This window comes from Triturus cristatus, chromosome 6, assembly GCF_964204655.1.
Source record: "Triturus cristatus chromosome 6, aTriCri1.1, whole genome shotgun sequence".
Classification (NCBI taxonomy): domain Eukaryota; kingdom Metazoa; phylum Chordata; class Amphibia; order Caudata; family Salamandridae; genus Triturus; species Triturus cristatus.
This window is the reverse complement of record NC_140589.1, coordinates 880,218,122-880,767,182: the sequence shown is the minus strand read 5'-3', so window position 1 is coordinate 880,767,182 and position 549,061 is coordinate 880,218,122. Positions and strand designations below refer to the sequence as shown.

The 549,061-nt window shown below is 44.4% G+C and overlaps 2 protein-coding genes across 4 annotated transcripts; one reads left to right on the top strand and one right to left on the bottom strand.

The window, feature by feature from the left end:
* Nucleotides 1–142,697: 142,697 nt before the first annotated feature.
* Nucleotides 142,698–421,951, bottom strand: LOC146818004 (uncharacterized). 2 transcript variants are annotated; one of them, XM_085611482.1, is made up of 12 exons: nt 421,760–421,951; nt 358,356–358,482; nt 350,684–350,791; nt 347,658–347,771; nt 333,876–333,989; nt 328,542–328,631; nt 311,495–311,605; nt 310,313–310,423; nt 294,447–294,536; nt 250,065–250,166; nt 191,897–192,291; nt 142,698–144,192 (listed from the first exon to the last, which is right to left on the bottom strand). In XM_085611482.1, exons 1-12 carry the CDS (start codon nt 421,781–421,783, stop codon nt 142,774–142,776), a joined length of 2,805 nt encoding a protein of 934 aa, XP_085467608.1. In that variant the 5' UTR covers nt 421,784–421,951; the 3' UTR covers nt 142,698–142,773. The 2 variants fall into 2 exon arrangements, with proteins under 2 accessions (XP_085467608.1, XP_085467607.1); XM_085611481.1 differs by having other exon boundaries at nt 142,699–144,192; nt 191,897–192,294.
* A 1,148-nt stretch (nt 421,952–423,099) lies between these two features.
* On the top strand, nt 423,100–519,301 carry LOC146818003 (uncharacterized). Of its 2 annotated transcripts, none has more exons than XM_085611479.1 (7): nt 423,100–423,263; nt 446,320–446,440; nt 464,856–464,969; nt 470,172–470,288; nt 477,812–477,925; nt 500,014–500,091; nt 517,760–519,301. In XM_085611479.1, exons 1-7 carry the CDS (start codon nt 423,231–423,233, stop codon nt 518,461–518,463), a joined length of 1,281 nt encoding a protein of 426 aa, XP_085467605.1. In that variant the 5' UTR covers nt 423,100–423,230; the 3' UTR covers nt 518,464–519,301. The 2 variants fall into 2 exon arrangements, with proteins under 2 accessions (XP_085467605.1, XP_085467604.1); XM_085611478.1 differs by having other exon boundaries at nt 499,996–500,091.
* Nucleotides 519,302–549,061: the final 29,760 nt, after the last annotated feature.

Below are 549,061 nucleotides of genomic sequence, written 5' to 3'. Positions count from 1 at the left end.
CAATCACAGTCCCAGGCTCGGCGTGAAGATGATCCCACCGGCAGCGACGACTCTCACCACTCCGTGGATGACCCCGACCAACCTGGACCCTCTGGTGCCCAAGCCCCTGCAGCACCTGCTTCAGGTACATCTGTGCCAACCACCACCCCCATTCCTGCCACATCCCAGGAGACACCAAGGAGCCCTGCTCGCACTGAACAACAGAGGCAGTCTGACCAGGAGGGACAAGGTTCTCCGGGCACCCAGGAGGAGGCAGGCAACCCCGCAAATGCCATCCCTCAGGGGTCCCGTAGACCTGATGTGCCCACAACGGCAGGCCAGGCTCGTGTGGGCAGAGGTGGTGGGAGTGGAGGCAGGGGGAGGCGAGAACCTGACCAGCCAGCTGAGGGAACCAGTATGTCACACATACGCCACATCCTGGACACATACCGGCGTGACACCAGCAGCATCAGCCAGGTAGTGGGGAGCCTCACAGAGATGAAGGGGACCCTCGACGAGATGAAGAACCTGCAGGCCGAGCAACATGCCAGTCAACAACAACACCAAGGACGGATGGAGGCAAGACTGGGTGAGCTCCTGGCGGTGCAAAGGGACATAAGCCATTCACTCTATCGGATCGCCGACAACATGGGCAACCCTCCCTGTGACACCAGGCGCAGACCGGCACCAGCCACAGGGAGGGAGGAGGAGGATTCGTCCGACAGAGCGTCCCAAACATCGTCAAGGCCTGCATCTGAGGGTCCCCGGAGGAAGGTGGGTCGTCCACGGAAAAGACCGTGAGAGGCAGCGGACCATCCACATCTCCCAGGTCACCTGGCCTGGCACCTTGCCCTCTGGCGCAACAGCAGCACCACATCCAATGACATTCTCTGCCACATGGACTTGCTGGTCAAAGTCTGACCAATGATGACCAACACTGTGGTCTGGACTCTGATGACTTCTAATGCCACGGATACCATCTCCCCCTGTGAACTTTGGATTCCATGCACCCGGTAGAGCACCTTATTTTATCTACCAAAACACGTACCCCACCGCAAATAAAAAGATTTATTTTGTATTATGAGATGTTGCAGTCATTTTGCATTAGTCCACAACATATGTGTGTGTAAATGTCAAACTATGCCTGAGTGTTGAACTAACTCCACCCATCCATACCCTTGGATCTGAGTCTGGTACAGGACACACATGGATCACAATGTATCATTCAATGCAGACATGGAGCACAATACTCACCTGTGATGGCCTCAAGCTGCTGAGGGTGGGCTTGCAATACTGTGCGGACAGACCTATTTGGAAGAGTATCATTAAGGTGTAGAGGTCATGGCTCATGTGGAGGTTCCCGGGGAGGGAGTCCCAGGTATTTTTTCCCAGGTGGGAGAACTATGTCCTGCATGCTGGAGTACGGTGGATGTGAAGAATGGTGGCCAGGGCAAGGTTGGATGCACGGAGATGGCCCAACGGGGTCTCGGATGACAGTGGTACAAGGTTGGTCATGGGTCGGGGTTGTGGCCTGCCTCCTGAGTGTGGGTGGTGAGTCTGAAGGTCATCCTGCAGCACACAGTGATCCATTGCAGCTATCTCTGCTGGACGGTGATGTGGCTGGGGCGCGGGATATTGAAGCTGAGGTGTGCAGATGCACCCTGGATGTGTACTAGTTTCCCGGGAGTTTGGATGTACTTGCTCCGTAGAGGGCAGGGCAGTATTTGACACGGATGTTGTCGTGGACCTGGGGGATGGTCTGTCTTTCCTTGGAGTGGATCTATCTGTGGATCATGTGCATAATGCAGAGGGTGTTGCAGCCTGAGGTACAGATGCTGGTGATTACCATGGCAAATGTGAGCGAGCAATACATGATGCACACCATCTTGTGTGCGTGCCCACTGGGTGCTTGTGCAGGGCTCTTGCGGGTGGGACACAAGCAGTTGCCCCAGCTGTAAGGGGACAATCCGCAGATGATTACCTCAGTCCTGTACAAGTCCAGCCTCAGGTGGCTGATGTTCAGCCATTCATCAATGGATCTCATGCATTCTTGATTATTGGAACTGGCAATGTCGGCGTCTTTGGTGAGGGTGAGGAGCACCTGGCTGTCAATGGCATACGAGCTGATGATGAGGTGCTGTGCGCATGTGATGGTGGTGAGGGGGGTCCTGGACACATTGTAGATTGACACGCTGAGAGATGATACCTGTGCCAGATGACGACACCATACTACATGCAGAAGCCTTGAGTCCCATGCACATGGCCTTGCTGGGGTACAGAGCCGGTGGGGAGTAGGAGGGACATGACCTGGTTGGTGTGACAGGGCCTGGAAGGCGTGGCAGCGCTGTGTAGGCAGTCGGAGTTGCACACTCATCATGCAAAGGTGTTGTGTGTGCGCTTAGTGTATGCCTGAGAGCAGGCGGTAGATATGCGGATGGACATTGCATGGAGGGTGGCTGCAACATCAGACTGTAGTGTGATGTGGGTCATGCAAGGACATGAGGGTCGTGCAATGTGCTCGTTGCATGTGTAGACGGTCCAGCCTGTGGCACCACGTGGCCGCAACAGTGGCACAGACAAGCAGATGACAGCCAAATGAATGGGTGGAGGGAGGAAGGGAGGAGCATCTTTGAGGCGTGTGTGTTTCTAAATCCGGAAACTCTGTGTGCCCTTGCTGCAAGGGCTGCAGCAGCAGGCAGCATGTCCTGGAAAATATGCCACAAGTTGCACAAAAAGACAAGGATGTCAGAAAGGCCAACTGCAACAGGCGTATGTAAAGGAAGGAGTGTCCGGTTTTCCATGGCACACCCAGAGACAATGGATGCACAGTCACCAAAGATGACTGACACCGGATCAGGAACCTGAAGGCCGAGCTGCGCACAGGAAACACACCCTGAGCAGGTGTTGAGGGCCCGTTGTGGGGACCAACATGCCCAAATACATACACAACCATGGACTTCATGCACAATAGAGATTCTAATCCATGAAGAACAGCATGCATGTTGCTAATCTACACATAGACTCATATGCACAATCTTTGACAACTATGCCAGAGATGCCGCATGCACAGTGGCAAGAGACCTGCATTGACAGAGATGAGGCACCTTGGAGGGTGAGGAACACCTTTATTACTCAGGCCCACACTAAGGGAAATGCATCAATATGAACAGACTCACAGGTCATTTGGCTGAACATGTGGGACCTACACTGGACACCCCCTTCACACCACAGATGCTGTAAATCCATTGAACTGGCACACAAGTGAAGGGGGTGAGCCAAACATCCCTGCTGCACACGGAGAGGCTGCAATTCCCCATTGAGCCTCTTGTGGGGATGTCCCACACTATGTCCACCCGTAGCCTCCCATATGTTTCAGAGGGAAGTTTCACACACATTGATGCCTTCCTCACAATCCACAATCCCATTACAGATGACTGTCACGTAGGGTGACTATCAATTCATGGGAGTCATGCTACATGCCAGGTGCCCCATGGTGAGTCGACATGTATGCATAGTAACAAAACATGCACAGGAGCAGTGCCCACACATTCCAAACAACTACCACACCCAAAATGCCTTGCTGCAATCCTACCCAAAGGAGACTTTTTACCATGTCCGTGCATGTAACGCTGATTCAGCACACGTTGCAATACTCATGAGGAATAGCAGGAGCCCAACGATGCCACGAGCAGACAGCATGCGCAACTACCTGGGGCTGACAGACACACAAGAAGTCACCGAAAAGATAGTCAACCGCATGCATGGTCATTGACTCTACAGGACTAAGATTGTCACAATGCTAGTTTTAAATTTACTGTCTCAGCTACAATGTGTGGAATGACATCATCACTCGAGTGACACATCAGAACACACCTCAAAGTCACATAGCATACAGTCAGCTGGACACACACATCGCAACACATGCCACACAAGGCTCAAAGCGTGCACACTCAGACCCAGGGACTCACCATTATGAGAAGAAGTAGCGGATGAACTGACTCCTGATGTCCTCCTCCTCCTCCTCACTTGCCTCGTGACCAAGCCCTTCATCCTCCACGGGTGGATGTTCCTGCTCATCCGGATCCAGGATGAGTGGCACAGCTTTCTCCACTGCCATGTTGTGCAGCATGCAGCACACAATGAAGATTTTGCAGACCTTCACCGGTGCATATGGGAGGGATCCGCCTGTCTTGTGAAGGCACCGGAATCGGCTCTTCAGGAAGCCAAACGTCCTCTCAATCACTCGCCTGGTCTGCCCATGGGTGTTGTTGTAACGGTGATCTGCAGCTGTTCTGGGGTTGCGGAGAGGCGTCATCAGCCATGGCATGTTGGGATAGCCAGAGTCCCCTACATGGAAACATCATGTAAAGAAGTGGGTCAGGAGATGCCGTCACATACAAAGATACCGCTAAATACAGGACAAACAGTATACCCACCAACAAGACATGCTCGTTTGTTGTGCAGCCGCAGCATCATTTCTGGCACCCTGCTACGCCTCATGATGTAGGCATCGTGTGCTGACCCTGGAAAACGTGCACAGACATGGGAAATCAGCATGTTAGGTAGACACACCACAAGGGCATTAATGGAGTGATAATGTTTTAGGTTTTGATAGGCTACTTCCTGTGCCTGTGGTGGTACCAAAGCCACATGTGTCCCATCAATGGACCCAATTACATGGGGCATCCCTCCCAGGGCATAGAACTCACCCTTGACACCTGTCAACTGCTCACGAGTTGTAAAATGGATGAATTCATCCAGGTGCTCCAACATGGCTTCTAAAACATCATGCAGGACACGGCTGAACATGGTCTGGGACATGCCACCCACATCAGCTATGGTGAATTGAAACGTACCGGTGTCAAAAAAATGTAGGGCTGCCATCACCTTCATCTTGGGGATCAGCGCAGTAGGATACCTGTGTAGCGGTTGGAGGTGTGGTTCCATCCGGGCAGTCAAGTGCTCAATCAACTCTTGCGAGAAGCGGTAGCGTCTTATGCAGTCACGTTCCCTCATGGCACCCAAGTCTGGCATTGGTCGGGGGAGAGGCGGTGCCCTGCAGAAATTTGGAAGGAATAACGAAGAGTGAGTACATCACAACACCAATGTCAATAAACTGAGCACATGTTCAACAGCTAATACACATCTGCGAAATACAGAGTCTGGTCTGTGCAATACATCCAGGACACGTATGCCAGCCAGATGAGACTCCTACGAAGAGCCAGCTACAACCGTTGATTGTCAAGTTCTACATTACATGCCCTGAAACAAGCTGTGGGCCAGTGTAAGTGAACAGCCAGAGACATCACAGGAGTGACATACATCCACATATCTTTGAAGGATGTCATCTCATACAGACAGCTGGCGGCAAGCTAGATGCACAGGGCACATGTCATTAAAAATTAGCAGCTCACACACATTGCGATGAAGGGGTACACGTGAAAAAAGAAAACACAGACATGGAGACGACGCAGATATGTCCTCATGTCAAAAGAACATGTTCGAAGCATCCAGACACACGTAACGTGTGAATCCAAATGTGGCATGGTGTGGGTATATGTGTGCCAAGGCCATCTACGCACAGACACATGTTGGATGCAGCAACAGCAGATGCAGTTGACGGAACACCAACAGCAAGCTTATGGGAACACATGACACACACGACATAGTCACATCGGGCCACGCTGGTAGTGAGATGTCAGGTGTCAGTGTCCCTGTCCCTGGCATCAGGGGACAGTTGCGGGGGTTGGTGACTGTGCCATACCAGTGATGCAGTGCTTGACACGTTTTTACTACATGCACACATGTTCAAAATGTGAAGGGGAAGTGTGCCACATAGTGCCCCATCACACATGCCATCTGTACACAGGTCATCACACATCTATTGTGCAAAAACATGAGGAGACGTGCCATATCACTGCCTGACACACATAGGCCCTGCACAAGAAGGACTGCACTGACAATGACTTGATGTACAGCTGTGCACGAGTCTGACACCTCCATTCCTGTCCTGTGCACCTCCTATCACCAGTGGAAGATGTGAAACGCACTGTACACACGGTCTGAGGGCGTGTGTACGGTACGTATCACTATATTGGTGTTGGCGTAGGAGTACGCGTGTGTTCAACGGTAGTACACGGACGAGTACTATGGTAGTACACGGACGTGTACACACTGGTCGTACACGTACGTGTACACTGGTCGTACACGTACGTGTGCACACTGGTCGTACACATATGTGTACGACCAGTGTGTACACGTACGTGTACGACCAGTGTGTACACGTACGTGTACTACGGTAGTACACGTACGTGTACACACTGGTCGTACATGTACGTGTACACACTGGTCGTACACGTACGTGTACGACCAGTGTGTACACGTACGTGTCAAACGCACTGTGCAACTGGTGCCGTAGGGGTACGTGTCAAACGCACCGTACCTGTGTGTGGATTGTGAACTTACATAGGGGACACATGAGGGACAAGTATAATGGCCTAAATGCATGCTGGTTGTCATGGAGACCGAGTTTCCAGTTCAATTTTTGTCATCAGGTGGCCAGCAAAAGTCGGTTGGAGACAATATACAATGTTGCAAAGTGGTTGTTGACTTGACATAATGCTAAAATTTTGAACCATGCAAAGGCACTCACTGGTGTATGTTTAAAGGGATTGGAGGAAACGTAGGATGCGAATGAGTCTGACCAATCACTCTGTACTCCTGTAAATGAAACAGCCCAGCAAGGCAGATATAAGGCAGCCAGAACCCATGAGAGGGCACTTGCCTGCACAACACATCATTGGACACCACTGCTGCTGTCATTGCTTCCTCTGTCACCATGTCCAGGTCTGTGGAGAGGGCCCAGCCATTCACCCAGGAGGAGAATGAGGCGTTGCTGGACGTCATCCTCCCACAGTACCCCAGCCTGTATGGGAGACCAGGGGAGCAGGTGAGTGCTGACTCCACTAGCTTTGACTGTGGACCTTTTTTGTGACTGTCACTTCTGGCATTATGTCCAGGTGTGACAGACATGCCCGGGGGTCCCGGGGGGGGGAATGCCTTATGTCTCTCATGCAGAGCATGATGTAGTTCATGTCTGCACTCCTCACTTGCATTGTGCTTACTGTGACAATCACTGCATGGTGCATGGCACATTCAGCCTGGCTAATCCTCTTGGGCATTTTTGTTCTATAGTCCTGATGTGATTCAGTGGTCCCCCCGGTGTGATAGGTGACTGTACCCACAGATGTGTGTGAGTTGAGTGGAGCTGTGGTGAGAGTGTCCAAATGATGTGTACACCCCCTGGACATTGATGTGTGTGAATGTTCCTTGTCATGTGGGTGAGTGTTTATGTGGAGTGTTGCACCACACCTGCACGGAGGAGGCAAATGCTCAACCCATCTGATGTGAGAAGGAAGCTGTGCTGTGTGTCTGATGTGCTGAGCTAGCCCCACACCTGTGACACCCCCCAGGCAAGTGCCACATGTGCAAACTGAGGTTTGTATCCGCTGTTGCCAATGGCAGGTGATTGATCTGTGCCTGTGTGTGTCTGTCTACTCTGCTGAGGTTGCGTCAGTGGCCTGGGGCATGTGACTGCTTTGAGGTGCTGTCCATCAGCCTTGTGTTGCTTGTGATGCAGTGTGAGCCATGATCAGGGAGTGTGTCGCACCCCTCATGCCACCTGTGTACTTTCAATGCCATATAGTGCATTGGGGCTTCCCCAGAGGCTAATGTCCCTATGACAAAGGTGCTATTAGTTGGCAGCATACTATGCCCTGTTCAAAAAAGCAAAGATGTTCAAATGTGTGTCTCTGTGACATGGAGCAGGTGTAGTGATGTTGTCTCACTTTGTCATCCTCACAGGTAACCGCCTACGAGAAGGGGAGAATTTGGAATCGGGCCGTCAGGGCCGTGATGTCGGTGGAGGGTCACTGTCGGTGCCTACCCCAAGTGAGGAAACGCTGGCAGGACATCCGGTGCTGGACCAGGAGGATCGCCCGGGTCCTGCTGGGGGACTCACCTCTACACCCTCACGGCGGGCATCGACGACTGACCCACCAGATGAAGCGTGTTCTGGCGGTGGTCTTCCCTGACATGGATAGGCGGTTACTGGAGGGACAGCAGCAAGGAGGGGGTAGGTACATGTGTGTTTGTTGTGTGTCACCAGCTTTAGGAACTGCTCAGTCGCATGGATACACTGCCAGGGTTTATATGTGCAGTGCATATCCTGTTGCCCCAAGTCAACCGGGGCTGTTCTTCCCCTCCTTGACATGTGTTCCCTGGTCTGTGTGTAATCACTCTTGCTCATGGTCATCTAGGCTGCCAGTTAATCCAAGTGCACAATGCTTGCTGCATTATGTGTGGGGGTGGTCTGTGACATGTGTTGGTACCTTGCCTGTGCCCTGTCCTGTTAAGTAATTTGGGGGTCCATAATTGTTGGCACTGATGCTGAGTCTCAACATAGGAGTGTGAGGCTTAAAATGAATAGACTTGCAGCATGCATGACCGATGTTGTGGCCTCAGACATGATGTGCATGAGTGGGAGATATGCATAGTGCCAGGACGGTTCCTCATGTTACAGTCAGATCATTCCAGGACCATGGAGCAGTGTGCCCACTACAGTCCCCTGAGACACCTTTTCCCAGGAATCATGTGTGTCATCCAACACTGTGGACATTCTCGGCGTGTTCAGCATAGGTTGGCCTCTGTGCCATTGTTCCCTGGCCTCATTTGTATTTACGTAAAGTGTGCTACATGTGTCCACTGTACAGGGTGACCCCATTTGGCTTGTGCATACTCACACTTTCCAGTGCCTGTGTGTCTATGTACAACTATCTGATGATGGTTGTTTGTCACTAATATGTGTGGTCATCCTCACGAGGTGATGTTGAGTACATTTAGGAGTTCTTGATGCACATTTTAGTAAACCCAGATTAAGAGGTGTAAGTACTTGCTCTGTCTCAATCACATTGTCTCAGGTAGGGGGGGGTTGTGCGGGCAAGGCCTACATGTCCAAACCTTATGTCTCCTTGCCAGGTCTGACCTGTGTGTGATAATTGTCTGGACAGACACTCAACATGCAGTGACCCAGTCATGTTGTGCAGGGTTTAATGTTTGTGCTTTGCAGCATGTGTCAAAAGTTAAAAGACATGGTTCCTGCTCATCCATTATTGGCAACGGTGTGTGGTCCAGATGCTACGTAGTTTGGTCTGTGTGTGCTGACATCTGTGTGGACAATCTTGGTTCCCATGAGGGTGTCTCCTCAGTGCAGGTGCTCCTTGTTCCGACACAATTGCAGGGCCATTAGCTAATGCATTGTCCTGTGTTTGGACATGTGTGCCACTCCACATGACAGGTAGTGGGTCAGATGTGTTGCCAAATGTGTCATGATGGTACGGATGGCCATGTGACAGGTGGCATGATTCAAGTTGTTAGTCAAGAAGTCTTGTACATTGCCACTCACTACACTTGTCAACATGTCTCAATAGTTGATATGCATGACTTTTGTGGTGAATGACAATAATGTGCCTGCATGACAGATGTCTCCCAAGGAAGTGCACAAGACACCACCTTTACACTTTTCCGGGACACGCTAGCACATTAAAAACAAAGGCACAGTTTTGAAAAATATTTGTTTAGAGATTATACATATACATGTTCCCACTGTGTGGTTGCATTTGGGTAAGTCCTTGGTTGTTGATGATACCAACTTACGAGTGTCAAGTCATCCAGACCACCATGGTGCCATGTATATGTACTTACTGATACCCCATTTCTTCTTTACAGTGGCTTATTTGATTTGGGCTGCCAGCTCATACAATGACTGTGTAAATGTAGTTTTCTGTGCACCTCCTTGTGTGACTTCTGTTATACAGGCACATGTGTGTTCTGATCAAAAAGTGGCACATTCACACATTCCAAACACGTCGATTGTGTAAAGTGTTGTGATTCCCAAGGGTTCACAATGTATTTCTTTTGGCTTTCCAAATTACTCACAGGTCTCTGAGTGTGGGGACACCTTCAGCATTGGTGTCTGTTATTTGCCCTTGGGTGCACCAATACTGTTTCTTTCACAGTGAACAAGAGGTGGCATGCCTTCATAGTCTGGCTGTGCTCAACTATTCCCAGACACCATATCCTCTGTCTATTTGGATATCGCGTTATTTGCTGTTGTGTCCGGATTTTCATTGTTTCCAAGTGGCATGATGGGTCAACCAACTGGGGAGTGCAGGGCTTACATATGTGCGGAGTATTCTAGATGTTACTCATGATGCTTTTCATGATATGCACTGTGACCTATTTTCTTTGGACTCATGTGTCATATGTATACAGGTGTCTGATTATTTTCAGTCTCTTCACCTTGCCCACAGCATCATCGGGGGACACCGAGGGAGACACCTGCACGGACGTGGAGGAGGGATCCAGCACCGGTGCCACCAGTGCTGGCGAGTCTGGCTAAGCAAGTGGCACGGAGGGCGAGGGGAGTCAGGTGGAGGACCTGTCTAGTACCAACACCGACTACGACGCTGACGGGTCCGAGGCTGAACTCCCAGAGGGGGCGGAGGCTGCTCCAACAGCTGGCAGCAGCACTACATCTGTCACCGCCCCCTCCATTCCCATCACCGCCCTCCCAGTTGCTCCGGTCCCTTCTGTCCGTTTAGGGCAACAACATGTCTCCTTCGTGCCAGGCACCGCACCCCCTGCCCCTGTCTACCCTGCTGCCCTCACTGCCGAGTCTGTGGACATTCAGCGGCAGTTGCAGGTTGGCCAGACATCGATGCTGAGTGTCCTCCATGGCAACACCAGACTGCTGACACAGATGGTGTCGTACATGGAGGGCATGTCATCAGCGATGTCTGACCAACAGATGTTGCTGAGGTCCATGGACTCGTCACTGACGGCAGCAGTGAGTCTCCTGCAGCGCTTCGTCCCCCCCTACCCCTGCACCATCCACACTTCCCACTCCCATGCCTGTCCCAAGCACACGCAGACATTCACAAGCACGCACCCCACCAGACACAGGCAGCACACCAACACGGAAGGGCAAGCGCACACCTCCTGTCACGCACACTCAGGGGGAAGAAGGCACACCCACTGGGTCTGGGGCACACAGGCAGACACGCAGCCACAGTCGGAGTCCGCATTCCTCACTCCCCAGTCCCTCCAATGTCACTCCCCTCGGCTCCCCTGCCCCACAATCTGAGAAGGAGACCTACTTGGCTGTGCTGGGCCTCAACCCCACTGGTTCACCAGCCCGCAAACGGGCAAGGCACTCCACGGGTAGGGGAGTTGAGTCGCCCCCCCCTGTCCATCACCTCCCCCAGTAGCGCTGCAACCCATCCCTCCGACCCCCCCCTCCATGGGGCCTGTGGTTTCTTCGGGTGCAGGGGAGACGCTGGACGAGCTTGCGGAAGTGTGCAGCACCCTGCTAACCACCACCTTTGGCGCTGCCCCACCCCCTGTGGTGGAGTCGTCCGTCCCTGCACCCACAACACCTACCCTTCCCCCTCCTATCCCTGCAGTGCCTGGTCCTTCCCCACATGATGCCCCCCCCCCCAGTGGATGAACATGAAGTGTCTAATGTGCAGGCAAGCTAGGGGAGACGCGTGGCCATGTGTCCCCCCCCCAGGACTTCGCATCTGGACTGGCCTATGGCCTTTGTAAATAGTGTCCTTTTATACGTTTTAATTTAATGCTGAATAAAGCATTTTGTTTTTCCTTTGAACACAATTGCTTTTCTGGTATTGATGTTGGTGCTGATGCTCCCTGAGTTGGGGTGGTGATATAATGTGTTAGGTGTCTGGGAAATGTTGTAGTCTGCTGCTCATGGGGTGGACCCTGGTATCTGCGTGCCATCACAAGGTCTCTGCAAAGATTCTTTGGTCGTGTATGCTCTTTGTGTTTGGAGACATTGTCCCAAGGAGTGTTCCTTCCTCTGTGGCACCTGACATCTTCCCTGCAGGGAGTTGCACAATTGTTGTGCTGACCTGTGTCTACATTTCCTTGGTGGGTGACGGATCCCTTCAACTATGGCCATGCCTGCTGAGCAATGTCTCCGCCTGCATCGTCTGTGCCATCCTTGGTAGTCACTGTACTTGTGTATAGAGTATGTTGCCATGCCTTCATGTAGAAATGGTCCCTTTTACGCACTATGCATGTGTGTACTCCCAGCCTAGTACACATATGTTACTTGTTCTGCAGGGTATTTGGGCACCTGACTCACAATTGTGGGCATTGTATCTGTGGGAACTCCACCCTATTCCTTCCATGGGAGACAACAACTTGGTGGCTGTCCCAGCACCTGTACATTCCTATCAGTCCTGGAATGTGCGTGACAGTGTGTGTTCCCTTTGGCTCTCTTAGTTTAGTAGGCTTTAACATGACTATACAGTCTTGTGGCATTATCTCAGTGTGTGTATTGTGCTGCATACGCCAGGGGTGGGTATGCATGTGTCATTTGTCATCACACACACATGTGGTATGTCATGCAGTGGGTGAAGGACATCCATCCTCATGGGAGTGGGACACTGCTGTCAGTGATGTGTTGTTATGGCACTCTCAACATAGTCGCACATTGGGGATGCGTTCATACACCCATGGAGTTGTGGTCATCTGAGGATGATGTACACACCCCCATGTCTCTGTCCACTGCTGGTATTCCTCTGCACCCACCCCCATGTCTCTGTGCACTGCTGGGAGTGATATGCCCCCACCCCTCACATATCTCTGTCCACTGCTGGGAGTGATAGGCACCCACCCCTCACATGTCTCTGTCCACTGCTGGTATTCCTCTGCACCCACCCCCACGTCTCTGTCCACTGCTGGGAGTGATGTGCACCCACCCCTCATATGTCTGGGCACTGCTGGGAGTGATATGCACCCACCCCTCAAGTGTCTGGGCACTGCTGGGAGTCCTCTGCACCCACCCCTCATATGTCTGGGCACTGCTGGGAGTGATATGCACCCACCCCTGACATATCTCTGTCCACTGCTGGGAGTGATAGGCACCCACCCCTCACATGTCTGTGCACTGCTGGTATTCATCTGCACCCACCCCCATGTCTGTCCACTGCTGGGAGTGATAGGCACCCACCCCTCACATGTCTGTGCACTGCTGGGAGTGATATGCACCCACCCCTCACATATCTCTGTCCACTGCTGGGAGTGATAGCCACCCACCACTCACATGTCTGTGCACTGCTGGTATTCCTCTGCACCCCCCCATGTCTCTGTCCATTGCTGGGAGTGATAGGCACCCACCCCTCATATGTCTGGGCACTGCTGGGAGTGATATGCACCCACCCCTCATATGTCTGGGCACTGCTGGGAGTGATATGCACCCACCTCTCATATGTCTGAGCACTGCTGGGAGTGATATGCACCCACCCCTCATATGTCTGGGCACTGCTAGGAGTGATATGCACCCACCCCTCATGTGTCTGGGCACTGCTGGGAGTGATATGCACCCACCCCTCATATGTCTGGGCACTGCTGGGAGTGATATGCACCCACCTCTCATATGTCTGAGCACTGCTGGGAGTGATATGCACCCACCCCTCATATGTCTGGGCACTGCTAGGAGTGATATGCACCCACCCCTCATGTGTCTGGGCCCTGCTGGGTGTGATATGCACCCACCCCTCACATATCTCTGTCCACTGCTGGGAGTGATATGCACCCACCCCTCATATGTCTTGGCACTGCTGGGAGTGATAGGCACGCACCCCTCTCAAATATCTCTGTCCACTGATGTGAATCCTAGGCAGACACCCACCCACCCGCCTGCACCCTTGGTGCAGTACACTGCTCTCCTGGGCATACACCCCCCCCAATATACTGGTGATATGCTGCACCAGGCCCTATGACGACATTCGTGGCGTGTGTACGCCTTGTATCACTAATGTATTGGTGCCCTAGGGGTATGCATGATGCGGTCCGTACCCACGCTCTCAGAGCGTGGGTACGGTCCGTACCCCTACATCACCACAACTATGGTGGTACGGGCCGTACACACGCTCTGCGGGTGTGTGTACGGGCCGTACCACCATTGTTGGGGTGACGTAGGGGTACGGCCCGTACCCACGCTCTGAGGGCGTGGGTACGGGCCGTACCACCATTGTTGGGGTGACGTAGGGGTACGGCTCGTACCCACGCTCTGAGGGCGTGGGTACGGGCCGTACCACCATTGTTGGGGTGACGTAGGGGTACGGCCCGTACCCACGCACTGAGGGCGTGTGTACGGGCCATACCACCATTGTTGGGGTGACATAGGGGTACGGCCCGTACCCACGCTCTGAGGGCGTGTGTACGGGCCGTACTACCATTGTTGGGGTGACGTAGGGGTACGGCCCGTACCCACGCTCTGAGGGTGTGGGTATGGGCCGTACCACCATTGTTGGGGTGACGAAGGGGTACGCGTGGTACGACCGGTACCCACGCTCGGCGGGCGTGGGTACGGGCCGTACCACCATTGTTGTGGTGACGGGACGTGTCCATGTCCACTTCCGTTGTGGCCGGACGCAGGGCTTGGTGGACACGCCTCCCGAAGTGACCAGACCCTGGAGGTACTGTATGTACATGATATATGTGGTATAATTTGGGTAGGGGTTAAGTTGCATGCCCCTCGCCCCCCCCTTTGACCATGGGTGTTGTTCTGACCTTCTGCGGCGTCTGCGTCGGTTTCTGTGCACCAGGTCATAGGCTAGGAGGGCCGGGGTTACACGTATGGGATCCATGGCTGTCCGTCGCGTACAGGTGCTCCTTCTTCGCGTCGTCCTCAATTTCCCGGGAGTTTTTGGCTGCCGTAAAAAATTAGCTGTGCGGAGTGACGTAGTTACAAATTGTACTTGCTGGTCCGTAAAACGCTGCCTGACTCCGTCCGGACGTCACATACGCGATGTCCCGGATCGGAATTGTGGGTATTTTTTAGCCGCACGTAGGTTTGTACGAATCGTACGGAAATGGTATTTCTGTACGAATCGTACTTGCTGGTTTGTAAGGAGGATTTCCCGGGTACGAGTCGTACGGAGAAAACGCTCCGTACGACCATTCGTACCCGGGTTTTCCAGGATCGGAATCGGCACCCATATGTATTAGTTATTATTTTTTAAACATGTTTTAATATTTTTAACTATGTTTCTTTTATTTATATGTATTATTTACTTAATTTTACATTATTATTAAAACATTTAAAAAAATATATTTTTAACACCAATATTTTTGACAACGATACATTTTTTCTCTCGATATTTTTATACTTACCATTATGTAGATAGGACTTCGATATTTTTGACATCGATATTTTGTGTCAATATTTTTGTAGGTCGATTTTCTGTCCGTCGATATTCTGTCAGACATTCTCCTATGTTATCACAGATTCTTTTCCAAAAGGGGTGTCATCATTGTTAGGACCATAGATGTTGAGCACGTGGACCAGGGAGTCTCCTTTGCGTAAGCTAGTTTATAAACCATCTACCATCCTCAACCATGAATCAATTTTAATGATGGATCGCTTAGAAATTAGTGTGATCATGCCATGTCTTTTGTGTTGTGTAGTGCGGTTGAGCAATCGACTTCAGATATCCAGTTTCTTTTGAGCGAGGATGCTTCTTTGTCAGTGATTTTCGTTTCTTTTAAGAGAAAGATATCATCTTTAGATTTATAGAGGCAGTCCATTACCTTACGTCTCTTTACTGGATGATTCAGTCCTTTGACATCCAGGGAGACTATGTTAAAGTTTTCTGTGATCGTCTGGTTAGCCATAAGTTTCATGTGAGTGATAATATGTCAGAGATCTAAGTGCACAAGAGTGTCCTAACTGTGCTGTTAGGATAGTGGTTAAGGAGACCGCAATGGAATGTTCTTCAGATTTAGTACCACTGGCAGGGAAAAACACCATTAATGAAGAGACTGTGCTGAGCGAGTTAAGTATGCAAGTACGAAATGTAAAGAGGAGCAAAAGTAAAAAAAGAAAGAGAAAAATGAAAAAAGAACCTCCCTTCCTTATGCCCCTGACCATTCCTCCCTTACCAAATTCCCAATATCTTCGAAAGAGAGAACGTGACGATGAAGAGCATCTATCCCCAGCTTGGAGCCGGATTAGTGTGTAAATATGCGCTCCTTTATTGGGATTCCTACGTTTTTAGGACAACTCAGATATCTGTTAGTAAATCATCAATTCAACATCTTAACAAGGGTGAATGAAAGTTGAGACGCTGGACCCTGGAACAGTAGTTCAGATATGCGCAACATCTGGAAGTCCATAACAGTACACAAAATAACACCTGGTTTCCCCCAAGCTAAATATTGGCTCATTCATAAAATACTCTGGACCCGCTACCGCTTACACACCCTAAAAATCCTTGAGAGCCCCACCTGCTGGAACTGTAGAGAGGAAACCGGGGACCTAGCGCACCTAATCTTGCACTGTAAACCAGTGACACCATTCTGGGACAAGGTATATATACATATATGTATGAAATGTAACTTGCCGTTTTCGTGGGTCGCACTCACAAGGTGAAAAGCATCGTACAACTGAAAGACAGCTTGTATGGCAACGCGTGCCTTCGGCTCCTGCCGACACATTTCGGGATTTCCCCTTGTTCATGGGCATATCGCAATCAGGAGGCAGAGACAAGACCACAGGTAACTCCTCTTTTTTATTCAAACAGGATAGCGCTCAGGTGAGTAAAGCACGCTAAGAATTATGGGACCTGGAGTCCGTAATATCAATCAACCCCAAGTGGGTTACTGCCTTGAAATTGTCAATGTCGAAAAATTAAAAGGCAACAGTCATGTCACCAAACGCCCATCAGTGACAGCTTCACCTCGCTCCGCAGTTACTGTCCCAATAAACAGCAGCAGGAGGCGAAGGCACGTGTCGCCATAAAAGCTGCCTTTCAGTGGTACGATGCTTTTCACCTTGTGAGTGCGACTCACGAGAACGGCAAGTTACATTTCATGAATATGTGTTCCGGCCTGGGCCACGAGCCGCACCGCCACAAGATCCTGGTGGGTCTGCTGCTGTTTCAACAGGAGCAGCCTGTCAGTTGATGCCTTTGTGTTCTACTGCGATACCAAAGGAGATGACGGACGGAGTGCTTGAGCAAATCAAACACTCACCCCCAGTCAACTGATCTGGGTTTAATCCATCATCATTCTTTAGCTCACTCCACCACACCAGTTCAGACATGGCCATATGAAAATCAGTCTGACCCTGTACCTCATGGAAACAGTCCAGCCCGAACTGCCAAGCCATGTCTTCCCTGGACCGGAAACAAACATCCTGGGACCGGTTTCGGGTTCATAACCCTCATCAGCCAGGCTATCTTGAATCCAATGACAAAGTGAGCAAGGGACCCATGTCTGGGCATACCCTGCCAACTTAAGGCGAACAAAGCGATACCAAAGGGGATGACGGACGGAGCGCTTGAGCAAATCAACACTCACCCCCAGTCAACTTATCTGGGTTTAATCCATCATCATTCTTTAGCTCACTCCACCACACCAGTTCAGACATGGCCATATGCAAATCAGTCTGACCCTGTACCTCATGAGAACAGTCCAGCCCGAACTGCCAAGCCATGTCTTCCCTGGACCGGAAACAAGCATCCTTGGACCGGTTTCGGGTTCATAACCCTCATTAGCCAGGCTATCTTAAATCCAGTGGCAAAGTGAGCAAGGGACCCACGTCTGGGCATACCCTTCCAACTTAGGGCGAACAAAGCGATACCAAATGGGATGACGGACGGAGCGCTTGAGCAAATCAAACACTCACCCCCAGTCAACTGATCTGGGTTTAATCCATCATCATTCTTTAGCTCACTCAACCACACCAGTTCAGACATGGCCATATGCAAATCAGTCTGACCCTGTGCCTCATGGGAACAGTCCAGCCCGAACTGCCAAGCCATGTCTTCCCTGGACCGGAAACAAGCATCCTGGGACCGGTTTCGGGTTCATAACCCTCATCAGCCAGGCTATCTTAAATCCAGTGGCAAAGTGAGCAAAGGACCCACGTCTGGGCATACCCTGCCAACTTAGGGCGAACAAAGCGATACCAAAGGGGATGACGGACGGAGCGCTTGAGCAAATCAAACACTCACCCCCAGTCAAGTGATCTGGGTTTAATCCATCATCATTCTTTAGCTCATTCCACCACACCAGTTCAGACATGGCCATATGCAAATCAGTCAGACCCTGTGCCTCATGGGAACAGTCCAGCCTGAACTGCGAAGCCATGTCTTCCTTGCACCGGCAACAAGCATCCTGGGACCAGTTTCGGGTTCATAACCCTCATCAGCCAGGCTATCTTGAATCCAGTGGAATCAAGCTATTCTCGCTGAAGAGGGGTGAAACTCCGTAACCGGTCCTAGAATGCTTGTTTTCAGTCCAGGGAGGACCTGGCTTGGCAGTTCGGGCTGGACTGTTCCCATTGGGCACAGGGTCAAGACTGATTTGCATATGGCTGGGTCCAAACTGGAATGGCATGGTGAGCAAAACAACGATGGATTTAGGCCCAGATCTGTGTACTGGGGTGAATGTATGACATTGTTCTGCATTCTGTCCATCAATAGTTCTTCTTGCATTTGTCACCCCGAGTGGGACGGGTATGCTCAGACGTGAGTCCCGTGCTCTCCATGCCACTGGAATCAAGCTATTCTGGCTGAAAAGGGGTGAAACCCTGAAACCAGTCCTAGGATGCTTGTTTTCAGTCCAGGGAGGACCTGGCTTGGCAGTTCGGGCTGGACTGTTCCCATTGGGCACAGGGTCAAGACTGATATGCATATTACTGGGTCCAAACTGGAATGGCATGGTGAGCAAACAAATTATGGATTTACGCCCAGATCTCTGTACTGGGGTGAATGTATGACATTGTTCTGCATTCTGTCCATCAATAGTTCTTTTTGCATTTGTCACCCCGAGTGGGACGGGTATGCTCAGACGTGAGTCCCGTGCTCTCCATGCCACTGGAATCAAGCTATTTTGGCTGAAGAGGGGTGAAACCCCGAAACCGGTCCTTGGATGCTTGTTTTCAGTACAGGGAGGACCTGGCTTGGAAGTTCGGGCTGGACTGTTCCCATTGGGCACAGGGTCAAAACTGATTTGCATATGGCTGGGTCCAAACTGGAATGGCATGGTGAGCAAAAAAACAATGGATTTAGGCCCAGATCTCTGTACTGGGGTGAATGTATGAAATTGTTCTGCATTCTGTCCATCAATAGTTCTTTTTGCATTTGTCACCCCGAGTGGGACGGGTATGCTCAGACGTGAGTCCCGTGCTCTCCATGCCACTGGAATCAAGCTATTCTGGCTGAAAAGGGGTGAAACCCTGAAACCAGTCCTAGGATGCTTGTTTTCAGTCCAGGGAGGACCTGGCTTGGCAGTTCGGGCTGGACTGTTCCCATTGGGCACAGGGTCAAGACTGATATGCATATTACTGGGTCCAAACTGGAATGGCATGGTGAGCAAACAAATTATGGATTTACGCCCAGATCTCTGTACTGGGGTGAATGTATGACATTGTTCTGCATTCTGTCCATCAATAGTTCTTTTTGCATTTGTCACCCCGAGTGGGACGGGTATGCTCAGACGTGAGTCCCGTGCTCTCCATGCCACTGGAATCAAGCTATTTTGGCTGAAGAGGGGTGAAACCCCGAAACCGGTCCTTGGATGCTTGTTTTCAGTACAGGGAGGACCTGGCTTGGAAGTTCGGGCTGGACTGTTCCCATTGGGCACAGGGTCAAAACTGATTTGCATATGGCTGGGTCCAAACTGGAATGGCATGGTGAGCAAAAAAACAATGGATTTAGGCCCAGATCTCTGTACTGGGGTGAATGTATGAAATTGTTCTGCATTCTGTCCATCAATAGTTCTTTTTGCATTTGTCACCCCGAGTGGGACGGGTATGCTCAGACGTGAGTCCCGTGCTCTCCATGCCACTGGAATCAAGCTATTCTGGCTGAAGAGGGGTGAAACCCCGAAACCGGTCCTCGGATGCTTGTTTTCAGTACAGGGAGGACCTGGCTTGGAAGTTCGGGCTGGACTGTTCCCATTGGGCAAAGGGTCAAGACTGATTTGCATATGGCTGGGTCCAAACTGGAATGGCATGGTGAGCAAAAAAACTATGGATTTAGGCCCAGATCTCTGTACTGGGGTAAATGTATGACATTGTTCTGCATTCTGTCCATCAATAGTTCTTTTTGCATTTGTCACCCCGAGTGGGACGGGTATGCTCAGACGTGAGTCCCGTGCTCTCCATGCCACTGGAATCAAGCTATTCTGGCTGAAGAGGGGTGAAACCCCGAAACCGGTCCTAGGATGCTTGTTTTCAGTCCAGGGAGGACCTGGCTTGGCAGCTCGGGCTGGACTGTTCCCATTGGGCACAGGGTCAAGACTGATTTGCATATGGCTGGGTCCAAACGGGAATGGCATGGTGAGCAAAAAAACGATGGATTTAGGCCCAGATCTCTGTACTGGGGTGAATGTATGACATTGTCCTGCATTCTGTCCATCAATAGTTCTTTTTGCGTTTGTGTTCTACTGCAGCTTCCCAGAGTGTTCTAAAGAACAACTAGAGAGCTAACAGTCTTACTTATGACAAAATTATGGCACACCTGAAGCCATCTTGATTGGAATAGACTGGTAACACTTAAAACATTTAATTTAAAAAGGAACAAAATGAGGGGGTTCATTTTGCCATGGAAATTATGGTTAGTGCTGCAGAAAGAAAATTTAGGGCATGTTTTAAGTGAGATCTCAAATCCTCTTCTATTTCATTAGAAAAGTTTGACATGCAGACTGAAACAATCACTTTCAGTACCAGCAGTAGACTTCCAGTTAAATCTCTGGTGAGCAGTAGCTTTACTACAGTGATCTAATGAACAACTAGAGTGCTAACATTCTGAATTTATGGCAAATGTGTGACCCATCTGAATGCCTTCTCGATGGAATCAAAGTAAAAAACTGAAAGCATTTCCTACTGAGGAGACTGCAGTAAATGAGGAAATTAGGAAACTTCATAACAAATAAGTCTCCCAAGATGGCCACCAGAGAAAAAAGAGCCCAAATGTAGCACTAATATCTCCCAGATGTAGCCCACATATAGCCCAATGACAGAAGTGTGCAAAACACTTTTTATTTTTATTTTTTCTGCAGTATTATATAGTGCAGACTGGTCAGGTATTGGAGCGTTACATCTTACTTGGACCCCTTATTGCGTATTTTTCACGAAGTACATGAGATTGATCTTGCGAAACATTGAACTTTACGATTCTGTTAACCTGAAGTTGCTCTGAACCGGGCTTTGTAACACCCGTTTTTACCTACTGGTTTTAATTAATTCTCACTGTATTGTATTAGGAAAGAGGATTTACTGTTTTTATGTACACTTTTATGATCTATGTTTCTAAATCAGATCGAATAAAGTTTAATGAATTCTATGGCAGGACGGAGGCGAGGATTATGCATATCTTTCCTCACTTTATTTGCATAGCAGTTCAAAGAAAACGTAACACAACAATCATTAAACAAAAGAGTACACAAGCCATGAAACATTAGGGGGGTAGTCTCCAAGGCAACTATAGTCCAATCATATCACAGTTCATCGTATATAATATCGTGACATCCCTACCGCTTCCTCTTTCTTCACTGCTCGTCAGTTAAGTGCATTCCTTACATTCTTGGCTTAATCTGACGTTGTTGCTGTTTGTATGTCGGTTTCTTCTGCACGTTATTAGCATTATTGCCTTGGTATTGTTTCATATTCCCTGTGCAGCAGGCTCTTACCCGAGAGCGTTCCCCCCCTCGCAGTTTCTCCCGTTGTGCGCTCTGCGCGTGGTGAGATCCTGTCAGGCGCGTCTGGTCCGAGCGAGGCAGCTCCGTCGAGCGCTCCCGCTGGTCTTTACGCGCATTTGGGAATACAGTTACTCATTTAGTGTCCGCTTGATTTCCGACCAACCCTCGCCGAATTTTGACACCGCAACGCGGTGATTTCCCCACATGGCCACGTAAGTGACTGGCGCCACCTGGTGGTGGTAATTGTTATTGCGCCTCAGTCTATTCTTATAACAGCTTCGGGGAAAGCCCAGCTGTTGGGGCACCGGCGAGGGGGCTGCCTTAAGGATTTTAAGGGCATTTGTTCTGTGCTCACACCCTCTGCTATCATGTCTTCTCCAGAAGACCATTTTTACTCCTCCTACCAGGAAGTGGAGGAGGAATGGCCCCCCAACTTCTCCCTCCAGCAGTGGACCAAGCCCTCTCTCTGGCTATTTCTAGGGCGCTGGCTCCTCTTATGGATCAGGTTGATAAGCTGGCGAAAAGCATCCCTGGGGTGTTCAGTGACTCAGATCTGGTGGTGGCGGGTCCCAGTAGCTCCCAGATGGGGAATAAAAGGGCCGTTAAGCATAACTCAGGGCACTTGGAAGGATTTGATAAACTTACGGAGACCTTCCTTAAGAATGCGCGAACGCTAAAACATGCACCCTGCCGGGAGGAGGAGGAGTCCGGAGAAAATTGCGACGCTGTCACCACTATTGTAGACCCCGACGGTGGGTTTCCCTTAGAGGGAGAGGGTATATCGGAGGACGATTTCTCTTCCGATGAGGATAATGACTCAGGGCGTCCCTGGCATCCAGAGTCCCACTCCTCTCAGTCCCAGGTTGGGGACGGGCTCCACTCGGACATGTTTGAGCCTACCCAAATTTACCATCCTAGATCGGCGGAGTGGACCCCTGACACCAAAGTGGCAGAGTATGTGGTGGGTAAAATCCATCAACTCCTTGAAAGGGAGGTCAGGAATAGGATGAGGGGAGAATGCCCCAGGCCCTCACTGAATGGGAAGGTGGCACACACGCCTGAAATTGATGAGAAACTATGTACCTTTTTCTCCAAGTATATGAGGGATCCCAAGAAAGGAATTGATAGGTCTGGGATGTGGTAGGGCCCTTGACCCAAATTATTCAATTGGCGGAGCGTTCAAAAGAGTCAGGATCCCCTTTGTCCGCAGATATTGTGGCTGGTTGGGTGCACTACCCTAAACCCTAAAACACTACCCCTCTATTACCCAAACACCACTGCACTACCCTAAATGCTAAAACACTACCCCCAGCACGACACCCTACACTACCCAAACATAACTGCACTAGCCTAAACCTTAAAACACTACCCCCAGCACGACCCCCTTCGCTACACAAACACCACTGCACTGCCTTAAACCCTAAAACACTACCCCAGCACGACCCCCTACACTACACAAACACCACTGCACTACCCTAAACACTAAATCTACCCCAGCATGACCCCCTACACTACACAAACACCACTGCACTACCCTAAACCCTAAAACACTACCCCCGGCAAGACCCCCTTCACTACCTAAACACAACTGCACTACCCTAAACCCTAAAACACTACCCCCGCACAACCCCCTTCTCTACCCAAACACCACTGCATGACCCTAAACCCTAAAACACGACCCCCTACACTACACAAACACCACTGCACTACCCTAAACCCTAAAACACTAGAACCCAGCACGACCCCCTACAGTACACAAGCATCACTGCACTACCCTAAACCCTAAAACACTACCCCCTACACTACACAAACACGACTGCACTACCCTAAACCCTAAAACACTACCTCCAGCACTACCCCCTACACTACACAAACACCACTGCACTACCCTAAACCCTAAAACACTACCCCCAGCACGACTCCCTACAATACCCAAACACCACTGCACTACCCTAAACCCTAAATCTACCCCCAGCATGACCCCCTACACTAATCAAACACCACTGCCCTACCCTCAACCATAAAACACTACCCCCAGCACGACGCCGCTACTCTACACAAACACCACTGCACTACCCTAAACCCTAAAACACTACCGCCAGCATGACCCCCTACACTACTCAAACACCACTGCACTACCCTAAATCCTAAAACACTACCCCAGCATGACCCCCTACACTACCCATACACCACTGCACTACCCTAAACCCTAAAACACTACCCCCAGCACAACCCCCTACACTACCCAAACGCCACTGCACTACCCTAAACCCTAGAAGAAAAAAAAACACCCCATGCCCAATCCCCCTTACCTCTCACTCCTCGTGGTTCCTCTCTCCTTGTGGTTCCTGCTTCACATCGTCTCTGAGGGGCAGTGTACGTCGTTGTGAGGAAACGGAACAGCCTATGTTTCCTTACAACAACGTGGATCGTCTATGTTTTTTAGAACGCATGGTCATTTACCATACATACCTTTACAACAAAATTTCTTGTAAAGGCATGCGTGGTAAATGACCATGCGTTCTAAAAAAATGTGTAGCAATGACTTTGCGATGTACAACGCATGCGTGGTAATGCATGCGTTGTAATGGTATATCGAAGTAAAAAAGTCGTTGTAACGGCTGTTTACCGATCGAAGCTGGCCCCTGTTCTTCAGTGAGATGTTTATTTGATTAATTAGGAGGAAGGAATGTGTTTTTATTTTACCGAAAAGTGCATTCCCAGCTGTTGTATTGTGAAAGTGTCCGCTTGGCCTAGTTTCACTTCCGGTGAGAAAGTGGAAGAGTCTGTTTGGATCTAAAGGAGTTCTGTTGTTGGACGGAGCCGGCGCGACACGTCATCAGAAAACATAGCTAATGGAAAGTGTCCTCCCTGAAGTGTGAAGCAGTGCCATGAGAGGTCAACGAGTGTGCGTCTCACCGCAGTATGACCGTACCGCGTGACCCATGTGCCGCCTCCAGGGTACGGGAGGCAGAAGCGGCATCGCAGGTCCTCTTGAAGACCGTTGTAGCACTAATTCTACATTTTGGTACTAGGGCATTTTAACTTTGTTGTTCCTGCCAGATACAAAGAGAAGATCCTGTGTTATTCAGTGCCCTCGTTACCTTTTTTGTGGGTTGTGGTGCTTGTCACTTCGCTGCCCCACCGGTGCACACGACTGGGCACTCCACCTCGTTTACCATCTGCAGGGCCTCTGCCCTCGGATCACTGGTTTCGGTTTCTGGAGTGGCAACATAAGCAGTTGCTCCCAAAGGACTAGCCTGAACACTTAGGTGAATATCCCCTGCACCAGCATTCCACGGAAATTCTTTCCTAGCTCTCCCACGTCGACGAGGACGTCATAATAGCACGGCTCCACTCGCGACACCGTATGACATCATCGGAGCCATAACAGGACCTCGTCGGTGTGCTGACGTCAGTTCCACCCATTTTTTCTGTGCCACCGAGGCAAACAGGCGGACCGAGACATTTTCACATGTATACATAGTATATTAAATAGATATATATTCACTGGAAAAAACATAGGTTTCAGGCACGTTATAGTTAGAAATTAGCATTTAAAAAACCTTAGAAATCCACTGAAAAAACCATAGGTTTCAGGGGCGTTATAGTTATTTGGACATTTTACTCATACAAAACCATAGAAATTCCCCCGTTATAGTTAGTTCTGCTAACTATAACTCGTGCGCCCGAGGTGCACTGCTGATGACGTCACATATTACATCACTCATGACATGGTCAGTGACATCACTCATGACATCACTAATGACATCTCAAATGACATCACTGATGACATCATTCAGTGAATGTGTGTTTTTCTGAAAATTAAATATGTTTTATATATGTATATCTCAAGGTTGATGGAAGAATAAATGGGTATATAAGTGTCTAAATGGATGATTTTATTTTTGTAAAATTGATTGATAACTGACTGATTAAGTGTATCTTAGTGAATACATGGGTTAGTGAGTAATGTTTAAATATGTAAATATCTGTATCAGTCTCTCACTTTGTGTATAAGTGGCTGCATGGGTTGTTGAGTAGCTACATGAGTGTCTATATGGGTTATTAGTTGTTTTTTTGAGTATCAGTATGAGTGTCTGAGTGTCTGTATGGTTCGGTGGGGGTATTGCTTAGTGCATAGATGCATGAATGAGTGACTCACTGTTTGTATGTGTTGAAGACAGCATATGTGCAGGACTGTATAGGTGGATGAGTGTGTGCATGGGTGTGTTAGTGAGTGAATGACTGTCTCAATAGTGTCTTTATGAGTAACTACATGTTTTAAACTAGTATATGTGAGTATTGGTGTATATAAGTGAGTATATGTGAGAGTGAGAGATTGGAAGAGTTCCTGTACAAATAAGTAGGTGTTTCTATAAGTGATTGTTTAACCCCTTCGCTGCGGCGGGAATTCCGCCGCAGCGCTGGGGGGTGCGGGGGGGCAGCGCGGTGGCGCTGTGCTCATGACAGAGCCGCTCCGTCATGAGCACAGCGCCACCGCGCTGCCCCCCCGCATCCCCCAGTATAACTGTATATGCAAGTAAATGGATGTTTGATACTTTGTTTGCATGTGTGACTATGTGTGTGAGCAACTCTATGGATGAGTGGCGGTGTGTAACAGGATGTATAGGTGTATGAGTACATATGATGAGTGAGTACATGTATGAGTGACTGTATAGGGACTGTTGGTGAATGAGTGGATGTGTGTGTAGATCTTGGAATTACTGAATAGGTGTGTTGTAACTGGTATTGGTATGTCCATTGTTTTGAAAATGTTAGTTTGTATTTTTGAGTGTGTGTATCAAATGTTATATTAGGGTGAGAGGAGGTCTGCCACTCTATCACAAGGATGATGTCATCAGTGATGACATCAGTGATGTCATTTGAGATGTCATCAGTGATGTCATGAGTGATGTCACTGACCATATCATGAGTGATGTTATGTTATGTTATGTTATGTTATGTTATATTAATTTATTATGCGCACAGCTACTCCAGCCAAGGAGCGTCCCGGCGCAGAGACAAGGAGAAACACAACACAACAGGAAAAGAAAAAACCTAAAATGAACAGCTAAAACAAAAAAGTTTTAATAGCTGATGTAATATGTGACGTCATCAGCAGTGCATTGCGGGCACGCGAGTCATAGTTAGCTGAACTAACTATAGCGGGGGAATTTCTAGGGTTTTGTAGGTGCGTGACTGACTCTATAAGTGAGTCATTACATGTATCTTACTGAATGCATGAGTTAATGACTAAACTGTGTGAATGACTGTATGCGTCTGTTGGTGTGTAAGCGGATGCATGGTTTTGTGAATAGGTACATGAATGTTTATATAAGTTATTGATTGGTTGTCTGAGTGTCTGAGTATCTGTATTGGTACCTGAGTGTTTGTGTGGGTGGGATGTGTGTGACTATGTGCATAGATGTGTCAGTGGGTGGTTCACTGGGTGCATGGTTTCAACACTTAGGTGCCGATTCCGATCCTGTAAAATCCGTCCGACTCGTACCCGGGAAAAACACCTTACAAACCCGCAAGTATGATTCGTACGGAAACAACATTTCCGTACAAATCGTAAAAAACACCGACTGGCTAAAAGATAACCACAAATCGGATCCGGGACACCGCGTACGCGACATTCGCACGGAGTCAGGCAGCGTTTTACGGATCAGCAAGTACGATTCGTACCCACAGCACTTCGCACGGCAAAATATTTACGGGACCCAAAAAGTGCCAGAAAAGCTAAGTATGCCACGATGCACGATGAAAAGGGGGCCCGGTACGCACCGTACCCCCATCCCTACACGTCTGCACCGTACCCCGAGCCCCCCGTACGTCCGGAGCGTACCCCCAGCCCCCCCCATGTACGCGCCGTACCCCCACCCCACCCCCCGTAGGTACAGTGCGGACCCCCACCCCCGTAGGTACGGAGCGTACCCCCACCCCCGTAGGTACGGTGCAGACCCCCACCCCCGTAGGTACGGTGCGGACCCCCAGCGCTACACTCCGTACCTACGGGGGTGGGGTGGGGGTACGGCGCGTACATGGGGGGGCTGGGGGTATGGCGCGTACATGGGGGGGCTGGGGGTACGGCACGTACATGGGGGTGGGCTGGGGGGTGTTCGGCGCGTATGCGGGCACATGGTTGGACGTCTCCATGGTTGCCATGGGAGTTCGCTCCGTACGGTGTTTTTTCCATACGGTTGTGCATTCGGACGGACGGGACGGATCGTACTTGCGCGCTCGGACTTCAGTTTACCGATTCGTACGTAAAACTGTCCGGGGACGTGTCGGACACTTTTTCCGACCCGAGGACGTATCGGGGAATTTTCCCAATGCGATTCGTATGGATTTTTTAACATACGACTCGTACTTGCCAGTTTGTACGGGACTTGTACGATTCGTATGTAAAAAAATCCGGATACGATTCGTACGGGGAATTTTTTTAACCGATCGGAATCGGCACCTAGGTGTGTAATGGACTGTATGGGTGGGTGAATATCTGTATGGTTGTGTTAGTGTTTGAATATATTTTTCATTAGTACATGTGTAATTTACTACATATGTGAACGGCAGTATATATGTATGTTGGAATACAGAAATGACTATAACTGAGAGTTTGTGATAGTGTGAGTGGCTGTATGGATGAGTGTGTGCTTGTATCATTGATTGTATAAGACCATAAGAATGTGCTAGTATTTGCATGAGTAATTGAGCTTGTGTGTGTATACCTGTACGGGTGAGTAAATGGCAGTGTGATTAATTACTTGCATGACTGAGTATGTGTGTGAGTAACTCTATGGATGAGTAGCGGTGTGGGAGTGTCTATCTAGGTGTATGAGTGCATATGATAGTCCTGTACTGAGTGACCATAAGTATGAGTGACTGTACGGGTGAGTGAGTGGATGGGTGTTTAGACGTAAGACTCTGTGATGAGGTATGTACTTATTGGTGTTGGAGTGTCTATGGTTTTGAGAGTGGCAGTATGTAATTTAGAGTGGGGGTATCAAAGGTTATATTAGGGTGTGACAAGAAGCATCAAATGATCACATGAATGACGTCATCAGTGATGTCATGAGTGATGTCACTGACCATGTCATGAGTGATGTAATATGTGACGTCATCAGCAGTGCATTGCGGGGGCGCGAGTTATAGTTAGCTGAACTAACTATAATGGGGGAATTTCTAGGGTTTTGTACGAGGAAAATGTCCAGCTAACTATAACGCCCCTGAAACCTATGGTTTTTTTCAGTGAATTTCTAAGGTTTTTTAAATGCTAATTCCTAACTATAACGTGCCTGAAACCTATGGTTTTTTCAGTGAATTTCAAAGGTTTTTTAAATGCTAATTCCTAACTATAACATACCTGAAACCTATGGTTTTTTCAGTGAATTTCAAAGGTTTTTTAAATGCTAATTCCTATCTATAACTTATCTTAAAACCTATGATTTTTAATCATTTTCATAGGATATCTAAATCTTTATTTTTCAATGTATCAATTACTTTTTTTTTATATTGTTTGTCACCATTTTTTAAAGTTTTTTTTAACTAATTTATTGAAAGACACTGATTTACAGTCCGGTAATGTTAAATATAGAAATCTTTCAATGTCTACATTAGTGCTAGATGTATACATGCAATTTTCACAATGATGTTCCCATTTGTAACAAAGGCCAAAAATATTTTCTATTTCTACACCTTCATTTTCAAAAATGGTAAGCATATACATTAAAAATTCCTGAGCATCTTGCGTAAATTGTGTAGAACCAGAACACACATCCAAAAGATTACGAACATCTGAAACAGTTTGTATTTTACTTGTATCTGTTGACAATTTTTCATAAACAGAATGCAACAAGGAACCAAATCTTTTTTGCCGATTCTGCATAATTTGTTCTTGCAAACCTTCAAGATAAAAAACAACATTGACCACTACATTAGCATAGCAGTTGACACCTGAACTATTTTCAAACTGATAACCAACAATCTCTTCAATAGTGTCCTTTTTCTTTTTACTTGCAATCACAACATTATCTTGTTCTTTTCCCTTCTCTACACCTTCAGTACAGATATTCTCAAACCTTCTTTTTCGACCAACCACACGCTTTTCAAATACAGGATATTGACCTAAATTTGGAGCATACACCCTTCTTAACCTATTATACTCTTTTACACAGTTTGCATCTGCAGTAACCTTTGTGTCATCAAAATCAATCAAAAACAAACCAGATAATGTTCTGACTTGCGACAAAGCAACATATGCCATACCCTCTTTAAACATGGTAGATCCAATGTTCACCAATGCACTGTCTACACTTAATCCTTGAGATTTATGAATAGTCACTGCATATGCCAGAGAAAATGGAAATTGTTTCCTACGGACATATAAATCTTTAACAAGCAAAAACCGAACTTAACAACGACCAATTTCTTTAACTTCTTCAATCTGATCAAATTTTTTTTTTTTTAATTCAATTCCTTCTTTTTTCTGATAATTAACAAAATCCACCACTTTACCAATTGCTCCATTAACTAAACCTTTTTCTACATCCAAATTACGCCTTAAAATTACCCAACAGTTTACACATGCATATAGAGTCTTTTCTAAATCAGCCGTTTTCAATATCTTTTTTCCTAAAGAATACAATTTTGTTTTCAATTTTCCCATCAAAATAATAGTGATTCCTTCATGCTCTATTTTCTCGATGGCTTCCATTTTTATAATTTCTTCATTTTCCATTTTCAATAGTTCTTCGTTGAATATAGAACACTCGCAGAGTGTTGGCATTAAACAAATCACTGATTTTTGTTCTGTAATTTTCATGTACACTTTCTCAGGAACTGCATTTTCATTTGGAAATAAATTGGAAAGTAATCGACTCTGCAAAGCTTGTTTGCCATGTTCTGTCAGAAGTTCAATTCTTATATCTTGAAGAATACTTCCATATTCAGCATCATTTGCCTGTCGCATATTTGTTGCCAGTTATTTTTATTCAAAATATGTCCAAATGTTCAAGTTAGCAACACTAACGAGAGACTTTCTGGTATCTTCACGTGCAAGTCTTTTAAATACCGGTTGTCCTTTTACCAGAGTTAGTTGCAGTAGATCTCCAAAAACTATGACGTGTTTTCCTCCAAATAAAACGTCATACTCTGTTTTAAGAATTTGCTGCATTCTTAAATGCACAAAGGCAAGCATCAAGTTTGAGGCCATGCTTACCTCATCAATAATGAGAAGTTTCATTTTCTTCAGGACTCTTGAAACTTCACAACAAGCTTCTCCAGATAGCTTGTGGTATTCCAATTTGTTCTCATGCTCTATTGGTAGCATTAGTAAACGATGTAAAGTAATTCCTTTAATGTTATGTGCTGCCAACCCAGTTGGAGCAGTGACAACACAAGACAAATGCGACTCAGTTGTTCTCTGCAGCTAACTTGTAATTACTTTAATTAAGAAACTTTTTCCTGTTCCAGCTTGACCACTCACATACATTCGGATAGGTTGAAATGATGTACATGAGCACCCTTTCTTTTCATGAAATAATCCATGGTCAATCTGTTCTTTCACTTGTTGATATATTTGTTTCTGTTCAACATTTAGTTGTTCTTCCAAGTTTCCTAACCGCATTACATCTTCTTGAGCTTGATGCATTGCTGTTTCCACCTCATTCATGGCAATTGCTGCTTCATTTTCAACAATGGTTGTCCTAGTGGATCTTGACTCAGTGCAGCAGAACGTTGACTGTCTTGAGAACTGTCTCAAACAATCTCAGCTGCAATTGTAGCTTCTTGATCAATTTCATCATTCAACATTTTCACATAATTTGCAAAAGCACTGCATTGTTGCTATCTTTACAAGCATTAAATGAATCTTGGTTTCACAGCAAGAGGAACATGGCGGCAGCAGGCTAGCTGCCGCGGTACTCCGCCCCTAAACCTCCGGAGTAAGGAATGTTGCATCGGCGTTTTCTTACGGTTCCTCCGTGCTAAACAGTGTGGAAAGAATAGTTCTACCTGATTCTTTTCTAGTCACGCTCTTTCTTTTCCTCCATGTGCCTGCTGCTTGTGGGCGCCGAGGAATCCGAGGAATCTGTGCTGGCGTTCTCGAGTTGGCAGAGGCGGAGCATTGCGCCTGGAGTCCGGCGCTGGAGTGAAGCGGCTCTGGAGCTACGGCGTGGAAAGCGAAGTCAGTGGCGGGGAAGGCGAAATCAGTTGCCGTTAGCTTCTCCGTCCGGTTCCAGTGGTGGTTTGATTCTCTCCAGCGCGGAGGTGGCGGCTCCCGTAGCCCTCACAGCATCAGTGGAGACGGCGCCTGACGGCGAAGTCAGCTCATCGGCTTCGGGAGTTGCTACGAGAACAAAATCCGCATTAGAGAAGCGAAGACCTCAGGTGAAGGGGTGCAAGTCGGGGGGAGGCTCGAACAAATTGCCTGAGGGAGAGGAGCTGGGTGGTCTGCCGGGGTGTCAGCCTGGAGCCTTGGAGGTTTTGTCTTCGGAGAGTAGTCGTACAGCCGGGAATAAGTGTCAAGGAAAGGAAGGTTGGGAGGACAAGTGTGCAAAGGGCCACCCGCTTCCTGAAAGTAACGTGGCTAGTAGGGGTGTGAAGATACAAAAGACCCCAAAGCCTTATCAGTCTACAAAAAATTTGCCACTAAGGTCACAATACACAGTTAAAGCTTCTTCTTTTCTAGCGAATGAGGTGAAGGGTAAGAGAGCTTATAAGGCTGATAGGGTTGTAAGGTCAGGAAAGTCAGGAAAGTCTGTTCTAGATCCGAATTCAAAGATTACACCCTCATTGCGCTCTTACTTCAAAGCGGTCCCCCAACTGCTTAACATTGGGAAAAGCCCTGATACACTATTTGCCACTACCCTCCTACCTGAAGGTGAGGACATCCATGTGGGTAGTCAAGATTATTCTTCAGCACCGTCACCGTCACTAGAGCCCATTCCCGTTTTAGTCTCCGATCTCTCTTCTCCGCCCCCTAATAACCAGACAAATTCTACTCCCGTCTCTCCTCCAATTCTCCTGCAAATTTCCTCCCCGCAGCCTATAATGGGTGATTTGGTCTATACTCCCTGCCCTGGTCCCTTGCCCTCTGTCCCTGTACATGCCCCTACACTTTCCCCTGAGCTTATGAGGACCTTCATCTCTGAATCGCAGATTCTGCCTGTTGACTCGACTTGCTTGGGAGCTCCCCCATTATCCTGTGTCACCTCATTTGGTAACATCGGATCTGCCTTAGTTCCCGTCCCCCCCTTATTGTCAGAGCACGGGGGGTCAGGCGGTGAGCTTCAAGTACCCCCTGGAGTAGTGGGTGATGGGCAGCCCCCGCATCAAACACATACAGTCCTACCGGCTCAGGTGCAGAGCCCGTCTCGGGGGGGACTAGAAGTAACACTGATTGGCAGCCATCAACAGGCCTCGCATGTTTTGGGAGCCGGACCACCTCAAGAGTCCCCAGTTGTCCTTGCCTCATCTCTACCTTTTTTACCTGCTCCCTCTCTGGAGCAAATGTTTCTGTCTCTCTCAGCCGATATTAAACGTGGCTTTGAAGAATCAGCTGCAATTCAGAGAGAGATCAAAAGCTATTGTGAGGCATTGGCTAGTAAAGTTGATGGGCTCACCACGAGAACTATTGCGCTAGAAGAAGCGGTTGGCGGCTTATCTTTGAATCTAGATATTGCGAGGGATGAGATAGTGAGTCTCAAGAAGGAAGACGTTTCAATTGCTGAGAGGATGGAGACTTTGGAAAACCATGCCAGGCGTAACAACATCCGGCTTTTGAATATTCCTGAGGGAATTGAAGGTTCTGACGTCAAAGGTTTCATTGTTCCCCTGTTAGCTTCTTCTTTATCGCTGGGGCTATCTGAAGAAGAAATAGCTAATGATATTCAACGGGTCCATAGGGATCCTTTTAGACGAAATGCCCAAAGATCAAAACCGAGGCGGATCCTTGTGAATTTCCACACATACACCATAAAGGAGCAGATTCTTAGTGCAGCTTTAAAGCTGAAGTCGCTGGTCTATAAAGGTTTCACATTTCAGGTACGATCTGACTTATCTAGAGTGACACTTGAAAAGCAGTGGGAGTTGGGCAAAAGGATGGATGCATTTCGGAAACATGGTGCCACCGTTCAGCTAAGTTTTCCTGCGCTATTGAAGGTCATGTTGAATAACAAAATGTACAATATCCGCACTGCGCAGGCTGCTGATGAATTGTTATCTACCCTCCAAAGTGACAGGGGCGCAACGGGTGGCCCTTCCTGAGCGCATATCTAGAGTTGATCTCCTTCTCAATTTACTCTCTTTCATTTGGTAATCTCAATTTATATATATCTTTGTAAATGTATAGGTTAGGTACATGAGTACATGAGTACAAAGGGAGTTACAAGTAAGGTGCTGGTGAATGTAAAAAGTGATTCGTAATATAATATAACCCAGTACCAGGAAAATAATAAAAAGAGATAAATGGAAGGTTAAATAAAAAAATAAAAATAAAAAAATAAATAAATAAATAAAAGGGAGGTGAGAGAGAAAAGAAAAAGGGAGAGGGAAGGAATGAGAAAAGAAGAGATAAATTAAAAAAAAAAAAAGAGCGGGTAAACAAAGGGTTTAAACTTATGGAGGGGGAGAGAAAAAAAAAAAAAAAAAAAGTTTCTTCTCTATTAAAGATATAGCACAAGTCGCACGTATGGAACCACGTTTTGTGCACTCACTCCGGGGGGTGGGGTTGGGCAAGGGGTACCACAAACCGGTCTCCGGTTGGTCCTTACAAGGGTTCCTCAGGGGGCGGGGGGGGGGTGAGGTTAGGTCACAGGGGTGTAGGGGATAGGTTAAGGGTGTGGGTTGGTGTTATTGGAAAAATTTCCTCATTTTCAGTCTGGTCTCAGATTCAGTGGTGTAAATTTATATGTAGTCACGTTTTTTCTTTTTGTGTTAGACAGGACGATTACTTTAGGAGCATGTTTAGGTTCCTGGTTCTTGAGCTTAAATTTCACCTTACTCTCTCTAATGTGAATTTGACCCATGAGTAATCTTAGGATTCTCTCTTGGAATGTCAATGGTCTGCGCACCAAACCAAGGGCTAATAGAATTTTACAGTATCTTCGTGATATTGATGCGCAGATCATTGTACTCCAGGAGACTCATCTCATTGAGGAGGAGATGCTCGATTTGGTGAAAAGGAATAGGTGGATCGATCTTTCGGTATCCACCTCCCAGTCGCTTAATACGAGGGGTGTTTCTATCTTGTTCAAAAAATCCATCAATACAAGAATTTTAACTCAGCAGGCCGACCAGGGAGGTAGGTGGGCGATCACCTTGGTGGTTATTGGTGGGGTAAAACTAACATTGGCAGGTTTTTATGGCCCTAACCTGGACGATTCATCTCCCTTAGAGTCTCTCTTTTCAAGTCTGTTGCACTTTCCAGATCCCATAATTCTTACAGGGGATTTTAATATAGTGCTGGATCCAATGTTAGATAAGACCCCCCGTAGTAGACAGTTGACCCCGTCTAAAGCTAGAGCTTTTTTATTGAGTTCCATGAAGCAATATGGGTTCACCGACATTTGGCGGGCAAGAGCAGGTACAAAACCAGGTTTTTCATTTCACAATTATAAGTACCACCATCAATCTAGAATTGATTACTTCCTGATAAGTCATGCCTTGGTTGATTCTGTTAAAGATATTTCTTACTATCCATCACACCTTTCAGATCACTCTGCTGTTCTTCTTGAGATAGTCGGGGTTATTAAACCTTTTACTACTTCCTGGTCATTTGACAGATCTCTACTCTCTTGTCCCCAAGATGTCCTGTCTATTAGAGCTGACACTCTTGGATCCTCAGACCCTCCGGTCGTTTGGGACGCATTCAAGTGTTGTCTTCGAGGATTAATTAAAAATAAGGTAGTATATCGAAGGAGGCAATACACGCAGAAGATATCATCCATTGAAGCTGCACTTCTTCAAGTGCAAGCGGAAATTAATTTTACTAGTCAAGACTCTACAGATAGATGTCTTGCTCTCCATGAGAAACTTGCTTCCCTTAAAGCTGATCTGGCATCTGTATTAAACGAACGTATTTTGCAAAAATGGGAAGCGAGTAAATTATCGCATTTTGAATATGGAGAAGGGGCAGGCAAGCTGTTGGCCTGGAAGACCAAATCTGATAGGGCGCGTAATATAATAACCGCTGTAACATCTCCCCAGGGCACTGTCTTCTCGGATTTGGAGATTAGAACCACTTTTAAAAACTTCTTCCAGAACATCTATCAGGAGGACAATAACATAGACTCATCAGCTATTGAGAGTTGGTTAGCGGGTATCTCTCTTCCGAGATTATCGGATCTGCAATCTGAAATACTGGAAAGGGAGGTAACCAGGGAAGAGGTAGAGGAGGCTGTGCGAGCTGCCAAGGCAGGGAAAGCTGCTGGTCCGGATGGTTTACCGGTAGAGCTATATAAGATCCTAGTTGAAGAAATTTCTCCTTCTCTTACATCATTGTTTAATCAAATCTTAGTAGGAGGGGTTACACCACCAGCAACTTGGAATGACGCTTCCATTACCCTTATATTAAAACCTGGCAAACCCCCTACCGACTGTGGCTCTTACCGCCCTATATCTATATTAAATGCTGATTATAAAATGTTTGCCTCTCTGCTGGCAAGAAGGCTGGGTCGAGTCATTCCAACATTAGTACATCCCAACCAAAAGGGTTTCATTGCAGGCCGTCAGCTCTTCGAGCTAACATACGACCTAATAGGGGCTATCGACATGGCCACTTTGAGTGCAGCTCCACTGGCCATTTTAACACTCGACGCGACTAAGGCCTTCGACAGGGTCAATTGGTTGTACCTGTCGGGGGCCTTGACCAAGTTTGGTCTGGGAGAAAATTTTCGAAGGGCTGTACGTTTGCTATATAATCGCCCAACAGCTCGGGTACTTGTTAACGGAGGTCTTTCTGATGCATTTGTTATCTCCAGAGGGACCCGTCAGGGTTGTCCTCTTTCCCCCCTCCTATTTGATCTCTATATTGAGCCTCTCGCTCAAAAAATACGCGAAGAACACTCCATCATACCTTTCGCATGTAGGGGATGGGAGAAGAAGGTTGCGTTATATGCGGATGATCTCATGGTTATGACCTCTGACATCGATTCTGCCTTCCCGGCTGTCATTGGGCTGGCTGTGGAATTTGGAAATGTTTCTGGTTATGAGGTAAACGCAGCCAAAACAGAAACATTGGTGTGGAACGATGTCGGTAGCAGCTTTGGTAATGGCTCAAATAAGACTCTTCGTTATTTGGGCTTAAACATTACTAAGGATATCTCTCAGATCGCCCCTACCAACTTTGCTAGAATTGCAAAAGAATGTCGCAAATTGATGAGAGCTTGGCTACACCTTCCCCTTACTGTAATTGGTAGAGTTAACCTGGTGAAAATGTCTATTCTCCCTAGGGTTTCTTTCTTGTTTAATACAATTCCTCTTTACTTTGAACCCGTTTTGTTGGCTAAACTCCAGAGCGAGATAAGCTCTTTTATCTGGTGTAATAAAACCCCAAGGATAGCCTGGAAAAAGATAAGGCGTCGGAGAGAGAAGGGGGGCTTGGCCGGGCCTGACCTACAGGTTTATCTCTGGGCATTCCAGCTTTCCCACTCACGTATGCTCTTAAAAACACCTTCTGGCATCGGGATCGGCAATTTGTTTGCCACTCTGTTGAAGTGCGAAGGAGTTGGGCAGTCTGGTTTTCTGTTTAAATTCGGAGACCCCAAATTCTTCAAAAAGGTCAAGTTGAAGATCCTACAGGGTCTGGCAAGAACTTGGGCAAAAATAAAATCCTGTATTAACTTGGGGTATTATTCTAGCAGAGCTCCTCTATGGGACCTCCCTGAGGCGCCAACCTGGCTAAATGACGCACTGGCTTTACCACTCAGGGAATCTGGGTTGGTTGTTTGGGGGGATCTCTTTGTGGAAGGGACTTTGCTCCCCTGGGAGGACCTAGTTCGTAAAGTTGGGCCCAATCTTTCGAGATTTAAATATCTACAAATAGTAAGTTGGGCCCAAGCGGTAAGAATGCGACCTACACGTTCTATTAAGTTCATTCTAGGGGGAGGAAGTCAGTTGGAAACCCTCTTAGTTGATCAGCCTGCTGTAAAAAAAGAGGTCTCGCTATGGTACTCCTTAATAATGGATGAAATGGACGGCGATTTTCTTCTCCCGGAACAGCTGTGGAGTTCCCTGGTACCGACCCCCAATCTTGTAGATCTTTGGTTGTTCTCCTGTAAACTGCTGTGGGAATTAGTGAAACCAGCTAGGTTACGCAGGAATCACTTGTTTACATTACATAGGGCTTACTACTCTCCACATAGACTTTCGAAATTCGCGGCTGGTGGTCTGGTGGCTTGTCCGAGATGTGGACTTATGGAGGCTACTGATGCTCACATGTTTTTTGAATGCCCTCACTTAACTCCATTTTGGGACGCAATTAGTAGCAAACTCTCGGCCTGGCTGGGTCGTCCGCTATTAATAGATCTGAAGCTAGTAATTTTTGGAACAGCAGATTGCACACGATCAACAGCTGGTAATCTTCTATTCTACGCAATGTTGGTGGCTCGTAGAGAAATCTGTAAACGCTGGGAAGAGCCCACTGTACCATCTTTCTTTGAGTGGCGTAGATCCCTGCTTCAGTTTTCTATATTAGATATCGCCAGGGCTGGTAATCGTGACAGGAGAAACTTTTGGAGGTTGCTGGATGGCCTGGTTTGAATTTGTTGTGCTGGCTGGGGTTTTTTCTTTTTTTTTTTTTTTGTTGTCTTTCTTTCTTTTCCCCAGCTCCGATGATTATCCTGCCTTGGTACTATCTTGCTGTTCTTCTCTTTTTCCGATGGTCCAGGCTCGTAGGTCTCTACGGCAACAGCACATATAACCTTAAAGTTGGTTAACTTCTGTCTGTTGACTAGTAAGGGTTGGGCTGCTGGGGTGACCATGGCAGCTGTAGGGCTCCTGTATTTGACTTGTCACCTACTGCCCTTCCAGCATCAGCTGTGACAGCGCATTGGTACACTCGCAACTTTCGCCACCCATACAGTTGGCTCTCAGTAGTCTGGAACCATGGCAGTAAATGAGGAACAAAAAAAAAAAAGAAGGAAAGAAAAAAAAAAAAAAAAAAAGCATTAAATGAATCTTCATAGCTCTGAAAATCTCCAAGTAATTCCAGTTCTGAATGCCATGGTTTGAACATTTGCAGAAGGGCTAAATAGTAAAATTCCCTTTTATCAGCAGTGTCGCAACTCAGTTTCCTGTGATTAATTAAATTTCCTTTCCTTTGTTTCACCAAACATCCTTCAGAACCAATCACTGCATATTTTCCATCATTGATGTTCTCTGTAGTATTCTGTTTAAAAGTGTAGTTTTGCAGAACTTCATAGAGACACATGTTCTCAAGATGATGACTTCTGTTTGGGTAATATGTGTCCAACATATTCATTTTCAAAATATCTGTACTTTCTGGTTCTTTTTCTGCTAAATATTCAGTTTCTTGAACAGATTTCAGTACCCGATTTCACATTGCTGCAAGACCTAGACTCACCCAAATGATTCTTCTACTTTTGGAGTATAGACTTGCAGATGATAACCGATCTGAGCATTCATATGCTCCAATTTCACGATGCAATAAAATCTTCAAACTGAAACTGTATAATTTCTTACTTAGAGTCTTCTCGTGAGAAATCTCTTCCCACATTTCTTTCAATTCCGTCTTTTCTGATTTAGTAATGTAGGATGTTACATATCAAGCAACAGCAATGGAATTGTCCGCAACATACTGAATATCCATGTTAGCGTTCCACATGGATTGTAGTCATTTATGTATTTTGACTCTTCGCTTCTTCTTAAGTTGTAGGTATTTTTCGGAGACTTTCTTGTGATGGTATGTCGCATTGCTGACATAAAACTGTTCACTCTTCCTTTGGATAATACAGGACGTGGAAATCCAAAACAACATTTGGTATAGAACTTATCCTTTGACTTGTACTTTCGTCGACAGTATTTTCCACTCTGGCTTTGGAATCGTAAGACTTCTGTTTTAAGTTTTTATCTTCTCTGCTATTGGGTACAGCACATGTGGCATAATCTTCAATGAAAGACAAAACAGTATCATCTGAATCTGTTCCAAATCTGGGGGCATCCTTGATCCATAAAAACATATGTATATGAGGAGCACCTCTTGCTTGATACTCCTTTCTCCAAAAGAAATCCACAACTTCTCCAAGAGGAGGATTTTTTTTATTGCAGATGAAAGACATCATAGCTTCAAATCTATGATTGAAATATCTGCATACATTAACAGGATCCAAAGAGCACAATTCTCCAGGTGTCTTGTATTCAATATTTTTTATATTGGAATTTTCCTCTCGAAGAAATTCAAGTAAATCATCCCAAGCATACTCAGCACAGCTCAGTGTAACGAACCATGTAGGAGTGCCTAAGTTCCGTAGCATACATTTCAGTTCTCCATGACGGTACCAATATTCATTAGTCCCATGCTGACATACCATCAGATTAATCAACTGAGATTCTAAATGATCATCTCTCTGATGCACTTTATCCATAAAATCCTTTGCAGTTACATTTTGCAGATGCATTCCAGTTTTTAAAATGGGATTTACTGCATATGAAAGTCCAGACAAGTCACTTTCAAACAGAAGATGAAACATATAAGGGATACATTGTCGAAATCTTGGATCTTCTGCATATAATCTTGTTGTCCGATATTCAGATGCAGGAATCTGCACAGGACGTTCATCATATCGTCCACCTTTTCCTGTTGGAAACAACTGCGGGAAACAACGAGCTTCCAAGCTCTCTTCCCATACACTCATGGGACTTCCTCTTGCTTTTTTCATTTGGAACAACTCAATCGTATTCCCCATCACCTCTTTGGAATGAAGTGGATGTACACTGTAATGTTCATAGATTTCTTCACATCAGGACATGTCCACTTTTTCAATGTGTCCACTAAATGTTTCAGTATCTTCTGCTAAATCTATTTCTTCTTCTCCTACAAACACATTTCTATAGTACTCATTATTTTTTATCAGATACAATGATGCCTTTTGCACTTTTCTAACATCCACTAACTCTTGCCAGATTTTCTTATTCTTAGTAGGAACACCATGAACTAGAATGACTAGTGGTTCATTTTCTGCATGGTCTACACCAATAGTTTCAATGTTTTTCTTTAAATCTAACGGTAAATACACAACTCTTGCTTTAAATCCTCTTTGTAACTCTGATGGAGGCAATTTACCTGTTTTAGGCTCCATACGAACAATAGCCTGAAACGGGTGCACCCATTGAATGAGAATAGACTCATAGGTATTTAAATCTATCAGCTCTGGAGGAATAGCAACCTACTCTAGATTATTATGAATAGCTCTAGCAGGCATTTAATACTCATCAAATTTGTTATAACAATATTTGCACATAAGCTGCTCAGATCCCAAATCAAAACAATCCTCTACCAACAAATAAGTTGCAAATTACTTCCACTTATCATTATTTTCTGTTTCACTTTTTAAATACAGATTGACACTCCTAATCTGATTTCTATAGTGACTTCGCCGACAACAAATACAAGAAACATTTGTTCTTTCACCTGAAATTACCTTAAACTTTGTGATTTGATCTTCAACATTTTTTGTAATCATGGGTTCTACATTGTCTTCAACATTTTGTTCTACTAATGTGTCAGTTTCTGCACTCTCTTGCTGAGGACCAAAGTAACAAAACTCAATATCATCACAAACCTTCTTCACATCTGATACTGACCCACGCAAAAGAGCACTGTTCAACTCATTTAACTTTAGTGATGGACTTTTTGCATAATACAATCTTCTCACTAGCTTCCGCATTTGAGTATGATGTACTGCCAACATCCTGAAATGGTGAAAAACACTTTGACAAACTTTCCTAGAAAGACAAGCCAGAGAATGACCTTGCAAACCAGTATTTTTTCTCACTCTGCAAGGGTCTAGTCCTTGCAACAACTTAATCTTTTGTTTAACACTTTTTTTACTATATGCTCGTAAGAAACTACATAATTTATCAATAGATTCTTGTCGTACACTACAAATACTACTGCAATCCCAAGTGTACACAGGGTGTTTAGGACGTCTCCCTAGAACTTCATCAGCTATCACTTCTTCTGCATTTCTTTCAACCATTTTCTCTTTGTCAATTGGACAACCATTTCTAACCTCATAACCTTGACCACTGGTGTCAACTGCATGCAATAAATTATTGCTCTGTAAATAACTCTCTTCATTAAAGAAAGGCTCTGAACTTGAACTGTGTTTCCATTCTCCCCCCAAAAAATCACAAAAATTTGTTCTATTAATTACTCTTTTCCTCCTACTTTTGGCCTTCATTAAATGGATTGGTTTATCTAGTGATCAAATTCTGTTTAATACTAAAATGAATAGTTTCCTTTTTACTTCAAAAGCCTTTTCAACAATGGTTTCAATATGTTTCTTCTTTTTATAAAATAGAGCTCTCTTTTTATATTTCTTCACATCTTTCAGCAAATTATGTACTACTCTCTTGTAAAATATTTTTTTGCGTATTTTCTTATACTGATTTTGCCTTCTTTTACCATACTTCGTCTCCTTTGACTGTCCATTTGCTTTTTTGCTTTTCCTATTATTTTGAATATTTTTTCTACTTGAAGCATTCTCAGAGGTTTCAGCATTCTGTACATTCTGTCTGGTCCTACAAACATTTTTAATAAATTGCTTTGTGATCTTACCAGAAGATTTTTTCTTTTTTGCCACATTATGTTCATTCAGTACTTGTGGTAACTCTCCTTTCTCTGTTCTTTTCCTTTACTTTTTTTTTCTGGCATGATTACTCTATTTTAATGGTGAAAAACAGTATCTGTAAAAAATAATCACAAATAAATGTATATTAATAACTTTATAATTTATACTTTTCTATTACTATACAAACACATTTTATATAAATACTGACTAAGAAATTATAGCCCTGAAGCACAAGTCTGACAATGGTTAAAACACTCACTGAAAGACTACATGCTAACTGACTGAATGATTACACTACTATAAGGAAAGACACTGAGTGAAATCACAGTTGTTTGAATTTTACTTCATTGAATAGATCACTACATGCTACTAAAAGACTCACTATGGGTTTTCAAAAGCAGTCACAGTGTGTTTGCTGGAGTGTATGCATAGTAACTGTGGAAAAGTAGGCCTGATGCACAAGTGTAAAACTGGCTAGACCACTATATACATAGTGGATAGTTACTTCAAACAGTCCTTGTCAAAAGGCATGCTTCACTGCATGAGTACCTGAATACTGGCTGAAACATTAGAGTAATGCAAGGATAGTACCTGAATGAATCGTTTAAGGGTTTGGGTTTTTGTGCAGTAAAGATTACTACATGGTGCCGGATGAGTCACTAGAAGATAGTAAGGGGATTGACAGGGTGTCTGCTGGAAGTGTATGGATACTGACTGGCGAATTGAAGGTGTGAAAGACAATTGTGTACGTGGTTAGAGGCCTACATGCATAGTGGATAGGCGTTTGAATCAATCCATGTGCTAAGGCCTGCCTCACTCCATTAGTACTTAGGTACTGACTGAATGTTTAGAGTATTGCAAGGAGAGTGCCTGCATGAATTTATAAGTGTTTGTTTTTTGGCACAGTTAATGGATTACTTCACATTACTGAGAAAATCACTGGAGAAGTGCAAAGAGAGTGACAGGGTGTTTGCAAGAACTGTATGGATACTGACTGGGATATTGATGGTGTGAAAGACAAGTGTGTAGGTCGTTAGAGACCTACATGCATAGTGGATAGGTGTTTGAATTAATCCATGTGCTAAGGCCTGCCTCACTCCATTAGTACTTGGGTACTGACTTAATGTTTTGAGTATTGCAAGGAGAGTGCCTGGATGAATTGATAAGTATTTGTTTTTTGGCGCAGTAAAAACATTACTACATGGTGCTGAATGAGTCACTGGAGAACTATAAGGGGAGTGACAGAGTTTTGGCTGGAACTGTATGAATACTGACTGGGGAATTGAAGGTGTGAAAGACAAGTATGTAGGTGGCTAGAGACCTGCATGCATAGTGGATAGATGTTTGAAACAGTCCATGGACTAACACCTGGATCACTGCATAACTACCTGGGTACTGACTGAATCATTAGAGTACTGCAAGGAGAGTGCCTGGGTGAATCTTTTTAAGTTTTTGGGTTTTGGCGCAGTTAATTAGTACATAGTGCCAAATGAGTCAGTGGAGGTGTGCAATTGGAGTGACAGGGTGTTTATTGGAGTTTATAGATACTGACTGGGAAATTGAAGGTCTGAAAGATAATTGTGTTGGTGGTTATAGACCTCCATGCATAGTGGAAACACGTTTGAATCAATCCATGTGCTAAGGCCTGCCTCACTCCATTAGTACTTGGGTACTGACTGAATGATTAGACTATTGCAAGAAAAGTGGATGGGTAAATTTATAAGTGTTTCAGTTTTGGCGCAGTGAATGCATTACTACATGGTGCTGAATAAGTCACTGGAAGAGTGCAAGGGGAGGGACAGGGTGTTTCCTGGAAGTACATGGATACTGACTGGGGAATTCAAGCTGTTAAGGACAAGTGTATAGTAGGTTAGAAGCCTACATGCATACTGGATAGACATTTGAAGCAGTCCAAGTGGTAATGCATGGTTCACTGCATGAGTACCTGGGTACTGACTGAATCATTAGACTACTGCTAGGAGACTGCCTGGGTGAAACTTTTAATTATTTTGGTTTTGGCGCAGTGAATAGATTAGTACATGGTACTGGATCAGTCACTGGAGGAGTGCAAGATGAGTGACAGGGTGTTAATTTAAGTATATAGATACTGACTAGTTAATTGAAGAAGTGAAAGGCAAGTGTGCAGGTGACTAGAGGCCTGCATACATAGTGGATAGACGTTTAAACAGTCCATGAGCTAAGACCTCGGACACTGCATGATTACCTGGGTACTGACTGAATCATTACAGTACTGCAAGGAGAGTGCCTGGGTTAATCTTATTAAGTTTTTGTGTTTTGGTGCAGTGAATAGATTACTACATAGTGCCAGATGATTCACTAGAGGTGTGTAAGTGGACTGAAAGAGTGTTTACTGGAGTTTATAGATACTGATGGGAAATTGAAGGTCTGAAAGACAATTGTGTAGGTGATTAGAGGCCTCCATGCATAGTGGATACGCATTTGAATCAATCCATGTGCTAAGGCCTGTCTAACTCCATTACTACTTGCATAATAACTAAATGTATACAGTATTGCACGGAGAGTTCCTGGGTAAATTTATAAGTGTTTAGGTTTTGGCGCAGTAAATGGATTACTACATGATGCTGAATGAGTCACTGGAGAACTATAAGGGGAGTGACAGGGTGTTTGCTAGAACTGTATGAATACTGACTGGGGAATTGAAGGTGTGAAAGACAAGTGTGTAGGTGGTTAGAGGACTGCCTGCATAGTGGATAGGGGTTTGAAGCAGTCCATGTGCTAAGGCCTGGTCGCTGCATGAGGACTTGGGTACTGACTGAATGATTAGAGTACTGCAAGGAGAGTGCCTGGGTGAATTTATAAGTGGTTGGGTTTTGGCGCAGTAAATGGATTAGTATATGGTGCTGAATGGATCAGTAGAGGACTGCATGCATAGTGGATAGACATTTGAATCAATCCATGTGCTAAAGCCTGCCTCACTCCAGTACTACTTGGATATTAACTGAATGTTTACAGTATTGCAAGAAGAGTTCCTGGGTGAATACATAAGCAATGACTGGCTTCTAATTCTACCAAAACTTGAGAACAGGAAAGGTTTTTAAGCAGTTATGTATATGCAAAGATATGAAGTACCCAAATGCTTCTCTCACAGTGGTTCCCAAATGCACACAGACTCACAGTGTGATTCTAGACAAGCAACACTATCCCTTGGACTTTACCAAAACACATTCACTACTCTGGAAGGAGTAAGGGGACTGCACACAATCTACATATTTCAGTACTGCACTTTAGTGTCAAAGCCTGACTCATTTTATCAATGCATAAGCAATGACTGGCTTCTAATGCTACTAAAACTTGACAACATGACAGGTTTTAAAACAGTTATCTGTCAGCAAATACACGATGTTACCAAATGCTTCTCTCACAATGGTTACTCAAATGCACACAGACTCACAGTGTGATTCTAGACAAGCAACACTATCCCTAGGAGTTTACCAAAACTCATTCACTACTCTGGAAGGGGTAAGGGGACTGCACACAATCTACATATTTCGGTACTGTACTTTAGTGTCAAAGCCAGACTCATTTTATCAATGCATAAGCAAAGACTGGCTTCTAATGCTACTAAAACTTGACAACATGACAGGTTTTAAAACAGTTATCTGTCAGGAAATACACGATGTTACCAAATGCTTCTCTCACAATGGTTACTCAAATGCACACAGACTCACAGTGTGATTCTAGACAAGCAACACTATCCCTAGGAGTTTACCAAAACTCATTCACTACTCTGGAAGGGGTAAGGGGACTGCACACAATCTACATATTTCGGTACTGTACTTTAGTGTCAAAGCCAGACTCATTTTATCAATGCATAAGCAAAGACTGGCTTCTAATGCTACTAAAACTTGACAACATGACAGGTTTTAAAACAGTTATCTGTCAGGAAATACACGATGTTACCAAATGCTTCTCTCACAATGGTTAACCAAATGCACACAGACTCACAGTGTGATTCCAGACAAGCAACACTATCCCTTGGACTTTACCAAAACTCATTCACTACTCTGGAAGGGGTAAGGGGACTGCACACAATCTACATATTTCAGTACTGCACTTTAGTGTCAAAGCCTGACTCCTTTTATCAATGCATAAGCAATGACTGGCTTCTAATGGTACTAAAACTTGACAACATGACAGATTTTAAAACAGTTATCTGTCAGGAAATACACGATGTTACCAAATGCTTCTCTCACAATGGTTACCCAAATGCACACAGACTCACAGTGTGATTCTAGACAAGCAACACTATCCCTTGGACTTTACCAAAACACATTCACTACTGTGGAAGGAGTAAGGGGACTGCACACAATCTACATATTTCAATACTGCACTTTAGTGTCAAAGCCTGACTCATTTTATCAATGCATAAGCAATGACTAGCTTCTAATGCTACTAAAACTTGACAACATGACAGGTTTTAAAACAGTTATCTGTCAGCAAATACACGATGTTGCCACATGCTTCTCTCACAATGGTTACCCAAATGCACACAGACTCACAGTGTGATTCTAGACAAGCAACACTATCCCTTGGACTTTACCAAAACACATTCACTACTCTAGAAGGAGTAAGGGGACTGCACACAATCTACATATTTCGGTACTGTACTTTAGTGTCAAAGCCAGACTTATTTGATCAATGCATAAGCAAAGACTGGCTTCTAATGCAACTAAAACTTGACAACATGACAGGTTTTAAAACAGTTATCTGTCAGCAAATACACGATGTTACCAAATGCTTCTCTCACAATGCTTACCCAAATGCACACAGACTCACAGTGTGGTTCTAGACAAGCAACACTATCCCTAGGAGTTTACCAAAAGTCATTCACTACTCTGGAAGGGGTAAGGTGACTGCACACATTCTACATATTTCAATACTGCACACAACTGTGAAAGCCTGACTCATTTTGCAATTGCATAAGCAATGACTGGCCTCTAATGCTACTCAAACTTGACAACAAACCACATTTTAAAGCAGTAATCTGCAAGCAAATACATGATGTTACCAAATGCTTTTCTCACAATAATTGCCCAAATGCACACAGACTCACAGTGTGATTGTAGACAGCCAACTATCCCTTGTACAAAATACATTTACTAGTCTACAAGATGTAAGGTGACTGCACACATTGCAGAACATTTTCTACTACACATTAGTACCAAAATATTTCTCTCAAAATGATTCCTAAATGCACACAGACTCACTGTGTGATTCTAGACAAACAACACTATCCCTTGCACTGTACCAAAACACATTTCTTAATCTAGAAGGAGTACTACATTTTAGTGTAGAAACGTGACTCATTTTGCAAATACATAAACAATGACTGGTTTCTAATTCTACCAAAACATAAAAACAGCACAGTTATCTGTCTGCAAACACATGAAAAACACAAATGTTTATCACACACGCTGACAATACGATTGTAGACAAAAAAAGTACTCCCTGCACTTTAGCAGGCGAAATACATTAGTCTGAATAAAATCAAAATAGACCACATACATCCCCTCACAGGTTGTTTTGTAGATTAAGAAGTATGTCAGTCACACACCAGATTTTCTTATACAGAATCTCTGCACTGTGCACCTGTCAGCAAAACCAAAGAATTGCAAAGTTTCCCTCTCATTTTGCACACATATACATGTAAATATCAAATCACATTCCTCCCCACATTAATTCAAAAGCTAACACACATTTCTATTGGTTAAACATTTAAACCCTTTCCAAATGACATAAATTTGAACGCTACCCCCAATCTGTTACTGTTACCATAGAAACAGGTCATGGAACACTTAACTGAGCACACAGGTCACAAGTTCAGCACACAATGTTGCTAATCAAAACAGCAAGTGTGCTTGACTTTTCATCATATCAGCTTATCATATATAATGTTCCTTTCAATCAGTTTTTGTTAATGAATAAGAATCATGCGTTTAAAAAACAGGAACATGCACCCTAATTTTCAGTGTAGAAGGTTGTCAAACAACCAATGATTCCTTGTCTTTTTTCAAAACTGCGTCTTAGCCACCATTTTAGAAAAATCTTACTTTCCAAACTGCCATTTCATTTACAGAGACCATCTGAGTGCATCCAGACCTCCCTTCAAGATGCTTAGAGTGTGGATTGTGGGACACAGCTATATTTTCTGAAGCCAAAGGTATGCAGAAAACAAAGGCATTCACAAAGACCTAGGTTTGCCAAATGTAGACATTAAATGGATTGGACAGAGAGGGTTAAAGTGGCACCAATTGATGCCATTGGTAAAATCCTTTATGCATCTCCAACACCCTGACCTCATAATAGTGCACTGTGGTGGCAATGACCTAGGCACTTTGACTGGGGTAGGTCTGGAAATGCTTATGAAGGACACTTTTGCAGAATTGATTTAACTTTTTCCCAAAACTGCCTTTGTGTATTCTAACATATGCCAAAGACAGAAATGGAACTGGTCCAATCATTTTTGTCCACAGATTGAGAAAGCTAGGAAACATGTGAATAAATCTGTTTCTGCTTTTCTCCGAGACTATAGAATGGGGTCCATTTACAATAACAATCTGCACTTTCATATGCAAGAGATGTATAGGAGAGATGGAGTACACTTTACTGATGAAGGAAACAGAGTCTTCCTCAACAACTTTAGACTCTGTATAGGTACTTACTTATAAGTACCAAAAACTCTCAATGAACACAACGGCTCTTTTTAGAGCCACTCAAGAACAAAACACTTAAGCTTGATGTTTATCTCCCAAAAATTTCAGTTTTTTTTCCTTGGAGTCGCACACCCAACGTGTTAGGAACCACTCACCCTACGCGAGAGAAATCGTGCACCCAACGCGTTAGGATGCGCGAATCTTAATTTTACAGTAAAAAAAAAAAATAGCCTCTACCACACATTTTTATTAACCCCGGGGACCCCATCCCCCGGGGCTTATAAAAACACGTTGGGGAATGTGGGGGGAGCCCCAACGCCCCGACGGTCCCAGCCGGCTCCCGCGTCCTTCGGGAGCCGGCATTGCTTTTCCACATGGGGAGCTGTTGACATGCAGCTCCCCGTGTGGAAAAGCAATATAGTTTGGATTTTGAAAGAGAGAGCAGGTTTCCCTGCTCTCTCTTTCAAAATCCAAACGAAGTTTGCTATGGGAGGGCGGGAGAATCCTGCCTTCTCAAAGCAAACAACAGTGTCCTGGGGGTGGGCACCGCAGGACACTGTAGGAGCCGGCCCTGGGGGGTGGCGGTCCCCAGGGCCCTCGAAGGATTCGGCACCCCGGGGGCTAATTATTAAGGAAGCGCGAAAGCCCACGCTTCGTTTTTTTTTTTACGGCCGGATCCGCGCACCCTCCGCGCATTTTGCCGTTTAACAAAAAAAAAAGGGGCCCTGGGAGTCCTTCTGGGACCCCCTAAGCAACACTAGAGGGTCAGAGTATTTCTACCCTGCCCCCTTTAAATCTTTCACACACTTATTTCCCTTACTTCTTCAGCCTCGCTTCTACCGAGGCACAAAATGGCTGCCAACAGTTCCTGGTTTCGAATGTTGACAGACACTTGACAGCCAATTAGCATTCAGCGCATGATCGGGAGGGTGCGCGCAAGGTTCGCAGAGGGTGTGCTCAGGGTGCGCATAGGGTGCGCGGATCCTCCGAGGCCATAGATATATATGTACTTTTAACTCTAATTTTCTCAGGAACTACTGAACGGATTTACACCATTTAAGCAAAAGGCACAAATCTGAACTGAGGACTACCTTTTTGCCAAATTTGGTGTAATTCCGTTCAGCAGTTCGGGCTGTAGCTGTGTCAATAGGTCCTATGGGAAATTGCATGTGGAAAACGCTCTTTGGTACCCCCACCTTTTCTCGGCCCCCGCTTGACGAATCACCCCGAAACTTTCAGGAAAGGAGCGGACCGGAGCTTGCCAAAAGTTTGGAAACTTTCGCGAAGATTCGTCAACCAGCACCAGACTTATTGGGAATAGAATGTTGCGGATTTCCTATGGAAAATAGGTCCTAACTATAACTACCTACTGGCGACCGCCAGTAGGTAATACATATATTTATATATCAGTTATTTGAAACCATAAACAATGTACATGCACCACAAGATAAATGTTAACAGCAGACCATGTAAATATTGCCTCTTCAATGTACATATGGGTATTTATATAGAGGGTTTACTGAAGCAACCATAACTTTACCAAGCATCATGTGTGTATATATGTATGTATACATTATTTTAATTTTGCTATAAAAAAACATTCTGTCCTTCCCATTCATCCTCCCTCTCTCTCATCCCAAACCTTTCTGACTACTATGAATTCCCAAATATCCTTCTCAAACTTTCACCTCTCCTTTCTAGCCATGCCACCCAACTAACAAGCACACACAACCACTACTTACAAAATAACTCACTCCTCCCCTTTTCAAATCTATTCCACTCATTATATCCCGACTCCAAGCACCCCCTTTTCAGATCTACTTCTATCATTCTATCTCCACCCCAAACTATACTAAACACACATGAAATCAAGTGCACAAACCTAACAACAACAAAAAATATACTAACCTAATATGGGGTTCCAATGTAGCGTACTAATTGCAAAAAAAGCGATTCAAGGCCTCTTCAAGGATCTTAAGCGCTATATAAATGCATTTACAATTAAAAATTACAATTACAAATGAAATATCTCGGTGAAGGGTGAGTGTAAAAAATTGCATTTGTTTAATATTAGAAGCATTCCACCTTAGTACATCAGATTATATAACTACACTAAGAGGTACTTCTTAAAAGTAATAGTTCTTAAACATGGCGTTAGAAACACTCATGCCCTTCGCCCTGGCAAAAATGCCATTAGTGAATTAAGAGCTAATTCCGTTGTCACGTGCACTTTGTATGTGGCCAAGATTATTAATATGCATGGAGTCATATTATAATTCTATTAAATCAAACAAAAGAGAGGTTTTAGACAGCGCACATGCTACACTCGCGTCTCATAGGCAATAAGGAAGAAAAAGGAAGTAAAGCCTTCTCATACGTATGAGAAGGCTTCGCGTGTCAGGACTGAGTAGACCTTGGGTACAGTTCAATCATTAGCCCCTACCTTCAAGATAAAAGGGGGGTACACTTTACTACAATCCCCCATCAGTTGGAGTCAAAGGGTTACAAAAACATTTCTCCGTCATGTATCTGATGTAGACTACCAACAGGGGGAACGCTCATTGGAAGGTTAGCGTTCTAGTGTTTTATGCCTTCCAGCTAACTCAGCTATTTTGTGCGCGAGCATTTAGAATGCTGCGCACTTCAACTGTCGTTTGACCGGAGACTGACGTATCTTCAGTCTGCTCTTCGAGGAAATCTTCCTGAAACCTTGAAACATCCTGATTTCTCCCCGAATCCTAACTGTATAGTTTCGCTCGCATTTCCGTATTTCTTCCCTGTGAGGAATTATTCAGTTAGGGAACTTCATTCAGGTACCCTCTCGTATTTCTTGTTCACTGAGCACTGTTCCTGAGAGGTCATTCTTGAGCGGGTAAGCGTCTATCTTTTTTCACGTTCGCTTGCCTAGTGAGAGAGTGCTCAATTCATTGCCTTCGTTATTGACCCCTTTCCGCTTTGAAAATAGACTGCAGTATTTTGAGGCATGTTGTGTAGGCACTAGAAATAGCAGCTACGACCTTCACGAACTTTCAGAGCAATTGGTCTTCGAATTCTAGCTGTATCTGGAGCCAGCTATTAGTTTTGTTTTTCCCCTTCTACTAAGACTCAATTTCAGCATGCGCCATTACTAAGACTCTCTATTCAGCATGTGCAACTAATTTCTCATCTATCTAGGCGCTGTATTCCCATGGACTAACTAACTCATAACTGCGCAGCTTGACTGAGACTTATTTTTTTCCTTAAATCTTCCAAGTCATTTTTATCATCAAGTAGATATAAATATATATATATATTTGTACTTACCTTCACCTCTGTGGAGTCTTCAGTACCAGTTGGATATTCTGCAATAGAAAGGAAAGACAGGACTAAATTACCATAATTACTGGTTATTTTCTAAACTCTCCTAAAAGAAAGAAGAAAACAAGATAGTACTTAACCAGCTCAGAGAGAGGCAAATTTCCACACACATCCAGGTAAATCACTAGTTTAAGGGGAGACACTTAGAATAAGTAGGGTAATTAGAACTGTAGTAATTTCTGCTTATCGTTACAGGTGTGCCCACTCGTTCCATAAGAATAGTAGTGAAGTCACCGGTGTGGCAGTCTCTCTTGTTTGTTTTTTCCATTCCCCTTTCCCCCTCGTCTCTGAGTCCAGAGCTGTCTGGGTTAGAGGTGTTGGGGAGCTGAGAAAATATCTTCGTGGTGCTCCCTCAGCTGTTCGGCTCCCACGGGATCAGGAATTCCAGGTAATGCATCTTGACAGATTGAAGTGCCTTCAATTGCTTCCGTCTGGGCGGAATGGCTGAGGGTTTTGATGTTAAAGCCTTGGCCTCTATCTTAGAGGGGTTGCAAAAGCAATTAAGTGAGAAGGAGGTGAGAAAGTCTAATCAGGAGGCTAGTTATTTGCGACAGAGGATAGATGAACTTACTGTTAGTCCCAGTTCCAATTTTGGGAGACAAAAGCCCCAAACCTTCTCTCCCTCACCTTCTTCATCTGAATTGACAACTCAAGTAGTTCATGCCATGTCTCCTACCATTCCTTTGCCCCCCCCCCCCCGAGAGATTTCAGGGAGATCCACATATGGTTCAGGTCTTTATTACGTAGTGTTCATTAAATTTTTTGTGCAAGCCCATTATCTTTAAGAAAGACCAATCGAAAGTGGCGTTCATGCTGTCTTATCTGAATGGAGATGCAGCGGCTTGGTCCATGCCATTAGATACTACCAATGATCTGGTTTTATATCATTTTGAGGAGGTTAAGGCTGAGTTGAGTTCCTGCGAATTTTCGATTATAGAACCATCTCGCAGACCACCAATAATGAGTTACTCGATTTGAAACAAGGGAACAGAGAGTTGGTGGCTTATTTAGCACAATTTAATTAATTGATAGTGGAAACAAATTGGCCAGAGGCAAAGAGGGCAGCCATTTTTTACAGGGGCCTGAAAGATGACCTGAAAGATGGATTGGCTCAGATTCCTAAAAGACCCACAGATGTATCAGAGTTAATTGATCTAGTTCTTCAAATTGATCCACGTCAATCTGATAGAAGAAGTGAACGTCTGTCACGCTCCTCCAAATCTTAACACTCTTTTTTCTGACATTGGGTGCCTTGTTATTCCAGGGTCAATTATTATTCCTTGTGCCTCTGTTTGAATATCACTATTGTGTTTGACTTGATGAAGGAATCATATTGGACCTAAAACATTACTGAGCTCATGTATTCATTTTCATTTGTACTTTATTTCCTGCAGCTTGTTAACTTTCATGTGCCAAAAGGTCCGTATGTTTGTATTCTTTGTGCTTCAAAATGCTCCGTTGTACATATGCTAATTACGCTCCATCGGAGCTACGTTGTTAATATGCGAATGAGGCTTCATCGTTCTCAAGCGTGTTTGCCTTTCACGCTTTTAGTTCCTTCAGCGGCCACCGTACTTTGCTCTTCCACTATAAAAGAAGACCGCACCCAGACACACCCTCCAGGTTATTTTGCTCCACCAACTTCAGACCATAGTGAACCAATGGAAATTGGGGGATTAAGAAAACCCCTTACTCAAGAAAAAAAAGATGCACGACGTAAAGCAGGTCTATGCTTATATTGCGGAAAAAAAGGTAACTTTGTCAGAGAATGCCCGATTAAACCTAAAGGATTCAAAACAACTAATGCTATCATGTCAAATCAGGAAAACTAGAAGGCTCGAGGAAGAAACAGGGGATCTCCTCGGGTAAACCACATGATTACTCTGGTCAGTTAGTTGCCAATACTCTTCAAAGTTCTTCCCCACATTTGACGCTCAATGCCTTATTTATTGTCCCAGAGGTTTTAAAACGAGAAGTAACCATTATGGTGGACTCCGGAGCCACTGGAAATTTTATTGATGTTAACTTTTGTTCTAAGTTACAAATCCCAACCATCAACAAGCATTTACAATGCAATGGTCTCGGCATTGGTAAAGTTAGAGCTATTGGCATTGCTCATGACATTATTTTTGTTTATGTTTTTGTTTTTAAAACATTTAAAGAAACGGCATTGTTATTTACAATGTCAATAGCTTAATCACTCTCCAATGCGAGACCTATTGCATTTGCACCCACACACAGATTAAGCTATTGACATTGTAAATAACAATGCCGTTTCTTTACATGTTTTAAAAACATAAACAAAAATAATGTCATGAGCAATTCCAATAGCTCTAACTTTAACAATGCCGAGACCGTTGCATTGTAAATGCTTGTTTTAATGATCCCCACAATGCAGAGAAAAAAACTTGGGTTGGAACAGTTCATCATGCATGCATGGGAAGCTTGGCAGGGCAGAGGGAATTGACCCTGTTCTGTACCAGTGATTTGGGCAGTTTCTGTGTACACATAATCCCTGTATTTACAAAACTGTAACATGGTTTTTATGCGTGTCATGTCCTCTGCTATGAACTGTCATTAAGGGTGCAAGGCTGTTGTCCTGGGTTTGCATTTAAAAGCTTTTCAATTGCATTCTGGGAGTTGTAGTCCTAGATCAGTTCACTGGATACAAGTGACTGCACAAACTTGGAAACGGTGATTTGTAAAAGAAAAGCCTTGGACTGCAGCAGCACGCCCTTGAATATACCCAGTTGCTCGGTATCCTTAATTTCCACATCTTTTCCGCTGGCCCCATGTCCGGTGTGTGACTTTCAGCCATCCCGCGCTTTTCACTTCAGGCATTACAAAGAAGCATGCGTTGGTGCAGTTGTGTACCAGAACGGAAGTGGCTGATGGACACCATGTGAAGGGGGTGGCGGGGTGGGGACAGTGGTGCTGGAAAATCTTCAGAGTGCCTGTGCTGTCATCAATGTTATGTCAATCTGGGTAAATCATTTAATCTCCCCAAGCCCATTGACGGTGCATGGATACCCTCACGGGTGACAAGCCGCACTATATGAATCCACAAATGAATTATTTATTGAAATTACATGGTTTGTGGTAAAAACAAAATGCTGCATGAAGGAGAGGTGTAGTAAAAGAACCACGTTCATTCAGCAGGAGAACGGTAGGGTAATAATAGGCGTCCGGTGATGCTTCTCACACTGTCCCAATTTCGATTGAAATGCCCTCTTAATATGCACAATCAATGTGGTCAAGTATGCAGTTTTACTTCTCATCCTAGGGGCAGTTGGCGACTGCCAGCCCTACCCTCGTATGCTGCCTCTGCCCTGTTCCAAGATGTGTTCTCCTTCCCCTGTGGCCCACCAAAGTCCTCCCTACCCTGCCACACCGCCCTCCCCATGCCACCCACAGAAGAACCCTCGCCACACCGCCCTCCCCATGCCACCCACAGCAAGTACAGCCTCAGCCTACCCAGTCACTTTTAATGCTGTGCCTTCACAGTCTCAGCTGTTGGCTTCGTAACCAGTTCTGTGGGGTCTGTAAGAGAGCATCGCGGGCTCGCACCCTCCCTTCACCCGCCCCCCCGTGTGCGCCCCCCGCCTTCCCGTCTCAGACGTGTATTCTCAGAATGCCTCGGTGCTGCCATTTCTGAGAAGAGCCGTCCTGCGGCGTGTGTTAATATGCGGCTGTGCTTGTGTGGGATATCTCGGCGCGCCTCGCGCCCTCTGTCTCTTGGTCTGCACACTTGTGCTCGTGGCAGCTAACTAACAACCATTGACAAAGCCAATAGTCCTAACTTGTTCAAAATGAGGCCAGAAAAAAGGCTCTCCCCGTGTCTTCAGCTCCGACCTTATACCCGGGAACTAGAAAACGCAGCTTTTTCCAAGCACTTTTTGGAAGATTCATGAAGAGACAATCCTGTAGGGTCAAAGCGGTGAAATGTTTACTGTTCCCTCGAGGCAGAGCCATTTTTTCCCCCAAAGTGTTGCAATTGCCAAGTTTTGGTTTTGATATTTATTTCATGTTAGAGGTGAAGGGCTGCCCTGGTACATTCCCGCCGGATGTTACCGCACACGGTGGAAGGCTGGAGTAAAATGCTGAGTAGTGAATTTCACCAGCTGCAAGATGTAGTCTCTCTCCTACTGATTTAAAAAAAAGAGGAGGGTTATGTGTGTATTTTCCTATTGTATTATGTTTTAGGATTACAGACCTGAAGGTACAAGCAGTTCTGTTCTTTTCATTACAAAGCTCACTGGTAAACAATCGGGTCGACATGTTGATGCCTGTTTGACTGGGGAGGAAGATGCAGCGTTGAAGCATGTTAGAAATATCAACCCATCTGGGAACCGTGTAAACTAATTTGTATATGGATTCCTGTTTGCTTGTTTTAAGGACGCAAAAATTCCAAAGTTAATGCACACCATTAAAAAAAAAATATTTATATACAAAACACTATCTATGCTTGCTTGCAGCTCTGTATAAAACAAGGACAGTTATAATTGAGTGTAATTGTAATTACATTAATATCGCGATTGCTTCCCCTGACGAGGAGTCGAGGCGCTTTTCGGCGAGTAGCACGCTGCTCCAGAACCTAAAAAGTATTATTGGTGAATTAGTGTAGGTTTCACGCACAAACGTTTGATAACAGACCGTAGACAACCGCGAGTGGCCTCGCGCCTTACCTTCTGCAGATCATGCTCCGTCGGTGCCGAAATGTGCGCTCCACCCAGTGCGCGTGAGATCCGGCTGCTCCCTGCAGACCTGCACGGGCCACAGAGGGCATCGCGCACGCTCGCATTCCCTCACACATTTCTCCTCAGCGACAGTGCGACGACTCGTTGTGAATGGCAGTGCCCACTTAAAATGCGAGTGGAGAGTCACGACTCACGCGGAAGAGGAGGATATTATGAGAAGATGGGAAGTGGGACTGCAGTGAGCCTTCCGGGGTTGCTTAACTATTAATACAAAAAAGTGAGATCAGTTTGGGGTTTTACCCTTCCCCAGCCCCACCTGCCCCCTGTGCTTCAGACACAGGGACATCGTTAACGGCATGTTACGCGCGTTTTACACACTCCTTAATATTAAAGAACGCCTGTAAGCCTATGCAAATCCTACCTAGGGCCCAACCCCGTGCACTGAACGGACCCGCTAAGGGGTCTGTCTTCTTGCAGGGTCAGACTGGGACAGAAGATGGGCCCAAGCACGAAAATATCAGTGGCCGTCATCAGCGAATCAGAAAGAAAAAAGAAAATGGGCCATGTATGCAAATCGGGACAGTTTTAAAGCAATGAATAGTTTAGAACCTGCCGCCGCGAGAGTCGGGTCAGTCATGCTGCTTCCACCCAGACTGGCGAGGGACCCGCAGACTGAAAAGTAAACTAGCAAGACCACTCGCCATGCTTAAGGGTTCTCCCCCTCCCCCCGCTCCTTCCTCAAGTAGATACCAAAACCAGGCCAGAACTTGAACCCTCATACTTGCACCCACTCGACTAATCTCCCCCAAAGAGCCCGGGGTGACCGCCTTGTGCAAACAATAGACGCCCTGATCAGATCACAGCAGCGGCCACCAAACAAGGCAGACAAAGGAAAGAAACCCGCCTTGGACGGCCGCAAATGAAGCCTCCTACCAGAACCGCCAGCACTTGAAAAACAAGCGCGCGCCTCGCGCTAAAAGGGGGGGGGGGGCGGCCCAGAGCACACAAAGGCCCCGACATCCTATAAAATACCATAAGGACGCTATAGAAACACTCCCACCGGACTGGGAAGAGACCCCCGGGATGGATATTGGGAAGAGACCCCCGGGATGGATACTGGGGAGCTGCGGCCGTGAAGGATGGGAGGAATGAACACTAGTGTCAAGAGACGCTGCGGTACAGGGGCCCGGGGCCCATATTGCAGCACCGTTGGCCCCCGGTAACAAAACCGACCCCTGCCCTTCGGGCCCACCAGGAATGAGTCCGGTGCCCGCTGCAGGAGTGTTCTGTAATGCACATAAAACATTCATCCGCCTTTAAAGTGCGGTCTGTTTCTCAATACACCTGTGTGCGTTCAGCAAGAGACGACCACCCGCCTGAGATTGGAGGAACCCTCTGACTCAGTCACAAGCTCAATCGATTCCCCCCCCCCCTCCCTGAGCAAATCCAATGCGTCCGGGCTCCACTCTTACAAATAAACCAAAGCAATGAAAAGTTAAGAAGCTGCTGCCGCGAGAGTCGGGTCAGTCATGCTGCTTCCACCCAGACTGGCGAGGGAGCCGCAGACTGAAAAGTAAACTAGCAAGACCACTCGCCATGCGTAAGGGTTCTCCCCCTACCCCCCCTCCGCTCCTTCCTCAAGTAGATACCAAAACCAGGCCAGAACTTGAACCCTCATACTTGCACCCACTCGACCAATCTCCCCCAAAGAGCCCGGGGTGACCGCCTTGTGCAAACAATAGACGCCCTGATCAGATCACAGCAGCGGCCACCAAACAAGGCAGACAAAGGAAAGAAACCCGCCTTGGAAGGCCACAAATTAAGCCTCCTACCAGAAACGCCAGCACTTGAAAAACAAGCGCGCGCGCCTCGCGCTGAAAGAGGGGGGGGGGCGGCGGCCCAGAGCACACAAAGCACCATGTGAAACCAGACAACCTGGGGTTAATCCTGACTTCCCTACTTTAACCAAATTGTGCGATTCTACACTAACAAAAATGTTTGCAAGCAGCCGTGGTATCCACTAACCTGCTGGTCAGCTAAAAATCTAAACCCTTCTGGTGTAAATTTGAGAGTTGCATAAACGACACAGAAGACCCTCAAAACTGCACAATACTGAAGACTGATCTCCACCAAAAAGTGTAGAACACTCCAGGGGCCATCAAAAAGCAAAATGCCACGTCCGTGCTTCCATCGGTGATCTTTCAAAGGCCTGCTAGACCAGATATCATAGTCGCTGCTGCCCAGATGTTTTAATGGTACCAACTCCCAGCCTGAATGCACGCCACAGGACCGGACCGGACCGAATGGAGGTCACCCCATACAAACCCCCCTGAAGATACGCCCTTGGGGTTGGGGACAGGAGCCGGGCCAGCAGCGAGCAGCAGAGGGAAACGCAGCAGATGAGGCCGGGAGAGCAGGAAAGGATTGTATTCAGGGGACTCCTTTCGTCGTGTTCCCGTCTCTGCTGGGACCCAGGATGGATGGATGAGCCCCTTGGAGAGATGCCATTCAGGGCACCGGGGTGAAGCGCTGCCGCCGCCCCTGCGTGACCCAAGCACACTCATTTGTTTCGTGCATGGGTAGATTGGGGGGGGGCAGGGTACATACCTGTGTACCTGAGTTGATGCAGAAGGTCCCTCGCTGGCGTCAGTGCCCTCCTGTGCTTCACCCTCGTGATCCTTCTGCCTTCACAGAGAGAGAGACACAACCGCCTTTCTCCGAGGCAAAACAGAAATGCCTCGGAGAAAGGCAGCGTCGTTTTCGGATTCGGGGGCGTGTTTTGCTGTTGTCTCCTCCTTGAGACTTCTTGCAAAAAACAATCTGAATGACTGACCTCTTCTCCAGTGGCTGGCCAGCATTCAAGAGGCCAGCCAATGGAGAACAGGGGAGAAGAGGGGCTGGTTCAAGCCCCTCTTCTCCAAGTCATTAAATCTCTCGACTTCCGGTTCTGCCTTCGGCAGACCGGATGGTCCCGAGACCTAAAAAGGACAAACCAGAAGCTGTTCTTGCAGTTGATAGTTCAATTCTCACCTCAGGCATGATTACTCATACTACAGTTACCTTAACTATGATCATTCAAACTGCTGAACATGAACATACAGAACTTCTTTGTCTTGATTTGATAGATGCTCCACAGTTTGGAGTAATTCTCAGCATGCCTTGGTTAACCTTACATAATCCTACCATAGACTGGGCCAAGAGAAATATCGCATTTAAGTCTGAGTGGTGTCTACAAGAATGTCATTGAAACCCACGATTCAGAAGTCACAAATACTTAATGAAAGACACACTGGGGCACACTTCATAGCAACAGCTGCTGGACAAAACATTGAGTTACCCACTCAGTATGTCTCTTTTTCTGATGTTTTTTGTGAAAGAAGTGCGGAAATTTTGCCACCACAATAGAACTGATTCCAGGGGCTAAGATACGTTGCAGCTGAATATATGCGCTAACCGAAAAGGAAAACCAACATTTGTGGGAATATTTAGATAAATACCTGAAAAATGGGTTTATCAGTCCTTCTAACTCGCCTGTCGCCTCTCCTCTTTTCTTCGTGCCTAAAGCCAATGGGGATCTCCGCCCGTGTATTGATTATAGAGCACTAAATAACATCACAGTTAAGAATAGATACCCCTTACCACTCATTCCAGTTCTACTTGATCAAGTTCGAACAGCTCAAGTGTTTACAAAATTGGATTCAAGAGGGGCATACCATCTAGTTAGAGTTCGTCCTGGTGATGAATGGAAGACTGCCTTCCGCAATAGATATGGCCTCTTTGAATACTGCGTAATGCCTTTTGGCTTATGCAATGTCCCTGCAGCCTTCCAATTTTTTCTAATTGACGTTTTGAGAGAATTCTTAGACAGGTTTGTCATCGTTTATATCGATGACATCCTTATCTATTCAAACTCAAATTCGGAACATGAGCTCCATTTCAAGACCATCCTAACCACGTTAAGAAAACACGGTCTCTACTGTAAATTGTCTAAATGTGAGTTTCACGTTAACAAGGTAGAGTTTCTAGGTTTTATCATTTCCTCTCAAGGAATCATTATGGTGGATCGGAAAGTACAAGCTATTCAAGACTGGTCAGAACCTAAATCTATTAAAGATATACAAAGATTTTTAGGATTCGCCAATTTCTACCGGCGATTTATTGAAAATGTTTCTGCTAAAGCTACTCCGCTAACAAAACTATTGCAAAAAAAAAGATCTTTCCAATGGACTTCAGAAGCACAAAAAGCTTTTCAAGAGTTAAAAAAGGCCTTCATGACAGCCCCAGTACTGAAACACCCAGATATGTCTAAGCTTTTTATCGTGGAGGCTGATGCTTCTAATACGGCTATAGGGGCTATCTTATCACAAAGAGAAGAGGGTACAAATCACCTTCACCTAGTGGCCTTTCTTTCAAAAAAATATTTACCAGCCGAGAGAAACTATACCATAGCAGCAAAAGAATTGTTGGCTATAAGATTGGCTTTTAAGGAATGGCGACATTATTTGTTAGGTGCTCACCACCCCATCTCTGTATACACTGATCATCGAAACGTACAGTTTTTACGTTGCGCAAAAGCCCTTATTCCTCGGCAATTAAAGTGGACTCTTTTTTTTACTGAATTTGATATTACAATTACTTTTAGACCTGGGAGTGCCAATAAAAAAGCTGATTCTCTATCTCACTTTGAAGAAATAACTCATCCTACTCCTAAACAGGAAAGTAGATCTATAATACCAAGCAATCATATCACTGGAGTAACTATGTCTGGACAGTTTTTGAACGAAATCAGAAAAATCATGCCCATGAATAAACTCATGTCTTGGAAAGCCTTAGATAAACAAAGAACTAGGGGGCATATTATCAAGAAACGGCGTTAAAATTATCGCCGCTTTAGCGGCAGAAAACTGCAGCTAAAGTGGCGATAATGGGCTTGATAATATGCCCTTGAGAATTCCCATAGAAGCACATGTTCTGGTGTCAACATGGGCTTCTATGGGAATTCTCTGCGGCATATTATCAAGCCCATTATCGCCGCTTTAGCGGCAGTTTTCTGCCGCTAAAGTGGCGATAATTTTAACAGAGTGCTTGATAATATGCCCCTATGATCGATGGGCTTCCCTTTAAGGGTTATTTACCATACATACCAAAAAAGACTACAAAAGAAAGTTTTATTATGGTGTCATACACATTCTCTAACTGGTCACCCTGGATGCACAAAAACGTTAGAGTTGGTAAGTAGGATTTTCGGGTGGCCCAGTTGGAAAAAAGACGTAATTACTTATGTAAAGAACCGTGAAGCCTGCATAAGAGCACAAACTGATCACTCACCCAAAAAAGGATTTTTATAACCTCTACCAACACCAACTCATGTTTGGGAAGACATTTCCTTAGATTTCATTACAAATCTACCCAAAGATCACAATAAAACTGTAATCTTAGTTATTGTAGATCAGTTATCCAAGATGGCACATTTTGTTGCCTTTGAAAAAATACCTTCAGCAGCCAGTCTTGTAGGTCAATTATTAAATCACATTGTACGATTACATGGTTTACAACGTTCTATAACAACAGATCAGGGTGCACAATTCACTTCCAAATTATGGACTGAATGGTGTAAGAGTTTACACATTCAACAGAACATGTCCACAAGTTTCCATCCAGAATCAGACGGACAAACCGAACGAATTAACCAAATATTAAAGCAATATTTGCGATGCTACTTAGCTCATTCTCAAGATTCCTGGGTGGATTTGTTATGGGAAGCTGAGTTCGCTTACAACAATTTAATGCATTCATCTACCAAGATGTCACCATTTTTTGCTACGCATGGATGGAACCCGCGATCTGTGCCTATTTTAGATAAAACCACAACGCAAGTTCCACATATAACCACTAAATTAGAACAAATGACCAAACTACTGTTAACTCTTCATCGAAATGTAAACAAAGCTAAAGCAACATATAAACAATTTGCCGATAAGAAAAGACAACTTGGTCCCAAATATCGTCCAGGAGATAAAGAGTGGCTATCTACTCGGAATTTACAATTTAAACACAAATATCCTTTTAACCGACGATACATAGGACCATTCAAGATTCTCAAATGTATTAACCCTGTGTGTTTTAAACTAAAACTTCCACAATCTATGCGGGTACATCCAGTTTTTCACACATCATTATTAAAACCAGCTACAATTACTGTACGTCCAAAGCCTCCTCCTGTGATTATCGGAAATCAACAAGAATATGAGATATGACAAATAAAAGACTGTAAACGAAGACAAGGTAAACTTTGGTATTTAATCTCCTGGAAAGGATATGGTCCTGAAGAAGATTCGTGGGAACCTAAGAATGCAATTCATGCTCCACGACTACTTCGTCTTTTTCATCAATGTAACCTGCTCCTAAGTTGTGAATCTATTTTCGATGGGGAGGACTGTCACGCTCCTCCAAATCTTAACACTCTATTTCTGACATTGGGTGCCTTGTTATTCCAGGGTCAATGATTATTCCTTGTGCCTCTGTTTGAATAACACTATTGTGCTTGACTTGATGAAGGAATCATATTGGACCTAAAACATTACTGAGCTCATGTATTCATTTTCATTTGTACTTTATTTCCTGCAGCTTGTTAACTTTCATGTGCCAAAAGGTCCGTATGTTTGTATTCTTTGTGCTTCAAAATGCTCCGTTGTACATATGCTAATTACGCTCCATCGGAGCTACGTTGTTAATATGCTAATGAGGCTTCATCGTTCTCAAGCGTGTTTGCTTTCACGCTTTTAGTTCCTTCAGCAGCCACCGTACTTTGCTCTTCCACTATAAAAGAAGACCGCACCCAGACACATCCTGCAGGTTATTCTGGAGTCTTGTTAAACACTACCTATACAGACCCATGTGGTCATATATATTTGAAGGGTCAAGAGGTACAAGGAGAAGTACACCCTCCTGGTTATGAATCAAATACAATTTATAGTACTTCACTAGTTATTTTTATCATGACGCTAGAGACAGTTGTTGGAAGATTTCAATGTGAAGCTCTCATTGGTGGAAATAAAGTAGGAAAACTCTTTGTTTTTTATTTATTTTCCCTCACACACCCTAGTGGTGTCATGCTTCATCATCGGGACACCGCGACCCCTACAAGTCGCGGTGGGCTCAACCAATATTCCAGGGAGCTCTTAGGTCATATCATAGGCCAGGGGATAAAGATTAAAAGTTCACAGTTAAACCCCAGTTTCCCTTTATTCTTGGGTTCAACAGGAATATTAAAAATAAAGACAGTAGGGTCCAATGGAATGTTATGGTCCTAAGACCCTAGGGCCAACATGTTTCGGTCCTCGTACGCCCACTGTTGTGGTGCTTGGACTTTCTTCAGGGCTATGTCGTCCCCTGTTGTATTTAGGAGATGGGAATTACCCTATCCTAATTATAATAAAGGGCAGGTAGCTGCTCTTTTTCAATCATTCTTATTTTAAATGACGTTATTCCATCTGTAAATGAAAAATAGAGGGGGAGAAGACAACAAAAGGGCATATATTAGTGTACCGAACTCATAGGACACCAACTGCAGCCATTATGTAAGCAAACATCCCCAATTTGTCTCCACCATGCTGTTATGTTTAGTGAATCTGTACCAAACATAGTGGATTAGACACCACATGTGATTGTTTTATGTGGCTATCGTCTCATTTTTGTCTTCAGAAACCCAAATCGTTCACACCGTGCATTTTACACTCACTCATCTGTTAAAATATATCGTTTTGGTGAGTAATAAAGTTATTTGAAAAAAAGTGGTTTGTATATGTAATAAAATTATACACAAGAGTATCTTACCCCACGTTAGAGATGGTAATTGTCCGTGTGGACTCTCACCTACATGGGCGTATCCCTGATATCGGTAATGGCGGTAGTGCGTTGAGCCAGCCATATGCAAACCCACGTCAATTTTCGAGTTGTTTGAAAGATTGTGGAAGCGGCAGATATGCAGCGAGAAACACACAAAACACAGACGACACCGCCGTTATTATTTCTATGTTATATCCGCTATCAGACTAACTAGAAAGTACGGTAGTATTGATGTTGGTGTCTGGTTCGTAAGGCATTACTCACGGTTTTACCGGTCTCACCCCTCAGCAGAACCTATTTGGCGTGGAGTCCATCGGCTTTGAGCGACAGTAACTCGCTTGCACCATCTCTTTAAAAAGGAAGGAGGGAGTCTCCCCGGACTGTTCATTTCCGGGTGTTTGCGAATTATTGCGAGATTACAGCGCGATTTTACTCTTAGATTCCCAAAACTTTCTAAAGGTCCAAAACAATATTTAGTCCTCGGAGGAGAGGTTCCATTGTTGGATCGAAGGAACCTGTGGCCTAACTGGGACGGCATCCGTCCGCCACTCAGAAGAGCGGAGGTGGGATGTTAACTGAGCCGTTTGCAATGGATTGTGGGATGTGTAGTTTAATCTACTAGATGTATCTGCGAGTCTTCCCGGGGCTTTGTTCCTGCTCGTGTTCTCAGTGCCTCCCGTTGTTGAAGAATTTCCCCTGTTGGTAACATGAATCGGCTAACTTGTTCATGAGGCTGTCATCTTCAGGTAAGGAACGTCATTTCCTTGATTTATGAAGGCATTTCTTGGTAACCTCACCGGACTTCCTCAGAAGCTAAAGGAAATTTAAACATGCATTATTTCTTGAGTTCCGAATATAATTAAGAAGTGAATATTCATGTTTACTGATCACGTGTTTGGCACAAACATATGTTTGAATATTAAGGAACATTTCTGTTAGAGGAACTATTGTTTTAAGACATTTTAACCCATGCATGGCATAATTTACAGACTTTTAACCCACGCATAGTATAATTTAGAGACTTTTAACTATGACTAACAGCGTTTAGAGAATATACTATTGCTGGAACATTTATTCATCTTCTTGGGCCTGATAATCTGAATATGAATGTGCTTTGGGAATCTCAAGAATAACAGTTTAAAGACTAAAGTTGAATTTCAGATAATTGCACTTTGAAACCTTCGCAAATAAAACTTGCACTTTGAAACCTTCACAAATGAGAAGTCTCAGGAATATTTCAAGACTCAGTATTTGAAACAACTATTCCATCGAAATATTGAATAAGCTACTGCAACTAAAGCAACTTTTCATTTAACCTTTTTCTTTTCAGGTAATAATTGTTTATAGATTAATGTAATTCCATATTTGTGCATTTAATCAGAAAGTGAGAATGTTTCTCAACAATATCTCATCTCCGTTCCAGATCTCCCTCCCTGCAGTACCCTCCGTAATACCCTTCCCCCGTCTGGCCATCTTGATCCTCTGGTGATTTCTGAAACAGAGTCAAGGCTGCCTGAAGGTGGGCTTCTTGAGGGTACGGCTCCTGAGGACCAGTTCTGACACGTCGGAAAGAAACAAGACAAATTCCACCCAGTTTTGATCGGATTCAAACTGAAGGAGTTAAAATTAATGATGGAGTAACCACTGAAGAGCCTATGCAAATTGGCAGTGTTTGAGGTCCTCTTAGCAAAGAGGAAAGGGAAAAAAGGTGTTTGGGCAAGTTGTGTATGTACTGTGGAGGTTCAGGTCATTTTGTTAAGGAATGCCCAAAGAAGCCCAAGTCAAACCAGTGGGTAAAAGACAAGCTCCACCAGTAGAGGGAGTTGCTTTGGTGTGAGCTGCTAAGGATACATCTCCAAATACTCAATTGTTGGTGAATACCTTGCAATCTTCAGCCCCTCATCTCATTATTTTCAGTCAGATATTATTTGGAAAACATAGGATGGAAGAAGTTGTTGTCATGATTGATTCAGGGGCAACTGGAAATTTTTGTGATATCCAATTTGCCCAAGTCTTGGGAATTCTTTTTGTCAAGAAGGAAAAACCTGAACCAGTACGAGCTGTGGATGGTAACAATCTTTCTTCGGGTCCCATTACCTTTGACACAGAAGTTATTACCTTGTTGGGCCCTGGAGAACATCGAAGTTACATAAGTTTCAATTTAATTGATGCTCCACAGTTTCAATTAATCTTAGGATTGCCCTGGCTCACAGAAAATGACCCAAGAATCGATTGGGCGAAAAGATCAGTAAAATTGAATTCCGATTATTGTTTGGAACATTGTTTTTGTCTTGACCAGAAAGAAAAAAAGTAATCTCCATCATCTTGCCTGGCAGAACAGACACCAATGATATGTACAGTGGAAGTCCCAAGTATACCTGAAGAGTATAAATATCTGGAGTCAGTTTTCAATGAAAAAGAAGCTCAGAAACTTCCTCCACATCGAGAGTACGACTGCAAAATTGAATTGGAACCTGGAGCGTCTTTACCTTGTAGTCACATTTATGCGCTATCAGAGTCAGAGAATAAGCATTTAAAGGAATATCTGGATCAACATTTGGCCAGTGGGTTTATTCGACCGTCACAGTCACCAGTCTCCTCTCCTCTTTTTTTTATTCCTAAAAAAGACGGGAGTCTGAGAACGTGTATTGAATATCACGCGTGAAACCAAGTCACCAAGAAGAATCGATACCCGTTACCACTCATTTCCGAACTTTTGGATCAAGTTAAAGATGCCCATATTTACACCAAGTTGGGGCTTACCATCTGGTTCGTATGGCAGAAGGAGATGAATGGAAGACGGCGTTTCAAACGAGGTTTGGCCTGTTTGAATACCAAGTCATGCCCTTTGGCTTGTGTAATGCCCCGGCTGCTTTTCAGCATTTTGTGAACAATATTCTTCGAAAGTTTCTGGATTGCTTTGCAGTCATTTATATTGACGACATACTTATTTTTTCTAAGAATTTGGAAGAGCATGTTCGACATGTACGAGTGATTCTGTAGCGTTTACTTGAAAATCAGCTGTTTGTCAAGCTTGAAAAATGTGTGTTTCATTCTACTCGGGTTGAGTTTTTGGGCTTTATACTGTCCCCGGAAGGAGTGTCCATGGATGACATCAAAGTAAGAGAAATCAAGGATTGGCCAGCTCCTAAATCCGTCAAGGAAATACAAAGTTTCTTGGGTTTTGCCAATTTTTACAGGCGATTCATTCAAAAATTTTCTGAGAAAGTGAACCCCATCACGCGTTTGCTCAGAAAGAATGAGAGATTTGTTTGGAGTAAGGAAACTGAAGAAGCTTTCCAGCTATTAAAAGAAACTTTCATTACTGCTCCGGTTCTGCAATATCCTGACTTGAATTAAACTTTTTTTGTAGAAGCCGATGCTTCAAATCTAGCCATTGGAGGAATCCTTTCCCAGCGGCATAAGAACACAGGTCAACTTCATCCGGTGGCTTATCATTCTCGGAAATTATCGGCTGCTGAAGTCAACTACTCCATTGCAGATAAGGAGTTATTAGCAGTAAAAGATGCTTTTCAAGAATGTAGACCTTATTTGTTAGGTGCAAAACATGTAATCACGGTCTTTACGGATCATCGTAATTTGCAGTTCCTGAAATCTGCCCGAACTCTTATACCTAGACAATTTAGGTGGTCACTCTTTTTTGCGGATTATGATTTTGATTTGACCTATAAGCCTGGTTCTGTAAATGGGAAGGCTGACGCTCTTTCTCGTTTGAACAGCGGAGTTGAGCAAGGATTAAAGATTGAGGGTCATATCATTCCAGAAGAAAAGATCGTGGGAACTACAGTGTTTAATGAAGTGGAAAACAAGATAAGAAAAGAGTTCCAAAAAGAAGATTTTGAGGATTGGAAATTGGAAGGGCTGGATCGTGAGGTTAAGGATGGAAAACCATTCTTTCAAGGAAAGCTTTTTGTACCAAATGAAGAATTGAGAAAAGAGGTCATTCATTTGTTTCATGATAACCAATTGGCAGGACACAAGGGAGTTAAAAAGACTCTTGAACTTTTGAAGCGTACCTTCAGTTGGCCGGGCATGGACACTCAGGTGAGGCCGTATGTAGCCACTTGTGAACAATATGTTAAGGGCAAAATAGTGCGACAGTCACCACAAGTTCTCCTCATGCCATTACCTGTTGCCCCTTATCCTTGGCATACTGTGTCCATGGATTTCATTGCTGATCTGCTATCTAGTCAGGGAAATTCGGTAATTTGGGTTGTGGTAGACCAATTTTCAAAGATGAGTCATTTTGTTCCCTTAAAGAACCTTCCTAATGCTACCCAGTTGGCCACATTGTTTATCCGGAAAATTTGTGAAATTGCATGCAATACCTAAGGTTGTAATTTCAAACCGTGGACCGCAATTTGTGTCCCGCTTCTGGAAATCATTCTTGACAGGGCTTGGGGTAGATTCTCGTTTGTCCACCAGTTATCATCCCGAGACTGATGGGCAGACTGAGAGAGTGAATCAGGACCTGGAGCAATATCTACGCTTGTATCTAATGGACCAAGAGGGTGAGTGGCCTTCCTTACTCTGTACTGCTGACTTTGCGTATAACAATTCTGTTCACTCAGCTACTGGGTATTCACCTTTCTATTTGAATTCTGGCAGACATCCAAATATGATTATCGGAAAGGTAGATGTTGAGGTTCCCGCAGCTGGGGAAGTCATACAGAATCTGTAAAAAGCATACAGGTTAGCCTCAGGAAATCTTACTAAAGCTAAAGAAACGTACAAGAAACAGGCTGACAAGAGTCGTAGAGATAGTCCAACATTTGAGCCTGGAGATCAGGTTTGGGTTTCGACTCATCATATGCGATTGAGAGGAAATAGAAAGTTCCAACCTAAATGTGTGGGTCCCTACCCAGTAGTAAGGATGGTGAATCCAGTAAGTGTCAGGGTAGATCTTCCTATTAAATTAAAGATCCATCCCACCTTTCATGTCTCTTTGATTAAACAAAATCCTCCAAACCTCAGACAAGTTTTGCCACCCGCACCCATTCAAGTTCAATCTGAAGATGAGTTTGAAGTTAAAAGAATCTTAGATTCCAAGAGGAAGGTGGGAGTTTATTCTATTTGGTTGATTGGAAGGGTTTTGGTCCTGAAGAGAGATCCTGGGAACCCAGTTCCAATGTTCATGCCCCAAGATTAGTGGAAGAATTTCACAAGACACATCCACAGAGGCCTAGAGAGGGGGCTTTGGTGGGGGTACTGTCAGGACTGAGCAGACCTTGGGTAAAGTTCAATCATTAGCCCCTACCTTCAAGATAAAAGGGGGGTACACTTTACTACAATCCCTCATCAGTTGGAGTCAAAGGGTTGCAAAAACATTTCACCATCATGTATCTGATGTAGACTACCAACAGGGAGAACGCTCAATGGAAGGTTAGCGTTCTAGTGTTTTATGCCTTCCAGCTAACTCAGCTATTTCGTGCGCGAGCATTTAGAATGCTGTGCCCTTCAACTGTCGTTTGACCGGAGACTGACGTATCTTCAGTCTGCTCGTCGAGGAATTCTTCCTGAAGCCTTGAAACATCCTGATTTCTCCCCGAATCCTAACTGTATAGTTTCGCTCGCAATTCCGTATTTCTTCCCTGCGAAGGAATCATTCAGTTTGGGAACTTCATTCAGGTACCCTCTCGTATTTCTTGTTCACTGAGCATCGTTCCTGAGAGGACATTCTTGAGCGGGTAAGCGTCTATCTTTTTTCACGTTTGCTTGCCTAGCGAGAGAGTGCTCAATTCATTGCCTTCGTTATCGACCCCCTTCCGCTTTGAAAATAGACTGCAGTTTTTGGAGGCATGTTGTGTAGGCACTAGAAATAGCAGCTACGACCTTCACGAACTTTCAGAGCAATTGGTCTTCGAATTCTAGCTGTATCTGGAGCCAGCTATTAGTTTTGTTTTTCCCCTTCTACTAAGACTCAATTTCAGCATGCACCATTACTAAGACTCTCTATTCAGCATGTGCAACTAATTTCTCACCTATCTAGGCGCAGTATTCCCATGGACTAACTAACTCATAACTGCGCAGCTTGACTGAGACTTATTTTTTCCTTAAATCTTCCGAGTCATTTTGGTCATCACGTAGATATAAAGATATATATATATATTTGTACTTACCTTCACCTATGCGGAGTCTTCAGTACCAGTTGGATATTCTGCAAGAGAAAGAAAAGACAGGACTAAATAACCATAATTACTGGTTATTTTCTAAACTCTCCTAAAAGAAAGAAGAAAACAATATAGTACTTAACCAGCTCAGAGAGAGGCAAATTTCCACACACATCCAGGTAAATCACTAATTTAAGGGGAGACACTTAGAATGAGTAGGGTAATTAGAACTGTAGTAATTTCTGCTTATCGTTACAGGTGTGCCCACTCATTCCAGGAGAATAGCAGTGAAGTCACCGGTGTGGCAGTCTCTCTTGTTTGTTTTTCCCATTCCCCTTTCCCCCTCGTCTCTGAGTCCAGAGCTGTCTGGGTTAGAGGTGTTGTGGAGCTGGGAAAATATCTTCGTGGTGCTCCCTCAGCTGTTCGGCTCCCGAGGGATCAGAAATTCCAGGTACTGCATCTTGACATCGCATGGATGGGATGCCACGTATTTCTGCTTAACCTGGCAGGTCCCACTGGGAATACAGGTATTCAGCCAACTCCCTTCTCTGGTTTACACTTATCCAGAAAAAATCAACAAAGAATTTTTTATGAACCTTGGGTGATACCACTATTCAGCCCCCTCTTCTGTGTGCCTTAGGCTTGCCCACAAGGAAACACTAAGAAATCTCTAAACACTGAAAAAGATCCTTATCGGAATCAAACGGGTTGGCTGGGCTGCAGTTTGATGTTGTGAAGAATAAAGAATATCTTTTTTTGAATATCATATCATCATCATCAACAACTTTATTTCGATCACAAAGATCATAAAAGCACGCAGCACAGAGCGATAAAATAGACATTGGTAGATAAATATTATAAAAACAACATTGGTATAAAGTAATTTACAAATGCATGGTACAAGAAGTTTAGAAAAGATAAAAATGCTTCATGCAAATGATTTCCCACACCTGATCCACAGTGCATACCAAAATCTTGAGAGGCCATACACCATTACTCTTCGTGTATCAGTACACAGAATTCGTATCACCTCGAGATAGTGTCCCGGGCCTGCCAATCTACACAATGGAAATATCAATTTTTTCCTCAGGGATGAATAATGAGGGCAAAAGAAAAGTAAGTGGACAATAGATTCAGGGCAGGATTTACACGTAGGACACAGATCATCAGTAAAAACATTTTGAGACCACTTAAAACAGAACAGTTTGGTGGGTAAGGTCTTGTAGAGGAACTGTAAGAACAATTTGCGTGCCAGGGGGGGACGATTTCGTCAACACTGGGCTCAAAATAGGGAACACATTTGAAATTAAAAAAAACAGTAGACAAGCTGGTTGCTGGTTTTATCAAATCCTTTACAAGCATTTTTTCCCAATACAGTTCTTTAAGCTTTGCCCTAACAGTTCCCTTAAAGATGTAAACCACCTAATTGACGTGGCCCTGGGAAATTTTAAAAGGTCAGACAAAGCCTCTCGGTAAGTTTCTAGTTCGTCCACAGTCCACAGCCTATACCAAAACATCAAAAGATTACAATTCAGCTTGTGTGCCAATTGTTTATGGGCAAGGTCCATATACAGAGGTATCAGGGGGGAGCTAGATGGGAGATCAACCAAAGACCTTAAAAAACATTTTTCGATGACAGAAAGCCAGATGGAATTGCCCATACCCCACAGTTCTGCACCTTAAAGTGCCCCCCCCCCCCGAGGACCTTGACATTATAAATTTCCAGTGCCAGAGCAATTTGACGGGAGACGGTCTTCTTGTGAATTTTACTAATATGGGCACACTGGTGGATTAGTTGATGTTTTATTTTCTCGATGTGGGCACCCCAATTAATCGATGAAGTCAGGCGGATACCTAAATAATCAAAATTTTCAACTTGCTCCAGTAAAGTTCCACCAGCCAATACAGGTCTTTTGGACAGTTTTACCTTACCCCTGTTAAAAATCATATACTTTGTTTTCACCTCATTTAAAACCAGACCCCTTTCATCACAGAATCTTATAAAATCAATTAAAATTTGTTGCAAGCCCTGCGGAGATTTAGAAATTAAAAGAGTGTCATTGGCGAAGAGAAGTGCAGGCACTCTTCTCACATGGATTTTTGGGGCATCACAGCCATCTCTATCAATAAAGTCTACCACCCCGTTTATAAAAAGAGTAAAAAGCGTGGGGGCTAACAAACATCCCTGCCTCACACCTCGTTGCACTGGGAAGGTTCCTGTTACTTGGTTGTTTGTCCTCCACCAGACCTGTGCTGCATCTGATGAATGAAGTCTAATTGAAATATCTAAAAGGTTGCACGGCAAACCCATGTCTTTCAATACTCTCCAGAGTCTAGCCTGGGGAACAAGATCAAACGCTGTGCGCAGATCAACAAAGGCCACATATAATTCCCCCCCCCTTTACTACTACTTCCTTCCAGTAGATACACAAAAGACGAAAGACCTGGTCCAGAGTACTAACTTTTGTGCAGAAGCCTGCTTGAAAATCGCTCAGGATTTGGGACTCAGACATCCAGTCCTGAATCCTTCCTAGTATCTGCTTACAGAAGATTTTCTGGAGACAATCAATTATGCTATTTGGCCTATAACTTCCCGGCATAGCTCTGTCCCCTTTTTAGGTCTCGCCTAGCGTCTCAGCGCATGCGCTGCTCGCTCTGCGAGATCTATTGTCGTCGGGTTGCATATGGAAGTGGGGTTGGTGACCGCCCTGTCTTCCTTAGGCCTCGCCCAACCGGACTGGACTCATCGTCTGTTTCTCGTCATGCACTCTGCGTCTCTTCACTTCTCCCTTCTCACGAGGCGGTGGGCATGTCGGCACTTGTTCACTTTGCGTCTGCGTAGCCTAGAACAACACAAATAAACAAACATGCAGTCTGCACTAACTGGCATCATTAAACAGCCTGCGGTTTTGCATACTAAATATCTAAACACACACATGCTCAGCGTGACACACAGGGATGTAAATATATGCAGAACAGAACTACCTGGCATGTTTCCATGCCTACGGAGCGCGGAGTCGCACATGTGGTGAGAGGCACTGTGCTTAAGGGTACGAGCACTAATTTACTCCACTGTCACCGGTGTGTGTGTGTGATTACACAAAATGATTTATTACGTTCTGCACTTTCGAAGCCCCATAAGGGGCACAGTCGCAGCTGAACGCCCAGCAGCCACGGTGCGGTGCATGCACACTGTACACAGATCCAAAGACACCCACAGAAGCGCAGAGAGGACCTGGGCACCGCATCAGCAAAATAGACAAATTTTGCACACACACACAGAGGCACAGGGCTCGGCACTGGAAGCAGTAGTGCACACACTGTGCACACACCCAGGAAGGCACACACAGAGGCACAGACAGGGGCCGGGCACCGGAAGCGTTAGTGCTCACAATGTGCACACACTCAGGGAGACTCACATAGAGGCACAGACAGGGGCCGGGCACCGGAAGCGTTAGTGCTCACAATGTGCACACACTCAGGGAGACTCACATAGAGGCACAGACAGGGGCCGGGCACCGGAAGCAGTAGTGCTCACAATATGCACACACCCGGAGAGACACACACAGAGGCACAGACCAGGACTGGGCACCAGAAGAAGTAGTGCTCATACTGTGCACACAATGTGATGTTTACACTGTGCACACATCCGGACAGACACGCACAGAGACACAGACAGGAACTGGGCACCAGAAGCAGTAGTGTTCACACTGTGCACACTCCCGGGAGACACACATATAGGCGCAGACAAGAGCCGGGCACCGGAAGCAGTAGAGCTCACATTGTGCACACACCTGGATAGACACGCACAGAGATGCAGACAGGAACTGGGAAGCAGTAGTGCTCACACTGAGCACACACCATGGTGTTCACACTGTGCACACATCTGGATAGACACGCACAGAGACGCAGACAGGAACTGGGCATCAGAAGCAGTAGTGCTCACACTGTGCACACACTTGGGGAGACACACACACATAGGCATATACATGAGCTGGGCACCGGAAGTAGTAGTGTTCACACTGTGCACACACCTGGGGAGACACACACACATATAGGCATATGAATGAGCTGGACACCAGAAGCAGTAGTGCTCACACTGTGCACACACCCGGGGACGCACACGCATAGGCGCAAACAGGAGCCGGGCACCGGAAGGAATAGTGCTCACACTGTGCACACACCCGGGGAGACTGGCATCTAGGTGCAGACAGGAGCTAGGCACCAGAAGCAGTAGTGCTTACCCTATGGACATACACACCCGGGGAGAGACACATCTAGGCACAGACATAACCCGGGCACCAGAAGCAGTAGTGCTCCCACCGTGCACAAACCCGGGGAGACTAGCATCCAGGCGCAGACAGGAGCCGGGCACCGGAAGCAGTAGTGCTCCCACTGTGCACACACCCGGGAGATTCGCATCCAGGCACAGACAGGAGCCGAGCACCAGAAGCAGTAGTGCTCCCACTGTGCACACACCCGGGAGACTCGCATCCAGGTGCAGACAGAAGCCAGGCACCAGAAGCAGTAGTGCTCCCACTGTGCATACACCCAGGAGACTCGCATCTAGGCGCACAGATGCTGCCAGAAGCTGGACTCCACAAGGTGGCGTGCTCACATAGTGGCATCCCCTGAGGGTGGGAGGGGCTGGTGGAGCTAGGGCTCTATCTTTTATTGTCCTGCCCTCTTCACCTATGCACTACTACCAGGAGATAGCTGCAGCCAGCCAAAACCAGGCACCGGCCTCTCAGCCTGGGAACAGCAATGTTGTTCCTGTTTTTATTTCACATTTGACTTACTCTTGTAGTTCCTAAAAGTAATCCCTTTTTTCAGGATGTTTTGTTTCTGCAGTAATTTCCATGCAACATATTACTCATGTATAGTGTGTACTGTGCAAAGAGCTGCCTCTGTGTATCTGTGTGAGTACAGGTTGTGGGTGGGGGTTTATAACAGGCCACAAGTGAGTGTTGTGGAGTTCAGACCGAAGGCAGAGCAATTCTTACAGTTCCTGAAACTAGGTCATAAACAGGTTCAGAATACATGCTTATCCAATCCTTGGCCTCTTATAGATATGCCAGTTGTAATTGTAATTCTGTGTGGAAGTGTCTGAAGCAGGTACACAGCTGTTGAAGGTGAAAGATAAAGAAAGGGCAGTGATTACAATTGAGTGGGTGTTTGTGTGTTGGGGAGGTGAGGAGAAGGAGATAGAAGAAAGCATGTGTAGGAAAGACTGAAAAGAGGGTGTTGAAGAGGAAAGAGATACATTGTGACATATGTAGCTGGAGGCCTTCAGAAATATATCAGAAAAAAGGGTATAACTGTCTAACCGAGAGACTGAAGAAGAAAGTGGTGTGAAGAGGAGATGAGTGTTCTTGAGTCACTCTGAAGAACACTACCCTTTCCACAGACCTTAGTATTCTTTTATTTGTTGTCTGCTTAACATGTTTAAATGGCTTTATATGTGTTTGAGTGTTTCCGTTCATATATACATATGTGTACTATATATATTATCTACTGGCGGTCGCCAGCAGATAGTTATAGTTAGGACCTATTTTCCATAGGAAATCCGCAACATTCTATTCCCAATAAGTCCGGCGCCGGTTGACGAATCTTTGCGAAATTTTTGAAACGTTTGGCCAGCTCTGCTCCACTCCTACCCTGAAAGTTTCGCGGTGATTCGTCAAGCGGGGGCCGAGAAAAAAGGGGGGTGCCAAAACGCGTTTTCCCCATGCAATTTCCCATAGGACCTGCTATCGCAGCTACAGCCTGAACTGCTGAACGGAATTACACCAAATTTGGCAAAGAGGTAGTCCTCAGTTCAGACTCGTGCCTTTTGTTTAAATGGTGTAAATCCGTTCAGTAGTTCCTGAGAAAATTAGAGTTAAATGTTAGTGATATCTATGGCCGGGGAGGATCCGCGCACCCTCCCCGCACCCTCCCCGAACCCTCCCGAGCACGAGCTGAATGCTAATTGGCTGCCAACACTCTGAATCAGGAAGTGTTGGCAGCCATCTTGTGCCTCAGTAGAAACGAGGCACAAGAAAAACGAAAAAAAGGTGCAAAACGCGACAAGGGGGCAGGGTAGAAACACCCTGACCCCCTAGGCCTGCTCAGGGGGTCCCACAAGGCCCCAAAAAATTTATTTTGATTTTTTTTAAATCGCGGGAGGCGCGTAGGGTCCGCTCATCCCGCTAACAAAAAAAAAACGAAGCGCGGACTCCCACGCTTCGTTTACAATTAGCCCCGGGGGGGCCAAGTCCCGGGGGCAATTTTTCATTGTCATGGGAGGCCCAGAGGGGCCCCCCAGCCCCGGGGACCACCACCCCCGGGGCTTAAAGTTAATGTATGTGGGGGGGCTCATGGCCCCCCCACAGCCCCGGGGACCGCCACCCCCTGGGGCTTGTTTTTAAAAAAAAAAAAACCCTGTGTGGGGGGCTCGAGCCCCCTCACACGCCCTGGGGACCACCTACTCCCCGGCGCACTACATATTTAAAGTAGGGGGTCCGTTACGGACCCCCAAGCCCCGGAGACCACCACCCTCAGGGGCTTTCACTTAAGCGGGAGGGTGGCCACGTGGCCCCCCTCCGGGAGCCTTGTCGTGGCCCTGGGGACCGCCACCCAGGGCCGGCTCCTGCAGTGTCCCGGGGTGCCCACCCCCGGGACACTGCTATTTGCAATGGCAGGGCGGGAGCCTCGCGGCTGCCACCCTGCCATTGCAAACTGCTTTGCTATTTGGAAGAGAGAGCAGGGAAACCTGCTCTCTCTTCCAAATAGCAAACCAGATTGCTTTTCCAAATGGGGAGCAGCATGTTAGCTGCTCCCCATGTGGCAAAGCAATGCCGGCTCTCGCAGGAGGCGGGGAGCCGGCGGGGCCGTGGGGCGAATGGGGACCCCCCCACGGTCCCCAACGGAGGCCAGGCCCCGGGGCATGGGGTCCCCGAGGCCAGTAGTGGCCCGGGAGAGGGCCACGCGGCCCCCCTCCCCAAAATAAAAAAATAAAAATTAAAAAAAACGGCCGGGGCCAAAAGAGGCCACAGGAGGGGGGCAAGGCAGCCCCCCTCCAAAAAAAACCAAAATAAAATAAAAAAGGGCCATGCCGCGGGGGATGGGGTCCCCGGGGCAAATTAAGGCCTCCGGAGGGGGGCCACGGGGCCCCCCTCCACAGTTTAAAAAATAAATAAAAAATAGGGGGCAGGCCCTGGGGGATGGGGTCCCCAGGACCAAAAAAGAAGGGGAGCTACACAGCCCCCCTTCTTAAAAAAACAAAAAAAAAAGTGGGATCGGGAGGAGGCCACGCCCCCTCCTTTCATCACTCTGCAAACGCGCCCCCTGGCGCGTTTGCAGAGGGGGAGGGTCCCTGGGGGCCAACTAGCCCACCAGGAACCTCCAGTATGCGCCACGGAGCTGCGTTGCAGAGTGTTGTAAAAAGAGGTGTGGCCTCTGAACACCTCTCTGCAATGCAGCTCCCTGGCGCATACTGGAGGTATCTGGTGGGCTAGTTGGCCACCAGGGGACCTCAGGATTCAAGGGGACTTAATCCCCCAACTTAAAACACCCCACGGGGCGCGTTTGCACAGTGGTGAAGGTAGGGGACGGGGCCTGAGGTGATATGTGTGCAAACACGCCCTGTGGCACGTTTTAAGTTGGGGAATTAATTCCTCTTCAATCCTGAGGGTCCCTGGGGACCAACTAGCCAACCAGATACCTCCAGTAAGCGCCACAGAGCTGCGTTGCAGAGTGTTGTAAAAAGGGGCGTGGCCTCTGAACACCTCTCTGCAACTTAGCCCCCTGGCGCATACTGGAGATACCTGGTGGGCTAGTTGGCCCCCAGGGGACCTCAGGATTGAAGAGGAATTAATTCCCCAACTTAAAACACTCCACAGGGCGTGTTTGCACACATCACCTCAGGCCCCGCCCCCTTCCTTCACCATTGTACAAATATTCCTCTAAAATTAGCCGAACTACGAATTCCAATTTACTCACCTGTTATCAGGAGAGAACCCAGTGCTGCATCTTTTAGACCAGCACTGACCCTGAAAAGTAATTCTAAGCGTACTTACCAGTAACTTGTATTCCTTTCCATAGGAATCCATTGTGTGGTTTTCAGCAGAAAAGTTTTTAAGTGTCCATTTTTGAAACTTACAAATATTCCTCTAAAATCAGCCGAACTACGAATTCCGATTTACTCACCTGTTATCAGGAGGGAGCCCAGTGCTGCATCTTTTAGCCTAGCACTGACCCTGAAAAGTAATTCTAAGCGTACTTACCAGTAACTTGTATTTCCTACCATAGGAATCCATTGTGTGATTTTCAGCAGAAAAGTTTCGGTCTATTTTCACAAACTAAAACTATTCCTAAAAAATCATCTGTATGACTTAAACACATTCTTTCAACTGTTTACAGGAGATTCACCAGTGCTGGATACAGAATCCACCACTGAGTAAGAAAAAGTAACGATAACACTACTTACCTGCTAAGTGAATTTTCTGCCGTAGGATAACATTGGTGATTCTATATGAAAAAAGTTCTAAGTGTCAACTTTTAAAATACAATAATATTCCTTAAAAATCACTACTGTAACCAAAACGCTTTTACTCAACTGTTTACAGGAGATATCCAAGGACTGAATCTAGGATCCAGTCCTGTGGTTAGAAAAGTAATCCATAAAGTAACTAATTGCATTTGACTACAAATTCACATTGAGCTCAATGTTGCATTGTGTTTGAAATTGTGTTGCCCATTGCAACAACTGTAACTACTGTACTTAAAAGTCTATTGCCTATTTGCAAAGTATTTAAACTAAAGTAATTCATTCTGAGAAAGTATATTTTGTATTGTAATGTATAATGTAATTTTAAAAAAAATCTGAAAATAAATAGTTTAAAAAATGGAGTAAATCAGTATAAAAAAAATCAGTATAACAATTAATACATTAAAAATTGTCATTTACAAAACCTTTGAAATTCACTGAAAAAACCATAGGTTTCAGGCCTGATATAGGTAGGAATTAGCATTTAAAAAACCTTTGAAATTCACTGAAAAAAACATAGGTTTCAGGCCTGATATAGTTAGGAATTAGCATTTAAAAAACCTTTGAAATTCACTGAAAAAAACATAGGTTTCAGGCCTGATATTGTTAGGAATTAGCATTTAAAAAACCTTAGAAAAAACAATAGGTTTCAGGGGTGTTATAGTTAGCTGGACATTTCACTCGAACAAAACCATTGAAATTCCTCCGATATAGTTAGTTGCACTAACTACATCTCACACGCCCGCAATCCACTGCTGATGATGTCACATATTACATAATTCATGACATTTTCCCTTTTTCTCTTTGTCTTTTTCTATCTCTTCTGTATTTATTTTCTATTCAGGTGATGTCAGGCTTGGAGAAGTTATAGAGATCACGTTTATTATTGGAGGTGTATAGAATAGAAGATGAAACGTGTGCTGCCCACTTGGGTGGAACCACAAATTGAATTGGGATATTATATATTTGTTTCAGAAGAAAACAATATGATTTTTCTGAGATCTTTGAACTTTTGGCATTAATTATGAACATTTTATATATTTTTGTTTATATAGCAAGATATATGTCATATAGATTCAATGATATATTAACCCACTTGGGATTATATATATTGGTGGTATAAGCTTTATTCGATATAAAAAATATCATAAAAGCAATACATTTCCAAGTATACACATTATTTACATAAATAAAATAGGTTAAAAAGTCATTAAATCATCATCTAGAAAGCTTATATAATACAAATTCCACAATTAGTTAAAAATTCATGATTCGATTGTTAAAAGAAAAAAGACTGAATCTAAAATACGTAGACTAAAATCCAGTATATAAGAGGGACAGGTGTTCGCCTTCAGTGTCTACAGGCTTCCTGGCTAATAACTTGCTTCTAATTAGCCAGGCGGATCCCAAGAATTTGGCTACCCCACAAATCAGAGTGAGGGAGGAGGTATCAGTGCAGAGGATGCGGAGAGCGTTACGATGGCACATTGGGCCCAATAGTTTACAGACCGGTTTTAGCCACCTCCTCCTGGGGAGCATATACGCCGGACAGGCAAACAAAAGATGAGCCGGCGTCTCGTTATGGTAGGCACAACCCGGACAGGGTAAGGATGGCATAGTTGGCCCTTTCCAACGCGAAACAAAGCTGTTGGTCGGCAAGGTCCCGAACCTCAGCTTCATGTATAGTACCCTGTGGCTGGGGGCCTGAATGAAATCCAAATAAGGTTCTAGTGAGCGAGTATGTTTGTGTTGGAAGAATCCCTCCGCCAGTTTCCCCAGTCTGGGATTTTGAATGACCAGCTTCTGGACCCATTCCCAGTACAATTTTTTGATAACCTGTTTTGTAGGTGGTGATTGGGTGCGCCAGGCCTCCTTTAGACCAACAGAAATTAGAAGTTTTCGGAGGTCTGTTAGCCATATTATCTTGCTCCCAGAGTCCGCTGCAACTAGTTCGTCAAAGGCTGCAGCGTAATGGGAGAGTTCTGGAGTCCTTTTTATGCGGGCCCAGAACAAAAGGGGGCGCAAGCGTACTATATCCTGGAATGAGTGTCTCCCTAGATCAAAAAATAGGGGCTTCAAGGGCGTCGAGGAGGGTAGGGAAAGCATGTCTCTCATAAACTTATTTTCCGTCAGAACAAGATCACTCACATTCTGAAAGCCCCAGAGCTCGGAGCCATACAAGGCTGAGGACAGTGCTTTGCCGGCGTAGACCGCAAGGACAGGGGCCACAGGCCTACACCCAGTAAGTCGCTGCTCTCTCAAAATAGCACCAGACGTCCTCTTGTGATTTAAGAGCATCTTAGCAAGGTGTGGGCCCCATTTCATGTCTTTTGCAAGAGAGATTCCCAAGTATTCAAAACCCTCCACGTTGTCCAACGGGACCCCATCTAGGGTAAAGTGGTTTTTAAAGCGATTGGACGGATTGATGCACATGGTCTTAGTTTTGGTGGTATTAACTATCAGACCATGTGAATCACAAAAAGAGGCAAAGTTGTTCAAAAGTTTCTGGAGCCCCCCTCCGAGCAAGTGGCAATCCTTTTGAAAATATATTATGGCCAGCCCCGGTCGTGGAGTTTGCACCGCCACATATATATGGACTGTAGCGAGATACTTGCATTTCGCAAAACACAGAGGAGACGAAGTTGTGCTTTAAATTTAAACCGTAATTCATTTCATACCTACTGGAGGTTTAATACTTTGATACTTATGTTTTGTGGCAGGAACGCTCAATCCTACAAGTCCCAGGATACCTTCAGACTGAATACAGATCCAACCCACCTGGGGGCAGTCAACTACTGGTTAACAAGGGGCTTGCTGAGATGACGTTATCACTGCCACTGACCAGCCGGTCCGTGAACAAGAAGCAGGAGCTTTGAAACGCGTTGGACCTTTCTGAACATTGAACATTGAAATGAAATTCGGTTTGCGATGCAATAAAGGACCTTCTTGAAAGCTAAGGGGGCCCACTTCTGTCTCTTGAGTGCATCTCCGAGCAAGTGGCAATCCTTTTGAAAATATATTACGGCCAGCCCCGGTCGTGGAGTTTGCACCGCCACATATATATGGACTGTAGCGAGATACTTGCATTTCGCAAAACACAGAGGAGACGAAGTTGTGCTTTAAATTTAAACCGTAATTCATTTCATACCTACTGGAGGTTTAATACTTTGATACTTATGTTTTGTGGCAGGAACGCTCAATCCTACAAGTCCCAGGATACCTTCAGACTGAATACAGATCCAACCCACCTGGGGGCAGTCAACTACTGGTTAACAAGGGGCTTGCTGAGATGACGTTATCACTGCCACTGACCAGCCGGTCCGTGAACAAGAAGCAGGAGCTTTGAAACGCTTTGGACCTTTCTGAACATTGAACATTGAAATGAAATTCGGTTTGCGATGCAATAAAGGACCTTCTTGAAAGCTAAGGGGGCCCACTTCTGTCTCTTGAGTGCATCTCCGAGCAAGTGGCAATCCTTTTGAAAATATATTCCGGCCAGCCCCGGTCGTGGAGTTTGCACCGCCACATATATATGGACTGTAGCGAGATACTTGCATTTCGCAAAACACAGAGGAGACGAAGTTGTGCTTTAAATTTAAACCGTAATTCATTTCATACCTACTGGAGGTTTAATACTTTGATACTTATGTTTTGTGGCAGGAACGCTCAATCCTACAAGTCCCAGGATACCTTCAGACTGAATACAGATCCAACCCACATGGGGGCAGTCAACTACTGGTTAACAAGGGGCTTGCTGAACATTGAACATTGAAATGAAATTCGGTTTGCGATGCAATAAAGGACCTTCTTGAAAGCTAAGGGGGCCCACTTCTGTCTCTTGAGTGCATCTCCGAGCAAGTGGCAATCCTTTTGAAAATTATATATATATATATATATTTTCACTGAAAAAAACATAGGTTTTAGACGTGTTATAGTTCGGAATTAGCATTTAAAAAACCTTAGAAATTCACTGAAAAAAACATAGGTTTCAGGGCTGTTATAGTTAGCTAAACATTTCACTCATACAAAACCAGTTTGTTACTAGCGACGTGAAAGTCTATATTAGTTATTGATTAGTTAACTGAGTATTTGTATGGGAGAGTAAATGTGTGTGTGGTTCGGTGGGGGGTGTGTGACTGCCCAAAGATGTGTGAATAGTTGATTCAGTAGGTATATGAGGTTAAGACTACATGTTATAACAGTTGTTTGGGTGAGTGAATATCTTTATGGATGTAGTGATGAGCAAATATATCTCTCAATGGTACATGTCCAACAAACTAGAAAAATAAAAGGCAGTGTATGTGACAGTTGTATATAAATAAGTATACATAACACTCAGTGATTGTATGAGTGACTGTATGGATAACTGTATACTTGTAATAGTGATTTCATAACACACTAAGTATTAGTTACTATCTATATGAATAAATGAAGTGGTGTTTGTATAAGTGTGTAGCTGACTAAATGTAAGTATGATCCATTGTTTGCATAAGTGAGTAGGATGACTGCATAAGTGAATTGAACAACATTGAGGTAGAGATTCTTTCTTTAGGTTTATCCTTTTGTCCATCACTGAATTTCAACTATACTCAAAGTCCTATAGACTTATTTTATTTTACACGTAAACTTAGGATTAAGAAATGGTATGCGACTAAGTTTACAGACACTAAGGATAATGTTGTAAATGATCCCAGTAGTATCAGCATAGGAGATGTTGAACGTTTGAACACTTTGAGGGGGTTGGAGTGTGATGATTATGAAGTTGTGGCTGATGAAAATATATGTACTGGCATGAGCGCAGGCAGTGGTTTCAGACCTAAATCAATTTTTCTCCCGCAAAAAATAAAAATGACATGATTGATGTATTCGAAAGAGGGGTAATGCAAGAGTTTTTGAAATTATCCAAAAAAAGATGGTTTGGTAACAACAATTTATCCAATGCCCAATTGAAGGCTATTGAAAACCTTAAAAATGATCATACCGTAGTCATAACAAAAGCTGACAAAGGTGGGAATGTGGTGGTACTATCACATGAGATGTATGTCAATGAAGGGATGAAGCAGCTGTCTGACCCAAACAAATATGAAGTGAGTAGTAGAAAAGAACATGAGAAATCTGCTCATTCTTACCAAGTTCAGCTATCTGATTGGAAAGAGAGAGGTATCCTCGAAAAGGAGGAACATAACTTCCTTGCCTGTAGATATCCGAATTTACCAGCATTGTATCTTCTCCCAAAAATCCACAAGGATAGGCAGAATCCCCCGGGCAGACCAATTGTCTCTTCTAGGGGGAGCTGCCTAGAAAACACATCCAAATATGTGGATTTCTTCCTCCAGCCGTTAGTACAAAAATTGCTGTCCTATATTAAGGATACGGGAGACTTTCTTAGACTCCTAGACACAATAAATTGGGAAGCTAGGTATAAACTTCTAAGCCTAGATGTCATGAGCCTCTATACTTGTATTCCCCATACTTTAGGAATACAAGCTTGCCAATATTTTTTTAAAGAAAGATCGGTTTCATATACATTACACACTGAAATGTTAACTTCAATGATGCTTAGCTGTCTAACACAAAACTTTTTTATATTTGATGGAAAAATCTTCAGGCAAACCCTCAGAACATCTATGGGAAGCTGCTTTGCGGGTCTCTACTTAGGATTTTGGGAAGAGACCATAGTAATGAAAATGGAAACCAGAGAGAAAAAAGTGGTTGTCTGGGCGCGCTACATAGAGGATATTTTTATCGTATGGGATGGCAGTGAAGAAGAGGCTAATAATTTTGTGTGTGATCTGAATAACATTGAATTCAATTTGAAGTTCACTAGCCAATTCTCTAGTTCATCCATAGAGTTCCTAGACCTGAAACTCACAGTGGTTGAAGGTAAACTAGAAAGTAACCTCTTCCGCAAAGAGACAGCAGGCAATAGCCTGCTACATGCGAGAAGCTGCCACCCAAAAAACTTGATCCAGAGCATTCCCCTGGGGGAATTTCTGCGTGCAAAGCGCAACTGTAGTACAGAGGAGGGTTACATCCTGGAAGAAGTAGCCATGACAAAAAAAATTCTCCAGAGGGGATACACCAAAACCATTATCAGAAAAGCTAAAATTGAAGTCAGAAACAGGAAGAGAGCGGATCTTCTGGCCAACAAACATATAGAATCAGTTAACACCGACGACAAGATTAGGTTCATAACCACTTTCAGTAGACAAGCTCAACAAGTGAGGCAGAGTCTGAACAAATTTTGGCCAGTGCTTTCCACAGATAAGGATCTAGCTCCACAAGTAGAAACATACCCTCAGATCACATACAGAAAGGCAAAATCTATAAAAGACACAGTTTGCAGGACGTTGGAACCATCCAATGTCAAGAAATCAGATATTAAAGGTTTTTTTACATGCCGCAATTGCAAGGCATGTAAATATAACAAAAATTGTAAACAATGTAAAATATCACCATCTTGCAAACCTTTCATAATTCAAAAACACCTGTCCTGCAATTCAGATCATGTAGTGTATGCCCTTCAATGTCCTTGTGAAAAAACATATATAGGAAGCACATTCCATAAAGCCAAGAAACGTGTACTTGAACATCTCAGAGCCATAAGAAACGGTGACAAACAGTATGCAATGGCTAGACATTTTCAGAAATTTTACAACAGGGACGAAAGATTATTATCTTTTGTGGGCTTGGAGTCAGTCAATGTAAACACAAGAGGAGGAAACCGGGTGCAAGATTTAAGACGCTTGGAATCAAGGTTAATCATTCTATATCAAACAATGGCTCCTGTGGGGCATAATTGTGACGAGGAATTATCAGTACACTTAGGTTGACCTCCTCTTGAATCAACTTCAATTTCAATTTTAATTGAAATTTTATTTCAATGTTAATGCTTCGATATCATTCTGATTCTGAAATCCTGTTAGTGCTTTCTCTTTTGTGTTTTTAACCAGACTTAGATAGTATGTGTCGTCAGGGAATTGTATATATAAACCTTTTTATTAATATCTTATAGGTATCTAGATGATCCAATTTAACATTGTCTTTATCAATTATGATGAGAGAAAAAATATTTATGTCTGTTGCATCGCATCATAGTGTTTATGTATATCTGTTTTGTCTTTGCTATTGATTTTATGGAACCATAAGGACAATTGTTGTTCTTGTTCAGATCACAGGTTGGATTGAATAGAAAACAGTTAAGAAAACAATGGAGCTCTGTTCATTATTATTGAAGAGCAGCCAGTTTACATCTAAACAATTTCTGCACATATTCGTTAATTAGAAAAGAGGTTCCGTAGTAGAGACTACAGAGAAGATGGTAGAAATCTTTATGCGAATTTATTAGTTAATATTCTTAAGATGAAAAACAAGAAATAAGGTGTGTTAGAATATGCCCACTGGGGCCACACATAAGTAAAATTGTTTTGGTATACATGAAAAAAAAAAAAATATTTTTTCAAAAATTGATTGGAATATTTCTACTATTGATTATTCATATTGTTAATGAATGTTTAGATGTATTTTAGATAAAATGATAAGATTTCAGCCCACATGGGCATGAAACTATAGCACAATAATGCTGGGACATCAGTGTTATCATGTGAACAACAAAGTTTTCGCCAATTGAAAATGATGGAAAATAAAGACATGAGACATGGAACCCAGATAAAATTAGTTTTGGGGACTTGTTTTTTCAAAAACAACAATGTGGAAAGATATCTCTGACAAAAGCAATTATGTTTTCCTATTTTGTTTAATTATACATTTTATTTTGTATCTATGTTGAAATGGCTATTTGAGCGTCTGTAACTCATTTTAGTCTTTTTTCTATCATTGTTAATCACATGATTATTTGTTTACTTAAGCACATTAGTCAAAGACACCTGTACTCGTGATCAAGGGGTGTGTCCCCGAAACGCGTTGGGTCTTGAACAAAGCGTGAAATAAATTACCGCTGCTGCAACACTTTGGTCTTCGGTGTGCTGTTGTTGGAAAAGGAACCAGCATTTGTTTAAATACATATATATTCACTGAAAAAACCATAGGTTTCAGGCCTGATATAGTTAGGAATTAGCATTTAAAAAACCTTAGAAATTCACTGAAAAAACAATAGGTTTTAGGGGTGTTATAGTTAGCTGGACATTTCACGCGAACAAAACCATTGAAATTCCTCCAATATAGTTAGTTGTACTAACTACATCTCGCGCGCCCGCAATCCACTGCTGATGATGTCACATATTACATCATTCATGACATGGTCAGTGACATCACTGATGACATCTCAAATGACATCACTGATGACATCATCCAGAGAATGTGGTTTGGTTCGTTATTTAAATATGTATGATATATATATAGCAATTTGCATTGAAGAATGAGTGGATATATAAATATAAATATCTGGATGGAGGATTTAGTAGCAGTGCGATTGACTGTTTACTTGATTAATTTATAGTGTCTCACTAAATATATTGGATAGTGACTAAACTGTGTGAATATCTGTATCACTTTGTCAGTTGTTGTGTAAACTGCTGCACTAGTTGGTTACTAGCTATGTGAAAGTCTATATTATTTATTGATTAGTTAACTGACTATTTGTATGGGAGAGTGAATGAGTGTGTGGTTCGGTGGGGGGTGTGTGACTGCCCAAAGATGTGTGAATAGTTGATTCAGTACGTATATGAAGTTAAAACTACATGTTATACCAGTTCTTTCGGTGAGTGAATATCTTTATGGGTGTGGCGATGAGCAAATATATGTCTCAATGGTACATGTCCAACAAACTAGAAAAATAAGAGCCAGTGTATGTGTCAGCTGTTGTATATACATAAGTATACATAAGACACAGTGATTGTATGAGTGACTGTATGGATAACTGTATAGTTGTAATAGTGATTTTAAAACACACTAAGTATGAACTATTATCTATATGAATAGATGAAGTGGTGTTTTTATAAGTGTATAGCTAAGTAAAAGTAAGTATGATCCATTGTTTGCATAAGTGAGTAGGATGATTTCATAAGTGAATAGGATGTGTGCTGGTGTGTAATGTCGATATAGGTGTATAAGTATATTTGATAGTGTTCTATTGATCATTGACAGCATGTATGAGTGAATCTATAGGTAAGTGATTAGATGTGTGTATAGATCTAGGAATCCCTGAGTGGGTGTTTAGAAACTTGTATTGGTGTGTCAATGGTTTTTTATCTGGTACTCTCTATTTTACAGTGAGTGATGAAAGGTTATACTAGTGTATGATGAGGTGTATCTGATTGTCACGTGGATGATGTCATCAGTGATGTCATTTGAGATGTCATCAGTGATGTCACTGACCATGTCATAAATGATGTCATATGGGACATCATCAGCAGTGGATTGCGGGCAAGCGAGATGTAGTTAGTACAACTAACTATATCGGAGGAATTTTAATGGTTTTGTTCGAGTGAAATGTCCAGCTAACTATAACACCCCTAAAACCTATTGTTTTTTCAGTGAATTTCTAAGGTTTTTTAAATGCTAATTCCTAACTATATCAAGCCTGAAACCCATTGTATTTTGCAGTGAAGTTCGCAGGTTTTTTAAATGACAATTTTTAATGTATTAATTGTTATACTGATTTTTTTGATACCGATTTACCACATTTTTCTAAACTGTTTATTTTTAGATATTTTTTTTTAATTACATTATACATTACAATACAAAATATACTTTCTCAGAATGAATTACTTTAGTTTAAATACTTTGCATATAGGCAATAGACTTTTAAGTACAGTAGTTACAGTTGTTGCAATGGGCAACACAATTTCAAACACAAAGCAACATTGAGCTCAATGTAAATTTCTAGTCAAATTCAATTAGTTACTTTATGGATTACTTTTCTAACCACAGGACTGGATGCTAGATTCAGTCCTTTGACATCTCCTGTAAACAGTTGAGTAAAAGCGTTTTGGTTACAGTAGTGATTTTTAAGGATTAGTATTGTATTTTAAAAGTTGACAGAACATTTTTCACATAGAATCACCAATGTTATCCTATGACAGAAAATTCACTTAGCAGGTAAGTAGTGTTATCGTTACTTTTTCTTACTCAGTGATGGATCCTGGATCCAGCACAGGTGAATCTCCTGTAAACAGTTGAAAGAATGTGTTTAAGTCATACAGACGATTTTTTAGGAATATTTTTAGTTTGTGAAAATAGACACTTAGAAACTTTTCTACTTAAAAGCACACAAAGGATTCCTATGGAAGGAAATACAAGTTACTGTTAAGTATGCTTAGAATTACTTTTCAGGGTCAGTGCTGGTCTAAAAGATGCCGCCCTGGGTTCTCTCCTGATAACAGGTGAGTAAATCGGAATTCGTAGTGCCGCTGATTTTAGAGGAATATTTGTACGTTTCAAAATTGGACACTTAGAAACTTTTCTGCTGAAAACCACACAATCGATTCCTATGGAAGGAAATACAAGTTACTGTTAAGAACGCTTAGAATTACATTTCAGGGTCAGTGCTGGTCTAAAAGATGCAGCCCTGGATTCTCTCCTGATAACAGGTGAGTAAATCGGAATTCGTAGTTCGGCTGATTTTAGAGGAATATTTGTACGTTTCAAAAATGGACACAGAAAGTTTTCTGCTGAAAACCACACAATGGATTCCTATGGAAGGAAATAAAAGTTACTGGTAAGTACGCTTAGAATTACTTTTCAGGGTCAGTGCTGGTCTAAAAGATGCAGCACTGGGTTCTCTCCTGATAACAGGTGAGTAAATCGGAATTCGTAGTTCGGCTGATTTTAGAGGAATATTTGTACGTTTCAAAAATGGACACTTGGAAACTTTTCTGCTGAAAACCACACAATGGATTCCTATGGAAGGAAATACAAGTTACTGGTAAGTACGCTTAGAATTATTTTTCAGGGTCAGTGCTGGTCTAAAAGATGCAGCCCTGGATTCTGTCCTGATAACAGGTGAGTAAATTGAAATTCGTAGTTCGGCTGATTTTAGTGGAATATTTGTACAATGGTAAAGGAAGGGGGCGGTGACTGAGGTGACGTGTGCAAACACGCCCTGTGGTGCGTTTTAAGTTGGGGAATTAATTCCTCTTCAATCCTGCGGTCCCCTGGGGACCAACTAGCCCACCAGGTACCTCCAGTATGTGTCAGGGAGCTTGTGGCCCGGTTCTACCGAGGCACAAGATGGCTGCCAACACTTCCTGATTGGGAGTGTTGACAGCCAATTAGCATGCAGCTCATGATTCGGAGGGTGCACGCTGGGTGCGCATAATGTGTGCGGATCCTCCGAGTCCATAGATATATCTATGATTTTGATTTTCTCAGGAACTACTGAATAGGATTTACACCATTTAAGCAAAAGGAACGACTCTGAACCAAGGTCTACCTTTCTGCCAAATTTGGTGTAATTCCGTTCAGCAGTTCAGGCTGCAGCTGCGATTAACGGTTCCTCTGGAAAATTGCATGGGGAAAACACGTTTTGGGACCCCCCCTTTTTCTCGATCCCCGCTTGACGAATCACCCCTAGACTTTCAGGATAGGAGCGGACCGGAGCGCCCCACCAGTTTTGACAATTTCGCGAAGATTCGTCAACCGGCGCCAAATAGAATGTTGCGGATTTCCTATGGATAATAGGTCCTAACTATAACTACCTACTGGCAACCACCAGTAGGTAATGTATATATATATATATATATTCACTTAAAAAACCATAGGTTTCACACATGTTATAGTTAGCTGGACATTTCACTCGTAAAAAAACCAATGAAATTCCCCCGTTATAGTTAGATCAGATAACTATAACTCGCGCGCCCGCAATCCACTGCTCATGACGTCACATATTCTATCACTCATGACATGGTCAGTGGCATCACTCATGACATCACTGATGACATCATCCTTGTGATAGAGTGGCGGTCGCGCGAGTTATAGTTATCTGAACTAGTGAAATGTCCAGCTAACTATAACATGTGTGAAACCTATGGTTTTTTAAGTGAATTTGCATGGTTTTTTAAATGCTAATTCCTAACTATAACGTGTGTGAAACCTATGGTTTTTTAAGTGAATTTGTAAGGTTTTTTAAATGCTAAGTTATGTATGTATTATTATATTTTTTATATATTTATTTTACAATAAACTACCTATGTATATAGTTATAGATTGGATTAAACAAAACCATTTAAAATAGGGTCCAAGGGATATATATTTTAAAGACCCACACCTGATTTTATCCCAGCACCAACTGAATGTATAACACACGAAACACAGGGGGTCTAACAGCCAAATTTGAGAGGCTACACTGTCGATACTGAGTCAACAAGATCTCAAAATATCTTTATCGCACACACATAACATATTAATAAAGAAGGAAAAAAGGCTAACACTACATGCATAGAGGAGACCGGTACATCATCGATTATTCGTAAAATGGCTGATTAATCCACAACAGATTGTAAAGGGTTTCCATCAAATTAGACTCAATGATCAGTCCTATCATTTGGCCAAACCCATGTGCAAATGAGGCTGGTCCCCTGATCAGTGGGACACTCAGCTCCGCACCTTATTGTTGTATCAGGATTTGGTCCACCAAATACACAAACCGTCCATGATGACTGATCTTTTGATGGTAAAGTAAGAAGAAATAGTGCAACGAACAAAAAAGTGATTTAAAATAGGATGGAATGTCCTCCTTCTAAATACTTTATTCTACGGACTGGACACGCCTCCTAATTAAAAAATAGAACATTGCAAAAGAAGACAGTGACAATTATCTGTCTACATAAGGGCCAACATGCTTCTGCCTAACGGGTATTTAATCCCTTGGCATTCGTCAGGGCCTCTGCTCGTATAATAGTTGCATTCCTAATAGTGAAATATAGAATTCACCACCATCACCAAAAACAAATTATAATAAAACTGGTTTGAAACGGTACAACCTGTAACAACCATGGACATTAACCCTCCGATTCACAATGATTACTGTGAATTCTGTGAAGGAAAACGTTATATCATTAGTACTGTATTCGATGCATCAGTCTCATGTGCATAGTGTGTCACCAAACCAACCAATAATGTGTGTCAGAAAATTAATTTTTATGCTTACCCTTTGTGGTAGGGCAATAGACCTCACCTCACCTGGACACTGCTCAGGTACTAAGAGGCCCCGCACTACAAAGATATAGGGAAAACAAAAGAATGTGGCAAAGTACTATAAAGAATTTTTTTTGCTTTATACCCTGCCTATGATCATTCCTATAACCAAATGCCCTGTATCTAGAGGCAAAACATGTGAGGTAGATAAACACCCCAAACTCAGTGTACTAAGCCTCAAAATGACCCAGAAACTCGACTAAGACACCAAACTTTAAGGAAGATTAAAACTCCCTTGTATGCTCATTCAGGAATTTTACAACATACTGATCTACAAAACCTGTGATTTGCTAAAGTTTACAACATAGTATAGCTAAAAATATTCTAAAAATATTCTGTGGTAGCTGCTCACCTTTCCGTCGGTACCTCAAGCTCCCATCTGAGACTTGGGGGAGGCACCGATCTGTAGGAGATTCTAGTATAAATAGTCTAGTGAGGGTTTGTTAGTGACGTATCCCTCCACCTTTAGGATGTATACTAGATAGTGGCGATCTTATCATGTGTCCCTTCAATTGGTATATATTAATGGCAAGGACACTATTATCAGACATTTAATGTGAAGTAAGCCTTATTGGTCTTTATTTTCAAAAGAAAACTAAGGGCACTACTTTCCGCTCGAAATCTCGCGAGATCTCGCGATATCTCGCGAGAGGAAGTGCTCAGAACTACCATATGATGTCATATCGGCCATCTTTGTAGTTCCTAACACTATGATCTGGTAATCATTAAACAGTCATTATTCCTCACGTGCATATGATGTTAGAATGCCCCCAGTGTTGTGAGTCACTGCCTATTTTTCTCCATAATAAGCCTGCTTGAGCTAGTTTTCTTAGGAACAAGAGCGCACTACTTAGCGCTCGAAATCACGCGGGAAGATGCGCTCAGAACTACCCGATGACAACATATCGGCCGTCTTTGTAGTTCTGAAGGCTCCAACCTGTATATCATAGAATCACGATTGACCATGTGTTGTTTTTGAAAAAGTACCAGTCATTGGGCAATGACAGCTGCCCAATTATGTCATTTTGGACATCTTTGTAGTGCAATGACTGCAACCTATTGGTCCGTGATATTCCAATGTTGTTTTTGGGAACACAAATGCTCTAGGTAGTAAGCCAAGAGTGGCCTCAGAGTGTATTCAATGGGCATAACTATGCAGATGCTCCAAAATCTTAAAATGTGGGAACCATCCTAATGGTTGTGCATAGCTATATGTCACCTTCCAGTGTATGTCAGAAAACTCCCATAATCAAACCTATTTGTGATATTATGAGAAGAGTGTGAGCAAAGTAATTCAGGCATGAATCAATATGTACAACATGTTTATATAGACCCACCCTATTACAGTCAGTATATCCCAGTTATTACTCACTAGTGCCAAGGCTACAGGGAGGTCCAAGGAATATCATCATTTAATCCTTCTGTATCTGTCCGAAGTTTATAAATCCATTTTTGCTCTTTTCTAAAAAGGTAACCCGACACATCACTTATGTGACTGGGTATATATGGCTTCTCCAGGACAGTCCATTGGAAATCCGTTTCTAGATGTGCATGCTCCAGGAAATGTCTCGTAAGTTTAGTGTTGTTTTTCTTGCAACGAAAAGAACTCTTGTGTTCCAACATCCTGGTGCGGACTTTGCGGGTCGTCATACCCACATATCGTGTGGAGCAAGGACATGTCAGCATATAAATCAGATTGGTACTATTGCAATTACTATAGTTACTCTGCAACCAAGGTCTCGTGGTGCCTATATCTATCTCCTTCGTATGTTTGGTCTGAGGGCAGACTGAGCAAATGCCGCAAGGGTGATGCCCGACAGCTGGTGGAAGGTTCCACAGTGTTCCACCAAGTTTCCTAGGGAGCTCTTTTGGGCGTGTGTGAACAAGTCGATCCCGAATGCTGCTTGCCCTTTTGAACGCAAACAAGGGTTGCGCAATTTTCTCTCTCCCATGGTTCAGAAGGCGGCAGTGTCTTTTGACAATCTTCTGGATGGCATTGCTTTTAGTATTGAAGGTGCTCACGAAAGTGAGTCTAGTCAGAGGTGGTTTAGGGATTGGAGCTTCCAGGAGGGCCTCCCTATTGTTGTTAACCGCTCTCTTTTTTGATCTTTTTATGAGTGAATTAGGATAGTGTCTGTCCCGTAATTGTCCACAAAGATTCCTAGCATGCACCTCAAAGTCCTCTCTATTGGAGCAGTTCCTGCGAACCCGTAGGAACTGGCCATATGGTAGATTCTGGCGCAGGGACTTCGGGTGGTAGCTCTCGTAAAGGAGAAGTGAGTTCCGCGCCATAGGTTTCTTGTACAGTTCACTCTGCAATCCTGCAGTAGTGACATAGATCGACAGATCGAGGAATGCAATTCTTTCCTTATTTGTTTCCATGGTGAATTTAAGAAACTGGTTTCTACTGTTTAGCCATTGGTGGAATTCATTAACGGAATCCACCGTGCCTCTCCACACCACCAACACGTCGTCAATATAATGCTTCCACCACCTAATAGAGGTGTGGAAGGGGTTGGTGGGTGTCAGTACGTGTTGTTGTTCAAACTGGTGCACGTATAAATTCGCCAGACTCGGCGCGAAAATGCTGCCCATACTCGTACCCGAGATCTGGAGAAACAGCTTGTCCTCATACTTGAAGAAATTCATTTTCATGGCTATAGTTGCCAAAGCCATTATAAATGGTACAGGGGTGATAGTTTCACATATACTATCCCTCAGGATGGATGTTACGACTTCCAAAGTCTCATCCTGAGGGATAGAAGTATACAGTGATTCTACATCGAAAGAGACCAGGAGGTCTCTTTCAATATCATAATCAATTTCTGGAAGGACACGCAAGACATCTTTAGTGTCCTGCACATATGTAGGCATTTTCTGTACAATTGGCCGCAGAAAATGATCGACAAAAGTTGACAATGGGTCCAGGAGAGACCCTATTCCTGAAATAATAGGCCTACCTAAGTTATGTATGTATTATTATATTTTTTATATATTTATTTTACAATAAACTACCTATGTATATAGTTATAGAGTGACTGTATCCTGTAATATGGAATGGCTCGTTTTTGTAAAAAAAATGTTAAGGTTTTTCACCATCCGCTAATTTTTGAAAAAAATTTTTTTTTCACCCTTCGGGGTCCTTCAGGGACCCCCTGACAAAGGCTAGGGAGTCAGGAACTCTCTACCCTGCCCCCTTTTCACGTTCTCCACCTTTCTTTTTCACTGTCACACACCAAACACACAAAATGGCGGCCGACACTTCCTGATTTCGACCGATTCGAATGTTGACTGACATGTAACCACCAATCAGAAATGCGCTCGCGCACGTTAGGGTGCGCGCACGGTGCGCCCTTATAGATATTTATGTACTTTTAAATGCAATTTTCTCATGAACTACTGAACAGATTGACACCATATATGCAAAAGGCACATGGCTGACCTGAGGACTACCTCTTTGCCAAATTTCAAGTAATTCTGTTCAGCCGTTCGGGCTGTACCTTCGACTAAAGGTCCTATAGGAAAATGCATGGGGAAAACGCGTTTTGGGACCCCCCTTTTTTCTCAGCCCCCGCTTGACGAATCACCCCGAGACTTTCAGGGTAGGAGCTGAGCGGAGCGCCCGATTAGTTTTGAAAATTTTGCGAGGATTCGTCAACCGGCGCCAAAGTTATTTAAAATAGAATTTTCAGATATCCTATGGAAACACGGTCCTAACTATAACTATCTACTGTTGACCGCCAGTAGATAATATATATATACATATATATACATATATATATAGATATATAGATATATAGATATATAAACAACAGTACACTGAGAATCAATAAACAACAGTGATTTCTTCTTGTATCTTTCCTCAAGATTTCTTTTATTCTTTTTTTAAGTGTTCTCTGTTTGGACTCTACCTCTAGATCGAATCACACCAATTTTCTTAGGTCATTCTTAGGTCATTCTCATCCATAATCATTCAGTGCTTATTTCCCCTTGATAAGGGTCGTAGACCTGCTGTTAGCCTCGTAGGTCTCGTCTGAATAGAATCGTGCATGAAAATTGGTGTGATTAGAACAGGAGGCAGAGTCCAAACTGTCTTCATGATTGCCCATTGTAGGTGGCCCCATCACTTTTATCCATGACTCCTAGTGTGCCCCCCCTAAAAATCACTTCTAGATACACCACTGTGCTCACAGTATGCACAGATACATTGTCACATGCACACAAAGTCACAGGCCGGGGCTGGGCACGCTCAGATTCAGTAGGGACACACTATACACAGGTGAGGATGCATACTGAGTCACGGACATGCAGTACGCCCATATGTGTGGACACGCATGCGCACAGTGCTTGAGCACACACACATTGCACACCGATGAGGATGCTTACCGATTCGCAGACAGTGTAGTGCTCACGGTGTGTACAGATCTAGTGCCACACACAGAGCTGACAGGCACTAGCCTCCAAGAGGCACAGTGCTCACCAGTGAGTTAGAAAGGATGCCATGGTCTCTAGTGCAAGCAAGGACAATGAGCCCTTTGACTGCTGTTGGGTAGGCAAATATAGCATTATCAGGGTTCAGTGGGCCCCTCGTGACTTTGGGCCCTTGTGCACTGTACCTGCTGCACGATTGATAGCTACGCTGCTGGGCTCACACTGCATAAAGGTGTATTCTTAAGGATTGTGTCTCCTGTGCTTGGGCTGGGTGAACAGTTGTACACTGAGATTCAGCCAGGATCTGAACATACAAAGTTACAAATCAGACAATCGGTGCACAAAGTTGATCATACACACACACAGAGTTACTATCAGGAGCACACATACAAAGCTGCAGAACAGGTACACTACATGCAGGTCAAAGGGCACTTCGGCAGTCACTGAAATCAATGGAGTGTGCAGTGGTAGAACACAAACACAGTCTACATTAAAGGTGATGCCACACAGCACAGAGAGGCCTGCCTCGAGTCTCAGGGGCTTGCAACACAGAATCCATTCTCTTCTCTGTGCTCTGATAACAGGTGAGTAAATCGGAATTCGTAGTTCGGCTGATTTTAGAGGAATATTTGTACGTTTCAAAAATGGACACAGAAACTTTTCTGCTGAAAACCACACAATGGATTCCTATGGAAGGAAATAAAAGTTACTGGTAAGTACGCTTAGAATTACTTTTCAGGGTCAGTGCTGGTCTAAAAGATGCAGCACTGGGTTCTCTCCTGATAACAGGTGAGTAAATCGGAATTCGTAGTTCGGCTGATTTTAGAGGAATATTTGTACGTTTCAAAAATGGACACTTGGAAACTTTTCTGCTGAAAACCACACAATGGATTCCTATGGAAGGAAATACAAGTTACTGGTAAGTACGCTTAGAATTATTTTTCAGGGTCAGTGCTGGTCTAAAAGATGCAGCCCTGGATTCTGTCCTGATAACAGGTGAGTAAATTGAAATTCGTAGTTCGGCTGATTTTAGTGGAATATTTGTACAATGGTAAAGGAAGGGGGCGGTGACTGAGGTGACGTGTGCAAACACGCCCTGTGGTGCGTTTTAAGTTAGGGAATTAATTCCTCTTCAATCCTGCGGTCCCCTGGGGGCCAACTAGCCCACCAGGTACCTCCAGTATGTATCAGGGAGCTTGTGGCCCGGTTCTACCGAGGCACAAGATGGCTGCCAACACTTCCTGATTGGGAGTGTTGACAGCCAATTAGCATGCAGCTCATGATTCGGAGGGTGCACGCTGGGTGCGCATAATGTGTGCGGATCCTCCGAGTCCATAGATATATCTATGATTTTGATTTTCTCAGGAACTACTGAATGGATTTACACCATTTAAGCAAAAGGCACGACTCTGAACCAAGGTCTACCTTTCTGCCAAATTTGGTGTAATTCCGTTCAGCAGTTCGGGCTGCAGCTGCGATTAACGGTTCCTCTGTAAAATTGCATGGGGAAAACACATTTTGGGACCCCCCTTTTTCTCGATCCCCGCTTGACGAATCACCCCTAGACTTTCAGGATAGGAGCGGACCGGAGCGCCCCACCAGTTTTGACAATTTCACGAAGATTCGTCAACCGGCGCCAAATAGAATGTTGCGGATTTCCTATGGATAATAGGTCCTAACTATAACTACCTACTGGCAACCACCAGTAGGTAATGTATATATATATATATATTCACTTAAAAAACCATAGGTTTCACACATGTTATAGTTAGCTGGACATTTCACTCGTAAAAAACCAATGAAATTCCCCCGTTATAGTTAGATCAGATAACTATAACTCGCGCGCCCGCAATCGACTGCTCATGACGTCACATATTCTATCACTCATGACATGGTCAGTGGCATCACTCATGACATCACTGATGACATCATCCTTGTGATAGAGTGGCGGTCGCGCAAGTTATAGTTATCTGAACTAGTGAAATGTCCAGCTAACTATAACATGTGTGAAACCTATGGTTTTTTAAGTGAATTTGCATGGTTTTTTAAATGCTAATTCCTAACTATAACGTGTGTGAAACCTATGTTTTTTTAAGTGAATTTGTAAGGTTTTTTAAATGCTAAGTTATGTATGTATTATTATATTTTTTATATATTTATTTTACAATAAACTACCTATGTATATAGTTATAGATTGGATTAAACAAAACCATTTAAAATAGGGTCCAAGGGATATATATTTTAAAGACCCACACCTGATTTTATCCCAGCACCAACTGAATGTATAACACACGAAACACAGGGGATCTAACAGCCAAATTTGAGAGGCTACACTGTCGATACTGAGTCAACAAGATCTCAAAATATCTTTATCGCACACACATAACATATTAATAAAGAAGGAAAAAAGGCTAACACTACATGCGTAGAGGAGACCGGTACATCATCGATTATTCGTAAAATGGCTGATTAATCCACAACAGATTGTAAAGGGTTTCCATCAAATTAGACTCAATGATCAGTCCTATCATTTGGCCAAACCCATGTGCAAATGAGGCTGGTCCCCTGATCAGTGGGACACTCAGCTCCGCACCTTATTGTTGTATCAGGATTTGGTCCACCAAATACACAAACCGTCCATGATGACTGATCTTTTGATGGTAAAGTAAGAAGAAATAGTGCAACGAACAAAAAAGTGATTTAAAATAGGATGGAATGTCCTCCTTCTAAATTCTTTATTCTACGGACTGGACACGCCTCCTAACTAAAAAATAGAACATTGCAAAAGAAGACAGTGACAATTATCTGTCTACATAAGGGCCAACATGTTTCTGCCTAACGGGTATTTAATCCCTTGGCATTCGTCAGGGCCTCTGCTCGTATAATAGTTGCACTCCTAATAGTGAAATATAGAATTCACCACCATCACCAAAAACAAATTATAATAAAACTGGTTTGAAACGGTACAACCTGTAACAACCATGGACATTAACCCTCCGATTCACAATGATTACTGTGAATTCTGTGAAGGAAAACGTTATATCATTAGTACTGTATTCGATGCATCAGTCTCATGTGCATAGTGTGTCACCAAACCAACCAATAATGTGTGTCAGAAAATTAATTTTTATGCTTACCCTTTGTGGTAGGGCAATAGACCTCACCTCACCTGGACACTGCTCAGGTACTAAGAGGCCCCGCACTACAAAGATATAGGGAAAACAAAAGAATGTGGCAAAGTACTATAAAGAATTTTTTTTGCTTTATACCCTGCCTATGATCATTCCTATAACCAAATGCCCTGTATCTAGAGGCAAAACATGTGAGGTAGATAAACACCCCAAACTCAGTGTACTAAGCCTCAAAATGACCCAGAAACTCGACTAAGACACCAAACTTTAAGGAAGATTAAAACTCCCTTGTATGCTCATTCAGGAATTTTACAACATACTGATCTACAAAACCTGTGATTTGCTAAAGTTTACAACATAGTATAGCTAAAAATATTCTAAAAATATTCTGTGGTAGCTGCTCACCTTTCCGTCGGTACCTCAAGCTCCCATCTGAGACTTGGGGGAGGCACCGATCTGTAGGAGATGCTAGTATAAATAGTCTAGTGAGGGTTTGTTAGTGACGTATCCCTCCACCTTTAGGATGTATACTAGATAGTGGCAATCTTATCATGTGTCCCTTCAATTGGTATATATTAATGGCAAGGACACTATTATCAGACATTTAATGTGAAGTAAGCCTTATTGGTCTTTATTTTCAAAAGAAAACTAAGGGCACTACTTTACGCTCGAAATCTCGCGAGATCTCGCGAGATCTCGCGAGAGGAAGTGCTCAGAACTACCATATGATGTCATATCGGCCATCTTTGTAGTTCCTAACACTATGATCTGGTAATCATTAAACAGTCATTATTCCTCACGTGCATATGATGTTAGAATGCCCCCAGTGTTGTGAGTCACTGCCTATTTTTCTCCATAATAAGCCTGCTTGAGCTAGTTTTCTTAGGAACAAGAGCGCACTACTTAGCGCTCGAAATCACGCGGGAAGATGCGCTCAGAACTACCCGATGACAACATATCGGCCGTCTTTGTAGTTCTGAAGGCTCCAACCTGTATATCATAGAATCACGATTGACCATGTGTTGTTTTTTAAAAAGTACCAGTCATTGGGCAATGACAGCTGCCCAATGATGTCATTTCGGACATCTTTGTAGTGCAATGACTGCAACCTATTGGTCCGTGATATTCCAATGTTGTTTTTGGGAACACAAATGCTCTAGGTAGTAAGCCAAGAGTGGCCTCAGAGTGTATTCAATGAGCATAACTATGCAGATGCTCCAAAATCTTAAAATGTGGGAACCATCCTAATGGTTGTGCATAGCTATATGTCACCCTCCAGTGTATGTCAGAAAACTCCCATAATCAAACCTATTTGTGATATTATGAGAAGAGTGTGAGCAAAGTAATTCAGGCATGAATCAATATGTACAACATGTTTATATAGACCCACCCTATTACAGTCAGTATATCCCAGTTATTACTCACTAGTGCCAAGGCTACAGGGAGGTCCAAGGAATATCATCATTTAATCCTTCTGTATCTGTCCGAAGTTTATAAATCCATTTTTGCTCTTTTCTAAAAAGGTAACCCGACACATCACTTATGTGACTGGGTATATATGGCTTCTCCAGGACAGTCCATTGGAAATCCGTTTCTAGATGTGCATGCTCCAGGAAATGTCTCGTAAGTTTAGTGTTGTTTTTCTTGCAACGAAAAGAACTCTTGTGTTCCAACATCCTGGTGCGGACTTTGCGGGTCGTCATACCCACATATCGTGTGGAGCAAGGACATGTCAGCATATAAATCAGATTGGTACTATTGCAATTACTATAGTTACTCTGCAACCAAGGTCTCGTGGTGCCTATATCTATCTCCTTCGTATGTTTGGTCTGAGGGCAGACTGAGCAAATGCCGCAAGGGTGATGCCCGACAGCTGGTGGAAGGTTCCACAGTGTTCCACCAAGTTTCCTAGGGAGCTCTTTTGGGCGTGTGTGAACAAGTCGATCCCGAATGCTGCTTGCCCTTTTGAACGCAAACAAGGGTTGCGCAATTTTCTCTCTCCCATGGCTCAGAAGGCGCCAGTGTCTTTTGACAATCTTCTGGATGGCATTGCTTCTAGTATTGAAGGTGCTCACGAAAGTGAGTCTAGTCAGAGGTGGTTTAGGGATTGGAGCTTCCAGGAGGGCCTCCCTATTGTTGTTAACCGCTCTCTTTTTTGATCTTTTTATGAGTGAATTAGGATAGTGTCTGTCCCGTAATTGTCCACAAAGATTCCTAGCATGCACCTCAAAGTCCTCTCTATTGGAGCAGTTCCTGCGAACCCGTAGGAACTGGCCATATGGTAGATTCTGGCGCAGGGACTTCGGGTGGTAGCTCTCGTAAAGGAGAAGTGAGTTCCGCGCCATAGGTTTCTTGTACAGTTCACTCTGCAATCCTGCAGTAGTGACATAGATCGACAGATCGAGGAATGCAATTCTTTCCTTATTTGTTTCCATGGTGAATTTAAGAAACTGGTTTCTACTGTTTAGCCATTGGTGGAATTCATTAACGGAATCCACCGTGCCTCTCCACACCACCAACACGTCGTCAATATAACGCTTCCACCACCTAATAGAGGTGTGGAAGGGGTTGGTGGGTGTCAGTACGTGTTGTTGTTCGAACTGGTGCACGTATAAATTCGCCAGACTCGGCGCGAAAATGCTGCCCATACTCGTACCCGAGATCTGGAGAAACAGCTTGTCCTCATACTTGAAGAAATTAATTTTCATGGCTATAGTTGCCAAAGCCATTATAAATGGTACAGGGGTGATAGTTTCACATATACTATCCCTCAGGATGGATGTTACGACTTCCAAAGTCTCATCCTGAGGGATAGAAGTATACAGTGATTCTACATCGAAAGAGACCAGGAGGTCTCTTTCAATATCATAATCAATTTCTGGAAGGACACGCAAGACATCTTTAGTGTCCTGCACATATGTAGGCATTTTCTGTACAATTGGCCGCAGAAAATGATCGACAAAAGTTGACAATGGCTCCAGGAGAGACCCTATTCCTGAAATAATAGGCCTACCTAAGTTATGTATGTATTATTATATTTTTTATATATTTATTTTACAATAAACTACCTATGTATATAGTTATAGAGTGACTGTATCCTGTAATATGGAATGGCTCGTTTTTGTAAAAAAAATGTTAAGGTTTTTCACCATCCGCTAATTTTTGAAAAAAAAATTTTTTTCACCCTTCGGGGTCCTTCAGGGACCCCCTGACAAAGGCTAGGGAGTCAGGAACTCTCTACCCTGCCCCCTTTTCACGTTCTCCACCTTTCTTTTTCACTGTCACACACCAAACACACAAAATGGCGGCCGACACTTCCTGATTTCGACCGATTCGAATGTTGACTGACATGTAACCACCAATCAGAAATGCGCTCGCGCACGTTAGGGTGCGCGCACGGTGCGCCCTTATAGATATTTATGTACTTTTAAATGCAATTTTCTCATGAACTACTGAACAGATTGACACCATATATGCAAAAGGCACATGGCTGACCTGAGGACTACCTCTTTGCCAAATTTCAAGTAATTCTGTTCAGCCGTTCGAGCTGTACCTTCGACTAAAGGTCCTATGGGAAAATGCATGGGGAAAACGCGTTTTGGGACCCCCCTTTTTTCTCAGCCCCCGCTTGACGAATCACCCCGAGACTTTCAGGGTAGGAGCTGAGCGGAGCGCCCGATTAGTTTTGAAAATTTTGCGAGGATTCGTCAACCGGCGCCAAAGTTATTTAAAATAGAATTTTCAGATTTCCTATGGAAACACGGTCCTAACTATAACTATCTACTGTTGACCGCCAGTAGATAATATATATATACATATATATATATACATATATAGATATATAGATATATAAACAACAGTACACTGAGAATCAATAAACAACAGTGATTTCTTCTTGTATCTTTCCTCAAGATTTCTTTTATTCTTTTTTTAAGTGTTCTCTGTTTGGACTCTACCTCTAGTTCGAATCACACCAATTTTCTTAGGTCATTCTTAGGTCATTCTCATCCATAATCATTCAGTGCTTATTTCCCCTTGATAAGGGTCGTAGACCTGCTGTTAGCCTCGTAGGTCTCGTCTGAATAGAATCGTGCATGAAAATTGGTGTGATTAGAACAGGAGGCAGAGTCCAAACTGTCTTCATGATTGCCCATTGTAGGCGGCCCCATCACTTTTATCCATGACTCCTAGTGTGCCCCTCCTAAAAATCACTTCTAGATACACCACTGTGCTCACAGTATGCACAGATACGTTGTCACATGCACACAAAGTCACAGGCCGGGGCTGGGCACGCTCAGATTCAGTAGGGACACACTATACACAGGTGAGGATGCATACTGAGTCACGGACATGCAGTACGCCCATATGTGTGGACACGCATGCGCACAGTGCTTGAGCACACACACATTGCACACCGATGAGGATGCTTACCGATTCGCAGACAGTGTAGTGCTCACGGTGTGTACAGATCTAGTGCCACACACAGAGCTGACAGGCACTAGCCTCCAAGAGGCACAGTGCTCACCAGTGAGTTAGAAAGGATGCCATGGTCTCTAGTGCAAGCAAGGACAATGAGCCCTTTGACTGCTGTTGGGTAGGCAAATATAGCATTATCAGGGTTCAGTGGGCCCCTCGTGACTTTGGGCCCTTGTGCACTGTACCTGCTGCACGATTGATAGCTACGCTGCTGGGCTCACACTGCATAAAGGTGTATTCTTAAGGATTGTGTCTCCTGTGCTTGGGCTGGGTGAACAGTTGTACACTGAGATTCAGCCAGGATCTGAACATACAAAGTTACAAATCAGACAATCGGTGCACAAAGTTGATCATACACACACACAGAGTTACTATCAGGAGCACACATACAAAGCTGCAGAACAGGTACACTACATGCAGGTCAAAGGGCACTTCGGCAGTCACTGAAATCAATGGAGTGTGCAGTGGTAGAACACAAACACAGTCTACATTAAAGGTGATGCCACACAGCACAGAGAGGCCTGCCTCGAGTCTCAGGGGCTTGCAACACAGAATCCATTCTCTTCTCTGTGCTCTGAAAGTGTACACTGCATTTAGAATCCTCAGCTCACTGCACAGAGATAATTAACTCCATACAGACACATACACTCACTCACAGCACAGGCTACGACATGCACACTACAGCGATTTAAACAGGCATAGTGCCAATATTGGCAACACACCCCACCCACACAACAACAGAGCATGCATGCTGAATAAATAGAAACACAACACAACTTTTGTTTGGAAAAATATTGCTGCAGGTTTATTCCATACAAAAGTATGCAATATGGTGGGTTATCTTACGGGCGATCCAAGGGCAGGCAGCTGCAATCAACCTTTGATGCCATGCCCGCCTGATGAGCCAAGCACTGTGGAGAACCCAATCAGTGCTACACCGTATGGGGTGATCCTCTTTCCGGATCACGTGACACATTGGTCCCTTATTACTCACGCCCCTTTCAGGGCAGAGGGTAGCAAGGCAAGCCCCCGGTTGTTCAGGCCCACAACCGCCCAAAGGACTAACGGGGCGCCAACGCGGGTCTCCAGGAACCTGCCATGAGGCTCCTGGTATTTGGCTCTGGCACCCCTATTGTGCCACGCAGAGGTACCCTTCTGTACCCATCTGCTTCCAGATCACCCTGTAACTCCGCCTGCAACACAAAAGGAAAACATTACTAAATTCCATGAAACTTGCTTGCCACCTCCACGCCGGGTAAACGGGAGCGTGGAAGATGGCGTGCCTGGCGCATCAGAGGTCGCCAGCATGGTCGGGGGGGCATATATGCCCTCCCCAGTTCCTTGTCGCGCAGGAAGTGACACGCCTAGTGCTCTACAGGCAAAGGGGGACTCTGCCCTGAGTCCTGTCATCAGAGGGGACGGATTGGTGCACAAATGGCACTAAAGGGGCTGCCCACTTAGGGTGGCCCCCTGCATGGGCCGCGGGCTACTGCATAGTGCCAATATTGACAACACACCCCACCCACACAACAACAGAGCATGCATGCTGAATAAATAAAAACACAATACAACTTTTGTTTGGAAAAATATTGCTGCAGGTTTATTCCATACAAAAGTATGCAATATGGTGGGTTATCTTACGGGCGATCCAAAGGCAGGCAGCTATAACCAACCTATGCTGCCATGCCCGCCTGATGAGCCAAGCACTGTGGAGAACCCTATCAGTACTACACCTTATGGGGTGATCCTCTTTCCGGATCACGTGACACATTGGTCCCTTATTACTCACGCCCCTTTCAGGGCAGAGCGCAGCAAGGCAAGCCCCCGGTTGTTCAGGCCCACAACCACCCGAAGGACTAACGGGGCGCCAACGCGGTTTTCCAGGAACCTGCCATGAGCTCCTGGTATTTGGCTCTGGCAGCCCTATTGAGCCGCGCAGAGGTACCCTTCTGTACCCATCTGCTTCCAGATCACCCTGTAACTCTGCCTGCAACACAAAAGGAAAACATTACAAGATTCCATGAAACTTGCTTGCCACCCCCATGCTGGGTAAGCAGTAGTGTGAGAGACGGCCTGCCTGGCGCATCAGAGGTCGCCAGTATGGCCGGGGGGCATATATACCCTTCCCAGTTCCTTGTCCCGCAGTAAGTGACACACCTAGCGTGCCACAGGCAAAGGGGGACTCCTCCCTGAGTCCCGTCATCAGAGGGGATGTATTGGTGCCTAAATGACACTAAAGGGGCCGCCCACTTAGGGTGGCCCCCTGTGTGGGCCGCGGGCTACTGCATAGTGCCGATATTAGCAACACCCCCCACCCACACAACAACAGAGCATGCATGCTGAATAAATTAAAACACAACACAACTTTTGTTTGGAAAAATATTGCTGCAGCTTTATTCCATACAAAAGTATGCAATATGGTGGGTTATCTTACAGGCGATCCAAGGGCAGGCAGCTGCAACCAACCTTTGATGCCATGCCCGCCTGATGAGCCAAGCACTGTGGAGAACCCAATCAGTGCTACACCGTATGGGGTGATCCTCTTTCCGGATCACGTGACACATTGGTCCCTTATTACTCACGCCCTTTTCAGGGCAGAGGGTAGCAAGGCAAGCCCCCGGTTGTTCAGGCACACAACCGCCCAAAGGACTAACGGGGCGCCGATGCTGTTTTCCAGGAACCTGCCATGAGCTCCTGGTATTTGGCTCTGGCACCCCTATTGTGCCGCGCAGAGGTACCCTTCTGTACCCATCTGCTTCCAGATCACCCTGTAACTCCGCCACAGCTCTGGAGGAGGCCCCCGTCGTCGCCAGAGCCCCCACTAAAACAGCTATACTCTACCTGCAACCTCTCATCTCTAGGGCCTACTACAAATCTAAAAGGAAGAGATCCATCCCTACTGGTGACAAATAAACCCCATCTTTATCAAAGTACCCTTTCCCATTAGCTTGGATCATCTCATGTCTGATAAAACAAAGACCCCTCTGGTCTGTGAACTTACGCATTGAACTATTAACTCTTCCTGGAATGTTCAACAGCCTCCTCTGACTTAGCCCCGCACCACACCCTGCGGGGAATAATCTCAGAACACCAGAGCTCACGTTGACCCATGTATTTACTGATCTCCCTTAAGTCAGCTTTCATGGTTTGTTAAAGAGACCTCCTACCCAATGCAATGAGGTTGTTGCCCCCTAGGTGTATCACTAAGAAATTGGTGGGAACCCCCCCCGTCTATATCACAATAGCCCTTGACGTTAGCCTGGATCAGCTAGTGTCTGATGAAACCAAAGCCCCTTTGGCCTGTGCACTTTTACAATGAACTATTCACCGCCCTGCGGGAAAGTTCCACTGCCTCACATGCCTCAGCCCCGTGCCAACTCTGGGCGGGACGGTTTCAGACACCATGGCTCACATTGCCCCATCTATTTGCTGATCTCACCTAGCTGCCGTCCATCTAGCACCATGTGTGCCTGAACACCTGCGTCCCCCATCTATGGGACAGCAGCCCACTTGTTAGGTGACCGCTCCCACAACCCACCTTCCTACTTTGGCTATTAGGGCGAGCAGATTTATACTTAACATTTGCACAGTCCCTTTGATTGCTAAATCATGATGCACAGGAATGATCATAACTAGAAGTATGTGACAATGAGCAAGGGTTTCCTCCTGCACTTGCCATGCATCCCTTATTCCTTATGGCAATTTCGCCCACTCAGCTCCCTCTGTGGTGAAACTCCTTAGGCATACCGGCTTAGTGAATCTGTCTGATTTAATACAGTGCGCACTGTCTGCAATATGGTGCCTAACATTCAGGATTGACTACTTTACCCCCATCCTAGAATATTCCCCAAAAAAAGGGGGGGGGAGGGGTTCACACTGCCCACCCTGTGCAGCCCCAGCAGTGAAAAATTACCTGCTCCGTTAAGTTTTAATGTTTGTTGACTACTGGACGTGCCAAATATTCTTTTTACATCGTAGCCTTTTGTGCTTGACACCTTGTTTCCCCATTTATTGGGACAGCAGCACACTATGTTGGCTGACAGCATCTCCACCCAGCGTAGCTAATATAGCTAACCGGGAGGGGCATTTGAACTTAACTGCAGGAACATGTCACTTGCCCTTGGTTCTGGGGTGCACTTACTTCGCCCCGTTGACCAGACAATTGCACAGACCCCTTTGATTGCTAATTAATGGTGTCAAATCTGGTTTGAAACAATATATGTATTGTGCCCACTATTGGCGACACCTCACCCTTTCGTGTAGTGACAACTTACGCAGCGCATCCCGCTTGCTTAACTGCCGTTGGATCACAGATGCACAGTTCCTGCTGTCAATCTCTGACCCTGGATGCTTAAACCCACAAAAGTGTCGGAATCCCAGATTCCCAGCTTCATGTTTAGCTGCAGTGCACCTTCAGTGGATTGCTAGGAGATACCACAAAGCGCATTGGTCATGAGAACCTTAAGAAGTACACAATTTTCACCTGGGCGTACCTATAAATGAGACTGGCTCCACACAGCTGTAGGGCCAGAGATACACATATATTAAACCTATTTACTGTTTTTTGCCACTTGGCACCCTTCTGGTTGGTGATGCGGAACCTCCCAACCCAGCATACGCTGACCGTCTTGCGTCGTCGCCACACTACCCGTGTCCCTTGAATCACCTTCCAACCCCCGGACTGTTGCCTGTTCAGTTTGATCTGTGGTGACTGCACCCAGACTTCCCAGGCAGCTTTATTGCTGATAATGTGACCAGTTGACCTTGGGGGAATCTCACGCTTGCAACTTGCAACTACAGCGATTGTTTAATTGAAATAATACTGTGTGTCTGAATAAACTTTGCTCAGGTAATTGGACTCCCACATGCGCAGTTGTTGTGAACAGTAAAGTGGATGGCCAGGATGTGTCAGGGGACCTCCCCATACCAGTCTCTGCTGTAGTTTTCCCCAAAGGAACAGCCCGCTGTAGCAAAGCGGACATGTGAAATTGTATCCCAAGCCTTCTTATGTGTTGTTCACATGGAGAAAATTGGGGATACTTTTAATACCACTGGTGGGGAGAATTGGTGAAGTGCTGGGCCTACTTCCAGCATCTCCCCTGCTCCATCAGGGTTTCCAAAGCACCAGTCCCGTACCCTCCTAGTCCACCCTGGGATTTAACAGTGTTGACCCCCGAACCTGGGATGCGATGGCCCGGTAGCCATTGGACCAGTATGTGAGTACTATCAGGGACCTAAGCTATCATCTATCTCAAGCAAGGAATGGCCACCTCCAGCGCTCAATTGCTCCCCGATAAAATTATCCTCACCGGCATTTAGCATAGCTCAATTATTACTTGATGTCCTATCTGGGTCCAACCCAGCACCCAAAGAAGTGCTTGCTTCTTAGATGAGGTGATGCAGCCTGACATATACTATGCTAAGAGCAGAGTGCACCTGCTCTGTAACCCCCTGGCTGCTTGTCTGGCCTTCCTATATGCCCAGGGATACCTAAGGCAATGCTTCAATTCCGAACTGGTGTGACTGTGCCAGAAGTGTAGTGAGCCTTCGCCTGCACAAGTCACCCAACAGACAAGTTGGCCCTGACTATCCTTGTGTTCTGGTGCCAGATTTGTTCATGCAGGACACTACCTCTTCACTCCCTAATTTAGTTTTTGCTGTGGACTCGAAGTTCCACTCCCCTGCGTGTCCAGACATCGTGTAACCATCTTGACGGCATGCCTGGCACAACAGAGGATGCCAGTATGGCCGGGGAAGGCATATATACCCTCCCCAGTTCCTTGTCGCGCAGGAAGTGATGCGCCTAGTACGCCACAGGCAAAGGGGGACTCCTCCCAGAGACCCGCCATCAGAGGGGGTGGATTGGTGCCCAAATGGCACTAAAGGGGCCGCCCACCTAGGGAGGCCCCCTGCGTTGGCCGCGGGCCGCCGCCTTTCCGGTGTTTGTGATTGAATCCTGTAGGGTGTGATTGTTATTTAATCATGTAAAAGCTCAAAGAAAGTCAAAGAAAAGCTCTGGCCTAAGAGGCTAGGTGGTGGGCTCAAGGCCTTTCCTTGGATGCATTCTTTGGCTACAATCCACCTTCTACGAGTGATTGGTGGGGAAGTTGGAAAAGCAACCCCAAGGCTAGGTCGGAAGGACAATCAGAAGCGACCAGGGAATGCTAACAGGGAGATCTCAGGGTTCTTTGTGCACAAAATGAAACCCTGACCTCTGACCTAAAACGGTGGCTACTGCTCTCATCTAAGCTCTTGTGATGGGAAATTACTCTTCTTAGGGTTTAAGTTGGATTTACTGGGGGGGAACAACTTTTACCATAGGAATATATATAGAACACGTCATCAAAGATTTAGCTTCACCAACAATGGTGGGCCTAGATATGCCAAAAGCTGTTCTGTAAAAGGGGCATAAGACAGTGTGCGCAACTCATGTAATTTGCTGTAGCATAAATACGCACAATTACAGGAATATTGAATAGAATTACGCGAAGAGTTCAACCCTGCATTTAGCACTTTTTACCATGCACCCTTGCGTCTAAAGTGGACCTGAGGATGCATTTTTTGCTAAGAAAATAGTGCTAAATGCAACCGAACAGGAACAGCACCTTCTCTCACTCTGTTCCTGTGCTCTTGCAGTAGGCATTTTGCCCCAATTTACTCTAAATTCCTCAAATGGTGTAATTGCTTAATTGTGTTAATTCCACATCACAAGAGTAATGCAAAATTACTCTCATTACTTCGGCTTAATCAAAGTTTCATCCAGGCCTGAAGCTGAGTCATTTGTCTTGTTTATTTGGGTTCCCTTGGTGTCTGGTGCTGCCACAACTCAGTGTTGCTGTTCTTGGATGAAGGGGCTTTATTTCTAACTGATTATTTTCATGAACGTCAATTCATCAAAATTCCAGGGGTATAGGAAGTGACATCACATGCCCTTTGACCTTCGATTTCACTCACACTCACATGCTTACACATACACTCACACTTGCACACATGTCTCTCTCTCACTTTCTGACAATTACATTTCTGACTATTACTGACATTTATTTATGTTTTGATTTTTAGAACATAAATAAAAGGCATTGTTATTTACAATGCCATTAGTTTAAACCAGAGGAAATGCACGACCTATTGCATTGCAAATGCTTGTTTATAGATGGGCACAATCTCAGCAACCTGCCATGATGCTGGTATGTCAGCACCAGACATAATCAAATTTGATATTAAGTTAATATAGGAGCCCCAGAGAGATCTATCCTCCCTATATAGATCATTAGGAATTCTGTCCGGGCCGGGAGCACGTGCGGGGACACAGGTGAAAATCGCCAATTGGGTTTACTCGATGGAAAAAACCATGGTATCACCATTCCCACCTTGGGCCTCAACCCCCATTTCACTGTCCTCCAGGGTTTCTCTAATACCTTTGCCATAAAGGGAGCTAAAATGAGTAACCTACTCTTCTGGTTTTCACAGTGTATTCTAAGACTGCCTTATTTTCCATTAGCCAGTGTGCTGTGTTCTCCAAAATGTCTTGGGATCTTTGTCTGTCAATGCTGAGTGTAACGAGGACCAGTGAGAACCCTCCCATTCTGTTTTTTGCTCTCTCAATGGCCTGCCTATATTTGGTTCTGCAGTTCACAACCTTAGAGCGATCCTTGCTCTTTAATGCACAGATGAGCGCCCCCTTTGCTTTCCTGCAGTGCTGGTTATACCAGGTGTTCTCATTAGCCTGCAACAGATCTATGGAGGTTTAGGTTTAGGGATGTATAGAGTGCATAGCTACCCGCGGACATCCCAGCGCTATAACAGGTAAGGACAGCTATCTGGAGTGAGAATTAGGGGAACAGCCAAGTTTTAAGTTTCTTTTTAAAAGACTGTTCATTTCCAATCAGTCGCAACTCGGGGTCCATGCTGTTCCAGAGTTTGGGCACCAGATGTGCGAACGACCTTCCACCCCGCCTTGAACTCTTTATTCTGGTAGGGTTCATCAGAAAATTCGACCCTGATCTAAGACAGTGGCAGGGTGAATAGGGAGAGATCAAAGTCAGTAGCATGTCTGGGCCTCTACCATACATGGCCCTGTGTGCCAAGCAGAGGGACTTAAATGTAATCCTGGTCTGAACGGGTAACCAGTGTAACTCTTTCAATGATGCTCTAGCTGACTGATTCCTGGATATCGTAGGAAGCAGTCTAGCTGCCGCATTCTGTACAACCTGTAACCTATTGGTGACGTATTTAGGTGACCCAAGGTATAACGAGTTTCAAAATCAAATCTCGAGACCACCAAAGCTTGTACCACTGTCCTTCTTGAGTTCTCTGGGAGTAGAATTTTCCTGAGCATCCGGAGGATACCAAAACATGTACCCGCCAGTTTTTTGGCTTGCGTCTCCATAGTTAAATTCTGATCGAGCCACATACCCAGATTTTTTTATGGAGCATTTAGGGGTGGGGAGGCCCAATTTGCTAGCCAGGGGATCTCTAAGCGAGGGTTAAAATTGCTGCCCAGGATCATAAGCTCGGTTTTGTCCCGTTCAGCTTAAGACTGCATTCCTCTATCCATGTTCCAATTTTTCCCAAACACGGGGTCAGTTGCCTATGGTTGGAGTTAAGGGAGTCGGCAATTGACACCACTAACTGGGTGTCATCGGCATATGACACAATGGAGAGTCCAAACTCATGTACTATATGAGCCAACGGGCTCATATAGACATTAAAGAGAGTTGGAAGATCCCTGAGGTACTCCCCAAGGGGCTGAAAAAGTGTCTGACAAAATGCCGGCCTCCATACACTAAAAGGATCTGTCACTCAGAAATGAGGACACCCATTGGTTGGCTGTACCTCTAATCACAATATTTTTGAGCCTATTGACAAGAATTTTGTGGTCTACCGTGTCGAAGGCCGCGCTTAGATCTAATAATACAATAGCAGCTGCCCTTCCCTGATCTAGTATACTTTTTAATTTTTTGGTGACAGAAAGTAGAGCTGACTCCGTACAATGCTGTGGCTGAAAGCCCATCTGGGTCTGGTGTAAAATGCCATTATCCTCCAGAAACTGTGAGATAGCACTGTTCACATGTTTCTCCGCGATCTTTCCTAAAATGCCCAATAATGAGATTGGGCGATAGTTTGCCATAACTGCGGGGTCTGAGTTGAGGTTTTTTTTAACAACGGTTTTACAATGGCATGCTTCCACTCTTTAGGTACTCTCGCTTTTTCAAAAGATAGGGAGATAAGGCTGGCGAGTTGAGTTAACACACAGTTTCCCCCCTGGGCGAGAATGCAGTGCTTAATTTGTGCCGGTGCTTTCCGGTGCTTAGCACCGGCATCTATTTCAGAGGGCCGGGACTATAAATCTCTTCTCCCGCGATCAAAATTCTCAATAACTTTTCAAAATAAATATGCCTGCCTGGATGGCTGCCCGATGTTTTCACAGCCTTGCCATGTCTGATTCCTGCATGATGCATGTGTATTGTGCATCAGTTTTACTATCAAGAAAAAGTTAGTTGAACTCAGAGGTGTTGTTTTATCTTCATCCTCATACCACTCCAATCGCAATGTTTATACATAAATGGATACTGCTCTCCATAGCGCTCTCTGTAGAACTTCAGTGCATGTACGCGCTTCATAGAGATTACCATATGGATTCGATGCATAGTGAAGTCGACAGAACACAAGACTTCAAATCATAGTTCAGGCACTGGGTTTCTGCTCAGGCATTGTAATTTTTGGTAGATATGATCATTTCCCTCATTCAGATACATTTTGTTTGAATGAATGCGGTTGTTGTGAAATAAGTGGACTGTTATAATCCATGTCATGATTCTCAAGCAGTAATTTATTTTTGATTTTGGCGGATTATGTGTTGTCCACATAGGTGGTGGACATGATAATTGGGTGGTGCCAGGAATGTAGTTGGGTGAATTAACTAGAAGTTGCGGCTGCCTCCTAAGAAAAAGTTTGAGCACCGGTACTTATTTTTTTACAAATTAAGCACTGCGAGAATGTGAGGCGGTGCAGGGTCTATAGGAGACATTGATTTGATGTTCCGTAGAAGGGAACAGGCCTGTTCTTCGCTTAGTTTGGGAAACAAGACCATAGCTGGGGGAGAGAGGGTTGTGGGCTGCTCTGTGCTAATAGGGAGTACCTGAATGCTCTTAGAGACTATGGTTGCTGATGGCATCAGGCTCAGGTTTGAATGAAGGGAGTTATAGATCTTTTCCACCTTATTCTTGAAAAACGTGGCCTACTCATTAAATCTCATTACATCTTTCTTTTTAGTGTTGAGAGATGTGGGTGCCTGACTCAACTGTTGTGAGCGATTTTACAATCTTGAACAGCTCCTTCGAGCTGTTTGAGGACCTCTCTATGTTTTCTTCAAAAAAAGCTGCTTGTGCTTTCCTAATATTCTTATGGTATTGCTGGATAGCTAGAAGACAATGAAAGGTACGGAGTTCCTCGGTGGCAAGTTGGCCACCTGGTGAGTACTCAAGGTAGTGAGGAGGTGAGGGATACCTCCTGTCGGAACTAGGACCCTCACATACCCAGCAAGCTAGGTGTCATGCTTCATCATCACCTACCCGCTCCGCTGCATCACCTTCCTGATGCAGCGGAGCGGGTAGGTGAGCCACGAAGCTCCAAGCGGGAGCAGAGACACTACACTGTGTGTCCAAATTACTCCGCTGTGATCTGATGAGGCAGCACATGAAAACCAAAGAGGTTTGCTGCCCTTCTCCAGGGCATTAACCCTCGGATAGAAAGAGTGGTAGGTAGCGTTGCACCACACCACCCACTGTAGATAGTTTTTTAGTCACCTGGTCCTGAGGAATCGCCAACTGATCACTTCGTGACATTCTGAGGCGAGAAACATGTTGACCATCTGGGGGTAGAGCGAATTTTTGTCACATTAAAACAAAATAGTCGCCCCCCTCTCTTCTCTTTTTAGTCAGGTTGGGACCTTTCTAGAATAAAAAAAATCACAAAGGATTCCCTTACCTGTTTTAATCCACACACCAAATCTACATGCCTCTAGGCCCCTCACACCCACGGCACCTATACGGCATGGAACTAAAGATCTCCGAAAAAGAGCCCCTTTATAGGTGCCCGTCGAGCATTGTAGTGCCAGCTCGACGAGGAGCAGACCCATATGATGAAGCATGACACCTAGCTTGCTGGATGTGTGAGGATCCTAGTTCCGACAGGAGGTATCCTCCACCTCCTCACTACCTTGAGCACACACCAGGTGGCCAACTTGCCACCGAGGAACTCCGTACCTTTCATTGTCTTCTAGCTTAACTCAGGGCAAGTATGTTGCACCTCTATTAAGCGCTAGCTGTCCCTCTCTTTGTTGATTCATTGCTGGATAGCTGCCTTGTATGCTAATTTAAGCTCGGGGGCATACGTCTTCCTCCAGCTCCTCTCTAGCTTTTTACAGCTTTCCTTTGGGCAACCAACTGAGGGCTGAACCAGGAAGACCTGTTGGAGTTATTAGGTTTTATTGGACCAGGTTTCCTAAAATACCTATCCACGGCTCTATTCATCCAGGTTGACCAATTTTTTTGTGCTTGCTCTAGGTCACTAGTTTCTAATGGGGCAGTTGCCTCAAGGTCTTTGAACCAAGTTTCAGGGGCGAACCTTGGCTATTTGCATCCTATCACTGGGCAACTACCCTTGAGCTTTACTGTATGGGGTTTTAGGTACCGAATGGGGATGAAAAAATGATCTGACCAGGGCATCCGTATGGGAGCAAGCGCCTCTAGTTTGGGATCGTTGGAGAAAATGGGATCCAAAGTATGGCCCTTTTCATGAGTGGCCTGAAGCATGATTTGTGTTAGTTGTAGGGCCTCAAGATCAGCTATACATCTTTTAGTTGACAGATTGTTCTGATCGTCCAGATGAATATTAAAGTTACCTAATAGAGAAAAGGAGCTTTTCTCTATCATCATGCCGGTTTAGATGTCCAGGATCGCCTCTATGAAAGGCGTACAAGTCCCTGGAGGCCTGTAGACTGCCCGAAAAAGAGGAGGTTGGGGTAAAGGACAATCTAAATGGAAAGGCTTCGCAATCAATGATCTTGAAGAGGGGTGATGATGCAAGCCAGATGTGCTTTACAAAGGATGGCAATGCCGCCTCCTATTTTACCAACTCTGTCAAGTCGGTATATCTCAAAGCCCTGGGGGAGAGTGCTTGCAATCTCAGGCATAGAGCTTTCTCGAAGCCAGGTCTCCGTAAGGAACAATACCTCCAAGTCTTCCTCCTCTATCAATAGCTTGATCTCTGTTGAGTGTTTTGGGAGGGATCTACAGTTGATAAGCCCCTTCTTCCAGTGTTTTGTGTGGTCTTTTCCCATCCCTGTATGATTTGTATGATGATGAGTCCCCCTGCCTTTTCCGTGCTTTTGGAGGCTGACTAAGCATATCTCGTGTTTCAATATAAAACAACTTGTGAGAAGATCCCAGACTAACAGCAGCATCTTTAGCGGAAAGTTTAGTTAATTCCTCAATCACCCAACGTGCTTTACTTTTGAGTAATTCTAAAGCTTCTGGATGTTCCTCGACCCACTCCCATTTAATTGACCTTTGGTCATTTGTGGTGGAAAGGACACCCAACTCCGGACACCTCCTAATATCAGGTTGGGCAGTACCAGGTTTTTTGTGAGTAAGTGCAAGAGCGTTGTGATCGCTCTCTACTCTTTTTACCACCAGCATGTCATCCACTAGGGGCCAGAGATTAAGAGATACTAGACAATAATCAATTTTACTTGTGTGGCCAATTCTGTTGAAAGTAGACTCCCCTTTCGGATCAGACCTTGTTCTCCCGTTTGTAGCTCTTAGATCATGTTGTAGGGTAAGGGCTAGCACCTGGCCTCCTCTCTTCGTCCATCTCACATTCGGTAAATCTAGATGTGGGATTGACCACACACAATCCCAATCCTCAATCAAGTCTGAGGGGGCAAGGAAAAAGGGTTTAAAAGTACAATTAAAATCGCCTGCCACTAGTACAGGAACACCATCAGAGTACTCAGTCAAAGCATGATCTAATATATGAATTGTATTTGTTTCCTCTAGGGTATGAACCACTCTATTATATAAAAAATTCTAATCTTCCAACCACTGTATAGGGTCAACTCAAAGGCTAAAATGTCCCGTGAATCAACATGGAGGAGCTTGACCTTAGACTCCAGGGTGCTTTTCACCCAAACAGCTAAGCCACCTGAGGGTCTACCCTGCTCTTTCCTTGTGGCAGCAATGCCATAGGAAGAGAAACCACTCCTAAAAGGTGTAGACAAACTCAAGGTTTCCTGAAATAGAATTACATCATATAAATCTACAAGGGTACACCAATCTGGGTCAGAGAGCAGTTTTGTAATCCTTGCCACATTCCAGACCAAGGGGCATATCATCAAGGGCCTTATCTCCGCTTTTTAGGCTTTAAAAGCCAGAAAAGTGGAGATAATGTTTTCGCCCTATTTACAAGAGGGTGCTAACATGCATAATCGCATGTTAGCACCCTTTTTCCCTACGCCTCCCTTTGCATCTCTAATGAGATGCAAAGTGGGCGTTCCTTCCCAAAATAACTGGAGAAATGTCGCTAACCGACATATCTCCAATTATCAATTGGCACGCTAACAAGCATAGCGATAAGAAAAGTAGCGCTAACCGCGGTTATCGCTACTTTCCTTACGCCTGCTTTTAGTTTGACTTAGCCATGATATCCAATGGAAGGTGGATATCATGGTTAAGTATGCCCTGCCCTAACAACAATGTAGAGCCAAACGTTGTGCGACTGTCGCTGGAATCCCAGCGATAGTTGCACATTTGGCAGCTAACTCGGTTATTTTTATCGCTCTGGAGATAAGCGTCGCTGATAGCGCGCTATATCCACGATAAAAACAAGCGATAGCCAGCGATAATTATCCTAGCACTAAGTGCGGTTGTTGATGATATGCCCCCAAGACCTTTAAAGAGGGGTGGACTGGGGCTTCTCCTACTTCAGTACACCTAGGGGTCAGACTGCTATTTACATTTACGGTTACAAGCTCATTACCAGCCTCAGTATTTATTGTTGTACCTCTAAGAGTTGGAACTACTGGTAAGGGTAGAGGTAGTAGGGGGCATGAACACCCAATGTTCCTATCAAGATTCAATCGAAGATGTAGTCATCTTTGGCTATTTGCTACCCCACGAAGACAGGGGAGTGGTCCAACCCCAAAGGATCTATACAACATAGGGGCATATCATCAAGGGGAGGCGATAAAATTATCACCGCTTTAGCGTCTGTTTTCGGGCGAAAAGCGGCAATAATTTTATCGCCTTATCAGCAAAGCCACGCTATCGCGTGTTTTGCTGATTTAGCGCCGTTACATCCACGCCCATCTTTGCATCGCTAATGAGATGCAAAGTGGGCGTAACTCACAGAAATTACCAGGAAAATGTCGCTAAGCGACATTACTCCTATTATCAATCTGCACGCTAACCTGTGCAGCGATGATAAAAGGAGCGCTAATACCGCTTATCGCAGGTTTCTTTTTGCCTGCTTTTCCTTTGACTAAAACCATGTTAGCCTATGGGTGGTGGATATTAGGGCTGAGACCACCCAGCCCTATTAACAAGGTATCGCCTGTCGCTGTGCGTTTATCGCTGGATTTCCAGAGATATTCGCACCTTTTTGCAACTATCGCTGGTTTATATATCGCGTCGGAGATAAGCGTTGCTGATAGCACGCTAACTCGTCGATATAAACCAGAGATAGCCGGCGATAATTATCCTCGTGCTAAGCGCGCTCAGCGATAATTATCGCCTGCTGTTGCTGATATGCCCCTTAGGCTCTAATCTTGGGGGTCGTCTGTACCTAATGGTGATCGATGTATTTACTGGAGGCATTGTGCGTGAATCAATCGCCAATAGGCCAGTGACCATGCTCTTATCAAAAAAGCTAACTTCTAGCATGTCTCTGATAGCCCCAGGTGAACTTAATCTTTCAACAGCTTTGATGTCATCTCGAATGATGGAATAACAGTGGCGGGTAGATCTTAACCAGTGAATAACTTTTCTTTTAACGAGTCCCGATCTTCATACCCAGCCCTGGGGAGTTTAGGGACTTCAGTTAAGTAAATCACATCTTGAGCACCCTGATCGCTATGCCTCGTATAGACTCCCTCCATCACTGACCCTACCCCATGAAACCCCTCATTCACAGACCTCGGTACATACCCTTCATCTAGAATAACTTCACCTCTATCTGGAGCCCAAGTGCCAGTCCTGGCCTGATCGACTCCCGATGTTGTTCTTACATTTGGAGTGGATATGTCATTCGAATGATGGTTTCTAGAAGCGTCTAGGGGTTGGTGGAAAATGCATGCAGGACCAATTTCACTGGAGGGCTCAGCAAACCCACAAGAGTAGGGGCCTATGCACCTATCCTTTGATGCTAATTTAGACGTGGGTGTTGGAAATGGCATAAACGCTTGATGCACCCCATTCCTAGAGTCTATTCTTTTGGTTAAAGAAGCAACCTCCCTTCTTAGTGCTGATACCTCCTCTTTCAATGACTCAATGAGTGACTTCAATACTTGCGTCTCACACACAGGGGCTTCACACAGCTTCTCGGGATTACCTAATCCAACTCCTGGTCCCCCTTCCTCCTCATGTGCAAGAACGTCGAATCTGTTGTGGCAGTCAACTTGGGTAACGTGTGACACACTAGGGGTACTACTCGACTCCCTGGACACTATTACAGATGTGCTTAAGTCAAAAACCGGGACAGAAGGTCTTTTTACTTCTCCCTTTTGAGCGTTGATTGAAGATCTATGGTATTAACTTTTCAGATTTTTCCCCTGATGGTAGCTTGGGTGAAAGCGGTGACAAGCTTACAGAGTTTGCATCATTACTGGGGTCTGTTCTGGGTAAAGTACCTGGCTGAGGAGGGGATCTCGGTGGGCCTGCATCCGCTATTTCTTTGCACTCTGTCATAATTGACTCAATCTGATCCATAGTCTCATGACAGACAGCGTCTAAGGATCTCTTTTTCTTTTTGGGAATTCCCATGCCCTACACTCTGTCTTGGCCTTTTCTTTTGCCCATTTCTCTTGGAAACTATCCACTAATATAGTACAAACCCTCTGCACTATGCTCTATACTGTCACCAAGGCACTCAGGTACAGGTAGAAAGTGTATACTTTGCAGTAGATATAAACTACTTTAAAACCATATAATTTGCAAAATTATGTTAAAGAGATAGATGCCAAAATGAAAGTAGTTCAGCACATTGCATAAGAGGGGACAACCATATACTATGAAACAAAACCAAGGGGAGTGGCCCCGCCCCACCTTTTACTGTCTCTGGCGGGTGCAGATGGGCCCGCCCTTGGCCCGGGCTTTGACCAGGCGCGTCCCACGCTGCGGGAGCCCTGAGCAGCTTTTATGTGCCTCCTAGTTTGTTACGGACAGCGTTGGCGGCCCCCGGCCGCAAAGCAGGCTGGACAATGGAGTCCAGACTGGCAGCAGAAAGTGGCGTGTGCAATGAAGGGCTCCTGCGTTATATTGGCTTCATAAGAAGAATTCATATGTTTGAATAATCTCGATTAATATGTAATTAAGTGAACTTTCAGTAAAAACATTGGACTTCCTAAGCACTCCATTTTGTATATTGTTTTTCACTTTGGTTTATGGTTTCGTAGCAGTAGGACCATTTGGAGGTTGAGTGCTATTGCATACATATTAACAATACAAAACACCCGTGCGATCAGTTAGAGCCCATACTGCACTTTTTTGGAACTACTTGAAAAAGGGAGCATATCGAGCCATATCAGCATATCAAGATAAGCCACGGCCAAGCATCCTGCTCGAGCCTTCAGTGGCTTGACCACCTCTAGGAAACAAGTGTGATTAGGTGATGCACAAAGGAAAGTGTGCTATGAGTGCTGACAGAACTCATTGTAGGCAGGTTAAGGAAAGTGCTAAGGACCACTAGACTGGAAGTGGATGAGGCGGAGGCAATGGAATTAAGAGTAGGAAGGCGTGATGTTAATAAATGCTAGAATCGTAAAGGTAGGGAAGTAGTATCCTTCTATTTCATACAGCGTAAGGTTGGCACCTGGAATGATCAATTGTTTATCACAACAGTCCACTTCAATCACTGGACTCAACCATCTCCAGGAAAGGGGGGACTGTAAATGAAAGAAAATAGGAACATTGAAAAGGGTGAGATCATGGAGCAAAAGAAGGTAAAGAGAATGCAAGTCAAACTATAAGCATAGACTGCTTCATAATTTTACACATCCATTAATGTAGAAAAACAAATCAATCATTGTGCAAAACTTTCCAAGATGGCACTCTCGCTCATGGCTCTCTTCTTGCACGCTTAGCCACTGAACTGGGTTCTACCATCTTGGTTCAACCAGTGATATTTTTCAAATCTCACTCCTAGTGGAGTTAGGGGAATGGGTACCTGGCTCACAATATACATTCCCACGTAATCCCAATGGAAAGGGAGGGCTGGCAGTTACAGATTGTTTTGCATTTCCTTCAACATCAGGTCGGTTATGAACAGTATCTAGTAGGACATCTGTAGTATCCTGGAGTTATTGATTGACTCTCCCATGTTTCCCTGTCTCTGGCTGCTCAGCCTGTGTGAGTGTTCTGAATGGAATGTTTGGTGTGTGGGCTATGAGTGGAATGCTTGGGTGACTGGATCAGGAGTGAGAGTTGGTGAATGGGGCTGAGCAGCTAGCAGGCTGCTCTCGGTGGAGTTGTTGTTAGACTTATTCTACCTGTGTACCTGCTTACCTAATGCCTGAATAAACCTACGTTGACATCATCACTCCAGTGTGGTCTCCTGATTACTACACTTATTTTTGGCGACGAGTTGAGGACGTCCCCACGCTCTACAGCGGTACAAGTGGACAAGAAAAACTTCAAGATGCTTTCTACATCATGCTGGGAAGGAGCCACTACATGGAGAAGCCGACTAACCCAAGCGCCAGGTACAAGACGGAAAAAACAAGAGTTACAAGAGGGCACACAACAGTGTCATTCTAAAGACTTCATGTGAAACAGGTACAGCGACAGCACACAGTGCAGCCTCACTGGTGTCCATCACATCGGACAGCCCCCACACAAGCATGTACCCCGTCTCAAGAAGCTACTACAACTAGGTACTTCATGAATGCTGCGCAGAGCGAACTTATAGGTACATTGAACCTTAAACTTAAGTTAACTGGGTTTAGTCTGTGCCAAGAAGCAATATACTTCCTCTGGGAATCTGAAGTTATACATTTTGTTAGCCCATACAACTTTTTAAAAAGTAGGGAATCGCAATTGTACCTGGGCTCCTAGGTCTCTCAATGCATCCATTCTCTTGCCCAATTCCCACCTTCTATCCTATTTGACCCGGATGATGTCGGACCGAATCCTAAAAGTGGCCTCATGGACCTGGATGGATTTAAGTTTTAAGGCAGCCCCCAGTAATTGCTCCTTTAGCAAATATGATTGAATGTAAATTCGTATTTTCCTGGGCTTTTTCCGGGCAGGATTCGTCTTAAATGGATCCCTGTGTATTCTCTGGATTTCAGACTCCCAGATATTACCTGTAGCAATTTGTGGAAAGGCTTTGCTCAAAAGATTGATAACATAGGCCTTTAAATTATCTCCCTTTAAGCCTTCTTTTAAATCTAAAATCCTGATATTATTCCGCCTTGAGATGTTTTCTAACCTCTCCAACCTCTCTGTTAAATCCCGCTCTTTATCCTTCAGTCTCTGTACCTCATTAGAGTTATCTTTGACCTCTAAGCCCAATTCCTCCACTCTATTCTCAAGAATCTCCATCCTATGGGTCAATGCTGTAAGATTTTCCTCTAGGCAAGTGCAAGTATCTTGAATCTTCTCTTGATTTGATTCAGAAGTCGAAAAACGAACTCCGATCTCAATAGATAATTGCTGCTATGAGTTCTTGTATTATATCCATCTTATTAATCCTTTACTTCTTTCTGGTACAAGTGATGCAACACAATTGTTCTTCAGAATTTCTTGATGAATAGAAGAACTAGATAGGGCACAAAAAAGAAAACAGCAGAGTGCAGAAATATGATCGTGATGTTCAGAGCAAGTTTGAATCATACTAGACCAAAACAACACAAATGCAATAAAAAACTATAACAAAATGTTCAAATACTCAAGCAAAAACCCTTGAAAAATACAAAGAGAAAGCACAATGAAAATAAATTCCCAAAAACAAACAGATACATTTCAAACAAAGATTCCTGAATAGAAGAGAAATAAGCGACTGAGGCGCAAGGTGATGGGGGTAGAACACGATGAAGATGGAATCACATGCATTATGCACAAGAAACTAAGGGCCTTATTTAGAGTTTGCAGATGGGGTACTCTGTTACAAATGTTGAAGAGATCCAGTCTGCTGTATTACAAGTACATTATAACCTATAGCTCTTGTAATATGGCAGGCGGGATATCTGTTAAGTTTTGAGAGAGTAACCCGTCTGCCAAAGTCTAAATTAGACCGTAAGTTTTAAACCCTCTTTTTTAGTACCAGTGCTGATGGTTTCATTAATAACCCAGAAATACTTTGCCACCATCCTGAACTGGGATAAGTCCATAGAAAGTAGTGATACTTCATTTAATAATCCCTACATACCATATTGTCCTCCATCCAGCCGAGGCAGTAAAGAGTACATCTTCTTCTAGCCAACCTACAATTCTCAAAAGTTTTTATATATAAAGAAAGACTCTTGCTCCAAATCTCATAAGATGTCCATGACCCACACAATGAGAAAGGAGGAAACAGCTGATAGCCTTGAGTTAAGGGCGCCTTTGCACCCACGTTCTTCAGGTCCTTGAGCAAAAATCTTCCACTGCTTCCATATGACTGGGTTATTGATTTGACCACATATTTTTCTTACCAAACCAACTAGAAATTAGTGATCATGCAATAACTACTGAGAGCTGAATACTGTCACCATCAGAAACCAGTACCCTCTCCTCCTTATACCTTCGTTGTACATCAATGTGGCTCTTATCTTTTCAAAGCTAGATCTCTGAGGAGCTTACAACTTGGTGCATATTCATGAGCGCGATGAATCCAAGACAGAATTCAATATTGCATTATAAATACTTAAGTTACATCCTTTGGTTTGTGCAATGTCCCTGCAGCATTCCAAAATCTTATTAACAATATATTTAGGTCTTTTGGATACATTATTGATTGTATGTCTAGATGACATCTTTATATATTCTATGTTCTGTATATTCAAAAGGTGAGCATATTTGAAGCTGGTCAAGTTACTTGTCTGGGAGTCCAAATGTCAGGGAAATGTATAAGCATGGACATGGAACGTGAAAGCCATATTATACTGCTCAGCACCTACACCATTCAAGAAATACAGATGTTGGCAACTTTTATAGACTTTTTATCAAAGATTCTTCGGCAACTGTTCAACCTATAACTGAGCACACTCAGAAAGGACAATCCATCATCTGGGGAAAAGAATGAGAGGAAGCTTTTCAGACACTTAAGACAGCATTTACAATTGTCCCAATTCTTAGGCATATAAATATGAATCTTCCTTCATTGTAGAGACTGAAGCTTCAGCTTTTTCTATTGGGACCATTTTATCACAGAGGAATCCCAAGAAGCAAGCAATACAACAAGTAGCTTACTACTCTCGAACACTAACATGGTCTGAGCACAACTAATCTATTTATGTTCACAAGCTACTTCTGATTAAAAAAGCTTTTGCACACTGGATACATTATCTCAAAGGGGCGATGCATGAAATCACAATCTGGACCAACCATACAAATATCCTGTACCTATGTTTGATGAAATGTCTGATCACAAAACATGCAAGATCATCCTTACTCTTCTTCATGTTCCAGTATCATGTCTAGACAATGAGAAGACAAACGAGAAACATTACTAGCTCCCAACATCTTGTCCTGTGCCACTCACATATCCCAAAATGTAGACAATTTTTTGGAACAACTGACATTCAGGTCATTTGAATTAAGAGCCGTGGATCCAGTAAGAACCTATAAACAAGAACAAAACAGGTAACTTGCTATACGTGAAAGTAGCCCTGTGTTGTCCACATAAATACTTACAACTAAAGTCTATAAGGAGATGCAGGATTGATTTTTAGCGCGACATTTCTGATTGCCCTGCATGTTGGTCTCATTAAAGAAATTTGTAAAACAACACTCTATTTGTGCCCAAGCCAGATACTGCCAAACCTTCAGGTCTAATACAAATGCTTCCAGTACCCACTCATCTGTAGTCAGTGGTTTGTTGCAGACATGCCATTATCCCTGGGACTCAAAACACTTCTGGTGGTTGTGGATTATTTTACAAAGTTCGTATCTTTTGTTACGTTGAAAGAATCACCTGCAGCACTACAACTGGCTCATGGATTTTTTTGTCATATGTTCAAGACTTCCTGGGATGCCTGAAGTGGTGTCAAACTTTCCTTCTGCTAGTTTTCTTCAAAAGAACAGATTAAATCAAGATATTGAACAATATCTCTGATGCTTCCTAATGATTAGATGATAGAGCAAATGGATTTCCATGTTGAACTCTGCGTATAACAATTCACTATATACATCCTTGGGAACCTCCCACGTATACTGCTCTCAAGGCACACATGCATACATGCCTTTCCTGTATGTTTCTCTACTAACTCAGTTCCCTTAGTTTCTCATCTTTTGAGACACATAAGGAAAGTGATAAAGATAGTATACTAACAGCAAGGCAGACCATAAAAGACAGGAAGATTGTCACTGTGGACAGACTCCAACATACAAAGTGAGAGAAAAAGTCTGGCTACCCACAAAGTACTTCGTCTACAAGAGGTCAGTCTGCAATTCAGCTCCCATTACATAGGAGATGTTAATACATCCAGTATTACTTATGTCTCGTTGTAACCCAACATTATATTTTTTTAAATAAACTTTATTGGATTTTTCATTCGTTTTCATCAGAAACACATTGTACGTATGGATTGTACAAAATATACATTCCCCCCTGTAATATCTCCACACAGGTAGCATTATGTCCATGGATGTGCATAATCAGAGAAAGAAGAGAAAGGAAAGTTTGCTCAGTCTACATTCCATATGTTGGGTCACACACAATGTCTATTTATCTAACAATGTTTAACTACTACCCATTAACACCCCCTCCTCCCAGTCTATAACCCTCCCCCCCTCCCCAGGCTCTGACTGCATATTACAAAATCCTGAGACATTCCTTTCCAATCAAGTGGCTTTGATTACATTAGCTTGTCACAGTATTTCATTCATAACCAACACTGAGGAACTACAGAGAAACCCATTGCTATACCGATCATTGTGTATGTGGAACTTCAGGAGTATCATTGGGGTTGGCACTCCTATGGGCTTCTACCATTGTGTCCCAGTCCCGGGAAATCTGGGTTTTCCGCAGGCCGCGGGACTCCTCCCTACGCAGTGCCGTACTTTCAGCCCTTGCCCACCTGGTCAGTTCGCTATGCCTCATGTGCAACGTAGGGGCCTTGGCTGATTTCCAGCGCATGGTGATAGACCTTTTAGCGACTATGAGGGCCAGATCCAAAAAGCGTAACTGAACCACCTATGTCTTTTTACGTTGACGAATGCCTAATAGGCACTCCAGTGCTGTGCCCCCAATGGAGAGGTGAGTAGTCCCCTCTATCGATCTTCTAACCTCCCTCCAATAATCAGTAAGTCGTGGGCATGCCCACAGCATATGCAGTAAATTCGCTGTTGGTAACTTGCACCAGAGGCTGATAACTTGCACCAGAGGCAGTGGTGGACGGTGGCCGGGTACATTCTCTGTAATCTATGTGGGGTCAAATAAGCTCTATGCAAGATCATGCATTCAATACATTTGAACTTGGCATTGTGAGGTATTTTCCGTGGGTATTTCAATATATCTTTCCATTCCCTGTCTGTAAAATCTAGTCCCAGGTCTGTAGTCCATTGCGCTCGAATAGTGTCTAAGGGAATTCTGGCATGTGCACAGGCGCTAATGTATAACCACTTAATAAGGTGGCTACCGTGACCCATATAATACAGTGACTTAACCAACTCATTTGAATGGGATTCCTCTCATTGTGGGGACCACTGTCTTTTAATGTAGTGTAGTAGTGCTGCATGCGTCATATATAGCGTGTTAGGCGCCCCGTGTCTCTCATAAAGGCTTCGTGGTCCATAAGTGTCCCACCATCAAATAATGCCCCCACGGTCTCTACACCCACGTCCAACCAGGGTTCAAGTGTCTGTTACCTCAATCTACCACCCACTAGTGGTATTCCCACCAGTGGGATGTTACTTGCATATAGTTCCCCCCCGGAGGTGTATTTCAGGACGTTTTTCCAACATTGCAGTGCAGTGCAGTGTGTAATAGGGGCGGCATTGACGGGGGGGGGGGTTTACTGTACGGTAAAAGCAGGGTGTGGAGTGTTCCTTGCTCTCTATGTCTGGTAGTATAGCCAATCTCCTGCAAGTTGCGACCTGCCATCTAATAGGATAACCATTGCAACTGGCATGCGTAGTAGTAAGCCCTTAAGTCTGGTGCTCCCAGGCCGCCGCCCCGTGTCTCAATTCGGAGTACCTTAAGACTGATTCTACGGTGACCCGTACCTCATATGAGTTCTAGCAGAATAGTATCCAGCGTGTTAAAAATGATTGATGGCAACAGCAAGGGTAGGTTTGTGAAGTAATATAAAAGACGAGGTAGCACCACCATTTTAGATAATGCCACACGCCCGATAGCCGATAAGGGAAGCGTGATCCAGAAAGCCACCTGAGATTGAATACCTCAAATAGCCTTACCAAGGTTGCCCTCCAGCATATCCATTGGTGAGCGATATACATTAATGCCCAGGTATTTAAAGGTGTGTGGGACCGCTGATAATGTGAGTCTCCCAAAATTAATACTGTCCGGGTGTGCGCTTTCGTGAAAAAAGAAAGCATTTGATTTGGTTTCGTTAATCGCTAAGCCTGATATCACTTCAAAGTCGACAAAAATACGAGGGATTGGGCCCAGTCCCTTCACTATGTCCAACACATATATAATTAAGTCATCGGCGTAACCCGACACTAGATGTGTCGATGTGTCCATGGGTATACCAATCTGTGTAGCCTCCAATCGTAGACGGAGTGCCAGTGGCTCCAGAGTCAAGACAAACAATATTGGGGATAGAGGGCAACCCTGACGTGTTACCCTGTTAATCTCATATTCTCTGGAAATAGGTTTCCCAGATCTTACCCTTGCGGTTGGAGCAGCATGCAATAGCCTTATCTACTTGATATATTCAGGGGACAAACCAAAACGTGCAATAGCTTTGAACATATATTCCCACCACAGTGTGTCAAATACCTGTCTCATGTCTAATGAGATACAGCCGGCCTGGTGGTGTTGTGTAAGATCCATGGAAATAATCTGGTGTAACCTACTTATATTTAATGACGTATTCCTAGCTGGTATAAATCCACATTGATCGATGTGGATCAGTTTGCTGAGGTATGGTTCAATTCTATTTGCCAAGACTTTGCTTAGGATTTTGTATTCTGTGGATAAGAGTGACAAAGGGCGATGGATCCCTCCCTGGTTTGGGCACTCTATCCCAACTAAAAATAGTCTCCAGGGGATTATGACCAGAGAAGGTCTTCGCTAGATAAGTGGTGCCTATGACTTGATCTGCTATGGAATTGGAGCACAAGATCCTGTCTATTCTGGTATGAAGTTAATACACTGGGGGGAAGAAGGAGTATTCCCTGTGTATTGGGTTTCTATGTCTCCACGTGTCACACAGGAACCAACCTTTCACCCAGTCACGTAGGGTTTCCGCCTGTTTACTGGCCATCGTTCCGTTCAGTGGGGGATGCGATCGATCTAGTGTAATGTCCATGACCGCATTGCAGTCGCCCCCCCACTATGAATGGGTAGGCCTCCCACCCTGCCAGAATCAAGTTCAAACCTGTAAAATATTTGTGTTGGTCAAAAGTTGGGGCATAAAGAGTCCCCACGATGATCGGTACACCATCCAACGTACCTCGCAAGAATATATATCTAGCCTGTGTATCCACCCTTTTTTCCAGTATGACAAATGGGACCCCCCCTCTTATCCAAATCGTCACCCCTCTGTCAAAAGCTGAGTCATTTGTGTATATTATCTGACCCCTCCACTTCTTACACATTTTGGCGGCTTCAACCTCCGTCAGGTGTGATTCCTGACAAAAGATCACATGCGCCCCACGGCGCAGCAAGTGTGCATGTATCCTATGCCGTTTGTGTACAGAGCCCAGTCCACGGACGTTCCACGTCATAAATTTATAGTTGTCCATGGTATGCATTAGTAGTTAATTGTATCACACTAATTAAAGGTAAAGGATCATGTTGTCTTATGGGATATACCCATTGTACTGTGTCAGAGCCTTTGAACCCCCAAATGAAACGTAATACTAGGTCTCGCCTGCAAACTATACCAGGCCAGACCAAACTAAACATACATTGAACTGATACATAATACACTGTAGCATTTGCAGAGTGGGGACCTCTAGCCATAGCCATCATGTAGAAAAACATACAACCAGTAGCTCCTTCAAGCCTGAGCAGGTAATGAATGGCGTTACGTTAACATATAATCTCATCTAAAATCAGAGCAAAAGGATATGTGAGTCCTAGGGCATACGTGCCGCCGATGCCCTCATCCGCGGCTCTTCTAGCGTTGCAGAGGTCGTGAAAAGCCTACAATCCTAGTAGGTCATCTGCCGCCTGGGAAGTCACGCTAGGAAAGAGTGTTACGCTGTTCTCCGAGTCAGAGCGCACCGTACTCTGGTAGGAGGACTCCGAGTTTCGGCGTGAGGATTTATCTCTGAGAGTATTTGCAGCCGCCAGAGCCACCTCTTTGCATTTCTGGGCCTGCTGCTGTGTAGGACTAGTAATCGATACTGCTCCCGTGTGACTGATTACGCGCTATGAGCGTCGTCGTCTCTCATTCCCTAGGCTACATTGCCGCTTCGGGAAGCATTGGCCGGATAGTTGCTTTGGCTCCATGACCTCCAGCCACTCCTCCACATCTTCCGGACTTTCAAAGAAATACATCTTCTGGTCATAGATTATCTTCAAACGTGCAGGGAAAAGCAGCACATATTTGAGATTCGTGGTGCGCAATTTTCTCTTCACTGCCTGATATGAAGATCTACAACGTTGCACCATTAACGTGTAGTATGGGTACAGTGAGACCTGGCAGTTCTCAAATTGGATCTCTGGCTTCTCCCGCGCTTTTTGAAGCAGCACATCCCGGTCCCTGTAATTGAGGATTTTTACGATCAAAGGTCTCGGAGGAGCACCGACTCTCGGCTTCCGTGTGGGGATACGGTGCGTCCTTTCAATGCAAAAGAAGTCCGAAAGGTCCTCAGGGGCCACATGTGTGCGGAACCAGTGTTCCTTGTAGGTTGTCGCCATCGTCCCCTCGCTTCGTTCCGAGAGTCCTATGACGCAAATATTATTGTGCCTTGATCTGACCTCCGCATCCTCAACCCTGTCCAGAAGTCTGGTGACCTGCTGTTGGAGGGTTTGGAGCTGCTTCGCATGTTCCTTCTGTTGTGGAACCAAGTCATCTAGGCTGGAGGTATGATCCAGTTTGGCATGGTCCGCCTTGAGCAGGGTAAAGCCAGTAGTAAGGGTGCCTATCTGTTGTTCTATAACTTTCCTGGATTCCCAGACCTCATTAAGTATTAGGTCCAGCTTATCCTGGGCTCCCGTGTCACCTGTAGGCGGTACTGTATTAGTCGACTGCATACTCATGACGGGGTCCCTTTCATCTCTGTCCTGGGAGTTGGTGGCGGCCGCCTCCTGCAGTTTCCCCTTTAGACGGCCCATTTCCCCTGATAGCGTTCCGCATCAAGGGCCCCTGTTCTGGTATCTGCTAGTCTTTTCCGGTCAGGTGGACCAGCATTAATAAGGGTTGTGCTCAGGCCACAATGTTAGGTGTGCGCAAGCCCCCGTGCACAGTTGAAAGTAGACAAGAACAACTCACAGAGAGAAGCAAAGTGTCCGGTAGCCCTAGAGCTGGTAGAATAATGCATTGATGGTGGACAGCCACATAGCCGCAAGGGCGTGTGAGCAGGGCGGAGGAGAGAGAGCAGGGCCGCTGTGGTGATGGGGCCTTGTTATGGCTGATTCTCTGTTGGTCTAGAGTAGTACCCTGTGGTCTGTGTCAGCGCTATGGGAGATTGTGGTTCACAGGTCCCCGCCAGAGTCCCTGCCCATGGAGCAGCAGGCCCAACAGGCAACAGCGACTGGCATGCGCCCCAGAGGCACCCTCAGCGACACCGATCCGGCAGGGGGGAGCCCCAGTCGACTCACACAGCAGGGTAGAAGGAGGGGGTGGAAGGTTGCACTGGCTTGGTGATCGGGATATCTGCGGTGCCCCCCGTCCCCAGCGGTGGATGCGCGAGCTCACAGTGTCCCCATGAACAGGCAGTGCCAGTAGAAGGACCATTCAAAGTGCCGATGTGCATCCTCACCAACCTTGTCAGGCCCCAAACACCCTCCATGGGCAACTGTGGTGTTCTTGGGGGTGCTACCGTTGTTGGGCCTGTGGCACCCCGGTCCCTGCACGTGGCAATGAAGACTCGGGACACTTGTGGCGTGGTTACTCCGTCTATGCTGCCGTGGCCGTTCTGCCTACGTGCATGCATGACGTCACATTTATTACTGGCTTAGAAACACGTGACCTGACGCGCACGCCTGTGCGTGTCACGTCAGTATCGCGACATTACATTCCTCCCCAACACGCGAAAACTAACACAAACAACCAAACACATGAATGCATTACAATCATGAACCACAGATACCTTTGTAGTCGTCGGCTCCGCTCTAGACATTTGCAATACTAATCAACTCAAATGAAACAACAACAGTCTTACTTGACGTAGTCCTTTAAGCGACGGGAGGGCTCAGGGTGCGGCCTCAGATCATATCACGATTCCCCACGGTCCGGCACAACACCCATGCCCCTACTCACAGATTCACCATTTGCGCCACCGTCAGCAACCTCTGGCGCGCCAGCTTCCTCGGGTGGCACCACCTCTGGCTGGTGGCCTTGCTGCGGTGCGACAACTCCATGATCCGGGGAATCAGCTCCTCCACTCGCATAGTCCATATGCAGTCTCTGTGAGTGATCTGCTGGCGAATGCCACCGGGGCCCATTCCTCTGCGCTTGTTTTCCTTTGTAGCAGGACTGCGCCTAATCCGACCGGACCTGCGTCGACGGCAATTAGTGTCAATTTGGCTGGATCGAAGAATGCCAATGTCGTGGCTTCTGAAAGTGCTTGTTTGATTTCCTCGAATGCTCGATCTTGTTCGCTGCTCCATGTCCAGGGGGTGGATTCTTTAGTGAGCTCTCTCAGTGGCGCCGTGAGGTTCGCCAGGTCCTTGATGAACCTGCCGCAGTAGTTCACCATCCCTAAGAAGCTTCGTACCTCCGTAATGTTCGTGGGAGCAGCCGCTTCCTTGATATCCTTCACCTTGTCCGGATCCGGGTTGACGCCGTCTGCCGAGAAGGTGTATCCGAAAAATTGGAGCTTCTTACACAGAAATTCGCACTTCTCAAGATGCAGTGTAAGACCTGCGTCTCGTATGCGTCGTAGCACTTGCACCAGCCTCTCATTGTGTTCCGCAACGGTCGTGGCATGCACCATGATGTCATCACTGACATTAATCGCTCCGGGGTTTCCAGCGATGAGCTCTTGTATCACGTTCTGGAACACCTCAGCAGCGCTCGACACCCCAAAACTCAAACGCGTGTACCGCCTTAGACCTACATGCGTTGAGAACGTGGTGATGTTCCGGGACACTTCGTCCAGTACTAGTTGGTGATACCCAGAGCGTAAGTCCAACTTTGAGAACCACTTGGCGCCCGCCATTTCTCCGATGATGTCATCGATGGTAGGAGTGATATGGCGCTCCCTTTTGATGGCAGCATTGGGGAGCCGCATATCCACACATATTCTGACAGCGCCTGGCTGTTTGGGTTTCCTTGCCACGACGATAGGCGACACCCACGGGGTTGGCCCGGACACCTTCTCGATGATTCCCGCCGCCTCTAGCTTCTTCAGCTCGGCTTCCACCAGCGGCCTGAGATGAAACGCTATTCGGCGATGTAGTAAGGCTATCGGCTGAACAGTGGGGTCAATGTGTAAGTGGACTTCTTTGCCGCGGAACTTGCCTATTCCATGAAATATCTCCTCAAACTCCTCCAGGGTGTGGTGTATCGACTCTTGGTGTACTCCAAATGCGAACGTTACCACTCCCAGATCTTCTGCAGCTCTGCAGCCTAGGAGCATGCCTTGTCCGTCTTCTGTAACATAGATATTTGACGTGATTGACCGCGTTCCATGGGATATCGTAGTCCTGAATTTTCCCCGCACATTTAGCGGTTCCTCCTGTCCATATGCGAACACCGTTATCGTTGACGGGTGTAGTATTGGCTTTGGGTGCATGGAACTGTGCATCGCAGCGGCCATGATATTAATGCTAGCCCCTGTATCTACTACCGTGGTGACTTCTTGCGACCCTACCCGGACACTGCATTGCGGCAATCGTCTAGTCCTGCGTACCGCCGTGCCTATCATGTGTACCACCGGGCCTCCTTCTTCAACCGTGTTCACTGCTTGGCGGGGCTTTCGGAATTTTTTCGAGCGGCACACTTTCTCAAAGTGGTTGAAGCGCCCGCATCCCATGCATTTCCTCCCTCGTGCTGGACACTCTGCCGCGGCGTGTGGCGAACCACCACAGTACCCGCAGGATTTGGGTTGGTCTTGAACGGCCGGACCTGTCCCTCTTCTGGGCCATCTCGGTTTTGGTTTGACTGCCACAGTGTTAACTGGCTCTGTCTTCACAGGCGCCTGTAGGGCTGCTTCCATGTGCGCAGCACGCGCTTTTGACAATTCTTTCGTCTGACCCATTGTCAATATGTCTGTTAGGGGCTTGCCGGATTCCTCCAAGAGCCTTTCCCTCAGCTTGACTGACGCGCACCCTTGTATTATCTGGCCTCTTATTTCCTCCGTCTCATCCCGAAACCCGCAGGTGGCCGCCAGGTTTTTGAGACGAGCGTGGAACTTGTCAAGCGACTCCTCGGGCAGTTGGCGTGCTTGGCGGAATATGAATCGTTCATAATCGCGGTTCGCCATTGGTTCAAAGTACTCGTTGAGCGCCGCTATCAACGTCGTGTGCGTTTTGGCAGTGTTTTCCGCGAGCGTCTTAACTATGTTGTGGATCTCCTTCCCTCCGAGGTGGATTATCATCGCGCGTTTTTGATCTCTCTGAACCTTCGTGGCCTCAAAGAAAATGCGCACTCTATCTTCCCAGTCTCTCCATCGGGCTGCCACTGCTGATGGGGACCCCTCTACGGAGAACGGCTCAATTGGTGGAATATTTGCCATGTTGCGCGTGCGCTGCTTGCGCTAGGCGAGACCTCTTCCTGCCCTTGACCTTGATGGCGTTCAATATCCTTTCCCCTCTCCCACGTGGTAGGTGGGGCCTTCCTCTCAGGCTGGGCTTGAACTTCCCTCCAGTGCTCCCCCGGGTGTAGCAGGTATGCGGGGACCTCCAGAGCTCCTCAGTCGTGTCCCTCGTGACTCCCCCTCAGGCAGCACACACACGGGGCCATCCACAGTACTCACAGGCACAGAGGTGGTGGGTCCAGCAGCGTTCCAGGCAACCACGAGGCAGCACCACTCCAGGGGACCGGCCGCAGCCGGGAAGCAGGAGATTCAAAGCGCTCAGCGCGCTACGGGCATTCCAGAGAGGCAGCACGCACGTGGCAAGCAGCGCGCTGGGGGCGCCGAGGCAGCTGTCGTCCCCACGCTTCTCCGCCTCAAGTCGGGAGCGCGCTATTGCGCTCGCGCTCCCCACCACTTCACCACGCCGCCGGAGGGGCAAATAGACGCGTTACACGTCGCTGCAGGGGCACGAGCACCGAGAGCGAGACACGCTCACCGGCCGCCACACCTACGGGACGCGAGAGCACGAGCGAGGGCACGCCCACCCTCGTCGCCACTTTGTGGTGTTCTTGGGGGTGCTGCCGTTGTTGGGCCTGTGGCACCCCGGTCCCTGCACGTGGCAATGAAGACTCGGGACACTTGTGGCGTGGGTACTCCGTCTATGCTGCCGTGGCCGTTCTACCTACGTGCACGCATGACGTCACATTTATTACTGGCTTGGAAACACGTGACCTGACGCGCACGCCTGTGCGTGTCACATCAGTATCGCGACATTACAGGCAACAAAGCAAACGTGAGCACGTAGCTCTGAGCTATGGGAGCAGGTAAATATCCAATTAGGGCAGTATCCCCGACAGTGTCGTGTGCGGTTGATTCCACCCACCGCCAGCCCAGGCCGACGAAGGGGAGTGGGGAAGAGAGGCCTCAAATGTACAGGTCCCCACCTCTGAGCCAGGCCGCTACTGCCGCTTCGCCAACAAAGAGGGGGGAAAGGGTTCCGCAGGTCTATGGTCCTCAGGAACCGAAACGGCACGCACCCGCATGGAATGTGAGGCCTGGTGTCGCAATCCCGGGTAGGCGCTCCTCCGGTGTATATTGCCACTCAGCGGCCCAGCGCGTCCGCTCCCGGCACCAGCCACAAACCACATCACCTCGGGTCTGCAGACAGGCCCCAGGCCATCGCCGTGCCTCCGCTCCACTCTAGTCCTCCGCCGTCGGGCCTCCAGCACCTCCGGCTCAGACGTAGCATGGCAGCATCACTCAGCACTCCTCGGGCCTCGCTGTCCCCCCGCGCATGTGCACGGCAGCTTCCCAACTCGCTGCGCAGGCCTTAGCTTCAGCTTCGATAATCGATGGGAGTCGGCGCGATCATGGCACCCCGATGTGAAGTGCTCGTCGCTCACAGCACCCTGCCCATCTGGCACAGTACGACAGGGCACGGAATCTGCATTGGCACAGTAGGAATGTGCTCGGGCTCTGGAGCTTGTTCAGTGTGCGTCCGCCATGATCAGCGGCTAGCCACGCCCCGTAACCCAACAGTATATAAGGGAGAAACACCAATTCCTCTTGTATTGGTTGATGGCTCCCAAAATGTATGAGGTGGAGGCTATTCTTCATTCACATATATGTTACAGACAGCTACAGTATGTAATCTCCTGTATAGCATACAGTGCTGCTGAGAGATCATGGGAACGTACCTCTTGTCCATACCCCTAGATTGGTGTCTCAATCAAATACACAGTACATGAAGAAGCCAGGCCCTATAAAAAACTGCAATGGGATTGGTTGTTCAGGGTAATGCTGTGGCACTGTCGGGAATACAAAGGAAGCTGGATATCCAGGGTTCAGACTCTTATTCAAGATCAAAAGAGGTTAGAGATAGAAAATATGGAAGGCAGGAACATGAAAACTAGTATGAAAAATATGTGATCTTCACTTCTGGGTTAGGGACGAGACTTCCAAGGCAAAGGTATAAACTGCTGTATAAGACTCTCATAGGCAGTAGGGAGATGCCTGGCAATATTCTCAGTTATATTGGCATCCTCGATTTACAAACAAGTTCATCACCCAGCCTTTGCATGCCTGGACCTTCTCAGTTCCCTGTCCCTCTGCCCTGCCTCATCCAGTTTGCCTGTGTTCCCTCTGATCCTTACTTTGCACCTTGCATATAAAAAGAAGTATCCTTTCTTACCTACATTCAAAGCTGAGCTCAAGGAACTTCCTGTTCCACATTGGTCATGTTGTGCTCTGGTCCTTGGCTCTGGGTCCGTATTCTTAGTAGGACTGGGGCTAGTCATGGGACCTCTCAGCAGGGCAGGAGGTAAGGTGATACCACAGTGTCTCTTGTGGTAGGTGTTAATACTTGTTGGCTCACAAAAATCTAATAGTTCTTTTCTTTTTTTTTCTTCTTTTTATTGGAAGAGTTCACACAGATTCATCATATGGCAACAGAAAGGGAAAGGAAATTATGAAAAAGGAGAGCCACCACATACTGGCACCCCAATATGCCCTTGCCTACACAGTTCTTTATAAAACATAAGGTGCAGTATTCATCCCACCCAAGAAAACATATTTCACTTATAAACAAAATCTCTGTGCTCATAAACCTTTCCACAGCCCGAGAAATTAGGTGTATGAGCCTGACTGAAATGCATAGCAGTGTTCCAAGCCCTTTATCTTTGACATTTTAGTCAGCCAGTTTTCGAAGGTGGGGAGTGCTTCGGACTTCCAATTTTGAAGGATTAAGGACCTAGCAATTCAAAATAACCAAAAAAAGCTCCTTCTTATCTTCCATCATGATAAATACCCCAAAAGGATTGCCTGAACATCCTACCGAAAATAAATACTCAATGTAGGTATACAGTACTCAATAATAGAGGCCCAATGCACCACATTCTTTGGATAGTCCCAGATAATATGCTACCAGCTACCCTCACCCTCTTTTAAACATCTGAAGCATTTTGACTGTATCGTGGCTTAATCTGATGCAAAAAATCTAGTGTTCTGTATAGCAGTCACTTGGTGTAAAATTGAATCCTGGGGAAGTTAGCACCCTTCAGCAAAGAGAAGTTGAACAAATTAATCTTGTTCCAGACCTATGCTGAAATTAGCACTTCCTCCCTTGAAAGCCATTTCTGTCTGGCTTTACTAAACAGATCAGCTTCCTTATTTTTTCGAAATGTTGTTATCCAATGCCTAACTGGTCTGCAAGTACTTGACTCAATCAGTTATTCTGCTAATTCAAGACTGACCTTTATGTTTTTAAGATCTAGTTCTTTAAAAAAAATCTAATATGAATAAAGGACGATTGAAGGGAAGTTTCCCAGTGTCTAATGTCAGGCTCAGTATCAAGTATCTGTTTTTAGAAAATCCCCAATAACTATTCATCCTCCATTTATGAGCAACATTCCTGTCTAGAATGGAATGTGATCCTTTAAATATATCAGTAAATTGTGTCAAGCCTTTAATATAGCCTTATAGCCCGCCGTAGCGGGCTATACCGGCTATTAAAGGCCCGCTGCAGCGTTAAAGGCCCGAGCCGAAGACGAGGGACTTTAACAAAGCAGAGGGACTTTAAAAGCTGCTACGAAGGGCTATAATGCTATTAGAACATTCTGCCACTAGAGGGCAGAATGTTCTAACAAATAAAACAAAGCCTTCAGGGAGCGCGAGGGGATTGAAATCCCCGCAGGCTCCCGGAAGCCTTTGTTCACAGCCACAGCTGTGAACAAAGAAACATTGGAATGTTGGAGCTCCGGGCTTATACCAGCTATTATAAGCCCGGAGCACTCCATTGTTATCAATGGAGCTCCAAACATTCCAATGTTCTAATAACTGGTATATTAAAATATTTAAATAGTTGTTCCTAGAGTTATAAAAGCCATTGCAGAAGTTTGTCGAAAACATTTTTCAGTGAATTAGTTAGGCGGAAATAAACATTGATTATATATTCCTGCATGATTAAATTAAAAAAATATATATATATCAATTGGTTAATCAGGACCTTTAGGGGTTAAAAAACCTGTGTGAAACAATTTGCAAAACTCCCTCCAAGATCTTGCCTTTCAACTTTTTAACCAGGCACACAACCTTCTGATGATTGTGATGCATGAATGATACTTCTGTTCCATACTAGGGCCTCTATGGCTTTGCTAGTTTCTATTATTGCCTTGAGAATTTTCCCTGCAGTCGCATAATTTTCCCCATCATTCCATTTGACCTTTGTTGCTTCTTTGTTAGCCTTATGCATCTGTTTCATTCTGAAAAGACTTGTACATTTTAGACTGCTTTTTGTAGCGATGTCCCTTGTCACACACCATAATACTCAGATATTAAGGGCTCAATTATGAGTGTGGCGGTCCATGGACCTCCAGACTCATGGGGGTGCGGCGGTGGTGGTCTCCTGACTGTCCTATTAAGATTAGGGCGTTCGGACCGCCAATGCCCCGCCGCAGCCACCAGGCATCAATATGCTTGGCGGCCATGGACCCACTAGGCATATTAGAAGTTTCCTCCTCCATGAAAACCCTGGTACCCTGGGGTGCATGCAGCGGGGTACAACATGTGCCCCCCTGTGTGCATGCACCCCAGGTCCTGCACAGCATGGACTTTACAGTCCATGCCGTGCAGGAACTTTTTAGGTTGTTCCATTGCGGTGACCATTTTTAGGGGCACAGCTGTGGAAACGCCCAAAAAAGCCACAGGAGGAAACTCCTAATCTGGTGGGCGGTCCGACCATGCGTTTGGCGGGGTGGCGGGGCAGACCCGACACCACACCGCCAAAATCATAATCAGGCGCAAAATGTACACAATGCTTTATAACCATGTCTCAGCTTCCTTTGGGTAAATTATATTTAGTACAGTCATGCTCCTTTTACAGGTTCCGCTGATCCACATGCCATATATTGAGGACTGGATGCTGAAAAGGTGTGTTGAGTGCCCTTCAAGACTGCCCGAGAAAATGGCAACACCTGCCAGAAGCCATGGCGCCACCCTTCATCGAAAAATATACGTGAGAGGTAACAAGCGGCTATTTTTAGAGGGTCACAGCTAGGAGGAAAAACCCACAAAAGGACAAAATCCCCTTTGATAAGCTAAGTAAATCTTGATTTAAGATGAAGAGAACACTGGTGAAAACTGCAAATTCCTCCTCAACATCACTAAAGAAAAAAGAGGCAAGCAGAGTCAAGGAATGATTCAGCAAGATGATCCAAACAAAGAAGAAAAAAATCAGGGACAAAAGATAAATTGCAAGTGGGCATTAAGCATGAAGAAAAATCAGGGTAGGAAATGTGCTATCATGGATCATGCCCTTCCAAGCACTGCCTTATATATGCTTGAAACAGGAACTGATATCACAGGAAGAAATTGTGCAACATCTTGAAATGAAAAACTACAGTAACTTGCAAAGCATTTGCCACCTTCTTTGAAACAGCATTTTGTAATCCTCAGTTCTGCTCACTTTTAGAAAATTCATGAAGTTAGTTGCATATTGAAGATGAGGTGAGTCCTCCATCACAAATGTGACACGGCAATGCTGACATACTACATTACAAATACCTTGACCATACTGTTTGGGGTGATACATGGAGGCTGTAATGTGTTATGATTGAAGGACTCCTATATTACTGTCGTATGAGACCGCTGTAGAGTTCTGAGTCTGTATTTCGTCTTGATCCCATTGTGGATGTTTTAATTTTTTTATAACTGTTTTTCACTAGGGGGCTGCATCATGGGTGCATGAGCCCTGTATGTTTGTAAATTTTACTGAGAAGGATCGCACATTTTCACTGTTTGCCCTGCGCCCAACTCCACCTTGCCCCTGTCGAGTGAAGTTATACTTAGGAATTGTAATAATATGTTACTTTACATTTAAAAAAGACCTTAGACATTTAGACAGTCACAGAAAAAAAACAGAGCTTAAGAGGACGTTATAGTTAGGTAAAAATGCCAGTTAAAACCATTTTAAATAAACAAAACCACTGAAATTCACCATTACACTTCTCAAGTAACTATAACTTGTGCCCTCACCATGCATGATTAATTACCTCACATATTACATCACTCATGACATGTCTATGACATCATAGATAACATCACTGCAACATCACTAATGACATAATTGATGACAAGACTGTGCTCCGTTCAAAATAGGAAGTTGCTCAGACCCCACTGAACCCCACTGGAAATCTAAGACTGGCCTTTTGATCTACAGTAGCTCACGTTTTTGTGCTGGTCTAGTATAGAAGTGCCCTACTTTATGGGAGGGCCACAGATCTGTGTTGTTGGAACAAAAGGCGATAAAGATTTCGAAGCCACTGTGAAGGAAGGGATTTTTTTTTGCACTTGGTGACATTCAGCGAGGCTAAATAAGTCTTGAATCAAGCTGGTTAGTGAAGAGGGAGGACACAAGCTTTGTTGAGCTGGAAGAGAATAATGGGTGCATCACGTCTGATCCTACTTAATTTACCAACATATAGGTGAACTTATATACTGCACGATATGAGAATCCAGTACCACGCTACAGCACAATATCACAATTTTTCCATTCACATTTGAAAAGATATATATTGAGAACATATTTACTCAGATTTAAAATAATTATAACTCATTTGAGCACAAAAAATAAAACAAAATGTAATTTTGAAAACTATGTGAAACACTGCCTGAATTACTAAAATTAGCAAGAAAATGAATTATTCACATCATTATAAACCACTGTAGAATTTCTTCCTAACATAAAAATGTAACAGTGATACAATTTTCTTTAACCATGTAATGGCTTAACAGCAATGGAGTGGATGGTGAGACTTACTGTCGTGGGAAAAAACATTTATTTTTCATTCTTTTTTAATGGTCCTCAGGATATAATTTTCCATTGGATTGCTTTGCAGGTGGATATCCTTTCCGAGGTTGTTCCGATATCTCCAATGGTTTGAACATTGATAAAAGAGAATTGAACATATTTTTCTTCTTTCAAGGAAAGTGTATTGGATTTCTTCAGATTTCAGAGCGGAGTTGTCGTAACAAAAAGTGGAATACATTGGAGGGATCTTTTTTTAGAGGGTTAGGCAAGACGAAAGGGGTATTTGGTCACAGGAGAATAATTTTCATTGTTCTCCTGAAGATTTTTAATGAACAATTTTGTCATTATTAGATTATCAGAGGTGTCAATTTATTCCTACAAAAGAGGCAAGAATTTGTTTTAAATGTCTTTATTACATTTGGAAAGCAATTACAAGTGCAATGTTGTGCAAATATTCTATCTGACTAAGTTTTCCATAGTCTGCCACTGCTTGTTTTAGTTTAATTCTTAGATCTTTGATTCTTTTGCAACTTGTTGCTTGCATTTCACCTGACATGCACTGTGCAATTTTGGATTCTTGAAAAGAATGTTCTTTTTGGATTGTAGATAAACATTTCCACAAAGAGCAATGTTTTATGCTAATTGTCTGAGAGAAGGCATTGTGCCATTCCTCTATTTTACTATTCATTTGTGGTGTGTCTTCTTGTACTGACTGCATGCAATTCCACAGTTCTATGGCAAACTCTGGGGTTCTTCTACCTTTTTTGGAAAACCGTCCAACCCAGTTGTCCTCAAAATAGTTTAACATTTGTGCAAGCATGTCTTGATTTTCACAATAAAAATGTGTGTTTTGTAATTCCTCATAGGTTGAGATAACATCCTGTGGCGGAACAAATGCAAGGCTGCATAGTAGCTTTAAATTGTGGGCCAAAAGGCTGTCTGTACTGTACTTCAGTTGTAGGTCATGTCTTTGAATGCTCCTCCAAATTGCTTGCATGAAATGGTAGTAGCAACCTTGGATCTGGATCTCCGGGAAAACACTTTTTACTGCATTCATTGCATTTACATCAAAATCCATAATACAGGTTTTTGGTGTATTTACGGTCAGTTCTTTGATTCTTTGAAACATAACTTTGTATGTGCTTAGTATTGTATCAGGTAGTAAGGCATACACCAGTGGAAATGTTTCTGTTTTAATATAACCATGTACAGTATAGAGTTGTTTGAAAGGCTCAGGGCATGTCTTGAATGTCCCGTCAACTTGCCAAATTTCACTTGCTCGTAAGAAAGCAAGGTTCCTTTCGGTTGCAAATAATAAAATATGTTCATTCTCACTGCTGCATTCCAACTGAAGGAATCTGTCACCATTAATAGTAACCCTGAATTTTTCAGGAATTACAAAATCAGACAGGTTGTGTGGTATTTTTGGCAAATAGCCTTCGATTACTTTTCTTTTCTTAATTCTGCGTTTTAGCAAGGAAGGCCGAGGTAATTCTCCAGCAATGTGAAAAGGTACATTTGAACAGGCGTCTGTTATAATTGAACTTGTAGCTTCTTCCTTTTCTTGGGCTTTTTGTTTTATTTCATTTATTTTCTGTTTCACTATAATTTTACCTGGAGAGGGAACATGATTATGTTCGGTTTTGTGCACAACTGCATCATCTCTTGTGTTAACCCGTGCTCTGCATTTTGTTGTATGGTATTCACTGCACTTCCACAGTATTTTGCTGCCATATTCCTTCTCTCTATTGTAAATATAACCTCCATAGATTAACTGTTTGTTTCCCCTTTGCGATGTAATATATTTTAGAGGCATATTTTTAGTTTTTTCCTGAAAAAACAAAAATCACAAATCTCTGTTTTAGTATTGCGTTTTTTTATTGTTTTAAATTGTTTGAATAAAGAAGTTAGTACACATATATGGACAGGGTATTAATTCCCAAAGAAAATTAAAAAGGTTAAACAAACTATGAAATCCACATTTGTGAGTGGCTTCTTCGCAGGGATCCCACACTATAATGTAAACAATTTGTACATCAACATAAGCGAAGTTTCACAAAACTCCCTCCTGTGCTACCGCCTTCAATCCTTGCAGCATCTTATTTAAATAAGAAAGGTGGGTGAATAAAATCAGTGGACCAATGAAAAACAGTAAAAGGTGGAGACAGCCATTACACTTTGTTACCCGTGCTCAGCTGATAAAAAAAGGACTCGTCACACCCTTTATTTTCAACTCCCCACTCTCTGATCTCATTTACCCTGCCTATATAGCAACTCTAATGCCTCCAGATGAATGGCCCAAAGATTGTCAATATCTCCACCATGCTAAGAAGACATGCAAGCTACAAATAACTGGACAGTCCTTGGATAGATTGTTTGGCGATCAGACCAAATTTTCCACAGCAGCCAGATTAAAAATTCATATACACCAAAGAGCAAGCAAAGGTGTCAGCTTTAATGACAGAAAACGATAATAGTCAACATTCCCACATTTGGGTTATATTGTAAAATAAATCTCATTAGGATGTCCTCAATGAGTCTACCTTAGGCTTCCTAGCAGGAGAGCCTATGTCTATATAGTTGCCCAGCTTTGGCCAGCTCATTAATATGTGCAACTATGTAGCTGAATCTACACATCTGCTCATAGAATTCCCAAGATAATTTTGTGATCATCTTTTAACTTTCTAGAGCACCAAATACCATACATACATTCTGAATTGTCAGGCATAGATGTTAATCGCAAAGAGAGAAATATCAAACCTTTTCTAGTACACACCGATTCCAAACCTTCATTACACAGGACTATTATAAGTTAATGTGGGTGGTGCATTCCATTTAAGTTAAGTCATAATACAAACCTTTTTCAATCACAAACTAAAAATGCAGTGCTGTGCTGCATAACTCTGTACACCACCCTAAAGGTTCAGTTAAGAAGCTTACTATTACCATTGGCTGTTTGCCTGTCTAGCTAAATTGCATTAACACCCATGAAAGTCTAGTCAAATGCCTGCTCCTCGGCCAGCACTGGAAGTACCTAGAGAAGATATAAATTCTTCAGCAGTCCCGTTGCGGTCATTTTAAGTGTGGAAATATTTCTAAGTCAAGACAGAAAGTTATTACGCTTTACTGACAAGTCATTACTGGAGCTCTCAAACATGCAAGAGTAGCTCAAAAGTCAATTTCATTTCTCCTGTTAGTAATTCTGACATATCTTATTGGATCACTGACACATTACTGAAAAAAGCAGTATCATGAAACGAAATATTGTGTCAAAAATATAATTTACAAAAATATCATGTTCATATACTTCTAATGGTAACTACAAATATATCCCCCCAAAAAATATTGCTCCACACTAACATTGTTAAAAAACATACAAAAATATTGTTTTTCAATATACAAAATAGTAAATCTAAAATATTTTAATATATAACAATAATATAATGTAAATTAAATAAATGTAAATAATATTTAATTCTATATATAAACACATACATGTTTGTATGTTTATTTATATATATATAAATAATGTTACACTAATATTAAAAATATTTTACATTCTATTAATTTTTTTATTTACTACTACAAAAAGCAAATATATATATTCCTTTACACAATCCCACCGAGGTTGACGAACACATCGACGGGTGCTCAATAGACGGGGGTGGAACCCGTTTCTGCAAGTAACAACCAGGAAACACGTAGACCACTCACGGGGCAATTTTAATGACAGGATTTTGCAGACACGTTTCGGCGTTATGCCTTCTTCCGTGCAGTCAAGTCATTTGGCAGTAAGCAAGGCGGTGATTCGTTTTTAGCCCCCATTAGTTGTTCCTATTGGTGGGGCCTTAACCAATGAACAGACGGCAAAGTTCTTGTCAATTTCCCTGGATTTTCACCATCTTTTTGTTGCCGCTCATGTTAACGGATGTTTTAATCGCCTTGCACTCACCCCTCGTCTGCCGCAGAACTCGTGGGTGTCTGTATATTTACTGGCCATCCTAGATTAGTATAATCCATGGCCTTATTGGCCAACGAAGTTCATGTTGCAATGGTTCAGGCAGGCCGAAATTAGATTCCTTTACACAATCCCACCAAGGCTGCCGAACACATCGACGGGTGCTCAATAGATTGGGGTGGAACCCGTTTCTGTAATTAACAACCAGGAAACACGTAGAGCACTCACAGGGCAATTTTAATGTCTGGATTTTGCAGACGCGTTATATATATGTGTGTGTATACATATATGTCTGTGTGTGTGTGTGTATATATATATATTCACTTAAAAAACCATAGGTTTCACACACGTTATAGTTAGGAATTAGCATTTAAAAAACCTTGCAAATTCACTTAAAAAACCATAGGTTTCACACATGTTATATTTAGCTGGACGTTTCCCTCGTAAAAAACCAATGAAATTCCCCCGTTATAGTTAGTGCAGGCAACTATAACTCACACGACCGCAATCCTCTGCTGATGACGTCAGATATTACATCACTGTATTTAGACACCTATTTACCCATGTCTTCTTCCATTAATCTTTAGCTATACATATACTACAAATATTTATTTTTCAGAAAGACACATATGTAATCAGTGATGTAATATCTGACGTCATCAGCAGAGGATTGCGGTTGTGTGAGTTATAGTTGCCTGCACTAACTATAACGGGGGAATTTCATTGGTTTTTTACGAGGTAAATGTCCAGCTAACTATAACATGTGTGAAACCTATGGTTTTTTAAGTGAATTTGTACGTTTTTTTAAATGCTAAGTTATGTATTTATTAATATTTTTTTTTTTCTTCAGGTTTTTCACCGTTCGCGCACCATGCGTGCACCAAGCGCCCACGATGCGTTGTGCGTGCCGTGCTCGCACGGTGCGCGCACCCCGCGCTTTTTTGTCAAAAATATAAATGTTTTCTTCACCCTTGGGGGTCCTTCAGTGACCCCCTGACAAAGGCTAGGGGGTCAGGAACTGTCCACCCTGCCCCCTTTTCACGTTCTCCACCTTTGTTGTTCACTGCCTCAGACTGCGAGAGACAAAATGGCGGCCGACACTTCCTGATTTCGACCGATTCGAATGTTTACTGACATCTAACAACCAATCAGAATTGCGCTCGCGCACGTCACCGTGCGCGCACCGTGCGCGCACGGTGCGTGCACGGTGCGCGCTTATAGATATATATGTACTTTTAACTGAAATTTTCTCAGGAACTACTGAACAGATTGACTCCATATATTCAAAAGGCACATCCCTGACCTGAGGACTACCTCTCTGCCAAATTTCAAGTAATTCTGTTCAGCCGTTCGGGCTGTACCTTGGACTAAAGGTCCCTATGGAAAAATGCATGGGGAAAACGCGTTTTGGGACCCCCCTTTTTTCTCGGCCCCCGCTTGACTAATCACCCCGAGACTTTCAGGGTAGGAGCGGAGCGGAGCGCCCCACCTATTTTGAAAAATTCGCGAGGATTCGCCAACCGGCGCCAAAGTTATTCAAAATAGAATTTTCAGATTTCCTATGGAAACACGATCCTAACTATAACTATCTACTGGCGACCGCCAGTAGATAATATATATATATATATATATATATATATATATATATATATATACACATATATACATACACAAAAAACTGTGGCCAAAATACAAACCGATTATTTATTTAAGATGGATTACTAGTGAAACCCTCGGATAAGGGAGGAAATGTGGTGCTTTGGGGTCGTGAGTTATACAAAAAAGAAGCACTCAGTCAACTGAATGACCAAGACTGTTATCGCCAGATCGACATAATGGAATATGAAGGGGTAAAAGAACAATTTTTTGCAAGACTGGAGCTGTGGAGACAACAAAAACTGTTGAGCTGGGATGAGTATCATCAAATAAGAGAATCCAGTGATACCGGTCTTCTATATGCTCCAGAAGGTGCATAAAAGTACCACGACCCCACCTGGGAGGCCAATAATATCTTCAAGTGGCAGCTTGTTTGAAAATGCGTCTAAATATATTGACTATTTTTTAAATCCCACTGTAAGAACACTACCATCATTCATCAAAGATTTGACTGATTTTTTTAAATGTATATATAACATACGTTGGAATTAGACAACTATGTTATTGGTGACTCTTGATATTGCTACTTTATACACCAGTATAAGACACATTGACGGTTTAAAAGCTACTGAATATTTTCTAAATAGAAGACCCATGAGATTTTTTAGACACAATCAAATGATTTTGGAATTGATGAAGAGGTGCTTAACTAAAAACATATTCTCATTTGGTGAGGAATTGTTCCAGCAAGAACAAGGGGTGGCGATGGGCACCTGCTTCGCTCTCAGTTATGCTAATTTACATCTTGGCTGGTGGGAGGAGCAGGTGCATGGCGGACCGCCACTAGAACAATGGTCAGAACATATCCTATTGTGGGTTAGGTTAATAGATGACGTTTTCGTGCTGTGGCAGGGCACGGAAACGGATATAGAACTATTCATCAGGGACCTTAACCTGAACACCCTCAATTTGAAGTTTGTGGGACACTATAGTAGAACTGCCATAGATTTTTTTGGATATCAGGGTAAGACCAGTGGAAGGGATATCAGGGTAAGACCAGTGGAAGGGAAACTAGAGACCACCATTTTCAGGAAACCAACAGCTGGTAATACTATTCTACATGCGGGGAGCTTTCAACCTGCCCCATTGATCAGAAGTATAACCTTTGGGGAGTTTTACAGGGTGCGGAGAACATGTAGTGACCCAGAGGAATACTGTAGAATAGAACAAGAAATGACCAGTAGGTTTATCCAGAGAGGTTACTCACCAGAAGTTGTAAGTGGAGCGGCCACAAAAGCTAGAAATTTGGAGAGACGAAAGGTGTTATTCGAACCGTCCATAACACAACAGAGAAAAAGTACAAAGCAGCAAAAGGGACTGGAAAATCATAGATTTATAACAACTTTTAACATCAAACACAAAGAGGTCAGGTCCAGTTTAAATAAACATTGGCATCTTTTAAGGGATGATGCAATACTGGGCCCTAAAGTGAATAAACACCCGGATGTAACATACAGGAAGTCGAAATCATTAAAAGATCGGATTGTGAAGAGTGAATATAAAGAAAGGAGGGGGAGGCCATGTGGCTTCAACAGAAAATGGGTTTGAAAGTGTTTTAAATATAAGGCGTGCCATCATGGAATGAATCGTACACATTTTAAGACATCTTTTAATATAACCATTACAATTAAGGGCTTTTTAACTTGTAGATCTAGTTTTGTGGTCTATATGTTGCAATGTCCGTGCATGAAAATCTATACAGGAAGTACCACTCTGCCTGTTTATAAAAGTATTTTACAACACTGGAGAGCAATTGTCAATCAGGGTAGGACGTATCCGATTGCCAGACATTTTGAAACTCATCAAAGTAATCCCTTGAGCATGCAGTATAGCCGCATAGCCGAAATCCCCAGGAATAAGAAAGGTGGGAATAAGGAGAAGGAACTCCGTAAGTTAGAGACATACTTTATATTGGAGTTGGATAGCAAGGAACCTTATTGGCTGAATGTAGATGAGGATTTGTATACCTGCTTATATTAAACGAATGATCAAACTATGAGAATAGAGATTAGCCTGCCCATTCTAGAACCATTTTTTGTTTAAGTTTATCTCTGCAAAGATTTAATACGAGGGACATTGGCACCTCAAATTTATGGAAACAATTTTATTTTACATAGAAATTTATATTTATTAGAATGCAGTACATTATTTGTTTTGATTGGAAGTTAGAGAACAAAAAGATTTGGAGACGTGAGAAAAAAGAAATATTTTTTAAAACAAAATGTTTTTTATGTGTAATGTGAAGTGTATTATGGATTCTCGTTGGTATGAAATTGATATACTGAAAAGCACTTGCACTTTAGAATCGTTGGGAGAAGGAAGAAAAAGAGATCCTTTTTATAGTAAAATGTTTTTTTATGAGTGTATTGTGAAGTATATGACATATTTTTATTTGTATAAAAATTAATATACTGAAAAGCACTTGCACTTTAAAATTGTCTAGTACTGTAGAGAAGTATACAAGGATAAGGTAAAAATGAAGTGATTCATGTATACTAAAAGCACTAGCACTTTTGATAAGATAGTACTTTATAATTGAAGCACTAGCACTTTCATATATAGTATGTAGAAATTGTCAAAATTTTGCACTAGAACTGTAATTTGAGGATTGGCTGTCAAAGAACTAAGCATAGACAACATACAAAAAATGGGCAACCATAGGACTTGCAAATGATCAATCAGATACAGAAGTAGAACGCAAGTAATTTATTTTACTGCGGAATATTTGAATCCAGATTTCATGATTGAGTAGAATAGTCGTGCTATGTTGGTTAAATGTCAATTCAACACCTGTTTATATATGTTAAACAGAGTATATGAACTAGCAGAACATGTTACATTGTCTATAATATGGTGGAATTTAACATGTTTAAAGATGGCGCCCATTTTGAAAATGTGAAGAACTCTATGGTGCCAAAAGACAATTCAGTCCTTCGTTAATGTGGAAAAAACGGCCCTCTTACATTGTGAAGAAGGCAGCGTGAAGCTGCCGAAACGCGTAGATGTTGTCGTTACTGTAAAATAATAACAGAGTGACTAGTACCTCTTGGAGTGCTCGATGGTTATTGCAACAAACAATGATCTTATGGATATATATATATATATCGTGTTCACACTCCGTCTTAGTCCCTGCACTCGCGATCGGGTGCTCTCATGCACGGTGACAGAAACCGTGCGGATTACGAATCCCCAGCTCACGGCAAAAATACCAGCACTCGCAAGAACGTACCTTTCAGATTTTTATTTGAAAGGATTACACACACACTAGACGCGTTTCGGCTTGCCGCCTTTGTCAATAGAGGCCGGCGCCAGTTTCTCACAGATTTAAATATCATTACATTGTGAGACATCAACAAAGGACACCTACACTTGCTTCAGTGAAGGTGTCATCCATCTTTGAATGGGTTAGTGAATATACATTGTACCTTGTGAAAACATAGCTATTTTGCCCTGAATGGGCTAAATCAAAGTTGCCAAATGTAAAGAACATGATATAGTCCTTAGATACCTAAAACACAGAAAACATTACAATCATGCCCTGTATGGGCTTGCATCCTGTTATGTGTTTTCATAATGGCTAACCCAATGATCTCTCATCTTTTAAACAAAAAACAAAAACTTACAAAGTAGAGAATATTACAAATGTACAGCCATTTCTTCCCCACTATTGAGGCCACCTGGTCTTTTGGTCTGGTTATCGATAATGTGCCGTGATTCCAGTCTGCGTAATTGCAGCAGTCTGTTACCACCTCTCACATTATTGGGCACTTGGTCCATGCAAAAGAAACTTAAAAGGTCTCTATTACTTTGATGGAACATCTCAAAGTGCCGTGCCACCGGATAGGTGGGATCTTTATTTTGTATGGCCCTGAGATGTTCTAGAATTCTGATCTTCGTCGGGTGGATTGTACTGCCAATATATCTCAACCCACACGGACATATCAGACAGTATACCGTGCGGGTGGTATTGCAGTTCATCAAGGTTTTAATTTTCTTAGGTTCCTTCATTCCTGGTACCTTATATTCCAGTGTTTTCTTGCTATTCTTACATGCCCTACATCTAAGACATGGGTAGAATCCTGCAAGTTTGCCAAAGTGTGGAACTTTACTGTCACTATCGCAGTGGCTCTGAACCAATATGTTGCGTAGGGATTTAGCTCGTCTAAAAGTGAGTAAGGGAGCTTTTGGCAGATCCTTCCCTATTGTTGGGTCTGATCTTAGGATGTGCCAATGCTTAGCAAAAAATTTTCTAATTGCTCCCGCATCCCCAGAGTGATCTGTAATCATCCTCAAGGTGTTTCTGGTACCTTCCGTTTGTTTTTTTCTTACTTTACTCGCACTATTCTCATCTAGCAAGTCTTTTCTGGATTTCTTTTCTGCCTTTAGCATGGCTTCTTCTAGAGTCTCTTGCCGGTAACCCCTCATTCTGAATCTGTTCATACTCTCCCTTGCTGCTACTGTATAGTCACATGGACGTGTACAGTTCCTTTTAATTCTCAACAATTCCCCGTATGGGATACTTGTTATGGTTTTCCCCGGGTGACAGCTACTCGCATGTAATACGGAATTTCCCGCGGTTGGTTTCCTGTGCAACACAGTGCACAGTCTGCCCCCCTCAGGAAATACCTTCAGATCTAGAAATTCTACACTTTCTTTGCTCACCTCCCCTGTAAATTTCAGGTTTAGTGCATTGGTGTTGAGGATGTCAATGTAATCCCTAGCTGATTGTTCGGTGCCTCTATAGATGATAAATAAGTCATCTATGTATCTACTCCAGCTCACAATTCTAGTAATCCATTCTGCATTCTCCGCTTCTGCCCAGGCCACCTGCTCCTCCCACCAGCCCACGAAAAGGTTCGCGTAGCTGGGGGCGAAGCAGGTGCCCATCGCAGTACCGCGTATCTGTTTGAAGAATTGGTCTTGGAAGAGGAATATATTGTTGCATAAACAGAATTCAACAAATTCAATAATCATACAATTGTGTTCAAATAGACTTATAGATTTTTTTCCTAGAAACCATTTGATTGCCTCTAGTCCTTGGAGGTGGTCAATACTCGTATACAGACTTGAGATATCTAGTGTTATCATGACCATGCTATCATCCCAGGTCAGATCATCAATTCGCTTTAAAAAGTCCTTAGTGTCTCTTGTGTACGAAGCCATTTCTTTAACAAAATCAAAAAGAAAAAAGTCCACAAACCTTGACATATGTTCCGTCAAACTTCCTATCGATGAAACAATAGGGCGACCGGGTGGGCAAGTTGCGTTCTTGTGTAATTTCGGGAGATGGTAAAAAGTTGGTACACGGGGATGTTTGCACTCCAAATAGGCAAATTCCTCCTTGCTCAGCATTCCTCTATGATACCATCTATTCAATAATGATCTGTATGTGTTCACACTTTCTTCGAACACTTTTCTTGTCACTCGAATGTAGCTTGTGCCATCATTTAATTGTGTCATTGCTTCCTTAATGTAGTAGTCTTTGGTCAATAAAACCACATTCCCTCCTTTGTCGGATGGTTTACACACAATGCTTCTATCTTGTTTCAAATACATAATTGCTCTCTTTTGTGATTCTGTAATATTCTCCCCACTTCTATTCCTTTTGTCTGTGTGGCGGAGCTTTAGGAGATCTTTCGTAATCGCATCCGTAAAGACGTCGATGGCGTCTGCTGGCATCAACGGGCAGAATTTTGACTGCGGTTTGAAGGGACTTCTGGGATTGATTTGTTCTTCTCCTACACATCTTATGGATGGTGGAATCAATGTTGTCGGATTCCCTTCGTCTGCCAAGTCCTGCAGAACTGCTAAAGTTTCCACATCACTCGCTGTCAGATTGTCCTTTGTTGATGTCTCACAATGTAATGATATTTAAATCTGTGAGAAACTGGCGCCGGCCTCTATTGACAAAGGCGGCAAGCCGAAACGCGTCTAGTGTGTGTGTAATCCTTTCAAATAAAAATCTGAAAGGTACGTTCTTGCGAGTGCTGGTATATATATATATATATATATACACACCCACACTATATATTACCTACTGGCGGTCGCCAGTAGGTAGATATAGTTAGGACCTATTTTCCATAGGAAATCCGCAACATTCTATTTGGAATAACTTTGGCGCCGATTGACGAATCTTCGCGAAATTTTCAAAACTTTTGGCCAGCTCCGGTCCGCTCCGATCCTGAAAGTTTCACGGTGATTCGTCAAGTGGGGGCCGAGAGAAAAGGGGGGTGCCAAAACGCGTTTTCCCCATCCAATTTCCCATAGGACCTTTAGCCGCAGCTACAGCCCGAACTGCTAAATGGAATTACACCAAATTTGGCAAAGAGGTAGTCTTTAGGTTTCAGGCCTGATATAGTTAGAAATTAGCATTTAAAAAACCTTTGAAATTCACTGAAAAAACCATAGGTTTCAGGCCTGATATAGTTAGGAATTAGCATTTAAAAAGCCTTAGAAATTCACTGAAAAAACCATAGGTTTTAGGGGTGTTATAGTTAGCTGGACATTTCACTCGTATAAAACCATTGAAATTCCTCCGATATAGTTAGTTGTACTAACTACATCTCGCGCGCTCGCAATCCACTGCTGATGATGTCACATATTACATCATTGATGACATGGTCAGTGACATCACTGATGACAGTGAATATATATATATATATATATATATATTCACTGAAAAAACCATAGGTTTCACACATGTTATAGTTAGGAATTAGCATTTAAAAAACCTTGCAAATTCAGTGAAAAAACCATAGGTTTCACACACGTTATAGTTAGCTGGACATTTCACTCGTAAAAAACCAATGAAATTTCCCCGTTATAGTTAGTTAAGCTAACTATAACTCGCGCGCCCGCAATGCACTGCTGATGACGTCACATATTACATCACTCATGACATGGTCAGTGACATCACTGATGACATCACTGATGACATCTCAAATGACATCACTGATGACATCACTGATGACATCATCCAGTGAATGTGTGTTTTTCTGAAAATTAAATATGTTTTATATATGTATATCTCAAGGTCGATGGAAGAATAAATGGGTATATAAGTGTCTAAATGGATGATTTGTTTTTGAAAAATTGATTGTGTAACTGACTGATTAAGTGTATCATAGTGAATACATGGCTTAGTGAGTAATGTTTAAATATGTAAATATCTGTATCAGTCTCTCACTTTGTGTATAAGTGGCTGCATGGGTTGGTGAGTAGCTACATGAGTGTCTATATAGGTTATTAGTTGGTTTTTTGAGTATCAGTGTCTATATGGTTCGGTGGGGGGTATTACGTAGTGCATAGGTGCATGAATGAGTGACTCACTGTTTGTATGTGTTGAAGACAGCATATGTGCAGGACTGTATGGGTGGAAGAGTGTGTGTATGGGTGTGTTAGTGAGTGAATGGCTGTCTCAATAGTGTCTTTATGAGTAACTACATATGTTTTAAACTAGTATATGTGACTATTGGTGTATATAAGTGAGTATATGTGAGAGTGAGAGATTGAAAGAGTTCCTGTATGAATAAGAATGTTTTTCTATAAGTGATTGTTTAAAAGAGTAAGTATGTGTAAGTTTCTGTAGAAGTAAGTGTGGTGGTGTGTGTATAACTGTATAGGCAAGTAAATGTATGTTTCTTTCTTTTTTTCATGAGTGACTATATGTGTCAGTAACTCTGTGGATGAGTGGCATTCTGTAACAGGATGTATTGGTGTATGAGTACATATGATGTGTGAGTACACGAATGAGTGACTGTACAGGACTGTTGGTGAATGAGTGGATGTTTATGTGGTTCTTAGAATTATTGAAGAGGTTGTTGTAATTGGTATTGGTATGTCCTTTTTTTTGAAAATTTCAGTCTCTATTTTTGAATGTGTGTATCAAAGGTTATATTAGGGTGAGAGGAGATCTGCCACTCCATCACATGGATAAAGTCATCAGTGATGTCATCAGTGATGTCATTTGAGATGTCATCAGTGATGTCATCAGTGATGTCACTGACCATGTCATGAGTGATGTAATATGTGACGTCATCAGCAGTGCATTGCGGGCGCGCGAGTTATAGTTAGCTTAACTAACTATAACGGGGAAATTTCATTGTTTTTTTACGAGTGAAATGTCCAGCTAACTATAACGTGTGTTTTCACTGAATTTGCAAGGTTTTTTAAATGCTAATTCCTAACTATAACATGTGTGAAACCTATGGTTTTTTCAGTGAATTTGCAAGGTTTTTTAAATGCTAATCCCTAACTATAACATGTGTGAAACCTATGGTTTTTTCTGTGAATTTGCAAGGTTTTTTAAATGCTAATTTCTAACTATAACGTGTGTGAAACCCATGGTTTTTTCAGTGAATTTGTATGGTGTTTTAAATGCTAATTCTTACCTATAACATATGTGATTCCCATATTTTTTTTTATTGATTTTGTATGATTTTTTTATTATAAATTCTTATCTTAAATGTGTTTTTTTTTTAAAAAAACAAGTTTTTTAAAACTTTTTATTCTCTTAAAACACTATGTTTTTTTAAAAAAAATATGCAATATATCAAGTTTTCTCTTTTTTTTTTTACCAAACAGGTAAGATATATTAGTATAACATAGAAAATATATATATATTTTTTTTATTGCACATACGGTAAGCGTACGGTAAGCGTACGGTTTACGCAATGTCCGTAATTTATCTACTCTGTTTGCGTATAGTTACGCAATTTGCGTAGCCGCACGTACTGTGCGTGGGGCGCGTAGGCGTGTACGCTACATGCGCACGTTACGCGGAAGTGTTGTAGAGTGACTCTTTTGCGCATGCGCGCGAGCGCGTGTCTTTTTTACGCGCATGTGCACTTTTACCGTAAGCGCACCGTAAGCGTAACGTAAGCGTAACGTACGCGCACGGTGGGTCATGTGATCATGAAACACAACTTTTGATTGGTTGAAACTACTTTCAGTTCTAGAACTCTCCTACACCACACCCATTCCCCTCATTTCTGCTTGTGATCCCTTAGGAGAAGGAGCTGACTTGTCTTTGTGATACGATGGCAGAACAGCACTCTTCTGCTGAGAGTGAGGCTAGCAGCACCACCATCAGGCAGAGAAAGAGGAAACAGAAGAGCTCTTTCATATGGGAGTATTTCAGTTTTCCAGAGGGTGAGAAAAAAGTCAATGCTGCCTTGGTGACTTGCAAGCTGTGCCAGCGTGTACTTTCGCGAGGTAATCCCAACAAGAAGTATTCCTTTGGGAATCACACTATGTTGAGACACCTTGAGGATGTGCATCCTAGGACACATGCACGACATACTAGGGGCAACCCTTCAGTAAGTCGAGCAAGCACATCCACAGCAGCTCAGCCGAGTCCTTCTTCGGAAGCTCAGCAGAGCCCTTCATCTGTGGGGGTACATTCACCTTTTTCTGAACCTCTGGAAATGAACCCTCGGTTTGGTAGGGTTACTATGCGGTGTTCATTTTGCCATGATCTAATTGTTCATAGGGAGACCAGTGTTTCCCTCATTAACAACAGAATAGATCAGCACAAATGTCCAACCAGCTAATGTTCCCATACTTCCTTTCCTCTGTCCCTGCATGAACACAACGGCTCTTTTAAGAGCCAACTTTACCTCTCAACTTTTTTTTATTTTTTATTTAAAACTTTTTTTTTTACCGTACGCGTACGGTAAGCGTATTTTTTTTTTTTTTTTTTAAAACACTTAAAATCAATTACCACATCTCAAGATCCTTGAGGAATTATTAACTAAATACTAAAAATCTTTTTGAGATAAAGTGGAAGAAAGAGACCTTCTAATTTCTCAGTTACCTGTCCCACCCAACAATTTAATTTTTAATTAAAATGTAATTGAAATTACTTGAAAAAATGGTTGGTTTTTTTTAAAAATTTTCTTTCACAATCTGAAAAAAAAGAAAAAAGTATTAATATTTAATAAATCAATATATTGCACAGTACACGTATTTACATATTTTTCCCAAAAAATGTTTTGCCTTTTTTTTGCTGTTTTCAGAATATATTGCATTTCACTATAAATTGTGAAAGCAATTGCATTCATCATTTAACAGCAGGCAAAAAAAAAATAACAATCTCAAAGATTGTATAAAAAAAGCCCAGAATCTCTTTTAACTTAAACATAACATTATAGAAATGCATAATATTCTAAAAAAATATAAACTAATATCAATACTTATTTCTTTAAAATACCGTCTGACATTTTTGTTTCAGAAGTATAATCACAAAAATATATCTCAAATAACTCCACAATACATCTGGTTCCATTTCCTTTAGGCCAAATAGTAATTTTAAAATTCTTTTTTGATTAAATTTCCAATGGTAATCCAATAAAATTCAAAAGTTTAAATTGTACAGATCTCACCGATTCTCTGTAACATTTTGGTTTCCGAAAGATTAAATAATAATTAAATAAGTTCACAATACAATTGTTTACTTTTCCTCATGGCCAAATAGTAATTTTAAAAATCTTTTTTGAATAAATTTCCAATGGCAATCCAATAACATTCCAAAATTTAAATTGTGCAGATGTTACCGATTTTGTCTAAATTTTTGGTTTTCCAAAGTTTCATTAAAAATTTAAAAAGTCCACATTACAATTGGTTACCTTTCCATTAGGCCAAATGCTAATTTGAAAAATCATTTTTTTTTTAAATTCCAATGGTAATCCAATAAAATGGTAAAATTGTTTTGTACACATCTTGCCAAGTCTCTCTAAAATTTAGGTTTCAGGAAGATTAGATAGGAATTTGCTAAATCAAAAGGCAAACGTTGCTTGAAAATCAATTGGGAATCATTACACAGTGTCCAGCCTTTTTCACATTTAAGATAAACTGTGTAATGTCCAGAAGTAACAGTAGGTCCTTCATGGAAAATTATTGCAACTGTTACAAAAGTTTTTCCTGAAATTGATAATTGCTGTCCTGTAAACTTCTTTATTAAAGTATCTAATTTTGAACCATCAGCTTTACATCGTTGCATCATTAAAATTACATATTGTCCATATTCCTTTAAAATTAACGTTGAAAACATTTCAGATTTACACTCACTGCATTCCATGCTATGATTAGCATCTTTAACTAATTTAGCAAAAGTGACTGTTTTACTTTCTGGCAATGTTAAATAAATAAACCTTTCAGAATCAACATTAGAGCCACATATATTGTAACAGTTTTCACAACTATGTTCCCATTTATAAGAGAGACCAAACAAATTTTCAATAGGAACCCCTTCTTCTTCCAGTACCTGAAGAAAAAACATCAAGAATTCCTGTGCGTCTTGCTGTACATTTTGAGAAAACTGTGTTCGTCCTGAACATACATCTAAAAGTTTTCTAATTTCAGTAGCACTTTCTATTTGAGTTTTATCATTACTCAGCTTTTGAAAAAGGAGACTCAACTCAGAACAGAATCTTTTTCCCTGATTTACTATTATCTGCTCTTGCACACTTTCCAGATAAAATGCAACATTCAGCACTACATTAGCGTAGCAGTTGACACCAGAGCTATTTTCAAAATGACATCCTACACCCTGTTCTTCATTTTCCTTTTTCTTTTTGCTTGCAATTACATCACTCCTCTTTTTTTTCCTCCTCTCTACATCTTCATTACAGATATTCTCATTTCTCCTTTTACGAGAAACTACACGTTTCTCCAACACAGGATACTGACCTAAATGAGGAGCATAGGTTCTTCTTAATCTATTATACTCCTTTACACAGTTTGTATCAGCACTAACTTTTGAGTCATCAAAGTCTATCATGAATAAACCAGATAATGTTTTCACTCGTGACAAAGCTACATAAGCCATACCTTCTTTGAACACAGTTGAACCAATGTTCACAAAAGCACAATCTACAGTCAATCCTTGAGACTTGTGAATAGTTACAGCATATGCTAGCGAAAACGGAAACTGCTTCCTACGTACATATAAGTCTTTCACAAGCATGAAACGAACTGAACAACGACAAATGTCTTTAACTTCTTCTATCTGATCAAATTTTATTTTTAAACATTCAATTCCATCTTTTTTCTGATAATTAATAAAACCCACAACTCTTCCCATAGCTCCATTAACTAAACCTTTTTCAACATCCAAATTTCTCCTTAAAAATACTCTACAGTTCATGCAAACATATAGATTTTTTTCTAATCCAGCTGTTTTGGAAATGTTCTTCTCTAGTGAATCCAATTTATTTTTCAGTGTGCCTGTTAATGTGATAGTAATTCTTCCATCCTCAATTTTGTCCACTGCTTCCAATTTCCTGATATCTTCCTTTTCCAATTTTAAAAGCTCCTCATTGAATATTGAGCATTCACGTAGAGTTGGCATTAAGCAGATGACACTTTTCTTTTCTGCAATGTTCTTGTATATCTTCTCTGCAACTATTTCTTCCTTTGGAAATAAATTATGTAGCAGCCGACTCTGTAATGCTTTTTTGCCAACTTCTGTGAGTAGTCCAATTCTGATATCTTTCAGAATACTTCCATATTCTTCATCGTTTGCTTGCCTCATATTAGTAGTTAGTTCCTTGTACTCAATGAAGGACCAAATGTTTGCATTACCGATGCTTCCCAATGACTTCTTTGTCTTCATGTGTCACAGTATTAAACACTGGTTGTCCTTTAACTGGAGTAAGTTGTAGAAGATCCCCAAAAACTATGACATGTTTTCCACCAAATAACACGTCATAGTCTGTCCTTAGAATTTGCTGCATTCTTAAATGCACAAAGGCAAGCATTAAGTTAGATACCATGCTCACCTCATCAATAATGAGAACTTGCATCTTCTTCAATACTCTTGAAACTTCCAAGCATGCTTCTCCAGTTAGCTTGTTGTATTGTATTTTGTTCTCATGCTCCACTGGTAACATTAGCAAGCGATGTAAGGTAATTCCTTTTATGTTATAGGCTGCTAACCCAGTTGGAGCAGTAACCACACAAGACAAAGTAGAATCCGTTTTTTGCTGTAGGTAGCTTCTGATGACTTTTATTAGGAAACTTTTTCCAGTTCCAGCTTGTCCGCTTACATACATCCTGATTGGATGAAATGATGTGCATGAGCACTCTTTTTTTTATGTAGAAATCCGTGATCAATTTTGTTTCTGATCTCTTCATAAATTTGTTGCTGCTCTTCATTCAGTTGTCTTTCCAAATTTTGTAAGTCTATAAATTCTTCTTGAGCTTGATTCATAGCCGTTTCCACTTCATTCATGGCTATTGATGCTTCATTTTCAACGATTGGTTGTCCTAGGGGATCTTGACTGAGTGTTCCTGAACTTTGGCTGTCTTGAGAACTGTCTCTAGCTACTTCTGCTGCAATTGTAGTTTCCTGTTCAATTTCTTCATTTAACATTTGCAGATAAGTTGTGAATGTACTGCATTGTATGCTGTCTTTGCAAGCATTAAATGAATCTTCATAGCTTTGAAATTCTCCCAGTAGTTCATCCTCTGTACGCCATGGTTTAAACAGCTGTAAAAGAGCCAAGTAGTAAAATTCCTTTTTGTCAGTAGTGTCGCAACTCAGCTTCCTGTGATTTATCAAACTTCCTTTTGTTTGCTTCACCAAACATCCTTCCTCACCAATGACTTTATATTTTCCATTGTTGATGTCTTCTGCAGCTTTCCGTGAATAAATGTAGTTCTGCAGCACTTCATAGAGACACATGTTCTCCAGATGATGACTTCTTTTTGGATAATATGTGTCCAACATGTTTGATTTCAAAATATCTGTGCTTTCTGGGTCATTCTCGGCCAAATATTCAATTTCTCCAACAGATTTCAGTACCCGATTTCTCATTGCTGCAAGGCCTAAACTTGCCCAAATTATTCTTCTTGATTTCGAGTAGAGACTTGCAGAAGATAACCTATCTGAACATTCGTAGGATCCAATTTCTCGATGCGATAACATCTTTAAACTGAAACTGTACAGCTTCTTACTGACAGTCTTCTCGTGAGAAATCTCTTCCCACATTTCTTTCAATTCAGTTTTTTCAGATTTAGTAATGTAAGACGTTACATATCGAGCAACAGCAATGGAATTGTCAGCTACATACTGTATATCCATGTTAGCATTCCACATGGATAAAATGACTGGGTTGTAGTCATTTATATTTTTTGATTCTTCTTTTCTTTTTAGGTTGTAGGTATTCTTAGGTGATTTTCTTGTAATAGTATGTCTCACAGATGACATAAAACTGTTTACTCTTCCATTTGAAAGAACAGGTCTAGGAAATCCAAATCGACATTTAGTGTAGTATTTTTCTTTGCTCTTGTATTTCCGTCGACAGTATTTTCCACACCGATGACTTTGGAAACGTAAAACTTGCTCCTTTAACTTTTTCTCTTCTGTGCTTTTTGGTATAGCACATGCTGCATATTCTTCAATGTAAGATAACACTGCTTCATCAGTATCTGTTCCAAACTTTGGGGCATCCTTGATCCACAACAGCATATGAATATGAGGAGCACCTCTTGCCTGGTACTCTTTTCTCCAAAAGAAATCCACTACTTCTCCAAGAGGTGGATTTTTTTTATTGCAGATGAAGGACATCATAGCCTCAAATCTATGATTGAAATATCTGCAAACATTAACCGGATCCAATGAGCACAGTTCTCCTGCTGTCTTGTATTCAATGTTTTTAATGTTTGAATTTGCCTCTCGTAGAAAATCCAGTAAATCATCCCAAGCGTACTCGGCACAGCTTAGGGTAAGGAACCATGTTGGTGTTCCTAAATTCCGTAACATGCATTTTAATTCACCATGGCGTCGGTACCAATATTCATTTGTCCCACGCTGACAAGCCATCAGATTGATCAGTTGTGTTTCCAAATGATCATCTCGGTGCTGCACTTTCTCCATAAAATCCTTAGCAGACACATTTTGTAAATGTACTCCACTTTTTAAAATGTGATTTACTGCATATGATAATGCAGACAAGTCGCTTTCAAATAAAAGATGGAACAAATAAGGAATACTTTGTCGAAATCTGGGATCTTCTGCATATAGTCTTGTAGTCCGATACTCAGAAGCTGGAATCTGTTCTGGACGTTCATCGTATCGTCCTCCTTTTCCTTTAGGAAACAGCTGGGGAAACATCGAGCTTCCAAGCTCTCCTCCCATACACTCACGGGAGTTCCTTTTGCTTTCTTCATCTGAAACAGATCAATATTGTCTCCCATAGCTTCTTTTGAATGTAGAGGATGTATGCTAAAATGTTCATAAATTTCTTCTTCCTTTGACTTGTCCACTTTTTCAATTTGTCCAGTTGGTGTTTCTGTGTCTTCTTGTAAATCTTCTTCTTCTTCTTCTATATAAATTGATTCATACCATTTGTTATTCCTTTTCAAATACAAATTTGCTCTTTGTACTTTCCGTACATCTACCGGCTCCTGCCAAATCTTCTTATTCTTTGTAGGTACACCATTAACCAGAATAACTAATGGTTCAGTTTCCAAAGTATCTGCATCAATAGTTTCCATATTTTTTTTCAAATCCAAGGGCAAATACACCACTCTACCTTTTAAACCTCTCAGTAAATCTGAAGGAGGTAATTTACCAGTTTTGGGCTCCATACGTACTATGGTCTGGAACGGATGAACACATTGAATAAGTATAGACTCATATGTATTTAATTCAGAAAGTTCGGCAGGAATAACATCCAATTCTAAATTATTATGTACAGCTCTGGTCGGCATTCTATTTTCCTCTAACTTGTTGTAACAGTATTTACAAATACGCTGATCTTCACCCAATTCAAAACAATTTTCTAGAAATATATATGTGGCAAAATCTTTCCACTTATAATTATCTTCATTTTCACTCTTTCTGTAGAGATCAACATTCCTAGTTTGTTTTCTATAATGAGTTCTGCGGCAACAAATACAAGTAATATTTGGTCTTTCATTAGAGATTTTTTCAAATTTTGTTATGTGATCATTAAATGTCTTACTTACAGAGGGTTCTACATTCTCTTCCACTTCTTCCTCATTTACTGTGTCCTTTTCTGCACTGTTTTGTTCAGGACCAAAGTAACAAAACTGAATTTCATCAACAACCTTCTCTACATCTGATACCGATCCACGGAACAGAGCCCTATTCAATTCATCTAACTTTATTGCTGGACTTTTAGCAAAATACAACCGTCTCACAAACTTTCTCATTTCAGTATGATGAACAGCCAGCATCCTAAAATGATGGAAAACACTATTACACACTTTTCTAGATAGACAAGCCAGAGAATGACCCTGCAAACCAGTATTCTCTCTCACTCTGCAAGGATCTAGACTTTGAAGCACCTTAATCTTCTGTTTTACACTTTTTTTTACTATATTCTCTTAGAAACTCACGAAATTTATCAATAGATTCCTGACGCACAGTGCAAATACTACTACAATTCCAAGTGTACACTGGGGCTTTAGGACGTCTCCCCATAGCCTCATCCGCCATCACTTGTACCTCATCTCTTGGAACCATTATCTCCTTCTCCATTATGCAACCATTTTTCACTTCATAAGCACGACCTCTGGTGTCAACTGCATGCAGCAAACTATTACTTTGAAAATAACTCTCTTCATTAAAAAAAGGTTCACTACTTGAACTATGCATCCATTTTCCTAAAAACACTTTACAAAAGTTTGTTCTGTTCACTACTCTTTTCCTTTTGCTTTGTGATTTCAGTACATTAACCATTTTATCTAATGTACGCATCCTATTCAAAATTAAAATGAATAGTTTCCTTTTTAATTCTAATGCCTTTGCTGCAATGGCTTCAATTTCTTTTTTTCTCTTGTAATATTTTGCCTTTTGCTTATATTTCTTCACATCCTTTATCAAATTGGACATAACTCTTCTCTGAAACATTTTTCTACGTATCTCTTTAAACGCTGTTTTTCTGTTTAAGTTAATCTTTGTTGTTGCAGAAGGTATATTTGCATTAACTAAATTCTCAATTTTTTCCTGTTTTTTTCTATTGAAAACATTCTTTCCAGTACAGACATTTTGTACATTTTTCCTTTTTTTGAAGATGTTCTTTAAAAAATCTTTTGTCTGCTTACCAGAAGACTTGTTCTTTTTCCCAACATGAGCATCTCCAACTAACTTAGGTCCTCCAGTTGTCTTCAAATATAGGTTTTTTTGTGGTCTTTCTTTAGTCTGGATTTTGTAGGCATCTTAAATTTTGTTCACTGCTCTTCAGCAATACCTGAAAAAAACTAAAAAAAAATTCCTTTATTTTATTTAAATATATTACTACATTTTTTATGATCTTTTCAAATCTTAAAATACTATGTACCCCTTTCCTACAAGTGAAAATCACAATAACACCATCACAAATTAAATATCTAAAAACAACTCCTGTGTGCACACAGAGTCATGGTTTGAAATTAGGCAGAAAACGAAATTTCTTTGCCAATTTCAAAGCATACTTTCTACTACTTTTTTGGCAAGTGATAAGTACTTTTACAGTCTGACACATTTTGAATCCACTTTTCAGATTCTGAAAACATCACATGTCCAAACTGCTTTTTGAGACCAGCCCCATGTGTAACCTGGGTGACTGACTACACTCCAGCAAGGGCAACCAGCCTTAGTGTTGCTGAATGTATTTGCATTACTGACTGCAACCTCAAACCCCACTCGGTTGTGAATACTGTGCATGATTCCACAGGATAAGCAGCTGGGTGTGTGCTAAGAGTCTGCTTCTGCATACAAAAACATGGCTCCCCCTTTCCATCTAATGCAAATGTAAAATCACCAGAGCAATACGCAATAAATCTCTGCCTGTAATTCCTATTTGCACACAGAGTCATGTTTTCACATTAGTCACAAAACGAAATTTCTTTGCCAATTTGAAAGCACACTTACTACTCTTTTTTTGGCAAGTGATAAACACTTTTACAGACTGACACATTATGAATCCACTTTTCAGATTCTGATAAAAGCACATGTCCAAACTGCTTTTTTCAGACCAGCACCATGTGTAACCTGGGTGACTGACTACACTCCAGCAAGGGCAACCAGCCTTAGTGATGCTGAATGTATTTGCATTACTGACTGAAACCTCAAACCCCACTCGGTTGTGAATACTGTGCATGATTCCACAGGATAAGCAGCTGGCTGTGTGCTAAGAGTCTGCTTCTGCATACAAAAAAATGGCTCCCCCTTTCCATCTAATGCAAATGTAAAATCACCAGAGCAATACGCAATAAATCTCTGCCTGTAATTCCTATTTGCACACAGAGTCATGTTTTCACATTAGTCACAAAACGAAATTTCTTTGCCAATTTGAAAGCACACTTACTACTCTTTTTTTTGGCAAGTGATAAACACTTTTACAGACTGACACATTATGAATCCACTTTTCAGATTCTGATAAAAGCACATGTCCAAACTGCTTTTTTCAGACCAGCACCATGTGTAACCTGGGTGACTGACTACACTCCAGCAAGGGCAACCAGCCTTAGTGATGCTGAATGTATTTGCATTACTGACTGAAACCTCAAACCCCACTCGGTTGTGAATACTGTGCATGATTCCACAGGATAAGCAGCTGGCTGTGTGCTAAGAGTCTGCTTCTGCATACAAAAAAATGGCTCCCCCTTTCCATCTAATGCAAATGTAAAATCACCAGAGCAATACGCAATAAATCTCTGCCTGTAATTCCTATTTGCACACAGAGTCATGTTTTCACATTAGTCACAAAACGAAATTTCTATGCCAATTTGAAAGCACACTTACTACTCTTTTTTTTGGCAAGTGATAAACACTTTTACAGACTGACACATTATGAATCCACTTTTCAGATTCTGATAAAAGCACATGTCCAAACTGCTTTTTTCAGACCAGCACCATGTGTAACCTGGGTGACTGACTACACTCCAGCAAGGGCAACCAGCCTTAGTGATGCTGAATGTATTTGCATTACTGACTGAAACCTCAAACCCCACTCGGTTGTGAATACTGTGCATGATTCCACAGGATAAGCAGCTGGCTGTGTGCTAAGAGTCTGCTTCTGCATACAAAAAAATGGCTCCCCCTTTCCATCTAATGCAAATGTAAAATCACCAGAGCAATACGCAATAAATCTCTGCCTGTAATTCCTATTTGCACACAGAGTCATGTTTTCACATTAGTCACAAAACGAAATTTCTTTGCCAATTTGAAAGCACACTTACTACTCTTTTTTTTGGCAAGTGATAAACACTTTTACAGACTGACACATTATGAATCCACTTTTCAGATTCTCATAAAAGCACATGTCCAAACTGCTTTTTTCAGACCAGCACCATGTGTAACCTGGGTGACTGACTACACTCCAGCAAGGGCAACCAGCCTTATTGTTGCTGAATGTATTTGCATTACTGACTGCAACCTCAAACCCCACTCGGTTGTGAATACTGTGCATGATTCCACAGGATAAGCAGCTGGGTGTGTGCTAAGAGTCTGCTTCTGCATACAAAAAAATGGCTCCCCCTTTCCATCTAATGCAAATGTAAAATCACCAGAGCAATACGCAATAAATCTCTGCCTGTAATTCCTATTTGCACACAGAGTCATGTTTTCACATTAGTCACAAAACGAAATTTCTTTGCCAATTTGAAAGCACACTTACTACTCTTTTTTTGGCAAGTGATAAACACTTTTACAGACTGACACATTATGAATCCACTTTTCAGATTCTGATAAAAGCACATGTCCAAACTGCTTTTTTCAGACCAGCACCATGTGTAACCTGGGTGACTGACTACACTCCAGCAAGGGCAACCAGCCTTAGTGATGCTGAATGTATTTGCATTACTGACTGAAACCTCAAACCCCACTCGGTTGTGAATACTGTGCATGATTCCACAGGATAAGCAGCTGGCTGTGTGCTAAGAGTCTGCTTCTGCATACAAAAAAATGGCTCCCCCTTTCCATCTAATGCAAATGTAAAATCACCAGAGCAATACGCAATAAATCTCTGCCTGTAATTCCTATTTGCACACAGAGTCATGTTTTCACATTAGTCACAAAACGAAATTTCTTTGCCAATTTGAAAGCACACTTACTACTCTTTTTTTTGGCAAGTGATAAACACTTTTACAGACTGACACATTATGAATCCACTTTTCAGATTCTCATAAAAGCACATGTCCAAACTGCTTTTTTCAGACCAGCACCATGTGTAACCTGGGTGACTGACTACACTCCAGCAAGGGCAACCAGCCTTATTGTTGCTGAATGTATTTGCATTACTGACTGCAACCTCAAACCCCACTCGGTTGTGAATACTGTGCATGATTCCACAGGATAAGCAGCTGGCTGTGTGCTAAGAGTCTGCTTCTGCATACAAAAAAATGGCTCCCCCTTTCCATCTAATGCAAATGTAAAATCACCAGAGCAATACGCAATAAATCTCTGCCTGTAATTCCTATTTGCACACAGAGTCATGTTTTCACATTAGTCACAAAACGAAATTTCTATGCCAATTTGAAAGCACACTTACTACTCTTTTTTTTGGCAAGTGATAAACACTTTTACAGACTGACACATTATGAATCCACTTTTCAGATTCTGATAAAAGCACATGTCCAAACTGCTTTTTTCAGACCAGCACCATGTGTAACCTGGGTGACTGACTACACTCCAGCAAGGGCAACCAGCCTTAGTGATGCTGAATGTATTTGCATTACTGACTGAAACCTCAAACCCCACTCGGTTGTGAATACTGTGCATGATTCCACAGGATAAGCAGCTGGCTGTGTGCTAAGAGTCTGCTTCTGCATACAAAAAAATGGCTCCCCCTTTCCATCTAATGCAAATGTAAAATCACCAGAGCAATACGCAATACATCTCTGCCTGTAATTCCTATTTGCACACAGAGTCATGTTTTCACATTAGTCACAAAACGAAATTTCTTTGCCAATTTGAAAGCACACTTACTACTCTTTTTTTTGGCAAGTGATAAACACTTTTACAGACTGACACATTATGAATCCACTTTTCAGATTCTCATAAAAGCACATGTCCAAACTGCTTTTTTCAGACCAGCACCATGTGTAACCTGGGTGACTGACTACACTCCAGCAAGGGCAACCAGCCTTATTGTTGCTGAATGTATTTGCATTACTGACTGCAACCTCAAACCCCACTCGGTTGTGAATACTGTGCATGATTCCACAGGATAAGCAGCTGGGTGTGTGCTAAGAGTCTGCTTCTGCATACAAAAAAATGGCTCCCCCTTTCCATCTAATGCAAATGTAAAATCACCAGAGCAATACGCAATAAATCTCTGCCTGTAATTCCTATTTGCACACAGAGTCATGTTTTCACATTAGTCACAAAACGAAATTTCTTTGCCAATTTGAAAGCACACTTACTACTCTTTTTTTGGCAAGTGATAAACACTTTTACAGACTGACACATTATGAATCCACTTTTCAGATTCTGATAAAAGCACATGTCCAAACTGCTTTTTTCAGACCAGCACCATGTGTAACCTGGGTGACTGACTACACTCCAGCAAGGGCAACCAGCCTTAGTGATGCTGAATGTATTTGCATTACTGACTGAAACCTCAAACCCCACTCGGTTGTGAATACTGTGCATGATTCCACAGGATAAGCAGCTGGCTGTGTGCTAAGAGTCTGCTTCTGCATACAAAAAAATGGCTCCCCCTTTCCATCTAATGCAAATGTAAAATCACCAGAGCAATACGCAATAAATCTCTGCCTGTAATTCCTATTTGCACACAGAGTCATGTTTTCACATTAGTCACAAAACGAAATTTCTTTGCCAATTTGAAAGCACACTTACTACTCTTTTTTTTGGCAAGTGATAAACACTTTTACAGACTGACACATTATGAATCCACTTTTCAGATTCTGATAAAAGCACATGTCCAAACTGCTTTTTTCAGACCAGCACCATGTGTAACCTGGGTGACTGACTACACTGCAGCAAGGGCAACCAGCCTTAGTGATGCTGAATGTATTTGCATTACTAACTGAAACCTCAAACCCCACTCGGTTGTAAATACTATGCATGATTCCACAGGATAAGCAGCTGGCTGTGTGCTAAGAGTCTGCTTCTGCATACAAAAAAATGGCTCCCCCTTTACATCTAATGCAAATGTAAAATCACCAGAGCAATACGCAATAAATCTCTGCCTGTAATTCCTATTTACACACAGAGTCATGTTTTCACATTAGTCACAAAACGAAATTTCTTTGCCAATTTGAAAGCACACTTACTACTCTTTTTTTTGGCAAGTGATAAACACTTTTACAGACTGACACATTATGAATCCACTGTTCAGATTCTGATAAAAGCACATGTCCAAACTGCTTTTTTCAGACCAGCACCATGTACATCCCCTCTCAAACTCTAAACTCACCTTTAAAATTAGTTAGTTGTGAAAGAAATGTGGCACTCAAACAGCAGATTATCAGAGTCAGGATCTCTCTTCTGTACACCTCTCTCCTCTAAGCAGAACCAGATAATGGCAAACTTTCCCTCTCTTTTTCCACACATATACATGTTAATTTCAAATCTCAGTGCTTCCCCCTTTTTTTCAAATGTAATCACACATTTCTATTGGTTGAAAACCAACCCTTTTCCAAAAGTACCCTTCCCCCAACTTGACTTCTGCCTAGTACCCTTTCCCCAACTTGACTTCTGCCTGCTACCATAGCAACAGCTCTTGAAACACTGCTGTGTAGAGTCAGGTCAGAAGTTCACCAAACAATGTTTCATTTCCAAAGAGCAGGAGTGCTTGACTTTTCAAACCTAACAGCAAATCCATAGTACTGTTCTTTGGTAACACATTTTTCTGTACCAATACAAAACATGCTTCTATAAATTTACACATACAGCCTAGTTTTTATTCTAGAATGGTATGAAACAGCCAATCAGTTTAAGAAAAAAAAAATATGTATGCCTCCATTTCCAAACTGTCTTTCATTTCTTTTTACCATTCTACTGAATTACACCTCCTGAGTGCATCCAGTTCTCCTTTGAAGATGTTCACAGTGTGGATTGTAGGGCACAGCTATGTCTTCTGGAGTGAAAAGTATGCAGAGAAAACAGATATGGTGAGAGACCTTCCTTTACCAAATGTAGACATTAAATGGATTGGTCAGAGAGGGTTAAAGTGGCACCAATTGATGCCATTGGTGAAATCCTTCATGCAAATCCAACACCCTGACCTCATAATAGTGCACTGTGGTGGCAATGACCTAGGCACTTTGACTGGGGTAGGTCTGGAAATGCTTATGAAGGAGACCTTTGCACAACTGTTTTCACTTTTCCCTAAAACTGCCTTTGTGTTTTCTAACATATGCCAAAGGCAAAAATGGAACTGGTCCAATCATTTCTGTCCACAGATTGACAAAGCAAGAAAGCACGTCAACAAATCTGTTTCTGCTTTCCTCCGAGACTATGGTATGGGTTCCATTTACCACAACAACTTGCGTTACGACATGCAAGACATTTATAGAGGATATGGTGTGCACTTCACTGATGAAGGGAACAGAGTCTTCCTCTTGAACCTTAGACTCTGCATCGGTACTTACTTGTAGGTACCACTAAAAAATCACTTCATAAACACAACGGCTCTTTTTAGAGCCCCCTAATATCTAAACACTTAAATCTGAATTTTATTTCTTTTTTTATTTTTTTTTTCTACCGTACGCGTACGGTAAGCTCACCGTAAGCTTACCGTACGCGTACCCCGCGATTTTTTTTTTAAATTAATAAATGTTTTTTTTGTACTTTTCTGTCCTTCTTTGACCCCCTTTCAAATGTTAGGGGGTCTGTAACTCTCCTCCTTGCCCCCTTTTCAAGTTATCACCCTTTTTTTTCTGTGTGAAACACACAAAATGGCGGCTGCCGCTTCCTGGTTTCGACCGATTCGAATGTTTACTAATATCTGACAGCCAATCAGAATCGCGCTCGCGCACGGCACCGTACGCGTACGGTAAGCTTACCGTAAGCGCGCGGTAAGCGCACCGTAAGCTGCCACAGATATATATATTGATTTAAATGCTATTTTCTCAGGAACTACTGAACAGATTTACACCAGACCTACAAAAGGCACTTCCTTGACCTGAGGACAACCTCTCTGCCAAATTTCAAGTAACTCTGTTCAGCCGTTCGGGCTGTAGCTGTGTCTAAAGGTCCTATGGAAAAATGCATGGGAAAAACGCGTTTTGGGACCCCCCTTTTATCTCAGCCCCCGCTTGACGAATCCCCCCGAGACTTTCAGGGTAGGAGCGGAGCATTGCGCCCCACCTATTTTGAAAAATTCGCGAGGATTCGTCGACCGGCGCCAAAGTTATTCAAAATAGAATGTTGCGGTTTTCCTATGGAAACAGGGTCCTAACTATAACTACCTACTGGCGACCGCCAGTAGGTAATATATCTATATATATATATATATATATATATATATATATATATATATATATATATATATATATATATATATATATATATATATATATATATATATATATATATATATATATATATATAGATATATAGATATATTACCTGCTGGCGGTCGCCAGTAGGTAGTTATAGTTAGGACCTTGTTTCTATTGAAAAAGCTTTTTTTCTTTTGCCAATATCTTTGGCGCCGTTTGACGAATGTTTGCTAAATTTTCAAAACTAATGGCCCGCTCCGGTCAGCTCCTGTCTTGAAAGTTTCGTGGTGATTCGTCAAGCGGGAGCCGAGAAAAAAGGGGGGGGGTCCCAAAATGCGTTTTTCCCATGTTCATTTCCATAGGAATTTTGAAACAGGTTACAGCCCGAACTGCTGAACGGCATTACACCAAATATGGCAAAAAGGTAGCCCCTGGTTCAGAAAGAGACATTTTTTTTTAAAAGGTGTAAATCCGTTCAATAGTTCCCGCGAAATTCAAAAAATTAAAATATCGATATCTGAGCACCGAGGAGGAGTCGCAAACTCCCCCGGGCACGAGCTTCACTCTGATTGGCTGCCAATACTCCACCAGGAAGTGTTGGCAGCCATCTTGTGACTCGGTAACCGAGTCAGAAGAAAAAAGGGGACACAAAGTGAAAAATGAATAAAGGGGGGCAGGGTAGGAACACCCTGACCCCATAGGCCTGCTCAGAGGGTCCCACAAGGACCCCCAGAGCCAACAAAAGCATTTTTTTTTAAGTAGCTGAGTTTGCGCTGGCTGCGCGAATCCTGCCAAAAAAAATAAAAACAAGCATTTGCAATTTATTTACCTGTGTTGCATAATAAGGAAACTTAGAACGTTTATAATGGCAAATTATTGTTCCAAACTTATTTGTGGGAAATGAATTCTGAATTCACGGCAGCTGTAATTCTAATGTTCATCCAGCGTTCTATAAACTTGCAATGAAAACAAGAAACCATTTCCCGCCAGTGTGGCTTCACAGCCCGGTTCATCCCAGATCTCGCTCGGCAGCGCTGCGCTGGTAGAGCAGTGCGGCATAGGCTCGGTCCCTGGGCACAGGGCGGGTTACAGCCTGGCAGGCGGCAGGCTGGAAGAGAGCAGGTGCTCCATGTAGCCAGGAGGGGTAGTGTACATATTTCCGCATGCCGGTAATATGTTAGCACGACAATGGTTTACGAATCATTACCATCACAAATTCCATATATTTTGTATCAGCTGCCTAACAGCCGCTGTATCAAAATCCAGTGGGACGCAGGCTTATTGGTGCGATAACATGCTGCTGACATAACCCATTCAGTCAGGCCAGGCCGTTTCCAGAAGGCTAAGTAGGCAAAGCCAGCGACCAGGGGCTGAAAGCCGCGAGGCTAATGAACGCGTCCCCTGCACGGTGCAATGCTCGCTTGTGAGCAGGGCCATTACCGGCTCCGCACAGCCCAAGAGCCGGGGTAGACCTTCCCAGGCGCGGCGCGGGAGTACTGCTATGAATCAGATGCCTCAATGGAGAGGCAAAGAGGGTGTAAAGGACAAGGTACGTTACCCAGAGCGGCTGGCACTCGTTAGAGTATACGCAAGCAAGCCTCCCACCACCCTGAGTGTCTGAACTTCAGCAGGACGCACAAACAGACAAAGGTGAAGAAATGGTGACCATTTATGTTCACACGACTAACTAGTTATTATACCCTATAGTATGGCAGAACAACAATTACAACGAAGAATGAGTCTTCTTGTGGCCACTATAGAAGTGAGAAGCTCGGCTTGGTATGTGATCGAGGGTGGGGGCACAAAGTCACAAGCGGTGTTGTCGGGACACTGACACGAGTACACAACCATCAATCATGGAGATGCTGCTGTCTCAGTGGGAGGTTTGTGCCTAGGTCTCCTGAGTTTTGGAACGGAATTTTTCTTCTTCATCTAAATATCAACAGGGGATGGTGGGGAAAGGTATTTATAGGCAACAGGCACTTTTCCATGGGACCTGCTAGAAGGGGGGGGTGGTGTTGGGGTGTTACACCTGCCTAATAAATGTCTTGTGATAAACAGTAGGTTAGAGTTGCTTCAGTCCGGGATGGTATGGGTCTGTCGTATTTCACTAGGAATTTTTGCACAGACCAAATTTACGCACACACACACACACTCTCCCCCTCTCTCCGTTTAAAAAGACTTCCAAAATGGTGGCTATTTCACAAGATAATGTGCTTTCTCTGGCCTAGCATCCCTACCGATCCACGTTCCTCTCCCTTTCCGCTGCCTCTATAGCTCCCTGCACCCTGCTTGTCGTATAATGTAAGTTAACATTATGTGCCAGCGTGATTGTTGAGAAAACGGAAGCCCCTCTCCCCCATCCTACTGACCACGCTAGGCTCCTGCCTGCTAGCCAGGGACATCCTCGCACTTAAGAGGTTCCAACAGCTTCTCCTGATCTTCTCATGACCCAAGAGCTGCAAATCTCGCTCAAGCACCCCAGACACGAGACCCGCCGCAATCCGGAAAAGGGACCAGTTTGAAACCTAGCCTAGGCCTGACAGCATGAGGCATCTGCCCGGACTCAAGGAGGAGCAGGAAGACATTACAGATCCAGAAACCTGGAGGGCCTGTGGCTCTCGGCACATTAAAAATACCCACCGCATCAGATAGCAATCTTACTAAAGTGAACGTTTAATAAACCGCAACCTCCACCTCTGAAGGCTGATTATGAGTTTCTGCCGCTCTTCAAACCCGGCCACAATCTGTCTCCCAAAGTGCTGAGCAGCAACAAAAGGGGATTTCTGCCTGCAGGCCCCACTGAAGGAGGTTAGCTGCACAAGGTACCGTGGGCCGGCAGCCAGAAAATGTGTATCACCCTAAGCTATAGAAGGCAATGCAAGAACCATGAGAAAACGCATGCCGACGGAAACAAAAACAAGCTTCTGTTGCCTCTTTCTGCATTTCTCCTGCTTCTTTCTGCGAGTTTCTTTCTCTTTCTGCACATGACCTACCTCTGTAGGAATAGTTAGAAATTATCATTTAAAAAACCTTTGAAATGCACTGAAAAAACCACAGGTTTCAGGGACGTTATAGTTAGTTGGACATTTCACTCGTACGAAACCAGAGAAATTTGGCCGTTATAGTTAGTTGAGATAACTATAACTCGCACCCCCACAATGCACTGCTGATGACGTCACATATTACATCATTCATGACATGGTCAGTGACATCACTGATGACATCACTGATGACATCTCAAATGACATCACTGAAGACATCATCCACGTGATAATCTGATGTACCTCCTCAAACCCTAATATAACCTTTGATATACCCACTCTAAAATACAGACTACCATTTTCGAAACAATAGAAACACCAATACCAGTTACTACATACCATTCACTGATTCCTAGGTCTACACATACATCCACTCATTCACCCATACAGTCACTCATATATGCAGTCACTCATACATGCAGTCACTCATCAATACAGCACTATCATATGCACTCATACACCTATACAAACACACACCGCCACTCATCCATAGTTACTCACACACCTAGTCAGTCATGCAAAGAATCAATCACATACCCATTTACTCACCTATACAGTTATACACACACCACCTCACTTATTCATACAGATACTAACACATACTTACTCTCTTATACAATCAATGATACAAGAACATACTCATCCATACAGCTACTCTCACAATCACTCACGTTCACATATAGTGATTTATATACTCCGACACTTACATATACTGCCTTTCACATATGTAGTTACTCAGACATGTACCACTGACACATCCATTCACTCCCCAACACACTCATATACAGTCACCCAACTATACAGTCACACCCCCCACCCACGCACACAGACACTCTGGCACCCATACAGATACTCAGACAATCAATCAATAACCCATATAGACACTCATTTAGCTACTCACCAATCCATGCAGCCACTTACACACCAACTAACAGACTAATACAGACATTCGCACAGTTTAGCCACTAACCTGTGCATTCAGTAAAAGACGTTAGATCACTCACTTATACAGTCAGTCACGCACCTACTAAATCCTATGTTCAGACACCCACTCATTCTTCAATACACCTTGGTGTGTGTGTGTGTGTGTGTGTGTGTGTGTGTGTGTGTATATATATATAACATATTTAAACTTTACAGAAACACACAATCACTGGATGATGTCATCAGCGATATCATTTGAGATGTCATCAATGATGTCATCAGTGATGTCACTGACCATTTCATGAATGATGTAATATGTGTATGTGACCTCATCAGCAGTGCATTGTGGGGACGCGAGTTATAGTTAGCGCAACTAACTAGAACGGCTAAATTTCTCTGGTTTTGTACAAGTGAAATGTCCAACTAACTATAACGTCCCTGAAACCTGTGTTTTTTTCAGTGAATTTCTAAGGTTTTTTAAATGCTAATTTCTAACTATAACGTCCCTGAAACCTATGTTTTTTTCAGTGAATTTCAAAGGTTTTTTTAAATGATAATATATCTGTATGGGGTTTTATTCGACATCTCAATGAATTGTATTCAACTAAACATATTTAAAGATAGCCGCGATGAATTCAAGACATTTTAGTCCATCATTGTGTTTACTATTGTCACGTGAGGCGTCACGGATTGAAATGTCGAATTGTTGCACAGTAAACCTGACATTGACAAAGCCGCAAGGCGAAACACGTCTGTCAGGGGGAGGGAGACTGCATAATAAAGCACTTTGTACACCAGATACCTTGTGAGTGCTTTCCTTCATAGACGCAGGATTGGCGCGTCTTCGTTTTTTGCATATATATATACACACACACACACACACACACACACATATATATATAACGTTAACAAATAATCATAATAGATATATTTAAACAATATTAAAAAAGTATTGCAGCCTGGAAATAATAGATATACTATTCCCACTCCAGGGTGTGCAATGGTAGTGAAAGCGTAGGCTTTCAGAGGGGTTACATTTACTGTTCCCAAACCAAACAAGTCAACAGTAGGGAAAGCACTGGATTTAGGAAGAGTAAGATTTACAATTCCAACTCCAGTCTGTGCAACAGTAGGGAAAGCGCTGGGCTTCGGAGGGGTAAGATTTACTATTACCACTCCAGTCTGCGCAACAGTAGGGAAAGTGTTGGGACTTCGGAAGGGTATTATTTACTTTTCCCACTCAAGTCTGTGCAACAGTAGGGAATGTGTTGGACTTCGAGGGGATTAAAAAAGGCGATTCCATTTGGGGAACTCATCCGTATCAGGAGGAATTGCAGTGATGAGGTACAATACATGGATCACACTACACAGTTGGTACAACGTCTTAGGCGCTGAGGGTATTAAGAGTCTGTATTCCAACAGGCGGTGGTCAGAATGAGTAAGGTGAAACACACTGAAACACTTCTACCCAAAAACAAGTCCACCAGAAAACGCCTGTCAATTACAACTAACTCAACCCTTAATCAGGAGGTGTTCAAAACCCTGAAAAAACATTGGCATTTGTTGAAGGGGGTACCAGGGGTTGGTCACCTACACCAACAAAACCCAAGCATCATCTACGGAAGATGCAGGACCATTAAAGAGCTTGTGTGCCCCAGCTATACATGTCCAAACAGGAAGGCAAAGAATATTTGGCTGGCTCTTCCTCTTGGATTTTTCCCAGTTGGGGGTTATAACATTTGCCATCTGGGATAGAAAACTAAGACTTTTCAGTACAATGTGAAAAGAACTTACACCATTAAGACATTACATAAACTGCTTAACATGCTATGTAATCTACGTGATCATATGTGTGTGTGGTAAAATATATGTGAGCAGTACGGTCCGTTCTCTCAAAACACGCATTCAGGAACATAGGAGAGCGTGCCTAAATGGGGATCTGTCATATGCATTGGTTTCTCATAACTGCAGTTCAACAAGCAATAGATCTAACTTCAAATTCCATGCAATTGATCTACTACCCCATACACAAAGAGGGGGAAATAGAGAACTTCTTCTGCAAAAACTAGAAACAAAGTGGATTTGTAAATTGAGATCAGTAAGCGAAGGGCTTAACCTTGACACCAAGCTACATTACTTCCTATGAGCCATTGCTGTTTTGGTAGATGTGTGTGAACCATTGCCATTTTTCTATTGGCCAATCAACGGGGTGGCATTACTGAATATTGCGTCAATGTTTAATATATAGATATATTCTGTATGGGCTATTCCATATTTTTGCGTGACTTCGCGAGTGTTACATTACACCGAAATAAAAAATGTGCACCTTGTCAATGGTCCTCATGAAATAGGACTTCTATATAACATCAATGTACATATCCTGTGAACTGTTCATGTATAAAGTAAAATTAAAATTGCGGCGTATCTGTCCAAGATTTTGGCATGTCTCTGCTGGCCTTTTAATAAGGTGAGGTTATTGAATACTGGGTTGGTTTTGAAAACACGGGCATGATGACTGTTCCGAATTGATATGTCTTGCATGAGCAACTCCGCGACTTCACGTGACATTTTGTGTGTTCTACATTATACAGTAACTGAATTGGTGCACTATATTAATATTTTGTTTCATATACAATCTTCATATGTTATCAAAGAACACATCTGTTCTTTCTTTTGTGCTTTATATTTGTTTTTCAGCAGGAGTGTACCTACTTTCTTTGGCCTAGTAAACGATGTATACTGAAAATGAGTATTTCTGTGCTCTGTCATTTATTATAGATAGATGAGGCACCAGGCGTATTTGTCTACACACATGTTGCGTTTTTATTAGAGTCGTTTTAGCTGTTTTACGAGGTATGCAATCCGTCATCGGGGCATGATGGTCTCCGCGATGAATATGGTGGTTTGACGTTACAAGGTATTACACGTATGTCTCGTTCACACACAGACGCGTTCTAGTTTTTCTTGAATTGCGTCAATTGTATTCGGGTACTTAAGGTCTCCGCAACGTACATGATGGTTTGACGCAACAGGGCAACAGTAGAATCCTTGATGGCCGTACACGGGTGAGTAACAAAGCCTGCTCCATTAAATGTCTGCAAAAAGAACAATTGATGGACAGAATGCAGAACAATGTCATACATTCACCCCAGTACAGAGATCTGGGCCTAAATCCATCGTGGCTGGCTGATGAGGGCTGTTAGCCTGAAACCGGTCCCAGGATGCTTGTTTCCGGTGCAGGGAAGACATGGCTTGGCAGTTCGGGCTGGACTGTTCCCATGAGGCAGAGGGTCAAGACTGATTTGCATATAGCTCTGTCTGAACTGGGGTGGCAAAGTTAGCTAAAGAATTATGATGGATTCAACCCAGATCTGTGACTGGGGGTGAATGTCTGAAAAGTTTCAGAGCTCCGCCCACATTCTCCTTGTGTTTGCTCCATTAAATGTCTGAGAGTTGTAGTTAGAGGCTATACAGGAAAGGGTATTACGAGTACCTCCGTGGAGTTTCTTTTGTTCCGTGGTTTGGTTAGAAGGGATTTTTATGGAGTTCGAATGTGCATTGAACACAGTGTGATTGTGTTGTCGACGATATAAAATAGCTATCTCGATTTAAGGCAGACAAGATGTAACGTACCGATGCACGTATTAAATGTCTGGTGAAATGGGGTTCTACAAATTACAAATATATGCGTGTTTGTTGTATTCCAGCACTCCTAAGCAAAGCGCAACACAGATGCGTTCGTGAATTGGTCCCGAATATTACGGCGATATCGATCAAGTTATTTATAATATGTTTGGAGGTATGATGAGGTTTCAGTTATGGTAAATATTTTCATGGGTATGGTGAAGTTGTTCGTAACACACTAGGAACTCTCTGTCTTTGTAATGTTTGTGATGTGCATCATGCAGACCATTCTGGAAACTCTTTGCTTGTTTCTATCTTTCAACTGTCTGGTGGAAGACCGGTCTAATGGGGCATGCTCATGCACTTTGTTTCCCTTAACTTAATTCACACTGATCGGAGAGATACCGGTTGAACTAGGCACACTTTGTTTCCTAACACGTCTTATCTGAAACAGAATATCTACGTGTGTGGCATTTGGTACGTTTGTCGTTATGGATGCACAAAGCCTATATGGCACGTTATTAAAGGTGCATCCTATACACTATCATGTATGTCAAAATTTACTGTGTGCTGCAAAATATTATCTTTAATGAAGGCATACGTGTGACTTCGAGATTTGGACTAACTTTGAAGTGGAATTTTACATCAGCACTTGGATACTGCCAGAGTGGGGACTATCCAGCCATACCACGGTGGGTACTAATTACAGAATTACACCATGTGAGTTGATGTGTCCTCTCTCTTTAGCCATACTCTCCTTCCCATTTTTATGGGGCTATGCCCCACGGGCTCTTTTATGTGAAAGAGGAAGAAAAAAACAAAATTTTACTTTTGTTTGTGTATTCATCTTGCTTTCATTGTTGCAGAACGTCTCTATCTCATACCCTTTATGATAATAAGGGTCTCCTTTTTCCCTGGTTTTCTTGGCTGTAATTGTTACACGCTGAGGGTGTAAGATGGCCTTGGTTACAGTCTGCCATCCGACCTCAATAGTAAACTAGTGACACAATGAAGTATTCATTCGAATTATATCTAGACTCTTGTTGCTTGAAACCATTGACGTCTAAAGATAACGTTAATACTTGCACCATACATGATAACTTACATGTGGAGAGTGTACGTAAATGTGTTTTATCATTCAATAGAAGGACAGACCAATAAGAATTGTAAGGGTAAGTGTCTTTCTGTAAACTGGAAATGTTCTTCCTCTGTCATGTCATTTATATGCAGAGACATATCTTTATTGTGTCAAATTGTTGAAGGAAATAAATCTGTTTTAATACAATAATGATTCAGGATTTGAGACCACAGTATAAATGTTATTATGTGTTTCTTTTGTGTGTATCATATGTCTATATGGACATGTCCTTTTATCAGTGTACTATGTCAAATGTGTTGATAGGGTTGTTTTATTACGTGTACAGCCCTGAAGAAGTCCAAAGTGTGGGTGAAACTTGTTGGCTGTACTTAAAAATGTGCATGTGTTGTGCCAAGAAATGAATAAAAGAAACAAAGAATACAAAAGGACGAATGCCTCTGTCATCGTGATTACGTTGTCTTGTGGACAAGATACTGTTTGAATATCTCCATTTATGAGCCTCTCTTATCTGTGTTCACATGGGATTAATGTTACTATTACCACTCCAGCCTGTGCAACAGTAGTGAAAGCGTTTGACTTTAAAGGGGTTAAATTTACTATTTCCACTCCAGTCTGTGCAACAGTAGGGAACGTGTTGGACTTCAGAGGGGTAAGATTTACCATTCCTACTCCAGTGTTTGCAACAGTAGGGAAAGCGTTAGACTTTGGAGGGATTACATTTACTATTCCCACTCCAGTCTGTGGAACACTAGGGAAAACAGTGGACTTTGGAGGCGTTACATTTACTATTCCCACTTAAGTCTGTGCACCAGTAGGGAAAGTACTATGCTTCTAACACATTACATACTTGAATATCCCTATTAATTTAGATAAATATAAAACTCTTAATATGAACATTATTAATGAACCCATTTTTTATATATCAAAAGTAAAAATATTAAACAATTTACATGATTATTAAACAATCTAATAATTATTAATCTTAAAAATGTTTATTTATTTATTATTAAATTACTTCCCACACTAAACCCCTACAAACCTAGCAGCCCACCCTCAAAATATAACTAAATTAAATAAGTATAACACAACTTACATAACTGATAATCAATTAACAATTAATAATTATTACTTAATTAATATCCCACCGTATACCCGTACAAACCTATCAACCCACAACTAATATATAACTAAAATAAATTAATATTTCATAATATACATAATTCTCAATTAAATAACTACTAATGAATAAACAATTAATTGTTAATTATTACCGAACTTCCTATCCTATATCCCTATACACCCAACAGCCCACACCTAAACTATAACTCAAATATAAAGTTAATACTCAATTTAAATAATTAATAATACATTTATAAATAATTAGCACCTAATTAACTTACCACCCTATACCCCTACAAACCCAGCAGCCCACACTGAAAATATAATAATAAATATATATTATTACAAAATTACATAATTAATAATCAAATCAATAATGAATAGTCAATCAATAAAATGTTAATTATTACTTAATTTACTTCCGACGCTATACCCCTATAAACCCAGCACCCTGCACATAAAATATAACAAAAGGTATAATTATTACACAATTTACATAATTCATAATCAATTAAATTATTCACAATAAATTATGAATTGTAAAATATTGATTAATTAACTTGCCACCCTCTACCCTTACAAGCCTAGCAAACTGCTACACTATAAATTATTATTGGTAATTAAATATTTTTCCCAAATACATCCCATCTTTAACCCTCTTAAATAGGTTACCTCCTCAGAATGCAGGTAATAACATATAGTTTTATCTTTAAGGCTGACATTTTTTGATAATAAACTAGCTTCTGCACTAACAAAGGGAAAGAGGAGGTAAATAGCGTCACCAAAATGTCATCTAATTTTATCCTGATTCCTTGATACTCTCGCTATGTGGTTTGTACAGTCTGAGAGAAAACTTCACTAACAGGCAAATAGAAAGGGAGACACTGGGGAATTTTGTGGGTTTCTTCTATTTAACCACATTGGTCCTGTTGGATAACATATGAACAGCTACTCTGGTACCCATGTCATGGCAGCTAGCAAACCCTAAATGTCAGAAAGCACAGGCAAAGTTAAACCTGGACCTAGATCAGAGGTAGCTCCATTCCACCTAGTGAAAGGCCTTCTTCCTTCTTAGCGTAGTGACCACATATGGTATCTTCCTTCAGCCAGAAACATTAACATCACGCACAACCTTCTTGACACTGACTGAAGCTTACCTGATCTGAACAACCCCAGCCAGGGTTGCATCACTATAAGCAGCTAGCTACTTCTCCTTTCCATTAGTCAGTATCCGGGAGTACAAATCCTTCCGGGCTACAGTATAAAGTCTGTTGCCTTGCTCACTGTGAGAAAAACTGCTTTCAGACATGCACAATGCCCAATTAATGGATTTCCAGTGGCCAGCAGCAGGGACAATGTTATGCCAAAAGCCATTCAGGTCCAATGATTTCATTAATTTGAAAGACGCTATGTCATTTTTCACCTCCTCCTTTTGCCCAGGGTTTTCTCAAGCACCTCAAAAAGTCTGGTAAAAGAATTATTTTTAGAATATTCCATAATCTGCCCATAATTCAAAGGATATATTATATAGACATGCGTTTTCAATAGGGATAAAAAGTTACTATTTGGTGCTGCTGCCTTATTATCTATCCCATTTAGCTTGCCAGAGATGTTGGGTCTCGCGATACACATATTCCCACCAGTATACAATCTAGATATTTATTGAAACTACATCCCTACTTTGAAGAGACTAATTACAGTAATGGCCAAAAATTTCAAAATGTTACAACCACAACAGCAGTGATCAGGTCAAGATTAGAAGAAGTCAGATAGACTGGCTTGACATCAGAGCTTCAAGCTTGCTCTATACAAAACCTGCAAAGAATCAATTTGCATGCAACGAGAGACACACTTTCAAAACTGAAAATACACGCTCACTCCAGGTTTGGTTACGATGCACTGGCTGTCGGTAGTATACAGGATAGATAAGAGATCCTTGCCAGACTCATTGGAAAATGCAAAAAGAAAAATGCTTTTTTTCAATGCGCTATGTAGCGCACATATGCTCTTAGGGCATGTGGTGCTACATATGTGCATACTTACCTTTTTTGGTGGGTGCCTCAGGGGGGCCTTACGCCCCCAGGCATTTGCAAATTGCAATTACCAATTTGGTAATTCCAAATTGCGAATGCATTCTCATTCATTCCTATGGGCCTTTAGGCCCATAGGAATGAATGGGAATGCATTCCCTAATAGTGATTCATAATTTGCGAATCGCTATTAGGTAATGTTAAGGATTCACAAGATTAATTGCGAATCCTTCATGCATAGGCATTTGCGATTACCAATTAGCAAATCCTTAAAATTTGCTATTTGGTAATCGCAAATGATTACCTTGATGCATGTGCCCCTTTATCTCCTGCATATAATTCCGTATAGTTTTTGGCTTTTTGCCTCTGTGGCAAATAGCATTGTGCAAGATGACTCTTTTTAAATGCATCACATAAGACTGGAATATTCGTGCGTTCATCATTATTAATCTGGAAGAATTATTTTCTAAGACCTTTCCTTTCTAAAATAACAACTGCGTCTTTCAGTGGAAAGGCACCTACTAACTTTCTTAAATGGCTGTGCTATTAAAGCTTCCAATGGTGCATATTTAGAGATGATTAGGTTGCCTGCTGCCTTTATATATATAAATTACATGGCACACAGATTCACTCATATCTAACAATTAGGAAATAAGATTCGTATTTCTCCATGCCTCTGTCTGTCTAATCTGACTTACTGTATTTTATAGGATATTAGATAGATAGGATCCATGTATAGTTAAATGCAAGGGAGACTGCAATCTATGTATAAAGGCCTGCCTCTAATTTCCTTATTGCAATCAAGTAGTGACGCATCTAATCACCTTTGATACAGAAATGACATGTCAATGTTCTCATGTCACATTTACAGACTTTTATTTTTAAGGGCAGATTTTTATATCCTTCTGTGCCACTGAAATCAGTTTGTCATTGGAGGTGATACAATTTAACACGGACATCCCAGAAGGCTCTTTGAATACTGTTTTGGACATGAGGAGGTATTGAGTATGTCCATGCTTTTGTTTGGAGCCAGAGGTAATATTGTTTCATTGCTGGTATTGTGTTGAGGGAAGAAGCGACCAGCAATTTAGCTGATTTTTCTCCAATGTCTCTAAATGGTCTTGTTAATCTTTATTAATCCTCGTAGTGGTACTGGTAATCGCATGGGGTAGTGATCATTTCACAAGATGAGGAGATTTCCTATGACCATCATGTATTTCAGTAGGGAGAAAACTGTGTCCAGTTGACTGTGTCAGACCAGAGGCAACTTGAAAAAGTTGAGAGCCTCTAGGTTTGAAAACAGGAGCTCGTTAAGGTAAGTTTTGGGTGGTCGAACTAGACATTCAAGTCTTGCAGGATTAGGAGTTATTATGAATTTTTTATATCAGTGGTGGCATCGAGGAAGGGGCCTGCGAATGCGGAGTTGTTTGGCCGAGGGCTCTATATCTGTACAAATGAGCACAAGAAGATGGAAGTAGGAGTGATCTGTATTCTCAGTGAATATAGTATGGAAATGTTTTGGTTGGTAAGGATTTCTCGAGATCAGCTCTCAGATGTTTGGATGATTCTAATTAATTGATATTGCACTGATAAGGATGCAGCTTAGGCGGGGGAGGCATGAAGAGATCTCTGAGCGTCGGTGTGAAAGAGAAACAGTTAGCAAAGCCAGATGTGAGTTGAGTAAAAGGAGGAAGAGAGAGGGAGCAGGTTTGTTTTTATAGTTCAAGGAGCTTGGCGGGAAATCAAGGAGGGAGTTAAAAGCCCATCCTAAAAGCAGGAGAGAAAGAGAAGGGGAGTAAGAGTGAAACTAGGGATGAGACGAGGAGGGAAAACTGACCAGGAGGAAGAGCAGTTAGGCAGAGATTTTAAGGTGGGATTTTGAGGAGGAGATGTAGCTTTCCAAAACTATCATTTATTTAAGATGCTTTGCTTACCGTCTAGGAGCAGTGGCGATGCAAACACACTGGAAGATGCAGCTTCCAAAGAAGACTAGCTGTTAAGCAATATATGGGTTCATCCTGTGGAGGCAGAGGTAGCCACAGTGCAACCAGCTAGACGATGCAACTTTTCAGTCTTGGGTCACAGGCAGGTACCAAACGTTACTGTTAATAAGAGTCAGTCTGAGCTACCAAGAGTTTGTCGTTACAGAAGCTTTTTAGTGAACTCTTCAGTGACCTGCTGGGAGTCCAGCAGCAAGAGAGAGGTTGGATGGGAATGCACAGGGGGACTAGCACAAGGTCCTGCTTGTCCAAAAAGGGCTGATGTCTAAGAAGAATGTCTTTACCTCTTTGCCATTTAACTGGATGCCTCTGACAGATGACCACAGAGAGTTTATCTAGGTTTGAGAGCAGAGTGGGGACCAAGGGGTAGCATAACTGTAGATGTGTTACGGGGTTAGGACAATGATAGAAGACTGTTGGTCTAGTGAGAGGAACTGGCTTTGGTAGGCATGGGACATAAATCTCTAGGAGGCAGGGGACACGGAGTAAAGGTGCAAGGCCCTCCGCTGTAAATCACAGCAGAAGGATCAAGGGGTCTCTGTGCAGGGAAGGTTGCAGGGTGGGCGTTCAGCCCTTCAGTAGTTAAAAATGCAATATAAGGCAAAACAGAAGGCAAACTTCAACAAACACGGCTTTCAAAGGTGCTCGGGTTAGGGCACTGGTGCGTACTGCTTAAGTACGGCAAAATAGAACAAGCTTCACCAGATTCCTATTGGCCCAGTAAGTCAGGAAAATTTTGCAGGAGGAGGATCTGGCCCAAGTGGAGAAGGACACAGCTCCAGCAGGGAGCGGTCTAAAGAGAAACCAAGCAAGTTTAGTAGGGTTCTTGACCGTAGGGCAAACCATGCGATTGAATGAAGGGTCCCTTGTGCAGGCAGCAATGGTTGATAGGAGCTCGGTCAAGAGAAGTAGAGTACACACAGCTATGGTACGCAGGTGACCCAGGAGTATTGGGGGTCAAATATGCATGGGCAGGGTATGGTTAGCTGCAGGAAACCTTAGATGAGTCAAGAGTCCTACATGCAGGTAGCGCTCCTCGATGGGTGTTATTTCCACTGTAATCCCACAAAACAGGAGTGTTAATAAGAGGCAAAATGCAACAAAACACTGCTTTCAGATGAACAGTGGTTGGACCACAGCTATACTTAACACTCATCAGGATAAATCATCAAGAAGCTCCTCCACATATTCTCTCAAATTGATGCCCAAAGTACAGTTCTATTTGGGTAGTATGTAACCTTAGGAAACTCTGAAATTAGCTACGAAATCAATTACGAAATTCATATGGTCTCTAGTTGGGATGTGCAACATAGTATTTGTAAGTGGCTTACCTGTATCATCCTCGGATCAGGAGATATTGGCCATGATTGTGGACAAATTAGTCCTCAAACAACAGTGAAAACATTTTGACAGCAATATACGCTTGCTCTTTATAGTCCTGTAGTATTGAGGAATAGGTTAAATATGGAACCACTTACATGTGTTGCCATTTCCCTGAACCTGTGTATTAAGAGGCATGTTGGACTAGGGTGAAAAAAAACTTAGCATTGAACTGATCTTGAACTGCACTTGCAAAGAATCTTGAAATGCCTGAATTATAGTCTTCTATTATGAACAGTGAGATTTTAAGTGGCTCTCCCTTGGTATGGAATCTCCATTTTTTTAAATAGATTTATGCGAACTCTTTACTCCGTCTAGTATGATTAGCTATTCATATTTATCTTCTTGAAAATGACAAAAAAAGATCTATTAGCTGTGTCTGCAGGTCCTGATCCTCAATTGCCCTAAGTATATCTGAGGTTGTTCCTTTCGCTCAGGTTTTTAAAATCCCTCCTCTTCAAGGGGTGTTCTTTGGAAGCAGTTCTGCTCCTTTAGAACTCAACGTAACTTCCAGCCTTCTGAGAGACCATAAATGGATTGTTCATTGGTGCAAACTCTATCACCAAACTCTGCTAGATCAGATCCACTATCCAATGAGCAGCTTAGATGACCTTATCTCCGGTCTAATTTAATCTTTTACCCTTTTGCCAAATTTATTTGGCCTTTTGTATCCCTACTCTGTGTTTGTTTTGAGATATTAAGAATCACTTCACACTTCACCGTCCTCTTTTCTGATTGTCTGGCATGTAAAGGCTGGGGGTCCAATTAAGGAGCTTGTCCGATTAACAAGATCCCAGTGCCAAACGTCACAAGGGATTGGTATATTGTTTTTGATAACACTTTTTTTTATTGTTTTGCAAATGAGAAAACCAAAAGGCACCACCATACATTTGCACATCAGTCAGATTGATAAATACAATATTGGTATATTGTATACCCGATTTAGTCACATATTCCCCAGTATTCAAGAATAATTCAACCACATGCCCCACACTTTCATATACGTTCATGTGCAGCCTCGGCATTTATAAAGGTACTCTTCTGACCATTCCATACCATGTTTACATTCATGTTTCGAGGGGGCCTAGTCACATTACCAGTGGCAGGCAATGTCCCATGTCATAATTAATAGTCCCTTTTCCACCAGAAGTCTGGTAGTCCTCGGGCCTCCCCACTCACCCATCAAACCTAAAAATGCCATTTTAGGATAGGGAATCACCTGTGAGAAATGAATGTATTTACTCCCAATATGGCTGTATGACTGGGCAAGTTCACAACATGTGGTAGAAGTTACCTGGCTCAGGTCTGCATCTGAGACCGCTGGAAGTAATGCCCTTTTTCATGCTACTAAGTATGGTAGGGTTATAGTATACCCTGTGCAGGTATTTCAATTGGATGAGTCTGAGTCTCTTTAATATCGTCAAGACCCAAGGGGCCATTTTTGCTGCAACACAGTAGGTCTCTTCCAGAGGGCTCACATCTTAAGGGCATCTGTCCCGTAGTGTCAAAAGTAGGTCAGGAGTGTTAGTTACCAGTGTACGATAGAGCCTAGATATACCCACCACCCTCCAGAGCTGATAGGGTGATCTGAGCCTCCATGTGAAAATAGTCTGAGAGGTTGGTTATTTTATTTCCTCATGATGCGCCTTCGGTGCATGGCGGAGTTGAAATTATCAATAAAATTGTGAGTTATGCATATTGTATGTTTCTACCAGGGGATAGAATGGTCAGATATGATCTCCCTCCCAGATGTCTCTGAGTTAGTAAATTCCTAAGAGACCCTACACACAGAACCCCTTTAATGTCACCATATGTGTGATCTAGTTACCATACCATAGGGGGATGACAGGGTGCCTGGGTAGTTCAGCACTTCAAACTTTATCCCATTTAATTTATCTGAGTGCATGGCGCCAACAGGTCAGTGTTGTGTTAGTGGTAGGTCTAATTGAAAATGTGAACCAATAAGTAGAAAAAGCCATACCGCTCTATACATTCAAGTTCATAAGAGCCCGTGGTGTTGTCTTGGTCTGCAAACAGCCAATCATTAATTGGGGCACTGTGACTTGCCCAATAATATAACTTGACATTGGCCTGCCCCATGCCTCTAGCAACACAAAAAGATGATGGACGGAATGCTGAATATGGTCAAACATTCACCACCAGTCACAGATCTGGTTTAAATCCAGCTCACCATGCCACTCCAGTTTGATCCCTAAGAAAATCAGTCTTGACCCTGCTCCTCATGGGGACAGTCCAGCCCGAACTACCAGGCCAGGTCCTCCCTGGACTGGGAAACAAGCATCCTGCTAGTGATTTTGGGGTATTACCCCATATCAGCCAGGCTAGCTTGAATCTAGTTTGGTATGTTCATCTCCATGCCTCTGTCATACAGGGGAAACCCATTTCCCAAATGCAATTCGGACATGTTTCTGCCCTCAAAGATATCTCAGAATCACCGACTGCATCGTCTAAAAAAAGAGGAGAGTGGTATTTCATATGGGAAAATTTGAAAGGTATAAGTCAAACTTGGGAGCGGAGATCATTTTGAATAGTGCCCCCCCCCCCCCACCTGCCACGATAAAGGGTAATGAGCTTCAAGTATCCAGGTCCAATCTAAGATGAGTCACCAGAGGTGTTCTATTAAGATCCTATGCACTCTACACAGTAGTCATAATATGCATACCAAAGTATGTAAACAGATCCAAGTCCAAGCAAAACTTAATTTACCGGTACATATATGGATTTAGGTCTGTTGACAGTCCGTCACGAGGCCTATCCATATACCAGCAGTATCTCCAACAGTCTGGGCATGAATCTCCTGGGATAGCTTATATAAAAGAAGATATCATGTGAATATAATGATATTCTGTACTCTAATAATGTAACCTAATGGAACCTTTTCAACTGTGCGTCTTGCCAGATTCACTCTGCCAGTGGTTCCATGTTCAACGCAAAAAGGAAAGGCGAGAGAGGGCATCCCTTCTTAGTCTCCCCACTCTATACTGAAGGGCGGAGACAATGCCCCATTGACTCTAACTCGCAGCAATGGTTTAGTGTATAGTATTTTATTACTTGTGAAATACAGGGCCACAGTTCAACCACTCGAGGCGGCGTAACATGAAAGGCAAGTGTACGGAATCAAAGGCCTTTTCGAAGTCTGGGATGCGTAAATTGGTAAAAGAAACCTGGGAGCCACAAACCAGGTTCATCCCTGTCCCTACTGGGTCACCAACTGTGAGCAATGCTTGAGGGTGTCACTAAATAATGAGGCTCAGGTTGAGTTATCTCCTAATTCAATTTTTCATACCATATCTCACTATGTTTTGGGGGCACTCACAAGAGTAAATCAAGCCTATTACAAGGTGGACCTAGAGGGTCTGCTAGGAAATGAGGAATTACCAGGGGATCAGACATTCTGGGTCACCTTTCCTCATAAAGTCTTCATTTTCCCAGAATAAGGTGGTAAATATGCATCATTGTTTCATAACTTGAGCTATCATATCATGTCGCTGAATCACAGTACACCACCTACTAGTTCGAGCTTGACCTGTAAGTGCCACATATTGGTTTTGAGAGCCCAAAGTTTCAGCCTGCCATATTCAATGATGGTTGTCTATGGCACTACAAGATGTAACCTAGAAGCTTAGCCATCTTCAGATGCACCAGATGAGATTTGGGGAGGCTTGGAAGAAGCTGTAATCTAGGTTGGTTGCTACACAGCCATTCTCTTTACATCTAACTCTAAGAAGGTCACTGGGCATGGAGTTCACATCTGATCTAAAAATACTACAAGAATTGTTGAGGTTTCAGATCAATAGGAAGAGCAACATAACTATACACAGTTATTTACTACCGAAAGGAATTTTAAGGGAAAAAGAAAGGAGACTTGGAACTCTTGCCTTGCTGGTTCTTTTGTCTTAGGCACAATGTCTTTTGGTCGTATTATATTTTCTGCAAACACTCTGCATGTTTTCTTTGGTGTTGAATAAGATTACCTTTTCTACTGAAGCTTTTATGGCACTGAGCACATGTATAGTTTTCACCTGCGTGTGTTCTTTGGTGCACAGTAAGATCGCCCTTTTGTGTGAAACTTTTCTCACATTCAGTGCATGCATATCGGACACCTGCATGTGCCTTCTGGTGCCTTAGAAGACTCCCCTTAAAGCTGAAAGTCTTTTCACATTCAGTACAGACATATGGTCTGTCTGTACAGTATTTCTCTTGGTCCCCTGAATATTTTCTTTGTGTTGTAGTAAGTAATTGTTTTAGGTTAGCACTTACGTGTGTTTGCTGGTGTCTTCTCAGATCTTCTTTCACATTGAATTGTTGCTCACATTCATTACATGGATACTGCTTCCAGTTTTGTAATGAGTCTAGTTCACATACAACACGATTTTCAATGCTAAGATTACTCTCTTGCTCATTATGTTGCTCTGATCTCTCTACTCTCAGCTGCCCCTGATAAACATTTGGAAGTGGTAGACTACTGAAACTGCTTTTATGTTGGGCATCTTTTTCTTCTTGGAATTCCATATAATTTTCTGTCCATGGCTGGCTCCCACAGTGTTTACCCTTTCCAGTGTTTTGGAGCAAATTTGATTTAATTTTCTCTGTGTCACTTGCTTTTTGTTCTATAATTTCGTGGTTATTCTTTTTTCTGTTGATGGTCTGGTCACCTGCTGAAATCAACATATGAGGGACAACCAATTAGCATTCTGAACTATCAGACTCTAAAAAGATAAACTGGTTATTTGCATGCATGTTTTATAGGATTATTGAATACAAGAAATACATGAGCTTTGCACTTGTATTAAAAAAGGTATATGCTGCTTTGGTTAATTTTCATACACTTGTCGTCATTCATCATTTGGAAATACATGAATCTATAAAAAAATAGATAACAGTTGGAATGCAAGCCTGCTTACATTAAATCACTATGAAGACATGGTTTTACATATTTGTTATTTAATACATTAACATTTTATAGACCCTCCTTTTAATAGCCAAATACAAAGACATGGAACTGTGTAACCAAATTGTTTTCGGGTTCAGTTGCACTCTATTTAAATTTTGTGCTGTTTGTATAGTTTAAAAAAAGATACAAGGTTGCGTGTTGTGTCAAGCACTGCAGCAGACACAGGACCTGTTTTAAGAGTTTGGCAGGCAGGCTACTCTGTCATAAACATTACAGATATCCTGTCTTCCTTTTTAAAAGTGCCATAAGATATAATGTACTTGTAATGTGGCGGACAGGATATCCGTCACATTGTGATGGAATAACCCACCCACCAAACACTAAATTGAGCCAGTAGTTTCTTCCTGCTCAAGCTCTAGCCCACTAAGATCCTCCATATAATCCTCTCATACAAAAAACTTGCTATAAATCTGTGTGTGGTGGTACCATGATTCTTTGCAGGTGGACGAAATAATATGTCCTTCAATGTTTGAGAGATCTCACGTAACATTTGGTTGGTTTTCGAGAGATCTCACAACATTTGGCTGCCTCCCTACATCTCAGGTCATTGTTGTAGCGCTATGAGGAACCTGTGGAGGTGGTGAAAGAACGTGGGAGTCTCGCCTTGGTGTTCACCTGGCAATGATTTGAGTTGGGAGGGAGATGCTGTCTTGGCCACTGCTTTGATCTCTTCAAGCACATGAGCTTGTGATGCTTTGATGAAATGAGGAGTAGCACAGTGAGGTCTGCTGAGGACATGGAGACAAGAGGGGGGGTGTGACCCACAACAGGGGAGATGGTTTTGCTGTGCTTTAGCAGCCTGAGGAAAGCTGCTGTCATTGTTGAACGGCCTCTTGGGGACAGAGGAAGCCTAGTAAAGAGGCTACACTGAGATAAGTGTCCCATGGTACTGTAACCATCAGTGGTCTGGCAGCAAGGATATGTGAATGTCCCTGCTTCCTTCAAATGTAGATATACGTGAACAAGAAAAACCCTTTCCCAGTCATAAATAATGAGGTGGGAAGCATAAGAGGCTGGACCAAGGAGCGACAGAATTTCTGGCGAATTGTCCTCTTGATGCTGTGGGTCTCATTTGGGGCTGGTGGCCACTGGCTGAGTAAGCCTCCACAGGTAGTCTGTCACACCTTAACATGAATATGAGCTGCTAAATCACAGGCCTGTTTGCTGAGACCATGACATGTATGCGCTGATGGCATAAGCTGATGGTTACACCGACCCTAAAATGACTGTGCGGACTCGAAAGAGGTAACCCTTGGCATGGTGGTCCGCTTGTTAGACTGAGAAAAGAGCTAGCATGTTTGCTGATCAGCAGGGGTTGACCTCTGGAGACCAGTACTTGGAGGAAGACATTGACAAGCATTGGGGCTAGGTCAATGAGAAAATTCTCTTCTGTGACATTGGGATCTGGAGTGTGTGGACACCCAACCTCTTTGAAACGAAGACCAGCACGAGGTGAGTTATATACATTTATTATAAAAGTACAGAACATCATGAGGGAGCTGCCAGCCAGCTCTGCAACTGTCCTCCCAACTCCTGCCTGACCTCCCCTCGCACTCCATCCCTGCACATTTTATTGGAATGTCACTAAGACACCAGGAGGTACCGATGTAACACATCTCCCTCCTTATTTAGAATAAAAAGATGATGAAAATACACATAAAATGAAGCAACAGATTGCACTCTGCATGGAGTACACTCTTACAGAGTAATGACAGCATATCACAGAGTTACACATAACACAATAAACTTAGTGCACATGGAAATCGATTAGCCCTGGCAGTGAAATAAAGAAAACACTCATATCCATTACTCTTTAATGCTCCATGATGAAATCTTCAAACTGATTTGGCAAGCAATGCATTCTTCTCTGCCTCACCTTTACCTGTTCAGGCACACCACACGTTCCCATACTTTCAAAAGCACTTTCGAACCCCAAACTCCTCTTGGATGCCTCTCCAGACATCAAACAATCAGGCCCTAATCCCCTTCTTCTTGTTGCACACATTCCCATCACTCAACAGGACAGTGTAACGGTTCACTTTCTTGATCTGAAGGGGTTTAGAAACCTTAGACAAACCCTTACTTTATTCCCCCCTTTCCTTACCCACACCCAATCCCCAACAACCAGTCATTCCTTGACCTCACTCTTGGAGTCCACAGGTAACTCTTCACACTTCCTTTCTCTCAGCACACCCTTTGCCAGCAATGCTCTCGATTTCCTTCCCCTCATGACCTCAAATGGTATCTCACCCATGACACTGTTGGAAGTAGTCCAATAAGCCCTCACCAGGTTACGCACAGCACCTCTCCACTGTTCACCCTGACCTATAGCAACTGTATACCCTCCTTTAACGTCCTATTTCACTTTTCCACCAGGCCATTGCTCTGTGGATAATATACTGATGACCTGATGTGCGCCACACCATATAACCGCAAACATTTTCTCATGGCATGAGCTACAATTTGCCTACCGTTGTCGTTTACAATGATTTCTGGAACAACTTCTCTTTTCTACACCTTTTCCAAAAATGTAATCACATCCTGAGTTGTTACATGATTCACAAATTCCACTTCAGACAACCTTGATTAATAATCGGCAATGACTAAAGCATACACTGGACAAGAACGCAGGACATTGTACAGGCCAGAGATGTCCAAACCAGTTTTTCTCCACTTCCACTGGAAGATAAGTCACAGTACTCTGAGACTTATTGCTCCATGCACACGATAAACACTCTCTAGCAACCCTTTCCACATCTTTACCAATCCCAGGCATCAATATTCTGCTCTGATGCTATGTTTAGACGCACCATGACCTTCATGGGCCAGAGTCATATTGTGTGATGTCAATACTACTGGCACCACAAACAGCTCACCGCTTAACAAAATAGCACCCTTCACTGATAACTTTGTGAAACATTCTGGAATGATTCCACCTCTTCCGAAACATTCCCTTTAGCAGGCCACCCAACAGACATGATGTTCATGGCTTCCTGCAAAACCGCATCCTCCTTTACAGTCTTCAACAACCCCTCATGCTCAATGCTACCCTATGTGACAGCAAAAACACTAGCCACCAACTCTCCACCAGTCTCATTACTCGTACACTCCACCAGCAATCTTGATAAACTGTCAGCCACAACGTTTTTCCTCCCGGGCATATATTCCATGGTATACGAGAATTCCAACATTCTCAGGACCCATTGCACAATTCTAGAGGAAGCCAGACTGGTCCCTTTGTTTGTAAAACATCAACCAAGGTGTGGTGATCGGTATGAATCACGAGCTCCGTACCCCTTTCTCTCTTTACTGGGGAATAGGGTGGGAAGTAATTTAATGTTATTAAAGTAATTATTAATTTTAATTTATTGGTATTCATAATTAATTTATTGTTAATTAATTATTAATTTGTTATTTCATTAAATAAATGATTTAATTGATAAGCATGTTAATTTTAACCGTCTGCTATCTAACACTTTCCCTACAGTTATACTCTCTAGAGTAGGAATAGTAATTTTTACCCCTACGCTATCCAACACTTTCCCTACTTTTGCACTCTCTGGAGTGGAAATAGTAATTTTTACCACTTCGCTATCCAACATTTTCCCTACTGTTGCACTCTCTGGAGTTGGAATAGTAATTTTAACCCATACGCTATCCAACACTTTCCCTACTGTTGCACTCACTGGAGTGGGAATAGTAATTTTTACCCCTACGCTATCCAACACTTTCCCTACTGTTGCACTCTCTGGAGTGTGAATAGTAATTTTAATGCCTACGCTATCCACCACTTTTCCTACTGTTAGACTGATTGGAGTGGGAATAGTAATTGTTACCCCTACGCTATCCAACGCTTTTCCTACTGTTGCACTCTCTGGAGTGGGACTAGTCATTTTTACCCCTACGGTATCCAACACTTTCTGTACTGTTGCACTCTCTGGAGTTGGAATAGTAATTTTTACCCCTACGCTATCGATCACTTTCCCTACTTTTGCACTCTCTGGAGTGGGAATAGTCATTTTTACCACTTCGCTATCCAACATTTTCCCTACTGTTGCACTCTCTGGAGTTAGAATAGTAATTTTAACCCCTACGCTATCAAACACTTTCCCTACTGTTGCACTTCCTGGAGTGAGAATAGTAATTTTTACCCCTACTCTATCCAACACTTTCCCTACTGTTGCACTCACTGGAGTGGGAATAGTCATTTTTATGCCTACGCTATCCAACACTTTCCCTACTGTTGCACTCTCTGGAGTGGGAATAGTAATTTTAACCCCTACGCTATCCAACGCTTTCCCTACTGTTGCACTCACTAGAGTGGGAATAGTAATTTTTACCCCTACGATATCCAACACTTTCCCTACTGTTGCACTCTCTAGAGTGGGATTAGTAATTTTAACCCCTACGCTATCCAACACTTTCCCTACTGTTAGACTGATTGGAGTGGGTATAGTAATTTTTACCTCTTCGCTATCCAACACTTTCCCTACTGTTGCACTCACTGGAGTGGGAATACTAATTTTCACCCCTACGCTATCCAACGCTTTCCCTACTGTTGCACTCTCTGGAGAGGGAATAGTAATATTTACCCCTACGGTATGCAACACTTTCCCTACTGTTACACTCTCTGGAGTTGCAATAGTAATTTTTACTCCTATGCTATCCAACACTTTCCCTACTGTTGCACTCCCTGGAGTGGGAATAGTAATTTTTACTCCTACGCTATCCAACATTTTCCCTACTTTTGCACTCTCTGGAGTGGGAATAGTAATTTTAACCACTTCGCTATCCAACATTTTCCCTACTGTTGCACTCTCTGGAGTGCGAATAGTCATTTTTACCCCTACGCTATCCAACACTTTCCCTACTGTTGTACTCTCTGGAGTTGGAATAGTAATTTTATTCCCTCTGCTATCTAATATTTTCTCTACTGTTTTAGTTAATGTAGTGTATAATTAATTTTAAAAAGATTAAAAATACTGTCATATTTTTATTTTGTTATAAATATTTTTTATATTTTTATTTATATTATTGTGTGTATATATGTATTTATAATTTATTAACTGTTTTTTAACAATTTATAAGTTATTAAAATAAATATTTATGATTATTAAGTATATATTATATTTTATATGTATATATTTGATTTATTTTTACATTATATGTATTAGTTATCAATTTTTAAACATTTGAAAATATTTTTAACTGTTTTTTTTAATTATATGTATTGTTTACTTTATTTTACATTATTTTTTTAACATTAAAACCCGATTTTTTTAACAACAATATTTTTGACAAAGATATGTTTTTTATCTCAATATTTTTGTACTTACCATGATGTAGATAGGATGTTGATATTCTTGACTTCGATATTTTTGTCACGATATTTTTGTACCTCGATATTGTGGTAGTCGATATTTTGTCAGCGATTCCTTAACACGTGGCTGCCTGTCTTGAAAGAAAATATGGGTGCCCTTAAAAGGTTGTTCCATGTATGAGCAATTGAAAGTCAACTGTAAAATGCAGCGGGGTTATAATTCAACCTCCATCGCGGCTTAGTAAGGCTTTGCGGGGAAATATCATCTCCACGGTGGAAGGAAATCAAGTTCTTGTGTTTGATGCTGGAAATCAAGTCTACGCTCGGACACCCTCCAGTGCGGCATCTTCAGTCCAGGCTGGCAGCAGTGGGGGAGCGTTCTCCGTGTCAGAAAGGATCACGTGACAAGGTAGCCTGATTAAGCATAATCTCAAGTTCTGCCCCAATTAGCTGTCCCTGGGGCCCACACCCCTTGATCTGAGTAGCTTGATCCTAGCAGTCTTTGGAAAGACATTTGATAAAATTGATTGAAGGTGTTGTTTTAAGGCTCTGCACAAAATGAATTCTGGACCATGTTTTCTTCAATACAGCAGGCTTCATTATAAGAAACCTAGGATGAGAAATAAGGTAAACAGGACTCTGTCCACTCCTTCTCCCACTGGAACATTGGAAAGGTGACCTGCCGCTGCCCCTTCTCGTCTCTCCTTTCTTTCTTTCACTATTGAGCTCCTTACAGATTGGAATCCACCTGATGTTCTGGTGCAGAAAGGTGTGTGGTATATGGTCACAGAAGATTAGAGACAATGTGCTCCGCTTCCTAAGTTAATGCTAGTAGATTGGGAAAAATTCATGCATATTTTAGACCTACCCGGATCATACCCTTGGGTCAGTGTTAAATAGTCTTTAATCTTCACAATGCGGGGAACTGTTCCTGCTACAACTGGCAGAGCTAACCCTGACTGATCTTTGGCATGTAAGTAGCCCAAGACAATTTGGAGGTTGGCCTCGCGATATGATGCCCTTATTTTAGATGTTATGCAGGGATCAGTAGAGCTGGGGTCCTTACCTGATACTGCTTTTGGGCTGCATAGCCATACATAATATGGACAACATTTCAAGGATTCTTCAAACGTTACAAAATGTGTGTTTATGAGATACAGGAGTACTTTTAGTGGAAGGGTCAAGGAACTATGCATATGTTCCTCTGGGTGGAGATGGTACAGCGGGTCACCCTGGATCCATATGATTTTTTGTTTAAATTTCTTTCTTTGCATTTTTAGTATTATAGGTACAATGACCACAATTATACATTACAGCATTTATGGTAAATTTCAAGTGGTGGTCATCACTTTGCATGAATGAAGGCATAACAGTTTGGGTACATTAACTATACTGGGTAAGCTTCGCAGTTCCTGCTGAATCTACCTCAATTGCAATATAAATTTGTGCTTAACTGAGATCGTAAAACCCTGGATCCATATGATGGCTAATATTCAGTTCTACTATTGGGCTGCCCACCTTCTAATTGGGAAAGATTGGCTTTTTGAACAAGATAATAAACTTTCACGAGAAATGCTCCTTTGGAGTGGGAAATGGTTGCATGAGGTAGCAACATTGGCAGATTTTAGGAGGTAGGACCTAATCTGTATTTTGAAATTGATGGCAGTGTTGGCAAGTGACAACATTAAAACTTTCAGAGCTTTCTGCAGAGCTTGACCTCCACAAGTGTTAAGGAGTAGATGGTCGATAGGTCTCCTACAGGTTTCCTTCATAATTACTGGAAGAAAGGATGATTCCTTCCAGTATACATGGTACCATCCTGCATTTAAAATAAATGCTTAGGACCAAATATATGTTTAGGACCAAGAGAGCAAAAGCACATTGGTGGCATGTTACCACCAGTCCTCTTAGTGCATTATGATATATGATGTGCATTGCACTATTTATACTCACAGTTAAAGGTATTCACTATCCATTATATGCACAACCAGTGCCGGACATCTCTGGACATTTTTCTAACTATTTGGCTTTCATCAGCAAAAAGCAGTCCTTAGGTTTGGGGGTGCTTAACATGCTGCTTTCAGTCTTCAGGCCAAGTTCCTTTCCTAACTGGTGCATCCCAAAGGGTTCGACAGCCACAACAGCTCCCACATGGAGGAGCTACCATCTGAAGGCAGTAGAGCACACATCTGGCATGTTAGTGCCAGTCCTTCCCAGTGCATTAGGGTATATACAGTTCATTGAAGTATTTGTACGAACAGGTATTTTACAAATATTCGTTTTTGCATTTTCATATTGTTCATCACGCTTTCAAAAACATATATTACATCTCTTACCTACATAACCAATGTCAGCAACCTATTCTTCATTTATTTTCTATAATATAACCAGAGTAACAAACTATAACAGTCAAATATGCGTTAAGATACAGCAATATTAATCTTTCAAGACATTTAACCAAACAAATAACTCCTGGTGGGTCTAGACGTCACACATCTGTCATTCATGATATCTGCACTCACTGTGTAGGTAAGACAGTTCATCCTGCAAGAGATCCTATCATTAAACTCTACTTCGGGGAGTAGGAGGGCTGCCAACTTGTGTATTCCCTCCGCTATCATTTCCTACTGCCCCCAACTGATGTCCACATTACTACCAGTGCTAACCACCCCGTACTTCTCCTGCCTGTTCCCTTTTGTATCTTCTGAGTCGCATCATGATGTGAATGAAATGAGCAGCTTGGCCCATAAGTGTGAGATTGGGCACCTTTTCAGGCATCTATTTTCCTCTCCTAGCCAGTATCAGTGGCAGGTGCAGGAATCTTTTCACCATATTTTGTATATGTGGTTGTGTGAACAGATCCAGCAAGCAACATTCCAGAGTGTCTAATCCAGTCCTATCCAGCGTGCTCAAAAGCTGTTCTGTCACCACCTTCCACAATCAAGCCACCATGGGGCACTCCTGCTCTATGTGATAAAACCCTGCCTCTACTCTCCCACATCTAGAGATCTTGCCAGAGATGTCATTATACATTTAATTGATCTTCCTCAGAGTTGTAGCTCCCTTCTAAATAATTAAATTGAGTTATTTAAATTGTGCATTCCTAACGATTTTATTAGCATATTCAAGTATTTTCCTCCAGTGTTGTATTCACAGTTGAAGATATTCGTCTTAAAAAAATAGGCAAACCCAGAGGTGGACTACTCAGAGCATGTGTTCCAAGACATTTGGGTGTCTTGAGTAGTGAGCAGTCCTCAGTTTCAGGGGTACGTATCATGCTTCTTTGAGTTCCTTGGGTCAAGCACCTCTCCAAGCTGAGGTGCACTCCAAATGGTGCTTCAGCAAAAATAGCTAATCTAGGAGTAGCCACTATTTCAAGGGGGTGGGAGCCCACTGCTGGCATGTTATCACCAGTCCTCCCCACTGTGTTATGGTATATGGAGGTCATTCTAGTATTTGCACTCACAGTTGAAGGTTTTCATCATTAAAAATAGGTGGACCCATAATTCAAGCTATATGGCTTTCATCAGCAGAGAGCGTGCTCCTGACCTTTTGGGGTGCTTCACATGTGGCTTATAATTCCTCAGAATTATGTTTAAAAAAATGGCCAGGAGGAACAAATATATCTATCTCTCTCTCTGTTATCACCGGGAACAATGTATTACCCTAATGACAGTACTTAATTCTGCTATACATTCATATTTCTTTTTTATCAACAAAAAATCACAAACCAAGGACACACAATTACGTAATTTTAATTAACGTAATTAAGATTCAATTCATTTTTGAAATTCTTTTCTTAAACACACATCTATATATATACAAAACTAATATCTACTAGACACATAAAATTCATAGGTTCCTTCTACCCACTTGTTGGAAAAAGAAGTGTTCACCTATAACATAAAGGTGATACACTCAGAGGTCGTCTTATATGCACACTGGGTTCGTATTAGTCTCAAACCTTAATCACAAAACTGTGCATTGAGTAGTCAAAAGATAAATCAATTCTCATCAGACTCCTCTTTATCAAAACAAACAGTGCCGATTGAATAGCAGGAGGTCAGGAGGACGAAAGCTCAGAAGCGGATTAAGGCTTTATTATTATAAAAAAAGAAAGGGAGTGACGTAGAAATCCCCTAGTGGTTTATACATCTGGAAATAAATATTAAAGTGACATTATTGGACTATATACATCGTGGTCCTGACCGCATGGCGATTGGATTTATAATCATGATGTTTGTTTCCTCACCCTTGTCCTGAGGAGGCCAAGAAGTACATGACGGCCGAAACGCGTCTGCGTCGACTTGTTTTGATAAAGAGGCGTCTGATGAGAATTGAACAAAACTCAGGGGTAAAAATGGTAATAAGTGGGCAATGAACACGATGAACAATACGGGAACAAATATGTTTTGAAGAACCCATCTCATATTATTGCCTCCTTTAATATCACCTAAACAGGAAATGAAATCAAAGGAAAAAGATTAACTCCACCTTGGTTTGTGAACATAGGTCAACAATCTGTGGAACAGCCATCACTTTGAAAAAGACAATATTTAAGGCTGACCAGGCCTACATTAGCAGGAGATGGCAGTGTTTTGTCATGAGAAGAAGAATCCCAAGTGTGACATTACCCTTTCTTAGCGATCTTTACTGCTCTGAATGCCGTACTTCAATGCTGCTGTGGGCGTGGCAGTGAAGTTACTCGCTAGATACACTCAGTTGCCTCACATTAAAAAGGGATTTTCTTCACACCATTAGGGCCTGGGATGCGATTCAGACCTTTTCAAAAGAAGTGGTCAGTATTCTGTCTCAGGTGGTGGGCAGGTGACTTAAACTCCTCTCAAAGGTGGCACTCCTTGTGAAGGATTTGAAGCAAGCTGGAGGTATGAAAATATGAATACATTTGGGATAGCACTGGTTCAAAAGATGATATTGTGAAGTATTGGTGAAATAGAGAAGCAAAGGAAGGTCGGTTCCTGGGTATGAACAGCTACTACTGCTAGAGGCGTCAATATATCTTGCTAGCTGGTGTTCTCTCCCACGCAAAGATTTGGGGGCCTGGGATAGACTTATTCAAGCATCTCCACTTAGGAAGCATTCTGATTCAGACTGAGTTCTGTTGCCAGACCTACATCACAGTATCTTGCTACTCAATAGACTCAATAGACCAAATGAGGAAAGATTGCCACTTGAACTTGACAAATTTTCTTAGAAGAAAGTATGCAAAGAAGTGTTGATTATGCACTATCGCGGTCTCCTCTATGTGGCAAGTATCTTTTGGAAAATGCAGATTAAGATCAATAAAACAAAAGATCAAAAGGTATAGCAACTTCATAACCTCAAGCAATTCAGTGGATCCTCGGCTAATCTTTCAAAGAAAGGGAGCACTTTTGCTGTGGCCCACTTATCAATTTCAGAACAAATATTGAGTGATACCCACGGATTTTCTTTGAAACTCTGTATTCACCAAACATCAGAAACCAAGCGAATGCTTATTTGCTTATATAAATACATATTTTCCTATTGATGGGTCCTATCACATGTTCTCACTCGAACAAGTTAAGCAAGTATGCAGAGTCATCAAATTACTTTTCAGACTTCTATTCTCCATGTCCAATTTGGGATAGCCATGTCATTTTTGCACCTATTCAGATAAGCAGAAAACAATAACTTCAGTCACTCTCACTAGACTACAAATGTACTCCTTTACTTTCATACCAGGCTATCATGCTAAAATGCCTGCATACTACATTCAAGATCTATGGTCTTTTTATTTTACTTATGGGGGCCACTGTAAAACTCATTAAAACTATATATGGCACAGATGTGTACTTTGGTAAGTGCTAGGGCCAGGTTGAAAATCAGGGCCAGGTTGAAAATCAAAACTAGTCCTGTCAAAAATGTTGAAACCAGCCCCACACTGTAGCAGGCCAAGATTAAAATGGGGCTGCAGGGGCTTCGTTGGGTCATAGCAGCTCATCTTGCTATGAAAACAGCTCCCTCGATACACTATAATGGGGGAAATAGCAGATTAGCAGAATAGAATTAATTTTTCAATCAATAGTGAATAGTGTTATTTAAAGGAAAGCTCACACTGTCTGGTTACTGCTTGGAACCTAGCCTAGAGCCACTATCCACCAACAGAATACTTAACTGCTCTTTTGCAAGCTATCTTCCTATAATGAAGTCCAGGAGATGTTGCTACCCTTCACTGTTTACTTCAGTAGTCAGTTCACTTGCCAGTGAATTAGTTCACCAGAATTCTCTCCCACAGAACAGTTGCAAAATGGTTGCATATCTTCTTTTCACATGCTACTCAATTCACCAATTCTTCTCACTGTATTAGATTATGCACTGTGTGTGTGATGGCCTAGACACCAGCAATTTTTAATCAGACTACAAATACAGTGGTGGATAGTAACTTGTTCAGAAAATGTTCATCCAGAAAATAACTCCAAGGTCATTGTAGAACAATTAACCAAGGATAGATCCAAAAAGAGTTTTCTATAGTTAGATGTGACCTATTCTAGTCTTACTCCTGAATTTCCAGTAGTAAGTCACCTACTAGGAACGTTTTGTCAATTTGGCCCCAAGCCCACATCCTACACTTAAAAATAGTTTTACAAAGGCTCCTTTGTGTTTGTTGTGCAAAACCAAAGGTGATACCCATTGTAGATATATGTGATATGTTTTACATTTGACAGCTATCATGATCTGAGTGCATACAAATTGATCATACCCCTACATGTTCTTTTTCACCTCTTGGATTAGGATTGAGTTGCACTTAAAATGATATCATCCATGAGTTTGAGCAGGTAAATGAATAAACCATAATATTGCAAGATTTATACTGGCATTGACCAGGTTCTTTGTTAGAGATTTTCCTATTTCAGTCAGTGCTATCATTGCCGTAGGTATTTCCTAGTTAGGAAGTTAGGGTGCAGGTAAAGTCACAAATGCTTTTCAGCTTGCTAAATATTTTTTCGTCTCATCATTACAGAGGCATTTTCAAAGGACAGTTACATATATAAAAGAACAATTTAAAAAATCATCTGTACAAAACTAAACTTTTAAAAACTCACACATTCATTAAGTTATTACGATAAGCAGGACAAGTAAACTAATTTATATTTTTAAATACTAACACATGAAGGCAAATGAATCAAATAGTCATAGAGCGTAACAATGTCCAAAATCTTTCATAGCTACATGGTCTATATATCTTCAGTTAAATGTTTATTCTGTGTCATTGTTCACCTGTATTTGCTCTTTCTTTATAGGCTCAAATGATGTTTCAAAATGTTCATCTCGATTAAACTGTATACAAAAGCCAATACTTGTTTCCCTGTGATCCTGTTTCTTCAAGGCAAACAGGTGCCTAAATGTGTAATGACTTTAGAGAGTTTCTTCATTTTGTTTAGTTATAAGAATCTTTCTGTCTAGGTTTTATGTTTGCATTGGAATTTTAGAGATCCCATGATAAGGACCCCATTTTCCAAAGTGGTAGGTCGCTCGCATTACACAAACTTGATATTGTGCGGGATGCCAGCGTTGGGCTTTGGATCGTCAAATACTCAGTTTGCATGTTTTAAATTATATTTTTGTTCCTGGGAATATTCTCAATTTTTCTGCTTGTATGTTAACCTTTAGACAACAGCAGCCTCACCTCTACATACAACTCTTTATAAATGTATGTAGACAACTAGAAGCATATATTACCTACTGGCGGTCGCCAGTAGGTAGTTATAGTTAGGACCTATTATCCATAGGAAAATCGTTACATTCTATTCCCAATAACTTTGGCACCGGTTGACGAATCTTAATGAAATTTCAAAACTAATGGCTCATTCCGGTCAGCTCCTATCCTGAAAGTTTGGGGGTGATTCGTCAAGCGGGGGCCGAGAAAAAAGGGGGGTCTCAAAACGCATTTTCCCCATGTTATTTCCCATAGGACATTTTAAACACGGCTACAGCCCGAACTGCTGAACAGAATTACACCAAATTTTGCAAAAAGGTAGCCCTTGGTTCAGAAAGCGCCCTTTTTTTCAAATGGTGTAAATCCGTTCAGTAGTTCCTGAGAAATTCAAAAAATAGTGGTATAAAAATAATTTTCCCATAGGAAACTTTAGACAGTTATTGCAAAAACTGCTGAACGGAATTACACCAAAGTTGGCAAAAAGGTACTGCTTGGATCAGAAAGCGACCTTTTAAAAAATGGTGTAAATCCGTTCAGTAGTTTTTGAGAAATTAAGAAATAAAGATAGTGATATCTAGAGGCACAAATCCACGCACCCTCCCAATCACAAGCTTTATTCTAATTGGCTGTCAACACTCCAAACCAGGAGGTGTTGGCAGCCATCTTGTGCAATGGTAGAACCGAGGCACAAGAAAACAGAAAAACAAATGCGAAAAAAGAGAAAAGGGGGCAGGGTAGAAACATCCTGACCCCCTAGGCCTGCTTAGGGGGGTCCCAAAAAAGATTTTTTTTTAAATCCGCGGATCCGGCCAAACATCTTTAAAAAATTAATTATTAATTAACCCCGGGTGAGCCAAGTCCCGGGGGCAATGTTAAGATTGTAATGGGGCGCCCAAAGGGCCCCCCCAGCCCCAGGGACCGCCACCCCCCGGGGCTTGTTTTTAAAAAAATATATAACTACCTTTGTGGGGGGACTCGAACACCCCCACACACACCGGGGACTGCCACCTCCCCGGGGCTCTAATTATTTAAATTGGGGGGTTCGTGATGGACCCCCAAGCCCCGGGAACCACCACCCCCCAGGGCCTTGCAAATGTTGGGAGGGGGGAATTAAGTCCCCTTTAATCCTGAGAGTCCCTGGGTCCAACTAGCCCACCATGTACCTCCAGTAAGCACCACAGAGCTGCGTTGCAGAGAGATGGTCCGAGGCCATGCCCCATTTTACACCTCTCTGCAATGCAACTCTGTGGCACCTGGTGGGTTAGTTGGCCCCCAGGTACCCTCAGGATTCAAAGGGACTTTATCCCCCAACTTAAAACGCCCACAGGGCGTGTTTGCACACGTCATCTCAGGCCCCCCCCCCCTCCCTTCACCAGTGTGCAAACGCACCCGGTGCGCGTTTTAAGAGGCAGTTTTAATCCCCCTGTCTTATTATATACTAGGGGCTTACAGAGGAGGTCATGCTAATCACAGGGGTACCCCAACACATAGTGTTCCCTAGTGTATGTAGGTGTTTTCACTGTATTCTAAGTGTCTTTTAGTATACCACTGGCTATAGGTCTGATTGGTCTGTCAGTTAACACCAGTACCCATCTGAAAAAGATGATTTTGTAAGAAGGCCTCTTTCTGCTTCTCTGTTGGTTGTTTCTGCACATGTCTTGCTTCTTCCTGCACTTTTCTTCGTCTTTGAGGACTTCTGTTGCTTCTTTCTGCATTTCTTTTGCTTCTTTCTGTGCGTTTTTTCTTCTTTCTTCACATGTCCTACCTCTGTAGGCATAGTTAGAAACTAGCATTTAAAAAAACCTTTGAAATTCACTTAAAAAAACATAGGTTTCAGGCACGTTATAGTTAGGAATTAGCATTTTAAAAAACCTTTGAAATTCACTGAAAAAAAACATAGGTTTCAGGCACGTTATAGTTAGAAATTAGCATTTTAAAAAACCTTAGAAATTCACTGAAAAAACCATAGGTTTCAGGGGCGTTATAGTTAGTTGGACATTTCACTCGTACAAAACCATAGAAATTCCCCCGTTATAGCTAGTTCAGCTAACTATAACTTTCGCCCCTGCAATGCACTGCTGATGATGTTACATATTACATTACTCATGACATGGTCAGTGACATCACTCATGACATCACTGATGACGTCTCAAATGACATCACTGATGACATCTTCCAGTGAATGTGTGTTTTTCTGAAAATGAAATATTTTCTATATATGTATATCTCAAGGTCGATGGAAAAATAAATGGGTATATTAGTGTCTAAACGGATGATTTGTTTTGTAAAATTGATTGGATAATTGACTGATTAAGTGTATATTAGTGAATACATGGGTTAGCAAGTAAAGTTTAAATATTTACATATCTGTATCAGTCTCTCACTGTGTATAAGTGGCTGCATGGGTTGGTGAGTAGCTACATAAGTGTCTATATGGGTTATTAGTTGTTTTTTTGAGTATCAGTATCTGAGTGTCTGTATGGTTCGCTGGGGGTATTACTTAGCGCATAGATGCATGAATGAGTGACTCACTGTTTGTATGTGTTGAAGACAGCATGTGTGCAGGACTGTATGGGTGGATGAGTGTGTGTATGGGTGTGCTAGTGAGTGAATGACTGTCTCAATAGTGTCTTTATGAGTAACTACATATGTTTTAAACTAGTATATGTGAGTTTTGGTGTATATAAGTGAGTATATGTGAGAGATTGGAAGAGTTTTTGTATAAATAAATATGTGTTTCTATAAGTGATTGTTTAAGAGAATAAGTACCTGTAAGTTTCTGTAGAAGTAAGTGTGGTGGTGTGTGTATAACTGTATATGCAAGTAAATGTATGTTTGATACTTTATTTGCATGTGTGACTATGTGTGTGAGTAACTCTATGGATGAGTGGCGGTGTGTAACAGGATGTATAGGTTTATGAGTACATATGATGAGTAAGTACATGTATGAGTGACTGTATAGGACTGTTGCTGAATGTATGTATGTGTGTGTAGATCTTGGAATTACTGAATAGGTGTGTTGTAACTGGTATTGGTGTGTCCATTGTTTTGAAAATGTTGGTGTCTATTTTTGAGTGTGTGTATCAAAGGTTATATTAGGGTGAGAGGAGGTCTGCCACTCTATCAAAAGGATGATGTCATTTGAGATGTCATCAGTGATGTCATCAGTGATGTCACTGACCATGTCATGAATGATGTAATATGGGACGTCATCAGCAGTGCATTGCGGGCGCGCGAGTTATAGTTAGCGGAACTAATTATAATGGGGGAATTTCTATGGTTATATATATATACACACATATATATATATACACACATATATATATAAATATATATATATGTGTGTGTATATATATATTCACTGAAAAGATACAGGTTTCAGGGACGTTATAGTTAGTTGAACATTTCACTCGTACAAAACCAGAGAAATCGGGCCGTTATAGTTAGTTGAGGTAACTATAACATGCGCCCCTGCAATGCACTGCTGATGACATCACATATTACATCCCTCATGACATGGTCAGTGACATCACTGATGACATCACGATGACATCTCAAACAACATCACTGATGACATCACAGATGATATCATCCAGTGACTGAGTGTTTCTAAAAAGTTTAAATATTATATATATACACACACACACACACACACACACACACCAAGGTATATTGAAGAATGAGTGGGTGTATGAGTGTCTGTATGGATGATTTAGTAGGTGCGTGACTGACTGTATAAGTGAGTGGTTAAACTTTTCTTACTGAATGCATGAGTTAGTGACTAAACGGTGTGAATGTCTGTATCAGTCTGTCAGTTAGTGTGTAAGTGGCTGCATGGGTTGGTGAGTAGTGACATGAGTGTCTATATGGGTTATTGATTGGTTGTCTGAGTATCTGTATGGGTGTCCAAGTGTCTGTGTGAGTGTGTGGGGGATGTGTGACTTTGTGAAAAAATGTGAGTGGGTGATTCACTGGGTGTATGGGTTCAAGAGTGCATCTGTGAATGGCTGTATGGGTGAGTGAGTGTGTATGGGTGTGTTGGTGAGTGTTTAGATGTCTCAGTGGTACATGTATGAATAACTACACATGTGAAAGGCAGTATATGTGAGTGTTGGACAATATAAATGACTATATGTGAGAGTGAGTGATTGTGAGACTGGCTGTATGGATGAGTGTGTGCTTGTGTCAGTGATTGTATAGCAGAGTAAGTATGTGTTAGCATCGGTATGAATAAGTGAGGTGGTGTGTGTATAATTGTGTAGGTGAGTAAATGGGAGTGTGATTGATTCTTTGCATGACTGACAATGTGTGTGAGTAACTCTATGGGTGAGTGGCGGTGTGTGAGTGTCTGTATAGGATTATGAGTGCATACAATAGTGCTGTATTGATGAGTGACTGCATGTATGAGTGACTGTATGGGTGACTGAGTAGATGTGTGTGTAGACCTAGGAATAAGTGAGTGGGTATGTAGTAACTGGTATTGGTGTGTCTTTGGTTTCGAAAATGGTAGTCTGCATTTTTTTTTTATTTATTTATTTATTTATTTTTAAACCGTTTATTACAAATCTCAAGAATATACAAATATGGACCCACAACCTTCCGGCCGGCCGCTAGAAATGGCAGAAACATATGGCATACGTTCATAGAACACTTGGCGTTACAAAGGAGCATAAGCAGGAGTTATCAACATCATGGGCCACAGCCATAATACCCCACAGTACGGTTTCATTTTATACAAACAACAAGAAAACAACACCCACAAGGCTACCCACAGTCAAAAGTAGCAGCACGTGCTCCCCAATGGGGAACCCCAACTATCAGAGGAGTCCAAGGAGGGGAAGGGAAACAAAGCGAGGACTGGGGGAACCCTGTGCCCGGGGCTAGGGGAAGGAGTCAGCTAAGGGGACGGGGCTGGTGAGGCAGCAGGCAGCAACGGTGGCGCGCAAATACTCCCACGGTAGGCGTTCCAGGGGCCCCACACTTTCACCCATGTCCCAGGCTTACCCCTCGCCACATACACCACCTTTTCTCGAAACATGCACCAGTCCATGTGCTCTTTCCAGGCCGACACCGCCGGGGGGTTTTGGGATCCCCACAGTTGCGCAATATCACGCTTAGCAATCATATATCCCAGAGTCACCCACCACGTTTGCGGAGCCGAGTAGTCAGTTGGTTCCCACACATTCAACAGGCATCTCCTCGCTTCCGGCAGCAGCGCAACACGCGTAACCACTCGCAGGACCTCGTGCACACCGCGCCAGAATCGCTCCACCTTCGGACATTCCCATAAAATATGCAGGAAGGTCGCCACGGCACCACAACCACGCTTACACAATCCATCCTCAGTATAGCCCATACGCTGAAGCCTTGGCCCCGTCATGTAGACCCGGTGGAGTATCTTGAGCTGGACGAAGCGAAGGCGAGCCGGTATAGCCACCTCCTTCGGAGAGGCCACCGCGGAGATCCAGTCCTCATCGTCCAATTCCAGACCGTCGGCAACCCAAGCCTCGCGAAGGCCAGTCAGCAAGCCCGATCGATCATTAATCAGTTTTTTATAAATAAGGGAGATCGTACTGTCTGGGACGTGGCCATCTAGCACTCTATCCTCCAGGGGGGAAGACTCCGGGATGGAGGCGACGTCCGGGAAGACGGAGCCCAGTGCATGACGGATCTGCAGGTATCGAAAGTATTCACTGCCCTGCAACTGAAACTCCGTCTGCAGCATCTCGAATGTTTTAAATCCTCCCCTCGACCAGAGATCCCCCACTTTACTGATGCCTATCATGTCCCATTTCTCGAAGCCCTTTGAGGTCCAGAGAGAGCCCAACGCATATAGCGGTGACGCCCGGGTCAAACGGTCCTTCCACCCCATAGCTGCATTAGCCGCATGCCATACTCTGACCATGACACGCGTAGGTCCCGTCAAGCGAGCGTCGGGCGCGCCAGAGTAGAGCGCTCGATTGTAGTCGCCACCGGGCAGTAGCATCTTGTCCATCTCAAATGCCGGGTTCAAGGCGGGCCCATAGAGGCCATGGTTAATTGCAGCTAGCTGGGAGGCCCAGTAATACCGTTTAATATCCGGGAGGGCAATCCCCCCCGTCATACCATGGAAGCGTCAACTTCGCCAGGGCAATGCGCGGCCTCCCGTCCCAGAACAGGCGGCACTGTAAACTCTCCACCTCACGGAAGTAGCGCGCCGGGACTGGGTCCATAGTGTTCTGGAGAGCGTATAAGAAACGTGGCAACGACATCATCTTAAACAACGCAGCCCGGCCGAGCGGCGAAAGCGGCAGGCACTGCCAGCGCACAACGTCCTCCTTCAAGCGCTGGAGAGGGGGAAGCAAGTTCCGCTCGTAGCGGGCCTCTGGGTCCAGAGTAATGTAGACACCCAGGTATCGAAACCCCTGAGAGGCAATCTGAATCGGACAACCCCGCGGAAGGACAGGAGCCTCCCCAGAGAGCACATACACGCATGATTTAGCCCAGTTGATGACAAGGCCTGAGTTCCGACCGAATGAACGTAAAACATCAACCAGGACTATGAGTGACTTACGTGGGGAGGCTAGGTACAAAAGGATGTCGTCAGCGTATAGGGACACACGGTCCTCATACTCGGGGGTCCAACGGAGACCACGGATGGAGGGGTGCCACCGCAGCCACTCCGCCAGGGGCTCCAAGGCCAGCGCAAACAGGAGCGGCGACAAGGGGCAGCCCTGTCGCGTGCCCCGGCCCAGCTCGAATGGGGCCGAAACTCTTCCATTCACCACCACCTGCGCCAATGGGCCCGAATACAACAATTTGACCCAACTGATGAAGCCCGGGCCGAATCCAAACTTCGCCAGCATCGCCCAAATGTATGGCCATTCAAGTGTGTCAAACGCCATAGTGGCGTCTAAGGACGCCAAAATGGCCGGCTCCCGCACGAATGGAACACGTGCGAGCACCCCGTGCAAGCGCTGCAGATTAAGGGCCGTGTTGCGATGGGGGATAAAGCCGGACTGGTCTTGGTGGACCAAGTCGCCCACCACGCCGACCAGCCGATTGGCCAGCACCTTGGCGAGAATTTTGGGCTCCGCATTCAAGAGCGAGATAGGCCGATAGGATGCGACCCGGTCCCGAGGCCTCCCCTCCTTGTGGATCACCACGATAGTAGCCAGACGCTGGTCCGGCGGGAGGGAGCCCAGCGAGTGGGCCGCCAGGAACATCGCGCGGAGGTGGGGTGCCAGTACATCTGGTCGCAACTTATATAACTCGATAGGGATCCCATTCGGGCCCATGGCCTTGCCAGAGGCAACCGAACGTATGGCGAGGGCAATTTCATCGGATGTAGGAGCGGCATCCAGCGACACCCTGTCCTCCTCCGGGAGGGAGGGCAGCGCGATATCCCTAAGCAGGGAATGGGAGTCCTCCTCCGCGCAAGGAGAGACCGGAGAATACACCTCGCGGAAATAATCCGCGAAACAGGAGACAATTTCTTCTGGCTCGGTGACACTCACACCATCCGTTCTCTCAATCAGCGGGACCACACGATTCACTCTCTCCTTTTTATCCAACCACGCTATCAGTTTGCCCGCCTTATCACCCACATCATACAGTCGCCCCTGTTGCTCCCTACTGAGGCCCCTGGCCGCCTCCGTAACGAGGGCCCTGTAGGCCGCCTGCTTAAGTTGTAGGACATGCAGTGCAGCATCCGTCACTCCGCCCTCTAAATCCCCCTCCAATTCAGCAATTTCGGCCTCCACCCGGGTAACCTCCTCCCGCTCGCGCCTCCGGGCATGGGAAATAAGGGACAAGGCCTCTCCTCTGAGAACTGTCTTGAAGGCTTCCCACAAGGAGATAGCCGAAGGGACGGACCCCACATTCTCATCAAAGTATCGCTGCAAGGATTTAATCACCGCAGCGCGAATGGTGGGGTCGCGCAGGTACCAGGCATTGATGGGAACCACCCTGCCCTCACCCCTCGGAAGGACATCAAAATGGAACAGGAGCGGGGAATGATCTGAGATACCCCGCGCCAGATGGCGCACCTCCCCCACACTCCCAGCATAGGCCGCCGGGACAAGGACATGATCAAGCCGTGAGAGGCTACCATGGGCCCCCGAGTGGAAAGTGTACTGCTGCTGCGTGGGATGTTTTAAGCGCCAGCAGTCCACCAATCCCAGTGTATCCAAGAGGCCGGATAGCGACGCCTGGGCCCGGGGGAGGTCCCTAGGGGGGTGACGATCCAGAGTCCCAGAAACCACCGCATTGAAATCCCCCCCAACCACTAGGAGTCCCCCCGGAAGACCCAGGAGGAGGCGCCCCAGGTCTGCAAAAGTGGTCGCCTGTAGCCCCGGTGGGACGTATACCGATACAAAGACCACTACTTTGCCTTCCATTCTCCCCACTAAAACAGCATAGCGTCCCCTATCATCATGGCGCACCTCATCAATTTCCAACGGGAGAGAGTTCTTCACCATAATGCCCACACCCCGTGAGCCCGACGTGAAGCCCGAGTGGGCCACCAAACGATAGCCACACCGATTCATGGCACAAAAAGAGTTTCCAATAAGGTGTGTCTCCTGCAGGAAGACTACATCGGGTGAGATTCGTTTCAAATACTGCAGGACCACACCTCGTTTGATCCTATCCCCCAGTCCATTAACGTTCCAAGACAACAAAGTCAAATCCCTACCCCCCATCACACACAGAAGCCATCAGTCGTCCCCCGGAGAGCACCGTAAAAACAATACAGAAAAGGGTTTGCCTTGTGGTAAAAACGAACAACACCCCACCCCAACTCCCCCACCCCAACAGAACTCCCCCCTCCCTGCACCCCTGCATGAGCCCAAACAGCCCCCCCAAAGTGCAGTGTGCCTGTCGCCCCATAGATGGTGAAACTAACTAGACCCCCAGAGGAGGAGGGAGAACCCCCAAGAGACCCCACACGACCTCCCCAGGAGGAGACTTACTCGAACAGGCGAACAGTCAAAAGTGACATCAATTTTGTCCAGAGCGAGGCACAATATTAGTCCCTCAGTCCTGATCCGGCGGGCCCTCTCCCCCCACCGCTCCCCCCCCACCCCCCGATCCCCAGGCAAGGTATCTAGCCAGTCCCCGGCTGCTTCGGGACGATCAAAAAAGTGCGTGCGGCCATCCAACTCCACCCGCAGCTTAGCCGGGAAAACCATAGCGTACTTGAGATTTAGGTCCCGTGGACGACGTTTGACTCCGAGAAAGCTTAGTCTCTGCTTTTGGACCGCTGGGGTGAAGTCAGGATAAAAATTTATATCCATATTGTCGAGTCTGACCGGCCCCTGTAGTCTGGAGGATTGCAGGATAGCGTCTCTGTCCCGAAAGTTGAAAATCCGGGCGATGAGAGGCCTCGGGGGGGCTCCGGCCTTGGGCCTTCCCCCGGGAACCCTGTGGGCCCGCTCCACCGCGAAGAATTTACTCAGTCCCCGGGGCTGGAGGTGGGTGAGAATCAGGTCCTCCACGAATAGATCCGCCGCCGCCTCCTCACGTCCCTCAGGCACCCCGAGAATACGGACATTGTTCCTCCGGGCCCGACCCTCAGAATCCTCCAGGCGACGATCCATCAGCGCGCTCGCATGGCCAAGCCGGCGCACCTCCTTTTGGAGGGCTGCCACATCCGTCGAGAGGCCCGATGTGGTGTGGGCCAAAGAATCGACCCGGTCATTAGTCTTGGATAGATCGGCCCTTACCAGGCCAACATCCACGAGGACCGAGTCAATTTTCTGCGCCAGTGTATCAAAACGCTGGTCCACCGATCCTTCATCTCAGCGATAGCGCCCATCACGTACCGCAGGGTCAGATCCGCGGGCAGAGCAGGAGTATCAGTCGGGCCCTCAGGGGACCTACGCGGCACCTCGGAAGATCCCTTCTGGAGGGTATAGCGGTCCATGCTGTTAGACTGGTGGACTGCGCCACGTCGGGTCGATTTCACCTTTGCCCGATCTCCATCTTGCTTGGTGGACATGGTTCCAGTCCCACGGCCGTGCCAGGCACGTCGTAAAGGGCGGGCAGGCCGGTTCACGGGATCCGGGGGGGGCTCACCACAGGGCCGCGGGGCAAGTCACAGCCGGCAGGCCGGCAGGGCACCCCAACTGGGCCACACCACCTTACAGTGCCCCGCGACCCAACCTCGCCGAGACAGCAAGGAGGGTGCAAAAGCGAAAGTGAAAGTGCGGGGTACGCGAGCCGCCGCGCCCAGCCCGCCGCTGTTGTTGACTTTGCCTCCGGATCACCCCACAACTCCAATCCGGGGTCCGGCGTGGAGAAGGCCGCAAATCTCGATCGGTGCTACCGCCGGAGTCCGAGGTCCAATTTGGAAGCGGAAAGCGGGTGCCACCTCAGCTCGGGCTCACCAACACAGTCCCCTCATCTAGGACAGGATATTGTCAGGATATATGTTGGAGGTCGCGGAGGTCCTCGGGAGCCTCGCACCTACGCGGCCATCTTGGTTGCGCGCTAGGCTCCTCCCTCCGGTAGTCTGCATTTTAGAGTGGGTGTATCAAAGATTATATTAGGGTCAATCAAGAAAATTTATAGAGCGCGCTACTCACCCGAGCGGGTCTCAAGGTGCTGGGGGGGGGGGGGGGGGGAGTTGCTACCTCTCGAAAAGCCAAGTCTTGAGGTGCTGCCTGAAGGAGAGGTGGTCCTGGGTCAGTCGTAGGTGGGTGGGGACGGAGTTCCACGTCTTGGCAGTCAGGTAGGAGAAGGATCTTCCGCCGGTGGTGGCTCTGCGAATCCGTGGGACGGTGGCGAGGGCGAGGCTGGCAGAGCGGAGCTGGCGGGCTGGTGAGTAGAATGTGAGGCGGTTGTTGAGGTACTCGGGGCCCATGTTGTGGACAGCTTTGTGTGCGTGGGTGAGGAGCCTGAACGTGATCCTCTTGCTGACGGGGAGCCAGTGCAGGTCTCTTAGGTGGGTGGAGATGTGGGTGTGGCGAGGGATTTCCAGGATGAGTCGTGCAGATGCGTTCTGTATGCGCTGGAGTCTTTTCTGTAGCTTGGCTGTGGTTCCAGCGTAGAGAGCATTCCCGTAGTCCAGTCGGCTGGTGACGAGGGCCTGGGTGTGAGGAGGTGCATCAAATTATCATGTGGATGATGTCATGAGTGATGTCATGAGGAATGTCATTTGAGATGTCATCAGTGATGTCACTGACCATGTCATGAGTGATGTAATATGTGACGTCATCAACAGTGCAATGCGGGGGCGCGAGCTATAGTTACCTTGAACTATAACGACTGAATTTCCCTGGTTTTGTACGAGTGAAATGTCCAACTAACTATAACGTCCCTGAAACCTGTGGTTTTTTCAGTGAATTTCAAGTTTTTTTTAAAATGCTAATTTGTAACTATAACGTTCCTGAAACCTATGTTTTTTTCAGTAAATTTCAAAGGTTTTTTTAAATGCTAATTTATGACTATAATGTCCTTAAAACCTATGTTTTTTTCCGGGAATTTCTAAGGTTTTTTAAATGCTAATTTCTAACTATGCCTACATAGGTAGGAGATTTGCAGAAAGAGGAAGAAAGACGCAGAAAGAAGCAATAGAAATGCAGAAAGAGGCAACAGAAGTCCAGTACGACAAAGAAAGGTGCAGAAAGAGGCCTTATTGCAAAGTCATTCTGTGCCCCCAACATTTTGCTGACGGGTACTGGTGGTAACGGACTCTGACTAACCAGGCCTGGAGCCAGTGCTATGCTAAAAGACACTTAGAATACAGTGAAAACACCTACATACACTAGGGTACACTATGGGTTGGGGTACCCCTGTGATTGGCATGACCTCCCCGGTAAGGCCCTAGTACATAATAGGACAGGAGGATTAAAACTACCTCTAAGTCAGATGGGCAGAAAGAGACAATAGATGTGCATAAAGAAGCAACAGAGATGCTTAAAGAGGCAAGCGGGGTGCAGAAAGAGGCAAGAGAAGTGCAGAAAGAAGCAACAGAGGTGCGGAAAGAGGCAAGAGAGGTGCAGAAACAGGAAAGAATGGTACAGAAACAAGAATCAGGGGTGAAGAAAGAGGCAAGAGGGATACACAAATTTGCAAGAGAGGTGCAGAAAGAAGCAAGAGCAGTGCAGAAAGAGGCAAGAGAAGTGAAGAAAGAAGCAAGAGAGGTGGAGAAATAGGGAAGAGGGTGCAGAAAGAGGCATGAGGGATGCAGAAAGAGGCATGAGGGATGCAGAAATTTGCAAAAGAGGCGCAGAAAAAAGCAAGATCAGTGCAGAAAGAACTAACAGAGGTGCAAAAAGAGGCGAGAGGAGTGTAGAAAGAGGTAGCGGAGAAGCACACATTGGCAAGAGATGTACAGAAAGGTAGGAGGGGTGCAAAAATAGGTAAGAGAAGTGCAGAAAGAAGCAAAAGAGGTGCTGAAAGAGGCACAAAGGGTACAGAATGAGGCAAGAGAAGTGCAGAAAGAAGCAACAGAGGTACAGAAAGAAGCAAGAGAGGTGCAGAAACAAGCAGGAAAGGTACAGAAAGAGGAAACAAGGGTGCAAAAAGAGGCAAGTGAGGTACAGAAAGAGGCAACAGAGGTGCAGAAAGACGCAAAAGAATTGCAGAAGCAAGCAAGAGAAGTGCAGAAAGAGGCAAGAGAATTGCTGAAAGAAGCAACAGAGGTGCAAAAAGAAGCAAGAGAAGTGCAGAAAGAGGTAGGAGAGGTACACAAAGAGGTACAACAAGTACAGAAAGAGGCAGGAGGGGTACAGAAAGAAGGAAGAGAAGTGCAGAAAGAGGCAAGAGAATTGCTGAAGGAAACAACTGAGGTATAGAAAGAAGCAAGAGAAGTGCAGAAAGAGGCAAGTAATGTGCAGAAAGAAGCTACAGCAGTGCAAAAAAACCAACAGAGTTGCAAAAAGAGGCAAGAGGGGTGCAGAAAAAGGTATTAGAGGTACACAAAGAGGCACGGCAAGTACAGAAAGAGGCAGTAGGGGTGCAGAAAGAAGGAAGAGAAGTGCAGAAAGAAGCAACAGGTGTAGAAAGAGGCACGAGAAGTCCGGAAAGAAGCAACAGAGGTACAGAAAGAGTCAAGAGAGGTACAGAAACAGGCAGGAAAGGTGCAGTAAAAGGGAACAGGGGTTCAGAAAGACAGAAGAGAGGTGCAGAAAGAGAATAAAGGGGTGAAAAAATAGGCAAGAGGGATGCAGAAAGAAGGAAGTGGGGTGCAAAAAGAGGCAACAGAGGTGAAAAAAGAGGCAAGAGAGGTGCATAAACAAGCAAGAGAAGTGCAGAAAGAGGCAAGAGAAGTGCGTACAATGGCAAGAGAACAGCAGAAAGAGGCAAGAGGGATGCAAATAAGGGAAGAAGGGTTCAGAAAGAAGCAAGAGAGGTGTATAAAGAAGTAAGACAGGTGCAGAAAGAAGCACGAGAAATGCAGAAAGAAGCAAGAGAGTTGCAGACAGAGGGAAGACGAGTGCAGAAAGAGACAACAGGGGTGCAGAAAGAAGCAAGAGAGGTGCAGAAAGAGGCAAGAGAACTGCAGAAAGTGGCAAGATAGTTGCAGAAACATGCAAAAGGGGTGCAGAAAGAGGGGATGCATGTGCAGACAGAGGCAAGAGAGGTGCAGAAAGAGGGAAAAGGAGTACAGAAAGAAGAGACTGAGGTTCAGAATGAGGCAGGAGATGTGCAGAAAGAGCCAAGTGAGGTGCAGAAGGAGGCAAAAGAGGTGCAGAAGGAGGCAAGAGAACTGCAGAAAGAGGCAAGAGAGTTGCACAAAGAGGCAAGAAAGGTACAGAAAGAGGCAAGAGGGATACAGAAATAAGTAAGAGAAGTGCAAAAAGAGGCAAGAGAATTGCTGAAAGAAGCAACAGAGGTATAGAAAGAAGCAAGATAAGTGCAGAAAGGGGCAAATAAGGTGCAGACAGAAGCAAACGCAGTGCAGAGAGAACCAACAGAGGTTCAGAAAGAGGCAAGAGGGGGCAGAAAAAGGTAGGAGAGATACACAAAGAGCCAAGACAAGTACAGAAAGAGGCATGAGAGGTGCAGAAAGAAGGAAGGGAAGTGCAGAAAGAAGCAACAGAGGTGCTGAAAGAAACAATAAGGGTGCAGAAAGAGGCAAGAGAAGTGCAGAAAGAAGCAACAGAGTTGCAGAAAGAAGCAAAAGAGAGATGCAGAAAGAGGCAAGAGAGATGCAGAAAGAGGCAAGAGAGGTGCAGAAAGAAGAGAGTGAGGTTCAGAAAGAGGGAAGAGCAGAAAGTGGCAAGTGAGGTGCAGAAAGAGGCAAGAGGTGCAGAAAGAGGCAAACGAGGTGCAGAAACAGGCAAGAGATCTGCAGAAAAAAGCAACAGGGGTGCTGAAAGAGGCAAGTGAGGTACATAAAGGGGCAAGAAAAGTACAGAAAGAAGCAAGTGAAGTGCAGAAAGAAGACAGTGAAGTGCAGAAAGAGGAAGAAAGGTGCAGAAAGATGCAAGAGAAATGTAGAAAGAGGCAAGAGAGGCACAGTAAGAAGAGAGGTTTGTGTACCATTAGTACCAATTTAACACCCACATTTAGCAATAAGTAACACGGAAAAGGTTTAATTATGTGAACATTGGTGCAGCGTAACGGTCACATAATTCCAGTGGCACGGCTCATACCTCAGATTAGGTCCAGAAGTGCTCCTCAGTGGTTCCTTCTGTTTTTGTGTCTCATTGAGTTTATAGTTTAGCTTCTATGTAAATGAGGAAAACTAAACTTGAGGTTACCACTCCACAACACAGACTACAATACCACATAATTGCTCTCCAAAACACATAATCCCACTCCACAAAATCCCTATACACTAAATACCGCATACTTTCTATTCACATAATTTCACTGCACAACATAACCCATAATTCCACTACACACAATGTACATCCACGCTACACCAAAAAACTTTGGCAAAAAACGTTTACATTTACAACAATAATAGCTCTAACTCTCGCAAATGCGAAACCTATTACATTGCAAATGCTTCTTCAACTAGTAGTCGTGTTTACAGAGTGGTGGAGAAAGGGTGCAGGGCCTCCGACCAACGCTCAGGAATTCCGCTGCGTAGGACTTACAGGAGGTACCAGGAGGACTTCTTGGTCCCCAAAGTCAATCAGGAGTAAAGTGGACTTCATCCCCCATCCCATAGTCTGCCAGGAGGTGCATTTGCAGAGTGGTGGAGAAAGGGGGCGTGGCCTCCGAAGACATTTTAGCAATCCCACTGTGTGGGACTTACTGGAGGTAACAAGAGGAGTAGTTGGACCCCAAGGACATCCTTAGGGGCCAACTACCCCTCATGTTACTTCCTGTAAGTACGACACAGCAGGATTGCTAAATTCTCATAACAGGCCACGCCCCCTTTGCCCACCAGTCTGCAAACGCGCTCCCTGGCGCACTCTTGGATGGGGATTGATGTCCCCTTTGCTGCTGGGGGTACCTAGGGGCCAACTAGCCTACCTCTTACCTCTAGTAATCCCCACACAGTGGGATTGCTGAGAAGTGGACACAGGCCACACCCCTTTTCTCCACCACTCTGCAAACACGCCTCCTGGCATGCTCTTGGTTGGGGGATTAAGTCCCCTTCCCTCATGAGGGTCCCTGGGTGCCAACTAGCTCTTCTGGTACCTCCAGTAAACCCCATACAGCTGGTTTGCTGAGAGTGCTCAAAGGCCACGCCCCCTTTTTACACCACTCTGCAAATGCGGCTCAAGGTGCACTGCTGCTTAGGGGGATGAAGTCCACTTGAGTCCTGAAGTCCTCAGGACACAAGAGGACCTCATCGCCCCACCAGCAGTCCGCCAAGAGGCGTTTTTGCAGAGTTGTGTAAAAAAGGTGCGTGGCCTCGGACCACCTCTGAGCAATCACACTGTGTAGGGCTAGTTGGCCCCCAGGGACCCTCAGCAATGAAGAGGTCTTAATCCCCCAACTTAGAATGCGCCAGGGGGCGCGTTTGCAGAGTGGTGCAGGGAGGGGGCGGGGCCTCCGGCGAGATGCCGGCTTCTCTTTTAAAAAAAAAAATATTTTTAGGAGGGGCTGTGTAGCCCCCCTTCTTTTGTAATTTTTGGGGCCCTGGGACCCCATCCCCCAGGGCCTGTTTTAATTTTAAATGAAAAAAACCGGTAAGGTGGCCGCCTGGCCTCCCTTCCCTGGGCCACTATTGGCCCCGGGGACCCCATTGCCTGGGATATGGGCAGCATTTAAATTAAAAAAAAAAATTGGAGGGAGGCCGTGTGGTCCCCCTACTGAGGCCAATAATGGCCCCGGGGACCCCATCCCCCGGAGCATTGGCTTTTTTTTTTATTTTTGTTATGAAGGGGGGGCCTTGTGGCCCCCCTCCCCTTGGCCACTTCTGGCCTCAGGGACCCCATCCCCCGGGGCCTGGCCTGCCTGGATTTTTTTGGGGGGAGGGGGGTCCGCATGCCCCCACGGTCCCTGACGGCTCCCCGCCTCCTGCGGGAGCCGGCATTGCTTTTGGACAAGGGGAGCTACCCAAAAGCAATTCTGCTTTGCTTCTTCCCATAGCAAACGGAAATGTCCCGGGGTGGGCACCCCAGGACATTGCAGGAGCTGGCCCTGAGGGATGGCGGTCCCCAGGCCCATTGAGGGCTCCAGGAGGGGGGCTGCACGGCCTGCCTCCCATCATGATTGAAGCCCTGGGGCCGGCAGTCTGCAACTGACCCCTGCACTTCATTTAAAGTTTGCCCCGGGGAGGTGGTGGTCCACAGGCAGTGTTGGAAGGGGCCCACTTCATTTAATAATATTCAAGCCCCGGGAGGTGGCAGTCCCTGGGGGGCCTACAAAGCCTCCCTCATAATTACATAATGCCCCGGGGAGGTTGCAGTCCCCGGGGCTTGGTGGGCCCGTGAGGCCTCCCCACCCATAATTAAACAAAGCCCCAGGAAGGTGGTGGTCCCAGGGCTTGGGGGGCCCAAGAGGCCCCCACTCACAATAAAACAAAGCCCCTGGGAGGTGACAGTCCCCAGGGCTGCGGGGGGGTCCGTGTGCCCACCCGCATAATTAAATAAAGCAACGGGGAGGTGGCGGTCCCCGGGGCTGCGGGGGCCCCCACTAATTATTTGCGCATTGCCCCCGGGACCTGGCCCACCCGAGGGCTTAAGGAAAACGAAGCGCGGGAATCCGCTCTTTGTTTTGTATAATTTTCTCGGCTGGATTCACGCACCCAGTGTGAATTTGGCCGTTTTTTTTAAATGCTTTTTTGGGCCCTGGGTGTCCTTGTAGGACCCCCTGAGCAGGCCTAGGGGGTCAGGGGGTTTCTACCCTGTGCCTTTTCTTGTTTAGGTCTCGCCTGACCCAGCGCATGCGCTGGTCTGGCGAGACTTATTGAGAGGGCTCCAAAAAGTGCTACCAGGCCAGCCTAGAGCTACAGTGCATGTGCGCGGGCGAGCGCGCCGCGCTTTACCGTGATTACTTTCACTTTCGCGGCCGCAAGGCAGCTTTGATGTTTGATCGTGATCGCGATCACTTTAACTTTCGCGGCCGCACGGCCGCTTTGCATAGCCAATAGGTCTCGCTTTTGGGACCTTATAAGTATTTTGTTATGTAACTGTTGCATAGCTAAACACTTATAAGTTCCAAAAGGCGAGACCTATTGGCTATGCCAATGCTTGTTTTATCATTTTTAACTGTTTTCTTATGACTTGGTTACCGAGCACAAGAAGGCTGCCATCACTTCCTGGTTTGACGTGTTGGCAGCCAATCAGGGTTTGCGAATCCTCCTCGGTGCTCAGATATCGATATTTTAATTTTTTTAATTTCTCAGGAACTAATCAACAGATTTACTTCATTTAAAAAAAAGGGTGCTTTCTGAACCAAGAGCTACCTTTTTGCCAAATTTGGTGTAATTCCGTTCAGCAGTTCGGGCTGTAGCCTGTTCCAAAATTCCTATGGAAATTGGGCCCCCCCCTCTTTTTCCTCGGCCCCCGCTTGGAGAATCACCCTGAAACTTTCAAGACAAGAGCTGACCTGAGTGAACCATTAGTTTGAAACATTTTGCAAAGATTCATCAAACGACGCCAAAAATATTGGCAAAACAAAACCAAATTGAATAGAAGCAAGGTCCTAATATAACTACCTACAGGCGACCGCCAGTAGGATGGATGGATGGATGGATGTATATATATATATATATATATATATATATACACATACATACATATATACATACATTATCTACTGGCGGTCGCCAGTAGATAGTTATAGTTAGGACCGTGTTTCCATAGGAAATCTGAAAATTCTATTTTGAATAACTTTGGCGCCTGTTGACGAATCCTCGCGAAATTTTCAAAACTAATGGGGCGCTCCGTTCAGCTCCTACCCTGAAAGTCTCGGGGCGATTTGTCAAGTGGGGGCTGAGAAAAAAGGGGGGTCCCAAAACGCGTTTTCCCCATGCATTTTCCCATAGGACCTTTAGTCGAAGGTACAGCCCGAACGGCTGAACAGAATTACTTGAAATTTGGCAGAGAGGTAGTCCTCAGGTCAGGGAAGTGCCTTTTGCAGGTGTCAATCTGTTCAGTAGTTCCTGAGAAAATAGCATTTAAAAGCATATAAATATCTATAAGCGCGTACCGTGCGCGCACGGTGCACGCACCGTGCGAGCACCGTGCGAGCACCCTAACGTGCGCGAGCGTAATTCTGATTGGTGGTTACATGTTAGTCAACGTTCGAATCGGTCGAAATCAGGAAGTGTCGGCCACCACTTTGGTTTTTTTTTTCAGTGCGAGAGTGAAAAAGGAAGGTGGCGAACGTGAAAAGGGGGCAGGGTAGAGAGTTCCTGACCCCCTAGCCTTTGTCAGGGGGTCCCTGAAGGACCCCGAAGGCAGAAAAAAAATGAATTTTTTTTTTTTAAATCGCGCACGGTGAAAAACCCTGAAAATTTCTTTTTTTTTTAAATTTAATACGTCGTTTATTGTAAAATAAATATATAAAAAAAATAATAATACATACATAACTTAGCATTTAAAAAAACGTACAAATTCACTGAAAAAACCATAGGTTTCATACACATTATAGTTAGGAATTAGCATTTAAAAAACCTTGCAAATTCACTTAAAAAACCATAGGTTTCACACATGTTATAGTTAGGTGGATATTTCACTCATAAAAAACCAATGAAATTCCCCCGTTATAGTTAGTTCAGATAACTATAACTCGCGCGACCGCCACTCTATCACAAGGATGATGTCATCAGTGATGTCATGAGTGATGTCACTGACCATGTCATGAGTGATGTAATATGTGACGTCATCAGCAGTGGATTGCGGGCGCGCGAGTTATAGTTATCTGAACTATATATATGTATCTAGGACCATCAGATAATGAGAAAAAATTACGTGAAGAGATGCTCAATCGCTTACAGTAAGAGGAAGACATAATCAAGGAACGAAAAGCCTTCAAATTTCAAAGGGATAAGCTCGACTATCAAAACGGACAAGTGTTCACATTTTCTAAGAAATTCCAGACATTTAAGACCACAAAAGAGCAAGTGTGTAATAACGTGACACCAGTCAATGCAATAGATATGGCTCAGTCTTCCACTTCCATGTCGGATTTGAGCTCTGTGCCAGGAAGTGAATCTGAGGGTGAGCAGGCGATGGCATCGGCGAGGCTGGGGTTTACAAAACGGTCCTTGGCGCAGGAGGTGGATTGCCTACGCCAGGACAGAAGACAAACCCTGAGACCAAGAATGCAAAAATCAACCAAAGGCGACATAGAGACAATCACAAACGCAAAGAACGACGACAAAGCCATAGTAACCAAAAAGTGGAGGGGAACAGAACAGCAGAAGACCATACAAAAAATGGAATCGCAAGTAAATACATCCACAGAAGCCAACGACAATAACAGATTGGCGGTAATAAACTTAACAGCTATGAAATTGAATGACAATGAATGCAACATTCTCTCATTGGGATTGTCCCATAGCCCGGCCAGTGATTTTAACTATGTGCAGACGCGCATAGATATTTACAAGTTTACAAGGAAATTAAAGTTACGCAAATTCCATCTATTACAGAGGAAGGATCAAGCGATGATTGAAACAGTCTCGGTTCCTGCAGTAACCAGCCCCTCCATGCTCACAGTTAAAGATATGGAAATTCTGCGGGATTTACAGGAGCTGCGTGAAGAAAGCACAATCTCGCAGGGTTCTCAGAACGTTGGCACTACCAATATACCTAACACCAATATGGCAGGTTTAACAAAAACTTAAGCCGACATGACAATCTGGATTTTTTAATGAGCTGATGACCAACCAATTTAAAAAACTGTATATTTCTACGCTCAAATCGCGCCGTAGATTGTCCAAACAAAACAATTGCTATGGCCAATTGAAAAGGAAATTACAATCTAAAGACAATATAATTGTCAGACAGTCCGATAAGGGCGGCAACGTGGTCCTATGGCCTCGAGATATGTACCTCGAGGAAGCATATTGTCACCTTAATGATCGTGACTACTACAAACACAGTGACATGAAGTCAGTTAAACAGGCATGGAGTGAATTAATTTTACATCAAGCTTGTAGCATGGAAAGGTGCAGGACTGCTCAGTGGGGATGAATTTAAGTTTCTGAAAAATGACCACCCGGTGATTCCGGTCATCTACTTCATCCCCAAGATCCACAAAGATGCTAACAAACTGCCTGGGCGGCCAATAATTTCAGCGCGGAATAGCATTATGGAAAACACATCAAGGTACGTGGACTTCTTCTTGCAGGAACACGTCAAACATCTGTCCTCATACATCCAAGACACTAGTGATTTCTTGCGGAAGGTGGAGGACATTATTTGGCAACATGACTATCTCCTCATTACCTTAGATGTTAATGCCCTTTACACTAGTATGCACCATCGTGATGGCATTAAGGCAGTGGACTATTTTCTAAGCAAAAAAACGATATGCATGCTGAACCATAATAAGATGTTGTTGAACATGATTTTAACCTGTTTAACCAACAACTTTTTTTGTTCAACAACCAGGTTTACCAGCAGATGAGAGGAGTTGCGAGGGGGGGTTGCTACTCCCCAAGTTATGCCTGTCTCCATATGGGACTATGGGAGGAGCAAGTCCTCATCAACAAATTTGCGCACATTATGACTAACAATGTAATCAGATGGTATCGTTACACTGATGATTTGTTCCTTGTATGGAAGGGCAATGAAGAAGAAGCCCTGACTTTTATAGACCAAATCAATAACAACGAGTTAAATTTGCACTTTGTATCACATGTCAGCAGAGAAAGAGTCAATTTTTGAGATGTGGAGATTTATTTATTTGTTTTAAAGGTTTTATATAGCGCTAGCTGGACCCAAGAGTATGAGAGCGCTTTACATGAATTGGTCACACAGAATAACAGATAGACTAAATACAATACAGAAAATAAGGCAAGGCAATATGAACTTTAAGAACGTTGTAAGTTCGGGAGAACAAAATCAGGTATCAAGTCAGAGATAGTAGATGAAGAAGACAGTGAGGAATAATATAGTGTGTCAGTAGATGGAGGGGCAAGAGAGTGAGGCATATTTGTAGAAGGGAGGGAGGGGGTGAAATTATAAGTAAAGTGGGGCCAATATAAACATAGAGCAAGGGGGGAGTTCGCAGCCAGAGACAGTAAGTTAAATTAAGAACCCCAGTATTTGTTGAGAAAGAGCAGCTTGAGGTCTTTTTTAAAGCAGGGGTAGGAGGGGTTGCAACGGAGATCTTTGGGAAGAGTATTCCAAATGGAAGGCGTATTACCAGAGAATGAGCGGGTCTGAGTTGATTTCTTTTTTAGCAGAGGAGGGACAAGGACAAGAGCGTTAGTGCTCCTCATTGTTCTAGAGCACCCAGCTTTTTGAAGTTTGTCTGTGAGGTAAGAGGGGTTATTTTGATGAAGGGCTTTGTGTGTGATGCAAGCGATCTTGTAGGTGGATCTGCCTTCGATCGGAAGCCATTTAAGGTTTTTGAGAACAGGGGAGATGTGATCATAGCGCTTACAGTCAGTAATAAGCCTGGCAGCGAGGTTAAGAACGGATTTGATAGGGGCTAGGTGGACTTTAGGGGTACCAGCAAGACTGGCATTACCGTAATCAATTCTAGACAGGACTAATGATTGGACAATTGATTTAAAGTCATCTGCTGGGATGAAGGGTTTGATTTTTTTAAGGTGGTGTAGTATGAAGAGAGCACCTTTAGCCGAGTATTTTATTTGGGGAGTGAGACTCAGATTCAGATCAACGCTAATACCAAGGGATTTGACCGAGTTGGAGATGGCAAGAGAGAAGTTGAGAGCTTTAATGTACGTGATCCAGTAGCAGTTAGCACGGTTAATCGGAAAGCCGGTGACGCAGATTCGTGGTAGCCCCGCCCAACGTCTTGACGCGGAAGACGCGGAAGCAGAAGCCAGCAGCAGAGACGCGGAAAGCCAGCAGCAGAGACCGCAATTGAAGGACGCCGCCACCGAAGGACGTTGTGGGGCATGTGGAGGTCTGTAGCTGAGCCGCTGCAAGAGAGAATCCCCCAGGTATTCCGTACGTCAGTCTGTGCGCCAGCTCAGCGCCCCCTACCCCCCCCCCCAATCCTGCTTAGACCTGGGCCCGGTCCAGTGCAGAGAGACCTGCTGACCTGCAGGGAGCAAACTTCAGGCAAACGTCAGGCTACTGCTGAGAAAGAAAAGAAAGCAGAGATATAATACAATAAGAATTCTCGTAGGCTCGCCATTGTCTTCACCACACCTGGGCTCTTGCTGCTGATTAGCAGCTGTCTCCTCTTCACCACACCTGGGCTCTTGCTGCTGATTAGCAGCTGTCTCCTCTTCCCGGCCCCTCCCCCCGCAGGCACATAACGCCTCGCGGCCCCCGCTTCGCGGGAGCCGCTCGTAGGCTCGCCATTGTCTTCACCACACCTGGGCTCTTGCTGCTGATCACCGGAGGCTATCCTGAATATTTTAGCGTGGACATTGTGGACGCTGTGCTGAGTGGGGGTGTTTTTTATCTTCGTACGTTCTAGTCCGGGACTGCGAGGACCAGGCTGCTTGGCGGCGTTAGCAGCTGTCTCCTCTTCCCGGCCCCTCCCCCCGCAGGCACATAACGCCTCGCGGCCCCCGCTTCGCGGGTGCCGCTCGTAGGCTCGCCATTGTCTTCACCACACCTGGGCTCTTGCTGCTGATCACCGGAGGCTATCCTGAATATTTTAGCGTGGACATTGTGGACGCTGTGCTGAGTGGGGGTGTTTTTTATCTTCGTACTTTCTAGTCCGGGACTGCGAGGACCAGGCTGCTTGGCGGCGTTAGCAGCTGTCTCCTCTTCCCGGCCCCTCCCCCCGCAGGCACATAACGCCTCGCGGCCCCCGCTTCGCGGGTGCCGCTCGTAGGCTCGCCATTGTCTTCACCACACCTGGGCTCTTGCTACTGATCACCGGAGGCTATCCTGAATATTTTAGCGTGGACATTGTGGACGCTGTGCTGAGTGGGGGTGTTTTTTATCTTCGTACTTTCTAGTCCGGGACTGCGAGGACCAGGCTGCTTGGCGGCGTTAGCAGCTGTCTCCTCTTCCCGGCCCCTCCCCCCGCAGGCACATAACGCCTCGCGGCCCCCGCTTCGCGGGAGCCGCTCGTAGGCTCGCCATTGTCTTCACCACACCTGGGCTCTTGCTACTGATCACCGGAGGCTATCCTGAATATTTTAGCGTGGACATTGTGGACGCTGTGCTGAGTGGGGGTGTTTTTTATCTTCGTACTTTCTAGTCCGGGACTGCGAGGACCAGGCTGCTTGGCGGCGTTAGCAGCTGTCTCCTCTTCCCGGCCCCTCCCCCCCAACATCCTCCAGCCATAAAGTTGTAATCCCCATCCACGCGCAAGCAGGACGCGCGCGGGGCTAAGCCTGGGCAAAGGGTGGGCCCTCTTAGGCCCTCAGAGGCCGAGTGAGGCCGGGCTGGGCTCGGCTATTGACCTGTTGGTTCTTGTAGCGCTTGTACACGCGTGCGCTTAATGTTTAATAACCAATATGTCTAACATCCCTACTAACACCGTAGAGGAGAAGACGAGAGTTATGACAGCTGGCCCACTGGACACCTACTTTAAAAAGGCGCTAAGAGTGGAGGAAACGGATAATAACTTGGACAAACGGAGGTCTGAGCGTCGTCGCTCAATAGAAAGCTTGAAGCTTAGGTCTTCTGATAATTTGAATTTGCAGGTTGCTCCCCGGATTGCCGATAGCGGTGGTGCCATAGTTGATCCTTTTGCACCACCGTGTGATTCTCGCTTGCTAAGGGAACCTGCTCCTATTCCAGCTTCTTCACCTATAGAGCAGGCCATTCAAGAGAACCATGCTAGTGCTCATTCTGGTTCTCCTATAGACATAACTAAAAGTGTGCCAGTACTTGGTAAACAGGTTAAGAAGTTTACTAAGCCGCTTAAAGTAGTTAAGATTTATGGGCCCCCCCCGATTAAGAGAAGATGTAAGAAAGGGGGAGTCATAGTTAAACCTAAGTATAATCATTCTGAGTTTGGGAAACACGCACTGAAAGGTTTAAATTTATCTAAAGGGTCAGGAGGTGAACCAACTATTACTCCTAACCCTCCTCCTCCAACGACATCTGTTGCTCCTGAATCTGAATTGCCCCCCACAACATCAGGCTTCATTCCTGTCGTCCCTTTGCCATCACTTTCCCTTTCGGTTGCTTGCCAGGATGTTTTGGGCCAGGTGATTAAGTCCCTCATTTCACCACTAATTGAAGGCTTATTAAGAGTAGAGAAAAAACTTGCGGACCTAGAAGTTATAATAAGTAAGAAAATTGATCTAACAACAGGACAGGGGAAGGCGGGTGTTGGTAGCGGTACTGATTTTACAGCGGTGGTACCTATCTGCCATCCTCACCTCTCCACTTTTCCTCAGGCTAAAGGTGAGCCGTCTAATCAGCTAGCGGCGTCTCAGTGTGTGTCTGTGCCGTCGTCGACTGGGGGTTCTCAGAGTGTGCATATACGGGACGATGCAGAGGGAGGAGGGATTAAACTTGCCCCATCCACTTTGCGGGAAAATAGGGAAAGTTCCAGTAATGGACAGCCTGTATCAAAGTACATGCCACAAGTTGATCTGCCCCCCGAAGCTGTACCCTTGGTGGTTGTTTTGACGGGGGTCCCACCTTTAACGGTTAACAAAAGAGAAGGGTTTACCGAGTTAAAAAACAAAACCATGTTCTGGCTCAGTAGTTATAGACCTATTGAGGAGAACATCAACGGTGAGATTTTACATGTGAGACGTCTCCCATGGTTGGGTGGTACGACGAAAAACATTGTGGGAGACATCGTGGTAGTAAATTTTAGAGACCCACGTGTAGTTAAGTATATTCTGGAGTGGCCTCCTGAAATAGGTAGTAATGGCATTATTCCACGTGCGCTAACCTACTTTTACCCTAGATCATCGGTGTTCCCCCTTTCCGATATATCCAAGCAAGCCTCTCTGCTGCCTATCCCACCAGGTATATTTAGGCCGAACCATTTGTCAGGCCCCTCACACACCTCCTATGCTGCTGACCTTTTAAGGTGGAACTATATTCCTCCTAGATTTACTAGGAACCTTATTAGAGGAGGTGCCAACGTGAAGCCTTCTACTCCTTTAGTGTCAATGAATCGGTTCGAAACCCTCTCTAGCCTGGCTGATTGTGATTGAAGGTTAAAGCCTCATCAGGGCCGAGGGGGGCCACTAGGTTCATTTAGCCCCAAGAACACCGCTCGTGAGAGGAGTTTGGAAGCCCACGGAGCTGTTCCTGTAATTACAGGACTACCAACTATAATCAGATCTGTTAGTGGCGGGATTGTATCCACCCCCTCTCTACTCCCTTGGACAACAGTGTTGTAATCCCCAGGACGATAGACCACCCAGTCCAATTAGAACCTATAGGTACCCAAACCAGGTTGGATTTGGATAGGTCTGCAGCGACCCCCCCAGATCTGCACTTGATAGATAATAAAGTCTTACACCTAGTTTCTTGGAATGTGGCGGGTCTGCAAAGAAAGTTGGTCTTACCTGAATGGAACGTCTTCATCGATCAATTCGATGTATGTTTATTTCAAGAAACATGGAGTGTTTCCCCATTATATAAATTGGGATATACCACTTTTTCCATACCAGCCCTGAGTAAGGGTAGGGGTAGACCAGCTGGGGGTCTGCATGTATGGATTAAGATTGCCCTGAACTGGAAAGTAACTACTTATGACTCCTGATGTTGTGACATCCAACATATCTCATTTGAGGGGGGAAACAGTAGGATAGATCTATTTAACGTTTACGCAAGAGGTATCACAGGGGACTTAAACTCAAGTACCATATCTATTTTAGACCAGGCATTGGCTATTTGCCCCCCCTCTTCCAAAATTATAGTGGGAGGGGATTTTAATTGTACTTTCGAACCATTAGAAGGCGACGACCCCTTGGGTATAGAGGAGGTGGACTCTAGATGGGGTATTCCGACCTTGTCCTTGGCCACAATCAAGAAATGGTCATCCAAGGTTATACAGATTAACTCCCTTACTGTGGAACATAACCTTAGAGCTCTCAATGGTAGGACTCCTTCTGACCCTGATGGGGCGATGACCTTTAATAGGTTAAGCAGCCCGTCAAGAATCGATTACATCTTATTAGACGTGACACTATGGTGCGATTTAGTAGATATGGTGGTGACTCCTTCACAGGATAGTGACCACAATCCCTTATGCATGTCGATAAGATGGGGGCAGCGGAATAACACAGGGAGGATATCGCACCCGAGATCTACTAAGGAGGTGATACCTTTTCAGGGAAATCGCAGACTGAAGTGGGAGAAGGTCCAATCGCAGGCTCATAATTTGACAAAGATCAGGGCGTATGTCGAAGACCTGAGTACAGAAATGGTGGTGTTTGATCAGGATCTAGCGTCTGTACAGGGTACATTTTTTGTACAGGCGTACAATAGCTTAACGGAGAAAGTTGGGGAATTTTTCCTTTTAAAAGGAAATAATAAGGACAAGAGTGGTGGTAGGGTTAACAATATAGCTATAACAAACAATCCCTGGTACACGGCCCATTGTAAAGCTACAAGAAACGAGATTAGAATTGCCTTGCGTCAAAAGAACCAATTCCGGGTTAGTGTAGCCAGGAAAGAATACGCAAGGGCCTTGGAGCAAGCAAAACGTGAATGGGAAGAACAACGCTGGCAAGACCTCAAGACAGCTTCCAAAGGAAAGAATTCTTCGCTGTTTTGGGATCTGATTAACAAAGCCAGGTTGACTAGTTCTCGCCCTTTAGATAGCCACATAACAGGTCAGCAATGGCAATCCCATTTTTCCTCAATTTATGGTGGGTCAGAAATGCCTCTTGCCCCTTCTGTTTATGCCCCCAGCGCCCATCCCATGCTCCCGGTCAGGGAACCCTTTTTGCCATCTGAGGTGATGCTAGCTATTAGTCATCTTACCCCAAAGAAAGCAGCAGGCCCAGATGGGATACCTGGAGATCTCCTTATGGAGGCCCCAGAGTTATGGGCCAAACTCATTGCAAAAATAATGAACCTCATCTCCCACGGATACCCTGTCCCAGTTTCGTGGAAGGGAGCGGAGGTAATCACGGTCTTTAAGAAGGGTGCCAGAGACGACCCTGCCAACTATAGACCAATCAGTTTGATTGATGTGTTACAGAAGGTGGTTGGCAGGGTAATTATATCTAGGGTCGGCACCTGGATGGAAGAGATGCATGTGTTGTCTCATCTCCAAGTAGGGTTCCGACAAAAGGTGGGCACGATGGACCAGGTCTTTCGCTTTTCCGCGATCTATTGGAAGTCGGTTACTATCAACAAAGGTAGCTTATACCTGGCTTTCATAGATCTTAGGATGGCCTTCGACCTGGTCCCACGTGAGAGGCTGTGGGAGGTTTTGGAGAACATGGGGTTTCCTGGTCCCCTCTTGAGTTTAATTGTGCATCTCCATGAGGGGAACTATGCCAGGATCAGGTGGGGTACCCAAGGGGAATTAACTGAGAAGATCCCCGTGAAGAGGGGTGTATGCCAGGGATGTGTCATGGCTCCAACGCTGTTCTCTCTTTTTGTGAATGGAGTGGTGGATTACTTAAGAGAAGAACCAGCTGATGCTCCATCCCTGGCAGGTGTAAAAATCCCCACACTCCTCTTCGCGGACGACACCATTTTGATTTCTAAGTCGCCGTCTGGCTTACAAAAGCTTTTGAATCGCTTTAGTGCATTTTGCTCTCACAGAGGTCTCACTATCAACACTCTAAAAACTAAGCTCATGGTTCTAGCGCCTTCACCCAGATTTAGAAACAACTTTTTACTTAATGGAGAGCCCTTGGAGCTGGTAGACTCATATGACTATTTGGGCATTAGGGTCAATAATCGCATGAGCTGGAAGGATCACTTGGCTAAAATGATGTTAAATTATAAAAGAACTTCTGGGGCGTTATGAGAGAATACCGCAAATCTAAGAGCAAGCCCCTTTCACCGCTCCTAACTATTTATGAAGGCCAAGTTCTCCCATCCGCTCTATATGGCTCAGAATTATGGGGGTTTGAAAATACTGTAGAGCTGGACAGAGCTGAAAATAAGTTTTTGAGAGATGCAGTAGCCCTCCCAGTCTCCACCCCCCTAATTCCCTTACGGGCTGACATGGGTAGGCGCCCTCTTAAGGATCTAGTGCGCTTACGCCCGTTACTTTTCTGGGTTCGCATGCGTAGGACAAGGGAGCTTCAGGATTATGCCGCTGCCCTAGATGAATTAATCCAGCTAAATACCAATAATAGGATTAAGTGGCTGAGCAACTTGAAGCGGTTGGTGGTGCTCTTGGGTTTGAGCGACTCTTGGGCAAACCAATCACCCCCGCCCAAGACGGTGATTAAACAGCTCTACTGGGATCTAGTACAGCAGGAGACACTTTCTAGTAGTTCTGTGGGCTCACTCACTGAGCGATTCTTGTCCTTTAAGTCGATTAGGAGCTTTGAACCATTCTTGGACTACATTGAGCTGCCTTTGGATAGAGCTCTTTACTTGAAGGTTAGGCTCGGGATCCTCCCAGTAAACGATTATACCTCGGGGTGGAAAAAGCATGTCGGCAAAATGAATTCATGTCCGGGCTGTGCAGCCCCTACAGAGTCAGTGGCACATTTCTTTTTTGCTTGCCCAGCTTACAGGGTTGCCAGGAGGATCTGGTTAAAGCCGTTATGTAAGAATTTGGGCCTTAGATGTCACGTATCGGCCCTGCGGATACTTAGCACTGATACTTCCTCGATTGCTATGGTTTGTGGAGTCGCAAAATTTTTGGGCAGTGCTGGGCGATCCCGCATGAGGCGTTGCAAAACCTAATCTGGTCCACTTACTAGTTAAGAGTACTTGGTTAAGATTTCCACCATGTTAATATGTGACTGTGTTTACCCTTAAGTGGTGTAGTGATCAATTGTGTTTTTATTTAATCTTATGCTTGGAATTTTACATTGTATTGTGTTGCTATTTTGCTCTTTTATGATGAAATTTCATCGAATAAAGAATATTTGATTTGATTTGTACGTGATCCAGTGTTGAATAGGGAGCGAGTTGTTCTTGGGAGAGAATAGGATGATTTCCATTTTTGGGGGGTTTAATTTGAGGTGGTTTTGGTGGAACCACAGTTGGATCTTAGTCAGTGCATCGTTAAGATGTAGGACATTGTCATGGGATTTGATCTTGTAGTATAGTTGTGTGTCATCGGCATAGAGGTGATAACTGATTTTCACTTGTTTAAGAATGAGGGTAAGAGGTTCCATGAAGAGGTTGAATAGAGTGGGAGAAAGAATAGAGCCCTGTGGAATGCCCAAGGAGACAGGCAGAGGTTTAGAAAGGCAACCGCCGATTTTCATTTGTTGAGTTCTATTTTGGAAAAACGAGGCGAACCACTTAAGAACATCACCATCAAAGCCGAAACAGTCTTTGAGAATATTGAGTAAAGCGTCATGGTTAACAGTATCAAAAGCTGCAGAGAGGTCAAGACGAATGAGGAGGGAAGATTTGCCTTTGTCAAGGGAGCGATGTATGTCATCTGTAATGTTGAGCATTGCTGTTTCTGTGCTGCATCCCTTTCTAAAACCTGATTGGAAAACGTCTAAGAGGTTGAAAGAGTCGATGTGTTTATCCAACTGTAGCAGATCGCATTTTTCGAGGGCTGTGGATAGGAAGGGAAGGTTGGAGATGGGGTGTAGGTTGTTTAAGTCATTGGGCTCAGCCGCTGTATTTATGACGATGGGGGTAATTTGGCCTAGTTGGAGGGAAGCAGGAACACTACCAGTGGCAAAGGAAGAGTTGATGATATTGGTCCATAGAGGGGCGATGATGTGTTTTAGTTCTTGTACCAGATGGGCTGGAAGTGGATCTCTAGTATGAGAGGATGGTTTCATCTTGGTGATGATGTTAAGGACATCACTTTCGGACACTGGACAAAAATTGTTCCAGGACGCATTATTTTTTGGCTGGGGGGCAGTAAGGTAAGGTTCGTAGTGGGTGATATCAATCATGGTAAGCTAGAGACTACTTTGCATCGTAAACCAACAGCTGGCAACACAATGCTACACGCAACTAGTCATCATTCCGAACATCTGATTCGCAGTATTCCCTGTGGGGAAATGCTGCGAATCAGAAGGATATGTAGCGTTGAGTCAGAATGTACCTTAGCCCAATTGGAGAGCAAAAAACTATTTTTGGCTAGGGGTTACTCAATGGAAATTCTGGACAGAGCAATCAGCAAAACTAGCATTATTCCCAGAACCCTATCACTCGAACCCAAAAAGACAAACCAACCCCATGACAATTCTAAAACTGTCAATGATCCACCGCGTTTGGTTTTAACTTACAATAGGCAGCACCGCACTTTGCATAAGTTAATTAACAAAAATTGGGCTGTAGCTCGTAATGATCTAGTAATAGGTGAGTCACTTCTCAAAGTACCAGCCATTACATTCGGCAAAGCACGCTCTATGAGCGAAATGCTGGTCAAAAGTAGTCCTGAGATTATATCAACTAAATCATGGCTCCAGAATATAAAATGTTTCTTTAATCAATCAATCAATCAATCATGGAACTTATATCGCGCACTACTCACCCGTAAGGGTCTCAAGGCGCTTGGGGAAGGGGGTCTGCTACTGCTCGAACAGCCAGGTCTTGAGCTGTTTCCTGAAGGCCAGGTGGTCCTGGGTCATCCGCAGGTGGACGGGTAGGGAGTTCCAAGTCTTAGCTGCCAGGTAGGAGAATGACCTTCCTCCAGCGGTGGCTCTCTGGATGCGAGGGACGACGGAGAGGGCGAGGTTAGCGGAACGTAGCCGGCGGGTGGGCGTGTAGAAGGTGAGGCGGCTGTTGAGGTACCCTGGGCCTAGGTCGTGGAGGGACTTGTGTGCGTGGGTGAGGAGTCTGAACGTGATCCTCTTGTTGACAGGGAGCCAGTGCAGGTCTCTCAGGTGGCACGAGATGTGGCTGCGTCGGGGGACGTCCAGGATGAGTCGGGCGGAGGCGTTCTGGATACGCTGAAGTCTTTTCTGAAGCTTGGCTGTAGTACCGGCGTAGAGGGTGTTTCCGTAGTCTAGTCTGCTGGTGACGAGAGCGTGGGTGACCGTCTTCCTGGTCTCGGTCGGGATCCATCGGAAGATCTTTCGGAGCAAGCGGAGGTTGTGGAAGCAAGCTGAGGAGACGGCGTTGACTTGTCTGGTCATCGATAGGGAGGAATCCAGTATGACGCCCAAGTTGCGTGCGTGGTCCGTCGGTTCAGGTGCGGTGCCTAGTGCCGGGGGCCACCAGGAGTCGTCCCATGCGGAGGGTGATGGTCCCAGAATGAGGACTTCTGTCTTGTCCGTGTTCAGTTTCAGGCGGCTGATGTTCATCCATTCAGCGACGTCTGTCATCCCTTCGTGCAGGCTGGCTTTGGCGGTGTCGGGGTCTCTGGAGAGGGAGAGAATCAGCTGGGTGTCATCGGCGTAGGAAATGATGTTGAGGTTGTGTTGGCGTGCGATGGCAGCGAGGGGTTTCATGTAGATGTTGAAGAGAGTAGGGCTGAGCGACGATCCTTGCGGGACACCGCAGATGACTTCGGTGGCCTCGGAGCGGAACGGAGGGAGGCGTACTCTCTGTGTTCTGCCGGAGAGGTATGAGATGATCCATTCCAGAGCCTTCCCTTGGATGCCGGTGTCGTTGAGGCGTTGGGCTAGTGTGCGGTGGCAGACAGTGTCAAATGCTGCGGAGAGGTCTAGGAGGATGAGTGCCGCTGATTCGCCGTTGTCGAGCAGGGCTCGGATGTCGTCGGTGGCTGCGATGAGGGCGGTCTCGGTGCTGTGGTTGGCTCTGAATCCGGACTGTGATGGGTCGAGGGATCCGTTCGTCTCGAGGAAGGCTGCCAGTTGCTTGTTGACGACCTTCTCGATGACTTTGGCCGGGAAAGGAAGGAGCGAGATGGGGCGGTAGTTCTTGAGGTCGGTCGGGTCTGCTGTTGGTTTCTTCAGCAGAGCGCTGAGTTCGGCGTGCTTCCAGCTCTCCGGGAAGGTTGCTGTGTTGAAGGAGGTGTTGATGATGTCTCGGAGGTGGGGTGCGATGGTAGAGGCTGCCTTGTTGAAGACATGATGGGGGCACGGGTCGGTCGGAGATCCGGAGTGGATGGTGTTCATCATGCGTGACGTGTCTTCGGGGGTCACCTCGGTCCATGTCTGGAGGGTGGCGGTGGGGCGCGAAGGTACATCCGATGGGTGCGGGGGTGAAATGTCGAAGCTGTTGTGGATGTCGGCGATCTTGCGGTGGAAGTACGAGGCGAGGGAGTCGCAGAGGTCCTGTGAGGGAGTGATGTCGTTGTTGCCGGTGCTGGGGTTGGAGAACTCCTTGACGATGTTGAAGAGCTCCTTGCTGTCATGGGCGTTCTTGTCCAGTCGTTCCCGCAGAGATTTCTTCTTGGTGGTGCGGATGAGCTGGTGATGTCTGCGAGTGGCGAGTTTGAGTGCTGTTCTGTTGTCGGCGGTCTTGTTGAGGAGCCAGGCCTTCTCGAGGGTGCGGCAGGCCTTCTTGGAGTCCTTGAGTTCGTCGGTGAACCAGGGGGCCTTCTTGCTTCTGGGTCTGGAGGGGGGGTTCTTCAGTGGGGCGAGGTCGTCGGCACAGGAGGTCAGCCACTGCGTGAGGTCGAGGGCAGCTGTGTTAGGGTCCGTGGTCCTGGCAGGTGGGCTCTGGCTGAGGGAGGTGGCGAGCTGGTCGGCGGTGATCTTGCTCCAGTTTCTGTGGGGAGCCTGCTTCGGGTGATTGTGGACCGTGTTCTTTCTGAAGCTGAAATGGACGCAGCTGTGGTCAGTCCAGTGAAGTCCGGTGGAGTGGCTGAAGGTGACGTGCTTGCTGGACGAGAAGAGTGGGTCGAGCGTGTGGCCGGCGAAGTGGGTGGGGGTGTTGACCAGTTGCTGAAGTCCGAGGTTGGCGAGGTTATCCAGCAGGGCGGTGGTGTTGTGGTCATTGTTGTTCTCCAGGTGGAAGTTGAGGTCCCCGAGGAGGATGTAGTCGGCGGAGGGGAGGGCGTGAGGGCTGATGAAGTCGGCGATGTCTTCGCAGAACTGTGCGCGTGGTCCCGGGGGTCTGTAGATGAGGGTGCCTCTGAGGGTAGTCTTGGGGTCGGTGTGGATCTGGAAGTGCAGGTATTCGGCGGCGTTGAATACGTCGATGGAGTCAGTCGAGATGCGAATGGTGCTCTTGTGTACGATGGCGATGCCTCCTCCGGTTTAGATGTGTTACATGCAAAGCATGTAAGTATGGCAAAAACAAAACGACCTTAACCAGTCCATTCAATTATATGCCCATCGCTATATCTAGGAGACTCACATGCAAAACGGAATATGCCGTGTATGTGCTGGAGTGTTTGTGTGGCCTGCAATATGCGGGTAGTACCAAGTTGCAGGTCCACAAACTGATACTCCAGCACATAAGCGCAATTAACAACAGTGATGCGGCATACCCAGTCGTTCGAGATTTTAAAGAAGTCCACAATAACTGTCTCGACCCTCTCAGTTATTTTGTGATTGACACTGTGCCACCCCTCAGACGAGGGGGTAATCGTGAAGCTTTACTCGGAAAGCTAGAGACTAAATACATCCTGGAATTGGATACCAAGGTGCCCAATGGGCTTAATTCCAGTGATGATTTAAATACATGTTTATGAAGTAACAGGCAGCACTTTTCGTAAACAGTGTAGCATTAGAATTACTCACATCTTTAATAGTCAAACACCTCCTCAGCATTTTATAACACTTTTTATGTATAATTTCCCTTTTTTGTTATATAATACATGTTGATGTATGGTATTTATTGCACATATGCACTTATTCTGTTTTTAATCTTAAATACGAGTCTCGAAGATATAATGTGCTGACGTTCATTGTCTATTGTGGGCGATAAAGTAAAGTTACAGGGATGAAGCACATTACACATGATGCTAATGCAAAATTTGTATACTGCCCAGTGGTGACGCAACCAGCATGATGGCAGTTTAGGAGTGATGCATGAATTAAGGGATGTTGTCATACTCTAAAATCCATTCTAGCCATCTGCATTGGACAGATATAGAGTTAGCCCACTCGGGCTTGATTGGTTAGACACAGGATTTGGGTAGTAGTACATTTATGCCCAGAAGAACAAGTTACTTACCTTCGGTAACGCTTTTTCTGGTGGATACAGTATCTGCCTGTGGATTCCTCACCTTGTGAATATCCCCTGCGCCAGCAACATTCGGAAACTTTTGTAGCAGTCCACGCCGATGGGGTCGAAGATGACGTCACAGAGACACGGCTCCGCTCGCGACTCCACTGACGTCACTGGCTCCATAAGAAGACCTCCTCGGCGTGATGACGTCAGTTCCGCCCCTTTTTTCCGTGCCTTCGAGGCACACGGACGGACTGACAGCAATATGTACATAAACAGCATACACAGCACACAATATGCATATCAACACACACAGTGTGGAAAAGAAACATCAAAGCACTAGAAATAACCCAATGTCCTTGACAGTCATAAATACATTTGAAATCATCAACAGAATTACCGTCATAGAGTCACTGGAATAGAAGGATGGACAACGGGGAGGCGGGTGGGTCAGTGAGGAATCCACAGGCAGATACTGTATCCACCAGAAAAAGCGTTACCGAAGGTAAGTAACTTGTTCTTCTGATGGATACATCTGCCAGTGGATTCCTCACCTTGTGAATAGATTCCACAGCAGTCCCCGCTCCTGGAGGAGGGTGTCCATCCCCCTATACCAGAAAATCCTGAAGGACGGAACGGGCAAAATGTCCGTCCCTCCTCACCTCAGAGTCTAAACAATAATGTTTTGCAAAGGTGTGAAGGGAGGCCCAAGTTGCCGCCCTACAAATGTCCTCCACAGGAACACCCCTAGACAAAGCAGAGGTAGAAGACTTTGCTCTAGTGGAATGAGCTCTTAAACCCTCCGGAGGCTCCTTACCAGCTAGGGAGTAGCAGATCTTGATGCATAGCACAATCCATCTTGAAAGGGTGCGCTTGTGCACCGCACAACCCTTTCTGCAGCCAGCAAAGCCCACAAAGAGCTGGTCATCAATCCTGTAGTCCTTAGTCCTGTCCAGGTAAAAGCTCACCGCCCTCTTAGGGTCCAAACGGTGAAGTCTCTCCTCCTCCTTGGAAGGGTGAGGGGGAGGATAAAAGGTAGGAAGGGTAATGGACTGCCCCAGATGGAAGGGAGTTACCACCTTAGGCAAAAACGCAGCCCTGGTCCGGAGAACCATTCGTTCAGCATGCACAGTCAAGAATGGGGGTTTTGAACTAAGAGCTTGAAGCTCACTTACTCTCCTTGCCGAGGTGATTGCAACGAGGAAAACCGTCTTAAAAGACAACAGTCTCAAGGGACACTTATGTAAGGGCTCGAAAGGAGAACCCATAAGACAAGTCAGTACAAGGTTTAAGTCCCACTGAGGTACAATAAAGGGAGTAGGAGGGAATTTATTCGTAAGGCCCTTGAGAAACCTAAGCACAATAGGTGATTTAAATAAGGACCGCTGATCCGGCAGGCATAGGAAAGCCGACAAAGCCGATAAATATCCCTTAACAGTGGCCACAGCAAAGCCTTGCTGGGCAAGAGAAAGAGCAAACTGCAGAATGTTAGACAAACGAGCCTTCAAGGGATCAATCGACCTCTCTCCACACCAGAGAACGAACTTAGACCATCTATAGGAGTATATGGATTTGGTGGAGTGTCGCCTGGCCGATAAAATAACATCCACCACATCTGGCGGGAGAGAGAAAGAATTCAGGTTGCCCCGTTCAATCTCCAAGCATGAAGGTGTAAGCTCTGGAGGTGGGGGTGTAGAACCTGCCCCTCCGACTGCGAGAGGAGGTCTGCCCTCAGAGGGAGACGGAGCGGAGGGCATGAGGAGAGGTGGAGAAGATCTGTGTACCACACCCTTCTTGGCCAATCCGGGGCGATCAATCTAACTTGGGCCCGGTCTTGGCGAACCTTCCTCAGAACCCGAGGAATCAAGGGTATGGGAGGAAACGCGTAAAGGAGTCGAGAGCCCCAACTCAACTGAAACGCGTCTCCCAACGCCCCCTGCATCGGATACTGGAGACTGCAGAATGACAGGCAGTGCGCGTTCTCGAAAGTGGCAAACAGATCCACCCGAGGAGTTCCCCACGTCCGAAAGACGTGACGAACTACCTCCGGATGGAGCCTCCACTCGTGGTCGGCAGAGAACTGCCGACTGAGACTGTCCGCACGTACGTTCAGCACCCCGGCCAGATGATTCGCCATCAGACAAATCCGATGGTCCTGAGCCCAGGACCATAGACGCAGGGCCTCTCTGCATAGACAAAGAGACCCCACTCCTCCCTGCTTGTTTATATACCACATCGCGGTAGTGTTGTCCGTCAGAACCTGAACAGACCGACCGCGAAGGGAAGGGAGAAAGGCCTTGAGCGCCAAGCGTATCGCCCGTAACTCCAGAAGGTTGATGTGAAGCAACCTTTCCTCTGGAGACCAAAGACCCTTGATCTCCAGATCCCCCAGATGCGCACCCCACCCTAAGGTGGAAGCATCCGTTATCACTGTGGTCACCGATGGAGGTAGATGAAAGGGCCTTCCTTGAGACAGATTGCCCTCCACGCTCCACCAAGATAGATCCGCTGCAGCTTCTCTGGAGATCCTCACAGACTCCCTGAGATCCCCTTTGTGCTGATACCACTGCTTGCGGAGGCACCACTGGAGCGCCCTCATGTGCCAGCGTGCATGGTTGACCAACAGTATGCAGGAAGCGAACAGACCGAGCAGGCGAAGGACCTTCAGAACTGGAACAACCGCTCCGCTGAAAAACAAAGGAATCATTTCCTGTATGTCGAGAATCCTTTGAGGAGGAGGGAATGCTCGACACACAGTAGTGTCCAGTACCGCACCTATGAACAGGTTGCGCTGAGAGGGCACCAGGTGAGATTTGGGCACGTTGATCGAAAAACCCAATCTGTACAACAGCCGAGTTGTATCCTGCAGATGACACAGCACCTTCTCCGACGACTCCGCCTTGATCAGCCAGTCGTCCAAATAAGGGAAAACCGGAATTCCCGATCTTCTGAGATGGGCTGCCACCACTGCCATCACCTTTGTGAAGACTCGAGGTGCCGAAGTAAGACCAAACGGGAGGACCGCAAACTGATAATGTTGCGATCCTACCGTGAAACGGAGATACTTCCTGTGCGACTTCAGGATGGGGATGTGAAAATACGCATCCTGCAAGTCGAGCGACACCATCCAGTCCTCCTGATTCAGCGCCTGAAGAACCTGCGCAAGGGTGAGCATCTTGAACTTCTCCTGTTTCAGGTAAAAGTTCAGGATTCTGAGGTCTAGTATCGGACGCAATCTGCCGTCCTTCTTCGGGATCAGAAAATACCGGGAGTAGCATCCCTGACCCCTCTCCTGCTCCGGAACCACCTCTATCGCCCCTTTCTGAAACAACTTCAGGACTTCTTCCTGCAGGAGAAGACGGTGGTCCTCCGAGCAAGCACCTTGGCAAGGAGGGTAAACTGGAGGAAATTCCCGAAAGGGAAGGGCGTACCCATTTTCTACAAGATCCAGAACCCAAAGGTCTGTAGTAACCGATTCCCAATCCTGTAGAAAATGGGTAAGCCGGCCCCCCACAGGACCAGCATGATCCGGAATGTCGAATCTAGGGCTGTTTTGCGGTGGTGGGAGGGGCTGAGGAAGAGGAAGAGGAGGAGGAGAGTTGACGGCCACGTGAGCGACCTCTAAGTCTTCCTCTATATCCCTTGGAGCTTTGCTGCTGCTGCTGCTGCTGCTGCTGCTGGGCTGGTCTATAAGAACGAAAACTCGCCCTTCCAAAACCTCTGTACCTCTTGAAAGTACCTCTCGGCTGGGATTGAAGGCCCAACGACCTAGCCGTAGCCTTACTCTCTTTGAAGCGCTCGAGAGCAGCATCAGCCTTCTTCCCGAACAGACCAGACCCATCAAAAGGTAAGTCCAACAAGGTCGACTGGACATCCGAAGAAAATTCGGAGGACTTAAGCCATGCACCCCTCCTGGTGGCAACTGAAGACCCCATGACCCTGGCAACTGAGTCTGCTGTATCCAAGCCACTCTGTATAACCTGGCGAGCAGCCGCCTGGGCATCCGACAGTACTTCACTGAAGCCTGCCCTATCCACCTCCGACAGCTTCGGTGCCAACTTTTTAGCTGAATCCATAAGCGCATGGATATAGCGCCCCAATAAACAAGTCGCATTAGAAGACTTTAATGCCATACTGGCTGAAGAAAAGACTTTCTTGGCTGATTGGTCCACCTTCTTGGCCTCTCTGTCCCCTGGGACCTGAGGAAACGCACCTTTTGAACGTCCAGAACAAGCAGCCTGAACGACCAGACTTTCAGGTGAAGGGTGTGATGACAAAAACTCAGGATCCCCCGGAGCCACCCTATATCTCCTTGCAACCACCTTGGACACCGCAGGAGCCGAAAAAGGCTTGCGCCACACATCCAACACAGGCTCCAATATCGCTTCATTAAAAGGCAACAGCGGCTCTGACACCGCAGTTGGAGAGTGCAACACCTCAGTCAAGATATTGGACTTGAACTCAACAGATGGCAATTGAAGGTCCAACAACTCTGCAGCCTTTCTGATTACAGCATGATAAGGAGCCGCGTCTTTAGAAGGTTCATCTGAAGGAGGAGTGATCTCCCACTCCGGAGACAAATCCAACCCACTTGCCTCCTTCAACTCGTCAAACACCTCATCGGATTCGACCAATTCTCCCTCTTCAGCCTCATCCATAAGATAGCTCCTCTCCTCCAGCACTCTCTGCGCCTCCCTCCTGGAACGGATCCGCACCTGCGGCGTCGGCGGCGCCGTGATCGAATCCGACGGCGCCGGCAGAGGCGTCGAACGCGGATCAGCTGGAGCAGCCGGCGTCGAACGAGGTCGAGTCGGCGCCGGTGAAGAGGGAAGCGGCGTCGATGTTTTCGGCGCCGGCATCTGCCAAGACGGCGTCGCTGGGAAGAAAGGCATAAACGGTGCTTGAGGATAAACCTGCGGCACTCCCAGATTAAAAGCCATCGGACCCATCGGACCCATAGGTGCACCAGAGGAATACATGGCCCGTGAGAACACCCCATACATCGCATTGAGATACTGCAAGGGGTCCTGACCTGGATTAGGGAAAGCCGGATACTGGTCAGGTAACACCGGACTCGGGCCTGCCGGCGCCGACGGTGGAACTTGCGGCGTCACAGACTCACCCGGAGCCTGATCATCCTCATCCTGGGCCGGAGTCGGAGACGGAGCCGAAGGACCTGCAGGACCTGGAGAAGCAATCAGCCGGAGCCGGAGAAAACACAGGAGAAGATGGAACGGGAGGCGAAGCCGGAACAGGAGAAGGAGGCACTGACTCCCTTCGACGCCGAGCAGGTGATTTAGACTTCGACGTCGAGGCCTTGTGATGAGACGAATGCCTCCTTTTCTTCTTATGCTTCTTGCTCTTTGAAGCATGTCCCGAAGTCGACTTGGAAGCCGACCTCGACCTCGACCTCGACCTGGATCTTCTTCTACCTCTTTTCTCCTTTCTCTTCATCCGGGCGATAAAGAGCTTTGCCTCTCTTTCCTTAAGAGCCTTTGAGCTCATCTTCCTGCAACACGAACATCCTTCAACATCGTGGTCCGATGACAAACACCAAACGCAGTCGTCATGCGGGTCAGTGATGGACATGTGTTTGCCACATTCATGGCAAGGCTTAAAACCAGACTTCCTTGCCGACATTCTCGAAGAAAAACAGAGAAACTTCGAAATAAACACAAAGTAACAGGTAAAGCTACCAGTAACGATTCCCGAAATCCGTTGGCGTCGTCGGCGCGGAAAAAAGGGAACTGACGTCATCACGCCGAGGAGGTCTTCTTATGGAGCCGGTGACGTCAGTGGAGTCGCGAGCGGAGCCGTGTCTCTGTGACGTCATCTTCGACCCCATCGGCGTGGACTGCTACAAAAGTTTCCGAATGTTGCTGGCGCAGGGGATATTCACAAGGTGAGGAATCCACTGGCAGATGTATCCATCAGAAAGTTAATGACTTGCAAGATTCCTGAATGCATAAACATGTATTGATTAATATCCACTCCAGACAAAACTCGTTCTTAATATATTTCAACAAGATTTTTAGCTGACAATAGTGTTCCTTCTATTAATGGAGATGAATTGCAGCATGAATCTTAAAATATATTTTTCATATATTTATTGAGCGTTTTTTGCACGAAACAAATTGATGTATTTGCACAGTAAGATATACTATTGATTGTTAATACTGGCCGTGTAACTTTCTATGGCAATATTTTTAAATTTGTTTTAATGTGCTTATGAAAATAATATACATTTTTAAAACTTAATTATTTGCGGAATTTGCACAAAAAAAGCAATATTTTGCACATTTGGGATGTTACATCGCATTAGCATTCATATTTTCTTTATGTCTATATGACTAACGATGAGCCCATAGTCACATGTTATGCACACTACTTTAAATTGCATGGTCACTCCTCATGGCGTCATGTGATCAAGGCCTTTCTGGGGCCAAAGCGCGTCATGGCGGCAGTGCAGGGTTGAAAGAATAAACATTCTGCACTAAAATTTGGGTCCGTACCGTCCTTTATGCGAAATGGGAGAAATGGATTTTGCGGCAGATTGCATGTGTATATATACAAGTCATCCATTAATATAATTTTATCCATAAGATTCCCCACCATTTTACATTATAAATTGGGATACATTAAGTACTTTTTTTTTTTTTTTATTAAAGATTGCTTTCCTCCTCTCAGCAAAGTTCCAAATATTTAAAAGCTTGGATAGTCTGGGTTTGCTCTGAGGCATACCTGCACATTTTTAGCTTTACTGTTCCTAGAGCAGTATTGCATTACATGTTATCTTATTTTATATTACCAGGTATCAATTTTGTACATAACCTCAGTGCTTCAATTGGGTTATTACAATATTGTATTAAAAAATGATGTTTTCACGCACAATTTTTAGGAATATGGTCCAAAAACAACTTGCTATGTTGGGGAAATAATCCATATTGTTGAGCATGTCATTCTTGCTCATTTTATTATAAACATGAAAAGTTTGATAGGTTGCCCTGTACTATCTTAAAAATAATTGTGTGTGACTTGTGTATTGAGAACTAAATAGGTTAACAAAATATGGACAGTGGCAGTTTTTAATTTGATTTTGCCCTTAAAAGAGAGGGATTTGTACGTTTGTCATTATTATATTTTCCAATTTTCATGATGTGTTCTGCTTACTGCACACTTGAATTTCTCAACTTTCTTAGGTCAACTGGATTTTTATGTAGCTGAATGTTGCATACCCAAGCTCATAATGAGCAAGCTTATTTTCAGATATTAATTTGCTCATTTTTCGATAGCTATAACAAAATCTACAGCACTCTGGGGTCAAAGTAAAATAACATTGTGGAAGAACAAAAGGATTTTGGAAACTTGAACACAGGATGCTGAGCGTATGAGGGTTTTTTCACCGGCTTAGGAAAAGCTGTGGTGTGCATGGAGTGGGTTACCGAGCCACTGAGCCTGAACGAAGTTTGAAGAGACTGTGGTCTGACCAATTAAGATTTGACTTACTGTGTGAGGCTGGGGTATTTTCCAAGTCCTCGTTGAAATACCTGGGACCCTTGTATTTGGGTTATGCGGTCTTCACAAAATAACATCAAATAACAAGCATTGGAAATTCAATTGGTCTCACATTTGAGTTAGGGCTATTGGCATTGTATATGGCAATGTCTTTACCTATGTGCCATGGGGTGTATGTATGTGGTATATAGCGGAATTAAGAGGGTTGTATTGGATTAGTTAGTTGTGTAATTGTGTGGCGTGGAATTGTGTAGTGTGGAGAGGATTTGTATAGTGGAATTATGTGGCATTGTGTGCTGTGGAATTATGTGGCTAGTAATTATGTGCTATTGAGTGTACTGGAATTATGTGGAGTGGGATTGTGTGTTATGGAGTGTAATTATGGGATTTTGTGTTGTTCAGTTAAAAATCAGAACTGTTAAGGTCACACATGCTATAAATATCTATCAATGGGAAACTAAGAAGGTTCTTTGATTCAAGTGAAGACACCCTTCCTCTTTCTTGATAGAGTGGAAGTCTATTTGGAAGCCATATAGGAAGAAAGAGGAGGATTTCCTGATTAGGAAGGATGACTGACGTTGAACAGGTTTGACACCCTCTTATGGAGTGTTACAGACATGTTAAAAACATACTGTAATAAGATTAGTAATCTAAAGTAGCACTGTAATGCCGCATTATTGAAAGATGGAAAGCATATCACAGAAATATTTATGAAGATCATGACCAGCAAAAGCCCGATTTTAACACCATGAAAAATAAGTGCAGTAAAATTATAGCTTCCAGTTATTCCTTATTCATGGGCAACACACCCTATATCCCAGGGTAATACAGAGAAAGCTTAATAACTGATTAAGTAACTAACAGTCAACCTTTAAAAAGTGCATGACAAATCAATGTGCATGAGCTTCTCTCTGTGTATACCAGAGAAATAAGGTGAATGAATTTTCTAATGATGGTCCGTCTCGTCTTTGCATCTTTTTCATAGCCAACAAGATGCAGTTTTTCAACATTAAAACTCTGTGGCCGGTTAGACAGGATTGAAAATTTTCATTCACCTGTCTCCATGTTATGTGCAGGAAGAAATTATGTGCAAAGACATGAATTTATGCAGTGTCGACATAGTGATACTAGAGAAGAGAATATTTTAATAATTATTTTTTCTGTAGTAACAAGAACATGGAACTGGACAAAAAGCACAAAAATGTTTTAATTTGAAGTAACAATTCTAGTTTACTAAATCTATTGTTAATGAATGCAAGTATTTTAAATTGTCAAAATATTTTTCTGTATAACATGCATTGCTTGATTGTTTATAAAAAGACTTGATTTTTGATAGGAGTTCTCTTTTTAATTTCATTTTGCAGGGATCTCTGCTGGTCGACAATGCTATTTTTGCTAGAAGTATTTCATTTGTGCATTTATTATATATTTGCACATTGGCACATTTTGCACTGCTGGTTTATTTAACATGGTAGCAAACTTGTTCGACAAATGTCTGGCTGTTTTTATAAGCACAACATTGTATTTCTCATGCAGGACATGTTACTAATTTAACTGGATCATGATTTGTTTTCTTTTGATGATTTATGTGCTGAGAGCATACTCTTGATTTTCTACAATGCATTATTTTTTGGCTGGCTACATTGCTGATTTAACTTTATTTATATTCACTGAATGTATAATGACAATAAGACAGGCAGAGCCTTTTTGGTAAATTTGGTCAACTATTTTTTAACACGGTATTTAAAGTAACTTTGTTTTTTCCCTGGTCCTGCGGATCGACCTTTTCTCAAAGGAAAGTGTTAACGATACTACCACAACTCCAGATTGCTGTTTCTTGGTTACATCATTTGGGTATTATCTCTGGATTTAGTACAGCATGTGGCCATACAGAGTGATTTAAAACACATTGTTTAGGATGCAGGCTAGAAAAAAGATGCTTTTAGAAAAAAAGAGGCTGCACTTTTTCAGAACTAACCATAGTTTTCAGAACTAACCATTGTTGACCGGTTTGCAGTAACATTCTGTTTACACTTGAGGTCCTCCTGCAAATACTTGGACATACCCAGAAACAAACTATTGCAGATAACAAAATACGATTAATTTACAGCTGGTACTAGTAGGTAAACTCATAGTATGTTCCATATAATGGCAGTTCTGCAGGATTTGAGTAATATTTCTAGAGCTCTGAAGGTATTGTTTGGTGGTATGCAGCAATTTACAAAAAGCCCATATAAAGTTAAAAAAATAAACAATGTACTCCACCATAATCAGAGATCTATTCTACAAACACTCCATATTTTTCCCTAATGCATTTAGTTTTCACTCACCAGTGGTTCTCCTCCCAGGCATGCTTTCTCCTTGGAAATATGCGTCTTCTTCAGGATCAAGACTTAATGAAAATACAGCTGTCACAACTGGCCCACCTGTTTCTAAAAATGAAATCCATATATCGCACAATGAGATAATAACCAAGAACTTCTTACCAATCATTTGCAAAACTATTTGCAATTTTGTAGAATGCTAGCACAAGGGATGGAAAAAATAAAACTAGATTTTAAAACTATTAATGCACACATGATTTAAAGAAAGAGGGTGGATCAATGGCTTAAGTAATAGGTTATTGATATTTCAACTTTCAGTCTCTGGTCAATATCTGGTGTGCTCAGAAGTAATAAAAAGGTAAAATCTCAAAAGAAAGTAATATTCTCAATCTCAATGCAGCCTTTGATAGGGTTCACATTGGCACACTTCCCAATTTTTTTCACTTGCATGGCTTTTAATGGCTAGATTCTGGTACAGTTTAAAAGCTACATCTTTGAGCGCATCCAACTTTATCCAGGCGGGTGCCTCCATGTTCACCCCTTTTCTGTATGGTGAATTGGCCCAGATTTGGAAACAGTCCCAAAGGGGAATTTGGCTAGGTTCACACTACAGAAATACCACATACATACAGTCTGTTATAGGACATACTTCAATAACATCACTGGGACACAAAGAGATAATACATACATATGCACATATGAATGTGTATATATGAGATACAGACAGAAATGTCTAGTTATCAGTGTGCTTACGTGTGTCACTTAGAGCGATGCTTTATGGCAAGAAAAATAATGCATGATATCCATGTTATGTGATACCTTTACAAATCACTCCCTTTTGTGCAATTCAATTACCTTGACTAGGCTTTTAATGGCTGCAGTGCTACTGACGTTTATGCAGAGTCCCAAACATACATCCCTTTTCTAACATGTAAACATTACTACATGGGTAGATGACGTGTGGGCTCCATCAGCAACTGAAAGCTTTGCCTAGGAATATGCACCACCCGTTTACTACAAGATGAAGTATCCCTGCTCACATCTCTTCTGTGCTCCTGCAGAAGCAACTATCATAGGCAGTTGTTCTTTAGTACTGGTAGGCCAGGGCCCTTGTCTTTATCAGGTAAAGACCTACTTTACTGTGCCCTTAGGTTGCTACTCAATGACCTTTGAAAGCTCTGCATAGATAGGAGTGCTGCCTTCCTACCGTAGTAATTGAAAAGCCTACTCATCTTAAAAGACACAGAGAATCAATATCACAATATAATATACGCCAGATGTCAAAGAAAGGAGTGAGGTGCTCACATTCACCAGGGACAATAAGGCATTCAAACATCCAATGAAGCAGTAGAGGTTCTCGCTGACTACCGCAAGGCCAACTGGTAAATATAAAGTGTACTTCATTGCTGTCAAATGTGGATTTTGCCAATTGTCGTAGTAGGAAAACTCCTTTAAGGTCTTAGTATGCAAGATGCTCTTGACTTTAAAGACCTGGACAAATGTGACGTCCAAAGATTATGTTAGGTCACCGGCAACTATGGTACCTAAAAGCTGTTTTATTGTGTTTTCTTAGCCTCTGTTGTTGAAAACTTCAGACTCAGACAGATGGTGTGTGGCAATCACAGCACCTGTCCAAAATAAATGTGCACAGTCAGCTGGCACCCATAGGCTGTCTGTCTAACTGTGGCAGGTGGAACAATGCTCTATCACAGACGTGCGACAGCCAGCTCCCCAGTAGAGTAAAGGAAGCAAAGAAATTTAACAAATAACATCTGGAGCAGTGTAATTTTGGCTCCACCCTCATTATTATTGGCCAAATATATGTTTACTAAGGGCCTTATCTACACATGTCGTATGGTGTGACTAATTAAGTGAAGTGCACTTAAAGCAACATAGAAAGTGCCTTTATCATGTAATCTCAACATTTATATGTGTGTACCCTGAAGTATCTTTTACAGTAATAATGAATTGTAGTTCTCATGCATATTTACATGTGTGTGTTTCAATAACATTGATTAATCTTTATGTATTCATGAACTCAAATAAAAACATTTATCTATTAGAATTGCATTTTACACTAATAATGTGATTGTCTATGTATATGTGTTCACGCTGTCACAATGTGTATTTAATTTTATCTTTGCTAACTTGACTAAAGGCCTTAAGCATTTTTGGTTTCACAATGTTTAACCTTCAACGTGAATGTTTTCTTTGGGTGCAGTGTTTTTCTTTCCTCTGCAGGGGCAGGGTGTATGACCTAATTAATAGAGAAAGGCAGAATGTGTGAATAAGATATGGTTGCGTAGGGGTGTTGAGCGTAACAAAATTAACGAGTTGAAGGGTGGACTACTGTCTGTGTGGAATGAGGAGATGGAATCCAAGGTCATTTCGAATATGTGAATCAAAGAAGAAGCATTACAAGTGTTTCTGCCAAGAAGCATCTTTGAAGGTGATCACTAATTGGACCCTTTGATGACATTTCTCGAAGCTTCTTTGGGTGGGTATAACTAGGTGATGATCTTTAGTTTTCTGCAGATTCCCTTTCAGAGCAGGAGAGGTACAGACCTCTTTGCATTATTCTCATTGCAGGGCTTCATGCTGTGCAATACTCTTACTTTAGAGGACTTCTACAGAAGTTCTCTTATGCTGACAACTTTCTATTTTATGGATATAATCAGGGTTTCATTTAGCATTCTGTAAATGTAGGTCAGTTACAGGAATCAGCTTCCTCATGCATTATAGGCTCCAGGACCAAAACGACTAATCTCAACATTAGATTGTCTTTCTTAGACTTTGTACTATTGCTACAGAGATCTTCATCTATTACTTACTCTTGAGGATAAACTTTATTCTCTGATTCGGCTTTCCTTTGATAATGTTGTACTGCTATGCAATGTTTTTGAGACTGATTTATATTACTTTGACTTTGAATTTGTAATAAATCCATACTTATCCTACCTATCGACTTTGAGTTTCACTGTGTAACCAAATAGGTTGTAATTGTGAATTGAAACTGAACCTAGCTCTTTTATTCCTCAAACATCCTAAAACGTTTTGTTTCTGGGGGGTAGGAAAGGGGGCCTGGCTCCTCTGCGTTACCAAAATGGTAGCCACTGATTGTTTGGGTCTTGAGTTAGCGGTCTTTCTGAGAGAATAGTTAATGTCCCAGTTTAGATTAGTCCTGGTTCCAAGTCTATGGTTCGACTTGAAGGATCGGCGGAGTTCCATTGTCTGGTGGCGAAGTAATAGCAGAGCAGTCAGTATCAAAAGGATTGTGTGTATGTATGTCTAATGTTTGTGGTGCTGTAATAAGTGTGTGGTGTATGGCGGAGGTGTTGTGTGAGTGTGGTGTTTAATGTGGAGAAGTTGTTAACAAGTCCGACGTGGCCTAACATCCCGTGACGGTATTAAAGGTGTAGAAAACACTGTGTTGTAATTGTCTGCTAGAGTTTTGTTGGCTTGTCGTAGTCCGTCGTCAGAAGCCCATTTGAGATAGGAACTTTATCTTTATGTGTGATAGAGAAGCACGGCTAGTATGGTGGGCCTTTTGCACAGCGGAATACTGTACTGATCAGGGTGATTCCCCGCAGGTCGAGGTTTCACTTGAATGTGTGTTAGAATAGTGTTTCTTGTGTGACTGTATTCTGTTGATTTCTTTAGGAAAGCAGACAATTGTTAATTGTTGTTACTGTATTGTATTTGGATGGGTGCTTGTTGTTGAAGAGTATGTTCGTGAAAATTGTAAAGGAGAGTGAACCGCTGCAAGGAGTGAGATCAACATCATAGTGTGCCGAGCTGGGATTGTTGGGTTGGTGTAAAGCTGTGCTGCTATTGGTGGGTTACGTCATAGGGTACCGTGCTGGTATTGGCTGCTGAGCCTGAAAACAAGATGTGTGAAAATTTGCGTCTTTCTTGTTTGAATTTGGCAATTTGATTGTGATTGTCGATATTTTTAACCAAAAATTAAATGTTTTAAAGTGATGCGAAACTTGGTTAGGGGAGATGTGTCCATACCTGTTAGAGAGGAAGAAAATGTGCCACCTGAAGCTACTGCATATGGCGATAAACGTTGGGCTTCACACCTGTGTTTGGCTTAAACATTAATATACAAATTATTGAAAATTTGAGGAGGCTTTTGTATTAAATGAAACCATGACCTAGGCAGTGTGAAGCGCTCAATGCTTGGGAACATGTTACCCACGCTAGAGAGGAAAAGAAGTAACAGGGAAGAGCTAGGAAAACAGTTTGCACATATGCATATGCAAGATAGGATGCAGACCAGAAAAGGTGGAGGATGGATATGGGAGAGGGAGTTAAATTATATCCGGCATTGACAGGTGAGGCGTTTGGGAACGAATGACACGAGAAGAAAAAGAAAGTGATAAGAAATGGGCCAAAGGAATCAGCCGAGGGAGGTGACACTGATGAAAGTGATACTAGTGGCAGTCTTTTAGATGTGTTATTGGCAGAGCGTCCGCCTCTGTGTAATAACTCAAACAAGGGAAGGTGGAAGTGTAATGATTAGCAGAAGTTCTGAGATTGCTACTGCACCACCAAGTATGAGTGCCAATGAAATGAGGGTTACTCTTATGAATAAGAATTAGAATACAATACGAAGTAGTTAGGGGATTTGTGTTCCTAGTCATTTTATTACCCTGAATGTTTCTACAGCCTCGAGCATTCCAGATGCGCTCCCAGTCCCTGTTACTATTGGGCTGTGGTACCGATATATAGTCCTTGTTCCACAGGAAGTGCTACATGTGATTTGACTGTTTCTAATGAGACAAGAGTTTAGGGGAAAGCTTCACCAAATCTAATGTGAAGTTTGTTCTGTTGGTCATCATGAATAGGAGTTCTCTGTGTGGTGAGAATGAAGATACATCAACGAGGCAGGGAGGATTTGGACCTTTGAGGTCGTTGGTCGGATAACCAGAAATAGACTCACTTGTATGGAAGCCACCTTTGAATATGTGTAGTAGCACACCTAGGGCTGATCTGATACCTAAAGCTTCTGAAGCAACACACATCTTGGAAGCTCTGAATTTTTTAGATGTGTGGTTAAAAGCTTACAATGTCTCTTTGAAAGAAACTAAGTGTACAGAAATAAGTCAAGGGATGATTCAGTTAACCTTAAAAGTAAATTTGGTATGTGTAGTTAAATTAAAACTCGAATTGGATGAGATAAGTGGAAGTCTTGAACTGGTCTGAATAGACACTTATAAACAAGATGAGCTGTTGTTTATGAGCAAGGACGTTACCAAGAGAGTGAAACAAGCTTATGAGGAATTATCTGACCTAGCGCATAAATATGAAGTAGATGTAGAACGGACTAAAGCGTTACAGAAAAATCATTAGCTTTGTTTTTCGAACCAAGGTCTAGAAAACATGAGGATACCAGGGTTGAAAATGCAAATTCAGGAACTAATTTAAAGCATTCAGATTTGGGAGAAGCTGGATGAATGGGAAGTTAAATGGGCACAAAAGAAAAGTCTTAAAAGATTAATGAGGGAATCGGCTCCTCCAAGAGATGGATGACCTGGTACCCCGGTTGTACTCTCACGAGAAGTGCCTAGTGGAGGTCACGTACATGTATCATGGAGTAGAAGTGATCTTGTATCATTTACTAATGATTTTCCTAGGTTGCGAGAGAAACCTGTAGAATGGTACAAACAAATTGAGCGGTTTGTGAAAACTTTGAAGGTTTTGGGGAACAATTTAAATACTTTGTTTGATATTGTGGTTCCAAGTGATTTATGGATATAATGTAAAACAGCTATGGAACAGCCTGATAGAAAGCCACCGAGAGACCCATTGACTAACGGCTAGTCGCCTAAAGTAACGAGAAAATACAACCAGGTGATGACGTGGTTGAAGTCTAAGATGTCACCCAAGATACTGATTGGGTTAAGATTGATCGTACAACTCTGCAACCCAAAGAGACGATTCCTGCATATTATGAGGGATTGTTACAAGTGTTCAAACAGTATAGTGAGATTGAAACATTGGAGCCTAAGGATATGGGATATTTTGTGTCTAGGCTTGGGACCTGAGATTAATATAATGATTCAACAACATTTGATTTGCTGGCAGAATAAGTCGGTTGATAAGCGATTGCAATATGCAAAGTACTGCAATGATGAGATTGATATGAGACAAAAAAAGTTGAAGGAAAAGTTCATGGTGGCGCGAATAAAAGCAGCTCAGAGGGGAAGTCAAGGTCCTCCATTTGTAGCAAATACACCTCCTTAGCAAGGAGTGTATAAGCAGGGAGGTCCCGGCACACAGGGTGGTGGAGGTGGATTTCAGTCTTAAGTAGAGGTAGAGGAGTACCTATTGATCCAAGTACTGGAATTGATGAAGCAGGAATGTCATCTTAATCCAGCAAATCAAGGGCAGAATCCAGGGTTTGTACCGCAGCAGGGTAATAATCCTATGAAGCCACAGAATGTACCCAGGCCAAGAGCTCAAAGTTTTAATGTGCCCCAAGTATCAGTTATGCAAGTTCCACAACCTCTGAGGCTGCAGCAAGCAGCTGCTGGTCCTAGATTCACTACAAATCAAGGTCTGAATGTGAATTAGAATTCATTTCAGGGCAATATCTCTTACCAGCAATATACTATGTTTAAGACCATTGACAATTTTGGTGCAGGTCAGTCTGCCTGACTGTGGCTGAGGGGGGAGGAAAATTGCATGCTTGGCACAGTCTTGGAGGTAGACCAGAGTGGCCCATAATTAGATGGATGAAAAATTCTATTACTGAGGCAGTCCCTGTTAGAAGTCGGAATTTTGAGAATAATCACCAATTTGTGGTCTGTGATTCAAGTCCTATGAGTTTGTGAGGGCGTGATTTGTTGTGCAAGCTGAATTGCATCATTTATTGTACACTGAGAGGTGTGGAATTTCAGACCAATGTTCAGGACGTGGCCTTAAAAATGGTTATTCAAACTCCAGTTGCTACGATGTACCCCATGATGACAACTGAAGCCTTGACTTTAGACCTTGGATATACATTGATGTTTGAGGTGTGGGATTTTTTGGGAAAAGATATTGGACTTATTAAAGCAGTTGAGCCTGTTCGTATACAAATAAAGACAAATGCAGAATATCTCAGAACACCACAGTATAATTGTACCTCTGAGACGCTCACTAGAATAACTCCGGTAATTGAATCAGTGATCCAACAAGGTATGCTGAAGGAGATCGGGGATTCCATGTAACACAAGTATTATTATGGGCCTGCAAAAGCCATTCGTTAAGTATCGCTTAGTGCTGGACCTGCACAAAATTAATAATATAGTGGTCCCCTGTTGTCCCTTGGTACCAAATCCTGCTGTAATACTGTTTTAGATTCCATATGAGGCTGAGTAGTTTTCCGTTTCGTATTTATGCCAGGCATTTTTCTCCATACCCTTTCATGAAGACAGCAAGTTCCTCTTCACTTTTCAGCTCGGATCTCGTGTTTTGGCATTGTGCCGAGTCCCGCAAGGTTACACGGAAAGTCCTTCCATTTTCAGCCAGATTCGAAAAAAGAATTTGGTGTCTTTGCTTATGCCTTGTCAATTTGTCCTGGTTCAGTGTATTGACAGCTTGGCTGAATTAGACATAAAGTGTCCCCTGGTAAGTGTAACTGCTTAAAAGAAGTTATATATCTTGTTCATCGCACTGAGAAGGGAGTCTGAAAAGTGTCAGAAGAGAGAAGAGGTTAGGATGTATTTGGGAATGGTGGACTACTGTCGCCAGTGGATGCCACTTTTCCCTAGTGGCTAAGCCTTTGCAGAGGCTGACACACAATGATGTGTCTGATCAGGTGCCTTGGGAAAATGATTGCTTGGTTGCCTTCCTAGAGTTGAGAGAAAGACTCTGCCAAGCCCCGGAGCTAGGAATGCCTGATTACAACAAAGCATTTTCATTTTGCTGCAGTGAGAGAAAAGACTGTGCCCTCTTCATACTTACAAAGACCCACAGAGGTGCCATAGATCAGTCGCATACTTCTCAGCTCCTTTAGATCCAGTAGTGGCGGCTCTGCCTGGGTGTCTTAAAGCGGTGGCAGCCGCAGGTGTCAGTATAGAGAGGTGTGTAGGCAAAGTCATGGGTCATAACGGTGTACGTGACTCTCCTTGTGGAAATACTTCTTACAATACTCACACATAGCATTTGATGAACAGCCGCTTGACCCTGCATGAGCAGATCATACTTGCAGCTGAAAGTTTTCAGTTGAAGAAATGTTCTGTTTTAAACCCTGTCGATCTGTTGCCTCTGCCTAAAATTGACAACAATGAAAATAAAGTGGAGCATGACTGTCTTGATGTTACTGAACTATGCACCAAGCCAAGTCCAGATATTCAAGATGAACCATTAACTGAATCTCATTTTGTATTGTTTTAGGATAGCTTGTGTGTGCAAGACCCTGAAATAAATTTGCGAGCTATTTATGCAGTCTGCGCAGTTTCAGGAGTAGTAGAAGCTTCGTGGCTCCAAGAAGTGTACTTAGCACAAGTGGCTGAATTGATTGCTCTTACCAGAGCATGCTGTCTTTCAGACCAGCAGAGAGTGAGTGACTATTTTCACCAATAGTCAATATGGCTTTGGTGTCATCACTTCGGACAGTTATGGTCCCAGAGAGGCTTTACTACATCCCTAGGTTCACTCATTCGTAATGGTGAGCAACTCCAAAAGCTTCTTGAAGATTTACAGTTGCAGGCCCAAGTTGCTGTTGTTAAGTGTGCAGCACACTGTAAGGGCGATGATTATGTGATAGTTGTCAATAAGTTACACAAATGAAGTTAATATTGTGCTTACAATGCTTGTACCTTCACTAGTGCAGCCAACGGAGGAGTAGACGAGACCAACTACAAGTTGTTGTTGACTACAGGAGACACCTGGGAGGAAGTTAAGAGGTTGCAGGAGGAAGTGTCAGAAGTAGAACAGCAGAGACAATAATTAGACTTTGTAGGCAAGAAAGAAGATTTGCAAAGACTTGGTACGCAACTTGCTGCATATCATATGAACTTGGTTTTGCTGCTAGCACAGGTGGAAACCGACAGAAAGAACTCTGTAGCTGCTACATTCCACCCAAAGGTTTAGTTTAGCAAAGAAATTGAAGCCAAAACCAATACAAATACTAGTTCCAAAAGGTGTAGCTACATCATATTAGGCACATTAATAGTTGCAGTACTAATTTCAATACTTATAGGGTAATCTCCAGCTACATATATGTCAGGAGAAATATATTCAGCTGTTGCTCCTGCTGCATCACATTCTGCCGATAATAAAACACAGTTGTGGGGGGCTAAGATGTTTCACTCAGATTCATCAGCGGAGATTATTCTTCAAATGTTTATTTTAGTTTGCTGTACGAATACATTAATACTACGAGTGCAAGAGATTTTTTTTCTTTTATTATTTTTAAGTTTCAAAAACCTTTATTGATGCCATTAATTTCTTACACAGCATGGTGCCTACATCCCGGCGGCACTGCAATGCAACATGCTATAGAACTTTGTAGGTGAGGGAAAAGGTACACAGCAAGCCGCCTACAAACTCGCCGGGCCGGCCGCGTCTGGTGGGAAGACATTATGGTTGGCTTCAAAACAAAGGTCTCAAACATTTATGATCTAACAATAAAGTAAATCAAACACAATAATAGCACCACTGTTCGTCCACATCGCCCAAGTAATACTGAGTCCACATTAAATAATTCCTGCTACCGAAGTACATCTTTATATAGTATGTATTCTAATCCCCATGGTAGTATTGTAGTCGGTGTGTCTCGGTCTTTTGGGTGTCCCCTGCTTCTCAGTTCCTATCTCCGCCTTGTGCGTTATCCCCACCCGTGCGGGTGTCAGAGTTAGTGTCAGTGGTGGTGGTGTGCTCCAGGAGATAGGTTTGGAGAGGAGCCCAAATATCTCGCAGGCGAGAGGAGGGTAGTAAGAGTTCGACGTAGGTGTGTAACTGCTCTTGACAATATATAAGATCGTGTAGCCAATCTTTGAATTTAGGGGCTCTGCCCCTGCCCCACCTGCAGGCGATTCGTCGTTTAGCTAGGAGGAGAGCCAAGGAGGAGTATCGACGTATCTTGGCAGGCAGTGGTTCGGTATACCCCAAAAGTGCAGTGAGGGGGTCAGCCGGCACATGTATTCCTGTCATTGTGTCTAAAGTGTTGAGAACTTCCTCCCAATATTTGCAGACAGGCGGGCAATCCCAGGCCAAATGTCTGAAATCCGCGCCCACTGCCCCACATCTATCTAAATGGTCGTTATCTCGCAAGTGTAAGCGATGTAGGCGAGCAGGCGTATAGTATAAGCGATGAATGTATTTGTAGTGTGTGAGGCGTAGCCTACTGCTGGCGGAGATGTCGCCGGTCTGGCGGGAGCAAAGGACCACTGTTCGTCTGTGAGGGGATGTCCCAGCTCTTCCTCCCATTTGCACTTTGCTGGGGTAGGGTCGCCCTCACGCTCCTTTTGAGTGGTGCGATATAACAGTAACACCACATGCGCTGGAGTGGTTTGCTGCAGAAGGATGTGAAGAGAAAGCATAATGTATTTGTAGTGTGTTAGGCGTAGCCTACTGCTGGCGGAGATGTCGCCGGTCTGGCGGGAGCAAAAGGACCACTGTTCGTCTGTGAGGGGATATCCCAGCTCTTCCTCCCATTTGCACTTTGCTGGGGTAGGGTCGCCCTCACGCTCCTTTTGAGTGGTGCGATATGACAGTAACACCACATGCGCTGGAGTGGTTTGCTGCAGAAGGACGTGAAGAGGAAGCATAATGTATTTGTAGTGTGTGAGGCGTAGCCTACTGCTGGCGGAGATGTCGCCGGTCTGGCGGGAGCAAAAGGACCACTGTTCGTCTGTGAGGGGATGTTCCAGCTCTTCCTCCCATTTGCACTTTGCTGGGGTAGGGTCGCCCTCACGCTCCTTTTGAGTGGTGCGATATAACAGTAACACCACATGCGCTGGAGTGGTTTGCTGCAGAAGGACGTGAAGAGGAAGCATAATGGGAGGGTCTAGCGGGAAGCAAGGGGTAAGGGTTGACATATCCTGTCTAGGTCTTACGTAATAGAACTGCTCCAGGGGGGTAGGGGAGGTGGTTCTGAAGAATTTGTCGCTAGTGCAAAACTTCCCTTGTGCTTATAGTTGTCCCCAGGTGAGACAGGACAGCTTGTGTAGCATACGGCGGCAGCTTCCTTCTTGTGTGACTGGGAGATCATGTCGCCCCTGTAGAGGCGCCAAAGGTGAATAGAGTAGGGGACATTGAGTTCTTCGTGCCAGATCTCGCCAGGCTCTGGTGGTGCATTGTACAGTGGTGGAGGCTAGGTTTCTGGGGACCACAGGGATACTTAGGTACGCTGTACATGGTGTGGGGGTCATGCATCCATCTTCTATAGCTAAGTGGGGCATATAGGGGGGAATGCATCCAGTAAGCTGCGAAGTGAGCCTGGGCACACGTGAAATATAGTTCTAGATCAGGTACTTCAATTCCTCCGGTGGCAAAGGGTCGCGTGAGGATGTCCCAGCTTAGTCTGGGTTGCTTTCCGCCCCACACAAGACGGATCAGTTGGGTTTTAATACTTTTAAAAAATGGTGGCTAGGGGCATGAGGGATGTTCATGAAGAGGTAAAGCAATTTCGAGCAGTACCACCATTTTGATCAAGGAGTCTCTGGCATCCATGGAAAGGGGCAGCGCAATCCATTTGGTAATCTTTTCGGTAAGGAGGTCTAGTGCTCGTCTATAATTGGGCCGCATCAGCTCATCTCGGTTACGGGAAATAGTTATTCCGAGGTATTTGAGCGTGTATGCGCACCATGCAAGTGGGTAGTCAGATTCAAAGCACGTGGTGTGATCCGTAAGAGGGTATGTCTGGGATTTCCCCCAATTTATGTTAACCCCGGAGAGGTGGCCAAAGAGGATGAGGAGTCGGAGAATGGGGTTGAGGCTTGCGTCAGGATTACGCAGATACAACGTAAGGTCATCCGCGTATAATGAGATTAATATTTGTCTCTCCGGATAAATCAGTGCATACTCACGGAAATGTTGCCTGACTTTGGCCACCAGGGGCTCGATCGCTATGGCAAAAAGGAGAGGCGAGAGAGGACACCCTTGACGGGTGCCCCGTGCTATCGTGAAGGGAGATGACTGGCCGCCGTTGACCAGGACTCTGGCTTGTAATCCAGTGTATAATAAGTTTATCCAGGCTAGGAAGGGAGCGGGAAACCCCATGCGTTGTAGGACGATGGCGAGATAATCCCATTCTAGTGAATCGAATGCCTTGGTGGCGTCAAGGAATATTGCTGCGGCGTTCATATCGGGATAAATGTCATGGAGTATCGCAAATAGAGTGCGCAGATTATGAGAAGTGCCTCTGTTAGGTACGAATCCCAATTGGTCGGGGAGTACTAGGGCAGTCATGAGAGGGCTGATGCGATTAGCAATTAACTTTGCTAATATTTTGGCGTCAACATTTATTAATGAGAGAGGCCTATATGAATCACAGTGTGTGGTCGGCTTGCCAGGTTTAGGCAAGGAGATGATGCGCGTCTCTCGCATAGTTGGGGGTAGTATGCCCGTTTCACGAGCCTCCTCATACACATGCCTCAGCACCGAAATAAGTAAGTGGCGGAATATTTTATAAAATTCGGCCGGGAGGCCATCCGGCCCCGGCGCTTTTCCGGATTGTAATTGCATTATGGCTGATATGATCTCCTCATCCTCATTATGCGCTAGGAGAAAGTCCCTCTGTCCATCCTCCAGCCAGGCAATTGCGGTATCCTCAATGAAGGGGGTGAAGTCTACAGATTGATTTCTATATATCTTGTATAGGAGTTTGTAAAACCTGCGGAAGGTTTCCACAATATCAGACGTGTTTCTGTGTATTTGACCATCCTCATTTTCAATTTCGAGGGCTATATTTGAGAACTGTGGAGGGCGAATCAGGGACGTGAGCGCCTTCCCCGGTCTGTCTCCCTCCCCATATTAGCGCGCCTGGTGGTATTTTCCCCTAAACCTGCATTCGCTCTCAGCTGTCTCCTGATATTCAGTAAGTAAGCTTTGCAGCCGAGCCTGTAATTCTGCGGTGACAGCAAGGAGATTGTTTGTGCACACAGTTACCTTCTTATGTAGCTGAATACCTTATTTACCACCATATTCCTTTTACTTATGGAATCACATTTAGTCTTTTGTTAAGCTTATTCTATACGCAGGGTAGCTTCCAATAATACTTCTTAAACTTCGATCTAGTTTTGATAGAAATCTCTATTGTAGTCAAGACGTTCCCCAAAAGTGTAAAGGGCTCAATGTAAAATACCAAAGTGCTCTATTAGTGATAGCGTGGGTGAGCAGCCTTAGGCCTAACACAGAGGAGTGTAAGACATTTATTGCACAACATTGACCAATATTGGACACAGAAGGAGATCCAGAACAATTTTAGAAAAATATACTTTGTTTGCCTTTTATTTTAAGAACAAGATCCTCGCAACAAGGTAAGTACATTTTTAAATAAAAATACTTTTCACTTTAAAAAATCGACACTTTGAAACTTTTCAGACCAGTTCAATGTTATCCTATGGGGGAAACTATTTTGTGGTTAAACAGCTAATTAATGCACTTACAATTCCAGTCTTCGGGACCGAAAGCCAGTAAGGGGCAAGCATCAGGTGAGTACCAAAACTGCACCACCAGTGGCATTGGGGCGGCCGGGTGCAGAGGTCAAATTCGGAGTTCTGCCCAATGCTTTTCAATGAAGACTGGATGTGCCTGGGGCCACACTGCTTGCAGGTAGGTAAATCGGCTGCAGGGGCCAAGCTTTGGGGGTTAGGTAAAGCAAAGGGGGCGCCCAATGCTTTGCAATTGGGTTTCTTCTTTTGGCAAACAGGCAGCAGGCGTTGCACTGGAGGTTGCAGGAGGGAGACCAGATGTAAGCAGAGTTGTAGGGGGTCGTAGGGACATAGTTGGTTCAGCTCACCAAGGCCCAGGGGCTTCAGGTGCAGTGCTGACTTTTGACGTCGGAGTCTTCTTCCCAGAGCCGGTCGCGGTCGGGGGATCCTCTGAATTCACACTGCAGGCGCCGCCATGAAGATCAGGATAGCCAACACTGGAGACAATGTCAGGATCGCTGGGGAAACCTAACTGCACAGGTGAGCCACTGGGGCCATGGGCATCAGGTGCAGAGTGGGCGGAGTCCTTGGAGTAGGTTTCTTCTGGACAGGTTTGCAGTCCATGGGAGATTGGCGTCTTTTTCGAAGGCAGCAGTCCTCCCAGGATTTCAGAGGTCGCTGGCTGTAAAACAGGTCGCAGGTTTGCAGAAGCTGGGGACAGGCCGGTAAGGATGGGGCCGAGGCAGTCGTCGTCTTCTGTATTCTCTGCAGGGACGTCTTCTTCTTTGGTCACCGCAGATCTAGTTTCTAGGTCTGGGGCAGCCACCCAAATACTAGATTTAGGGGTATTTTAGGGATGCAGCATGTAGGGACTATGGGCACCTTACCTGCGACGACTACACCTTCTTTTATGCCACCCTCCTGTGGAAGGGGCGAACAGACCTAGCCCTGATTGGAGGGGTCCCCACATCTTCAAAATGGCAGGGGCTGAAAGATGTGCTTCACCTCTTCTCCTGCACCTTAGGGATGGAGTTGGCAGAGGTGGGCTAGCCTCCTATTCTCCTGAGGTTTCCCGCACAAAGTGGGGTGTAAACCAGGGCCTTCCATCTGCTGCTAGAAGCAGAGGCTGAGGGGTCCCATTACAGAGGCTGGGGGGTCGCATTGCAAAGGTGGCAGACTGTTGAAGCTCCTCCTTCGTGCACTGGCCCATCCGGGGGGAGGAGGTGTGACACCTCTGCCCAGGATGTGCATTGTTTCTGGACCCAGAGAGCAGATGCTCTCAACCCAGGGATCCAGAAACATGTCTGATGGTGGCAGGCTGCCTACAGCCAGTCAGAGACCAACCCAGGGTTGATAGGTTTTCAGGTGGTACCTCTGAGGTGCCCTCTGGGTACATGGTACAATAAATCACACACTGGCATCAGTGTGGATTTACTGGGAGGAGTAGTTTGGTACCAAACACTCCTGCGTTCAGTTAAGCCATCATGGAGCTGTGGAACTCAAGTTGTCAGGTCCCAGCCAATGTACTCTCTATAGCTTCTCTAGAACTTACAATATTAAGGAATGGACCCCAATACTGTAGAGGCATATCTGCTCATACATATGTGCCCTCACCTGTGGTATAGCATCCTGCCTTAGTGTTGTGAGGTATGCTAGAGGAGTGATCTACTTGTACCTTTAGGCAGTGCTGGCTGGCATGGCACCCATGCAGGGTGCCATGTCGGCTTTGTCATTTTCTCCCTCACAGGGGCATGCAAGTTGCAAGAGCAGTGGCATGGTCCCAGTGGACCCTTTTCTGCTCCCAGGCCCTAGGTACCCAGGGTACCAATTACTAGGGACTTACAGGGGGTAGAAGTACCAATTGGGGATATGTTTTTAGGGAAGAAGCACTGGCACAAGGGACTTGGATGGCAGGGACCCTGTGCATATACAATTTCCGGGTTCACAGCAAAGCTGGTAGTACATGTAATCACGCACGCCAGTACCTACGCCTACTCGCAGAATTCCACTCAACAACCCTGTAACTAATTAATTGCATGCGAGTCTCAGCTCACATGTGACCAGACTGCGCCTCACTATTTTCCCACAACCACCGCGGTTGCTCCCATATCACTTCAAGAACCACTGCGAGCTCCCATCCTTGGTACGCTCCTCCTCCTTATGGTCTTGGTCTTGCCGGCAATCCTTCCATGCTTTTATTGTAATAGGCATCGGTCTCAGGCATCATCCTTGATGTTCTGAAGATGATCCCAGTATTTTTTTAAAGGGATCGAAACACCTTGCATCTTGACACAATCTTACTTTTTATTAACATGTGCTATAGTGATATAATGTATGTTCCTTGGCCTAACTATTGCATTGTGCCACAGGCCTCGCTACTTCAATGCCTGAGTCTTTTCTTTTCTGTTGGTAAATGTCCCACTTCTATGTTGTTCTCACAAATGTTCACATTAAATGATTATGTCCAGTTGGACAGTTAAAACATAGACATCATTGTATTTCTATGTAAATTACAGCAGTAATATTTTGTGTGTAAGAGACCGTTGTTTTTGAAAATAATGAAGTGAAGTGCACTTAAGCCAATATAGAAAGTGCCTTTACCCTGTAATCTGAAAATGTATATACCTGTGTACACTAATGTATCTTTTACAGTAAAAACGTATTGTAGTTTTCATGCATATTTACACGAGAAGGTTTTAATAACATTGATTTATCTGTATGTATTCACATACTCATATAAAAGAATCTTGCATTTACCGTATAATGGAACATGTATCAATTAGAATTGCATTTTACACTTATAACGTGATTATCTATGTATCTGTGTTCACGCAGTCACAATATGTATTGAATTTTAGCTTTGCTAACTTGACCAAAGGCCTTAAGCATTTGGGTTTTGCAATGTTTAACCTTCAAACCAAATGTTTTCTTTGGGTGCAGTGTTTTAATTTCCTCTGCAGGTGCCATTGTGTAGGACCTACTGAATGGAGAAAGGCACATTGTGTGAATAAGATATGGAAGCGTGAGTGGAGTTGAGAGAGATAAAATTAATGAGCAGAAGGGAGGACTACTGCCTGTGCGGAATGAGGAGATGGAATCCAAGGTTGTTTTGAATATGTGGATCAAAAACCAAGTTTCTGCCAAGAAGCAGCCTTTGAAGATGGTCACTAAATGGACGCTCTGATAACGTTTCTAGAAGCTTCTTTCTGTGCGTATAACTAGGTTAGGATTTTTAGTATTGGGCAGAATCCCTTTCAGACTAGGGGAGGTACAGACCTTTATGCATTATTCTCATTGCATGGATTCAAGCTATGAAATACTCTTGCTTTAGAGGACTTCTACAGAAGTTCTCTTATGCGGACACCTTTCTATTTGATGGATATAATCAGGGTTGTATTTAGCATTCTATAATGTAGGTGAGTTGCAAGAATTAGAATTCCTCATGCATTATAGGACTGAAACTTCCAATATCATGTCAGTATTAGATTGTCTTTCTTATACTTTTTACTATTGCTACAGAGGTCCTAATCTGTTACTTACTATTGAGGATAAACTTTGTTCACAGATTCCGCTTTCCTTTGATCATTTTGTACAGCTTTGCCATGTTTCTGAGACTCAATTATATTACTTTGGCTTTGAATTTGTAATTAATCCATACTTAATCCTACATATCAACTTTGAGCTTCACTGTGTAACCAAATAGGCTGCACTGTAATTGTGAACCAATACTTAACCTAACTCTTTTATTCTTCAAGCATCCTAAAAAGGCCAGTTGCAGGTGCGTAGGAAAGGGTGCCCGACTCCTCTGTGTTAGCACATCATGCATTCCATCTTAACACACCGAATTCTCACAAAGCCCCAATATTTATCAAAGAAGCCTAACTTTAGCTTGCATTATATAGCAATAACTGGTCCATTCATATGACGCAACCTCATCATTACAATAACTGGTTCTTTGTTTCCTACAAAATACGCAGTGATCCGTGTGTGTGTGTGTATGTGTGGAGCAATGTCGTTCATTTCCCATCCATGTGAAAGTGCTCCACTGGAGGGAATCAGCTGTCATCACTTCCTTGACCTTACATGCACACAATCATTCACAAATACTCTTGTTTGCATTGCATTGACAAAAGCAATCACTAAGTAATGGCACCTGAAAAAAATCTTAAATATTGCAACTATGTCTCCACACCTCCTTTCTGGCCAAAACGAAGCAGCCAGGCTTACTACTTCAGCTCCTAGCTTAACAACAGCAAAAACAAATACTACCTCATCTCCATTGGGTGCCTTATCACACCAGAGTCCACTTCAAAGTCTTATAGTACTCAAATGACCTACCCCTCCCCCTTCTTGCCACAAATTTTACTAGATACTCTCGTCATCAATCTTGTAATTAGTTTAATTTTTAGTTTCTTAGAGTACCTTACTATCATAAAACCTCTTAAATGGGACAAGCCTTCTCAGTTCTTCCACACTGACATTGGATCGTAAACATGCTACATCTCAAATCTTTTCAGGAAAAACCATGAGACTTTTTTTCTATAAAACAACACCATATTACAGTATCAATCAATCAATCAGGTTACTTGTAAAGTGCGACTACTCACCCATAAGGGTCTCAAGGCGCTGTGGGTCAATCGAAGAGCCTGGTCTTAAGATCCTTCCTGAATTGAGTCAGTGACGGTGATTGCCTGAGGTGGAGAGGCAGGGTGTTCCAGGTCTTTCCTGCAAGGTAGGAGAAGAAACATCCTGGTCTTGCGGATACATGGGATGGTAGCCAGGGCTAAGCGGTCAGAGCAGACGTCTCTGGTGTGTGTGTGAAATGTGAGGCGGTGGTTAAGATACGCAGCTCGTGTGGCATGTAGTGCTTTGTAGGCGTGCGTGAGGAGCTTGAAGGTGTTCTTTTGTTGACTGGGAGCCAGTGGCAGTCTCTCAGGTTGCCGGTGATGTGGCTGCGGCGGGGTATGTTGAGTATGAGTCTGGCGGAGGCGTTCTGAATGCTCTATAGTTTCTTGAGCAGTTTCTCGGTGATGCAGACATAGATGGAATTGCTGTCGTTGATTCTGCTGCTGATGTGCAATGGTGAAATTCTTTCTGGATTCGGTGGGGATTCACTTGAAGATCTTTCAGAGCAGGCATGGTGTGCGGAAGCAGGATGATGAGACGGCATTGATCTGGTGGTTCATGGTGAGCGAGGAGTCCGGGATGATGCCTAGGTTTCGTGTGTGGTCTGTGGGTGTGGGGGAGTTCCAAGTGCTGCGGGCCACCAGGAGTCGTCCCAGGTGGAGGGGGTGGAGCCCATGATGAGGACTTCGGTCTTCTCAGAGTTGAGCTTGAGGCAACTATTCTTCAACCAGATGGCGACAGCCTTCATCCCACCGTGGAAGTTGGTCTTGGTGATGGTGGGTTCTCTGGTGAGGGAGAGCATCAGCTGGGTGTCGTCTGCATAGGAAACGATGTTGAGTCCGTGGTTCCTGACGACGGCAGTGAGCAGGGCCATGTGGATGAGAATGGGGCACAGGGAGAAGCCCTGAGGCACACCGCAGTGGATCTCTGTGAGTTTGTAGAGGAACAGTGTAGCCTGACTCTCTGTGTTCGGCCGATGAGGAAGGAGTGAATCCAATCCGGGGCTTTCTCGCGAATGCAGTCACCATGGAGTCTTGCACATAGAGTGCGGTGAGAGACGGTATCAAAGGCAGCCGAGAGATCCAAGAGGACGAGGGATTCAGTTTTGCCTTGTTCGAGGATGGTGCGTATGTGGTCTGTGGAGGGCGAGCTCGGTGCTGTGGTTGCTTCGGAAGGCAGATTGGGAGAGGTCCAGGATGTGATTTGCTTCAAGGAATTCAGAGAGTTGGGCATTGATGGCCTTCTCGATGACCTTAGCTAGGAAATGGAGAAGAGAGATGGGTCTGAAGTTATTGAGGTCTGTTGGGTCGGCAGAGAGTTTCTTCAGCAAGGGGTTGATCTCTGCGCGTTTCCAGTCTTCCGGTAAGGGGGCGAAGATGTTGGAGCAGTTGATAGTGCATCTACATGTACGCCTGGATTCGTGAAGGGTGGGAGAGAAAGATCTCGCTTTCCTGGGGTGCCACTTTCCTGAGACTTCAGGGGAACCAGGGCACCGGCACAGTTGGAGATCCATCGGTGGAGGCTGCGTGCTGAGGTGTTGGCGTCTGTGGATGTCGGTGGGGGGGTTGATGAAGCAGGTGGTGAGCTGTTCTTTGGTGACCTGGTTCCAACATCTGCGAGGGTATCTGCAAGCATTGTGGTGTACAGTGGGTTTGATGAAGGAGAAGTGGAAGCAGCAGTGGTCATCCATGGGAGCTCTATGGTGTGGCTAAAGGTGATGTTGTCGCTGGCGTAGAAGATGAGTTTGAGCGTGTATCCAGCTGAGTGGGTTGGGGTAGTGACCCATTTGAGTACGGCAGTGGTGAGGTTGCCCAGCAAAGACAAGGTGTTTTTGTCATTAGAGTTGTCCAGGTGGAAATTGAGGTCGACGAGGAGGATGTAGTCTGTGGAGGCGACAGCGTGGGGTGCGATGAAGTCGATTATGGAATTGCTGAAGGGTGGACGGGGTCCAGGGGGCCTGCAGATGAGGGTGCCACGGAGGGTGGTGTTCCGGTTGGTCTGGAACTGGAAGTGGAGGTGTTCCATGATGGTCAAGTGGTCGTCCATGTGGCTGATCAGGCGGAAGGTGCTTTTGTGAACGGTGGCGATGCTTACCCCCAGTCTGTTGATACGGTCCTTGTGGATGATCTTGTAGTCTTCCGGAATGGCGGTAGCCATGTCCGGGGCTGAAGTGGAGTACATCCAGGTTTCCGTGAGGAAGGCGATGTCGACGGCACTGAGCAGGTCCCAGAACTCTACAGCGTGTTTTTTTCGGGAGCTTGTGTTGAGCAGAATGCAGTTGAGGTGGTCCATTATCTGGTGGTCTTGCGTTGGGGGCCTGGTGTGTGGTGGCAGTCAAAGGTGAAACTGCAGTTCCAGCAGGAAAAAAGGCCCTGGGTGTTGTTCAGCAATGCCTAGCGGCAGGCAGTGTGGCATCCGGTGTTGAGTTCGTGGAGGATGCTGGCGTCGTAGCGGTGGATGGTCAGACAACCAGAGTGCATGGCACTTGGCGTGGTCCAGGCACGGATGTGTGTAGATGGGCTTGCCTTTGATGCGCCTTTGGTGCAGCCATACAGCGGCAGCCATAAGTAGTGAGAGGTGGAGGGCTGGACAGCTGGGAGGCCGGAAAGCAGGATTCGGCACCTGAGGGGTGTGGGGGGCGAGCAGGGGCATGGGTAAAAAGACACAATAAATAGGCAAGCGATGCAAGAGACCAGAAAAAGAGCAGAAAAAGTGGAAAAAAAAGAAAAAGAGAAAATAAACGAAAAAGAGAAGGAAAAGGAAAAGGAAAAAGAGATCAGAAGGCAGAGAGACAGAGGGTAGAGCAGCGGCAGAGCACAGTAGCTCCCCACTGGACCACTGGGATGAGGTGCAGGTGGGTGCCTGCAGGCGGAGGATCGCCTCGAATACTGACCAACAAGAGTCAGGGGCAGCAGCTCCTTTGGTGGAGCTGCGCAAGAAGTGAAGCACTTCACTTACAAGGTCACAGCATGTAACTTGTGGCTTTGCTTTAACATTGCAAGCATGTGCTAAAAATTATTTCTAGCTTCCGTAGTTGGTAAAAAGCCTAGGCTAAAATGTTAGAAATGACATAAGTTGCCTTGGTAATGGCAAATGCTTAGTATTAGAAGGCCAATAGTGGCAGTGCATTCTATATATTCCTGCCTTTTAATCGTAGTCATAATCTATCGTAATCAAGTGGCAAGTCCCTCATCCATCTCCTGGAATCTCTGAATAGTGCTTCTGATGTCACAGCAGGTTACATACATGTGTGTTACCAATATCAGATGATGCCCCTGACTGAATCAGGGATCAATACAATCATCATGCCACCTCCTAAGTTCCCACTGAATAAACCAGGATGCTGGGACTTATTTAGAAGACGTGTTTCGGCCAAAGGACAGTACCAAGACAGCCTGGACTAAGGCAACTAAGACAGCGTAGCTGGGACACATCGTCTCAGCACAGGCCTGCTCAGATCCCATGGACGTGAAACTCAGCACCCATAAACCACGATACACACTTCTCCTCGAGCCACGGCAGCGGATAAATGCTAAAAGAAAGACCAATGCAGAATGAATTTAACTTATTAGGGACAAGTGCTTGTCTGCAACAGGGCTGATGTTTTCTTGCTATTGGTTTAGGCAATCATCTAAGCATGGAGAAAGCAGGTTCCATATACCATGACAATTCAGTATTGTGCTGTGATCCAGAAAACTAAACAAAAATGGTTTAGTCTACCCTGTTAGGATTGACACTTGGAAGGGTTGGCGAGTATAGCAGACCAACATTAATGGCGCCTATGCACACACAGGAAATATATAAACAGGGAAACATGCTCAAATGACAAGCACAAATGCTCACACTCAATACATGCAGACAGCATTAGCAAATTATTTTGTGTTGTATACCGAACAAAGAAATCAAAAGAACTAAAGTATATTAAAACTACATTATGTTTCATTCCTTAAATACATCTGTAACAAATGGCCAACTGCTCAAACCACCTTCTGAAACACTCAAATCCTTTTTGGCACTGAGATTTATTCTATTTAGCACACTGATTAGCCTTCCAAGACCCTTAAACACAAAGCACTTGTCTGTAGCTTTTTTATATCTCATAGTTAGGTCATCCAGTACATTGTTTTACTGTCCAGAGTCAGAGCAAAAAGGGTTTGAGTTCAAATAGTGTCTTTCAGAATTAATGCAGTGTAAAGCAGGGGCCGAACACACAGAACTGCCAGCAGAAAGATCAAAGGTAACACTGTGGGAGAAACTGAGATTGCATAAGTGACACATTAACTCCATACTGATGTGAGACCACCTCAGTTAGCTCTAAGTCACTCCCCGAGCAGCTCCTTCCTGCTTATATGCATGTTCGTTCATAGCTGACTCACCGCTCCAAAGCCCGGAGGCCCCAAAAGAGGCGTAGGACAAGTAAGAGGTGTTCATCTGCCAGCACAACACCGACCCCCACCACCAAGACCAAGAGTGCAAATGTCACTCAAATCCAAGCCCAACTCTCTGATTCTCTGATGCTGCTTTTTGACCACTCAACTCACTCTAGCTTCTCTCTGAAACCCCAGCCAATAAAGGACATTGAATGGCACAACCAGTGCAGAGGCTGATTTGATTTTAAATGTATGCTATGGAAACTTACTATCTTATAGAAGTGGGTGTTAGGCGTATCTGCTTGTTGGGGTCTGTGCACTAGGAAACCAAAGAGGCTCTGAGTCTGGTCCTACCTCTGGCTCTCTGCAAATATACAGTTAATGTGTGATTGGAGTTAGCAGCCTGTTTCTAAGAGTAAAGGTGGGCTGCTACTACATCACAACAATTGGTTCTTTAAAAAGGTGTATCTTTAGCTCTTGCCTAAATTGGAGCAGGGTTGCAGTGGTTCTGATGTACACAACAATATTGATCCTGATCCTGGGTGTGTAGATGGAGAAGGCCAGTTGTCTATTTTTGGCATGCTTGGGTCTGCAGTCTGATGGTGTTCTGGCTGACAGCCACAGAAGTAGTGAGCTTATCAATCAGATAGGTGGAGAAGCTGACTATGATGGAGATGGAAGCAGTTGTTTTTTGGAGATGTGGGAGCTTACCGTGTTCTGCCTCATTACTCCCCTCAGGATGGGAGTGTTGTCCCTGTATTTCTTCATGCACTTGATGATGCGTTCTGTGGCATTTAGGATGTCCTCATGAAGAATCAGCGTGGAGTCTGGGAGGCCATGAAGTAGGGCATTACCACCATCCAGATGTGAGAACATAGGCCTTGGGAGATGATATTGTGGTTACTCTTCTACATAGTTCCTTTGCCTCCCTGTTTCTACTTTCCTTCGTCTAACACTCCTCTCTGTGTGCAGGCATTAGTGGGCCACATTAAGGAAGATTAGACTGGATGCGTTGAGGTTAATATAGGGCATCTAGCCGTCTGACTATAATCAATGGTTGGTATTTGCTTTTTGTGGAAAGGCCCAAATACTAATTTAATCCTGCATTTGCATTTGGTCTGACTTGAATAAAGAAAGTTTGCTATCAAGTGAGAGTGTGACTGTGCTATTTGAGAGAATATTTTCTTATTCCTGTTGAATAATGCTATCGCTGGGAGAGATCAGAAAAACAATATGTTGGAAGGCCAGTACTTGCTGTGCTGTCCTACATTTTTACATGTAGGGCTTTTTTACGGAAAGAGAAAGGATATTTACTGAAAGGAATTTTTCTTTTGAAAGTAACCAGAATTGTACAGTTCTAAGGAACAATTATAATTTTACCAAGGAGAGATTTTTGGCAGTGCCAAACCAAATAAAGATCACATAGTCAATGTGCCAGGGAAGTCCACACAGCAAAATATAATTACAGCCACACACATATATTTCAGGCACTCATAATTCCATGCATTCCTAGCATATAGAAATGTAATTTCCTTATTTACTAGCAGTTTTATATAATGTGGAAAATAACTAATGTGTGAGACAGTGCTTCATACAGGAAAAGTTTAAATAAAAAGTGATATGATGTAGGTCAGACAAAGCAATGAGTTATCAGGGTTAATGGTAACACCGGGGTATGGAAACTCAGAGCCATAACAAGTTGGACTCTGAAGGTCTGCTTAAAGTGAGGAATTACAGGGAAATCAATAATTCCGGGTCCGATACCCCTGGTAATTTCTCATTTCCCCCTGTACTTTCACACAGAGATTTCAGCTCTTTTCAGCAGCTGAAATCTTTAGGTAAAAGTAAAGAATACCTTGGTGTTCCCATAGATCTCCTACATCCTGATGGTGCTGGTAACTGCTGTGACTGGGGTCATCAAAAGTTAGAGGCTTCTCGTAATGAGGGCCTCAGTGTTAAAGGGCTCATAAATGTCCTTGATTGTCCCTTGCAGGATTGGGCAGCCCTCCCATGCATGTATTGCAGTGCCGTAAGTGAGCACCAAGTTTGATGGGTTGCAGTAGGAAGCTAGGTACAGGTTGCATCCATCTCTGCACCTGCGCAGCCTCACTCCTCTGAGTCCGCAGAGCCAGCACAGGTGCAGGCCCAGCCATGGTTCTCTCTGATGAATGCAGTGATGCGGCCCTGACTGGGTCGAGGACAGTTCTAGGCAAATTTGGGCCACCAGTTGTCAAGGCAGTTGCAGGTCCCTATTGGACCAGAGGTAGGTGAGGCCCCAACCAGGCCTACGATGATCATGGTAGGTGAAGTCCCCATCCGAGCCCATGACAGCAGTTTGAGCCCCAATTGGGTCTCTGTTGATTCAGTCAGTTGCCACCCCTCTCCAGCCTAATAGGATCACGCAGTTACAGCTCAGGTCGGGCCATCAACGATCATGCAGGTATAGCCCCAACTGTGCTTATGATGATCATGGCAGTTGTGGTTCCCACCAGGATTCAGGATGAGAGACCAAGGGAGATACACTTGACACATAGGTCCTCCCAAGCACACTTCCGTGAAATCAGCGCTCTCCTGATGTCCCAAAGTCACTGTGGACGCTGTGGGCTTCTTTCCTCCAGGACAGTCTCTCCTCCTACCAGGCCAGTTAGACTTCTTCCCTCTCTCAGTAGGAAGACAGGCTTCTAGATGCTTTAGGCCAGATCCAGAGTTCCTCCGGCAGAAAGCACGGGCTTCAGGTGAAGTCCCCTCATACTTAGGAGACAGCCTCTCTGCACCTGAAGCAGTTAGAGAGCAAATGAAGTGGAGGGAGCAGTTGCTCGCCACAACTTATTCAGGGTTTGCTCGAGGGGGGGCCATTTGGATCCGAGCTGGTGTCCCCTTCCAAGTATAGGCCACCAAAATGGACACACATTATGCCTTTGCACAGGATCTATTGGATGGGGGTAGTGTGGTTTTGGGAAGTGTATACTCCCCCAATACCGAACAAGATGTATTCCTACAGCGGCTATCCATTGTATTGGCAGATTGGGCACTTATTCCCCGGTTCATAGGTGGGGATTTTAATGCAGTGTGGGATATTGCCTTGGACGGATCTCACCCCCCATTGCCTAACACTAACTCAGCTAAGCAAGCAAAGGCTCTTACGAACTGGCTATCCCATTGGGCCCTGGCAGATCTGTGGAGAGCTCACAATGCAGCTTTGCGGAACTACTCTTTCTTTTTACCATCACATGGCCTCCATGTCCGACTGGACCGCATACATTGTCCTGCCCATATGACAGGGCTTTTTACCAACATGACCTACTTAGGTAAGTTTTTCTCCAACTATAACCCACTTGAAACAGCCCTAACGTGGGACTGAATCACTGCGCCGGTATCAACATGCGAATGTAGCCATCCTTTTTGGAAGATGCAGCCTTTATGGACACACTGGGCACTGTCATTGATGGTTACTTTACTACCAATGAAGGGACAACCTTGATGCCGCTGATGGATTGGGAGGAGTTCAAGATGGTCATCAGAGGAGGGTCCATAGCGGCAGCGACTAGACGCACTATCCTAGCAAGCCTACTCCGAATCGAGACCCTCATGGGCATCCTGGAGCAGGAAGCAGTTATGATCCTGCAAGTTTGATAGACTTACAGGAAGCTAGAATACAACATGAAGAAGCTTTAGAGCAACTGCAGCTGTTTGATTGCACCACTTACATGCAGAGGTCTACTGAATTCTTGCAGCACGTTTAAAACCAAGGCTTGATAAATTATATTGAGCTGCCCTTGACATCGGTGGGTTACTGGCCACATTGAGTCAGGCCCTGGTCACCTCCCTATTGAAGCTTGGCCGGGCCCCTTTGTCTTTATTCTCTTATAGACCACAGTCTCTCCTGACCACAGATTACAAAATCCTCAGTCAATTTTAGCACAGAGGTTGCTTCCTCTCCTCCTGGATTTGAGCAATACTGACCAATGTGAATTTGTACCCAGTAGAAGCACCTCCTTGAATATTAGACACCTCTATCATATAATGGAGATGGCACATGCTCCTTTTCCTGATGCAAGCTGTTTTTCAATAGACTTGCAGCAAGACTTTGACTCACTGGAATGGGAATACCTATTCTCGGTATTATGGAAATGTAATCTCACAGCTGCCTTTATTAAGTGGGTTAGGGTTCTTTATGCCCATGCTACAGCCAGAGCTAAAACAGGAGCATACGTCTCTCCACCTTATCCAGTGTCCCGGGCATGCGTCAGGGTTGCCCACTGTCACCACTATTATTCGTCCTGGCTATGGAACCTCTAGCGCAAGGAATTCGTCAAGATTGGACAGACCAAGGAATTATATATATATATATATATATCCTACTGGCGGTCGCCAGTAGGTAGTTGTAGTTAGGACCTATTTTCCATAGGAAATCCGCAACATTCTATTTGGAATAACTTTGGTGCCCGTTGACGAATCTTCGCGAAATTTTCAAAACGTTTGGCCAGCTCCGGTCCTCTCCTATCCTGAAAGTCTCGGGATGATTTGTGTAGCGGGGGCTGAGAAAAAAGGAGGGTCCCAAAACGTGTTTTCCCCATGCAATTTCCCATAGGACCTTTAGCCGCAGCTACAGCCCGAACTGCTGGACGGAATTACACCAAATTTGGCAGAAAGATAGACCTTGGTTCAGAGTCGTGCCTTTTGCTTAAATGGTGTAAATCCGTTCAGTAGATCCTGAGAAAATCAGAATCACATATATATCTGGGTGGAGCCTAACAACACCTCTCATTGTGAGATCTGTTTGGCTGTCAGTACTTCATCCAAGAAGTGTTGGCAGCCATCTTGGGACCAATATACATGATAGCACCTCATTTAAAAGCATTGCAGTTAATAGAAGGTTTTTAAGACTTTAGTTACATTATAAATCATTTGTTGATGGTACCATACTCATAGGATTGTGGTGTGTTCTAAGGTGATTTTACCATGTGAAAAAGCCTTCTGCTGTGATATCATGAATCATGTTTGAGAGAAAACTATTTTCTCATGCTTTTCCCACAGAGGTTTGGAAGGTGATCTATAAGCTAAACTGAGAGCATATTTTCTGTAAATTCACATTATCTTTTTCAGTCATGTGAGAATGAAGTCTGACATTTTCAGTAAAACATGTACATCCAACAAGGGCAGAGACTGTCAGTTGATTCCTTTGTGTTCTACTGCAGCTTCCCAGAGTGTTCTAAAGAACAACTAGAGCGCTAACAGTCCTACTTATGACAAACGTATTAGCCCAATGTCAGAATGTCCCAGAGTGTTCTTAAGAACAACTAGAGCGCTTACTGTCTTACTTATCACAAAAGTATGGCATACCTGAAGCCATCTTGATTGGAATAAACTGGTAACACTTAAAACATTTAATTTAAAAAGGAACACAATGAGGGGGTTCATTTTGCCATAGAAATTATGATTAGTGCTGAAAAAAGAAAAATTAGGGCACATTTTGAGTGACTTCTCAAATCCTCTTCTATTTCATTAAAAAATTCTGACATGCAGACTGAAACATGCACTTTTAATACCAGCAGCAGACTTCCGTGGTGAGCAGTAGCTTTACTACAGTGATCTAATGAGTAACTAGAGTGCTAACATTCAGAATTTATGGCAAATGTGTGACATTTCTGAATACCTTCTTGATGGAGTCAAAGTAAAAAACTGAAAGCATTTCCTACTGAGGAGACTGCAGTAAATGAGGAAATTAGGAAACTTCATAACAAATAAATCTCCCAACGCAGCCCCCCTCCTAAAGAATTTTTTTTTAAAAAAGGCCATGCCCGGGGGTTGGGGTCCCTGGGGCCGTGTAAGGCCTTGGGAGGGGGGCCACGTGGACCCCTTCCAAATTTTTTTTCAAAAAAAATATTAGGGGGCAGGCCCTGGGGGATGGGGTCCCCAGGGCCAATAAATAAGAAAAAGAAGGGGGGCCACACAGCCACCCTTCTTAAAAAAATAAAATAAATTAAAGACCGGCATCGCACCGGAGGCCACGCCCCCTCCTTGCAGCACTCTGCAAACGTGTCCCCTGGCCAGATGTAAATTGGGGAATTAATTCCCCTTCAATACTGAGGGTCCCTGAGGGCCAACTAGCCCAACAGGTATCTCCAGTATGCGCCAGGGAGCTGCGTTGCAGACAGGTGTTCTGAGGCCACGCCCCTTTTTACACCTCTCTGCAACGCAGCTCTGTGGCGCTTACTGGAGGTACCTAGTGGGCTAGTTTGACCCTAGGGACCCTTAGGATTCAAGGGGAGTTAATCTCTCAACTTAGAACGGCCACAGGGCGCGTTTACACAGTAGTGAAGGGAGGGGACGGGGCCTGAGGCGACGTGTGCAAACACGCCCTGTGGCGCGTTTTAAGTTGGGGAAATAATTCCCTTTCAATCCTGAGGGACCCTGGGGGCCAACTAGCTCACCAGGTGCTTCCAGTAAGCGCCACTGCTCTGCGTTGCAGAGAGGTGGTGCAGGCCGTGCCCCTTTTTACACCTCTCTGCAATGGCGCTTACTGGACGTACCTAGTGGGCTATTTTGCCCCTAGTGACCCTCAGGATTCAAGGGGACTTAATCTCCCAACTTAAAACGCCCACAGGGTGTGTTTACACAGTGGGGAAGGGAGGGGACGGGGCCTGAGGTGACGTGTGCAAACACGCCCTATGGCGCGTTTTAAGATGGGGAAATAATTCCTCTTCAATCCTGAGGGCCTCTGGGGGCTAACTAGCCCACCAGGTGCTTCCAGTAAGCGCCACTGAGCTGCGTTGCAGAGAGGTGGTCCAGGCCGTGCCACTTTTTACACCTCTCTGCAACGCTGCTCTGTGGCGCTTACTGGAGGTACCTAGTGGGCTAGTTGGACCCTAGGGACGCTAAGGTTTCAAATGAACTTAATCTCTCAACTAAAAACGGCCACAGGGCGTGTTTACACAGTGGTGAAGGGAGGGGACAGGGCCTGAGTTAACGTGTGCAAACATGCCCTGTGGCACGTTTTAAGTTGGGGAAATAATTCACCTTCAATCCTGAGGGACAATGGGGGCCAACTAGCCCACCAGGTGCTTCCAGTAAGTGGCACTGCGCTGCGTTGCAGAGAGGTGGTCTAGGCCGTGCCCCTTTTTACATCTCTCTGCAACGCAGCTCTGTGGCGCTTACTGGAGGTAACCTAATGGTCTAGTTGGACCCTAGGGACCCTCCGGATTCAAGGGGACTTAATCTCCCAACTTAAAATGGCCACAGGGCGTGTTTACACAGTGGGGAAAGGAGGGGACGGGGCCTGAGGTGACGTGTGCAAACATGCCCTGTGGCACGTTTTAAGAGGTCGTTTTAATCCCCCTGCCCTATTATATACTAGGGGCTTACAGAGGAGGTCATGCTAATCACAGGGGGACCCTAACGCATAGTGTTTCCTAGTGTATGTAGGTGTTTTCACTGTATTCTGAGTGTCTTTCAACATAGCACTGGCTCTAGGACTGGTTAGTCAGACTCAGTTACCACCAGTATCCGTCTGAAAAAGTTGAGGGTACAGGATGATTTTGCAAAAAGGCTTCTTTCTGCTCTTCTGTTTGTTCTTTCTGCACGTTATCCTTCTTCCTGCACTTTTCTTCGTCTTTGAGGACTTCTGTTGCTTCTTTCTGCATTTCTTTTTTTTCTGTCTGTGCGTTTTTTCTTCTTTCTTCACATGTCCTATCTCTGTAGGCATAGTTAGAAATTAGCATTTAAAACACCTTTGAAATTCACTGAAAAATCCATAGATTTCAGGCACGTTATAGTTAGGAATTAGCATTTAAAAAACCTTAGAAATTCACTGAAAAAACATAGGTTTCATGGGCGTTATAGTTAGCTGGACTTTTCACTCGTACAAAACCATTGAAATTCCCCCGTTATAGTTAGTTCAGCTAACTATAACTCGCGCGCCCGCAATGCACTGCTGATGACGTCACATATTACATCACTCATGACATGGTCAGTGACATCACTCATGACATCACTGATGACATCTCAAATGACATCACTGATGACATCATCCTTGTGATAGAGTGGCAGACCTCCTCTCACCCTAATATAACCTTTGATACACACATTCAAAAATAGAAACTAAAATTTTCAAAAACAATGGACATACCAATACCAGTTACAACAACCTATTCAGTAATTCTAAGATCCACATACACATCCACTCATTAACCAACAGTCCTATACAGTCTCTCATACATGTACTCACTCATCATATGTACTCATATACCTATACATCCTGTTACACAACGTCACTCATCCATAGAGTTACTCACACACATAGTCACTCATGCTAATAAAGAATCAAACATCCATTTACTTGCATATACAGTTATACACACACCACCACACTTACTGCTACAGAAACTTACACATACTTAGTTTTTTAAACAATCACTTATAGAAACAGATACTTATTCATACAGGAACTCTTCCAATCTCTCACTCTCACATATACTCACTTATATACACCAATAGTCACATAATCTAGTTTAAAACATATGTAGTTACTCATAAAGACACAATTGAGACAGTCATTCACTCACTAACACACCCATGCACACACTCATCCACCCATACAGTCCTACACACATGCTGTCTTCAACACATACAAACAGTGAGTCACTCATTCATGCACCTATGCACTACGTAATACCCCCCACCGAACCATACAGACACTCATACTGATACTCAAAACACCAACTAATAACCTATATAGACACTCATGTAGCTACTCACCAACCCATGTAGCCACGTATACACAAAGTGAGAGACTGATACAGATATTTACATATTTAAACATTGCTCACTAAGCCATGTATTCACTAAGATACACTTAATCAGTCAGTTATACAATCAATTTTTCAAAAACAAATCATCCATTTAGACACTTATATACCCATTAATTCTTCCATCGACCTTGAGATATACATATATAAAACATATTTAATTTTCAGAAAAACACACATTCACTGGATGATGTCATGAGTGATGTCATTTGAGATGTCATCAGTGATGTCACTGACCATGTCATGAGTGATGCAATATGTGACGTCATCAGCAGTGCATTGCGGGCGCGCGAGTAAAAGTTAGCTGAACTAACTATAACAGGGGAATTTCAATGATTTTGTAAGAATGAAAAGTCCAGCTAACTATAACGCCCCTGAAACCTATGTTTTTTTCAGTGAATTTCTAAGGTTTTTTAAATGCTAATCCCCAACTATAACGTGCCTGAATATACTATATATATATAGACATTATCTACTGGCGGTCGCCAGTAGATAGTTATAGTTAGGACCGAGTTTCCATAGGAAATCTGAAAATTCTATTTTGAATAACTTTGGCGCCGGTTGACGAATCCTCGCGAAATTTTCAAAACTAATGGGGCGCTCCGTTCAGCTCCTACCCTGAAAGTCTCGGGGTGATTTGTCAAGCGGGGGCTGAGAAAAAAGGGGGGTCCCAAAACGCGTTTTCCCCATGCATTTTTCCATAGGACCTTTAGTCGAAGGTACAGCCCGAACGGCTGAACAGAATTACTTGAAATTTGGCAGAGAGGTAGTCCTCAGCTCAGGGAAGTGCCTTTTGCAGGTCTGGTGTCAATCTGTTCAGTAGTTCCTGAGAAAATAGCATTTAAAAGCATATAAATATCTATAAGCGCGCACCATGCGGTGCGCGCACGGTGAAAAACCTTAAAAAAAAAAACATTTTGAACGAGCCATTCCAATTTTCCGGATACAGTCAATCTATTACTATATACATAGGTAGTTTATTGTAAAATAAATATATAAGAAATATAATAATACATACATAACTTAGCATTTAAAAAACCTTACAAATTCACTTAAACAACCATAGGTTTCACACACGTTATAGTTAGGAATTAGCATTTGAAAAACCTTGCAAATTCACTTAAAGAACCATAGGTTTCACACGTTATAGTTAGCTGGACATTTCACTCGTAAAAAAACAATGAAATTCCCCCGTTATAGTTAGTTCAGATAACTATAACTCGCGCGACCGCCACTCTATCACAAGGATGATGTCATCAGTGATGTCATGAGTGATGCCACTGACCATGTCATGAGTGATGTAATATGTGACGTCATGAGCAGTGGATTGCGGGCGCGCGAGTTATAGTTACCTGAACTAACTATAACGGGGGAATTTCATTTGTTTTTTACGAGTGAAATGTCCAGCTAACTATAACATGTATGAAACCTATGGTTTTTTAAGTGAATATATATATATATATATATATATATATGTGTGTGTGTGCGACATGCCAAAGGACCTCGCACATATAGATGGAACCCTCCAACGTTCTCGAGATCTATCTGGCCTACGGATTAACCATGCAAAGTCACAGGCATTCTCCTTCCACAATGCCTCACTTCATGCTGATACGGTTCGCCTGGAGCCACATGCATTCCCAGTGGCCCAGCACACCTTCAAGTTTCTGGGCATCCGAATTTATTAGATACCACACTGATTTGCTAGATGGAAACCTACTGAGAGCAACAGTAGCACTGAGAGCCCAGGTGAAATTCTGGGTCATCCTCCCACTGTCAGTGTCTGGCTGCTTAGCCCGATCTAAGACAGTGATGCTGTTGTGAATCTCCCCATCATTATCCCACAGATTATATTTAAAACACTGGATTCATTGTTTATAGACCTTATCTGGACCTCGGGTCGACGCCGTATTAGTTTCCAAAAACTACAGTTACCTCCTGACGACGGGAGTATGGGAGCACCTGATGTTCGCGCATACTGTTTTGTGCACAATTTCAGTGGCTTTCCCACTGGCTAGCGGGTTTACATCTCCAAGAAATTGACTACACATTAGCTCAATTACGTAGTGGGGAACTTCACACTGCTGTTGCTGGGGAAGATCCGCCGGCCACACACACTGATGTTATTACTAAACAATGCACTTATATACTGGTGCACTGTGCTCTGTCTGACCCATACTACAACTCCATATGCCCCTAACATCCCCTTGTGTGGCCTCCCCATACCCTCCGATATACTCTTCCTAGCAAAACTGATACACTGGGAGGAGCACAGAATGTCTACAGTGGAAGATCTTTTTGAGGAGAGACCGCTGATTTCACACCGGGAATTCATACATTCACACGCCATGCCCAGGACCCTTTTCCTACGCAAGCTTTTATACTGTGGTACATACATCATCACTAGAGCTCTCTGTTACATGGACTCGGGTAGGCATCTAGTGAAGTGGCTTTATAAAGCTCTACGTTCGAACCTCCAGATAACATTGACACCTCTAAGCGATAAATGGGAAAAAGACTTGGATCACCCACTCCGTGATAAGGAATGGCTATTCCTGCTGGAATACGCAATCCTTTTTTTTTTTTTTTTTTTTTTTTTTTTTTCCAAAAACCTTTATTGATCCTGAAAGAGTAACACACAGCTCCACGCCTACATCCTGAGGTAACAGGCCGGCAGCGACAACATGCAGTGAAAGAATCAAGCATCACATTTTGAAGAGCCATAGCTACAGTACACAGCATGTCGCCTACAACCCATTCGGGCCGGCCGCGTAGTGGTGAAGGGAAAGCTGTTGGAGAAAGCAGTTGTGAGTCGGCATACCGGCAAGCGGAATGTGAGCGTGAAATACCTGAGGTTTCATTCAACTTTAATAACAAACCCAAAACGAGTGCATTGTGAACTGGTCCCTCCCAGAAGCAGCCCTCCATACTCGGTATGAGGTGTTCAAAGGGTGAAGCGTGGTGCTGTGAGGGCAGTGCCGTGTATCCTGAAATGCAGTCGATAAGCAACAACGCATCGCACTACGCCCCACAGACCTGTCTCATGTTCTGGGAGGAAATGATAGTGACCCAAGTGAGAAGCGCGTCATGAATATCTACTTGTAGTGCCGTGTATGTGATGCCATACCGGGGGCGGACTATGCTGCGTTCCAGTCCTCGGGGGGGGGGGGGGGGGGGGCGGAAGGTCCGCCACACCACCAACCTGTGTCAGCGGGAGCTCCGCGGGGCCCATGCTGCCCCGACCATCATACTAGGGACGTAAGCCCCTGCGCCTGGGGAGCTAGAGGTCTGAGGAAGGGGAGGGGAGCAGGCCACATCAGCCGTCAGCGCCATCCGCCGCATCAGCGGAGGATGCGCCTGAAACCTGTGAGCGAAGGAGGTACTCAGCCAAGGGGCCCCAAAGGTCCCTAGGGCGCGACTTGTGCGGCAAAAGATCTGCATAGCTATGCTGCTGTTCCTGCCATGTTGTCATTGTGTCCAGCCAGGTTTTGAATTTGGGCGCTCGCCCCCGTCCCCACCGGCACGCGACGTGTCGCTTAGCCAGCAGTAATCCCAAAGCGAAAAATTTCCGGTGTGCTTTGACAGCGGGATCAGCGTGACCCAGCAGCGCTATCCGAGGACAGGGCTCAATGTTTACCCCGATCATGTCAGAGAGGGCCGCAAACACCGCTACCCAATAGGCTGCCACGGCCTGGCACGTCCATGCTAAGTGCATGAAGCCTGCTCCTGGCCGTCCGCATCGTAAGCAACGATCGCTGTCACGGAGTCCGAGACGGTGCAGTTTGGCGGGGGTAAAGTAGAGGCGGTGTAGGAATTTAAAATGAACTAGCCTAAGACGAGCGTTGCCTGTCACCGCGTTGGTATGAGAGCAGCTTTCTTCCCACTGCTCATCTGACAGCGGCTCCCCCAGATCGGTGTCCCAACTGGCGCGTGCACGAAGAGGGGGGGGGGATGGAGCCGCCTGCGCGTGTCCATACAGCATGGAGACCACGTGTGACGGCATTCCCTTCTGCAATAGAGCATGTAACGGCGCCACGGTGTCCGGTTCCCCCGGAAAGTCAGGCGTAACAGCCCTGATGTTTTGCCGAAGTCTAACATATAAGAAGGTCTCCATAACCGAGGGAGAGTTGTCCCCAAAGAAGTGCGTCGCAGTGCGAAAACTCCCCTGGTGGTACAAATCCCCCCAAGTGTGAATCGCGAGTTTTGTGAGTAGCCTACGGCCGATCTCCTCCCGAGTGACGCTCAATCTGGGATCATTCGCCAGGGCCATGCGGGGTGAGTATAGGAATTTCACGTCCATATATCCTGCCAAGCGTTTCCAGGCATTGACCGTGCAGTCGACCGTGGTGGGGTCTCTACGCTCCGTGCGTGCTGTCGTGTATAAATACCCGGAGGGTTGCTCTGGCCTCATATAACCATCCTCTACTGCCAAGTGCGCCATAAAGGGAGGGGGGTGGAACCAGTAGGCCGCGAAGTGACCCTGTGCGCAGTCATAATATCGCCGAAAATTGGGGACATCAAACCCCCCCTGGTGATACGGCAACATGAGGGTCCGCAAGCTAAGTCTGGCTTGCTTCCCGCCCCAGATAAGTCTCGACAACTGGGAGTCAAGAGTGCGAAAGAAACAGGCGCCAGGGCTATACGGTATGTTGGTGAAGAGGTACAACAGTTTGGGAAGAATCACCATCTTTATCAGCGAGATGCGACCCGCCATTGACAACGGGAGGCGTATCCACCGAGTAATGTTGTCCGTGAGTTTGTCAATGACCGTCCCATAGTTGCCTCTAATCAGGGCCTCCCGATTCCTAGCCACCTGAATGCCCAGGTACTTTATCTCGGCCGATTCCCACACCAGGGGGTAATCTAGAGGAAATTGCGTGGTGTGCTCAGTCAAGGGGAACAAGGCCGATTTTGCCCAGTTGATTTGTATCCCCGAGATGGCTCCGAATTTGGTGACCTCGCGTAACAGAGGGTTCAGGTGTTCCCGCGGCTTGTGCACATATAGAGTCATATCGTCTGCGTATAGGGCAATGAGTAGTTGGCGCTCAGGATATATGAGGGCGCGGTGTTAGTGATGTTGCCGAAGCTTGGCCGCAAGGGGCTCTATGGCGATTGCGAACAGAACCGGGGAGAGAGGGCACCCCTGTCGGGTACCCCTATGGATCGCGAAGGGGGGGGAGCGGGCGCCGTTGAGCAGGACCGTAGCTCGAGGTTGGCCGTACAGCAGCCGTATCCAATCTAGGAAATTGAATGGCATGCCCATCCGCTCCAGCAAGGCAAGAAGGTAATCCCACTCTAAGGAGTCGAACGCCTTGGTGGCGTCAAGGAAAACCGCAGCTGCCTCGCTAGAAGGGTCAATATCCTGCATCACCGCATGTAGCGTGCGCAGATTGTGGGAAGTCGCGCGGTTGGGAACGAACCCGGCCTGGTCTGGGAGGACGAGGCGTTCCATAAGGAGGTTAAGACGCGTAGCCAAGACCTTCGCCAAAATCTTAACGTCCGTGTTTAGTAGCGAAAGAGGCCTGTACGAGTCGCAATGGTCCGATGGCTTGCCAGGTTTCAACAGTGACGTTATGAGTGCCTCCCGCATCGTGGCCGGCAGGGCACCCCCCTCCAACGCAGAGTAGTACACCTGCTTTAGAATGGGGGCCAGCACATGTTTGAAGGCCTTGTAAAAGTCAACCGGCAGCCCGTCAGATCCCGGCGCCTTGCCCGACTTCATGGCCATTATGGCGTCCGTTATTTCGTCTAGTTCTAGTTCGTGATGAAGGAACTTCTGCTGGGAGGGGCCCAGCCATGCAAGCGCGGTGTCGTCAAGGTACTCATGCAGGACCAGCGGTGTAGTCCTGTGGGATGTGTAAAGTTTAGTGTAGTGGTCTGTGAGGACTTTGAGTTGGGCCGCAAGGTCCCGCTGTGGGGTGCCCCGTTCATCAAGCAGGGAGGAAACGTAGTTGTGGTATCGTGGGGGGCGAACAGCGGAGGCCAAAGCCTTGCCCGGTCTGTCGCCTTCTCCGTACACCCTAGCGACAAAGGGACGCCCCAGAAATTTGCTTTCGGTGGCCGCAGCTTCCGTGTAGTCATTGAGTTTCTCTCGGAGCCGCGCCGCAGTGTCAGGCCTCCGATTGTTCCCTTCCATTTCGCGCTCTAGCACTCGCAGCTCGCTCTCCAGCCTGCGCAGATCTCCCCGTAGAGACTTGAGGACCCCCCCCCCCTTAGCTATGCACCAACCTCTTACGGTGACTTTGAACGCCTCCCAAACAGTAGCGAGGCTAGAGACGGAATCGATATTACGTTCAAAAAAATCTTTTATGTCTTGCTCTAGTTCCGCCTGAAACACGGGGTCCGTGAGGTGCGCGGGGTTTAGGCGCCAGCTCAGGTATGGCGATACCGCAAGGGGGATGCGGAAGGACAGCAGGACAGGGGAATGGTCCGAGAATGTGCGGGGGAGGTGGAGCGCCTCGCCCAGCCAAGGAGAGAGGCCTGGCGTAAGGAATATATAATCAAGACGTGCCCAGGAGGAATGCACTGCGGAGTAGTGTGTGCCCTGTCGGAGCGTGGGGTGGCAATGCCTCCAGGCGTCGACTAAGTGGTGCTCATCCACTAGGTTTACTAACGCACGTTGCGTGTTTGTGTAGTGCGATGCCTGCGGGCGTGATCTGTCCATTGCAGGGTTGAGTGCAGTGTTGAAGTCTCCCCCCAGTAGAATGTGCGATATTCCGAGGGTCTGAATCCTTCCCCACATAGTGAGGAGTGCGGAAGGGTCGTCAGTATTAGGGCCGTAGTAGCACGCAAACAGCATTGTATGTGAGTGGAGTGTCCCCCATGCCATGCAATACCTCCCGCCAGGATCTACCTCTGCCCCAGCAAGTATAAACCCAACCCCGCGTCTCACCAGGATAGTAACACCCCTTGCATAGCTCGAGTAAGACGAGAACACCCTACTATCCGCCCAGCGCGATGCAAAGGGGGGGGTCCCTCCCGGTTTCAAGTGTGTCTCCTGGAGCAAGGCAACGGACACTCCCTGCCTGGTCAGGTAACTCAAAACCTGCCTCATCTTCCGTGTGTCGTTCAATCCGCGAACATTCCAGGAGAGCAGCCGAAAGTTAGGCGCAGGGCGCGTGTCAGTTAGGTCCCCCATTCCCCCGGGTGGAGGTGTGCGTGGCATGTATACTTAGGTCTAGGTTGCACATAGCACTCAGCATAACATTTCAATCCTAGGTCCCCCGTATTTACCCAACCCATTTGGCTGTTCATACCCCGTCCGGAGCTATCAAGAAACCTCGGAGAAAGTCGGAACAGCAACCCACCCACGCCGGCAACCCCAACTGGCCGGGTACACGTTTCCCTCCCATCCCCTACCCCCCCAACCAAACCCATCTTAACAACCAGAACATTGGCAGTAACCACCCCTGCCTTGATGAGGAAAGGGGCGTAATGGGGAGCGCCCATTGGGGGATCGAACTCTAGGGGCGCCAGGCCTGCCATCCACCTCCCTACTTACACCCACGAGGACCCAGGCATAATCCAGGGCCCCAGTATGGGACGGAGGTGGGCGACCGGGCACATAATGTGACAACAATATTTCAAGTGACATATTGGTGAATAAACATAAAAGTACCTCACCAGGAATGACGGTGGCCCATTCAGGCAAGTCCGGCCACGGCAACATACCAGGCCAAGAGGAGCATCCTCACAATTCATTCAGTCCAGCCGTTCCATCGGCGAGGACGGCCGAGAGCGTCGTGGCTCCGCGCCCCCTTTGGCCGAGTCACTACTATGTTGTTTGAGGAAGTCCTCCACCTGCTGTGGCTGCTGGAAGAACAGTTGTTTGCCACGGTGCGAGATTTTCAGCTTCGCGGGGTACAGCATCGCGTAGGGGATCTCACGGGACTGCAATTTTTTCTTAACTACGGTGAATTTCCGACGAGCCTCCTGCACAGAAGCGGTGAAATCAGGGAAGAAGGACAGCGTAGTGTTGCAGTAATTCACAGTTCCCATCTCTCTCGAGCGACGGAGCACCACGTCCCGGTCCCTATAGTTGAGGAAGCGTGCGATAATGGGTCGCGGCTGAGCCCCAGGAGGGGGATGGGCCGCGAGGGACCTGTGGGCTCTCTCCACCACGAGGTGCGGGGAGAAGGAGTCTCTGCCAAACAGTTCGGCCACCAGGTTCTCGACGAAGACCTCCAGTCTCCCAGTGTTGGTAGTCTCAGCCAGGCCGAGAATGCGAACGTTGTTGCGACGGGACCTCGCTTCTAGGTCCTCGTTCTTGTCGGCGATTATTTTGAGTAGCCGGTCCATTTGTGTCATATGCCGTCCAGCAGAAGCGGCTCCGTCCTCCAGCGTGGAGACCCTGTCCTCAGTCTCCTTTATGCGGGCGTCATGCTGGTCCAGCTTGGCGACCACTCCATCCAGCCTGGTAGTGATGTTGTCGATCTTGGAGTCTATGGTCGAAAGACTTTGTTTCAAGCCCAGCAGGAGGGATTTCCAGTCTTCGTCCGGAGGACCGGCGACGGAGGGGCCAGGCTCGGGCGGCGGCGTGGGGGCTTTTTGGGTTTCAAACGGCAGTTTGGACTGCTTAGCGTCCTTGCGCCCCATGGCGCCGGGCATCCGACCCTCCACGCCCACCCCGCAGCCAGCGAAGTCGAGGAGAGAGGGGGGGCCCCACGGACAGCAGGCCCACCTCAGCCGGACAATACTAGGCAACGTCCCTAGGCCCGCAGTAGACCGCAGTCAGCGTCCCAATGGCGACGGGGGGGGGGGGGGCGCCCGGATCGCTCCGAGCTGCCCAACGGCGCAGCCAGACAATCGAAGGATCCCAGCCCCCGTCACTCTCTCTAGCGGCAGCGGGGAACGTCCGAGCCCAGAGCCGCCCGATCCCAGCGGTCTCCCAGGGAGGCTCTCAGCAGCTGGGAGGGGGGCCCTCGGTGTGGTCAGCAGCTCACAGGTCAGGGTTCCAGCCAGAGGCGCAAAGACGGAGGAAGGGGCTCTATGTGCTCTTCGTCCCCGGGGGGGGCCAAATCCTATCGCAGACAGAGGCGGCTATGCCGGCGTCACGGGCCGTCCCCGGCCGGGGGGAAGCTCAGCGCGACAAGCAGGCAGCACAGCACCAGCTCCTCAATGTACCTCCGATGCCAGATGTCAGGCCTCCAGCCAGCGTCTCCGGTCCCAGGGGAAGCCTCAGCGGTCAGCTCGGCACCCAAGCCCACGTGGCTGAGCCGGACGCGGCCAGGCCCGAGTCTCGGGCACAGGCTCCCCAGCTCCAGAGGGCTCCCCGCTCGTCCCGCGCAGATCACGCCTCCCAAGCAGGGGCAGCAGCTGGCATTCCGGCCCCACACTTCGACCAACGGAGCCGAAATCGCAGTCGTCGTGTAGGCCTCAAAGCACCGGGCTCTAGTGGATAGTCACCCCCAGGAGGTGCAGGTCGCAGGAGGGCTCGCCACTCCGCTCCGGGGAAACAGAGCGGATATCTCGACCCTCCGGAGGACTTCCAAGGAGTGTTTGGCACCGGAGCGTAGCCTAGGGCATAGCGGTCACAGCGGTGAGGGTGAGGCACAGGATAGTGCGGTCAGGAAGCAGGAAAGGGTCATGAATGTGCCCGGTCCGGCGGGAGCCTCACTCTCGTGCGGCCATCTTGGTCCGGCGCCCTCTAGCGCCCCCCTGGAATACGCAATCCTTATCCCCCGCAACACACAGTTTAAATGTATTAAATTTTCGATTTTCAATTGGGCGTATTTAACCCCCTTGAAGGTTCACACACTGTTTCCATCTGCATCGTACTAGTGCTCCTAGTGTCACACAGAGTATGCAAACCAACTCCATATGATGTGGGGATGTCACTCTGTGTCATCCTACTGGGGAAGCATATGTGATTTACTTAGGTTAGTGACAGAGCTTACATATTGGGATATGTTGGAGCATTGCATACTTGGGCTTTACCTGCGGTCAAAGGGTTCGCGCGCTGTAGCACTTTTTGCAGACCTGGCATTACTTACTGTGAAGCGGCAAATAACAAGCCACTGGAAGTAGTCATTTCCTTCATTGGTGTCCACATGGTGGACTGAAGTGTGCAGATGGGGAGATGCAGAGAGTTTAGGGGGTTACGTAAACAACCCATCTCTATGGTGTGGGATACACTGCTGGAACAGTTTTGGCTTCAAGGAACGGGGGATAGATAACCAACTAACACGCTATCGGAAGCTTGGTGGGTGAGCCTGGAAGCCTAGTTAGGTCCCATTATCACTGATACCCTATATACGTATTATATCCACTGCCAAGGGCTTACCCCCCTTTTTTCCCTTCAATTTGTGTATTTTGGACATACCAGCATGGACTATTGCATGGTGCTTCATTGGGGGCCGGGATGAGGGAGTTGTGAATTTACAGTGATAGCAAATTTTTTCTCATGTTGAAATATTGTGGTAAAATGTATGTAAATTATCCAGTATATCGGTACCATAAATTATAATAGCCTACTAGCTGACATTAATTGCTCACTGTATTTTTGCATGTTTACAGTAAAACCAATAAAATATGATAATTAAAAAAAAATAGGAGGCTGCCGGTCAGACACCAGACCTGGTTGCAAAGCAGTCCTTTCAGTACTCTGCTGAGCAGTCTCCTCCCTGTTCATAAATGTCTTGAAACTGGAACTAAATGAGGAAGTTTGGGTCCCATGTCAATACACAAATTCTAGACAGGGTAATTGGATCAAATGTTTTGGGTCAACTGTCTCAAACTGTAGAACCAGCCTGGGGTGGTTCTTCTTTCAAGTGTCCTCCTAAGGCTGCTCTTCAGGCACACCCTATGTGCAGATTGATGCTTCTCTCAACAGGTAGCACTGAGGCTATTTTCAACCTAGAGCACTCCCAGGAGAGGCACAATTAGGGGTGGAGCTTCTGCTCCTAGCTATCAGTAGCCCACCTGAAGGAGAATCAGGGATAGACAAAAGGACAGGCCTCACCTAGAAATGTTTTCACTTCTCACAACGAAACTGCTGTCCCACCCTTCACCTTCACCATACACCAAATGGTAGTTCTCAGGAAGAATCAGCAGCTCCTGCGAACCAGAGGCCTCATGGACATTCTATAGGTAACCCAGTTTCCAGCCCTCTCAATTCAGTGTCTACATCTCCTCTCTTTAGCTACAGGAATACAGCCAATACACTTTCACTGTCTGGGAGCACAGTCCTTACCCCTCCATCTTGTGGTATACCAGGCAAGGGATATCCAAAATGAATTCCGCTGGCCTCTAATACTCAGGTTTACTCACACACAGAGTTCAGGAACACATACTCCACTCGTGCAGACACTTGAGACACACCCTGGATGCCAGCAGAAGGATCTGGGCATACACATGATAGTGGAACTTTACACATGTGGGCCAATAGGATTCAGTCTATTTATCTCTTCTTCAAACACAGTAAGCTAGTACTATGATTTATACGATGTAAACAGGACAGAGAAAGTACCCTCTGCTCATAGGAAGGACACATTTGGTGTACCCCTCCAGGTCACAGGACAGGTCATCACACATTCAGGGACAGGCATAGGCCTAGTGTTTCAAAAAGAAAGCTATACTTACTCTGAAGGAGGTGTTGTCTGCCAGGAATGGTTGACTTTGTGCGTGGTATCGGAGTGGCTCCCAAATACAAAGCTTTATGCAAGGTACTTTAAAATACACTTCATGCCTACTGAGAGCCAATGCAAAGAGGTTAGAATAACTGAGAAGTAGCTGAACCTTCAGTTGCCCCGAGGTCTGCCTATCATTGCATGTAGTGCTGCTTTGAGGAGAGCTGGATGAAGTCTGGAAATGTCTGCAAGAAGGGAGTTGCCATAGTCTACCCTCAAGAGAACAAGAGACTGCATAACTGGCTTAAAAGTCTGAGTCTAAAAGATTTAATTCCACAAAGTAGTTCAAGTTGGAAATGAGCTCCATTCACCATTGCAATAATACATGCGTTTAGGTTAACATTTTTGTCTTGGGAGAAGCCAAGGGATTTCAAAGACACCACAACTAAAAGGATACAGTTTAACACAAAGTTTAGACATACTTAGATTGAGATGGGGAGTTAGCTTGGCGTAGCTGAAGGAACTGTGAGTAAGCTTTTGGTGATGATGGTACACTGGATATGATTGTCCTCAAGAACACTGGCCAAGAATGTAACATATTTGGAGAGAAGATTTTCAGATAAAGCTGAATTTCATCAGCATATAGAGGTGCAATGTAACATTAACTATCAGTGTGTCCCAATTCTGTATGATTATTTAAGTGATGTAATCTTTTTGGACTGTGTTCTATATACCCACTTTAGTAATTGCCCTAATAATTATTGTTCCATTGCACTTTTCAATCTGTGTATAACATAACTTGTTTGTGTTTGTTTGGCATTTTAGATTGAAACATTACTTTTGTTATTTATATGCAATGAAACTACTTCATTTAATTTGTTAAAGGAATTAATTTTATCTGCCCCAACAAATACTGTTGGGGTGGCACACAATACTGTGAATAGGATTGGAACTCCTAAAAATATATAGCCATTTAAGTTAGAGTCAAGTATATATTAGTTTGGCTTAATATTACCACCTAATTTCCAGTTTGGTGCAAAGTCATTTTTTTGGTATCTGGTTTTCAAAATTGTGCCCTTTTAAAACGGAGTGTAAATCCTGGCCACTCCCAGTATTTTCACAGGATATTTAAACTAGTTTCCATCTGGGGGAAATTATGTATGGAAAGCTATGTGGTGAGAGTAAATACATTGCAAAATCTGGCACTAAAACCATTTTGCAAGTTATTGGTATCCACTGTTTAACACAAAAGTTTATGTTCAGGTTCAAAAGCATGCTCAATATCGTATGTACGGTCGGTATTTGTGCCATTTTCTGCACTCGATCTAAATCAAAAACTAGAATACAGCTAAAGATAAAAAGTACAGTAAGGATGACATTTAAAAACATGATGCCTATGGTTCAAAAAGACAACTCGTTATCCACTTACCAGTGGGCTTACTAATGCTTTCTTTCCTCTGAGGTTCAGGAGAGTCCACACAATATACCTCTTCCTCATCACTAACACAGACTGATACACCTGTGTGGATAAAAGCACAAGCTGTCATTAAATGAATCATTTATAGTATACAACAATCAGACTTTTACAATACCTCTATATCTAGCTCGTGCAAGGTTTGAGAAAAGAATGTGAAAGAAAGATGTTATTCCCTGTACAAGAAGATGACACAAATCAGAGAATAAATATCACTTTACTTGTCTAACAATAATTTGTGAAAAACAGAATACCTGACAGGTATTTAATTAGATGATAGACCTCAATTAAGGCTTGATTCACAGAGGTTTTTGTACATCTAACTTATACTTTTGTGTGCAGAGACCTCAATTAAGGCTTGATTCACAGAGGTTTTTGTACATCTAACTTATACTTTTGTGTGCAGAGGTAAAAAGTCGTTTGTACATTCCAATCCAGATCCACAGGATTGGAACTGGTGGGATACTCTTAAATTTACTTTTCGAATTTGACAGCAAGGTGAAAATTCTAGTGTCACACATTTAAAGTTAGGGAAAAGGTGTCTGTGAGTGTTACTGAGTACTTCAACAGAATGTACATCACACACACACAAAGTGATATATTTATATTTATTCACATTCTCTTTGCTTGTAGTTTACCACCCTACAAATGCACACAAATGTACCCCAGGAAGAAGTAAGCTAAATTCCAGATACGAGAGGGAACACTCCTATATTTAATGGAGGTGTTGTGGAATGGGTTTCTCCATAAGGAAAAATATTATCTTCACAGGGAAAAGATAGTTAAATGTGCAAATGCAGACTGGTGTCAGAGTTCTTCATGCTAACATGTACAACTTGTGGAAATTCTGCATACTTAAATGTTACATGTAAATAATCTTGATATGTACAACTTGCATAGACTACCAGAAGTACTTTCTTGGTACTCCCATGAATGCTGGAAATTTGCTCCAAGCGCAAACTAAAGCTACATAAACACATCTACAACTTTTTCCGTCTGTCCCTTGTGATTTAGGCTTTGCCTGGCCAGATCAAAGCATGTCAGAAAAAATCTAATGACTACAGAGAAGTATATCAAAAGAGATTTATAAGGTGTCTATAATGCATCTATGGAAGATTCTGTAGATTTCAATGTCAATAATCTGAGGGGGTTTAATCTCATTTTAATGCTGCAAAATGTCAAAACAATATTTTCTTTTATTAAAAATATTTATTGTGGAGGAATGGGCGGATGGCACGCAAGATGGCCACCATTCACTGAAGCTCCCAGGCGGCGGAAACTGGGTGTTTTATTCTAATGACAAGATCACTACGATTTGTCTTATTTCCATTTCTGGATGGCGATTTACAATCAGATGGACTACATGTGGCTTCCTATTTTGGATTTAATTGAATAAACTTACCGTTCTCATTGGCTTTTGATGAGATTCCTGCTCATACATACTTATCCTCATCATCTTTTTCATAACAATCAATTTTGGCACTAATTCAACTACTGATGAAGTAATTCTATGGTTTGTAGTGATAATGTTTCACAGTCATTTGGCTCTTCATGGGTAGGCCTCGCAGACTGAAGTTTGTTACCAACCTGTCCTTTTCTACAGACAAGCCTGTTTCAGGAAATCTCATCATTAAAAAGAACTTGTCGTGGAATATCTTTTAGCCATCATGGAGGGGGACTGTGACTACAAAGGGCCTTCTCCTACCTCTGCATCCGGAGCTATCAAAAAAAAAAACTCTGGATTCGTCAAACGGGCAAAAAAAGATGATCTGTAAGTCACCTTCACCCTTCACTTTGGAGGATATTATGGAGGGCTTTATGGCCTTAAAGCCCTTGTCATTAGGACTAGTGGTTCGCTGCAGCGTACTGAAGAAAAATGATTTTCTCATGACCAACACATTTCTACCATTGAACAACAGGTTAGTGATGTTGAAGATTCCATCCCAAATGTTTCCCCCTTGGTAAAAGAAATTACACAACTTAAAAAACCCCAGAAGATTTGGAAAATAGAATACAGTGGAATAACCTCAGGCTCTATGGCATACCCGAAAACCGTGAAGGATCTAATATGATCGCTCTCCTGCAATAGGCCATCCCCTCAATTATTCATCTGCATGACCAAGTACGTATTAGTATTCAAATGGCACATTGTATAGGCCCTAATCCAACACGTTCCTCAACTTTTCCTGTTTGTGTCTGCAAAAAAAGGTAATGGCATGTACAAAGGCTATTTTGCGAGTCACTGACTCACAAAATAGCATTTGAGACTCTCGCTATTAGGAAGGGACGTACCTACCTACTAGCGAATCACCATCATGCCCTGTACTATTGTTTTGTGGCCGCAAAACACTCGCACTTTACCCCCTACTTCAAGTAGATGGTAAACCACTCGCAAACGGGAAGGGTCCCCCAGGGACCCCTTCCCCTGTGTGAGTATGTGAGAACATATTTTCTAAGAGCAGGCAGTGGTCCTAGGGACCACTGCCTGCCCTTAAAACAAGCATTTGCAATGCAATAGGTCTCGCATTTGCAAAAGTTTAAGCTATTGGCATTGGTCATGACAATGCCTTTTTTATCTATTTTATAAAACAAACACATTAATACATGCCATTATCATTTACAATGCCAATAGCTAGTGTTGCATTATTATTAGCAATGCCAACTGCTCACACTTTTATAATGCGAGACCTATTGCATTGCAAATGCTTGTTGTTACTTTGTTTGAGATTTTGAAAAAATTGCAAGACAACTTGTAGTCGCCTTACAGACTCTCGGGGTAAGGATACAAGAATGATGGAATTAAAAGCAGCCCTTGAGTTGGAAGATTCAGGCAGACTGCTGAAGGGTAGGGGCATTTTACAGACGCATACATTCTGAAGATGCACACATTCTGAAGATGCACATATTCTGAAGATGCACACATTCTGACGATGCGCAGATTCTAAAAATGCATAAATTCTAAAGATGCTCACATTCTGAAGATGCACACATTCTGAAGATGCATTCATTCGGAAAGATGAATACATTCTGAAGATGCACACATTCTGAAGATGCACACATTCTGAAGATGCACACATCACACATTCTGAAGATGCACACATTCTGAAGATGCACACATCACACATTCTGAAGATGCGCAGATTCTGAAGATGCATACATTCTGAAGATGCACACATTCTGAAGATGCACACATTAGGAAGATGGATACATTCTGAAGCTGCACACATTCTGAAGATGCACACATTATGAAAATGGACACAAACTAAAGATGCCCAAATTCTGTAGATGGACACATTCTGAAGATGCACACATTCTGAAGATGCACACATTCGGAAAATGCACACATTCGGAAGATGCATACATTCTGAAGGTGCACACATTCTGAAGGTGCACACATTCTGAAGGTGCACACATTCTGAAGATGGACACATTCTGAAGATGCATACATTCTGAAGATGATGAAATAATGACAAACGTAAACCCTTTTAGAGAAGGCAATGGCTGTTCTAAGGTGTCTGGCAGGCATATAGTGGTAAATCCCATTGCACACCAAAGATTAGTGACCACCATCCACTGACTGCCCCTGGAGCCACACAGCAGAATTTCCTCCTCAGTGACAGGTAACAACAGATGCTTGCCGTTACCCAGATCAGTGGTACTTGTTTATTGACCCCTGTTGGATGAAAAGAGCAGAGGAAAAGACGTAATTCACACCTGTGTCTGTCTGCTTGGCTAAACACAGACGCGGCGGTGGATTCATGAACGCCACGAGCCTCTAGAGCGGCTCAGAACAGGCGAGGTCATAGGCACGTGCCTGCTCTTAAACCATTGAGTTCATCAAACGCTCCTCACAAATGCATCCTGTAACAAATGGCATGATTAAGAAGTGGTGCGCGTGCTGTCGAAGAGCAGCGCCAGATTTTCCGGATGCGCATTCATGGGCACGAAGCGCCTTCCTCTCAGGCAGAGGCGCAACTAGAGCCAAATTTCGGGGGGGGGGCTGAGCAAAAATTTCGTGGGGGGCTGAACTTTAAGCAATAGGCAGAGTGGAGCTGCAGGGGCTCTTAGAAGGGGTGAAACAACAGCAAGGTTTCATTAACATGCAAATGGTCTTTTAAAGACCTGTGAAGTGCTCGGGTGCGGCTGCTTTTTTGCCCAGGAAGGTGTCTCATCCCGGGCTGCCACACACGACGGGGGGGGGCTGAAGCCCTTTGAGTCCAATGGGTGTTGCGCGCCTGCTCTCAGGAGATCCGAGCCATCAAACAACGCGCTGCGAGAATTCTGCATTCTGCTCCTTTTGTGTTTACTGGCACGCGAAAACTCCCTTTCAGGAAATAAAATTCCGCCTGAAGCATTAATCCAAAGATGACATGTATTTGTGTTTCCAGTGCGCTGGCTGTAAAAGGGCCCTGTGAAGAAGGCAGCAGATGGCACGCGCTCATAATGAGCCCGGTTCGATACTGAGGGGTTCCCGTGATGTCATTTCCGCGATAAGGATTTCTGTGCTTCTGCTCCAGAACCTGTTATTTTGTCGCACCATCTGCTGTACATCATAATTCAACGGCACACAATTGGATTTATATTGTTTAATATGACTTGGAGACCTCTGTGCTACCCTTCCTTGGTAAGCAATGTCCCTGCGTCATTTTGAAGCCGTTAATGCTACTGTCAGGAATAACTGTTAGCTTAGAATCTTTGCCAAGTTTTTTATTATCTATTCCTTATGGTTTTATTCTGAAGCTGTGCTTATAAATTGATGTATATGTCAGCAAAGCGTGACATTTAATGTTTAGGTGTGGCATTAGCCGAGGTCTTTTGTTTTTGTTAGACAAATACATGCCTACTTACAGGAGCCTTCAGTCAGCCTTCTTCAAACGCTGGTGTGGGAGGGGGGAGTGGGGGCGGGCCGCAGTTGTAAAAGGCAGGGAGAGGGTGAGCTTGAGAAAGGGAAAGATAGGGATCAAAGTAAACAAGCAAGAAGGGGGTGGCAAATGGTGTGCACTTTGATGTCCTCAGTGGCCGCCGCGGCTCACTGAGGACATCAAAGCAAGTGATCAGGCAGTGCTTTTCAGGCTGCCAAATGGTGCGCGCGCCCGGGGCACATGCACTGTATTTGGAGGCCTGAAAAGCCACTGTTTGCACTTCCAAAACTCGCTTACTATAAGTCTCGCCAGAGCAGCGCTAAAGCGCTGTCTCAGACGAGACCTAAAAATGAAACTGAAAAGTTTCCTTCTTCTTTTTTAAATGCATTCCGTTTTCCTTTAAGGAAAACGGGCTGCATTTAAAAAAAGAAAAACTGCTTTATTAAATATGCAGTCACAGACATGGTGGTCTGATGACCCCAGCAGGCCACCATCCCTGTGAGTGCTAGTCTTTCCTAATGGGCTCACAAATTTTGCCTGCCTCATTAATATTAATGAGGCATGCAATTTGCGACCCCATTAGGAATCACAAACAGTGTCTGAGACACTGTTGTGCATCCCAATTTGCAAATTGCAAGTCGCAAATGCAAAGCAATTTTCTAATTGGTGGGTTGTACAACTTGCCCTGTGTACCTTACATGGGTCAGGAAGCAAAGCCTTCTTTACGCAAGATGTCTCCAATGCCACAGCAGCTAGAAGGAAACCTTTCCTTCAGATGCATCCTCAGCTGAAGTCCACGAACATTAGATAGGATTTCGTTCATCCGTGTTTTTTCAAAATTACTTATGAAGACAAACCGTATACTTTGAAGACCCAGCTTGTTTGCAAGATTTCCTTCCTCAACAAAGTCAAGAAGATATGGAGACTGTCACAAAAGCCAAAAACTGAATTATGTTCTATCTTCCTCTGTCTCCATGTTGTTTAATTAACCAAATGCCTTATTCCCTTAGGTTGCATTCTTTGGGCTTTCATTGTTGACCCTTGCTGTTCTTTTCCCATTCTGTTTTAGTGTTGGACTGCATGGGGTACCCGTACATCTGTCCTTGTTAAACCTGGTTCAGTCTTGTCAATCACCGACAATATTCTTTGCCAATATTGAAAATTCGTGGTTCAATTCTCTTTATTGTCATACTCCTGTCTGAGATGGTCCAATTTAGCTTTTTTATTTGTGCTCTACGCCCACGTTTCATTGCCACTCTTTTATTACATTCTTATAATAGCAGTGTCTTTGTTCTTGTCTGTTCAGAGCTAGTTTTGGCGCATCTACATTAGGTGTCCCATGCCCCCTTTATCCTTCGGGATGCTCTTTTCTGTCAATTCTATTTCAGTCGCAATTAAGGATAACTTTCCAGTATTGCCTCTCCTAGCTCTTATTACCTTTTTGTGGCTGTTTTCCCATCACTTCATCTCTACTTTGCTCATCTCTCTTATCTCCTTGTTATTTTCTTTCTTTTCTTCTACTCCCCTGCTCTAATGTCTGCTCTGTATACCTTCACGTACGTTGGTATGATTTTGTCACGTCTGTTCCAATGAGTGAATTTTACAATTATTAGGGCTTAAAAAAACCTGATTAAATATCAACGGGTCTTGTCACATCTAACTTGAAATGGCAAGCAGGCCTACATCAAATAACCCATCTTTCTACAAAATAAATGGTTATGTTAAAAAAAATATTGGTTGAGCTAACTGTTCTTTTCCCCCCATATATTCTTCACAAAAATTGGGTGATTAGAATCTGTCGTAAACACCTCAATATTTATATCTCAGGAATGTGACACTGATGGCCGTTGGGTATTAGTCGAGCTCAAGATAGAAAACATCCCTTTTACACTTCTAAATGTATATAGCCCCACACACCCAGATCCTGAATTTTGGAAATTGAGTCCTCCAAATATCCCACAACATTACTCAGAGAATTAATATTAGGTGGAGATTACAATCAGGTTTTGGACTCCTTCCTAGACCATTACTCTTCCACTAAGTTTTTTCCTCACAACGATCATAAGGCCTTCGAACGAAATATATCTCTGATTTCTGATTTCATGAAACATTTTCATCCAGATCTGAAGGAATATTGCTTTGACTCTGTTCTTTATCATTCTACATATGTAAAAACAGAGCGGGACCCCACTTTCCAAAAGAGACGGGGCACCATAAATAGACTATCCAGTCAAGTAAAAAGCTCCCTTTGGGTATTTTTCATTAAGTTTCACATCCAATTCATACTTTACTCAATGTCGAATTCATACTTTACTCAAAGTCTCACTCATCATTTCATGTATTTCCTTGGGAACATCAAGATAGGACCCCACAATTATACTAAAACTAAATACTTTATTTATAGAAGACAAGGTGGCCAATGACGAAGCCATAGGAAACAGCTTTGACCCTGGGTCTGAACCATTCCTACGGCATCGGAATCAGCAGTTCCGATTCATTTCCGACCGACCCATTTGGATTTCTGAATAGCCTCCGATGGGCTCAGAGAGCTTGTCTGCCACTTGGAAAACCTCTAGGAATCCCAAGGGAGGCTCTTTCCACCCGAGGGATTACAATGTCGGATTCTGACAGCCTTTCTGTGCCGACCTTTCCGACACAGAAAGGCAGTCGGAAGTTGACATTGGGGGCCTCCAGCACAACCCCCATGGGTGCATTGCCTCTGGTTGGAGGCCAAGGAGGGGGCACCTACGGTGCCCCCCTGTTGATCCCTGCACCCAGTGGCAGGCACCTTGGCAGGCATTCCGGTCGGAATGCATGCTCCCATTGTAAAGGATAGGAGTGCGACCGAACAGTGTTCGGTCGCATCATACTTGCTGGGTTGGGACCGCGGACAGTGAAGTCGGGTCCAAAGTGTCTGTACTGGGCAAAAGAAAGAGATTTCAATCATATTAAAACAATAAGAGGAGCACTGATGTTCCAACAATACCATCACATACTGTTTAGTTTATTGAAACTGTAGGAGAAAACTGTTTCATCCTGAAGAAGGTGGCTCTAAATATTGGGATTCTACCAAAACGCGTCGATGCACACTTTAACACTGACTCTAAAAGACAATGAGTGATATCAATGAATTAAGGATACTCTGCACTATAGACAAATACCCAGTAGATCATTGGCTTTAAGGCAAAAGTGATTGTCTATTGTATTCTCCATGTTTCTGTTTGTGTATGTCTACCTATAGAACTACTGGTTTCCTTTTACAGTTGTGCGCTTGAATAAGAATGTGATGTCCTACTGTTCCTGTCTTTGTTTATGAATTTATAGAATACATTGTTTTTTAACTGTATGCAAATAGTATTTTTACATTGTTACAATCTGTTTTTTTATATTTTAATATGATTGTAATCTCATTATTTTGCCCAGTACAGACACTCTGTCTTCTATAAATACATGAAATGATGAGTGAGACTGAGTAAAGTATGAATTAGACTGTGAGTAAAGTATAAATTGGATGTTAAACTTAATGAAATATACCCAAAGTGAGCTTTTTACTTGACTGGATAGTCTTTATCATTCTAAAACCAGGATTGATTATATTTTCTTAAGTAAGAATTTGCTTCAACACTTGACCGATTCAGAGATTGGGTCAAATTTGATATCAGACCATGCTCCATTTTTGACAGATCTTGGATTTCTCAGTGATCGCAATTGTAAATCGCGGTGTATGTTTAGTAATTCATTACTCTCGGATAAATGTGTTCTTACCTCCTAGGAAGCTTTTGTATCTGAATTCTTCTAACAGAATGATACGGGTGGCACTCCCTTTCATTTTGTATGGGACGTTTTTAAAGCTGTGTCTAGGAGTTTTATAATAAACTAGGGGCCAGATTCACAAAGGTAAACTGAGACAACTTTCAATTTTAACAAAGGGCGTTTACGAGTAGTAAAGTTAGACTTTTGTCTCAGTTAAACTTTAGTTTTGGTCTTAAGTTTAACTGAGACTGTAGTGAAGACAGGGTTCTGCTTGCACACATTGCTATGTTAACATAAGCGTATTAGAAGTTTAGACGCCATTTTGCCCCTTGGCCGCTTTTGCACAAGACACTATGTGTATCTGCTTGCTTTTCTTCACATGAGAACGGTCTGTTTTTCACATCCCTAGACTTACACCGTGACCTTAGTCTGTACACTGTGTGCAGAAGCCTTTTATTTCAAAATAACTGCTGAGTCCACTTCTAAAGTTAGACTCACACACACTAAATTACTGTATTCAAAGTCCTTTATGGACAAATTAGCTATAGAGGGCTATGAGCTGTGGAAAGCTACAATTGATCTTAAATCAGTTTGGGGTTCTAACAGCTGGCAAGTGCAAGGCATAGAAGCTTTACATCGTGCGTGCTTTATCCCTAACCACATGTTATTTTTAAATTCTAGTATTTCCCAAACTGCTTGCTTTGGATTGGCTACTTCAAAAAAATGAATGTCCCTACAATTCCTGATCTGGGTGTTTATCCTACATGGGACAATCACACAGATATGTCCCTTGATGAATTGCAGTCCCTAATTACTAATGACTCCTTCAATATTTCCAACTTGGATCCCCAAGGATGGTTATTATGGCAAAAAAGTTCAGATTCATGCCAACATCGTTTTCTGGGTCTGGCCCCAGGCTATACACAGGTTAGGGTGGACCCTTGTTTTGAAACATCCCATTCTATTACTACCTATTCAGTAGGCAAATTATGTCAAAATTGGCTTAAACATTCCACCTTAGCGTCAGTTAAACTTCATTTATCCCAATTGACTGACGATGTTGATTTGAATGACTTTGTTATAGGCCCTGTAGGAGGCAGGTCCAAAAGATAGGTATATGCTATTTACGACGAAGTTTGGAAATTATCTCAAATTGAAGCTGCTTCTAGATTGAGGGCTATTGATCAAGCTAATTTGGAAAAAGTGCTTGCTGTCATTAATAATAGCATTAATACCCTTTCTTCCAGAATTTATACATTGGATAATATTGTTTCATCTGTTGTGGATATTGTATAGGATGACGTGTCTGTTTTATACCATGGTCAAAATCAATTGCATTCTATAATGCAGTTTGCATGGACTTTACAAACATTGAAGCGGGGAAAGTTCCCTGGAACTACATGAATACCTCATCTCTGTTTTTACTGTTTAATTTGACTGATAAACAACACTTTATGTCCATGAAGGATGCAACATATTCGCTTTTGCATACTGAAAAGTTGGAGCCTTTACCATTTTCTGTGGCCGAATCTAACTCGGTTGTATGGCTCATTAATGGGTTAATAACACTACCTTTTCCCTTATTTAAGTTCAGTTCATGTATGAAACACTATGCCTTAGGCAGATATGAACCATTAGGTAGCGCTTTTCTCCATGAAGTTTGGTCACTCCCATTCACATACAGGTGCGTGAGAGAGGAAAAAGAAGTTTATTTAAAAGGAGAGGAGTGCACTTCTACGCCTGATCATTCACAAGTATGCAAGAATATACAGTTGCACGGCGCGTGTAACATCCAACCCCCAAATTTAGCTTGCATTTTAAAGGGAAATCCAGTGCCAGCTATTACACCTACTTTTACATTACTAGCTAATGGTAGTTATTTGCTTTTAAATAATGAAGCATGTTGCGGAATGCTAGCAGGGATTCCGTGCATTGTAACTGTTTCTCAACGTGTGGTTTGCTGTAAAAATGTGCTCCTCCCTATTTTTTCCAGCATCTTCGGCGGGTTACCATTAATTCTCGCCTTGGCTGCGGGTGTGCTGCTGTTGATTTGTTTGCTCCGAAATGGCTGCACAATCTGTGTCACAAGACAGTCTACCCCGGGTGTTCCAGTTTCGCAACCGGATGCTTGAGCACTATGGAACGCTACCTCGGGCCACTTTGAGTGTAGCCTATAGATTATCCTTCCGGTTCTTATACTTCACTTGCGTGCAACCTGTTTTCCATTGCCTGGATTGCTCCTTTGAATGGGCTTTGGATTTGTCCCTCTCCAATACGGTGTCTCCTGCCCCGGATTATGATCGACTGATGTGTCCCTTAGTGGCTCATGAGTTGGACTGTTCTGGTATCAGGATTATAGCCTGCGTGGCTGCGCATAGAGTTCTAGGGAATTGGAATATATGTGCAGTGGCACATGACTTCCTGGCACGAAGTTACCTCGAAGAACACGCAAGTTGTCCTCTGATGGTGCTAGAGGCTCCGGCTATTGAAGAGCATGTATGTTCATTTCCTTTATTAAATTGGATGGCTGAATCCTTTACTGACGATAATAATGACTTCCTCTTGGAAGCTGTAGCATCATACTGCGCCTACACGCTAATGGATTGAATTGGCTAGTGTCCATCTTCGAAGCCTACGATTCTTTTCCTCCGGCTTCAATGATGGGCGTTGTATCGCCCATTTGTGGTTTGTTATGTGTGCAAGCAGAACACTGTCTTCACTACAAGACCAAAAGTCTAACTTGACTACTCGTAAATGCCCTTTGTGAATACCAAAAGTCACAAAGTTAGACTTTCGTCTCAGTTTACCTTTGTGAATTGGGCCCAATGTCTCCTCCAGAAGGAAACTTAAGGGAAAAGAATCCACCGATATTTTAGCTAATTTCAAGCACATCAAGCATTCTGACTTTACATCTAAAAATAGTAAAGTAAATCTGGAAACGCTGATTGCGGGTAAGATACAATGGAATAAATTATCTACTGAAAACATTTGTGGCACGCTCCTTAAAGTTAATGCTCAATTCTATGGCAGAAGAAACAGAGCGGGTGCTCTGCTGACCAACTGCTCAAAATGTAGAAAAGGAAAAAACAACTATTAAATCCATTACCAATACCTCAGGAATCATACTGCTCCATGACTCTGATATAGCAGCTTGCTTTGCAGAATATTATCAACAATTATACACCAGGGGTAGGTGGAATTTGCGTAGTCGCGCTAGGCAAAGCTCCACGAAACGGTAAAAAATCTCCGCGAGCACGCAGAAATTCCGCGAACCTGCCAAATTGCTTGTTCGCGATGCTTTTTTCCTGTGCGCGAATGCTGTTTCCGTGCTCGGGGCTGAAATATCTTGCGAACAAGCAAAAAATTCCAGAAAGCTACGGAATGCTGAATTTTGGGCAATTCCGCGTTCTCCACGGGACGCAAAATTAGCCAAATTCTGCAAATTCTAAAAAAAACTGCTAAAACCAGACCTCTGGTGACTTTATAGCATCCTACTTCTTGTATTTTAAACTCGGAATCCCATTACTACTGATACTTCTTTGCTTGAATCTGCCTTAACAATAGATGTAATACAAGCAGCAGTCAAATGTTTGCCAAAAGGTAAGGTGCATGGTCCCGATGGCTTCACTATCAAATTTTATCTCAAATTGTCTCATTTACTCTTTCCTGAGCTACTTAAGCTCATCATTTATTTTCTTTCTCTAAACTCCTCCCTTTGTTCTCTCTCAGGAGCGATGATATGCTATATTCCGAAAAAAAGACCGCGTGCAAACCTATGTAAAAATGACTGTGTTTCTCTTTAATTAACACAGATTGCAAGATTTTTGCTAAGGCCATTGCTCTCCGACTAATTGATCCTATTCCTGATCTCATTGCCCTAGAACAAACCCAGATTGTTAGACACAGGAACACTGCAGATAACTTGCGTATCTTTTATAATAATATCTGTAAAGTAAATAAACTCACTTCCTCTCTTGTCACGCTAACCCTTGATGTTGAGAAAGCTTTTGATAGTGTCAACTGCCAGTTTCTCTTGAAGGCTCTGGAATGGCATGGTTTCATTCCCCGAATTGCATTAGAACCCTTTTTACATCAACAGAAAAGCTCAGATGCTCTTTCTGACTTTTTAGTTAATTAAAGACACACAAATCAAATATACTGCATATGCCAGCTAAATTCTTCTCTTCAAGTCACAATTTGATTCCTCACTTCCATACTTTTTGATGTGTTACAATTGTATTCTGAAGTGTCAGGATATAAGCTCAATTTGTATAACTCTGAAGTTTTGTCCTTCAATAAATACGGTATAAAGGACCCCTTTATTCGGGCAGGCCTATCTTGGAATCCTAATAAGATTGAGTGTTTGGGGATTCTTCATACCAATAATACTTGAGATTCATTAAAGGTCAATATAGAAAGGATCCTCTATGATCACTAATCCAGGGCTGGTCACCTCCTTCTCTGTCTTGGTGGGGTCGTTTGGATTCCATCAGGATGATGCTACTTCCAATTGTGAATATTTTCCTTCTGATGTTACCCATAAAGATCCCAAAGAAATACGTTAACGCTGGGCAAAATTGTATCTTGGTTCTTATGGAATGGGAAAGCATCTCAGATTTCATTAAACAGACTAAAACTCCCCAAATCTGCCAGCGGTGTTAATTTTCCTGACCGACTTATCTAATATAAAGCGTTTGGTACTAAGCAAGTTCAACATTCCTTTTCCGACCCTAGTAATACAAACTCTAAATTGTGGTTCTTATTGGAATCCTGCATGTTATTCCCTCTCTCTTATACACATATTGTTTTTATGTCCCTCCCCCCTGCCCCCGTTTTGGGTGTCATCAGTAATATTGTATTATTTTTCCTTATTAACCATTTATTATTTCCAATAAATCTACATGTAATCAATTTCTCCAAAGCCCTATCTTATATAATAAACAGCTCACATTAAAAAGGACCCTTTCTTGTGGAGAAGCAGGATTGGTAAAGGTCTTTTTACTGTCTCACACCTTATTTTAAATAATTCATTTGTTCCTTTTGAATTTCTTTCTCATTCATATAATCTGCCATCTACATTACTTAGATACTACCAGTTATTGGAAAATCTTCTAACTGCCCTTAAGCTCTTCTTCCATTGTTTGGGTTGAACTGAGGATATGGAATCTCCTCCTTTTCACCAAAATGAACAGGCACAGCTTCCCTTAACAAAAAACTCGCTACACCCATTCATGATGGACCCAAGTCCAAGCAGGAAACCTTGTGGGAAGCTGATTTGCAATACAGTTGGCCTCTCGCTATTTGGGAAAAGCTCTGGACAAAACGTCACTCCACTGGTCGTTCAGCCAGCTTAACACAAACATTATACTACTTCTACAATAGATTATTTTACACTTCAGCTCGCATGTTTAAACTCAAGTTTCTCAAGCAAGATAACTGTTGGCGCTGCAACTCCCATTCTGGCTCCTATGCTCTTTAATTGCCATAATGTTTCTATTTTCTGGACTCAGGTATGGGACAGAATTGTAGCTATTACAGGAATTTCTGCACCCTTTTCTTTAGATAAAATATTCCTTGGTGGATTTCATATCATATGGTAACTTAGTAGATCTTTCTATTAGCAATTGGTTTACAGGTGATTACGTCCAACTAGAAATCTACAGACAACCTCAACATTAAACAATGGTAGAATTTAGTATGGCATAATCATAGAACTGATCGATATCATTAACATTTTTTTCCATTGTCTGTTAAACGAGATATTCTATGGTCAACTCTCCCTACTTATCTTTCTAATGCTGCAATTCCTCATGCCTCCTGACCTCTACTAATGATTTTCTAGCCTCTCTTATTATAGTGATAATATAGTGTTAACGCAGTTTTTGCTTGTCTAGGATATTGTTATAATAACCTATTGGATTTTCATAGCTATTGATATATGAATGGTATTCTCTGATGTTCCTCCCTCTCTATCTTTCTGTCTTTTTTCTTCCTTCTTCTTCTTATTCTTATGTGCTCATCGTAGAATGCCTTTTCAGCACTACATTCTTCTAATTTCAATCGTATTTCTTTTCCTACTGGTTTTCTTTTAATAGATTTTTTCATACGATAATATTTTTCTTTGGCATGATTATCGCATATGTTCTTGTATTCTCAAATAAACATATTAAACTTAAAAAACATATTTATTAAGGACAAATCTTGCAAAGCAGGTTGTGAAGTGCTATGCAACAGGTATGATGAACACAAAGCAATACCACGATACATTTTCTACTGAAGAACATGAAAATTAAAGAAATTGTAGCTGAATCTAGAAACTCCACTTGTTATCCAAAATGTAGCTCAAAATTGTTGCTTTTTTTCATTTTACTTGAACACAAATGCAGTCACTCACTGTAATTTTTTAGCAATACAACAATACGATTAATTTAATACTGGTCTGAGATGAATTCACAGACTATGTAATTAATGTAAAAATCAACGGCCCAGAAGTACAAAAATCGATAATTGTGAATTCCTAATTGCAATTCTTACCAAATCTCAATTGGGAAATCACAATTCCTGAAGTAAGAAAACTTACATCTGTTAAACAGCGATTCCTAGTGGGTCACAAATTTAACCTACCTCATGAATATTAATGAGGAAGGCTGCAATTTGCGATCCATTAGTAATCGTAGCCATCACAGGGATGGTGACCTGCTGAGGTCACCAGACCAACATGTCTGTGATTGCCTTTAAATGAAGCATTTTTTTTTTTTAAATGCAGCCCGCTTTCCTTAAAGGAAAACCAGATGCATTTAAAAAGAAAGAATGGAACTTTGAAGTTTCATTTTTTATGAGTAGGCAGTAGTATATGGGACCACTGCCTGCTCTTAAAAAATATTTTTTTATAATCTTAAAGGGAATGGGCTCCCATAGGGACTCCTTTTCATTTGCGAATGTGTTACTACCTGCTTTGAGGTGTTGGAAAAATATAATTTTTTTACGACCGGAATTCGGTCGCAAAACATTAATACATACCACTACGAAACAGTATTTGGAAGGGACACCTTAAACACGCCCCTTCCAAATACCGAATCGCTTATCCAGACCTACCATAGTGAAAATTGAGACATGCTTATAAACTTTCCTTAATTACAAGGTGGTAGACGTCACAATCCTTCTAATTAAAATATCGCAACCTACTTCAGGTCATTAGTAACTTACCAGGGCTGGGGTTAATGCGTCTTTTGCCTCGGTCTATACTATGATGATCAGACAAATTCATAGATGGCTCTTTATTCCTCATACAAAAGTCAGTAGTAGGGAATGGCAGTCCTATGTGGACAAGATAATAATTGCAAATATTTAAAACTCTGAAACATTCAGATTAAAAACTATTTTACTGTTCACAAGATAGCACATAAAATGAATAGTGTTTTAAAGTCAGTGTCATAGATATTTTGTTGTTGATGAAAACGGAGTGCTCAGCTATTTCAGGAGGTAACTAGAATTCAAAATGTGCTGAATTGTTTCACACTCGCTTTTATGAATGAACTCTCAGTTATGACTTTCAGTTGATATAAGGCGGGAAGGGAGAAAAATAGCACAAAGCGCGGGGCATGTTCCTCTTTCATCATTCCTAGAATGGCCTCCTCTCCCACCTTCTCTGAGATGGTGTTGGCCTGCAACAGGGGATCTAGCCCGTGGCACTTACCTATACTTCAAGCCTTGGCAAAGAGCTAGCATCCTAAACGTGTGAAGAGAGGCGAGGATGGTGCAAGGCAAGGCTTGCCTGTGGTCTCCAGTGGTGATGAGTAGAAGATCTGGAAGGAAAAGGTGACCTAGAGTGGCTTTAAGAAAACAGTGGCGGACTGGGGTAAGTCTGGGTCTTCATTCCAGAACTTAAGATGACAGTAGAAAGGACACAGAAGGAGGAGTGAATCTAGAGAAATCCTTTTTTCTTTGAAAGGCAGGCGTTTTCCTTAAAGGAAAACGGGATGAGTTTCAAAAGAAAAAAATGAAACGTTTTAGTTTAATTTTTAAAAAATAGGCAGTGGTCCGTGGGACCATTGCCTGCTTTGAAATATTAATTTTGGAACCTTCTCAAAGGTGAAAGGGGTCCAATGGGAGCCCCTTCCTATTTACAAATAGTTAACACTACTAAGTTTTACTGTTATGCAATTTGAGCATGTAAAATAGCATTTTTGCGGTCGGAAACGGGCTGATTTGTACATATATTCCCAAGTATCTTCATTTCGCACATGAGCCAAAACACAATGCATTTCCTCCAGACCTACCATAGTGAAAATTGAGCCATGCTTCTAAACGTTCCTTAACTACATGCTGGAGAGACATCACAATCCTAATTTAAACATTGCAACGTACTTTGGATCATTAGTAACTTACCAAGGCTGGGGTTAATGCTGCTTTTGCCTCTGTCTGTACCATGATGATCAGACAAATTCACAGTTGGTTCCTTATTCCTCATACAAAAGTCAGTAGTATGGAATGGCAGTCCTAAGGGGGTAAGATAATAATTGAAATAATATTTTTTTTTATTTTTTTTTTGAAACCGTTTATTACAAGACTCAACAAATTATACAAGTATGGGCCTACAACCTTCCGGCCGGCCGCTAGCAATAAAAGGAGCATACGGTATACATTTATAAAACACATGGTGCTGCGGCCGAGCATTTACAGGGGATAACATCGTTGCGTGCCCCACTATTCAGACCCCATTATACGGTTCCATTTTAAATTTAAAGTACAACAAACACAAACAAACCCACAAGGCAATCCTCAATCGGAATAGCAACACGTGCTCCCCTAGAGGGGGGATTCTAGCCATCCATAGGAATCTCAAGAGGGGGGGGAGAGATCAGAACTAGGGTTGGGGACACCCAATGCCCAGGTACCGGGGGGATGAGTTGGCTAAGGGGACGGGGCCGGCGACGGATCAGGCAATAGGGGGGGAGCACAGATTCCCCCGCGGTAGGCGTTCCAGGGGCCCCACACTTTCACCCATGTCGCAGGCTTACCTCTCGCCACATACACCACCTTTTCCCGAAACATGCACCAATCCATATGTTCCTTCCAGGCCGAGACAGTCGGGGGGCTCTGGGATCCCCACAGCTGGGCAATATCACGCTTGGCAACCATATACCCCAGAGTCACCCACCACGTCTGCGGCACCGAGTAATCGGTAGGCTCCCACACATTCAACAGGCATCTCCTCGCTTCGGGCAACAGCGCCACATGCGTGACCACTCGCAGCACCTCATGCACACCTCGCCAGAACCCCTCCACTTGCGGGCACTCCCAAAGGATATGCAGAAAAGTCCCCAGCACACCACACCCACGCTTACACAAACCGTCCTCAGCATAGCCCATACGCAGGAGCTTTGGCCCCGTCATGTAGACCCTGTGGAGTATCTTGAGCTGGACGAAACGAAGGCGAGCCGGTATGGCCACCTCTTTCGGGGAGGCCACCGCGGAGATCCAGTCCTCGTCGTCCAGCTCCAGCCCATCGGCTACCCAAGCCTCACGAAGGGCAGTCAGCAAGTCTGAGCGATCGTTGATCAGTTTTTTGTAGATCAGTGAGATCGTGCTGTCAGGGACGTGTCCATCCAGCACTCTATCCTCCAGGGGGGAGCACTCCGGGATGGAGGCAACGTCCGGAAAGACGGAGCCCAGCGCATGCCGGACCTGCAAGTACCGAAAGTACTCGCTGCCCTGCAACTGAAATTCCGTCTGCAGCATCTCGAACATTTTAAATCCTCCCCTCATCCAGAGATCCCCCACTCTACTGATGCCTATTAAATCCCACTTCTCAAAGCCCTTCGAGGTCCACAAGGAGCCCAACCGCTCAGACGCGTATAGTGGTGACGCCCGGGTCAAACGGTCCTTCCACCCCATTGCAGCATTGGCCACGTGCCACACTCGCACCATGACACTCGTGGGGCCCGTCAGGCGAGCGTCGGGCGCGCTAGAGTAGAGCGCTCGATTATAGTCACCACCTGGGAGTAGCATCCTATCCATTTCAAACGCCGGGTTTAAGGCTGGCCCATATAGGCCCTGATTAATTGCAGCTAGCTGGGAGGCCCAATAATACCGTTTAATATCCGGGAGGGCAATCCCCCCGTCATACCAGGGGAGCGTCAGCTTAGCCAGGGCAATACGTGGCCTCCCGTCCCAGAACAGGCGGCGCTGCAAACTCTCCACTTCGCGGAAGTAGCGCGCTGGGACGAGGTCCATCGTGTTCTGCAACGCGTATAGAAAACGCGGCAACGACATCATTTTAAACAATGCCGCCCGGCCGAGCGGCGAAAGCGGCAAACGCCGCCAGCGCGCGACATCCTCTTTCAGACGCTGGAGGGGGGGAAGCAAGTTCCGATCATACCGAGCCTCCGGGTCCAGAGTAATGAAGACACCCAGGTACCTAAATCCCTGCGGGGCGACCTGGATCGGACAGCCCCGCGGGAGGATAGGAGCCTCCCCAGAGAGAACATACACACACGATTTAGCCCAGTTGATGACCAGACCGGAGTTACGACCGAATGAATGCAGAACATCAACTAGTACTATGAGTGATTTACGTGGGGAAGCTAGGTACAAGAGGATGTCATCAGCGTATAGGGATACGCGGTCCTCATACTCGGGGGTCCAGGGGAGACCACGGATGGAAGGCTCCCACCGCAGCCACTCCGCCAGGGGCTCCAAGGCAAGTGCAAAGAGGAGCGGCGAAAAGAGGCAGCCCTGTCGAGTGCCCCGGCCCAGCTCAAACGGAGCCGATACTCTTCCGTTCACCACCACCTGCGCCAATGGGCCCGAATATAGCAATTTGACCCAACTGATGAACCCTGGGCCAAATCCAAACTTCGCAAGCATCGCCCAGATATATGGCCATTCAAGCGTGTCAAACGCCATGGTGGCGTCGAAGGACGCCAAAATGGCCGGCTCCCGTATAAACGGGGCATGTGCGAGCACACCGTGCAAACGCCGCAGATTAAGGGCTGTGTTGCGATGAGGAATAAAGCCAGACTGGTCCTGATGAACCAAATCGCCCACCACGCCGACCAGCCGATTGGCCAGTACCTTAGCGAGAATCTTGGGCTCCGCATTCAGCAGCGAAATGGGCCGATAGGATGTAACCCGGTCCCGAGGTCTCCCCTCCTTGTGGATGACCACGATTGTAGCCAGACGCTGGTCCGGCGGGAGGGAGCCCACCGAGTGTGCCGCCAGGAACATAGCCCGGAGGTGGGGTGCCAGCGTATCCGGTCGTAACTTATACAACTCGATAGGGAGACCATTCGGACCCATGGCCTTGCCGGAAGCGACCGAGCGTATGGCGAGGGCGATCTCGTCGGAGGTGGGAGCGGCGTCCAACGACACCCTGTCCTCCCCGGAAAGGGAGGGCAGCGCGATATCACTGAGCAGGGCAAGGGAATCATCTTCCGAGCAGGGAGACACCGGGGAATACACCCCATGGAAATAATCCGCGAAGCAGGAGACAATTTCTTCTGGCTCAGTCACACACACACCATCCGTTTTCTCAATCAGCGGGACCACACGATTCGCTCTCTCTTTTTTGTCCAACCACGCTATAAGTTTACCAGCCTTATCACCCACATCATACAGACGCCCCTGTTGCTCTCTACTGAGGCCCCCGGCCGCCTCCGTGACGAGGGCCCTGTAGGCCGCCTGCTTGAGTTGGAGGACATGTAATGCAGTATCCGTCACCCCACCTTCTAAATTCCCCTCCAACTCGGCTATTTCAGCCTCCATCCGGGTCACCTCCTCCCGCTCGCGCCTCCGGGCATGGGAAATAAGGGATAGGGCCTCCCCTCGGAGTACTGTCTTGAAGGCCTCCCATAACGGTATGGCCGAAGGCACAGACCCCACATTCTCATCAAAATATCGCTGAAGGGATTTAATCAATGCAGCGCGAATGGAGGGGTCGCGCAGGTACCAAGGATTGATTGGGACCACCCTACCCTCACCCCTCGGAAAGACATCAAAGTGCAGTAGGAGCGGGGAGTGGTCCGAAATACCCCGTGGCAAATGGCGTACCTCTCCCACCCTCCCAACATAGGCCGCCGGGACAAGGACATAGTCTAGTCGTGAGAGACTACCATGGGCTCCCGAGTGGAAAGTATACTGCAGCTGCGCGGGGTGTTTTAAACGCCAGCAGTCCACTAATCCAAATGTATCTAAGAGGCCGGGTAGCCACGCCTGTGCCCGGGGGAGGTCCCTAGGGGGGTGACGATCCAAAGATCCAGATACCTCCGCATTGAAATCCCCCCCCACAACCAAAAGCCCCCCCGGAAGGCCAAGGAGAAGGCGACCAAGGTCCGCAAAGGTGGTCGACTGCAGCCCCGGTGGGATGTATATTGACACAAAGACAACCACTTTGCCCTCCAGTCTTCCCACCAAGACCGTATAACGTCCCCTATCATCGTGGAGCACCTCATCAATCTCCAACGGGAGCGAGTTCTTCACCATGATGCCCACACCCCGTGAGCCGGACGTAAAGCCCGAGTGACCCACCAGGCGATAGCCACGCCGATTCATGGCGCAGAAGGAGTTACCAATGAGGTGTGTCTCCTGCAGAAAGACTACATCAGGCGAGATTCGCTTCAAAAACTGCAGGACCACACCCCGTTTGATCCTGTCCCCCAGTCCATTCACATTCCAGGATAACAAAGTTAGTTCCCTACCCCCCATCATATACAAAAGCCATCATTCGTACCCCGGAGAGCACTTTAAAACCAACACAATAATACGTTTGCCTTGTGATAAAAACGAACAACACCCCATCCCTACCCACCCACCCCAACAGAACTCCCCCCTCCCTGCACCCCTGCATGAGCCCAAACAGCCCCCCCAACGTGCAGTGTGCCTGTCGCCCCATATGTAGTTAGACTAACTAAACCCCCTAGAGGAGGAGGGAGAACCCCCAAGAGACCCAACACAACCTCCATAGGAGGGGAACTTACAAAAAACTGACGCAGAATTAAAAGTGGCATCATTTTCGTCCAGAGTGAGGCCCATTAGTAGACCCTCAGTCCTGATCCAGCGTGCCGTCTCCCCCCGCCGCCCCCCCCCCCGCCCCCCCGATCACGATCCCCGGGCAGAGTATCCAGCCAGTCCCCGGCCGCCTCGGACGATCAAAGAAATGCGTGCGACCACCCACCTCCACACGCAACTTGGCCGGGAAAAGCATGGCATATTTGAGGTTTAGGTCCCGAAGACGGCGTTTGACACCTAGGAAGCTCAGTCTCTGCTTCTGGACCGCTGGGGTGAAATCAGGATAGAAATTAACCTCCATATTGTCAAGCTTGACCGGTCCATGCAGTCTGGAGGTTTGCAGGATAGCGTCTCTATCCCGAAAATTGAAAATCCGGGCGATGAGAGGTCTCGGGGGGGCTCCGACATTCGGCCTTCCCCCGGGAACCCTGTGAGCCCTCTCCACAGCGAAGAATTTGCTCAGCCCCCGTGGCTGGAGATGGGTAGCAATCAGGTCCTCCACAAAAAGATCCGCCGCCGCCTCCTCGCGTCCCTCGGGCACCCCGATAATGCGGATGTTGTTCCTCCGTGCCCGACTCTCGGAGTCCTCCAGGCGTCGATCCATTAGCGCAGTCGCCCGACTAAGCCGGCGCACCTCCGTTTGCAAGGCCGCCACATCTGTCGTTAGGCCCGATGCGGTGTGGGCCAAAGACTCTACTCGGTCATTGGTTTTGGAAAGATCGGCCCTCACCAGGCCAACATCCACGAGGACCGAGTCAATCTTCTGCGCCAGTGTATCAAACCGCTGGCCCACCGAGGCCTTCATCTCGGCAATGGCGCCCATAACATCTCGCAGAGTCAAATCTGCGGGCAGGTCTGGGGCATCAGGAGGGCTCTCAGGGGACTTGCGCGGTCCATCTGGCGATCCCTTCTGGAGGGTATAGCGGTCCATACTGTTGGCCTGATGGACGGCGCCGCGCCGGGTCGATTTGGTCTTTGCCCAGTCTCCATCTTGTTTCGTGGCCATGGCCACCAGTCTCCCAGTCGCACCAGCCACGTCGTGTAGGGCAGGAAAGCAGACACGAGCTCCGGGGGGGCCCCCTCAGGGCAGCGGGGTGGATCACAGCCTGCAGGCAGGCAGGGTCTCCCAGCAAGGCCACACCACACCAACACCAAGGGCTCCGCGACCCAACCTCGCAGAGACGACAAGGTGGTGCGAAAGCGAAAGCGAAAGTGCGGAGCACGCGAGTCGCCAGGCCCTGCCTGCCGCTGTTGTTCACTTTGTCACTGGATCACCCCACAGCGCAAATCCGGGGTCCGGCGAGGGGAAGGCCGCACACTTCAATCGATGCTCACTCCGGTGTCCGAGGTCCGATTCGGAAGCGGGAAACGGGTGCCACCTCAGCTCAGGTTTACCAACCTAGTCCCCTCATCCAGGGCAGGATAATGTCAGGATAATCGTAGGAGGTCGCGGAGGTCCTCGGGAGCCTCGCACCTACGCGGCCATCTTGGTTGCGCGCTAGGCTCCTCCCTGAAATAATATTTAAGACTCTGAAACATTTACTGTTCACATGATAGCACATAAAACGAATAATGTCTCAGTTGTGACTCTCATTTGATATAAGGCCGGAATATAGCAGAAAGCGTGGACATGTTCCTCTTTCGCCGTTCCTAAAATGGCCTCCTCTCCTACTGTTCTATTAGATGATGTTGGCCTGTGACTGGAGAGCTGGTCTGTGGCTCTTACCTATACTTCAAGCCTTAGCAAAGAGATAGGATTCTAAAACTGTGAAGAGAAGCGAGAAGGGTGTAAGACCAGGCTTGCCTGAGGTCTCCAGTGGTGATGAGTAGAAGACCTGGAGGCAAATGATGACATAGAGTGGCTTTGAGGAAAGAGTGGCGGACTGGGGTAAGTCTTTACCTTCATCCCAGAACTTAAGAGGACAGAAAAAAGGAGAAAGAAAGAGTGGTCAATCTAAATTCACTTGATCCTAAAAGGGGGTTTTGAAGCTGGAAAATAAAGCAAAGGGGTGCATGAGTCTTGTGAATTCAACACCTCTGGTCCAGGCCAGCACTCTCCCCAGCAGCTCCGCTTCACGGCCGGACCGCCCCGGTTCAGTGCCCCTCCTGGAGCAGTGTTTGCGCCGGCAACACGACACAGCGTCACAGGTGTCTCCACACTTGCTGGCTGTTCCGTTCTGTGGCCGTTTCTCGCTGATACCTCTTTTTGTTAAATTACTTAATTTTGTTTAACTTACTTAATTCTGTGGGTTCACTGTAATTTGTTCTCTTGTTGTTTCCTCCGCTGTGCTGATCTCTATTTCTCGCTGCTGCTGCCCCTGCCGCCCCTCCCACCAACACAGCCCCGCCCCTGCCTCCCGAGCTCTGGTCCCACCACCTCCCCTACTTTATGGCGACCGCTCCGCTGGCGCGCCTAAGGCAAGCCCGTCTGCGCCCATTCTCGTCCGGACCGCGGCCAGCGCCAGGAACCCTGGTTCTCCCAGGCCCCACCGCTACAATTTCACCACCCTCCACTCACTCAATCCCGGAAGAAATACCGCCTGTGGAAGATCCTCACCGAACACCACCCACGGACAGTTCTCGTCAAAACCCTGACATGCATCTTCCTCAACGTGCACTCCCTGCACTGACACGCCGTAGAGATCTGGGACCTGATCGACACCCTCTCACCCAATGTCGCCTTCTTCTAAAAACCTGGACTAACACCACCTCTGGCCCCAACATCGCCACTGCCATCCCAGACGGCTACAAGATCCAGAGGAAGGACCGCCCCCACCGCCCAGGAGGAGGACTCGCCATCGGGCACAAGACCCCCTCCAAATCTCCACATCCAGCACGAATGACCCTCATTCCAACACAGAACACCTCCACTTCCAGATCAGCCCCAGGACTACGCTACGCGGCACCCTCATCTACAGACCGCCGGGACCCCGCACCTAGTCCACAGACACCATCGCCGATCTCGCCGCACCCCACGCCATCACCTCCATGGACTACATTCTACTCAGGGACCTGAATTTCCACCTCGACAACTGCAACGACTCCGACTCCACCACTCTCCTCGACAACCTCGAACTGAAGCAGCTGGTCAACACGCCCACTCACAGAGCTGGACACACCCTTGACCCAATCTTCACGGAAGGGACAAGCATCTGCTTCAGCCACATCACCCACCCACTCTGGACGGACCACCACTGCGTCCATTTCACCTTCAACACCACCACCGCACCCAAGCCCGCCCCGCACCCGCCACGAAGGAACTGGAGCAAGGTCACAGAGGAACACCTCAATACCACCATCATACAAGACGCCCCCAGTGCCATGACCGACACCAACTCCGCAGCCATTGGATTTCACCGCTGGGTCTCCCGTTGCGCCGACAAGCTCACACCCCTCGGCCTACCCGCCAAACAATGTCCTCTAAAGGTCGCCTGACTCACCACAGAACTGCAAGAAGCCAGGTGCTCCTGCAGACGCCTAGAGAAAACCTGGGGAAACCAGAAAACCACGGAAGCAAGGGACAACCACAGGAGCGCCCTGAAGGAATACCACCAGCGCATAAGAGACACCAAACAGACCTTCATAAGAGACAAAGGCCAGACCAACGCGACCAACGCCAAGGAACTGTTCAACGTCCTACAGCAGTTCTCAAAACCCCCCAGCGACACCACGGACGCTCACACCTTCCCAGGAACTTTGCGACAAGCTCAGCTCCTACTTCCATCTGAAGATTAAGGCCCTCAACAACAAGTTCAGCGAACAGACGCCAGAACTCCCCCTACAATGCTGCCGACAAGCCAACCATCATGACCTGGAATCCCGCCACCGTCGAACACATCACCGCGACCATGAAGAAGACCACTCAGGAGCCCCAACGGACCCCTGCCCACCACACATATTCCACAGGGCCGCCGCCATCGCACCTAAACCAGGACAGACCATCAACGCCACCTTCATGTCCGGTATCTTCCCAGATGACTAGAAACAGGTGGAGGTTAAACCCCTCCTCAAGAAACCAGCGGCCGACGCAACAGACCTGAAAAACGACCGGCCCATCTCTCTCCTCCCTTTCGCGGGCAAAGTCACTGAGAGACTCGTAAACACCCAGCTGACCGCCTTCATCGAGGAGAGCTCCATCCTAGACGCCTCCCAGTCCGGATTCCGCAGCAACCACAGCACCGAGACCGCTCTCCTCGCCACCACTGATGACATCGGCATGCTAGTCGACCACGGACACACTGCGGCCCTCATTCTTCTAGACCTCTACGCAGCCTTCGACATCGTCTCACATCGCATGCTCACAACCAGACTTAACGACGCGGGTATACAAGGAGCCACCCTCGACTGGATCCAATCCTTTCTCTCCGGCAGAACCCAGAGGATCAGACTCCCTCCCTTCCTCTCCGAACCCACCGATATCAACTGCAGAGTACCCCAAGGATCATCGCTCAGCCCCACGCTCTTCAACGTCTACATGGCCCCCCTCCTCGCCATAGTCGGACAGCATGGGCTCAGCATTGTATCCTACACGGACGACACCCAGTTCATGCTCTCACTCACGAAGAATCCCGAAGACACCAGACTCTGCTTCCAGGAAGGAATGAAGAACGTGGCAGCCAGGATGAAAGACAGCTGTTTGAAGCTCAACTTAGAGAAGACCGAGGTCTTCATCCTCAGACCATTCACCTCCGCCTGGGACAACACCTGGAGGCCCTCCGTCCTCGGAAACCCACCCACCTCTACAGATCACGCATGAAACCTTAGCATCATCCTCGACTCCTCCCTCTCCATGAACCGCCAGATCAACGCCGTCGCCTCCACTAGTTTCAACTGTATGCGCATCCTCCTCAAGACCTTCAAATGGATCCCCCCCAACTGCAGAAGGACCATCACCCACGCGCTCACAACCAGCAGACTGAACTACGGCAACACTCTATACGCCGGAATCAACAGTACTCTTCTACACAAACTTTGAAAGTGCCCAAGGCAAGGCCTTTCCAGGCAAGGGATAGAACAAATAACAAAACCTCTGACAGAGGGGCAGAAAGGCGATCCACCTGGTGTGTAGAACACCACGCTACAAACTTGTCCCAACGTCAACAGCAGATGGATTTGGTAGAAGGATGCCTGGCTGCCAAAATATCATTACAGACTTCAGGAGGAAAATCAAACTCCCTTACCAGTTGCTGCTCAATCTTCACACATGAAGTTGAAGTGTGCACAGGTTCAGGTGCAGCACCTTGCCCTGCTGCTGTGACAGGATGTCCTCCTGAAGGGACAGCCTGATCGGAGGAGCAACTCGCCAGCTCTGAGATCTGGATACCACACTCCCCGAACCCCATCCGGGACCACTAGGATGACTTTGGCCCAGTCGGCCCAAATCTTCTTGAGAACTTGGGGTAGTAGCAGTATCAGCAAAATAGTTTTCAGGAATCATGACCCCCACTCAAGGTGAAATGTGTCTCCTGGAGAGAGCCTCCTTGCAAACTCCAATGCACAGTTCACAGTGGTGGCGAACAAATCAAGCCAAGGCTCCACCCACGCTCCCACCACTCTAGAAAAAGAGTGCGAGCCACCTCCGGATTTAGATGCTACTCATGATCCACCAGGCACCACTGTCTGTGCTAGTCCGTCCTAGCTTTCAATGGTGCTGAACAACCAAGAATATTTCCTGGAGCTCCAGCCATGTTCAGAGGTGCAGAGCTTCTTGGCACAGGGTCCACGACCCCACCCAACCATGTTTGTTGCAATATCACATGGGGATGGCGTTGTCTGAGGAAACAACCTTTACAACGCATGCATTTACAACGCAAGTCATTACAACGATGCATTGCTACATCGCATGCCATTACAACGCAAGTCGTTAAAACAACTTGCGGTAGGGAGCGGAAGGTGTTGGATTTGTTGGATTTTCAATCCAACACCTTCCCTACTGTTGCACACACTCGAGTTGGAATAGTAAATTATACTATTTCAAACTCCAGCCCCCCACCTACCGCAAGTCATTGTACCGACTTGCGTTGTGATGCCATGCTATGTAACAACGCGTCCTTGTAACAGCTTGCATTGTAAAGAGTGCTATTCGTTGTTATTGAACACCTGAACCAGCCTTCCTTTGATGGATGGTATGAATGCTTTCAGTGTCAGGAGTATTACTCTCAGCTCCAACAAATTGATGTGGAGCTGGGATTCCGCTGGAGACCAGTGTCCTTTGATCTCTACCTTTCCTAGATGGCAGTCCCAAACCAGGAGTGGTGCATCAGTCACCTCTGTGAGATCGGGGTAAGGGAAGGGAGAGAGGTCTAGCGCTGACCCAATCATGGTCCGTCAGCCACCACTGCAGATCATTTGCAGTTCCCTCTGATATCTGGACCTGTTTAGAGAGATTCCCCTAATGCTAAGCCCATTGGGACTTCAAGGACCCACTGCAGAGCCTGCATATGCCAGCTGGCAGGTTGTAATAGCATGATGCATGAAGCCCAGCAGTCTTACAGTCAGTCTCACCGAAATGTAGGAACGAGGCTGAAACATCGGTGTCATAGCCTGAATATCCTCGCCACTCTGGAGGATAGGCTTAAAACTGCACTGAGTCCAGAATGGCTCCAGTGAAAGGCAGCGACTGCGAAGGAGTCAGGTGTTACTTCGGCATGTTGATAGAAAAATCAAGGAACTGCAAGAGATCTTCTGTAGCCTGGATGTGGGAGGCGACAGCCTGGGACGAGCCTGCCTTCAACAGCCAGTTGTGAAGGTAAGGGAAGAATGAAACACTTAAACTCCGCAGATGTGCCACAACCACCGCCATCACTTTGGTAAATGCCAGAGGGGTGCTGCTGAGGCCAAAAGGAAGCACAGCAAACTGATATTGCGCTTGGCTCACCGGGAACCACAGGGAATGCCAGTGGGCAGGCAGGACAGGAATGTGGAAGTTGACGCCAAACGCTACCATCCAGTCACCATGGTCGAAGCCAGACAGAACCTGAGCCAGTGTGAGCATATTGAACTTCTCTTTCTGCAGAACGTAATTGAGGGGGCGCAGGTCTATAATAGGAGAGTAGCGGGAATACGAACCACCACCTCTCTCTGGCCTGGACACCCTCTACATGGCTCCCTCAGCCAACATGGCCTGCAATTCCGTAAAGCGAGATGGGCCTCAGTCAGTTCTTTGCATGGTGGCAATGGTTGGGGGTTGTCCAATAATGGTAGGGCATACCCGTTATGCACTATAGGTAGCACCCACCAGCCCGATGTAATGCTGGACCATTGGGATAGGTAATGCCTGATCCTGCCCCCAAAAGGGTGTGAGCAGGATGGAGAGCACACTAAAGAAGTTCGGGGCTGCAGAGGCTGAGGGGGGACTGGGCAGCTTGCGCGCATGGTTCCCACATCCTCTTTGGACTCCATGGCTGCTTCCCCAAAAGAATGGGCCGGCTGTTATACCACGTAAAGATGCCCAAAATTGCCCCTTCTGCGGCCGCAGTAGGGACAAAAGGACTGTTGTTGCTGCCAGGTCGAACGGGAGAAGCCCAAGATCGAGATGTTACCCTGCTCTTGCAGAAGGACTCAAGCGCCGCAATGGTCTTCTCTCCTAACAGGTGAGACCCATCAAAGGGCATGTCAATGAAGGATGACTGAACATTCCCCAAAAACCCAGTGGACATTAATTAAGTGTGGTGTTGAAGTACCACTATAAAAGCCATGGCTCTACCAAGGGAGTCTGTGGTATTCAGTCCACATCGAATGACGAACTTAGCCGCATCCCTGCCGTCCATTTAAACATGGTTGAGAATTGTACTGCCTTCCTTAGGCAGCATGGGAAGCAGCTGGACGACTGAACCCCACAACACATGGGACCAACGGTCCAAGAGGCATACGGTGTTCATCGACCGTAATGCAAAGCTGGTAGAAGAAATGATGTGCTTCCCTGAGGAATCCAGCCTCTTAGATTCCCAATCCAGTGGTGTGGTAGGGAACCCGCTTAGGTTGATTTTGGCTGTGGAGGCCTTGATCACCAATCTCTCCGGGGAGGGTTGCTGGGAAAGGAAGACGGGTCCCCTGGGGCAGGACAATGCAGTCGCGCAAGCGTGGGGTGTACAGGTGCAGGAGAGTGTCAAAGAGGGCTTCATTAAAGGGAAGCAATGGTTCTGGGGCACCTGCCTCTGCCTGAAGCTCCTTGGTCGAGACTTTTGATTTGACTTGACTTCAACAGTGGGAAGCTTAAGATCAGGACCTCCGCAGCCGTGCACATCACCGTGATGAATGACGCACCTTCCACCAAAGATGCCTCTAGCCCACTGGCAGCTCACAGCTCCCCATAATAATTTTCCACATCTGCAGGGTCCTCCTCCAAAGAACCATCACCTCCTCCTCATCGCCCCATTGGGGGTCATAGGGTGACTCTAGTGGAGGGAAGCCCAGGGACTTGCATAGCCTGGGTGGCACTGGGCCCAAGGCAGTGCCGGTTTGACGCCGGAAATGACGATGGCCTCATTGTCAAGTAGCGCCATTGGTGCCTTGGCAGGCATTAGACATGATGAAGCCGGGTAGGTGGTAGTACCAGAAGCAGCGTGGTCCTGGATCTAAGAATGTATCCTGAGGGCCAGCTGGCATCTAGGGCAAATTCACTTGAAGTAACCCAGCCAGGCACCTCTAGTTTCCATGGGCTCGAAGGCATGCCAGAGGGAGTCGAGGCCTCAAAGATGCCTTGCATGTCATCGTAAAATTCCCATAACTGGGCAGGTGTCGCCCTGGTGCCAGGAAACTCCATGTAGTGCAAGGCAGGGCCTGAAGCAAACTCTGTGGGTGGAATGCGAGAGCCGGCCTAGAAGCATGAGGTTGGAAGTGAAAAGCCAACGACCGATTCAACGGCTTCTTCTTGTGCTTTCACTTACTTGACTTAGACGAGGAGGTCTTAGATTTCAAAGAAAACCGCCTGCAGGCATGAATCCTGGAGCCGCCTCTAAAGAGTCCATGGGAACAAGATCAGGAATGACGTGGAGCCTTTGTTTGCCGTGCTGCAAGGAGCTTCATCGTCTACTCTTGAATTGTCTTCAGGTGCATAGATTTCTATTCAGCGCTTGCCCCGCCACCAGAGACAAACTAAGTGACGATCCGACACTGACATCTGATGGTGACAATCCCCACAAGGTTTGAGATCAGAGGGATTCACAGAGGACATATCCCTGGGAGCAAGCTCAAAAATGGACTTTCGACAAAAAGAAAAAAAAAGTTGCCCAGAAATCGTCTGAAGTAGCTCCCCAGATTCGGACTTATGAAGGCACCGGGACGTCACTTCCGTTGTGGGAGGCATTGACGCGAACCGATCGACACCACCTACCGGTGTGCAGGGGTACTGCTCAAGATTTTCCTGATCCAATCTGATGCCTGGGGAATATTCTAAGGTGAGAAATCTGCAGTTACAAGTCTCTATCAGATAATCCTTTATTTGCCAAAGACTTTGACAAAATTACCCCATGACAAAAGCTTTGGAACAGGAGGCTCTTATGTAGCTGAAGAGATTAAATTAATCTGACATGACTTCGAAGCTTTGGGCCCCAATCAGACACCTGTGGGTTGGTAAGAGGAGCTGAGAGGAAACATCTGCTCTTTCCCAACCCAAAGACAGTGAGGATGTGAAATGATGGATGGAGTCTGGGTGGCTGCTATTCACTTTGAAATTAACTTCCCTGGGGCAGCCCTTACCTTGTAGATGGGAACACAGGAGCGCCAGGGCCTGGAACAGAGTTGAGACAATAAATTGGTTTGGCTCTCTGTAAGCACATAAGTGGGGTTGCATGTGGCCCTAGTCACTGCTTACATTCATGGACTATACCGACTTGAGGCACAAAGAAACAGATTGTGATAGTGAACTTCATCCATCACTTTTTTGTATACTTTAGTTTGTCATCCTAAGTTGGACGGGTATGCCCAGACGTGGTTACTGTGCCCACTGTGTCACAGGAACCAAGCTATAAATGGCTGATGAGCCCTAACTAGGGCAAAACAAAGCCTGGGTTTATTGTGTTCCAGTTCAGGGAGGACCTGGACTGGCATTTCGGGCATGTGTGCAAAATAATGATGGACTGGGATGCTGCCCAAGTAATTATCAGTGGCTGAGATTAATGCAAGCATTCCACCTACTACTTTTTTGTATACTTTAGTGTATATTGTGGACAAGCAAGTTGATGCTGTCTCCAGAACAAAAAAGGTAACGTATTTGAAGCATTTAAGTCTAAAGTTAAAATTGTCATGAAATTGTCAAATGGCAAATTTATCTTATGATGGCTCTAGGAAAACAGTGGTGCAGGTCCTCATCACCAGCCAGCTGGACTAAGGCAATGAACTCTATGCAGGCACCGCCAACGAACTCATGAAAAGACTCGAGACGATTCAGAATGCAGCAGCCAGACTGATCCTAAACCTGCCCTAGAGAACCTACATCAGCAAGCACCTGAAAGACCTCCACTGACTCCCCATCCAGAAAAGATGCCAATTCAAGCTTCTGACCCATGCTTACAAAGCCCTCCATGACCAAGGATCTGTCTACATGAACCACCGCCTAAATTTCCACTGATCTCCCAGGAACCTTTGCTCCCCTCACCTCGCACAGATACCATGCATCCACCACTGCCTTTCCAGATGACGCTCCTTCTCCTACCTCGCACCAAGTCCTGGAACATCCTTCCCCTCTACCTGAGTCCTTCACCCATGCTGACCCACTTCAGGTAGAGACTCAAGACCTGGCTTTTCGACTGACACCCGCAGCACAGTGCCTGGAAACCCTCTCGGGTGATAAGCCGCACTACACAAGTATCGATTGATTGATCTTAACATCCAAAACCCCCTTCTCGCTGGCTGTGGAATTTTACTTTGGTCTTGCGAATACTACACTATTGGGAATCCTCAACTGATTTTAGTGAATTGATCCATTCTATATCGTAAAAGTAGCGTATTTTCTACGCTACATTTTGTATATAATCTCCTTTACCAGAAATATCAAGAATTATGGATCTGTCACTTTCCAAGTCCTGAACTGCTTGGCCAATGAAACACTGAGCTACTGAAGAAAATGAAAAACTGAAAGTTAGATCTCAGAAAAGGTGTAGCATAAACCAGTATTCAATGGCTGTTTACTATTTCTAACATCTATCTGATGCTATTTAGGTTCGATTTCCAGTCAAATTGGCTACTCTGCCAAGCTAACCATTTGGGGAAAAACTATTATGTGATACTGCTTCCTGCTAGCCCGATTTTACATGAGTCACTCTTCACACATGTTGTTTGTGAGATCTTATTCTTTGGGTAAGAATTTAGGGACTTGTTGAAATGTCTGCGGCCAGAATCCACAAAAGAAAATCTTTCTAGGAATGTCCCAGAAATGTCCAACCAGAGAAATGGTGCCATACTCTCCTAGTCTTTGAACTAAATGTATTCCAAAAAGCCTGCATGGTTTTTTCTGGGTCTCTTAAACTGCAGTCCCGCAGGAGAAGTTTGAGGTGGGCGGCAAGTGGTCTGTGACTGATTCGAACCCTGCACAAATAGAAAAGGCAAGGAAAAGAGATGGGGAAAAAGAGGCCTCCAAATAAATGAACTAAATCGTGAGGAAATTATTCAAGTAAAAAAAGTCAGACAATGTAATTAAAAAATAAACTAATACCTAAAATAATTATGAATCTGCATTGAGTTTTAGTACTGAGGATAAGCCTATTGTCAAAACGTACACCTTTAATTCTACCTTTATCCTTTTAGAGCCCCTGGAGTCAGAAGAGACTGGAATACCTTCAGACATTTTACTCTACACCAGATTTAACTTGGAAGAGGTGGGAGCACACTGCTTCACCTCCCAGCACAGTTCACCCCTTAGCATTCTGGTCAATGCAGTTCATGGTACATGCTTACTTCAAATTTCACTGGAGTATTCCACCAAAGTTGGTTCAGGTTAGTGCTGTAAATCTATAGACACGCGTTTCTGGATATCATTCGTCATCAGTACAGATAAAAACTTATTTGAAAAAGTGTTGCTCTCTACTGAAGAAGGACAATTATCCTGAAACACGTGTCTAGAGATACACAGCACTGGCTGCACCAACAAGGATGAAAAACTGAAGCCTGACATTTATTATGATGCATCGGGGCAAACTGAGTGCTGGAGTGTGAGACAGTGTGCGCCCACCCCCCTCCTAACAGATTTAACTTGCTTGCAAGCTGAAATAAAAGTTTACTGGACAATTAGTATTTTTGCTGGATGAAGGGCCATTGTACTGTAGCTGTAAAGTGTAATAAGCACAATGACATTACAAAGCAGTAAAGCTATAGGCCTAAAGAAACATAGCTACAAAGAAGAGACTTATGTGTCACCAGATGTTCAAAAAGTAGAGTTATTCAAAGCATCATGCATGCAGGTTTAAGTAGTTAAGTATTCTTGTCTTACTTGTTGACCTACTGCTGCTTTCTCTTTGACCACTGTCCTCATGGTGCATGGGATCGATTTCTTCCTCTGCTTTTATACATACTGAAACAACTAATTGGAAAACCCAATCAGATTAGAAAACTAAACATACACGCACAATATCTTAGCATAGAGAAACATATAATACTTGACATAAGGTAGTCTTTACGGGAAGAGGGAGACTGCTTAGAACGTTATTGTTTGCTTCCAAGACATTTAAGCATGAATTATTTTAGTTTCCTAAATTCTGATTTTAAAACATATATATGTGTTTACATGAAGCCATGTTATTTTTCTGCCCCTTCAAAAGGGTCGGAGGTCTAGGCAAAAGCCACAAGGCTGGTGCCATGTATTCCAAGTAAGTTTAGTGCACCATTTCTCTGTTTTACTGATTGACAGTCACTTGACTTTACATTTGAAATGTTGATGTTTTACAACCGAATTATCATTGAAACTTTATTGAGTAATCTGTGTTACCCGGACAATTAAAAGGTTTGACTGTTTCTGTGTACAATATATCCCCAACAATTAACCTCTAAAGCAGTCTTGACCTCCACATAACTTTTCTTCTACATAAGAGCAGAGATCTTTACTTTCTATCGCAGTAGTTTTTCAGACATGAGGAGTGTACATCACAACACATGGCGTAGGGGTCTTGTTGACTCTGGATTATAGAAGCTAGTGTCATTGGGATGGGGGCATGAAAAAGTATCTGGCACAGTACTACAAAGCACATTGTACAGTTGGTATTTGACATATTTGCAAAACACATATTTACAATAACTGTCACAGCCAAAGTGATTTTCCCAGAATGGTACAATTTTTTGTCAGTTGATGAAGTCAAAATTCAAACCCCAGTGAGCAATTTCAGAGTTCAGGAAGATATGATCTACACCACACCCTTGTCACATGGCAGAACACATGATTGCTTAAAGTTATTATGGGGCATATCAGCAACAACCAGCGATAATTATCGCTAAGCGCACTTAGCGCTAGGATAATTATCGCCGGCTATCGCTGGATTCTATCGCGGAGATAGCGTGCTATCAGCAACGCATATCTCCAAAGCGATAGAAATCCAAGCGTTAGCTACAAAACAATGCGATTATCGCTGGAAAACCGGCGATAATCCCACTGCGACAGGCGATACCTTGCTGATAGGGCAGGGTGAATTTAGCCATGTAATCCACCTCCCATTGGATTACATGGCTAAATCAGATTAAAAGCAGGTGTACAGAAACCTGCGTTAAGCGCGGTTAGCGCTTCTTTTATTATCGCTAAGCAGGTTAGCGATTTCCTTAATTGGAGAAATGTCGTTTAGCGACATTCTCCACGTAAGTTTGGCAAGGTACTCCCACTTTGCATCTCATTAGAGATGCAAAGCTGGGCGTTAAGGGAAAGGGCTCTTAGGCAACGATTCACGGGATAGCGTGACCTTGCTGATAAGGCGATAAAATTATTGCCACTTTTCGGCCCGGAAAAGCGGTGATAATTTTATTGCGCCGCCTTGATGATATGCCCCTATGTTGCTTGGAATGTGGTAAAAGGTTGAGCATAAAGCTGCTATACAGTAGAACGATGCATACTATGGAAAAAACAATACAAAATGGTAATCAGATTTGGATTAACTAAACAATGTAAGAATGTAGCCTCTACAGAAACCGAACTGGGATGAAATAAATAAAAGTTGCAAGGTGCAGGTGAAATATAGACATCTAAAACAAATCGTCAAAGAGATTGTACTCTTACAAAACGTATATGTTCTTGTATCAAGAACCTCTTGAAGGAACTCTAGTCATTTCCCTGTTGCCTTCAAGCCACTGAAGGGTATATAGATATAGTAGTGTGAGGTATGGTTTACATGGCTGTTGTGCAAGTTATGAATTGGAGTCCTAACAATAACTTGAGAATTTAATTGGCTTTTTTCTGTTTTAATTTGTAACCACGACTACTTTAACTGTATTTTTTTACAGTTCAAAGCTGTTTTTATTATTATTCCAGTGTATCTGATACAAACATACAGACCGGGATACGTCCCTTAATTGGTGCCCTGCATAGCAATAAGAGAAACAGAATTAATCAATAAATTGTCCCAACTACCCCTTCCCTCACCCTCTCCCATCCTCCTGTACTCACTCTGGCCTTATGCATTTAAGTATCAGTCGACCCTTCCACATGCTGCACCCCCTCTTCTGCCCTCCCAAGACACGTCCCGTCCCCTGGCTCGGGCATGTTGATTCGTAAATTCTGCAGAAAGCAGTGAGATTTATGGTAGCAACAACTTTCGGTAAAAAGCTAGCTGATGTGGTATTGCAAGGGTCAAACAATCCATTCCAAGTATGTGCTATAGTCTATGGAGCCAAGCAGTATGCGTACGGGATTTCATTGTGCCCCTCCTGGATTTAAGGTTAGAAGTCAAGGGTTTGGGGAGCCCCAGTATAATGTATGAAGGAAAGCCGGGCAACTTTGTGTCTAAATATGTCAGAACTGCATCCCAGTACCATGTGAGTTTTGGACAATCTCAAGGTAGGTGGAGTAAGGTCCACAGAGCCCCTCCAGCAGTCCGCACTACAAATGGGGTTCCCCCATGTCATCTAACTGGTGTTAATTACCAATACGTTGCAATTTTAGTGGTAGTTTCTAAACCTGCAGTGTTGCCTGATGTATGACGTGCCCTGCAGTATATGTCCCCCCCATTATTTCTGTGACAGGGTCCACCCTAACTCGAGCGCCCGTCATCTCTGACCCAATGTCTTCTCCACCATATATTGTTGCAGCAAGGGGCCATATAATTAGGTGGTAATGAGTTACTAACTCTCCTTGAACAAGAGCCACGTTTCAAAGTGTGTAAGGACACGTTCCGCCCTCCTCTGATGTCCAGATGGGTGACTCAGTGGCGAACCTGAAGGTAACACATCCATTCTGTCTCCTTCAGGCCATAGTCGGCTTGAAGTTATTTAAAGGGAATAACCGTTTCAGAGTCAAACATGTGACCAGTCAATCTACAGCCAGCCGCCTGCCATGCCACAAAAGTGGTAGACTGAAGGCCTGGGGAAAACTCTGGGTTCCCCAGGATTGGCATAATCGGTGAGGGGAACAAGGTTAAAGCCTTCCGAGTGGCAACTTGGTCCCACACCTCAAAGGTTACACTCGTTACAGGGGATGAGTACAGACCCCAGGCTCACTGGTTTTTTCGTAGCCAAACGATTTTTAAGAGATGTTCTCCTGCTATTGCCATGTCCATAAAGCACCAGTGCTTTTCAGACTTCTTATGACTCCATTCCTCTAGGAACTGAAGTTGCACGGCCTGGTAGCAGTGGAAAAGGCTAGGGAACCCCAAACCACCCTGTCGGGCTGGGTGAAGGAGCAGGATGTGGTTTATGAGTGGCCTCTGTCCCTCCCAGGCAAAGAGGTAGATTTCAGCCTCCAGAGGTTGAAGCATACTCGTCGGGGGCATCAGGGAAGGGTCTGGAACAGGAATAGAGCACTCAGTAGGACTGTCATTTTCAGAGCTGCCATCCTCCCAAGCCATGAGAGACAGTAGCGTTTCCACTAAGCTAGGTCTGTATGGACCTGCCAAAGTAAGGCTCAATAACTGGTGGCCACTGTCTCTCCCATGAGGGGGCTATCTGCATTCCGACATATGTCACAGAGGAGTCCGCCCAAACTAGTGGATATCAAGCAACCAGCTGGTCCAGTGTAGGAGGCATGACTGAGAGTTTGAGTGCCTGTGATTTCTGTAAATTGATGCGGAAGCCTGAGGTCCTTCCGACCCGCCCCATCTCCAGTTAGGCCAGCAGGGCCAGCAATGGGTCTTAAGCACCACAGTAACATTGTCGGTTTAGAGCCTGATGGTGTGGACTTATGCATCTCCCTCAAACTCTTCCAAAACTTAGGCACTCAGACTAATTTTTCAGAGTGGAGATCACTTTAGTGGTCAAGGGGGCCAAGGGAAGCTTTGCCTTTCTTCCCAGCCACGAAGCCGCTGGATAGGCATATAGCGCAGTCACACTGCTGGGATGTTTCCCCAGTACATGGTGGGGACCAGAGGCTGTCTTTCCTGCACATACACCTGTGATGACATCTAATGGGGGAGCTGTGAGCAGGTGCTCAAGCATGCCAGTCTATTTGCTGTAGGGTGGCTGTGCCTTTCGTGCCTACCCCAGGCCACCACCACTGTTCTCATGTCCTCCGGGGATCAGGGTCTCTCGCCAACAACAGCTCCCTTTTTTCTCTCCCTCACCCCATACCACCTCCAGTGGTCTGCGGCAGGGTCTGGCCCTCCAGGGTCACTCCTCTTCACAGGGTTTCGACCTGTGGCTCCGCTGGCTTGCTCTAGAGTGTCACTTGGCCATCCCATCCCTTGCCCACGCTGCTCAAGGCCCAGGCGGCCCACCAGTGGTGCCTCTACGGGGTCCCTCTTGGGCACCAATGCTTTAGGGCTAGCTCCCCCCATCCCCATCAAGTCTCCAGTGTGGCAACCAACCACGGGAGGCTATCACCTACTGCGCACAACCTTTGGCAGCTTATTCATCACTGGCGACTTACCCACACTGTATACAACCTTTGGCTTGTAGACCTATGCTGGACCCTTGACTACGGTTTGCAAAGTCAGTAAAAGGGAGGCGTTAACCCAGCCTGGGAGTCTGAGAGCCTTGCAGCTAAATCTGCCTTTTGTTTAACATCTCTCATGGGGGAGAGGGTTGTTTGGGCCAACAACCCCCATACCTGAGCCAGGGGATGGTAGGATTATCCCTCTGCCTTCAATTTCATTTTTCTTCCAGCAACGCGGGAACAAGTCCTGTAATGGCAGCACAACATTTTTCTGAAGTTGCAGCCAGCCAAAGACCTTCAAGTCTGTGAATCTTATTTGGGTGTTTGCGGTACTGAAAGTCCGACGGGAGATAACGTGTGCTCGACCAGTCAGATTAAAATATTATTTTAATTGTGAACTGGTCCAGAATTCACTATCATTTATCCTCTTCATGCCCAGATCTAACAATTTAATACTTGAAATTAAATGCTTCATTACAATACGCTTTAAAACACATCATAGGTATTCAGCTGAATGTGACCTTGTGTAGTGTAACTGATGGTGATGTAAAGCCCTGCAATTCCTTTGGGTTGAGAACGCAAAATATAGAACTTCAAAAAATAAAAGACAAAAAAATTCACCCGACACATATTCAAACACGTCCTCAATAGAAGATATACATTTTTAAATGGTGAAGTGACACCACAATCACATGGTTTTACATGGAACTAATCTCAGATCAACCTCAAAAATAGAAGGGAGAAAGTGAATTTGCTAATTACCTGAGCTGGGGCTTGGACTGAGGCTGCATTCTTCACCTTCAGTACCATGATGTTTGATGAAATTTGACTCTTCTTTCTTCCTCAAACGTGTATCAGAACTAGAACGCCGAAATCCTGTGAAATAATTTAAAAATGTGTCTTTAAGAGGAAGACATGCAGACTTTCAGGGCTTTGGAAAATACCATTTGAAGCCATCATTTTTGCAAATGTTACAGTAGCTGTTGATCTTTATACTCTCTGTGATGAAATACACCACTATTTTGCTGCACATGTATTTTTAACAACTCAGACATGAGTGCACTACAATTGACAGTGTTTTGAAAACCTCAGTCCAACAATGTGCATTAACATTAGTTTACACATTAAGTTTCAGAATGTAATCTCTTTGGAAGACAGACAGTTTGACGTTCCATATTAGATGATCAATATAGAAAGTGGGGGATACTCGAAGGTGCACCCAAAAAATGAAAAAGGTTAATTTTTTCCTAATAATTATTCTTGGCTCCTGCATCCCTACTCTGGTTCGATATCTTCTTCAGTTCAGATAAAATACAATGTATTGCAATGTTTATGAAAAATTGAAACATATGCGGATCCATAATAATACTTTCAATATAAATTATGACAGGCAATAGATATGGTGCTCTGACTTTGAGATGGTGGAAGATATCATGACAGCTAAAAAAGGAAGGGGGGCGCCACGAGAGACCACAAAAGACAAAAAGAAATTGCATGTAACACTCAAAGCATTTTCCTTTTGGCTGAACAGTGCTTTACCAAATTTCTTGATCTTAGACAAGAAACTCATTGAACCATATGTTAAGTCCCTGCTTCATTTGGACCAGTCAATTTACAACCACGATACTGGTACCTTTGAGAAGTTGATATGAACTCTATGAGACAAGTGACATTTTTAATTCTAGCAGGAGATGCCCTGGAGAGCCACCAAAAGAACACTGGATCTCTATGAAGAAAAAACAGTCAGTGATGGCAAACCAGTAGGAGACAAACACCGAAATGGCAGAAATGTTAGTAGAAAGATGTCGGCAGCGACACTGGTTGTCCATTTGGAATGCGGACCGCATATTGCGGAAACCCCGAGGATTTCTCCCTGTGATGCGGGTGCTAGCACTCAGGCACCTGATGTTCTCTCTTCGGATCTGCCTACGTTTTGAGTTCAGATCTACAAGGCTGCTGCATACGGGGGAAAGCAGGTCTGGGGCTGCCCGTCTAGCCCGAGTACTCTGCCTGTGAGCCGCACGCAGCATGCTCAGTGTGCTCCAGCAAACAACAAGGCAGAGGCAGGGCCGCTTCTTGGCTACAGCACCACGATTATTCTCCATGGTACCCAAGACGGCTCGGGCACCAAAGCCCGAGTGGTAGAAACTGCCCCTAGCGACAAAAGTGTAATTAGACGGAGTTGGAGTTCTTTAAGAAGAAAGTAGCAACTACCACCCCGTCTAAACCACATACTAAGGAAACCCCTCCCGGGAAATTTTCCACAACAACCTGTCAAAGGAGCACAAGGCCCCCCTGGCGTACCTGGGGATCAAATTTAGAACCTGGATCTGTCCCAGATTGGGCAACCAGAGTCCCTGGATGGAGGAGCCGAAGGTAAACCAGACAACCTTGGAAGAACTGTGAATACTGAAAAGAACTGTGGAATGGGAGAGGAGTGCAGGAGTGAAGAGGCTGGGCCAATACTGATTGGAAAATCTGAGAAAAATATAAATGAAGGAGGTAGCTCTATCTGGTCACAGTCGGAGTCTTCCAAGAGGGACTCCAACTTAATTTTCACTAGTAATATTCAGGAATGTGTAAACCAGGAGAGTAGCGACAACCCTGGGTGTCGCCATGATACGGATGCTGGGGATATGTTCTTCTCTTTCTGATCATTCTGACGGAAATGAAGAGGACCTGGAGTCACTTGACTATCCTAGCAGGAGAGACTCACCATTCACATGAGAGTACCCATAGCAATGAAAGTGCTCCCCCAGAAAAACGCAACTAACAGGGAGAGCTTGCAACAGATAGAAGGAAAACACCTCAGAAGCTTCAATGGGATTATACAGGCACTCCACGCCTAGAAGGAACCAACTCTTCTGGCAAGAACTTGGCCAGGACACCAAGATGCTCCTACGTTAGACATAATCTATCAAAGCATCATGGTGCATCGGGATGAGACGCGCTTAGAGAGCAGAAAAACTCAACTAGGAAATAGGAAGATACAAGCAGCAATTGGAAAGGTTGCAAAGACCTGCTCAGAATTCACAGAACAGATAGCAGAAATTCAGACAAGGATAGGTACGCTAGAGGATGAAGCAGATAGTAGCAAGAAATCGATGAAATGTCTGCATGGACCTCGGAAAATGAAATCCAATGAGCCCATAGGTTTCCCGTCAATACCACCACCATGGCCTGCTCAAGAAGGCAGTAAACCAAGGGCTATGCTGGTCTTTTTTGGAAAGTGTTTGCTCCATCAGTTGATATTCGAAGCTGCACGGCTGGACCAGAAACGCACATTCAACAACTGTTCTTTCTTCGTGAGGCTGGACTACTGACACACCATGGTAGAGCGTAGATGGCGACTGAGACAGATGATTCAACCTTTTCACCATAAAGGAGGTCAAGCCTTTTTATTGAGCCCAGCTAAACTGAATGTGTTAATACAGGACAGAACTTATTTCTTTAGCTCAGAGATAAAAGCTAAAGAACTCCTCAAAACTTCTAAGGAAGGGGGGAAGTAAAAGAGTAAGGATCAAAAGGGAGGGGGGAATAGAGGGAAGAGGAAAAAAGGGAACTATAAAAAGGAATGTATAATGAGGGGTTTATGATTAGTATTAGGCTTTTTTGTCACACAATGTATGAATTTAGCTATATACGGTTGTACAGCTAGAATGATTATCTTGTAGGTATAAAGGGTAGGCACGGTTGGTTAGAGTGGTGCTATTGGGAGGTGTCGGGTAGGGGATGGGGGAGACAGAGCCTTTAATCAGTTATGGACCAGGCTGGTCTGTTTGCCTCTCCCGGGCGGTGGGGGTGGGAAGGGGGAGGGTGGGGTTGGGAAAGTGGGACTGGGGATGGTAGAAGGGGTATTTATTCAGAGTTCAGCAAGGAGGAAATTGCATTGTTTAATGATGTATCAAGATTGTTTTTTCTCAAGGGGGAATGTGAGGAAATTTTGTTAAAGCAAGAAACAGCAGATGTAGATGATGTAATCTCAGAAGAGGAAGGGGGGGGGATTTAAATGGTCTATTGTGTCAAGTAAGGTCCTGGTGGGTAAGAATTTAGAATCACAATATGGGGGATGATAAAAATGTCCATAGCTATACTAATGTATGTGGGTTGAATGATAGAGGCAAAAGGCAGCGGGTCGCATCGGTATTGTGGCTGGGGTAGTTTGATATCATCTGCCTTCAGGAGACCCACATCCCCTGGTGTAAGAGAAAGCTATTATCCGATCTCAGATTTAATCTCCTAGGGTGTACACAGCAAGAACTAACTTCCAAGGGGGTAGCTATACTAGGGAGACATTCCAGTTGTACTGTACTCCGGAAATGTGTGGGAGAAGCATATGGCCCCAAATCCGGGATATACCTTTTTCAAACACCCTCACAATAAAATAGTCGGACTGAATTATTTTTTTAACATCCAAGGTATTGACTAATCAAGCTGCGATCCAGAGCCATCCCAGGGCACTTTCTGACCACAACCACCTGAGTATAAACGTCTCAATGAAAGAGGTGTGCAAGCCACAAGCTAAGTGGTCTTTCGATAGGAAACTTTTATGCAACAAGGAATATTTAGAGTACATTCAACAGTAGGTTACTTAATTCTTAGAGATCAACAATGGGTCATCTAAAGAAATGGTGATTTGGGATGCACTAAAGACAGGGACCTGGGGGGGAAAGGCTGAGCTATACTTTGTATCAGGAAAGGAAGAAGCACAAAGAGATTTATGATCACCTCAAAGAGCTATTCCTCCTTGAAGAGCGCCAGACGCAGGAAATATCTCAGAATATCAGTAATTCCGAAACCCACCGGAAAATTGCAGTTGTTAAAGCTAGGATAACAGTTTGTTAGTCATGAAAATGCTGTTAAATATCACATACGGAAAAATTGAATGTTACGAATATGGGGAGAATGTGGGTCGTCTTCTAACCCTCAGGACTAGGCAAAGGGAGGTAGCTATGGGGATTGAGGAAATTGAGGATGAGGAAGGCATTAAACATGTAACACCCTCGGAAATTGTAAAAAAAATTAAAAACTTTTATGATCAACTATATAAAGAAGATAGACAACTCATAGCATGAAATGACACCGAGATCTTACGATTAATTGACAGGGCAAGGTTCAGCGTGAAAGATCAGTCGATCTTTGAGCAGCCAATTTTGGCAGAAGTGACCGAAGCAATAGGATCACTTGCCATCGGCAAGGCTAGAGGACCAGATAATAGTCCCTTGGAATGATATAAGGCATTGCTGAAGGAATTCATGGAGGATATGTTGAAAGTATTTCCGAATGCACAGTTGGGGGAGACACCAGCTTCATGGGGGGAATCCCATATAGTTGTGTTTTAAAAAACATAAGCCTCCATTAAAGTCAGGATCCTATAGACCAATATCATTAATTAACTGCAATGCTAAGGAGTATTCTAAAATTCTGGAAACCTGCTTAGGGAAAGTAATTACGAAATTAGCATCCCTTAGACAGCATGGTTTTATTCCTAGCCGCGGGACAACAGATCATATTAAAAAAGTGATTACACTTTTTGACATTGTCGAAAACACTCACAGGAGAATGGGCCTGATCTTATTAGGTGCAGAAAAGGCATTCGATTGGGTGTCTTGGCCCTTCCTATGGGCAGAATTAGGAATAAAAGGGTTCAGACCAGGTTATATCAGGGCTATCAAATCATTGTATTCGAATCCTAGAGCCAAGCTGTGAATTATGGGAATAGAATCCGAAGAGATTTATATTTCTAGGGGTACAAGGCAAGGGTGCCCATGCTCACTACTACTCTTAGCGCTATATATTAATCCCCTGATTTTAAAACTGGAAACCAGCTCCCAGATTAACCCGGTGGTAGCTGGACAGACGGAGTACAAGGTATTAGCATATGCGGATGACAAAGCAATAGTGACAACAAATCCACAACAAGCCTTGAGTGAGATTGAGGCAATAGCAAGGTCATTTGAGTCCTCATTGCGGTATAAATTAAATCAGGAGAAAACACAAATAACAATAATCTGCACTAGCAATATTGGGCAGTTTGACCCCCGGGTAGTGAACAAGGCAACTTATCTGGGGCTACACATCTCCTCAGCTGTGAAGATATTGTTAAACTAAATCTGAGCCCCCTCGTACAGACAGTAGAACAAGATCTGAGAAGACGGAGTCATCTTTTTTTTTTAATCACTAGTGGGAACAGCAAATGTGATTAAAATGACGGTTCTGCCTAAATTATTATATTTATTTAGAGCTATTCCATTAGAAATTAACCGTAGGTGACTAATGAAAATAGAAAGCATATGTTATGGTTTCCTTTGGGGGTTCAAGAAAATAAGAAGAGCTTCTAAGTATATGACACTGCACAGGAATCGGGGGGGGGGGGGGGAGACTCGGTAGTACCAAATATAACCATGTATTATTGAGTGCGTATGTTACAAATCATGGATATTCTGATAATGGGAAATACGCACAAGCTTAGTTAAGCAGAGTCTCCTTTAATTAATGAGCTCACAATGGGGTAGGGAGCCAAAGGTCTTCTACTGAAAATCCCTGAACCTAGTTACTAAAAAAAATTTAAAAAAATCAAGGTTGGATAGGTGCATTTAGAGTATGGCGACAAATAAAAAATAAAATACAATTGCCTAATTATAACTATTACACCCCATCATGGGGGCCTGTTAGCTTACCGGGGATATTCCATGATTCTATAGAGAAGGATTGGGGGCAAAAAGGCATCTTACAGTTGGGGTATTTCCTATCTGATGAAAATGTAACCCAGTTTGGGGATCTCCGGGAGAAATTTGGTATCCCCTCTCAACGATTTTTTAAATATCTTCAGATCCGAGACTTCTTAAATAGATAGGAAAAGATCACAGGGCCAATGATTCCGATATCTATAATTGAGGTCATTGGTAAAAGAGCTACGATTGGGGCCATTTATGACTTACTGATACAAAACTTTCCGGATGACTTAGAAACTAAGAATGCTAGATGGGAAAATAGACTAGGGCTCGAGGGAACAATAGTGCAAGAATCTTTAGATATTAGTGATAAGGTATTACTGACGGCTGGTCTAAAGAGGCAGCTTTTTAAAACTGTGTGATCTGTATTATACACCAGATAAAGTGTTTAAATGGGGAGAGAGAGAGGATGATTGCTGTCCTTGTCATGGGGAGGCGGGAGCTGACATTGTCTATATGTTTTCTTTCTGTCCAAAATTAGGACCTCTGTTTTATGATGTGGCTATGTTTTTAGAGGAGGTGGCTGGATTCCAAATAATAATCAACTACACATTGGCACTCTTAGGAGTAGTAGAGGAGTCAGCAGGAAATGAGCTGATAAAAAGAGGGCTATCTTTTATTTATTGCCATGGCAGTAATGCGGATGTGTATTGCTACAAGGTGGCATAATCCGGAATCCCCTACTTTTTATGAATGGAAATCTAGATTCCTAGCTATCTATACTCTAGAAATCAAGCTATATAAGTGCAAGGGTCGAAAGCCTCAGAAATGGGGAGTCTGGATATGGAGTTCAGTCTCTCAATGGCTGAAACATGGTGAACCTTAATCACTTGACATTGTAGTTTTAGTGTTAAAGTATATAATCCGGCCTTTGTCGATGAAAAAATATAAACTGTCTTTTTAATCTGTGATACCCTGGGTATTTTTTTTAGGCACTGCACTAGCACTTTATGTCAAGCAATTGTGGAACCATACTGTTTTATGCCCCCCTGGCAGCAGTTGTCTTGCATAACTTTTAGCTCTCTGATGAAATCTTTTTATTTTAACAGAATAACTGTCGTGAATTTATCCACTGGTATGTTTATGCTGACTTACTTCCACGTAAAGTAATTTGCACAACTCTTAGATCTTATATGATTTTTTTTTTAATCAAATAACTGTTCAAATGTCATGATTTTGCCTGTTTGTTATGAGTTAATGAAGAAGGCTGTTATTTTGCTGGACATCTGATGTACACTCCAAAAAAAAAAAGTAGACAAACACCCAACAGTTCAAGAACAACAATTCATTATCTATTCCAGACAAATAAATAGCCTTCTGGCCCTCGTAAAGGGAGGAAACGGAATTGCTGAAATATTCTTCCAGGCACTCTTACCAAATATGTTCATTAGTCTGTGTTGTAAAAACAGCATATCAGATATCATGGAGTTAATTGTGATTTACAATAACCTAGAGATCTCCGAGGGTGACCATAGATTATTAAGGCTGTTCATCTCAATAGACATAGAAGCAAACATTTTGTCTAAAATTGTAACTCCTTCTTGGCAATTTAGTAAACTTCACACTGCTGTACTTCAGAAAATTGTGGAGTTCTTTGTGGAATCAGAACAATTAAGAAGTAATTTGTCCAAATAAAAACCTGGTGAATTGAACATGTTTTTACCTCCTGCAAACCAACAATTTGGAATGTGTTTTTAGAAAAATAATTCCCAAAGCAGGTAGTATTAAAAAGCAGTGCAACAAGCAGTACAAGCAGTACAAATTATAAACTGCTAGGTTTAGAAAGGTCGACATGTTTCAGCCAAAGTGATCTGTGTAAGTATCTAGGCTTTCTTCAGGACCACTAGGCAGAGGTCACCTCCGGCCGCAGCTCCTGTACCGTGACGGGGTACTGACGGAGATAGCGGGCCCCCTTCCCTGAGCTGTTGCCAGGTTGAGGTGTGGCTATCTATCCTATACCCTTGGATAGCTCCAGTAATACCCTAACAAACAAAACATAGGATTACTGGTTCTGGATATTCTTTTCTTTCACTTTATTAGCAGCAGCATTATTTGTCTAGTGGTCCTGAAGAAAGCCTAGATGCTAACTAGGGACCTGTTCCCCTATGACTTTTGTCTTGTTGAGAACCTTAGGAACTATTCTGGCCCTTCTCCTCTTGTTTAGGGCCAGGCTGTTAGGAGTTCTTCTCTCCCTTGGGCTTGGAACTGTGGTGCTCCTGCCCCTTGTTCACTTGCAAGCAAATACTGCAAATTTTGTCTGGATTCCTCTCAGTAAGGTCAGACAAATACTGCCTGAGATGGTCAGAGCACTCTTCCCTGAGAAGCTCTGCTGCCATTACCCGACTCAGAGACTCGCAATCATTCACTTCCATCCCTCTCACCCACTCATTCCAGTCATGTACTATGTCATGGATCCAATTCTCAAAAGAAACGCCATCCACCTTCTTGTTCTCATGGAACCTCTGTAAAAACTTAGCTGGCTTCAACCCAAAAGTCAGAGCATTCTTCACACACTCATGGGTCAGAGTGTCCTTCTCAGGCATCCTTTCAATGACCTCAGTCCCTTCCTCGTGGATTCAAATCATTGGAACTTCTGCCCTGAATTACTCGTTTAGACATCAAGCTGTATAAGCAAGTTCAAAAGTATGGATCCAGCCAAGATTATCCATGACTGGAACATACATTTGCATCAATTCCTTTGGTACCTTGGGGTGTTTTCCTTGGACTTGAAGGGGGAACTCACTATCACCCGAGCTGACCCCTTTCCCTGCTGTCAACCTGTGCTTCTCTTTCTCCAGGGCTATCAGCTCCTTCTCCAATTCCCTATCTCTCATCTTTCTCCTGCCTCTCCCTTTCTTCTTCCAAACCCACTCTTTGTGTCTCACCCTTCACTGTTCTTCATCTGCCTAGTAGACCATCCTCAGCTTCTCTCACTCAAGTTCCCTTGTCTTCTCCTCTACTAAATCATGTGGTTTCCGCTGGAGTTTCAGGGCATCTGCTAGGTCAGTCCCTCCAAAGGAGATGAATCCTGGGGCAGGGGAAAAGGTAACTCTAGAGATAGGGGGTGTTCAAAATCTAGGGAGAGGCCTAGGGGAAATCCTAGGTGAAGTTATACGGGAAGCCTGCACTAAAGGACTTTGAAGGTCTGTGACATTAGTTCTTTCCAGTAGGTTTTCCACCTCCTCCTCACTCTTCGCTGCAATGGCCTCTCCCTCCAAGCATTTTCCTATGCGGATAACTAAGTGTTACCTGTCCTTAGACCTCAGGACCCTCCACCCCTTGCCAGAACACATTTGCTTTCATTATTCTACAGACGGTCCTGCATTTCAGATTCCTTTTCAAAGTTATCTGCAATTTTACATGTAGCTAATGGATACCTACTGGACTTTTTTGCTGGTATCAGTCTACACCGAGTTAGAAGTCTAGTGATCCAATTGTTACCAACAATGTATAGCCCGGGTTCCTGTGACACTAAGGCAGCACGGGATTCTACAGTCTCAATCCATATAAAGAGGAAGGCCCTCAAAAGACAAGCGTAATTTTCATATTCGCTGAAGTAGAGATAAAGAAAACCTACAATACTTTCTAGCGACGTGCCAGGAGATCAAAATAGGGCAGGTAGACAGGAAAAACTAACACCTAGGGATTAATAATATAGCTATGTTATGGTGACGAGAAAAATCAAATATCTCCTCCCTTGAGTTAATTAATCCTCAAAAATAGACTATGTTCTTTTTATTTTCACTAGTCATACATAGAAAATCCGACCCAACAATGAATATATCTTTCCTTAGATCTGCATCTAAGTGTATTTATTGTTTTATATTTCACCAAACATATATAAGAAGATTAATCTTTTAGACATATATACAAAAACATTTGTAATATTTACATTCTTTTCTCGAAAAAAATCAATATACATATACATCTATACGACCCTATACTTGAATTTGGATGCTTGTAGGATTAATCTGTTCCAGCATTCCTTTGTAATGAAGAACAAAACCAAAATGAGAACTCTAGAGATCTTTTTTCATCTTGATCTCTACTTTCTTAAGAGTACTCTGCTAGACATCAATCAAAACAAAATTTAATCAATTAACTGGATGTCTTCCAATTCGTTGTCGACGCGTTTCAGCCCAAAGAATTTTAAGGCCTCATCAGGACTAGGGTACACGTATATTCGATTTCATCAAAATTCACCTATAAATGCAAGTTCAATATATCTGTATTACTATATTTTATATACAATATAATACAAACCTATATCCTTATTTACACTATATATACACATTGGAGCAAAAGGACGGATCATGCTGTCTCATATTTACAAACAAGAACACGTTTCTTAAAAGAATCACTGAAGTGGCGGGCAAATATATCCCGATTCAAATGTGTCAAATATGAACATAATAGTGCACTAAACACCACTGTGTGTCAATTATCTTTAGAGATGCAAATATAAAAGAAGAAATAATAAAGAAACAATATTTTAAACTAAAATCTCTATGTATATATATATATCCCACCTCTACAACTGAGGGGAATATAGCCTTACGAAATGCAATATTTCTTAAATAAGCAAGTACTGAAGAAAGACTTTTAATATAGTATCTGCGGCACCTTGATTCACAACTACATTCATAGCGAATGGTGTGGTTCCATAGCAAAAATCAATTCATGGAAAAGCACTCCAACCATCTTAACCCTGATGTACACACACTCTAAACTTACTAATGGAATCCGTGCTGTCGAGGCGTTTCGTAAAAATATATTCATAATGGACTTCTCCAAGCTTTCATTCAATGGAAAGTCATGACTACAAAACAAAAAAAGAAGGATTTCTAACCGTAAATTTCCTTAATTTATTATAATTATACACATCCAGGCAAAACCAAGATTAAATTAAAAGGCCTACCCTTGTCTTCTCCTCTACTAAATCATGTGGTTTCCGCTGGAGTTTCAGGGCATCTGCTAGGTCAGTCCCTCCAAAGGAGATGAATCCTGGGGCAGGGGAAAAGGTAACTCTAGAGATAGGGGGTGTTCAAAATCTAGGGAGAGGCCTAGGGGAAATCCTAGGTGAAGTTATACGGGAAGCCTGCACTAAAGGACTTTGAAGGTCTGTGACATTAGTTCTTTCCAGTAGGTTTTCCACCTCCTCCTCACTCTTCGCTGCAATGGCCTCTCCCTCCAAGCATTTTCCTATGCGGATAACTAAGTGTTACCTGTCCTTAGACCTCAGGACCCTCCACCCCTTGCCAGAACACATTTGCTTTCATTATTCTACAGACGGTCCTGCATTTCAGATTCCTTTTCAAAGTTATCTGCAATTTTACATGTAGCTAATGGATACCTACTGGACTTTTTTGCTGGTATCAGTCTACACCGAGTTAGAAGTCTAGTGATCCAATTGTTACCAACAATGTATAGCCCGGGTTCCTGTGACACTAAGGCAGCACGGGATTCTACAGTCTCAATCCATATAAAGAGGAAGGCCCTCAAAAGACAAGCGTAATTTTCATATTCGCTGAAGTAGAGATAAAGAAAACCTACAATACTTTCTAGCGACGTGCCAGGAGATCAAAATAGGGCAGGGAAGCACACTCTCCAGAGCCATTCAAAAGACTGCCAGTCCCAACAACCAGTAACCGTCAAGTATCACAAACACAAAAAGATTTGGGCAAAATGCTTAAAGTGAACCGAGCTGAATCAAATTAGTCGACAAAACAGAATGAAACCAAGCGGCACTGACCAAAATGTAATGTGCAGACTACAAGGAACTGTTATCATTTACTATAATGAAAGCCAGAAAGGATTAACCCCTTCCCCGCTCATGACGGAGCCGCTCCGTCATGAGCCACGGTTGCGCTGTGCTCATGACGGAACGGTTCCGTCATGTCACGGCCGTTGGCGGCCGCTCCGCTTATGCGGCGCTGTTTCCCTGCCTGTGCGGGGGGACAACGCAAATGGGCGGAGTCATGACGGAACCGTTCCGTCATGAGCATAGCTCAACCGTGGCTCATGACGAAGCGGCTCCGTCATGAGCACAGCGCCACCGCGCTGCCCCCCCGCACCCCCCAGCACTGCGGCGGAATTCCCGCCGCAGCGAAAGGGTTAATAAACATTTTATTTGTAATCAAGACTATGTCTGGGTGAAACATGTGGTGAATTTGAAAGTATTTTGCATGATTATACAATGAAATTCATTACAATGATTTGTGGAGCTAGGTTGAGCAATGGAACAAAGAGCTGATCTCGATAGACTCTTTTATTCCACTTTTAAATCAGCAACTTCATCTAAGAAAACCTTCCTTAGATCCATGCATATAACTCTTAAGTCTTCTCCCATATCCCAACGTCATCTCCTTCCCAAGAACCTGAAAGGAATTGTGCAGCTCCTTATTTCTACATGTCATCTTTGTCTCCAGCTCTGTCTGGTCTTGTCCCGGTCGTTCTATGAAATCTGATCTGCGGCCAGTTTTAATTTTGTATAGCAAGCATGGTACCAAACACTTTCTTCTTTTCAAGTTAATACTACCCGATTAATAAACAGCTTTTTACTTGAGGATTATCTCACTTTGTTTTCTACATTGTTTTCTTTTGGCATTTCCACAACTGCTTGTGAATGGTATTCTTCATATTTTTCTGTTTTTCAGTGTCCTGAAAAGATTTTTACGCTTTTTAGGTCTCGCCTACGCAGAGCTTGCGCTGTCTCTTTGAGGCATGCTACATTCACACAAACAGATGATGGACGGAGCGCTGAAACTTTTCAGACACTCACCCCCAGTCACAGATCTGGGTTGAATCCATCATCGTTCTTTAGCTCACTTCGCCAACCCAGTTCAGACCCAGCCATATGCAAATCAGCACAACTTTTTTTTCCTATTTCTTTACTTTTGTTACAATCGCGGCATCCACGCTTTACCTTGAAACATCTTAAGCTAAAGCGCGGGAGACGCGATTTCTTCAAAAGTAAAGAAATAGAAATAAACATGCGTCCGCATGCCCTTTTTTCTTTCTTTACTTTTGAAGCAATCTCAGCACCCGCGCTTTAGCTTAAGATGTTTAAAGCTAAAACGCAGGTGCCGCCATTGTAACAAAAGTAAATAAGTAGAAAAAAGTGGCTGCACGCCTTTTTTTCTATTTCTTTACAATCGTTGAACCTGCACTTTAGCTAAAGCGCGGGTGCCGCAATTGCTTAAAAAATAAATAAATACATAAAAACATTTGCAATGCCGTAGGTCTTGCATTACTGAAAGTTTGAGTTATTGCCGTTGTATTATTATCAGCAATGCCAATAGCTCAAACATTCAGTAATGCAAGACCTATTGCATTGCAAATACTTGTTTCTCTCTTACAACTTGTCCCAATGAACAGTTCAACACCCATAATTAACTTTGCCCTATTTCGTTACATTTTCTTGTCAATCCTCTTTTGCTACTGGCTATTAATGTTAAATAATACTTTGCTGTGTTTCTCAGTCACTCATACAGGCACTATTCTGATTCTTTGAGCCTTTTGGTTAATTCTGTTGTTGTATTGCTTATAGATTTCACTCATTTTTTATCCGATGGCACTCAAACTATTGAGTTTGCGTTTTGTTGTGTATTTGTAACATCTCTAACTTTGATTAAAAAGAGACAGAAGATGAGCTGTTATTTTTGGTATTTGTAATCTGACTCTAGCTTGTGTATGCTGTGATCATTGTTGTTATACTTTTTTTTCACCATATATTTCATCGCAAAATGCTTGGACAAAATCATTACATAAATGTCAGGAAAAAAGAATCCTAGGTTTCTTTCTTCTTCACCTTTGTGGAGACGATCATTCTTTTGCTGAACTTCTGCCTCTTCAGGGCATTTTAGATCAATGTTTTCTTTTATGTTCATCTCATATGGTACACTGGGATTGCCAATCGGTTCACCTGTAATGTAAGGACAAAAAACCAAGGTTAACACACTTTACATTGATAGCAAATTAACTCTGTAACATCATATTCATTTATGATGTATTGTTGCACTCATTTCTGTGTGATTATCTTCAATAGATTTTGTTTTTCAATTATTCAAACACTGTTGGCAGGTTAAAAATCTTGTGGAAAATAACGCACTTTGAGGCACAAAGAACCACCTTTTATCTGTTAAAGTATATGTTAAGCTATCAGACTTCTCTCCTAATGCCAACAAGCCAAACATTAACATAGGGCCCATGGGCAGAAGCCCAACACATCCCCTGTGTGCCTGGAATTCTGCAGTGAGCTGCATTTACTTCGAGCTTTCTAATAAGTGTAATAATTCAAAACTGACATGTTCACATAGCAGAAAGTGGGAATAGAAAGTTCAACCTGGAAATGTTTCAGTTTCAAGCATGGAGGCCAGCATGAAACAAGAACCACTGAATGTTTGTTCAAGTATCTTACAGGTATATTTTATGTTCCAACATTTATTTCTATTGCCATATTTGCACTTCCGTTTCCATTTGCTTCTTTCTTATTCCTCAATGTTGTTGTTATATCTTATGATTGTGTGTCTTTTACGTCCTATCTATTTTTTCCATTGTACCATCATGTTCTCTCTCTTTACAACCAGGTCTCCATCTTGGCTCATTTGTATAATTGTTTCAAATTTCTCTTTTTTGTGATCGTTATCTGTCTTGCGTTTCTCTTACACTATTAAAAGAAGTGTGTCGGAGGTACCCCGTGTTAATGTGCGGACACTCTTGTCTGTGTCAACATGTTTCGAGACGCAAGGCTTCTTCTTCAGGACAGAAAGCTGATCCCTTGAGTTCTCACTACTCTATCAAGACAATGTCGATAAGGTCAGGGTAAATGTCCAGTGAAATAAATACAAGTGTTATTATTGTGTAAAAGAGGCAAAGAATCATGCACAACATACAATACCCATTAGGTATTCCCTATGATAATTTAGTTTAGTAGGAGACAATGCCCCATGAGCCTCTGAACGGGTGGGAAGGGTGTCTATCCTATCATTTGACTGCTAGACACTGCCTCGCTGAAGTAACGCCTCCCTGCGGCTCTGCAGCGGGGCAAGAAGTCCCCTATGATGAAGCATGACACCAAAGGCCCGTTTGTTGTGTGAGCGGTATTTAAGCAAAAACTGTGTGCTTTCAACCAATGTAGGAAAGACACATTAACCTGTGAGACCTTTTTAGAAAGACACCCGTTTGAAGGTGGATCCTAGTGTTTTTGAACGAGTCTTTTGAGGAGGACGTATTCACCTCCAGTGCCCCTCACTCCACCTACTTCCCTTGTAACTCCTGGGCCCCATCTAACTCTCTTAACCAATCCTGGTGCAGCTCTCACAGCATCAGAGCAGCGCCAGGATTGGTGGAAGCGGCCTCTATCAGCGCTCACAAGAGCACTGGAGGCTTTTGCAATCTTAAGACAGCTGGGTTAGAGAGGTGTAAAGTGAGCATGTGTGGCTGGTTGTCTCAAGATGACCGGCCAAAGAGAGATGCACACTTTAAACAAGTTCAAAGGCAGCCCACCCTCCTCCCTGCTGCTGGAGCCATTCAGCAGGGGCTCCACCCCCATCTTGACACTCTGTTCGGGACGGGGTGACGAAAAATAAAATGGTAACAAATTACCTTCATTACCATTTTATTTTTCCATCTCTGGGGGCATTTCAGTGGGGCGACGCTCCTTCGCTATAATGGAGGAGCAGCCCCTGCTAAAGAAGTTGCTTCCATTTCACTGTCCATGATTTAAGATTTTGATGGAAGGCAAGTGGCCCACGACGAAAGAGGCTGTAATTGTCATCCTACGTAAACATTACATTTAATTGACTAAACTTCAAACTTCAGCTAGCGACCGCCACCTGTAACCAGGCCACACTTGTTTCCTTTATGATGTGTGAAGGATTGTCATCACTGATGCAAGTGGCTGTAGTGTTTATTGACAAAACCTCTTAGAGATGAGTAGGTTATTCAAATCATTAGTGATATACAAAACCAAAGACGCAAAGCCTCAGATCGTCAACTAGTTCATTCTTTGAATAAGAATTAAAATTATTTTTCATATTCACTGACATCAGTTAACCCCCTGTCCATGCAGCAAACTCGTACACTGCCCTGCAGTGCAAATCAATTTGTATGCTTTCCCATGGAAATCTAGAAGAAAGGCTCTTAATATATTTATGTTTGTTGTGTGATTTACCTGCAAAACCTTTCAAGACATTGAAGCATTTGCCAGTTACATCAGACACTAAACACTATAAGGCAAGGACTCTAAAACTTATTTAAAATATTTTAAAAAATACTCCTCTCCCATTTATGACCTTTATCTGATAGAAGAGGTAAAGAAAAGTGTAGAGCAGTGTTCTTCCCCCGTCCTTCACACTAACAATTTCATTACTGAAGCAAACTAGAGGAGATATTCTACATATTTGTCATATAAACTACATGATAAATTGGGATTTGCAACTATGGAGGGCACTTTATGATGTGATGCACCTTATCATAACCACACGGATGCTAAAGCGGATCTCAACTAAAACATTTCTCCCCTGTTGCCCCAATATTTTCCCCTTGTTTTAACAGAAAGCTAAGGGAATGTCTGGTGTACCTATTCTAACTACTGTGACCCTCCCCCCACCCCCCAACCCCACCTCACATATGCGTAATTTAAGACAAAGTGGAAATTATAGTCTGTATGATATGAGGGGACCACACTTAACATTACTTTTCTTGGGGCAACTGATGTGCATGCTGTCAGTTTCAGTAGTAATGTGTTTAAAAGTCTGTGTGTCGGAGGATGAGGGTCCGTACATGCTCTAGTCTGTGCAAGCCCTTGTAAGCTCTTCTGCAAACCACACTTACATTTGGAGTGAGAAATACGTCTTCTCTTGGGTGCCTCGTGGCCCATTGGAGGAAGACTGTCCTTTTCTTTAGCTTTCAGCGAAAAGACTGAGTCAGCAATAAGCGGACCTGTTATGAAAAGGAAACAGACATTTATAAATTATTCTGCAGCTACTGACAGAATGACAAGAAGTTCCAAATGTACTGTCATGACTCATGAGATAAAATGTGGTATGGCAGTACTGAACTTGCTCTCAGATCAAAAAATAATGGGTTAAATCACTAAATTTTTTAATTAGTGACAACATTTGGATAGGAGAGGAGAGTGTTAATAGCACCTATGGAGTGCTGTATGTGCATAGGATAAAGAAACCACATAGAGCAATGTATGCTGGACCTGAAAGGTAGAGATGAACCAATGTTGATCAACATAATTGTAAGGCCAAAGCTATAGGTGTGATGCACTTAGCGTAAATTAGACAGGACAGGTGCAGAGCAAATTTTCACCAGCGTCAGACAAAACTGCACTGCTATTTGTACCAAATGACCACAGGAAAATACGACCGGGCCCAAGTTCAGTTTTGACACGTTTATCTTTCTAGAATAGCTCTAAATCCTCTTACAACCACAAAACGCCCTAGATGAGGCACAGCAGTAACAAGAGAAGCAATACACCATTAAATACTCTGAAAGCAGGGTGAGAAGTTTAAATAATTTGGGAAGAGCTGCAAATATTTGGGTTCTTTGAGTTCCTAGCTTGTCAGTCGAGAAAGATCTAATACGTGCAATGGAAAACGTCTGACCACAGTCCACCAAGTCAGAGAATGAGGTGAATGGTAGTCTTACTACAGGGAAGTTACATGAGAAGTTACAAGATACACCCATGGAAGAAACACTGGCAAGAATGAAGACTCCAGTAGAGGGGGGTGTTACTTAAGGAAGAGCCAGCCTAAGGGAGGGTAGATCTTGAAAAAGCAACCCAACTTCTCAGAAGAGAGCGACCAAAAACAGGCCCACTAATCTTCAGGCCTGGAAGAAAACACTTAGAAATGAGAACTAGAACCTACATTTGACAAACAGCCAAATAAAGAGTTTAGTTATGCTTATACATACTAATGAAACACCTTGATTTTTAGGCATTAGTATCATTGGCTTGCAATTTCTAAGTGCTGTAAGTAACAGTCATTAGCCATTACTATTATATAATTTAATTTTACTCAGTTTACCAACCTTGCAAGGAATAAAGGCAGCGATTTGCATTTGGGGCCTGTATATCATAGAACACCTTGCCCTCAAAAGCCCGGCAGTAGTAGGAAGCATAATATACAGACCAGCACTCTGTTAAATTTGGATCAAACAACACTTGAGAGGAGCCTACAAGTTAGAAGAGTTTCATATATAGAGGCCCAAATGAAACACGTGACATAGTTCAAAATCACGGCTGCTTAAAATGTAACTGTAAATTTACATAATTGCATTATTATTTTAATCATTTGCCTATATTCTAGCCGATGTATCTGCTGGGACCTGGTGCCAGCACTCTTATTTGCTGACGACACAATATTAATATCACAAACCCCCAAAGGTCTACAACGCTTATTGGATTCTTTTAATACATATTGTAAAACTAAGGGCCTTGAAATAAATGCCAGTAAAACGAAATACATGGCAATAAACCCTTATAAGTCTTTTAGAAAGAATCTAGTAATTAACAATCAAAAACTAGAATATGTCCAATCTTTTAACTATCTGGTTATAACTTTGGACACAAAGTTGTCTTGGAAGCCTCAGCTAGAAAAAAATAAGATCACTCTGCTTCAGAATACATTGCCCATAATAAAGAAACATGGAAGTAGTATCTCAAAGGCGGTGACTCCCGCCCTAGAGATCTTTAAACACAGAGCTCAATCAGCTTCTCTTTATGGGGCAGAAATATGGGGGCCTAGTTGCAAAATGAGTTTTGGACCAGAAGAGAATACATTTTTTAGAAGATTGCTAAGCCTGCCTGTACAAACACCCCTAATTCCGATGGTTATGGATCTAAATATTAAACGAACAGACCATTATGCAATATTAAGACCTTTAGTATATTGGGTTCAGCTGTGGTGGACCTCAGAATTGACATATTACAAGGAAGGTCTAGAGGAGATTCCAAGTTTTGACCAGAGCAAGAATATTTTGTGGCTTAAACGCGTCTCTTCTTGGTTCGAGAAACTGGGCCTGTACCATTTTTGGGAGTATCCGACACATTTAACACCATTATCTAGGGCACTGCTAAAAACAACATTTTGGGCTTACATTCAAAACAAAGTAGTTTATGCCAGGGACAATGGTTCACTAACAATCAAGTTTCTTCTGTTCAAAGAGGTAGCCAGCTTTGAGTCTTTTTTAGATGAAGTTTGTCCACAACTGGCCAAATCCTTAAATATGAAGTTTAGATATGGAGTGCTACGAACTAATACAAATATGCTAAACTGGGCTACAAATCAAGATGGAAACAGTAATGAATGTTGTGAACTAAGCCAAAATATGTCCAAGGAAAATGATCTTCACATACTATTCTCCTGCCCGGCGTATGCCAAACCGTGGAACAAATGGATCAAATCCATTTGTCGTAACATGAATACTAGACAGTCAGTACCTAGAGGCAGGACGAATATTGAAAACCGATACTTCACAAAAAATAGTTTTTAGTGTGAGCAGATTCTTGTTCAATGTAAGTCTTATAAGGGCAAAAGCAGGGTTAAAATTGTAAGGCCTAATAATTTAAGAATATGTACTCTTAAGCTAATGACTTCATTATTTTATGCACATGCACTTTAGGTTTAATGGTGCTATAAGGAAATTCAAGCACCTGTCTTATTTTAAAGCATTGTAATCTGTGTTAATCATGTGAGAATATCATCTAGAGTTATAATGGATTTTGAGCCCACATGGAGTATTGGTCACTAATCTGTAATTGATTATGTAAATGAATTTTAGAAATTTTTCTATGCCTAGTTTTAATTATTTATATATTTTATATTGTTACTTTTGTGGCTAGGAAATGGAATTTATATTCTTGAACAATAGCCCTTAACACAATGAAATATCACTAAATATAGGCGAAGCTGCTATACTTGTATATTCATACTTAAACAATTGTATAGAAATCTTTTTAGGATGCATCTCTTATGGTTTTATGTGAACCGTAATAAAGATATTGAATTGAAAAAAATTGAACAAATGTAATTGATTTTATAGTCTTTACAATAGACGTTTTTGCTAATACTAATACCAGGACTAAGTTTTGGCCAGAAATAGACTGTATTATTTTTGCTTGTAGGAAGAAGGCACCTCTACTCACACTTAAGCAATGTGTCAGGCCATCATCTGCTGAAGGCATTTAATCTGAAAGCAAACATTCAGAATTATTGAGAAGTATTTAACGTTACCTACTCTGTCTTGTTTTATTTCCTTTTTATTGAATACATGAAAAACAATATTTTGGTCTTATTTTGACACCAATAATAGTATTTCATAAAGTATGAAAAAATTGTTGAAATGACCTTAAGTGCAGCATTGGTTATTTTCAAACTGTGGCAGGAAGAAGAATCTCTGGCTTAACATAAATGGTGGGCAATATCCAATTCACATTTATTTATAGAAATATTCACCTATGGCATTTCAAGGAAGGATTGAAAATAAATAACGGATGGGGTCTTATAAATAGATCTAACTTTGGCAATCAGAAGGATAAATTAGAATACATTGATATACACTGATATTTCTAAGCATACAAGAGCAATTCATGCCACTATCTGCTTTAATTGTAGCAAAATGGAATCCTCTTTTTGACTGCGACCTGGTGACATTTTTATACATATTATGCAAAGCAAGTTCAAATGCAATCCTTTTTTACTAAATAAAAAATGGCGAAATTAGCATGCAGATTCACCAATGAAGCGATGAGACAAAGTGAAACAATGTATGAATAAATCGAAGGGATTCTTGAGGGCAGCTAGTCTTACTTGAGATTTGGCTTTGGCATCAAAGTCTATGCAGTACCTTGAGAAAGGATCTGGCAAAATTCCAGGTTGCAACTTAACATTTATAGAAGTGGGATTTTTGATAACAAAGCTGCAGTAGCACCTTTTCTCTTAGTAAAGTGAGCTCCTAGTTTTCCAGGAGTGGAGTCATAGCATTCTGAAAGTGCCAACGCACGCCAAACTCTATCTGGCTGGCGATGGTGTAGACACAAGTCCCTCTTTGCTTGGTGTGACAAAGAACGCAAATAACTGTTCTAATACTCTTTAATTCTGTTTATCTAAAGCTTTCATTTCTCTTAAATTCCAGTGCATGCAAGAATGAATTGTCTAGTGATGTAGGATTAGAACACAATATTATGGACTGAGTGGTAGAAATGGACACTAGAATCTGGAGAAAGATTTGCATGTCCATACTTGAGGATCTTAGGTTTCGCGTGTATAGTCCAGTAATATTAGGATGCAAGACAACAGCTTGTCCTGGATACCACAAAGCAGATTATATGTGCATTGCAGCAACCAGGGTAATTTGCCTAATAATCAGAGTACCTCCACTAATGAGGACACATAGTGGTGCTCTAAATCATCCTGATATTTCCTGAATTTATGTATTATTCTGGTGGAATCAGAGGAAGGCATAGACAAAAGACATTTCATTGATAAGGGAGTAAAGAAGGTATTTTGTAAGACCTCTGCTCTGGAATCCTGCACAGGAAGGTAACGCATTGTGGATGGTCTGCGCTAGCAAAAACTCAACATCTGGCACCCTATATTGGCAGTCTATATTCTGTAATAGGGTCGAGGGAAAACGTGGCCTGGTTTTATCCTCCTGACAATATATCTTAACACTTTAATAATCAGAAACTGATTGTTTTGTCTGTTCACTAACTTTCTGATGCCACAATGTTGAAACGACTTATGAAATAAATTCCTTTCCTTTATCACATTGCCGTAATATACAGGGCACGTTACACTTCTATAACCTGATTATAAGGCCTTAAAGTGAAATCCTTACCTGTTGCTTAATGGGCATGGTTGAGAGATCTATTTCATCTATGAATAACCAATTACATAAATACATGAAATAACAGTTAAACAGATCTTTAGGCTTCCGACACTAAGTCTACCCTTCAGGTTGTATGGGTCAAGGTATGCTAAGGTTGGAGATGAAAAAAGTATGTAACTGGCTACATGGATCTCACAGGCCCCTGCTTCAAACAGCAAAGATATCCCTCTGATTGCACATATGTTACACGCTCTGGCATTTGTCCCTCAGATTGCAGAGATCCTATAGGCTGAGGCCTCAGAACTGTCATTCATGTTACATATATTGCACAGACCTCAAACAGCAAAGGTATCCCAAAAGGTGAATTTGACATACAGGTGCTGGACTGCATAGCAATCCCTAGACTTACACAGATCACTTGAAGATCAGGTCTCTCACCAAGGTTACAGAGATTTTGAAGGCTCTGGGCATCTGACAGTAAAGCTACCTTACAGACTCAGGCATCAAAGCTATTCTTCAAGTTACAGACAATTACTATCACAGATAACACTTAATTTATGCAGCTCCTATATGCAGAAGGCTGTGCAGATAGCTTCTTCATGATAAAGGGATCTTATTGGCTTAAGCTTCTCCTCAGAATACAAAATTTGTATACGCTCATGCATCTGACAATAAAGCTGTCCTACAGAGTACACTGATTTTGCACGTCCAGGCTTGTTATAGGCATATTAAATTTATAGTTTCAGGGCAAAGTCAGAAGAGCTATTTCTGAGATCACAGAGATATTCCAGGTTCATGTCTCAGACAGCTTAAATAATCTTTTGGTTACACAGACATCACAGGATCATAATTCATGAAAATCTACCCCTTAGTGAGCAAAGCCATTATAGAGTCTCAGGAAAAATAAGTCTCCATCAAGTTAAACGGGTCTCGCGTGCTAAGGGTTCAAACAGCAAAACTATCCCTGAGGTTCCACATAAATTAACTATAAAGGAGGCAATATCCTGGGTTATAGAGGTCTTATATGCTCTGGCCTTGGGGATGTTCTACAGGATAAAGAACCTATGCAGCATCTAATATTAAACACAGACCTCTGAGGCTTCGGAAAGCATCTTACAACTTAAGGTATAGAGAGAATTATTATCTTACTGCAAGTTTGAAACACTGCTAAAATCATCCAGGCCCTTCCAACACTAAGGGAGGCTTCCAAGACGAGGCATCTACAGAACGATGTATCCATTAGAAAATAATTTATTTTAACTGGAGAAAGGGCACACAACCGCTGAGGCTTTGATTTCTTTGTATATTGTCCTTAATTGAAGAGGATGTCACAAAATGGCAGGACATGTGATCTATCAAATGGCGACTGACCAACCAAGAAGCTTAAGATTAGAATAGGGAGGGCTCCTGCCATAAAAGGTGCTAGCAAGACCGGTGCCAAGTCAAGACACAGGCTAGCCTCCGAGTGCATCTTCGTCATGCCTATTTGAAATTATTTATTGTGTTTGTCTATATTAATCTCATTGCAAAATAACCTAACACATACTGCACTAACCTTGCATTAAGAGAAACAAATGGTTTACCAAAATCTCCTACAATTTATGTAGGATAAGAAGAGATTGTGGTAGACATGAATATTACAAAAATATGACTTTTAAAATGTTTTAAATAAAACATTATTTAAAAAAATAAAATTACACAACTAGAGCGGACATCCACTTTGCAAGGCAGCAGTATATAACTGTAATGCCACTGTTAATTTAGGGCTTTGAAATGCTATACTCAGGGGCACAACTTTCTAGAATGTGTTTACTCGCCCCCAAAATGTAATGCAGTTCTGAAACAACAGGGTAACCTAATCCTTATGATTTCTTCTTAAGGAATTTATTTAATTAATACAAAAATATGTGTCTTTTGCTTCTTTGTTAACATATGAATGTGATTCTATGAGTTTGGCATCAAACAATTTATAAAATGGTAACACACTCAATGTACATGTCTTATTTGTGAAATGGGTGCAAATTGGCATAGGTAGCTTTTCTCAAAAGAAATGATATAGAGTGATGATTTTATCATAGCACTTCACTTCTTTGCACCACTTTTTTACAGCTTTACCAATCCTTACTGTGTTTAGCTTGACAAATTTTGAGACCAGTGCTTTTTTTTGGCAACATTATTAGCAAATGAAAGTGAGGTATAAGGAAGGAAAGTATGTTCTTACCTTATGCAATCACCAGGAACCTGGGCGTTTGTGTTCTGTAAACTCGCTATTTTCCTAATCTGTCTTTGGCATGCAAACCAGAATTCTCATTCCACTATATTTAATGTAGTATTACAACACAACCAACTGCACAAAATCAACCAACCCAGGAGAATTATAATATTTACTTGTCCCCATTAGTTTAGTATTACTGCAGTCTCTGATATGTAAGTTTAATGTGTTTCTGGTCTTAAATAAGAATTTTATTTTAATATATTTTCAAATGAAATTCAAACAGTTTTTAAAGTCTCAACTAATTTGTGTCTGATGAATATTGTGCAAGCTTACCCATTTTAAAGATAAATTAAACAAATTAAATCAAATCACATGTTGTTACTTCTGAAACAGTAGTCAGGAAGTGACACAATTATATATTTTTTTTAAAAGACAAGACAGGTTTACCGAGGGCACTCAGGGCTTGATGAATTTCCTTCATCACGTTCTGATAAAGTTCCTTTTGCCATTCATGTAAAAGCTTCCACTCCTCTTCAGAGAAACAAGCTGCAACATCATAGAATGTAACTGGACCCTGAAACAGCAATTTGTACACAACATGTTCAGTAACGCCACCTGGTGAAATATATTAGTACAAACTTTAATATTCTTCACAATTTGAAAGCCCTTGATCTACAAGGGAACTAAAGCAGGTCGTGATTTGTGCTAAAGCCTCTTGAAGGGTTTTATTCAAGCTGTGTCTAAGCATTGGTCGGCAGAAGGATAGTCCATCTATGTATGAGTTTCAGTTCTATTCAATATTTACTCATTGCCATCATGTGTTTTCCTCGTGGCCACATAAACAAACAAAAAATCAATTCGATAAAGTTTATTTTGTTTATCCATTTTATTCAATCAATCACAAAAAGATAGAGGACAGGAGGATGAGGAGCTCAGCTTTGTGTGCAGTGCAATCTGCATTGAGTTGATGACTTCTAACAAGTTGTTTATATGCTGGAATGAGTTGTCACACGTAGAAGTGAGTGGGGTCTACCAGGTGCTTATTCACTTGCATTTTATAAGGCACATTTATCAAAGGAACAAGTGAAAAATAAAACATTCAAAATGTGGTAGTAAAAATAACACATCATGCCAAACAGCAACAACAAGATGTAGAAGATTAGAAATGTTACGACTTGCTTACAGTAGGAAAGCCAAAGAAAGAGGATGGATTTTAAGACTTTTCTAAATTTTACGTTAACAGAGATTAATACAGTCAATAAAGAAGTAATACTAGGACTCTCCAGACACTCAGATAGAACTAGATTTTGATAGACTTTTGCTGCAAAACAATTCGAATTATGAAGTTAACTCACAAACGCAAGACTAACGATTATAGGTAAGTAACATGTCAATGTTGAGTCAAAGCACAAATCACACACGCAATACTTATTCACAAACTGTAATTCACACGGTACATGGATAATTCTAAGTGACTCCTAGATATGATGAAATAGCTGTTCCGAGAGAAAGATCAGAAAAATGCTATAAACATTAATAAAAAACCCAGTCAGGTGAAACTTGTGGGTATTCAAGAAAGTGCAGGAAAGTGGCTCCCTACACCTCATTTTGTGAAGATGCTAAGCCAATAAATGAGAAAATACTTTCCACAAATAAAAATAATATATAGATATATTTTAATTTTGTTATGTCCATAACCCAACCAATACAGAATCTCTACAACACAAACTCACATAAATCATATATTTCCATGGTGTACGCATTAAAGGTTTTGTGAAGCACAGGAAAAAGGCAATCTGTAGGCATACACCTAAGCAATCCTAGAATTTTTAGGTCTCGCCTAGCGATGCAGCACGAATGTGCTGCCATCGCTTTGCGAGGCATGCAGTATACACTGTAGTGTGGAAGCATTGTGGAAGCTCCGCCCACTCTCTGCCCATTGGCTTTTGTCTTAAATGCTGCCTTCCGATTGGTTTGAGGCTTGTTAGTCCCTCCTCAGTCATCATTTGTATCCTTTCACGGCTACTGGCCCCTTTACTCCTAACACTATTTTCTTTTAGGTCTCGCCTAGCGATGCAGCATGAATGAGCTGCCATCACTTTGCGAGGCATGCAGTACACACTGTAGTGTGGAAGCTTTGTGGAAGCTCCACCCACTCTCTGCCCATTGGCTTTTGTCTTAAATGCCGCCTTCCAATTGGTTTGAGGCTTGTTAGTCCCTCCTCAGTCATCATTTGTATCCTTCCACAGCTACTGGGCCCTTTACTCCTAACACTATTTTCTTCCCTGTCTCCCCCAACCCCCTACCCGCCTCTCCCTCAGTCTCACTTCTCGCCCCCACTCCTGTTCGTGTCTTTTTGTGTCTTCAATGCAATAGGACTCGTGTAAATCACGACCTGCTTTGTTTACGTTTAGCGCGTCGTGCGCGCTTTCACTTTCTAAGCAGCCGGACAATCGAGTGGGTGCTGTTTGTGTCTTCAAATCAATAGGACTCATGTAAATCACGACGTGCTTTGTTTATGTTTAGCGTGCCGTGCCACTGGTCCAACTCCCTGTCGCTGTCTCAAGCTGTGGGGGAGGCTCGTCAGTTATCGTTGATAAAGAAGGAGCCGGGAGGGCAGCCCATTGTTTAGCACCTATGCCACCGCACCCTGCCATTGCAGTCAAAGGACACCCCTGCTGAGAGACCGGAGGCAAAAGAGTCGACCTCCGAACAATCAGCCAGTGCCGCCGGTCCGCTAAGGCAGCCGTGACCCAAAACGCCTGCTCCGAAAATCCTCACATGTTTAGTAACTCGAGGACTGGCTGCGGGAGAGGTTAGAGCGGTGGTTTCACTTGGACGCAATCTTGCCCCGCATATTATGCCTCAGAGTAAAGTTGATTGATTGATTGAAATATAGACTAGGACTATTATGGAATTGAGAAATCTGAAAGATAAAATACCAGTAACAACATCCATTGGTGCGCTGAGAATTGACTTTCCAATAGCACATCGGCAGCATTTTTGCTCGCTGTTATCGTTGGTATGCTTATGAATCTATGTCTGTGCCCTGGGATCTCTCCATATCACCAATCATTTTTACTTCTGGAACCCCAATTTTGTGAATCAACAACATCTGAAATGTTTTTTCATACGCGGTGATGTCTCCCTGCCTACAGAACACGTTGGCTTCCTTGCAAGGGCAAGGTGTTTGAAAACAGCGCGAGGCCAGATGATTGTAGAGGGCCTCCTTAGAGTCCAGGGGGGGAGGGGTGTAGGCTAAGAGTTTGTTACCCAACTGATGCATTGGTGTAACTTGGAACAGCATACATGCTGTGTTCATCGCACATTATTCCTCTGTGGTATCACCCAACACAGAATTGACGGCAGACGATTTACGCGCATATTTGAGTTAGCACTTATTCTGTGACTTAATAACACACTCACATATGCTTCATCATCATGTATAAGTTAATTTTTGAACTGAAGCATTGTGTAGACTCATAGTATGCGTCGATGTTTCGACCCTATGTAAAGCGCAATATTTAATACGAGTCACGGCGGGTCTTCCTCGGGACAGGGGGGTAGGTGTGTAGCCTATGGAGTAAAATGAAAAGCGGATTTAAGGGTGTGTGTTTAAAAGAACAGAAAATAAATAGATGTTCTATTAGGTAGTGGTGCTTACCCTGCGCAGAGGGTTATGAATCACTGCGCGTGCGTTGGGTTTCTTAGTCCAGCAAAAAACGATTTAGACCTATGGGGTGATAATATGGTTTATAGAACTCCCAAGGTTGTAATAGCATAAAGCGCAGACAAGATTCAAGTGACAGTTAATCACGAAGCTGTAAAACATGGTATTTATTGAGACAAGCCTTAAAAGAAAGCAAGTCACAATGGTAAACAATTCTGGCATTTATTTAACCAAACCAACAAGGAATGGAAAGATATAATTAATCATTTACTGAAAATGCCAAGGTTAAGTCTATTTAGAGGTGAAGACCTCCGCGCATAGACAATGCTATTCAAAGTTATTTAAACGTTTTGAAAATCCTGAGGCAAGCCTTAAAATGAAAGCAAGTCACAGCGATAAACACTTCTGGCATTTATTTAGCCAAACCATAAAAGAACGAAAGCTAATTAATCATTACTACAGAAGCAGAGGTTAAGGAGGAGGTCAGTCTATTTAAAAGTGAAAATTCGGGCATAGACAGTGCTTTTCAAGGTTAATGAAACGTACCTCAAAAGATATAAGAATCTTGGAGGTCTGGGAATAATTTCCAAGGGTTAATCTTTATGAGCCAGTCGGGTGATTTACTGCAACATAGGTGCAACAAGCATTTACAATGCAATGGTCTCGGCATTGGTAAAGTTAGAGCTATTGGCATTGCTCATGACATTATTTTTGTTTATGTTTTTGTTTTTAAAACATTTAAAGAAACGGCATTGTCATGAGCAATGCCAATAGCTCTAACTTTAACAATGCCGAGACCGTTGCATTGTAAATGCTTGTTTCGCGGGGGAAGGCTGGGCTGAATCTTTAAGCAATAGGCAGAGTGGAGCTGCAGGGGCTCTTAGAAGGGGTGAAACACCAGCGAGGCCTCATTAACATGCAAATGGTCTTTCAAAGACCTGTGAAGTACTCGGGTGCGGCTGTGTGGGCACTGGGAAGCTGTCTCATCCCGGGCTGCCACACACGAGCCAATTGGTGTTGCGTGCCCGGTCCCTGGGGACGGAGATGAGGAAGTAAAGGGGGTGGGGGGAGGAGTAGAGAGGTGGGAGTGTAGGGGCTGCCACAAGAGGGCCCTACCCCAGTTTCTGCCCTGCTGCACTCGAGCACCATAGTAGTAGTCCTCGGACAGCACCCCTTCATACCCTAAGCCCCGGCTTCGAGTAGCACTCACCTGCAGACACGGCTCCTCCATGAACGCGATTCCTCCACCCCAAGCCCAGGCTTCAATGTGCACTCACCTGTAGCCCCTCTTTACCCCGGCTGCAAGGTACACGCACTTGAAAGCACATCCAACGTCATACCTTCACCCCGCGTACAGGCTTAAAGGCGCACTCGCCTGTAGGTGCCGCGACTCAGTGAAGCCACCCCAGCTGCAATGTGTACTCACTTGTAAACACCTCTTCCTACAACGCCATACCTCCACCCCAGACCCAGGCTTCAAGGCGCACTCACCTATAGGCTCCGCCTCCGTTCAGGTAGTTCTGCCCCGGCCCCATGCCAGGGGGGTACTGCAGGCTGGCCAGGTCGTAGTGGTGGTACTGCTGCTGGTAGGCCATTGAGTCGCCCTGCATGGGGGCATAAGCGGCATTGTGTGCCCAGGTGTAGGGCTCCATGCGCGGGCTGCTCCCGGGCCCGTGGCCCATCATGGCCCCGGAGGACAGCGCGTACTTGGCCGAGTCCTTCTTGAGGGCAGCCTTGCTCTTGCGCCGGGGCTTGTACTTGTAGTCCAGGTAATCCTTCATGTGCGTGGCCCGCAGGCGCTTGGCTTCGTCTATAAAGGGCCTCTTCTGGTGGCAAGGGCGAGTGAGGTCCTGGCGAAGGCGCAGAGACCCGGAGGAAGTGCGGAAGCGAACGAGGGGTTGGAAGCGGGCGAGGTGAGGGCCAGGAACACCACAGCCTTTCTCCGAGGCAAAACAGAAATGCCTCGGAGAAAGGCAGCGTCGTTTTCGGATTCGGGGGCGTGTTTTGCTGTTATCTCCTCCTTGAGACTTCTTGCAAAAAACACGCCCCCCGATCCGAAAAGGAAGGGGCCTAATCGGAATGACTGACCTCTTCTCCAATGGCTGGCCAGCATTCAAGAGGCCAGCCAATGGAGAACAGGGGAGAAGAGGGGCGGGTTCAAGCCCCTCTTCTCCAAGTCATTAAATCTCGGAGCTAGACTGCGCAAGCGCAGCCTTCGCAGCCGAGACCTAAAAAGGAAGGTTTTAAGAAGCGAAGAGCTTCTAGAGGTGGGCTAATCAAAAGATAAAAGCACTTTAAAATGTGAGCTTACCACGATCTGGTGGATGCACGTCTCTCCAGTTCTCAGTCCGATGCTGTACTGAGGCTGGAGACAAGGGCCTGTATTTAATGACAGATTGACGTGCCTGCAACGTGCACGTTCTCCCGTGACGTGAGAGCAGGGAAAGACAACACCTGTGCTCTGTTGCCCTCAAGTCAAGGGATGTGGTGTAAATTCTGAATGGTGTAGTAGCGCTAGGTGGCGCTAGCCAAGATGGCCGCGCCGAGGTAGAGCTCCGTGCTACCTGACCCCTCACATCCGATCTTCCTCCGTTGCTGCCGTCCTGGCTGCAATCCGCTTCCCGCCACTTGCAGCGGAGTTGTAGCCCTACCCTCGCTGCGACTTTTGGCTGCCTCCGAGCCTTGGGGACCGAGCTTTGCCGCCTGCAAGAGTCACCGCGGCGGGGGCGCGCACTCGGCCGGTTCCTCGGCCGGCGGCGCCTGCTACGAGCGCCCGCGGCGCTACACGAGGGGCGCGGGCCTCTGTCTACTGGCGGCTGTCCGGAGGCGGGAGAGGCCCGCGGAGAGGCATATCGGCCTGTGACACACCGCGGGTGAGTGGGGGGGGGGCGCGACAGACCCCCAGCGCCTCCCCGGACCTTCCCCGGCCGCGGGGCCCTGATCGGCGGGCGGATCGGCCCGAGTAGTAGTGGGAGCTCGTGGGGCTGGGCCCGGATCAGTGATTGCCGCCACCCGCCATATTGTCGCACCCTGGCCTGTGAACCGGTGCATCCTCCGGAGGACTGCCTTCCTCTGCCCCCCCCGGCCCCCCTGCTGCGAGCGTATGGTGGTGATTGCTGCTGGCGAGGTCCCCCGTGGAGGCTCGGCCCCCCCCCCCGGATCTTGTGGAAGGCCCCCGCGCATCGCGCTCCGGTGCCCGCGGCGGCGACCTGACGGGGGGGCGACGCTGAACTGGTTCCGCCTGGTGCTGACTGCTGGAGGGCTGCTGCCGAGGGGGCCCCTCTGCCCATTGCCCCTCGTCCCACCTGCCTGGCGAGGTGGCCCACGGGCCTGCGGTGGGCTGGAAGGGGGCGCCCTGTGACCTCTGCGTCCCGGGAGCGGGGGCAGTAGCGGTGCTCCGAGCTGCTGGACTGGCCCTGCGGCTTGCCCGGGGACCTCCTTCTGGGACTGCACGGGACGCGGAGCGGTGCTCGCCCGGCCCCGGCCTCGGAGGGCGCGACGCGTTGACCCACCATGGGTAAGGACAAAGGCCCTAAGCAGCTGGCAACATCCCATCAAACGAAGATTGACCGCTTCGCGACACCGGACCCCCCGGGTGCCGGCGGAGGGGAGGCGCCCACCCCCAACAAGGACTTGGCCACCATCCTACACGCGATCGATGCCTCTCGCACCTCGTTGGAGGGGATGGTCGGGGAGGTGAAGATAGATGTTGCGCTTCTGAGGCAGGATCTCCGCAACGCCACGGCCCGCATCACGGAGGCCGAATCGCGGATCTCCGCGACGGAGGATGACATCCATCAATTACAAGACCAGGTCCGGGAGCTCACGACCCACTCCAAGGAACTACACAGGCGGGCGGAGGATGCCGAAAATCGCGCCCGCCGCAATAACCTTCGCTTGGTGGGCTTCCCGGAGGGGGTCGAGTCGGGCCGGGCCGACGACTTCCTGGAGGCCTGGTTTAAATCCTGGATGCCGGCGGGCAGCTTGTCAACCTGGTTCGTGGTGGAGAGGGCGCACCGGTCGCTGGCGTCCAAGCCTCCGGTGGGGGCCCCCCCGCGCCCCTTTATTCTTCGGATCCTTAACTTCAGGGACAGAGACGCCATTCTGCGGGAGGCTCGGGTGAGCGGCAAACTGGCCTATGACAATCACACCATTATGATTTTCCCAGACTACACCCGGGAGGTCCAGGAGCAGCGCCGTTCATACACGGAGGTGAAGCAGAAGCTGCGCTCCCTGGGCCTTCAGTACCAGCTCCAGTTCCCGGCCCGCCTCCGTCTTGTCTTTCAGGGTAAGACGCTGTTCTTTGACACCCCCAGGGCGGCCTGGACATGGATTTCCGAGGAGCGGCCTCTGCGGCAGCCGGGCGGGGGGCCGCCCGTTGCAGGGCCCGGGTGCCCCGTTGCGGCTGGGTCCCAGCGGCCACGGCGCGGGAAGCGCACACGCTCCCGGCAGCGGCGAGGTGCCGCGGTCCTCAAGGCCCGGTCTGTGAGCGCCTCTGGCAGACCGATGAGGGACTCCTCCGCCTCTTCTGAAGCCTCCTCCCGGGCAGCCGGGGGATCCCGGCGCCGAGCATCACCTGGCCCGACCGGATCTCCGACCCCCCTCAACACGCACATTGACTCATCAGACCTTTCTCGCAGTCCAGCCATATGACTTTTTTCTTTGTTTCTTGCAGTTGCGGGGAAGGTAACAGCCTTGCCCGAGGGCGGGGGTAGGGGGCTCCGCATTCTTGCGCTCCCCAGTGCCAGCCCAGGTCCGCACAATGTAATCCGTACTTCAGGAGGGGTCCACTACGCTCTTTATACCCGAGCACCTGAGCTTGGGGTCTTGTGACTGTTGGTTCCGTTCGGGCGACAGATGCTTCTGGTTTTGAAGTGTAGGGTGGGGGGTGGGGGGTTGGGGTTGGGGGTTTGTTTGGGGTTTCTCTTCGCGAGACTGTTTAGTTTGGGTTTGCACTGTTATTTACTGAGCCTTTCACACAGCGCTGCGCGGCGCGAGGCGTCGCGTCCCTTCACTCAGCTCCATTTGCGCGCTCTGCGGTCGCTCACCCTCCGCCACCGTCCGCTCGCTTCCCCCGGTGGGGGCTCCATGGTCCTTCAGGGGCCTGCACGCTCCGTGCCCCCTTTGCTGACACCCGGGTTCAAGGGTATCCCCCCGGTGCCCCCCGCCTGCCCTCTCCCCGGCGCGCTCCATTCCCACTGCTGCCATGGCTGATTTAGCCCCCAAAGCCCAGGTGCGCATCCTGTCCTGGAATGTGAACGGCCTGCTGGACCGGCTTAAGCGCACTGCTGTCCTCAAATACGCCCAGCGCGCGGGTGCGGACGTGCTCCTGCTTCAGGAAACCCACCTCCTCGGAGAAAACTGTCCCTTTTTGGCGCGCTTCGGATTCGACCGTGTGTGGCACTCCGGGTTCTCGCGCGGGTCGCGGGGGGTTGCGGTCCTCCTGCGCCGTTCCTTCCCTTTTGTGTTGGCCCGAGTGGTCCATGACTCCCAGGGGAGGGGGGTTGCGATTAGCGGCGTGCTCGAGGGCCGGCCACTCAGCCTCCTGTCACTTTACGTGCCGTCCACGGGGCTGTCCTCGGCCTTATCTCTGACCGCGTCCTGGCTAGCGGCTTTTCCACCTGGTACTGTTGTTCTCGGAGGAGACTTTAACGCCGTCTCGGCCCCGCACCTTGACTCTTCGGGTCCGGTCTCGGACTCCCGCGCGGCGCGGGCGAAGCAGCTGGCCGGGTGGGCGGAGGCACAGGGCCTCTGTGATGTGTGGCGGCTCTGGCACCCACGCACGCGACAGTATACCCACACCTCGGCCGCCCACCACACTCAGGCACGCATCGACGCGATCTTTGTCCCCTCGGCCGACTGTCTGGGTATCCAAGACGTCCGCATCCTTCCCCGGGGGATATCCGACCACTCTCCGCTTTTGCTGGGTTTGGGCCCCCCACCTTACGGTGCTCGCCAAATGTGGCGTTTTAATGCGTGGTTCCTGCAGGACAAGACGCTCCGTAAGGAAGTGGGGACCGCGCTGGCACTCTATTTTGGCGACAACGACGGATCGGTCTCCTCGGCGGGCACCCTCTGGGAGGCTTGTAAGGCCACGGTTAGGGGGGTTGCTAAGGCACAGGTGATGAAACACCGCCTGGCGCAGCTGCAGCAGCTCACAGCCTGCGAGGCTCAGGCGCTGCGCCTGGAGCAATCCGTCTCTGACTCTGCCGACCCGGCCGAGACCCGGCAGCTACGGCTCCTACGTGAGGAGATTCGTCAGCGGTCGCTTGACGCAGCTAAACTTCTTTGGCAATCTTCGGTGGCGCGGGTATACGGCTGGGGCGACAAAAACGGGGCGCTTCTACACCGGCTGGCCACGTACCCCAGGGCATCACGCATCATCCCGGCGGTGACCGACTCGGGTGGCGCGCTTCAGTCTTCATCCGTGGCTATAGCGGACGCTTTCGCTCAGTACTACTCACAACTCTACCGGGCACGGGCATCGGATCTGTCTTTGGCTTCCTTGCTCGCCGCTGGTGCCCTAAGCCTTCCCCGGCTGGGGCCGAGTGATTGGGAGAGCCTGGAGTCTCCCATCTCCCCTGAGGAGATCGGAGACGCGATAGGGCGCACGTCCGCCGGGAAGACCCCCGGCCCGGACGGGTTCCCGCAGGAGTTTTACGCCACCTACAAGGAGCACTTGGTTCCACGGCTGGGTGCCCTGTACGTGGAGGCGGTTGAGAGAGGCTCCTTCCCCCCAGAGGCCGACATTGCCACAATTGTGGTCCTGCCTAAATCCATTCCGCCGCCCAGTGACAGGTCGGCCTACCGGCCGATCTCTCTGATCAATACCGATATCAAACTATATGCCGCGGTCCTAGCCCAGCGGCTCCGGCCCTTCCTATCGCGTTTGGTGCACCCGGACCAATGTGGCTTCATGCCGGATCGAGGCACTCGCCATTGCCTCCGCCGCCTCCATGTGGCTCTGGCGCACCGCCACCGCCTATCTCCATACCTCACTCTCCTGCTGGCCGACTTCGAGAAAGCCTTCGATTCAGTGGGGTGGCCCTACCTGTTCGACGTCTTGGCTCATATGGGTTTTGGTCCCAAGTTTGTTGGGATGGTGCGGGTTCTGTATGCGCGCCCTCGCGCCAGAGTGTTGGTTAATGGGGCACTGTCAGGAGCGTTCCGGATCGGCCGGGGCACGCGGCAGGGGTGCCCGCTCTCACCCCTCCTTTTCGCGCTCGCAATGGAGCCCCTTGCCGCCCTAATCAGAGCGGATCCTCTCATTCGGGGATGGGAGTGGCCGGGCCTCGAGGAGGACAGGATCGCCCTCTATGCGGACGATGTCCTGCTGTACCTTGGTGACCCAGCGCGCTCGGGTCCTCGGGCTCTCCACATTTTGAGCCGCTTTGCCCGCGCCTCTGGCCTCCGCCTCAACTCGCACAAGTCGGTCCTCGTGCCTCTTCATCCCTCCCGCGAATGCTTCGATTGGCAGACCACGATTCCCCTCCGCCGACTGTCCTTCAAATACCTGGGCATCTGGGTCTCCCTCCTCCCGGAATTGAGCTGGGCACTCAACGTGGCCCCTTTAGTCAAAAAAGCCAAAGCAAACCTCACTCGGTGGCACTCGCTCCCGCTGAACCCCCTGGGGCGCGTGGCGCTCTACAAAATGATGATCCTCCCTCGGTTTCTGTATGTATTGCAGAACACCCCGGTGTCCTTTCCGAGGTCGTGGTTTCGCGAGTTGGACGGGATGGCCACCAGGTTCCTCTGGGGTGGTGGAAGGCCGAGGCTGGCCTTGCCGATCTGCCGCCTCCCCACCTTTGATGGGGGGCTTGGTATGACCAACCTCTACCTTTATTACCTGGCCACCCGGCTTCTGGTCATCCACGACTGGTTTGGGGGGGGATGGTCCGATCCGGCCTACAGGGTGGAGCTGGAAGCCCTGGGTCTCTCCAGCGTTCAGGACCGCATGTACGGCGCCCCGGTTCCCACCTCCTGCCCCGACATCACTAGGGCGGTTTTCCTGGCTTGGCGGGCTGCGCTCCGCCACACCGGATGGACCAGGACATTGACGCGCGCCACCCCTCTCTGGCATGGGACATGGTTGCGGGAGGTTGTGGGGCTGGAGGGCTTCGGACCATGGGATTTGCTCGGTATCTCCCAGCTGGGGGACGTGTGGCGGGGGGGGCGCATGTGCTCATACTTAGAACTGCGGGCGCGCTTTTCTCTCCACTCGTCCCAATTCTATAGATACCTCCAATTGCGACACGCCATACGGGCACACACCCCGCTGGACATCCGGCTGCCGGACCATAGCCCCCCAGAAGCTCAGGTTCTGATGGGTAACCTAGGGAAGGGAGGCATATCCAGAATATATCGTTCCCTTGTTAACAATACCCCTGTGCCCCAGGAGGGTCTGAGGGAGCGATGGGAGGAATGGGTGGGTCCCTTGGACGAGATCGACTGGCGGGACGCCCTTATGGCCCCCAGGCTGGTGACGGCCTCCGCCAAGCTGAGGCTCATCCAAATCTATTATCTGCATACGGCGTACCTTACACCAGCGCGCATGCGCCGTGCGGGTCTTTCCACCGACGCAGCCTGCCCTCGCTGTGGCTTTGACCAGGCCGACTTCATCCATATGGTATGGTCATGCCCGGAACTGGAGGGGTACTGGCGTAGCATTGAAACTGACTTGACGGATGTCCTGGGGTGGGAGGTGCCACACGACCCTAAACATATCCTATTGGGTATCACTGATGGCCTGGACGGCACCCGCGCTGAAAAATTGTTCCTTATGACAGCGCTAATGGTGGCAAAGCGGGACATTGCGGCAGCCTGGAAACAGCCGCAGCCGCCCAGTCTGACCAGGTGGAGCGCGGGAGTGGACTGGTGTGCGGCGCAAGAGCGGACTCTTTACCAAGCTCGGGGCTGCCACAAAAAATATCGTAGGGTGTGGGGGAAATGGTTAGGAAATGTAGTGTGATCTGGTGGAGCGGGGTGGGGGCGGGGGGGGGGTGGTCCGGGGGGGGGGGCTGAGAGGGGGAATGATTCCCAGATGGGACTACTGTATATTGTTGGTCTGAAAGGCTCACTGTTTTTGTTGCACAAAACAATAAAAACTTGTTTATCAAATTCTGAATGGTGTATGTGAAATGTTCACACATGCTCAGTTGAGCAGGAGTCAAGGGATGTGGTGTAAATTAAATAGTGTATGTGAAATGTTGATTAGCCATGTGCAGGCATGATAATCAACGTCAAAATCACTGTTCAGTATCACAATGACATGTGTTTAACACTGGTTTAACACAGATGAAAAGTATGTCAACAATTTAAATACAGTCCTGCCAAACATTGAAAATAACATCATTGTTCAATATATGAGTAAAACATTTAGCATAGTGACATGTTTTAACAGATGAGAAAACATTTCAACAACTTAAATAGAGTTCTGCCAAACATTGAACATAATTAATCTAATTTAATAAAAGGAAGCAATTCAATTAAGTAGTTCAGCGGAATGTGTGATTACATGGCAATTCTATTTCGTAACAACAGACTAAGGCAATTACATAGAGGAATTGCGTATATGTACATCATGGCACATTGAAAGTGGACTAGAGACCTTAGTTGAAATTGCGCAATTTACAAAAATGAATCAGATTCGCCTGTTGTTTTCTAGAGAGCTAGCGTGTTGGTAGATGGAGTGAACCCGGTTGGATATAAGGTTCTACAGTCTTATCATTTGCTTGTATGTCTCCTCCTGTTCGTTCAACCCAGTTTTGACTGAGTCTAGCAGGTGGATCCATCTGCATTCTTTGAAATTAAGTTGTTGGAGTATACTGCCGCCCCTGGGATGTAATGTGGCCTTTTCAATTACCCACCATTGTAGGTCATCCGCAGTGTGGTCATTTGTGGTGAAATGGTCAACCAGGGGAGCTCCCTGGACATTGCATCGGATTCTACTTTGATGCTGCAGAATCCTGGTCTCTACTTTTTGAGTTGTTTGACCCACGTACATTTTTTCACAGGGGCATTTAATGGCATAAATCACATTGTGACTACTACAGTTACTGTGATGTCGCAAGTGATATGTCTTTCCCAGGTGTTGAAAGGCAGTACCCGTTAGTGTAAATTCACAGGCCTTGCAAGCGCTACACTTGAAATGTCCGATTAATGGTGGTAGATTAAGTTGTTGTCTCAAGTCTCGTGGTTTCTCGGTTTCAAGAAAGGAACTTACTACATAGTCTTTGATGTTTTTGGCTCTTTTAAAAGCAAACATGGGCTTCTCCTGTATCCCAATTTCTGTGCTTACCAAATTCCAGTATTTTAGTAGCACCTTCTTTATTTCATGACTGCGTGTGTTGAAGGTGGTCACACATACCAGTTTCTGAGTATCTTCTGTGTGTGGTTGTATTTCTAGGAGAGTTTCTCTGGGTCGATACCAGGCTCTTTTCCGTGAACGATTTAGGAGGCCCTTGGGGTAATCACGGTTCCTTAGTTTCTTTATGAGAATGTCTGTTTCTTTGTAGAATTCGCTTCTTTTGGAACAATTCCGCCGTAGTCTCAGGAATTGACCGTATGGTAAGTTGTCCCTGAGGCATCTGGGATGGTGTGAATCGTATTTCAGGGTGGTGTTTCGCGCAGTAGGTTTGGTGTAAAGTGTGGTGAATAGTCTTCCATCCTCATTTTGTATTGTTAAATCCAAGAAATCGATGGCCTGTTTGTTATGGGTCATGGTGAATTGTATATCAGTTGTACGTGCGTTGAGCCAGGTCTTGAATTCCATTAAGCTTTGTTCATTCCCTGTCCAAACCAAGAGCACGTCATCGATATAACGCTTCCAAATAGAAATGTTATTTAGGTAAGGGTTGGTTAAATCGTACAGGTAAGTGTCCTCGTAGTCATTTATGTATAGATTGGCCAGGCTTGGCGCGAATCCAGCTCCCATAGCTACGCCTTTGCATTGCAGGTAGTAGGTGTTTTGAAAAATGAAGTAATTTCTTTTCATTGCGATTTTAAGTAGATCTACCAAGAATTCAGTAGGAATCCAGACAGGCGATGGTCGTTTGTCAAGCGTTCTCCTTATGACCTGGATGGCATGTTCTTGGGGGATGCTAGTATAGAGTGACGACACATCGAGTGTGGCCAGGATTTGAGTTTCTTTATCGTAAGGCTGATTTTCCATTATCTGTATAGTATGCATTGTGTCTCGAAGAAAGGAGCGTATCTCTATTACAAATGGTTGAAGAAAGCTGTCCAAGAACTGATTGAGGGGCTCGAGGATAGAACCGCAGCCTGATACAATCGGTCGGCCAGGTGGATTCTGTAGGTCTTTATGAATTTTAGGAAGAGTGTAGATGGTAGGTATTCTGGGATCGGTTTTGTTCAAAAAGTTATATTCGTGTTGTGACAGAAAGCCTTCTGTCAATCCTTGCTGAGTGAGTGTTTGAATGAGAGCACTAATTTCCAGGGTTGTGTTTTTTGTTATTCTTTGGTAGCTTTCAGAGCAGCTCAATTATTTGTTGATTTCAGTAATGTAGGCTTGGGTGTTTTGTATTACTACGGCACCGCCCTTGTCGGCTGCTTTGACTACAATTGAAGTGTTTTTATTCAGTGAATGTAGTGCTTGTCTCTCATCTTTGGATATGTTGTGTTTGATGTATTTTTTCTTGTTGAGGAGATCCATTATTTATTCCATTACGATCTTTTCATATGCAAGGATCTTTTCACTCATTTGGTGCGTGGCAGGAAGGAACATCGAGGCTGGCCTAAATTCGGTAGCTGATGTACGCTTGGTCCAATTTTCATTATTCTTGAAGTAGTATTTGAGGAGTATTTTACGGAAGAATTGCTGGAGTTCGAGTTTGATATTAAAGTTGTTCGGAAAGGTGGTTGGAATAAATGATAGACCTTTACAGAGTATATCGTATTCACTTTGTGTCAATATGTGGTTAGAGATGTTAATTATGGGATCTTTTGGATTAATTTGAGTTGATGGTCCGTGTCTAGTTATTTCAGGTGTTACATTTCTTGTATTAGTGTTTCCTGGTATTGGTGAGTCTTCGCGGTCATCAATGTTGTGTCCTAGATATTCAAAGTGGGCATCATCTTCATCTTCAGTTTGTTGCATGTCTTGTAATTCTGTTTTGTCTATGGTTATATCCACTAGAGATTCTTCCGGTCCGTTGGTGTCGATGGTCACTAAGGGTCCAGCTGGTCGGGTGACGGCCAAGGTACTGATCTCGCCCAGCACACCTTACACCACAGTCAACATCTCCACTCCACCGGTAGGAGTCACCCCAAATAGGAACACTGTGAATTATTAGTTTGATAAATTATTGACTGTTTAAACAGGATTGGTTACATTTCTCCGATTTTACATTAGTACAACTTTTTCATTCACTATGGAGAAGCGCAAGGGCACCACGGGGACATCGGACGCATACCTTTTACGGGCTGATTCAATAATAAACGAAGAGATACATCTCATAGAGCGCAGACTCTCAATCGACCCTTTCCAACAGTCCCCGCCTAGAGAAATAGCTCTAAGTACCCTCTCTTCGTTGAGCAAAACTCCTTCACTTAGTCCTCCCATTACATCTGTGACTCTGACTACTCAAATTCAACCCGTTACTACCGTCAACCTTACACATCCTGTTATATCCAGTGCGAAGGGACCTCAAACCCGGGGGAAAGCTAAGCACTCATCAGACTTGGCCACAGGGGTCACACAGAAGAGAAGTAGGCCAAATAATCAGAGCAAAAATTCAGAAAAAATGCGTACCTTAGGAACACAAACAGATCAAGGGCAATTTCTCCTCACCGCCCAGCCCACAGCCAATTTAAATAAATCCGACATTAATTTACAAACTCACGATAACCATCCAGTAGAAGCAATAAAAAATATTCTTGAACAGAAACTCGAGGAAATGGCTCTCAGTCTCACCACCAAGTTTAATGAAACATTCAGGTCCTTGGACCGTAAGATGAACCAAATAATAGAAGTTAACGACCTACTTAGAACTCGAGTAACAAGATCTGATCGTCTTTTGACACCTGGTAGTCACACTATACCTCAAACTGACCTCTCTTGTCAATCTAACAAATGTACCCTTTCCCCCAAATCGAAATCTTACAACAAGCAAATAATTATCCCCCCGGCAGGAGGGCGAAAGAGAAGAATTCAGTCACGACATACGTTCAAGAAAAGAAACTACACTTAAAGAGTAACTCCAACATTTCTACTACAAGCTCTCACTTAAATACAGACTGTCCAAATCTGCCGCCTGCTACATGCCCCTACATCATAGTTTTAACAGGTGTTCCCCCCTTAGAACAAGGAGTGACAGAATCCTGGCCCTCCCTGCGAAACAAAGTAGTGGACTGGCTTGCTAAACACAGACATTTTAACGTGCATAACACCAACCAAATTATTATGGTATGGAGAGTTGGCTGGATTGGCCCCTCACGAAAAACTATCCAGGGTGACTGTATTATTATCAACTTTAGTACCCCACGAGCCGTCCGCTCTCTCCTAGCACAAAAGGAAGAGTTTTTTGCCTTACACTACAGCAAGTCTCCCTGTCCCACTTGGTTTCTTTTACCGCCCGCCCATCCATCCAGCTAAAAAATCAAATGGTTCCATTTTAACGCAAAACAGATTTGATTCACTGTCTTTAATAGAGGAGGTAGATTGACTACCTACGTCCTTAAAGATCCCTAAAACCCCAAAACCTGTGTTAGTAAGCAACGAAAAACAAAGTTACTCAACCACCATCCCTGAATTTGAGACCCTAATATCGACTCATTTTCTACCCTCCTTCCCTTATCAACTCTTGTCATCTTTTTTACAACCACAGGTTATTTCACATCTGACCCCCAATGTCACCGAAATACAAACAAATTTACCAAGTACAACCCACTCAGACTCAAAAACGATCCTTATTCCGGAGAACCTTTCTTCCGACCAACAAAATCAAATACCCATCCCATTAAAGAGACCAGCAAAATCTTCTGCTGGCTCTCCTGTTAGCGTAATATTCTGGAATATCGCAGGCCTTCATTCAAAAATCAATCATGAAGGATGGCTATTATTCGCAAGGTGCCACGATATCCTTTGCCTGCAGGAAACTTGGGCACTTTCTCCCATTCATCTAAATGGCTACCGAACCTTTTTCTCTCCCGCGCTCCCTTCATTCTCAGGACGAGCAAAGGGAGGATTAGTGACATATATATATATTTTTTTTAAATCTTTAGTTATAAACTTTTTTAAACAAGACAGACACTTGCAGCTTAATCAGGAGCATGAATACAGTACATTGTTCTCATTAGCTTTTGGAGGATTAGTGACATATATTTCCAACTTAATCCTAGGACAAACTATCAGCGTACTAAAAAATGAGTCCAACTACCAGATCATAGTTATAATATTTAACAAACTTACTCCTGTGCTGATAGTGAATTTCTATAACAACTTGCAAGACTGCACATTGATAGGTATATTGAAGGAAATCCGCCACTTTCTCCTAGAATATTACAATCATCCCCAAGAGAAAAATCCCATCCTTATTTGGGGAGGAGATTTTAATCTATCACTATGTGAGAAAAACAATGTCACCTGTGGCTTTATGGACCACAAAGAAAATACCACCACCCATTTCTCTCACTCTTCCAAAGGTTCGCTTATGAATGAAACCATGTCCTTGCTCCAATTGACCTTCTCTAATGAGTTATTAACACCCACTGTCAAGTTAAGCCCTACATATAATGGCAGAGGAGCCTCGACCTGTATTGACTTCATACTCATGGCACTTAGCGCCGTCAATTTAATTACCAACTTTATCACTCATGACTGCGCTTACAGCGATCATTTCCCTATCTCAATCACGCTGGAAATAACTGGTTCTACAAAACACGCAAAAAAATTCCTACAACAAGATAATCTGATTATGAATAGGCCAAATGGCTACACCCTAAAGTGGTCATGTATCGATCCAGAAAAAACTCTGGAAAAGATCATAAAAGGGAACATGGCAGCATTCACAACATGTCTGGCGGAGACTTCCTCACCCCATGAGATTGTAGCAAATTTTATAATCATAATTACTGAGATAAATAAGGCTCTGACTATTTTTCCTAAAACGAAAAGAAAAATGAAAGACAGTTGGTTCAATTCTTCTTGCTCCAAGGCACATCAAGCACTTAAATTAGCTTTAAAGAAAGTCCCCAGAGACAGAACAGAGGTTACCCAACGGAGGAAACTCTATAACAAGTCTCTCACGAATCGTAGGAAAGAACTAAAAGAAGAGCACTGGATTGCTCTACACAAGAGCTGTAAATCAAAGGACTCCTCAGCTTTTTGGGAGGTCATAAACTCTTCATTTCTCTCAGGCTCAAAAGAATGTGGTACCATAGAGGTCACAATTACCGAGAATGAATGGACCAACTATTTTTCGCACATGTTTAGTCTCACAGACCCACCCTTGCCACTCCCAGGTCCCGTCGCACAGGCCACATCAATTACAAGCGATGCCTCAAATTCTCTCCCTTTAGACTTCACCTTGGCAGATATAAAATCAGCTCTTAAAGCTAGCTGGGGAGGGAAGGCTCCTGGCCCGGACGGGGTCCCTATGGACCTATATAAATCCAATACTGATCTATGGGTCCCCCTTTTACATAGAGTCCTGGAAGCTACTGGTAAGGTTGGACTCTTGGACTCTTGGTCGGAGTCCATTTTGGTTCCGATTTTCAAAAAGGGGGACCGCAACAATCCGACTTGTTACCGACCCATCTCATTACTTGATTCACTAGATAAAGTGGTGGGTCGTATTTTACTTGAACAGCTGCAATGTTGGACGGAGGAGAATAACATCATTTCTGACCTCCAATATGGTTTTAGGGAGGGTCTGGGCACTATTGAGCAGGTTCTTAACTTGGTCCTAATAAGAGGAAAATATGTAAATGCAAAGGGAGGCAGACTTTGCATGGCATATGTCGACCTCTCTGCAGCGTTTGACTGCGTTTCTCATGCCAAATTATGGACCATCTTGCTAGACATAGGAGTGGATAAAATCTTAGTCAATTTTATTAGAGAACTTTACTCAAACGCTACTGCCAGAGTCAGGTTCGGCATAGGGGGCCAGTTATTCACATCGTTCAGGGTGGAGCGGCAAGTTAGACAGGGCTGTGTCCTGGCTCCCTTCCTTTTTACCATATACACCAACAGCCTAGAGGCAGCTATGTTGGAGGGGAGCCAGGACCTACCACAGATTAACAATCGTCCAATTCCCGCACTACTATACGCGGACGACGCGGTAATCCTTGCTCGGCCCCCATTAGAATTACAACGCTCCCTAAACCGTTACTATAAATTTATGTCCAACTTAGATCTAAAAATCAACACAAAAAAGACCTTTACAATGACCTCTGAAAAAAAATCACTAAAGGGACATGGTACCTACATTACAAACACAAAGATCGACCATACTACAACCTACCCTTACCTGGGAGTGGTGATAGATGAAAAGGGGACTTGGATAAGGGCAAATGAGTCTAGAAAACTCCAGTTCTTGAAAGCAACGATGGCTCTAGTAACTTTCACGCAGAGACTCGGAAAGAGACCCCCTAAAGAGATTCTTGAAGTCTTTCGCCCAAAGTGCATTACCACCGCCACTTATGGCACTGGCATATGGGGATACGCTCAAGTAGATTCTATTCAAAAAATCGAAAATAGCTTTCTCAGATACCTACTAGCAGTCCCCCAATCTTCATCTACCTATTGTTGCCACCAAGAACTGGGCTTGCCATATATTTCAGATACCATCCGGATGCAACCAATTCTGTTGTGGCATCGCATTTGGACATCAGACAAGTTGCTTTTTACTCAATCAATCATTAAGGACTGTCAAAAACTAGACTATACCCAAAAAATTTCCTGGTTACATTATGTACAGAAATTTTTTATTGATCTGGGCCATCCAAATTTTTACTCAGCTCCCCAGGACATGGCAACGATTCCACGCAAGTTACTATAGGCTGAGTGTCTAAAACATCTAGGCGATCTTCGTCTGGCTGCCGAAGCCAATAAACTTTCCGTCCAGCATTCCTTACAAATTCAAACCTCATGTAAAATCGAGCCCTACCTAACCCTAAATTTGCCAACCTATAATGTTTTCTTACTCACCAGATTCAGACTCAATATTTTTCATCGTTTTATCACTTTCCCTAACATCAATGATTGGTCAAAGGAGCTTTCTAGTTGCCCTTGTGATGATACTTCCACACAGTCTCTTTTACATGTTACTTTTTTTTGCAAATTTTATCTCGAACCTAGAAAACGGTGGTTGAAACCTCTTTTGCAACAAATGGCCCTGCGTGAATGTCGGCCGGCCTTGCTGGCACTACAAATGTTGGACTCACCCTTGACATCTTTCAACATTGCAAAGTTCCTAAAATATTGTATAAGGCATCGAACAAATTTATAATTACAAACCTTGATTCTATGACTGTCAGCTGTATTTTAATTAACCTATAAAAATTTTGTAATTATCTTTTTAACCGAGACTACAAATGAATTATGTAGACTCGGATAAAATAGATAAACAAATGCACTTTTGCTATTCTGCACCTGAAATTTGCCGCTATTATCGCACTTACATATTCCCACACAGAATTAACAGTTTTTACGAAAATGTCCGTCGGTTAGAAACCTGAGTGCCATATCTTCATTGTGTAAATATTGACAAAATTTTCTTTCTATCATGTGTACTTGTATTTTGCTTTTATGGTTCTGCTATGCATTCCGAATAAAGCTTTTATTGATTGATTGATTGATACAAGGGGCATGTTTAATTTAGGGCGTGACTTACACATGTTAACTACATTTCTGTGATTCCCATAGTGTGCCACCCACCTAGCATTTTGGTGCCTCTATGAGCTTTCGGTTATTTCATCCTAGTGTTGTCCTGGGGCGTTCGGCCACAGTGGCACTGCCTGTTGGGCAGCTTGAAAAGGCAGTGTGTGCCAGAGTGCACGACAGGCCATTCCATCACTGTCGCACCCAGCTATATATACACAACAACCAACATACATCTAAAACCACCCATGACTATTGGCTTTATCAATAATCGTTAAGTGTTTAGGATAAAGCTTGTACAACAGTAACATGCCATACTGAAAAAAGAAACCAACATCCTAAAAAAAAGGTAACATTTTTAGGGAATGCAAAATTTTAAAAAACAAGTCAAATATATACCAAATCACTGACGTGGATTACCTCAACAGTTTTTGCATTGATTGTTCAGAAATAGATCAGTGTTTTTACTGGTTAGGGACAGGACAATGTATAGGGGCCAATAGGGACTGTTTCAATGTCTATTTTTAATTACTACCGGTCCTGAGTCCTGGATGGAATTGGCCAATTTAAAGCCCTGCTACTCTCTATGAATGCACACACAAACACACAGGGTCTTATTTACAAGCCTCTTACGCCACTGGTACGTCACTTCTCCCATATTAAAAGTGACGCAACAGCGGCGCAAGGGGATTGTAAATAAACCCCAGTCTTTCCATGTCTTTCTCTTCTCACAACATACACACATTTGTGTCTCTATCACAGTCTCACACATACATGGCCTTGCCCGCTTCAATTCCCACAACACACACAGACACATTATCTCCACACACACGCACAAAGTAATACTCTCTCCCATACAGTGGCAGTATGCTTTAAACTACTACACAACTACTACTACAATTCTAACAAAAAATCACAACATATCAAAGACAAACCCTAATATATACAAATACAAAACAATACCATTCACAAAGCAAATTGCTTTAACTTAAACAAAGGCAAGACCTGTTGCATTTTCAATGCTTGTTTTTAAAAGCGTCCCATACTGCGTTTTCACTTTAATGGCGGCTGCGCAACCAAAAGGAGAGGGAGAGGATGTAGCCTTATGGCTAAAGGGGTCGACTTCAAAGCTGGAGAACCGGGATCGAGCCTCGGCAACGACACTCAACATCCTGTGATTCTGGGCAAATCATTTAATCTCCCAGTGCCTAACAAAAATGAATGTGTCAATCTGTAACGAAACTGGTGCTCATGTAAAGCGCTGATACCCGATGTCTCTGGTCTAGTTCGCGCTATATAAAACTCTAAAAACAAATTAAAAAAGTTAAAAAGGGGCATGGCCGCCATTAAAGTGAAAGCACGGCATGGGGCGCTTGTACAAACAACCATTTGCAATGCAATAGGTTTCGCATTTGCGAGAGTTTAAGCTATTGGCATTGTAAATGACAATGCCTTTTATTTATGTTTTAAAACCCAACACATAAATAAAAGGCATTGTCATTTACAATGCCAGAAGCTCAAACTCTTGCAAACGCGAGACCTAATGCATTGCAAATGAGGCCACTGAGAAGATTTTACTTATATTCCAAAAACTATGGAATAATGTCTCCAAACAGTGGTTGTGCTTCTTGATGCTACTGTATCACTGTACATTAACTTCATAAAGTAACACAAATACAGCACTCATAGAAGCACCTTAGGGGCAGACAGCTTCAAATGGCAAGGAGTCGTCTTGGAATCAGAGCTCCCTAGACATCAAGAATTCTCAAAGCCAGAAAACTGCAGACTTTTATTCTAGGACACTCAGAGCAGAATTCAATAGCAAGGGCTTGATCTACAAAAGGATAACTCCTGTTTAAATCTGTTAGGGCGTGAAAGGGAACCTCTGCTTCACTCTTATAAGACCTCAGCAGCCACTTTTTCCGCTTACCTCTCGCACAAAACACCCCTGCATAACCAGTCCCTGGTTCATCACTCATCTCTCTCATCACTTGTACATAGAATATACACTGCATCTCATGCTGATCCATTGCAGACACATCACAAAACACGGTTTAAATGCACTCTTCATCATGGGGAAATGGCACTCATCATCCTCTAAGCACATTGTCGACTTCCAAATTCCACAAAAATACAATCTTCAGCACACTGATCATATCCGGAAGACCAGTGCTTACTTTGAGCCAGTGATTTCCGGTGCTCGGCACCGGCACTGAATTGTCAACACCGGCGCTTGTGAGAGCCTGTCACAAGGTGGCGCTGTCTGGTAAATTTAGAGGTGACCACAACAACAGTTAATTAATAATTCAATATACATTCAAAATTACTGTTAGCTGCAGCCCAAGCCATTCGTATAGCTTAGGGGGCCTGGAATAGCCGGGATGATCACACTTGTAGGAGTGTGATGGTTTGTAGTATTGTTGTTACTATCATTGGCAGTGCTGGCAGAGACAATCTGTGGTGCAACCTGCCGTGGCCTCCTGATGAGAGCCCTTGCACTTATTTATTTTTTTACAAATTAAGTACTTCGTGAGACAGAAAAAGGTATCAGAGTCATCCACAGATCAATGGGGTAGTGCACTTTAGTAGTCAGCCATCGACTCATTCAAGCTACTCATCTTCCACTTTCTGATATTGGCAGTTTGGACTGTCACATTTAATGTCACCAACATGCCTCTGGGACACAGCATAATCTTCATCTCCAAAATATTTGTCCTCAGTACAGCCTCTCAGTACAGCCTCCACCAGCTAGCTAGTCAAACAACACCTTCTAGACAACTTAAGTCTTGCAGAGGACCCTCCCACCAAATTCTTACTAAACAACACTGATATCAAATAATGTCATGCTGTCTATTAACATCTGAGACAACGTCCTCGGCCTAATGTTCTTGCCCATCTCATTCCTCACGTGTCACCCAATGCATTGGGACTGAATTTACCACATCACCATCCCATTTTACCTCCTACATACCAGTGTATCCCATAGAGGACAGTCAAACTCTAAACAAACACTAATTCTAATGCTTCAAGATCTTCCCTATCAATGTTTCTAGCCTGACCTGAACACCATTTCAGCTAAATCACCATCCCATCCCAACTTACTGAAGACAAGATCAGCAAGAAAACTATTGATATTAAGACCGATGCCCAGTGGAGGACTGCCAGTTGGGATTTAGGCCATAATAAAGCACAAAGGCTGAATCATCTAGGTGACCACAGAAACCCTCCAGATCACTGACAACAGTGAACCACGTCTCCTCAACCACCTATAGCTGGCAGCAGCACTTGCCACCATGTACCATCAAGCCTTTCTCTATACCCTTTCTGCACGAATGGGTGCCTAGGAAACTCTTGCACAACAGTTCGTCTCCTACCTGAGCAAGAGAGCCAAACTTGCCCAGCTAAACACTTAAAGATCAAAGCAAATCCCCACGATCTATGGTCCTCCGCTGCTCCACCTTGACAGCAGCTGTCTTATTTAACATCTGCAAGAATTCATATCTGGCTGTCAAGAACATTAAGAATCATAAATACCTGGAAAACACTCAGGGAATACAGCAATTACATTAACCATCTGGAGATTAGCCCCTCTGCCATTCAAGGCTGTTGTCAAGCATCTAGTTGAGTCACACCTGCCTGAAAACAGAATTGTCACTGATCACCAACTACAGCAGACAGGCACATTACTAAGATGGCACAGACAGCATGGCGCCAACTCTCCGTGCTTTACTGAAACAACTCAACTTCAGAACAGCATTACGTTCTATTCTGATCAAACCTAGGCAGGGGCAACTCCCTGCTCGCATGCATTCTAGATCTGCTTGTAGCTTCATTGATTATAAAGGCCTGATGTAAGCATCTCTATGTTTGAGGAACTACATTAACTACACAGCTGGTATTGTCTTTAAAGTCTCTACTCCGGAAGCATGGCCAAGATGGCGGCGTGAGCAGACGTGTTGCTCCGAGCTCCCGCCGACGGCCCCATAAAGCACCGGTCACTGGCCGTCCTAGCCGATATCAGTCTCAGCACCGGGACTCTTCAGGCAGCGGAGCCGGTGGGGTGCTGGCCCGGGGTGATCCTGAAGCCTGGGAGTGCGAATTAGCACCGGCGAGAAGCAAACGGGCGCCGGCGCGCCTTTTCAGCGGAGCCACGAGGGAAGATGCGGAGGCTGCTGTCGGGGCCGAGCAAGCAGAGGCAGGCTCCGGGCGGCTGGCGTGGAGAGAAAGGTGCAGCGAGAGCCCGGTTCCCGGTAGAGGTGTGCACAGAGGGTGAGACTGGCAGACAACGCCAGGAGCGGGCCAGTGGCGGAGTGGAGTAGCCGCATTTTCCCCGGCCGCCATTTTGGAAGAGTCTCCGCCGGCGTTGCCGCGCACAGCCGTGATTGAGGGCCCGGTGGTGGTCAGGGCCCTCCCGCTGCGGCGTGGCTGAGGAAACAGCTGACAGTGGCATCGGCGGCTCTGATGGGGCATCACGAGTTGCGGAGACAGGCGGCCCTGGCTTATGGACGGTCATATTCAGAGGTGAGGGGTGACCCGGGCCTGAGCTCGCTGCCCGGGCCCGCACACAGACTTGTGGCCTAAGCGGAGCTCCCTACTCGGCTGAACTGGGAGGCGGAGGGCACAGCAAGCTATGCCGCAGAAAGAGGAGGCATTACTGAGTATAGCACTGAGGCTCTGCGGTGACCACCTGGCGCCACTGGGCCGGTCCTGGGCTTCCTTGTCGGCGGCGCCCCCAGGAGGCGAGTGGGTGCGGCCTGCAGTGGCGCTACTCTTCCTAAGGTCCACCATCCAGTCCTCGCCAGACGCGACGCTGGGGAGAGCGCCAGACACCCACAGAGAGGAGCGCCGTGAGGGCCTGACACATCCGGACACTGCTCGCAGGTTCTGGTTGCCCGGGAGAGAGCTTCTTACGCCGGGATCGGCAGCGGAGGTGGCTGAGTGTCGGAGACTCGGCCCTACAGGAATAATAGCAGAACTGTGATGATAGGGACACGAATCAGGCAAGTGCTCTCCCCTCTTCTTTCTCTAGACTGCACCTAAAAATGCCCGGGGGTGGCGATAAACTACGCTTGTACCTGATTGTCTCCCTGCCACATCTGGGGTGCGGATGCACTGGCCCGCCAACGGTGCTTTTGGCGGTGGCACGGACACCACGGCAGGAGGGGATTGAGAGGCGCAGTAGTCAGCCTTGTTGGTGGTGTTGCGAGGTACTGTAGCGGATGGCCTGAGGCTGCTGACCACCGGGAGCACCCCAGAACGTACAGTCTTGTTGGCCTGCTATCAAGTCAGCTGATCGTGCCACGTGCTGAGACGGAGTAAGATACTGTAACATAAAGCCAACCAGCCAGGGAATAGTCGCTGAAGCGACGTGGACACCGCTCCTATGGGGGTCCGCTATGTCTGGGTGGGCGCGCGAAGGTCCCCCCCAGGGGCCGCAAGGACAAGACGCTGAAGGACCTGTTTGCGAAGGCGCAGGTTGGTCAACAGACTGCAGACATGGCAATGGGAGAGGTTCATTCAACATCTGAGAGAGGGGATGGTGCAGAACCAATCACCAAGGCATTTCTCAAGTCTATGTTTACTGCCCTGAGAGAGGATATTCAAACACTCAAACGGGAATTCATGGCAGAGCTCAGGGAGGTCCGAAGGGATGTGGACAGCATCGGGGAGAGGGTCGCTGAACTGGAGGATAAAAGCAACGGACGGGATACAGAACTGGTGGCTCTGCAGCAAGAGGTCCTCAGGATCCATGGTCAGCAGGTTGATCTTCAGACCCACCTTAAGGATTTGGAAAACCGCTCCCGATGTCACAACATCCGGATCCGAGGAGTGAGGCTGGACGACGACTCGAAAGACCTTTTCAAATACACGAAGGAGCTCTTCAACCACATTCTGGGCAGACCACTTGAGACAGATTTGCGGCTGGACCAAGCGCACAGAGTGGGCCCCCCACGAGCCCCATCGGCTCTGCCATCAGATATACTGGTTTGCGTCCAGGACTTTCCCACCAAAGAGGACGTCCTCCAAATGGCCCGTCAAATGCACCCCCTGACGTTCCGAGATCAATCTCCGGTCCTGTACGAGGACCTGTCCGCACTCACCCTGCACAAGCGCAGAATTTTTAAGCCTATCACTGCGCACCTTCAGCAACTCAAGATCCCCTACAGCTGGGGTCATCCCTTTCAGTTGGTGTTTCGTATGGACAACAAATTATACCAACTACGTTCCTTGTCGGAGGCAGGCAGATTACTGGGAGTGGAACTGCCCACAGAAGATAGCGGGGACAAGAATCCCAAAACAGATGCGGATGACACCAGGCCCCGATGGCATCAGCAGGGCTCGCGGCGCCACTCCAAGAAGCCTCCTGTTGCGGAAATCCTCAAGGGCCAGCAGTCCGCTCTGGAGACTGTCTCCACGGAACTAACTAAATCCTCGCCTGGTTGAAATTGGTAGCTGCAATCAGCCGGCTAGCAGACATTAATGCCCGGGTCGTTGGCGGGAGAGGGGCCTTTTCACTGATGGTAGCTTATCCCACACTGCCATATTTCCATTCACTGTTAGTTGATGGACAATTTGTTACTTACTGCTCAACTGTTTCAATCGTTAATATTATGGTCTTTATTTTTGGGATTGTTGGGAGGGGGAGCAGGGGTTCCATGGCCACACTTCCTACGAGGTTAGCGTTGCCCACACAGCACCTGCATCGACTACTCATTTCACGCCTTTCTGGAACTAAACATTGCACTCTCCTTTTGCTCTTCGGTTTTCTTGGTTAAAGTGAATGCCTACCACCACGCTTAAAATAGTAACCCTAAATGTGCGAGGTCTTAACAACCCTGTGAAGCGCAGAGTGGTTCTGTCCTGTCTAGAGAATACTCAAGCAGATGTGTGCCTTCTACAAGAAACTCACCTCTTAGTTAGGGATTGCCATCGCCACAGATCAAGAGAAATTCCCAACTCAATTCTTTTCCTCTGGGCCTGCTAAATCGGCTGGGGTGGCGATCCTTGTGGCGCAGCGTTTTAAGGGGGAAGTCCTACATAAGGAGGCTGAAATTAGGGGCAGGCTATTGGCCTATAGATTTGCTCTGGGTAGCTCAACGCTCACTATTGGTTCTCACTACGCCCCAAACGAGGGTCAGGAGCAATTCTTACATTCCGTCCTCACCAAAGTTACTGCCACAACTGATCGCAACATCATTCTGGGAGGGGATTTGAATCTTGTCTTTGATAACATCAAGGACAGGTCCTGCCAGCGCACTCATCAATCCGGCGCACTCTCTGCAGCAGGGCTGACGTGCTTGCATGATCTGGGGCTATGCGATTTGTGGCGAAGTTTTCACCCGCATAACCGGCAATACTCTTATTACTCAAACGCACATAAGTCTTACGCCAGGCTAGACTACCTCTTAGCATCTGCACCGGTGCGAGCGCTTACGACAGAGGTTGAAATAGGAGTCGCCTCCCACTCCGACCACGCACCGGTGCACGTCACTCTTGCTCTTCCACCCATCTCACGTCCTGCCAGAGTATGGCATCTCAGAGACACTCTCCTACACCGAGAGGAAGTAGTCAAGCGTATACAGAGCTCCATCTCCGATTATTTTTCGCATTACGCCAACACTGACACAACTCTTGCTACACAGTGGGCGGCACTAAAGGCGGTCATACGGGGAGAGTTTATTGTCATCTCGGCTGCAGACAACGTGGAACGCAGGCGTAAGTGGGAAGAACTCACCCAGCAAACTAGGGAGCTGGAGCAGATGCACCAGAGGACGGGAGCCCCCCAGGTATGGCGTCAGCTCAAAGCGGTGCGTCAACAGCTCGCGGCACTTGACCAAGACAGAGCCGAATTTGCAGCTCTGCGATTGAAACCTGCCTACTATGTAGGGAGCGATAGGTGCGGGCACCTTTTAGCCCACAAGCTACGTGAGACCTGACAGAAACAGGGGGTACGTGAGATCTGCAGAGGAGATGGTAGGCGCGTCTCAGAGGATAGTGATATTGCTGAGGCGTTCCAAGACTTCTATGCTAACCTATACACTGCCTCCCGGCTGGAGGAAGCCGATGGGGCCGCCTTTCTTGATTCTGTCACCCTAACAGCTTTGACTAAAGCCCAGGCGGACTGTCTGGATAGGAACATTCAGACGGAAGAGGTTATTGCCACCATTGCTCGGCTTAAGACGGCAAAAGCCCCCAGTCCTGATGGCTTTTCGGCCGTTTTCTACATGAAGTTCTGCACCCTGCTCGTCCCTATCCTTACCCAGCTTTTTAATTCCTTTGCCGAACCCGGGGCAATCCCGGAGGATCTACTGGAGGCTTCCATAGTGGTAATTCCCAAACCGGGGAAAGACAAAACCCAATGTGGCGCATATCGTCCCATCTCGCTCCTAAACGTAGATCTTAAATTGTACACTGGGATCCTTGCCGCTCGCCTTGCGCCTTATATGCCTGGTCTTATTGACCCGGATCAGGCGGGCTTTATCCCTGAGCGTCAAACTTCCGACAACACGAAACGTGCCCTCCACCTCATTGAGAAGGCCTCTCGCATACAGGGAGAGTATATGATGCCCGCAATCGACGCCGAAAAGGCATTCAATAGGGTTCACTGGCCCTATCTGGAGCAGGTGTTGGTGCGGATGGGGATGGGAGAGAAATTTCGCACCTATATTTTGAATTGTTACAAGTTCCCGACAGCTGTGAATGGTCACACGTCTACCCGATTCCCCATTGAGAGAGGCACAAGGCAGGGGTGCCCTCTCGCGCCTTTCCTCTTCGCCGCCTACATGTAGCCTCTGGCTCAGAGGATGAGACACAACCCAGCAATCTCAGGGATTAAGTTTGGTGGTTATGTCCACACAATCAGCCTATATGTGGATGATGTGTTGATCTCCCTGTCTAATCCACGGAGCGCACTGCCGGCGTGTCTGGCGGATCTGGACGTCTTCGCAAGGGCTGCAGGGTTTAAGGTGAACACCGATAAATCAATAGCTCGCGATCATTCCCTGCTACGATCCACCTGGGAGCATCTTCAAAGTCTACTTCCCATTCAGTGGGTGGCGGATACCATCCCGTACTTATGGATCCAGCTGGCTCCTTCTCTCCCGAAAATAGTCGCTATCAATTATGCACACTTGCAAAAAACGATTCGTCGAGAACTGGGTCAATGGAAACACTACCCTCTCTCTTGGCTAGGCAAAATAGCGGCAGTCAAGATGACCTTTTTACCTCAGATCCTCTATCTATTCCGCACTGTGCCTCTTCAGCCACCTATAGGCTGGATTCAGCAGACACAATCAGAACTTGCCCGGTTCATCTGGAATGGTCGGAAACCACGTATGAAGCAGATATTAACAACCCTCTCTCCGGAGGGAGGCGGACTTGGGATCCCTGACCTTAAGCTCTACTTCCAGACGGCTCAGTTGCGGCATCTGGTGGAGTGGAGTCGTTGGGAATCGGAGAAACATTGGTTGTTGCAAGGCATTTGCAGGAAATTCCCTTTTTACGTAAACGTCACAGACCTCCTAATCTATATGCCTCATATATCACAAGAGCGCCTTTTGAAGTGTGGGACCTCACTAATATCAAGCATGAACTCACCACCTTCCCCTCTCCACTCACCCCTCTGATGTACAACCCCGACTTCTCTCCTGGCATGGACGCAGTAGCTTATACACGCTGGAGGCCTGCTGGATGTAGTTATGTATGATGCTGAGGGAGTCATCCCATTTCATCAGTTTAAGCAGGAGTACGGGCTACCTGAGTCGGAGAGGCTTAGGTATTTATCGGCACTGGGCGCTCGGTGACCGGGTCCGCCCTGAGGCCGATAGATGCCTCTCAACCTAGGAGTGGTGGCTTATTACGCGTTCGTCAGATAAAAAGCTAATCTCCGACTTATACAAGCGAGATATGCACGCACATACAACTTCAGCAGGGCGCGCTGGGACAGGGAACTGGGCAGAACTCTCAGTCACAAGGAGTGGGAGGGGATATACTACAGGGCCCGACATTCGGCTTATCACATGGGGCTCACTGAAACCCTTACAAAGGTGGTCACATTTTGGTATTACACCCCAGAACGTTTACATTTAATGGACCCTACGAGGGGAGCGACATGTTGGCAGGGCTGCGAGCATACGTGCACCTTGATACACTTACTGTGGGAGTACGAACACATACAGCCATACTGGTCACAGGTGATTGACGAAGTGGATAAACATTTCGATACGGAGATTCCGCGTTTTCCTGCGTATGTCTTGCTGGGTCTCCCAAACCCTCTGACTTATCTGCTACGTTCCCGTAGGGACCGGCAAATGGCAATTGCGTTGGGATCAGTGATACAAAACATACTTACACACTGGCGCACCCCCACGGTCCCGACCTTCACAGGCTGGCTATACAGCCTGTGGCATGTTCTAGAGATGAAGAAGCTGACGCTGACAATGGCAGACGAGGGGCCCAAGTACAGGGAGTTATGGCAACCCTTTCTGGTGCTGCTGGCTTCCGAATTCAGGGAGGTCACCTGCCCCCGTTACCTCCACTTACTGCGCCTTGCTGACATCCACCGGACGGAGGGGTGATGGAGGTTCAATATGGGGGTTTGAGAACCTAGGTAGTGGACATGGGACACGGGTGGGGGGTGGGAGGGGGACAGAGGGTGGGAGTGGGAGGTTCATATTGTTTCTTTTCGTCTGTTACTCTTATTTTATGTATGGTTGCCTTTGCCTGGTCACGTGCCCAATGTTATTCTTATGGCCCTTACCTGACTCGCCTTGTTACATACCACACATCAGCAATGGGTGGATGGCTAAACCTGCTTAATTCTAATTGTGTGCTTTTGAAATTTCAATAAAGAGATTTAAACCATAAAGTCTCTACTCCAACATGCCACCATATTAGGCAAGCGAAGTCGGGATTACTTCTGTGGATCACTGATCATCTGATTTTGGGCAAATTATTTTGCTCCCTGCACCTCAAATTGTAAAGATGCTTAGCGTAAATATAATAAAAACAAAGGGTGCATTGGAGCAAAAATGTAACTGAAGCAATATGTGATTAAGACATCATAGGGCATAATATATACCATAAACTCTATTACATTGTGTATTGAAAGCGAACATCACATTGAGCAAACATTGCTGGCCCTTACAAAGACACAATCTCTGCCACAGCAAGGGTAAGTGTACAGCGTCTGTTATTGCATGTTAGCCATTTCAAAACATTATTATTTTAGTGAAGCCAGAACTATATTAAAAAGACAAACATAAGAGATAACAAACCAATATAAAACAATGATGAACTTACGGCCATATGGACGAACTCTACAAATAGTTATCAACTGGACCAACACAGTAACTTTACAAGTACTCAGAAACATTCACAAAGTGATTTACAAAAACAATTAACAATATCATGCTCAAACATCTGGAAAGGCTAAGGTTTATTTGTTGCAAATAATATATCTCTACAAGGGTAGAAACACATTTACAAACAAGTGCTTACTGTCAACCAATAAGAACAGAGCATCAAACCCCGGCTGAACAAAGGTTTTACATTTGTCTGCATAGTTGGTGAACTGAGGGAAACTGTAAGAAATGGTATTATTAGTTGCGAAGGATGCGAGTCCTTCTCATGTAATAAATTTGCAAATATCTTTTTATTGGGAACATGCACTCCATTGTAGCACTTGACTCATCCAGGGTAGCGAAGCAGCACAGTCCAAGGCCTACAAAGAGTAGGTGGTGTGGGCTAGTAACCCCTGCTTGCTGGTACGCAACAACAACACTCAAATTTTTGTCGTCATTGCTTTTTATTTTAAAAAAGAAAGAGTACTTTTATTACACACACTACTAAATGCTACATATTAAATTACAAATATGTACATCAGGTGATGGGAAATATGTTTGGTGACACCCTCATATCACATTACACCCCCAGTGGGTCCTGATCACTATAACCACAATACCATCCACCTATACCAGATGCAACATCACAATATAACAGGGAATCATTCTCAATACGGCAGGCCTCCTGGCTTTGTAAAGGTGTCATCAAATCAATTAAAGCAACCACATGTCACAATTCAACATTGTACCACTATTAAAACCAAAGGGGACAGAAATCAAATTCAAATGCATTCATTATAACAGTAAACATTGTGTTGTTCCCTTTTACTATTTTTGGAAAGTTAAGGCAGTCATAGGACGAACCCCAATGGGTCATCGCAATCCAGAGCCCAAAAGCAAAGGTTCCTACTCTGGGAGTGCCTATATTCACTGAATACCTCTTCCATGGCCAGAGATTCAAACCATCCAGGTAGAGCTACTTTTTTAAAAACATACCTGGGGGGCTTCTGAACCTCCTGCAGCCCCTCCCATCCCCCACCACGTTAGGAAACCACTGTTGATGCCCCGCCTATTTTTGGGACCACCACATGGAGAAATATACAAATTTTACGCCTTCATGGGGCATTATGGTGCACTTTCTGCCCGAGGCATGAATAATCGGTAAGCGGTTTGCTTCGCACTGTTTTCTTATGGATGCGACCTTGTGCTGCATTCTTTTTCGGTATTTTACTTTTTGATTGTCTTAGACCCACCCGGGACACCCATATGCCTTTCTTCTTCATTTTTGTTTGATGGCCAAGAAGGGGGCCTGCGCCTGTGCTGCTAAGCAGGCTTCCCAGCCCAAGCCCTCCCCAAGGGTATTTCTTGCACAGCAGCAAAGCACCATAAGCTTCATTCGCTGCTTGGCCCACCTGGGAGACAGGGTTGTATTTGGGCCCTGTAGGGCCTATTTCCACAAGGAAGGTGTTGTTCTGCTCCTGGTGACAAGCTGTAGTCACCAGTAGCATCCTCTTTTAGGCCACCTGACCTCTAAAGGTGCACCATTCATGGGGAGCTGGCTTTTTTGGCTCCCTAGGCCGGACCTGCCCTCTGTCTGGCTCCTGGTGCCCTTCTCCTGCTGGTGCGGGCATCTTGCACGACCCCTTTGCAACCAACCAGCAAAAAGCCATCCCTGCCACTCTCCCAAAGTCCACGAGCCTCCAGGCTTCTTGAAAGGCACTGGTGGGTCACCGGAGTCGAGGGCCAGTCCACAGAAGGTCTAGGATCACCATTCAGGATCCCCAATTAGATCCATTCCCAACTGTTCCTCGGGGGAATGCGGGAGCCTGCTCCACATACTGTACATATGGTACGTGTTTCCACAAACATGAGACTTGTACAGCTATGAAGAACATGGACTAATAATGGCCATTTGTAAAGTGCAGACACCGCAAATCACATTGTGTCTGGGCATCTGAATAATACGTGTTTTTACTATCCACAAACAGTACTCATATTACCAACCTCAAAATGATAAAGACTGCATCAACTGCACCACCGCTGAAGCATGAGAAAACACGTTATTTTCTCAGGCAAACAACAGACCACGTAGCCATCTCAGCAGCTCAGTACGTTAGCTACTACCCAACCATGCTCATTATCGGCCACACAAACATAAATAGCTAAGTTGGTCCGACATTCAAATAGAATGCTCAGGATGAGCAGCACAGATTTCTGCACCAAGAATGTGCATTAGCCTGCAGACTTTTCATCTTGGTTTAGTGAGTCAACAACAACCATTAAGCAATTAAATAGGCAGAGAAAAACGCATAGAACAGCTACCTGGGCACAGAGGGGGAGAAACACAGCTTTGGCAAAGCCAATAGGTCTTGTCTATGTGAGCTATTGGCTTTGCCAATCCTTTTTGCCAACGGTGTGCAGAGCTGGCTAAAAGCAAAATGATTTTTCAGAAAAATGGCTTTTGCCAATGCTTTACAGCATTGGCAAAACAAACAAAAAAAGACATGACAAAGCGACACTTATGAGCACCTATGCATCATGCAGTCACATCATTCAGCAGGCAAGCACACACTTACTGAATGACGCAGATGTCATTTAATGTGTTTTATTATTTACTGGTTCAAAATAATGGACAACGCTTGGAATGCTAAATTAAAAAAAATACATTTTTACTTGCATAAAAACACACTTGTAAAAGTTGAGTGGCCAGCAGCAAATAGGAGCTCTTGGTCTCTCAAAAAAATTTAAAATAAGTATTGTAAGGACCAGGGGGTGTGGGGGAGTATTGAAGGGGTGAGTGGGGGGAGGGGGGAACATAAACTGGGAGTTGGTGGGAGGAGCAACGGATGGGGGGGGTGGTTTAAATGAAAATACAAAACGTTGGGTTGAAGGGAGAAGGAAACAACAGAGTGCATAGGGTGAGGCCGGGTATTCAACAGGGAAAGCAGCACTTGGGGAGAGGGCAAGGGTACGGGAGCAAAACGGAGATCAAAGCGGTATTTGGAGGTTAAGCAGCACACAAAGGTGAAAGATGAAAAACACAAAAAACTTTAATGGGCCGCTTAAAAGTGTTTTCCTAAAGGCTAGCAATGGAAAAATACTATTAATCCAATCAAAAGGATGCTGAAGATGCTATGCTCCAGGCAATGGACAAACACAAGTAAGTGGTAAGCAATCAATTACAAAATAAGCAAATAAATGACAATAAAGCCAACCAGTGGTAAGCAATGGCAGAATGAAAGCCCATTGTAAGTGGTTGGTATGTTTCAGAAGAGGCTTTCAGCTTTCGACCTCAAAGAGCTAAAAGCTCTCTGGTAGGCCAGACCTAAAAAGGAGACAGGCACAAAGTATAGACAAGTGGGAAAGAAGGAGGAAGGAGAGTTTCTGCAAGACATGCCAGATACCCTCCATCTGTTCCACTGGGCTTCGCATTGACCACAAATAATATGTCTTGGTTGACTGTGCTATAAAAAAAAAATCCACACTCCTGAATTTAGAAGGTCAACTGAAAATGCTTTGAAACTCCTACAACCTTGGTTACTTTTGTTTGTATGATTTATTCTCGATAGAATAGCTAGACTGATGCTAGATTTCGGTACTGGAGCGGATATAATGACGACTAAGTAAAGATGTGGTTTGGTTTGATGCCTACTATGTATAGTGGAGTAATAGTTCATTTATTCAAGGTTATACTGCTGACATTATTGCAAGTCTCAGATTATGTATGATTATTAGGTAAGGGACATAAGTTAGATACACTGTGGAAACAACTCCAATTTTCATAGAGGATTGTCTTATGAAAATCAATCAGAAAATAATTTTCAAAAAATAAAAGTTACTAGCATTATAGAAGTACATAAAAACATATCATGTGCCCTACATAGTGAAACAAAATTCACCAAAACCAAAATTGATTCAGCTCTTTTGATTTGAACCTGTCTTTGGGAAGCGAAGACCAGCAATATGGATCGGAAGGATTTCTCAAAGGAAGTGGATAATCTCTGAAAGGAGTTCTATACATACACCTGAGAGTATCTTATCTGGGCTACAAATATAGCATTTATGTAAAGTTTTCAAGAAATCATGCCATCAAATTGGTTGCTTTGTCTACTCAAGAAAGTGCTTTTCTGGATTGAAATCACACCCTGGAAAGAGAACTTCTTAGCTGCTAAACCATTGTTAATGTTACTAGCTATATTCTGTTTAAATAAATCATAACTTTAGAGACTGACCAATTCTCTGCGAATCTGTGTTGCCATTTTCTGTAATAAAGGAAGATTAACGGAAGTTACAAGTATGTCTAATTTCGCATAAAATTTTACTTGTTTTGCACATTATTCATTAAGGGTCACATGTACAAAGCTTTGTAAGGTCGCAAGCGGCCCGATTCACAGAATTGGGCCATTTGAGGCCTCAAAAATGCTTTTCTTGGTGTACAAGCACCAAACTGCGATGCTACAGAATCGCAGTATGAGTTTAAGAATCGTATTTGGTAGAGGTGTGTTTAGGGCATCCCTTCCAAACACCGATTCACACTAGTATGTATTAATGTTTTGCTGAAAATTATCCTCACAAAACATTAATGTTTTACCGACTACTAAAAGAATTTGGTAATTATTTGCAAATGGGAATGGGTCCCCATTAAACCCCTTTCCCCTTGAGAATGTAAACAAGCATTAAAAATGCAATAGGTCTCGCCTTTCATTAAGTTAAAGCCATTTGCTTTGCTATACAATACCATTAGCAAAGCAAATGGCTTTAACTTAATCAAAGGCGAGACCTATTGCATTTTCAATGCTTGTTCCAGAGTCGGCAGCTCTATGCCACATCCACTTCCAGGTTTCATCCCTCCGATAACATGAGAACCGTTGATTAACAATATATATATATATATATATATTTTTTTTTAATTAACGTCATGATACCCCATTGTATTACGTGCGTTACACAATTTAATAGTGTATTATCTTTGTTAAGCGCTACATCAGAGGGGTGTCGGACATAACAGCAAGTTAAAATACACAAAAGACGCTAACCCAACCATTGAAAGCAGGCTTCCCATCACACATTGCACTTAAGACTGCTGACGCCACAGCCACGCCCATCCACATGCTCACCGAGACGCTGACGAGGTCAGTCGGTCTGGACACTAAAAAAGTGAAGTGTTAACAGATAAACTTTTTGTGAACTGCTTGTTAAATGTTTCTTTTTGTTAACTGAGAGTGCTCTGTGCTTGCTGTACTCAGCAGATAATTTGTTTTCAAGTTCAGGGCTCTGCCGGAGGCACCGTGATCAGAGCTGCCTTAAAAACTTTCCAGCGGCAGACCGGCTGGATGAGACACTCTTGGTTACACAGCAAGTCCGTTTCATTTTGCAACATTTGTTTTGTCAGCCTGATAATTCTTAAATGCACTTATGAATTAACAGGCTGATAGCAGTGTTAGAAGTGGGGGGGAACGGAGGGGCACGGCGTGCCCCTACTTTTAAAAATTATGCTAGTCCGTTCCCCTACTTCTTGATTTAAAAAAGCGTCCCGGGACTGCCCTAATTCAGGCCCGGTTCTAGTAAGGGCTTGAAGGCAGGCGCGAAACGCCATGGGGCTCAAAGTGCTTCAAAGCCGCCCCCCCCCCACACCTCCCCCGTTGTGTGTGTGCGCCCGGGCGCGCACACATACAGTTTTTGAGATTATCGCAGCCTTACCCGAGTACTTCACAGGTCTTTAAAAGACCATTTACATGTTAACGAGGCCTTGTTCATTTTTTCACCCCTTCATCTCCAACAGGGGCATGGCGAAAGGCGACACATCCTTTCTTTGGCCGCGGTAACCTTTGCCTACTGTCCTGCTGCGTGGATATTCTTTTTCTATGCAGCGCAGGAGAAAAGAAGTTTGTTTATTTTGATTCACCTTTCCCAACCCCTGCAGCTGCTTATCACTTCAGGCTGCGACACTAAGATTGACTAATGGAGTAGGTAGGAGAATGTGTCACTATTTGTTTTTCTTTTTAAATTCTGCACAGGCGCAGCAGGACATGTACTTTGTGTGTGCTTCATTTAATCCGTTTTTATCATTATCATGGCGGATGCAGGACAACAATAAGACAATAAACAAGCATTTGCAATGCAATAGGTCTCGCATTTATACGAGTTTGAGCTATTGGCATTGTAAATGACAATGCCTTTTATTTATGTTTTAAAAACCCACACATAAATAAAAGGCATTGCCATTTACAGTGCCAATAGCTCAAACTCTTAACAACTGCGAGACCTATTGCATTGCAAATGCTTGTTTCTTTTGTCTGGTTCTCGTTTCTTCCTCAACATCCACAGCTAGCCCGTTCCTCGGTCCTGGTTGCACAGTAATTGTATATTTAAAAGTGCCTTGTATTGTCGGCCCTAGCCACTTAAATACAGTTAGTTATTTTTTTACTTCATTTTGCAAACTCCTAGTTTACGGTGTACGTTTTGTTCCTATTATACACAGCATCCTGTTAAATCAGTTGCACAGGGAATGTCTTAGTACCTCTGAAAATATGCTCTTGTCAACTCTGCCTCTTCTGCACACACAAGTGGTGTTCTAGTGCTGTCTCTGGTTGTGTGGGTTAGATGAATGTATATCCTCACGCTTTTAGAGGAGTATTCCAACAAACTACAACATCTAAATGATGTTAGTTATTTGCAGCTTTCTTTAGCCACTTTACTAGGAAGATGTAAGCGCACTTTACAGATAACTAGGAAGATAAAAATGCTAAACAGTAAGAAACAGTGCCATGGAACAGAAAACAGTTAGAACAGACTAGACAAAGTTGTATGTATTATATAATATGCTGTATTGTAAGATATAGCGCTCACAACCCGCTGAAGAGCTTGTCTTCATGGGTAGCATGTTACACCACGTAAGGCACGTAAGGGGAGGGGGGGGCTGAAGCCCTTTGAGTTCAATGGGTGTTGCGCGCCTGACTGTAACCCCGCTTTGGCTGTACGACTATGATGTAAAATACACCCCACCTGCTGTTCAGAATAGAGGTTCATTTATGCAGTGGTGCCCTCAACCCTTGTGCACCGAGAGGTGCAGCATGTCGGGGGTAGGATGCGATCGCGGAGTTGTGTACGTGTTTATCCAAGTACCAGAATATCTATGTGCAGCCGATGAGGAGAGTGGTGCTCTGGTGTGGGAGTGTTTATACGAGTACTAGAATATCTGCGTGTACAGCCGGTCAGGAGAGGGGTGCACTGGCAGAGCTGCTGAGGTGTTTATCCGAATAATAGAATATCTGTAGGTACAGCCGGTCAGGAGAGAGGTGCTCCGGCAGAGCTGCAGAGGTGTTTGTCCGAGTACTAGAATATCTGTGTGTACAGCCGGTCAGGAGAGAGGTGCACTGGCAGAGCTGCGGAGGTGTTTATCCGGGTACTGGAATATCTGTGGGTACAGCCGGTCAGGAAAGAGGTGCGCTGGCAGAGCTGCGGAGGTGTTTATCTGAATAATAGAATGTCTGTAGGTACAGCCGGTCAGGAGAGAGGTGCACTGGCAGAGCTGTGGAGGTGTTTGTCCGAGTACTAGAATATCTGTGTGTACAGCCGGTCAGAGGGGTGCACTGGCAGAGCTGTGGGGGTGTTTATCCGAGTACTAGAATATCAGTAGGTACAGCCGACCAGGAGAGAGGTGCACTGGCAGAGCTGTGGGGGTGTTTGTCCGAGTACTAGAATATCTGTGTATGCAGCCGATCCGGAGAGAGGTGCTCTGGCAGAGCTGTGGAGGTGATTATCCGAGCACTAGAATATCTGTGCAGGCAGCCGATCAGGAGAGGGGTGCACTGGCAGAGCTGTGGGGGTGTTTATCCGAGTACTAGAATATCAGTAGGTACAGCCGACCAGGAGAGAGGTGCACTGGCAGAGCTGTGGAAGTGTTTGTCAGAGTACTAGAATATCTGTGTATGCAGCCGATCAGGAGAGAGGTGCTCTGGCAGAGCTGTGGAGGTGTTTATCTGAGTACTAGAATATCTGTGTGTACAGCCGGTCAGGAGAGAGGTACTCTGGCAGAGCTGTGGAGGTGTTTATCCGAGCACTAGAATATCTGTGCAGGCAGCCGATCAGGAGAGGGGTGCACTGGCAGAGCTGTGGGAGTGTTTATACGAGTACTAGAATATCAGTAGGTACAGCCGACCAGGAGAGAGGTGCACTGGCAGAGCTGTGGAAGTGTTTGTCAGAGTACTAGAATATCTGTGTATGCAGCCGATCAGGAGAGAGGTGCTCTGGCAGAGCTGTGGAGGTGTTTATCTGAGTACTAGAATATCTGTGTGTACAGACGATCCGGAGAGAGGTGCTCTGGCAGAGCTGTGGAGGTGTTTATCTGAGTACTAGAATATCTGTGTGTACAGACGATCCGGAGAGAGGTGCACTGGCAGAGCTGCGGAGGTGTTTATCCGAGCACTAGAATTTCAGTAGGTACAGTCGGTCAGGAGAGAGGTGCACTGGCAGAGCTGTGGGGGTGTTTATCAGAGTACTAGAATATCAGTAGGTACAGCCGACCAGGAGAGAGGTGCACTGGCAGAGCTGTGGGGGTGTTTGTCCGAGTACTAGAATATCTGTGTGTACAGCCGATCAGGAGAGAGGTGCTCTGGCAGAGCTGAGGAGGTGTTTATCCGAGCACTAGAATTTCAGTAGGTACAGCCGGTCAGGAGAGAGGTGCACTGGCAGAGCTGTGGGGGTGTTTATCCGGGTACTGGAATATCTGTGGGTACAGCCGGTCAGGAGAGAGGTGCACTGGCAGAGCTGTGGGGGTGTTGTCCGAGTACTAGAATATCTGTGTGTACAGCCGATCAGGAGAGAGGTGCACTGGCAGAGCTGAGGAGGTGTTTATCCGAGTACTGGAATATCTGTAGGTACAGCCGGTCAGGAGAGAGGTGCTCTGGCAGAGCTGCGGAGGTGTTTATCCGAGTACTGGAATATCTGTAGGTACAGCCGGTCAGGAGAGAGGTGCACTGGCAGAGCTGTGGAGGTGTTTGTCCGAGTACTAGAATATCTGTGTGTACAGCCGGTCAGAGGGGTGCACTGGCAGACCTGTGGGGGTGTTTATCCGAGTACTAGAATATCAGTAGGTACAGCCGACCAGGAGAGAGGTGCACTGGCAGAGCTGTGGGGGTGTTTGTCCGAGTACTAGAATATCTGTGTATGCAGCCGATCCGGAGAGAGGTGCTCTGGCAGAGCTGTGGAGGTGATTATCCGAGCACTAGAATATCTGTGCAGGCAGCCGATCAGGAGAGGGGTGCACTGGCAGAGCTGTGGGGGTGTTTATCCGAGTACTAGAATATCAGTAGGTACAGCCGACCAGGAGAGAGGTGCACTGGCAGAGCTGTGGAAGTGTTTGTCAGAGTACTAGAATATCTGTGTATGCAGCCGATCAGGAGAGAGGTGCTCTGGCAGAGCTGTGGAGGTGTTTATCTGAGTACTAGAATATCTGTGTGTACAGCCGGTCAGGAGAGAGGTGCTCTGGCAGAGCTGTGGAGGTGTTTATCCGAGCACTAGAATATCTGTGCAGGCAGCCGACCAGGAGAGGGGTGCACTGGCAGAGCTGTGGGAGTGTTTATACGAGTACTAGAATATCAGTAGGTACAGCCGACCAGGAGAGAGGTGCACTGGCAGAGCTGTGGAAGTGTTTGTCAGAGTACTAGAATATCTGTGTATGCAGCCGATCAGGAGAGAGGTGCTCTGGCAGAGCTGTGGAGGTGTTTATCTGAGTACTAGAATATCTGTGTGTACAGACGATCCGGAGAGAGGTGCTCTGGCAGAGCTGTGGAGGTGTTTATCTGAGTACTAGAATATCTGTGTGTACAGACGATCCGGAGAGAGGTGCTCTGGCAGAGCTGTGGAGGTGATTATCCGAGCACTAGAATATCTGTGCAGGCAGCCGATCAGGAGAGGGGTGCACTGGCAGAGCTGTGGGGGTGTTTGTCCGAGTACTCGAATATCTGTGTGTACAGCCGGTCAGGAGAGAGGTGCACTGGCAGAGCTGTGGAAGTGTTTGTCAGAGTACTAGAATATCTGTGTGTACAGCCGATCAGGAGAGAGGTGCTCTGGCAGAGCTGCGGAGGTGTTTATCCGGGTACTGGAATATCTGTGTGTACAGCCGGTCAGGAGAGAGGTGCACTGGCAGAGCTGTGGAGGTGTTTATCCGAGTACTAGAATATCAGTAGGTACAGCCGGTCAGGAGAGAGGTGCACTGGCAGAGCTGTGGGGGTGTTTATCCGAGTACTAGAATATTAGTAGGTACAGCCGACCAGGAGAGGGGTGCACTGGCAGAGCTGCGGAGGTGTTTATCCGAGAACTAGAATTTCAGTAGGTACAGTCGGTCAGGAGAGAGGTGCACTGGCAGAGCTGTGGGGGTGTTTATCCGAGTACTAGAATATCAGTAGGTACAGCCGACCAGGAGAGAGGTGCACTGGCAGAGCTGTGGGGGTGTTTGTCCGAGTACTAGAATATCTGTGTGTACAGCCGATCAGGAGAGAGGTGCTCTGGCAGAGCTGAGGAGGTGTTTATCCGAGCACTAGAATTTCAGTAGGTACAGCCGGTCAGGAGAGAGGTGCACTGGCAGAGCTGTGGGGGTGTTTATCCGGGTACTGGAATATCTGTGGGTACAGCCGGTCAGGAGAGAGGTGCACTGGCAGAGCTGTGGGGGTGTTGTCCGAGTACTAGAATATCTGTGTGTACAGCCGATCAGGAGAGAGGTGCACTGGCAGAGCTGAGGAGGTGTTTATCCGAGTACTGGAATATCTGTAGGTACAGCCGGTCAGGAGAGAGGTGCTCTGGCAGAGCTGCGGAGGTGTTTATCCGAGTACTGGAATATCTGTAGGTACAGCCGGTCAGGAGAGAGGTGCACTGGCAGAGCTGCGGAGGTGTTTATCCGAGCACTAGATTTTCAGTAGGTACAGCCGGTCAGGAGAGAGGTGCACTGGCAGAGCTGTGGGGGTGTTTATCCGGGTACTGGAATATCTGTGGGTACAGCCGGTCAGGAGAGAGGTGCACTGGCAGAGCTGCGGAGGTGTTTATCCGAGCACTAGAATTTCAGTAGGTACAGCCGGTCAGGAGAGAGGTGCACTGGCAGAGCTGTGGGGGTGTTTATCCGAGTACTAGAATTTCAGTAGGTACAGCCGGTCAGGAGAGAGGTGCACTGGCAGAGCTGTGGGGGTGTTTATCCGAGTACTAGAATGGCAGAGTTGTAATTCTGTTTCAGTGCTTGAATACGAGGTAGTGCAAAAGACCTGGAGAAAAGTAGATTGGCACAGCTTTGGGTTTCAGTTTTGGAATACTGGGAGGTGCACGTGGCTGAAGTGCACGTGCTGTGTGCCTCTCAAGAATGGAACATCCGGGAGAGCTGTAGATCGGTATTAAGAGACATTGGCAGAATTAAAGCCGAGTCTATGCAGGTGATTAGTATGGGTTTAGAAGTGCAACACTGAAGTGTATTGCGTTCTGTACGTGCTACTGTACTGCAGAAGCAGGCTGCACTTTAAATGGAGAGGTGTGGGTGCATTGGTACAGAGATGTGTGTTGCTGATGGAATAGCAGTGTACTCTAGCTCAAAGCCGAGGTGCGTTGGCAGACGTGTTTAATAACTTGCTTTTCGTAGAAAGCTTAGAAAAGGCTCTTTGGAGGTTTCTATGCACTGCCAGTAATGGGTGCTATCATGCTCAGGTCATCACTGACGAAACGATGAAAGGCAGAGTTGGCCGAGCTGGGATTTGAACTCCTCGCCGACTTCAGCAGAGCATCTTTGCGGTTACAGTGCGTTGTAGTCCAGTTTGGTACCAGGAGGAGCTGTTACACGCCGGTATTGAGGTGCATTGGCATGGCTCCGAGGAGACTCGAATAATGGGCGTTGCAGGTAAGAACGTGGGTGCGGAGGAGGGGTGCTTGGAGGTCCAATAGTGGCCGAATGCTTCAGGTGAGGGCTGAGATGCCTGCGCAGAGCAGCACGTGGGCTCGGGTTCAGTTTCTGCCCTTCTTTTCTTGTCTGTAGTTGGGATAGCAGAGCTGTAGGGAGGGGGTTATTTAAGGTGAACGTGACATTGGTGGATGTTTCAAAGTTTCCGAAATGTTAGGAAGTTCCATTGACGTCAGATGGAGGGGTGAAGAGTGTGTTAGATAGAGGATGTTTGTGGAGAACAAGACGTGCTATAAGAGAGAGTCAATGCTCTGCAGTCCTCTCTCCATTAGAGATGCTGAGGCGCGTTGCAAGGTATGGAGGGGGCTTGGAGGGTTCCCTCTATGGGTCAGGCATCCGATTCTGAATGTATTTCTGGCTTGAATGCAGAGCTACTGGAGTTCCCTCAGAGCTGGAGTCATGTTATCAAATGTCTTTAAAGAACAGAAGACTGCGTTCATAGGAGAGAGAACCCTTTCAGTGCACCTCCTATGTGTGCATTCAAGCAGTGAGCAGGGAAGGAACACTAGTCGAGTGTGCAGACCGGCACAAGAATAAGAGTAGCATCTACCCTTGTGCTGCCCTCATGTACTCCTGTGCTTCAGGTTCATCTCTCTCTGCATAAGAAACCCTCCGCCATGGATATGCAGGGACATGTGCAAGGCTCGTTTGCCACTACACAAATACATATTGGGAAGAAACGTGAATACACCAGAAGGGAAGAAATTTAGAGAGGACGGAGGGAAGATAGAAGTAGAAAATAAACATAATTGGGGTAATGCAGTGAAGTGCGTATGAGCGTGGTAGACTGAGGTAAAAAGAGGTGGGGGGGCTGCAATGGGAGAGATGACGACGATGAGGTAGGAAAGAAAGAATTCTAGGGAGGAAACCATGAATTGAATAAGGATCCAGCAAACAGGGAAGGCTGGCATGAGATAGGGATCAAAGAAAAAAACAAGGGGGTGGCAAATGGTGTGCACTTTGATGTCCTCAGTGGCCGAGCGGCCCACTGAGGACATCAAAGCAAGTGATCAGGCAGTGCTTTTCAGGCTGCCAAATGGTCCGCGCGCCCGGGGCACATGCACTGTATTTGGAGGCCTGAAAAGCCACTGTTTGCACTTCCAAAACTCGCTTACTATAAGTCTCGCCAGAGCAGCGCTAAAGCGCTGTCTCAGACGAGACCTAAAAATGCCCAGATAACGCTGGGGATTAATGATCCTGCTGGAGAGCAATCATTTCTCCGTTAGTAGTTAAGTGCAGATGAACTGTATTTTATGTGGAAGCTCAGTGGGTTAATGTCATTGTGACAGAGATCCTTGTGTTGCTTGCAGTTCAGAAGTTACAATCCTAACATAGGACAGTGACCAATGAACTGTCATCAAAGAGCTGTATGCAAACCTGAATGATATAGTTAGAACTTTGCGTTTTTTGTTTTGTGATATAGTTAGAACTTTCCCAGTCTTTCATTATTCTAATGTTGCTAAAATGAGTATCTTTGGGCAGATATACATTTTTATCAGTAAAGCCAACCCCTAACCACTGGAGTACTCATTTTCATTTCATGAAGTACTCTTTAAACCCTGAGTTTGTGCTTCTCCAGACCAAACCCTCTTAAAATAACTGCCCACCAGTATGGATGACATGTGATTCATACACCTTGTAATCCTCATTGGCTTATGTGACATTCCCTGTAGGCTGATTTACATACTTGTATGATTCGTTGTCTCTGTATAATGTGTGCGTGGTGTAAAGTACTGACACACACTACACTGATATGAGTAGCGCTACACAACAAATGAAATGCATATGAGAGAGGGGCTACATAAAGAGGAGGGGCACTGTTGGAGGGTGGCAGTGAGGGAATCCGAGGAGGAGGTAGTGGGAGTGGCTATGGAGCGATGAGGGGCACTGTTGGAGGGTGGCAGTGAGGGAATCTGAGGAAGAGGTCATGGGGGGAGGGGGGAGCTAGGGAGAGATGAGGGGCACTGCTGGAGGATGGTAGTGAGGGATTCTGAGGAGAAGGTCATGAGGGGGAGGGGCTACAGCGAAATGAGGGGCACTGGTGGAGGGTGGCAGTGAGGGAATCCGAGGAGGAGGTCATGAGGGGGAGGGGCTATGGGGAGATGAGGAGCACTTGTGGCGTATGGCAGTGATTATTGGTGTGGCGCCAAAAAAGACTTTCGCATCAGCGCTAAAGCCGGCCTTGTCATGGCCTTTCTGTTTTTGTTTATTTAATTAGCAGTCGGGTCATAAGGGCTACTGTGCAACATACTTTAAAGTGTGTGCTAATTATATTTACTGCTATATTCAATGTTTTAAGTTTGAAGGTGATTTTACTAATGTTTTTACCGGGAAAAATGAAAGTGGAGCCCGATGGTGCCTGATATGGGGCTGGGGCCCAAGGTCAGCTGTGAGATAAGGTGCACTGGAGAGGAGTAGTGGATAATCAAGCCTGTAAGGAAGTGCGTTGCGGAGTCTGGGGTCAGGTGGAGGTAGCAATGAAGAGGGATCCTCCATGAAGGCTCGAACAGAGGGAGCCCAAGTAGTGTCACTTGCCTGATACTACCACCTCAGAAACCTCCTCTTCCCATCAAAGGAAAATTACATAGAAAAAACAGTTTTTGAGAGTGATAATATTTAGAAAGAGATTTGGAAAAGAGTGCGATTTACTGGGCCTTGTAAGACTAAGAAGAGATAAAGGAGGGCCCGGAGGATTTGCAGTCTGGGTGTTGCTACTCCCAAGATAATTTTGAAAAAAAAACTATAGGGTCAAATACTGCATTTTATTTTCAACACCCCATTTTTACACAAATTCTCTCAAAAGCCATTACTGTGCCAAGACAACATCCCCAGGAGTTGACCACATTTTTTTTCAAGATGCACAATATGTTCCTCCCATAAGTAAATATTTACCTCCACTTTGCCAAGGCCTGTGTTTTGTCCTGCTTGCTCACATGTTATCTCACTCAGGCTCACTACCCCCATTATTCATTCTCATTCACATTCCCTTTTACTCAAAATTGCTCACTTGCACTCACTCTTCAACATTCGGTATCACATTCTCACTCACTCAGTCTCACCACTTTTTCCTACTCTGATTACCTCATTCTAACTTACAGTTTCACTAACTCTACGTGACTCCTTCTCACTCACTTTCTCTCACTTTTATCGACATACACTCTTTCACTCATGCTCAGTTACATTCAGGCACTCAATCATTCACACCCACATTTACTTACTCGCACTCATTCTTCTTTGCAGGACACTTGAATACATATGTGCTATACTATGTTTGAGCAGCTAGCTGGCTGACATGAATAAGAATTATTTATTTATTTATCTCACTTGTAAAGCGCACTCTCACCTAACAGGCATCCTGGCGCTGACAATCAAGAGTGCACAATTTGTGGATAAGAAGGAGCCCTTGTGGGTTTCCGTGAGTCAGATCAGATTCTCTTGAAGAGTTCCTTTGTCTCTGAGCCCTGCTTAACACATGTGTACAGGAGGAGCCCTATATTCATGTCCTCAATGTTTGAGACAAAAAATACTCATTGACTTCTGAACGAGAGTAAAAGCGTTAAGGTAACATGTCGTTCCTGCTTATATTTTGCATGCTTTACATAATCCTGCATTCCCTATGAGTATTTGCTTTTCCCAGAATGTTGTTACTTTTTTTCAGGCACTGCATAATTTGAAATGAGTCACATCCAGGTGCTTATAATGGGGCAGAATTGGGTTGTAGGTGAAGACAGTGCGAGTTTCACTCAGCGGGGCAGAAGGGTGTTCGGTGGGGATAGGATGTGGCATTATGGCCAGAGCTACCAAATTTGGAACTGGGGAACCTGGTTCAGCCTTCATGCCTTGTCCATCAGACCACTCCTGAGGGAGCACCCATGATAGACTTTAGAAGGCCCCACTAGACCTTAGAAGCCCTGGTCTCTTAGCACCAGCAGGTGAACCCTACCTATGGCCAGTTGGGTAAACTTGAAGCCCTGTCCACCACAATTCATACTGAAGTTCACCACCAGTCTTGCGGGCAGGTCTACAAAGCAGCACACCCTAGAGCAGCAGTGGCTTTGTCATGCAGTAGTTTTCCTGCAATAATAAAAGTCTCCCACACAACCCCCACGGTTTTTGACACATTCATAGATTTACAAGGACTTGTAATCCTGGGAATGCGGCAAAATCTTGCGCTGCCCCAGAGGAGGCATAACTAGGAGAAATATCTTTATTTCTCCTTGCTTTTTCCTCTTTCAAACTGTGCTTTATTCTGCAGCCCACATAGAAGATGAAAAAGCCCCTCAAGATTGTTTTTGTACAGGAAGGTGCCCCTTCCTGCACAAAAACAATCCTGCATGCAAAGGAGGCACCCTTGCAACATGGGGCAAGTGTGCCTGCGTTGAAGCTAGGCTGTCGAAATGGCGCCAGTGCAGGGGGAAAAGACGGGAATGCACCATATTGGATAAATACGGCACATTCCCGCCCTTTCCCTGTGACACAGGGCAGCGCAGCAAAGTAACTTGCTGTGCTGCCCTGCGCCACCATTACCATAAATATGTCCCTAAGCTCACAAATAGTAAATTGACCACACTAATTATCTGTGTAAGAGCATGTATTGATAAACACACTGAGCCACTGACCTTTTTCTTGGACCTTGTTGAGTTGCCAAGCACAGCAGCAGATCTAATCTTAGATACCTTACATGCATGCTTAGAGAGACACGGTTTTACTGATGAGTATTTAAAAAGTAATTTGGTTCAGCTTGTAACAGATGGTGCTTCCAATATGATAGGTAGGAAATCCGGTGTGGCAACTCTTCTGAAACTGAAATATCCACAGTTGAGTGTATGGCACTGTGCTAACCACAAGCTGGAGCTTGCTGTGGGTGATATTTGTAAAGAAGTCGCAGGCATTAATCAGCTCAAATTGTTTTTTGATAAACTATATACCACCTACCATGCCTCTCCGAAAAATCAGAGAGAGCTTGGGGAATGTGCTCTGGAGGTATAAGTAAGACTTCTGGCAATTGGAAAGGTGCTAGATATACGTTGGGTGTCCTCAAGTGAAAGATCTGTGAGAGCTGTTTGGAATAACTACAAAGGACTTAATAAACATTTCATGGAATTTTCCGAAGACTCAACAAGAAGTGACATTGAGCAGAGGAAATATGCTGGTTTAAACCGTTTATTAACCTCCCTGGTGTTTTTTGAAAATATGGGCATTTTATATGATGCTCTCACAGAATTGGGTGACCTATCCAGAAGGCTGCAGCGGCGTGATATGACCATATATGAGGCCGATCGTTCAATACAGATGCAGATTTTAGTGTTTGAATCAATGGCTGATGCACCCGGGCCCTTTGTTTGCTACAACTCCATTAGATGCAGCTGAACGGATGCAGTGTGCTGGTGTAGGACTGCAACAGAACAAAGGCTGTGTTAGCATCAACAGGGCACAGTTCTTTAGGAGCTTAGCAAATAACCTGTGAAAAGGGATGACAATGTCTAATGCATCAAATGTTTCTAGATGCACAACCACAAACAATGATGAAACAGAATACAAAGAGTTAGTACATAGAATGAAACTCCTACAACCAGTTTATTGGCCAGATCCGGTAGACATCTTATACGGTGAGGGAGAATTACAAAACCTTTGTAGCAGGTTGCATGGATTTGATACCAGGCAGTACATCCTTGGTTTCAGAGAGTACAAACAAAATAAAAATTGCATCTCTGAAAGCCTGAAACCATTAATGCACATTATAAACACCTTTTGTACCTCAACTGCTGAATGTGAACGGGGCTTTAGTGTAATGAATGATGTGCTCACACCACTGCGGAACAGAATATCAATCAATCTTCTGTCTTTTACAATGTTCATAAATATCGTGGGGCCACCTGTCATAGAATTTAAACCTGAATTTTATGTTCAGAAATGGTTAGAAAAAGGGAGGAGAAGTGCAGATGAAAGAAACTGCATGGCTCGGAGACAAATGGCTTATGATTCCACTTATAAGCGTATTTGGAATATTCTGTGATTGGAAACATGTCCCACATTGTAAATGAATTAAATATAAACAACTTATATATTAAACCTCAAATAAACATGTTTATTGATTCTTTGAATTAAATAACGTTATAAGCTGTAACTGGTCAGTGAAATGCCAAACGTTCAAAAATTGGTATGTTTTGCTATTTCTAGCCACACCTCCAACTCCGCCCACTAATCCAATCCTTGGGTTATTCCCGCCCACTGAGTCTCCGCCCACAGTTCCCCTACTTTTTTTCCCCCACTTCGACCACTGGCTGATAGAAGTAATGTTGCAAAATGAAACGGACACCCTGAGTAGCCAAGAGTGTCTCAGCCAGCCGGTCTGCCGTTGAAGCCTCTAGAAAGTTAATGAAGGGTTTAGCAGAAGGGACAAGGGAGCTGCAAAAGAGATACAGCGTCCCCAGCTTCACCTCTGCCCCCTCCTCCAAGGGCCGCGTCGCAGAGCCCGAGAGGCAGCAACAGAGGAGCAGAATATGTCTGCAGACTAGTCTGGCCCTTAAACCTTTGACACAAACCACAAGTATTTGGCAGGGGAAACACACGAAGGAGAGTGCAAGAAAACACAGCCGTGCTAACTGCACTTGATCTAAAAGAAAATAATAAGCAGATGTTGCACAGTGTTGAAAAAGAAAAACATTTCTCTGCAAAATGACTGTAATAGACGCCCAAACACCATACACATTAAAAATAAATTTAAGGAATTTCGTACTTAAAACAATATGAATTATTCAAGGTCATCAGGGCAAGACTCTGCAGTAGGCAGCTGGCTCTAGCAGCCAGCCCCCCCCCCCCCCCCCATCCCCGGGAGACTGGGGCCCACTTTGTCCTTGGCTTAAAACGCCTCTGCCAGAGACAGACATCTCAAGCCAGGCAGTGGCCTGTATAAGGCCAGTCCACATCCTGAGTGAGATGAAAGCAACTAGTGCCTCCCTCCCTGAAGTACATACCTCAGTAACAACCGTATGTATAGCGCCCTAATGATTGAATGAAGGAAAGGATTTGTAGAGTGCCTGGATACTATGAGTGTGTCCCGGCACTAGACAGAGCCAGGAGAGAGGCTATGAGGCATCCAATCCCTTAAACAGGCGGATTTTCAATTGTTTGTGGAATAATTTGTGATCTGGAATGTATCTGAGGGCGAAGGGAAGCTCCTTCCAGAGTTGACCTGCCATCGCCGAGCAGCAGAACAGCCTTTTTCTTTCAATTGGTGAATGGAATGGATATGAAATGAGACGACTGAGAGCGTAGGCTCTTTTGGGGAGGTGTGTGCAGGGGGGGGGGGGGGGTCGACCTGTTCAGAAGGTAACTTGGGACGGTCTTATACAGGGCTTTAAGTGGGATGAAAAAACTGGAGGGTCTCTCAAAGGGGCGTTGCCAATTTAATTAGGGGCGTGGCTTAAAACACATAAGCTAAAAATCTGTGTTTAGCATAGTGTACTGCCCGACTTGTATTTTGCTGTTTCGGTCATTGCATCCAGATATATGATACAACAAGTAACGTCATACCTACAACAAGTCAGGACTATTGGCTTTGTCAATGGTTGTTAGTTGCATACGATAAATAAGCAGCAACTATGGCTTGTATATTAGACTTGTTCATTTCAAATTTATAAATAGAGTTTATTATACGCCGGAACGGCTGCACAGGTATGGCTTGCGTAAGGGGTCGGAGTGTGAAAGGTGTGCGCACCCAGTGGCAGATTTCATTCATTTAGCATGGTACTGCCCCGGCGTGGCTAAATTCTGGGAGGATGTATTTCGGCAGATTGGAGAGATAGCTGGCTTAGACCTGGTTCTGGATCCCGCGGTTGCGTTATTGGGACATACGAGGGGGCTCCCGAGGGCAGCGCGTAGGCTGGTAGATATGGGCATGTTAATAGCCAAACGCAGAGTTGCTTTGGGTTGGATGCGAGGCCCACAGCCCACAATGGAGCAATTTAAGCGAGACGCACTATATTGCTGTACGCTGTCGGAGCTGTTTAGTGAACTGCTTCCTCCAAGGAGCAGACCAAAAAACTTTTGGGGATTGTATGCGGACTACCTCAGGAGTGGGGGAGCGGGTGCAGGTCTTGGTGCGGGGGAGGAGGAGGCGCATGCTCCAGACTCGGAGGCAGGCTAAGAGTGCTATGCGACAGCTAGCGCAGTTCTAACTTATGGCGAGCAGAGGGTACATGCGTACCATGTTGCGCAACGAGAACTGGAGGGCATAGTGGGTCACGCGACACGGTTGGTATGTGCACGCAGCGGTTCGGTGAAACAGAGCCATTGGACGATAGGACCAGAGTGGGTATTGAGCGTGAGGGGGAGCCTCCGGGAGCGACTGACAGGGACTTTCAAGAGTTGTGGGAGGGTGGGAGGTGGGTGTTGATGTTCAGTTTGGCGAATTTTAAGGAAGAAAACTTTGTGCTCCCACTTAGGGACCGGACTATAAGTATATGCACGGTGGGCGGCAGTCATGTATAGAGATATTGTATTCTGGTATGTATAAGACAGCGATACCCGACCTCCGGGATGTGGGAAACGCTGAGACATGCAATGATTATTGGATGCAAAGCAGCTGGCCCTAAGGGTTGTAGGCGAGTAGATGTGTACGCCACCTTGATTATTCACTCTAAAATAAATAATAAAAAAAATTACAACAACAAAAAAAAACTATGGCTTGTATATACTTTTGAAAAAGCTTCCACTTAAAACACTGGTGACACCACGACGATGTTGCTGCTCCTGAGTTTCAAAAACAGAAGGAAAATCCAGAGAGAAAATGACTGTTTTTAGAGGATTTCCATTTCCCTACAACCGTAACTTCTCCACTAGTGAGAAATGAGCAGTGTGAGCAGCGCACATCGATGTGCCTGCTGTCACTGCAGTCTGGAAAAAAAGTACCGCCTGTGCCAGCCAGGGCACAAAACAGAGCCTGATAGGGACCCGTTTTGAGGCACCCTTTAAAAAACTGCTGGTGCTCAGACCCGGCCCACTTAAAGCCGTGGTCTTATAAAAGGCTGAGAGGGCAACTGTCAGTGCTTTAAAGGAGACTCGTGCCTTCACTGGCAACCAGTGTAGCTGAATGAGTGTCACTGGCACCCCGGTGGCATGCTGGGACTGTGCTGCCAGACCGACTGCTCAGCATCACAGCACTCACTGCTGCTGTATGTATTCATTCTCTAGGGTCTGTGGCAGGGGCGTGAGCCACACACAGGCAGCGGGTACTGCAATGACGTGTCAGAGGGAAGATGGCACGAAATGAAGAAGGATGAAAGGCAGAGGGGGCCTGCAGAGATGGGAACCTTTGATCTACAGAGAAAGATATACACGCCCATACACACACACAAATACACACGCACATACACCCACGCACACATACGCACGGACGCACAGATACACAGGTAAACACATACATACACTTCCTTTTGTTGCTCAACTCACTGAGATGCATCCTTGGCTTAAATATTAGAAAATATTACGAAGAACAAACGTTTCTCGGTCACTCCCACAATGGCCCAGTGCCAGGCGTGTTCACTGGCAACTAATACAGTTCCCCCCCGCCCCCTCCCGCACACTTCCCCATGCTCTCGAACATGGCCTAGGGGGCACGAGCCTGCCAACCCGGGCATGATGCAAAACGCGCAATATGTCAGGTCTCGAAACAGAATTCAGGCTGTGGAGCTAGCCACGTGAACGAGGAATGGCATATGTCACCCTGAGCCCCACTGAGATACGAAAATATTACACAGATGTTCTGGGTCGTGCCAGAAACCTCTTTTTATTTGCGGTCAAAGTTCAGCCTGTTTATCTCTCAGTGTTCTTTGGCAGGGCTGTCCGTCCCCACACGCTGCAGTGAGAAGTGAGGAGCCTCCACTGATGAAGTCTTAAAGGACCAGCTGGGAATCCGTTTCGCAAACCCAACTGCGTTGCCGGACTATATAAAAAAAAAATCCACAGGAAACATGCTGAATGTAAATTAAAGTGCAGCATCCCGTAAGTGGTGTGCACGCGCTTTAAGGGTGAAAAAAAACAGCGATCTGGGAGGGATGGAGGGGGCGGGCAAACAAGGCACAGGAAACACGCCTAACTTAAATTAGAACAGCGAGAACAGCGTCCCGCTACTGGTGTGCAATGTGCGCGCTTTAAGGTAAACCAGACCCACCGTCTCGGTTACAGTCGTGCATTCTGGAGATCCCACTGACGCCTCACACTGGCAAAAACACAGACACCAACACGGACACACAGACACCATAACGGAAACACAGACACCAAAATGGACACTCCCAGCCATGTGACGAGCGCTGCTTTTGCATCAGATTAGCAGGAACTGACAAGGTAGAGAAGACGCCTCGAGCAGCTGCTCGGCAAACTCTAAAATAGGGTATTAAAGATGTAAGAGGAACAAAGAGAGGGTTTTCACAAAACCGCAACGAGCGGGTCACAAAAGGCCGCTGACGTGGGCTCTGGTGGTGCCGCGCTACCACAACAAAGGGAACACTGGCAGGTTTGCATTTGTGATTCTGCTGCAAATAACTTCCGTTTATACAGAGTACCGCCACAGATTCCCATAAAAATCTGTCCTAATGTAGGGGAAAACTGAATGCTCTCTAGTCCAACGGCCATGCGCATGCTGCAAGCGGGATGCCAAATAAAAAAGAAACTAATCACAATCAAGTTTGAAGCAAATTATGGCAGCTCCCGGGCCTCCTTTACATCTTCATTCCTCGATCTCTTGTCTTTATGGGGCCATGTGTTTCAAATTAGCGTGGAACACAAGGCCCCATAAAGATAAGAAAGTGCTTTGCGACAGCAGCAAAGCAGGCCACCGAGTCCGGCTTGGAGGCCAAAGGGCGTCAACCAAAAACCCTAATTTCCGATGGCAGGCCACTATTTAGCATAAACAGTGACGCCAGCCAATAGAAATGAGGGGCGGGGCTTAAAGCCCTCTTCTGACAGTCCTTGCTAACAATAAATCTCACGAGGCTAGCAGCGCATGCGCTGCCACGCCACGTGAGACCTAACGAGGCGAGCAGCGCATGCGCTGCCACGCCACGCGAGACCTAAAAAATATTTTCTAACAGCATGCAATGGTTCCATGGACCACTGCCTACTCTTAAAAAATGAAACTAAAAAGTTTAATTTTTTTTCCTTTTTAAATGCATCCCGTTTTCCTTTAAAGAAAACGTGCTGTGTTTCAAAGAAAAAAAAGATTTCTCTAGATTGACTCCTTGTTCCGTGTCCTTTTTTCTGTCCTCTTAAGTTCTGGGATGAAGATAAAGACTTACCCCAGTCCGCCACTGTTTTCTCAAAGCCACTTTAGGACACCATTTCCTTCCAGCTCTTCTACTTATCACCACTGGAGACTACAGGCAAGCCTTGTCTTGCACCACCCTCACCTCTCTTCACACGTTTAGAATGCTGTTTGCCAAGGCATATATAAGTGCCATGGGCCCCAATCACCATCCCCAGGCCAACACCATCTCATAGAACGGTGGAAGAGGAGGCCGTTTTAGGAATGGTAAAAGAGGAACATGCCCCAAGCTGTCTGCTATATATCGCCTTTCCCACTTAATATCAAGTGAAAGTCATAACTGAGGGTTTTTGCATAAAAGCGAATGTGAAACGATTCAACAAATTCTGAAATCTAGTTACCTTCTGAAATAACAGCTGATTTTACCAACCACAAAATATCTATGACACTGACAATAAAACATTTAATTTTATGTGCTAGCGTGTGAGTAGTAAAATTGTTTTTAATCTAAATGTTTCAGAGTTTTTAAATTTTACAATTATTATCTTGTCCCCCCCTAGGACTGCCATTCCCTACTACTGACTTTTGTATGAGGAATAAAGAGTCAGCTCTGAATTTGTTTGAGCATCATGGTAGACAGAGGCAAAAGCAGCATTAACTTCAGTCCTGGGAAGTTATTAATGATCCGAAGTAGGTTGCGAGGATTTAATTAGAAGGATTGTGATGTCTCCCAACCTGTAGTTATGGAAAGTTTATAAGCATGTCTCAATTTTCACTGTGGTAGGTCTCGAGAAAATTCATTGTGATTTGGCTCATGTTCAATAAGAAGATACTTAGGGGCATATGTAAAGATTAGCCCATTTCCGACTGCAAAAATTCTATTTTACTTGTACAAAAACACAAATCACGATTCAGTAACACTTTACTGATTCACAATTTGTGTTAGCGATTTTGTATTTGAAAGGGGCGTCCGTTCCAAATACCGTTTCGTAGAGGTATGTGTTAATGTTTTACGACCGAATTCCGGTCACAAAACAATATTATTTTTATTGACACCTCGAAGGTTGTAACCCATTTGCAAATGGGAAGGGGTCGGACCCCTTCCCTTCTGAGAATGTTAACAAATATGTTTAAGAGCAGGCAATGATCCCACAGACCACTGTTCACTCCTAAAAAATGATTTATTTATTTTTTATTTTGAAACGCATCCTGTTTCCCTTTAAGAAAAATGGGGAGCATTTCAAAGAAAAAAAGATTGCTTTATTTAAAAGCAATCACAGATATGGTGGCATGCTGACCCCAAAAGGGTCCCCGTCCTTGTGTTGACAAGCATTCCTAAAAGGTCACAAACTGTGACCTACCTCAATAATATTCAATAGGTAGGTTGACTCCTGATCAAGCCCATTTCCACCTCTGTCTCTCTGGGCAGACCACATAGTCAGAGAAGAGTGGTGAATTGTGGTGCTGAAACAATAAATAACTACAACCTCTCAGATCAGGAGGACAGCGCTGCGGCCCCACATAGGTGAATCAGGCTGCGCCATGCCTTGTGTTGTCCTCCGGCAAGGCACTCTGTCACTACAGGAGGTGACTAGCCCAGAGGCGATAGCTACTTTATTTCTTTCTGTGCAGCCAACTGCGCACTGGCCAGGCAAGTGGTGCCGTCGTACGTGACCCTCACAGTGCTCCTTGTTGAGAAGGAGCTTGTGCTGGCAGGCAGGGGCGTAGCTTGGTCAGTAAGACTGGAGGGGTGGATGTGAGCTTTTGATTTCCCAACAATCAGGCTGGCATATAATGTTTCAATACATTATAAGACAAGTAGGGTGCATGAGAGGGGCCTAAGGGGCAATTGAAAAGGAGAGGATAGCTGATTGGTTGGATTACTAATAACAATATTTTGAGGACTTTCAAAACAGAGAGGGAAGGAGTGTGTGTGAGTTTTTGTCTGTCCATGTAAACATCCCTGGTGAAATCGGACATCTCAAAATCCCCAACTGAAAGCAGCTGTACCCAACTATTTATCAGAAAATACATTTATTAGGGGGGTGCAACACCCCAAACACCCCTCCTGAAGCTACACCCCTGCTGGCAGGATGTTGTTTTTGCCTGGCTCAAGTGAGTCACAATTTGAGTCCTGTGTTGAGAGTCCCTGTAGGCAGCCTGCCGAACTTAATTTCAGCTGCTCAGGCCGGATCAATTTGTTGGTATGAATGACTACTAGTCAGGCTCCCTGCAATTAGCACCGTACAGTCCACCACAGACTGCCTGCACCTCCATAAGTGGGTATCATGGTGAGAAACTAGAGAAAAATTGTGATGAGAACAGGATTGATTAAAACACCCCAAAACCACTACCCAGAATTGTTCAATTCACAGTCTAATGTTTTCAGAGTTAAAACATTTTCAATTCTAATTATTAACAAAATAATTTTTGATCTGATCCTACTAGTTAGTATTGGTGACACCATTAGGTCTGGCTTCTTTTGTGCATATGTTCATTGCTGTGTGATATGTCTGTATACAGTGACTGAAAACTCACAGAGAGACATTCAAATACTGGTCATTGCTTTGATTTACTTCCGAGAAAGTGTCATCTATTTCACAGTTAAAATTAAAGCCATTCTCATGAGAAAAGCATTTGTCATAAGAGAACTCCTTTGAAAATTGATACTTGCCCTACGTTATATTGTATCCTATTGTTTCGTACCTTTTTCTTTGTCAGTCAGTCAAATAGCCTTTATTTCGACAATGTCATAAAGGGTACATAGACAATAAAACAACACTTTTCAAAATTCATAATTAACACCAGAAAAGAAAAATTACATCTCATTGCATAATATTACTTAGAACCATCTGAATCGGAATCCATTAGTTCCATGAAATTCAATTTGCTACAAGTTAGCATTGGATATCAACTAATTTGCACCGCTTAAGCCACATGGCTGAGAGATATTTGCAAATTGCAAATACTGTAAAGCCCACTGTGTCTGACTTTAGAATTCTATAAGCATGTTGGTATTGCTTAAACCCCAAGTTTCTACACAGTGGTACCAGCCAAAATCTCCTGGAATTCATATATGCAGGACAGAAGAAAAAGACATGGAGTTCATCCTCCACGCCACAGGTACAACCCGGGCATGACATGTCCGAGGATACTGACCACTTACTAGTGAAGACTTTAAGCGGAAGAGTGCCAAGTCTCCACTGGATGTAGAGTTTCCTGACAAAGATTGGATATACAATATCCATAAAGTTTTCAAAGCCATAGCAATTTTTAAAGTCAAGGAAAGAAGTGGTTAGTGAACCCAGTGTTACGGCACAAAAAGTGGATCTAAATCTGTGCTCCTTATAAATCCTAGTAAGGTTTTTTCGCGAGATCTCACTGCACGCTTTTTCTAGGTCATCCCAAATGGCTTCTAGGCCAATTTTTGTCAGTTCCTGCTTGATGAATACTAGCCAATGGATCTTTCTTGCCTTGTTATAGGCAAGTAACTGTTTTAATTCCTCCCTATAATTGAATAGTTCAGGCGTTGACCAGAGTCTGTGCCAAAACCTTAAGGGTTTAATCCCTAATTCATCTTCGATTGGATTTAATCCCAAATCGAACCTTAGGGGTAGGGTAGGTGTACCTTGCGGAAGGGACAGCAGTTGTCGCATAAATTTGGTTTCAATTTTGGCAATTGCTGTTACCTTCGTGTGACCCCACAACTCCCTGCCATAGAGGACTGCTGCTCTTACTTGTACTTTGTATATCTCAAGGGCGGGGCTCACTGGCTTCAATGATGAAGTATTTGACACCTTGAGTATACCACCCGAAACTGTGCAAGTTTTAGTTGGGATTTAGCAATTTGGGGTCCCCATGACATATTTTCTTGTACTAGAACCCCAAGATAGGTGAAGGTAGTCACCCTTTCCAGGTTCCCTTTGCCCAAGGTCGGAGTCGAACGTGTAAATGCCACGGGATTAAATATCATGTATTTAGTTTTGTCAACATTAATCTCTAGTCCTTTGAAAATTGACAATTGCCCTATGTTATATTGTATCCTATTGTTTTGTACCTTTTTCTTTGACTTCAAGGTACAGGTATCATAAGAGGATTCATTGGAGACAGATGTGTTGCCCTGTATTGTTTTTAGGTCGAGGACTATCCGGTCTGCCGAAGGCAGAACCGGAAGTCGGAGATTTAATGTTTCTGAGAGGGGCTCCTTAGCCCGCCTCTCTTTTTGCCTCTCCTCCATTGGCTGGCTTCCTAAACGAAGGCCAGCCATTGGAGGAGAGAGCCGTCCCTCCAAATAGGCTCCGTCTTTTTCAGATTCGGGGGCGTGTTCCTTGCTGTTCTTTCCACTTTTTAGCCACGCCCTTTTAGAACAGCAGGAACACGCCCCCGAATCCGAAAAAATGTCGAAGCTTCCATCCGCCATTTTTTAGGACTTTTGGCCAGCGCCGCCGGTACTGTTCTGTTTTCACTCCCCGTCGCTCTTTCTCTGCCCCCTGCCTTGCCTCTCCTTCCGTTACCCCTGTCTGCCTGTATTTCCATCCCTCTCCTGTTCAGCTCCTCTCTCGTTCAGTATTCTGTGTTCCCGGCCATCCTCTTCCGGTTTCCTCGCGGCCTCTGTTCCGGGCTCCTACTCTGGGTCAATATTTGCATTGGGTTCGTCCGGCCTGTGCTTTGTCTGCCGCGTTCAGTCTGCTGGGCGCAGCGTTAGGGACTCATCTGGCGCTGCCGTTTCCACAATTTCTCAGTAACTATAACACGATTTTAGAACTGTTTTCTTAGAAAATTTGCTATTATTCCCTTTTTTTAAAATTCCCAATGATTTTCACTTGTTAATCTCGAAAACCTTTAATTAATTTATAATTTGCCTGTATTTCCATCCCTCTCCTGTTCAGCTCCTCTCTCGTTCAGTATTCTGTGTTCCCGGCCATCCTCTTCCGGTTTCCTCGCGGCCTCTGTTCCGGGCTCCTACTCTGGGTCAATATTTGCATTGGGTTCGTCCGGCCTGTGCTTTGTCTGCCGCGTTCAGTCTGCTGGGCGCAGCGTTAGGGACTCAGCTGGCGCTGCCGTTTCCACTTCTCATCCTCGTGCTTGATGGAAAGGTAGTATTAGCTTTCACACTTCTACCTTCTATTTAAAACATTATGCACAGTTTTTTTCAAATCTAAAAGCGAGTACTGGGTAGTTGTAATCTACATACATCTGACACTGCATAAGCTTAAACATGAACTTTGCAAAAATATTTTGAGTAAAGTGCCCCCCTACAGTACATTATACTAATATTGCACGTCAGTACTGTTCTGTTTTCACTCCCCGTCGCTCTTTCTCTGCCCCCTGCCTTGCCTCTTCTTCTTCTCCTTCCGTTACCCCTGTCTGCCTGTATTTCCATCCCTCTCCTGTTCAGCTCCTCTCTCGTTCAGTATTCTGTGTTCCCGGCCATCCTCTTCCGGTTTCCTCACGGCCTCTGTTCCGGGCTCCTACTCTGGGTCAATATTTGCATTGGGTTCGTCCGGCCTGTGCTTTGTCTGCCGCGTTCAGTCTGCTGGGCGCAGCGTTAGGGACTCAGCTGGCGCTGCCGTTTCCACAATTTCTCAGTAACTATAACACGATTTTAGAACCGTTTTCTTAGAAAATTTGCTATTATTCCCTTTTTTTAAAATAACCAATGATTTTCACTTGTTAATCTCAAACCTTTAATTAATTTATAATTTTTACCTTTTAACAGAACCGGCAGATGCGGATGAATTAAACACTCAAACACATCCCCATGAAATCCGTAGAACTACTGTGCGATGCTTAAACCCTGTGATCCCAATAAAAACAGTTTGACAAAGAAATTCCTTAACTTATGAAAAGCGAAACTTGAGAGATACATTTTGGAGATTTCATGCAGTCTGTTGGGGCCGGCAGGGGCTTCGAGTGGTGGGGGTCGCTATGGCTGTCAGTGTTCTTCATTGAAATGCCCATAGAGAGTTTTGCCAAAAGGTTGGCGGCACCGAATGCCCCTCATTTCAGCATGAAAACAGAGGCTAATGTGTCCCGTGGAGACATCTCGAATCTCAGTATATAGTACACCACTGAAGTCACAAATGATTCCTGCTGTACATGTCGATTCGCTCATATTGGAAAATACACTTCCATCACAAAGCCATATGAAGCGCAAGCTGTGCAATCTAGATTTTCTTCTGCCAACAGCATGACATGACATGAGATGTCAGCTTCTAGTTGATTAAATTGGGACTGCAGCCTTACAAAAAAGATGAACTGCTTCAAGGCCTATGCATTTTACAGTAGCTTTTGTATTGGGATGATACCGGCGACGTAGTCCGGAAGCTTCCTGCAGGCCCAATAATTGGCATTTGTTGTGCATGGTTTTAAGAATGTGGATTTTTTGTGTGGATAATGGTGGAAGAGCTTAAATATTGTGCTCAAGGCTTGGTGGAGGCTGCCCCGTTCATGTTGTAGCATACCTGTAACAGATACTTCCTATCTTTGGGCGGTTGTGTGAGAAGTTATCTTTAAGCTTCTTTGGGTTGGTTTGATGTGGGTTCATTATCTGACCTAAGTGGAAAGCACCACTCTGCTTACATCTCACTACCTCACAACATCCCTCTCCCTCACTACATCACTGTTTCACTACCTCACTCTCTCTCACTACATAACTCTCTACCTCACTACTCCACTCTATCTCACTACCTCACTATCTCACAACTTCTCTCTCTCAAAACATCACTACCTCACTCTCTAGCTCACAACCTCACTCTCTCTCACTACCTCAATCACTCTCTATCTCACTACCTCACTCTTTCTATCTCACTAACTCACTTTCACTACCTCTCTCTCTATCTCACTACATCACAACATCACTCTATGCTTATATATCACTACCTCCCAACATCCCTCTCCCTCACTACCTCACTCTTTCATTACCTCACTCTCTCTATCTCACTACCTCACTCTCTATCTACCTCACTCTCTATCTCACTACCTCACTCTCTCTCACTACCTCACTCTCTCTCTCTCTCTCTCTATCTCACTACCTCACTCTCTCTCTGCTAATGCAATAGGTATCACATATGCAAAAAAAAAGCTAATGCCAATAGAAATGACTGCCATTTATTTAGGGATACAAAAATGATAAAAAAAATAATGAGCAATACCAATAGCTCTACCTATAATATTGCCGAGACCATTGCATTGTAAATGCTTGTTTTTGTTGTGCTCCTATTGTACTACAACCCTCATCAGCAATCTCTTTGTACAGCACTCTGATACCCTGGTGGTCATGTTCGCGCATTATAAAACACTATGAATAAAATAAAGACAAAAGAATGTCAAACGTAGCCAGTCAAACCACAGAAATGTCACACATGAGCGATCTCTTTGTACAGCGCTCTGATACCCTGGTGGTCATGTTCGCGCTTTATAAAACACTATAAATAAAATAAAGACAGTAGAACGCCACACATTGTCAAACCACAGAAATGCCACAGAAGCAATCTGATTACTTAGCAGCTATGCATAACTGTCAACTCGCTCACGTTTTACAGGTATCACCTACTTTTTACTTCTATTCACACACCTGACAAACAAAATGCCTCCATAGACTTTAATGAAGGCGTCTGCTTTTTAAACTTTTAACACCCACCAAAAAGGTGTCCAATCCCCTCTGGCCTTAATGGAGTGACAGTCTTAATCAAGTGACTTCAGTTGAATTTTTGAGGCAACAGACTGACGATGAGAGCAATAGAGTTCTAACTGCATCCCTACAGCACATCCCAGGTCCTGCACAAAACACTACTCACCTTATCTGAATTCTGCCACGACATCCCTCTTCCTCGGTTGTATGATCCGTGAAAAAGGTTTGGTATCTGAGGCTGAGCTACTAAAGAACAGATGACTGCTGTTCATCAGATCCTACAACAAACACACAGCCTCCGCAGTAAACAGAACAGGTACACAGACAACCTAAAAGGGCCAGCAGACGGTTCAACTGCACATGCCCGGTAAAGAGGTAACTAACAATGAAACGCTCGTTGCGCAAGAGCAAAGAAGCAGAGACACTAATCGCCGAGGCACTCTCACGAAAGCTGGCAGAATCCCTACCAACAGAACACATCGCATTGGGATTTTTGTCTGACGTTTTACCTTTCACGCGCCTTGGAAGTTGGGTAAAAAAAAATACTCCTTTAGGCAAAAGGCCATAAAATAAAAAATAATACAATCATAGAATGTTTGTGATTCTTAATGATTCCAGTGACTCTACACAAAAACGTAGGCATAATCAACAACACATGCAAGTGTTCCTTACTTTTAGAATACATTACTCTGAAAAATGCAGCCGGTTTGTTTAGCAACAGATGCTATTTCGTCTTTCGTCTGTTTCTATGACGTTTCCAGAATGAAGAAGAAAGACGCAGAACTTCCAAAAAAGAGGATGAAAACAGTAAACTCGCCTAATAAATTTAAAGTGTTTATACAATGTATCAAGCTAATTTAAAATGTTTATACATTGTATCAAGGTTTTCTGTCATGACATTTGTTTCACTGCCTCTTGATGATAACATAAATAGAATCTAACATGGAATTCCGATCTTTACGGTTTGTTACAGCAGACGGTAAACTGCGTACATGCTTACGGTTTTTAACATTCGAATAGAGGAGCTACCTAGAAGTTTTCTTTCAGTCTCTTATTTCAAATCTTATTTTATCGTGACAGAGTTACAAAAGCCGCGTTTGAGTGTTCCTAACGAAATAAACACTTTATTCATGTTTACGATTTGCAGTAGATTTAATTGCTGCCACAGTATTAGCAATTGCATTCTTAAACGTGTACCGTTTATTGTAGATTTTTGAATGTAAGTAACTCACAAGACCACTGCGAAAATGTAATTTGCATTTATATAGCGCATACTACCCCTGAGGAGGCGTTAAAGAGCTTTGCGGCAAGTAGCACGTTACTCACGCACTAAAGATGATTGTTTAATAGGAGATTAATAATAAGTGTATTTTTTTCCTAGCCCCCGCCAGCATTCCTTCTACACCAGCGCGGTTTTGTATACAGCCTGCCTGAAGGGTAGTGTCTTGTCCCTGGGCAGTCTCTGTACCGACGCTCCTTTTGAGGATGTACTGGTGAACAGTATCTCGGCTTTAGTCATGTGCAGTGGAGCAGACATGGGTCGCCCTAAACCGGATTATGTTTGCTTCTGTTCATTGAACCTTCTGCCAAATGCATAGGCACGGAAACTAATAAACTCTGAAGTGGAAAGCACCCGGATGAGAAAAATGCCCCGGCAGGATTCAGAAAAGGTTAGTAATTTCTTTTTCGGGCCTGGGTCCAGTTTGGAGGGTGGCCAGAGACACGATTTAAACTTCTGGACTACGGGGTTTGCTGTAGCAATCACAACAGATTCAGGATATAATCTCAGATGTTGTTTAAAGCCTTCGATGCTCCCCAGCAGGTGCAACTTGCCAACTGGAATCAAGTGTAATTTTTTTCCTTAACTGAATGTACTGTAACTTTGAAAGCACGTTGCCCTCTCCTATATTTATCCGACTAAAGATTACTTATCTATATTGCCTCTGTTTAATTAATCTTGACTGACCTGTTTCATTGACTTTCACGCACTAGTCTACCCAGTAATTCTTGCCCTCCGTACAATTGTCATACGGTTCCGCGTTCCTGGAATGTTAAATGGCTTGTCTTTTGTTTTATGTTTAGAATTAATTGCGATTATGTGTTTTGCTCCATTTGTTTAATTTCAAAGTAACAAGACGGCAATTTCGAGAATGCACTGACCTCTTTTAAACAAAAAATACTGGATACTGTGTGAAAGTTCTGTTGAACCGTTTACAAGTTATTTCTGTTTGACACAGGTGGAGTATATAGGATTCTAGACCTTCTACTAGGTAGGACAAGTGCACGAAAACAAACAGAACTTCTAAACAAGCACTGGCAAAGCCAAGAAATCTGGCTGTCCTGTGGTAAAACCAACAAACTCCAATGCAGGCACATGAGCTGGCTATTGTGAAATGTCATTGTTGAGGGATCTGGGCGACCCTCAACGATATAAAAAAAAAATCATTAGTTGAAGGCAACAGTATCTTTTGTAGGCAATACCAAGAAGTGAGGGAGTAGCACTCTGGACAGTGCCAAAGTCTACTATGTATATTTTAAAGTACCTGCAACAATAGGTCGTGCAGACAGCTGTGCTATCAAGCCAGACCTAAAAACGCGTGTTGTGCCCACATTTCATCACACCAGCATCAGTGTCCAATAGGTGTCTACCTTGATTTTAATGCCTCTTTCTGGTCTCTCCAATAGTTGTATATTTCACAACTCGTCAGGCAGTTGCAGAGCTCTTAATTTTTGCGATTTCACTTGTAAGTCATGAAGTACAGTTTATGTCTTTGCATTCTTGCACTTATCATCATCATAAAACTTTATTTCGGCAGTCAAATGCCATAAAAGCATCAATAAAAGCAAGCAATAAAATACAATGAATTCATAAAATATACACAGTTGAAAAGGTAGTATTAAAATTAGATACAGTGCTAATCAGTAATCCAAATAGTAAAATTGATGTAGCCCCTCCCAGAACCCGGAATGTAACCAGAAAAATGCAATATTATGGTCACTCATACAGTTCCTGCAATGTCATTCTGCTGGGCCATTCTTTTAAGAATGGCCCTTTGGGTGCACCACATATTAAATAAAAACCGTGAGATGGAGTAAACAATAGGCATTTGCGTGTTCGATTTAAATATCCTGTACACATCAATGCAGCGTCTTGACCCCAAATTTCTGCAAAGTTGGATTAACCAGCATGTTCTGGCCTTTCCATAACCCTTGCAGAAAAATAGCACGTGCAATTCCGTTTCATCGGGGCAGTTACAGGCCGGGCAGCCCCCACTTGAAGTCCCCTCCCACTTATGAGTAAAGACGCGTAACGGGAGGACTCCGTGTCTGAACTGGACATAACGTTTTTTGGCAAGGAGTGGCTGGATATCATCCAGCACCAGTTCTAGACTGTACCTATTTTTTTACTGCCAGGAATTCCACCGTCAAACGGCCGGCGGTAGTTCTTCTTTCAAGCTCATTGAGCTTTTGTTTTCTGAAGCTCTCTATCAGGCTCTTTCTTGCTGGTATTTGGAACGTATCTTCCGCGTTATAACATAAATTGCCCCTACCCAAGCCCTCACAGATGTTCCTAATGTTGGACAACCAAGGTATCCTCCCTGAATCTCGCATACCCATTATGTCAGTTAATTCGTCCCTGTAGGCAGCTAGCTCCAGGGTACTCCAGAGGCGACGCCAATAGAGAAGAGGCCTGAGGGCCACCTCTTCCGTTATCGGTCTAACCCCAAGATCCAAGCAGAGTGGTGTTAATGGAGTACTGATGGGGAGGACCAAAAGCTGTCTGGTGAAGGAATTCTCTGTTCGGATTAATGGGCCCAATGCACAATGACCCCAAAGTTCTGCTCCGTAGAGGGCAGCAGACCTGGCCTGTACCTTATAGATTTCCATCACTGGGCTAAGTGTTTTTTCGGGGCAACTCCTATATAATTTTATGATACCCCCGTTGTTTGGGTAAGTTTCAGTCCTGCTTTATTTATTTGGGCACCCCAATCCATTTTCTCGGTCAGCGTCAATTCCAGGTATTCAAAGATGGTTACTCTTTCAAGGGGTCTGCCGTCCAAGCAAGGATTGGGGCGGGTGGAGTTGCCTACATTGAAGGCCATGTACTTGGTATTTTGCAGGTTAATTTCCAGGCCCCGGTGTTTGCAGAAGTCGCTAAAGTTGTCAAGAGTCCTCTGAATTCCCATCGGGGATTTTGCGAGGAGAAGTGTATCATCCGCAAACATCAGGGCCGGGATCTTGCGCTGCGCCAAACTGGGGGCATCAATGTTCTTCCCTGCGCTCAAGAAATCTATTAGTCCATTGATGTAGAGGGAGAAAAGTGTGGGTGCCAGAACGCAGCCCTGTCGAACCCCTCTCTCCACGGGCAAAGGGGCTGTAAGTTCGCCATTCTTTCCATATCTAATACGAGCATAGTTACCCTCATGAAGACGTTTTAACTGCTGGCACTGGTATTCTGGCACTCCCATGTCTCTTAAAATTACCCATAATTTTTCCCTCTGAACCAAGTCAAAAGCAGATTTTAAATCTACAAATATAAGATAAAGGCTACCCCCTCAACGTAAACGGTTTTCCAATATATCACCTGCAGCCTAAATAATTGGTCGATCGTAGATGTCCTAGCTCTAAACCTGTCTTGAAGGGGGGTTAAGATATTATGTTCCTCTATCCAGGATTGTATGCGCCCCAATAGGAATCGAGCAAAGATTTACTGGCCAACGTCTATAAGACTGATCGGGCGATAGTTAGCAGGCAAGTGCGGGGAGCCCTTTTTATAGATCGGTATTATTTCGGCTCCCGCCCAAGTGGTGGGAATTGCCATGCCTTGTAATATGGCATTAAACAGAGTAGCCAAATAGGGGGCCCAGATGGTAGGTTCAGATCGGTAGAGATCGCCAGGGATCCTATCCAAACCTGCCACTTTTGCAGGTAGGATCTTCCCTGGGGCGTCGGTGGTTTCTCTTACCGTGATTGGGGGGGCATCGTCCTGGTTAAAATCTGGATACGGCGGAGCTCTTGCCATACTTTCTTCCCCTTCCTTGTTCCTTCTATAAAGGATTTCAAAGTGTGCCCTCCAAACACCTTCGTCTATGTTGGGTTCAATGGCCGATCTACTAGCATGGGAGTCAGTATTTAAGATGTTCCAGAAGGACCTCAGATTATGTGAAATTAATGCGTTTCTGAGGTCTTCCCATTTTTGGGCTACCCAGTGCTGTTTTGCTTTAGTTATGGCGCTTTTATATGCTGCTCTAGATTCTTTGATTTTTGTTTTATCGCTACTTTTAATGACAGTGATTAGGTCAGTTTTAGCAGCTCGGCAGTTGGCGTTGAACTATTTATGGTTGGTCTTTTTGGGCGCTCTCTGCATTTTGTTTTGATAGAAAAAAGTGGCCATGATGTCAACCAGATCGTGGTGATTTTGTGAGATCTTTGAGAGTGAATTGGGGGCTCCAATACTCTCTATTAGTTGAGATGTGGTTAAGAGATAAGGGATTACTTGATGGTAAAGTTTGGCCAATTTGTCTTGCGAATGGGAGATTTCGGCCCAACGTACTCTTTTCCCTCCGTTGGTCAGAATCAGGCTTTGGGCTGGTTTTGAGGGTTTAACCTGTGCCTTCGTATTACCTGGCGATACTATTTCTAAGATAAGGGCGTCATGGTCGCTGACATGTCGCGGGCTAATTTTAAAATCTAACACCTTATGCCAGGACTGTCAATCTAGCATAATATAATAAATTATTGAGGTGTGGCCCGGTCTATTAAAAGTGTGATTCCCCGGTCTATCAGATGTGGTGCGTCCATTGCATGCTCTTAAAGAAAAATGTAGTGTTATGGATTGTATTTGGAGTGCTAATGGGGTCCAAACCCTTACTGGTGAGATGTTAGGTTCGGGAATGGACCAGTATTGGTCCTCCTCGTCTAATTGACCTGTTACCAAGCCGTCCAGGGGCTCAAATTGGCAGTTAAAGTCGCCGCCAATGATTACTCCGCAGTTTATTGGAATGGTTGGGAGGAGGATATTAAGTTGGTCCAGGGTACTAGACTCTTGGCCCCGGGACGTCGGGCGTGAGTATAGATTTATAAGCAGAATGCTTTGTTTTAACTGAAAAGTTAAAAGGACACAGAGGATATCGCAAGAGGAACTTTCAATAGATTTTGCCTCACAGCCTAAATGAGCTCCAACCCAAGTGGACAATCCTCCTGAGGGTCTACCTCTCCCCGTATGGATCGCTGGGATACTAAAGACCGCGTACCCCTGCCTACTCAAATCATCCCTAGACCATGTTTCTTGGAACATATAGATTTCGTGGTGTTCGTTGAAGAGTCCCCATTCAGGGGTCTTCAGTTCAGATGTTAATCCTGCTATGTTTCAAGAAAGTATTTTCACACTTGGGGTGTAAACTATAGCGGCATGTATGGGTGTGCCCTCAAGATCTTGATTTGATTTATCCTCTGGTGAACTGCTTTTCCCCGCCTCTATAGGTTGAACTATGGTCTTAGATAGTGTTGAATAGTCACTCCTTTGGGCAGTCCCTCTTGCCTGTATGGTACGCGTGCTGGGTTGAGCTCTGTCTTGTATGGGGGCTACCACTTTCATTAGTCAGTCTACTGCCTCAAGGGAGCTGAACCTATTACTCACTGGAATATAAAAAAATAATGGAGTTGTTTGCGCCTGCAGAGGTGTGAAAAATTGGATATTCTGGTTCGTTGCCCACTTCGGGTAATAAGCTCCTCTGGACTCTTGTGGATGCTGACCAAAGGGATAAAAGTAACCTAGGCGCAATACGTTGACAGATCTCCCAGGCCTGGCTAAGTGGTAGTCTAAAAGGTAGATTACAATCCCCCTGTTCCTAAAGTTAATGACAACACAGTTGCCAGTGATATCTTTGGGTCTCCAACCTACCCACCCTACCCTACGAATCATAATGATTTCATTTATATCTCTATTGGAAAACTGTTTGTTATTAGTTAACCAATAGATGCATTTGTTCTTCAAATTGAAATAGGATTCCCTAGTGCCTTTCTTTAATTCAGGGACTCCAGCTAAAATGACTACGTAAGGGATTGAGGCTGGGGGTAGATTAATGCACGGAAGGGCTGTCCCTGCCTCATAGGGTCCCTCCTGTGGCCTGCTCTTTTGCCTGTCCCTTGCACCAGTGGAGGAGCTTTCAGAGGTTCCAACAGTCCCCCCCAGCATTAACCCTTTCTTTCTGTGCTCCCTGCTTAATCTCCTGCCCATGAATACTATTTCCTTTCTCCACCCCCTTCGGGCTGCTGTATTGCTTTCCCTCCTTCTCCTGATTTAATTGTGATGTTTTGTTAGGAAGGGGGGTATTATCTTCTACGAGCTGGGGGCCGAGTCTTGTGTGGGACAATGTGTTGACCTACTCCTTTTCTCTCAAGATCACCTCGGTCCTATCCACCCATCGTTCGAATAGTTTTGTGAGTTTATCAACCCGATCCCATACATTTTTTAATTCGTCCCTCACTATGGTCCTTATTTGGACCTGCATGTCTACAACCACATCCGTGACCCAGGCTGGCTGTTCTGGGCGTCCATTAGATAGGGGGCTATGATCTTTAGCCTTCGTGGCGGTAGGAGTCTCAGGGGCTGGAACGTTTTGTTTAAGCCCTCTAGATACAATGGCTTTAGTCTTTCCTTTTTATGGGCGGGCCCCCCTGGGTAAAAAACTTCCACCCTGCTTTCTACGGAGGGCCCTGTGTTGCATAAGGTGAGTTCCTGGTCCGTGATGAGCAGGGAGTCTGTTAAATCAAGTGAACTAAGAGGTGCAGCAAGAATAGGTGTGAGGGATAGTCGCCTTTCAGTTAGTTCAATCTCGTTAGCCACTACGCCAATGGCTCTCTGGAGCATCCGGTCTATTGATGTCTGTTGGATAGAGGGGGCCGGCTGTACTGGGGCTACATTTGGCTTTCCCGCCCCGGTTCGCCTCCCCATATTTGCAGGAGGGATTAATTTAGTGGCCAATTATAGGTGGACAGGGGGCCTTATGTCACTAACTTTGGTGAGGATTTGAGAGGGTCCACTTCCAGGGCCTGTCCTGCTCCCCTTTGAGGACTTAGGGGGTGGCCCAGCCCAGCCTCTTCCTGCCTCTAACGAGCCTACCCTTGGCCCGGGCATGTCCGTGCGCGTCCCGCTGATATCGCGCCTCCAGGCGCTGCGATGAGGTCCCCAGCAAGCGTCGGGCAGTGCCTGCTGGGGGTTGTAGTTTGGTCGTTGACGCTGTTGCCCTCACGGCGGGATCCTGTTGGAATGCCCCTGAGCCGTTCCCCTCACGGCTGGCTGTCCAGTGGCAGTGGAAGGATGAGCGATGTAAATGTTCCCCTTACGGCACTGGTGTCCTCAGGTGAGCACTTGTAGTTTTGAGTTTTAATGACATAGCCCAGACTACAAATAATGGAATGCCGCCTCACAGAGTTTTGCATGTAATAGGCCCAGCCCTTCTTTCTTTGCTGTCGAATTATCTTATAATTTAAAATAAAAACATATATTTGTACATCTCAGGTGAGAGCCTGTCCACACCTATGATGTATGTTATTTGGTATCCTGACATTTTTGGCCAGTCACACTATAAATCTAAATGTGCGCGGAGGCCTAGACCTTGTAACTGACCATGAGACACAGGACTTGGTTTTGAGGTCTGGAGTGGTGCACCAAGCACAAACTCTATAGCCAAATAGGACTAGCATCCATTTCCTGGCACATTTACATTGAGTGGTGCTGGTAGGCTATTGTTTTTCTCATTGATGTTGCTAAACAGACCTTTTTTCCTGTTTAGGTATGAGTGTGGTGCTTACAGCCCCCTCTAGGAAAACTCCACTTGAATATAATGTCCAGAGCCTGTACTGACATTTGTGAGTGCATGTCGTGCATACAGAATGTACAGTGACTGGTTGCAGGGCATCCTGTTTATTGTTTGTTGTTGTATTCAAATAATTATTCCAAGGCACACACTTACCATTGGCCCGCAATATTAAGTAGAATAAGGAGCAGTTGGCAACGTGGAAGGTTCAAACGTTTATTAGTCAACATAGATCTCTATATAGAGGAGCCTCGTCGATCCTCACCCATCAGGTGCGCCGAGGAAGACTGCTGGCTCCTTGACAGTAACACACTTTTATACATTATCAGCACAGCATACAAAACCTTATGTGGAAAAGTACCAGTTAGTCCTGGCGCCCCTAATGAGCTCATGCCTATTTCTAGTTTCGGTTACACATACAAAGGGATACTATCTTTACAGAGAAGGTCGAAAGGGTGACTCCCTTCTCGTCCCAGGTCTAGAGGAATTCGCTTGATACTCCCTTTTAGCAGATGTGACCTTGCTTCTCAGCAACTCGGCCTGGTTCCTAACAAATGCATGTAAAAGGGGAAAGCAGATGGTGTGCGAAAGAGGCCACGTGACTCCCAGGAGAAAGGGCCGCAATCCAAGATGGAGGCGGTTCAGTTCTCGGCCCTTTTTATCATGCTAACATAACGGGGTTTTCGATCCTTTGAATACACCATAGCTAATCGTACCTTCATTAGATATGCTGCGCTAATCATACCATAATGACTAGAATACTTCAGAACGGCCCTTTTAACGCAGCATAGCTAATAACAAGGTCAGTCTTCGAAAATACCCTCATCGATCTGCATTAAGTCATGCATCTCTTTCTGAGCCCGCTGGGTGTCTATCCTGGTTTGGCTAAGCTTAGGTCTAGGGATGGATCGGCGAACCTGAGTGGCACAATATGCACAGCAGGCAGGCCCGCACTGTAGGCAAAGGCAGCAGGTGAAAATGAATCCTACTACTCCCAAAAGAATCATGAATAACTTCCATCCCCAGGCCGTCACTAAATCCCAAAACCACCCGGACAGAGACCAAGTACCAGTCTCAGTGTGAATTTCACTGGCTAGCCGATGCAGTTTCTGGATGGCTAAATGGACAGAAGGGGCGGAGTCAGGTATATATACACAACAGGAACTGCCGATGACCCTACAAGCTCCTCCACGATCAGCTAGGATAACATCTAAAACAAGACGATTTTGAAGGGTCACAAGCCGGTTCGCCTGGAGCTCCACTGTGATATTAGTTAATATTCCTGCAGTGGTATTAACCACCCCTTCCACTACTCTAGATAGCCTCCTAACTTCTTTACTATTGAGGATGGGTCCCCATATGGGTAACACCCCTTTTATGATATCAACAAAGTGTTGGGCTGGAGTGTCCGTCTGGTCAGTGGCATCATTGCTAGCGGCCTCAGCTTTCAGACTCCGCCGATTTAAGGAATGAGACTTATGATAATCAGAAGGAGCTATGTAAACCGGTGGGTAAAGAAAAGATAAGTAACACCTACCCGCCCATCCTCTAGGTAGCCAAGTGTAGGCGTTTTCACCGCACACAAAATAAACATTGGGAGGGGTGAGTGTTGGGGGGCTACTGAACGTCTGTAATCTATAAGTGTAATTGCATCTACTGTAACCTACGAATAAATGTCCAGTACCCTGCACGCAGAAAGAGGAGGATGTATTCAACACCGGGACCGGAATGATTTTCTCATTTGAGACATTTCGCTCCTGGAAGTATTTAAAATACTCAGTAAAGTTAAAGGTCATGTAATCCAGTACTTCATCCCTCAGCCAGGTGTCATTTTCATGATCAGTGTATACATTCATGCAGGCGGTAGGATCAAGGGTACCATCCGTTCCCTCGGCATTAGGAGTAAAACCTTGGTGCGTCTCTATATAGGCTAAAATCAAAGCATAATCCTTCTCTGAGAATCGACGTTCATCTATAGTGTAGTGTTCGTACAGCATGGATAACATTTTAAACCAGGCTTCGCAACTACCTAAATAAGATAAAGGCATTGATATAAACAAATCCTGCTTATGCATCACTGACGGGAGAAGACCACAGACCCAACAATCAGTAACATTTGTGGAGCTATGAGTCTGGTGCAGCATCTCAATGAAGGCATTATGTACATATGTCTGTCGGTGTCTTTCCTTATGAGGGGCAAAGGTCTGGAAATGATGTTCCTTAGGAGCAGGGGTAGACACTATCAAGGTGTGTACAGGATGACGGAACTCTAGATATATGAACAAACCTAAACATAGTACAAATGATATAATCAATATAAAAATGAAAACAATTTTTACACGCAAGCTCCATGAGGAGAACATTGGCAAATGCGGGGGAAGGGTGCGGGGCACTATGGGACGCCCTTCTTCAGGGACAAAACGAGCAAAAGGGTACATTTCTCACTAGAAGTCCAATATAATCTCGGGAAAAAGGGGGGTTCTACAAGCAGTCCGACCTGCCGGAGGGTGCTTCTTTCCTGTGTCTGTATAGAGCCTCACAGGCAGACTCCTATTGTTCAGAAAAACAAAGGTAAAAGGGTAAAAACTTCTCGCGTTGGGGTCACACTTGACGCAACCCGTGGTGAAAAGAAACTCCACCTGGACCCCACCAACTGATCAATGTCTCTATCTTCGTTCTGAACAGAGCTCTACTCAAAGTTCCATGCTCTCAACGAGTTCAGTCCAGTGTTCTAACAATCCTCAGGTCTTTGCGGGGCCTCCAACTTCACTTGTCAAGGCTAGACCTGGGATTGTCTATTTCCGGGGCCGCAGGTGATATCGATCCCGACCAGGGGTTTCAGGATTAACAAACAAGGTGGGCACAGTGGGGTCAGATGAGGAGCCGGGCTCCCGACCAGAGGCTTCACTTTGGGCAATTGGGTGGCCACAAAAAGGGGTTTCCACGCTCACAGCACTCTCCCCTCGCCCGTCAACTTCTCTGCGGGTGTCCAGGGAAAGTGACTCTTCAGTGCTGGGTTCGCCTTGGGTTAGCAGGCCTTCCTCCTGGTCAAGTTGCTCCCTTGGCAATGGGAGGGGAACTCGCTTAAGATGGGAGATATGGATCCAGTGCTGCTTCCCTTCGACTTTCACCGCCGTTCGCGTGGCCAGGAGCACCTGGTACGGCCGGGACCAGCGCGGATCCAAACTCGACTTCCGTTGGTAGTTTCGGACCAAGACCCACTGTCCCGGTTCTACGCTGTGTCCAGGACCCTCCGGCAGGGGCTGCAGTACGGCAGATATCTGTTGATGAATGGAACGAAGATCTTTAGTCAAGGCATACAAATAGTCAGTCAACATAGGATAGTCAATGTCCCTGAAAGATTTGGGCCGCGGTACTCCCCATACGTTGGCAGGTCTGCCAAAAATAACTTCATAAGGGGAGATGCCGCTCCGTGAATGGGGAGTAGTTCTTACAGACAACAGGGCCAGGGGCAGGAGATCGGGCCATTTTAATCCTGTCGTGTCCTGAAGTTTAGCCAATCTTAACTTCAAAATCCCATTATATTTCTCCACCAGACCTGCTGACTGAGGATGTCGGGCTGCGTGAAACTTCTGCCGGATGGACAGACCCTTGCATACATACTTGACTAGGTTAGCATTAAAATGTGTCCCGTTGTCACTCTAAATCACCCGTGGCAACCCATATCGAGGAAAGAACTCTTTTACCAGAGCTTTCGCAGTTGCCAGAGCAGTATTTTCCTTTGTGGGATACGCCTCCACCCATTTACTAAAAGTACAAATCAACACTAGCACCTATTTCAGATTGTTAACTCGCTCTAGCTGTATGTAGTCCATTTGGAGTACTTCAAAAGGCAGAGTGGGTGGCGCAAAACTACCCGCCAGGACAGGAATACTGACCCCAGGATTATGCTGGAGACAAATTATACAATGTTGGACCAAATTCCTGGCTGTCTTATAGATGTTAACATTGTACCAGACAGGATCCAATATGGCACAGATGCCCTGAACTCCCACATGCGAAGGTCCGTGTGCCATGGTTACTACCGCATTTACAAATGCGTTTGGCAGCAACCATCTACACCTCTCTGACAAGTCAGTCCAACACCCATTTTCATCAAGCCTCCCCACCTGTTCTTGCCAGTATGTTAGCTCTTCTGGGGTCACCTCCTTTTGAAGCTCCTTCACACTATCTATGGTGTTGGTAAAAACACCTGCTTCTATCATTTTTGTTACTACAAACATAGAAGTGGTGTCAGACTGGGCCGTTTCCTTGGCGATTCGATCCGCAAAGAAATTTCCCCTCCCCACATCATCAATTATGACTTTGTGTGCACTGCATTTGACTATAGCCAGGGTCTTGGGCAATGTTAATGCGGCTAGTAATCGCTCAACTAATGGTCCATTCTTTATTTTCTCACCATGGGATGTCAGGAATCCCCTTTCCGCCCATAACCTCCCGAAGCTATGTGCCACACCGAACGCATACTGGCTGTCGGTGTAGACATTTAGCCTTATGCCTTTCCCCAACTCGCAGGCCCTGAATAATGCAACCAATTCGGCCGCCTGGGCCGACCGGTATGGTATCTTTGCTGCCTCAACTACCGTTTGCAGGGTAGTGATCGCATAAGTCGCAGCTGTCGTACCATCCGGTAATCGGAAGTATGACCCATCAACATACAATTCCCCTTGGGCATCAGATAGTGGGGTGTCAGTTAGATCTATCCGGCCCTTGGTTTCTTCCTCAGTTCGAAAGATACAATCATGTATGTCTTGTCCACCGCCTCCGGAAGGGAGGGGTAACAACGTGGCGGGGTTCAAATTAACACATCTTTTGATCGTTATATGAGGTGCAAACAGGGTCAATTCGTACCCTGTAAGACCCGCACTAGTTAAGTGCTGCGTCTGTGTCCTGTTCAATAATACGTCCACAGCATGAGGCACCATCACTGTCAGGTCCGTATTCAGGACTAGCCCTTCCGATTGTCTGATTGCTATGGCCACTGCCGCTGCAGCCCTCAGACAACTGGGAAGTGCTCTGGCGACATTGTTCAAAACCGCCGAGAAATATGCACAAGGCCTTTGCTTACCACCAAAGTCCTGTGTCAACACTGAAAGAGAACAACCGTCCACCTCATGCACGTAGAGCACAAAAGGTTTCCGGTAGTCAGGGGTGCCAAGCACAGGAGCAGAGCAGAGAGCAGTTTTCAGAGCGGAAAAGGCAGTCTGACATTCATCAGTCCAAGGTAAAGGTTCATGCACATCCTTCGTAGTTAGATACAAGAAAGGTTTAGTCAAGAGAGAATAGTTAGCAATCCATTGGCGACAGTAAGAGGTTATACCAAGCAAAGCGCGGACATCACGTTGCGTGCGAGGAACAGGCATGTTAGTTATGGTTGCGATGCGCTCAGAAGTTAACCGTCTTCCCTCCTTCGACAGGAGATGACCGAGATAGGTCACCTCCGGTCGACAATATTGAAATTTAGAAAGCGACACCTTGTTACCGTGTGTGGCCAAATGTCGTAGCAGGGTAACCGTGGCATCGCGGCAACCATGTTCTGTATCAGAGGCCATAAGGAGGTCGTCAACATATTGCAATAGGACATTACCTGGTGGCAATTGCAAAGAATCCAATACTCTCTTTAGGGCTTGGCTGTAGATACTAGGACTTTCGGTATACCCCTGGGGGGCGCGACAGAATCTAAAGCTGCGGCCCCCCAATGAGAAACCGAACAAATGTCTGCTATCTGGATGTATGGGAATACTAAAGAAAGCATTCTTCAAATCAACCACCGAGAAAAATGTTGCAGTGGGAGGAATCATGGTCAAAATGGAGTTAATATCTGGTACCACAGGATACTGGGGTACCACAATCTTATTAACCTCTCGCAGGTCAATCACAAATCGATAGGTATCAGCATAATCAGGGGACTGGGAGACAGGGGCTCGTTTAAGAATCGGAAGAATGGGGCTGTTACAAATGTTGGAAGTTGTCTCCTCCACCACCCCCGTTTTAATCAGATCAGAAATAATAGCCAGTAAAGCGCGTTCCCCCTCGGGGGCTATTTTGTACTGTGGGATCCTCGGCAATATGGCATTCTGTTTCAAAGTGATGGATACTGGGGGGATTTGTAAGAACCCTACGTCAGTGTCCCCCAGAGCCCAAAGATCCCTCGGGAGTTTTGCAAGCTCAGGGGTAAAGAGTCCGTTTTTGAGAAACATTGAATGGAGGGGATAGAGGTATTCCTAATGGTCAGGTAAACTCCCTCGGGGGAGCAAAAGATATGGGCATGCAATCTTTTCAATATATCCATACCCAGGAGATTCTCCCCACACTGAGAGGTGAGGAGGAAAGGCGATTCAATCGTTACCGGTCCCACAGTAAGAGAAAGTGGCTTAGAAATGGGGCTCACCACCGGAGTTCCAGAGAACCCCACGGACACATTAGTCTGGCCAGACAGAGCGGCCCCGGGACCAGGGCACGTGAAACAGAACTGTTCATAGCCCCTGTGTCAACCAAAAACTTACCTGATGCATCCAGTAATTGTGCATGGACATAAGGTCCAGCTTGATCTATCGGGATTGACACATGCCCCTTACTCTGCCCTTGGCTATCCTATGCTTGAGTATATCCGGTGTCTTCGTTCGTCACACGTCCGTCATGGTAGTACTGTTTACCTTGGCCTTGGTCGAAATAATTCTGACTGTTCTCACCTCGTGCTGCCTGTTCTTGTCTTGTGTATCCACCTCGGTGCCCACTCATTCTTCCCCGTCCACGACCCCTTGAAGCAGTATTCTGCTCGTACAACAACGGGCACTGCGCTCTCCAATGCCCCTCCTCCTTACAAAAAGCACATTGATTTATGCCTAGATCCGTTCGCCCAGGCGTCTGCGCGGGTCCCGCCCCTCTCGGAACGAAATTCTGCAACCCTCTTCCTCGTCCCCTACCCCTCTCCACTTGCTGCAGTAACACTCGTGTTTTCAATTCTTTCGACTTACTTTCTGTCTTATCCTTGCTCTCATTTTCCCGATGCTCATAATACTGTGCCATGCTTAGTATCGTGGAAGGCGTGGTGGTCGTCCAAGTACTCTCAGCTGCCTGTAACCGGGCCGATACCTCAGGTAGCAAATTGGTCACAAATCTATTAACAAATAAGCGCACACCCCCCTCCGTGGCCAAGTCCTGTCCGCTAAAATCAATGAATACTCCCTCAAACCTTGTGAAGAAATCGGATACACTCTCATCCTTCTTTTGCTTACAAGCCGTCAGCTTATCCCAATCTACTTTCCTGGGTGGGATCAATGAATGCATATAGGTCATTATTCTTTCAGGCAAGGCCAGTATCTCAGGTCGGGGCTTGTTCCCCGGTTTACGATCTCTATCCCAATTTCTCAGTTGGTCCCATGTTCCACCAAATTCTGTAACATGGTCCTGGTCATGTACCTGACGCCAGATGTCCACCGGTACTAATAAGGCAAAGAATAATTCAACATCCGCCAACGTCATTACTGCCGACGAGGCGGCCTCGGTCAGTTCTTTGTAACATGCAGTGGGGTTTTTTCTAGGATCCGGCAACTGGCTTTTTAGGGACAATACCTCACTCCGCTTCCAGGGGGTATAAACCCATTGTTCCTGGAACCGGGTGGCTATTCCCGGGCGGGTAACAACACCCTGGGCATCTACCACCTCGGTAACCTCCGGATGGAAGATAGGGTGTACTTCCCGCATAGGGAACTGGGAGGATCCGGCGGGAAGGGCGGACTGCAAACGAGTTCTATAAGAGACCAAAGTCTGCACCTTCCCATACACTTCTTCAGGCTTCAACTGGGATTTGTGAACCTGATCAAGGATATCATACAATATGGCCGGAGCTCTCCCTCCCTGGTGTACCTGTTCCCATACAGAAATAAGACGGTTGGCCATATGATCCAGGGCATGCTGTTGCATCACCGGTTCGTAGTCTCTCATGGTACTCCAAATATCAGCAAGAGTATAAATAGGATGTCGCATCCACTGGGACGCTTGTGTGGCAATAGTTTCCCTTTCTTCCGTTCCTAAAGCAGAACGAGTGAACAACTTCCTACCCTCCACTAGACCGGCCGGATGTATTGGAGTAGTCGCAGCTGTTACCGGCGTTGTACTAGCGGAGGAGGAGGGCAGAACAGAAGGGGAAGGCACTGACCCCGACAACAGCTGAGGGGTCCCGGCTGCAGCTGCCGTCAATAAATTTGGCAGCATGGCTATAACTTCAGACACAGATGTCGGCAACCGGGAGAGGTTCGGCAGGGAGGGAGGGGTAGTAGTGGCCGGGGGAGCCGAAGCCGAGGCCCCCAGGGGCATATTCGGGGCCGGGGCCGAGGCCCCTGACACCTCCGGATATATCCTCTGCGGTACATAAGGGGGCGGTGGCCTGGTGTCCAACAAATCCTCTATTTCATCTTCCGCATTCGGACGGGTCACATAGCTCTTATCAACCTTCAATCTAAACTCGCGATTCATGCAATCTAATCCCTTTTCTACCCTTTCTCGGTCATAGGCCATAGCTTTCTGAGTAACGTTCTGTCCTGCCTTAGCTCTAGCTACTTTCTCTTCCCTCATTCGCCGTTGCTTGGCCTCTTTCTGCCATGCAATTAGAGCATCGAACATGGCCTGTCTACTTCGCCTAGAAAATAATTGTTCCTGTAGGAACGCAATTTTCTTCTCATCAAACGAACCCGTCTTGGGCCATCGTAACTCCTCATTTCCCTTGGTATACTTGTGCCACAGAGTGCAGAACAATAAAGGAGAGATCCCATGTTTGACATACATAAAATGGCTCGGGCTGCCCTCCGGCGGGGCGGGTTGGCTCTCAGCTAATCTGGAGTCACTTGTGCGGCAGCAGCAGCCAAAACAATTCAGTTTACTAAAACAGGACATTTTGGTTAGTTTTCAAACATGTACACATAGAACAACAATCAGCACAACTCGCTCACAACATACAATCAGTATCAGAGAACCAAGCCCATCGACTCCGGTTCACAGTCCAGACACCAAACTGCACGCGGGATTCCGGCCACCCTCCTGGCTCACCACTAAGACCAGCCCCCCAACGAGGACGTGCCCCGTCGGGAGTATGCCCTGTGGCTACCCAGTCTAGGTCGCCGGTCCTTCCACATGCAATCAGTCTATATTCCTCCGGCGCGCTATTTCTAATCAAATCAATACAATTCTGTACGTACTTCAAGTCAAACTACTGTAATGCAAACCCGATCAAGCCAGACACCACCCTCCGGTGCGTGCCTTCAAATCAATGCACCGCTGTCCAGCGCGAGCTTCAAACAAAAGCAAAAATGCATCGTTCTCAACGAATGCTCTTAAGTCAATCAAATGGCACACCGTCTCTACCGCGTGCTTCAACAAAAAATAATGCACCGTTTACAACGCGTGCGTCAAACCAAATCAATCCATACTCACCGGGTGCACCCAGATACGAATGTTCATTCTCCGCTGCCAACTCCTCCTGTTCAAATCAGCCTGTGTTCCGGGATAGGCCCGTAGGACCCCGGTGAAGGGTGACTAGCAGCAGGGGACGAACCGAAAAGCCGCGCAGGGTGGGAGAAATCCTCAGGCTCCTCTCCCGCCAACCGATCAGGACGCCCCCAATCCCACCACCCGAATACGGGGGGGGGGAAGACCCTGTCACGGGGTCCCTTCGTGGTCGCCAACTGTTGTATTCAAATAATTATTCCAAGGGCCACACTTACTATTGGCCCGCAATATTAAGTAGAATAAGGAGCAGTTGGCAACGTGGAAGGTTCAAACGTTTATTAGTCAACATAGATCTCTATATAGAGGAGCCTCGTCGATCCTCACCCATCAGGTGCGCCGAGGAAGACTGCTGGCTCCTTGACAGTAACACACTTTTATACATTATCAGCACAGCATACAAAACCTTATGTGGAAAAGTACCAGTTAGTCCTGGCGCCCCTAATGAGCTCATGCCTATTTCTAGTTTCGGTTACACATACAAAGGGATACTATCTTTACAGAGAAGGTCGAAAGGGTGACTCCCTTCTCGTCCCAGGTCTAGAGGAATTCGCTTGATACTCCCTTTTAGCAGATGTGACCTTGCTTCTCAGCAACTCGGCCTGTCTCCTAACAAATGCATGTAAAAGGGGAAAGCAGATGGTGTGCGAAAGAGGCCACGTGACTCCCAGGAGAAAGGGCCGCAATCCAAGATGGAGGCGGTTCAGTTCTCGGCCCTTTTTATCATGCTAACATAACGGGGATTTCGATCCTTTGAATACCCCATAGCTAATCGTACCTTCATTAGATATGCTGCGCTAATCATACCATAATGACTAGAATACTTCATTGTGTTTCAAGAGATCAGTTGGATCCACTTTAGATGCACTAGTAAAGTATAGCACAACATGGAAGTTGCCGTACAGCCTCCCACACACAGCAATATTGTATGACTTATATTTCAGAGTGGGTAGCCTTAGAGGCTTAATTGTGAGAGGATTGAGGCAGAACTGCTTTAGAAATGCAAAACACAATGGTGGTTGGGCCAGTTTAGTGTCAGCAAGGCTAGGCCGCTAACACATTTTTACAAAGACATCTAGGAACACAACACTCAATTATCGTGTTTTCTTTTACTTTTAATAATTTTTTGTGACAAGAAGCTTTCTTCTGTGTTCTATTTGTACAGTATCTCTCATCAACAGAACAACAAAAACAAGCTTTGGCACATCAAATCAAGTTTTAAGATGCACTCATCACTGTACAAAATACAATAAACTGTTTTAAAGTAATTGAATCATACAGACTCATAAAACATCAAATTGTTAATACACATAAAACATTTATGTTCTAGTTCTGAATTTCACCATTGGCAAGAGCCTATGATGTATTATTATATATATTTTTTAGAGTTTTATATAGCGCGAACTAGACCCGAGAAATTGGGTATCAGAGCACTTTGCATGAGCACCAGTTTCGTTACATAAAGACACATTAATTTTTGTTAGGCACAGGGAGATTAAGTGATTTGCCCAGAATCACAGGATGTTTTAGCGTCGTTGCCGAGACTCGAACCTGGTTCCCCAGCTTCGAGGTCGACCGCTCTTGCCATAAGGCTACATCCTCTCTCCATTTGAATGACACTTAAGGCTCATAGCCGATCATCCAAGACCAGGGTGTGGAAGCGTATGTTGTGTTTCACTTTCAATAAAAACAGGGACTGAAAAATATAGAGAGTTCTAAAGAACAAATTCCCTGTATGCCAACCCTTCTTTTTCATACACTTTCTCTGTTATATATGAGCAGGTGACACATTTCGAACCCAAATCAAGTCACAGGGTTTTCCTCAGGACCAAAAACTGCTGGACGCTAAACAAAGCAAATCAACAAACAACAAATGAAAAAATCTCTAATCATTAAAAACATGAATTATATCAATCAATCAGGAAATTGTAAGCGCGCTACTCACCCGTGAGTGTCTGAAGGTGTTCAGGGAGGGGGCGTGTCTAATGTCGATCGGGAGCTCGTTCCAGGTTATAAAGTTTTCTTAATCTTGAGCTCTGTATAGACTCAATGCATTTACTCCACTACAAAACTTACATCTGCTTTAATCTTGTGGACTCAAAATCCTCTGTTTCCACGTAGATCTATTTCCTTTGGAATAACTGTTGAACAACCCTCTAGAATTGAATATTGCATGTAGCAATATTATTCGTACTAGAAACCTTTGGACATTTGAAAGAGCCTTTTTAAAAAAGGAGGAGTATCATACTCTTATGAGAGAGTGGATACCATCTTTTTTAGAAATAAACATGGGCAGTGCTCCTGTCGAGGTAGTTTGGGATGCAATGAAAGCTGGTATCAGAGGGGAGACTTTGCAATTCTCAGTACGCACTAACAGAAAAGGTAAAGAACAACTAGCCTCTTTATATCAGAATCTGAATAAAGCTGAAGCAGATTTGATAATAGCTTTGCAAACAGGTCTGGGATCTGAAGGACTAGCGCAAGTTGCAATCGCTAGAAACAAGATATCTGATATATTTACGGAAAAAGCGATCACTAAAGCTATGATATACAAAGGGAAAACTTATGAACTCAGCGAGAAAGTAGGGCACCAGCTGGCTGTTCGTACAAGGGAAGAGATAACAGGAAATATGATAAAAGCTATAAATGATAGGAATGGTGAATTGAGATTAGAAGAACTCTATATTAGAACTGCTTTTCAAATGTTTTATCAAAAATTGTATGAAGAACCGTTAGGAGGGCAAGAGGATCCTAGAGACTATCTGGATAAAGAGCTGGCCGAACATCTTGAACAAGAAGATAAGGATTTACTGGACTCTCCCATTTGTTGGGAGGAAATTCTATTATCTATGAAATCCCTGACTGCTGGCAAAGCAGCAGGTGTAGACGGAATCCCTACAGAGTTTTTCCTCGAATTTGCAGAACAATTAAAAACCATTATGCTAGAACTTTTTAAGTCTATAGTTCAGGGAGGAAACCCACCACCGTCTTGGTCTTTAGCAAAAATAATGATCTTCCTGAAGAAAAACAAAAATCCGTTGGAAATGGGCTCGTATCGCCCAATAACCTTGATCAATGGTGACTCAAAAATTTATTCCAAACTCCTTGCACGGCGATTAGCACCTATAATCCATAAAATTGTGTCAGCCCGACAACACGGATTTGTCCCCGGCAGATCAACAAGCGATCATATACAGAGAGTTATCTCTTTGTTTGACTATGCAGAAACTACAGGAGACCCTATGGCCCTTATTCTTCTGGATGCAGAAAAGGCGTTTGATAGGGTCTTCTGGAAGTTCTTATGGGCAGCAATGTCAGATCGAGGATTAACGAAGGGATTTATCAAAGCTATCCAAGGACTATATGTCAATCCAAGGGCCAGCGTAGTGATAAACGGGAATATGTCTGAGAACTTTATGATTACGAGGGGAACTAGACAGGGGTGTCCCTGCTCACCCCTCTTATTCGCAATATATGTCGACCAATTTATACGTAAACTTGATAACCATCCTTATGTATCCTCTATTACGATTAACAACTATGAAACCAAAGTCCTAGCTTACGCTGATGATATAGCGCTAGTTACTACCAATCCGAAGGAGGGAATTAAGATGGTTGAGAAGGAAGCAACACGTTTCGGCAAAACTTCTGGGTATAAACTAAATACCGGGAAAACTCAAATAATCATTAACGACAAAGTGGAGATGGAAGACGAGAGAGTTGTGGAACACCCTATTTATCTAGGTGTCAATATAAGTGCCAAGGTAGATAAAATTGTACAGTTAAATCTTGACCCACTAATAGTGCGCACCAGAGAAGACTTAATTAGATTGGATAATTTACACTTAACTATTGGTGGCAGATGTAATTTGATTAAAATGCTGATTCTACCTAAATTTTTATACTTCTTCAGAACAATTTGTCTCGAGTTCTCCCCATATTACTTTAAAAACATCGAATCTTTGTTTGCCAGATTTATTTGGGGATTTAAGAAACCACGAAGGGCACTAAAATGGATTATGTTACCAAAAGAAAGAGGTGGGTTAGCATTGCCTAACTTTAGGATCTATTATTGGGCAACAGTGGCCAAATACTGTATAAATCTGATAGTGATTGAGCCGAATCATTGTGAGATCCCGACCCCACAGGAAATGGTATTAGGAGATAGAAGTAAAGGGTGTTTATGGAGACATATGAATGATAATTTTTTTAAGAAAACTAAACTCAAGACTATTCAGGGAATTTGGAAAGTTTGGAACAATATCTGTAAATTCCTAGGGTTGGGACGCTTCTCATGTTACACTCCAATTAGTGGCAACTCTGATCTTTCTGAGATATTTCATGATGGTTATATGTCTAGGTGGAACAGGGTAGGGATTACCCAACTTGGTTGCTTCTATATCGAAAATCGATTGAAAAGCTTTTCAGAACTTCGCAATGATTATAACATTAGCAATAGGGATTTTTTCAAGTATTTACAAGTCAGGGATTTCTTGTCTAAGAAAATGGGGGGGCGTTGTTATTTTCAAAATATCATATTAATAGATAAATTATGCTTGGAATCTACTCCTAGAATTGGGGAAATATATAAGGACCTTATCAGTAGTTTCCCGGATGATCTCGATAAACATCTTACTAGATGGCAGACTAACCTATTCGTACAGCGAGCAATACCGGAGCGAGCATTAAAGCTTGCACAAATACTGCTAATGTCAATTAAATTACAAGCACAATTCTATAAAACATTTTTTGCCTTGTATTATACACCGTATAAAATGGGCAAATGGGCAATTGGCTTGGGAACCGCTTGTCCACGCTGTTCATTGGCGGCAGCTAACGATATTCACATGTTTGCCACTTGCCCATCACTTACTAATCTTAGGATAGAAATATCTAATTTCATTTCAGATCTATTTCAGGAAGAAATTACTATCTCTAGTGAAGAAATGATCTTAGGAGTGGCTGCTATTGAGCGCCCAATACAACAACAGGGGCTGATATTTGTAGCAATGGCGGTTCTTAGATTGTGTATAGCCACCGCATGGCTTGATCCCCAACCGCCATCTTCCACTCAATGGAGGGCTAGATTACTTGCTATATGCAATGTGGAGGTGGCAATTTATAAGAACAAGGGACTTAAGAAAAAACAAAGAGGAATGATGATTTGGGAACCTTTGTTACTCTGGATAGAAGATCACTGCCAAGGGTAATATTTCCAAGGGATTAATCCTAAGGCGAAAGTGGATGTGCGAATTTCTGTTCCTTAGTTTTCTTTTTCTCTTTGTCTTTTTGGACCATCAAATTTACACGCTGCGAGAGACTACTTCTATAATGTTTATACTAAAGGTGGTTTGTCTGAAGATGTTTCTTGATCTTGGTCTCTGTGGGGGGAGGGGGGATTGAAATGTATTGTATTAAAATGGCAAATGGCAATAAAAACTATTTAAATTAAAAAAAAGGAGTCTCTACTACCCGCATACTACCTACCTCAGAAGCTTCTGAAGGCTTGTCTTCACTAGCCAAAGAGTCATCTGTGGAAGGAGTGCAAATGGGGCCGGTTTGCAGTACTATAACTGTAGTTAAATAGCTTCCGTTGGTGCAGCACGTGCAGTGGCACTGGGGCCCATGGCCTGGGGCCAAGTGAACCTTGATTACTGCTGTATTTCACAGTTCAAACAGAAGCCAGGAGTCTCATTTCCTTCCTTGCTCTAGGGCACATGAGACACTATCAATGCTTCTGCGTAACAGATCCGGCATCAGGACATCTGTGTTAAAAGGCCCTATCCCCCATGGTTGAGGCCCAGTAACCCCAGCTGGCCAAGTGGCCGTGAACGAATTCTGAAAATATAAAGTAAGAAAGTACAAATTAATGCACAGCAAATACCATCACAACCTGTGAAGAAACTACTTAAGACTGGTCAAACAAACTTCTCCACATGAGCATTTAGTCACCACACATTATGCTTTGCTTCCTCTAGAGCCATGCTACTGATGAACTTCCCTTCAACAAGCATCCTTAGCCTTTAACCATCCAACCCAGGATACCCTGGTGCCCCTTTGCACCCTTTGCATAACAACCTGTGACCATACTCGCAGCACTTTGTGAAATAAGTGTACTAAAACAAAAATAAAATTAATTTGTTGGAAAGCTCCTCCGCCCAATGGCCACATTTTACTTGGCTGTATGTAGATTAACAATGGCTCAAGTTCCTGTTGCTATGCCACATATTTCACCTCCTTTTCTACCCTGCTTTGAGTATATAGATGAGTATGGATAAGGACACATGCCTTCTTTACAATCTATGCATCCTTACATTAATTACATTTTATTGTCTCTGAAAAGGTTACTGAGTTGTTGATATACATGTTTTTATTTCAGGTCACGTTCCGCGATGTTGCTGCCTGTTTTTCTGAAGAAGAGTGGAAGGTTTTACATGAATGGCAGAAGGAACTTTACCGGCACGTCATGATGGAGGTTCATCAGGTTTTAACCTCCCTGGGTAAATATACACTATGTGTCTTTATCTAAAAAAAAAAATGGATCAATGATTTGCTGGGCTTGGTACTGAAGTTAGGATTCTCTCGACCTAATACTTTGATTATATCTGCATGTTACTGTATCATTAGAACCCGCAATTTCAAAGAAAATTGTAGTGAGAAAAGGGGCACGCTTTCAGCTTCGAGATAGATAGATTTATAATGCAGCCAAAGCATCCGAAACCTGTATAAAACATTATATAAAATGTCTTTTAGCTTCTAGTTATGAAATCACAACTTACCTGAAAGAAGAAAACAACATAACTGCTCTCCTGTAATAAATGTGTTACTTTTTAGTACTTATGACACAAAGCCTACTGTTAATGCAAGCCAAATGCTGAAAGCAACTCTCTGAGCACAATAACAGCCACTTAAACACACAGTGATACCAATGACTCTTATGGAATCCTTTTATGTGATCTTTGGTACTTTTGCAGGTCCTAGGCATTAGTTAATAAAACAAAACATATGGGGTTCTGGTTGTTTATCTGGCTACTTGAGTTTGTAAGAGGAGACCAAAAATCTATCATTTTGTTTTATTTCCATAGTACAGATTAATCTACTAGTTGCACTAGGAGAATCTCTTGCATAAGAAGGAATATGACACTGAGAATTGAAAGATGGGGATGACTATCACCACGTAAAATAAAGAATAAACTATGATAAATGGCTTTTTCATGTCACTTTGTAGGCCCATTTACTTATTGAGTTCTCCGGTCGCATTCCATTATGTGGTAAATTAATTTCACAGTGTCTTACATTACTTTTACAGACGGGGCATGTTATTTGACACCTTACCTTTATCACATATATTTCACACCAAATTTTGATGGAGTGGGAACCCTTCTGCCTCATTTAGAAACTTACTCCAGTCTTGTTTGGTTTATTCTTAATTACCTGCATGTGCTAAGAAAAAACACTGGAAAGTTATGTCAATTCTCAAAAAACTATTGGTTTGGGGGTGTTGATCACATTCTGATGGTAATCCACTGCCCCTCCTCTAGGAATACCCATTTTCACCATTCCTAATTTAAATAGCAAAAAACTTGCCATTTGGGCAAATTTTCTGTGGCAGTAAGTTGTAGTTCCTCCCATCCGTGAGTGCAAATGTCCACATATACTGGTTCTGCGAATCAGAATCTGCATTTTACGTATGTGGATGTTGTTTTCGCATTCATTTCAAATCTAGGTGTGATGCAGCATGGAATTTCTAATCCTCCCTTCGGCACAGACCAAATATCGCACTAGCACATTCACTCAATACATTCATTGGTGGGGCCCATAACACCAACACTTACACGTTTCTGATCTGCTCTTACGGGAGAGATGAGTGTTCCAAACGCTGACATGAAAGGAATACCTTTTGACCTAAAAGAACATATTTACATAAACATACATTGAATACCTTTATTAAATCCTAAACTTCGAGATATTCCTTCCATTTAGGCGATAGATCAATTTAGTTGTATTTGGGTAATAGTGACTCAATTCTTTTATTTTACCTTCAATCTTCATCTATTCTCTTCAATAAACAGCCCAACACATTTGTTTGTTAATCAATAATTTTGTTCATCTAGTTAATTGCAAATTTTTAGTAAATTGTTAATCAAACCATGGAACATCATATTTACCTAATCTGGCTATTAGTCGTCCTCTAAGTCAATCAAGTCGTACCGTCTTTAATTCATCAAAAAATCGGGCAGCAATTCAGTCTGTCAAAGATTCAGGAAAAACAGCTGTCCAGCAGTGTCACCGTCGTCTCCGTCAGCATAACGTCAGGAAAGAAACCATCAGATCTCACATCTCACTATTCTACCATCTTTTATAATGAATTTAATGTCAAAATGTAACAAAAGTCAGTTTTAGACAGTCTTGATTGGTTGGTTAAGATCGTCCGTTTCGGTTTCCCATAGTCCAATGATGTCACACTGTCAGACACGATCCATCCGGTTTGTCATAATTGTCTATTGTTAAAGTTCTTGGCTATAGTCCAGTCACGACCTTGCTTGGGTACAGGATGGATGGGTCATCTTGAGGCCACTTGTTCAGGCGCCTGGACATGCGCACTCGGTCTGAAGCCTCGTGGAATGGTAGCTTTCTTGTCAGATGAGTCAGTCAGCCATATTGTCGAAAAGGCCCAATCGGTCAACTTAAGCAAAACAAACACAAAAAGTAATTAAAACATGGAAATAACGAATAAAATGTTTAACCCTCACTAATTCCCCTATGTGTATGTAATTATCTAGCATAATAGCGACAATTAAAGCGTTTATATTCACCCGATGATGTCATCTGGTGCAACTTGCAACATTTATCATGCAATATTCTATATTTCTAGCATTAGTATGCATACGTATATTAGTTTTACAAATTATTTTACCCATGCAAGATGCAAATCCCATGTGTAATTCATACATTAATAGGATTGATTAGATATCACTTCAAACGGATTAATATTATTACAATTAATAGATTATTTGGATTAATATGAACATGCAGAAATGGGGGGGGTATACAAAAGTTTGTACTACCCGCTCCATCAATCCCCCCTTTGGTGATTATATCACCACACCATCAACATTTTGTATCTTTTATGGAATTTCAAAGTGAATTCTTGCTTTTATTCATAATTCAGTTTTCCCTGCCTCTTCTCTTTTTGCTGACTTATACATACTCTCCTTAACTTCCTCTAATTCTATCTCTTCAAATTCTCTCTCTTGTTTCTTATCTTTTCTCCTTAAATTTTCTCTTTTTAACTTTTTCTGATTTTTGTTCTTTTTACGACAGATACATCCTAATCTTATTATTAATATTATGAAAATCACACATGTTAATGGAAATAATATTTTACCTAAAAAAGTACTACCTAAGTTTACTAAGAAATCTTTAATAGCTGATATTTTCTTTCCAATCTTTTCCCAACACCTTCAACCTCCAGTGGTGCAATTTTGTCATGCAGTTCTGTAATATTTTTAATAGAAATTTTCAAATCTTTACTTTCATCAGGAATGTCAGTACAACAATGTTGGACTTTCATCATTCCACAGACTCCACCCTCTTTTGCCAATAATATATCAAGGGCAAGTCGATTTTGCATTACCATAGCACGCATGGCAACCATTTCAGTGTTTACCAATAAAAATCCTCCAGCGGTGCTTGTTGACAAGCGATCCACTACTGTTGAAAACCTTCTAAATTTGTTTGCATTCAGAGATATTCCCACTGTTGGTATCAATGCTCCAAAAATGTCACCCACAATTTCTGACCAAGATTCTCTCTTACTACGTGCTAAATAACTACCTAAACTATGTACACCATCTTCTCCTCTATCCATATGAAAAATCTTAGGGAAAACCAGGCCTACATAACATGTGCCATACCAATGGTCCGGCAAACAATAATACGCCCTGTTCCCACAAATGAAATATAACCCAGGAAAAACTGGATCTTTTCCACCTTTAAATCCCCATCCACCCATGATTCGGTATGTATCATGGCACTCACTATTACCTACAAAATAATTATCATATGCAGTTTGATTCCTTCTAATACACAATTTCCCTTTCTGAGGCCAATCTAAAGCCATAGTTGGACTAGCTTCACCTTTCAAATGTTTTTCTATTTCAACATCCCAGACTGTCTTTTCCACCTTTCCTTCAGATGCCTTTCTTTGCATTTTCAATCTCCTTTCCTCAACCATATCTAAAAAAGTATTTTCCTCTTTCTTTAAACTGCAAGTCAAATTGTTTTTAAATATATATTCTAATGTTAGTTCTTTAGTCTCTAAGAAAAACTCACCTAATACCTTTGCAGGTTTTACCTTGTTTAGCTTGTTAATTGATGGTACTTGTGAAAATATATTATCTACATCTGAAAAATAATACTCTAATTTCCCTGTTTGATAAAATAAACTAGCTATTACACTACATGTTATTCCATAAGTTACTGGAAGGTGGTGATAAGTCACTCCCTCCGATACAGAGGCAGGTAACTGCATACAAACGTAGCAGTCCCTTACGTCCATTGTCTTTACATATTCATACAACAATTTTGAAAACACATTATTAGAAAAATCAGTTATAGACCTGTCTTTGTGTAAATAGTTTTTATCTATTCTAGTTGGAACTACCTTTTGAATCTTTTCTATATTAGTTTTGTTTTCACTATGTCCTTCTATTGTATCTATAGTAACTTTAAATGAGATCAGGAGAGCAAGTACGCTCCACAGAAGCATTAGTAATCCTGTACAACAACAACATATTTTACACCATATTCTCAAGAATATACATCTACCTTTTCTACTATCTGTGTTTGCCATTTTTGCTAAAATGGACAGTGTCTTTTTGACTTAGCCTCTTCTACTTCACAACTAGTTTTTCTAACCCAAGGCTCTGAGCACCTACTTGGTTCTACCAGTTTTTGTCTTTTTCCGTATTTTATTGCCTTTCCATCAGTAGTTTTCTTATCTCATTCAGCTTGGCATTTCATCATCTTTCACCTTTCCTTCATGATCTGAATACAGAATGTCCTGAACATCCGCTTCTTCTCCAATATCGGACAAGATAACTCTCAGGATTTCCGATTCTTCGTCCTCCTCAACCACTTCTGGTACAACCACCTCTGGATTTCCTTGGCTATCCGCCTCTTCTTTTACTTCAGGCAGGGCCACATACGTCCATTCTGGTGATTTATACTTCTGGTTAGGTTTTCTTGTTCTTTTGCTCTCTCTAATTACAATGGTTTCTTCGTCTTTTGATTTCTCCTGACTCGTCACTTCATTCACCTGTTCAGCCCATGGTGAATTTACTCGTGTCAGTCGATATCTCGATCTTTTTATTTTATTCGGCCAAATGACATCCTTTGCTGCTCTTTTCAATTTACTTCCTTTATTGTTCTTTTCAGTTCTCCAAGCTCGCTTTCTTAGAACTCGACCTTCAGGTACTTCATCTACGCTTTCTTCTGACTCTGTTTGAACCTGCTTTTTACTCTCAACAGTTTAATTTTTCCACCACTTCTTTTGTATTCCCTACTTCTGTCCCTCCTCGAATCTCCGTCACGCAATCTTCCTGCTGACTACTTATCCCTGCTTCTAACTGGATGTTGGAGTTCCTTACACCTCCTCTGGGGTCTTCCGCAGTAATCTTTCCCTCTCTCTCTGTATCTGGCACCTGTCCATCTAAATGTGTTGTTTCAGGTGGAATTTCTCTCAATCTTTCATCTGGAACTTCTCTTTCAGTAATTTCTCTTATTGTCTCTTCGTGGTCATTTTCTTTGTTCTTTCCTTTGTCTTTTCCTAGAACATTGAGCTCCTTGTTCAGTCTCTGAGTCTGAGCTGGTATCAGAAATCTGTAACCTTCTTCTCAAGGAAATACTTCTGGGGACAAATGTTAGACTTGGTTCTGCTTCCCCCCTTTCAGGGTTTTCTTTTGTTTTTGGCTCTCCGTCATCCGACTCAGTACTTGATTCTGATTCATCAAAATACTCCTTTTCTGTGCTATCCACTGGATTTGGAATTCTCAGTATATGGCTTGCATGGATCCAATTTTTCAGTCCAGCACACTTTACAGCTGTTGTTGTGGTCAAGATGACTTGTCTTGGTTTTCCCCACCTTGGAACCAAACAGTTTCTTCTTCTGTGTACTTTTATCCTCACCCAGTCCCCTGGGCTCAGATCATGGGCTTGCTTCTTTTCAAGGGTGGTGGCATCCGCTCCAACCTGATGAAACACAGAATGAACTGCGTCAGCCAGGCTTTTACAGTATTCTAATACCATTTCATCAGTTATAGTCATCACCTTGTTGACTGGTATGAATACATGTCGCATAGCCCGTCCCATGATGATTTCATGGGGTCTTAACCCTGTAGTTCTGTCTGGAATTGATCTAATAGTCATGAGTACCAGAGGCAAGACATCAGGCCATTTCATACCTGTGGCTAAACACATTTTCCCTATCCTGTTTTTGATAGTACCATTCATCTGTTCCACCACACCAAAAGCTTCTGGTCGGTAGGCACAATGTAGTTTTTGTCGTACATTCAATGCTTCACAAATTAATTTTATGATCTCATTATGGAAATGTCCTTCTCGATCTGATTCAATTGTCACTGGGAACCCAAATCTAGGGATAAATTCCCTCAAAAGTAATTTTGCCACTGTCATCCCATCATTTCTTCTTGTTGGAAATGCCTCTACCCATCTAGAAAACAGACAGACCATAACTAAAACATACCTCAACCTGTTACAGGGAGGCATCTCAATGAAATCCACTTGCATTCTGGTAAAAGGCCCTCCTTCTCGACCTATTGTTCCTAGACTCACTACTGTCTTTCTTCCCGGATTGTATTGCTGACATATTAGACATCTCTGACAAAGACTTTCTGCTACAAGTCTGAATTTTGCATTGTACCAGGTCTGTTTAAATGACCTGATCATGGCATCTCTCCTATGTGTCCCTGACCATGATACATCCGTGCCATGGCAGACATCATGCATAACTGGTCTTCCATCCCGATAGACCCACACATGATCCTTTTCTCTGTGTGCACATCCTGCTTTTACCCACTGCCTCATTTCCTCATCTCCTGCCTCTTCCTGCAACTGTCTTACTTCTTCCCATGTTCCCACAGTGTTAGTAAACATCAAGGAGCAAGGAATCACCTCTCTTTCCTTGGCCCGATTAATGGAATTCTGATTACGTGCACAGTACTGTGCTATGTCATTTGCATATTTATTGCCAGTGGCGATGTAATCACCACTTTGACTATGGGCCGCACACTTCACAACAGCCAATTGTCTAGGCAGCTGTATCGCCTCGAGCAATTTTCCAACCACTTCAGCATTCTTAATGGGAGTTCTACTTGATGTCAAAAATCCTCTCTGCAGCCATATCTGACCGAAGTCATGTACGACTCCGAAGTCATACTGGCTGTCAGTTATCACAGTCACTCTCACACTTTTCCCAATCTTGCATGCTCTCGTCAAAGCAACAAGTTCAGCTACTTGGGCCGATTTTACTCCTTTCAGATAGGATGCTTCCATCACTGCTGCAACCGTATATACCGCATATGCTGCACTTAACACTCCATCTGTTCTCAAACAAGACCCATCTACAAACATGACGAAATCACTTTCTGGTAAAGGTGTATCTTTTATGTCAGGTCGTGGTTTTGTACAGAGATCAAGTACATCCAGGCAGTCATGATCTGCTTCATCTCTGACAGCCACATTCTCAGCATCAGGCAGCAATGTTGAAGGATTCACATTCAAACATCTCACAAGACTTACATTTGTTGCACCTAGTATGACCTTTTCATACTTAGTCAGCCGACTATGTGTAAATACTGAGTGTGACTCCTTGTTAAAAGGATTGCCACATCATGAGGTACAAACACTTTCACAGGATATCCCATCACAATTCCTTCACTCTGTTCCAAACTCCGGCATGTAGCAGCTACTGCTTTCAAACACCCAGGTAGGGCTACAGCTACTGGGTCCAGCATTGATGAAAAATATGCAATTGGTCTCCTCAGTTTTCCATGCTTCTGTATTCGAACAGAGAGTGCACACCCATTCCTCTCACTGCAGTACAACTCAAACCCTTTCTCATAATCAGGCATACCTAATGCAGGTGCTTCACACAACCCATCTCTCAATCATTTAAAAGCTGCCAATTCTTCCTTGTTCAAATCAATGGGATCTCTCACATCACTTCTCGTCAGTCGTACCAAAGGTTTTGCGATCAACAAAAAGTTGCTGATCCACTGACGACGATATCCAACCATTCCAAGAAACATTCTCACCTCTCTTTGGGTCATGGGTGCTCTCATTCCTTTTATGATCCTGATTCTGTCTATTGTTATCTTTCTTAGTCCTTTTTAGGTCTCGCCTGGCGTAAGACTGCGCAGACATGCGCAGTCTCGCTGGCGAGATTTAGTATTAACAGGTATTTTCTGTAAGGGGCATTAAACCCCGCTCCTCTTTTCCATTGGCTGGCGTCACCGTATATGCTAAACGGTGGCCAGCCATTGGAAAAGAGGTGTCCGTGACGCATTTGCTTGTCTTTCCGAGCCGTCCCATTTGGACGGACTCGCTTGCTATGCGTTGGTCGCAAAAGGTTTCTTATCTTTATGGGGCCAAACACATGGCCCCATAAAGACAAGAAACCTTTTAGCAGGAAAGCCGAGCAAATACGTCATGGCATGCGCTTGATTGTTATGTGTGGGGAGCGAACGTAAAGCAAAAGAAGCCTACATTTTGGAAAGACGCCGCCGAAATCGGTGCCCCTGCGTGCGCCTGCCATTGCTGTTGCAACCGGTACGATCCCATCTCAGTCTTCCAAGCACTGGAGACAGGGGCGCTGAGGAATTCTCAGTGCGCAACAGCAGTCTCCTGTTGGGAGGACGCGTGCGCACGCACGGAGTCGCAATTTGAAGGTGTAGGGACCAGGAAGGCTATGCAGAGGCCTGCAGTGGGCAGTGAAGTGGGTGCGCCCAGCTGCCCTCCACCGGAGCCTCGGCGAGCCAGGGCCATGTCGGATCAGACCACCAGCGTCTCTCTGCCACAGGTGCTGGATAGGCAAGCGTGGTGGGGCTGAACCGGGACCCGCGACAGTCATAATGAACACACAGGTTAAAACCGAGAAACAGCTGTTTACTGTACGGCACTCCGTGGCAGTGTTTTTGACCATGAGTTGCACACGTATTAAGCCCCTGCTTAATAAGCAATTGATACAATGCGGACCCCTCCATAAGTGTCCAGTTGCATTTATGCTGAATCACTTTATATGTATCTTGGAGGTGGGCAAGGTCCTTCACATGGAGATGAAAAGTACGAGCCGTCAAAAGAAATGAAATGTAAACAAAAGCAATCGTCCTTTAAAAAACGAGATAAACGCTGTTAGATTCAATTAATAAAACATATACAACTCGCAGTTGCAACTTGCACTGAATTTGGCACTATGCAACCCGGTCATGTGCCTGATCCGAGTCCAGCAGCAGCTCCCAGGGCGGAGCGGCAGCCTCGGCCGATCCTTCAGCTCAGATCCAGGTCTTGAGAGCTCTGCTGTGAGTGGTAGGGAAGGGCGGAGCAGCTGGCGTGTGGAAGGTGGCAGAGGGGTAGGCGGGAGCAGGAAACACCGAGGCTTCTGGAGTAGCAGCAGGCCTTGGGATGTGCCGGACCATGGCTGTGGTCGCTGATACACAGCTGATGCGGACCGTTGCACTTATCGCTAAGGAAACTTGGCGCCCCTCAAGCTGCTTTAACCAGTAGTTAAATGTTGCTTTCCGCAGTCCGTTGTCGCACATTGCTCTTACTTTTATGTTTTTATTATTCCGTTAGGAGCGCTTTTCACCAGCGATTCCCCTTAGTCTGGTGCTGTGCTATCTGCATTTTTTGTGTTTATTTTGCTCATGTTTTTTGGGAGGAGGCGTGGGGAAGCAGCGTTTGCAGTACAAACTCCACCCTGCTGGACACAGGATTATTTTTATAACTCCGGTAGGAAACAACATTATTCTGCTGTGCAGCCACTCTCCCCGCTCACTGCTGATATAAAAATAGGCTTGAAATTGTTTTTTTTAATGTGGGGGTAATTACGCATGTACCAGGTAACAGTCGCTACTGCCCTTCAGGCACAAGCTATGGTGGTTATCTTATGCCTGGTTCACTAACTCGTTTTAGGCATTTTAATATTGTCTGCCTCAGCAGTTCACTGCTGTAGCCCAGGACGGGTCACAAGAGCTAAACAAAACTTTGGCCTATTGGTATCGTAAATGACAATGCCTTTTATTACTGCAGGTTTTTTCAACACAAAAATAAAAGGCATTGTCATTTATAACGCCAGTAGCTCAAAATATCGCAATTGCGAGACCTATTGCATTTCTCTTTTTTTAAGCAGCCCGATTTATTTTAAGAAAAAATCGTGCTGCTGAAAAAAAATACTCTATTTTGAAAGGAAAGTACAAGAAGCTCGGTCTTCTGTCCATTACAAGCCGTCATCCTCGTCAATATAGACTCGCAAATTGAGACCTGCATAACAAATAATACATAGGCCGGTTCTGTGGCCCCAAGCGATTCACTATTTTGCAAACCGATCTAATGATACATAGACCTTTATCCATAGGCTACTATTTACTTAAGAACGATTTCAGCTCACATAGCTATAAAATCTCTAAGAGGGCATTTGGAGCAGGACTTATCGGGCCCTGGAACATCACACTATTGATTTAAGATTTGTGGTGGATGAAGTGTCTAGGAGTTGATGCAGCTGCATTTGTAGACTATCTTTAAGTTTATGACCAGATCAGAGGGAATGCACTAAATAATCCTGACCTATAGCTACAGGATATTTCAAAGTGAGTCACCACCTTGCTGCACATTGTTATGTCTGTGAGCGGTTTCCTTACAGGAGCTAATCGTTTGTAAGCGGAACTGGACAGCTCAGAACCCATTTTAAAAGTCAAATTTTTGATGGATGGTGGATTATCCCACAGCTACAGATGCTTTCCCTGGAATAAACAGCCTTGCTCAAACTGTTTGCAAGTAAAAGAACAGTGTGTTCTCTAATATCGTTTTCTAGATCAAAGGCGAGGGGTTTTCCAAGATCTCTGATTTCATAGAGGTCTTTGTCAAACCATGCATCATGAATACTTGAATGCCATTGGGATGCAGGTTATGCACAGGGAAAGCACATATGCATATTACATTATCTTTATTTATAAGTCACACAGAAGTAACATTCTAACATACCGGACCATGGGTATTTTTATATTGGTATTCATTTCATTGGTGATAATTTCAATGAGTAATGCTATTACATTTGGCTGCCATACAGACAAACAAATGAGGCACGAGAGCACTGATTTTAGGAAAACGTGAGACCCTTATGCGTAACTTTGATGCAGAGTTGCAGCATAAAATTATAAAGAGATACTTTAAAAAAACACCAGACAAAACCCTGATATAGAAATGCAAGAAATAAAGTGAGACAGAATTAGCAACACACAGCAGAAGTCTGACGGGAGGTCACAGTGTGGCCGCAGCTGTCTTGTCTGTCGACACCGTTTTTGAGCCCTTTTGTAAAGGGGTCCTTAGGTCAATGGGCAATAATTGCAGTGGGGAGTGACATCATCCAACAAGCATTTGCAATGCAATAGGTCCGCATTTACGTAGTTTAAGCTATTGGCATTGTAAATGATAATGCCTTTTATTTATGTTTTGAAAAGGAAAACAAAAATAAAAGGCATTGTTATTTGCAATGTCAATAGCTCAAACTCACGTAAATGTGAGACCTTTTGCATTGCAAATGCTTGTTCAATGTTGTGTCCTAAATATTGTACTTCTTTCTTGCAAAATTGTAATTTTGATGGTGACACTTTAAGTCCTCCATCTGCCAAATAATTCAGCAAGGCTATAGTGTCTAGCTCACAAGCTTCACGGGTTTTCGACGCCACAAGAAGGTCGTCGATGTACTGAACTAACACTGAATTTTCAGGCATTTCTAGGCTTTCCAAAGACTTCTTCAATAGCTGATTAAATATTGAGGGGCTTTCTGTATACCCCTGTGGAATTCGGCACCAAGCCAAAATACGCTCGCCGAAACGAAACACAAAAATTTGCTGGCTGTCATGGTGCAATGGGATGGAAAAGAAAGCATGACATAGATCAATCACTGTATACCATTCTGCGTCATGGGGAATCTGATATAAAATCACAGATGGATTTGGTACAATGGGACAGCATGACACAACAATTTTGTTTATCTTTCTCAGATCTTGTACTATCCTGAACTGCCCACTAGGCTTTTTCAGTCCCATTATTGGTGAATTACATGGACTACTCATTATTTCCCTCAAAATACCTTGTTTTATTATTTTCTCAATCACAGGAGTAACTCCTTCAATTATTTCAGGTGTCAATTTATATTGAGGGACATTTGGATAGCTTACTCCTTCCTTCACTGTTATTTTTACTAGATCTACATTTCTCATTAATCCCACATCTTCTGCTGTGAAATCTCAGACTTCTGCTTTTACAGACTGTTTCAATTCTTTAGGTAATTCATCAGGGTTGAATACAGCATAGGTTTTAGTAACCTCTTTTTTCCGGTTTGCCATTGTCATTTTATACAATACATCTTCATCCGGGGTCTCAAATGCTATCCCATCCGGGGTACAAAATATAGTGCAGTTCATTTTACACAACAAATCCCTACCTAATAAATTCACAGGACTGGTATCGCACACGACAAAGCGGTGCATTTCAGAAAATTTCCTTATGCTAACTTTCACCGGCTCTGTAAGGTAAGTTTTAATCTGCCTGTTCGATACACCAACTACTTGGATCGTTTCATCCGAGAGAGGAAGGTTCTTAACATCAGCTGATCTGACAGTTGATCGAGTAGCACTAGTATCAACTAGGAAAGTAATACTTTCATTATTAATCTTTCCATCTACAAATGGGCCTGTCTGGTCTACTTCTAGAGTTGCGCCAAGTACGCACTCTTCTTCCTCCCTTCGGCACCGTCAATAACCCTCTTCTGAATCATTCTCATCGCGTTGTAGCCAATACTGCGAAACAGCGCTAGCGCGGGGCAGCTTATTTACCTGTTCTTCATTGCAGAATCCCGTTTCGTGATTACATTTCTGGGAGTTTTTGCTCTGTGGTAAAGGTGGTTATGGCACCTGATTCTGTTGTGTTACAACCTGCTGCTGTCGCTGCGGTTGACCACTCACCTCATTCTGCACCTGTGGATTCAATGATGCATTTTCATTGTTAGTACTTGGGGGAAATTTACACTCTGATTTCCAATGCCCTATTCTACCGCAATTATGACATGGGAATTTCTTTTTAGCTCCATCTATATTAAAATTTCCCTTACCTTTCCCAGGAATTAATTTTTGTCTTGGTCCCGTATTATTCGCTTGTTCCGCTAGTTGAGCTTCCTGCCTCTCCGCTACCTTTACCTGTGCCCACATAGCCTTTTCTTTTAATTTTCGCTGTTTTGCTTCAATCTCATCACTAAAATATTTGGCATGTCTCAATACTTCGTCTATTTTCTTATTTTGCCAATCTACGGTATGTTGTTTTATCATTTCACTAATTTCTGGACGTAGACCATAAACAAATCTGTATACAAAAATGACTTAAATCCTTTTCACTCAGATTCTCATCTCCACTAAACTGTTTAAAGGCAAAGATCAGCCTTTCATAATATGCATGTACTGACTCTTTGCTGTCCTGATGTGTTCTGTCAATTTTCACCCAATTTGTCTCTTTAGGAGGTACTTTGTTTTTCAGAAAGGCAATAACCTGTTCGTATTTCTTCATTACCTCGGGGTCTGGAGCCCCTGTTTTTGGATCCCTAGGGTATTCTTGTGTTGGCCAATTTATCATCAACTTGCACTCTGTCCATAAATCTGCTGGTACTATTATATCAAATAGACTATTCAGATCAATCCATAGGACTTTAGACAACTTCACAAATCTGTCCACTTGTCTATACTACTCGACAGGCTTTTCGCGTAGTCGAGGGAAATCATTTGTAAAGGACAAAATATCCTGTCTTGTCCATGGGACATGCACATATCCTCCTCCTGGAATTTCTCTCATAGGGCATTCTGTTACTACATTTTCTTTTTCTCTTACAGGGAATGCTGCAAATCTTTTATCTGAGGCATCATCTCGTTTTCGGTACCACCTACTTCTCCATTTATCCACATCTCCCCATTTTCTCAATAAGATAATTATTTCCTTAATCTGACTTATCCGTCCTGTGGTGTTCAAGTTTTCAATATCTTTTTCAGTGAAATCTATTCGATATGGTTTTTGCAAAGCCTTTACCTTTTCAATACCTATACCCATTTCATTTGCTACTTCTTCTAGTCGTTCATGCAGATTTTTCGCTCTCCATGTCACACTTTTGCACAAAAATAGTAATTCCTCATCTTGGTAAGTTTTTAATTTCTCTGTGGTGATAGTTCCTACTATTAACGCTTCCAGTACCATTCGTAATTTGGCCACATCTATTGAATGGGATTCTTTGTCTTTTCTCTGCAAGCTTCTCAACCATTCACTTAATTCTTCTGTAGATGGTCCTACTGGCTTCTCTACATTACCTCGTTCCGAATCCTTTTGGGTTTCTAATATTGACTCCACTGTTGTTATACGTTTTTCAGTAAAATTGTGGCCTATAAACGGATTATTTGAAACATTTGGTTCGATCATACTTATTGTCTGTCTCCATGGATTTTCATTTTGGCTCGGTTTTGGCTGCTCAGCCTGTTTATTGCTTTTATAAGGAACCGTTAAATAATGTACGCTATCTTTCTGTTTATCAAAAATAGGCATCACTGAACCTATCGTCACTGGAACTGTTACGGCTTCCAGATTTTTGGTCAATTCTCTTATCTTCTCAGTTAATTCTAAGGGTGTCTTCGCTAATTCTGCTGAGTTTTCACCATTTATTTTACTTCCTGACTTCCTCTCTACCTCTCTAATGGAATTATTTTTCTCTAAATCTTGGGACACTGGTTCTGACTTAATGATTCGTAAAGTTTCTTTCATTGGGGCACTTGGTGAGAAAATTTCTGGTTCTGGTCGATATGGAGGTGGATTTTTATAAAACATGTCATCAAGAACATCATCCTCTGATTCATTCACTCCATACCCTCGCGATTCCACATTATGTCTTTTTTCTGTGCATTTTCTTCCTCCATTTTCTTCTGCAGTTCTTACGGGAAACAGACCTTCAGTCATACTCGCATTCCGCCACCTTCTCATTCGGTCATCATGATTCTCATGTCCGCATGGCCTACCAAACATGTACCTATATCTTCCGCCACTCCTCTGTCTTTCTCGGTCATGCATCTCATCTTCCCATTCTGTCAATGCTTCAAATTGTGTTGGTCTAGGTCTCGGTTCTAGATTCATCATTTTCTCTCTTAAATTTCTCAAAACTGCTAAATTAAATGAACCATGCTCTGGAAAAGCCAAGACTCCGTCGTCTTTAGTGTACTTTACCCAATTGTCTAACCAAATACAAGTGTGATATCCATATTTCGCAACCATAAAGGATGTGGGGGTTTTCGGTGGAGGAAGTAACTGTCCATCCCTAGTCACAATCGGTTTGTCCTTTTTAAACCACTTCTAAATTCTCTCAAACCAGGACTTTTTCTCCTTTTCTGGTGGATCGTAATACATCTTTTCTGTCTTTTCGTGTATCACTAGTCTCTCCTCTCGACTGTACCGCTATTCTGACCAATCGTAGCGCGACTCACACTAATGCACCAATTCGAAGCGTCTATGTCACCTTTGCAATTCTCCAATCCCAGCGCGACTCACACTAACGCACCATTCAGGAGCGTCTACGTCACCCTGTGACTCTCCACTCCTAGCGCGGCGTACACTAACGCACCAATCAGGAGCCTTTTACGTTTCCAATTGACTGGCCAAACTCAGCGCGGTCTTTCTGACGTCAGCTGCCGCAGCTCCTGCTCCTATTTACCCCTCCTTTACAAAATTCACTCAGTAAGTTTTGTTTCAAATTTACAAATCTGTTAGTGACAACACAAAAACACCACCATTGTCCGCTTCGCTAACCAAAGAATAGCAAAAGACCTTTCTAACAAGAATTCCGTCTTTCCCGAGAGCAGCGCTTACCTCTGCCCTACTACGGAATCGTTACTTCCGTTGATAAAGTAGCACATCCCTCTACCTTACCCTTCTAGCAAGCATTAGCTAACTGTTTCTCCAGAATTAAGACACTTAGTTGAAGACCCAATGCTCCTGAGAAATAAGACCAGAGTTTCGCAATTAACCAAAATGCCTTTTCATTCACGCACTTTCACATGGGAAAAATTTAGTACATTCACACAGAATTCTGTCTTTCCCGAGAACAGCGAACAGTCTGTCCTACTACAGAATTATGACACTCGTTAACAAAGTAGCACTTCCCTCTACCCTGTCCTTCTAACAAGCTTAGAGAACACCTGCTACCTTTACAGTAATAAGCGTTATCAGAGAACCTTCTGGCCTCCTGGTACCTAAGACCAAAATTTCACAGGTAACCTTCACTATCATACACACTTCTCGCATACAGAAATATTTCTCTAGTGGCAACACGCGACGATGCTACCGAATCGAACCCAGACAATGCGTCGTGCAACTTCACTCGTTACACGTTTCCCCTGTGTACCTACAGGGCAATAACAATTCTGTCTTTCCCAAGAGCAGCGCTTACCTCTGCCCTACTACGGAACCGTCACAAACTTCCGACTTCCTACATCCCAGAAGTCGTGCACACAACATAGAACTCGACGCAACTCAACATAGAATATTAATACATAAACCAATACCAATCAAAATCAATAATCGATAAGCAATGTACAAGCAATAATCAAACCAAAACAATAAAAACCATCATCTTGCTACTAGAAAACTGATGCAGCTTGGAATTTCTAATCCTCCCTTCGGCACAGACCAAATATCGCACTAGCACATTCACTCAATATTTCTGATCTGCTCTTACAGGAGAGATGAGTGTTCCAAATGCTGACATGAAAGGAATACCTTTTGACCTAAAAGAACATATTTACATAAACATACATTGAATACCTTTATTAAATCCTAAACTTCGAGATATTCCTTCCATTTAGGCGATAGATCAATTTAGTTGTATTTGGGTAATGGTGACTCAATTCTTTTATTTTACCTTCAATCTTAATCTATTCTCTTCAATAAACAGTCCAACACATTTGTTTGTTAATCAATAATTTTGTTTATCTAATTAATTGCACATTTTTAGTAAATTGTTATTCAAACCACGGAACATCATATTTACCTAATCTGGCTATTAGTCGTCCTCTAAGTCAATCAAGTCGTACCGTCTTTAATTCATCAAAAAATCGGGCAGCAATTCAGTCTGTCAAAGATTCAGGAAAAACAGCTGTCCAGCAGTGTCACCGTCGTCTCCGACAGCATAACGTCAGGAAAGAAACCATCAGATCTCACATCTCACTATTCTACCATCTTTTATAATGAATTCATCCGGTTTGTCATACTTGTCTATTGTTAAAGTTCTTGGCTATAGTCCAGTCACGACCTTGCTTGGGTACAGGATGGATGGGTCATCTTGAGGCCACTTGTTCAGGCGCCTGGACATGCGCACTCGGTCTGAAGCCTCGTGGAATGGTAGCTGTCTTGTCAGATGAGTCAGTCAGCCATATTGTCGAAAAGGCCCAATCGGTCAACTTAAGCAAAACAAACACCAAAAGTAATTAAAACATGGAAATAATGAATACAATGTTTAACCCTCACTAATTCCCCTATGTGTATGTAATTATCTAGCATAATAGCGACAATTAAAGCGCTTATATTCACCCTATGATGTCATCTGGTGCAATTTACAATTATATCACAAAAGCAACATTTATCCTGCAATATTCTATATTTCTAGCATTAGTATGCGTACGTATATTAGTTTACAAATTATTTTAGCCATGCAAGATGCAAATCCCACGTGTAATTCATACATTAATAGGATTGATTAGATATCACTTCAAACGGATTAATATTATTACAATTAATAGATTATTCGGATTAATATGAACATGCAGAAATGGGGGGGGGGGGGTATACAACATTTTGTACTACCCGCTCCATCAGGTGCATATAAAATAGCAAATCTGCCCCTAAATAGATGCAGTAACCAAACACTTGAATAGCAGTGTAGCAGTTGCTACTCTCCAGTGAGGAGCAGCTGCATTTTTGTAGCATCGTTGGTGATTCGGTGTGTCGTGGTAGCGGACTGAGTGAATATCGCCCTCATGTTGATCTTTAGGACAAATGTTGTGCTTTCCTAAAGTTTGGTAGGTCTAATTTTCAAAGCAAGTTCATACATGACAGTAAGGAGGGTAGGGCCAGAACATGTGAAGTTGTGAACGTATAACCTTTATACCTGTATAACCTATAAGTCATGTAATGATGTGGTTGTCACTCTCTAAATAATAATGATATTTATATATGTACGACATCCACCTCAAATCCAAGGGGGCCTTAATAAACAGATGATGTCATTGCCTACCTCAGTGATACTCATGATATAAACCTCTGAACAAATCTCTTCTTCCCTGCTTGGGCCTAAGCTTGTGATCTGCCAGTATTTCAGCAGGTACTCAACACCAGAGACCACTTTCACTTGTACCATCACAGTTCATATTAGCAGCCAAGGCTTTGGGGGCGGTCTGAACTCCGGTCTTATGACCCTTCATCTCTTTAGATGAAGTATAGCAGAGAATGAATATCAACCGCCCATATAACTTTTCTTTCTGCAGTAAAAGTTGCATTCTGTTGGGTCATTTTTTTATTCTCTAATTGTAAAACCAGGCTATGTCATCATCAACCCTACTACCTTGCTCCGGATTTATAAAGGAGAAGAAGTATATGTACGCGACGCTGTTGATCCACTTGAAAAAGCAGTTGCTAATATTCCCAGCTCTTGTAAGTAGCTTTATTTTATAGTAGCTTTAAAAGTGTCTCTTTTCGCATAATACACTTTTTTAGGATGTAATAATTCCAGTATGCTAAATTGCCTTTGCCTTGTAGCACGACCTTCCAGCATAAATTATAATAACATGTTCTACTATAGCATACTCAATATTTGAATTTCCAGGATAGAAGATATGCTTTTGTTTCGTTTATAAATAATTATTTTAAAGTCCTCTGCTTGCTTGAAAGAGTCATATTCCATGCCCATCAGTTACAGCGGTTGCCTGACTTAAAGTCTTCTTAGCTTTTCACCCTAGTTTGCATGCAGTCTAGATCTAGGCCTTTATCTTTGCCATCCTGCGTTAAGGTGATAAAAGTTTTGAATGTTCCTGAAACAACACACACATTCACTTAATGTGTGCTCTTGATCCAGAGAACGAGGGATATTTATAGCCTAACTCTGAGGTGCTTCAATACACAAAATAATTGATCAATTTATTATTATTATTATTATTATTAGAAAATTGTTATGTTGGGAGCTCCACTGAGGACAATGAAGTAGCCCTCGACCAATAGGGGCTGGCGTAGAGGTTTTGCCCCAGCATTACAATACGTATCTTTTTCTCCCTGTTTATTTACAAAAATTCTCCCAAGTGGGTGGGATGTTCTAAAAGCATTGTAGCTTCCTGCCTCGGGCTATACTGGTTATTAAAGGACTTTCTACCTTGTTATAGTCAATCGCCTGCGGCTCTAGCCTGTACATCTGTTTTAACAACCATTATAGCCCTCCACATGTTAATTATCATTATTATTGTTGTTATCAATAATAACAATATTGTTATTGTTCTTAATAATAACAATAACAATAATTTTTGGTCAAATACTATTTACGTTGCACATATTATTTGCTACTAACAGGTTTATCTCAGGTTTCTCACTGGGAATATTTCTCACCAACCATTATGAGCAGTAGCATTGCAGAAACAAGCTACTGATGGACAGACATTTGGTCTTTTAACCCCTTCCCTGCGGGGGTAATTCCCCCGCGGTGCGGGGTGCGCGGCGCCGCTGTGTGCGTGACGAGCTCAGCTCGTCATCACTCACAGTGGAGCTATGCTCATGACGAGCTGAGCTCGTCACGACCCCACCCACTTATTAATTCTCCCGCACAGGCGGGGAATCAATCGCGCGTGGGCGGGCCGCGGCAGTTATGACGAGCTCAGCTCCTCATGAGCACAGCTCCACTGTGACTCATGACGAGCTGAGCTCGTCATGAGCACTGAACGAGTTAAGAAGGATATTTAGTTTCTTGCAAAACCTATGTTTCTCCACTTGGTGAAGCGAAGTTAGAAGGAGGAATCTGAAAATGCATGCTACCTTCTCTAAAAGCACAGTTCTATTTTTGGTGAGACTGTAGATAAAATAGCTGAAAGTTAGAGCCTAGCACCTCACAGCAGAATAGCCTGGCACAAATCCTGGCACATTCTTGGTTTTTCTTGGCAGCATTTGTGCAGTGGGCTTTTATAGTATTACTGTGGGGCCCTAAAGCTGTCACTATAAATGCACCATTCAAAACTTATCAAGATGTGGCATAGACAAAAGTAAAGAGATTACCATCCTTATGCCTATCATATTTTGTAATATACTTGAATTACATGAAATGCAAGATCTGTCACAGGAGCAGTTGCAACAATAGAGAGAGAACTGTGGTGTATCACTGACCAGGCTGTTCATAGGGTAGAGCCTGATGTGTGGGTGATTAACTAGCCACGGAAAAAATGCAGTTATTAGCAAAAAAAGGAGCCCCACCTTCTCCTTCCTTTGCTATTCTTAAGGTCATGCTTGTCTACTTCTGCAGAGGCATTTCCCATCCTATAAAAACGGACTAATTGTTGATAATGGCCCAGCCTTACCTCACCAACGTCTCCCAACTAAGACAAGCTCCAAAAAGTACTATTTCTAGGTAAACTAATTGAAACATAAGTCACAGTCTAATTCCAGAATGAAAAATGTCCTAGCTATCGTAACGGAAAGTTTCAATTCTATTAAAGACTCGGAGGCAAGGATTATGGCTTCTATCTGCACTTTATTAACACAGTAGCCATCATTAACAAGAAACAAAAACTACTTTTCCTATGAACACTTGGAAAAACTGTAGTCAAAATATCCAATAAGGGACCCTCCTGTTAGCACCAATCAAGAGACACAAAGGTCCAACATAGTACTTCCTCACTGGCCCTTCACCCTCTTTCGACGCACAAAGTCAGCCGTTGAATCACTTTTATGACTCCTGTTTATTTGCATCAGATCCTACAAAGACAAAGAGACATCGTCACCACCAGGTCCCTTAACTACTAAAGCCTGCAGGATAAGGGCAGCGAAAAATAGTTATCGAGCAATACCATCAGAAAAATGTCAACCAAGACAATACAAGAAGTACAAAGACAATTTCACAATCCAAGCAGTATTACTTACTCTTATATGGGGAGGGCGATCTTCATAGTAAACCCAGGGGTGGGATAATCCTCGCCTCCAAGTCCTTAATAGAATTTAAACTTTCCGTTACATTGGCTAGGAAATCTTTCATTCTATGTCAGGACTTGAGACGAGGATTATTCTAGTTTAAAGCTTTCTCACCCCTAGATGAGCCATGTCCAGCACTGGCGTGAAGTAAAACCTCTTAAAGTTAGAGTCTGAAGACCAATCAGCCGCATTGAGGATAACTGCCAAACGGGCACCTAAGCCGAATGCCTTAGAGGCCATTGCACCTCGAGTCGAGTAGGCCCCAAAAGCCTGCAGGCTAATTCCAGCTTCCTGCATTACCCACCTAGCCCACCTAGCTATGGTGGGTGATGAAACCGCCTTAAAGGGCTTACGCAGGGCAATGAGCAACTGTCGCTCTCCCGGGGGACGAAACTCTTCTGTCATCTCCTCTTATGCCTTCAGGCACTGGATTACACACCACTTAGAAGAATCCAGGAATGTCGGATAAGTGATGACTCTTGTGTGGCACTTCGTCCGTCTGTGGCAGTTATGGGCCTCTTTCTCTAGTTGCGGCCGAATGTGCCCCACCACATACGCTGCAACCTTGTCGGCTGGGGCCCACTCAGAGGAGCGGGGATGTATAATCTCATCTGGGTCGAAAATGTCCAAAGAACCCAGTGAGCCATGAGTGTCCTGGGAGAGGCGGGAGGGGAGCCATGGTCTGGAGGGACCATGCTCCTCATCGGATCCCTAGCATTGTTGTCTGTGGCGGCAGCGTCAGGGGGCTGTAACCTCTCATCCCCCACTTGTAAAGGGGGTTGGATGCCAAGGAAGCCTGCTTGAACCTGTCAAAGGTGTCCAGGTCTACCCCAGATCTCGTGGGCGTTTGGGAGGGACTGGATCTAAATCGGGGGGGGGGGCAGGGGGGGGGGAGCCCTCTGTACTGTGAAGGGGGACGTGAACCTCTAGCTTTGCGCATGCCTGGGCCATTTGACATGACAGGTACTCTTCTTATGGGGCCATGGCTTCTGAAACCGCTCTGTGGATAGCTGCATCCACGGCATCGTAAAAATCATCTTCCAAAGGAGATCAGCCAGGGGGTCCTCCATTCCCTGGATGTCGTCCTCATACTCCCCCCTCCAAGTGTTCATGGGAAAAGTAGTTTTTCTTTCTTGTTAATGATGGCTGCTGTGTTAATAAAGTGAAGAAAAAAGGCATAATCCTCGCCTCCGGTCCTGACATAGAATTACAACTTCCTTGCTACTGTAAATCAGGCACCAGTTCAGATGAGCACTGGAGTGGATCTCCTCATTCACAGTTTGTCCAAATAGAAACATGACGGGCCTCCTCCATACACATGATTATTGTTAGTCAAGCAAGGTAATTGGTGTGTGTAGCACCAAGAAGCAGTATATCTTTTGTCCTCTCAAAAATGCTTCTATATAAAATAACAAACATCCATATGTGGCGACTGGGAGTCATACTAACGGATCTGGATGTTGATTTACAGCTGTATGCTGATGAGACGCACCTTTATTTGAAGGTCTGTTTTACTGGCTATATGGACAATCCTAAGTCCTCTCTTATCAAAATGGGATGTGAGGTGTCCTCTTCCCTTCCAGACCTGATTTGAGTCCTCAAATATGTGCACTACCTGGTCCACTGTGTCTATGTTCTTTAGTTCCATTATAAACTCCCTATCAAACTCTTCATCCGGCTGTCATCATTATTGGTGCCACAGCCTCCATTAGCTTCACTTCGTTTTGTCTCTTTAGTCATTTGTCCTTGTTGCACCAAATCTGTGGAATGTGTTCACATTTCAAATCAGGTATGCCTTAACCCCAACCACATAAACAAAATTGTTAAAAGCCCATCTCCTTGATGTAGCTTACCAACGTTAACCATATCTTTGAAAGTTGTTTTTAATATTTCTGTTGTTGACTTCATTAATCTTGTATTGCATTTATTTGACACATACATGTTTTTGATAAAACACTATAATAAATACTATCAATAGAAACAGGACAGTCTATACATTGTGGCCTTTCTCTACTCTGTCCGCAGGCTACAGAGAATCAAGCACAAAGCTGTCAGTCAACTCCATAAGAGATATCCATACATATATTCCATCAGTCTTTACACTGACTTCCGTGGCAAGATGTAGCACTTTTAAAGCAGTGTGCTTCACTCTTCGAGCTATCCATCGCAGAGTAATCTCTTTTCCTTCCATATAAACATTGCTCTGGCTGTCAAAGTAGAATTACAATGATGTAGGTTGCCCCAATCTTGATTATTTCCTTCTTCCAAAAGTCTGATTCATGTTCTTTCTCAGTCCAGACAACCAAGTTGTGGAACTTGAGAGCTTGAAGAATAAGGTTGATTGACAGACGCCTCAAATTTCTTAAAAAGCGCAAATCACCTGGCTCTATATATATTCGATTAAGAAGGCCTGCCATACATTATAAGGATATTGCAAGTCACAGATGAGACCTGGGACCTTATAGAGGAACGAAGCTTAAGGCCAAGTTTATTTATAAGCTGTGTTACAATTGTCGATATGGAAACCAAACTCAAATATACCATTTCCCTACATAGAAGGTTAAAGCTAATGTATGGGCATTTGAGCATGATGGTTTTGAGATATTCTTTTCAAATTATAACTCTTCCACAATCATCTCTTTCCACTGAGATTAATAACCTTGTTGGATGTCTACTTTCATTTCTGTATAGCTTGCCATTTATCCAACAGTCCTGACATCATTCTGAGGATCAAACCGGAAGAAGAGCTTTATTGCAGCGAGCCACAGATCTTGGATGAAAAAGGATTCAACAACAGGTCCAGTAAGAGTGAGTTCGACATTCTAATAATATATAGAATTCCTCAGTTGGTAAAAGCGATAAAACATCTTTGAGTGAAGCTGGAATCAAAACAAATTGAGGTGAACCTAAAAATTATGTTATACAGAGAGACCTGGTTCCCAGCTTCTATGTATTTCAGTGTGAGGTATTTGTAATGGCTGGGTGGTTTGAAGTTTTTTGAGGGACTCGGACCACACTAAATTTCTAAAACTAAGTATGCTTACATAGAAAAAGCTCTCTTTAAATGCGAATGGGCAGTACTCGGCATGAGACGTGTAGGCAGATAATTGTTGATTTCGCGCCCTCAGCTAGGAAACATTATATGCATAAAATGAAGAATGTTTATAAGCATAGAAATGTCTTACTGAATGATTGGCATAGAGAATTTTCAAAGTTCACTGTTCTTGAACAAAATGTTTTAATTTTCAGGTTAAGTAGCCGACCCCCAAACCCAGTTCAGTTACTTATTATTATTATTGACACTTATAAAGCACTCTATCACCCTAAGGGTACCCTGGCGCTATGATACGTGTGCCCAACTGATCACAGACGACGTGGAGCAAAGTTGGCAAAAGAGGAATTAGGAAAGTGGTATACCTTTCTCCACTTCCTCTCCGCCAGCTTACAACCCTGTTTCAGGTTTTAAAATTTTTCATTATACCGTGGGGCTGAAGGTCTGCCTGTTTTTATATGGCTTTTTAAAGGGGCAATCTGGTCCAAACCTAATATTTATCTGTTCACAGAAAGCTGCATAGTTCTCTTCCACCTGCTTATCTGCATCAAAGCACTCGTTAATAAGGAATACATGGGATATCGTTGCCTTTGTCAGGAGTCCCTTCCAATCCCTACTTTGAAAATTCCTCGCCTCACTAATAGTCGGAGTATTCATCCTGGGGTTATGTACCCAAAATGTGATCAGGTGGTGGTCAGACTAACCCACCGGCAGGATGTCCACTGCTCCAATAGTCTGCTTTTCGGAAAAAACTAAATCTAATATATGTCCTCCCTTGTGTGTAGTCTCCGTGACCCATTGTTGCAGGTTTAGACTCTCGCAGGATTGGAGGAGATTATTGTAGCCTGAGTCCAGATTCCCATTTATCCACAGATTAAAATCTCCTACGATGGGCAGTCTGGAGTGGGTAAGCACCATATTACTAAGGACCTCAATAAACGCCTGCTGTTGTTGAGGACTGGCTACCCCAGGAGGCCTGTAGCAAACTATGCCGGTCAGCACATATCCTTTAAGATCCTTTAACGAAAATCCCAAAAGTTCGATGCCCTCTATCTCATCAATGTCCATTGGGGCAAAATCCCATACTTCTTTAAAAATAATCCCTACTCCACCTCCTCTACCACTAATTTGCGGCTTATGGAATATTTTATATCCCAGTAGGCAGGCCAGCCCTGGCTCCAAATCTGAGCCAGGGTGTGTCCACGTCTCTGTCATAAACAGTGCATCTAGGTCATAAGTTTCCAATAACAATTGAGTCTCCAAGTGGTGCTTAGACAAGGATCTAACATTAAGCAAACCACACCTAAGGGTGTCCCTTGAAGCAAAATCCGACTCTGGCCCTGCAGTCTCCTCCATCTTGTACTCGCCCACCCCACCTCCAGTCTCACCTATATCACATAGCTGTTTGTTTGTGTAGCGGTATCTCTTGTTTGCTGCCTCATGCCTCCCCAATCGGGCAGCATGGCTGGCGCTGTGCGCAGCCGGTGCACGGACGGGGTCAGACAGGCGCAGACGGGCTTGTCTTTCGCACCCCTGCGCACGGCCGCTGTGCGGCCACGCCAGCGCGTCTTTTTTTTAATGGGCGAATGCGGGGAAAAGCTAGAATGCTGACCTCTAAATATGGCAGGTCCGCTCTAACTGATGGACACCGCAAGGTCAGGCAAACAGGTGAGAACACCTTGTTTCAAGTCAAATATTAAAAACAAAGTTACAAACAGTTTTGAACAATTTTATTAAGAAATAAATGTGTGTAAGACCTGGGGTCACCAAGCCCTAAGGGGGTAACGTGACTCGAGCGGCTGGGCACCCAAAGGCTTAAGTGTAAAGCGACCATACAACACACTCATCCCCTGAAGTAGGAAACGCACACAATAATGGACGCCACACCGTAGGTTCAGTGAAAGTAAAACAAGTTTATCTAAGCAGTTAGATGTAAATGCAGTTCATTAGATGTAAATGCAGTCCATTAGATGTAAATGCAGTTCATTAGATGTAAATGCAGTTCACTAGAGGTAAATGCAGTTCATTAGAGGTCAATGGCCTTCTCCACATAGGTTAGCATCTGTTTCACCAATATTGCATAACGGTGCAGTAGGCAGTACCTGATGACCTCCGCGCTATATTCACCTGCAATTCCCCCTGAGGCCCTAGGCCACACTCGTATACCTTAACATCCGTGGTAAGGACTGGGAATCGTAGCGCCACACCTGGGGACTAGTAGGGACCCAGGGCAGACTTCGCGGGCTTACCGCCCCCCTGGTACCCTTAACGCCTCAGTGGGCGATCACCGTGCTACTCGCACCAGTCAGGCCTTGTACACCTTTGAACAGAGCTTAAGAACTCAGCGCTACTCGTGATAATGGCGCATTGAATCATTGTGAGCAGAGCCTATAAACCTAGCGCTACTCGTAATAACTAAGCATTGAACCCTTCAGAGCAGAGCCTGCGAACATAGCGCTACTCGTAATAATGGAGCATTGAACACTTCGGAGCAGAGCCGGCGACCATAGCGCTACTTGTAATAACTAAGCATTGACCACTTCAGAGCAGAGCCTGCGAACATAGCGCTACTCGTAATAATTGAGCATTGAACACTTCGGAGCAGAGCCTGCGAACATAGCGCGACTCGTAATAATTGAGCATTGAGCCCTTCCGAGCAGAGCCTACCAACACAGCGCCACTCGTAATAGGCAAGCATCCGGCCCTTCTGTGCGGTTTGTGGGTCACGGCGCTACTCGTACTAAGCAAGCCTCAAGTACTTCTGTGCAGTTCGTGGGGCACAACGCTACTCGACAGTCTTGGAGGAAAGGGGCAATCCCTCGTAGGGGTGTCAAAGTCTTGGGTGAACGGGGGGAACTCCCACGAGGGGAATCAGGGTCTCAGGGTGCGGTGCTGCTCCCGGTCTGTAGGGGGCACACCGGATCCGTCCCAAGCCTCCCAGCTTACCTTGATCTCGACGTCTGGAGGCGTCCGACCCAGCTCCGGACTCCGCAGTAGATCCCTCCGTGACGGGGCAGGCCACGGCCTCACACACCTCCGCCAGCAGCTGCAACGGCAGCGACGGGGCCCCGGGCTTCTCCGCGGGCCTCGACGCGATGAGGGGGCACACTTCAGGCCTCCGGGCCACGGCGGTGAGCGCGCTCTGGTCCCCGCACAGAAGGGGGGGGGGGTCAAATTAAGCGGGAGAGCTCCGCGCTCAACGGGGATTGATGCCGGGGATCCCAGGCCAGGTCAGGGAGCGCAGGGGTCTCAGCGCTAGTACCTGGTTGATCCCCAGCCGTTCCGCAATCAGCTTTGGCATAAAGTTTCAGTGTTCAGGTTTGACATGAAGTCTCAGCATTCAGGTTCAGCATGCAGTCGTGACTTGAGGTCTCAGCATTCAGTTTCAGCATGCTGTCATGACAGAAGGTTTCAGCATTCAGGGGTGACCTGAACTCCTGATGGCGCAGATGTCTCTGGCGCCCTTGGGGGGTTCTGTTCCTGGGGGGTAGGGATTGAGTTGGCGACTAGGTCCTTCCTAGTCAGGCTGGGCAGAGGTTCCCTGGGTCCTCCTACCGCTGGGCAAGATCAGTGGGCTTTACAGGATCCCTCACTCACTTAAGAGGCAGCACCTAAATCCTTTCACTCTCAGAGGCATAAGTCCCTGGCTAGTCCCTACCGCCTAAAACTCCTGCGTGGATTCTCCAGCTCTGCTTTACCCAACTGGCCAACTAACTAGAAAATGTTCCCTCCCTCTGTTAAGTATCCCTAGGTCAGGTGACCTCTATCCAAGGCGGCAAAAGTAAAAACCACACCTCCCTTCTAGAAGGTTCCAGCACATTCCAGGAGCTTCCCCATTCTACCTATGGGACAAAAAAAGGCGGGCTGGTGTCACAACAATGTTGTGGGGTTCCAGCCAGCTCCTGGCAGCTAGGGTGCTACTAATGAAGACCACTCTGCAGTAGCAGGGGCCTGTGGCAGCCATCTTGGGAGAAGGGAGCACCTGCACCTTAACACTGATTGGCAATGAAAAGGCGCCCGAAGACCCAAGTCCAACATAAAAATGAGGGTGGAAAAAATGAGGCGCGATCAAAAATAGATGGGGAGACCACCCTAGGGCTGACAGGTCCAACAATGTGCATGTAATGTGCAGCGTGCAAATAGCAGCCAACAGAGCCCACACGTGTAACGAAGAGCAACACTGCACCGCCATGCCTGCGTGTCTTTTTTATGGACGAATGCAGGGAAAAGCTAGAATGCTGACCTCGAAGTATGGCGGGTCCACTCTAACTGACGGACACCGCAAGGTCAGGCAAACGGGTGAGAACACCTAGTTTCAAGTCAAATATTAAAAACAAAGTTAAAAACTGTTTTGAACAATTTAATTAAGAAATAAATGTGCATGTAAAGTACAGCGTGCAAATAGCAGCCAACAGAACCCACACGCGTCAGGAAGAGCAAAACACCCCGTATAAGTCAGATATGTCATGTTTGCATTTCTGCTTCCAGGCTGTTTTTTTTCATTTTACCTGAAAGCCATATATTACAGAAAAAGTCAAGCTTATAACTAATAAGTCAAGTTGAACATTCTTTTACCCAAATAGAACCCCAAAATCCCAAATTATTTTCTTATTTTCTTTCTCCTTAGTTTACATTACACCATGTCAGTTCATATCTATTTACATTGCCAGAGCATGGACTTGTCATACTTTTCCTCCTCTTCACAATATTGTATATCAGTCATCATGCCTCTGTGGATCACAGTCCTTCCCTAATAACTGTGATGTCCATCATTTTTGTAGATCAAAAAAAGGGTCCTCAAGAGTTCTTTGTGTGGCTTATTGATTGAGAAAACCACATAAGGGACTCTAGTAAAGGAAAGGTATTTGATTTTAAAAAAACAAACACAACTCACTTTCCTATTACATTTTACTGCCCTTCTATTATTCTTAGAGACCGATCCGTCTGGTGAAATCTGATTTTCCTTGCGAGTATGGTCTTTCTACAGATGCACCAGATACCGGTGTCTACCTCTCAATAGTGAGGGCATGGGGAAACCCCTGAATTTGAACACCCCAAAATTTACCTCAACAACGCACCCCTGGACCAGCAGAATAAATGCAAAGGATTTTTTTTTTTTTTTTTTTTAAATGTCAAATTATACAGTATAGAGTCAGCATTAAGTCTTTGCAATGAAGACTCTCAGCAAATGGAGCATTACAGAGAAGAGCAATATCAAAATTCCCAAAGGAGTAGCAACATCAGTATAGAAATGTACAAGCATTCCTAGTAGCATCAGAAAGTCTTCTGGTTGACCCCCAAGATCAGGGGTTTATATTTGAAATCTTCTCATAGAACAAAATAGAAAGTGCAGATTCATCATGGTGTGAGTAAATGCATTACGTTATTAAAAAACCAGAGCACAGTTTTATTAAATGTCAGATTGCCTTAGCACCTAGGCACTATCCTCAGTGCTTAATTTGTAAAACAAAAATAAGTGCCAGGGCCCTCATCTGGAGGAATTTGCAGCTTTCATCGCACATTGCCCCTGCTATTGCAGCCAATGACAGTAGAAACAAACCTACTAACCACCACACTCTTACACGTGGGACAATTCAGACTATTCCAGGCCCCCAAAGCTATTAGAATGGCTTGGGTGGCAGGTGTTTGTCAATTTTAAAGTACATTGAATTATTAAACAACTGTTGTTGTGCTCGTCTCTAAATAGGACAAAGAGCGCCAGCATGTGGCAGACTGACATAAGAGCCGGTGTTGGCAACGAAGTGCTGGTGCTAAGCACTGGAAACGACTGGCACAAATTAAACACTGTTCTATCTTACTACATGAATATTGATTCTGCCCACTGTATGCTTATGTCATCCAGAAATGGCAGGACAAAGCAGTTACATGAACAGCAGCAAACTATTATGAATGAACTGGACACAGTGAGCTAGCAGAAGGTCTATGAGAAAGATACAGTATTGGGATCAAGTTAGGAAAATTTCATTGAGAACAGCAAGAACAGTGTCAATGGAAATAAACAAAAATGGCTCTACTTGACTGTGTGCTGCAGAAACAACGACAGTGAAATGTGTAGGTGAAAAAGCCAGAGACATCCATTTTGAAAAAGATGGCATCTGGGCCTAAATTGTGGCCTAGTTAACAAAAACACACTTCTACATATCATAGGAAAATTGTTTCAAAGACAACAACACTATATTATTGTAAACATGTATAATCAAGAGTAAATCCACATTCTCCATGTTCTTAATGATGCACAAAAATATAAATACACAAAAACTCAAAAAATAGTATGTTATAATTTGTCTTACATTCATATTCATGTAATATTTTAAGAATTATGTATGGTTTATTTTGGAATCTGAACTTCAGATACCCCTGTTAGCTACAGTCTTTATAAAACCGCTGTCACCCCAAATATTACACTCCTTTAAGTCGAATGAGATAGAAGACCTTCATTTCCCCACCTATTCAGTAAAATTTTAACTTTCAAATCTAAATTTTACTGAGCAGCCAACATAGATCTTCATCTCCTCTTTGCCAGCAGCATATACTAAACTGTAAGGTGGAAAAGTGTTGCCTACCGCTGATCCATTTTATCTATCAATATTTAAAAATTCTTCAGATTCCAGTTGAACATCGTTTTTGTTCTGCTTTTATGGCTCCCACCACTGGTACACAATACCATATGTCTGAACTTTAACTAAGAAAAATGAAAAAGGACAGTCTCATTCATATAGAGAAAGCATTGCAAATCCTGTCATTCGTCTATGGGACAATCATATCAGATAGATTATAAAAGCCCTTTCTTATAGTCACCACCTCCCGGCAATGGCTTCACCATTTAAACGATTCAATAAGCATTTAATGGTTAGTGATGTTTTTCAATGGAATATTTAGTGACCACATAATGACAATTATTGGTCCTGAGCTAAAGAGAATGCTGTTCCTACTGAATTGGAAGGAGGAAAAGGGTGTCAGGCTGTCCCTAGGTGGCCGGTGTGTGTTGTCAAATGGACTTATATAGGGATAATTCTTGATCCTTCTAATACATTTGTGCGCATTCCTCCATTCTTTGTCTTTGGAACTGTCTGTCCTACTTACAGCAGCCCACTTGGACCCCTGCTTGTATAAATGACCCCCTTTGAGCTTAGAGTTCTTTTGATTCCCCCGCTAAATTTACTTGAGGCATTTACATTTTTTAACATATGGTTTATTCTTAAATGGAAACTAAGATTGTTTCATGTGACTACAAATAAAAGATGTTCTGTATTCACAGGTGAGATGGTTGCAAATTCAGATTTATTATTTAAGATAAAAAGAGAAGAAAGTCTTTATCTGTCGGATACTCAGGACCTGAGCGAAAATGAAAGTAAAGACCATCATGGCGCAGGTCAGAAAGAAAGTATTTTTTGTTGTTACTTGCCCTTTTGATCTTTTCAACCACAGTTAAATCCATACACATTTGTTTTCACTAAACCTTTGCTAGTGCTTCTGTCTGCTGTTTTTCTCTCTGGGTTCTTATTTTCTGTTCTATAAGCCCCTGCTAAACTCTCAGTGGATGTTGGGGGTGTCAAGTATTCTCCTTACATGCTCTCTGTGTTCTCTAACCTGATGCATTCCAAGCGACCCTTAAGTATCATGCCACAGCAAGCAGCATATTAAAAACTACCCATCTGGCAGAAATGCAACCATCTTTTGAAATCCCTTAAATTGATACAATTTTCCCATTCTTCCTAAGCCTAATACAAAACACTTGAATATGATATACTATGTTTTAAACTAACACTTGCTAGTGCAGCTTGTGGGGAGCTTCTGGTGTCTTTTCCTTTACTTAGTTGTGAACATTTCATGCATGTTGGCATTGCCAGATGTCTCTCTCGGGAACTTCTTAGTTTTGACAGAAATTATTTGCCACACCTTTGGGGACTAGAACTGTTCACCACAGGGGGAGGTATTTTCTATTCATAAACAGGATTTAATCTTATTTTTGGGGTCATCATCATCGTAGTCATTTAAGTATTAAGACATTTTTACTGATGGAAGTGATTCTTCCCTCTTTTGGTGTCCTCATTGCAGTCACCGATGACATCAGAAGTATCCGCAACCGAGGAGAAACGTCCACACATCCTCCTCGACTTCTCCACAGCTTTTGATACGGTCTCCCACAAGTCACTCGTCAGAATGCTTCAGCACTTGGTTATCTGCGGACCGGCTCTTAAGTGGCTATCCTCCTTCCCCAAGGACAGAACTTAATGAGTTAGACTTGGCCCCAACACCTCAGAACCCAAAAAACACATCTGCGAAGTCCCTCAAGGATCATTGGTCAGGCCAACTCACTTCAACGTCTAGATGGCAACTCTCCCGGACCTTGTTAGAGCCCATGGCATCAACATAGTATCCTACGCCGATGACACACAGCTTATCCTCTTCCTCACCGACTCAACAAACACTGCCAAAGAAAACTTCGCCGGCTGCATGAGCAACGTCGCTACTTGGATGAAAAACAACTGCCTCCAGATCAACACAGACAAAACAGTAGTCCTAATATTTAGCAACTTCCACTGGGGCACCTCCTCTTTGTGGCCTGCCAAACTTGGCCCCCACCCACCAATGCGGATCATGCCAAGTTCCTCATGTTCATCCTGGACACCAACCTCTCCATGAGCAGACAGATCAATGCCATCTCCTCATCATATTTCTAGATCCTGCAACTGCTACGCAAGATTTTCAAGTGGATCCCACTGAACACCAGACGAATGGCCACCCTGGCTGTTATCACAAGTAGACTTGATTACGGAAATACCTTCTACATCAAACTACCCAGAACACTGCCACCAGACTGTTATAACTTAAGTGTTACTATTTCTTTCCCTTAGCTACGCCTTCCCTACTGCTCAGCCAGGATGAGTGCTGGAGTGCTTGGTGATGATTGGAATGCTGAATGTTTGGTGATGTCACAGAATGCTTGGATGCCTGTGGATGTGCTGAATGTCAGTTGGAGCTTGCAGGCTGAGCAGCAGGGAGGATGTTCCTGGTGGGGCTATCTTCTATTTACCATCTTCTACTTACTTACCTGAAACTTACCCTGTAACTAAGCTTGAATAAATCAACCTTATATTATACACCTCGGCTAGTGGACTTCCATTTACAAAATTTTTGGCAACGATTTGAAACAAGAACCTGTGTGTATTGGAATATCAACTACATTTGAAACTGCTGTGGAAACTTGAATCTTTTAACAAAGAAAACTGATGATGAACTATACTACCAAAACTACTAAACATGTGCTAAAGAAGCTTGAAACTTGGAGGAAAAGAACGCCCTACTAGCCCCACCAGTGTCCTTTATCAACTGGACAGCCTGTTTGAGGCGTATCCTCTCCCTTGCATCAAGGAATTTTGTGAACATTGCTGTGCTGCTGCGGATTTAAGTGTGCTTTGAGGCGCAAGAAGATACTGAGTGCTGATCTAAGCACTGATTTAGGCTTTCTACTTTAAACTTGGGTGTGCCAACTACGTGTTCTTGGAGGCGGTGTTTTTATGAAACCAGCAACTGCGTGAGTTTTTATTGAGGAGTTTTGGTTGATTCTGCACTGGAAGGAAACTTGCTTGACACTTTGCCAACGTGACGTTTTCATTTGATTGTCAGCAAGCTACTGACGGTTTGGTTTGCACCGCAACTTTTCCTTGGCATGTTTCCCTGTTTGGTGTGCAGAAACGATTCTACAACTGCGAGCATTTCCACATTAGTCTTGGTGCAGGCTGCATGAAGAGGCCATGTAGGGTGAGGCTATTTCTGTTTTTTATTTGCCCTGTTCTTGTCGTACTAGTACAATGGAGCTTGTAAAACCGCCACCCTGCAGTTTGAATTTCGAATAGTGCGTGTGCATCTCACCTCATTCGTGGAGTCTCGTGGAGTAGCGAGGTAGCCTCTGTGACGATGTCATTGTTGCCTGGCTGCTGAGGGACGCTCTGCTGCGATGACGCGCCATGAGCCATCCTGCACGGTGTGAACTACGTGAAACCATCTTGGGATTGAAGCTAGATTGTTGTTAGCGGCCTGTTGTTACCCTGCATCTGAAGATAATTAATCATGCATCAAAGCTCCACTGCAGAGTTTGTTCTTCTCTGCTGCAACCTGACGTTGTGGAAACCGATGGACACATTTATTTTATTTTGAAGGTTTTGTATAGCGCGAACAAGACTCTTGCGGGTATCAGAGCGCTTTACAGTGCAGAAGTCAGTAATAGAAAAACACACATAAAGAGAAAAAGGTGAGTCTAATACAAGATAGTCACTAATACTACATGCATGAAAAATATTACAGTGGTATATGGTTAGTTCAGGTAAATTTTGGCCATGAGAATAGCTTTCACTTCTTTTTGAAGAATGCGGTAGAAGCATTCTGTCTTGTTTCTGGGGGCAAAGTATTCCAAATCCTGGGAGCCATTCCTGAAAAGGTGCGGTTGTATGTTTTCTTCTTGACAAATCGTTGTGTTTTCAGTAGAAAATTATAGGAGCATCTGTTGCCACAAGAGAGCACCAGTTTCTGAGCTAGATAACTCGGGTTTTGTGATGTAATGCTTTGTGTGTCATGCAAGCGATTTTCAGCTTAATTCTCACCTTGAAAGGTAGCCAGTTGCGGCCTCAAATGTCAGGGGAGATGTGACTGATTTTTTCGGAGCCTGTGATGAGTCTAGCAGCTGTGTTGATCGAGGCTCTAAGAGGGGCTGATGTCGATCTGGGAAGGCCGCATAGCGTGACACTTCCATATTCCACTCTTAGGATAACTAGAGCTTGAACTGCCTGTTTGAATTCATTTGCGGCAGGAAGGGTTTCAGTCTTCTTAAGATTTTCATTTGAAAATGTGCTCCTTTTGTGGAGGTGCTAATGTTTTTCTGCATATTTAGATTTCTGTCCAGAGTCACTCGCAATGAGTCGACAATGAGGGGTTGACCGTTGAGTGCTGTAAGGTGTTCCATCCAATTGAGGATGGTGGTTGATTGGTTGGGGGAAGGGATTAGGAGGAATTCGGTTTTGAGGGTGTTTAGTTTCAGATGGTTTTCGGCTAGCCAGCTCTGTGTTTTTTGAAGCATTAAATTGAGGGTTTTGATGTCATCAAGTGAGTGGATCTTTATGTAGAGTTGTGTGTCGTCTGCGTACATGTGATAATGGACCTTCAATGAGCTAAGACGATTGGAAAGTGGTTCAATGAACGGGTAATAAAATGTGGGTGAAAGGAATGAACCCTGCGGTACTCCTAAAGTGACTGGGAAGGGCTTGGATAAGGATTGATTAACCTTGAATCTTTGTGATCTATTCTGGAGGAAAGAGGTGAATCAATTTAGAACAGATACAGATAATCCCATTCCATATTTCAAGAGATCAATCAATGTGTTGTGTTTAACGGTGTCAAAGGCCGAGGAAAGGTCAAGCAAGATTAGTAGACCGGCTTAATTTTTGTCAAGGATTTTTAATGCGTCATCTATTATGTGGATCATGGCTGATTCAGTGCTGTGACCTGCATGGAAAGCCGGATTGGTTCTGGTTGAGCAGGTTGATTTGATCTATATGTTTGCTAAGCTGTGTGTGGACAAATCTTTCTAAAAGTTTTGCCAGAGTGGGGATGTTGGATATTGGGCAGTAGTTATTTAGGTCCGAGGGGTCCGCCAATGGCTTCTTTAGGATAGGGGATACCTGCCCTACTTTCAGGATATCTGCGATGGTTCCTTGAAGAAGAGAGGTGTTTATAATCTTGGTCCATAGAGGCAGTAACAGAGGTATGAAGTCTTTTATGCAGTTTGCGGGCAGAGGATCAGTGAAGTGGCTGGAGGGGTTAAGGGCTCTGAGCGTTTTTAATATAGAATCTTCACAGTAGGAGTGGAAGGAGGACCAGTATGCGTTTTTTTTTAGGTTGAATTTTGCAGAGTCTGTGGGTATGGCTCCTAGCAGGGGCCGTGAAGTGCACATATTAGAGTCAGAAATTAAGTTTTTGTTCAGTTCCGTCTTTATGTTTTCTGTCTTCATAGTAAAGAAGGCGGCACATTCCTCGCAATTGGAAGGGGAGTCTGGGTCAACTTGGGGGAGGTGTGGTGCTTCCTTAGATTGAGATTTTATTCGTTCAAAGTAATTTAATTGATGCCTTGATGTGGAATGTAATGATGTGATGGTCAGACCAGTCGCAGGGGAGGATCGAAGGATTGATTCAAGCTGAGTAGAGTCCACTTTGGAAATTACTAGATCGAGGATTGAGCCTTTATCATGTGTGGGGCTGTCACAGATTTGATTCAGGTGAAGGTCAGAGTAGAAAGCTTTTAAGCTAATGACTCCTGGGTCATCAAGGTCATCCCAGTGGAGATTGAAGTCACCAAGGAATATTTGAGTATTTTGTTGGCCATCCATTGTAGCTAGAATATCCATGAGATGTTCTGTGAAGGTGAGGTTATCCCCTGGCGGGTGGTAGAATGAGTTTAGTGAACATATTGGTTTATTATTACTAGAAATGTCTAAACATAGGTATTCACAGGAGGATAATACCGTGCAGTGGGAGCGGTTCACTGAGATATTGCTGCGATGTATGCATGTAATACCACCTCCAGGCCTATCAAGTCTTGTGATGTCGTGATTTGAAGGGGACTAGTATATCTAAGATAGGCATAGATGTTTCATTTATCCATGTTTCGGTCAAAATTAGTAGGTCCGGTTCATTAGTGAGAATGAGGTCAGCTATATCTGCTGCATGTCTTGGGGCCGATCTGCAGTTTATAAGAATACATGTGATGGAGTATGTATGTATACATTCTTAATGGATAGTGCGTTGTTGTAACTACAGTTTACTGACACTGCGTAAGAGACCATTATAGTGTGAAGTCTACAAAGTCGGAGTGCACCCTGTAAACCTCAAGGAAAGTTCCATTCCAGCTACTTTCATATTTATTGTAGCAACATGGAGTTTATCAACCAATATACAGCATGGGTGAGGACTTCGGGTGAGAGATCGCTCACCGGAGTAAATTACTTTCTTTCTGCTATTGTTTGTAATACTTGTGTGCTGCATGCGGAGTGATTTTTCTTGTTACTATTTTGGGTTTCCTGCCTACATGTATTTTACTCTTATGGGTCCCTTTGACGTTACTTGCCTTGTAATGGTGTGTGGAATATGTTGCTGAATGGTTCTTAAGTCTTTTACTCTATATTCGGCTCATTTACTTTTTTCTTCTGCGCCTGTTTCGTGTGCTTAATTTTTGTGTGCTTGTTTGCCTTAGTACAGAGTTGTGGGGTGGTGAGTGCCCCAGCACAGTCTTGTAGGATGGTGTGTACCCTATTACAGTGTTGTGGTGGAGAGGTTTCCCCTGCCTAATATAAAGGAGATGCAAGGCACTATGGGCAAAGGGTGTTTTTTCTCGGTCATTGACCTGCCGATGGCCTACCATCAGGTCGAGTTGCACCCAGAATCAAGACCTCTGACGGCATTTTCTTCGCCGTTTGGGGCCTACATGTTTATCAGGATGCAGTTCGGCCTTGCCTCGGCGGCCTCTATTTTCAAAAAGTAATGCAACAAGTTTTGGAAGGTGTTAGCAATACCCTCTGTTTCCAGGACGATATACTTATGTATGGGTCGACGGAGGAAGAACATGACGTCATCCTCAACACAGTGTGCCAAAGGTTGTCTAGAGCAGGGTTAACTGTGAAACTCGACAAATGCAAGATCAAAGTGACCTCTGTTGATTATCTGGGCCTGATTCAAGCAGTCAAGGATGCCCCGTATCCCTCAAACAAAGATGAGCTGAAATAATTTCTAGGACTAGTGGATACATGTCCAAGTTTGTAAAAAGTTTTGTAGATTTATGTGATGGACTGCGTGAGCTTTTAAAAAAAGACAAAGAATTTGCGTGGGAGGAGAAACACAGCAAGATGGTAGAGACGATAAAGGAACGTATTCTAGAATCACCAGCGTTAGGATCATTTGACACAAAGGAAAAAACCACCCTTACGACGGATGCGTCCAATAAAGGGTTGGGAGCGATGCTTTCTCAAAAAGGTGATGGTCAAGAAACAGTTATAGCATTTGCTTCACGGTCCCTCAACTCGGCAGAAAGGAACTACTCAGTCGTTGAGAGAGAGGCGTTGGCGTGCTTCTGGGCAGTGAATCATTTAACATTTTTCTTGTGGGGGATACAATTTGTCATACACACTAACCACAAGCCTTTGACTTTCATGTTCTCATCCAAAAGTGTGCATAACAATTCTCCACGCATAACAAAATGGGTCCTGGGCCAAGAAAACTACTGCTTCAAGGTGGAATACCTCCCAGGTCCTGAGAACGTATTTGCTGATTACTTGTCCAGGTCACCATTCTTGGACTATTCTAGTGAGGACCAGCTAGATGTTCCTATTTTAGCCATGCATCTCCCTTCATTAACCAAGGAAGAGTGGGATGAGAGTGTGAAGAAAGATAAAGACATGGGTATCATCAAACAGTTCATCCTCAATGGGTGGCCTGAGAGTCGTTCGCAAGTTCCAGATTCAGTCAAAGACTTTTGGGAGGTGAGGTACGAACTTTCTTTGCTGTCAGATGTGATACAGCGAGGGAGCAGAGCAGTCCCACCTAGGGATCTCAGGAACAAAATAATCGACTTGGCCCATGAGGGTCACTTAGGCAGGAGCCTCACGAAGAACAAGGTCAGGGGCTGTTTTTGGTTCCCGAGAATGGACTCCATGATTGAACTCAAAGTTAAGGAATGCATTAGCTGTGCAAATAGTGACAAAAGTAAAATTACACGCAATGCACCCTTATCCCCTGTGGAAGTACCGGACGTTCCATGGACCAAATTGGCAGTAGACATTATTGGTCCAATGGATGTCTTAGGTCCTCAAAAAAGGTTTATGTTCGTTCTAGTAGATTACATCTCCCACTGGGTTAATTTTAAATTCACTTCATCTACCACAACGAGCAACCTCACCTCATTTTTTAAAAGTGTTTTTGTGTATGAGGGTATTCCAGCCAAATTGGTGACAGACAATGGGGTGCAATTTACCTCAGAGACAATGAAATCATTTCTGGAGGATCTTAACATAAGGCATGAGAAGACTGCACTCTATTGCCCAAAAGCCAATGGGTTGGTAGAGAGGGTAAATCGGTTACTGAAAGAACACATCCAATTGGCCATCACCTAATGGGTTCAATGTCGAAGATTCCCTAAGAGAGTGCATGTGGGCATACCACACCACTCCCAATCTCATCACAGGTGTGTCACCCTTTGTTTGCTTGAGAGGTAGGGAACCCTGTACCAAAATGAATCCACATTGGTTGGGTGGTGGAAAAAGAGCAGTGCCTGATATTGAGACGAGTAAAGAGAAGATTTATCAACACCAACGGAAGTACAAAAAGTTGGTATGACCAGAGACATGGGGTCAAGGATCAGGAATACAAAGTTGGTACCACAGTGGTAGTCAAGAAACCCACACATGTCCAACCGGGTTTGAGCAAGTACCACGCACCCCAATGTGTGGAAAGATACTGAAGGAATGTGGTTCGTCTAGGAAATGGACAGACCTGGAGTAAGGACAGACTGGTTGTCTCATCTCAATTGTAACGCACTGTTGTCCTTTTGTTTCCCCTATATAAGGAGATGTGTTGTAACCTCTTAAGTTAATACTCTTCTGTGTTGGTACATTCCGTTTCCCGTCCCTGCCTGCCCTGTTGGTACGGCTGGGATGTGAGCTCACGTTAGAGTGTTGGCAGAGAATGTTGTGTGAGGCTTAGGAGAGCGGATGATCGGATTAGACAGGAGTCACCTCTTACCTGCTTTCTTCATTAATATAACAGATATATACTATGAGGACGATTTACACAAGCATTTATGAGTGTGGAAAATAGTACCACACAAGTACTCTTTTACATACTCTTTCATGCCTTTGTTTATCAGGTCCAAATCTTCGAACTTCCTATTCTTAAAAGTGCAGAGAGGGCACAGTCCTTTCAGTTTGTGCTAATTGTATATGGATATTCCTACTTTATTTCTATTTTAGATGTTTTGTGGCCAAAAAGTATGTAAAAGGGTTCTACAGGAGTAGTATTTTAGGTTCTCTGACAAGCCTTCATGAATCAGCCCTAATGTCTAAACCTCAGGCCCACGTGAACCTTTCTCACAGACACACCAGTGTCAAATACACAAAGCTCTTACAAACACAAACATGTACAAACAGCACCACCAGTTGATATGTGGCTTCCTGTAACTTGCAACTTGCAAAATATGATTGGGAACTCTTCTCCAGTGGCAAAGCTCACCATATGTATGTGTAACGACCCCAGTGGCATAACACAGGAGGTAATTGAAGTTTTTTCTGATAAAATATGCCAATTGGATCCTGAACTCACAATATTTACTTTTAAGTTAACAGTCCTGAGTAGACCAAACACCTTTTAGCAGTGTGCAGCCTTAGCAAGCAGATCTCAGAAGACAGAATATATGTGATATAGTATCCTCTGTTGTACATTAAAAGGATATTGGTCACCGAAGAGTTCCAGGTCCCTTTAGAGGAACAAGGAGAAAGCTGAGTTACTTTATAAGGTTATAGGACTCAAAGGTGACTTACAATATCCTTATTATGTACCGTTTGGGGTACTTTATTCCTTATATTAAATGGTCACATAATCACCTTTCCCACAAACTACTTAAATCCTTAGTGCGTAGCTCTTTCATATGAGAGAGACAGCATGTTTGCAACCATGAAGAATAAAAATAGAAACTAGAGTGTGAAATTAAACACAACAAAAAAGCTGTTAGAGATGTGTTGCAAGAAGACATTAGAATCAGTGTAATACAAGTAGATTTTTTTTACAAAAAGGCACAGTAGCTCGGAATGTGCAGAAACATGCAGAAGGAGTGCAAAAAATAATCATGTTGCCATAAATATCTCCTTTCTGCTTACCACTTTACAGCTAGAACAAGCATTGGCATAGACAATAGGTCTCGCCTTTGGGACCTTATAAAGTGTTTAGCCATGCAACAGTTGCATAACTAAATACTTATAAGGTCCCAAAAGCGAGACCTATTGGCTATGTAAAGCAGCCGCAAAAGTGAAAGTGATCACGACCACACATCAAAGCGGCCGCGCGGCCGCAAAAGTGAAAGTATTCGCGGTAAAGCGCGGCTCACGCACCCGCGCACATGCACAGTAGCACTAGGCTGGCCTGGTAGCACTTTTTGGAGCCCACTCAATAAGTCTCGCCAGACCAGCGCATGCGCTGAGTCAGGCGAGACCTAAAAACAGAGCAGAAGAAAGAAAAGTTTTGTTTCTGTTCTTTAAACAGCTGCTTTAATTATGCTCCATGACCTAACCTGCCTTTCCCCTCACTGCGGTCTCTAGCAGCAGGCTTTGTGACATCAGAACACAACTGTAAAACATGAATTATATCAATCAATCAGGAAATTGTAAGCGCGTACTCACCCGTGAGTGTCTCAAGGTGTTCAGGGAGGGGGCGTGTCTGATGTTGATCGGGAGCTCGTTCCAGGTTATAAAGTTTGCTTAATCTTGGGCGCTGTATAGACTCAATGCATTCCCTCCACTACAAAATTTACATCTGCTTTAATCTTGTGGACTCAAAATCCTCTGTTCCCACGTAGATCTATTTCCTTTGGAATAACTGTTGAACAACAAAAGAATGCATGACCAATTGAATATCCATGCAACGCTGTAGTATGAGAATGCTTCGCAACTTGAAATAAATTGTTAACTCACTTCGATAGTGTGAGCGTCACAGAGACCTCATTCTTTCACCTCCTTTTCAATCCAACAACAGGTTTTGTGGAAAGTCACTCGTAATTTCTACAGAGTCAAAAGAATGTTGGCCTAAATTGAAAATGCTGAAATGTGTATGTGCAAACAGCACGCGCTAGCAATTAGTGACCCCAGCAGGGAGGAGTAGTGCTCTCTTTAATGCATCTGTGATATTTTGTTAGCACTGTTAACTGAACCGTTTCCATAATCCTTGGACCCCTGTAAGGCTGCCTTTGAATACCATGCAGGTTTCACCTACTGTATTGGCCAAATGCATCTGAAAATGTCCCATTAAGCCACATCCTTTTTTAAAATTTATCTTAGGCATCGAACCCCTAAACCCATATGTCTGTCAAGTATTTTTTAAACTCAGTGCCAGTTTTCACCAATGTTAACTGCACCATATGATTTAATCCTTGTCAATTTAAAAATGTTTCCTTAAAAGTACTTAAAGCAAGGTAAAAGGAAGGAAGAACTACTCATCATGAAACTAATAATCCGCCCGTTCAAGGGATTTGGGGCGATAACTGGGAGAGTTGGGTGTTTATTGTGCTTTCATTAAGTCCTAGCATAAGCGATAGTGAGAAAAATGGTTGGAATAGTACTGTTGTTCAGCATCCTTAAACATCAGATGAAAACATCACAGTTGTCACCTGGTCATCAAAATTAAACGATCCAGTTATATACAATTGATTTGCCTAAATTATATTACCATTAAAGGCCAATATCTCTTGTTGTTAGTTGGAGAACTGCTTGATCAGGAATTTTTTCTTAGTTGGTTTTGGGAGGAACCTCCAATGTAGTCCGACTGGGTGACTTTGAGTATAAACTGTTGTCATTTCGCTTATGTATTGCAACTGCAGTGTTTTAGGAATTTGACATTGAGATCTTCAGGAAGCCCTTGGATGTCCATCTTGACATTTAGTTACATGGCATTCATTTGCTCCCATAATCTGATTGATCATTAACAAGATTTAAGGTTGTTTTATAGTGACTCTGGGAGGGTGATCATTAAGTGATCTGGGAAAATGTGAGTTCTTTGTGCACCAGGAATCTTCATTGGGATATGTCATATCCTCTGGGAGCACAGACATAGATTGCTATAAGGGTAAGGCTATTAAAGAGTGGCTTCAACATAGGAATATGAAAGACATTCAAAACCTGAAGGTATTTACCAATTTCTGTATAAGAACTAATGCAGATTATGCCAACTTGGTATCTTCCTTAGAAAGGAGATTTAGTCAAAAACATAAATCAGGAAATAGCGGGGTCGTGGCCAAGCAAGATGGCTGAGCGGACGTGAGCCGCATCAGCTCCGGAGCCCCACGATTGCCACGAGCTGCTAAAAGCACACATAGAGGACCGCAAAGCATGTGGTCTTGACCAGCGGAGTCCCGTGTTGACCGGGAACACCGAGATCAACCAAAAACAGGTGGTGGAGGCTCCATTAGGACGGATTTGCCGCGGGGCAGAGAGAAAGAGAGGCGGACCTAAGATGGCGCTGAGAAGCGCGATCGGCGGCATCACAAAGGCAGTCCTAATCGACCGCAGTCCTTCCTGTTCCCTGGTCCCATGCAGAGAGAGCTACGTCTGCCTACCCCGTCCCGCAGAAACATAGAAGGAGCTGGTCGAGGCTCAGCATCATGCGCCCACAATGCAAGGAGTTAGACCGGAGCTGCGGGGCACATTTGAGTCTTGGCGGGAGAACGCAGCACGCCAGCAGCCTCAACTTGAGCCAGAGGTGAGCGAGGCCCAGTGGCAGTGACAGCGGGAGCAGAACGGGCAGAACTGGGAGGTCCTCCGGGTGTTGGAGCAACTTCAATGGGGCTGCAATAGACAGGCCTTCGGTAGGACGGTGCAGGTAAGTCTTGCGTGACCTTAAGATGGCACCCGATTAGCGGAGGCCTCCTGGTGCGACAACATTGACTGCACATCTGTGTTTGACGGTGCTGCGTGAGTGAAGCTACAGCCCCAACAGCAATTACCTTGGAGGGAGGAGATGAGGCCTTGCCACCCCGGGCAGGAGGAAGCAGCAGGATCTACAGCACCTGACCCTAAAATGGCCCCCACAGTGTAATCCATATCAAGGGCCTGGCTACAACCGGACTCTCAACACACATGCTAAGGTAACACACTGGAGGCCTTTATTCAGAGGGGCGAGATTGGGCCTGGTCTAATTTGACACAAGTCACTGCCCTTAAACCACCAAAAAAGTGACAAATAAGGTCTCCAGCTATTTCGCATCAACAGAGAAGGTACTTTATCCCACCGAGGGGGACCAGACGTACAAAATGGTGCTCACCAGGTAAGATCTGGTGGCGTCCCTTCGGGACTTTAAATCAGAACTCTGCCTAGAAATTAAGCAGGATCTTCAGGCTTCCATAGACCAACTGAAGGCCAATCTCACCGAGAAGATGACGACACTTCAACACGACGTAGATGCAGTAGGTTCCAGAGTACTTGAAGTGGAGGAACAGACACCAGAGCTGGACGCTTGCTCATCTAAAATACAGGAAACGCAACAGACTGTCCAGACTCAGCTTCACCAAGTGCTTATGAAGGCAGATGACCTAGAAAACAGGTCGCGGAGAGAGAAAATTCGAATCCGGGACCCGGAAGAAGGAGCGGAGGGACCGGACCTCGAAGCCTTCGTAGAGGGCCTCTTCGCCGAGATCCTGAGTCCTCCTAAGATGAAACTCAAGATAGAACAGGTTCATAGAGTGGGGACCCCCACAGGCAGGGGAGCGCAAGCGCACCCGGATGTCCTTATCAAGAAGCACTCCTTCAAAACAAAAGAAGCCATCTTGAGGCCTGAGAGTCCTCATTTCAGGGTTACAAGTGTGCCCCCTTTCAGGACCTGGCGCCCTCCACCCTGACACGCAGGCAACTGCTTCGTCCAATCACCGCCAAACTACGAGAAGATAAGATAATGTGCGCTACCGCTGGAACTTTCCCTTTGGTGTAGCTTTTGATATAAGAACAAAGCCCACCACATTTCAGACCTGACAGAAGGACTGCGCATTTTGGGTCTTCCGCTCCCTGATGATGACAGTGGCTCTGACTCTCCGAAAGGAACAGGTGTGACACGGAGAGAAGGCCGGCCTTGGCACACCGTCTCGAAAAGCAAGACAAACCAAAATTGAGGACATTAAAGTTGTGGGTGATCCGTACACGCAGATAACCACGGACAATCACTACAGCGGCACTACGTCAGGACGCTTGATATTTGGGTCATGGCGCTGCAGAAACGACGAATGCCCATGCTTGGGTAACAACAGGCTGCAACAGACTGATTTTGGCGATAGTCCCGATCCAAATGTTCTCTATGTTCTTAATATACAACTGTAGGGGGGTCCGGGCCTTGTCCGTACTGCCCAGAATTACACTACTCTACTTTGAGAAGAACGAGCTGGGAGCTTGTTGGCTCTTCAGCACAGAGTTTCCGGGGGGGTTGGTTATTTCTTTGGGGGCAGGGTACCTGGTGGTGGTGAGGGGGCGCAGTCAGCTTATGCTCACGCAGGGGGCAGTAAGTCTGTGGCTTTGGGACCATTCAAGACACGTGAAGAAATGGTGGGGGAGGCTCGAGGGAATGAGCGCAGCTCACGAGGGGAGGTCAGAAGGGACGCGGTGAGGGGCCACTTTTCCCAATGGTTTCCATAGCTTCATGGAACGTTAAAGGCGTGAACTCGCCACACAAGAGGCAAAAAATATGGAAATATCTTAATGACCACCATTTTGAGGTAGTGGCGCTGCAATAAGCGCACCTCAAAAAGTCCGAAGCTTCGGCTTCGTCACAGAAACTATATCTACAAATCGTGTGCTAACACCAAACAAAAAGGAGTTGCTCTCCTCTTCCGTAGCACTGCAAAGTTCCAACCCGAAGCTATAAAGGCCGACCGGGAGGGGAGAGCAATTATGGTAAAGGGGAGGCTAAAGGAAAACCTCTGTACTTTTATTTCTATCTACACCCCCACTAGAAATCAAGCAATATTCATGTCCTCCGCGCTGGACTTGACCAGCGAGTTTGCAGAAGGCCCCGTGGTTCTCCTAGCAGATTTTAACTTGACCTGGGATGCAGATTTAGACCGCTCCCAATCTCACAGGACGGCTATCAATGGCTTCTCCAAAGGGGTTAAACAGAAAATACACACGTTAGGCCTACGCGATGCATGGCGTACACTACATCCTACTACCAAGGATTACACCTACTTCTCTCACGTCCACCAGTCTTACTCATGGATAGACTACATCTTCGTCAGTCAGGCGTTACTAGGACCTTTGCGGGCGGCTCGGATACTCCAAATTTCGGTTTCCGAGCATAGCCTAGTGTCCATTAGTTTAGCATGGGGCATTGCAAAGCCAGGCACATCTAGATGGTACTTTCTGGCCTCGATTACCCGGGGTAAACTCCTACGAGACGAATTGAGGGCCTCCCTCATTGAATACTTTGAACTAAATCTCCCACAGGCCACTTCGCCCCAAAATAATTAGAATGCATTCAAAGCCTTATTAAGGGGTAAATGCATCCAACTTAACGCAGCCCTGAATAAACAGAGGACGAAGGAAAAAGTAGCGCTTGAGGGGGAACAAGAGAAAGCCCATAAGATATCGCCTACCCGCGCACTACAGTGACAGCTTACCACGCTAAAAGGCACACTTCGATCCATTTATAATAATAGAGCCGAATATACACTACTAAAACTAGGGCAGACATCGTATGCCCTCGGCGATAAAGCGGGATCCCATTTAGCTAGGCAGCTGCGGGAGAAACGGGAACGCAACTACATAGGGGGCATCCAGGATGAGGACAGTTGCATCACCCACTCAGACGAAACAAAAGCAAACATCTTCAGTAGATTTTACGGGGACCTTTAACTCTCCAGATACAACCCTGCAACAACATTACTTGGACTCGTTGGAGCTCCCCCACCTCCCCCCAGTGGAAAATGAACACCTAAATGGACCAATCACGGCAGAGGAAGTCGGGCAGGCTATCGAAAAACTTAAACTTCACAAAGCTCCAGGGTCTGATGGCCTGACGGCACAGTTCTATAAATGCTACGCATCAGAGCTCAACCCCCACCTCACTGAGCTGTTGAATGCGATAGCTGAGGAAGCCGAAGTATCGACCTCGAGGGCGGAGGCGGTGATATCCGTTATTCCTAAGCCAGGGAAAAATCCTCAGAGCTATGCCTCTTATAGGCCCATTGCCCTACTAAACCTCAATGCAAATATTTACCCTGCGATTTTGGCTGCCAGGGTAGAAGACCTAATGCCCACACTAATCCACCTTGATCAATCAGGCTTAATAAAGGGAAGGCAAACGCATGATAACATTTGACGAACCATACACCTAATTGAGAAAGTCTCCAAATTTAAACTCCCTGCTATTCTTGTGGGTCTCGATGCTGAAAAAGCTTTTGACAGGGTGGATTGGTCATTTCTCTTCCTTACCATGGAGAAGTTCGGCTTTGGGGATAGATTTCTTAATATGGTCAGGGCTAACTACAAACTCCCGCACTCCCGGGTACAGGTCAATGGATACTCATCACTCCCCTTTGCCCTTAGCAGAGGCACACAACAGGGATGCCCGCTCTGCCCTCTTTTATCTGCTCTTAGCATCGAACCACTTGCTGTTCAATTCCGAGCAAACAAGGGTATACGTTTTGGGGGTACAGAACACAAAGCATCACTCTTTGCGGATAATATTCTGCTAACACTCACGGAGCCTAGCTCCTCACTTCAGGCTGTGCAGGTGGAACTAGGGAAATTTGAAGCGGTGGCGGGTTTTAAAGTGAACCTATCAAAATCCTTCATACTAAATCTCACTCTTCCCGAGGGCGAAGCAACTAGACTAGGAGGCCAGACCTCCCTGCAGTGGGCTAAACATTCCCTTTTACATTTGGGCATCCAACTCACCCCCAGAATAGAAGATCTATATAATGCCAACTACCCCTCTTTGATGACGCAACTTCAACAAGACCTTAAGAGATGGAGGCCCTTATACATCTCCTGGCTTGGGTGGATAAATGCTGTCAAATTTACAGTATTACCAAAACTCCTGCATCTATTCCAGGTGCTCCCAACTGACCTTGATCGTGATCTCTTGCCTCGATTACGCTCGCTCATCACCAAATGTATCTGGCAGGGGGAGGGCACGCATTCCTTTTCATGTGCTCTGACACCCAAAGAAAGAAGGGGGGGGGGGTGGCATTACCGGACTTTGCACTTTACTATCAAGCGGTTCAGTTACGAGTGATTGTAGAGTGCTCCATGAGGGAATCTGACAAGGATTGGCTCCATATGGACAGGGCGATAGTGGGCAGAACAATGTGGGATGCCCTATGGAAACAGAGAAAGGACAGGCCAGCCAATGCATATCTCAGCACCCCCACGCGAACCGCACTCAAAGTCTGGGACGAGATCACGTGAAGGGAGGGCTGGACCTCTTTCACTTCCCCATATACCCCAATTCACTTCAACCCTGCCTTCCCACCTGCACTGCTAGAAGGACCCTTTGACCGATGGAGAGAAGGGGGCTGCCTAATGATATCTTGCATGTTCCACAATTTTGATGTGTTGACAATTGAGAGCTGCAAAAGGGATTTCCAGGTCCCGTAAAGTGAGCACTATCACTATCTCTGGCTTAAACATTGGGTCTCCCTCCCACAAATAAGAGATGCCACCACTAGAGAACATACAGTGTTAGAGAAACTGGTACGGAGGGCAGGTTCCATGAAGGGACTAATTTCTCCACTGTATGCCATACTATTAGCAACGATACACGCTCCACGGGCGCGATACATGCCTTTCTGGGAACAGGTGATAGGAAAGGGACATTACAGAGGAGGAGTGGAAACACATGTGGGGAGACCTTTCTAGACACAACCACTCTGTGGCTCTTAGAGCGGCACACTATAAGACACTCCTCGCCTGGTACCTTTATCCCGCTAAACTCAAACACATTTTTCCAGACAGCTCAGATCTCTGTTGGTGGGGCTGTGGCCTACAAGGGGACTTTCGTCACATCTGGTGGGACTGCCCTGGAATCCGTGCTTTTTGGGCAGAAATACTTTCACACATCAAAGACATGCTGGGGTACCCATAGAGGGAGATCTGCTGGGCATTAGGGACCCTGATCTTGAACACCAGTCTAAAGCAGACAAGGCTATAATGTGGGCATGCTTGGGGGCAGCAAAACTCACAATACCAGCAGCGTGGAAGAATAAAGACACACCAGCGATATCGCTGTGACATTCCTGCCTATGGAGAATCCTCACCATGGCATGGCAGGCTAATATTTTCAGAGACGAGTACAAGAATTTTGAGTTTAAATGGGGCCCATTGGTAACCTTTCTGTCCCATGGCTTGCTCTCGGCGGTATCCCCCCTTCGATATGAGCTATGCACCTCTTTCAGTTCTAAAATGGGTTGGAGGAAATCTCTAGATAACGCCAGATGAAGCAGTAGTGTCCCATTAAGAAACGGTTGTTGAATTCTCGCAGCCTTACCCCTAAGACATATCCGAAGACCTGACTAGTGACTGCAGAGATACCACCACCACTGGGGAAGCGGAGGAGGGAGGGGTAGGAGGGGTTTGTTTCATGTTTTAGTTTAAAGGGTTACCCTTACTGTTTGTCGTATAAAAACAGGCATTCTTTGGAGTGGGGTGGCGACGGGACCTCTCAACATGTGAAAATGGACTCTGGACTGGACTGGACTGGACTCAAACTAGCAGATTGTATAGGCTCGAGGTCCTGCGCACTCTACTGTGTAATTTGTGGTACTTGATTGCAGTGCTGAAAAAAAAGAGTTTTGAGAAAAAACATAAATCAGAACAGTTGAAAGCTGCAAATGAGCGTAGTTTGTTCAGAAAACAAATAACTAAGGGCCTTATTAGCCTGAAATAACAAACCTGGTGCTGGTCTCTAAGTAGTAGGCCAGGCGATACAGAAGATGGCCCACAATTTCTTTGTTATGAGGTCCACTGTTGTACTAAATTGTAAAAAGACAAAATGTAAATTTAAAAGCATTCAGGAACATAACAACAAACAAAAAGTCCACTGCAACAGTCCTACCGGGTCTACATTTCCCAAAAAAGAACCCATAATCTTTGTCGTCTCTTTTAATTCTTGTTGTCTCGATTCTTTCCACTATAAAGCACATAGAGATGGCATATAAAACATATGGCTTTTACACCTTGACTTTGTTTTTAAACTCTGTTAGTGTAGTCTCACAGCAACAGTCCTCAGAGGGACTACATTTCCCATGTTTCCTGGTCCAAGTGATCAGTTACTATCTAACGCGACGCTATACTCACCGACACGCGGTCCTTTAAAAAGATGTACCTGGCTAAACTCTCCTCCTCTCGCTGGGCACGCCACATTTGGGATGCATTTACAACAACCAGGTATTTATTCTGCAACTGTGACCGACCGCAGGTAGGGAAACATTGAACCCTACCTTGCCAATTTTAGTCTCCAATGTGTATCTGGAGGACAGTATGTCCTGTAGATTGTTGCAGTTTCTTGTGTAACTTGGAAGGCCTGCCCACTTGATGTAGCTACCTCGCCGGTTTTAGTGTGGTGGGACTGATTAGTTGTGCTGATCTGGGTGTATTTGTCCACTGTGACTTGTTTGAGTTGCAGATTATTTATCTTTCACCATATTGACCTCACAGACTTGCCCCAGTAGCTACTCTATGGAAGTATGTGCTTTGCAGTGGTGTAAAGGTTATGGTTATAGTACCTTCAAATACATTTAATGACTCAATCCTAAAATAGTAATGTTAGATCCAACTTTAGTAGGAAAGAGGATTTATCATTATCATTCCAATAATATGAAACACAATATAGCTACTCCTTTCTAATCAGGAATTACAACCTAAAAGTGTATTAAGGAATTCTCAATGTTAACCTATGAGGGTAGTAGGCCTCACTGCAGTGAAAAATGAATTTGGGCGTTTGTCACTACCAGGACATGCAAAATCTAAAAGTACATATCCTACCTTTTACTTACACAGCACCTTGCACTATGGACTACCTATGGCCTACCTTAGGGGTGACTTATACATAAACTGCACACACTGGCCCTCCAGTGGCAGGCCTAAGACAGGTATGAAAGGCTGCCTTATGTGGGTTACACAATCAGTGTTGCAGGCCCACTATTAGCATTTAATATGCAAGCCCTGGGTATATGGTATACCACTCTACAAGTAAATTGAATATGTCAATTGTCTATACACTAACGTTAACATGTATAGGGGAGAAACACATGCACTTAAGCACTTGTCAGCAGTGGTAAATTGCTCAGAGTTCTAAGGCCAACAAAACAGATCAGCAAAAATTTGAGGTAAGCAGGCAAAAGGCATGGCGAAAGGCCACCCTATGGTTGACGGGTCTAACAATGATCCATCCCTACCAAGATTCATCATGGTGAGAGAGGTGTTGTTAATCCTCCTCAGGATGTATAGCGTGTTGTTTTGGGAGGGGGGTTATTTGAAGGGAGAAAAATTTTACAGGAACTTCATGGAGCTCCATGTGGTGTTCTAGATAAAGCTCCTTACATTATAGCCCACATGCCCCATTTCTCCTCAAGAAGGCCTTTCCTAGGGTAATGCTGAAGGTCTTTAGTGACATGGCACCTCCTAGCCCGGGAGCTGTCATGTACCTTTAAGCTGCTTTTTTGCATGATCTTTTCAGTCATAAATTCACTAAGCTGTATGAATAAAGAGATAAACATTATGACAGTTTTAAACAGTCATTTTTGACTATGGTGGGGACTTTGCAAAGATTTCATGATCTCCTGTTTATTGAGAAAAGGTTGAAATAAAAATTTACCAAGATTCAGAATAGATTTAATGACATGAAAAACTGTCCTTTGTCAGAAATGTATATAGCTATTTTTACAAACTGGGTTTGTTATTAAAAAGCCATATCCCAAAAAGCCCACCATTTTACATAAGCAAAGAAGGAGCTTCATTTTTGGGCAGTCGTGATGTCTGGGTGTGACCAGCTTCAATGGCTAAGCTCAAGATGCATACATGCTGTCAAGGGACTATTGTTCAGCGGTCGGTCTGCTACAAGTCTCTTTCATCTTAAAGGGGCCATCCAGTGAATGATGGCATACCTATTCTTGGTGAGAGTTAGAGATGCAAAAACGTTATTTTATCTACACTTGATGGCCCCTTAAAGAGGATGCAACAGCTTTAGGCATTCTTCATGGTAACAGACTGTCTCTGTGGGCAAGCCAAACTAATGGTCTCAGATTCATAAGACACCATGAAGAACCCGAATACTTTGAATGGGAGCCATTATAATTCATGCTAGACCCAGAAATTTGGTTATTTCCCACTATGGTCAAGGCATACATTTAAATCATTGGATTGACTTCCATCCACAGACCAGGTCTCATGTAATTCCATAAAGAGTGTCCTATTTAGAATAATGTATTTCATCATCATCATCCAAACAATTTATTGCTGACTATAGTCTCACATTATATATGCAATAATTAGTCTGATAATGACATTGACAATGGAAATACCTTTTTTGGGGGGACAAAAATGGTATGCGGTCTTATTCCTCGCTGGTTTCTGAATTTGATTTGTCTAAAGCGGACATTCTTAAGTACTTGCAAATTCGGGACTATTTGGTAAAGAAGACAAATGTAGGATTATTAACTCAGAAAAATAATTTACTAGACACAATTAGAGGGTGGGGGAAGTACCCTATATTAACTTCTAATTGATGTGCAGTCTGATAATTTGGGTGCGCAGAATTTAAAAATGGAACACTAGATTATCGCAGGAAGGCGATCTTTTACATGACTCGATTGCTTTAGCTGGAAAAATCCTGGTATCCTCTAGCCTTCAGACGCAACATTATAAGAGACAAACTTGGGCGGGCTGAACACGGATAAATGTACACGGTGTGGGGGAGAGCAGGCTGATAGCCTACATATGTTTTTCACCTGCCCAGAGTTGAAGCTTTTGATTGAGGATAGACGCCTTTTTAACGGAGGTCACGGGAGCACAGATGCAGATTACTCCTACTGTTATGCTATTGGGTGTTCTGGAAGACTCCATGGCTATGCGTAAATTTAGGTATTTGATATTCATAGCCGTCGCGGTGGCTCGATTGTGCATAACCACTCTATGGCGACAGAAAGAACCACCGCCATTCGAAGTGTGGAGAAGAAAGCTATACTTTATCTGTAATTTAGAGTACAGTTTGTACGCTCTCAAGGGGTGGCAAAAAAAGGGAAATTGGGTATGGAAATATGGGGCCCAATAATTGACCATTTGGCGGACACCAGGGCTTAGTTTATAGTTCATAGTTTATATTGCTGGGTATAAAGATTTATGATGTTTCTACCTACTATTCTCATATGGTGTTATATTGTTTTTTTTTAACTTATCATAGGAATAAACTGTTACGTACGTTGAACTTAAGGGGGCTTTATATAATTCTCATTGTTTTTTGTATATTTCTTGCATTTTCCTCTGCCCTCGGACTTTGAAATGCTGTAGAGCTGTTATGATTATTTTGCTTGGTATATGCATACAATGTATTATTGGCATATAAAAAAAAACAAAAAAAAAATGGAAATACCTAAAAGGAAAAATAATAATTTATGTTTCCTCATGACACGTTATCAATTTTTTCATTTAATAACAGAAAATGTTGTTACTTCAGTGATCATTAAAGAAGAAGACAACTGTTCTGTGGGTCGCCAAGGCTGTGCAGGGAACAAATTGGTAAAAGTGCCTACAGGTAAATACACCATAGATCTTTCATTGAGCAAAAGGTGGTTTTGTTGTCTCATCATAACAGTAACTGTCTATGGATCCTTTTTAATTCTTTGCAAAGAGGGGACTCCATCGCAACGGCGACAAAGTTCCATTCACGCCAATACAGCTGTCTGCCTGCTGGATTTAAATGCGGGCAGACCATAGTTTGACAGCAGCAGGGACTGCTCTGTCTCTGCCGTGGTCAAACTTCATAGACGGAGTAAGGGCCGTTGAAGAATTGGCTATATGTCCGCCCACCTAATTTAGATGGGCAGACATAGAGGCATTTTTCAGTGCCTGTCGGCGCCAGGGAAAACATGGCAGTAAAGGGCACCGAAAATTGCTCAATGCCACCCTCACTATTGGAGGAGACTCGAGGGTGGCATTGCTTTTTTTATTTTCAAAAAGAAAATCCTCTTTTTGTTAAATTAGTTTTATAAGCCAATACAAAAAACAAAAGCACAATACATTATAGGTGGAGCAGGACTGATCATACCATAAAATCAATTAGAGTAAAATTGACATATCATAATGATAGTTGCATAAAACTCCAGAGAAAGAAAGGGAGATACAGCATCACATTACAATTGAGTTCATAAAGCTTTTAGGATTACAATAATTCATTAATACATACATAAATAAATAGCGTAAGAATAATATACATAATAATATTACGGCTCATACATCTCATATATCATAACAAAAACCCCTATTGCTGCGCCCAATTTTAACTCAATAAGCCAAACCTATCAGATAGACCTAAAGTGCATCATGCAAAATTAAGACACTTATCCGGAACTTGTGCCACCCAATCCGGTTTTATAATCAACAGTTCTTATTTTATATTTTGAGGATATAGGTCAAGTCCAAGCACAAGACTTAAGAGTTCATCCAATCGGACATCTTGCCCCAGATTCTTTCTCCTAATTGACGTTTCGTGGAACTCTTAAGATAATGGAGACTAGACCCCAGGTTATAAATTTCCAGAAGTCTAGCTCTCCACATTTCATCAGACGGGGGCTCTGTTTTCAACCAGTCTGAGGCAATACATAACTGCAGTTGCCCCAAAAATCAAATACCCTCCTTTACTCAAACTCCGATTGATTTGTGTCTCATCAATCAGTCCTAGCAGCATCATTAGGGGTGTAAGGGTAACAGATGTGTCAATAATATCGGTCAGAAATTGCTCAATCCCCCCTATTAGCTGAGTTAAATAGTTACACATGAAGAACATATGAAGTATTTCCGCCTGTTCAGCCCCTCACTGAGTACATTTACCATCAGCTGCCCCTCCTCATTTATATATTTTTGATGGGGTATAATATAGGTTAAAATTAGTTTTATAGTGTTGTGCCCTCAGATTGGATGACAGTAAAATCTTCTCTCCCATTTCATTAGATTCCTGTATTAGTTCTCCTTCCTGATTAAGTCTCAAATTCCACTTATGATTCAGGACCTCCAAATCATCCATTTGGGTTTCAATGAGCCAGTCATATAAAATGGCAATTCTGTTGCCCCATCTAATTGCCTCAATTAGGGAGTTCTTAGTCATCCTAAAGGCATTTTTCTTTCTACTCAAAAAGTCTCGAATCTATAAAAACGTAAAAAAATCTGCCCTTAACAATGAATAATTTTCCTGTAATTCTGAAAACGAGCTAATCTGAGAGTTCGTGTAAAAATCTATTTTACTTACCCTTTTGTCTTCATCTTTCCATTACTGTATCCCAAAGAATGGAGGCTAATAATATTGAAGCAGACATAGGGGTATAAAAACATATCCTACCAAGCTGAAGGCGTTGTCTAACCTACTTCTAGACTTTATAGGCAGTTGCCAAATCCTTAAATCAAGTTTTTTTTAATAATAACTAGGTTCCAAATTCTTCAGCAAAAACCCCTTTGCTTCTGTACCCATTAACATTTGATATAAAGACTGAGCTTCTCCTGCATCCATATTGTCCGCCCCTGTTAATAAGAGTCTCATATTTTGTAGAAAACAGGCCCAGTAATAAAATGTAAACTTACATATTGCCCATCCCCCGCGAATTCTAGGGAGGGTCATAAATTTCATTGCCCTTCGGGGTTCCCTCTGACTCCATATAAAGCTAGTACAGAGTGCCTGTAGTTTTTGTAGATTGATTTTAGTGTGCTCCTAAGGTACAGACCCAAAAATATATACTTTAGGCAAGATTCTAATTTTTAAAACATTGCACCTTCCAGCTAGTGAAAGATGCAAGCATTCAGCTCTATCACGCTCAGTTTTAATCTTCCCAAGGAGAGGGAGCCAGTTTGCCACCATCAATTGTTCCAAACAAGGTCTGATTTTAACCCCTCAGTATACGGCTTCCTTGACAATCCTTGGGCCATTAAAGAAGGCCTGATTAGTGCAGATAATCTGGGTTTTATCTGCATTTAATTTATAACCCGAGAATAACCTAAACTGTTTAACCACCTTCTCAATTTCCATCACTGCCATTGCTGGTTCTGCAGTGACAACGGCTACATCGTCTGCATATGCAAACACCCTGTATTCCTCCTGTCTCTGGAAAACGGATTTGATGGCCGTATTACGGACAAGCATAGTTAAAAATGGATCTGTATGCAAAGCAAATAGTAAGGGGCGAGCAGAGACACCCCTGTCTTGTACCTCTAAAAATAGATACTGAATCTGATTCTAGCCCCATTGCACAGATTTTTGCAGTAGGTGTTCTATACATGGCCCTTATTGCCGCTATAAAGCCTATTCCAAATCCTTGCCAACACATAACTGCCCAAAGAAAATGCAGAGAGACACGGTCAAATGCTTTTTTGGCATCAAGTGAAATCAAGCCAAGCGTGGCTTGTTGTACGTTAGCAAGATCGAATAGAGTAACAAGCCTCCTTATATGATTGACCGTACCTCTTCCACAAATAAAACCACATTGCCTATGTGATACTATGGGAGTAATGACCCAGGCCAGACGGCTTGCCAAAATCTATGCATAGATTTTACCGTCGCAATTCTGTAAAGATATGGGTCTATATGATCCTGGCAGTGTGGGTGGGTTATCCCTTTTTTTTTTTTTTAAAGATGACAATGTTAGCCGATTCCCAAGAAGGAGGAATCTGGCCCTGCTGTGCCCTTTTGAAAACTATTAACATATCCTTACACACTTCCAAAAAAAAAGTTTTTATCAAACTCCAGGGGAAGCTTATCAGGGCCAGCGGCCTTGCCAATGAACTTATAGCCTCCAATAGCTCCTCCGAGGTAATGGGGGCATTGAGGAGAGTTTGATCTTCTCAACTAAGCTTACATCTATCCAGATCTTATAGCAAATTTCTCATACCCCCGATTAGAAGTTACTATTTCCTCTGTATATAACTTTTGCTAAAACTCCTTGAACACTGTCAAAATCTCAGATGGTGTCTCCGCTAATCTGCCCGAAAGATCCTTGATAGCAGTTATGCCCCTTTCAACCTCTTTTTACCTAATCTTTCTTGCTAGAAGTTTGACTGTAGCCTTGCCATATTCATAGCATTCCCTTTTATACAAAAAATATTTCCTGGGTACCTCCTTGCTCAAGTACTGATTTATTTTGGTCTTACAAACAGTGACCACTTTCTGTAGCTCACTTGTATCCTGATTACTTTGTAATCTCTGTGCGAGTTTCCCCTCGGCCTTCCTAAAGTCCTCATATAATCCCTGGATCTCATTCTTTTTCTGTTTCTGTAAGAATAATCCAAAACTAAGAACCTCCCTCCGATTCCTGCTTTTAAAGCGTCCCATACCATCTCACTAGCGGCTGAGTTCCAATTAATCCGTAAGAATTGTTCCAATCAGCATCTGATATGGCTAACAAATGCTGAATCTAAAAAGAGCTTTCTGTCAAAACTAAGAGACCTGATAATTCCTACAAGCGTAATCTCTAACTTCAGTGAATTATGGTCAGAGGTTACTCTAGGAAATCTCTCTATCTTAACCTGAGCCACATGGGGCAAAGATATTAAAAAAATAGTCTAATCTAACCAGCTTATTATAAGGGAAAGTATAGAAGGTAAAGTCAGGGTCTGGATACATACATTTCTCCCATACATCCATTAACCCGTGATCGAGAGTAAATCGGCGAACAGCTCTGAAAACCTTGGGTTTCCTTTCTGTATAATTGCCCCCCTTCATCTGTATATGTGACACCTCTAAGTGAATATTAAAGTCCCCACAAAGGACCAGGGGCGTCGGCTAAGATGCAAGTTTAACATTAAGAAAAACCAAAATCTGTGCCTCATCAATATATGAGCCATAAACTGAGCATAATGTGAATTTAGTTGAGCCTATGCAACATTCAACAACTACCCAACGACCATACTTATCTACTAGTATCCTACCAGCGGTACAGGTTGCAACTCCTAGATTTGACGTGGTTTGTTGTGTACAAGTTAGCAAGGTATACCCTAATTCAGTTAATACTCTACACTTCCCTCAGGGGATATGAGTTTCTTGGATACAAACAACATCAGGCCGCATTGTCCTTCACTCCAGAGCTACTATATGCCTTTATCCCTATCATTTAGACCGCATATATTAATAGAGCATATAAAATATGTCTTTGCGGGGTCATCACATATCCGCATTTTCTTGCTAAGACAACTCCTCCCTTCTAGAATTAAAATGAAAAATTGAAGTCATTTGACCCAACTTAAATACGTCAGCTTGTCTGCAGTTGTTTGCTTAAACATCAGTGTAATATTGTCTTGCTTACTCCTTTTGACAAAATGGCTTATTTATCCCCCAACACTTTGTGCCACCTCCGCCCACCCCGACACAACACCTGACTCCATCCCTTAACCTTCCCTCCCGTGAAGCCACCCCCCCACACCCATCCTTCGAGGCTTTTGGACCAACAAGGTCCATAGTGACGGATTGCGCCCCTCCGCTCGTCAGACCCCAATTACCTATTAAACACAGTGTTTGTCCAAAAAGAAAGACCAGGAGTGAAAGTACGATGAAAAATAAATACACTACTGACCCCGTTTTCCAGACATATATATACCCTTCCCCTAAATATCTAGACATCTAGAGTCATCAAAAATTATTTTGCTTTTATTTCAGAAGTAAAAAAAATGAGCTTTATCCTTATATATGACTTTTAGTTTCGCGGGATTGAGTAAGAAAGCCTGAGCCCCCTTATTCTGAAACAATGAGATTAGCTGTCTGAGTTGCAATCTCTTCTTTACCTGCATTTTGGCAGTAATCTGGCCTGACAAAGAATTCATATCCCTTTCCAGACCTTTTCTTGTCTAGACGTGCCAAATCATACAAGGTTTGACATGACAGAAAATTCTTCAAGCAGATTATCACTGCCCTAGGTCCTACAACCTCTTGGCCTGGTGGAGCGTACAGTTTAAATGGAAAACGGGGCGCTCTCTGCACTTCACGATCCCAGCACCATAGTGTTAGCTCAGGGAACGCTTCTGTAAAGAGTTCCAAAACAAATTTACGAACATCTGGGCCTTCAACATCCTTTGGAATCCAGAGCATCCTAAGATTATTTTGTCGCAGACGATTCTCCAAGTCAGCCAATTTCCATTGAGTATCATCTTTCTGAGATCTAAGTAGATCTGTTGCTGCTTTTTGGGCTGTTAGTTCATCTTCCAGTGTTGAAATTCGGTTCTCTGCCTTCCCAATCTGTTCAGCGAATTCTGAGCATGATTTGGCCCCACAACGAATAGAATCCTGCATTTTGCGACAGGCAGTTAGTGTTCTTTGACTCTGCTCTGGTCTCTTCCCTGTATTCCATTATACTTTGATAAATAACAGTGAGTGATACCTCTTCTGACCTGTCTTGAACTGCATGGCCAGCCCGAATTTCCTCTGGAGGATTCTCCCCGGGAGCGTCAAGTGCTGGAGAAAACAAATAATTCCATGACAGACCGCCTGTGCCTTCATTCTTCCGCATTCCAGAAGGACCCCCTTCCGAACTGTGCCAGAGGCAATGCCATCAACTGAGATCTTATCATCCTCCATGCGTAAGCTGCTTGACTTGCTCCATCCACTCCCCAATGAGTCTCCTCCTGAAATCTGTTGGAGCAAGTAAGACTCCTCTTCACTGGACGAGTTTGATGGATCAGATAGAGGGAAGAATTTATCTCCAGTATCTACCTCGTTTCCTCCTCTCAAGCTGTCTGCTTGTTCATTCCAGCTCTGACCCTGGTTGCCCCCATCCTTAGACGTCTTCAACGCCTTATTCACCTTTGTCTTCAGAGCCGAAGCCTCCACTGTGCCTGAGTCAAAGTTGTCCCCCTCAGTAATCACATTCTTTTCTAGAGCTATTTGTAGGTCAGGGGTCCAATGTAGTCTCGGGCAGTGTTTACTCGTCTAAAGGAGGCTGTATCAGAGTGCTGCCTGCATCCAATGATACTAGTTTCTTGGCAGAAAATTTAGCAGCGAAGAGGGCTTTTATAAACACATTTTTATTGAAATGTACAAGAGAGACAAAAAAAGGTGGCTGACATTCTACAGAGAAGCATCAGAGGAATAACACCGTTGCAGGAGGTGAGTCAGTCACTATCTGCAACCTATTATCTGGCCCCCTGTTCTCACCTCCAGCAACCAAACTTTCCTTGAACAAAACAGTAGTGCCAATCTGTGTAGCACATTGCAAGGCTTCTCCCCTCTAATCTTGTCGCACCACAATAAGAGTGATGATAACAGCTACATTTCCCTATATTTTATTGAAAAAGGGCTTTTTAGATTCTTGTAGACTCTTTGATAATAACTCCCAAATAGACAAACATGTTCAGAGCCCTAAGCCTAGGTAAACCAGAGAGGGTTGGAAGTTCTCCTCTAAGTACGTCAGCAACGGACTCCACATCCACTCAAAACCCAAATAGTAATCAATCATAACCTTGGATAGCCTCTTCATTGTCATCATATTCCAGAGCTTCAAATGCAAAAGACATAAAAAGGGGCTCCCCCTTTCTACACTGGGATACCAGTGAAATGTCCGCAGTACAAGGCATCTCCACAATCAACAGAGAATAATGGCCAATCCGAATATAAGCAATGTCCGTAGATATGGTAAAACTCACCAACCTTTGCATAGCTGTCAAGGTTTCCATCCGAAATAGGCTGATACTGATATGGGGAAAATCCTCCCATGTATCATGGTAGACCCCCAAAAGCTCACAACCCCCTTCCAGAAGAGTCTGCTAGTAGTTGGGTAGAACCTGTGTAATTTAGTGGAATATATATACTAATCAAAAGTCACTTTATAGTGTGCTTCCTTCCCAAGGTCACTCCATAGAAGTCTCCTTTAGTCCTCCCCATTCCCGACCCAATAATCAATTCCATTTCTCCATGTAAGATCAACAGGAGTTTGGGATAGCTTCTATCAGGAGTGTGTACATGTTTGATATAATAATCCTTGATCTAGAGTTGGTGGATATATACTTTTCAAAAGGAGTATACTCTCTAGTAGCAGCATTTTTAACTACATGGTCCATCACCCAGTGTTACAGCTGTGTAGTGGATGTGTTCATTTTCATTCAACCTATAGCTTTGCTTACAAGTTTGAAAAGTCTGAATAGAACCTTTATCTAACATGTCAGCTGTTATAGCACATCCACCCTTGTTTCACTTATAAAATGGTTCTGGTTTTGTTGCTGGGATGAAGGCGGGATTGCAATAAATAGGTGTGTTGGGATGGAAATGTAGTTATGCCTATTTGCCCACATATTGTATCCCCATCCCTAAGATTAGTGTTAGTGCCTAGGTCAACATTAGTAGACCTATCAAGCTTTGGTTTCCATACTACATCCCCTAGGTGGCAGAGGATTGAATTGGCTATAGCCAGTTCGATATAAGGGCAAATCTTGGCTTTTGCTCCGAGGAACCAATTACCTAGAAATTGTATATGGGCGGTGCTTTTGTATATCCATAAATCTGGAATGCCTGGTCCCTCTCCAGATTTCAGACAACATAAGATTTTATGAGTTAGTTGGGCTCTCCCTCTTCTCCAAACAAAGCCCTTGACCCTATTTTAAAAGTCATCAAAAACCCTTGTTGTAACTAGATTACTGAGGTCCTGAAAAAGATACAGTATCCTGAGGGGTACTTTTTTTTTTTATTAGCATGTATCCTTCCCATCAATGAGTGTAAAAGGGGCATCCATCACTGGAGGTCGTTATGGAGTGCATCAAGATAACCAGAGCACTTGGCTCCATAGAGATCTAAAAGATTTGGAGTAATGTTAGTACTTATGTTTGTAATAAAATGAGCCCTCTTGACCACTGTGTCCTTCGGTGGGGTAAAATTTCAAAGTTCAGATTTCACCAAATTAACTTTACAACCAGAAGCACTCTCCAGCTCCTTCAGCAGGGCTTGGAAGCGCAGAATACAGATACCCTGTGAAGATAATTATCAGCAAGACAACGTCTGCAAACAATGATGCACTGCACTGAGCACATGGAGCCCCAGAGCCTGGTTCCCAAGGGCAACCCAGAACAGGTGTATATGCTGATATCGTTCCAGCCTAATCCAGCATAAAGCAGAAATATGGCATAGTGCACATGCAGCTGGGGGTTCTTGATTTCCTCTAACTTCTTACCACCAGCCTCAGTGGGTGGGGGCAACAAGAAGCAATAGGCTAAGAGGTTGCATCCACTCTCCACCAGCTCACCTCCAGTCCAGGTAATCTCCCTAGGCAGGGCAATGGAGGAAACCTGTAAAACAGGCACGTTGTGAGTTGGCGCATACTCTCTCCACCAGCCACCCAGGGCAGGGACCTTTGCAAATCAGACAAGGCCATTGAGGTTGAACTTGCCAGAGCCACATTATCTAGGCCTCATCCCTGGTATCTCACCATCCCGTCCTCTGCCTAGCCACATACTCAAGTCAGGCATGAGAAGCCAAAATCATTTTAGATCTCACCAGTATGACCCTGTCCAGTCTTTGGTGAGTGGGAGAGGCAGCACAGGTTGGTAGAGTTTTGCACCCTGGCTCTCTCCAAGCCATCAGATTTGGAGCATAGGGGTCATTCTTCTCTCCAGCCTGTCACAGGCGTAGGCCACTCACAAAAGGTAGGGCTGTACTGACCATCCAGGCAGTCATTAGCATCCCAGAAGGATACCAACTTGTCAGCCTAGTTCGGCAATGGTACTCTAGCATGAGTGGACAGCTGTTGTGTCTATAGAGGGTGTGGATGTTTCATGACTAGGGATCTAGATGACTGATGGAGCACAACTGCCATCTTAAGAGGGAAGCCCACACCAACCTCAATTCTGAATACTTTTAGAAAAAAATATTTTTTTATTTTGCTTTGAAAATAAAAAAGAACGTAGAACAAAGCATGAATACACAGTGCACAACAATCGCATTTCCACACTTGTCTTATAAGGCAGTTGTTCAAATATAGTGTCCATTGCAGGCGGCCTCATCGGTAAGCCAGAGCGAGTCGGGTGTACAGAGGAAACAGTCCATGACCACAGTATTCAAGATTACTAACAACAGTGACATACATTACAGTATTCAAGGCTCCTCCCTCGGCCCTTCTGAGAGCAATCCCCCTCCCTCTTCTTCCCCTTCCACCTCTAAATTGTAGTATTTTATCCATGGTTCCTGTATCTTCCGAAATTTCCGCGGGCAGCCCCTAGCATTATACGTCACCTGTTCCACCACCATGTACAGATCAAGACACGCCCTCCATTCCTTGAGTATAGGCAGTTGCGGAGCCCCCCAGTATTTTGCTATATCCTTTTTGGCTATCATCACACCCAAATTGGTGAATACTAGTTTGCGTCTTGGGATATCCACATCCGTTGGGATACCCAAAAGTAGAAACCATGGCTCTAGCGCTATGTGGACCTCTAGTATGCTATTAAGCTCACCCACAACCTTTCCTCAGTATGCCTGGATCTCTGCGCATTCCCAAAGGGTATGTATGAATTTCCAGTCCGCTATGTGGCATCTAAGGCATTCAGGACTCTCCGCCCTTCCCATTTTATGTAATCGTGCTCTATCAAAGTATGTGCGGTGCAGGATTTTGTATTGGATGAGACGTAATGGAAAATTAATTGCCACTTCCCGTGGGTGCATGAGAGCGGCCTCCCAGTCGATATCTTCCAGTACACCTGTGGTCAATTCCCATTTAGTTCGGAGTGGACCTATTTTGTCAGGCATGTTATTTAGTAACGTCTTAAAGGTAAACAAAATGGCTTCATTCTGGATCTCCTTCCCCAGTCCATGCATGCTTCAGACGGAGGTACGCATAAGCCTGAGTGTCATGTAGCTGATACCTGGCTTGGAGTGTGCCAAAAGAGGCCAACCTACCCTTCTCCAGGATGTCTCCTATTTTGGAAATATCTATCGGGTACCATTTTTTAAAGCCTCTCAGCTTCCCAATCTCGGTTAAACTATTTCCTTCCCACAACGGGGTCTACCTAGTGCATATCTGGTCCCACTTCATTTGGCGTTCCGCGCTTTTCCAAGCCTCTATTGTCCTCTGGGTCATCTGTAGCAACCGTCTACTTCCCGCATCCCCATGGATATAATGCATATGTGTACGGTCTCTGAACTGTAACCTTTTTAACCGATAGGTCGAGTGATTCCCGGGTGCGTGAATCCATTCATTGATGACAATAAGGTAGGACGCTCTATAATATGGCCTAATATCTGGGAGTGCCAGACCCCATTTTATGGATTTCTCTGTAGAGTCTGAAGTGCCAATCATGGATGGGCCCCGTCCCAGAGAAGCAAGCGCAGTTCGCTATCTTTTCATCTGAACATTGCGTCCGGCATTTTAAGGTAAGTATTTTGTAGTACGTAGAGCAGTTGAGGAAGAGTAATCATTATGTACATAGCGGCCCTTCCCATAATAGTTATGGGGAGTTTTCTCCACCGCTTAACATCTTACTGAATGTTTAGGAGGACCCACCTAATGTTATGTGTTAGGCTGGCTGCCACATCTGTGGTAATGGATAGGCCCAGGTAGGTGAACCCTTCTGTCGACCAGCGCAAGCAACTAGGATATGTCTGGGGTTCCACCGCCCCCCCAACTGGGTATAGGGTCGACTTACTCCAATTGATTTTATATCTCGCATGATGCCCATAGGTCTCAAAAAGTCATAGGAGCAGAGGAAGCGTCTTTGTTGGGTTCGTAACGTATAATAAGATATCGTCCGCATATAAAGATATGCGTTCCTTCTCTAACACTCGGGTGTCATCTACAAACCCACCCAGCCCCAGGAAAGTCCTAACTACATAGGCCAAGTGTTCCAGAATAAGAGCAAAATGTAGCAGGGAAAGGGGGCATCCCAGTCTAGTTCCTCTTTGAATCTGCCAGGTGTCCAATAGAGCTCCGTTAACCCGAACCCAAGCCAAGGGCTCCGTATATAACAGTGCCACCCAGTCCCAGAAACTCGGGCTAAATCTCTCCAGAGTTTGTCTCATGAAAGTCCAGTGGATGGTGTCAAACGCCTTCTCAGCATCAAGAGAGAGGAGCAAATGGGCCTCCTCCCTGCCTTGGACAGCATCCATTCAGTTGGCAACCCGTCGCAGATTATAGAGAGTGGCTCGGTGTGGCATAAAGCCAGATTGATCTTCATGAATCAAAGTGGCAATGACAGTTAACAGGCATGTTGCGAGTATAGTCGCCAGGATTTTGGTTTCTATATTTAATAGCGAAATGGGACGATACGATCCACAGTCGTCCGGGGGATTCCCTTCCTTGGGTATCACCACCACCGTTGCCATTCTGAGATCCACAGGGAGTATCCCATTATCTTTGGCAGCTTTAAACATGTTAAGTAGATGCGGTGCCAGAATGTCACTATGCTTTTTGAAAAATTCCCCCGGAAGGCCATTAGGGCCAGGGGTTTTATACGTTTTCAGTCGACCGATGACCTCCATTACCTCTTCCAATGTAATATCCACATCCAGCCCCTCTCTCTCCTCTAGGGCGATGCAAGGGAGTTCAATACCCTCAAGGTACTAGGTTATTTGTACCTCTCTTAGTCGTGTCTGGGCTGCATAGAGTGTTGAGTAGTATCGGGCAAAAGCTCCGTCAATATCCTGGGGTGCAGTGTAGATCTGGTCAAGCTCCCTAATAGACATAACCCACCTCAACTCTAGTTCCTTCCTGCCCAACCATGCCAGCAATTTTACCGCCCTATCCTAAGTCTCGTACAGGTGATGTTGAACTGCGAGTGGGTGTGCCTGTGTCTCATTGGTGACTAACGCTTGATATTCCCGTTTAGTAATGTCGATCTGGCTGAGGGTGTGTGCGCTCAATGTGAAGGCCCCCTTATTCTCAAGGTCTATCAGTCTGCCTTCCAACGTCAGAAGTTCCTGAAGTTCCCTCTGCTTTTTATGGGCGATGATATTTTGGGCTCTATCTCGTAGTACCGCTTTGAAAGCTTCCCACAGAGTGACGGCTGATTGGACCGAACCATCATTTTCCTGGAAGGTGAGTTCCGTCTCCACCCCAATTTCTTTGGCAACCGTTTCATCCTTCAATGCCCATGTGTTCAGTCTCCATGAGGTGCCCTGTCTTCCCTATCTCTTTCCCACCTTTAAATAAAGCAGGGAATGTTCTGAGATACCCCTAGCTAGGTATTCCAACTCTTCTATCTGTCCATTCTCTCCAGCTAGGGCAAAAAGGTAGTCCAACCTGGAAAATGCCCTATGGGCTCTGGAAAAGTATGAGTATGCACGCGCGGAGGGATGGTGACGTCTCCAAAGGTCCGTTAACCCAAGGGTCGCCTGGAATCGCGCCAGTGCAGTAGTCTCATGCGGCCCGGGGCGCGTCAGTATCCGGTCCAGGGAGGGATCACTCACATCGTTGAAGTCTCCCCCTATGATATGTGTGGCAGGGCCTGACCGTAGAAGGAGGTCCGCTAGGTAATCCAGCCAGGGTGGTGTATTGCCCCCTACCCAGGAATGAACAGTGTGGGCCCATAAGATGCGTTTCTTGTATTAAGATATCTGGTTTGTGTCTTTTAAAGTAATTAGAGACCAGACCATGCTTCATTTTGTTCGCTAGCCCATTAACATTCCATGTCATTACTGTGTACCCTTCCTCGGCCACAGTATAGGAAGATGCAGTGTGTCATCTGCCCACCTCGATCCCTAAACAGCGCCCCGACAGTGCCATTCCCGCTCAATATCTGTAGTAATGTACAATGATTGAACAAAAGCTATAAGTGTCTCCACCTACCCTAGTCTCTGGGCGCCGTCGTGACAGTGTCTTTTCTTCTCAGCGTCAGAATTAATGCATTTTACTCGAACAAAACTACCCTCCCTGTGTCCCCGATAAACATGTTTCAGAATTTTTAACCCTGTACATCGTGTCTCTCAATTCTGAATTCTTGAGTGGCCTTTAATTTGGCGGGGACGCACCAGAGGTTAAATTAGCCAGAGATCCCCTGCTGTGCCTGCTGTTTGGAGATACAGTTTCCATTAGGATCCACCACTTTGTTTCAGAGTCTTGGGGAGACAATGCAAAGAGGCAGCATTGCCAGGTGATAAACCTTCCAGTTAGCCCGTGAAAAACGTCTTTGATATTGGGTCAGATGTGGTTAGAAACCAGGGATAAGTCAGAGTGCATGTCAGCGTGCGGTATATCAGATGTGCTAAGATTGTGAGGTAGGTTTGGAACCCGGGGCACTGTACAATTAATTATTGAAGGAGACAAGGTAAGCAATGGTCCAGCTTTTTGCCAGTTCTTCCAAAGAGAAGAGCATGTAAAGTATTCTTGTGGTGTTTTTAAATTGCTACTCAAAGTGGTCTATCTTCAATGCTAATGTGTGTACACAGTCAGCATTGTTTTAGGGTTGCTGACATCCATTCTGGCTAACACAGACCATAGTCCAAAATCTAGGCTCAGAGGCCAAAAACAGGAGAGAAGGAAAAGGAGTCCTAGTATCATCCCGTTCCCTCCCAGGATTCCATGTGCATGCCTATGTGCAAGGCCTTTTCGTCGCACATCTTTCCACCAAGGTTGATCCCCAATTCACCAAGTTCCTCTGTAATTTATGATTCAACCTCCTCTTGCCAAGAAGACCTAGTCCATCGGTTCGGTGCTCCATGCCCACCAGCAGTCAGGTGTGGCTCCCATTCAAGGGGCAGTTCCCCCAGGAACAATAGTGTCTAGTCAGGTCAGGTCTCCTCCCAGGGGCACCGCATTCAGATACTGACCTTCAGAGATGCAACACTGATTGAGCTGTGGGTGCCCCATCATGGAAGGCTGCCTCGTATAGATTGCGTCCAGCCTGCATCTATATCCAGGAGGAGACCGCACCGGTTGGCAAGTATCCACTGACCAGCATTTGCAGTGGGCTGCCACAGCAACTGTTGAATCCCCACATTCTCCGAATGCTAGCGAGAAGGGGTCTGCAACAGGAGGCCCTATGGGGGCTCTTTCTGTGCGCAGCCAATTGCTTCAGAGCATGGTCATGTCCCTGAAAATCTCTTCTAATTGTTCACATACTTTTACCAAGATGTGTCGATAGAGAGCCAAGAAGCAGTTAAGTTTGGTGGTGGACATTTTACAGCAAAACAAGCATAAATATAAGTAAACATAAATGTATTCTACCAAGCACCATATTATTTAAATGATATCCATAACTAGGGCTACTCTCTACATCAGAGTTTAAACTGGATATGTATTAGGGTTAAAAACAATGGCTCATCCTGAAAACACATTTATAAAATAAAAACATCCAATTTGTATGTATTTAATGGTTCATTCAATACTTTACCTTTATGCCTTAATTAATAAAAAAAAACCACATACATACGATTGGGGGCCTTATATTGTGTATTATATCCTTACTAACAAAGCCAATATAATGTTTTGTCATAGTGCTCAGGTCATCTTGCTTTGTAGTGCACAAGCTTAAAATAAAAGCATATAGTAATGTATACAATTGCATAAGTGGTGAGGTGACAGTGCTTCAACAAAAGGGAATCAATAGTTCCTTGATTATAATCCTTATACCCTTAATGGTTTTACTGCTTAAATGTGCGCTTGAAACTAGTCAATGTTTGTCCCCTATTGGCACGATGAATTATGCCCACGGGTTTTCAGTAGGACCATTGTTACTTAACAAGTCTCTGAAAATATAATTCTCAAAAAATGTGTCATTAAGAGGATCAAATGGAATTAATTTCCTGACACAGCATCTGGGCAAACTAGAGATAAAAATTGCTGCCAAAGTCAAATCAATTGCTCAAAGATGCAGTGGTATATCTGAAAATAGTTCAAAAGTAAGGGCAGAAGTCACTTATCAGTTCTCCCCGTCACAAAGGATCAAGACGGAACTCATCCGATCGAAATATACAGGTTGAAAACGAAAAAAAGGTCATGCATCAAACTGAAAGATGACCCTTTTCCAGAAAGATAGAATACATTTTACAGTTATTATCAACCATATTTTTAACTCCATAACATTTGCTCAGATCAGAAGCGTATAAAATATATCATCCAAGATGCTTCCCCTAAGGAAAATGCACTTTACTTTGAGTAGACAAATAGAAATTGCACCCAGAAGAATACTTTCTCTATTACTGCTCAGAGCGGACATCAAATTTTCAGAATCCTTTTCTGATTCAGAAATAGAAAAAATAGGCCAACCAGATACTAGCAGGGGGACAGCACCACCGCTGACCACAGATACTTACAATCAGCCTTTTTATGGATAGGACAGAAAGGAGGCAGCGAGAGGAAGAGGACAATGTGTGTTGGGGGAGCAGCAGACACTGCATCAATTTTAGCAGACACCGACGCAGTATTCACAGCAAAAATGGCACCATTCATAAATCTTTCTAGACATACCCTTTCAACAGAGAAGATTCATCTTCTCAGCATAGACCTATCCTTTGTTCTAAAAGTAAAGACAGACCTCTTCAAACTACTATAAAACAGGCATATTGGCCTTTTTAAAGAAAGATTAGACTTCAGTGTGTTTTTTTTAAAGAAAATCCCTCCAAATGCACTATAAATGCTTTTGGCTTAAAGCCACTATCGCATTTTATTCCTACTCTACACCTGATTACTGTGGTTTTCCTCATATGTAATGAGATCAGTAAGCAGAAAATGCAAGACCAATAAATACCATATAATATTATTAGACAGAAATGAGAAACCCCAAATGATTCCAAACATAACAGTGTCACCATCAAGAGTAAAGACAAAGGAGATGGACATGGGATACAAGATACTTATACGTCTTTTAGAAAAGTGCCTCATCAACTTGCAAGCCTCAAACATTATGAGAAACTTACAGCACATTTTTCATCTAAGATGAAGCTATTACTTGGGTTCATAAAGGAGAATGCCCACAAATATCTAAATAACTGTTCGAGAAGCCCTGCAGTATATACATTGCCCGAAATGTGTGAGGATAACACCAGTCCGTCAGGCTGGATGCCCAATCATGTCCGGGTATGGCTATGTATGTCAGCCCCTTGAGAAGCACATAGTTTTATCGATAATTTTGTGTGAGGGATAGTTCTAACCTCATCAGTATGATGGAGGACGTTGCTTTTGACTCTAAAAATGAATTACTTGACATTCAATACTTAAAAACACAAGCAGAAGCATTTTAGATTATCTGGGATATTCCTGACAGGCACCCCTACCCTAAGTAAGTTCACACAGATTGTATTGTCTTTCTAACACAGAAATATTTTAAATTGCTTGGAGAGTATTATTTTGAGACAACAGGCACTTCAATGGGAGTGTGTTTTTGCTTCAGTCTAGTGAAATTCTTTGTAATTATTTTTTTTATGAGCACATTTATCCTGAGACTAACCTATTCATCTCGTACATAATGGTGTGGAAAGGAAATATACAATAAATCTGATAAGACAGAACATCTTCTTGAGTCCCCAATCCATTTGCTTGCTAATCTGAGTAAAGATGTGAAGATACCCGAGTACCTAATAGGAAGACGACATGATTTCCAGAGCCCTCAGACATAACAGTGTTTATGTCTTGTCATGTGACTAGCTGTACACAGAGCAGGTGTCTGAGTTTAGTATGTAATGCAAAGTAAGGCTTATTTCCTTTCAACCACCATGGCAATTGCATGCCAAGTCATCTGACGTGCCACCATGACTGCTGTTCTCTGTGTCTGGCAGGTAGTGAATCCGGGGCAAGAATGATATGGACAGCATATAAAGGTTGCTACTTGTGTATCTTGGTTCCTACAACTAAACACGTATTCATCAAGCTTTATTGTTCTGTAGACAAATCATACATTGCTGCAAGTATTTGTGTTAAAGTGATCAGCACACACCCATAACATAATATGTTTAAATATAGATTAAGAGTATTCTAATTTAATGATGTCTGAAAAGGTAAAATCTATGTGCTTAAGTTGAAATTTATAGGTACAGCTTTAATATTTCAAGCTGCAACATTTTCTTTGAGTTTGGTGACCAGACCACTTGTTTTAATCAAATGTTTACAGATAGCATTTGAGACCCAATATACAACATAGAGCATGTTGAATTATTTAATGAGTTAATTTCTTCTGATGATGCCATCAAAGTATTTAATTGGTGCCAGTTTTCTGTTGTGTTATTATTTTAAATATAACTTTATGAATATAATTTCTTAATAATTCCATTTTAATCTCCAAGGTAAATAACAATATATTTTTTATTTTAATTTTAACAGCTGATAGAACCGTTGGTGATGGAATAACAAAAAGAAAAAAGAAAGAGGGATATTCTCTAAAATCTATTGAAAAGAAATCTTACAAACATTCACCAGGAAACACCAAGATTAAGGTCCTTCAGATTGCTGAAACAGGAAGGTACTCTAAGTGCCAGCTGTGGTCAGAAACTAAGCAAGAACAATTGCTAGAGAAAACAACACCTTGTGAAAGTGTTTATAATAACCTATCAAATGTTAATTTACACCCTGGAACCTCCAAACTAAGGAAGTTGGCAATATACGAGTCGGAGAATAGTCTGAGAAACACACCACTTCCTATAAGTCAACAAAACCCACAGCGGAGTGGGAGAGTATATACTTGCACTGAATGTCAGAAAGTTTTTTATCAGAAGGGACATTATACTGCACATAAGAGAACACATACTGGTGAGAGACCCTATCAATGTACTGAATGTGGAAAAAGGTTTTGTCAAAAAAACAACCTTACCCGACACTATAGAATTCACACAGGTTTCAGGCCTCATCAATGTCCTGAATGTGAGAAAACCTTCAGTCGCAGAGGAACCCTTATTATACACCAAAGAAAACACACAGGGGAGAGGCCTTATCAATGTGCGGTGTGCAACAAAACCTATGGTCAAAGAATCACCCTGATTAGACACCAGAGAACTCATGCTTTTGAACAGGATTACATAAATATGTGACATAACTTGATGATACTACTTTTCTGAACTAATTTTAAAATGAGTGGAGAACTGATGGTAGAATGGAAATAATATATATCTGCACTGAATAATGGACATCATTGTAACATGTGTTGCCTCCAGGAATAGGTTCATGCCCTTCATGACACATATGGATATAGGAAATCTACATCCGGTTAATGCACTAAATGCAGCACTTCATTAGGTATGAGTATTGTGTTAAACATGAGAGAATATAGTAATTGAGTATGTTGTCTACAAAGGGTCCTGGATAGACATGCAGAAAGAAGCTATCTTGGAAAAACTGCACCAACTAAACAGTGCTTGCTTTTAGTATCTGAAAATAGTAATGGTGAATATTATAATGCTAGTTGTATACTATAATATCAAGGACATAAATATTCACATTGATAAACATCGATTCCACAATACGACTATCACTATATCGTCATGGTATGTAGAGATGCATAAGAAGAGATAAACCATTCTAACCAAACATCTACTTACCTTGATAATCTAGGGGCAGTCGATGTTGGGGAATTGATAGTGCAGGTCGATAGTAATAACTCGATATTGTGACTCTCCATTCTTAATTTCACATGATTAAAGATTGTAGTAAATTACTCTTGTAGCATGTGTGCAAAAGAAGAAATGAAAATTCAAGAGACAAACACCAAGCAAAATACCATATAGTTATCCTTTATGCATATGGAAGGCGCACAAGTGATAAGCAATATTTTGGCCAGTTGGTATGTACACTTTGTGCCAGTACAATGCATTGCTTCTCTCAGCCACTAAGGTGCCTAGGAGGTCAAACATTAAACAGTTTTGAAAAACACCATGGTTTCATTTGTTGTTTTCTTTCCCTTACATAGATGTATTAACACATTTTGTTAAAGTGCATATAAGCTGTAGTAGTTGTCATCACCATTTCTGCATATCTCTTTTTTCTTAAACAATATGCTCCACTTATATGGCATTTGTTAGAAAGCCGCAGATCAATTGCCTTTCCTAAGAAAAGTAAAACCAAGAATCAGACATGCCGATAATCTGCAAAAACTGGTTGCCACCATTTCCAGCAGCTCCCTGTGTGCAGCAGCAATGCCAGCTCCCGCAGGAGGCAAAAAGCTGGCTGTGACAGCGAGGGCATTGATGCTCCCCCGGCGGTCCCAGGGGAAGGACAGAAGGAATTCGAAAGAGAGAAAATTAAGGTCAGAAAGAGCCAAGATGAAAGTGAGAATCGAGCAGAAAGAGACAGAATAAAGGTCAGCAATGAGCAGAGAGAGGCAAGATAAAGGTGGGAAATGGTCAGAAAGAGGCAGAACAAAAGTCAGAAACGAGTGAAAAGAGACAAAATAAAGGTCGGCATCAAGCAGAAAGAGGCAAAATAAAGGTGAGAGACTAACAGAAAGAGGCAGAATAAAGGTCAGCAACCAGCAGAAAGAGGCATGGTAAAAGTGAGAAACAAGCAGAAAGAGGCAGAATAAAAGTTAGAAGATAGCAGAAATAGGCAGACTAAAGGTAAGAAACAAGCAGAAAGAGGCAAAACAGTGGTCAAAAATAAGCAGCAAGAGGCAGAAAAAAGGTCAGAAACTAGCAGAAAGAGGCAGAAACAAGCATAAAGAGGCAAGATAAAGGTAAAAAAAAGAGCAGATAGCAGCAGAATAAAGGTCAGAAAGAGGCAAAATAAAGATCGGAAACAAGCAGATATATGGCAAAATAAAGGTCAGAAACCAGCAGGTAAGCTGGACAGGAGGACCGTCACAGTGGGAGCTGGAATGAGGACCTTCTCCTATGTGTCCTCCTACTTTATTTACCGCGCACCCACTGACAGACCCAATTGAACCAACTCACAGACCCACTGAGAGACTCACACACCCATTCACACAGTCATGCACTCACTCATAGACCCACTCCAAGACTCACAGACCCACTCTGAGACTCACATGCCCACTCACAGGCCCACTCAGACACTCACATATCTACTCAGACACTCATGCACCCGCTCACAGTTCCACTCAGACACTCACATACACACTCAGAGATCCACACAGGCTCTCCTGCACCTACTTACACAGCCAAAGTCAAAGTCAAAATCAGCTTTATTCGGTGCAAAAAGTTCCACCATAAAAGCATACTAAGCAAAATGAATCAGTGAAAACATTCCTATATAACAACACAATCATAAGTTAAAAAAAACATTTCAAAAGCCATGGTTTTCCACTGCATCCAATAACTAATATATATATACATAGCTAAAATACAATACAATAAGATATGTGCAAATGAGACTGTAACACAGGATGCAAAGTGCTAATGCATGGAATACATAAAGTGCTAAGTGCCATTATATACAAAAAAGTTGGAGATGAAGCTAAAGATGAGCTTCAAGTTTTCATTTCAACATTGCGCCAAATATAGGCTACAAAAGTGCTAATGCATTAGGATACATAAGGTGCAGTGTACCACTCCATTTCAAAATGTAGGATTGGAAGCTAAACTAGTCTGGACTACCAGTCTTTCACCTAACATTGCGTCCTGATAACGAATACGTAGGTAATAGTACATTGCACTACATATGAGTGCAAAGTGGCACTATATATCAAAATAAATGTTTAAAAAACAAGAGCTAAATTTAATCATCAGGGTTTTCATAGACCAGTGCATCCAGATGTGAATAATCCTTTCTTTTCCTTATTGCACACTGTATAAATCGACTGACAACGTTCATAATTTTTACATTTTACAGGCTGCATACAAGATTAAACGCATGTTTATAATATAAAACCATATTTGATAAAAAAGGGGTCTTAAAGCAGATTTCCGGATATCCTTATAAAAACTACAAAAGAGAATAAGGTGCAACGTGGATTGTTGAGACTTTCCATCACACGGGCAATTTGGGAGTTTAAGACACCATTTTCCAATCTAGGGAAGGCTACTAAATAGTGAAGTGTGCCAAGCTTTAGCCTAGTTAAATAAAATCTATGTTGGGTGTTTCTTACCTGTGTTAGATATAACTGTGTGCCCCCCATAAGTGGGTGTTTGCAGTAAGAAACAACACTATGTTTTTGGCCGGCTTCCCTTTCTCTTTCATAATTCATAGCGTTAAGATATCTCATCTTCAAATAGTTTTTGGTGAGGTCCTGGATAGATGTAGGGTTTTTTCTATCATAATCTGCTTTACAGTGTGTTAACAACTTATAAATATGCTCTAACCAAGGCATTTTCTTGCTATGGTCGAGGGCCGGACAATCAGTAATTAGATCTTTAGTAAATTTTGTTTCGTCTTTAGTCCATACCCTTTGCCAAAAGGTAAGGCCTGCCATATGTATTGTATCGCTTAATTATGTTGCAGACAGTTCTTTATGAACTATATAGTTTGCCATCGAGCAAGGAACAGCCAACAATCTTTTTAAAAACTTATTTTCTAGGGTTTGTAGGGGGGCGATATTTCCTCTCCCCCAGATGGGGGCCCCATAGCAGACCCCTGAAACACATTTACTCCGATACAAAGCAAGAATTTCCTGTATTGGTTTATTACCTATTTTTGCAGAGAATCTAAAAATACTCTCTCAGTAGTTCTTAAAAATGTCATCTTACACGATTCTATGTGCGTATTCCAGGTACCACTACTATTAAAAAGCATTCCCAAATATGAAAAAGATAAAACTCTATTGATGGTGACCTCACCCACGTGATGATGTCTATTTCTAATCCTATTACTCCCACATTACAAAAGTTTACTTTAAATGTAACTGTAAATCCTTTTCAGTCATATACAGAGCAAAATTATCTATTAAGGATTGCAGACCGTTTGCTGTCCTTAATATTAGAACAGCATTGTCTGCATAAAGTAATATTGGCGTGGGACACGTCCCAACTTTTGGGGCGTCTACAGTTACATTTTGCAAAAAGGGGTCTACATTATTAATATATAAGGAAAATAAAAGGAGGGCTAAAACGCAACCCTGTCTAATTCCATGCATAACCTTAAAATCAGATGTACATCACCCCATTTTAGCGAACCGTACCCTAGAAGTTAAAAGTATATAAATCTGAGATAAAATATTTATTATATTATTAGGTGCCCCTAGCTCTTTCAAAGTTTGCCATAATTTAAAATGATTGACAAGGTTGAAAGCGCTGGTCAGGACGACAAAGCAGAGATGTAACGCTCCATCCTTTGCCAACGTGTACTTTCCTATCAGTAAATCAAGGTTTACACATTGTTCTGCCGTCCCAATACCTCTTCTGAAACCATACTGCGTCTCTGTTAGAATTTTATTCTCATTTGCCCAGTTTTCTAACCTCTGCAACATTATTCGACCCATCAGTTTAAAGGTGGAATCAAGAAGAGATATTGGGCGGTAGCAATTAGCCTTCCCCCTATCTCCTTTTTTAATAATGGGGACGATAACGCTTTCAACCCATGATGCAGGTAAAACTCCTTCAAGGATAATATTAAAAACATTCAATAAAATCGGAATCCAAAAATCCGTATTATATTTAAAAACATTAATAGGTACCCCATCTGGGCCAGCGGCTTTACCATTAGCACTTTTTACCAGGGCAGATTCGATTACCTCTATAGTTTTTGGGGGTGAATTAACAGGCTCCACTAAGATATAATTTTTAATTTTGCCCTTATTTATTTTAGCAGCATCTGGATTAAATATACTCTCGAAATGCAAAATCCAATCTTCCAGGGTCACCACAATGTCAATATTTACTGCTGTGCTCTCTTTAAAAAAGGGGTGATTAATAATTTTCCAAAGGAGGACTGGATCTTTCGTCTCTGTGGCCTGGGTTAATTTCTCCCATGCCCCGTCGCGGATCTCTTTTTTCCTTTCATTCAAAATATTTTTATAGGCTTTCCTCAAGGTGCTGATCTTGGCACTATCTCTTGCTTTTACTTTAAGGGCATATTTTAGTTCCCCATTTAACCTAGAACATTCCTGATTAAACCATCTAGGGTTGAGATCACAAACTTTCGTCTTTCTTTTGGCTGTTAAATCACCTGCAATTTCGTTAGTAATATTACAGAATGCATTAATAATATCCAAATTTATCGAGGAGATATCCATACAAGTTTCCAGATCTCTTTGTTTTTTACTTACAAGGTTTTCCATAAAGGGGGATACTTTCACACCAGACCATTTTATTGAAAGTCCATTATTGCCTCGGGTATTAATATCAGTGTCCGCACTCCTACCCCGTTTCTTCTGTATCAAGCATAACTTTAGTGACACAGTTATGGGATGATGGTCACTAAGAAGGCTAGCTCTGATAACGATTTTTTCCAAGTTCCTGCAATTCGCTGATGCAACAAGGTGGTCTATATTTGAAGATGGCCTTGCTCCTACAAAGGTTTGTATTATAATCTCACCCTCTGACATAGTGGGTTCCAAAACTGCTAAATTGTATTTATGTACAGCGAGATTAATGGCTTCCCTGTATGGATCATGTGAAAAATGGGGAATCCTATCACCATTATGATCACAATATCCACATGGTTCTCCAGCTTCAAGGGCACATTTAACACAGTTAAAATCCCCTCCCCAAACTAAAAAATATTCCCCTCCTACTCCCTCTAAAAAATGGTCCAAATCTTCTTCTAATTGCCTTATCACCCTACTTTTTGTTTTATCAAAAATGTTATTATAAAAATGTATTACAATGATGGACTGCTTTCCTTCCAAATATAAAAACAAAAGCTGATAATACTGTGACAAGGTATATGATTTCTTTAAAATTAAGGGCGAAGTAACTGCGATTAAAGTGGCTAAGCCACCTTTTGCTCTCCCCATCCTAGACAGACTAGCATTGGTACAAACAGTTTGATATCCATTTATAATAAAGGGCTCAGTATGCCATGTTTCTTGAATTAGTACCAGTGCGAACCCATCTATGGTTTTTAACCACTCCTCGTTGTTAATCTTATTTTTGATCCCTGCAATGTTCCACGTCATAATATATAAAAACTAATTTATACATATACAGCAATTAACTTCAATCGGTTTACCAATGGGAGAATCGTCCTTGTGGCTGCTCGGAGACTTTCCCCTGGCAACTTCCTGGGTTTGTACAGTTAGATCAACATTTTCCGGGTTAATACATAAGTTACTAGTATACGCACAATCCTTGGTACTAGACAGCGGCTCTTCCATAGCAGTTTTGATTTGTGTGGATAAATCCACGTCTATCACACTACAAAAAACAACGGGATCCAAATTCCTAGCTGGTTACTCAGCCATATCCTTTCGCTGTCAGTCTATTTCACTACATCTTCTCAAAGGGTCAAACTTATTAAAAAACGGCACATTAGGCAAAAAGTTGTACCTGGAGTTTATATTGGTATTACTGAGACTAGGCCTATAGAAATAGCCCAGTGAGACAGGCGTTATATAATCACCATTATCAAAGCATGTCCCATTAGCATCATTCAAAAACATTTCTAACAAACTCCCCACCAACCCCCTACAACGAAAGTTTACCACAACACAGACTCCCTGACATGATTTCCTGGATTTGCCCACCCAGTTCACGCTCCTTAGCATAATAATATCCTGATATAACACATTAGCCCCAACATTCGAATTTGCGGATAACCAGTGAACCACTTGATTTTTCAAGGACTCATAAGTTTCCCTCTGATTTTCAATCAATTTTGGCACATTGTTAAAAACGATGACATATGGAGTTGCCTGGGGTGGGGGAGATTTAAAGACCCCTTAGTGTAGTTATTATCGTGCATAATACTGTTCGTTTTGGCCGTCAAATCTTTTTTCTGTTGCTCCTAAAGGGTGGACTATATCTACTTTATGGGGCCTTGAGTCTTGTGTTGGTTGAACTGTCAGGATATCCCCTGAAGTTGATGCCAGGATAGTCTCTCTTTGGTTTTTGTCACCTGTAATAGTGGCGGGAATTAATCTCTTTTTTGCGCGTTCCGATGAATTATAGACTGATTTATGGAGGCTAGACGCCTTACTTGTTATTTTAGAGTATAACATTTCGGAGACCATATCTGTCAAAAATGCCATATCTTTTTGCACCAATTTGATTTCTGACATTAAACGTCTCTCAATACTGTCCAATTTTCAATGTAACTTCTTAAATAAAGTTTCGAGTTCTTGTGGCTTTTTAACATATTGTGTTTAATTGCTATCCCCGGTTCCTGGATTATTAACCCCCTTTTTCCTTTAAGTTTGGTTTTGGCCTTGGTTGGCTGCTTCTCCACAGGGTTATTATCTTTTCGGGAGAGTTGTTTTGCTTTTTTTGCCAGGGGGGATAGCGGGGATGTATCGTTTGACAATATGGAAATCTCCAGAGATGATGTAAAAGGTCCAGTTGTTATGGGAGGTAACAGATGCAGACAAGGCAGTACCAAGGAGGGACTAACCAGCCTAATAACGACTTGGAAGCCAGCATTTACGAAGGATAATGACACAAGCCAATGAAAAATATGGGCGGAGAGTGGGCGGCGCTTCAAAGCCATACTCCAATAGTGCATGCCTCATAGCAGAGCATGTGCTACCCAGGCTCGACCTAAAAAGGGAAGTGCGGAACACCAAAGAAAAAGAGTAAACCAATATGTGTACTACAGATGTGGAAGTGCTTCCCATATCACAAATTTCAGACGTTGTCCAGCTATTAAAAAAGAAGGCAACATATGCAAGCATCAAGGCCATTTTGAAAAAATGTGCAGGGAAAGAAACAAAGTGGGAAAAACACAAGTTGCTCAAATAACAAGAGATGACAACTGTGATGAAGAAAGCATTGACGGAATTGTGTCAGATGGTAGACCCATGGTACTTATGGTATGTGAGGAATCTGTAGCCTTAAATGATAAACCGAATAAAGCCTCCATGGCAAAGTTACAGTTAATGGTGCACTAATTACATTTCTTGCAGATTCTGGATCACGATTGTCATGCAATGTTTTCAAGGCTCTGTTATCCCAAAAGAATACAAATATTGAGGAGCCATATGTGAGATCTGTGACCTATGATGAAAACGTTATACACTTTTATGGTTATTTCACAGCAACTGTGACTTTTACAGGCAGCTCTGCAAAAATCAAAATCTATATAGCTAAAAAGAGAGTTTGCATTCCGGGATGGAATGTCTAAAGGTCACTACAAATAACATTCAATCCATGTACTCGACTCCAGTGATGGTGGTCACTGAAGAGAACTTGGGGGCATATTATCAAGGGCTTTATCGCCATGTTAGCGTCACTTTTTGGCGATAAAGCGGCGAAAACTTTATCGCCCTATCAACAAGGCGTCGCTAACCCCTTTTAGCGTTAGTATCCGGCGATAGGAAACGGAAATGTTATCGCCAAGCATGATAGCGATAATCTTCGCTAATGACATGCAAAGTAGGCATTCCTGACTAAAACTCCTCGAAAAAAGTCGCTAACACAGCTTCGCACTAATATCAATGATATCGCTGACCTGCGTAGCTACAAAAAAAGTTGCACTAACTTCTGTTAGCTCCAGTTATTAACACCTGATACAAACCTGACTTAAATCTGAGATAAGTGAATGGATATGAGGGAGACCAGTCCAGAGCCCCCTCAGAACAGCCAGAGAAGCCATGGAGGTAGTCATCATGCAGATTGGAGTCCCACGAAGGCAACAACAACCACCACCAATTCCACCACCCCCAGGACCACCACCACTGAGGCAGCGACAAAGAAGACAGCGGGCACTGGGCAGACGTGTCTGCCTCGCCAACTTAACGCCAGAGGATGTCATAGCGCACTACTGGCTCAAAAGGACATCCATCCAGCATGTTCTGACCCTGATTGCTCACAGGCTGACGCCACCACCACCGCGGAGAACCAACATTCCTCCGCAGACAAAACTGCTTGCTGTGCTGCACTTCTTGGCCTCTGGGACATTTCAACCAGCCACAGGCAGCCTTCTCAACCTTCCTCCCCACTGTCTTGGATGGCATACTCAGCCTGATACCCCAGCACCTTCACTTCCCCAAGACTATGCAAGAGCAGATTGCCATCAAGCAAGGATTCTATGCCATCGCTGGCTTCCTGCAGTTGTTGGGTGCAATTGACTGCACACATGTAACAATTGTACCCCTTGTGGACAGCGCACACATATACCGCAACAGGAAGCACACGTATTCAATGAATGTGCAGGCAATAGTGGACCACCGCGGACTGTTCTGAAATGTCATTGCAAAATGTCCAGGGAGTGTGCACGATGCATTCATCTTCCGACACTGTGTCATAAACCAGCGCTTCCAGAATCGCACATATGGAAATTCATTGCTTGTCGGTAAGTACCAACTGAACACACCACATGCCCATACTCCACAATCATGTTGTCCCATCAAGAGGGAGGATTCATATATGTTGCCTAGGTACCGATAGGGAGGGGGGTCTGCTAAAGGCAATGGCACAGCACTTGGTGTCACATGCTGATGTATTGTGTACGAGGATGAGCTCTCCAGGCTCCTCTACGTAGAGTACACCCCAGCTCTTTAACATCCATGTTGCAAAATAAAATTATCCTCACTGGTATCCCAGTCTGGGGTGTGGGCGTATTGGTGAGGAAGATTATAATGTTGGTGTTCTTGTTGCTGGTGACCCATCATGGTTGACTCAATGTCGCACAAGTACTCCCCTATGTCTCATCAGTGTGTAAATTCAGAGCTTTGTCGTGACCAAGGTTGTATCAATGCACGTTAAATGTTGGAGTTGCATAGTGGGGCAAATGTGTATCCGCAGGTGGAGAAATATTTTTTGAAACCACTACCTAGCGCCATTGGTGTTCACTGCAGTGTTGTGGGTGCTGCTGTTGATGGTGGTGTGAATCATCTCCTCTCTGACTCTGCTACACATATTTTACATTGTCCCATCTGTGATATGTTGTGTACTGTGGTTGCCCGATGAGTAAGTGGATGTGTTTGTGGTCACTTCATGTGTGTTGAATTTGTTGTGTTAAGTGCAAAAATATTACAAATGCCAAGAAGTGTGCAAAGGTATGCCCTGCCAGGTGTATCAGTGTGGTGAAGTGTTTGGACAGTCTGATGTTGCCAAATAGCTCACAGAGTGCAATTGATTTTGAGTAGTTGTGGTATGTGAGTCTGAGGCTCTGCTCGTGAATGAGGACGTAGTCAAGGAAGTTGACGTTGTGGCATGTGATGTTGTTGATGGTGTGTGCAAAACGTCACTGCCCTCAGTGGGCCCTGCAGGTGAGGGGGCCGCTATCTGTTGCTTTGTGTTAGCTCTGGATATTCAATTGCATGTGTTGTTTGGTGTTACAGGTCTGGCGTCAGCATCAGAAGCAGATCTGAATGTGAGCTGTGTCAGGCGTGGCCTGTGTCATTCGAACATTCACATGGCATTGACTGCGATGAGTGTGGATTAGTGCCATCGCAAGATAGTAGGAGAACCAGGGTGCCTGCTGGTGTTTGTGTCATTTGTGCAGATATGCGCAGATCTGAATCACACTGTTGTACAGTTGTATTGACACTGATGCAACCGCGCAGCACACACTACCAAAATGGCTGTTTGGAGGATCAACACTGAGGCAATGTACTCAGCATTTATGCCGCTAAATAGCCAGAACCAACACATGGTCAACCTAAACTAAAACTTGCAAAAAAGACAATACACAAAACTGTCAACACTGCCAACACAGTATGCATAAAGAGTCATGGACACATTTCCCTACTACATGTTACAGGTGATCAAGGATATGCTCTCTGCCCATGGATGATGACCCCCATACGAAACTCCACCACCCAGGTACAGAGGCAGTACAATGCTGCCCATTGACGCACTCGTTGCATCGTGGAGCGCACATTTGGTGTGCTGAAGTCACGTTTCCGTTGCTTGGATATGTAAGGTGGCAGACTGCTGTACAGCCCAGAAATGGTAAATAAAATCATACTATCATGCTGTGTATTGCACAACATTTGTGTGCGCACCAATGCCCCCTGGATCCCAGTGCCTGTAGCACCGGACGATGACCAGGATGATGAGGAAGATCAGCGAGGTGGACCACACCCAACAGTCACTGCAGCAGGAATTGCCCGAAGGGACACGATAATAAACAATTACTTCAATTGAGCACATCACATTGTGACTAACCAAAACAAAGATATGTATGTGGAAAATTACCAGATCAAATGTCTGTGACAATAAACAAACTCACCAAACATACCCTGTCTGCAAGTTACTCTCCTGCATAAGTACATCACTATGAAATGTTACCATTGCACAATAATTGCAATTAAGATCACAAAAGTCAAATCATGGTGTGTATGTCTCCTCAGTACAGAGAAGTCATAGTGTGTCAATTGTGCACAACTTAACTTACCAATGTGTAAATTGTGGCACCCAATTCCTCAATCAGTGTGTCATATTGTAAGCAAATGATGATTTACAGGTTGTATTCGTTTTTAAAATCTGCAAATGTATGAGGGCCTATGTGGGAAATGATGAATATGAATGTTTAGTCTGTGTGAAATTACCCTTTGAAGGTTGTAAAATGGTGTTGTAACATGAAAACTGGGTGTGCAATTGGGGTCAATCATGAAAAATGGGTGTGATTTGGGGGTCAAATATGAAAACAGGGTACGCAATGGGGATCAACTATGAAAAATGGGTGTACAATGGGGCAAATCCGAAAAATGGGTGTGCAATGGAGGTCAATCATGAGAAATGGGTGTGATTTGGGGGTCAAATATGAAAACAGGGTGTGCAATGGGGATCAAATATGAAAAATGGATGTGCACTGAGGGTTAGAAAGTGAAAAATGGGTGTGCAATGGGGTCAATCATGAAAAATGTGTGTGATTTGGGGGTCAAATATGAAAACAGGGTGTGCAATGGGGATCAAATATGAAAAATGGGTGTGAAATGGAGCTCAGAAAGTGAAAAATGGGTGTGCAATGAGGGTCAATAATGAAAAATGGGTGTGATTAAGGGGTCAAATAGGAAAACTGGGTGTGCAATGGGGATGAAATATGGGTGTGCAATGGGGCAAATCCGAAAAATGGGTGTGCAATGGGGGTTATAAAGTGAAAAATGGGTGTGCAATGGGGGTCAATAATTAAATAAACATCTCACCGTGCAGACAAGACTTTGAATGAGACACCAGCAGACCTCACATGTGCACCATCCCTGAACACCTTCATGAAGCACATCAAGACCTGTCTCTTTGTCGAACAAATTGTCGTAACAGTGGTATGACCCGACAGACCTGAATAGCTATCGGCCCATCTCCATCCTCCCCTTTGCGGACTAAGTCACCGATAGACTCATAAACACCCAGCTGACAGCCTTCATTGAAGAGTACTCCATCATGGACCCCTCCCATTCTGGGTCCGGCAGCAAGCACTGCACCAAGACCACCCTCCCCGCCGCCAACAACTACATATCCATGCCACTTGACCAGGTTCACATTGCGGACCACATCCTACTACAACTCTCCGCAGCCTTCGACACCGTCTCCCACCGCACCCCAGCCGCAAGACTCCATGACGCCGGGATATGATGAACGGCCCTTTCCTGGATTCACTCCTTCACCCTCCGTAATAACCCAAAGGATCAGACTCCCCCCCCCCCCCTTCAGCTCCAAACCCACAGAGAATAACAGCGGAGTACCCCAAGGATCATCACTAAGCCCCACGCCATCCAACATCTACATGGACCCCCTCACCACCATCGTCAGACTGCACCAGCTCAGCATAGTATCCTACGCTGACGACACACAGCTCATCCTCTCCCTCACAAAGAACACCAAAGACACCAAACTCTGCTTCCAGGACTAAATGGCGGAACTTGACAATTGGATGAAAAACATCTGCCCAAAGCACAACTCTGAGAAGACTGACCTCCTCATCCTGGGGCCATACACATCCGCATGGGACAACACCTGGTGGCCCATTGCTCTCAGGAGCCTGTCCTCAACGACAGACTACACACGCAACCTCGGCGTCATCCTCGACTCCTCACTCACCATGACCTGCTAGATCAACTCCATTGCCTTCACCAGCTACACCTGCCTACGGATCCTACGCAACACATTTAAATGGATAATCTCCCAATGCATCAAAAACATCAACCAAGCACTCATCACCAGCAGAATGGACTACGGCAACGCCCTCAACGCAGGAATCAACAACACCATACTACACAAGCTCCAAAACATCCAGAAGGCCACAGACAGACCCGTCATCATAAGCTCACCTCACCAACACATGACCCAACACATACAAAACCTCCACTGGCTCACCGTCAAGAAGAAAGTAACCTTCAAACTACTCACACACACCTACAAATCACTCCAGATCATCGGACACAAATACATCAACGAGAGAGTCACCTTCAACGTCCCCAGGAGGAACTGCCGCTCCACCAACCTTGCCCTCACAGACTATCCCTGTATCCGCTAATCCAGAGCGGGAGGCAGAGCTTCCTCCTATGTCGCTGTCAAAGCCTGCAACGAGATGACAGTCAACATCAAATGCCCTCCCACCCTGCACGCTTTCAATAGGAACAACCAGACATGGCTATTTGCCTGAGACGGAGCAGCACTCTCACCCCCCCAGCGCCTTGTGAGCCTCACGGGTGAGTAGTGCACTTAATGACCCCCTTATGGACTGATTGATCTGTGCACACCCTCATCGCCTACAGACCACCACAGGTGAGTAGTACCCTTACAATTAACATCATTCATTGACTTATTGTTTGTGCAAATTGCTAGTGAGGTGGCGATGAGTCATGTAACATGCAATTTAGGCTGTCAGCTGTCTTGATATTTAAAATGTAGGCTGTCTTCCTTGTGCAAATCAATGTATTACTTGTATTTTTGGGTTCTGAGAAGAAATGTTCTCAGACTGTCCTTCTGTGTATGTAATTGGTGTTTGCGTTAAATCTTCACGCCAAGGCGATGTTTTTTTAACCGCACTATGTAAAAAACATCGCTAGACACACTCACTACGTTACAGTACCAACCTAAGCCTATTTGCATGCTATTTGCGTGCAGATTTCTATCGCATTACAAATAACAGACCGCATACACATTACAGTAGCAACCTAAGCCTATTTGTGTATAAACGGAAACAATGGCTCATGTGGATTAATGCTCAATAATATGATTTTTGTAAAAAGTCACAATAAATACAAGGGCTAAATGTAACGTCAGAAAGAGAAGTTAGCCTCATACAACAGACAGTAGGTAGAAAAACAATTTTTTTTATATATGTATTTACAATAAACAAGCACTTTGAAAAATACAAAAACAATTTCACAATATACAAACAAATAACAGTCTTAATAAAAGCAAATACACATTTTATAAGAAGAAAAAGGGGGATGGAGAAGAGAGAGGTGTCCCAATGAAACCAGTGAATAAACCCAAGAAAAAAAATTTTAACAAAAAATTATAGTATACAACGGTTTCAATTTGTCATTACAAAGGCGATCAAAAGAAAAGATAGAATAATCAATAACACTTGTTCAATTCAAGTGTCAAAAAAAATATTTTTGATTCGCCTGTCTCGTCAACGGCGTTTCGACCCTGTCTGAAATAAAGGGTCTCTTCAGGACAGTATAATGTGGGAACACCTAGTCGGCAAGCGTTTCCAATATTGTGAATATCACGTGTCACCGTGTTTAAAGTGAAAGAAATTACTCACAGGGCGCCCAGACTGGGTGCCCTATGACGGACGACTCAAATGGAAGCCGGTAATTAATGTCAGTCTTGTTTGCATAAATAGACTTGGCCTAACAATCAATGCGTGTGTTGAACGAACACAGAGCCTGCACAATGGCTGTCTTTTGATTTGGTTGATTTAGAATGAACTGTCTCTATCTACTGCTAACGAATAACTCCACCGCGTTACGCTTCAGCAGGGGAACAATCTCCGGCCTGCATGGTACAATCACCTTTGTGGGCTGTTTGCGTGCAGAATTTTATCGCATACCACATTAAAGGCCCGCTAACACACAAGAAGTGATGTATGCATAATTCCTGTCTACCAGAGGAGTGGTTTTCACTTTCACTATCTCTTTCTACCAAATTGCTGGTGATTGTTGAGAGTGAAGGAGGTGTCTGGTGGTTTGTGCTGTTGGCTTGAGATTTTGAGAGTGTTGCTGTGTCTTGTGTCTTGTCAAAAGTTTCTGTTTACTTTGATGTTATAGTTTAACATTGTTTAACTGTCTCCTGCCCTCAGTCTTGTTGGGTGCTTGGGGTATTTTGATTTGATTTGATTGATTTGATTTTAGGTTTTATAGAGCGCACAGCTACCCTAGGGCATCCCGGCGCTAACAAGAAAAGACCACGGTACTGAGGGAAAGAAAGGTCAGGAGGATGAGCTCAAGGGAAGAGTGGGGTTTTTAGACGTTTCCTGAACCTGAGGTGGTTGTGTTCTTGCCTCAGGGAGAGAGGAAGAACGTTCCACAGTCTAGGAGCATTATAAGAGAACAGGCGACCGCCTGTTCTGGCCTTCCTAATTCTAGGGACATTGGCGAGGGAAAGAGAGTTAGATCTTAGTTGTCGGCTTGAATGTTGTTGGGTCACGAGTGTCCTCAGAATGGGAGGGCCTTCGTTGTGCAACATTCTATGCGTAATGCACAGGGTCTTAAATTCGACCCTCTCCTTTACTGGCAACCAGTGCAGGCTTTTGAGAGCTGGTTTGGCCGAATTCCTCGCTGGGGTTCCTGTGAGGATTCTAGCCGCCGCATTCTGTGCGCGTTGAAGTCTTTGGACAACCGAGACTGGGGCCCCCAGATACAGGACATTTCCATAGTCCAGTCTGGAGTTCACAAGCCCCTGCATCAGGAGTTTCCTAGACTGGAGCGGGAGTAGATGTAAAATCTTTCGAGCCATCTTTATCAGGCCGAAACAAGTTCCTGCCCAAAAATTTTACTTTTGGGTTTATTGCGGGTTAGTACTATTTTGGGTTGAGGGTTTACTAGGGTGCAGGGAGATGCCGTCTGTGGGCGAGTTAACCTGATCAAGATGTGTGTCCTCCCAAAATACACTTACCTTTTTAACAACATCCCTTTAGAATTTGGAAAATCTGATATTCTTAAATTTCAGGGCAAGATATCTTCCTTTATCTGGGCAAGTAAAGCGATCCGGTTATCCTGGAAAAAACTTAGGCATAAACTACAGCGAGGGGGGATGGCCCTACCAGACTTCCAGCTGTACTGTTGGGCTTACCAACTAAAGAACTGTAGAATATTATTGCTCTCTCCTGATAACTCATTGATAGGCTGCATGTTTAAAGCCATGTTAGTAAGGGAAGAGGAGCTAGGTTTTATGTACAAGTTCGGCTCTCCTAAAGTTTAAAGACTCTGCGTTCGGCGGCTAGGTTGTGGTCTGACTGCCAAAATTGTTTAGGACTATCCTATTATAGTGATTGGGCGCCAGTTTGGGATTCTCCCGCTACACCGGAGTGTCTCTTGGACTCTCTTGCTTACCCACTAAAAGAGGCAGGAGTTGTATATTGGAGAGAACTCGTACTGGGTGATAAATGCCATTCCTGGGAATATTGGAATGATATTACTAACTGTACTCTGTCCAGGTTAAAGTTCTATCAGCTCTCTACCTGGTGTAAGAGTCAATGCTGTCCACTCGTGGACAATAACAGTATGGAAAGTGAACTACAGGATCTAGCTCCTAGGAAAAAAGAAGTAGCGCAATGGTATAACCATCTCTTGGCAGCTACAGACAGAAAAATGGATCAACCATACAGAGCCTGGGAGAACTACTTGCCGAGTGAGGAGCTGGAAACCTTATAGCAAGTATCTCTAGATATTCTGTATCCCCTGATTAAATCTGCTGCACTCAGAAAAAAACACTTTTTTACACTCCATAGAATCTATTGGTCTCCCCTTTAGTTATCCAAGATAAAGGGTGGTGGAGAAGCCAGCTGTATGAGATGTGGCCATCAGAATGCAGATGATATCCACGTATTTGTTTCCTGCCCCAAGATACAAGAATTTTGGACAAATGTGGGTAAGACTATTTCCAGAGCCTTGGGTCGCATCATGGAGGTAAGCCCATCTCTTATAGTATTTGGTTTTACTCCTGCACTGGGGGGAGTTTCAGACCCGATAGGGCCCCAACAAAGACTGGTGTTTTACCTGATTTTGCTGGCTAGGAGGGAGATTTGTAAATTGTGGTGCCAGATGACACCTCCTACTTGGAATGCTTGGTGGAGTTATTTTAGATATTTCAGAGCGCTGGATCAAAGAGTAAATGTTTATAGAGAAAAAAGGGGCTGTTTTGGAATCTTTTGGATGATGCGGCATCTGGTTGAGTGTAGGGACAGGATAATGACCCAATGATTAAAACATCTGGTCAGCTCAGGTTATATGTTATGGGTATCCCCTGTAAAGAACATCAGCTGAGAGTAGAACCACCAAGCTAATACGCATCAGAGGTGGTACAGATCGATTGGGTGCCATAGCTATGGAGGTCATTTGAGATGAGTAAAAAAAAAAGAAAGAACTTATAGCAGCAGTACACTCCCTTTCCCAACATGTCCTAACATTAAGCAACAGTCAACGTGCCATTCAGCATGGGCACCAGTCCTTCCAGTCCTGATTCCCTGCAGCAACAGCTACCAAGCTGCTTTAGTTATCCTTTAGTGGCACACACCAATCCTTGGGGGTCAGAATTCAGCACGTCCCTCCAGTGTTGCGATCTATCATGTCCTACAGTTGGGTCCTACAACTTGTTTGGGATTAATATGTCCTACACTTTCTTTTTACTGTGCCAAATTTCCCCTCACACATCAGAGCATATGTGTTGAAAGTAGGGGTGCTGCAGCACCCTAAAAAATAATCAAGCTGGAGTTCAGAAGGTTTATAAGCAACAAAGATGCCTTTAAATATTGTGTTTGTCTTGTCTTGCTGCGCTTTCAAAAACAAACATCAAATATCAGACTACGGGCCTAATTACGCTCTTGGCGGATGGGATACTTGTAATACGATAGACAGGAACTGTCACATTTGTGACGGTTCCTGTCTACCGTATTACAAGTTCCATAGGATATAATGGACTTGTAATACGGCATACTGGATATTTGTCATGTTTGTGATGGTGTAACCATGTCTGCCAAGATCGTAATCGGGCCCTTTGTCTTCTGACAAGTTACTGCTTATTCGGAAACTAGAGTGTACGTTTATTTCTCGGACTACAAAGTGAGTGGATTTTGTAAAAGCTACTATCCTGGTTGGCAATCCTCCTGGGATGCAGGAAGTGAAAGGAAAGGTTGTAGCATCCCAGTTTTTTTCTAACACACAGCAACATTAAAATATTGGGAAATGAACTATACATATATTCCAGGTAGTATCAGCAATTAGGAAAGCCCAAATTAAGCAGTTTTTTGTCATTCTGAAGTGGGATGGAAACAAAGGTTTTAATAGGATCTAAAGAAATCAAGACACTTGGTGCCAAATATATGATAAATATTCACTGAATTTGCCATTTCAACAGAAAATTTGCTGTCTGCAAATGGCAGTTCGATACCACACCAATGCTCCGAAATGCACCTCCAGATAAATACCACTCTACTGCTGAATGGGCATGGTACATTTGCCATTTTTTATTTTTTTGTATGATGCATGAATTTTTCACAGTCCTTATGACTTCAGGGATATGACATTAATACCAGCACCCCTACACTAAGAATTGTTCCAGCCCCACAGCATCAGATCAACTTTCAGAGGAGCTCCTGTCAATTCTGTCCTAAGAGATGTTACTCTCCAAAGGGGCTTGTTACTCTCCAAAGGGGCTATTGAGAGAGTTCATACATATAGAAAACAGTGATGGACGGAATGCTTGAATTAATCTCAGCCACTGGTAATCACTTGGGCCCGCTTCCCAATCCACTGTTATTTTTAACACTATACCACCTCAGTTTGGACCCAGATATATGCAAATCATTCTTGACCCTGCTCCAATAGGAACAGTCCAGCTCGAACTGCCAAGCCATGTCCTTCCTGAACCAGAAGAAGAGCAACCCAGGACAGGTTTTGCCCTAGTTATGAGGTCATCACCCAGTTACAGCTTGAACTCCAGTGACACAGTATGCACGAGACACTCATATGGGCATACCAGTCCCACTTAGGGCGACACAATACGAATACAAAATAGTGATGGAGGGAATGCTTGAATTAATCTCAGCCATTGGTAATCACTCGGGGCACATCCAAATCCATCATTATTTTGTACATCATGACACCTCAGTTTGGACCCAGCTATATGCAAATTGGTCTTGACCTTGCTCCAACAGTAACAGTCCAGCCTGAACTGCCAAGCCAGGTCCTCTCTAAACTGGAACACAAGCAACCCAGGACCGGTTTCGCCCTAGTTATGAGCTCATCAGGTACTAGGGCAAAACCGGTCCTGGGTTGCCTGCGTTCCTTTCAGGGGGGACCTGGCCTGGCTGTTCAGCTGGACTGTTCCCGTGAAGAACAGGGTCAAGACTGATTTGCATATGGCTGGGTCCAAAGTGAGGTGGCATGGTGAATAAAGGAACAATGGTTTGGAGGGCTACCCTGAGTTATAATCAATGGTTATACTTATTGCAAGCAGCCTCCCATCACCTTTTGTATGTTTCATTCATCAAGGTTGACTCCTGAGGCGGAAACCGGGAGTTTATTAAAACAATTGGTATTTTATTTTCTGGTTGTTATACTTCAGTTGTGTCCTCTCCTCTACCTCAGCACTATTCAGGGCTTACCTCATTTAGTCCATCGCTGCCGTCTGGAACCTACATCGCCTCCATTCTTCGAGATGCAGGAGGAACAGGCAGAAATATTGGCAGACATATTGGGGGGGGTCTGGACAGCGCTCTAGACGCTCCCAGCTAGGGGGGATAAGAACAGATGACAACGCCGAAGGCGCGCTAAAGGCAAGCCCGTCTGCGCCCGTCCACGCCCTTCCGTGCCCAGGGGCCAGCCATTATGGCCAATCTGTTACTTATTCATCGGCTAACTTGAAGAAGATGCACTCTTTTAATAGGCATCCTTCAAAAGAGGCCTTGTCCTCTATAGTTGTTCACAATCTACTTTTTAAACGGAGCTGTCTTCCGGAACTACAGACTACTGCTGTTTATAACCAGAGACCCCCGATCCAGGTTACACACAGAGCTGCTCCCATGTCAATCTATTATCTTAACACCCGCTCCCTGGTTAAGCATCAGCTGGAGATTTTTCTACTCTTGGCTACTGATAAACCAGACGTCCTGTTATTGACCGAGACCTGGCTCACTGCTGAATCTGCTCCAGATATACTTGCAGCACTTCCCCCTGACTATTACATCATGTCTGCTAATCGGTGCTCGGGCAAGTCAGGCGGGGGAGTGGCTGCCGTTATTCACACTGACTTTAGGTTTTGTTCCTTGACATGTCTTCCTCTCACTGACATCGAGAACATAGTGATAAACTTAGAATCAGCTAACGATTCTCTGGTTTGTGTCTTATTATATAGACCACCTAAGCAGATGCCTCTCTTTCCGTTGGCTCTCAGTGAACAGATAGCCAAACTGGTGACAGAGCATGCTAAGGTCCTTCTTGTGGGAGACTTTAATTATTGGTACGGTGATCCCAATGAAGGGCCTCAATCCGCAGAAATGTCTGACCTGCTCAGAAACTTAAATCTCTCCCAGATTGTTTCTTCTCCCACTCATTCTAAGGGTCGGATTTTGGATCAAATATGGGCAATTGGCGTGACTACTTCTATCCCTAATGCTTTACCTTGTATTTGGTCCGATCATTATTTGTTAAAATTCTCAGTCACACAACCATTTCTTCAGAAAATAAATGCGACTGAAGGAGGTTTTGCTAGAAGATGGAATCTTTTTAATAAAGAAGATTTTCTCAATACACTAGCTGATACAGCTCCACTTCCTGACCATGATGTTAATACCTCGGAAAACAAAGTATCCAAATGGCTTCTTGACGCCAGTAATAAACACGCCCCATTTAAAAAAGTTAAACTAGTACGCCGGGCGGAGGCAAATAGATGGTTCTCGGATGATCTCAAGGCCCAGAAATTGGCTTTGTGTCAATTGGAGAGACAATGGCGTCTGCAATACTCTCCAGGAAAAAGATTGCAGTACATCTCTGCTCATAAAGAGTACAAGAAAAGTATTCTGACTGCCAAAGCAGCCTTCTTCTCTGATCGCATCCTGAAATCTAACAAAAATTCTAAAGTCATTTTCTCCATAATAGATGAACTTTCCAATCCTGAGCGTACCCTTTTGAAGCCTGCCCCCTCCCAAGGCCTATGTGACTCATTGAATGACTATTTTATTGATAAGATCTCCTTAATAAAAGCTAGTATTCCTACTCATCTCTCTCCTTTGGGCTCCCCTAGTCCACATTGTAATGACAGAACCCTAAGCTGCTTCCCTATCATTAGTGATAAGGCCTTTCAAGATCTATTAGTGGAAACTAAATCAGGCGCTCCCTCTGACTGTTGCCCCCCTCGCATTCTAAAAGAGTGCCTTGTAATTCATTCTGGTCCTGCTCTCGCATTACTAAATGAATCCATTATATCGGGCACAGTCCCCTCGGCTTTTAAAAGAGCTATAGTGGTCCCTCTTTTGAAAAATCTGGGAGCTGACCCTGCGCTTCTTTCCAACTAGCGTCCGATTTCTTTGCTACCCTTCTTGGCCAAAATTCTGCAGGGCTACATAGCAAAATGTCTCTCTAACTTCTTAGAGTTGTCAAAATATCTGGACCCTCATCAGGCTGGCTTCCGTCCTGCCCACTCCACCGAAGCTGTGATTCTGTCGGCTGTGGATAGCCTACGGGATTATGCTGATAAAGGCTGCCCCCGAGCCTTGGTTTTGTTGGATCTGTCTGCGGCCTTCGACACGGTCGACCATAGTATTCTGGTCGACCGTGTGAGGAGGGCGGGAGTTCAGGGGACCGCGGCCCATTGGCTCACCTCTTTTTTGGAGGGCCGCTCACAAGCGGTTCGCCTGGGTCAGTTTTTTATCACATCCACATACTACCACCTGTGGGGTACCCCAGGGCTTGGCTCTTTCTCCTCATCTATTTAATATCTATATGGCTCCCTTGATCTAGTCACTCAAAGAAAGAAACGTGTTGGTCCTCAACTATGCTGATGACCTTCAGCTCCTTCTTAGGGTTGATAGTTCTAACAACGCTATTACGGAATTCCAGGATACTATGTTATATATCCAAACTTGGATGGATCTTAATCATCTTAAACTGAATCCTGGAAAAACAGAAATAGTCCTCACTGGCGATAGCCATAAGCACTGGGGCCCTCACTATTGGCCCCTAGAACTCGGCCCTCCTCCCACCCCTTCCATTTCAGCTAAAACGCTAGGAGTACTTTTGGATAGTGATCTGTCATTGAAAACCCAGGTCGGAGCTGTGGTGTCTAAATGCTTCTTTCAAATGCGCAAAATTAGGAAAATCCACCGTTTCCTCACCCACGACGCTCTGATTCAAGCCATGATCTCTACGGTTCTATCTCATCTAGACTATTCCAACTCTGTCTACTTGGGAATGCCCCACTACTTGTTCAAGCGACTTCAGCTGGTTCAGAACCAGGCAGCGCGATTGATTTTTCATCAACCTAAATGGCACTCTGCCTCCCCATTGTTGAGGAAACTACATTGGCTTCCAATATCACAGCACTGTGTCTTTAAGACTGGCTGCCTTATCTTTAAATCTTTGCATGGCACCAGCCCTGAGTTCATCAATAATCTGATACTCAGGTTTTCTCCTACACGTTACCTAAGGTCCGCTCATCTAGCTCTTCTCACTATCCCGGACTTTAAAAGGGTACGTCTAGGAGGCCGCAGATTTGCCATTCTTGCCCCCAAACTGTGGAACTCCTTTCCGCTTGAAATTCGATCCTGCACCAACCTTCTCCAATTCAGGAAACTCCTGAAAACCTGGCTGTTTACACAGGGTTAGCTTCTGCCTCTCTGTCAATTTTGAGCCCTAGCGCCATGAAGCCAATCGGCGTACGTGCGCTCTACAAATTCCCACTAACATTAACTAACTAACATTAAAAGAGTTCAAGCTCAGAAGGAGGAAAGTCTTTTGCACTTGCATTTTTTTATGTTTTATGTCGAAGAAGTGCAGGTGTCTCGGACCTATTTTAGACCTTTGACCTATGAATGCCTTCCTGTGATAGGACAAATTCAAAATGCTTGTGCTGGCCCAGATCCTGTCTACTCGGGACACGGGGGACTGGATGGGATCCTTGTACCTGCAGTATGTGTATTTTCTTAAACCCTTCCTGCAGTGCTTTATTTAGACATTACCTGCATTCAAAGTAGCACTTTCCCCTTTGTTCTCGCCAGTGCCCCTCGAGTGTACACAAAAGTGATTGCGGTTATCACTGCCTACCCTCGGAGTTTGGCATACCAGTTTTCTCTTTCCTCGAGAACTGGCAGTTGAAGGTGGGCTCACCACAGTCATTCATAGACAACCTCCTGATAACGGTGAACCTCCTGACATAGTTGGGGTGCACGATCAACAGCACGAAATCACACATACCCCATTCGGAGAGGCTTCCATTAATTGGAACAACCCTAGACACAGTGCAGTTCAGTGCTTTCCCTCTGCATAATGAAGCCAGGAAATTTGGTCTATCATCCTGATGTTTCAGCCTCGGTCCTGGATCTCCGTGACCGCAGCTCTGAGGCTTTTTGGCTTCTTAGCCTCTTGCATCCTCCTAGTCACTTATGCCAGGTGGGACATGTGGGCTCTACAATGGCATCCGAAGTCCCTATGGGCTCAGCATCAAAGACATTTATTGGATACTATCTAGTTTTTGGAGGAGATGGTGCACAATCTACAGTGGTGGCTGCTTAATCGCAATTGGCCCAGTGGCAGGCCCCGCTCCATTCTCCAATCAGCGCAGACAATGGTGATAGACGAGTCCCTGCTGGGTTGGGGAGGCCTGGTAGGAGAGGTGGAGATCAAGTGGGATATAGCTCAGTGGCAGAGCTTTTGACTGTAGATCAAGAGGAGAGGTGGAGATCAGAAGCCACTGGTCTCTGATGGAAGCCTGGCTTCATATCAGTGTGTTGGAGTTTTTTGCCATTCGTTTAGTTCTGAAGGCCTTCCTGCCATTCATGAATGGGAGGCTGGTGCAGGTTCTCGCAGACAACACCACCTCCATGTGGTATTGCAACAAGCAGGGTGGAGTGTGGAACTGGGTCCTGTCTCAGGAGGTTCTGTGCCTTTGGAGTTGGTTAGTGCGTCAGAGTATTTTCCTGATTGTGAACCACTTGGCGCGATCTTTGAATTCAAGAGCATACGAGCTAAGCAAGTGGTGTCTGTGTTATAAATACACAATGTCAGGTAACTAGGTCAGGCGCTATGGACAGCGGTTGCCATCGCCACCGAGTGGTCCACACTGAGGGCGGACAGGAGGTTCCAGCAGGCCAGGACCCTGTTTCAGGACAGGTCAGCGACTGCCATTGTCCTCGGTTTTTTCCTCGGCTGGTGAGCTGGAACAACAGGGCTACAGCACGCACAGCCGGTGGGCATGGCCCAACAGCTCAGACTGAGAGGATGCTTCCCTCCTTTCCTCCTTGCTCCTTGCTCCAAGGCAGTCCGGAAGCTCTTGCCCAGCAGGGGGGCAGGGCCCCGCCTCCCTGCTTCCAGCTTTCAGCTTCCACCTCCCAAAACCACCTAAGAGAGAAGAAGGATGGGGCCCACAATACACTGGGTAGAACTGCTGAACTGCCAGCCTGTTGCCTGGTGGGAGCCAGCCTACATGCTGCCCATGATCAGTCTACTCCAGACAAAAAAGGAGGAAGTACGACAGCAGCGGGACAATCCTGACTTGATCCAACTGTGGGGAGGGTGAGCAGAAGGTAAGGCTATAGGGTTGTGGTACCTAACTGGAGGTTGCAAAGGCGGCGGCGTTAGGTTGTGCGGCTTGTACTTCCAGGTCAGGGCTACACACCAGCTTTGCTCTCCTCATCACAGCACCCACAGCAGGCAGGCTGGTTTCATGTAACCACAGTGTTGTTGTCCAGAAGTGTCCTTCTGCCACGCTCCTATGTGCAAACCCACTCCTTTAAAGGGCTGAAGGGGTGCAAATGGCCAGAAGCCATGCACAAAAACCTATATACAAAACATCTGAAGTGTCAAGGGTCATCTGTTATCTGTCACTAGAGCTATACAGGTCACAAACAGCCACATTGGCCATACTGACCACTGCCCCCAGCCTGCATTAGTTCTTCATTCACTTGATTGCTACCACATCACCCCAGCAAATCCTATAACAGCCGGACTTGAATATGAGGTCAGGCAAAGTGAGGAGACCTAGCCCAAGGTCAAAAAAGAACAGTGGAGGCCAAAAAGGCATGGACCATGCCTGCGATAAAAGCGACAAAAGTAAAAACAGCAGTCATAGCAGTACCAGTAACAGCAATAATAATAACAGCAACAACAACACTGAGCGGTTTGCAAAGCAGACCATGGATCATAAGGAGCAGGGTAGGAGAGGCATAGAAGAACTCGTTAGTATAGATGGAGTGATAGAGAAGGTTGGTTTCCTGCACCTACCAACCAAACATCTATACCAAATTTGCATTCTTAAAGGATCTTGGCACTGTCTTTGATTCCATCAATGACGATACTAAGGGCCTACAATCCCCCATCCAACCAGTGACCTCAAGCTTCTGCCTAGAGGCACCACTCACTCCCGCAAACGATCAAAGCATGGCAACTAAATCCCTGCGGAGGGAGAAAGTAGTACCAGTCGGAAACATCGAATTTGCTGCCATGGTTCGCAAAACTGAAGGGGATGGGAAAAGTTCATTGAGCTTATCACCGATCCGTGGGGACAACCTTCTAGGGCACGAACAGCACCGGGAGGAAAACACTAAGGAGCCTCTGGCCCCGACATTCAGCCTCACCTTTTGGGAAGCTATAGGAAAAGACATGGAGAACCCAAACCAAAGTGTAGGTAGCACCCCGAAATACACACCGGTGTTCGGGCAGCATGAACTTGATATGTCCTGCATCGAAATTAGCCCCTCACAACAGCTAATTCACCCAGCTGCAAGCGCATCAATATCAGCATGCATCGTCATCAATACAACTGTCCTCAGCTCATAGGACTGCGGACAAATCCCCCTCTCACCAGATAAAAGAAGAACCCCTTGGTTCTGAATGTGATATATCATACCTTGCACCTAAGGAGTGGGAGGAATTGGTAGCCTTTTTCACACAAAAAAACAATTTGGGCCAGAACCTCACAGCTCTCACAATTTACCCAACATCCAAAGATGGGCATTACCAGGGAAAATCTGGAATCTGACACCATTTGGACAACCCTCCTTAGCACCATGCAGCACTCAGTGACTGCCCTACAATACCAGTCAGATAAGATGGATTTACAACTAATACTCCTCCAGTCCATAGCAGACTTTGTATCCAGGATCGATGATAAGCTGGCAGACCTAAATGGGCTGATAAAACAAAAGCAGGCAGCCACCCAAGCAGCTCCACCTGCACAAATAGACTGTACCTGTGCTCCAATATTGGACAAAATAGTTACACTTCCAAATATGCTGGCCGGCCTTATAACAGACTTAAAACAAAGCATCAGACCAAGAAATGCCCCCACCTCCATTACCCCCACAGAGCAATCGGGAGCAGATGCACCCAAGCAGAATGACCTGATAAGTAAGTCTTATACAAAAAGTGGCCAAAAAGAGACCAAGAAATGCCCCTCACTCCTCCTTCTACTCCACCTAAACAAGTGTCCTCCAATTCCGGTCCAAAGAACGCACAAGCCGGTTGTTAACAAAGAAGGAAGGGTAGAAACAGGAAAAATGTGGTACTTGGCCTTCTTCGAGTGGACACAACCACAAGGGTATTAACAGACCCACAGCAGAATGACCACCAGCTGGCATTATCCCACCCACCTGTAAAACCAACAATACTAGATGAGATATCTAGCCATGCAACAGCTATACAAGCTGGAAAAACAGAAGGGTCATCTCCCAGTGGGTCATCTGAAACACCTCGAATAAGCAACGGCAAGTGAGCCAGCAACCTTCAATGCTGGGAAACTAAGAAAGATCGACAAAATTCATCCCTGTCAAGTCTAACCAGAATCTCAGAACATCTGGCACAGCCTGAAACAAGAGCAAACTTGGCTCAACTCAAACAGGAAGAAAATGCCCCACCAATAAAAGATAGAACAGGGTTCTGTAACCAAACGCTCCCGACGACAGTAATCGGGCAAACAGAAGCACAAGATCTTTCAATACCGGCTATAGAAAGAAAGTCTGACCACATCAGAATAAGAACACCCCTTCAGGAGGAAGAGACCTTAGAAAATAGCCAGCCTGACATCAACCCCCACTTTAATGTTTTATCTCAAACACAAGCAGAAGCACATTAACACAGTACAAAAGGGATCCAGAAAATTAACCGCTAACAACCAATTCTATAATATTTCAGCCAGAATACAAATCCAGAGGGAGAGGAGGTACTCTAAACAAAGGAAACATATTGTGCCTTTCCACTCAATAAAACATCTGGAAGACTTGAGCTCAGCGGACCTATCATCTATTGAATTCACTTATGCCAACAACACGCTGGGACTGGAGGCAACCAAAACAACATGGCTCACACAAGAGACAGCAAAAAGTGTAATGAATGAAATGTCCATATTCCAACAATGGGGGATAACGATATACCCCCATTACAAACCTGGCTATCCTACAGCACTGTTAACTGAAAATTCTTTTGTGGCCAGGCTTCAAGACCAACACACCACCCGCGCAATAAGGACCTCCTACTAACCAGGGACCGCTTTAAAATACAAGGGATAGAAATGAATCAAGAAATAGAAATGAGCCACTGGATTAAAACAGCCCGGAGGAGCTGGAGCTGGCTAACACGAACATTCAATGTTAGCAACAGCCAATGACAGACAACTCGCTACACCTGCCCCAACTAGGCAGAGCCTAGACCAATTCGTATGTGCACATGGAACATCAGCGGCCTGGCAAACAAAGTAACAGACTCACATTTACTGACGTACCTTCAAGCCTTTGACCTCGTACTCCTTCAAGAAACCTGGGCAAAACAACCTATAGACTTGCAGGGGCAAAATTTCCAACATGTCCACGCTCGAAAATAAGCTAGATATGGCCATCCAAAAGGAGGCTTGTCAATATGCGCCTCAATTGCTACAATGGGACCCGTCAAAACCCTAAAGGCAACCATACCAGAACCCAGCGAACTATTAGCAGTAAGAACGACGATTAGATCTTATAAAGAGGAGTGGTCGACTGTAATTGTAAATGTCTACCTGCATTTTAGGCACAAAACTAAGGGGTTAACAAACTGATCACTAAACTGCTGAGAATCCTCGAGGAGGAACAGACTGACAACATCATAGTAGCATTGGATTTTAATCTTCATCTCATGGGAACCATAACTGCTGATGACCTGATACGAGACCTAAACAAGGAATAGAAAATTCCAACTCAGGGTACATGCACCCAAAATAAACAGACTGGATTAGGTATCTATCTCAACTTCAGACTGTTGAATGGACACTTTCAAGACGACAACCCGCGATCTCCCACATTTTATTCAACATCTACGACCTCACACCTTGACTACACATTTGCAACACTTTCATTGTTCCACAAAGTCTCTTCCTATCACCTGGGGGAATCTGATCTGAGTGACCACTTACCTCAAGAATTCACTTTCAAAGGAATTGCTCCTCCCTTTTTTACAACAGCCAAAGCAATAGCTACAAAACACACCTCTAACAACAAACGGATTAAGTGTAATCTTGACTCAGCGGAGAAGCTCTTAGAATCAGATAAAACTTCTCTCCCTCAAGATCACAAACCAAACAAGGAATCCCTTAGCTACATGGGAGAACTTTAATAATACCTTCAGGTACAGATTTGCAACTAATGTAGTTGTTAGAAAGGGAGTCTCAAGCAAGAGCCAACTAACCAATGCTAACACTCCTCAAATAAAAAAAACTCAAGCGTGCTATTAATCAAACTTTAAGGAAGCTTCCACTGAACCCTCAAGAGGCCTCTCTGCAGGCAGAAATGAGGAAACTCAAGGCAAGCCTAAAAAGATAAAATGGGACACACTGAGGCAAGACAACGAAATGTTGTGGGCAAGGCTGCTAAAGGATTCAAAAAACAAGAACAGTGCAAGGTTCTGGTAAACAAGCAATACTCTAAAACGCCAATCTTACCAAGGAATGAATTCCTACCTTCCATAGGAAGATTGGGCCAAATACCTGTATGATCATTTCATCAGCCTGGGTCAAGAGACAAATCAGAATGTGGAAGAAGCCATGGCAACAACAGGTGACAAAGTGCAATCAAGCCCAAAAAGCCATAACAAGGAAACAAATACAAGAAAAGAAACGTCTGAAAACGGAGCACCTCAAAACATTGTGGAAGAACCACTCAATATAACAAAACACCAACAATGCGGCACATAGCAAAAGGAGACCGGATGGAGCTCTGGGACCTAATGGGACTCCGCCAATACTGTACAAAGAAGCTGAAAAGCTGGGGGATACCATCACCCCTTCTAAAACAACTAGTCCTACTGCACACGGATTCATGGGTAAAAGTGAAGCTCCCCTCTCCAGTCGCATTACCACCACCAAGAGGCTAAAACAAGGGTGCGTCCTTGCTCCCACGCCATTTAATCTTTTTATGGCATATCTACCCGCAAGGCTGGATAACTAAAATTGCATGCCCCTAAGCTTGGAAAGACGAACATCTCAAATCTTCTTTATGCCGATGACTTAGTCTTAGTAAGTTGAACTCTAATTGGACTACAACACTTACTCGATGCAACACAAGAATATTCAGATGAGAATGCACTGAAGATCAATTTCGGCAAAACAAAAACAATGTCAACAAACTACACACAGAATATAAATATCTTGGAGTCATAATAGATAACAAAGGTTCTTTCAAATCTCCAATAGAAGCTCTGAGACGGAAAGGCAATTCAATAACATTTGCCATGAAGACTCTAAAAAGGGCACTTGCTGGTTCATCTCTGGTGCCTCTACTCCAGGTCATCCAAACGGTGAGCAGTCTAAATATCGAAAATTTAATTTCGACCTACAATAATATCGAGTTTAGAATATCGAAGGGACAGAATATCGATGTCAAGAATATCGATGGACAGAATATCGACCCTAAGGTAAGTAATATCGATTTTTTGTATATCGATGTTAGTAATATCGAAGTTAGTAATATCGATATGAAATATATCGATGTTACTAATATCGATGTCACTAATATCGATATTTATAATATTGCTATGTATTTTATTATGTATTTAATATGTATCTGTTAATTATTTTTTGTTAAGTGTTCTACTGGTTTTAAAATATATGTATACAATTTTTATATGTTAATAATGGTTTTTTAAAGTTAATTTTGTGTTTTAGTACCGTAGCGGGTTGTGGGTTTATAGGAGAATAGGGTGGGAAGTAATTTAATTATATGAATTTAATTATAAACTTTGGGGAATTATAAATACATTTTAAATAATTTTTGCGTTTAAATTCTGTAGCGGGT

Excerpts from the sequence above, each read along its gene's own strand:
- LOC146818004 (XM_085611481.1), bottom strand. The coding sequence starts at position 421,783 with ATGTCGTGGCAGAATTCAGATAAG. Across the intron at positions 328,632-333,875 it reads CAGTCCAAGCCCCAGCTCAG|TTGTTTCAGTATGTATAAAA; the intron begins GTAATTAGCAAA and ends TTTTCCAATTAG. Across the intron at positions 144,193-191,896 it reads GAAGACACCAGCAAACACAC|GAAAAAACTAAAAATATGCC; the intron begins GTAAGTGCTAAC and ends TTGTTTTTTCAG.
- LOC146818003 (XM_085611478.1), top strand. The coding sequence starts at position 423,231 with ATGAGAAAAATGCCCCGGCAGGATTCAGAAAAG. Across the intron at positions 446,441-464,855 it reads TCAGGTTTTAACCTCCCTGG|GCTATGTCATCATCAACCCT; the intron begins GTAAATATACAC and ends TTGTAAAACCAG. Across the intron at positions 500,092-517,759 it reads ATTGGTAAAAGTGCCTACAG|CTGATAGAACCGTTGGTGAT; the intron begins GTAAATACACCA and ends TAATTTTAACAG.